General features: G+C 43.0%; 9 protein-coding genes and 1 long non-coding RNA gene across 22 annotated transcripts; 6 read left to right on the top strand and 4 right to left on the bottom strand.

Annotated features, from left to right (window-relative positions):
- The first annotated feature begins 24,014 nt into the window (after positions 1-24,014).
- Positions 24,015-30,762, top strand: LOC117064602. Of its 2 annotated transcripts, XM_033178636.1 has the most exons (4): positions 24,016-24,562; positions 27,704-28,120; positions 29,315-29,585; positions 30,051-30,762. In XM_033178636.1, the coding sequence occupies exons 1-3, from the start codon at positions 24,452-24,454 to the stop codon at positions 29,465-29,467; spliced, it is 681 nt and encodes a 226-aa protein (XP_033034527.1). In that variant the 5' UTR covers positions 24,016-24,451; the 3' UTR covers positions 29,468-29,585; positions 30,051-30,762. The 2 variants fall into 2 exon arrangements, with proteins under 2 accessions (XP_033034528.1, XP_033034527.1); XM_033178637.1 differs by lacking the exon at positions 29,315-29,585 and having other exon boundaries at positions 24,015-24,562.
- A 7,233-nt stretch (positions 30,763-37,995) lies between these two features.
- Positions 37,996-91,554, top strand: SLC25A48 (solute carrier family 25 member 48). Of its 2 annotated transcripts, none has more exons than XM_033181154.1 (8): positions 37,996-38,372; positions 45,855-45,898; positions 51,923-51,994; positions 54,047-54,305; positions 74,377-74,634; positions 77,021-77,154; positions 83,064-83,193; positions 90,953-91,554. In XM_033181154.1, the coding sequence occupies exons 1-7, from the start codon at positions 38,327-38,329 to the stop codon at positions 83,184-83,186; spliced, it is 936 nt and encodes a 311-aa protein (XP_033037045.1). In that variant the 5' UTR covers positions 37,996-38,326; the 3' UTR covers positions 83,187-83,193; positions 90,953-91,554. The 2 variants fall into 2 exon arrangements, with proteins under 2 accessions (XP_033037045.1, XP_033037044.1); XM_033181153.1 differs by lacking the exon at positions 90,953-91,554 and adding an exon at positions 86,148-86,534.
- A 3,599-nt stretch (positions 91,555-95,153) lies between these two features.
- Positions 95,154-98,884, bottom strand: IL9 (interleukin 9). The gene is made up of 5 exons (XM_033178635.1): positions 98,604-98,884; positions 98,457-98,492; positions 98,342-98,374; positions 96,940-97,071; positions 95,154-95,418 (listed from the first exon to the last, which is right to left on the bottom strand). Exons 1-5 carry the CDS (start codon positions 98,751-98,753, stop codon positions 95,299-95,301), a joined length of 471 nt encoding a protein of 156 aa, XP_033034526.1. The 5' UTR covers positions 98,754-98,884; the 3' UTR covers positions 95,154-95,298.
- Positions 98,885-140,163: 41,279 nt separating this feature from the next.
- LOC117065836 (putative F-box/LRR-repeat protein 21) lies at positions 140,164-145,616 on the top strand. The gene is given in 5 exon segments (XM_033181152.1): positions 140,164-140,529; positions 140,993-141,031; positions 141,034-141,117; positions 144,042-144,213; positions 144,580-145,616. Coding segments are annotated over 5 exon segments (1,305 nt in total). The 3' UTR covers positions 145,224-145,616.
- Positions 145,617-154,137: 8,521 nt separating this feature from the next.
- On the bottom strand, positions 154,138-163,967 carry LECT2 (leukocyte cell derived chemotaxin 2). The gene is made up of 4 exons (XM_033181151.1): positions 163,715-163,967; positions 161,809-161,905; positions 160,157-160,302; positions 154,138-156,457 (listed from the first exon to the last, which is right to left on the bottom strand). The coding sequence occupies exons 1-4, from the start codon at positions 163,758-163,760 to the stop codon at positions 156,291-156,293; spliced, it is 456 nt and encodes a 151-aa protein (XP_033037042.1). The 5' UTR covers positions 163,761-163,967; the 3' UTR covers positions 154,138-156,290.
- A 76,951-nt stretch (positions 163,968-240,918) lies between these two features.
- On the top strand, positions 240,919-275,339 carry TGFBI (transforming growth factor beta induced). The gene is made up of 17 exons (XM_033181150.1): positions 240,919-241,213; positions 245,770-245,868; positions 255,340-255,404; positions 257,953-258,113; positions 258,467-258,631; positions 258,889-259,035; positions 261,042-261,183; positions 264,525-264,737; positions 265,563-265,700; positions 266,308-266,453; positions 267,248-267,384; positions 268,207-268,337; positions 270,625-270,749; positions 272,348-272,450; positions 273,014-273,093; positions 274,177-274,201; positions 274,699-275,339. The coding sequence occupies exons 1-17, from the start codon at positions 241,080-241,082 to the stop codon at positions 274,737-274,739; spliced, it is 2,052 nt and encodes a 683-aa protein (XP_033037041.1). The 5' UTR covers positions 240,919-241,079; the 3' UTR covers positions 274,740-275,339.
- Positions 275,340-345,419: 70,080 nt separating this feature from the next.
- On the top strand, positions 345,420-395,550 carry SMAD5 (SMAD family member 5). 6 transcript variants are annotated; one of them, XM_033181149.1, is made up of 9 exons: positions 345,436-345,565; positions 359,869-359,943; positions 365,068-365,151; positions 365,993-366,564; positions 373,260-373,511; positions 375,697-375,816; positions 384,761-384,982; positions 386,666-386,922; positions 390,163-395,029. In XM_033181149.1, exons 4-9 carry the CDS (start codon positions 366,162-366,164, stop codon positions 390,304-390,306), a joined length of 1,398 nt encoding a protein of 465 aa, XP_033037040.1. In that variant the 5' UTR covers positions 345,436-345,565; positions 359,869-359,943; positions 365,068-365,151; positions 365,993-366,161; the 3' UTR covers positions 390,307-395,029. The 6 variants fall into 6 exon arrangements, with proteins under 6 accessions (XP_033037035.1, XP_033037036.1, XP_033037040.1 ...); XM_033181147.1 differs by lacking the exons at positions 359,869-359,943; positions 365,068-365,151 and adding an exon at positions 351,008-351,219 and having other exon boundaries at positions 345,436-345,561; XM_033181146.1 differs by lacking the exons at positions 359,869-359,943; positions 365,068-365,151 and adding an exon at positions 351,008-351,219.
- A 9,293-nt stretch (positions 395,551-404,843) lies between these two features.
- On the bottom strand, positions 404,844-406,094 carry SMIM32 (small integral membrane protein 32). The gene has a single exon (XM_033181143.1). It carries the CDS (start codon positions 405,267-405,269, stop codon positions 404,958-404,960), a length of 312 nt encoding a protein of 103 aa, XP_033037034.1. The 5' UTR covers positions 405,270-406,094; the 3' UTR covers positions 404,844-404,957.
- Positions 406,095-409,834: 3,740 nt separating this feature from the next.
- Positions 409,835-417,593, top strand: LOC117065829. Its single transcript, XR_004430056.1, has 3 exons — positions 409,835-410,053; positions 417,075-417,161; positions 417,552-417,593. It is a non-coding gene; the product is annotated as an uncharacterized LOC117065829 (long non-coding RNA).
- An 8,627-nt stretch (positions 417,594-426,220) lies between these two features.
- TRPC7 (transient receptor potential cation channel subfamily C member 7) lies at positions 426,221-563,727 on the bottom strand. 6 transcript variants are annotated; one of them, XM_033181136.1, is made up of 12 exons: positions 563,436-563,727; positions 553,346-554,123; positions 512,924-513,106; positions 489,280-489,444; positions 480,533-480,749; positions 465,614-465,847; positions 461,450-461,714; positions 445,047-445,242; positions 439,384-439,605; positions 438,625-438,705; positions 429,655-429,730; positions 426,221-427,088 (listed from the first exon to the last, which is right to left on the bottom strand). In XM_033181136.1, coding segments are annotated over exons 1-12 (2,589 nt in total). In that variant the 5' UTR covers positions 563,438-563,727; the 3' UTR covers positions 426,221-426,918. The 6 variants fall into 6 exon arrangements, with proteins under 6 accessions (XP_033037027.1, XP_033037031.1, XP_033037032.1 ...); XM_033181139.1 differs by lacking the exon at positions 563,436-563,727 and adding an exon at positions 560,891-560,911 and having other exon boundaries at positions 426,400-427,088; positions 553,346-554,092; XM_033181140.1 differs by lacking the exon at positions 489,280-489,444.
- Positions 563,728-576,716: the final 12,989 nt, after the last annotated feature.

Here is a 576,716-nt window from a genome sequence, read left to right as displayed (position 1 = left end):
GTTATCATCTCAGGCCACTTTCTACCTCTGACTTGCCTTTCACCTCGGTTTCATCCTCTTGGAATTTCCCCTGAAAACACACACACACACACACACACACACACACACACACACACACACCCCAAGGCTTGGATAGAGGAGTTACAACAGATGAGAGCTCCACATTCTCCACAACTCTCTGTTCTTAACATCTTCTCTGAGGCTCTTCCTGTAGTTCAGAGCTCTGTGTCCTACTGCTAACCCCAGATGCAAAACAGATGCGAAATGGGTCCTGTGCTTTACTCTTTTTAGATTTCCCCACACCCTTTCCATGTGCCTAGTAAATCTCTGGGGGCCACTCTTCCTTTCTGAAAGGAGGTACATGGGGACTTATGGAGCCCTACTGCAAAGCTTCAACTCCCGTTATCACTTAGGCCCTCTCCCCACCCGAGTAGCATGTGACTATTTTAAGAAAATTCTTTAAGGGCTTCAAAGAGTAATAGGATAGTTTTCTGGGATGCTTGTTAAAATTCTTGAATATGTTTAGGGGATTTACATTTTCAAAGAGGGAATGTTTGGTTTGATGTTGAGGAAAGATTTCTTTCTTTCTTTATTTTTTTTTTGTCCCTGGGAATTTAAATAATTTGCTTGACTTTCTACTGGAAAGACCGCAGTGTTCTTACATTCTGAATGTGGTATTTGTTAGAATCCTCCATGACTGATTGCAGGGAAAATGTGTGTAAATGATTTTACAATACATTTTTAAACCAACGGTCATCTGTAAGTTGTCAGCCTAAAAAAGTGGCATCTTGCTTGCATAGGGAAATTTTATATCTTGGAAGGAGACGGTTGCTTAAAATGAGAAATCAGTTTTAAATGATCATTGATGATGACTCCATGGATACCTTCCAGAAGAAATGGAATCAGTCTACCCCCTTGTGGATAGCTCGGAAAGTACCTGATTTTCCTCACTAAAAGTTTCAAGTGAGAGTTCTGAGGGAACCACAGGCTATATGAGTTTCCTTCTCATCTAAAAGTAATAGGAAGTACATTTTATATAAAATTTGTGTTAAAGTAACTAGACACATCTTTGTAATAGCTAATTGGTCTTATGACTGGTATTTTAAAATAACACAATACAAATAAATAAAAGGGGTGATACTATACATTCATTATATATAATATGTATTATTTAGTGTTTCCTGTCTCATGTGCTCAAAGCAATGGGCAACTTCATCAGGTAAATTACTCTTCATGTCCCTGCCCAGAGCTCATAAACTGACAGGTCTAAGGTTTATAAGGAGGTTGCAGGCAAGAAGATTTGGGGCTCAGACAGAAGAGGTGATAAATAAAAATCACCATAATTTTGGGGGAGATTACTAGAGTCCAAGTACTATTCTTATTCTTTACGACTATTCTCTAAATTAATTCCCATAACAAACCTATGCTGTTACTGTTCCCATTTGATGTGGTTTGGCTGTGTCTCCATCCAAATCTCATCTTAGATTCCCACATGTTATGGAGGCAACTTGATGGAAGGTCATTGAATCATGGGAGCCAAGTCTTTCCCATGCTATTCTCATGATAGTGAATAAGTCTCAAGATCTGATGGTTTTAGAAAGAGGCATTCTCCTGCACAGGCTCTCTCATTTTTTGCCTGCCGCCATCCACTTAAGATGTGACTTGCTCCTCCTTGCCTTCTGCCACGATTGTGAGGCTTCCCCAGTCACACAGAACTGTAAGTCCAATTAAACCTCTTTCTTTTGTGAATTGCTCAGTCTTGGGTATGTCTTAATCAGCACCATGAAAACAAACGAATACAGATTTTGGTACTAGTACAGTGGAGTGCTGCTGAAAAGACACCTGAAAATGTGGAAGCAACTTTGGAACTGGGTAACAGGCAGAGGTTGGAATAGTTTGGAGAGCTCAAAAGAAGATAGGAAAATGTGGGAAAGTTTGAAACTTCCTACAGACTTGTTAAATGGCCTTAACCAAGATATTGATAATGATATGGACAATGAAACCCAGGCTGAGGTGGTCGTAGATGGAGATGAGGAACTTGTTGGGTGCTGGAGCAAAGAAGACATGTGCCTAGAAGGTGAGTATCATTATCTCTGGTTTACAGAGGAGGAAACTGAGGTTCGGGGGAACCAGTTCAGTAAGTGGGGAACAGAGCAGAGACATAAACTGAGATCTTCCGGCCCCAACCAGGACTCTTTCCAGTACGCCACAGGGCCTACTGTGGAGTTTCACTCACATCATGTGAAGAGACCACAAAACAGGCTTTGTGTGAGCAACAAGGCTGTTTATTTCACCTGGGTGCAGGTGGGCTGAGTCCGAAAAGAGAGTCAGCGAAGGGAGATAGGGGTGGGACCATTTTATAGGATTTGGGTAGGTAATAGAAAATTACAGTCAAAGGGGGTTGCTCTCTGGCTGGCAGGGGTGGGGGTCACAAGGTGCTCAGTGGGGGAGCTTTTGAGCCAGGAGAAAGACTTTCACAAGATAATGTCATCCATTAAGGCAGGAACAGGCCATTTTAACTTCTTTTGTGATTCTTTGGTTACTTCAGGCCATCTGGATATATACGTGCAGGTCACAGGGTATATGATGGCTTAGCTTGGGCTCAGAGGCCTGACATTCCTGTCTTCTTATATTAATAAGAAAAATAAAACAAAATAGTGGTAAAGTGTTGGGGTGGTGAAAATTTTTGGGAGTGGTATGGAGAGATAATGGGCGATATTTCTCAGGGCTGCTTCAAGTGGGATTAGGGGTGGCGTGGGAACCTAGAGTGGGAGAGATTAAGCTGAAGGAAGATTTTGTGGTAAGGGGTGATATTGTGGGGTTGTTAAAGGGAGCATTTGTCATATAGAATGATTGGTGATGGCCTGGATGCAGTTTTGTATGAATTGAGAGACTAAACAGAAGACACAAGGTCCAATAAGAGAAGGAGCAAAACAGATATTAAAGGACTAAGAATTGGGAGGGCTCAGGCCATCCAATTAGAGAGTGCCCAAGGAGGTTCAACATAGCCCTGCCACCAAAGATTATTTATTTACTCTAAGAGGGAGTTAAGAGTGGCAGTTTGGGGATAGCACCAGGAGATATCAGCTGTGATGGCTTGGAGAAACAGTGTAAACCGGCAGTGTAAACAAGAGTGGGTCATTTATGAGTAGTTGAGTACGGTGAATAGGAGTTTGACTAGACAGCAGATAGTAGGGATGACAAGTTTTGGGGCATGGTCCAAGTTGGGCTGGTGTCTGGAATGAGACTGGGGCCTAATAAAAATGAGCGTCTATATAGGAGCTCAAATGGGCTGTACCCTGTAGCATTCTGAGGACAGGCCCAAATTCTGAGAAGGGCAAGTGGTAAAAGTATTGTTCAGTCCTTTTTAAGTTGGTGGCTGAGCTTGGTGAGGTGTGTTTTTAAAAGACCATTAGTCCGTTCTACCTTTCCTGAAGATTGAGGACTGTAAGGGGTATGAAGGTTTCACTGAATACCAAGAGCCTGAGAAACTGCTTGGGTGATTTGACTAATAAAGGCCAGTCTGTTATGGGACTGTATAGAGGTGGGAAGGCCAAACCAAGGAATTATGTCTGACAAAAGGGAAGAAATGACCATGATGGCCTTCTCAGACCCTGTGGGAAAGGCCTCTACCTATCCAGTGAAAGTGTCTACCCAGACCAAGAGGTATTTTAGTTTCTGGACTCAAGGCATGTGAGTAAAGTGAATTTGCCAGTCCTGGGCGGGGGCAAATCCCCAAGCTTGATGTGTAGGGAAGGAGGGGGGTGGCCTGAAAAATCCCTGAGTAGTAGTAGAATAGCAGGTGGAACACTGAGATGTGATTCCCTTAAGGATAGATTTCCACGATGGAAAGGAAATGAGAGGTTCTAAGAGGCAGGCTAGCGGCTTGTAACCTACATGGAAGAGGTTATGAAATGATGACAGAATAGAATGGGCCTGTGAGCCTGGAAGGAGATATTTTCCTTGGTCCAAGAACCATTTGCCTTGTGTGGGAAGAGATAGGTGGAAGTTTCAGCTGGGGAGTAGGTAGGAGTGGCCAGATGAGAAGGAGAAAAACTGCCGTGAAGGATAGAAGTTGGAACGCTAGCTGCTTTTTTAGCTACCTTATCAGCATAAGCATTGTCTGAGTGATGGGATCTGAAAACTTTTGATGGCCCTTGCAGTGAATGATTCTAGGTTCCTTTGGAAGTAAAGTGGCTTTGAGAAAAGTTTTTATTAAAGAGGCATTAATGATGGAGGACCTTTGCATAGTGAGGAAATTTCTTTCTGCCCATATAACAGCATGCTGGTGCAGGATATGGAAGGCATATTTAGAGTCAACATAAATATTGACACATAGTCCTTTTGCAAGAGCGAGGGCTCAAGTTAAGGCAATGAGTTTGGCTTGTTGAGAGGTAGTGAAGTGGGGCAGAGCAGTAGCCTCAATGATAGGTGTGGAAGATACTATAGCACAGCCTGCCTTTGCTGGTGAGTGGCGATTAGGCCTGGTGGAGCTGCCATCAATAAACCAAATGTGATCAGGGTGAGAAACAGGAAAAAAGGAAATATGGGGAAATGGGGTGAATATCAGGTGGATCAGAGAGATACAGTCATGGGGGTCAGGTGTGGTATCCAGAATAATGTGGGAGGCCAGATTGAAGTCCAGGTCAGGAACAATGGTAATTGTGGGACACTCAACAAAGAGTGAGTATAGCTGAAGGAGCTGGGGAGCAGAAAGTATATGCATCAGGTGGGAGGAAGAAAATAGATTTTGGAAGTTATGAGAACTGTAGAGAGTGAGTTGAGCATAGTTTGTGATTTTCAGGGCCTCTAAAAGTGTTAAGGCAGTGGCAGCCACCACACGCAGACATGAGGGCTAGGCTAAAACAGTAAGATCAAGTTGTTTGGATAAAAAGGCTAGGGGGCACAGTCCCGGCTCTTGTGTAAGAACTCCAACTACATAGCCCTGCACTTTGGCTGTGTGTAATGAAAAGGTTGGGATGAGTTAGGGAGAGCTAGTGTGGAAGCAGCTTTTAGGACTGTTTTTTAAGGAATGGAAAGGGGAGTGGGGAAAGGATTTAGGATTTATGGGGTCAGCTAGGTTTATCTAGGACAGAATGGGTTGTGGAGGGAGGTATTGAGGATAGGAGAGCATATGGGTTTGGCACCATGGGGTGGATAGGCAAAACAATTTGGTTGATAAGATGCAGATCCTGAACTAACCTGTAAGGCTTGTCTGGTTTTAAGACAGGTAAAATGGGGGAATGGTAAGGAGAGTTTTTAGGGTTTAAAAGGCCATGCTGTAACAGGCAAATGATAACAAACTTCAATCCCTTTAAAGCCTGTTGTGGGATGGGATACTGGCGTTGAGCGGGGTAAGGGTGATTAGGTTTTAATGGGATAGTAATGGGCATGTGATCGATTGCCAGAGAAGGAGTGGAGGTGTCCCATACTTGTGGGTTAAGGTGGGAGGATACGAGAGGAAGATGCAAAGGAGGCTTTGGGTTGGGAAGAAGGGTGGCAATGAGGTGTGGCTATAGCCTAGGAATAGTCAGGGAAGCAGATAATTTAGTTAAAATGTCTCAGCCTAATAAGGGAACTGGGCAGGTGGGGATAACTAAAAAAGAGTGCATAGAAGAATGTTGTCCAAATTGGCACCAGAGTTGGGGAGTTTTAAGGGGTATTGAAGCTTGGCCATCAATACTCACAACAGTTATGGAAGCAAAGGAAACAGGCCTTTGAAAAGAAGGTAATGTGGAGTTGGTAGCCTCTGTATTGATTAAGAAGGAGACAGACTTACCCTCCACTGTAAGAGTTACCCAAAGCGTCTGTGATGGTCCAGGAGGCTTCTGAGGGGATTGGGCAGCGTCAGTCTTCAGCCACTAAGCCGAGAAAATCTGGGAAGGAGGCAGTCAGAGAGCCTTGGGCCAGAGTTCCAGGGGCTCTGGGAGTGGCTGCCGGGTGAGTTGGGCAGTCTGATTTCCAGTGGGGTCCTGCACAGATGGGACACGGCTTAGGAGGAATCCCGGGCTGTGGGCATTCCTTGGCCCAGTGGCCAGATTTCCAGTACTTGAAGCAAGTTCCTTGGGGAGGTGGTCCTGGAGGAATGCCTGGCTGCTGCAGTTTAGGCATTTGGAAGTTCTTGTGTGCTGGAGATGTGGCTGGGGTTTTGTCTCACAGTGGAGGCAACTAATTGTAACTTTTCTCTATTATTGTACACCTTGAAGGCGAGGTTGATTAATTCCTGTTGTGAGGTTTGAGGGCTGGATTCTAATTTTTGAAGTTTTTTTCTAATGTCAGGAGCTGACTGGGTGATAAAATGCTTATTTAGAATGAGACAGCCTTCTGACCCTTCAGGGTCTAGGGCTGTAAAGCGTCTCAGGGTTACTGCCAAATGAGCCATGAACTGGGCTGGGTTTTTATCTTTACCTTGGGTAGTTTCTTTAAGCTTGTCATAATTAACAGCTTTGTAAGCTGTTAATTTTTTTTTTTTTTAAGTCCTTCAACTAGGCAGGAAATCATGTAATCTCACCTAGCTATACCTGGGGAATCTGCCTGATAGTTCCATTGGGCATCCTCTCGTGGAACTGCTCTAATGCCTTCCTGGAGGTCTAGCTCATGGAGCTGGCAGTTATCAGCATGAGATTGGGCTAGAGAAAAAACTCTTTCCACTTCATCTGGGGAGAGGGTAGAAGTTAGGATGACATTTAAGTCACTCCAGGTTAAATTGTAGGACAGAGTTAGATATTGGAATTCCTGTATATATTTAGTGGGGTCTGAGGAGAAAGAGCCTAAACGCTGACTGATCTGAGAGAAGTTTGATAGAGAAAAAGGCACATGTACCCTGACTATGCCTTCAACTCCAGCCACCTCTCTAAGAGGAAATTGTTGGGCAGCTAGGGAAGAGCTAGTCATGGAACCAAACTGTAAGCCGGACCGGGTGTGAGGAGGGGAGGTGATAGAAGGATTATAGGGTGGAGGAGTGGAGGCTGAGGAAGAACTGGGACCTGACTCAGCCTGGCGATGAGAAGCCTGGGATGGAGGGGAGAGGTCAGATAGGTCTGTAGAAAAGGAAGATTGAAAAGACTCAGCAACACTTGGGGTTGGGGCTGAGAGGACAGGCAGGAGGGAATGAAAGAGGATTTGGAAGGAATTACATTGGGAACAGAGACTATGGAGGGAATGAAGTATGAAAAATGCCTGGATGTAAGGCACCTCAGAGCATTTGCCCATTTCTCGACAAAAATTAGGTCTTGGGCCGGGCGCGGTGGCTCAAGCCTGTAATCCCAGCACTTTGGGAGGCCGAGACGGGCGGATCACGAGGTCAGGAGATCGAGACCATCCTGGCTAACACGGTGAAACCCCGTCTCTACTAAAAAATACAAAACCTAGCCGGGCGTGGTGGCCGGCGCCTGTAGTCCCAGCTACTCGGGAGGCTGAGGCAGGAGAATGGCGTGAACCCGGGAGGCGGAGCTTGCAGTGAGCTGAGATCCGGCCACTGTACTCCAGCCTGTGTGACAGCGAGACTCCGTCTCAAAAAAAAAAAAAAAAAAAAAAAAAATTAGGTCTTGTAGGATGGAGAAATCGAAAGTGCTATTTTCTGGCCATTTAGAGCCATTGTCAAGTTTGTATTGGGGTCAAGCCGTGTTGCAGAAGAAAATAAGGCATTTAGGCTTTAGGTCAGGTGTGAGTTGAAGAGGTATTAAGTTTTTGAGAACACAGGCTAAGGGAGAAGAGGGAGGAATGGAGGGTGGAAGGTTGCCCATAGTGAAGGAGGCAAGCCCAGAGTAAAGAGAGTAGAGACATGGAGAGAAGGGGTGGGGAGTACTTACCCCCCAGAAAAGCAGTGCTTGCCGCTAAGGGTGAAGGACCAAGACAGGCGTTTACCGCGTGATCAGACACCTGTGAAACGTGGGTGAATAATGAAGCAGGCGTCCCCACATGATTAAACACCAAGGGAAGACTGTCTTCCCGAGTCCGTGAGCGGCGCCAGAGTTTTGGGTTCACGGATAAAACACCTCTCCTCTGTCTCCACCAGAAAAGGAAAGGAACTGAAATTAAGAGAAGGGAGAGATTGAAAGATGGTGCCAAGATTGAAAGGAGAAAGAGGTTGAGAGATAGTGAGAGAGTTTGGAGAAGAGAGTAAAAAGAGGCCGCTTACCCAATTTAAAACTGATGAGATGTTCCTTGGGCTCGGTCTGAGGACCCGAGGTCTTAGGTGGATCTTTCTCACGGAGTAAAGAGCAGGAGGACAGGGGATTGATCTCCCAAGGGAGGTCCCCCGATCCGAGTCACAGCACCAAATTTCACTCGTGTCCGTGTGAAGAGACCACCAAACAGGCTTTGTGTGAGCGACAAGGCTCTTTATTTCACCTGGGTGCAGGCGGGCTGAGTCTGAAAAGAGAGTCAGTGAAGGGAGATAGGGGTGGGGGCGTTTTATAGGATTTGGGTGGGTCAAGGGGGTTGTTCTCTGGCTGGCAGGGGCAGGGGTCACAAGGTGCTCAGTGGGGGAGCCTTTGAGCCAGGATGAGCCAGGAGAAGGAATTTCACGAGGCAATGTCGTCAGTTAAGACAGAAACAGGTCATTTTCACTTCTTTTGTGATTCTGCAGTTACTTCAGGCCTCTGGATGTATACGTGCAGGTCGCAGGGGATATGATGGCTTAGCTCGGGCTCAGAGGCTTGACATGGAGGACAAGAGTGGAACCGTTAGCTGAACCCTGACCAAGCCCTGTTTTCTTTTGATCCTGAAGGTGAATGATGGTTTAGGCTAAACTTTCAAACAGAAACTTAAAGTAAGATGGAAACCTGAAAAGCTCTTTGTGACTCAGGTGCAGCTTCAGGTGACCCCTTTCACCCCCAGCCTTCCCCTCTGGTACAGGAGGTTTGAGACAGCCATCGGGAACCTTTTGAGAACAGGGCTAGTATTCATCTTGAAAGCTGCAATGACTCGGATCCAAAGTGCAGACCTCCAGGTCCCTTTTTAACTTGCCCCGAATTAGTTTCTTGCCTTCCTCTTCAATCCTCTCAACAAACCCAGCCTCCTACTTCCTCAGTACCCAGCGGTGTCTCAAACCTGTGCATGGGAAAATGCCATCCACAGACCAGTGCTGGCCTCAGGCACCCTATACGGGGCCATCCAAGGAGCACAGCAGAGCGACATCATCGGAAAACCTGACTTGTTCTCTCAGGACCTTGATACTTGGGATTGATGTGTCAAAGATCCACAGGGAAATGACACCATCACTATGACTGTGATCGAGATTTTCCTCGATACTCTCAGGTTTCTCGCTACTCTGTCTCCATGCCCTTCCTTCAGGGAACAATTTAATCAGTTCCCTTTAGAGGAATTTCACTTCCTTGGGGAGTGAATCTTGAGCAAAATGATGTAAGGATGCAAAAAGCAGATCAAGCACACTCATCCCCGTGGCAGGCCCGAGAGGCTGGTGACGTGCTCCTGCTACCTAGATGGCTAGGGTGGCCCTGTGTCCTGTGTGTTCAGACTTCCTGTTGATCCTATTACTACCTCAAAATCTGTCCAATTAATTATGCTTAGGTTAGGCCAGAGAAGCAAAGCTGAGAGGAATGGCCTGCATTCCTCCACACCAGGACCCCTGGGCCCGTGTTTGCAGCTGATGGGAAGAGGTGACATTTGCTGCAGAAGGTGGAGGGATGGGGGTGCTGTAGGGCTGTCAGGACCCAAAGCGTCTCCTTTACTCCTTTTACTCCCAAACTGCAGCATGAGGAGGATAAACTCCTGATGAGGAGGATAGGTGAAGAGGGGTTTAGTCCCAACTTTTAGTCCTTGCAAAAGTTGCTTCTGCTCTCTAAGCCTCAGCTGTCTGGACTTCTGATCTGTAAGATGAGTGCTCCGGGGTCATCAAAGCCCCTTCCAGCTCTGCAGTCCCAATCCCCACAGGAGGGCCTTGCACACTCCGTCCTGAAACACCCAGTGCTGACCTTGTAATGACAGTTTGCCTTTCAGATCACAAAATCATAAATGTTTAATTTATGGTGGCTGGGCGCAGTGGCTCATGTTTGTAATCCCAGCATTTTGGGAGGCTGAGGCGGGCAGATCATCTGAGGTAAGGAGTTCAACACCAGCCTTGCCAACATGGCAAAACCCTGTCTCCACTAAAAATACAAAAATTAGCCAGGCTTAGTGGCACGCGCCTGTGATCCCAGTTACTTGGGAGGTTGAGGAAGGAGAATCACTTAAACCCTGGAGGCAGAGGCTGCAGTGAGCTGAGATCACACCAGTGCACTCCAGCCTGGGCAACAGAGTGACACTCCATCTCAGAAAACAGACAAACAAACAAACAAACAAAACAAGTTTAATTTATGGACTTGTTATTCATTGCTTTTGAGGTAGGGTCTCACTCTGTTGCCCAGGCTGGAGTGCAGTGACGTGATCATGGCTCACTGCAGCCTTGACTTCCCTGGCTCAAGTGATCCTCCTACCTCAGTCTCCTGTGTAGCTGGGACTACAAGCGCTCACCACCACACCTAGCTAACTTTATTTTTTTGTAGAGACAGGGGTCTCACTTTGTACCCCAGGCTGGGAGTCAGTGACTTTTGCAGTGGAAGATGGTGTGTGACTCTTTGCTGTCTCATGGCTCAGGTTTATGCTACAGAGGCTCCTGCTGCCTTCACCACAACTTACACACTCCCTGGCCAGCCTGTGATTTGTCAGGGGTGTTTTCTAATTCTGATCTCTCTTGATCCAAGGCCCTTTGGCAATGAGATGACAGACACCTGCCTGCCTCAAGCGCTAACATGGAATGGCCTTGCATAGAGTTAGAGCCAAGCTTTCACCAGATGGCAGGCAGAAAAGGGTCAGGGTGTGTCCTATCATCCTGCTGGATTTAGGGCAGGAGAAATCTGTGCTGCTTGACTTTAATCAAGACATATTCAGCATTTTCCATGTGTTAACACTTTGCAGATAGTGATGTCACTGTCATGAGTAGTTCTGCCTGGGGAAAACACACATTCCTAAATGCTGACTTCTTTTTTTTTTTTTTTTTAACTACCACTGCATAAAGAAAAACAGCTGATCTAGCCATATTTCCACATTGAATGGTGTGCTTTCCTTCTGTATATTGCAAAGTCTAGACAGGCATGCAGCAAAGACTTCAGAACGTAATTACATGAAAGTGAATGATGTAAACAGTTGTCTACTCACAAGTGGTTACTTGCAAGTGACCAGATGAAAGCCCATCTCCAGTGAGCTGTTTAAGAATATTCCTGATAGCTTCAAAAAGCAAAGATGAAACAATATAGACAATCTGAGAAAGCAGATTTCTTAGCCCACTAGGTCAATATAAATTTGACCCTCAAATGGAAAGAGATTGCTAACAGAATAATGAATCAACAAGTACGTGTGTGTGTGTTTGTGTGTGTGTGTGTGTGTGCTTTCTTTTTAGATGGTGTCTCACTCTGTCACCCAGGCTGGAGTGCAGTGGGGTGATTTCGGCTCACTGCAACCTCCACCTCCTGGGTTCAAGTGATTCTCGTGCCTCAGCCTCCCAAGTAGCTAAGACTACAGGTGCACACCACCAGGCCCAGTTAATTTTTGTATTTTTTAGTGGAGACAGGGTTTCACCATGTTGGCCAGGCTGGTCTTGAACTCCTAACCTCAAGTGATCCACCTGCCTTGGGTGGGGGGTGCGTGGCAACATATTCGAGCTTATGTACAAGGCATTTGAGGTCAGGGCATGGAAAAGTACTGAGGCACTGTGTGTATGTTATTTGTGCATGAGAATGAAACTCCTTGACCCTGAAAACGGGACAGGGAGTGGAGTGTGTGGTATAATAAGGAACACTGAAAACAGCCTCTTCTGATAATAAAATATCCTTCTGATATAATGTCTGTTACCCTCTTGCCTCCAGCCTCTACGCTTACGCATGCGCTTTACCACCAGTCATTCTCTAGCCTCTTACTGCCACTTGTAGTCTTCGTTCCTTTCTTTCAGCAGTAAGGGCAGCAGCAAGTGGCAGGCTATTAAAAACAGAAGCTGCCTAAGGAGCCCAGAACGAACAAAAAGAAACTGATCACAGCCCTACTTTCCCAAGCTCACTTCTAAGACATTCCAGCTAAAGGCTGATGCAGGAAAATGGCCAACACCAAAGGACATTTTAAAAAGCTTTTTGGTTTTTTTAAAATTTTTTTTTACACTTAGCTAACTCAATACAGGTTTATTATCCTGGCAACTTGCAGTCACATTCTAATGACTTTCAAGGGTCAAAATACAGTAAAAATCACTTAAAATATCCGTCCCGTCCATGCCTCAGTTTAACAGGTAGGCTTTATCTTTTGCCATCTCTGTATTTTATATATTATGTATCTGTCTCATAATCCCTCTAAACATATACAAAAGACTACAGATTGAATAGCTTCTCTTCTCATAAAGGGATGCCAACGTTGTGTCCAGCTGTCAGAATATAACCCTGGTACTCTTTTCCTACCTTTAAGCAAGAAACAGTTTCATACTCTCCTAGCTTGTGATCTGGATTGGTAAGTGGCAATGGCTGGCTTCGCTGGTAATATCAGCTTCCATTTACCAGTCTCCAAGCTCCTGAAGTTTTTATGAACGGTGCCTGTTAAATTTGTATCTACTGTTGTCTCTGAGCCTTTACTTCATGCCAACACTGTCTTTACAGATAGTTCAGGAAAAACTGGGAGAGCAGCCATAGTATGGCAAGATGCCATGCAGAACTGGCAGCACAAAATCCAGGAGCATTTTAAAACTACACAACAGGCGGAGTTGGGTGCCCTGATATTGGCCTTACAAATTTTTCCTCACCAAGACATACATATAGTTAGTGATTCCACTATGCGATGTGTAGTATTACTCATTTAGATCTTGCACATGTGAAAGGCATTACTAATGAACCCCTATTAGCTTTGCTTCTTGCAGTGTGAGAGCTCCTCAGTGCCTGTCGTCACCCTCTTTACATCATGCATATTCGCTCTCATTCTCTGCTACCCAGTACCTTATCAGAAGGGAATGCTCAAGCTAATGCTCTGGTACAGCCACAAATGTGGTTTGCAGATTCTCCTACTTTGTTGTAAGCTCAAGCTGATCGTGCTTTTTTTTTTCATCAAACGCCCGAAGTCTTAAACAACAGTTTCATTTAACACTTGCGGAGGCTCACATGTTTATTAAAATGTGTCCTGATTGCCAACAGCATTTTCTTGCCCCTTTTTCCTTAGGGCTTAGTGCCAGCTTACAAGGTGTCGTACCTAATGCTATCTAGCAAACTAATATTACTCAGTATCCACCCTTTGGGCATTTTAAATTTCTCTGCCTTACAGTAGACACTTATACAGCCCTGATACATGCTACCCCCCAGACCAGAGAAAAAACTGAAGATGCAATTGCTCATTTGTTTAAATCTATTATAACTCTAAGCCTTCCACACACTATAAAAACTGACAATGAACCTTGCTATCTTAGTGCTCGATTTACAAATGCATTGCAACTTTGGCACATATGTAACACAAAACTGGTATTCCTTGTAACTCAACCAGTTAGACCATTGTTAAACAAGTTCATCAAACTCTTAAAATATATCTTAATAAACAAAAAAGGGGGACTATGGGGCTCTGTTCTAGAGAACAGGGCCTGTTGTTGGAGAATCGACCAACAATAATGGTGATAACTCAGAAGGCACCTAACATTACCTGGAGATAGCTAAAGAGATTGGATCAACAGGCATCTATCCATGGAAGCCCCTGCAACTGCAGAGAATCCGTTTCTTGTGTATCTGGCAGTAATTGGGGAAACTTCTGAGAAAGTAAGACAGACATGGATGTTGTGATGGCTGGTAATTCTTGTCCTTTGCCAAGTAGGATCAGCTGAAGAACATGTTTATTGGAGTCATGTTCTATATTCCCCTGTTTTTAGTGTTATTACACGGTGGGATGCTGACCCGCCTTTGTCTTCTAATGATACTTCTTGGACAGGAGTTTGATGAATGCCCCTGTCTTCCCCCTTAACTGAAAATTTGGGATGGATTAAACTGAATTACTCCTTGAGTTTGTTGTCTAGTAACACCCCTCTTTGTTTTTCCACAATAGCACATAATAAGTGTGTTACTCTCCTTCTTCAGGAGTATCTTTACTATCGACCCAAAAGGGATACTAAGCTTGCAAACTTGACCTTTATTTCTGCTGTTACCACTAATCTTACTGGGGTCTCTAGTGAAGCTACACAAGTGCCTGATCTTCCTATATGCCGTCTGACTAGGGACTGGCAATCTAAGTTTGAGGCTGTCCAGTGGTCTCTGTGCAGATAGCCTGCGCCACATCAAGGGCCTCTGTTTGATAATGGTAACTTACTTGACTGGGGTCCCCATCGTGATCTTTTTTTTTTTATTTAATTTAAGTCCTAGGGTACATGTGCATAACGTGCAGGTTTGTTACATATGTATACTTGTGCCATGTTGGTGTGCTGCACCCATCAACTCGTCAGCACCCATCAATTCGTCATTTATATCAGGTATAACTCCCAATGCAATCCCCCCCTCCCCCCTCCCCATGATAGGCCCCAGTGTGTGATGTTCCCCTTCCCGAGTCCAAGTGATCTCATTGATCAGTTCCCACCTATCAGTGAGAACATGCAGTGTTTGGTTTTCTCTTCTTGTGATAGTTTGCTAAGAATGATGGTTTCCAGCTGCATCCATGTCCCTACAAAGGATGCAAACTCATCCTTTTTTATGGCTGCATAGTATTCTATGGTGTATATGTGCCACATTTTCTTAATCCAGTCTGTCACAGATGGACATTTGGGTTGATTCCAAGTCTTTACTATTGTGAATAGTGCCGCAATAAACATACGTGTGCATGTGTCTTTGTAGTAGAATAATTTATAATCCTTTGGGTATATACCCAGTAGTGGGATGGCTGGGTCATATGGTACATCTAGTTCTAGATCCTTGAGGAATTGCCATACTGTTTTCCATAATGGTTGAACTAGTTTACAATCCCACCGAAGACATTCTTTAGAATGTAACAGTGTATTTGTCAATTTCACTGTACACAATTGATCTCAATAAAGCTTACTAAAAAAGAGAGACATAAAAATACCAAAATATTTAGAGATAAATTTAACATAAATTTATATGAACGTGCAAAAGACCTAGAATATATTTTTGTTTATATTGTAAAAATATAAAAACGTATTTTAGAAAGAGCAAAGTTGGCAGACTATCCTAGCTATCAAGGAATGTAGTAAATTTATAGCAGTAGTGCTCAACAGGGCCAATTTCCCTCCCCTCAGGGAACATTTGGCAAAGTTGGGAGACATTCTTTATTGTCACTACTCTGGAGGGAGGAGAGCAGTATGATATTGGCATCTAGGGGGCAGAGGCCGGAGATGCTGCTAAACAACCAACAGTGCATGGCACAATGCCCCAAAACAAAGAATTATCTGGCTCAAAGTATCAATAGTGCCAAGGCTGAGAAACTGTGATCTACAATAAGGCAGTGAGTAGAGATCAATGGAACAGAACAGATAATCCGGGTATGAATCCACATATATATACTGATTTTTGACAAATATGCCAATGTGTATCAATGAGAGAAAGAAAAGTCTTTTCAGCCAGTGATGCACAATGGCTATCCAAATGGAAAATATAGATAACTCTCGCTCCCCAACTCAAATAGCATCAGTGAACTCAAATGGAATCACAAGCCTAAATATAAAAGCTGAGGCTATAGAACTTGAAAAATAAGGTGAGAAGAAATGTTCACAATCTTATGGTAGGCAAAGATTTCTTAGGATACAAAAAGCACAAATGAAAAAAATTAATAAATCAGATTCCATCACAATTAAAAATTTCTGTTTCCTAGAAAGACCATGTTAATAAAATAAAAAGTCAAGGCACAACCTGGGAGAAAACATTCACAATACCTATTTCTGACAAAGAACTTGTATCCAGCATACACAAAAAGCTCTTACAACTCAACAGTAAGACAAACAATCTTATAAGAAGTGGGCAAAATGAAGATCATAGCGTGATAGGATAAGTTCACTATGGCCCATTCTTCCCACTTACTATACCAAAAACTCTACACAAAACGCAAAAACTAGCTACCCGAGAACTCTAAAAAGTAAACAAGAACATTGTGGAGGAGAGGCAAAATTACTTGGACTTGAGACAGTGATTCATGCAGGGGAGAGTTTCCCAGGTTTGTTCTCTCTCTCTCTCTCTCTGTCTCTCTCTCTCTCTCTGTTTCTCTCTCTCTCTGTTTCTGTTTCTTTCTCTCTCAGCTTTGCCCAGAAGGCACACTCTAATTACACTACAGCAATGCAGTGGTGGCAAAAGGATGGCTACTCTAGACGAAATGCAGTATTTCTGGTCAAATGAACCAGGATAGAGACCACAGAAGGAAACAAAGCATGAGGACATCCAGGAAGGAAAGTAGCCAGAAAAGCAGTCCTCTAATTCTGTGAATAAATGCCTACAAGTCTCAGCCTAACTCCTGAATTATGCATGAGTGGGATAGACCTAAACCAGAATAGAAAAGCTTTCAGAAAGAACCAAACTAAGATTTAAACCATGTGCACACATCTTTTTATCCTAATCGCTAAATAATGCATGCAAAAAACAGACCCAAATGAATACAGCAAAGGCTTAGAGAACTGAGATTTGCACCACTGTATACTAAAGGCAAGACAGAACTTGCAGCTCAAACCTAACTAAATTGATTTCCGGATAAAGCTAAAACATCAGCTCTCTATGGAGGATTATGTACCTGACCCAAAGTCTACACAAAATGATATTCAAAATGTCTAGGACAATCTAAAATTATCCAGCATACAAATAACCAGAAAAATGTGAACAATTCTCAAGGAAAAGACAATTAATGTCAATCCCAAGGTGGGCCATGTGTTGGAATTATCATCAAAGACTTCAAAATGCTATTATGAGTATGTTCTGTGAGGTTAAGAATAACACATTTGGCACGAATAAAAAGAAGTTCTCAATCAAGAAATAGCAACTGTAAAAAAATAACCAAATGAAAATGTTAGAACTGAAAAACACAAAATCTGAAAAAAAAATTTCACTGGATGATTTCACTAGCAGAATGGTGATGTCAATTGGAAAGAGTCTGTGAGCTTAAAGACAGATCCATGTGATTTACACAAATCTGAAGGACACCGAGAAAAGGTTAAGAAATAAATGAGCAGAGTTTCAGGGATCCAGGGAAAAACGTAAAAAAATTTAACATACATGACATTAGAGTCCCAGAAGGGGAGGAGAAATAGACTGAAAAAAACATACTTGACAGAATAAAGACCTAAATCTTCCTAAATGTGGTGAAAAATGTAAATCAATGTACTTAAGAGGCTCTGTAAACCCCAGAAAGGATAAGGTCAATGAAAACCATGCCTAGACACATTATAAAGTGCTAAAAACCTTATCTATTACCACTTACAAAGGATAAACAAAAACATCTTCAAAACAGCTAGAGAAGAATGGCACACTACATACAGTAGAATAACAACAGGGATATATCCATGCAGTGGAATAGTGCTCAACAAAACAGGAACAAACTATTGATTCATGCAACAGCATAGATTAATCTCAATAGCATTATGCTAAGAGAAATCATACAAAAGCACGCACTTTAGATTCCATTTGTATAAAATTCTAGAAAATGTAAAATAATCTAGAGTGACAGAGAGCAGATCAATGGTTGTCTGTGGATGAGAATGGAGGGAAGATGGATTATAAAAGTGAATGAGAAAAATTTGGGGATTGATATAAATATTTGTTATCCTGACCATGGTGATAGTTTCTGAGGTGTCTACATATGTGAAAATTGATCAAATTGTATACTTTAAATCTATGTAGCTTATTGTACTTTAATTATAACAATAAAGTTATTAAAATGAGAAAAGATGTAAACCCTTAAATGAAAATATACAAATGGCAGTATGCACATAAAAGAAATGCTCAAAGGCCAGGCGCGGTGGCTCAAGCCTGTAATCCCAGCACTTTGGGAGGCCGAGACGGGAGGATCACGAGGTCAGGAGATCGAAACCATCCTGGCTAACACGGTGAAACCCCGTCTCTACTAAAAAAATACAAAAACCTAGCCGGGCGAGGTGGCGGGCGCCTGTAGTCCCAGCTACTCGGGAGGCTGAGGCAGGGGAATGGCGTAAACCCGGGAGGTGGAGCTTGCAGTGAGCTGAGATCCGGCCACTGCACTCCCGCCTGGGTGACAGAGCGATACTCCGTCTCAAAAAAAAAAAAAAAAAAAAAAAAAAAAGAAATGCTCAACATCATTAGTCTTCAAGAAAATGCAAATTTAAACCAGAATGGTATCTTTACACCCACGAGAATGATAAAAGTTAAAAAGTGGTGGTAAAACCAGGCCTGCCTTACAAGAGACCCTGAAGGAAGCCCTAAACATGGAAAGGAACAAGCGGTACCAGCCATTGCAAAAACATGCCAAAATGTAAAGACCATCGAGGCTAGGAAGAAACTGCATCAACTAACGAGCAAAATAACCAGTTAATATCATAATGACAGGATCAAGTTCACACATAACAATATTAACCTTAAATGTCAATGGACTAAATGCTCCAATTAAAAGACACAGACTGGCAAACTGGATCAAGAGTCAAGACCATCAGTCTGCTGTATTCAGGAGACCCATCTCACATGCAGAGACATACATAGGCTCAAAATAAAGGGATGGAGGAAGATCTACCAAGCAAATGGAGAACAAAAAAAAGCAGGGGTTGCAATCCTAGTCTCTGATAAAACAGACTTTAAACCATCAAAGATCAAAAGAGACAAAGAAGGCCATTACATCATGGTAAAGGGATCAATTCAACAGGAAGAGCTAACTCTCCTAAATATATATGCACCCAATACAGGAGCCCCCAGATTCATAAAGCAAGTCCTTAGAGACCTACAAAGAGACTTAGACTCCCATACAATAATAATGGGAGACTTCAACACTCCACTGTCAACATTAGACAGATCAACGAGACAGAAAGTTAACAAGGATATCCAGGAATTGAACTCATCTCTGCACCAAGCGGACCTAATAGACATCTATAGAACTCTCCACCCCAAATCAACAGAATATACATTCTTCTCAGCACCACATCGCACTTATTCCAAAATTGACCACATAATTGGAAGTAAAGCACTCCTCAGCAAATGTACAAGAACAGAAATTATAACAAACTGTCTCTCAGACCACAGTGCAATCAAACTAGAACTCAGGACTAAGAAACTCAATCCAAACCGCTCAACTACATGGAAACTGAACAACCTGCTCCTGAATGACTACTGGGTACATAACGAAATGAAAGCAGAAATAAAGATGTTCTTTGAAACCAATGAGAACAAAGATACAACATACCAGAATCTCTGGGACACATTTAAAGCAGTGTGTAGAGGGAAATTTATAGCACTAAATGCCCACAAGAGAAAGCAGGAGAGATCTAAAATTGACACTCTAACATCACAATTAAAAGAACTAGAGAGGCAAGAGCAAACACATTCAAAAGCTAGCAGAAGGCAAGAAATAACTAAGATCAGAGCAGAACTGAAGGAGATAGAGACACAAAAAACCCTCCAAAAAATCAATGAATCCAGGAGTTGGTTTTTTGAAAAGATCAACAAAATTGACAGACCGCTAGCTAGACTAATAAAGAAGAAAAGAGAGAGGAATCAAATAGACGCAATAAAAAATGATAAAGGGGATATCACCACCGACCCACAGAAATACAAACTGCCATCAGAGAATACTATAAACACCTCTACGCAAATCAACTAGAAAATCTAGAAGAAATGGATAATTCCTGGACACTTACACTCTCCCAAGACTAAACCAGGAAGAAGTTGAATCCCTGAATAGACCAATAGCAGGCTCTGAAATTGAGGCAACAATTAATAGCCTACCCACCAAAAAAAGTCCAGGACCAGATGGATTCACAGCTGAATTCTACCAGAGGTACAAGGTGGAGCTGGTACCATTCCTTCTGAAACTATTTCAATCAATAGAAAAAGAGGGAATCCTCCCTAACTCTTTTTATGAGGCCAACATCATCCTGATACCAAAGCCTGGCAGAGACACAACAAAAAGAGAGAATTTTAGACCAATATCCCTGATGAACATCGATGCAAAAATCCTCAATAAAATACTGGCAAACCGATTCAGCAGCACATCAAAAAGCTTATCCACCATGATCAAGTGGGCTTCATCCCTGGGATGCAAGGCTGGTTCAACATTCGCAAATCAATAAACGTAATCCAGCATATAAACAGAACCAAAGACAAGAACCACATGATTATCTCAATAGATGCAGAAAAGGCTTTTGACAAAATTCAACAGCCCTTTATGCTAAAAACGCTCAATAAATTTGGTATTGATGGAACGTACCTCAAAATAATAAGAGCTATTTATGACAAACCCACAGCTAATATCATACTGAATGGGCAAAAACTGGAAAAATTCCCTTTGAAAACTGGCACAAGACAGGGATGCCCTCTCTCACCACTCCTATTCAACATAGTGTTGGAAGTTCTGGCTAGGGCAATCAGGCAAGAGAAAGAAATCAAGGGTATCCAGTTAGGAAAAGAAGAAGTCAAATTGTCCCTGTTTGCAGATGACATGATTGTATATTTAGAAAACCCCATTGTCTCAGCCCAAAATCTCCTTAAGCTGATAAGCAACTTCAGCAAAGTCTCAGGATACAAAATTAATGTGCAAAAATCACAAGCATTCTTATACACCAGTAACAGACAAGCAGAGAGCCAAATCAGGAATCAACTTCCATTCACAATTGCTTCAAAGAGAATCAAATACCTAGGAATCCAGCTTACAAGGGATGTAAAGGACCTCTTCAAGGAGAACTACAAACCACTGCTCAGTGAAATAAAAGAGGACACAAACAAATGGAAGAACATACCATGCTCATGGATAGGAAGAATCAATATCGTGAAAATGGCCATACTGCCCAAGGTGATTTATAGATTCAATGCCATCCCCATCAAGCTACCAATGACTTTCTTCACAGAATTGGAAAAAACGGCTTTAAAGTTCATATGGAACCAAAAAAGAGCCCGCATTGCCAAGACAATCCTAAGTCAAAAGACAAAGCTGGAGGCGTCACGCTACCTGACTTCAAACTATACTACAAGGCTACAGTAACCAAAACAGCATGGTACTGGTACCACAACAGAGATATAGACCAATGGAACAGAACAGAGTCCTCAGAAATAATACCACACATCTACAGCCATCTGATCTTTGACAAACCTGAGAGAAACAAGAAATGGGGAAAGGATTCCCTATTTAATAAATGGTGCTGGGAAAATTGGCTAGCCATAAGTAGAAAGCTGAAACTGGATCCTTTCCTTACCCCTTATACGAAAATTAATTCAAGATGGATTAGAGACTTAAATGTTAGACCTAATACCATAAAAACCCTAGAAGAAAATCTAGGTAGTACCATTCAGGACATAGGCATGGGCAAGGACTTCATGTCTAAAACACCAAAAGCAACGGCAGCAAAAGCAAAAATTGACACATGGGATCTAATTAAACTAAAGAGCTTTTGCACAGCCAAAGAAACTACCATCAGAGTGAACAGGCAACCTACAGAATGGGAAAAAATTTTTGCAACCTACTCATCTGACAAAGGGCTAATATCCAGAATCTACCAAGAACTCAAACAAATATACAAGAAAAAAGCAAACAACCCCATCAAAAAGTGGGGAAAGGATATGAACAGACATTTCTCAAAAGAAGACATCCATACAGCCAACAGACACATGAAAAAATGCTCATCATCACTGGCCATCAGAGAAATGCAAATCAAAACCACAATGAGATACCATCTCACACCAGTTAGAATGGCAATCATTAAGAAGTCAGGAAACAACAGGTGTTGAGAGGATGTGGAGAAATAGGAACACTTTTACACTGTTGGTGGGATTGTAAACTAGTTCAACCATTATGGAAAACAGTATGGCGATTCCTCAAGGATCTAGAACTAGATGTACCATATGACCCAGCCATCCCACTACTGGGTATATACCCAAAGGATTATAAATTACTCTACTACAAAGACACATGCACACGTTGTTTATTGCGGCACTATTCACAATAGCAAAGACTTGGAATCAACCCAAATGTCCATCTGTGACAGACTGGATTAAGAAAATGTGGCACATATACACCATGGAATACTATGCAGCCATCAAAAAGGATGAGTTTGCGTCCTTTGTAGGGACATGGATGCAGCTGGAAACCATCATTCTTAGCAAACTATCACAAGAAGAGAAAACCAAACACCGCATGTTCTCACTCATAGGTGGGAACTGAACAATGAGATCACTTGGACTCGGGAAGGGGAACATCACACACTGGGGCCTATCATGGGGAGGGGGGAGGAGGGAGGGATTGCATTGGGGAGTTATACATGATATAAACGTCATGCACATGTACCCTAGAACTTAAAGTATAATAAAAAAAAAAAAAAAAAAAAAAAAAAAAAAAAAGAAAACTAGAAACAGATGAGTGTTTTGGGGTCAGTAAATGAATGGGACCAGTGTTAATATGGAAATACAAGAGGAGGAGCAAGGTAAAGAGCTTAGATAAGGAGCTCAGTTTTGAACTACAGACTTTGTAGAAGATTCAGACAACTCTAACTTGGATATAGCTTACAATATGTTTTCATTACTGTTAATTAAAACAGAGCTATTGTTGTACCAGAAAGCTTGCTTATTTGTTCTTGTTGGTCTTGTCTTTTATTCTGACCACTAATACTCTTTCATTATCTGTTTTTATATTTTGTGTGTACGTGTGTGTGTGTGTTTGTGTGTGTGTATATTAACATTAAATGAATTTATAGAAAAAAAAAAAAAAAAAAAAAAAAAAAAAAAAAAAAAAAAAAAAAAAGTGGTGGTAAGAATGTGAAGAAACTGGGATATTTCCCAACATTACTGTTGGGAATGTAAAATGAATGTATCATTTTATATTCCATAAAATGGAAACAGTTTGGCAGTTTCTTATTTAGTTAAACATACGCTTAAGATGTGATCAAACTACTCAAATCTTAGCTATTTACCTAAGAGGAATGAAAACTATACCCACTCAAAGAATTGTATGTAACTATTTCTAGCAGCACTATTCACAATGGAAACAACTAGACTGTATACACAGAAGGCTAGATAAGCAAATTGTGTTACACTACATAACAGTATTACTACTCCTCAATAAAAGGGAGCAAACTATACCACAAAAAAGATGAATCTTAAAAACATAGTGCTGAATATTAGAAGCTCACTAGGTACAAAAGAACATGTACTATGTGATTCCATATATTCTAGAATAGGCAAAATGAATCTATAGTATCAAAAAGCACATCAGTGGTTGCTTGGAGTTGGGAAGCAAGAGAGTGGATTACCTGAAAAGAGGCATTTCTATATATTAATTCCGAGGTTGTTATTTGGTGTGTAAATTCATGAACAGTATACTTTATGGTGTATGTAAATTAGACCTCAATGAAGTTGAGTTTTTAAAAGGTGATAACATAACATGCATTAAATTTATATAAAACTAAAGAGATCAAAATAATATGATGTTGGTACAAAGAAAGACAAAGCGATGGATATAAAAATAAATTATGAAAATGAACTTAAGTTTGCAATAGTTAAGAATTTAGAATGTGTCTATTTTTGTATTTCAAATCAGGTTAGGGAAAAATAATTTATTCTTAAATGATGTTGAGTCAAGTGACTATTCAAAATATAAAACAAAATTAGAGGCTTATCTATTACCACTTACAAAAACTAAATTTGATATGGATTAAAGAGTTAAGTCTATACAAAAGAAAATGACCTAGCAGTAGATGGGCACCAGGGTCTGAGGGCACAGAGTAGAGAGATGCGGGAGCCTTGCCTGAGCCTGGAGTGACCCGGCTGGGTCACTCCTGGCTTGGACTCCAGCCCTGGGGAAGCGTGAAGTCCTGGAGATGTCTCAGCCTTGTGATCATCAGTGGCATTCCAAGGCTCTCTTGCCTCAAGCCCTAAGGCTAGAAACTAACTGGAGCCCCTTTTTCAGGCTGGTTCACCTTCCTGTTCCGGCACTGAGGCTCAACTCTCCAGTCTGTAAAATGGCATGACAGTGGCGGACTTCCTGACTTGAAGATTTGTGGAGAGGACCACATAACACACCACATGGGAACTGCCCTGGGCAGTAGTTGATACTTAGGAGCACCAGGCCCGGGAGAGGAGCTGGGGACATTGGCTCTGTGGGAAAAAGCAGATGTCCTACATCATCAGCCCTCCCATGACTGCTCCACTTGTCTTGTGTCCTGCCAGCAAGTGACTGGGGAAGAGCCACAGAGGAGAGGCAGCTGAAAGTGAGTGACAAGGGCAGAGACTGGTGTCTTGGCCCCACCCTGAGCGAACTGAGGCACCCCAGAGAGAAGCAGCCCATGCAGCTCATTCCAGTTCCCTGGACTTGGTGGAACAGATCCTTGGGTCCCTTCCTGACCATCTACTGGAGGCGCAGAGTCACTCTCACAGTTTCTGGGCAGAAGTCCCAGGTGAGCTCACTGGCCCCCAGTGATGAAGAACTGATCAGAGTCCAGAAGATGTTTGCATTCTCTTTGTTTTCCCTGAGTCTCCTGGGAAGATGTGGATTAAGCTGAATTAAGAGACAGGTGATGATCACAGGTGTTGGGTGCTTGGGTAGAGTCTCCATGGTAACAGAGCCATCTGGCTTTCTTGCCTGGCACCAGGCCTTATGACTTCATGATGGAATCTTTTCTCAGCAGGCAGAGGGGGATTTGCCAGGGTAAAGAGGAGGCTGGGAGGGAGAGGTCTGCCGAGGGAGGCTTTGTCTTTTCAGCCAGAGTTTTACAATTAGGCTTCATCATGTAACAATGAGGTGCTACTGCTGACCCCAAAACAGGACGCCGGAAGTGGTGCTCACTAGAGACTGTGAGTGTCATTGTACACCTGCCATCTTGCTGAGGCCTCCCAGGGGAGCTCAGAGGACACCTGGCCTCCTTCAACAGGACTTACTGTTGGAGTGGAGCTGGGGCCCTGGCAGGAAAGAATGAGCTGTGGGAGGGCCACTGGCCCACCACAGGGAGAGTGTGTGCTGTCCAGCGCCCACTGGATGGCAGGAAGGGTAGGGCCTTAGGTGAGCCCCCCACAGAGTGAACCTTGGCCATGGCAATGGGTCTCTCTCCCTAAGCTGCTCACAGGATGGTGCTGGGAGAGCCCTCAAGTCTGTGTCATATCCCTTTATCCCCACAAATGAGTCATCCAGCAAACCTACATGTGTTAGTGTCCTAGGGCTGCCAGAAGAAATTAACACAAACTTGGTAGCTTAAAACAACACACATTTTTTCTCTCACAGTTCTGAAGGCCAAAATTTCAAAATCAAGGTGTTGGCAGGGCTGTTTTCTTCTTGGGGTCTCAGCAGGGAATCTGTTCCTTCATGCCTCCCTCCTAGCTTCCTGTGATGATGCAATTCTTGATGTGCCTTGGTTTGTGGCAGCATCATTCCAATTGCTTCCTCCATCATCACATGACATTCCCCCTGTGTGTCTGTGTCCAAACTTCCCTCATCTTATAGGGACAAGTCATTGGATTTAGGGCCCACCCTGACCCAGTGTGACCTCATGTTAACTTGATTGCATCTGCCAAGATCCCATTTTCATATAAGGTCACCTCCACAAGTGCCAGGGCTTAAGACTTGAACATGTCTTATGGGGGCACACAACAACATATAATTCACAGTGAACTGAGCACAGGCTTCAGAGTGGGTCAAACCTGGGTGCTGCCATTTAGCCTGTCCCATCTCCTTGGCACAGTGAGGTTGGAAAGGCAAGTCTATCCCAGTGGGCTTCCTAAGGATTACCTGAGAAAGAGGACCACAGAGCTCTACGGAGTGTTTGGGAGTTGTAGAAACTCAGCAAAGATGGCCCTGAGCTGGGTCTCTGGGACTTGGAGGAGGGGGCCTGGTTCCTGCTCACCAGAATCTGGCAGTCTATGGGCCAGTAGGCACTTACCAAGGGGTCTGGCTTAGGACAGGGACCTCAGTGGTCAGGCTGCCTGCAGGGAGTTGGGGGAGAGCATGGACCACAGGAGCATGTGTCAGGGGCAGGGACTCAAGGCCTGAGGGCTAGGGTGGGAGTCAGGAAGGCTGGGGGCTAAGCCTCCTAGGTTCTTCCATGGGACTGGAGTCCACAGGTGGAATAGCCTGGGGGCTTTCTTTTTTTTTTTTTTTTTTGAGACGGAGTCTTGCTCTGTCGCCCGGTCTGGAGTGCAGTGGCCGGATCTCAGCTCACTGCAAGCTCCGCCTCCCGGGTTCACGCCATTCTCCTGCCTCAGCCTCCCGAGTAGCTGGGACCACAGGCGCCCGCCACCTCGCCCGGCTAGTTTTTTGTATTTTTAGTAGAGACGGGATTTCACCGTGTTAGCCAGGATGGTCTCGATCTCCTGACCTCGTGATCCGCCCGTCTCGGCCTCCCAAAGTGCTGGGATTACAGGCTTGAGCCACCGCGCCCGGCCAGCCTGGGGGCTTTCTTAGGATCAAAGGGGCCCCCTGCCATGTTCCTGATGGGCTCCGGGTCTAGCACAGTCAACGTGGGAATGAGCTGGCTTTTCACTACCTGGTACTCCTGGCCAGGTGTCCCCTCTGGGCCTGGGAAGTAATTCCTCATTCTGCTTCTCCACCCTCTCCCCAAGACGTGACTTCTCCCTCCTATCACCATGGAGTCTGATAAAGACTTCGTTCCTGGCCAAGGTGTTCTCTTTTTGTCTGCCTCTTTCCTTCCCTCCCACCCTTCTTTCCTTTCTTCCAATACTTGGTGTCTACCATATGCCAGGGTTTTTCTAGGCCTTTGGGACACAGAAATGATCTAGACAGATGGGCCTTGCCTCAGTGGAATTTGTAACTAACAGGATGAGAGACATTAATAAAGAAACCACATAGTCAAATATTTCACAGCAGAGGAATGGGTGCTCTGAATGAGGGGTATGAGGGTGGCGGCAGTCATGAAGAAGGTGATGCCACTAAGCCAGAGACATAAGGGAAGTGACCTTAGTCAAGTGCTGAGGAAGTCACCACCTAGGAGAAAGGAGAGGGAAGAGACTCTGGGCAGGAACATTAGCCCATGCAGAGCCTCTGTGGCGGGAGGATGCTTGGCAAGTGAGATGGACCAAGAGAAGGCCTGTGTAGCTGGAGTGGACAGAGTGAAGGGAATATGAGTTGGACTGAGAGCCAGCAGACTAATTGAAAAAGTGTCCATTGAATGCCTATTATGAATGAGAGGCACCAGACAGATAAGACAGATAAGACCACCCCACACATGAAGCAGGCAGACCACACACCCCAGCAAGAGCATTCCAGTGATGAAATGATCTGGAGTCACCCTGCAGGGAGGTTGGGACTGGGAAGGCTCTTCTGAGCTGAGAGTCCAGGAGCAGATCTTGGCACAGATTCTAAGGGAAGGCCAAGTTTAGTGTGACTTAGGAATGGCAAGAAGGCCTGTTGCTTGAACAATCTAACCATGGTTGAGGCCCACTGCTGGCTTTTCACAGAGGAGAGCCACGGTCAGGTTTGGGCTTTGTAAGACCCCTCTAGCCTCCAATGTAGGCAGGGACTGGGGACAGAGCTGGTGTGGTTAGGAATTCAGGGTGCAGTAACAGATGGAATGTCCTTCTCTTCTCAGATGTCTCAGAAGAACTGTGAGGATGAATCTGGAGCCCTAACCTCTCCTAGCCTCCTGCAGGAAGATGACTCAGGGCCCCTGTCCTCCCAACAGCAGGCCACCAGTTCAAGGGACAAGAAGCCCCTAAGCTCCCTCCACCTTTCACATAGGGCCCAGGTGGCCTTGGAGTACCTGCCTTTCTTCTGCACCTATGGGTACCTCCTGGCAGAGGAGGGGTTCGTCCTGCAGCCCGAGACACCGCTCCAGGAGGACTCAGAACTGCTCAGTGGGTTCTTCCCTTACTACCGCTCTGAGGAGGAGAGTTTGCCCAGCATGGCCCTTCCTGGCTGGTCACACAGGGGCTCCCAAGATGTGCCCACTGAGAAGGAGGCACAGGCTGGCTGCTTCTGCAGGACAACAGTCAGGAACGAATGCTCTGTGAGTTGAGGAGGCCATAGAGGGTGGGGAGAGCAGCACTAGGTCCCCACATCCTTCAAACCTGGGGCCCAGACTCTAACAGGCCCATGGACAGGCCCCTCGCAGGGCTGCTGGGGCTCTTGGAGCAAGGTGTCACTGGTTGGGAGTATAGACACTGCAGGAAGACTGTCCTGTTGTCCTGTTCAAGCCCAGCTTGACCACCTGCTAGGAGAGTGGCCTTATAAAAGAGTGGTTTTCTTATAAAAGAGAGAACAACTGGCCAGGTGCGGTGACTCACGCCTGTAGTCCCAGCACTTTGGGAGGCTGAGGCGGGTGGATTACGAGGTCAGGAGATCAAGGCCATCCTGGCTAACACAGTGAAACCCCGTCTCTACTAAAGAATACAAAAAATTAGCTGGGCGTAGTGGCAAGCACCTATAGTCCCAGCTACTCGGGAGGCTGAGGCAGGAGAATGGCGTGAACCCAGGAGGCAGAGGTTGCAGTGAGCCGAGATTGCGCCACTGCACTCCAGCCTGGGCGACAGAGTGAGACTCAGTCTCAAAAAAAAAAAAATAGAGCCATTGTGAGAACTGTATACAACCATGTGCCTAAAGTGCTAAGCATGATGGTGAGCTCACAGAAATATTAATTTGGTTCTTAGGACTTGCTAGGCTCTCAGACAAATGTTTCACTAGCATCATCTCATTTAATCCTAACAGTAATCCTATAAGATAAGCGGTACTATTATTCCCATTTTATGAATGAGAAAATGAGTCTCAGAGAAGTTAAGTGACTTGACCAAGGGCACACAGCTAGCAAGTAGCAAACCTGGGATTTGACCCGAAGCCTGTGATCTATAACATTCCTAATCACCACCATGCAGCTGGGCACTGTGGCCCTTGACTGCAAAGACAGAGGAGGCAAAGTGGGTAGGTTTTAATCCCAGACACACCCTTCCCAGCAGAGTGCCCTTGGATGGGTGAGTGACATCGCTGAGTGCTTCCTGGGTTGCAGAGCAGATATGGACCTGCCCTCTTCTGGGACTGCCACTGTGGCGTTGCAGGCACAGGCTGGTCCTGGGTATCTGGGCCTGAACCTGGGAGATGGGCTTGCATCAGGCTGACCCTCTTATTCCTTCGTACCCAGGCTGCCTCGGCACACTCGGACCTCATCTCTGGGTCCTCACACTCACTGGCCTGCTGCCCCATCCTGCAGGTCTTGGCAGGGTTCGCCCATGACAGTGATCAGGATGCCCCTCTCTCCAGGAACCATGGTCTTTATGCCTCAGGATTCGTGCATTACTACAGAACCCCTGAAGAGGGGCTACACACTAGCCCGGGGCCTCCTGCCTCTCCATCTGGGAGCTAGGGACCCTCAGGGGCTGCCCAGGGCTGGTGCAGTCATACCGCGGGGATGCTGGAGCTGGCTGCAGCGGAAGCCACTGGAGAGCAGGCCCCCAGCACCCACTGAACATCAAGGGACGAAGGTGATCGGGGGTAGGCTCCCAGAAGTCAGTTTGCCCTGGGACCAGAGCTGGCCTGGGACTCTGGCCCTCAGGCCTGTATTCTCTCTGTCTCAGTGCCCATGACCATGGATGAGGGGCATCCTACCCGCTTGCCCAGCAGAGCCGGCAGGAAGAACCCAACCCTTGGCAGATTCTCCCAGCCCCTCTCAGCCCACTAGGCTGCTCCCTGCCAGCATGAGGTGTCCCATTCTGCAGGCCTGGGGTTTGCCTTTCTCCTCAAGGGGCAGAGGGGAGGAACTCAGCCTGTGCCCCACGTTCAGCCACTCCACCCCTAGGAAGAGACCCATCCCGCCCCAGGCTGCCACCTTCCTGTTCTCCTAGCTGGAAAAACTGCCATGTGAGAATTGAACAGCCACACCAAAAGTGGCTTTGCAGAGAAGTGTCCATCTGGTCCGGGACTCTGACCTCAGACCATTCCTTTTGTAGCCTGTCCCAAGCTCAGACAGAGGGAGCAGGAGCCACCTGAACAACTGAAGGGTACAGAGAGCCAGAAGCTGGTTTTGTAAATAAATCGTGCACCTTGAAGCTGGTGAACTAACTGGATGCTTTGGAGTGATACTTTCAGCTTCAATTTATTAAGCATTTACTTTGTAGTAGGCACTTTACAGAGATCATCTTCATAATCGTTGGGTGTAGACACTGGTGTCATCTCCATTCTACAGCTGAGTAAACAGGCTAAGAGATGTTAAGTAGGGTGCCCGAGCTCACACAGCTAGCAAACAGCCAGGAAGAGTGGAGCTGGGATTTACACCAGCTCCATCTGACCTCGGGTCAAGTACTTAAGCACCTCCTCGCTACATTCTTCCTCAGTGGGTCTATGCATAGCAAGAAATGAGCCAGGTGCTCCCCTCTACCCAGGCCTCTGCTAGACCCATCTCGCTGTCTCTTTTTCCTCATTGCCTCTGTACCTTTCCTTCCCCTGCCCTTGCCGTTGGGTAGAGCAGGTGAGGAAGGTGACTCTGCATGTGTCTGCCTGGACCTACCTCCTTGGACTGTGTGGACATGTTTTCTGGTGCTCCAGCCCAACCTCCAGCCCCAGGCTCACCTGGCACATGGCTGAAGCACACTGGGATTTTGAGAGTATGTGCTCATCCCACCTGCTCCGGGGCCAGACACTTAGATGCTGGTTCCTGCTTGAAACTCCTTTAGCACCAGCCACACTGGTGTGTCCCATGTTCACAGCCTCTCTGTCCCGTGGTGCTGGTTTTGCGTCTCCTCCCTGGGTGTGGGTTCTTTGTTTGCTTTGACACTTACACACCTCTGACCACTGGATCCCCGCTCCTCCATCCAATGGCTGCTTGTCTGGAATGCCCTCAGCTGCTCACCGTGCTTCCTGAGGATGAGGACCTTGAGAAGGAGAGAGAAATCAATTGGTCACACTGGAGTTACATCAAAGAAATTCTTTTTAGAAAATCTGTTTTTACAATTTCCAAGGCACTCCTATGACTTCCCGTTGGGTTTAGGGATTTGGGGTTTGGAGTATGATGGGAGTATGAAGAAATAGAGTTGCCCTTGCCAGGAAGACTTGTTGGCTTTGTTCTTGGGGTGAGGCAATTGGACTGTTCCCTTTATTTTCCAAGGGCTGGAAAACTTCCCGACTCCCCTTGCATTCTCCCACCTGGTGCTGCTCAGGAGGTTCCCTCTGCCTCTGCGCCCTTCTCCACTGCTCGCAACTTAGCTTGTCTTTTTAGTTTAGGGCCTTATCGAGGAGCTGGCATCTGTGGGCCCTCACTGCCCCCAAAGGAATAGACAGGTTGGGAGGTATCTATGTGTATGGTATAAACTGGGGCCACTCTCTCCTTGTGCAGTCCAAGCGGGGTCCGAGCCATGTTCCCTCCTCTCCTCCCATGTGGCGTGCCATCCAGACCCAAGTAGGGCTGACAGCCCTGCAACAGCCTGTCAGCAACCCCTTGGCGAGCTGGAGGTACCTTCCCTGCACTTCGGGCTTAAGAGACCCTCCAGAGGTTTTCCATGCTGCAGAGCTCTCTTAAGGGAGTAGTTTGCAGGAAAGATTTGGTGCAAAAGAGATCCCAGATAAGGGGCTGGCTCAGCTGGAAGGGCAGTTTGCTTCTGGCCCACCTGCTGGCCTTGGCTTGGAGCTGTCCATGTGCTAACACAGACGTGAACACCTAGGACACACAGGCCATAACGATGGTGAGGTTTGACTTGCTGAGTGTGTCACCGCGTGCCAGTCATGGTGCTGAGCACTTGACATGCATTGACTCACTGAGTGTGAGTTAAGTGCAGCCTGAGTGAGGTACAGTTATCATTCCCATCTTATAGAGGAGGATGTCTGGGCACAGTGGATTAAATGGCCCAGTGAGCTCCTGCTGGGGGAGGCTGAACTGCCTGCTCTCAGGTGCTGAGCAGGATCACAGCCCTTCTGAGGAGCTGGACAGGCACAGGCTTCGACTTCCCAAGGGCAAGCCCATCAGGTCCCTGCAGAGAAAAATGCTGGTTGCAAGGAGCCTGAGCCAGCCTCGGCATAGAGGCTATGGAGGTTTGTCCAGGTGAGATACAGCTGGTCCCCAGACATGGGCCTTTCATCCACTCGCAGAGTAGCAGCAGGACTAAGGACTGCCTCTAGCCTGTAGATGCCACTGCCCACAGAATCATGGCCCAGCCCCTTTCCTTGACATTCAGGGTCCTCAGGAGCCAGACTCCAAGCCTTCCAACTTCCCTTCCCACAGCCATGGGGGCTTTGGGTGAGCAAAACTCTTCCTGACTTCCCTTGCATTCTCCCACCTAGCGCTGCTCAGGCAGTTCCCTCTGCCTCTGCGCCCTTTTCCATTGCTCACAACTTAGCTTGTCTTTTTAGTTCCAGCTCAAATGCTGCTCCTTCCCAAGACTTCTAGGTCTGCCCTCCACATTTCCTGTGGTCCTGCCTGGCCTGTATTTGAGGTCAGACCTGATGTGAGGTTTATGGGTCTCTCCCAGCCCAGCAGCTGACGTTTGATGAGTGTACGACAGAGGAGACCACCACATGGCAGAAGATGGAGTAGGCTGTCCCCAAACACTGACTCTTCTGTCACTGTCAGCAGCCAAACTCCTCCGAGTTCCAGGAAGTTTAGCATATAGCAGGTGCTTAGCCAGGCTTTCAGATGGGACCTTGACAGCAGCAGGCAGCAGTGGCTCCTCCTACATTCCCACAGAAACCCCTTGATTCCAAACCTCTCCAACCTGGGCTATCTGGTCCCCTGACCTGCCTGGCCTTCAGTCAGGCAGACAAGCGGCATTTCCTATTCTCAGACGTCCACAGAGTCAGCGTCAACCCGCAGGTTGACTGATGGAAAGGAGCACATATGATTTTCAAGCTGGTATCAGATATCACCATGGCCCAGAATTTCAGACTTCTGTGGACCCACAGGACCCTGTCAGGGAAGAAAGGGTGGAGAGCAGCCCAGGGCACTGGGATGGTATTGGGGGAAGGGATGTTTTCCCCCTGATTCAACTGTTGCAGGAGTCCTGTGAATATGACACAGTTGGACAGTGTTAGTACCATCACACTGATAGTGGAGAACCTGAGGCAGAGAAGTTAGGGCATTTATGCAGAGGGGTGGGGGTGGGGGCAAGGGTCATTTGGGAAAGTCACTTCTACTTCCCGAGTCTTGGCCAGGAGGCAGCCCTTTTTTTAATAGCATGGACCCTGGAGTCAAACAGCAGGTGTGACTTCATCGTCCTCCACTGACTGCTGTGTGGCTTTAGAGAAACTGCTTGACCTCCCTGGGCCTCATTCTTCTCACCTACCCAAGGAGGACTTGCCTCAGAGAATTTAATAAGATGGTGTAAACAAAGCATGCAGCACTGGGTCAGCTCCGAGCCCTGAAGTGGAAGAAAGCCTGGGACATTCAAGGCTTCGATAGATCTACACAGGTAGAGAGACTGGGGTGTCGCCTCCCATCCAAGCACACAGCACCAAACACCTCAGATGGGTTCTCATCAAGCCTCTCAGAGGTTTGCTCTGGCACCTCAGACTCCCCTCTGAGCCTCCTGGGCCAGCATCTCCTCCACGGCCCACATAAATACTGAGTGTGGCTCTCTGCCAGCCAGTGCCAGGGAAACTGGGCCAGGAAGCTATCCAGAACCAGCAGCCACCCTTGTCTTCTCCGCCAGAGAGCCTCAAGTGCTGTGCATCAGCGCCCTCTCCTGGCGTACCATGATGAGACCTCCGCAGCTAATATCCCTGTGGCCAAGAATCTCAGACTTCTGTGGACACCACCTAGGAGGGGATCGTCCTTACCTTCCAAAAGATAGAGGAAGAATGAAGGTTTGGACTTTCCCAAGATGCCCAGAGAGGCAGCAGCTGCACTGGGACAAGAGCCCAGGCAGCCCAGTCTTCCCGCCAGCTGCTTCACCCCCTCACTTCACAGTCACCTGCCTATGTTTCTTGACTGCCAGCCTCAAGCTGAATAGGTGATGGGCCACATTGAGTCTGCACATGCTCTGCACATACCTTCTCAAAGTGCCATCAACAAAGGAAGAAATCCTGCTCCCAATGAGAAGCTCGAAAATCGTGTGCTCCTTTTCCTTCCCATCAGAGTCAGGGAGGGGGCTCAGAGCTCCCGTTGTCTGAGGCCAGTGCAGGAATGATGCAGCAGGGGCAAACGCTCAAAGAAGAAAGACAGCAAAGCCTGCAGTCCCGTTTCATTAATCCTTTGAACTCAGTCCTGAGTAATTGTTGTCTGCCTGCTCTGTGGCAGAGCCTGAGAATGTCATGGTGGCAGATAGGTCAGACAGGTCTTATCTATCTTCCTGCAGCAACCAAGCATTGCACAAGGACTGAGCGGCATGGTGAGAGTTGGAAAAAGAAGCAGAAGTGCCTTGAGAGAGGGCAACGAGGTCTTGACCTCCCGTGAGGGGACTGGGGAGGCCTCCTCATGCAGAAGACGCTTCGGCATAGATCTGATGGAGGTAGGAGTTGGCTATGAGAAGGGCAGGGAGAGGGAGATGCAGGCAGAGGGAGTGGTCAGTGCAAAAGCTCTGTGGGGAAATGTGGCTGGTACCTTTGAGGGCCTGAAAGAAGCCGGGCTTCTGTGATGCTCCAGGAAAGGCCGGGGGAATCCTCATACCCGGGAGTGATGTGGCCATCTCTTCAGCTCTGTCTTGTACCCGGACACCCTTCTTGTCTGCCAGCCACCGGCAGGACCTTCAGACTTTTCCCCATATCTCCCCATTTAAGGCCCAGCTGACTGAGCAGTGACTACCCACCAGGACCGTGCCAGGCTCTGCAAGTCCAGTGCAGAATGAGGCAGTACCCTATTCTCAGTGGACTCACAGTCTGGATGGGAAGACAGATTATCAACCGTTGAGTCTGACAGCAGTGGTACAGATATGCTCAGAATATTCAGAAACACAGATGAGAGCTAGCAGATCCCGTGTGGCATAGGGTGATGAGGCAGGCCTTCAAGGAAGGCCTGTCAGGAGAAGGCGACAGCTGAGCTGAGTCTTAAGAAGGGGGCAGGGGTCAGCCAGGGGAGAAGGAGGGAGAAAGTGTTCCCCGCAAGGGAATAGCACATGCACAGTCACACACATGCACAGAATGTGGGACATTGAGGTGAGAAGTGGAAAGGTAGCCAGACCCAGTCCCACAGAGCTACACACAGCACACTGGGGAACTGGAATTTATGCTCAAGATCACAGAAAGTCATCAAAGGTCACTAAACTGAGCAGATTCAAGATTTCAGAAGCTCACTGGGGCAGCAGCTGGAGGGTGGATATAGGACTGGGGCAGAGGAACCCAGAAACCCATGTCCACTGTGATCCAGGCAGGGCAGTGGCACAGGCCTGGGCTGAGCCACATTCAGAGACACCGATGAGGTCTGGATGTCATTGAGGGGATAGACACTCAGGACTTTGTGGCTGGTGGGATAAGACCTTGGGAGAGAGGAATGGAGGATGGCATCCAAGGTTCTGTTTTGGGTGGCCACTGGGTGGAGGCGTGTTTCTCTAAGTTGAAGAGGCACTGGAGGAGGAAGAGTGAGTTCACTGAGGGATGTGCTAAGGTGATCTGAGCCACCCAGGTGGGGGTGTTGAGTGGAGGGATGTCTGGAGTCAGAGGCGAGGTGTGGGGGTTCTACGCTAAGAGATGGGAGGTGCGGGTAGGTGAGGGTCCAAATGGGGCCCTGAGGAATCCATACCTGAGCATAAGAAGGGGCCAAGGCAGCAGGGAAGAAGATGAAAACAGCTGGAGAAGCAGGAGGAAAGCTGGGTGAGGCAGGAATCCGGAAGCAGAGGGGAGCAGGCGGCATGGGCAGGGCCTTCACTGCAGCAGGTCAGGCATGCACAGTGGCCCAGGCCTTTGCTGCCCAAGTGTGGCAGGTGGACACGGGGAGGGGATTGTTGGCTTGCCTGAGAGAGTGGCTGGGGAGGTGGGAGCTGTGGAGCTGTGTAGACCAAAGGTGCAGCCAGGAGACTCCAGGTTTGGAGAGCCTTGCCTGATTGCTTCCTGGAGAACAATGGACTCTCTCTCCAGTGCTCTTACAGCCACCTCTGTGTAGCATCTCAGACGGACTGTCTCCTCTCAAACAGAGACTTTCCCAAAAGCAAGGCACCAGCACAGACTGGTGCTCAGGAAATTTCTGTGGCCTGAAAGGGTCAATAAGAAATGAGGAGTGGGCCACTAGTTTACAAATGCTATCAGCATAGCCCATTTGCATGTCCCACTACAGAGGAAAGTGCTCTGAGAGGTCATCATCGGGGAAGGAACTGAGGGAGAAAGGAAATGGGGTTGCTTTCTGGCCCTAGTCACACAGGGAGTGGCTTTCTCTGTGAAGTTTCTTTCTCTGTGTCATGGCCAGTAGCTGCCCTGCCCTCTCCCGAGTGTAGAATGCAAATGTGAATGGCAGCACACTGCAAGTAGTGCTCTGAAGTGCAAAGGCCAGGAAGAAGGGAAGGCCTGGATCCCGGCCACAGAGCCAGCATTCGGCCTGGGCTCATAGCCCTGCAGTCTGGGATTCTCCAGGCCAGGGTCCTTCCTGCACTTCCTGGGTGATGCGCCCCATGGGCAGGTTTGTGGCACGTATTTGGGAAGGGAGTGCAGTAATTCATTTTGGAAAGTGACCCACTCCTTCTGCTCTGCTCCAACTCATTAGCAGTTCAAGCAGCAGCTTTCTGGGCCTGGGAGGCCATCCTGGGGCTGCCAGGGACACTGCCTGCCAACTTAAGACCTCCTCAATTGGTGCTGACACAGGACTGAGGGGATGACAATCTGCCTGGCACCCCTTAGGTGGTCTTCCAAAGGAGTAGGTTTTGAGAATTGGCAGGCTTTCCACTTGCGGATGCATTCCAACGGTGAACTCACTAAACGGCCACTCTTCAGAGACCTACATTTCTCATAGTGGCCCTAAGCATATATCCCGGGCAAGGCAGGGCACAGCTTGGGGTTGATGCTGATGGTAACCCTGAAGCCTCAAGACTGACTGGGTCACCATGTGCAGCAGGAAGCTGAGGTGCGGGGATGGGGTATGATGGTTCCACTCCTCCCTGGAACTTTGCAAAACTTCCCCAGCCAGGCCGGCAACTCCATCCCGGGCTGTCCTCTCCAGACACAGGTCCACTCTCTGTGTGCCGGGGCAGGGGAGGGAGCAATGCTGCAGGAAGCTCCCTTCACCTCCAAGTCCCCACTTCTCAGCGGACAGGCCTTTGTAGGATCAAGCTTCGGTGGTCAGGCTGTCTTGCTTTGGAAGAAGGAGATCTGGCTGACTGTCACTGCATATTAACCTGGATGACGTGACATGGATATGTCCAGGGGGACAACAGCAGGCCCAGCAGAGGCCCCTTCCTCCTGACCATGCCCTCCACCATTCTTGTCAACGCTGGGGTGTCTTGGCTGAGACCCACAGCTGAGTCCCTGCTGGAAACTAGCGGAATGCTGGGTGGCTTTGCGTCTTCTTAGGAGGGGAGGAAAGAAACTCTCGTTGAAACAAAAGCCTCTCCACACAGCAGGCCACTTCTCCAGTGAGCATGGGCCTCTGGCCTGGGGCCTGGCTGAATGTAGGGTCTGACTACAGAGAGGGAGTTTGAGGTAGAGAGCACCACCTCTCTGCCTTCTGTTGGCCCAGGGCGGACAGTGTAGGCTGAGCCAGGGCCAGGCAGGGAGCTGGGCCCCTAGAGAGCTGTAGCTGAAAGTTAGACATGACCCTGAACCACCAGGTGCTTGCTCTAGGTACGGGGCACTGAGTGGGACATGTCTGGGGAACAAAAAGGCATCACTGCCCAGAGCTGGGATGGGAGAGAGTCCACCGCTGATTGGAATCAGCATTGTCAGCACAGCACAGGGAGCTAGGAGCAACGCCACCAAATGCCATCTCTGGATGGGCGGCTGGCACTTTTACTTCAAAGGCGCCGAGGCTCTTAAGTTGGCAAGGAAGGGACCCAGAGAAGGGAGAACTAAGAATTTCACTTGATGATCCTGGCCTTTTTGGGTCTGGGATGAGCCGCGCGGAGCGCACCCTTAACCACCCAGAGTGCTGTACCTTTAAGGTCCACAGGGGGCGTGATGTCAGCCGCCCTCCGGCACTTGGTGAGGTGAGCGAGGCAGCCCGCGCAGCGGGTGACTCGGGGGCTGGGTTTGGAGAAGGACCTGCGGCGTGCTGGAGACTCCGACTCTTGTCTTGCGGCGCGCTAGCGCCCACGGGCCATGCCCCACTGACCCTAAGTGAGCACTGCCCCGGCTCCAGGAGGGCGAGACCGGAGCACTGGCCATGGGAAGCCTCCAGCTGGAAGACTTTGCGGCGGGCTGGATCGGAGGTGAGTGTGCTTACCCGCGACCCCCAGTCAGAGAGAGCGAGCCTGGTGGAATTTGCCGCAGTACTCTGAGGAAACTTTGCGACTCGGTGCGCTCCCATCCGGCTCCCCGTTGCGCGCGCAGCCTGCTTTGGGGAGTGCCCGGCCCTGAGATCCCCCTGGTGGTCTTTCAGTTGCCAGGGCTAAATTCTGAGAGCTTCACAGCGATTTGGGCTGAGCTTCTGCTTTGCTCATTAAGTTAGGAACCGTGGGACTTGATGCAGTAATGATTAAACAGCTGGTCAAAGCCCACAGCCAATGGAGGTTCCTAGCGGCGCACACACCCTTCAGTGACCTGGTGCACACCTGAATTCCGGACGTGACTCGCGGGAACTTATGTATGAGCGTGGCGCTTGGCTGCTGACCGCGGGGCGCAGGGTCGTGGGGAGCCAGGCTGCGAGATCAGGCGGGCCCTAGAGGACGTCCCGACTGGAAGGAGCAGAGCTCTCACAGCAGGGAGCGGAGCGCCGGCTGCAGGTGCTCCTTGTCAGGCTGCAAGGAGCACTTAACTGCCTTCAGCCGCCGCCAGCCGTCAGCCATAGCCTACCTCCAGGGCACCTTCTCCGGGCACTCTTAGGTCTGCTGGTCCCTTCACCACAGCTCCCGGAGCCACTTTTTTACTGGGCCTGGGATAGGTTGCCTGGGCGAGAGTTGCATTCATTTCCTTGCTTCTCCATTTTTCTTTCCAATAGGTCTATCCCTCTTTTCTCAGCTATTAGGAAAGGGGGAAGTTTGAGGGACTTTGCTAATTGTAAAAAAATAAAGTAAAATAAAATAAAAAGTCTTTCTTTTGACCCATCTAAAAGGGTTATTCTAAAAGGGATGTTGGCAAATGTAGCCCCTCACCAAAGGGGGAAAAAAGATAATAAGATGAAAAGAAAAACAAACCAGATTGGATCCTAACTCCTCCCCTCCCACCTAGCAGGAGACCACACCTCCCTACTCCCACCGGCGGCTGCAGGGCCCTGCTTCACACCTTCCGGAGCAGAGGTGGCTCCTTTCACATTGAGTAAGTCTATTGGCACAGATGTCCTTGGGTGGGGCTGAGACCCGCCTCTCCTAACTGTCCCAGCCAGAGGGCTGTGGTCCCCTGGGCATATCCAGGCCCTTTTTGACTGGACATTATTCCACCATTCAGCGGGGCAGGCAGAGAAAGGAGACACTTCTGTGGGCTGCCCCTTAAATAAGCAGACCACCTTCAGTAGGGATGCAAATGGCTTGGTTTGAGAAATGTCCTGGAAGGTAGGGCTGAGTCAGAGTAGTTCCAAGACTCTGATACCCCTTCCCACCCCCAAACGTGATAACACGCAAACCCTCCTCAACTCACAGCAAGTAGGGGATTTTTGTGCTTTATTCTGGTATTGTCCTTACTTTGGTGATGTTATTGAAAGTAATGGCAAAAATCGCAATTCCTTTTGCACCAAACTAATAACATGCCTTTTTTAAGGCTTCCATAAAATGATAATAAGTGTTTGCTATACTTGAATACTTACTAGCTAGGTGCCAGGTATTGTTTAAGTGCTATGTGTTTTCTTTTAAAACAATTTTATCAAGGTTTATTGTACATATTATAAAATTCACCCATTTCAAATATACAATTCAATGCCTTTTAGTAATTTTACAGTGGTGCAACCATCACCATAAATTTGTTTTAGAACATTTTCATCCCCCAGTAAGATCCCTCATTTGAAATTGAATGCTGTTCCTTCTCCTTAATCTCCTTGCTGTAAATTTGCCTTTCCTGGATATGTTATGTCAATTGAATCTTGCAATATGTGATCTCTTGTGTCAGTTTATGTATAATTCTTTAATTATTATAACAACCTCAAAGAGGCAGGTACCGTTGCATCCTTATTTTACAGATGAGGAAATTGAGATACAGAGAAATTCGTTGACTTACCTAAGACCATGCATCTAGCATTGGCACTAAGATTCCAACCCAGGCTGCCTGGCACCAGAATCTGCCATCTTAATTTCATCTTAACTCTTTCCCAACAAACTTACATAACAAAATGTTGCCCTTTTTTTGATATTACCCCCCCCCACATACACATTTTGTTTGAGATTTTACTGGTTTGTGAAGTGCCAAGGTCTGGAAACCACTGACCTCATAATCCCAATTTTAAATCTCAAATCCCCTGCTTTCAAATGGGTGGCAGGGAGATGTTGACTCCAGGCTGGATCTAAGCCTGCTCTGAGCTGAAGGATGTGTGCACTCATCGTGGAGGAAGCCATGGAGCCTGAGGACCAGCGCTCCTCCCCCCACTACTGGGAAGGGTCAATTACTGCTGTCACCTCTCTGCCTCTGCCCAGTTTAGTAGGTAGGAGGGCATGAGAGGGGACAGGTGGTTTTGGATCCAGGGATTCGTTGTTCTGGGATTAGCTGGTTTCTTTGTCCCTAAAAATATCTAATAGTCCAGGAGCCCTTAGCTACCTTACCTGGTTAAATCACCTCTACTAATGCAGATATTTCCTTCTTCATCAGTGTGCTTGGGAATTTGTCTTTGAAGAACAGTTTCCCTTTCAATTTCAGTCACCAACTGCTACAACAAGGCTGATATGGTTTGGCTGTTTCCCCACCCAAATCTCATCTTGAATTGTAGCTCCCATAATTCCATCTGTCACGGGACGGACCCCTGTGGGAGGTAATTGAATCATTGGTACAGGCTTTCCCATGCTGTTCTCATGGTAGTGGACAAGTCTCATGCAACTTTGGAACTGGGTAACAGGCAGATGTTGGAACAGTTTGAAGGGCTCAGAAGAAGACAGAAAAATGTGGAAAAGTTTGGAACTTCCTAGAGACTTGTTGAATGGTTTTGACCAAAATGCTGATAGTGACATGGACAATGAAGTCCTAGTTGAGATGGTCTCAGATGGAGATGAGGAACTTGTTGGGAACTAGAATAAAGGTGACTCTTGCTATGTTTTTGCAAAGAGACTGGTGGCATTTTGCCCCTGCCTTAGAGATCTGTGGAACTTTGAACTTGAGAGAGATGATTTAGGGTATCTGGTGGAAGAAATTACTAAGCAGCAAAGCATTCAAGAGGTGATTTCTAAAAGCATTCAGTTTTATGTATTCACAAAGATATGGTTTGGAATTGGAACTTATGTTTAAAAGGGAAGCAGATCATAAAAGCTTGGAAAATTTGTAGCCTAATTATGCAATAGAAAATAAGAACCCATTTTCTGGGGAGAAATTCAAGCCTGCTGCAGAAATTTGCGTAAATAACAAGGAAATAAATGTTAATCACCAAGACAGTGGGGTGAATATCTCCAGGGCATGTCAGAGACCTTGGCGACAGGCCCTCCCATCACAGACCCAGAGGCCTAGGAGGAAAAAATTGTTTCCTGGGCTGGGCCCAGGGCCCCCCTGCTCTGTGCAACCTAGGGACTTGGTGCTCTGTGTCCCAGCCACTCCAGCCATGGCTAAAAGGAGCCAAGGTACAGCTTGGGCTGTGGCTTTAGAGGATGCAAGCCCCAAGCCTTGGCAGCTTACACATGGTGTTGAACCTGCATGTGGATAGAAGTCAAGAATTGAGCTTTTGGAACCTTCATCTAGATTTCAGAGGATGTGTGAAAATGCCTTGATGTCTAGGCAGAAGTTTGCTGCAGTTTGCTGCAGGGGTGGGGCCCTTACGGAGAACCTCTGCTAGAGCAGTGTGTATGGGAAATGTGGGGTGGGAGCCCCACACAGAGTCCCCACTGGGGCAATGCCTAGTAGAGCTGTGAGAAGACAGCCACAATCCTCCAGACCCCAGAATGGTAGATCCACTGACAGCTTGCACCATGCACCTGGAAAAGCCGCAGACACTCATTGCCAGCCTCATGGGCATTATAATTTTTATAAAATTATTTTTTAAAAAAGAAACCCCATTTCCTTTCTCCCTCAGTTCCTTCCCCGGTGGTACCTCTTGGGGCACTTTCTTCTGCAGCAGGGCGTGCAGATCAGCTATGTTGATAGCATTTGCTAACTCATGGGTGACACTCATGCCAGCAGCTAGGAGGAAGGCTGTACCCTGCAAAACCACAGGATGGAGCTGCCCAAGACCATGGGAACTCACCTCTTGCATTAGCATGACCTGGATATGAAACATGGAGACAAAGAAGATCATTTCAGAGCTTTAAGATTTCGGTGCCCCACTGGATTCTGGACTTGCATGGAGCCTGTAGCCCCTTTGTTTTGGCCAATTTTTCCCATTTGGAATAGGTGTATTTACCCAATGCCTGTACTCCCATTGTTTCTAGGAAGTAACTAACTTGCTTTTGATTTTACAGGCTTTGGACTGTAGACTTTTGAGTTAATGCTGAAATGAGTTAAGACTTTGGGGGGCCATTGAGAAAGCATGATTGGTTTTGAAATGTGAGGACATGAGATTTGGGAGGGGCCAGGAGTGGAATAATGTAGTTTGGCTGTGTCCTCACCCAAATCTCATCTTGAATTGTAGCTCCCATAATGTGTCATGGAAGAGACCCATGTGTCATGGGAAAGACCCAGTGGGAGGTAATTGAATCATGGGGACGAGTTTTCCTTTGCTGTTCTTAGGGTAGTGAATGAGTCTCATGAGAGCTGATGGCTTTATAAAGGGGTGTTCCCCAAGCTCTCTTTTTGCCTGCTGCCATGTAAGACATGACCTGCTCCTCCTTCACCTTCCACCATGATTGTGTGGCCTCCCCAGCCATGTAGAGCTGTAAGTTGATTAAACCTCTTTCCTTTATAAATTACCCAGGCTTGTGTATGTCTTTGATAGCAGCATGAGAACAAACTAATACAAAGGGCTTCTTAATCTAAGTGGCCTTGGGGCAGCCTTGGTTCTCTTCAAATTGTACAAGTCTTGTGAGTGTGTGTGTGTGTAGGTATTTTTTCTGTGAAAAGATACAGTGTATCATCACTTTTCTAAATGGGTCTTCTTTTTAAAAAATTCTATGGTGACATTACTCACATTTGAGCATCCTGTAGGTGTCAGGCTCTCTGCTAGGTATTTTATATGCATTACTGAATTTCATTCTTACCATGGGAGCAGGAGATAGGTGCTGTTATTATTCTCACTCTATGCATGCTAAAAGTGAGACATAGAGAAATTAAGTAACCTGCAGGTAACTGAAAGTTTTCAGGTCTTTTCTTTACACATATCCTGCCCCACTTTTTGAGCTGAAATTCATATAACAGAAAATTAACCATTTGAAAGTGTATAATTCAGTGGCATTTATTACATTCACAACACTGTGCAGCCATCACGTCTATCTAGTTCCAAAACATTTTTCTCTTGACCAAAGAAGATGCTGTACCCTTCAAGAATCACTCCCATTTCCACCTCTTCCCAGTCCTGGCAACCACTAATTTACTTTCTGTCTTTATGGATTTACCTATTCTGGATAATTCATATAGGTAGAGTCATACAATACCTTGCCTTTTATGTCTGGCCTTTAACATTTAGCATAATGTTTTGGAGGTGCATCTATGCCATAACATGCATCAGTAGTTTGTTTCTTTTTATTGCCAAACAGTATTCCTCTGTATAAATATCCCACATTTTCTTTATTCATACACCAGTTGATGGGCAATTGGATTATTTCCACCTTTTGGCTATTGTGAACAATGTTGCCATGATGTGTGTGTACTTGTACTTGTCTGAATATCTGTTTTCTGTTATTGGGTGTATATGTAGGAATTGAATTGTTGGGTTAGGTTGTAGCTCTATGTTTAGCTTTTTTGAGGAATTACCAAACTGTTTCCACCATGGCTGCACCATTTTGCATCTCTACAAGCGATGTACAAGAGTTCCTGTTTCTCTACATCTTTGCCAACAGTTCTTTTCCACTTTTTTTCAATTATAGCTATCCTAGTGTGTGTGAAGAGGACTCTCATTTTGGTTTTCATTTGCATTTCCAAATGACTACAGATGTTGAGCCTCTGTTCATGTGTCTGTTGGTCATCTGTGTATCATCTTTGGAGAAATGTGTGTGCAAGTCTTTTGCCCATTAAAATTATTCAGTTGTAAGAGTTATTTCTATATATGGACACTAAATTCTTATCAAATATGTTATTTCCACACATTTTCTCCCATTCTGTAGGATGTCTTCACTTTTGTGTGCAAAAGTTTTCAATTTTTTTTTTTTTTTTTAAGGTGGAGTCTCGCTCTATCGCCCAGGCTGGAGTGCAGTGGCCGGATCTCGGCTCACTGCAAGGTCTGCCTCCAGGGTTTTACGCCATTCTCCTGCCTCAGCCTCCCGAGTAGCTGGGACTACAGGCGCCCGCCACCTCACCCGGCTAGTTTTTTGTATTTTTTAGTAGAGACGGGGTTTCACCGTGTTAGCCAGGATGGTCCCGATCTCCTGACCTCGTGATCCGCCCGTCTCGACCTCCCAAAGTGCTGGGATTACAGGCTTGAGCCACCGTGCCTGGCCAAGTTTTCAATTTTTATGAATGTTATTATTTCTTGTGTTGTGTAGGGGAGTTAGAGATAACCTCTGACCCCCTGTTTAGCTCCTACTGGTCTCTTCACCTGAATATAAAAACAAAATTGACACCAGGCTGGTTAACAAGAGAAAAATAATACAGATTTTATTAGTTTTTCACGACATAGGGATCTTCCCAAGAGAGTGAAGTCGGGAGAAGTGGCCAACACAAGATCTTTTCATACTTTTTAAACAAAGAATGATCAATGTGAGAAGAAATGACAGGACAAAGAAAATCTGGCTAGGGTGGTGGAATTTTGCTAGAGGAGTCACTAGAAGTATGGGTGGGGGGCTACAAAACAGGTGGAATATAAGGATTGCTTCATTAAGTATGAATTCAGGGCCACTGCAGCCTTCAATTCCAAATCCCGGCTAATAAGAGCTATTTTCTTACCCTGGTATGGGGAGGGTACCCCTCCCAGAGGAATCTATTGCTTGCTGCATGCAGGAAGAGGCAGGTCAGTTCACTCTTTCAGAAATTATGACTTCTCAATGTTTTCAACTTGAAATAATCAATGTACCCATCTGCTATATTGTGGTGTGGCATGTCCTTCACTCCTTTGGTTGGTCGTACACTTGCTATCATATCTAAGAGTCCATTGCAAATCACAGGTCAAGATTTTTTTCTGTGTTTTAGTTTAAGAATCTTATAGCTTTGCTCTCCCATTTAGATCTTTGATCTATTTTGAGTTAATTTTGTGTGTGGTATGAGGCAGGGTGTCTATCTCCACTCTTTCACTCTTTTGCCTGTGAATATCCACTTGCTCCAGTCCCTTTGCCTCCCTTTTATGGAGTGATTACTTGTTGTACTCTATTTTCTCTGCCTTCTTTGGTGCATGGGCCAGTGCCTAAAACATTGGAACCCACCCACTCCCCCTACCCCAGCAACTGACCATTGACTAACTGAGTGCCTGTTTTGTCCCAAGAGCTGACTGGTGCAAGCCAGGAGTCCAAGGGCTGAGTTACCAGGCATTCTTTTTTGATCCACAGGTGCAGCCAGTGTCATCGTCGGCCACCCTCTGGACACGGTCAAGGTACAGTAGCCATGTTTCCCATTACCTCTTAAAAAGAGGCATGGAGCTGACCTGCCTATGGGACTATGCCTGCTGTTTCTGATCTCCCAGAGAATCTTCTGCCCAGGGCAGACACTCTGTTGCCAGCCCAGGGGGAGTGGGGTGCCAGGAGATCTGGTTTAGACTTGAAACACTCAGAGGTCCAGGTAGAACTTGAGAACTAGATTGGAGATGGGAACCCATCATTACCTGATGAAGCACATAGGTGTGAGGATTCTGGAGCTGGTGGGGCCTTCCTAGCATTGGGATTATCCAAGCCCCTTGTTCTGGGATGTTCCCTAGAAAGGGGAAGGGGCTCATCTCAGATCATACAACAAGTTAAAAACTGAGGTGTGAGATGCTGCAAAGGAGCAATCTTTCACCCCATCCCCACCCCTGCACCAGTCCCCAGTGGTAAGCAGAACTTAGACCTATGCTCTGGGAATGGAGCCGTAATTGTGCCTCCTCACTGCTGACTGGCTTCCAGATCCGTTTCTAAAGCTCTGCCTGGATTGTGCACAGAGAGGAGCCTCACAGGCCCTTTTCAAATGGCTGCTGCAATGTCCTTTCTTCCCATCTTGCTCCCTGTATGAAAATGGACCCTCTCCTAGGTCAGGGTCCATGTTCACCCTCTTCTTGATGGGAAGATCAGTCTACCTGTTTTAAATATTTGAAGAAACACTTTAAGTAAGTAGTAAAAGGGGGGCGTTTAGGCTCCCCAGGGGATGTCCCAATGCAGGGGGATGGCAGGCAGGACCCAGTGCTGGGAGATGGGCACACAAAGTGGTGAGTGAAGAAGGCTTAGTCAACACTCCTGGAATAGTATAATCTTCCCATTTTATACAGGAGGAGAGTAAAGTGCAGAGTTCAGGATCCTGCCCCAGATCTCAGAGCAGGGCATTGTAGTGCTGGATTCAAAGCTCCAAAGTAAACTTTACTTCCAGGCTGACCTAGGCTTTGAGGACTTAGGAGTGAGGGAGGCAGGTAAGGAGACAGATATTTTTAGGACACTGATGGATAATAATTAGGGAACACAACAGATACACAAAGCATTTATGGACAGTGGTAGGTGCTGGGGGACACACAAGGTGATGGCAAAGACAGTGACAAGAGCCTTCTCTATTTTGAAGAGTCAGGGATGGCCTCTCTGCCAGGGAGGCAGCTAAGATGAGACTCAAATGTTACAAAGAGCCAGACATGCAGAACTGGGGTCAGAGTGCTATTCACAGAGGGACAAGCTAGTGCAAAGGCCCAAGGGTGGGAACAGGCTGCGATGTACATTCTCCAGGAAAATAAAGAAGGCCAATGTGTGTATGGTGCACATAGTGAGCTGAGCAAGTGGTGTGGTGCAGGTGCTGGGGGAGGCCCAGCAGAGTGTGCTAGGGGCCTTGCTGCCTGCCTCCTGCCAGCCCTGCACACCCAGGCCCTGGATCCCAGAGCTAGGTTTTCTAGTCAGGGCTTGGCTGCCTCTAGACCAGGAGTCCCCAACTCCCATGCCGTACCAGTACCAGTCTGTGGCCTGTTAGGAACTGGGCCGCACAGCAGGAGGTGAGCAGTAGGCAAGGGAGCATTACTGCCTGAGCTCTGCCTCCTGTCAGATCAGTGGCAGCGTTAGATTCTCAGAGGAGCACAAACCCTGTTATGAACTGCGCATGTGAGGGATCTAGGTTGCCTGCTCTTTATGAGAATCTAGTGCCTGATGATCTGATGATTTCACCTCGAAACCATCACCCCACCCTGGTCTGTGGAAAAATTGTCTTCCACAAAACTGGTCCCTGGTGCCAAAAAGGTTTGGGACCACTCCGGTGGGACTGGACTGCAATGGACAGGCTTTGGGGTGGGGGGTGTCTGCCTCCTTCTCATGAACATCCCACTGGGGTTCTTGTTTTGCTTCAGCATGCTCTGCACCATTCCAGGCTGCCCCCTCACTACCCAGTCCAGTCTGGGGCATGCATGTTGGCCCAGGACAGTCAGGGCATGGCCTGTTCTGCCATATCAGGGGCAGGCCAGGCAGTGACTCAACTCTAAGCACTGAGGCTGCAGCCACCTCACCTCCTGACACTGAGGACTCATCCTCTTCTCCTTGGGTTTTCAGCTGTGGGGTGTTGAGAGCTTCCAATGGGAGGGACACCATGAACTGGAGTAGCATGAGATTCATGGCACCCCTAACATGAAGCTCATAGTTTTCAGCTAAATATTGCATGAAGGGCCATGATCTTCAAGATGTATCCACTGCATTCACAGAATCCAGGGCCCCCATTCTCTATAAGGACCAAAGAAAGCGTCAGAGACCTGAGAAAACAGTATATAAGAAGAAAAGTACACAATAAAAATTAATGCTGCACTAAATATTTACAAAATATAACCTCATGTTAAATAGTCAAATGCAACTCAGCTTTCTTGGAGGTCTATGTGGATGATATTAATATGGGATGTACATTAAATATATACAATTATACTTAATTTTATCTTTTGATACAATAGGAGCAGGTTTGCCAAAGTGAAAGAGTCCACATCTAAGCAAGTCTTAAAATTGATTCTGCATAACCAGGAGAGATGAGAAAGATAATGGCAAGACCATCCATTCTGTAGGCCCAAAATGAGGGCTCTGGACACCTCAGATTTGGAGATATTTTCCCTAATAACTAAAAGCACTGAAGCTGGGCTAGGGAACCAAACTCTCTTCTCTCTTGTCTTTCATAGGTGTTCATTGAGTACGTATTATATACCTAACACTATGTATAGGTCAGAGAACCCAACCCTCAGGGCAGTCACACCTGGTTAAGAGCTTGGACTGGACTTGTTTTGGCCTCAGTAGGCTACAGGTTGGTGGAAATAGCAGCCTCTGGGGTCCTGTGGAGTGAAAGGCCTTGGGGATGAACCAAACGAGGGGGCCAGGTTCCTGGGGAAACCATGTGAGTCAGCGTGATTGACTTAATGATGGTCCCCAGACATGCCTGTGTCCTCATCCGTGGAACCTGGGAATGTCATCTTACATGGCAAAAGAAAACTTTGCAGGTATGATTATGTTAAGGATCTTGAGATGGGAGGATGATCCTGGATTATCGGGGAGGTTCTTAAATGTAATTACAAGTGTCCTTATAAGAGGGAGGTGGAGGGAGATTTAGATTTCTTCCTACAGAAGAGGAAGAAAACAATGTGATAACAGAAGCAGGGTGAGAAGAGGAGCCATGATGCTGGGGCTCTGGGAAAGGGGGTGAACCCCAAAAGCTGGGGGAGACAAGAAAACAGATTCTCCTCAAGAGCCTCTCGAGGGAGTGCTGCCCTGCCAGCACCCTGATCTTAGCCCACTGAGACCCATTTCAGATTTCTGGTCTTAGAACTGTAATAGAATGCATTCATGCTGTTTTAAGCCGTGAAGTTTGGGGTAATTTGTTACAGCAGCAACAGGAAACTAATGTAAGGAGTCAATTGTGTTCATCTGTAAGATGGGGCCAGTATCAGTGCCTTAGAGCATCTGTGGGATTTAATGAGGTCAGTTTTATATTCAGTTGTGTTCATCTGTAAGATGGGACCAGTATCCATGCCTTAGAGCATCTGTGGGATTTAATGAGGTCAGTTTCATATGATTGTCAGTATGCAGTTGGTACAATTAAATGCCTTCTCCTGCTATCACTGGGGGCCCTAGAGACTTGGGCTTTGCTGCTGGCCTCAGTGCCAGCCTACCCGAGTGCTCAGCATGCCTGACAGACCTTTGTTCCATGGCTTTGAAATTATTCCATGATCTAGGTTTGGCTCTCAGGTTGAGTTCCTTCATGTATTATTGGCTTGAGTGACTCAACCTCTCAATTTTCTTAGCAGGAACTTGATTACTTGTTGCAGCGGGTGGGTGGTAGTCAAACATTCTGTGGATTCACTTTCCAGGGACAGCCCTGGGAGAGTGTTGGACCTCATGACAGCCTTAGGTGGGACACAGAGAGAGACCTGCACCCCTCCAACACCTCCTAAGTTACCACCTGGCCCAAGTCATTGTCCTGGTTGTGGACATCCCACTCCGAGATAGGCCTCTGTGGTTCTGCTCAACAAGAAGACCTTGAAGGCCCAGTTCTCATCTTGCTGCATCTTCCAGGGAGTCTCCCCCACCCAATTTAAAGTTACCTTTTCCTTCTTATCACCCAGCTCTTCTTATCCTTGGTTTATTTTCCTCTATAGTACTTGTCTTCATCTAAAATATATATTTACTTGGGAATTACTTTTTATTGACCATCTTTTCTGACTCCACCAGATTGTAAGTTCCATGAGGGCAGACTCTGGTTTCTTTACTGCTGAATTCCCTGAGATTGGAATAGTGCCTCCAATAGAATAGGCCCCGAACAAATATTGGTTGAGTGAGTCAGTAAACACACTTTTCTGATTATGAAAGTAACACTTATGAACAGGGTGTGTACTATTTCCTATATTTTCCTATGGCTACATATGTTTGTAAAACTATTTAAAGGGGTGCTTCTCAAACTCTTGGCCATGTTATTAGCCATGGTCATAAACTCAGGGGAGGAGCAGGGTGAGAGCAAAGGTGGGTCCAGTGAAGCTTTAGCCTTACATGTGACATTAATTTGTTGTTGTTGTTGTTTTTGAGAAAATTTATTTCCATGTCAGTTGTATACTTTACATTAGTTTTAAACTACATAAACTAAAAATAATGAAAGTAACATCTGCTGATTGTAGGAAAGTTGGAAAATGCAGAAAAGGCCCATGCAGGAAAACATCGCCTGTGATCTTCAACTCTGAGATCACCGTTTTAACTACATGTACCCTTCCAGGGCCTCCTCCACTTGTCTACAGAGCTGAGCTCAGGTGGTTTGTGTGAAAAGCTAGCCTGCTTTTCTGAGTCTCAGCCTCTCACTGCAAACTGGGCCGCATAGAATCTTCTCTTTGGTGGTCTCATGGCACCTTCATGCACAGGCATGACATGCTGTGCATGCTGACAAAGTGTTTTGATGGAGAATTATAGGCTGCACATCTTAAAATAAGTGGAGCCCTCTAAGGATAGGGCAGGGGTACTCTTGAGTGGACTTACTCAGACCCTCTGGGCCTGTCAGCTGCTGCCCCTGGTCACCAAAGCCAGCCTCCATTAGAGGCCACCACACCTTAGCCATATAGTCCTTGTTCAGTCAGTGCAAAAGGACTGCTGTGCCAGGGCTATGTCCAGCTCTGGAGATGAAAGGAAAGTAACACAGGTGGTCCTACCCTAGTTGGGCGACCCAACATAAACCCTATGTAATCAAACACATAGGGCCACTTGACATTTCGACTCAGACCTAAAAGATGAGGAGGAGCTGGAGGAAGAGCCTTCCAGAAGTGGGGAACAGTAGGGGCAGCTGGATGGAGACAGGAAAGAATTGCTGCTGCAGGGTCTGGGAACATGCAGCTCATGCAGGGCCCGGGGAGAGGAGATGGCACATGGGGTGAGAGACAGGTGCCTCCCAGTCTCAGGGAGAGTGCGGAATTTATCCTACATTTGATGGGAGGCCACTGGAGGCTTCATTGACCTTTGAAAATGATCAGTCTGCCTGTTGTATAAAGAGAAATGGAGGAAGTGAGGGAGAAGCAGGAGACCAGGGAGGGCTTCAGGCCATGTTTCTGGTGAGGATGAGGGGTGAGGCCTAGGGTGGTGGTTCTAGGGATAAGAAGAGCAGGTCTCCCTCAGGGATATTTTGGAGGGGGCAGCGACAGACAGCAGATAGGGCAGAGTCCCAGTTTAGTTTTTATACTCAAGAGGCGGGGATCATACAATCATTCAGCACAACTAGCTGGCCTTTGCCTTTCTTTCAGCAAAGCAGGCTTCTTTGCAATGAGTGAGTCTGAATGGGGCATTGGAGGGAGGCAGTGCAAGCCAGAAACAGAGCACCAGCCTGGCCTGGACTGCAACCCAGATCCTTTGCTGGCGGGGGTCACTATGAGCAGGGCCTTTCCCTCCGGGCATCTTTGGAGTACTGGGCTATGAGTGATCTCTGAGCCGATCCATGCCCTTGCCTCTCTCCGCAGACTCGCCTGCAGGCCGGCGTCGGCTACGGAAACACCCTCAGCTGCATTCGCATGGTGTACAGGAGGGAGAGCGTAAGTTCCCCTTGGACGGGTGGAGTGATGCCTGCCTGGGACCCCACGGGCTAGGAACCAGGGCCACAGCCCCACACCGGCTTACAGGTGGGGACCTCTCATTCTGCTCTTCACACTCAGCTCGATTTTCCCTGCTTCATCTCACACCATACCTCAAATATTACGTGTTACCTAAACTCACCCCTGCCACCTACCACAGCATAACTGAAGAAAAACTCCAGTTTTGTGTAATCACTATGGAGAAATCCTGAAGAATCTGGAGCCGCAGTGTGGAAAATTCCTGCAAAAACAAGGCGATCACTCAGTTTTTCACAAAGGAATGAGTGACTGGCAAACCGTGTGCTGATAGACCTCCCTTTCTCTGGCCTGGCAGCAGTCAGGCACGTCTGAGCCTAGACACCAGAGTTTACCTGTGCCCAGGTTGCTTGAGACCGTGTGACCTGAGGTGTTCCTTTTCCAGAGGGAAAACTGAACGATACTTTGTAGAAGATGCATCAGACTCCCTTCTTGAGAATTGGCATGTGCTCCAGAAAGACTTTCTGAGGCCCCTCTTTCTGGAATTTAGAATCAACTTTAAAATTTTTAATGAAATGACCTGATTTAAAGAAACCATCAGGTGGAACCCTGTCGCAGCCCTCTGACTTTTCTCTGAGTCACTGGAAATGTGGCCCCATTGTAGCCACTGTCTCCACCGGACTCCATCCTAACAAGTGCCCTGGGGCTCGGAAGCCTCCTGCAAACACCTAGAGTTTTCCCACAGATGAAGTGTGTCTTGCATCAGGGTGTTGTTGTAACTCCCTTGATCGGCTGCTTTACAATTGGGGCGAGCACTGCAAGCCTAGCACTTGGTGTTCCTGGGTGATGTGGTGGGAGTCCACAGTCCCCTGAAAGTGGCTGTTGATTCTCCTTTTGGCACACATTCCTGACTGTCTGCCAGCCTGCGAACCAGCTCCGGGGTTTTGGTGGGGACTGCGGGTGGTTTCTCTGAGGCATAGCAGCTCATGGCTAAGCCACATCCAAGTTATGTGAATGGTCTTGTGATAGAAGAACAGTATGAAGCAGGGTGTGTTCACGTGTGTGTGTGCATACATGTGTGTATATATGCACATGTGTGTGCATGTGCTGGTGTGTGTGAGGCACCCTGCCTCTGGCAGCCAGGGTACAGTGTGTGCAGCAAGGACTAGTGGGTTTGTGCACAGCCTGGAGTCTGCACAATAGCTTCCCAGTACTTTCTCACATTTGATTTGGCATGCATGTGCTGCCCTGACTCCTCCAAGGGCCTGTGGAATTTTCCGGTTTTCCTCAGCACATGTGTGGTATTCATCAAGAATGCCGTGTGGAAGGGACCGAACCCCAGCCTGCAGCACCCCCTCCTCAGCCTCCTGCAGCCCGTGTGTGCGCATCCTGCATCCTTGTGTAACCCCTTCAGCCACTTCTGTCAGGAGACACCCATGCTCGTGGGCACTCATCTACAGGCTGGCCCAGGCACCCCTCGGGGATCTGGGGAACCCCTGTCTTACATCACAGGCTTAGCAGGCTGCCTATGTTGTAACTGCCTGTCAATTTGTTCCGCACCTCACTTTCCCCAGACTATGAGCTCAGTGAGGGCAGAGGCCGTTTCTTTGTTATGGTTGCTCCCCAGGGCCTGGCCCCTGGCCAGTGCCTGGATAATGTTTTTGTTGTGGTGTATGAGGTGGGGGCGAGTGATGCTTGGCCAGCCCACTGCTCCTAAGGTCTCCTCAGGTTCCCCTGTGGCCACAGCCTGACTTTTTTCCAGCCCAAGATCACTGCCCCTCCCGGCACATGTGGGTTCCAGGCCAGGACACCACCCATAGGAAACAAAGCGGCTTGCAGAAGCCGGACTGTCCTCAGAGCAAGGATGCCGGCCCCTGAGCGGCCCCTGACCCTCTGCCTCCTGTCGCATCAACACCCTCTTCCCCTCTTTTCACTGACACTTGGGCAGAGGTGTCCGGTGGTGTTCCCTGCCATCCTGCAGGCCCTGCGACGGCAGCCCCCGGTCCTCACGCCTCTTCCTTCTGGGTTTCACTGCAGGTGTTTGGCTTCTTCAAGGGCATGTCCTTCCCTCTTGCCAGCATTGCCGTCTACAACTCCATGGTGTTTGGGGTCTTCAGTAACACGCAGCGGTTCCTCAGCCAGCACCGCTGCGGGGATCCCGAGGCCAGTCCTCCACGCACGCTCTCGGACCTGCTCCTGGCCAGCATCGTGGCTGGTGTGGTCTCTGTCGGGCTGGGAGGGCCCGTGGACCTCATCAAGATCCGGTTGCAGATGCAGACACAACCGTTTCGGGACGGTAAGAGGCCAGGGGAGCACAGGCTGGTGTCTGGGACCTGTGGCCCTTTCTTGGTTTGTGGGATCTGGGACGTGGTTGTTAAAATCCTTTTATTGAGCAAGGCATTTACCTTGTCACCTGCTCGTCCGTAATTACAGGCATACCTCAGAGACATGGGTTCGGTTCCAGACCACTGCAGTAAAGCAAGTATCACAGTAAAAGTCACATGAACTTTTTGATTTCCCAGTTCATTTAAAGTTATGTTTAGACTACAGTTTACATGTTAGACTACATATTATGTGTTACAGTGTACTTCATGTAACATGTAATATCTGAGGTGTGGTGTGAGATGAAGTAGGGATGTACATAACTTTACTGTAGTCTAAGTGTGCAATGGCATTACGTTTTAAATATATATATATATATACACTTTAATTTAAAAATACTTTAGTACTAAAAATTATTGACAATTATCTGAGTCTTCAGTGAGTTGTAATCTTTCTGTTGGTGGAGGGTCTTGCCTCGAAGTTGATGGCTGCTGACTGATCAGGGTTGTTGTTGCTGAAAGTTGAGGTGGGCTGTGGCAATTTCTTAAAATAAGACAACAATGAAGTTTGCCACATCCATTGACTTCCTTTCACAAAAGTTTCATCTATAGCATGAGATGCTGTTTGATGACATTTTACCCACAGTAGAACTTCTTTCAAAATTGGAGTCAATCCTCTCAAACCCTGCCGCTGCTTTATCAGCTAAGTTTATGGAATATTCTAAATCCTTTGTTGTCATTTCAACAACATTCACATTCACAGAATCTTCACCACTAGTAGACTTCATCTCAAGAAAAACTTTCTTTCTCATCCATAAGAAGTAACTATTCAACTGTTAAATACTATCATGAGGTTGCACCATTCAGCCCCATCTTCAGCCTCTACTTCTCATTCTAGTTCTCTTGCTTTTTCCACCACATCTGCAGTTCCTTCCTCCACGGAAGCCTTTAAGCTCTCAAAATTATCTGTGAGGGTTGGGGTCAACTTCTTGCAAACTCCTGTTAACATTGCTATCTTGACCTCCTCCCATGAACCCCAAATGCTCTTAAGAGCATCTAGAATGGTGAATTTTTTCCAAAAGGTTTTTCAATTTACTTGGTTCAAATACATCAGAAAAATCACTATCTATGGCAACTATAGTCTTAAGAAATATATTTCTTAAGTAATAAGACTTGGAAGTCAAAATCGCTCTTTGATTCATGGGCTGCAGAATAGATGCTGTGTTAGCAGGCCTGGAAACAACATTCATCTCCTTGTATATCTCCGCCAGAACTCTTAGTTATCAGATGCATTGTCAATGAGCAGTAATATTTTGAAAGGAATATTCTTTTCTGAGCAGTAGGTCTCAACAGCAGGCCTAAAATACTCAGGAAACCATACTGTAAACAGATGTGCTGTCATCCAGGCCTTGTTCCTTTTCTAGAACACGCAGAGCAGATTGATTATCATTCTTAAAGGCCCTAGGATTTTCAGAATGGTAAGTGAGCACTGGGTTCAACTTAAAGTCACTAGTTGCATTAGTCCCTAACAAGAGAGTCAGCCTGTCCTTTGAAACTTTGAGGCCAAGCATTGATGTCTCGTTTCTAGCTCTGAAAGTCCTGAAGTCATCTTTTTCCAGTAGAAGGCTATTTTGTCTACATTGAAAACGTGTTGCTGAATATAGTCATGTTCATCAATTCTGTTAGCTAGATCTTCTGGATAACTTGCTGTAGCCTCTACATCAGCACTCGTTGCTTCACCTTGCACTTCTATGTTATGGAGATGGCTTCTCTCCTTAAACCTCATGAACCAACCACTGCCAGCTTCAAACTTTTCTTCTGCAGCTTCCTCACCTCTCTCCACCTTCAGAGAATTGAGGAGAGTTAGGTCCTTGCTCTGGATTAGGCTTTGGCTTAAGGGAAAGTTGTGACTGATTTGATGTTCTATCCAGACTACTCAAACTTTTTTTTTTTTTTTTTGAGACAGAGTCTCACTCTATTGCCTGGGCTGGAGTGCAGTGGCCGGATCTCAGCTCACTGCAAGCTCCGCCTCCCGGGTTCACGCCATTCTCCTGCCTCAGCCTCCCGAGTAGCTGGGACTACAGGCGTCCGCCACCTCGCCCGGCTAGTTTTTTGTATTTTGTTTTAGTAGAGACAGGGTTTCACCGTGTTAGCCAGGATGGTCTCGATCTCCTGACCTCGTGATCCGCCCATCTCGGCCTCCCAAAGTGCTGGGATTACAGGCTTGAGCCACCGCGCCCGGCCTCAAACTTTCTTTATACCAGCAATAAGGATATTTCACTGTCTTATTATTTGTGTATTCATTGGAGTAGTGCTTTTAATTTTCTTCTAGCATTTTTCCTTTGCATTCACAACCTGGTTAACTCTTGGGCAAAAGAGGCTTAGCTCTTTTGACCTGTCTTAGCTTTCAACATGCCTTCCTCACTAAGTTTAATCATCTCTAGCTTTTGATTTAACGTGAGACACTATGAGTCTTCCTTTCACTTGAACACTTAGAGGCCATTGTAGGATTACAAATTGGCCTAATTTCAATATTGTTGTGTCTCAGGGAACGGGGCGGCCTGAAGAGAGGGAAAGAGATAGGGAATGGCTGGCTTGTTGGTGGAGCAGTTGGAATAGCCATGATTAAGCTGACTATGTTATATGGACGCAGCTTGTTGTGCCCCAAAACAAGGATGTTAGTGACATCAAAGATCACAGATCATCATAACAGATATAATGATTACAACAAGATTGAAAATATTGTGAGAATTATGAAAATGTGACACGGAGATATCAAGTGAGTACATGCTGTTAGAGAAATGGTGCCGACAGCCATGCTGGACTCAAGCTGGCCACAAACCTTCAATTTGTAAAAAATGAAATATCTGTGAAGTGAAATGAAGTGAAGTACAATAAAACAAGGTGTGGTTTTAATACAATTTAATCTGAAGCAGTAACTGTCGTTAAGTATTTTGTATGTGCCAGGTACTCGCTAGAAACTTTACATATGTTCTCTTAATTCATCTTGTAACAATTCTGTGAGGCAGTGCTGCTATCTCCATTTTACGGATGAGAAAACAGGCTCCCAGAGGTTAAAACAGTTACTCAAGAACACACGATTAGCCACTGGTGAGTGAGAGCCACCAGTGAGAGTAAGGCATGGGAGGTTTCTGCAGGGAAATATTGCAGTACCCATTGCAAAATGCTAAGGCCCCTTGTTCAAAAATTATGCCATATTTTACAATGGCAACAGCAAAGCATTAAGTCAAGCATGGTGCTTGGATGAACACACTGGTCTCATCCCCACGAAGCTAGCCCCAGCTGAGTTGGGACTCCTATGCATGTATGTCTCATCCAAAAGCCCAGAGTCCCGACCTCACCTGGCCCACATGCCAGGAAGTGCAGCAGGCAAGGCCTTGCTCCTGACCATCCATCTCCTGCCCTTACCTGCCCTTGCCTGTCCTTCAGCCCTTGCCTTTCCTGTTAGAGTTTCACTTCTTGCTGTGCGATGTAGCCATTTCTGCACCACAAACCTTATCTCTCATTCCTCCTCACTGGGAAAGAGTTTTCTGCATCTTTCCTGGCAGAGGCTTTCCCAAAGGAGGGTAGAAAGAACAGGAAGGCACTTGCTGTGCAGAGCAGAGAGAGTGCCGGCTCTGGAGGAAGGATAGGCTTGCAGTGGTAGGAGACGTATTTCAGTACCTTGAGGTACTTTGATTCTCAGCTCTACCACTCAGTTCCCTGTCTCCTCAGGTTAGACCTGAGCCTCACGCTCCTTTTCCGTGTAATGGAAATGCTGGGCCCATAGTCCTTTCCTGTGTAATGGAAGAACTGGACCCAGAGTCCTTTCCTGTCACCTCAGACATCTGATGGGGCTGACAGTCTCCAGCTTGATCTTGGCCCTTGTGGAGAAGACTCCTTTCCCTGGCAACCTTCTAAGTAGTCCCTGTGTGACCTCTCTGCCCAGGGAGGCTGGGTTTCAGCATGTATCACAGCCAGAGCCCCAGCAGCTTGCTCAGGAGCATCCCAGCCTAGCATCCCCAGCCCCAGCCCCGGAGCTGCCCAGGACAGGGTCTGCACATTCTCTAAGCATGGTGCTGCTGCTCCTTGCTGGGGCGCATGGAGGGCCTGAGGCCTGGCTGCCCCAATGCTGTGTGTCACATGCCCCAAGGCCAGTGGCCACTGCAGCACGTGGGGAGATGCAGGAAAACAAATGGGGCCATCAGGGAGACACAGGACCGGCAGATCTTCACCTTCATCTTCAGCATATTGAGTCATGTCTTGGTACAATTCAATTTGACACAAGGGTAGCACCTCTGAGGAATGTTTGACCTTTACTGATCTGTCCCATCCCAGAGGCATAAGCAAAGAGGTAGAGGAATGAAGGCTGTCATGAGCAGGCTGAGAACCCAGGCATCCAGGCCCCATGCTGGCTGTTTGCTCTATCCTGACTGCCTCAGAAAAGCTTACCTTAGGGGAAAGGAAATTGCCATACATCTTAAAACTGTTTGGGGTTCAGGGGTTGGAAAATGCTCAGCAATGAGGCTCTTTGACTGCTGGGAGCAGCCCTGCCTCCTTTACCACCTGGCACCTTGTCCCTGGAAGGGGAGGAAATGGGGGTAGGTTTGTGAGTGTCTGTTTGCAAGTATCTGTTGTGGGCCCTCAGCCAGCTTAGACACCAAGAGAGGTGTTTCCCAAGAAATACTTCCCTTAAGAAAGTCTGGGACATTTGAAGGTTTCTTGACAACATCTTGTTCTATCCTCTGTCCTGCCCACCTCCACCCCAGCTTTCCCTGTACAGTGTGCTAGAATGGTGTCATACCAGGCCCTGAGTGATAGGGGATCCTGAGGCCAGGCTAGAAGCATTGGGAGACTAGAGGAAGAATGGGAGGCAGTCAAGGGAGTGGCTGAACCCAAGCATGGCCTCCAAACAGGGTGCACAGCTCCTGGCCAGTGTTCGGGAGCTGAGCAGCCACCATTAGCAGCTGCCAATGTGACATGCTCACTGTGTGCCAGACACCACGTAAGGTACTGTCCACCCATCACCTTCTTTAATACCCACCATAACAGCATGAGGCAGATATGACTGCCATCTCTGTTCACTTATCTGCAAGACAATAGTTATACACCTACTGGGTGCCAGGTGCAGGGCTATGTGCTGAGAATGCAGTGGTAAACAAAAGACTGCATCCTGTCTCTGTTACAGTGCCGTATCCAGCTGAGAACCAGAGAGGAACTGGGTCCCTACAAACCATGATGGTAGGGAAATAGAATGGGATCTCAGGCTGGGGTCAAGGAGGGCTTGGGAGCAGGGTGGGAGAAGGGCTGGGAGGAGAGCCTGGAGGTACGGCTGTGTACCTGCCCAGGTAGTGCTAAGGGCCACTCGGGCCTGCCTTGTCTAGGCGTGGAAGCCTGGGACATGGCCTCCCTGGGGCCCTCCAGATCTCCCATCCGGGAAGTCAAGATCCTTAAAGGGCCCTGTCTTTTGGGTAAGGCTCTGAGTAGTGAGAACACAGGGACCCTGTGGAGCCATGGGAGGTGCTGACATGTCTCAGGATAGGTAAGATTCCCTGAGCCTCCTGTATGGCAATCTGCCCATGGCCTGTGGCCTCAGGTTGTTTATTCATCTGTGGTGCCAGAAGGAAACCGGTTCTCTTAAATAAACCCCCGAGGCAGCAACAGAAAATGAACATGGGTTTGTTCTGTTCTTCCCTGTGTGCCAGGAGACCTGCCTTTTGGGAACATGGAGAAGGCTTTTAGTAAGAGGCATGGGAGGTTTCTGTGGGCAAATATTTCTCAACCCTGCAAAGCTTTGAGTCCTTAGAGCCAGGGCTCATGGGCTTAGCACAAAGAGCAAAGCCAAAGACAAAGATGGTTCACCGAGTGAGTGGAGGGAGAGTAAAAGCCGAGATTGGAGGACCCACCTCTGCCGTGTCCCTGCAAGTTTCTGTGATCTGGGCTGAATAAGAATGGTCTTGGCAGTAGTAGCTAAGTAGCCCATGTTTACTGAACTCTAATTGTGTGCCAAGCACTATGCTAGGAGCTTGGCATGTGTTTAATATTTACGACAACCCAATTCCTGAAGATTTACTATGGGGAGACTGAGGCACAGAGAGGTTTCATACCCTGAGGTCCCTCCCTTAGTGGGAGGTGGAGGAGGTCTGATTCAGAGCCACTGTTGCCATCTCTGCTTTTGCCCCAGAATTTGTAGAAGCTGAGGTTATGACAATGTTGATAACATTGGGCCACCTGGGCCTTTGCAAAAAATTGTCATGCACACAAATAGCTTCAAACTTTAGGGAGAAGTAGGCTGGGAGCATGTCTCCAAAATGACATTGTCCAAGTAATGGGCACAGCTTGTGGGTTCCAAGGGATGGGTGTGAATTCTGTGGCACTGGGCTGCCCCCTCTGATCTCCCTTGCCCTCAGTTGCTTGGGGGAAGAACTTTGGTGACAGCAGGTGTTGGACAGGATTAACTACTGGGGAAGGGAGGGGAGGCTGACAAAGAGTCACCAGGCAGTGTTTTCTGCCAGGAATCCCTCCAGAAAATGAGAAGAAATGTAGTTTTCTTTCAGTTGCTCCTCAGGAACCCTCTAGGCTAGAGATAGAAAACTCAGAGACTCATCAGGACAGGGAGCTAACATACATATAACCTCCTATATTCTCTTGCTGCTAATAAAGACATGCCTGAGACTGGGCAATTCATAAATAAAAGAGGTTTAATTGGCTCACAGTTCCACATGGCTGGGGAGGCCTCACAAACATGGCGGAAGGTGAAGGGGGAGCAAAGTCACGTCTTACGTGGCAGCACGCAAGAGAGCATGTGCCAGGGAACTCCTCTTTATAAAACCATCAGATCTCTTGAGATTTATTCACTGTCATGAGAACAGCATGGGAAAGACCCCACCACCATGATTCAATTATTTCCTACCAGGTCCCTCCCATGACACATGGGAATTATGGGAACTACAATTCAAGGTGAGATTTGGGTAGAGACACAACCAAATCTTATCACCTCCCTCAGCCTTGCAGTAAATACAGAGTTTGTTTGACACAAGGCCAGCCACACCACGTAGGAGACAGAGTTATTCCTCAAATCAATCTCATAGGAGGCTTATAGGTTAGGGCTTTTTTCAAAGGCAGTTTTGTGGGAAGGGATGGAGATGGCTAGGCAATGGGTGCTTGCTGCTGATTGACTGGCATGCAATCATAGAGGTGTGGGAAATGGTCCTCCTATGCATGTTGTTGCTTCTAGGTGGGGCCACGGGAGCAGGGTTGGTGGGTCCAGGAGCAGGGCTGGTGAGTTGGTGCCACTGGTGTCAGACATGCAAAAAGCCTGAAAAGATATCTCAAAGGGCTAATCGTGGGTTTCACAATGCTGATTGTTCCTGCAGTGATGTTATTGGCAGGAGTAATTGGGGAAGTTGCATATCTGTGACCTCCAAAGTGATGACTGGCAATCCTTTATGTCTATACCTTAGCAGAATTCAGGCTCCTTTCCTCCCTCTAGCCTGTTGACCTCTCATTACTTTTAGGGAAGGGCGATTATCATTTAAAGTATAAACTGAATGTCTGGCAAAGTTAGCTCAGCCTAAGCCAAGAAATAATCAAGGCAGCTTGAAGGATAAAGTCAAAAGGGGGGTTGGCTAGATTAGGTTGCCCCCACTGCCATAATTTTCTCACTGATCTAAGTTTTGCAGAAGTAGTTTCATAAGTGAGAAGAGGTATCTGGGGAAGTGAATCCTCTCCCATTTTTCTTGAGAACACAGCTCTCCTAACCTATGTTTCATTTTTCCTCTTTTGATTGAAACCTGGACACAGAACATATTTTATCTTCTGCCTCAGTCTGCTATTAGAAAAGCATAGTTCAAGCCTAATGTGACAGCTTCAGTGTCTGAGAGACAGCTGGGAGTAGTGGGGACTGTGGCAAGCTGGGCCCACATCCTGTCCAAGGGAATGGCCACAACCCCACTTTGAATGTTGCCCTGTGGCCTGATGTGCTTCAATCCTCTGATTTTTAAGAGAAGGCAAATAGGTAGATTTTTACGTGAGATATTTTGGTTGGAATGATCATGTAATTCAATGAAAAACAGAGAGCTATATAACCCAAAGTTGTGTGAATTGCATAGAATGAGGCTGGGGATGGCTGCAGTCCTGTGGTCTGTGCCCTGGGTCAGGCCCAATCCATGTGTTGACTCTGCTCATGTGGGCATTGCTAGGCAGCCTTGGGCAGGGCTTGTGAGACTGATCAGGTTTTGTGGTTCTGCCTCAGGATTGCCAGTCCACTTCCAGGGTGATCCTATGTGATATGAGAGACAGCACACACATATGGAAGCCAGGTGCCAAGAGGTCTCTGGCTTCTTCGCTTTGGGACATGTGACAGGTGGACTGGAGGCCACAGTGAGGTGAGAGCCCAGCTCAGGTGGTTGGGGGACTGGCAAATATACAGCCAGTGTATATTCAGCCAGCCCCTCCTGATTGTCTGTTAGTGGTGATCCATGGTTGAAAATCTACAAGCTACAGAACATTGAAAGTAGAGGTAGAAAGTACCCATTCATGCAATTACAACCACTGGTAACACATTAATGTGTTTATTTTTCCATTCTGTATACATAGATTAAAGATTTTAAGAAGCTGTGATCATGCTATATGGACAATTTCCTGTCCTGTTTTAAACTCAGCATTATAACAGAAACATTAACCATGTTATTAAAATAGCATATAAATTTTTTTAAGTAGATGGGCAATATTTAAAATGGATATGCACTAGTCCATCAAATACACATGCATGCACACACACACAGACACACACACACTGAAAGGGTCTATGTAGTATGGTAAGAATTAAGCTTCCAGAATTAGACTACCTGCTTCTAATTCTACTTCCACTGAACCCAAAAAAGGTTGGACAACTCACCTAATGTCACCGAGCCTCAGTTAACTCATCTGCAAAGCAGGCACGACAATAATAGCTACTTTATAGCTGGGATGCAATGAAATGTATTATACATGAAAACCTTAGCACAATGTCTGGCACATAGAAAATGTGAAATAAATGTTAGCTATTGTAAATGTATTATTTAACAATCTTCCTACTGGTGAATATTTAGGTTGTTTGCAGTTTTTCCTCTTTTAAAAATAGTGATGTGATCAGCGAATATATTCATAAAGAGTTCTCTTTATTTAGGGTTATTTCCCTAAATGTGTGGGCTCTTTGATTCATGAGTGGGTTAAGGGGTGTGGCCATTGTTAACATTCTTGGTACTTATTATGAAATTGTTATCCAGAAGAGCTTTACCAAATCATATAAGTGGCTGCTTACATTTAAAGGGAATTTCCAATTGGCGCTGACTGCCATTGCACAGTAACCCGTAATTCTGCCCTGTGTAAATGCTTCCAAATTAACAGAGGTATTCTCCTGGGGCCTCTGCCACTTGGCAAGCAGGGAGACACTGGCCTGTGTTCAGTTGGATGTGCCTGTGACAGTAAGGCACCTGTGAAAAAACCCTTCCTTTTAAAATCACTGCCCTTTGCATGGGCATGAGCCTAACTAGGTGGCCTGTTGAGCCAGAGCTAGAAGTCAGGGCTGTGGCCCTGCAGACCAGTAGTCCCTCTGCTGCCTGAGCTATGTCCTTCCTAGAAGTTCATGGTTAATGACACTCACTCCTCCCCCATCTGGGAGTGTTTAGATCTGTGTTTCCATTAAAAGCCTAATTAATGTGCAGATCACAAAGCCCCTCTACATAACAGGAGGTCGGAGTTGGGAGGATCAGGGAAGGACGGAACATTAACTCTATGCTGACTATCCTAGTCATTGCACCAGGCACAACTGGAGGCAAGGGGCTGAGTTTTACACCTGTTTGAATTCACTGTGAATTGTTCATTCACAAGCATTTCCTGAGCCCCTGTTCTGAGGCAGGCACAGTGGATAAAGAAGCGTTGGAAGCCCCGGCCTTCAGGGTGCCCGCAGTCTGGTGGGGAGCCAGATGTGTGCTTCAATGAGAAAGGCCTCATGAAAGGCTTTGGAACCCCTGACTCTGGCTTGGTGTATCAGGAAGCCTGCAGAAAGGAAGTGGCCATTCACCATGTCTTTTAGTTCTACGTAGCATTTAGAGATGGGGACATGGGATGGAGAAGTGTTTTAACACTGTGGGAACAACATAGGGGAAGATTCTGTGGCAGGAAAATGTAGGCACATGGTGGGACAAGGGAGCCTTTGGTTAGCACAGACAAGCAATGCACAGACAGTGGGGGTTTTGGAAGATGCTGAGTGAGTTGGGAAGAACTTGGATTTCTTCACCGAGGGTAGGCTTAGATTATATTCAGCAGGTAGTAAAGCACTTTGGACACCAGAATGATGCAATCAGAGTTGTGGTGGAGAAGAGGAAACGCCTCTGGAAGGGGTGGAAGAGTAGTGGGTAGATTGATTTGAAGGCTGCAGCCACTGACCTGGGGCCCTGGGCTTGGAAACAGAGATGGGTGGCAGATCCAGAGGCCCTGATGATATAGAAGCAGCAGGCCGAGCTTTAGGCATAAGCAGGAGAGAGGTAAGTGTCAACAATGACTGAAGATCCCAAAGTTGGATGACAATGAGACAAGCGGAACCCCCACACAGGGAATTAAGTAGCAAATGAAACACGTAAGACGGTTCTTGGCATGGAGCAGGTAATCAATCAATGCTTACTGTGGCTGCTGCTGGAGGGGCAGGCTAGAGTGAGACGAGGATGAGTTTGGCCTGGTCTGTGTAGTGTGAGGTGCCTGTGAGACTACACCTGGAAGCATCAGGGCTGCAGGTAGAGGCACAAGTGCAATAGGCATAGAAGTGACCATTGAGGTTGTGACATTAGATGCAAACACCAAGTAAGCTGCAAATAAGGCAGAAGATGGCAGCAAAAAGAAGATTTACTGAAGGAATTTGAGAAGGAGCAGAGAGTTACAGTAACACTAATAACTGCAGTTAAAATTATCAAGCTCATACCATGTATTGAGCTATACCATGTTAATGCCCATTCCATTATCATCACAGCAACCCTATGAAATAGGCCCACTTATCATCTTTATTTTACAGATGAGAAAACCGAGGCTGAATTACATAATTTGTCCTTGCTCACATAGCTGTCCCTTGCGGAGGTGGGGAATTACCCCAGGACATGCAACTCTATGACCCCTAGAAACTGAGTCCTGAGAAATTGGAGTTACTGAAGTAGGAGGAAGGAGCATATGGAGGGGAAAATTGCTAAAGTTGGGGTGATGATGGGGACAAAGACAGAGGGCAATGGAGAAGGAAAAGGCATTCATTTCCAAGTTGGGAAAGAAGAAAGAAAGAAAGTAAAAATGCAGAGAGATTCTTGAGGGCAAGTGGGAGGAAGTTGAGGGAATTGATGTCAGAAGACCTGGCTCCATCATACTGAAGACAATCTGGATAGAAAGGAATCAGAGCGTGGCCAGGATTTGAGGTGAAGAAGGTCCTAATTTCTGGACATGCTAAGAGCAGACAAGCTGGGCTGGATGGTAACAGCAGAGAGGGCCAGCTGAGAGGTGGGTCTCAGCAGGTGAGACCAAAAAGCCATCTGAGCACAAGAATCTGCATGGTGACAAAATAAAGCAAAAACATTTCTGCAGTTTCCCTGAATCCTCAGAGATGCCTGCCTAGGAGGTCATCAGCTGTGCCTCTGAGGCCCTGAGTGCATCCATTTGTCTCTTTAGCAACGTGGTTTTATTGCTCCTTTGAAGATGTGTGGCAACCAAGGAAAATATTCTTCTCTAGGCAGGTTGACCTTGGGAAGGAACAGCAGATTTTCCAAGACTTTCCCAGTACAGGGTAGGGGTTGTTGATGTTAAAATCCCTGAAGGGACACACAACCCTTGAAGATGAAAGCTTATTCAGAAAGGCAGGAACCCTTGGAGCATGAAAAGGAACCCAAAAACCTGAAGACAACCCAGGCCTGTATAGCCTGGGCCTTCTTAAGTAGGCTGTGGGTTGCCAACAGCAAGTGAGAGCTGGAGCAATGGCAGCCCAGGAGTGAAGTGAGGAGGTCTGTAGAGAGGCCAAGCATATAGCCATGCAGTTCCAAAGAAGTCCTTGTTCTGAATGGTTTGACTAGTTAGAACCCTTTGAACAGTTTGTCCTTTTCAAACAGTTGTCCCACATGGTTACCAGACATTAAAGGTAGTGCATAATATACCATTGTACAAATTATGTACATTGGTGACACACGTTTATTTAAAGCAATTGACAACAGCAAGTATTGTCCTGATTTCTGGACTTAACACCAGTATTGGTCATTCTTGGCCCCGTGTGGGCAACAGTGATCTCCCTCAGTAGACTTGGCTGCAGGCCACAGCTGCCTGAAGTTGGCAGGTCCAGCACTTCCAGAATCCCGAGTCATATAAGGACAGGGTGATAAAAATAGGAATAAGAACTATTTGCCTTGAGTAAGGGACATTTGCATGGCATGCATTTCAGTAAAGTACATTTGTCAACATTCCCTTTTCACGTTCATAAAAGCCAAATGAGTTGGACAGGCCACTTATTCTTCCCCTTTCACAGATAATGAGGAAACTGAGACCCAGTGAGATTGAATTTCCTGCATGGGGTTGTACATTAAATAGCAACTGAACAGGAATGCAAATCCAGGGCTTTTTCTATGAAATCATCTGCCTATCTTGGGCCTCTCAGGTCATGAGTAAACTGCTGGACTCTTAGCAACAGGAACTAGGTAGGAGCTTCCCAGCTGGTAACATCCTGGGAAGTGATCTGAGGGGTCTACCAGCCTGTTCAAGCTCAAACCCAAACTGAGGATGTTAAAGCCAGCCTGTCCGCTGGAGGATGTACAGCCACATTACTGGATGCTTCCATCACATCTAAGCGGTGCTGTAGGTGGGACCCTGATTTTGGAATTTCCTTTAATATCCAAAGCCTCTGACCCAAGAATCAGTCAGGGCCAGCCTTTTGACAAATGCCAAGGGTGTGAGTCTTGGGAGTGCTGAGACCTGCCTAAGTCAGGTGCTCCATTGTCCATGGAGTGGATGCTGAGATATTTATGGGACTCGGGCCACAGTGTATGATTCCTGTCAATAGGAAACTCACCGCCACACTAAGTGCAAAACAACATGCTCAGAAAACAGTAGCAACAGAGGCAAGCCATACTAGGGGCACAGCCTCTGGCATGGGCTGCAGGCCCCTTTTTCTAAGAGTGCCTTGTTAATATGGGAAATGTGGTCCAACCCATCAAACAGCAGCTGTACTTTTAAGTGTTAGTGGACTAAGAAAACAAATATGTCAAGAAGCTGCTATGGATTACTAGTATGTTTAAGTAAAATGTTATTGTGTTACCTGTGATAGCACCTACACGTATGAGAAAAATGGGCACATATGTATGAGACATTGTAGGAATTCTGTCAATGCATAATGCTCATGGATTCTGGGGTGCCTTGAAATGACTCCCACTGGCTGAGCCTTACGGGACATAGAACCCTTGTGAAAACCTGCACATCCCTGACTAGTGACCCACAGATCCTTATTTGTGGATGGCTGATTTGTCAAGGAGTTTCTGTAGAAAGTGGCCTCTTGAGAAATTACATTGTGTTCCTGTTCCACCACCCACATACCCACACAGCAGAGGAGGCTGGGAGCACTTTCTCTTCCAGAGAGTGGCCAGGCCTTTGTGCTCCTGAGGGCCAGCTCTGCTTCCCTCAGTGGCCAGCCATTGTGTTTCTGCTGGCCTTACTGTTTCCAAGGTCATGGCCCATTGAAGACATTGAATAGCATTGACTGAGAAAGGAAAATAAATGGAACATCTTTGTGTCTGTGAAGGAAGGCACAGTGACTTTCTGTGGCTGGGTCCCTGGGTTCTGGAAGAGGGGCAATAGTGGTAGATCTGGTGTCCCCAGTCTGTGTCCAGCCCAGCTCAGCCCTTCTGAAGTTGGATGTGCCCTAAGAGATGGCTGCGTTGGTACCTGTTAGGATTGGTGAAACCTGGACCTACAACCCCCACCCCCCAAAATAAAACTCCCTGCAGAAGCATCTACTTTCTAAGCATCTACCATTTACCTCCCAGGCTAAACAGGAGGCCAGCAGTGAGGCACTAGCACTTCACAGAGAGCTGCAAAGCCAGATAGCTATGGCCTGTGGGTTTAGGTATGCTGGCCAGGTCTGAGCTGGATAAGGCAGGAGGCCTGGGCCCTCCTCCACGTCCTAGGGCAGCGGGTTGCTATTTTCATTGACTTTGGACATCTTGCTAGTCTTGGTTACATAGGTGCAGGGGGCCTGAGATGGCCCTAATTGAAGCTGGGAAAACGAAGGAAGTCACAGGCATCCTGAGTTTTTGAGGTACATAATCCATATCTATCCTAATAAAAGGTAGCATGCCCTTGATCTAGAGAGGCAACAGTTTTTGAGGTACATAATCCATATCTATCCTAATAAAACGTATGCCCTTGATCTGGAGAGGCAGCAAAGGTTGGTCTCAAATGCAAAGCACTCATGATTTACAAAAGATCAAAATTTGATTAATGTTTTTATCCTCATTACAGAATAAAAAATTCTAATTGGAGAAATTAGGTACACTTCACTTAAGAAGGAAATATACCTAATGCCAATCCTTTCACATATACATGTATGCCCTGAAGGTTCAGGAACAATGGACTGGGAGTTGGCAGTTCCCTGTGAGCTGTGTCCTGATCCGGCACCTCGTAGTCTTCCTCAGGTTCCTTGGACAAAGGACATGCAAGTTCACAGATCTCAGTTGTGCGTATTTCCAAGACTGACTTTCCAGTAACTTTCCAAATCAGCTTTTAAGAGTCATCAAAATTGGGTTTTCACAAACTAAAATTGGTCCCATGGTATCAGAGTACCAAGAACTCTGATTCAGTGTTTTCCTGAGGCTATCAGCCGAGTTTCCTGGCATCCCCCCGACTCTGCCACCCCCACAAGCCAGAGAGCACTTAGCATCACATGGGCCACTGGTGGAGATTTCTACTGTTTTCCAGAAGGCTTTTCTGTTTATTCCCGTTTATCAGCAGGGCTATCTTACACTGGTCATAGTTTTCTATGGCTCCTACTCTTGCTGTTGAATTGAAAATCAGTATAAGTGATAAGTGCATCATCATGTTAGGTTTGTCTGACTTTGGGCCTCACAAATGGTGGTGGTGTGATGCATTTTTATCTCAGGTATATTTATGCGTAGAATTATAATAGCTACCTTTGATGCCATTCTGCTCTGTGGGCCCACTATGAATCATCCATACCACCATTGGTAGTGCCAGTGCTGGTGGACTTGTAAGTTATAACCAGTGCCCCAGAGAAAGGTTGCTTCTCAATGAATGACACCTCATGATACCACAGAGTTCTTTTACCTTGAAAATCAGGGGAGGATAGGTAGCCTGTGGAATCACTGCTCTTCCTAACTGGACTGTAAACAAAACAGTTTATTTCAAATATAAGAAGTCACTTCCAGGCCGCGCGCAGTGGCTCAAGCCTATAATCCCAGCACTTTGGGAGGCCGAGACGGGCGGATCACGAGGTCAGGAGATCGAGACCATCCTGGCTAACACGGTGAAACCCCGTCTCTACTAAAAAAATACAAAAATCTAGCCGGGCGAGGTGGCGGGCGCCTGTAGTCCCAGCTACTCGGGAGGCTGAGGCAGGAGAATGGCGTGAACCCAGGAGGCGGAGCTTGCAGTGAGCTGAGATCCGGCCACTGCACTCCAGCCCGGGCGACACAGTGAGACTCCATCTCAAAAAAAAAAAAAAAAAGAAGTCACTTCCACTGTAGAGTGTGATGACATAGGTGAATGCAATTGTAAAAACTTGTCAATCGTGCACTTGAGAGCTTTACCTTTTATTGAATAAAAAGGATACCTAAATTAAAAAACAAACTGATAAAAACAAGAATAAGAGGCCAGAGGAGGAGAACAGGGGCTTTTGAGAATGAGACTTAAGACTGGGGAGGAGGTCCAGCCAAGATTGCATGGCCACAATGTGGTAAGGAAATGTCAGACAAACCCCAAATCAGTAAAGCTCTATTAACAAGCAGAGGAGTCACGTACTCTTAAAAATGTCAGTGTCACAAGAAACAAAGAAAGGCTATGGAAGTGTTCCAGATTGAAGCACTGCATCCTATCCTGGAGGGGAAAATGCTATAAAGAGCACCATGAAGATCAAATGACAATTTGATTATAGATGGTAGATTAAGTACTGTCACTGTAGCTATACGGAACTGATAATTGTACTATACTTATGTAAGACAATATCTCCATTCTTAGGAAATATGTTTCAACATATTTAGGGGTAAAGACCCATCAAGTATGTAACTCACCCAGAAATAGTTTAGAAAATAGTTATGTATGAATGTGTAAAAATACATCTATATGTACACACACACACACACACACACACACTCCCTATTGCTTACCTTGGGAAGAAAAGAAGAAAAAGGATAGGTTTGAGTCTTGTTGCCAAGGTCAGTTCAAGGTTTGATAGGTGTTTTTCCAACATCTGCACCTCCAAGCAAACACGTTGTCATCAGAATCCCCTCTTTCAATCAATGACTCCTGAAAGCCACATCATACCCATAGCTGATTCATGAAAACCTTGACTCCTAGTTAAGTCGCTGTTACCTGGAAATGAATGGGGCTTGGGCAAAGTTTAGACACTGGGACAGTTACATTGATTCAGTTGAATTGAATGCACACGAGTGAGAAGGGAGGGAAGTGAAGAGAGTGGGAGAGAGAACCCACAAAAAATAAGCAAATGAGGTAAAAGGTTAGCAATGGATGAATCTGGGTAAATGGTATGTATGGGCATTCTTTATACTGTTTTGCTTTTTATGCTTCCTTTGCAAATTTGGAATTATTTCCAAATAAAAAGTTTTTTCAAAAAAAATTGGGAATGAAGGCGCTAGAAAGATTCCAAGAGCTTCACACTATAAACTTGGGTCAGTTTGGAGTTGTGTCAGTATCCTGGTGATGGGATCACCGTGATAATTATACTGCACTAACAGCCATAAATGGGTAATTCCAAAGCAATAAAAGCTAGATTGGTTATGTGGCAAACCTGGGAGAATGAGAGAGAATTTCCTGATTGCTTACTCTGCAGAGAAAAGGAAAACAGTACAGGAATTTTGTTGACAAGGCCAGTTGGAGGTTTGGTGAGTGTTTTCCCAACATCTGTGCTTTCAAACAAGCAGATTGTTATCAAGATCCTCTCCTTCAATCAGTAACTCCTGAAAGCCACTATTTACCCACAGTTGCTTCATGAAAACCTTGACTTCTGGGTCAAGTCAGTGTTACCTGGAGATGAAAGAGGCTCAGGCAAAGATTATACATTGGGACAATGACATCTATTCTGTCTAACGGCAAAATTTCCTCAGATGAACCAGGCAGTAGCACCGTGGATTTGGAAGAGGAAGGCATGCCTAGTGATCTCTCAGTGGGCTTTCAAAGGCCATCATGTCTGATCTTGCTCAGAGGGGCCTTGTGCCCCCAACGGTGGCTACCATCCCGGCTCACCTCCTATGGGATCCACTGTAGAAGAAATTGGCTCCATCTCCTGCCCCCACTGTAGCTGGCCTAATGGTTATGGCAGGGATTCACTCCCTTCCCCACTCGCAGATGGAAAATACAGCATGGGTTTGTTCAAGCACACTTCCCAGGCACACAGAAGCCTCCCCTTCAACCTCACCTGCTTCTGGGATGAGTTAAAGTACAGATTGCGCTTTATTCTCCAATCTCTAGGCTGTGGAGTCATGAAGCTGAATGCTCCTAACATTTCCGCTGGTAAAGATGGACTGTTTGGGGGACTTGGACATTGACCTATATGATGAAAGCTGTCTGCCTGTTTACCAGCATGTGTAAAACCAAACTGAAACACTATGCAGAGAATTAAACTCAGGTGGCAAAATAGGCTTGTGGTCACAGACAAACTTTATTCTATTTCTTTCCTGGTCGTGTCACATTATGTTATTTCCTGGAGAAGGGAAAGTTAAGAACAAGAGCCTACTTTATCTGCACTGGGTCTGGAAGGTCTGTCTGGTCATGAATCAAAGCCTCATAGCAGAGAAGGATCCATAGCAGAGGAAGGTCCATAGCAGAGAAGACAAGCATCAGAGCAGGAGATGGGTAGCAAATGAGAGAGAGGCAGTCTCTGCTGGCTATGTGTATGCCTAGAAGAACCTGGAGACAATCCCTGAGCTGCCAGCATAGACTACTGAGATTAGACAAGAAGATAGCAGCCCTGGGTCCCAGGACTCTGGGGGCCAAGAGCCCCAGTTCTGCCCTACAACTGTTCAGGGCACAGCCTGGCCAGGGCTGGAGTAAGTCACTGAGAATATACCCAGCTCTCCAACCTGTGGGTCCTGCCACCAATTCATGTCAGCAACTTTGGTCTCAGTTGATAACTTATTAAGCCCCTACAATGTTCAAATCACCATGCTGGACACTGTACATGTATTACTTTATTTGCACTCATGACAACCTCTCCCTCTTTTAACGTAAGGAAATGAGCTGAAAATGCTGACTTGCCAAGGTAAATTTCGAATTATTTCCAAATAATTTTAATAAAATTATTTATTTTATTTTTATAAAATTATAAATATTATAGATTTTAAATTTTATATATAATTTATAAATTATTTTCTTTTTTATTGTGCTTAACTTTTATTTTCTTTTTTTATGATACTTTAAGTTCTAGGGTACATGTGCACAACGTGCAGGTTTGTTACATATGTATACATGTGCCATGTTGGTGTGCTGCACTCATTAACTCATTATTTACATTAGGTATATCTCCTAATGCTATCCCTCCCCTCTCTCCCCACACCATGACAGGCCCTGGTGTGTGATGTTCCCCTTCCTGTATCCAAGTGATCTCATTGTTCAATTCTCACCTATGAGTGAGAACATGCGGTGTTTCGTTTTTGGCCCTTACGATAGTTTGCTGAGAATGATGGTTTCCAGCTTCATCTATGTCCCTACAAAGGACATGAACTCATCCTTTTTTATGGCTGCATAGTATTCCATGGTGTATATGTGCCACATTTTCTTAATCCAGTCAGTCTATCACTGATGGACATTTGGATTTGTTCCAAGTCTTTGCTATTGTGAATAGTGCCGCAATAAACATATGTGTGCCTGTGTCTTTATAGCAGCATGACTTATAATCCTTTGGGTATATACCCAGTAATGGGATGGCTGGGTCAAATGGTATTTCTAGTTCTAGATCCTTGAGGAATCGCCACACTGTCTTCCACAATGGTTGAACTAGTTTACAGTCCTACCAACAGTGTAAAGGTTCCACATCCTCTCCAGCACCTGTTGTTTCCTGACTTTTTAATGACCACCATTCTAACTGGTGTGAGATGGTATCTCACTGTGGTTTTGATTTGTGTTTCTCTGATGGTGAGTGATGATGAGCATTTTTTCATGTGTCTGTTGTCTGCATAAATGTCTTCTTTTGAGAAGTGGCTGTTCATATCCTTCGCCTACTTTTTGATGAGATTGTTTGTTTTTTCTTGTAAATTTGTTTGAGTTCTTAGTAGATATTTTTATAAAATTATAGATTTAAAATTTTATATATAATTTATAAATTATTTTCAATAAGCGGTAGAGCTAGGATTTGCAGCCAGGACAGTCTGGCTCCAAATCTCATATACATTTTGCCCTGCCACACTGTGCATAAGTGTGTACACAGACACATACACACACACACACACACACACACAACATGTTGGATTTTCTAGCTTCAAAAAAGAGCTTAATGTGGCTTGTCATAATTGATTCTGGACATTCTGAAGTCACATCTGCTTCAAAAGTAGTGGTATTGACCTAAAGTAACTGGTGTTCTATCATGTGGCTGAGATTGTCCCCAGTCTGGCTGTGTATATTGGCAGGGGCTCTTGTTGGGACCTCAGTATCCTGGTTTGAACTGCCAAGATCAGATTTGGTAAAAGCTGATGGGCTACATGAGAGGGAACTGTCAAAGGGCTGGGCTGGCTCCAGTGTCAGGGAATGTCCAGTCTCTTATGCCCTGGGTCACTTGCCACCTTCTCTCCCTTGTCTTTGCAGCCAGCCTCGGTTTGAAGTCCAAGGCAGTGGCTCCTGGGGAGCAGCCAGCTTACCAGGGACCCGTGCACTGCATTACATCCATTGTGAGGAGTGAGGGCCTGGCAGGGCTGTACCGGGGGGCCAGTGCCATGCTGCTGAGGGATGTCCCAGGCTATTGCCTCTACTTCATCCCCTACGTGTTCCTGAGTGAATGGATCACACCTGAGGCCTGCACAGGCCCCAGCCCCTGTGCCGTATGGCTGGCGGGCGGCATGGCAGGTAAGGGCAGCAGCAGCTGGAGCCACACCCCTGTGCAGGCCACGGCAGTGGGACAGCTGGGGAACTGCCATGCCCTTCTCAGCCCAGGGGGAGGGCAGGGCACATTTAGGTACTCACCCAACAATTATTTGTTAGGTACCTACTGTGACCCTGGCCCTCTCCCACCTCAGCCTCATCCCTTTTCCTATGCAGCTATGAGAATGGCAGTTCCCATTTGAGCCCATTTGACTTTCAAGCAATGGATATATTTTGAACACATACTCTGTGTCAGGCATTACTAAGCTTTGGAAAGGAAATCCATTATCATGGTTCAGTTTATTAAATGCAACCTTTGTGATGTAAGGATGCCATTAGTTCTACAAGGCAGGAATCAGTCTCCCCATTTCACAGGTGAGAAAACTCAGGTCCAGAAATGTTAAGTAGCCAATCCCAGGTCACACAGCTGGTGCTGACAGTATAGCAAGGACTCTGCAGCCAGAAAGATTTAAGTTCAAATCCACACTTCATCATTTTGTGGCCATGGCCTGGCTTCTTAACCTCCCTGCTCAGAATCCTGCACCACATCCCTCTTTCATTTAAGGTAAAAGTTGACATCCTTGCAATGCTTTTCCAGGCTCTCAGTGATCTAGCTCCCTGTTCCCCACCCACCTCACTTCTACTCCTCTCCCCTTCCTCACTTTCTCCAGTCACACTCGTCTCTGCTGCAACTTGACCATGGCGGGCCCTTTCCCAACCACAGGGCCTTTGTACCTGCTACTCTCGCACCTCCTGAATTTAACAATGTGGAGGCCACTGGGGATTTTGGTAAGGGCCATTTGATGGAGAGAAGGGCGTAAAAACCTGATGGAGTGGGATCAAGAAAGAATGAGATGAAGGATATTGGTGCACCCAAGTATATACAACTCTTCTGAGGGTTCTGCTATGCTGTAATGAGGAACAGAGAAACAGAGCCATAGCCAGAAGGGTTATGGAAGTCAAGAGAGGATACCTTTTTAAGAAGGCTGGCATCATGGCATGTTTGATGTGATGGGAAAGATCTAACAGAAAGAAGAAAATCATGAATCCTCCTCCTCCTCCCTCTCCTCCTCCTCCCTCTCCTCCTCCTCCTTCTCCACCCCTCCTCCTCTTTCTCTTTCCCCCTCTCCTCCTCCTCCTCCTCCCTCTCTTTCTCCTCCTCATCATCACAATTTGCCATGCTGTCAGCTCATAGCAAACACATAATGAAGCTGATGTCTTAGCCACCTTACTACAGTTTCACCTTCTGGCCTCCAGGTGCCTGTGCTCATGCCCAGCTACTAGTAAGAGCTCAGTCAGCACCGACTGGCAGAGAAGACTGCAAGGCCCCATCTGCTCTCACTTCTGCAGAAAGCAGGTGTGAATGGCCTGGCAGGCAAATCCCATTTTGTGATGCCCTTTCCCATGGGCTGAGGGACAAGGGAGTGCACCAGGGCAGTACCCGGGGAAGTGGTCCCATTGTCCTGGCAGAAGGCACAGGTTTAGAGAGGCTCCTGGAGGACCAAGGGCAGGAGGCTGAGGGGACCAGAGTCCAGGATAGGCCGAGGGCCAAGGACAGTCTAAGGTCTCCTTTGGGAGCTACTGGGCAGCAATTACAAACCATGCAAACCAGTTGCCCTGGACTTTAACATCAATTTGTTTTTCTCTCCTCATCTAGGAATATATGAATTTCTGTGTTTATATAGTAGCCTGGCATTGTTTTCGTAGAATTCCTTACCTGAGCGTATCCCATGAGGATGACCTAGTGGCACGTGATCCCAAGGCTTCTATTCCACATACTTGAAAAAGAAAAGAGATTTTTCAAAAAGCTGTCCCTGCTCTGTTTTTGCAACGCCCAGGCTGGCCCTTCCTTGGTGAGCAGCCTGTCTGCATGTGCATGTTTAGCTTCTCTGGGTTCAGAGTAAATCCTGCCCTCAGCAAGCTGCGAACCTTCAGCCTCATGCCTCACCCTGGGCTCTCTTCCAGTGCCCTGGGAAGGTGCTGCCAAGTACCTGTGGGGCCTGTTACTCTTTCTCCAATAAAAACTGGTAATAAAGACTGCCACGTCTTGAACACTGGCTGTGGACTGGCACTGTGCTCAGTGCTTCACGTTCATCAATTCATTTGGTCCTCAAAACAGCCCCACAAAGATAGGTACTGCCGCCCCATTTTACAGACGAGAAGCCCGAGGCTTAGAGAAGGGAGGAAAGTTTTGCCAAGTCTCACAGCGAGTGGCAAGCGGGAATCAGAAACAAATGTTGCGGGTTCTAATCCTGAGCTCTGTCCCTTCTCCCGGTTTAATGAATCTCTAAATGGTAGAAATCCGCAAGGAGCCAGGCCCCTCCCGATCCTAAGGAGCCAGCCCCTGACACCTGTTTCTTTCTCTTTGCAGGAGCAATTTCTTGGGGGACAGCGACTCCTATGGATGTTGTGAAAAGTCGACTCCAAGCTGATGGGGTTTATTTAAACAAATATAAAGGTGTCCTGGATTGTATCTCCCAGAGTTACCAGAAGGAAGGTCTTAAAGTAAGCCCACAGCAGGCCTGCGGGGCCAGTGTCAGTTCCTGGAAGGTGATTCACACATTTAGTGGGATGTGGGACTACAGAGAAGGGAATCAGGAGACCAGGAGGCTGCTGGTGATTACGTGTCAGGTGCCACAAGTGGGTGCTTTGTCAAGCACTTCACCTAGGTGGTCTTTTCACATGGCCAGTGGAGGAGGTAGGTATGTGACCTACCTGACAGAGGTTCAGAGAGGGCTGGTAATCTGCTTGCAGCCACACAGCTGGTCCATGGTGGCGCCTGGGCCTGGTCTACGTTTGTCTGTCACCACAGTTTGCCTTCTTATCAAGGTAGGTTGGGCAGTCCTTCCTCACTCATGGCTCAGTGCCTTCCCCACCGCTCCTCCTGGTGGGCATTGCCAGAGCTGCCTTGCCTCCTTCCTGTCCTCAGTCAGCTCATCTCACCAGCTCCAGGCCCTGTGAACTGTCTTCTGCTCTCCCACCTAAGCCCTGACCCCAGACCTCTGGCCTCGGCTGAGGAGGCAGCCTCCGACCCATTTCCCTTGGCTGTGTCTCCTCTGTTCTTCCTACAGCTCAAGGGCTTAACCTAACACACACCCCTTCCCACCACCTGAAAAGGATAGACCAGACTTCCATATCCAGTGTCCAAGATTATAAACAGTTTCATCACCCTCCGGAGAAACCATCCTGCTGGCTCTTTCTTGCTTGGGCTCCTTGCTTTCTTGGTGTGGCTCTTAGAGTTAGCAGATGTGGGTTCAAAGTCAGATGTAGCTACTGTGAGCTGGCAGGATCCAAGCAAGCAGCTTCATGTCTTAGGGCCTCAGTTTCTCCTAGAATGATCATCCCTTCCATGAAGGGTGGGGCATTTGTGGGTTAATACAAAAAGCACTCCATTATGTAACCCATAGGGAAGAGTTAACCCTTTCTCATTTGCATTAGTATTATCAGTATTGATTTTATTAGCACCAGCGTTACCCCAGAGCTCTGAGTCTTTTCTCACATGGCTGCCCCACCCCAGGCCCTGCCAGATGAGTCTGCCCCATCCTTCCAGGCCCAGTGCAGTCCACCACCCTCCCCAGGATCCATGTCCTTGGCTTGCTTCTCGTGTACCTCTCTCAAGGCGCTTCTCACACACCACCACGGGCGACAGCTATTTCTATACCTGCCCCTCCTCTGCCTCTTAAAGCAAGTTTTCCGAGGTCCTGTTTTACTCTCTCCCCCAACTTGGGAAAGATGCAGAGTTGGGATGACCCAGTGTTGCAGTAAATAACTAACATGCCACATGAGAGGGACAAGATCCAAAAGCTAGATCAAAGGGCCACATCTAAAGGACAGAACTACCAGAAGTCACTGTAAAGTCCAGCCCTTAGTATTCAATCATGGACCAATCAACTGTGTAGAGGATGGGGCGATCTGATTTGGTGAAGGCTCCTAAGGAAAAATGCCTAAGTGCTTTAGTTTTCAAATGCTTATTTTTAGAGCACCTAGTATGTGGTAGGCACAGTTCTAGGAGCTGGGGACACAGCAGTAAACTAAAGAGAAAAAGCCCATGCTCTGATCAGCTAATGTGCAGTGAGCCAACAGTGAGACCTGTCCCAAGGTTGCAGTAATAGAAGTATAGTGGGTAGAATAAAGGAGGTGGAGGCCTCTGCCCTGACCAGATTACAGCTGAAATGTTGCATCCACCTTTGGTCACTGCCCATTAAGCAAGACCCTAGTGGTGCCCTGGGAATGAAGAGCAGGATATCGTAGTGTGTGAGGAAAGGCTGGACCCTGGTTAGTATAAGAAGATGTGATAAGGAGGAAACTTGAGTTCTATCTTTATGTTTTAAGGATGGATAAACTCAGAGCTTTACTGTTCTCATTATTTTAAATTCCTTTTTAAAATTTTTAACAAGAGCTGCTCTGACAGAAGGGTGAAGCCCAGCCCTGGTGCGGCCTCAGTTGTCTTTTGTATCTCTTCTTCTTCTTCTTCTTCTCCTTCTCCTTCTCCTTCTCCTTCTCCTTCTTCTTCTTCTTCTTCTTTCTCCTTCTCCTTCTTCTTCTTCCTTTTTTTTTTAGCAGAAGTACAGTTTGTGATTCAGCCAATGACTACAGAAGGATATAAAAGTGTTTCAAATGGATGATTCATTTTTATTTGAGATGTTTTTGTCTACTTTCCCAAATATTAATGTGTCATAATTTATAAAGAATCTGTAGAGGCAAAATATATTGCTGATATTATTTCCTGCAAAAATTACTGTGCTCTTTAAAAAATGAAGTCCTGGAAGTCAGCTAAGTTCAGATGATTGGTTTCTTAATCTTGATAGCATTTGGTCCTCACTGTTGGTTCAGAGACAGGTTTTAAGTCAAGATAACAATACTCAGCTTGAGTAACCACTGTATGATCAGATGGTTCAAGGTTAATTGTTTAAAATGTGTATTAATTGGTCAAAAATTGGTAATGTATGAACATAGGAAGCTTCCAAAACTACCTGAGGATATACTGTGTCGATGCCCTGCCTGTGGTCCCTGTCCTCACTCAAAGGCAATTACCATAAAGTTTCTTGTGATACATTTCAAAAACATTTACAGTGTATATAAGAATATATGTGTATGTACCTATCTACGTATGCTTGTATATGTTACTGTTTACTTATGAACATAAATAGTAACATAAACAAAAATAACGACACCATCTGGAACAATCAGGTTGTCTCAAAGGCAGTTTTCTGGCAGCAGCAGGAGGAGGAGGTAAAGAGGATTCCCTGGTGCCCCAGGGATGGCTCCAGTTCCCGGCTGGCTTGGGCTCTGGCCATATGGAGCATCCCTCCCCAAGCATTCTTGACTGTGACTCACAGAGGCAGAGTGCAAGGCCCCAAGTCCATCATCATCCAATCTGTTCTCACCTTCCTATGGAAGAAGAAGTTTGTGACAGGAAAGAATTAGAAAGGCATTAATAATGATGATGGTGACCAATTTGAGTAGCTCTTTGTAACCCACTTAGGGATGATCAGTGGCGTAGCCTTTGTGGTGGGGAAAATCAAAAGTCCATGGACTTGTCGAGGCATCTCCAAGTAGAAACAGAAGAAAAATCTGGTAGTTTTGGAGCGATTCTCTGCCCACTGTTAGGGTTGTCTTGGGCTATATGGACCATAGCTCTGACTTGGAGAGTTGCCATGTGAAATAACGAGGCTGGTGAAGCACCTTGGTATTCTTGGCTCCATAGAAGCAGCTGCTGTGGAGGGGCTGTGGCAGTGAGATGAGGCTGAATGGCAGACAGAGGGGGCATTTGTAGGTAGACAGCTTCTGGAGGCACCAGGGCCAGCTGCCCTGGGTTACTGTCCCTGGGGAATCTGGAGCCTCCCTCTTGCTCCAGGAACCCTGAACTACAGCCACCAGGACTCTTCCTTTTTCACATCCAAAAGTTCATTTATTCATTCATTCATTTACTCATCCATCCATCCATCCATTCACTGATTCATTTAATGTGTTTATGGAAGGTTTACTCTGGGCTAAGCACTCGCAGGTGCTGGGGTTTCAGAGGCAAACCACCCACACAGCCCTGCATTCACTGTCCTGACTGTGGGTGCTAATCCCACCCCCACCCCTGTTGTCTGTCCTTCCTGACAGATAAGTCAGGGACACTTGGAGAACAGTGTGAGGAGTGCTGCGATGGGGAGATACTGAGTGCACAGAAGGTGAGGGGCCATCATCTGCCTGGGGGTGGCCATGGCCACACTGCCAGGCTGCAAGCCAGGCACGGGAAGCACTCCAGGCAGAAGGTACCAGAAGAGGCCCAGTGGAGGAAAAAGTCTGGCCTCTTAAAGGAATGACAGGCCGTTAACCTGCCCAGGGTGTCAGCTGTGAGAGGCTGCGCAGAGAAAGTGCAAGGGAGAGCATGTGGGTCCTTGCAAGTCAGGAAAGGGTATGGACCTGACCCTAGCCCATAGGGAGCCACTGAGGCTTTGTAGGGTGGGAGTGAGGGGGGACTCGGTCTGGAGGTCATATGCTCTGAAAGCTCTGGGTAAAAGCTGGCAGGTCTGCACTTTGTTTGCCTTCTGTGGGTTCTGCAGCAGAGCAGGCCACAGCTGCTGGAGGGAGGGCTGTCTGCTTGTCTGAAGTGACCCACAGCTCCTGCAGAGCCTGGTGCTGTGGGACAGAAGGCTCACACTCCAAGCTGGGCCCTGGCTGCCTCCGCCTTGCAGAGCAGAGCCAAGCCCAGACCCACAGGGGAACCTCTGTGGGCACCGGCATGGAATTTTCCTCTCAGAGTTTGACCCAGTTCCTGGCTGTTATTCAGTCACTCTGGATGAGCCTGTGGAATTCCAGAAAGGTCAGACATCAGAGAAGAGTGTTAATATTACCAGGATCTCACTGCCTGAACAGCTTGAGGGCTTGGCTGAGCCACTTGCTCATCTCTAGGGATCCTTGTCCATTAACCCCGTCCCTAGGGCCATGTTGCACCCTGGAGGCTGTTGCGAGGTGCAGGCACCTCTCCTGAAGGAAGGTCACCTGATATCCTAGCCAGTGACAGAGGCCTGAAGGAAGGTCACCTGATATCCTAGCCAGTGACAGAGGCCTGCACCAGCTCTGATACCACAGTGCCCAGAGACTGAGGAAACTGGGGAAATGCAAAGGGTTGGTTTCTACTTTTACAAAATGACCAGTTCTGTTTCTTAAACTTAGAAAATTATACAGGAATCAGAGTAGGTTTCTATCTGTGCCTGACAGTTCTCAAGTCATTTATATTTGTGTGAGAACTTGCTTTTAGATGGTCGTTTCTTACCAGAGGATGTGTTAAAGGCCAGCTCCTCCCCACAGTCCCTCTCGCCAAAGCTCTTATCTGTTCTCATTTTCTGGGTCATGTTGTTATTGTTCCTAAACAGGCCTTATCTCTGCTAATAGGTTATCACTGCTTGAGAGTTGAAATCACATCACATTTATGAGCTGACACCCAACACCAAGCAAGAAGATTGAGGGAGGAAAGGAAGATCATAGGCCGTGTTTGGGAAGCATCACATAATACTCCCTGGGGCTGGAAGACAAACGCAGGTGTCTGGGGATGGAAGACAAATGCAGGCGTCACGGAGCAGCAAAGGCAGAGTTCAGCAGCTCAGCAGCACAGGCCATTCTTCCCGAGCACGCGTCCTAGTGCTGGAGGTTGAGTCCTATTCCCTATTAGGTGATAGACTATTAATAAGAACAAGGAGGGTGATGATGATAATCAGCAGTTAATACGTGCTTCTACTGTATGCCAGGCACCGTGCAAGTGCTTGAAAAGCCTCATCTCATTTAGTCCCTCCAACATTCTTATCAGGTTGATTCTATCATTACTCCCTCTTACAGTCGGGAAAAATGAGTTCCAGAGAGTTTGCCATTGGCCCAAGTGACAAACTGTGCCTCAACCTCAATGGCAAAGCTGTGCCTCAACTCCATGTCTGCAGAGTCTTAAGCGCAGTTCGAGTTCCGTTCTCTGCCACTTTGCGTTTGTCCTGTGAAGCCCCTGCTGCAGTGATTGGGCACGGCTGGGTGCTCTGTCTACTTAGGGCTTCTAGATTCCGGAGGGGAGAGGCAGAGAGAGAGAGAGAGAGAGAGAGACAGTGTGTGTATGTATATGAGAGAGGAAGAGAGAGAGGGAGAGAGAGGGCAATTTAAAAAGCATATGTAGGTGTTTGCCTGGCCCAACAGCTTACCTATAGTATTTAGCGCATGTGTATCAGGGTCTGGCAGAAAAAGCACCATCAGGCATGACACGGGTCAGGGCAGGGCATGACTGGGACTTCTCTTTGTGGTCTCTGCCTGCACAGGTCCTTTGGGCTCTGGCTGCGGACGGGGCCTGGGCGGGCAGCACCACGAGCCATTCTCTGCCCCTCCTTAGTGGCCCTGCAGAGGTGTGGCTCAGTCCCCTGCAATAACCGGGCCCCTGTGCAAAGGTGTTTTTCAGAGGCATCACTGTGAATGCGGTGCGGGGCTTCCCCATGAGCGCGGCCATGTTCCTTGGGTACGAGCTGTCGCTGCAGGCTATCCGCGGGGACCACGCAGTGACGACTCCATGAGTGCCAGGTCAGTGTGCTTCCATCCCAGCCAATTGTACCTCCCAGGAACTTGAAACTCTTTTTTTTTTTTGTTTTGGTCATGAGAATGTTGTGGCCTTCTGAAATGTCCTGTGGTTTATCACATATCTAATCTGTGGTAAGCTGGGGCTAGAGCTGCCACCCTTCTTGTCATCAAACAGCAGTTGAGAAATGCCCACCAGTGACTGGTGGTGTGCTGGGTCCCCAGGGACCGAGTCTGGCACAGAGTATACCTGTTTCCAGACAGCTCGCCTCTCCATTTTCCCATCCAGTAGCTTCAACAGCCCTTGCAGAGAAGCACTTTTACCTTCACTGTGCAGACGCAATGACCCAGGCTCACAAGTTAGGACTGCAACCAGGATACCTGCAGGGGGCACCATCTCCCCACCTCCCTACTGAACTGCAGGGCCTGACTCTGAGAGCCACCCACAGGCTCCCAGAGCCCCAGAGGACAGTTCTCTGCCACCATTCTTTGCCTCCCATACCCTCTTTTTCTTTCTCATTGCAGAAAGATCACTGTAGCCTAAGGACTCTTCGAAAGACAGAAATCTGACTCCCATGCTCACATGCCCTCCTTGGCTCCCCATTGCCCTCTAGATAAAGCCCTCACCCTGCTTCCGCTGGCCTCACCCCTCACCACTGTTCTCAATGTCCAGCCCTCTCTCTCGCCCCTAGGTCTTTGCTCAGGCTGTCCCTTCTGCCTGACATCCTCTTTTCGCTCCTTTCCCACTTGTCCTTGGCTTCACCAGCTCTTTGTCATCCAGGCTGTAGAAGTCTCCTCCTCCCGGATTGCCGGCTTGCTTTCTCAGCTGGGGCGAGTCGTGCCTTCTGCAGACCATCCCCCACCCCCACCCCCACTGCATCCTAAATGCCAGAGGACGCCCTCACTCCCCAGGCGGGGCTGCCGTACTGTCCCTACGTTTGCACTAATGGTGCCTGGCACAGAGCCCGGCACACAAAGGACCACTCAGCAGTGTCGTCGGATGGGTGGATGACCAACCCCCCATATTCCCTCAGGCCTCCTCTTCCTCCCTGTGCTTTTTCTTCCTCATTGTCTGGCCCCACACTGGCTACCTGCAAAGCTCAGAAGACAAAGTGGGTGTGGACTGAACTTTCTAGTCGACTAAGAAGCCATTTGACATGAGTCTTGGTTAGCACAAATTCTCCTAGGAAGGATGTTCTTTGTCTATAAAACCTCACTGCTGCCTCCCCATGTGAGCTGGCAGGGGCGTTCTCAGGATGGCAGAGCCCTGCTGGGGTGCACGGGTGGTGCCAGAACCTGGACAAAGGGAGGGGGCCTGACCAACCAGGCTGACCGTAGTTAGCCCAGGACAAGCCCCAGAAGCTGGCTTCAAATAAAATGCTCTCCACTTTTTGCTAAAGCAGCAACATTCACAGCTTTTCTGGCTATTTGCCCTTTCTTATAAAAGGAAAAGGGTAGCAACACAGTTTGTATAATTCAACATCTTGAGTGAAGAGTTACTGCATTTGGGTGGCATCCAGGACAGGGAAGGAATTTGTCTTATTCTTAAAGCTGTGCTCTCTTTAAGAGAAAAGTAATTTCTTAAACATCCTATAATAAAAGTCATGCATTTTTATTGTAGAAAAAATAGAAAATTTAAATAAACAGAAAGAACAAAATAATAAGACCTGTCATCACAAGACCTTGTTATTATTCTTCCAAATTTATCTTATGTGTATTTTCAAATTGGGATCCTACTCTCCACAGTGTTTTACAGTCCTCTTTTCCCATTCAGTAGTTTGGGACCATTTTCCCATGTCATGAAATCTTCAGCTACAAGATGGTTTTAATGCCAAGACCTCCCAGATCCCAGAGTGGCTGGATGCCTGCCCAACCTGTCGTACCTGCCACTGCGACCACCCTGGTGATTAACTGCTTCAGTACAAAGAAGGAACTTTCTAGCAACCCAATCACGATTGTCCTGCATTTAGCCTTTCACAAGCAGTGACCAACCCAATTGGAAGCTTTCCTTTCTGAAAGCGCTCTTTCTTGCAAGGGGCATGGACGTCTGTCTCCCTCAGCAGGGAGGACTTCTAAGGCAGGGAGGAGTTTGTTGCCTCCTGGTGGGAGAGTGAGGTTCCCAGCCACTGGTCTGCAGATTCATCTTAAACAAGTCTTGCCCATGGCATTCAACTTCCTGTTTTAACCCCAAAACACCAAGGCCTGTTAATAAGACTGGATTTTAATTTACCAAGTAGCTCTGAGATTTGGGGCAGGCCATGCTCAGATAGCAGTCACACCCACTCTTTGAATGCCTCCCTCATTGTCTAGACCCAGGACAGAGTGAGATGATGTATATTAGAGATCTAGGGAGTCAAGCCGTCCCTAAGAAGTGGCGGGATGGGGACCATCTCAAGAGTTCCTGGGTACAGATAACAGGGATGACTTGAGAATTGTTTCTAAGAGCCTGCAGGGGATAGATCACCCAGCTCCCAGCAGCTGCCAGGTGCCTTCCAGCAACCAGGCACAGAGATCTCCCCCAGCGTCCCCAAGTCCCATGCGGGAAGATCAGTGGCCTTTGGTGGTAGAAGTAGCATCCAGCCCACTCATCAGTGGCTGGTTCTCAAACTTGTCTATGGCTCATGAATCCAACTCTACCATCCACCTGTCCAAGACCAACCTCCAGAGCTTCCTAGAATAATGCTGGTCTGCCCTCTGTCCTGACATGCGTGCTCCAGATCTCATAAGGCTACTTGCAGTTTCAGGAAAACTGATTTTCAAGGAAAGAAGACATAGTCCTCTTATGATACCTTTTTTGAACATTTACAAATAGCCCCGGTAACCCTGAGAGCCTCTGCCACTCTGTACTTTGCCTCTTGGTGCTTCACAAACCCAGTCTCCAAATGGGTTGTTTGACCCCAAGATCCAAGATTTTAAGACTCCTGTTAGATGATGTTCTTGTCTTTCCTCCTTTTTCCCAGGGCCTCATCCCATTAACAGGTCAATGCTAACAGTGTCTGCAGAACCCATGGTGTGAATTTACTGAAGAGAAAGACTCTCCGCCAGGTGGGCTTTCAGCCAAGCAGGCTGTCCTCAGAACCCCTTCCTTCCTTCACAACTGCAAGCATTCTGATCCCCACCCCAGCTGGGGCAGCGGAGCTCCTGCCTTGGAGGCATTCAACTGACCATTGGTCAACTGATCACCAACTATTTCAGCTTTGGACTCGCACCTGGTAACAAAAAAACGAACAGAACAAAACAAAACTGGAGTAAAATAGATCCTCCCCCCATGGCCATTGTAAACTCACTCTGAATTCATGGAAGAGGTGGAGTTGGCTCTAAGTTTCAAAATAAAAGCATTAAAAACCTCTTCACATTGTTTCTCTGTCAGATGCCCCTGCCTGGCTTCCAAGAGGCTCTTGGCCACTGTCATTTCTCTCGCTCTGTTCAGGCCTCTGTGGATGTTGCAGGCCCAGAGGGAAACCCCCCTCCACACAGGTGAGGTGAGAAACTGAGCGGGGGCAGCCTGGCTTCTTTTTTCGCAGATCCCTAAGGTCGGCGGGGAGGGCATAGCCATTGAAAAGGGTGATAAGGGACAGAAACCTTCTAGGGGTTCCCCACCCTGAGCAGTGGCGCACGTTACTGACTTGCTTCAGGCAGGCTGGCCCTGGGCTTGGTTGGGGTGGGCACCCTCTGGGCCTTATTTTTACATAGAGAACAAAACAAAACAAAACAAAATACTTGATCCACAGTCTGGTTTCCAGAGTGACTTCATTGTTCTAAATTTTATTCCTTACTAGAGCTGCATGGGGAGGCCATTGCTATTTTGCTGTTATGTGGCTTGTGTCCCTGCAGCCTCTCCCAATTCTGTGCCCACAACAAGCATTCCTAGTCAATCATAGAGCCCTTTCTTGATGAGCCGAGTGGCGCCTCAGAGTCTTTCTCAGCACAGTGCCCCGGCAGCCACCACCAGCTGCGCAGAACTGCCATACGAAATGAATCTATTTGCCATCCCTGGCTTACATCCCAGTGAAGGAAATGTCCTCAAATTTGTTCTTTTTTCTTTCCCTTGAAAAGATCTTCCTTGGTTTCTCCACTACCCTGTTCCCCCACCACCCCCTGCCTTTGAGTGATTTGGGCCATGTCTCAGAAAAATCTCTGCCTTACTAGACCCAAGACCAAAGCAATGCTATGGTGCAAAAGAGTTGAAAGTATTCTGTCTCTTCGGTGTGAAACCTGTTACTGGAGCGGAGGGTTCCCTGCTTGAAATAAAACCCTCAGCATGTCCTCCTCAATCTTTCTCCTTCACAGCCCCTGGGACTGCAGGGTCCCCTGAGGATCTCTGCAGGTTACAGTTCAAGCTTCCCACCCTCCTGCAGTGGGACATTTATTCATTTGTTCAGTCATCAAACATTTGCTGAGCAGATGCTGACCTTGGTGCTGGGGACAGCCACGAGGGACTTCAGTGGCACATCATTCTGGTGCAGTGGAGAGGCTTTATTGATGGGAGAGACCAGCCTGCCTGTCTGCTCCAGCATCACTGGGCCTGGGCGGGCATGGAGGATGTGAGTGAAGAGATGCTTCTGGTACCTGGTTCATCCCTGGGTAGACTTAAAGTCTCTGCTCTAACACATCCTAGAATGTATTTCTTAAGTCTGCCTCAACTGGACCATTTCCTGGTGCTAGGTATGCTTGCACAGTTTGATTAGAAGTGGTGCTGTGTCCACAAGGCCAACTAGGGTCTTCTACTGGGTGCTCCTGATGAGGCTGAGATGCAGCAACCACCTTCTTCAGGTGTCTGAGCCTTTCCTAGTTTCTATTAATCATCATGGCACCTTTTGATTGTAGGAGGAGGGAAGCAGAGAGAAGCATTGCTGATCCAGTTTACAGATGAAAAAACCGAGGCTCCAACATACCTAAGCTGCAGTTCAGGACTTTACCGCCAATCCCATTTGATAATCTTCCTGAGGCTACACTCCCCTGCTGTCCAACCCAGGGAACATCACCAGCAGCCACAATGATGGCTATTTTGTGGTGTAAAAAAGGACAAAGTTGTTGGGACACATACGTATGGAGTCTGAAACTGCTAATGAAGGCCTCCCATCAACCACATCAGAACTGCCTTTCTGGACTCACCTCCCATTGCTCTGGTCCTGGTTCCCTGTGCTCCCATCATTTCCCCCATCCCATCCAGTGCCAGGCATATAATGGGAGTTTAAATGTTGCTTAATGAGTTCCCAAGTGATCCAACAAGCCTGCTGGGCCAGTTGCTTGTCTACCCAACACCCTCCAGGCTTCCCTGCCTCTGTGCTTTTCTTTAACCTATAGGACACTCTTATCCCTGGCGTTACCAGGAACAGGAATGCTCCCTGTTTTCAACCCAGCTCAGATGCTTTAAGCCTTTAGATATTAGGGCTTCCTTGATTCTCTCTCTCTCTCCCCTAGCAGCATCCATGGTCCTTCCACCGACATGACCCCTCTGGCACTGTGTCCCTCCCTGTGCTACAGGCATGCCTGTGCACCCTCTATTTCTCACTGGCCTGTGCCCATCTTCAGAGCTGAGTCTTCCCAATCCTTAGATTCAGCATAGCAGCAAGAATGAGCAGGGTTTAGAATAAAGGAAGCATAAATTAATGGGCAAAAATGCAAGCATGACCATGTTAATTGAGAATTGTTTGTAATAATGAAAACTGAGAAACTTTCCAAATGCCTGTCAATAGAAGAGGGGGTTAAACAAACAGCCACTAAAAAGAATGAGGTAGATCTTACATATATTGTCATGGAAATATGTCAGTGACATTTTAAGTGCAGAAATGGAGGGGCAGAATAACATATATGATGTTATTCATTTTCATTTTAAAATGCATATCATATATGGGTAATTACATGGGCATTGAAAAACCCTTGAAGGATACACACCAAATTTAATAGTGGCTATTTCTGGGATGTGGGATTGGGAGAAGGCTTTCAGTTCCTACTTTGATGATGGTGATTTCTTTGTATATCACTATAATGATGGTGATTTGATGATGGTGATTACTGTAATGTTTTAATTTTTTTACAGCAAGCATATAGTTTTTATAATTTCTTAAAATAAAAGCACATCTTATTGCAGAGCTAGGGCTCCCTGCTGGGCACTTGTTTTTCAGGCTGCAGGCTGGCTCTGCCTCGCTACCCAGCCTCAGCCCGGCTCTGAGTAACAGCCCCTCCCCTCCCTGACCTCCTGCATGCTGGGCAGACACTGCCTCAGCACATTTTCTACACTCTCACTCTCACCCAGGAGCACCTGGGCTGCAATGAATTAAACTTGGCTTTAATGAAGAAACTCGGCTCCAACCCAAACAAATCTCTTGTAGTAGCCAGATCTGGGAGGGGTCAGCCAGCAACGGATCTACTTCCTCTTAGATTTTTCTAGAGAGGGCAATCTCGTGGAATAGTTGGGGCCAATAGCTTGTGAGTTTTCCTCCATCAACACATTATGCTTCTATTTAACCAAATGTGTGTGTGTGTGTGGTGTGTGTGTGTGTGTGTGTGTGAGAGAGAGAGAGAGGAGAGAGAGAGAGAGAGAGAGAGAGAACGTGTGTAGTCTGTTCCCAGTGCTACAGGCACTGGGTGAAAATGGCAGGGACTCTGCCCTCAGAGAGCTTAGTACCCAGCATTAATTTCTGTGTCATGGTCAGGAAAGTCTTTAAACAAATGGAATCCTATTTTTAAGAAGGATGAAAACAAAACAGAATTCCAAGCCAAGCACCAGCTTTGGTGTCTGTGTCCTGGAGTTGGAGGGTTTCAAGGTTGGCCAATTTGCCTTACTAGGAACGATGAAAAGAAGAACAAAAACCATTACCATTCAGCAGCCCCTTTCACTCCTGAAAATTATTAAGGGCCTCAAAGAACATCTGCTTATATATTTACCAACATTTACTGGAAATTCAAACAGAATTTCAAAAATATTTATCCATTTAGGTATAATAATAAACCCATGACATTTTAACATAAATAACATTCTATGAAAATAACGATTCTTTCTAAACCAACGTAATTAATGAGAAGACTTGTGTTGTTTTCCCTTTTTGCAGCTAAGTCTGGCTTAAACAGAGGGCAATTGTGTTCCCCTGTCTCCTTTTGCTTTTAGTCAATGGGTTATCACTTGCAATATAGCCTTTGGGAAACTCCATTGTACACTTGTGAGAAATAAGATTGAAAAGAGCAGATAACATCTTAGTATTCTATGCAGATAACATCTTAGTGTTCTATGAAAGTAGTTTTGAACTGTTTACACATATATTATGTATATATCCCTCACCCAAAGGCTGATACCCTCAGAACGGCCGCTTGGTGGCAGCAGAGGTCAACTAAACCCTCTGCAGGAGTCCGCGTCTGGGAGTGCACGACCTTGGCCCTGTGATGAGAGCACCTGGACCCCGTGACACTTCTCTTCCTGTTTCCTGGGCATCACCATCTCCCTTGGTGTTGCCCTTTTCCTTCTCTGTGGTGGAAAGAACTTCACACTAGGGAGACCTTCCCCTTGGGTTCCAGTTTCATGTGGGCCATCGGCTACCTGTGTGCTCTTGCAGGCATCGATGCCCCCTGAGCCGTCTGTAAAATGGCCACACTGGTCTCCCTTACCTCCTTTGCACAGCTTCCATAACAATCAAGTGCAAAAGTGTTTTCGTAAACTGTAAAGTGCAAAACATAGGGTTTGGAGGAAGGGGGGGGTGTGTGATTTTTCTGGTTTCTGTTCTTTGCCTGCCTTCTTCTCTGAATCTGGGTTGTTTGCTTTTTCCAGGAGGTGAACACAGGGTGACTAGTGTTCCCTGGGCCTCATCTCTGCATGTGAAGCCCTGAGAGCTGCAGAGGTTTGGCCTTTGGACCTCCAAGTGGACATCAATTAGCAAGCGTGGGCCAGGATGGTGCAGACAATGACGTGGTTCTTCTGATGCTTGGGATGCCTCATGAGTCACTGGTTCAAGCCCTCCAAGGTCTGATCCCCAATGCCCACTCTACTAGGCTGGCATCAAAGAAGTTTCCAAGATAATGTTTGGTCCAGAGAAGTCCAGACCATGAGCACCAGGGAGCCAGACACCATCCAGTGAAACGTTGCCTTGCTCCTCTGGCTTAGGATGGGGAGGGGCCCGTGAGCTCTGGGCTCAGCCACTCCCTCCAGTCTCAAGTACCATGCCCCCGTGCCTCCGGTCTCCTCTCACCACCGACCAGGTTTCTCCCGGCTCCTGCACCCGTGGATCCCGAGGACAGCAGTAGCTCCTTCCTCAACCGCACACTGAGTCCAACACGTGCTCCTCACTGCGCACTTATTAGTGTCTGTTGAGTGATTCAATCACATCCTCAGGTCTGTAGCAAATAAATGAAGATTTCTTTATTTTTTGTTAACTAAATTGATTTTTTTTTTCAAGTTGATGACAGAAAAAATAATTTTGTCATTTCAGGGTAAAACTTCGAAATTCCAAGTTAAATGCCCAGTTCAAGATTTTTTCCTTCTCCACCTTCCCCTGGGGTTGACTTTAGATCTGGGAGGCTTGGGATTCAGGGAGAGGCTTCAGGGTTCTGGGAGGTGCTCTGTCCTACCCTGGTGTTCCTCCCGGCTAGTCCTGGGCGTGGCTTTCCCTCCACGGTGGCTTCTGTAGACACATCTTCAGTCCCATTTGGTCCCTGTCCTTGGTCTGAGCATGCCATATATGCCCGTCCCAAGGTCTCTCCAGCCTTACCATCCTCCAGGACACATCAGTGCCCCTCTCTGCCCTGGGTGAAAATCTTTGGTTTCTCCATTGAAACTATTCAGGGGGCTGCATTAAGCCCAGCTTCCTAGGGCCTATGGATGGTCCTCCCTATACCAAACCTTAGATGTGGTGGCGAGAGGCATTCTCTTTTCATGTCATCTCACAGGGCAGTCAGAGAATGTGGCTCATGTGCCCTTCACTCTCGGTTTTCTACACGCCCCCCTCGCCCTCCCCAGGAGTGCTGCCCTCTACCCCGAGGCTCTGCTGGTGGCCAGGCAGAGAGCTCTTCTCCAGGGAACTCAACAGTGTCTGCCATCATCCTCTCCTCTCTGACTCTTCTTCCATAGTCCAAGGAGTTACCGTTGGAAATTCTAAAGCCGAGAATTAACCTCTGTATCAATAACCTCTATACCAATAAGTGCAGAAAATACATCTGACACAGTCCAATCTCATTCAAGATAAAAGTGTTCAATGGACGAGAATAAATGAATTTTCTCAGTCTGATAATAAGCATTTATGAAAAGTCCACGGCTCACATCATATTAATATTTAATTGTGAGTGACTGGATCCTTTCTCACTAAAATCAGGAACAAAGCAAGAATATCTACTCTCACCACTTCTATTCAACATTGTATTGGAGGTTCTAGCCAGAAATTAGCCAAGAAAATGAAAGAAAAGGCATCCAAATTGGAAAAAGGGAAGTAAATTACCTCTATTTACAGATAATATGATACAGTATAAAGAGGGATGGTTGCACAACCCTGCCAATGTACTAAAATCTATTGAATTATACTCTTCAAATGGATGAATTGTACTGCATATGGTATATGAAGCATATCTAATGAAGCCATCTGTTTGTTGTTGTTGTTGTTGTTGTTTGTTTTTTTTTAAGATAGGATCTTGCTCTGTCACCCAGGCTGGAGTGTAGCAGTGCAGTCATGGCTCACTGCACACTCAACCTCCTAGGCTCAAGCAATCCTCCCATCTCAGACTCAGAGTAGCTGGGACTACAGTTGCACATCACCATACCCAGCTAAGTTTTGTATTTTTCGTAGAGATTGGCTTTCACGATATTGACCAGGTTGATCTCAAATTCCTGGACTCAAGTGATCTGCCTGCGTCAGCCTCCCAAAGTGCTGGGATTTTAGGCATGAGCCACTGTGCCTGGCTAAAGCCATCTTTTTAAAGTAATAAAAATAAAGAATGAAGTATTTTGGGTCCTCTTTGAGTTTCTGCTGAGGCCTCCCCTTGCAGAGAAAGGGAGGTCTTGGTCTGGGGTCGATGAAGCAGGGTGATAATGTGATAATGGGAGGAGAGGAACTGTGAGGTTGAAACATCACAGCGTCTTCCTGCTTCCAACTGGATGATGTATAGAGGAAGGGATGGATGGATAGATGGGCAAGCCAGCTTTATGGCTGGCCACATCTTCGCTTGGCTTTGACCTGCAGTGTGTCCTTTGATCTGGAATCTACCGGAAACAACTCTGCCTGGGGCCTGGCAACCTGGAGAGGGTAGCAACTTCACCGCTTGCGAGCAACGTGCTTCTGGCCAAGTTATGCAACCTTGTTGGGCCTACTTATCTCATTTGTGCAGTGGGAAAAATTACATACAACAATTATATAAATATCTCATGGGGTTGTTGTGAGGATCCAACCAGATATTCTACAAAATAGGCTTAGCAGAGTGCCTGGTACAGAGTAAACAATAAATGTTAGTTCTCCTTTCTCCAGGGTGACTTCTTGATGAATCTCAATTCTCCTGGCACAGAGAAGATGATAATTATTGCGCACTTCACTGTAAGTGAACCCTCCTTGGAGCTTGCCTGCAGGCGGGAACACTGCAGGTTATGTGACTTTTGCAGAAAAGCTGAGGGAAAGCACCAAGCTATGCTGGTGATTAATCTGCATCGGTGAGTGTAAGCTCGTCTCTGCCCATCTCCTCCAGCAACACGTTGCATTTCCGAGTTGTATTCTGAAACCATCACCAACCATCAGCATCTGTTCCTGCTGTGATTCTGCTCGGGCTGGTGTCTCCCCATGCTGCAGGTGGTAAACCACAGTGACACATGATTCAACTATGTCTGGGGCCAGTCATTCAGAAAACCCACACGGAGGAGAGGAGAAGAGAAGGTCCTGCAGCTGCGATCTGGAACTCCATGTGGCAGGCTGTCCAGGAAGCTGCAGAAACCTCTATCCCTCCTGAAGACACCCAGCCCAGCCCCAGATAAAATGTCTTGGAGAGAGTGCCCCCCACCGCCTCCCTGGGTAAGTAGGGCATGAGCTAGAGAAAGGCTGTTTTGTTAATGTAGCTTACCAATTTCTTCTCATTATTCTGAAATACAAACAACTGTGAAAACTCAAGATTTGTTAGGACTTATTTGGCTACAAAACTTGACCATTTCAGTGACTGCTGCGGGATTGATATGTTTAATTATGGAAACTTGCCCCAGGCCCTGCTGTGGGTGTTATGTAATATATGGCACATGGATTGTTTTAACTTTCTAAAAGGCTAAAAAGCTTGAATTCTGAAACCTATCTGACTCCCTAGGTTTCTGGATATGAGAGTGTGGACTGCAATTATGATGGGTCTGTTTTACCCTCAGGCTGTGGTTGGAAGAAGCACAATGTACACCCTTATACCCTTGGTATAAAGAGAATAATAAAGGGGCAGAATGCAAACAGCAAAGGGTTTGGAAGCAGAGACTAGGGGTGAAACCTTCTTCTAAATCTCACCACCTGTGGGATCTTGGAAATGCCATCGAGACTTTCTAAGCTTTGGTTTCAGTATATATAGAACAAAAACACGTAATAATAGTATCCACTTCCTACCATAACTAGGGGGTTAAGCACTTAATTATTAAGCATTTATTCTGCACGCCCACATTCTTGAGCAGTCTCCCACCTCCAAACTGCTGCCTTCTCCTATTTCAGGCACATGGCCAGTTTCTCAGGACCGTAGCCCTCTTACCAGTGCTCCAGGGCTCCCTCCCTCAGACACGCCTTCAGCCTCCCCTAGCAGCAACCCTCAGACAGTCTCCACAGACATTCTTTGTAACTGCTCCCTGCAGCCTCCCCTGCAGCCCCAGCTACAGCCTCTGAGTCTGAGGGTCTGTATTCAGCATCAGGAGTCTTATCACCATAGGAGTCTCTGATCTGTTCTTCCCCTTAACAACACTTGTAGCTTTCTTTGTTCTGAGCAGCAAGAGATGAATAATCGCCTAGAGACCAGCTCCTGTCATTTCCCCCATATGTATTTATTTCAAAATAAAGACATACACTTTTAAACACATAATCACAACTGATACTGATTTAGAGTAGCTTACTTGATTTTTTAATTGTAGCAACTTAAAGAGAAAGCGTTTTACATTTAATAAATAGGATAAATAATATTTCATCTTCATATTTTGCCTCCCATCCCTCTCATCTTTTCTTTCTGGAAAACTTCCAGGAGACTCTTCAGAAATGTCAGCGCGTTGCCTGCCATGGTTTGGTTGCATGGCTGTTCACAGGAAAAATTCTGTGGGGATGAAAGTTGATAAGGACAGAGAGACTCAAATGATGTAGAGCCAGGCAGCCCCAGGAGCCAACCTGCCAAGAGCCAGAGTCGGTGGTGAGGAGTGTGGGGATGGGAAGGGAAGGGGCTTGATACCCAGAGCAAATAGATGGGCAGGTTCAGGCTAGCTCACGTGGTGTAAAGACAACATAGGTGGTTGACCTCAAGTTGGATTTCAGGGCTCTTTACACACACACACACACACACCACACACACACACCCCTATTAAGTGACCCTAAATCTCCCCATTAGAGAAAGCCTTTCTGGGGACTCTTTGAGGCCTAACATTGTATCATTATCCTTTTAGGTTGTGTTTCCAAGGTCATTTGACAGTACAGTGGCTAGAGTGGGGCTCTGAGGTCACACAGACCTGAGTTCAAATCTCCGCTCTACCACTTATTAAATATGCAGCCTTAGGCAAATTAGTTAACCTCACTGAGACTGATAAATTGAATAACTGTCCCTAAGGTATGTATTTATTCAGTGAGACAGCATATATTAAGCACTTAGAACTAGGTGCCATTGATGGTAGAAACACATGCAGTTAAACAGTTGAGCTCAGGGCTTTCAGACTTCTAGGATCTTGTGTGGAGATGCTAATACCCAAAAAAGGGAGGGAGGTCGCCTCTACCCAACTTGCCATCCCACTCTGCTGTCAGGGACTAGGGTATATGCTGAAGAAAAGAATGTGTGGATGGGCATTCAGGATGAGTGGCAAGCTTCCACCTTGACCTGGGTGCATTGCCCTTTAAATACCTCCTTAATCCAGGCCAGTCATGGTGGCTCACACCTCTAATCCCAGCACTTTGGGAGGTCAAGGCGGGCAAATCACTTGAGTTCAGGAGTTGGAGAACAGCCTGGCCAACATGGTGAAACCGCATCTCTACTAAAAATACAAAAATTAGCCGGGTATGGTGGCATGCACCTGTAATCCCAGTTATTTAGGAGACTGAGACAGGAGAATCACTTGAACCCAGGAGGCAGAGGCTGCAGTGAACTCAGATGACACCACTGCACTCCAGCCTGGGCAACAGAGCCAGACTCTGTCTCCAAAACAAAACAAAACAAAACCTCCTTAACCAACAGGAAAAATAAAAATCCCTTTTAACAACATCCATTCAGTTAGTATATCGAATCTCTAGGATAATTTTGTAATATGTGAGCTACATCCCTGATTCTCTAGATTGTGGCTTCTAATTACACTCAGAAAGGATTCTTTCATTATTCCATAGTAGAGGAAGTAAATAGCTCTGTCGGCGTGTTTTTTAAAACTAGGGGGAACAATGATCTATCTCACTTTAATTCTATTGTTTCAGTGGATCTCACTTTAATTATATTACTTCTGATTAAATTTCTTAGATGTCTTTTATCCACCTTGAAGTATCAATTCCAACTTTATCATCCTTTTGTGTTCAAACAGGGTTGGCATCACCATTCACATAGAAATTACCGACGGGAACACATCACATATGAAAACAAACTTACGGGACACTTTTTGTTCCTTAGTACTTCAACAGATTTTTTCACCCGATTGAAAATCAGTGGGTATCTTGTTTGCACTGTGGTATTGGTCATCTGAGACAGTCCCTCCCTGAAGCATGGTCCGGTGCAGTTGTCCTGGTAAATAGTAAGGATTTATTAAAAGAAATATTCTGAGGACAGCTTTGAAAATACATCACAAAGAGCAATATAAGAGATGATTTTTATTTAATCACCATTACTCAAACTTGCATTATTTTTAGATAGGTCCCTTGCCAATGTAGGAAGTGATCTTCCATATTTAAAGGGGACGCCATTTTTCCATAGTGACACCCCCTGGAGGAGACTTCCTGTATGTTATACCCAGGAAACGTGAGGGCTGCGGGCCCTGAAATAGTCAGCTCTGACTGTTCTTTTCAACGGGTGCTTCCCGGCTTCAAGACTTGTAGGTTTGAAAGTGCAGAGTAAGGAAAAGCCTTTCCACACCAGCTAATGGGATGTGACAATTGAATGAGGCTGGTATTTCAGCAGCAGCTAAAAACACGGACTGTACCCCGAGGGGCGGGGGCTGTGCTGTCTGCCTGGTTCCTGCCCAGAAGGCACTCTAGCCTCTTCTCCTCTAATGGATGGACAGCGATGGGTGTGATGTCTTACCCTAGCCAGGGCAAGAAGCTCAGATTCCCCCAGGCCTTGCATGAAAAGAATAAAGCACTGCACCTTGGAGAAGTGCCTCCTCCTCACCCTAACCAGGAGTTTGAAATAGGAATGAGAACTTTCCTGCCACCCGTCCTTCCTGCCAGAGTGGGCAGTGGCCCTCTGGAAGCCCTCCTTCCACTCAAAACCTCAGATCCTCTATCTGCCCAGAGGGCAGCACTCAAACCAACAGTCACTGTAATCAGCTAGACAGACGACGGGGAGGTAGGGGAGGAAGGGAGGAGGCAGGCAGAGGGAGGTATAGCGCATAGATCATGCCAGATGAATGATAAGGAGTAGTCTTTTTATTTCCATTGTTTCACAACTCTACAGTTATCAGTAAACGAGGTAGAAAGCAATATGATATGAGCTATAGCAATTATTATATCCTTAGTTCCAGTTTTATTTAATTGTGCACATGGCCACCTATCTAAAGATATTCAGGATTCTTTTCTTAATGTTGAAAAGTGTTCAAACTTCTCAAGAGGCATAAAGTTAACTAAATACAAAGAAATGTTCATAATATAGGATTTCAAGATCCTAGTTTTAAAAGGGAATAATTTGTAACAATGTGGTTTTAACAGGGAATGCTAATCATAACAATTGAATTAAGCAACAATGTATAACATTAAATATTAAATAAAGCAATTTATTTTTACTTAAAATCAAACCAAAAAAATCCAAGGTCTGAATTATATTCTTTCACTCTACTTACAGAAGGAATGGGCAGACAGAGACAACTGGTCACCTGCAAGGGAAATTTCAGAGTGAAGATTCTAGATGTGAAAATTAAAATTCATTTGGAAAGTTCTTAAAGAGCATTCACTCACATTAGCACTGCAGTGGCACTTGGAAGCTGCATCTTCCTGAAGTAGGTAGAGAGATAAGAACCTTTAGTCAGCCCCAGTTTTTTCATCCTCATACATATTTCACTTTGTCAGTAGCCGTCTTTCCCACGGGCGCCCCCTGCAGCCTACCTGCATCTTGTCGATGAGGAAGTTGATGTCCCTGACGATCCCCGTCGAGGTTGGACACCCCTGGCCTGCCACGGAGCACAGGAGCAGGGCAGAGGTAAGGACTATGGCCAGAAGCATCTTGACAGAGGACTGGAGCTCGCCTGAAGACATCTCCAAATCGAGTGGTATTTAAAGCTCCCTCTCAAACATGGAAAAACCCTGACATCAAACTGATACCGAGAGCCCACTTTTTCTCTGTAAGTTGGGGCCACTTTATATTAACAAACAAAAAAATCAAACTGAGTCACTTGACAAAGATGACATTGTGCCAGGAAATATCATTCCTCAGAAAAGATGACTTTCAAAAAGTTGAGTACTGAAGTGCTGAAGGAAAAGTTAAAGATCTAAAAACCAAGAAAAAAAAAAAATTTAAAGGCAGGGATTCTGGTTGTGAGAGTGAGAATACTTTCCATGAAAGCGCAGGTCTGTATTTTCCCTTTAGACTTTGTGGGAAATGCTGATAAAATATAGCCAGTCGCGGGTGTCTGGGGAGAGCGAGTGGGTCGGGGGAGGGTGCGTGATATTGCAGGACTTCACTTCTCTCTGTTGGGGTTTTTTTTAGTAATTGCAACCTCAGTCTTAACTATCCTTTATTCTCAAATCTCAATGTTTTTCATACCCAGGATCAAATTCGCCACCTAATGCAAATGCATTTTAGAAGTATCCTTTTGTGCAAGTGTCTGAAAGAAGAAATCTTCAACTATAAGCACAAGAATGTGGCAACCGTGCTGGTTAAAATTGGCCTTGAGGACTCCTCAGTATCTTTAGAGACCTTGTATAATACTGCATGACATCGAGTAAAAACCCAGTACTTGAAATAGTATAATAGCTAACATTTACTGAGCACTTACTACATCCTAGTAACTTTTTTTTTTTTGAGACAGAGTTTCACTCTGTCACCAGGCTGGAGTGCAGTGGCACAATCTCGGTTCGCTGCAACCTCTGCCTCCCAGGTTCAAGAGATTCTCCTGCCTCAGCCTCCCGAGTAGCTAGGATTACAGGCACCCGCCACCACGTCCAGCTAATCTTTTGTATTTTTAGTAGAGACAGGGTTTCACTATGTTGGCCAGGCTGGTCTTGAACTCCTGACCTCATGATCCACCTGCCTTGGCCTCCCAAAGCGCTGGGATTATAGGCATGAGCCACCGCGCCTGGCCATACTAGCAACATTTCTAAGCACTTTACATGCGTTAAGCCATGTAATACACTCAGCCACCAAATGAGGTGGGTAGTAATTTGTCATCACCATTTTTTACCCTTTAAAACACTGTCTACATCTTAATGTTCTGGCCCTTCAGTATGGCTGTGTTTAATCATTATGAGTCAAAAAAGTAGTCTCACTGTAACTCTGTGAAGTTATAATTATTCTTATTATCTTACAGATGGAGAAACTGAGGCATAGAGAGGCAAGTAATTTGCCCAAAACACAAAGCCAGGAAGCTGCAGAATTTGTATTCAAGCCCAGAAGTCTGTCTCCTGATTTCAGCTGTTAATCCTCCTGAGCTCCTGTTTTTCTGCAGATCTTTTATCTTCCTCTCCCACCAGGATATATACTCCAGGGCCTTATGGGTCCAGTTCACCCCTATATTCTCAGCACTTAAGAAGGTGCCTGGGGAAGTGTGGGCACTCACTAAATGCTTGTTGAATTAAAACACTAATTTGAAAAGTAGTTCTTGAAATAGGAACTTCCTATTTCTGGGATTTATAAGACTTCAAATCTGATTTCTAGGGTACATATTTGGAGGTATGTGCAGGTAAGTAAATATAGCCTCTTCACAGTAGATTGAAAAGGTGAGGGGTTCTTTAGCTTAGCACTCTGAGCTATAATAGCTAATGGGGACAAACCCATAAGATTTCCTTGCCACCACTGTAAGACTATGACAATATTGGTTTTTTTTGTGTATCGTTCCTTAGGAGTGATGATGACTCGTCAGTTTTCTACTACACTATGAGGAAGAGATTGTCTTGGTGGTAAACAAGGTAAAGAGAAACAGGCTTTTTGCTAAATTCCCTTAAATCATTCCACATCTCTGACTTCCATCCCTGCTCTTTGCAGACACTAAAGAGAAAATTCAAAGGATTCCCAGCCTGTGGCAAACACTTTTGTTACAGAGCACTGGATGTATGCCTTTTTCTTGGTGATAGAATTCTGATTAGTTTGGGGTACCAATATATCCAGCCAAACATCCACTTTTTCAGCCTCTTTTACTGCTATGTGTAGCCATGCAGCAAGTTTTGATCAATGCAAAATATGTAAAAGTCTTTTGCTTTCCTGGTAATAGGAGACAAAAGTGGCTGAACCCTGTCTTTCTCCTTAATTCCAATTTGGGTGTGACGGCAGGAGCTTCAGCAGCAATCTTATAACTATGAAGAAATGGACAAGAGAATTACAGCAATGGCAACACTAACATTTTTCATAAATAGCAATAATCAAAAAGGCAATAAAAAATAAAACCATGAAACAAATAAGAAAAGTAACAATAATAGTACAACAGTGATACTAAAATTCTAGCTAGCTATCACTGCCTACTGAGGACCCTGAGTTATAAAGCCTGTTCTTGTTTAAAAAGAAAAGAAAAGAAAAGAAAAGAAAATTAGCATGCTTTGGAGAGATTTTAAAGATACATTAACATCAGACTAAACCTTCTTCCCTGACATTATTGGAAGACTTGAGAGAGATGTGAAAAGACAATCATCTTTTCATTCTGTGAATCAATATTGTTTGATGCTCTGTGAGTGAACCATGGGAATCGTTTCACCTGCCATCAGGTATTCCTCTCACATTGAGGAAAACACCACCCCACCTGTTGTACAGATGGGGGCTTTGCCCAGAAAGAGAAAGTCACAGCTCTAGTTTCTAGCAGGGGATAGTATAGCACAGTGGTTAAGACCAGTGACTCTGGAATCAGAATAGCTGAGTTCAAGTCCCACTTGTTAGCTGCATGGCCTTGGGGGATTGCTTGGCCTCTCCCAGCTTCCATTTCCTGATGGTGAGTGAGGATGGTGATGTGGAAAGTGGGAATGGGGATCTAGGGATGTTGAGATGCAGTTGTCAGTGAAGGCCCACCTCGGGGTACTCTCATAGAAATTAAAAGAAACAGCTCCTCCAGCCCTAACTTGGATTAAGTACCCTCCGGTTTGAAGTTTGTCAGGGCAAAGCAGCCTAGGTTAGGGGTCAACAAACTGTAATCCACTTTTCAGGTTGAGGGTAAGGTCTGCAAGCTAAGAACAGTGTTTACCTTTTTAAGGGTTTAGAGGGTTAAAATTTATAAAGAAATAATTAACAAATAAAAACAAAGAAGCGTGTGTGGCAGAGACTGTATGTAACCCATAAAGCCTAAACATTTATTATCCGACCCCTTTACAGGAAAAGTTGGCCACCCCCTGGCTGAGTTCCCACACCCCAGCCCTCATTTTCTGAAGACATCATCTGTTATCTTCCAGTCCTGGGAAGGGTAGAGCTAGGGGTTGGTGGCTCAGGTGTCTTTCCTCCCATTCCCCATCTGGTTATTTAGGTCAGGCATCTGTACAGAGGGAAGGGAGCAGAGGACCTGGGCCACAGACTGCCAGATTATCTGAAGTGGTGGGGGTCTGTCATTTCCTGAGGCTTTTTGTTGAGTGAGCTCGCTGGTCCAATGAACCAAAGATCTTCTCTCAATGAAACCGGTAGCTGCAGCAAAGATATCTCAGGCAGGCTCTGGTTTACTAGGAAAAGTCCCACATAATGAAGTTAGGAGAAAAGTGAGTGAATTAACAAGCTAAGTCTTGGCTTGACCAGCAGGCCTTGGGTCACCCACCTTCCCTGCCACCCTCAGGAGCTGGCTCAGGGTGAAGTGATCCACGGCCACTGGTGCTCCTTGGGCAGGTTACTTACCCTTTCCATGCACCAATGCACCCCCAGCAGTCACTCACTTAGAGAAAGGAACGTGGGCCTTCACCCAGCCCTTCCTCATCAAAGAGAGGAGTGCTCCATTTGGGATATATTTTCAGGAATGAGGCATGTTTCCATTTGGAAATGTGGTCTGGTCTGGTCCAGATGCCTCGCTCTTTGATACTCCCTCACTGCTACCCTCCCATCACATCAGTTTCTTTTCATTTCCATCCTCTAGGCCTTTACCTTTGCTAAGCTCTGCCTGCTGGGTTCTTCCTCAGCTCCTCCCTATGTGACCTGTTCTCATCCTTTAATACTTAGCTCAACTGCCACCTCCTCAGCAAGACCTTCTCTGACCACAGCAATCACTGCCATCTGCCCTGTGCCTCTTCCAGTGTGTTTCTCCCAGGAGAATGTCAGTTCCACGACAGTGGACACTACAATGGACTCTCTTGCTCATCACTGTGTTCTCAGGGCATGGTCTATAGAGAGTGCTCAGGAATTCCTGCTTAAATGAATAAATGACTAATACATTTAATTTTGTGAACATTTATTAAATGTGTGTTATTGATGAAATGACCAATACATGGTTCCCAGTAGACAAATAACAAAAAGCAGATGTAACATTTACCTAAACAAGGAACACATTTAAAAACTGATTAACCAACAAGGGAGTAAATCCTCCTGCAGTTCTGTAGTCCCTTACGTTGGTGTAGGGTTGGAGAATTTCTGAAGTGCTTTTCAATCTCTTCTTTCTTTGGACTCTTACACTAACTGCATGAGGAAGGCATGGGTGGTGCAGGAGCTCCTCTGCAAAGGATGAAGCAGAGAGAAGGAGAAAGGTGAAGTGACTGGTTCTTTAGAATTCTTTCCCATTTCCCCACCCACTCAGTTATAAAAAAAAAAAGAATACAGGGTTGTTAAATGGTAGCTCTGCAGTTCAAAATACCATTAAAACAGCAGATGTTTATCTAGGCAAAGTTTACAACTTTTGAGGTTTAGCTCCTAGGATTTCTTTCAGTATCAAAATGTAAGTATGCAAATAAGCTACAGAGCAAATACACCACACTCAGAAATCAATTACTCACCTATTTTAAATATCAAGAAGATTGGAGTGGGATGCATACCAAGAGTTATCATAGATAACATATTTTACAATAAATGACAAAAGACAGTGATCAACCATTTTTTTTTGTGCCAAAGATAAAGTTTGATGTTTTTGTGATAAAAGCTCATATGTCATGGATTATTTCTCTAGGAATAAAACAAAATGGTTATGTGTTCTAGGAAGGCACTGCATAAAATGACCAAAAAAAAAAAAAAAAAGGCACTACATTTCCAAGTAAAACCTGTTCTGCCTTTTACTCCAATTAGCCAAGAGATAACTAGTTATGAGAATCCTCAAGTGCTAATTTCCTAATCAAGTAGTTATTTCTAGATCACTACTTTCTAACAAAGTGTGATGGGGTAAGCCCCACTGGTTATGCTCTTCTTTGGTTGGGTCTTCTCTCCACAAAGGGGAATCCAGGACCCCTTCCCTCACATCCTGCCTGAGCAAACCTTATGTCTGCTGCCCTTGGAAGCTACTGCTCCCTGTGTCGCCCCACACAGTTTTCTCTGAGCTCCAAGACCTAGGATCTATTTCTTTCCTCCTTCCTTTCACTTCTCTTACCTCACTGTTGTTGATTAATAACAATCTGGGCTATCTTTGTAAATGGAATTTCACATTCTCCCATTGGCATAGTCCATCATTACTTGAGACCTGCCCCTGTATTTCTCAGAGACTATGGGACTCCCCCCACTCCCTGCCCTTTGCTGTGGCCAATTCATTGATGTCCATCTAATTAAGAGAGGATGAGAACTCTTGTTCTGGATTACACTGGGGCCTTAAGGCGTTAGAATTTGTTAAATCTTCCTGTGCACAAGGTAACATATTAAGCACTTTATATATATTATCTCAGCCCCCTCAGCAATCTTTATTAACCCTATTTGTAGATATGGAAATGGAAGCTCAGAAAAGCTAGAAGAGTTGCCATAGACACACAGCTGGCAACCTGAATGAGATTTACCAGACCCCAGAGCCTGTGTTCTTATCTTCAAGGCCATAAATCAATCTCCATTTCTGTTGACCCATACTCTATAGGCTGTATTCCAAGTCTACCTAATACAAGCAGAAAATCAAAGTATGCCTTTGGGGCAGAGGGAGGTGGATTCTAGACCTCAGTTGTATCTGTGTCCTAGGGCTGCCATCACAAAGTATACAAACTGGGTGACTTAAAGCCACGGACATTTATTCTCTCACAATCTTGGGACCAGAAGTGCAAATCAAGGTGTTGGCAGGGTTGGAAGCAGCCTGACCACTGCAGAGGTGGCTGTTGGGAAGAAGTGGAAGACGAGGCTGGAGATCTGAAGGGAAGGACAGAGCCCTGTGTCAAAAGTATATTGACCACAAATCACAAAACCCCAGTTAACACTGACTAGAGTGATAAGGAAATTTGCCATCTCACAAAACACTGCATCTGTGGATACAGTGGGCCCTGGGGTGGTCAGATCTGCAGGTCTGAGATCTTGTGGAGGACAGGCTCCTTTGCCACTCTGTGGGTTGACTTCCCTCCCCTTGGGGCTATAAGACGACTGCCCAGTTCCAGGGCTCACATCCACTCATGACAATATAAATCCTAGATTTGGAATGAATGGTCAAGTACTTGTAACCCTTTCACTTTCAATACATTTTGCCAAACTGCCCTCCAGAAAGATGTTCTAACATATAATAATAGAATTTGTAATTTATAATAATCCCATTAGTCACATTTAAGAATGTCCACTTCTAACATCCTTATCAACACTGGACAGTGATTTTTTATTAACCTTGGTCAGAGTGTCTGGCAAATTTATGATGCTAATACATATGTATTGAATTCATAAATTAATGAATTCTTGCTTTTTTTATATTTCTTCACTTGTGAGTTACCTGTTAGTGCCCAACTTTCTGTTGGTATATTAATCTTTTGCTTACTGATTTCTAAGAGTTCTTTGTATATCTTTGTTTTTCAAATACATTACATTTATTCTCTTCTATTTGTTGTTATGCTTGTAGTGTTTTCTGACTGTGTTTTTATGTGGTCAAACATGTAACATATTTATCTCTATTTTTCCAGTCTGTGAATGATTTTATTTTCAGCAATTAAATCTTTAATCTTTTTGGAGTTTATTTGAGGGTATAGAAGAAATCTAATTTATTTTTCTTCTATGTTTGGTCAATACTATTACTGACTAAATATCTCTTTTACCTACTGATTTGAAATACCACCTTATTGAGCACTAAATTTTAATTTTTCTTAAGTGTCTTTCTGGACTCTAATTTATTCCAATGAGCTGTCTTACAGCTCTAGATTGACTTCAGAATGCAATTGTGGTAATAAAGTGATTGTTGACATTTCCTTCGCATTACTGGGAATGCTTTCAATGCTTTTCATTTCAATATATTTCATTAAATATCGTGTTTACTTGCTTATAAGTGGGAGCTAAACAATGGGTACGCATGAACATAAAGATGGAAACAACAGACACCGAAGGCTCCAAATGGGCAGAGGGGAGGAAGACACCGAAGGCTCCAAATGGGCAGAGGTGAGGAAGGGGTAAGGGTTGAAAAATTACCTATTGGGTACAATGGTCACTATTTGGATGATGAGTACTTCAGAAGCCCAAACCTCACCATTACACAATAAATCCATATAACAAAGCTGCACTTGTACTCCCTGAATCTAAAATAATCATCTATCAATCAATATTATGTTTGCTATTGATTTCCTAATAGGGAAGAGTTTTGAATATTTAGTTCTCCAAATTTTTTTTAGAAATGATAGCTGAATTTTACAAATGCCTTTCAAGTTTTTATCAGGATCATGAGTTTTCTTTCCACTAACTTGTGTGATACATTGTTTTAATTGATTACTAAATGTTGAGCCATCCTTACATTCCTGGAATAAGTTCTATTTGGTCATACTATATTACAGTTTTAGTACACTGATGGAATCAATTTGTTCTTCCTTTATTTTGAATAGAGGATGAAACACAAGTTCCCAGGGTGGTAGCATTAGGTGCTCCTCTTCAGTGGGAATGGCCCACGAAGTTGTCCAGGCACCATTCTCTTTAGTGCTCCAGGTGATGACTCGGGTGTGGAGAAGCACGACTTCCATTGGGAGGCCAAGGACATGTCCTGGCCTAAGGCTTTGTGCCCCACAGGAGCCAATATCTGGTGAAAGAGCTCCACAGACAGCTTCCAAGGCCCCTGCACTCAGGAGAGCCCAAGACCGTGACACTCCACTAAAAATGGATAGTTCATTTATAGTCATCCAAGCCCAGACACTTTGCCACCCAGGCCAACTTGATATTTCATCTTCATCTAGTGTGTAGCGGAACAGAGCTAAATAATGAATGGAAAAGCCAGATTCTCTCTCAGAAGGGAAGAGGCTGCATTAGCAACTTTACTTAGATCATGTCCATCCCTAAGGGAGTTCATTCTTCATTTTCCTTTTATGTGCCTTCTTTTTGGGGTACATAAAAAGTGAGTTAGGAAGAGTTTAAATAGTATGAGAATTTTCAATATTTCCTCACTCCTCCATAGAAAGGATTTTTCTTTTTTTATTTCCACAAAGCCAGTGACAAGACCGTTCCCAAGACGTAGTAATTAGAATTTTTTGTTTGACAGTGTCTCACTCTGTCACATAGGCCGAAGTGCAGGGGCATGATCTTAGCTCACTGCAGCCTTGGCTTCCTGGGCTCAGGTTATTCTCCCACCTCAGCCTCCTGAGTAGCTGGGACCATAGGCATGCACCACCACACCAAGCTAATTTTTAAAAAAAATTGTATAGAGATGGGGTCTCCCTCACATAGCTATTGTTACGTTGCTCAAGTTGGTCTCCAACCTCTGGCCTCAAGCAATCCTACAGCCTCAGCCTCCCAAAGTGCTGGAATTACAAGTGTGAGTTACCACACCTGGCCATAATTAGAATATTTGCTGAATCAATTATGTTCTGACAGAATTCATTTGTAAAATCTGGGAACGATTACTTATGGAGGAAAATTTGTTGGTGTTTTCTATTTCTTCTGTTTTCATTGCTCTATTACATTTTTTACTTAATTTTTTTTGTGTGCATTTTTGTAGGAAATAATCCCAGACATGACAAAGTAGTAATATTGTGCATTTTACCATCTTTTCTCTTTAATAAAAATTGTAAGAAACTTGCATATTTGATTTTTTCCAGAGGTTCAAGTTTTGCTTTTATGTATCAATTCTGTGTGTGATTTTTATCTTCCTAACTTAGCATTTTATGCTTTTTCATTGTTAATTTCTACTTGATTTAAATTTATCTTATCATTCCTTTTCTAACTCCTTGAGTTGAATATTTGCTTCACCTTTTAAACAGATAGTAGCTGCAATTATCGAATACATTATGTGGTAGGCACCATGCTATACATCTTAATGCGTTATCTCACTGAATCCTCATAATACCACACAAGGCCATATAAGAGGTATTTATAGCAAAGTAGTTATGAGTGCAGACTTGAGATTGTCTCTGCCACTTACCATTCCATAACCTTGTGCAAATAACTTCTCTGTGTTTTGGTTTTCTCATCTGTAAAAATGGGGTAATTTTATAAGCTACACCATGGGGCTGTGATGGAAGATAAATTAATTAGTACCTAGAAAGCCCCTAGAGCAGTGTCTGACCCACACACAGCACGGTGGAAGTAGCTGATATTATTAGACTGGTGCAAAAGTAATTGCTGCTCTTGCCATTAAAGGTAATGGTGAAAACCACAATTACTTTTGAACCCAACTAATACTATTTTAAAATGAGGAAATGGAAGCTTTAAGAAGTCTAGTAATTTGCCCAGCATCACATAGCTATTGCTAGATAAGGAGCCATCTTTTGAATACAGCATGAACAGCATTGCAGAGATTTTGTTAAGTAGTTTGCTCATTTTCATTGATTCTTTAATAGTCTGTAATTTCAGGATTAAGACTGTAATTACATGATAGTCATCCTTGAAATTCAGGAATTTCACCAGGATATGTCTCGTTGTGGCTGTTCTTTGATTCCTCCTGACCAGCATGCAGTAGGCTCATTAGATCTTAAGATGACTTTCTCCAACTCAATAAATTTTTTTCTGTTAGTTCTTTGACTTCCAATCTTCTTTTTTCTCCTGCTATAGTTCCTACTGTTTGTGTGTCAAAATTTCATAAACCTATTTTTCATGTACTGGGTTTTTTTCTCTTAAATGTCTTATCATTATTCTTTTTAGTACTGATTTCTGGGGAACATTTGGATTGGGTGTTTTCATTCCCAGTTTCATTATCCAAAGATTCTCATTTGCTGTTTAGGAGCCTCTATTCAGTTTTTTTTTTTTTTTTAAACCAGTGATCATTTTAATTTTAAATACTTTTAAAATGTAAATATGCATTCCAAAAACCACATAACAAGCACATGAAGCCCCAGGAAAGAAAGATGATATACAAATGACAAAGTCTCATAAAGTGGTCTTTGAATTTCCCACTAAAATTAAGTTAGTAAAAATTCAATTTAAACTCTAGTTTCCATGAAAACTCTTCTACCCCAGATACAGCCATTCAACTTCTCTTTTTCCAAGATCTGGCAACCACTGCCAGATCCTAAAACCAGTCATCTGGTTTCAGTTGTTCTTCTCCACACTCTTCCCCGTTCCTCAGCATCTCTCCATCTTCTTTTTTGCTACTTAATTAAATTTTTATTTTAGAACAGCTTTTTTTAACCAAAAGATTATAAAGGCAGTACAGAGAGTTCTCACATACCCCAAATCCAGTTTCTACTAGAAGGGTACATTTGTTACACTTAATGAACCAACATTGACATAAGATTATTAATTAAGTCCATGTCTTATTCAGATTTACCTAATTTTACCGAATGCCAAGTAACTTGCCCAAGACCACATACCTATTACTAGATGATAGCTGGTAATTTTTCTGTTCCAGGATCCTTCCCAGAACACCGTATTATGTTTAGTCATCATGTCTCTTTAAGCTCCTCTTGGCCATAATTTCTTAGACTTTAGGGCCAGGCACAATGCCTCACACCCGTAATCCCAGCACTTTGGGAGGCAGAGGTGGGTGGATCAGCTGAGGTCAGGAGTTCAAGACCAGCCTGGCCAAAATGGCAAAATCCCATCTCTACAAAAATACAAAATTCAGCAGGGCATGGTGGTGCTTGTCTGTAATCCCAGCTACTCTGGAGGCTGAGGCAGGAGAACCATTTGAACCTTGGAGGCAGAGGTGGCAGTGAGCCAAAATCATGCCACTGCACCCCAGCCTGGGTGACAGAGTGAGGCCCTGTCTCAGAAAAAATTCTTAGATTTTCTTTGATGACCTTGACAGTTACAAGGCACACTGGTCAGGTATTTGGTAGAATGTCCCCCTGTTGGGATTTGCCTGACGTTTTTGTCAGGATTAAACTGGGGATATGTGTTTTGGGAGAAAGACCACAGAAGTAAAGTGCTATTTTTGTTATATCATATCAAAGGTACATATTATCCACATAATTTATCATTGCTGATATGACGTTGATCATCTGGCCAAGGTCGTGTTTGTCAGGTTTCTCCACCACAAAGTTCATCTTTCCCCCTCCTTTCCATACTGCACTCTTTGGAAGGAAGTCTCTATGCGTAGCCCACACTTCAGTGGAGGCGAAGTGTGCTCCACTTCTTCGAGGGCTGAGTATCCACATAATTATATGGAATTCTTCTGCATAGGATATTTGTTTCTCCTATTTATTTATTTATTTATTCATTCATTCATTCTATCATTTGTATCACTAAGAGTTCATGGATATTTATTTTATACTTCGGGTTGTAATCCAATACTGCTTTATTTATTTTGTTGCTCAAATTGTTCCAGTGCTGGTCACTGGAGCCCCTGTGTTCCTGTGTTCCCTTTGGCCCCTTCAATGTGGCTTTTGAGATTTTTTTTTTTTTTGAGCACTTATTACTTTGTGGCACTCCAAGACACTTCAGGCACATCTTGTCTATTTCCTGCCCCAGTCCTAGATGCAGTCATTTCTCCAAAGAGCCCAGGTTCCTTTTACTGGAACCATTTTATTATAAATCAAAATGGCAGCTAGGGCGTGCTTATTATTACTCCTGAGATATTTTTAGTTGTGCTATGGTACCTTTTATCTTTAGGAATTGTTTGACTATTTCTTCCTCTCCATAACAACCTGCTCTTGCTTTAGTGATGTAATAAAACAGTTACCCCAGGTAACCTGCCTGTTATGATGTGATGGCTAACCAGCCCTCCCCTGATTCTCTTCCTGATTGTGCCATCCCAGTCTAAAACTTCATAGCATAACAGGGTTGATGGATTAGTTACTTATTGCTGCATTCAAACTATTGCAAAACCTAGCAGCTTAAAACAGCACATATCTATTATTGCACAGAAGTTGCGTCTGTCAGGAATTGAGCACGGCTTACGTGTTCCTGTGCTTCAGGGTCTCCCGCAAGGCTGTAGTTAAGGTGTTGACAAAGGTGGTTTGGTCTCCTCTAAAGGCTCCATTGGGAGAAAGATCTGCTTCCAAGCCCACACGGCTTTGGCAGGATTCAGTTCCTCCTACCAAACTTGCTGGGCTGAGGATCTTGATTCCTCCCTGGCTGTGCACTGAAGGCTTCTTTATCACATGGACTTCTCTAATGTGGCAGCTGGCTTCATCAAAATGTGCACACTGAGAAGGCAATAGGGACATCTGCTAGCAAGAGGGAACTTGGAATCTTTTATAACCGTGTCGCTGAAGTGGCATCCTGTCACTAGGTTCACTTCACACTTCAGAGGAAGGATTGTACAAGAATATGAACGCCAGGTGATGTGGGTCCTTGGGGGCCACCTTAGAAGTCTGCTCATACAGGTAGGGATAAGACCTGCCTACTCCAGTCCCCAGAGAGGATACATAGTTTTTCATCTAGATTGTTTCTGTGGGATATCAGGAAATAATGAGCATAGAACAAGGCATGGAACACTACCTTAGTCCTGGTACTGTGATGTTGATTTTTAATATGCTGAGTTTGAAGTTATGGAAGGAGCTCAGATGAAAACATTCAGTCAGTTGTGGCTGAATGAGACTTGTTTTAACCTTTCTTACGAGCCAGCTCTAGACTTAGATATTTTGTAGGATTATCTCATCTTAAACCTCGTAACAATTCTATGAGGAAGGCATTGTTACCTGAAGTTTGTGGACAGGGAAACAGAGGTAGAGAGGACTTAGGTAACTTTTCAGTGCCTGAGCATCCTAGTACCCTAAGCAGCACCCCCGCATTCCCACTACTGCTTGACTCATGCAATTGCAGTCTCCATCTCAAAGGAGACCGGGCTCTGTGCTTCAGCACTTCAGAGACAAGCAATAGCTTCCACTTCCCGTGCACCCCTCACATCTGCTAACTCTCTCAGGGGTTGGCCCCAAATGCATACTATTGACCTCTGCCTCTTTCCACCTCTCCGTCCTGCTCCTTTGGATGGAGTGCTTCATGGCAACTCTCTCCCTGGTTCCTGACTCCCTCCTCCCCACAGTCATGACAAACTCCTTTCTTCTTTCATGACTTGTAATGGGTTCTAGAAGCTCAGTCCAAGTTAGAGAGAAGGCTCTAACCCACTGGATTACTCTAAGCTCACTGAGCTGGTGAGAGACAGAGCCAGGATTCAACCTACCTTCTTTGTCCTACTTCATTCTGCCTCCCTGGTTGACCATCAAAGTAAACATTTAATTCAAACTCTGAACTCAAACACTATTTTCTGATTATTCTTTCCATGGTCTAAATAGCCTCAGTTTGATGAAATACGTAAAATGCAGTGGAAGAAATGAATAACATTCCTACTACGGCTGTAGGGATGTCACTGTTGGGAGTGGAGGTCAGGGTAGGGGTAGTGGGGCACAAGGAACTCAGAGCAATGGCAGGGAGAGGCAGCAGGGCGTGGGCATCGCACACACCCCAGGGGTTTAGTTCCACTGCTCCTCTTGGGGGAAAAGGTGGCTCTACCTCTGGTTATGCTCCTGCCATTGCCAGAATGCCTGAGACACCAAGCACAGGACCCAGCAGGAGCCTCACCCACAATACCATGTGTCTGCCTGAAAGGATGAAAGACAAACATGTTTTCCAAGTTGATTTCAGAAAAAGATAAGCAAAGCAAAGAAAGAAAGAGTCATTCTGTTCTTCATGCTACTTCATAAGAAGCAAACTGGGGATCCTGTGCAACAACTCTAAAAGTTCTCAGCACCAGTGTGGGAACTCCAGCGCCCATGTTCATGACTTCAGTCATCCTGGTGGGGCTCCAGCTGGGCTCAAAGAGCCCTGCATTTGCTAAATAGAGTATCATCGTAATTAAAAATGGTGACATGATTTTACAGAGTTTTGTGATCAATGGACCTCTTAAATAAATTATTAGTTGTGGTTTTTTTTTTTTTCCATTTCAACTAATTTTCAGTGTATCCTTCTAAGGAAAAAATGAAGGTCTGGGTCAGGGTCAGGGTTAGGATCAGAGTGTAGGTTAGAATTCTTCTACAGGCTTGGCATCCTAGATACAATTAATTCAACGAGCATTTTCTGCCTCTGGAAACCTGCTAGTCTCCTGGTCCCAGGGGCACCTCTTGCTAGTAACTCTTTTCCTATCTTATGCACTGCTCCCTCTCAGTCTTCTGTGGGGTTCCTTCACTTTTTTCAGTCTCTACCTACCGGATTGCCCCAGGACTCAGTCCTGAGCTTACTGTTCTTCTCTTCCATGATATAGATGATCCCATTCAGTCCATGGCTTTACTCATCCACGTGCTGATGACTCAAATGGTATCTGCAGCATCAATAGTTTCCCTGAGCTACGAAATCACATTATAATTGTGACATGTTTAAATAGGAACAGATTTTCTTTCCCTTATCAATAATCAGATCACCTTTTCTCCAACCTCCTCAGCAATCAAGATGCAGCTGTGAGACTGAAAATAATGTTTATAATCCTTAATATATTTAGGATTTAATATACAAAGAGATTTAATGAAATTTCATGAACAATGGTCCTCAGATAAATTATGAGGTGTTTTGGGTTTTTTTTTTTTCATTTCAACTCATCCACAGTATCTTTTTAAGGAAGAAATGAGGGTCTGACTCTGATGATTGGGCTGTGGTCTTGCTGCCCCCGGGCAGGAGAAGAATGAACCAGGAGGAGTAAAAGTTGGAAGCCCAGCTTATCTGGTACCAAAGGATCAGAGGCAGCCATGTGGGTGCTGATCTCCCCTCTCTGAACTTCTGGCCAGTCAGGGAAATATGGGTTACAGCTCTTCAGGGGAATGCTGAGAGGAGAGTTTTTGCCTGATTTATTTTAGGAGCTCTGGGAGAGATCATCACCCAACTGGCCTTTATGCCACCAACCTGGGCAGTGGGAAGGAGGTGACAGGCAAACATATCAGAGTACAATTAGTGGCACAACTGGGTCAGGCAGAGACAGGGCTGGATTGTAGCTAAGCTACCTTAAGGTCCCCTGTGGTAGGGATGGGATGCAGAAATTCTCACATGTTGCCAAAGAGTCAGTGGACCATGTCTAGGTGGAAAGCTAGTGGACATTCACAGGGCCTGTGGCTGCAAGGGGCACAGTGGGCCACTGAACTAGGAGCTGGGTGGAGAGTATGGCAGACAGCTAGAGGGGTGCACAGGGCAATCCAACACAGGGCTGAGTCAGGGAGTCCCAGAGCATCCACCAAGCCCTCACCATGCCACACTAGCTGCCAACTTCAACAGTGAAAGCCAGCAGGGCCAGTGATGTCCAGGGCTTTGCAAATAAGGTGTATGACTGTGGAGGTCAGAGGAGGCAGAAGACACTAAAATTCACAAAGACTCTTTCCCCGCCCTGCTGGAGGGCATGATAGGCTCCTGGCATCTTGGAGAAGAGGAGTGATGCGCTGAACATCTGAGAGATTGCACCTGTTTAAATGCTGCCCTCAGAAGAAGAATCCCAGGCTGGACTAACTCTAGTTCCCTCCCCCAGTCAACCCCTATCCCACAGTAGGTCAGCAGTCATGAAGAAGATCCGAGAGGAGGATATAATTGTATTGCACTTCTGAGTTACACTTAATGCAGTCACAAATTTCCTCAACTCATAAATCTGATTGTTGACATCTAACATGAATCTTAGATCAAACCTAGCTTAAACTGAATTCTTCTTCCCTCCCTTCCTACTAAACAACAACAACAACAACAAAATAAAGCACTCCACTCTTAATTTTCCCTGCCTTAGTCAGCGGCAGCATATCCTCCCATGAGTTTAAGTCTCTCGGTTGATTCCTCCTTTCCCATCACCCTGCACATCTCATCCACCAGAATGTCTTGCCAGCTCTACTTCCAGGCATATCCTAAATCCACCCCCCTCTCTTTCTCCACCACCACTATTATCCTTACAAAGATTATTGCAATCTCCTCTTCCCTGTTCCCACCTCTGAGGCAGCTTCCACATGGTGCTTTGTATGCAATAAAAAAAGACAGCCCTTTCTACATGTGAGCACAGTCCCAGGCTAGACATGGAGCTTGGTAAACGGGCAAGGGCTGGATCTCAACTCCTACGCATCCACTCTGCCTGACGCCATTGTGTGGACTCCACCCTACTAAAACACAGCCAACCGCCCTCCTTGCTTCTTTGCTTGCACCCTATGATTCAGTATCCACCAGCAGCCAGAGGGATCTTTTAAAGACATAAATGAGATCTCGCTGCCCTGCTGAATATCCTTAATGTCTTCCCAACACTCTTAGAACTGTATTTCAACATCCCCCCATGACCTGTGATGCCCTGCACACTGGGACCCTGCTTCCTTCTCTAGCCTTGCCATTCTCCCTCACTATTACCCTCTTTTCCTCCCACATGATGCCAGACCATTGCTTTTGCTTTTTCTGTTTTGCCAAACTGGAATACACAGACTGGCTCCTTCTTGTCATCTAGGTTTGGGCTCCAATGTCACCTCCTCAGTAAGGATTTTCCTAACTGACCCCATTCATATTCTCCTCCTCCCACACGTTCTGTCATATTACATGTTTTTTTTTCCTGATGTTTATCAACCTCTAAAATCGTTTGTTCATTTGCATATTTCTTGTTTCTTCCTCTTTTAATTCAGCAAGAATAAAAATTTCAAAAGCAGGGACCATTTCTGTCTGGTCCACCTCTATTTTCAGGATCGTAAACAGTGAATGGCACATCTTTGTGGAATGAACCCTTGACTTAAAGAATCAGTGGTGAAAATTTCATGTGGTGTTATTGTAGGTGTCTCATAAAAAGACAGTTAAGTTGTTGTTAACCAGCAAATCCAAGGCTTTAGTATTTCTCAGAAAGACAGTGATGTGGACCTAGAAACACACAGATGGAAGAACAGACATAAGAAATCATTAACAATTTGCTGGACAGTGAACCAGCCACTCAGGTTATCCAGTTTTCAGCAATAAATTGCATGGCAAGTTGATATCAGTGTTGTGAGTTTATCTTAACAGATTACATACTTCAGTTTTCTAAATATTTCAAAAGTTCAAAAATAGTTACTATAACATATTATGCTTGGAATAAAAAACTGTTGATGAAAACATCAATAAAACCCATTTATAACTAAAATTGGATCTTCTAGTTTACCATATGTTAAACTAAAGATTTCTTACTCGAAGAAAATACATTTTTTCACTCTGTTCCCAGGGTCTCACTCTGTTGCCCAGGCTGGAAGACAGTGTCATGATCTCAACTCACTGCAGCCTCAACCTCCAGGGCTCAAACGATCCTCCTGCCTCAGCCTCCTGAGTAGCTGGGACCACAGGTGCATACCCCTATGCCCAACTAATTTTTAATGTTTTTGTAGAGACAGGGTCTCCTCTCCCTATGTGGTCCAGACTGGTTTCAAACTCCTGGGCTCAAGTGATCCTCCCACCTCCACCTCCCAAAGTGCTGGGATTTCAGGTGCTAGCTACCACACCCAGTCTGAAAATCCTATTTTAATACCTGAATTCACATGGCATATTCTATTTGGTTAATTCAATTAAGGTAATAATGAAACATCCCTCCCTTCCCTTTTTCACAATGTCTAAAGTTTAACTAAATACAGCATGAGAAAAGACATTTTTCAGTTGCATGATTATGATACTAAGGAATCATTTAGGGTGTTGCCTTTCATTACTGAATTTGAAACTAGAAAATAGCAAGTTTTCAAGTGGTTGAATGCTTTTACAAAGTCATGGAAAACAAATTCTTTTGATAACCATCTTTTCTTCTGACTCTGAAACTTTTCTTCACCATTTGTCTGCATCCTGTTTGTGGTTTAAATAAAATCTGATCACAAAGAATGATATGACACATACTAAACAATAGTTAGAATCATCTTAAAATGTATTCATCATTAGATGTTCAAGTTTACTAAAACGTTATTCATGGTGTTACCAAATCCAGGAACTGCTTACTTCTACACAATTTACTCTAATATACAGCCCTTGCAAATGAATATTACTAGTGATGACTGAGCCTCGTCATGACCAGTTCACAGAACTACTACAGTGAAGGTATTTATCGAGTGTTACCATCTTCTGTTACCTCATTTGCTCCTAATCTTCAGCCCTACTGTGATGACCTTGTGGTCTGAGGCTCGGCCTTGAGGTTTCTCTTCTCACAGTTTCTTCGGTTCAATTTAGGAAAAGCAGTAGTTGCACAGTGGACTAAGTCTTATAGACATATTTTCAGATCACTGTAAGATACTGGTTATTAAATGTAAGCTCCGTTGAATAGTAGGAAAAACAATTTTTACTTGAAACCCACTCTATTTTTCTTTCTTCTTTTCTTCATCCTTCCTCCTTTTTTTCTTTCCTTCCTTTCATCTTTCCTTCACATATCTATTGTGTTTCCATTATGCAGGAAGTCTAGCATGAGACAACTATTTATGTACCATGAAAAACCCTGTTGCTATGCCTGAAACAGAGTAGATCTTCCATTGGAGGGGGAAAAAAAGAATGAAACACATGGTTTCTACCTTTGATGTTGACATGATTGAATCTTTTGTTTGAACTTACCTGGACACAGATCAACTAATCTAAGCTCTCGTCTCATATTTTAGTATCCTTCAGAAATGGTCCTCTATCTTTTGCTTAAATGAATGGATTTTTCCGTCATGTAGTATGGTAGGGGAAGAGAACTGTACTATTATCCAGAAAATGTGGAATAATTCCCAAGAGAGAGTGCATAAAGCTCAATGTAGTAGCAAATGCGTTGGAATTGAAATCAGTAGACCCGACTTCAAATCAAGATTTTGTTTCCAACAAGCTGTATAACCTTGAATCAGTTCACTCCCTCCATATGAGCCTCACTTTCCACATTTGAAGAATGAGAAGATATATTATTACTTGGAATTCTTTTAAACAAAAGTGACAGGAACCCAGCTGAAACTAGTTCAGGCAATAAAGATAATTTTTCAACTAAACGTCTTCAGACACGGCTGGATCCAGGAATGTAAACCACGGCGCTAGAACACCGTCTTGTTCTCAGCTGTGCATATTTCTGTGTTGGCCATTTCTCCCCTCCTATAAATGGGTTTCCACTGTAGGCCTAAGAGAATTAGCCACCGGTAACTTTAAGTTTGCATCATCCCAGCTTCTTAATTCCTAGAGGAAAAGACTTTTAATTCCCAAGATCTGTGGCTCAGTCTGAGGGAAGAACTCAGGTTGGCTGTGCCCTGTTCACACGCCTATCCTCTGGAACTATCTCTCTTGCTAGGGGAGTAGGGTTCTACTTTTGGCCAAATGTGGAATTTATGTCCACCTCTGTAATTGGGTGTGGTAGGAATTTTCTTGGTCCCTGCTCTATTGTCCATTTTCTGGCCACAGAAAAAGCATTAAGACAGCACAAGTTTTGCCCTCAGTCTTTCCAGGCAATGTTTCTCCATGCCTGTGATAGATTAGGAGACATGGAACCAGTGAGGCATTTCATCTATAAAGCAAAATTATTACCCATGTCCTTTGCTCATATACCTGTCATATTCTAGGGAATAATAGTTTTGTTACTCACTAAGAAGGTTTCTATTTTACAAAGAGATAAAGTACTTGCCCAAAGTGAAATGTCTGAATTGTGATAAAGTCTAGGGCTAAAACTCACACCTACCTTCCCCCAACCAGGGTCCTCTCCACACCACCATGCTTTCTCTTTGGTTAAGCAGAGTATACTGTTTTGCCATTTTGGTGCCAGTGGTCATGGGGATACTCCAGTTTAGAGGCAGTGTCAAGTTAGTTCCTCCAGGCCCAACTTAAATCTTCTTAAGTATTCTATATTATTTATATTCCTTAAGCATGAGCATTTTTAGAGCATCCTGACCGACAAGCTCAGTCAAATATTACTACTCCAGACTAAGAGGAAGTGCAGAATGAATTACAGGATCTTTTGCAATAAAGGTAGTCTGGGCATTTCCAAGTACGTACAAAAATTAAAACATGGAATCTGTACTGAGAAGCTCACAGATCAGCAGATGATTTTTTGAAACCTCAATTTCCTCATGTGTAAAATGAGGGAGTTAGACTAAATGACTTCCAAGGTCATCTAGCAGTCTGTGAACATGATTAAGGCCTGTTGGAGCTTCTTTCAGTCTGTAGACCCATGGAGCAAAGTTCATTTTAATAAGCAGAGAAGTTATATGCTGAAGATGCTTGGGGTGCATGGGTTGTGTCTGTCATACTCAACTTTATCTCCAGAGCATTGGCAGTCAAAGTCCTGACCCCAAACCACAGAGGCTGAACCTGGCTTGTTGATTCCTGAAATTTCAACATGGGGACTTCATTCGTTTTGCCCTCCCCAAAAAGACAAACAACAACCGTGGAAGAGGCGGCTTGTGTAAACTGTGATCAGAGACTTTCCTGGAGCTGGTTTTGAAAGGAAGAAGCACAATGGCTCTGGACATCAGCAAAGGGGATTTAAGGTGCTGAGGGGCATGGCAGTAAGAGACCAGGGCATCCAAGCCACATGCTAAACATCTGGCAAGTGTGTGAAGGCTCAGTCTCATAAAAAACACTTGCCTTTACATTCTCAGTGTGGTCAACACAGAGCACATGTGTCACTTGCATTGTGACCTCAGGAAAACACTTCTGGTTAACCGCCAAGATTGAGGCTCACTTTTTTATCAGTGCCTTCCCTGAATAGTCTGTTCAACCATGATATGCCCACGGAGACAGGAAGAACTAAGTGAAGTAAAGTGAGATGACTGACTGGTCCAAGGTCACCGTGAGATTGTGCTCATAGTCTACATGTCATCCCACTTTTTTTCTTATGCTAATAAGCCAGGCAATGATAGACTTTCCAAGGCTTCAATGACATATTGTAAATGTCAAACTGCTGCTTGAGCTTAACTTGCATTTTTATGTTTCAATACAAATGTGTCAAGAGCCAGTGAGATCTTGAATCTATTAAGCCTTTCATTGCTACCTGATGTATAACAGTGATGTATAAATCCATGTAATTACAGTACTCTTTTTTTGGTAACACATTTTTAAGATGTCCAAATGAAAGGTGTTATTTAATACTTAATTTCTGAGAAATTGAAAATGTATAATGATTACATGCTGTCTTTAGCCTAAAATGGGAGAGTTCTGTCTGTAAGTTTATATTGGTACTTGTGCTGTTTTTCCTAGATGGAGGCGAAGTGGGGTAGTGGTGGTGACAGGTTATACCAACCTGTCCATAGGTGCTATTATCTATCAATCAATCAATCTGTTTATCTATCTATCATCGATAGGTTGATGTATCTATCTCCCTACCTATCCTCTGCCTACTGGAACAATTTTGGTAGATGATAGAACATTCATTCATTCATTCATCCCCTCTATAATTATGCATTGAGTACCCACCACGCCACGCACTACTCTAAGTAGTCAGGATACAGCAGTGAACAAAACAGACAAAATCCCTACCTGCCTGGAGCTTACCTTCTAAGGAGAGAGACAGATAAGCAACACAGCAGTTAGTTCTAAGGAGAAAATAAAGCAAGTATCCTTTGAGTAGAGCCCGGAAGGAGGAAAGGGAGTGACCCTCACAGATATCTGTGGAAAGAGCATTCCAGGTAGTGGGAGCAGTGAGTATGAAGGCCCCAAGGTAGGACTGGGCCTGGAAGGTTTGAGGAGGAGGAGACCCCTATGACTAGGGCAGAGGGAGGGAGGAAGGAGGTAGCAGAAGACAAAGTCAAAGAGGAGGGGAGGAGGGGAGGAGGTCATATTGGGAGAGACTGCATAGGTCCTTCTAAGGACTTACTTGGCTTTTACTCGGAGTGAGAGGAAACCTTTGGAGAGTTTTGAGCAGATGTGTGGCATAAGCTGACATTTTAACAGGACTCCTCTAGCTGTGTACTAAGGAGACACTGTAGGGAGCAAGGTAGAGGTGGTGAGGCCACTAGGAGCCTGCTGCACACTCCAGGTGAGAGACAGTGATGCCTTGGACCCAGATAGTGGTGGTCAGAGCTTTGAGAAGTCTTCAGAATTCTACAACCCATCTTCTGCTGACAGATAAGAAGTAGAATGTGAAAGAGAATAGAGGAGTCAGAGACGATTCCAAAGTTTTGGGCCTGAGCAACTGAAAACATGGAATTGCTATTCACTGAGGTAGGAAGACAAGTTTTAAAGGAGATCTGGAACTCACTGTGGACACGTATGAGGTGGCTATTAAAATCAAAGAGGAGTTGAGTAGAGAGCTGGATATAAACATCTGCAGTTCAAATGAACTGTATCTCCAGGGCTAAATCAATCACACAGGAGACTGCACTTAAAGCCATGAGATGGGATGGCATCCCAAGGGAATGAGCGCAGGTAGAAAGAAATGCTCCTGGGACTGAGCTGCGGAGCACTCCAGTACTTAGAGGTTGGGGGCTTGAGGGGGATCAGCCAAGGAGAAGACTGGCTAGAGCAGTGGTGGGAATGTCAGAGGCTAAGTTCACAGTCTTTTACCATGAAATAGCACAAAATTAAGTAGTGTACTCCAAAATTATTTTACATTAATTGATCTCTATTTAGAAGAATGTATGTGATTTGGCCTGAGAGTCAGACAAAACATTGCTAAGGGAGATTCTATTGCATCAAGCAACCACAGAACTCTATTTGGATACGCCTTCCATCATTTTTTCTACTTTAAAAGAGGATGCACACCAAAGTTTTAGAACCAAAGCATTTGATTTAAAAGCTATTTGGATACATTTTTTTTTCTGCTTAATTCCAGAATACAATAATTACAATTGTCAACATATTTCTACCGAATAATAGCAAAAATTATTCTGAATTAAATGTATGTTGTGTGAAAAGGTTTTTTATGCCTTCCAGACTTTAGAAGAATCTGAATTTGTGAAAAGGATCTTTTGCTCATATTTATTACCTTTTATAATTAAATAATGCTTTAACTCCAACCTGAAAGCAATTAAGAAAAATACCAGGGATGCTATGAATGTGGTATAAGCAATGTTGTGACGTATGAATTCAGTTTCTAGCACAATTTTCTAGTTAATAATTCAAACAAGTGCAACTGGAGTATTATGCTCAGGGGTCAATGAAGTATTTGCACATCATTACCACTACTCGTTAACGACAGCATATATATATACACACACACATACATATATATACACACACATACATATATAATATATATAGGAGGTAGCAGAAGACAAAGTCAAAGAGGAGGGGAGGAGGTCAGATTGGAGAGAGATATATATGTATATATACAAGTTTAATATTAGTAAATTTTCCTGGATTGAAAATGAAAGCTCTGTTTGAAAGGGAAATGTGTCAGTACAATAAGAGTTTGACAGGGTTGTCTTCTGAAGCACCTGTATAGTTATCCCACTAAAAGTAACAACACACTCTTAGGATATGACTCAATAGCAATTCACTCTTGGTGAAATATACTTCAATCAACAGGGGATAGTATGATGATTTCCTTTCAAAAATTTGAAAAGTTCCCTAAAAGTAAGATTGGGTGATAAATGTTGATAAAGAAAAATAAATATCAAAGTTTTTTTCTAAAGACTTTCTTTATTAAATATAAGGGCAACAATGCTTGACAAGGATTTGGGAATTTAAAGTATACTCTGACTATGATTCAATCCAAACTGAATATATATGCTGAGGATCATCATTGTGGGAAGAAAATACTTCTTCATACACAAGATCTGCTCCCCACTTCTGGAAAGAAATCCTTCCCGGGACACAAAATGTTCCGCATTCTTTTTTTCAAAGCCCATCTTAGTGCCCACATCATTCCAAGTGCCAGATACTTATATAGTCAGGCAAGTGGGTTTCACTTAAATTTTTATTTGTACATGCTCTGCACACCTCATCCCATTTTTGTAAGGTTCAAATTCAAATGCACGTGAAAAATCTGAAAATGCCTTTCTCCCTACAAGTGCTGTTCTTTATTATTTTACTCAAAACAGGGAGTCCATACTGGGAACTGTAAAAGTCAGACATCCTGTCCTCTATTTTAATTTCTATTTTTGTAATAACTTTAACACCACCATCTAGAAGACATGGTAGTAGGTGCTGGTGTGTTCAGAGATGATATGACCAGTAGTAAATATTTATTGTTGCAAGCACTTAGCTGCATTGTACATATAAGTGTGGGACCCACAGTTTGTTCTCTTGCACTGTTCCCCGTCCTGGATTGGCTGCATAGTCCTTCACTGGTAAACCTTGTTGATGTCAGTGAGTCTGATTTCTTAAAGCCTTCTCAATACCTTGTTTACAAAGAGTTGCTCTATTTCTGTTGGCACTGATTGGTGGGATTGCTGGCAGTATACCACTATCCTATGGCATTTTAAATATTATATCCATTAGCTATTGGAGCTCTTTTCTATTTACTCTGGGAAGTACTCTACTTTATGATTTTAGGGTAATTGGTAATACAGTATATTCCTTCAATTAATGATAATCTTTTTTAAAAAAATCACTTCAGAGCGTTTTCTTTCTAGAACCAGTAAAGCAAAATAAATGAAACCATTTAATTTTAAGTTCTTAATTTTTAATCTTAAAATATGTCAGTTTTCATAGATTGTAAATTAATATAGAAGGACATGCCATAAACAAACAAATCAAAATTTAGTAGCTTGAAACAATTCCCTGTTCTTTATAGTTCTTTATAGTTCTATATCTTTGTGTTAACATTTTCCTTTTGCTCAAAAAACTAAGAAATTTTTATTTTTGTTAATGACTTCTTTTTGAAATGCACTTTAAAATGATTGATCACCAGGACATCTATAAAACATGACCTACTAACCTACTTTTACTAGGTGATTTTGAATGACTAACTCTGTTTCTCTTGATGATCCCAGATTCATGCTGATAATTAAAGTAATAATACAGAGTTTCATCTTTCATAAATAAAATGACTACAGAAAATTATCTCAAGATTAACAAAGTATTCCTATGAAATTTTCAGTTAAACATGGCAATAAAATCACTTGCTTCTTTTTAAACAAAATATATTTGTAGAATTATTTTCCTTGAATTTCAGGTTTTAAAACCAAGTAATCTGCAAAGTTGGAAAACATGATTCAATGTTACATTTTATTTTAAATGCATTGCAATGTGAAAGCTTTACTAGAAGAGCAATAGAAAAAGCAATAGATTAAAAATCATTTTTCTTCCTTATTTTAAAAAGTGATAACTTCAGATCCATGAAGCTGTGCAAAAAAATGTCTACCATAAACCAGAAGAACATGTTATCAATGAAATCTTGAGCTCCATACAATGCCCTTGACTTTATTCACTTTTCAACACAGAGTAATGGCTTTGAATCAATGTTGTCAGGGACGACTAAACCTGACCCATTTAGAAATGCTTATTTCATAATTCCCTATTTACGATGGCCTCATAGTGTGGATACAGTGCAAAGGGCAGCAAGTTCTTCTGCATTTAGAGACACACTAGCTGGATTTGTGATTTTAAAATGAATAGCCTTAATCTTGAAGCAAAGTTAAATAGCTCCTTTACTAATTTCCTTTAGGGAAAAATGAATCTAAAGAAATATGAAATAAAAACTGCATCTCAAAAATCTTGAGAGATTTTTGCACAGACAAAAATTCTTGACCTATTTAGATAATAGGCTTTTTATATTTTAAATAGTAAAAAGCAAATGCTTAAAAGAAAAATATGATCAATCTTCAGGACATAATTAAGTCCACTGCAGGTTTAAATGAGATGAATTAGAACAGAGGGAAATCTTACAGTGTCTTTTTATGCTGCCAAGGTGTTTTGCAGTGTCCAAGGTGAAACATGTGCAAAATGTACCTGAACTTTTCTCTGGGAAGTGTTTACATTTTAAGCCTAATACAGACATGATTCAGAGATATTGTGGGTTCAGTTCCCGACCAGTGCAATAAAGCAAATATCTCATTGAAGCAAGTTATATGAATTTTTGGTTGCTCAGTGCATATACAAGTTATATTTATGCTATACTGTAGTCTAAGTGTGCAGTAGCATTATGTTTAAAATCTTTATGTACCTTGATTTAAAAATGCTTTACTGAAAAAAAAATGCTAACCATCATCTGAACCTTCAGTTAGTCATCATCTTCTTGCTGGTGGAGGATCTTGCCTTGATGTTGATGGCTGCTGGCTGATCAGGGTAGTAGTTGTTGAAGATTGGGGTGTCTGTGGTAATTTCTTAAAATAAGACAACAGTGAAGTTTGCACATGGATTGACTCTTCCTTTCACAAGAGATTTCTCTGTAGCATTCAGTATTGTTTGGTAGCATTTTACCCACAGTAGAACTTCTTTCAAAATTGGAATAAATACTCTCAAACCCTGCCACTGCTTTATCAACTAAGTTTATGGAGTATGCTAAATCCTTTGTCATTTCAACAACATTCACAGCATCTTCACCACAAATAGACTCCATCTCAAGAAACCACTTTCTTTGCCCACCCATGAGAGGCAACTCTTCATCTGTTCAATTCCTGTGAGACTGCAATAATTCAGTCACATCTTCAGGCTCCACTTCTTACTCTAGTTCCTTTGCAGTTTCCACCTCAACTGCACTTCCTTCCTCCATGATGTCTTAAACCCCTCAAAGTCATCCATTTAGGCTGGAATCAACTTATTCCAAACTCCTGTTAATATTGATACTTTGGCCTCCTCCCATGAAGCCCTAATGTTCCTAATAGCATCTAGAATGGTGAATCCTTTCCAGTAGGTTTTCAATTTGCTTTGCCCAGATATATCAGAAGAATCACTATCTATGGCAGCAATAGCCTTACAAAATATATTTCTTAAATAATAAGACTTGGAAGTCAATCCTTGATCCATGGGCTGCAGAATGGATATCGTGTTAGCTCGCTTGAAAATGTTAGTTTCCTTGTACATCTCTATCAGAGCTCCTGTGTGAGCACTGTCCATGAACAGTAAAATTTTGAAAGGAATCTCTTTTTCTGAAAAGTAGAGCTCAATAGTGGGCTTAAAATACAAAGTAAAATATGCTGTAAACAGATGGCTTTGTCATATTTCTACAGCACAGGCAGAGCAGATTGAGCATAATTCTTAAGGGAATTAGGATTTCTAGAATACTAAATGAACATTGACTCTAATTTAAAGTCACCACTCACATTATTCCTAACAAAAAAGGCCAGCTGTCCTTTGAAGCTTTGATACAAGGCACTGATTTCTCCTCTTTAGCTATGAAAGTCCTAGACGGCATTTCCTTCCAACAGAAGACTGTTTAATCTACATTAAAAATCTGTTTTGAATGTAGCTGCCTTTATCAATGATCTTGGCTAGATCTTCTGGATAACTTGCTGCAGCTTCTCCATCAGCATCTGCTGATTCACCTTGCACTTTTATGTTATGGAGATGGCCTCTTTCCCTAAATCTGATGAGCCAAACTCTGCTAATCTCAACCTTTTCTTCTGCAGCTTCCTCACCTCTCTCAACCTTCATAGAATTAAAGAGGTTGGGCCTTGCTCTGGATTAAGCTTTGGCTTATGGGCAGGTTATAGCTGACTTCATTTTCTGTCCAGACCATGAAAATTTTCCCCATACTAGCAATAAGGATGTTTCACTTTCTTGTCATTTGTGTGTTCACTGGAGTAGCACTTTTTAATTTCCTTCAAGAACTTTTCCTTTGCATTCACAACTTGGCTAATTGTTTAACACAAGAAGCCTAACTTTCAGCGTATATCAGATTTTGACATGCCTTCATTACTAAGCTTAATGATTTTTAGATTTGAATTTAAAGTGAGAGACATGGAACTTATCCTTTCACTTGAACACTTACAGGCCATTGTCGGGTTATTAATTGGCTTAGTTTCAATATTGTTGTGTCTCAGGGAATAGAGACGCCCAAGGAGGGCGAGAGAGATGAGGAAACAGCCAGTGAGTGGAACTCAGAACACACACATTTATCAAGTTTGCCTTCTTATATGGGTGCAGTTTGTGTCATCCCAAACCAATTATAATGGTAACACCAAAGATCCCAAATCACAGATCACCATAACAGATATTATAATAATAATAAAGTTCAAAATATTGCAAGAATTACCAAAATGTGACACAGAAACAAAAAGTGAGTACATGCTGTTGGAAAAATGGTGCCGATAGACTTGCTTGATCCTGGGTTACCACAAAACTTCAATTTGTAAGAAACACAACATCTGAGAAGTGCGATAAAGTGAAGTATGCCTGTATAGCATTACTTTATCTCACCACACTGCCAAAAATAAAGATTCTTTATTAAACAGAAAATATTATTGGTAGAGTTTACCTGTATTTTTTTTACAGTAAGATACATAAACAATTTCATTGTAGAGTTCTGAAATAATGTTGAGTCAAATACAATTTGATCCCAGTGTAGTAAAGAGTTAACCTTATCCAAAGAGAAGTCTGACTTTTGCATTTGGCTCCTAGGAGGTGATCTCTTAGTCCTTGGAGAGTCTTCACTGATAGGAGTGTCTTTGTTTACCTGGGAACCTCGGGCCACATGGGACAGTCTAATAATGTGGTTTATGGTGGAGGTTTTGGGCTATGTGATATCACCTTGACCTCAGGGGTGTAGAAGGCTGGAAACTAAAGATCAACCACACACAGGCAGTCAACCATGTCTATGTGACCAAACTCCAATGACAACATGAAAGAGCTTCCCTGATTGACAGTACTCCATTGTGTATTGCCATACATTGTTGCCTGGAGAAATTTAACACTGCTCATGATTTCGCTGGAAGAGGACACTTGGAAGCTTTACATATGGATTTTTTTTTTTGGTATTCTTCTCCATGCTTCTCTTTCCTTGGATTATTTTAATCTGTATCCTTTCACTGTAATCAACTACAACCATGAATATAACAGCTTTCCATGAGGTCTGTGAGTCCTTCTGACAAATTGTCACATTTGAGGTTGATCTTGAGAATCCATAAGCTCTGAAGTTGGTGTCAAAAGTTCAAGCTGTCTTGAGGGTTTCTCAGAAATGTCCAACATGCACCACGCCCCCACCCATCCCACCAAAATGGAGACATCTTTTTATGTGTGAAAATATTTTTAGTGTAAATTTTCTTGCACAATTTTACTTGTAACAGTCAGTACAGATGTTCCCAAACATTCCAGGTTTCTTCTTCCAGGCATAAGGTAGGACAGCATTTCCTCACCTAATTTAAGTTAGGTGTTGTCATTTTAGCTAGCTTTGGCCAATGAAGTAAGAACAGAACTGACAGACAGTTAGAAGTTAAGGTGCGGTGTATGGGCCTCAGTGTCTCTTTCCCATGGTCACAGACTATTTTTCCAGACAGTGGCTGCTCTAAAATCCTTGGTCTCAGAATGAATACAACAGGGATGAGAGCTTCTAGCTGAATTGTGACAGAAATGTAGCATGACTGAGAAATAAATCTTTTTTGCATTAAATCACAGCCATTTGTTATTTCAGCATAATCTAGCCTATTCTGACTTAACCAAAATCTTTGTTTGCTCAAAGCTTAATAATAATACTTTCTTTAAAAGATCTGTACAACGATGTTCTTTTTTGTATCACAAATGGCATATTGTGTATTCCTATATTGTAAAGTATATCATAATTATCTGACCAACATCATTTTAGGTATGGTTCTTTCTATCAAAATCTAATATATTTATATCAATAATTAAAATTCTAGAAAAATTTTCCATAATATTCACAGAAATGCACCAAGATACATGATCTTCACAGCCTACTTTATAATAGTAAAAACTAAATGTCCAGCAATAGAAGAAGGTTAAAATAATTGCAATGTTTCCATATAAGGAAATTTCTCATTTGGCCATTATGAAGTATGAGGAAGAGATTTCTCATTACAACCAAGATAGAGAAATAGATTGTCCCTCTGCATAAAAGAACAAAAACACAAAACCAGAACCAACCAACCAAACAACAAAATCAACAAAAAACAATACACAAAGTATTTGAAACAATGCCTTTTGTAGGAACACAAAGGGAATGATCTTTTTCCTCCTTGTCATTATATAGGTCACAGCCAACATCCATCCCTATGACAACAGGTTAACAAGAGAAAAGCATAACAAAGTTATTTGATCATAGCTTTATGTGATCTGGGAATCTTCAGAACAAAGACACAAAGGTACAGGGAAGCTATCTGATTTTTGTTTAGGTTTGATGAAGCAGGGACAGTGTATAGAAATGTAATTAGATGAACAAAAGTGTATGAGCTAATGGTAATAGGCTGATTGGGAAAAACCTAGCAAGGTCTGTTTGATTAGATTCTTCCTGAAGAAGAAATACTGTAGCATTTCTTCTTCCTGGGTATAGGGTAGGACCCTTCTGGAATGAGGATCTTAATTTCTTTACAGCCAGCTGTTACCCAAAAGGCAGAGGAAGGTTAGAGCAACATTTTTAGGTTTTATGGTTGGCTTTGGGGGAAAACGGTTCTGGTTTCTATGGCCCACCTTGGGGAAGAGGAATTCTAGTTTTTATGGTTTGCCTCAGGGGAGTATGAGGGGTGAGAGACAGAAGAGCAAAAGATCAGAGAGAAACTTTGCTTTTGAGGCTGCTTCTAAGGTCATCACTTTGGAGTCATTTTCAGAGCCCCAATACTTTTAAGAAACAAGACATCAGGCAACAAAAGACAAAGATCTCCAAGAGATAAGAAACAAATGAGATAAGTCCTATGATTACCCCTATTTTATTGCCTTAAAAGAATGTCTAGTCTGCTACACAGAGAAGGGGAATCCAGACTAAGTTTAGTGGACACCCTGAGTTTAGAAATTGACAATATGCTGCTAAGGCAGTACTTGTGGGTATATTTATAGCACTGCATGCCTATGTTAGAATAGAAGAAAGGTCTCAAATCAGTGAACTCAGAGTCTACCCTGAGAAACTAGAAAATACATAGCAATTTAAATTCAAAAGAAAGGAAATAAAGATGAGAAGAGAAACCAATGCAATATAAAGCAGAAAAAATAATAGAGAAAATTAATTAAACCAAAGGCTGGTTCTTGGAGAAGATCGATAAAATTGATAATCCTTAAACCAGACTGATCAGATAAAAAAGAGTGTAAACACAAATGACCAACATCAGGAATGAAAGAGTGACATCATTATAGATACCACAGACATTAAAATAAGAGAACATTATAAACAATATTATATCTATCAATTTAACAATCCAGATGAAATGGATAGATTTATTTAAAGATATAAACTACCAAAGCTCCTTTAAGAAGAAATAGATAACCTAACCCAATAGAAGAAAAGCCCTATATTTATTAAAGTAATTGAATTTCTGGTTAAAAGCCTTCCCACAAAATAAACTCCAGACCCAGATGGCTTTATTAGTGAATTCAACCAAACATTTCAGAATAAATAATACCATTTCTATATAGACTCTTCCAGAATTGAATAGGAGGAAATACTTCTCAGCTTGCTTTATGAGGCTTGGATTACTCGATATCAACATTTTACAAAGATATTACTAAAAAAGAAAAGTACAACCTATATCCCCCATGAACCTAGATGCAGAAATTCTAAACAAAATTTTAGGAAATTGACTCAAACAACAGGTAAAAAGGATAATAAATTATGATAAAATAAGTCTTTTGCCGGAAATGCAAGGTTGGTTTAACATTTGAAAATCAATGTAGTTCATCATTTTAATAAACTTAAAGGGAAAACAATAAGATTATTTCAATTGACACACACAAGTACTTCACAAAATCTAACATCCATTCCTCATCTAAAAATTCTCAGCAAAGTAGGAATAAAAGGGAAGTTTCTTAATCTGATGAAGAGCATCTATGCAATACGCATATCCATGCAATATGTCAATGATTAAAGATGAAGCATTTTCCCTCTTAGATGAGGAACAGGACAAAAGAGTCTGTTCTCACCTTGATGTAGAAATCAGTTTGGGGAGAATTCACTTCTTAAAAATAAGGAGTCTTCAAACCAATGAATGTCATTGATATATCTCATTATTAATGTTAATTATTTAACATTGTACTGGTGATATAGTGCAATCGGGAAAGAAAAAAATAAAAATGCATTTTATATTGAAAGAAAAACTGTCTTTATTCACAAACAACATGACCGTCTATGTAGAAAATCCAATGGAATATATTAGATTCTAATAAAAATGTCTATTAATAAAACTAATAAGTGATTTTAGCAAGGTTGTAGGATACAAGACCAATATAAAAAAATCAATTGCATGTCTTCATACTGGCAACAAACAAATAGAAATTAAAATTTAAAAAACAATACTATTTACCATAACATTTAAAAACTATGAAATATCTAAGAATAGTTCTGACAAAACGTGTGTAAGACTTATACCCTGAAAACTGCAAATGTTGTTGAGAGAAATTAAAGAAGACCTAAGTAAATAAGAGTGCTCTATCAGTCATGTTTGTTGAAGACACAACGTTTTAAAGATGCCAATACTCCCTAAGAATCCCAGCAATATTTTTGTAGATATTGACAAACTTGTTCTAAAAAAATCACACAGGAATGTAAAGAATCTAGAATAGACAAAACAATTTTGAAGAAGAAGTTGGAGGGCTAAAACTATGTGATTTCAATACAAGTACTTGTTATAAAGCTACAGAAATCAAGACAATGTGATTTTAGTGTAAAGATGGGAAAATATATTAGCGAAATAGAACAGAGGGTCTGCAAATATACCTATACAAACATGGACAACTGATTTCCCCCAAAAGTGCAAAGGCAATTTAATGGAAAAATATAGTAGCCTTTTCAACAACTAGTGCTAGGTAAATTGGATGCAACCTGCACATGAAAAAAATACACCTTGACTTCTATCTTGCACCATACACAAACATTAACTCAAATAGATCATAGACCTAAATGCAAAATCTAAATCTATAAACCATGTAGAAGAAAATACAAAAGAAAATCTTTGTGACCTTGACTTAGAAAAAAATTTCTTAAGTTTAACATCAAACAAATGATCCATAAAAAAACAAATTGATAAACTGGATTTCATCAAAATTAAAACTTCTGCTTTTCAAAAGGCACCATTAAGAAAATGATGCTGGCACAGGGCGCCATGGCTCATGCCTGTAATTCCATCACTTTGGGAAGCTGAGGCGGGTGGATCCCTTTGAGGTCAGGAGTTCAAGACCAGCCTGGCCAACATGGTGAAACCCTGTCTCTACTGAAAACACAAAAACTTAGCCAGGCATGGTGGCACACGCCTATAATCCCAACTATTCGGGAGGCTGAGACAGGAGAATCTCTTGAACTCGGGAGGCAGAGCCTGCAGTGAGCCGAAATCAAGCCACTGCACTCCAGCCTGACGACAGAGTGAGACTCCGTTTCAAAAAAAAAAGAGAAAAGAAAAGAAAAGAAAAGAAAATGAGGCCAGACACAGTGGCTCACGCCTGTAATGCCAGCACTTTGGGAGGCTGAGGTGGGCGGATCCCCTGAGGTCAGGAGTTCGAGACCAGCCTGACCAACATAGAGAAACCCAGTCTCTACTAGAAATACAAAATTAGCCCAGACACAGTGGTGCATGCCTGTAATCCCAGCTACTCGGGAGGCTGAGGCAGGAGAATCACTTGAACCCAGGAGGCAGATGTTGCAGTGAGCCAAGATTGCACCATTGCACTCTAGCCTGGGCAATAAGAGCGAAACCCCATCTCAAGGAAAAAAAAAAAGACATGCCACAGACTTGGAAAAAAAATAGTCACAATCATACATATCTGGCAGAAGTCCTGTATCCAGAATATATTTAAAAATTCTCAAAATACAATAATGAGAAAACAAACAACTCAATTTAAAATGGGCAAAAACATTGAACAGACACTTCATCAACGAAGATGTTCAGTTGGTAAATTAGCTTATGAAATTCAATAGGAAATTCATTATTCACTGGAGAAATGCAAATTAAAACTGCAGTGTGATGCCCCTAGATGCCTATCGATTAAGAAGACTGGTCATACCAAGTGTGAGTGAGGAGGTGGAGAAACTAGAACTCTAATACACTGCTGATGGGAATGTAAAATAGTCCAACCTCTTTGGAAAACATGTTGACAGTCCTTTTTTAAAGTTAATCATAGACCTATCACACAATGCAGCTATTCTACTCCTAGGTATTAATACTTACTCCAGAGTAGTGAAAGCATATATCCATTTAAAATTGAAAAGTAAAGGCAGCTTTATGTATAACACTCTCAAACAAGAAATAATCCAAATTTCTGTCATGAGATGAATGCATAAACAGTCTGTGGTATAACCATACAATGGAATGCTACTTGACAATAAAAAGAAAGGAACATTATATAGGCAACAACATAGACATGTCAAAACAATTATGCTTAGTGCAAAAAGCTAGACCACAAGGAAGAGTACACACTGTGTGATTCAATTTATGTTACAATAAGAAACAGAATCTAATCTATAGGGTCACCAAGCAGAAAGGAGAGGAGCCCGAAGGAGGAATTACCGCGCAAAATAGGAAAACTTCTGGGAGATTTGTGTATGTTCATTATCTTGATTACAGTGGTAGTTTCAACGGTGTCACAACTTGTCAAATTACACTGCAAGTATGTGGAGTTTGTCAATTATACTTCAATAAAGTTATTCGGAAAAAAAGTATGAAAGAATCTGTGTATCAATATGAACTGTATCCTTGACAGTAGGCAAAAGAGTAAGTTTCCGAAAGTTACGTATAGCTTGATCTCAGATTTTAAAACGTGAACAAGAAAAAATAAAATCCTTATCTATCACTATATACTTGTTTGCGTATTGGTCTGGTAGTTTACACAGTGAACTATTGAGTGATCATACCTGGGGGCTGAGTTGTACAGCACGAACAAGGAGAGGTGATATACACACATTTCACACTGATATGTAGACGGTTCCTTTCAATGACAGTTGACCCTTGAACAACACGGGTTTGAACCGCGTGACTCGGAGCTCTGCCAGGTGGGCGCCAGCTCCAGCACAGCGGCCTGCGGTGGGAGGCGGCCTCTGAGGAGAGGGCGCGAGGCGGGGCCAGGCGGGGCGGAGCCTTGGGCCGCTGCAGTCTGCGCGCACCCCGGCGCCTAGGCGCTCCTGTGCCCCCAGTGCGCGGAGCCGGCGTCTTTCGCGCACGTCACGGCGCCGACCGGATCGCCGGACTCCAGCGCCTTGGCCCGGCCCGCGAACGCCGAGCACGCGCGGAAACCCTTGAAAGGTAGCACATCTTTCGGGTGTCGCGGGGGCACCGCCGGCGGTGGCGACGTGGGGCGGGATGGGCGCGCTCTTCTTGCCCGGGAGGCTTGTGCTCGCGCCCTGCGCCACGTCTGGGCGGTCACCTGCGGCCCCGTGCCCCCTGGAGCGACTGCTTCAGCCGCCCGGGCCCAGCCGCCCCCGAAGCCGGGGTGAGCGGGACCTGACTCGGGCCGCCAGTGCTGAAGTGCAAGTGCAGCCCCAGGGCGTCCGCTTTCTCGCGGGGCTGGGTTTCCGCAACGCTGGGCGCCCACCCGGCCACCCCATGAACAGCGCGTCTGGCTCTTCGGTGGAGTGAGCCTAGAAAGGGCGGCGTTCGTCCAGTGATCACTGATACCCGAGGTTGCTTTTTGCACGACTGCTTGCAGCTGACTTCGCAGGAGTTGATAGTTACCACAAAGAAATGTCAAAAAGTAGCCTTCTCTCGAGTTGAAAGCGCTCATCTGTGCGCTTTAAGGTGTTCCGTCTTTGTCTTTGGCGAGTGTGCCTTTTAAGACGCTTCCAAAATAAGAAATTGAAGAAGAAATTATGATTGTTTTCTCCCGGAAAAATCTTGCAAAAATGATTTCTGGAAACACCTGTGTTCGTTGTTAGCTCCCTTAGCATGCCCAGCCCGAGGCGGGCTCCCCCTGGCTTGGAAAGCCTCCCCGCGGATGGGCTTTGCTTGCTGTCCGCTCCCTTTTCCCTTCCAGAGTCGGAGACGCGACTTTGGGGTCGATGTGGAGAGAGAAACAGATGCCCTTGGCGCCCCCCATTCAGGGATTTTCACAAACTGCCCAGTTCAGCTTTGCCCCTTGCGTCTCCAAAGGTGTTTTCAATCTACATATGTTTGGAAAACTTCAGTTTTCATATGATTTATTTAAAAATAAGCATACATATTATGTTTATTAGGAAGTAAAAATTTTCTTCTTAAATTGATATGTACTGATACCACAGAGAGACTTGAGTGTAGAAAATTGCTAAACCAGTGACAAAATGCCAGAACACTGCAAAGATGGCAACTTCTGCTTTAGGAAATATTTGACATAAATATTTTTCATCTTTTGTCTCCTTAATACCTGGGTGATATTTTTATTTGATTTGAAATTTTAAAAAGAATTGTAACTTTTAGACTTAAAAGGGAACTTAGAGTCTTATGGGCTGCAAAGTACATAAATCTTTTTGACAGTGTCTCCAACAAATTATGTTTTGTTCGTTGCTTGGATTATATTTAGTAGAAAGAGGTGTTGCCCCATTCTTTTGTTGGAAAACTGTGTGTTTTTATGTGTATTTTGGAGCGCGAGGCTTCGGCCCTCCTGTCCAGGCCATGCTTTCCCTGCCATTGCACTGGTAACTAGGATTCCAGACTCCTTAACATAGACCATCTGCCTGGGGCAACAATCTGATGGCTCATCGTGAAACTTTAGGAAGGAGATTAAATAAAGGACATTTAACCATTATTTCCGTTTACTTTTGCTGCTCCCAACAAATTTATCCACCCTTTTCAGATAATTTTGCATCTATATTCTGTTATATGTAGTATTCTCCTATTATTTCTATTGTTGTGACCATTGAAAACTTGAAACTATTAAAAGTAACTTTTGGGTATTCATTTCACCAATCTGAAAGAACCTAGTGATGGTGCAGAGGAGAGCTGCTTCCATGGTCTTTAGTGAGTTGACTGTGGATGTTCAGTCAGTCTTCATCTCATCTGTCTTTGATAATCTTGCCCTCAAGAATACTGTGGGCAATCTCTAAGATACTTTTAGAGATCCCATTCATGTGGTCACCTGATCTACCAAATTAGAAAACACATCAAAAAAGACATTTAAGTTAAGGTGGTTAGTGGAGCTCTTCAGTGCTAATAACCTTGTTTCATACTCTGAAGTTGTGCTGAAAATCCATGTCCAACTTTCTCTTTTCTCCCTTTTTGGAAGAATGGCTTATCACTTGATGGGGTCCTGTATTCTGGTTTTGTTCCCTACCTGTCCTCAACATTCTCGTGACTATGAGACAGCCATCACGTTCCTTCAGCAACCAGAGAAGTAATTCATCTGATTCAGAAGACTTCAGTGAACTGATCTAAGTAGTGGTGCGCTATCTTCTTATTGGTCTTAGGTAGCAACTCCCTATTGATATGTCAGTATTATGTCAGTATTCTCACATGAAGAATGGCCTATTGGCACAGAAATTAGCCATAAGTGTAACTCAGGAGAAAAGTTTCTGCATTAAATAAAATTGTGTGTTACCTGATTTGAGGAATAACTAGTAACTCGACTTGTCTTTCTTTTATTTTTGGTGTTTCACTGAAAGTGTTCCCTGGAGTTCCTTTCCCTCTACTTCTGGAATAAAGGAAGGACAGCCAACCGTGGCATTATCTGGAAAACTGTGGAACAGTAGGTGACAGTGAGGAAATCAAATGGTAGATCCTGAGCTCAAATACATTCCGCTAGCCTGTCCTCCCCAGTTCTGCTTTAGGAGTTGGATTCAGAGAGAAATGGAAAATTAACAGGTGGTAGACAGTAGAGTTTTAAGGGAACTGTTTGGTAAAAGGGAACTGTTTAGTAAATTAATAGGTTGCCTTGTTTACCTCCTCTGTGTAGTTGAGTTTGGTTTACAAAAGTAGTAGAATGTATTTATTTATTTTTACCTTACGACATTTATTCATGATGCCAAGGCTCTGAGTTTTATCCTGCTGTAGACCTATATTACTATTTTCTTCAATTTCCATAGACTTTCCTGCTAACTCTGACAAGTCATTTTCCTGAAATTTGGCAAACCTCAAAGAGAGTATGACTGAATCAATGCCATCTCTATCACTATATATGAATGATTTTTAAATATGAAGCATATATTCTATTAACAGAGACTAGTCCAACTATATTCATATGGGAATGATAAAATAATAAAAATCACATGTCTGCCTCTTTACTATAACTGTAATGGTATTATGCGCAGCTAAAATCTGGAACTGGAAGATTTACAAAGCCTATAAACAAATAATTGTGGTCATGAATTCTCTCACATTTGTTGTAGTATCTCTCTATAGACATTAATTAAAATGTGGATTCTTAGAGTCCATTCGCTCTTTGATCCATAGACTTGGTAGAGCCTCAAGAATAATTCCTGGGAATCGTAACAAGATTTCCACTAACCATGCTAGTTTTTTGGAGTTTGTTTTTGTTTTTGTTTTGTTTTATTTTGTTTTGTTTTAGTTTTTGAGACAGGGTCTCACTCTGTTGCCCAGACTGGAGTGCAGTGCGTGATCTCAGCTCACCGCAACTGCTGCCTTCCTGCCTCAGCCTCCCAAGTAGCTGGGATTACAGGCGTGCACCACTACCACCCAGCTAATTTTTGTATTCGTAGTAGAGGCGGGGTTTCACCATGTTGGCTGGGCTGATCTTGAACTCCTGACCTCAAATGATGCACCCGCCTCGGCCTCTCAAAGTGCTGGGATTACAGGCGTGAGCCACCGCACCCGGCGGGGCTAGTTTTTTAATGAACAACAACAAAAAACAGTTTTAGAATCAATAATTTCCTAACAAAATCCTTCAATATACAGAGTGATATATAAAGAGCCTAAGCATAGAAATTACTGGATGTTTATTTATGTATTCTGATGAATGTGTTTTTGTGGTATTTTACCAAGATAAGAAGTGAAATCAAATAGATGTTAGTGAGTACCCCACGGCAACCATTGCTTCATTTCATTGGTTTAGAGTGAACTCTAATCTGGAAGCCTTCCTTAGGTAAGAAAGGCTTGAAAAAGAAATGATCGACTTTTTAAATGGTCACATATCTTTAGGCTAGACTGTTTAGATTAACGTCTTCAAGCTAATAAAGATCAATTTGTCTAAAATATATTTTACAATATACATAGCTATAAAATTACATGAAATTTTTGATTTGTGGATGAGTATAATCTTTATGCTTTGAAGATTATACAACTTAAAAGAAAATTAAAATATTATTTTTAAGAAGTTACTGGTATTAATATAATACCCTTAATTACTTATTGCGATTCTACTATCAGTGAATTGGCAATTTAATGATATAATTAAATAATTTTAACAATCCGTGCCACATACAATGAGATTTAATATATAGCACAGTCCCTCTGTTTAGAACTGCCAGGTAGTTTTCTAACCTGGCATTTGAGTGATGTCTTTATGTGAGCATCACTGGTTTTCAAGTAAACGATTCTATTAAGGGTAACTTCTTTATAAAAACTTAGTGAAAATTTATCCATTTTGTAGATTTCCAAATGATACGGTTATAAGCAAAATGTCATTGACTATGCTCCACATCAGAGTTTAGAATCCAGCATCTCTTCTTGTACCTTTCAGTATTAAGGAGTTAGCATTGAAGAGTAGTAGATCAGGCCTTTTAAAATAGCATATGCTTTGAATTCTTGGTAGTCAGCAGTTTCACATGGTCTACATAGTATTGCTGGACAGGGCCTGAGTCATGCCTGTAACTGGTTTAGTCAGACTAAAATGTGTGTAGTAGCTCTTTTGCCTGATGCTTGAGATGCAGCTTTGTAACTATTTTTGCTTCTCATTTCAGTTTTCCAAACCCTAAAGATGACTTTTCATTGTGTGCAGTGACTTTACAGGTCATTCCTGCTTCTGGGATCAAACTCTATGTTGTGCTTAAGAAATGTGTCACATCAGACACAGTGAATCACAAGACAGAGATAGTTTCTTATTACATAAATATTTTATTAGATTTCAAGGTGTGTTTCAGTTATGACACTGAATCTTCCCTGTGTACATTCCTAATATTGCAGGGGTTAAAGGAGGGTTATATAGTTAACCAAAGTTCAGTAAAGTTCAGAACCACTCTTACCATTATTTTATTTTGCCTTTCAAATAATTGTATACTTAAAATACTTTGTATTCTTATATAAAATATATGTACAAGATGACCATATATACTTGGACATATCTGGACTTCAAATTTGCTGGAACTTAGTTGTGTCCCAAGCTGGCTAGTATCTAGAGATTCATCATTTCTGTTTGGAGGGTAAGAATGCTCATTCCCTGGCTGCTTTACTGGAGAGGATCAGGTGTGTTGCTTGAACTAAGACTTTGTCCCTGCCATATCTAACTTCTCTGAGCTCCTGTGTCCTGGCTGTCATCTGAAAATTGTTGCAGATCATTTGAGTTTTTGTTAGAGTTTTGATTTGACTTAAGTAATGAAAACAGTTCAGAAAACTGCACTGAACAATTTAATATAGCAACACAGACTACAACTAAACTATCTGCTGGTACTTTAATCCTCACATTGATCTTATAGGTACTTTTCTTGTTGGAGATGAGGAAACTGAGGCTTAGAGTAATTTGTTCTGACAAGATCATATGGTTAGTAAGTAGCAGAGTAGGGACTTATCTAGACCTATGCTTTTAATTGTGTTTTACTATCTCCCAGACCTCCCAGGTTTTTGTGTATGCGGTTTTTTTGTTTGTTTGTTTGTTTGTTTAGCACAACTGCAATGATACATCCTCCTTTGAAATTAAAATACAATAATTGACTAGGAAAAAAAGAAAAAAAAACCTGGGACATACACTGCTTCCTTGGACATTTCCTCCTGGAAGCCTCCCAAGCCACCTCCTCCACACACAAACTCAATCACATGCATCCTTTTTTCTTTCCATTGAAACTTATCCCAACTTTGGTCCTAGCATTTATCACTGTATTTCACCATTTGACCATAGGTCTTTGAGAACAGGTTTGTCCTTCTTTATCTCTGTATGCCCAGCATGAGGTAGCACCTATCCATGCGTGAAAGTGGAAGATACCTACTAAAATTGTATTAATTAAACAATTTTTCATTTTCTAATGTTATTCTGTACAGTTAGAGTGCCAATATTTGGTGGAAATGTGAAAAAACTATCAGACGCTGAACATTTTCTAATGTTTACAGAATGAAGAGGAACAGTTTATCTGTTGAGAATAAAATTGTCCAGTTATCAGGAGCAGTGAAACAGCCAAAACTTGGGTTCTACTCTTCTCTCAACCAGACTCATACGCACACAGTTCATTTAGACTGGGGGAGTTTGCCTCACCATGTAGTATTACGAATTTTTCAGTATCTTCCTTTACTAGATCGGGCCCATGCATCTTCTGTATGTAGGAGATGGAATGAAATTTTTCATATTCCTGACCTTTGGAGAAAGTTTGAATTTGAACTGAACCAGTCAGCTACTTCATATTTTAAGTCCACTCATCCTGATCTCATTCAGCAGATCATTAAAAAGCATTCTGCCCATCTTCAATATGTCAGCTTTAAGGTAAGAAAAATAAGCATTAAATGGAAACCATGACTTACATTTTGTTAACAATGCTTTTGTATATCTAGAGCCTTATTTTGAGGCAGTCAGTGAGTTTTGCAAAGCATTTTATCCGAAGCGGTTTCCTGTTTTTCTACAGTTACTTGCATCTATTGAAGTGTAGAACTTGAACTGTAATGGAAAAACTTAAAATGCAGTTTCCATCCTTTGTATGCTGTTATTAAAATTCAGGTAATTGTAAAAGATTTGAAAATATGAAGTGCTTGGAAAGCTAATTTGTCATCATCTCTGTTTTTCATTTTATAGTCTGAGACATTTTGTACAAAGAAAAAGTACTCATTTAGACGATAACTCAAGGAATGAATACAATTTTGCAACTGAATTCTACTAAATAATTACATTGCCATTATTTCTGATAAATTATCCTCAGGAAATTATTTGAGATTAAAAATTGTCTGTCTAGGTTGACAGTAGTGTCGAGTCAGCAGAAGCTGCCTGTGGTATATACTCTCTCAGCTGGTAAATTGTTCCATCCAGACCTTGGGCTTGATTTCAACAGCCAAGCCAAGTTTCATGAATGTATCAGAGGTAAGGATATTATGCGTTTTTGATGAGCTATACTAAAATCCCTAAAGACTGCGAAACTAGGCAAAAGCCATTTTTTCCTAAAGACAGACCATCTCCTATTTGTATTCAAAGTACTATTTCAAGCTGTTTTCTGTTGACTAGCACTTATTTTTGCAAAAATAGTTTATGCATGTTTTCATTCTTTAGATATATTTTGTAACTGTAGTCATTGTTCCCACAGTGTCATTAATATAAAATTTGGATATTGTGCTTATTTTACTTTGAACATAGAGCATGTAGAGGCAATAGTGGATGTTTTTCCTGTGATTCTGTGGCCTCTCTTTTGGAGGTGGAACAATATAATATTTAACTAAATGAACTACACTTGCTAGCATGATGTTTACATTCATGCAGTAGGAACTCCAAAAGAAAAGTGGCTTAAAAACATGATCAAAGTATATTTCTCTCACATTAAAGAAATTGATAGGTGAGAGTCCATAGCTGGTATGAAGGTGGTAGGAACCTAGGTTTCTTCCAGCTGCTCCACTCTCTCCAAGGTATGTCTTCAGGATGACCATCTGAGCTCCAACCATCATGTCCTTGCTCTGGGGGCTAGGGTGTTAGACATGGGGGAAGAAGGGTGTGCCTTCTCCTTATCAAGGAGACCACCCAAAAGTACTACACAGTGTTTTCTGTTTACCTCTAAGTCTGACCACACCGGATTCCAGGGAGTCTGGGGAATCTTTGAGCTGGGTGGCAGTGTGCCCAGCTAAAAATTGGAACTGATTTAACACACAAAGGAAGAATGGTTGCCGGGAAGCAACCAGCCACGCTCGGCCATAGAAACTAATACCGTATTCTCCTCGTTCAGGCTTCAACCTGAATGCCATCTCCTTGGAGATCCCCTCCTTAACTGGGAAAATGGCACCCCCTGCTCCAGTAATAATGTACCCTACTGTTACATTATTTTTATCTTCTTCATATCATTCATCAGTACTTGAAACCACCTTTTTTTTTAAAAATGTGTTTATTCTCTTCTCCTTACACCAAACATAAACTCATTGAAGGCAGAGATTCTATTTTGTTTACCATTATAAACCTAGAGTCAGAATAGTGCCTGATATATGATAGGCGTTAAATTATGGTAGTTGGTAAAGCTGGCTAATGGAAATTTTCCTATGGAAGAAGATAGAGGAATAGCAGCATCTCTCTTATAAACTGGGTCATGGCACTCTTCTAGCCAGTATTTCTGCTGGCCTGTTTATCTTCTAAAGGGATGTGCTGAAAAAAATGGGTCATTTAGGGATTAGAGTAATGTAAGTAATCCGATGAAATTTACCACTTCTAGATAGTTATTTCCTTGTTTATGAACTACAGAATCAGATTACCCTGAAATTCTTCTTATATTCTAAAAGCTGTCTCTAATGTTGCACATCAGCTTCCAGGGCCAGCTTCTAGGTTAGCTGGTGCAGTCACCAGAGCTAGATACCAGGAATTAATTAGCAAGCTTCATTTCAAGCTCTGCCTCTACTGTTTAAAGTGAGCTCTGGCAAGGTCATGGATCTCTCTGAGACTCAGTTTTTTAAATCTGTAAACTAAGGAAAAATAAAAGTATAGCATTTTGCTAAGTATAAATAGTACTAAACTAATACATTGTTATTATAATGAAATATGTACTCTAATGGTTTTTAAAGTCGTCCTTCAGGACTAAAGCAGTCAGTTGACAGTTGATTAAAGGGAAATTAAACCTTGTGTTTATATCTCCCTAATAATTTTGGCACCATAAAATTTACTGAAGAAGTCTAGCCTTCTGCCATTTCAAAATTTGTGTAAACCAGTTTACGATTAGTATAAATCAATAAGTTTTCTTATAAATTAATGAACATTTATAACCAATTTGGTCATTCTGTTAGGCATAATAGAACCTTTGGTAGAATCCAACTTGATTGATTTTGAAAAGGGAAAAATGATCATGTACAGATTTGGTTTCCAGACTTTCTATCTTTGCCAAAAGATACTGAATCTGAAAATTTCTGAAGTTCTACTCATTTTCAGGTCAAACTAGAAGTAAGCTTTAGTCTGTCAGTCTTCAAAGCATTTACAGACTTGGATTTACTTTGGATAATTTGCTAGGAAAAGGCTGTCACTGAAGATTGTGAAATCTTATAAAATGAATTAAAATCTCATTTATTCATTCAACAAATTTTTATCGTCCATTTGCCATGCTATGTGCCAGATACTCTTTTAGGTGCTAGACATATGGGAGTGGATAAATCAGATAAAAATTCTGTTTCTTCTAGGGCAGGGGTCAAAAAGATTCAGATAGCAAGTATTTCAGGCTTTGGGGGCCAACTAGTTACACTGCGACTACTCAACTCTAACACTGGAGTCTGAAAGCAGACACAGATACACAGACAATATTTAAATAACGGTCATGACTGTGTTCCCATCAGACAGTATTTAGGGATACTGAAATTCAAGTTTCATGTAATTTTCATGTCATAAAATACTATTCTTTAAAAAATTTTTCCAACCATTTAAAAATACAAAAACCATTCTTTGTGAGCCATACAGAAATAGACCATAGGCTGGATTTGGCAAGTCGTCTGTAATCTACCAACCCCTGTTCTAGGAAATAAATATACAATAATTATGTCCTTTTAATATTGAAAACCAAATCCTTAATTGAAGTAATCGGAAGACATGTTTTATGAAATCTTTGAAGCTTTTTTTCCTCACTATTTCGTTTATCAATTATAAAAAGTATAAAACTATACTTCATTATAAAAATATCTTCTACTGGAAAATGATTCTGTGGAAACAGGCATATGTTCATGGTTCTTACTATGTTATCGTTAGCATGTATTGATATGGTTTTAGTGAATTTCTTAAAGCTGTACATTTTAAAATAATGTTTTCATAATTTTTTCTTATGGCCATGCAAGTCTCATTTTGTGTCAGCACTTACAGTTGTTTTTATCAACTCAAAATCGTTATCATCAATCAAAATTGAAGATACACCAGTGGATGATCCTTCATTGAAGATTCTTGTGGCCAATAATAGTGACACTCTAAGACTTCTAAAAATGAGTAACTGTCCTCATGTTTCATCTGATGGTGGGTTACATTTTTTAAAGCTAGAATGATATGATATTTTTATTACAATAACTATAAAGATGCAGTTTCTTTTTGAAAATTATATTCCTATGAATCATAAATTATTTAAGTAAGTTTTTTCAAAAGATTTCTTAATCTGCAAGGTAGGTATAGTTATAGTAACCTTCTCCTGAGATATTTTAATTTTACATATATACATATGATTTTCATTATATACTTAATACCTCCTGGCAGACATGCTCTCAGAAGTTGTTAGATAGCTTTTTCGCAAAAATGAATAATTAATATCAAATTTAAATTTACAAAATACTGTATTGGGATCAGTATGATTCTTTGTTCTTAAGAATTTTCCCCAACTTCCCACAGGAATTCTTTGTGTAGCTGATCATTGTCAAGGCCTTAGAGAACTGGCGTTGAATTATTATATCCTAACTGATGAACTTCTCCTTGCACTCTCAAGTGAGACTCATGTTAACCTTGAACATCTTCGAATTGATGTTGTGAGTGAAAATCCTGGACAGATTAAATTTCATGCTATTAAAAAACACAGTTGGGATGCACTTATTAAACATTCCCCTAGCGTTAATGTTGTTATGTACTTCTTTCTATGTGAAGAGGAATTTGAGATGTTCTTCAAAGAAGAAACCCCTGTTACTCACCTTTATTTTGGTTGTTCAGTCAGCAAAGTGGTTTTAGGACGGATAGGTCTCAACTGTCCTCGACTGACTGAGTTAGTGGTGTGTGCTAGTGGTCTTCAGCCTCTTGATAATGAACTTATTTGTGTTGCTGAACACTGTACAAACCTAACAGCCTTGGGCCTCAGCGAATGTGAAGTCAGCTGCAGTGCCTTCGTCGAGTTCGTAAGACTGTGTGGGAGAAGGCTAACACAGCTCTCTATAATGGAGGAAGTTTTGATCCCTGATGAGGATTATAGCCTAGATGAAATTCACACTGAAGTCTCCAAATACCTGGGAAGAGTATGGTTCCCTGATGTCATGCCTCTCTGGTAATTGGCTACCAAAGATTCCGAAATTGTTGTTATTTTTTTTTAGATCAGTATGATGAGCTGCTTTCTATCTAAGCAAATGTAAATTTTAAAATGTGTTGCTGCCATATTTTAGGTCAAATATTTGATTGTTTGCAAACTGTCTTAATGGATTGTTGCAGAAACGTTTGAAAAAAAAATAAGAAATTTGAAAAGCAAGGAATTGCTGTAAATAGGGCACAAGCCCTGTATGTGGATTAGATGGTTGATATGCCAAAAACTGAGGATGGTTTCTAAGTAGATTTCTCAGCTTTCCTTGAAGGCATATTGTAGCTTGCTAAGTAAATGTGTAATATTGAACTTGGATTCTGCAAGTTATGTCATTTACTTTATTACATTGTTTTATTTGATTCTATTTTATCTTGGTATTAATATATTTTATAAAATATAAAATATTTTAAAGCTTATTTAATTATGACATTTTAGCACTATATGAGATTATCTTATGATTCAATAAATAACTTCTAATTTCCAAGGTACTTCAGATTCTACTTTATTATATTGAGAGATAATGGACATTCGATTAAAATTTTAAAATACTAACTCATTTCATAATGATACTGATGTGAAAAGAGAAGAGATACGCATTCTGATTGTTAGTTGGTAGACTATTTGAATAAAGCAGTAAATGCTGCAGGGTGTGTTTGGGAGGGAGTCAGCATTCGCTGCCTCCTGCTATGGATCTGGAACTGTGCCAGATCCTCTGCATAAGTGATCTTAGAATTTAATTAGCAACACAGTTAGAACTCCTTAGTGGCTGCTTATTGTCTTAAGGGTGAAGATCTAGCCTTAAAATAACACACAAGGCCCTGCAAGGTCTGGTCCCTCCCTGCTGCTTTTGCCTCATTTCCCATCAAGCTGCCCCTTGCCCTTTGGTTCCCATTTCCTCTCAGTTCCTCAGAACTGCCCTGTACCCTCTAGTCACAAGGAATTGACTCGTACCTCTCTCTGCCTGGCTTACTGTCTGTGCTCCTCAGATCTTTCCTCTAGCTGTATGTCCTTGATCATAGAAGCCTTCCTGGACACCCGGCCCATTCCCCGCTCATAGGTCAGATCCACGTTGTGCACTCTGTGCTGTGCACTCAGCACCCTGGCTTTACTGTGCGGCACTTATCCCTGTTATAATTCATCACTTACTGATCTGATTATTACAAGTTTGTTCCATTACACTGTAAACTCCATCAGTGCAATGTCATTGCTGGTTTTTGCTCCCTAGAATCGGCCATGCTAGTGGTTTTATCCCCAGAATCGGCCGTGCTAGTGGTTAGCACATAGTAAGCACTCAGTAAATTTTACTTAAGTACTTTGGTTTTCAAGCTTGTTCCACTCAGTTCGCCCCACAGTATCTTAAATTTCTAAGAAATCAATTAAAGTAAAAAGAGACAAATACGTTCATCACTTTCCAGTTTGGGATATTGGGAAAAAATTATGTTTTTTGTTTTGTTTTGTTTTTTACCTATTAAGCAATTAGAATACATTGTGATGTGTAAATGAAGGTTTTAAAAAATAGCACTTTTATATCCCTGTATTTAGAGACTATGTTTGTGTGTACATTCTCACCACTGTTCCATGTTATTTCTCACTGTAACGTCTGTAAGGCTTCTCATATCTACCTATATGTTCCTCCCTCTCACAACAGTATTGCTACATTAGTAAGTACTCCATAAATGCTAGTGGAGCTGATTTTACTGGTTAAAAAGTAAAACCAATTTCTTCAGGACTGGGGTGGTATTACAATTACAGATAGTATAGTTTATACCTTAAGATTTCAGGAGGATACAGAAGCATCATATAATAGGGGACTTAAAACTGGATTGGGGCCGGGTGCGGTGGCTGACGCCTATAATCCCAGCACTTTGGGAGGCTGAGGCGGGTGGATCACAAGGTCAGAAGTTTGACACCAGCCTGGCCAATATGGTGAAACCCTGTCTCTACTAAAAATACAGAAATTAGCCTGGCGTGGTGGCAGTCACCTGTAGTTCCAGCTACTCAGGAGGCTGAGGGCGTGGTGGCAGTCACCTGTAGTTCCAGCTACTCGGGAGGCTGAGGCAGGAGAATCACTTGAACCCGGGAGGCAGAGGTTGCAGTGAGCCGAGATCACACCACTTTACTCCAGCCTGGGCGACAGAGCGAGACTCCATCTCAAAACAAAACAAAACAAAACAAAAAACCTGATTAGGATAACAGGACAAACAAATAGCTTGATAGAGATGGAGTTGGGGATCAGAGCAGTGGTGGACATTCTGAAGGGATAAGCCTCTGGTCTCACCTGGGATCACTCTACCATGATATGTTCTAGGAGGGGTTGGGAGTATACATGCCTGAATGGTCAGGTGATAGAATGCCAGTGGAGTTTGCACTGAGGATAATGGAGCAAAACAGGAACTAGAGAAGGGAGGTTGGGGGTGAGTTTTTCCCCATTGTCAACTAGTATGAAGAGATGATGAGTACCATTGGCCTCTTCTACATAGAGTGAGAAGTTGCTGCTCTAAATCGTGCTTTTTAGTGGCCCAGTAGTTGAACCTAGTGAACTAAGCATATAATGAATCTTAGAGCAAAACGCAGAGTAAATCTAATTTCATGAACTCATGTAAATTACCTTGATTGGCCTGACTTACTGGGTAAGTAAATGGAAGAGTAAAACATTTCTACAACAGCCAAAAACAAGACAAGAACTTACAGAGTATTTTTAATGTTTTGTCTAATGAAAATGTCTTTACTTTGGAAGTCTGTGAAAAGTACTGTTTATTTAAAACTAGTGGATTCTAGATAAAGGAATTTGACATTAGATGGATTTCTTTTTTTTTTTTTTTTTTTTTTATTATACTTTAAGTTCTAGGGTACATGTGCATGACGTTTATATCATGTATAACTCCCCCATGCAATCCCTCCCTCCTCCCCCCTCCCCATGATAGGCCCCAGTGTGTGATGTTCCCCTTCCCGAGTTCAAGTGATCTCATTGTTCAGTTCCCACCTATGAGTGAGAACATGCGGTGTTTGGTTTCTCTTCTTGTGATAGTTTGCTAAGAATGATGGTTTCCAGCTGCATCCATGTCCCTACAAAGGACGCAAACTCATCCTTTTTAATGGCTGCATAGTATTCCATGGTGTATATGTGCCACATTTTCTTAATCCAGTCTGTCACAGATGGACATTTGGGTTGATTCCAAGTCTTTGCTATTGTGAATAGTGCCGCAATAAACATACGTGTGCATGTGTCTTTGTAGTAGAGTAATTTATAATCCTTTGGGTATATACCCAGTAGTGGGATGGCTGGGTCATATGGTACATCTAGTTCTAGATCCTTGAGGAAACGCCATACTGTTTTCCATAATGGTTGAACTAGTTTACAATCCCACCAACAGTGTAAAAGTGTTCCTATTTCTCCACATCCTCTCCAACACCTGTTGTTTCCTGACTTCTTAATGATTGCCATTCTAACTGGTGTGAGATGGTATCTCATTGTAGTTTTGATTTGCATTTCTCTGATGGCGAGTGATGACGAGCATTTTTTCATGTGTCTGTTGGCTGTATGGATGTCTTCTTTTGAGAAATGTCTGTTCATATCCTTTCCCCACTTTTTGATGGGGTTGTTTGTTTTTTTCTTGTATATTTGTTTGAGTTCTTTGTAGATTCTGGATATTAGCCCTTTGTCAGATGAGTAGGTTGCAAAAATTTTTTCCCATTCTGTAGGTTGCCTGTTCACTCTGATGGTAGTTTCTTTAGCTGTGCAAAAGCTCTTTAGTTTAATTAGATCCCATGTGTCAATTTTTGCTTTTGCTGCCGTTGCTTTTGGTGTTTTAGACATGAAGTCCTTGCCCATGCCTATGTCCTGAATGGTACTACCTAGATTTTCTTCTAGGGTTTTTATGGTATTAGGTCTAACATTTAAGTCTCTAATCCATCTTGAATTAATTTTCGTATAAGGGGTAAGGAAAGGATCCAGTTTCAGCTTTCTACTTATGGCTAGCCAATTTTCCCAGCACCATTTATTAAATAGGGAATCCTTTCCCCATTTCTTGTTTCTCTCAGGTTTGTCAAAGATCAGATGGCTGTAGATGTGTGGTATTATTTCTGAGGACTCTGTTCTGTTCCATTGGTCTATATCTCTGTTGTGGTACCAGTACCATGCTGTTTTGGTTACTGTAGCCTTGTAGTATAGTTTGAAGTCAGGTAGCGTGACGCCTCCAGCTTTGTCCTTTTGACTTAGGATTGTCTTGGCAATGCGGGTTCTTTTTTGGTTCCATATGAACTTTAAAGCAGTTTTTTCCAATTCTGTGAAGAAAGTCATTGGTAGCTTGATGGGGATGGCATTAAATCTATAAATAACCTGGGCAGTATGGCCATTTTCACGATATTGATTCTTCCTATCCATGAGCATGGTATGTTCTTCCATTTGTTTGTGTCCTCTTTGATTTCACTGAGCAGTGGTTTGTAGTTCTCCTTGAAGAGGTCCTTTACATCCCTTGTAAGCTGGATTCCTAGGTATTTTATTCTCTTTGAAGCAATTGTGAATGGAAGTTCATTCCTGATTTGGCTCTCTGCTTGTCTGTTACTGGTGTATAAGAATGCTTGTGATTTTTGCACATTAATTTTGTATCCTGAGACTTTGCTGAAGTTGCTTATCAGCTTAAGGAGATTTTGGGCTGAGACGATGGGGTTTTCTAAATATACAATCATGTCATCTGCAAACAGGGACAATTTGACTTCTTCTTTTCCTAACTGGATACCCTTGATTTCTTTCTCTTGCCTGATTGCCCTAGCCAGAACTTCCAACACTATGTTGAATAGGAGTGGTGAGAGAGGGCATCCCTGTCTTGTGCCAGTTTTCAAAGGGAATTTTTCCAGTTTTTGCCCATTCAGTATGATATTAGCTGTGGGTTTGTCATAAATAGCTCTTATTATTTTGAGGTACGTTCCATCAATACCAAATTTATTGAGCGTTTTTAGCATAAAGGGCTGTTGAATTTTGTCAAAAGCCTTTTCTGCATCTATTGAGATAATTATGTGGTTCTTGTCTTTGGTTCTGTTTATATGCTGGATTACGTTTATTGATTTGCGAATGTTGAACCAGCCTTGCATCCCAGGGATGAAGCCCACTTGATCATGGTGGATAAGCTTTTTGATGTGCTGCTGAATCCGGTTTGCCAGTATTTTATTGAGGATTTTTGCATCGATGTTCATCAGGGATATTGGTCTAAAATTCTCTTTTTTTGTTGTGTCTCTGCCAGGCTTTGGTATCAGGATGATGTTGGCCTCATAAAAAGAGTTAGGGAGGATTCCCTCTTTTTCTATTGATTGAAATAGTTTCAGAAGGAATGGTACCAGCTCCTCCTTGTACCTCTGGTAGAATTCAGCTGTGAATCCATCTGGTCCTGGACTTTTTTTGGTGGGTAGGCTATTAATTGTTGCCTCAATTTCAGAGCCTGCTATTGGTCTATTCAGGGATTCAACTTCTTCCTGGTTTAGTCTTGGAAGAGTGTAAGTGTCCAGGAAATTATCCATTTCTTCTAGATTTTCTAGTTGATTTGCGTAGAGGCATTTATAGTATTCTCTGATGGTTGTTTGTATTTCTGTGGGGTCGGTGGTGATATCCCCTTTATCATTTTTTATTGCGTCTATTTGATTCTTCTCTCTTTTCTTCTTTATTAGTCTAGCTAGCGGTCTGTCAATTTTGTTGATCTTTTCAAAAAACCAACTCCTGGATTCATTGATTTTTTGGAGGGTTTTTTGTGTCTCTATCTCCTTCAGTTCTGCTCTGATCTTAGTTATTTCTTGCCTTCTGCTAGCTTTTGAATGTGTTTGCTCTTGCCTCTCTAGTTCTTTTAATTGTGATGTTAGAGTGTCAATTTTAGATCTCTCCTGCTTTCTCTTGTGGGCATTTAGTGCTATAAATTTCCCTCTACACACTGCTTTAAATGTGTCCCAGAGATTCTGGTATGTTGTATCTTTGTTCTCATTGGTTTCAAAGAACATCTTTATTTCTGCTTTCATTTCGTTATGTACCCAGTAGTCATTCAGGAGCAGGTTGTTCAGTTTCCATGTAGTTGAGCGGTTTTGATTGAGTTTCTTAGTCCTGAGTTCTAGTTTGATTGCACTGTGGTCTGAGAGACAGTTTGTTATAATTTCAGTTCTTGTACATTTGCTGAGGAGTGCTTTACTTCCAATTATGTGGTCAATTTTGGAATAAGTGCGATGTGGTGCTGAGAAGAATGTATATTCTGTTGATTTGGGGTGGAGAGTTCTATAGATGTCTATTAGGTCCGCTTGGTGCAGAGATGAGTTCAATTCCTGGATATCCTTGTTAACTTTCTGTCTGGTTGATCTGTCTAATGTTGACAGTGGAGTGTTGAAGTCTCCCATTATTATTGTATGGGAGTCTAAGTCTCTTTGTAGGTCTCTAAGGACTTGCTTTATGAATCTGGGTGCTCCTGTATTGGGTGCATATATATTTAGGAGAGTTAGCTCTTCCTGTTGAATTGATCCCTTTACCATTATGTAATGGCCTTCTTTGTCTCTTTTGATCTTTGATGGTTTAAAGTCTGTTTTATCAGAGACTAGGATTGCAACCCCTGCTTTTTTTTGTTCTCCATTTGCTTGGTAGATCTTCCTCCATCCCTTTATTTTGAGCCTATGTATGTTCTGCATGTGAGATGGGTCTCCTGAATACAGCAGACTGATGGGTCTTGACTCTTTATCCAGTTTGCCAGTCTGTGTCTTTTAATTGGAGCATTTAGTCCATTGACATTTAAGGTTAATATTGTTATGTGTGAACTTGATCCTGTCATTATGATATTAACTGGTTATTTTGCTCGTTAGTTGATGCAGTTTCTTCCTAGCCTCGATGGTCTTTACATTTTGGCATGTTTTTGCAATGGCTGGTACCGGTTGTTCCTTTCCATGTTTAGGGCTTCCTTCAGGGTCTCTTGTAAGGCAGGCCTGGTGGTGACAAAATCTCTAAGCATTTGCTTATCTGTAAAGGATTTTATTTCTCCTTCACTGATGAAGCTTAGTTTGGCTGGATATGAAATTCTGGGTTGAAAATTCTTTTCTTTAAGAACGTTGAATATTGGCCCCCACTCTCTTCTGGCTTGTAGAGTTTCTGCCGAGAGGTCTGCTGTTATTCTGATGGGCTTCCCTTTGTGGGTAACCCGACCTTTCTCTCTGGCTGCCCTTAAGATTTTTTCCTTCATTTCAACTTTGGTGAATCTGGCAATTATGTGTCTTGGAGTTGCTCTTTTGGAGGAGTATCTTTGTGGCGTTCTCTGTATTTCCTGAATTTGAATGTTGGCCTGCCCTACTAGGTTGGGGAAGTTCTCCTGGATGATATCCTGAAGAGTGTTTTCCAACTTGGTTCCATTTTCCCCCTCACTTTCAGGCACCCCAATCAGACGTAGATTTGGTCTTTTTACATAATCCCATACTTCTTGCAGGCTTTGTTCATTTCTTTTTCTTCTTTTTTCTTTTGTTTCTCTTCTCGCTTCATTTCATTCATTTGATCCTCAATCGCTGATACTCTTTCCTCCAGTTGATCGAGTCGGTTACCGAAGCTTGTGCATTGTCACGTATTTCTCGTGTCATGGTTTTCATCTCTGTCATTTCGTTTATGATCTTCTCTGCATTAATTAGTCTAGCTGTCAATTCTTCCACTTTTTTTCAAGATTTTTAGTTTCTTTGCGCTGGGTACGTAATTCCTCCTTTAGCTCTGAGAGGTTTGATGGACTGAAGCCTTCTTCTCTCATCTCGTCAAAGTCATTCTCTGACCAGCTTTGATCCGTTGCTGGCGATGGGCTGCGCTCCTTTGCAGGGGGAGATGCGCTCTTATTTTTTGAATTTCCCGCTTTTCTGCCCTGCTTCTTCCCCATCTTTGCGGTTTTATCTGTCTCTGGACTTTGATGATGGTGACGTACTGATGGGGTTTTGGTATAGGTGTCTTCCTGTTTGATAGTTTTCCGTCTGACAGTCAGAAGGACTGTCTGTTGGTCTGTTAGAGATTGCTTGAGGTCCACTCCAGACCCTGTTTGCCTGGGTATCAGCAGCAGAGGTTGCCGAAGATAGAATATTGCTGAACAGCGAGTGTACCTGTCTGATTCTTTCTTTGGAAGTTTCCTCTCAGGGGTGACGCCACCCTGTGAGGTGTGGGGTATCATAGATGGATTTCAAACTTTAGTCTTTGGAGAATATTTTAGTTCTGTAAGCAAACTTTTTCATGTTAAAAACATTTACATTTGTTAGGTGATTCTGGAGAAGTTTGGATAATTTTGTGGGCAAAAATTTGGTAAACAGAGAGAGTGGGGGAAAGGTCTTACTGTTTGTGCTGAAGAAACACAAAAATAGGATGCTCATATTTTTTGTTTTTCCTTCCTTGTGATCCTTGCTGGCCTCATTTGTATTGTACCGAATATGGGAGAGGTGAAGCAGGAGACAAGCCAGTTTTTCATGGGTATTTATTATTATGAATAACATGTCACAGAGGCAATAGGCATGTGATTACTGTAATATGCCACTGAGTGTGATAAATGTCAAATGCATGCAAGGATTCTTCCCTTTGTAGCCTGGCCTCTTAAATTGGCCACTTATCTCTTTCTTTTTCTTCTATTAAATTTATCTCTTGAAGATAAAACATTTTCAAAGTAAATATTGATTTTTTTCACATTATTAATGTGTAGCTATCAAACCTGACAGAATATTTAATATCACAATTTTTGAAGTGTATATTATCATCATGGTTACTAATGAAAAGTAAGTTTCTCCGTGCTATTACCCCTCTGTCATTCAAACTTTTGTAATATTTTTATACTTAAGTCAAATGTTTTGACATCCAAACCTAAAAGACAAGCGGGAAAAAAACACGGATTTGTTGTTGCACTAGAGGGCGCCATATTCCAGTTCTTCCTGAGAAAGAAGTCCTTTGGTCCAAAGTTTGCATTTCCATTGAGCAGATGCTGAGGGGAAGGCAATGTCCCTGCTCTACCTTGAGAAATTTCACCATTCCAGGTCATGAGTCTGGTTTTTAAAACAATATCCATATCCACCTGTGTTTTGCCTCCTAAATAATCAGAAGGATGATTATTTAGAAAACTAAGCATAGATTTTGTTGTTCAAGTATTTCAGAGCTTCTTTTAAAATTGCCTTTAAGAGCTGATGTGGTATTTCCTTTTTGTGTGTCCTCAATGGAGTACAGCATTTATTTTTTGAAAGCCAAATTTCTGGAAACAACCTAAAGTTATTTGGTACCAAGGAGATGCATATTCAAATCAGATAGTGCTAGATATGGTTTGCCATTGAAAGTAATGGCAAAACCCGTGATTACTTTTGCACCAACCTAATCTAAGAAGGTGCTAATTGTATGACATAGATTCTCAACTACCTGAGAGTCATCATGATAACTCTTTCTTCCTGGCCACCCACTGCAAGTCTTGTTGCTTCTGTGACATGTTATTCATAATAATAAATGCCCATGAAATCACCTCCCAACTGCAAAACTACAGCACTGGTAGTAACTTAAATCTTTCTGTGTGATCCTCCCTATCTAGTTATGAGTTAACTAGAGTTCATTATTTTCTTGCTTCCCTTTTTATATGATTTTGTTATATAAAAAGGAAATTGTATTTTAATTTTAACTTTTAATTTTATAAAAAGAATATCGTGTGTTATGTGATCTTCTGGACTTTTGTAAACTTAAAATTATATTGTCATGATTCATTCAGGTCATTATGTTTAGCTGAAGTTCATTTATTGTGACTGCTGTCAACTATTACATTCTATAACTTTGAGATTATTTATTGATTTCACTGTTGATGGTCATTTGGGTCATTGAAGGTTTTGCTGTGAAAAATAGTGATACCATGAACATTCTCGTACATATGTCCAGATACACAAATGCAGCCATTTCTCTAACAATAAACTTCAGTTAATTATGTTTTCCTCTAAAAATCTACACATAAGAATGTAATCATTCGCTGGCATTTTCTGCATTCCAAACAAATTTAAGCAGAAATTCATGAAGAAAGTTTCCAGAATGATTAGTTCAACGTATTCATTTTCTTACCGACTGGCTAAACTCTTAAGGAGCCAGAATTATTTCTGGTGCTTTGGACATTTGTATGGTCTTGTTTCCTCTTAGTACCTGTTGTCAATGTAACTAACACAGAATAACATAGCTATAATACAATGATGTGTAGAAATAAGTAGCTGTAATATGCATATGGCTAGATGAAATTGACAGGCCCAGTTCCATGAGACACTTCAGATAAAGGTAGGCCTCATTCTCATTCTGGTCCTTCCTGTAGTGCAGCCTCACTGAAATCTGGAGTATGTTTTCCTGGACTGCCATCATTCATAATCATGTGGGCGAGTGTGGATAGAAATACCAGCAAATCCTTTATTATCCAGGAAAGCAGCTCTCTCTACAACCAATATGATAAACCTAAGGATACTGCTGAGAGTCTACTACCTAAACTCAACGTATTCATTGAATATGTATTGAATGTATACTAAATCTAGCATTGTAAACCACTCACTGTTCTTGTACCATAGAAATACTTTCAGGCTTTTTCAAGCAGAAAGGTTACTAGTTTTAGAGGTGTCAAAAATGCAGCCTGGCACAGCTTAAGTTCTCTTGTTTATTTATCTTAGATCTTCAGGACTGAGAAATCTAAAAAACAAAACCACTCAGATTCCTTGGGTGACGGAAAGATCAAAGAGCCTGAAGAAACCAGTCCACTTGAACATCAGAGTGACAATGAGTTAAAATCAAAATGTTTTCTTTCTCGCACTTATCATGTTTCTATTTAAACTCAAATTTCCTTTTTTAATTAAAAAAATTTTGTGGGTACACAGGTGTATACATTTATGAGGTACATGAGATGTTTTGATACAAGCACGCAATGTATAATAAGTCCTGGAAAATGGAGTATCTATCCCTTCATGCATTTTTCCTTTGCGAACCCAAATTTCTCGAAGAGCGGGGTATGCATCCAGGTTTTTAAGATGACTTTTTATTTTGAAGATCTGACCATTGGCCTTCCATTTATAGGTATGCAGTAGGGTCACTCAAGTCACAGTTTTCAATGTGCACGTGCGACTGTATGCCAGGATAAACTTTCTGCAAGGGCAATAGAGTTCCAAGTTTTTCTCCCTTCTTAATAGGACCTTTATACTTAATTGGCTTAATGTAGAACATTTTGACACAAAAACCTAAAAGAAAATAAGTACAATTATTTATCTGGGCTTCAGTAACCTTGAATCTGAAATTTAAAAAACAACAAATGGACAAAAAATAAAAAATCAAAAATAAAGTTGAATGAACTCCGGAGAGGAATAGATGAAAATGACAGAATGATATTAAAAAGGAAGACTAAATTACAAGATGCCAAAGGAAGAATAGATTCAAATGAAATGCTAATAAAGGCATTGAAGAATAATAGCAGGAAAATACTAGCTAGTTAGAAAAGGTGAACCCTGAACAAAGTCAGCTCCAAGACGTATTCTGATAAAATTAATTGGACTTTAAAGGAAAATGGAAATAACTGGAACAAAAATAAAACCTTGCTAAATATCAAAAGAACTAAAAAGGCAAAGACCCAAGTAGAGAAATAGAGTGCAATACAATAATTATAAAATAAAATGATGGTGTTGGGTACAAATATAGGAGTCATATCTGTAAATGTGAATGGCTTTATCTTGTCTATTAAAAAATATCCCATTGGGTTGAAAAGCAAACCCCAATTTAATGCTGTATGGAATAAAACACAGCGATTGAAAAGGCTGAAAGTGAAGAGCTGGACAAAGATTTGCCAAGCAAATGGACAAAGATTTGCCAAGCAATAAGAAAGCAAGGGCTATCGTCCTGTTACCAGAGTGGAAATCAGGCCAAAAGGCATTGAAACAAGACAAAGGAAGATAATGTAAGAGAGTAAATGCCACAAGTCACAGTGAAGATACAACAGTTACATCTATCCATGCGCTAAATAACAGGTCATCTATATAAAGCAGAGACTACAAGAGACGCCAGGAGACATAGATAGAAACCCACCAATAATAGACTTTAATACACTACTGGCACTGCAAACTGGTCAAGTGAGCATAAAAATAAGGCTGTAAAATTATGCTGTCCAATAGGGTAGCCACTAGCCACATGTGGTTATTCATTACTTGAAAGGTAGTTAGTCTGAATTGAGATGTGCTTTAATGGTAAAGTACACAGTGGATTTTGAAGACTTAGCATGTAAAAATGTTAAATATCTCAATACTTTTTGTATTACATATTGATATACTTTGAAAATATTGAGTTAAATAAAATATTAAAATACCATGTTTTTTTACTTCAATATGGCTACTAGAAACTACTCGCTCTGTCGCCCAGGCTGGAGTGCAGTGGTGCGATCTCGGCTCACTGCAGGCTCCGCCACCCAGATTCATGCCATTCTCCTGCCTCAGCCTCTCGAGTGTCTGAGGGACTGCAGGCGCCTGCCACCACACCCAGCTTATTTTTTGTAGTTTTTAGTAGAGACGGGGTTTCACCATGTTAGCCAGGATGGTCTTGATCTCCTGACCTCGTGATCCACCCACCTCAGCCTCCCAAAGTGCTGGGATTACAGGCATGAGCCACAGCGCCCGGCCGAAAATTTAAAATTATATACATGACTTCTGTTATATTTCTGTTGGGTAGTTCTGCTGTTGAAGAGCTAAAACTCCCATCGGGTAGGTTTTATGAATAAATATTAAACAAAAGATGTGCAAGATCTCTACACTGAAAACTACAACAACCGTTAATATAACAGTGAAGGAAAACCAAAGTAAGTGGAAGACATAACATGTTCATTGATTGGAGGACTCACTACTTTAAAAATATCAGTTCTCAATTTGATCTGTATATTTACTGTAGATTCAGTCAGAGCCCTGGCAGGATTTTTGGTGGAAATTAGCAAACAGATTCTGTTTGGAAATGCAGATAACCAAGAATTGCCAAGGCAGTCTGAAAGAAGAAGAAAGTCAATTCCAATTATGCATTCTGGAACTGGGGAAATAGCCTCTTGGTAGTTTGGAGGATGCACTGGGCTCACTGTAAGATGGATTGAAAAGCTCTGTAGCACTGTAAGATAGCTAGTGAAAAGCTACATTGACCACCTGACTATAAGCCCCTACTTTATAGTCTGACTGGTGAATCACAGTGGCCTTTTAGATCTCCAGGAATTAGTGTCAGTTTTGAGCAAGTGTCCAATAATCTCTGAAGAGCCTAATTATTTCTTCCCCAATGTGCTGTCATCCTGCTAAACCATTGCAGGTCCCTTTGGGGATGGCTAGAAGTAAGGTTTACAGTATAAATTTTTGGCTGCATGGCAGGACCCTTATGCAAAAGGACTGAGCCTCCCTTTCTTTCAAGAGGCTCTGGGACTGAACCAATTCAAGCCTGGGAATTTATTGGGAATTGGAACCCATTATTGTGATGACTGAAGTCAGCGTTTTGTTCATCAGACCTGGAGCATTTCCATTCACACAAGTCCAATAAGGCTTTAGTTGGCTGCTCATCTATTCAATTCTAGGGTCACCGTGATTACTAGCCAATGTCACAAATCTCTGCGGTTTAGACGAATCTGATTACTACTGCTCTCACTGACCTTGGCATTAACTGTTAAGCACCACTTCAGATAACCCAGTTCAACGGCAGAAGTTTCCCTTGCGACATTGGGCCTAAAGAGGACAACCACTATGTAGCTCCTCAAGGATGTGGGTTCCCTCACAAGATGCCTCTCACAGCCTTGGTGAGGAGAGTCTCCTCTGGACTCACTCCCAATAGGAATGCATATATATGTTCATTAAAAGGTATAAGAAAGTTCGTAGCCGCAATTTTATAATCGCCTAAAACTGGAAACTACCCAAAAGTCCGTCTGAGGAAGAATGGATAAATGGATGAAAATATATACATATAATGGAATATCATGCATCAGAAAAAAATGTGGATACAAAAACATTAATCACATAATCATGAAGTGGAATGAAAGAAGACCCACAAAAAAGAGTGAATGCTGTTTAATTCTATACCATTTTTAGAAACAGGAAGAACTAATACATGGTGTTAGAACTTGGGATAGTGATTATCTTGCTGGGAATAATGACTAAATGGTAGCACAAGGGATGTCTAGGATGTGGGTGATGTTCTTTTTCTTGATCTGGGTGCTGATTACACAGGTATATTCGCTTTTTGAAATTCACGGAGCTACACATGGATGTGTTGTGCACTTTTATGTGTATATTTTATACGTTGGTGGAGTAACCAAACAACAAAGCCAATACCTGGAGTACCAGGAGACCTAGCTTTACCTAAAACTTAGAAGCTTTCAAAAATATTTCACATTCAACTCTTGGAGAAATGCCAGCATTTATGATTTGTGGGATTTGAGTAAATGCAAGTATCTATCCATTATGGTTAGCATTGCTGAAAGTGGCTTCGTTTATAGATTGTTAAGCAAAACCACGTGGGTCACAGGAAGGAATGCCTCCAATCAGCTGTGGGGTTTCATGGAGTGTGTGCGTGAAGCAGAAGTTTTCAGAGAAAATGGTGAAACATCCTTGAAAGTGCCTCAGCTGGGAGAGGATCAGAAAAAAATATCTATCAGGTACTATGCTTATTACCTGCGTGGCAAAATAATCTGTACACCAAATGTCTGTGACGTGTGGTTTACCTATATAACAAATGTGAACATGTACCCCGAACCTTAAATAAAAGTTTTTTAAAAAACGCATCAGCTAATTTGGGTACACTGTATATTCTTTCTGTTCTAGGTTTTATCATTTTGAAAGAAGTACAAAATCTCTATGTATGGAACCTGCATTAAATAAATAAGCATCAACATCTCCAGTAGACACCCCAGGTATAGACTCCACCTCTCTTACCTCTTCCAGATATTCGAACACCATTATTGATAGCATTTTTGTTTTGATAAGGTTTCTCCTGGCCCTCAATCATTCCAGTGAATGGTGCATACACAGTAGATCCAGCAGAGCACAAGATGTCCACACCCTGGTGAGGCCTCTGACTTCTAGGATGTAAATAAGAATGAACAAACTGAGGATCTGCCCTGGGGAGCTTTACTGCCCGGGAACATGGCGTTAGCCCACTGTTTCCAGACGAGGTACCAAAGCTTGAAGCTGCCAGAACATGTTGGGATGTCCCAGGATGCCTCACTCTATTTAGACCAATTTTAACCTCCCTCCCTGCAGGTGCTAATAACCATGTTATAAAGATGAAAGCATTTAAAATGGTACTTGGTACATAGTAAGCTTTAAACAAGTATTAACTACTATTATTTTATGTCATTTGGGAGGAATGAGGCAATCCATGTAAGTGCATTTTCTAGATACCTAGATCTTGACATCTTCAAGCCCACTTTGAAAACAGCTGGCTTTTTATGGGAACCTATCATAAAAGTATCACATGTTACCCTCTTCTTATTTTTCTTGCAGTGATCTAGAAAAGTGATTGTAAATGCCACTTACTATATATGGTATTTTAATACAGCGTGTGATACCTCCTGAGTTTATTAAAGTGCATGGGGCCCAAACCAAACTATTCCAGATCGTGAGGTGCCTTGAGTTCGTCTTAGCAACCCCTCAGCTCTTGCTTCCCGCTGCTGTCACTATGCCTGCTCTCACCAGCCTTCTAATAGGCTTCTAATAGGCTGTCGTCTGAACAATCAGATTTACCAGGATTGCTACAATTATGTACAAAGCAACACTGAGCAGGCTCAAGACAAAAGCCAAGAAGTTACTGTATCAATCAAGTGCATAAACTACAGTATGAGCTGAGTTTAAATTTAGGCAATTCAGGGGACGTTTCCCATATTTCCCTTCTTAGTCCTGTTTCAGTATTTGAGGTTGCTTTGTAAGTTGTATCTGTATATGTGAGAGTTTCCCTCTAGTTAGGATGGAGATCAGTGAAATGACTGGACACATGGCTATTTCACTAGAAAGTGGCTGGGTATAACCCAAGTTGATGCTGGGTATAACTGAAAATTCACGAGTGTGACCCTCATTGTCTGGAAGAGATAGTGGTGCTCTCTCGCCTGCTTAGAGTCAGCCTCTAATATTCAACCTCCAGAACCTGGGCCAGTAACAGCGTAGTTTGGTGGGAAGAGGAACCAAAAGCCTGAATTCAGGTCTAGCCTTCACCATCTCCAACTGTGCTTGACAGGTCCCTTAACCCTTTGGCACCTCAGTTCAAGTTTCTCTTCTATAAAATGGGATAGTGGAGTTTGATATCCCTTTGGAAAAACTAAGTGAGGTAAGTCAATATGTGAAGACATTCAGAAAGAAAACTGTTTGCTCCCTGCTCTTTTCCTTCTTCCACATTCTGATCCCAATTCACAGCTCATAATTGAAGCAGAGTTATTGGAAGCTGCTCCAAAGACAGTGATGTAACTGGTTACATCTCTAGTTTTTCATGCTGTCAGAAATGTGAGCCCTTGAGGCAACCAATGTTGGGCAAGGACACTGAGAAAAGAGCTTAGGGACCAAAGGGTTGGATGGTTGTTTGTGCAACTTCCTACCTTTGAGCAGAGTACTGTCCACAGCCATGGCGGTCACACGTCCGGATCTCGTTGGAAGACTTGCCAGCACATATATTAGCCCATGGCCCTGCCAGTGCTAAAAAGGAGAAACATGAGAGCAGAGCTCCTGGCCTCAGACATTCCCTATCTCCATTTGCCTTATCAGTCACACAGTGGATCCTGACAATTCTGTTTTCACTGTAGGTTTCCCCAAACTTTATGTATTTGTGGGAAGGTCGTCTTTCCAGAATTTTATATCCTGATTCAGATGTAAAATTGGCTTTTTCCCGGGCCACAGAATTCTGCCTTGTTATGTTAGAGCATTAGTGAATACAACTTTTTTTTTTTTGAATTGGAGTCTCACTCTGTTGCCAGGCTGGAGTGCAGTGGCATGATCTCAGCTGACTTCAACCTCCGCCTCCTGGGTTCAAGTGATTCTCCTGCCCCAGCTTCCTGAGTAGCTGGGACTACGGGTGCACACCACCACACCCAGCTAATTTTTGTATTTTTAGTAGAGACGAAGTTTCACTATGTTGGCCAGGATAGTCTCGATCTCTTGACCTCGTGATCTGCCCACCTCAGCCTCCCAAAGTGCTGGGATTACAGTCATGAGCCACCGTACCCAGCTGAATGTGTTTCTTTATAAGCATTGACCTCCATCATTATACTTTGCTTCAGATCCATTAGTAAATGGTATAAGTTGTGCTTTTCTATTTTTCTTTGCTCATTATCTGCCATGGGGATCATTATTTTTAGATTAAGCAAAAATAATAAAACAGCATGGCTCAGAAAATAATTTTAGAAATTGTAATTTTGAAATGGTTAGTTCTACGAATCAAATCCAAGCAAATGTTTGAATTAAAGGAAAAAGGAACTCTGAACTAGCCAAGTTTGTTTAACACTAGATATCTCATACTTGCAAACATGGAAGGGAAGAGGGAGATTGTTAGAAATAATCTGAAACGTTAAACCAATTTAGCCTAGATTGAGATTAGGAGAGAAGGTGGGAAAAGGAGTAGAACCAATTATATGAAAAATTATGAAACATGGAGGAAGGGCTGCTTTCTCAGCAGACTTGGTGCAAACTTTGTTTTAGGCACAATTCATCTCTTTAGTATAGTACTTGATAAATGTTCAATTGAATTAAACGTCCTGGATTTCCGGTGTTAACATTCACAGAGAGATACAGTAAGCACACTCAACCTTGCACTTTGAAACAAACAAGCAAAAGCAAGAGTCTGGTAATTTGACTATTGATTTTATTTAAAGACATTTTACTCTTCATTAATACCTATGCTGTGAAGAGAAGCTCCAGAATATGGCCATTAAGTCTCTTCTTTAAAATACTTTTAAAAGGTGGGTTTCAAAAGTTTTATGCCTTGGAGCCAAGCTCCAAATCAACACCTTGATCAAGATATAATCCCATCAGTTTGGCAACTAATATTTATCCTTGGGAATTGAGGCAAATGTCAGACAGTGTAGTAATTTATGCACCTTTTCTCCTTCTGTGAGTATTAAGGGAGCATTCCCTTTGTCTTAATCCACACCAGTCTCTGTATTAGTATCTGTATCAGAATTCGATTTGATCAAAATCAGAATCAAATTCTTATATCAACTTTTTATTATCTAGTTTTGTTCTAGTTAAGTCCCAGACCAAGACTGAAAGGCTTTGTAATGTCTTCTCAACCCACTATTATGTTTCCCTCATTAAAGAACCGGAATATTCCATTTAAATTATTTAGAACATCATCAGGACCATGTATCATTCCTGTTTCATTTTTTAATAGCCAAATACACAAGTCTTTGTTGTGATCATGCTATTAATGACTTTTTAATCTTTTTAATCTTCCCCTGAAGTAAGTTTTTAAAAATTAACCAACATTCTAAAATTGCACTTTCAACTTACCGGTAGAAATCAGACCAGCCAAAAGGAGGACTTTGGTGGAAAACATCTGGGTTTACTTCCTTTATGTTTCTTCCTCCGATTAGAGTTGCCCCCACAGTCTCTTTGAAGAATATTCAAGTTTGAATGAATACTTCCTAGCTATTTAGCCTTAGAATCATGCATCTTTCATTTCTTTAGTGTGAGACACAAAAAGTATAAGAGAATGGAGCAAGTCAAGTTCTAATATTCCATGGATAGCTATTTGATTTGCAGGTAGGGCCTATGTAAAAGCCTTTGATCTGAAGAAGCAGCCAATTATATTGGAAACATTGACTAAATATTAACAGAAAATGATAAGGCTAGGTGCATATCGACAGTCTTCTCGGCCGTGGCTTGTAGGAGAATGTTTGTGTGAATGATGGAATATTTAGTGCTGTCTGCTGGTAGATCTTTCTTTTATTTCCTTTAGAGCACGTATTTCAGAAGAAAATTGATCCTTAGTAATGTATAGCCCTTCATATTCCTTAATATATCCCTTAAGTGTTTTTGAATTATCAGTTTAATTATATTTTATCTGTGTAATATTTGCAAATAACTTTAATATTTTAATAAAATTGCCTGCACTTACCTTAAATAGGTGATTTTTAAATGTTTTCTTGTTTGGGATATGATAAGTTAACACCATTAAAAGCATCCATTAATAAAGGAAAAAAGATTAAGTATAATATAGTCATTGATATGGTTTGGATCTGTGTCCCCACCCAAATCTGATGTTCGATTGTAATTCCCAGTGTTGGAGGTGGGGCCCAGAGAGAGGTGATTGAATTATGGGGCTAGAGTTCTCATGAATGGATTAGCATCATCCCCTTGGTGCTGTTGTCATGATAGTGAGTGAGTGAGTTATGGTGAGATCTGGTAGTTTAAAAGTGTGTAGCACCTCCCCTGCTCTCACTTCCTCCTGCTTTAGCCATGTAAGACGTGCCTGCTTCCCCTTTGCCTTCTGCCATGATTTTCAGTTCCCTGAGACCTCCCAAGAAGCTACCATGCTTTCTGTACAGCCTGCAGAACTGTGAACCAATTAAACCTCTTTTCTTTATATATCACCCAATCTCAGGTATTTCTTTATAGCAATGCAAGAACAGACTAATACAGTCATGCAATGGAGTAAAATACAACAATTTAAATGAAAACAATCTGTATGTATTAACACAGCTAGATCTCTAGATATATGGTTGAATTAAAAAGCTATTTTTAGAATTATATATAGAGAGTATACTATTTACGATATTTAAAATCTGAAAACAAGGAAGAATATTAATCTTTGTGAATGCTGTATATATAATAAAAATATGCACAGACTACCTTTAAGATAGTAATTGCTTCTGGATAGTGAGAGAAATAAAACTAAAAAAAAAAAAAAAAGAAATAAAACTGTGGAAGGATATACAGAGTACATAAACTCTAAAATATTTTATTTCTAAAAAAAATCAGAAGCAAATATGTAAAAATATTAATTTGTTAATTATTGGAGACAGACACATGGATGTTACGTTACCCTGAACTTTTCTGGGGACTTAAATTTTCAGTGTGTTTCAAATATATGTTCACAACTCCTTTTTAGCTTACTATTAGATGAGCACCTGGAATTTTCTATGGAAGCTTCCCCATTTAAATTTAGTGTCAGTAGCTGTGGGAGATTGGGATTGTGGCCCCCGTTCTTCACCCTCTCTGCATCCACACCTTTGCCGTGTCTCATGGGGGTAAAGGGAACTTCCCTCATCCTTGATTTTGGGTTTAACTGTGTGTCTTTGACCACTAAGATGAGGCAGAAGTGGCAGTGGGTCAGGAAAGCCTGGGTCCTCTGGGGCCTTAGTCTTTGCAAACTCCTTCTGTGTTTTTGCATCGCCGTGAGGCAGGTGATCCTGCTGCCCTGGGAAGGGAATGGACTCCACGCAGAGCATGGTTGCCCCCGCAAAACCCAGCCTAGTACACCCTATAAATGTGTGGGCTTAACTGGCTGTCATTGGAAGCCACTGAGTTTTCGTGTGGTATGTTACACAACAATAACTAAACGATGCCAATGAGATTATGCACCTAATTGTTTTTGCTTTACACACAGCCTTTCAAGGAGACATCTAATGTATACAACATAGAATGCCAACACATTGAATACATCAAGGATCTGAGTCAATGTACTAAAAGAATAGATAAGTGAAACAAAACAGATGATTCAGAAATAGACACAAATATATACAGCATTTAGTACACAATAGAAGTCATACTTTAAATGATTAGAGAAAACATAAGTCGTTCTATGAGCAGTATTGAGACAACATCTGGCAAGAAATAAAAGTGCAGTCTAGGTGTGGTGGCTCATGCCTGTAATCTTAGCACTTTGTGAGGCCAATGCAGGAGGATCACTTGAGGCCAGGAGTTTGAGACAAGCCTGGGCAACATAGCAAAACCCCATCTCTGCAAACAATTTTTAAAAATTAGCCAGGCATGGTGCGTATGTCCATAGTCCTGGCTACTCGGGAGACTGAGGCAGAAGGAATATTTGAACCCAGGAGTTTGAAGTTACAGTGATCATGCCACTGCACTCCACCCTGGGTGAGATAGTGAGACCCTGTCTCAAAATAAATAAATAAATAAATAAATAAAGTTCAATCCATATCAAAGTGAACCAAACATTTGTATGGAAAAGGGGAGAAAGAGGGAAGAGAAGGAAAGAAAGAAAAGAAATGAACTGAAACCGTAGAAATACTAGGAGAAATTATGAATGCTTTTTAATGGTATGGATTAGACTTTTCAAAGAACGTTTAAAAACCCAGAAGCTATGAAGGAAATATTTGATAAATGTGTTATAACAGTTAAAAAAAAAAAAAAAACCTTCTACAAAGCAAGCAGTATCCTGATCAGAGTCAAAAGACAATAATCTGAAAAAATATCTATAACCCATATGATATGACAGATAAGGAACTCATCTCCCTAATATACAAAGAATTCTTAAAAAAATAAAAGGCGTAAACAAATGGATAGAAAAATGGGCAAAGGCCGGGAATGGTGGCTCACGCCTGTAATCCCAACACTTTGGGAGGCCGAGGCAGGTGGATCGTGAGGTCAGGAACTTGAGACCAGCCTTGCCTACATGGCGAAACCCCATCTCTACTAAAAATGCAAAAATTAGCTGGACTTGGTGACAGACACCTGTAATCCCAGCTTCTCAGGAGGCTGAGGCAGGAGAATCGCCTGAACCCAGGAGGCGGAGTTTGCAGTGAGCTGAGATTGTGCCGTTGCACTGCAGCCTGGGTGACAAGAGCAAGACTCCGTCTCAAGAGAAAAATGGGCAAAAGATAGCAAAGACTTTCATAAAAGAAAAAATACAGATTACCAATATATATTTGAAAATATGATCCACTTCACTTAAAATTAACAATTGTAAACCAGAATGAGGTGTAGTTTTTTTACCCATCAAATTGACAGAGTATGTAGAAACATTTATTGAAAAGTGTAAGTTGGTTTAACCTCTTTAGAGGACAATTTTGCAATACCCCTCACATTTTTAAATGCACAAAACCTTTGCTCCAGCAATGCTATTGTTTTCCTACCTGTGGCTTGCTTTCCTCCCGCTTTCCCTGCCTTCTGTATTAACTGTTTCCAATGCATATTCCCCTCTGAAGCCAGTGCCATCCTCAAAACTGCGGAAGAGATGGTAGGAGACTGTTTTGAAACCCATAATGGGATAGGACCTGAGCAATGTCATCAGTGCTGAAAAGCTGATGAGAAACTTTGTAATGGATGGATCAGGCTGACGATACCTAGTCAATCTTATTGTTATGAAGAGAAAGAGTATATCAGACCTTTCATACCTCCTGTTGGAAATGCACAACACAACCTATAAAGTATTCTTGTCAAAAAATCAGGCTCAAGTCTTATAAGGCCATTAGCTCTAACTTTCAGTTTACAGGAACTATGCAGCACAGGGATGCATGTTAAATGTACCACAGGAATGCAGGCAGCCAAATGCAGGCTGTAAGAAGTTCTACCAGATAAAGAACCTGGTTTCTTCAACAAACAAATTCTGAGGGAAGGGAAAAAGACAGAGGGGCAGTCTGTGGATTACAAGAGATTTACAAGATTTATCAACAAAATGCCGTGTATGGACTTTACTTGGAGTCTGAATCAAATGAGGAAATGATAGAGAGAAACATAGAATAGGGACAATTTTAACACTACTTGATGATATTAGAAATTATTCTGTGTAATTTTAAGCATAATACATTAGGTGTTTGTAAACAGTTCCTATCTTTTAGAAATACATACTGAAACATTTGTGGGTATGAACTCATAGGATGTTTCAGATTTGCTTCAAAGTAATCCAGGAGTTTGGAGAGTAGGTAGCATATAGATTAAACACAATTGGCTATGAACGGCTAATTACTGAAGTACATGAGTAATAAGTACTAAAGTAATGAGTACATAGATGTTTACTATACTATCCTCTCCAGTTTTTTTATATTTGAAGATTTTCCCATAGTAACAAGTTAAAGACATTTGTTGGACGACTAATTTGTTGGCAATATCTTTTGAACATAAAAAAGTTCCCACACAGCAAGGAAAAAATTGATTTTTCTGTAACCATGGTAATATTTAGCCACCCATATTTTAAACCCTTTAATCAATCAATGGCAACCCACGTCTGGTAAACATGCTCTTCAAAACAACCAATCGATAACAGCCCCTCACTTCTGACTTTCAGCCAATTAGGAACGGACTCACTCTGGTAAGTGATTCCCAACCAATCAACAACAGTCTTACCTGAGCACCGTGTTTCTTAATCCGTCAAACCCCTAACACTCCGAAAGTCCACAAACCCCTGAACTCCCAGCTTCCCAAATCCATACATAAATAAGATGAACAGTCTGCTGTGCTTAGAAAGATTGTGCCTGGCCAACACAGCTCTTCCTAACTATTGTCACTCATTCAGCTTTGTCTTTTTATTTCAGGTGGTCGATCGAGTGGTGGTCTCGTCCTCCTACGAAACAGAAATACCCTACGACAGAACAGGTTCACTCTTAGTTATACTCTCATATCTGTGTGCGTTCAAAATGTTCATAGTAGTATCATTTGTAGTAGTGTAAAACAGGAAACAACCCATATGTACATCAACAGTAGAATGAGAACAAATTCTGGCATTTTTATTTAATGAAATACCCTACAAGAATGAGAATGAATAAAATACAACCAAATACATCAACTTAGATGACTCTCAAAAACATAATGGTGATTAGAAGAAAGGAAATAGGCTGGGCGTGGTGGCTCACGCCTGTAATCCCAGCACTTTGAGAGGCCGAGGTGGGCAGATCACAAGGTCAAGAGATGGAGACCAACCTGGCTAACATGGTGGAACCCTGTCTCTACTAAAAATAGAAAAATTAACTGGGCATGGTGGCGAATGCCCGTAGTCCCAGCTACTCGGGAGGCTGAGGCAGGAGAATCGCTTGAATCGGGGAGGCGGAAGTTGCAGTGAGCCTAGATGGCGCCACTGCACTCCAGCCTGGTGACAGAGCAACACCCCACCTCAAAAAAAAAAAAAAAAAAGGAAATCACAGAACAATATGCAGTACATGTTCATTAAAAGTTCAAATGCATGCATAGACACAATTAAAAATAATAAAGGGACATCACCACTGACCCCACAGAAATACAAACAACCATCAGAGAATACTATAAATAGCTCTATACCAATAAACTGGAAAATCTGTGAGAAATGGAGAAATTCCTAGACACACACACCCTCTCAAGACTGAACCAGGAAGAAGGTGAGTTCCTGAATAGACCAGAACAAGTTCTGAAATTGAGGCAATAATAAATAGCCTACCAACCAAAAAAGCCCAGGATCAGATGGACTCAACAGTTGAATTCTACAAGAGGCACAAAGAGGAGCTGGTACCATTTCTTCTGAAACTATTCCAAACAATTGATAAGGAGGGACTCTTGCCTAACTCATTCTATGAGGCCAGCATCATCCTGATACCAAAAATTGTCAGAGATACAGCAACAAAAAAAGTCAGGCCAATATCTCTGATGAACATTGATTCATCAGAATGAGCAAAAATTTTATTGAGAACAAAAATTCTCAATAAAATACTGGCAAGCTGAATCCAGCAGCACATCAAAAAGCTTATCTACCACAATCAAGTTGGCTTCTTTCCTGGAATACAAAACTGGCTCAACATACGCAAATCATTTTTTAAATAATAAAAAAAATTATGCAATGAAAATTGTTTAAAGATTTGTTTCAGAAGTCAGTGGAGGCAAGCTTACTGTACAACGTGTATTGTAACAAGTGCATTCCCTGTATAATTTAATCCTCGCAAAAAACTCAGCAATAAGGTTGAGGAAGCTTGAGGCTCAGAGAACTGAAGTGACATGTTCAGTGTCCCACAGCTGGATGTGCCAAAGCCAAGGCCTGAACTCAAATCTACTAGACTCTAGAATTCATACTCTTACATATTTTGCTATATGGTTCAATGAATGACTTATCATTCATACACAGCTTCTCTCATATTTCAGAATTTGAAGCTCGACAATCAATAAATCAGCTTCGTTTTACTACCTATAAAATGAAAGTGATATCAACCTACATAGGATTCTTGTAATAATCAAATGAAGTAGTATTTCTAAAATAATTACATTAGGCTAAGCACATACAAAGCACTAAGGCTGGGTGCAGTGGCTCACGCCTGTAATCCCAGCACTTTGGGAGGCCAAGGTGGATGGATCACAAGGTCAAGAGATTGAGACCATCCTGGTCAACATGGTGAAACCCTGTCTCTACTAAAAATACAAAAATTAGCTGGGCATGGTGGCACACACTGTAGTCCCAGCTACTTGGGAGGCTGAGGTAGGAGAATCGTTTGAACCCCAGAGGTGGAGTTTGCAGTGAGCTGAGCACGCCACTGCACTCCAGCCTGGTGACAGACACTCTCACCTGCTTTGTTATCTACTCTAAAATGGAATTAGATGTAAACATCAGTTATTTTCCTATGGAAGCCAATTATAATCCCCAAGATATAACCCCAAATGTTATAATTCTAAATGTTGAAATTCCAAAAGATCGAAATCCTGAAACTATAATTCTGGGAAAAAAATTAAAAAAATTTTTTGAAGATATGCATTTACATTTTCAGAAGGGAATTTACTTGAGACACATAAAAACGTGACAGAACACTATAGACTAATTTACACAATAAAATAGGCAAAAATGCATATTTTTGTAAGCATAAGCACTTGGGTATACTAACAACGGTCATATAAATATAGTAGTGATGAGCAAATGAATCATATTCATAAAGAAATGGGTCAAAAAGGGAAATGTATCAGTGCATATTACTATTGTTGGAAATAGTGTGCACCCAGATTTAAAATTGCAGTTATCTGAAATACTGTGATGCACAACCCAAGTCTTTTGATGGGATCAATAAAAAACCACAGTGAATCACCATTGTAACATACAGATGTTCAAAGATCTGAGATCTTAAGAAATTTTATCTTTCACAGATGCAGATGCACAAAAGGAACATTTCTTTATTTACTGAAGATGTTTCAACGTTTTTACGTACAGGCACAATGTTTACACACAAAGTCATTGTTGTGATAATACACTTTTGGGAAGTCAAATTTGCAAAAATGTATGCAATGAATTAGAACTTTCTAAAAGTCTCTACACAATTTATACCTCCAGTATTGGAAATGATGCCAAGATGAAATGCTCATAGTGAATCGTAAAAAAATGCTGAAAATTTAAAATAATAAAAGAAAACTTAAAAAAAGAAAAAACTAAAAGTTTCACATATGAAAAAATATGTTACAGGAATAGATTATAGGCATTGTGCAAAGATAGTCCATAAAAAATGACTGACTTTCCCAAGCATTAACTATATTTTGAAATCTTGCATTCCAATGAATAGCTGCTTTTTTTCTTTTAGGACATGGCTTTCCTCAGAGAATATGTTCACCTGCATTTTCTATGTGGCACTGCTCTTTTAAAAATTCTTCTATGATTCTGTATACAACAACATAAGCCTTCCCTATTAAATTTTCCCATCTTCGGCGCCATGCTTCCATGTTGTTTGGGGTACATAGAAGTCCATCCTCATAAACAATACTGGTGCACAACTGTTGCGGGTCTTCTTATCCTACCATGCACATAATTATTTTCTAACCAGGCAGTAACTTCACTGGCTTCTTCGAGCAAATGTGACTTTAATTCATTAAAAGCCCCTGGAATGCAATGAGATGGAAGGAATGCTAATGCGGGCAACCGATGGCATTTTTAAACTGAAGTTTTCATTGTTGCCATATCGCATGACCAATCATCCTAATTTTCCACCAATTTCTTCTCTTTAAACCACACTTAATTTCCAAATAGAGACACTAACAAGATAATAGTTCTCCTAATATGACGAAACTATCCTGTTATTGTGATCTTCAGGATTTTAAGATGTCAGGGATTTTAGACTTTAAGGATTTGGACTTTAGAGGTTTTGATCTTTTGGAATTTCAACATTTAGGATTATGGCATTTGGATTGTGTCTTTCAGGATTATGATCTAAAACTGTTTCCAATGTCCTGTGGCTGGAATAGGTTAAGGAAACCAGGAGGTTACATAATAAGGTGACCTTGTTTATAGGGCAAATTCTGGATACTACATATATTACATATACTACATGGGATGTATACCTCAAAAAGACTCTGAGGTCCATGTTCTGATTCCGAGGCCCTTTCTGTGTCACTAATAAAGGTTAAATAAAGATGTTTACACCCGTGCTGTGGGTAGGCAGGCATTTTCTCCTGTCATTAGTTTTTCCTATTCTGTTATTTCTTTCTGGCAAGCCATTGGCCAAAAAATCATTTCCTTTTCTTCTGTTAAAGCTAATTGTGTCTTTTGTTGATAACTTGTCTATTGATATGTAAGATGTAGCTATATTGATTGTTCTAATAATATAAGCAATACATTCTTATTGCAAAAATTACCCCAACATGCAAAAAAGTATAAAACAAATCCCCACTAGTGTTTTTCGTGTATGTATTTTTCTTTTTCTTTTTAATTTGTCTCTATTGTCAGGAAAATATCAATGTTTTATTAGATGCGCACTATCTTCAACCGAGCACAGCACTAAAAGTAAAATTTAAGAAAAGAGTAAAGATTTGTATAGAATGTTAAATAACAGAAGAGTTAAAGTATTGGACATGTCTGGATGTTTTTATTTGGATAAAATTTACCTAGCACCATTTGGTTTTACTTAGCTGTGGGAATAATGGGTGAGAGGGTATGGAAATCAGAAATCTCTTCGGTATCTTTGATTGTTTATTTGATCTGCAGTTTGGAAGCCTTTGAGAGAAGGATGGAGAACATGTGCTTTGCAAAGGGTTGTCCTGACTAAACACGTGGGGATTCCTCCCTCTCTCCTCCTCCTGTGTTTCAGTGGAAAGAACCTACCCAGAAACAGCAGGCTGTGCTAGGCCACTGACTTATTAACCAAATGCATTCAGAAAACTGAAGAAAGTCCAGAACCACTCTATTAATAAAGTCTGCATACTCATGATCAGAGTGGAGAAGGCATTACATCCACATGTTTTGGCCAGTGGGAGCCTTAGCTTGATAATGAGTCCCCACTTGGTATCTTCCATCTCTGACTTGCAAATGCAAAGTAAACATTTAAAATATTCCATTTTACCTGTCCCCATTCTTCTGCCTTCACACATGCACATACACACACAAATCCTCTGTGCTGAGTGAGAAAGAATGGAAATAATTACAAGTATGAGAGATTAGTCATCACCAATTTGGAAAGTGAAATATGCAAGGGGAGATTTGATGGCAACAATAATTTTAAGATGGGAAATCGTTTCTAAGTTTTCTAATGAATGGGATGTGTCTACAGCCATACCACCCTGAACATGCATTATCTAATGTATGGGGTCTAAAGTAAAGGGTGGTTGACTTATCCTAGAAGACAGGAACCTAAAGAAGCATTCTCCAGTAAGTCATTTACTTTGTCATTGATGGAACAATGGATGGGACAGGTTGTAATCGTTACAACAGAGTGGGCATTTGGTTTGATTTGCTTTAAATTAAGCAGCGGGCTGCTGAAGGTGAAATGTACACATACAATACAACTTCGTATTGGGCCGAATGCAGTGTTTCAAGGTTTGAGTGATATAACCAGGAGGTTTTCTGGCTAGAGGCCCCTGAGGGAGCATTCACTAAGTCAGGGTGGCATATCTGCAGTACACAAAGCCTGATTTTCCTACGTGAGTTCAAGCGAACATTACTAATCAAGCACGCCATTCTGTCAAACTAGATGCAGACATGTCCCTAGGATCTTGCTCAGCACAGAAACTTTCTCAACTGTTAATGTATTGAAGTTAGCATGTAGATTAAAATCTACTTGGCATCCCTGATGGAGGTTAATTTACCTTAATCCAGAGTCTTGGCCCTTGGTTTTTTTCAGTGTCCCAGACTCAGACTCAGGGAGAGTGATTCAAGTTCATCAAGTTACTGGGGACCAAATAGATGAATACAGTGACAGATGACTAGATGATTGATGATAGATAGATAGATAGATAGATAGATGATAGACAAGATAGATAGGAGATAGATATGATTTTCAATGGCAATAGTCCTTCTGTAATGGGGGGAAATGCTCCCTTCCTGTTATTATAATCCTTGGGATTATGAATATGAAATGAGAACAAAAAAAAGGTGGAGAATTTTAAGGGCTTTTCCAACTAACTGTGTGGGCTAATCTGAAATATATTTTCTTTCCCATGAAAAAAATGGAGTAGAAAGTGATTCCCCCTGGGCATCACCTAAGGGACCTGAGAACCTCTGAATCTTTGATTCCCTTTTTGACTTCCTAGGCCCATGTTTTTCAACTGCGAGTGCCTGGGAGTGGGCCAGGCAATACAAGAAGCCACAGGATAAACATGGCAATGCAGGACGTCAGTGTTTCCTTAAGATCTGGGAACAGGGCAAGAGGAAAAGGAAGAACTATTATGTATCTCAAATGCCTTTTATATCTGCTAATTAGTATTTAATCTGTTTTAAGTTGAGATTTAATTCACAAGTGATAACATCCACCCCGTAAAGTATACAATTCACTGGTTTTTAAGTATGTTCATGAAGTCATGCAACCATTGTCGCTATCTAATTGCAGAACACTTTTGTCACCCCAAATGAAAAACCATGCACATTAGTAGCCATTCCCCATTCTTCACTTTCCTGGTCCCTGGCAACTATTAATCTACTTTTTTCTCCATGGATTTGCCTATTCTAGACATTGCATAAAAATGGAATCATACAGTATGTGGCTTTTTGTGCCCAGCTTCTTTCACTTAGTGTGTTTTCAAGGTTCATCTGTGTATCTGTACTCATTCTTTTTTTATGAGTGGATAATACCATTGAATGGATATACTAACATGTTTATTCATTCTTCAGTTGATGGACATTTGGGTTGTCTTTACATTGGGGCCATTGTTAATAATACTGCTACAAACGTTTGTGTACAAGTTTTTGTGTGGATATATGTTTTTATTTCTCTTGGGTATGTACCTCGGAGTGAAATTGCTGAGTCATATGGTAACTCTATGTTGAAGTTTCCGAGGAACTGTCAAGTTATTTTCCAAATCAATTTACGTTTGCACTAGCAATGTATGAGAGTTCCAATTTCTCCACAGTCTCACCAATATTTGTTATCTATATTTTCAATTACAGTGATCCTAGTGGGTGTAAAGTGGGATCTCATTGTTTTTATTTGAATTTCTCTAAAGACTAAGGATATTAAGCATCTTTTCTCATGCTTGTTAATCATTTATTTACCTTCTTAGGAGAAATGTCTATTTAAATCCTTGGCCCAGTTTTTAATTGGGCTACTTATCTTTTTATTGTTGAGTTGTAAGAATTATTTATATATACTGGATGCTAGACTTTTGTGAGATATACAATTAGCAATATCTTGTTCCATTATGTGGGTTTTATTTTCACTTTCTCGATAATGTTCTTTGAAGCACACAAGTTTTATAATTTTAATCAAGTTTTATTATGTATTTTTTTCCTTTGGCTGCTTGTGCTTTAGCTGTCATATCTAAGAAACCATTGTCTAATCCAAGGTCATAGGATTTTTTTTTTAGCTTTATTAAGGTTTAATTTATACACAAAAAACTGCACATGCTTAATTTATGTATTTTGATAAGTTTGAACATACATACACACGTGATATAATTTAGTACAATCAAGGTACTAAACATATTCATAATTTTCAAAAATTTTCTTGTATTCTTGTATGTGTGTGGTCTCTGTTTATTATTATTTTTGTGTATGGTAAGAACACAACATGAGATCTATCTTCCTAACATATTTTTAAGTGCACAATGCTGTATTTTAACTATAGGTACTATGTTGTATGGCAGATCTCTAGAACTTTTTCATCTTGCATGACTGAAGCTTCATACCCATTGAGCAACAATTGTCCATTTTCAACTCATCCCAGCCGCTGGTAACCACAATTCTATTTTCTTCTTGACATTTGCTAAGAGAGTAGATCTTAAGTATTCTTACCACAAAAAAGGTAATTGTGTGAAGAGATGAGCACATTAATTAGCTTGCCTGTAGTATTCAGTTTACTGTGTATATGTTTATCAAAACATCACACCACACACCTTAAATACATGCAATTTTAATAAAAAATTAAAAAATTAAATAAAAATGTAAAATGAAGATTTCTGATGGTAAATGTAGTGCCTGCTGATTATAAAGTATTCAAATAGACACTTTTCCAAAGAAGACATACATTCTTCTGGGTGTTTGACTATTTTAAATATCTCATATAAGTGGAATCACATAGTGTTTATCCTGTGAGTGGCTTATTTCACTTAGCATAATGTCCTCTAGTTTCGTTACTGCTACTGAAAATGGAAGGATTTCCTTCCTTTTTTTTAGGATGGAATAATATTCCATTGTGTATATATGTCCCCACTTTCTTTATCCATTCATCTGTTGACAGACATTTAGGTTGTTTCCATATCTCGGCTATTGTGAATAATGTTACAGTAAACGTGGGAGTGCAGATATCCCTTCAAGATCCTGATTTCAATTCTCTTGGATGTATACTCAGAAGTGGGATTGCTAGATCACATGGTAGTTTCTATGTTTAATTTTTTGAGGAGCCTCTGTACTATTTTCCATAGTGGCTGCACCATTCTCTACATTCCCATCAACACAGTAAAAAGAGTTTCAATTTCTCAGTGTCCTCACCAACACTTGTGATATGGTTTGGCTCTGTATCTCCACCTGAATCTCATCTTGTAGCTCCCATAATTCCCATGTGTTGTGGGAGGGACCCAGCGAGAGATAACTGAATCATGGGAGTAGGTCTTTCCCATGCTGTTCTCATGATAGTGAATAAGTCTCATGAGATCTGATGGTTTTAAAAACATGAGTTTCTCTGAACAGGCTCTCTCTTCTCTTGTCTGCCACCATGTAAGATGTGCCTTTCACCTTCTGCCATGATTGTGAGGCCTCCCCAGCAATGTGGAACTGTTAAGTCCATTAAACCTCTTTCTTTTGTAAATTGCCTAGTCTCAGGTATCTTTATCAGCAGCATGAAAACTGACTAATACAACTTTTTATCATTTGGCTTTTTTCTTGATAATAACCTTCCTAACAGGTGATAGCTCATTGTGATTTTGATCTGCATTTTCCTGATAATTAGTGATATTGAGCACCCTTTCATATACCCCATTGGCCATTTGTATGTCTTCTTTGGAAAAATGTCTGTTTGAATACTTTATAATCAGCAGGCACTGTGTTTACCATCAGAAATCGTCATTTTATATTTTTATTTAAATGTTTTTATTTTTATTAAAATTGCATATATTTAAGGTGTGTGATGTGATGTTTTGATAAACATATACACAGTAAACTGAATACTACAGACAAGCTAATTAATGTATTCATCTCTTCACACAATTACCTTTTTTGTGGTAAGAATACTTAAGATCTACTCTCTTAGCAAATGTCAAGAAAGGTTATTAAGATTTATGCCTATGTTTTATTCTAAGAGTTTTATAGTTTTATCTCTTGTGTTTAGGTCTTTGATCCATTTTGAGTTAATTTTTGTATATAGTATAAAGTAAGAGTCCAAATTAACTTTTTAAATTTAGATATCCAGTTTTCCCAGCACCATTTGTTAAACAAGATAACTCTTTCTCTCATTAAATTATCTTAGCACCCTTGTCAAAAATCAGTTGACCATTCCGGATTCTCAATTCTGTTCCATTGATCTACATTTCTATTCCATGCCAGTGCGACAGAGTCTTGATTAGTGTAGCTTTGTAGTAAAATTGGAAATCTAGAAGTGGGAGTCCTTCCACTTTGTTCTTCTTTTACAAAATGGCTTTGGTTATTCTGGATCTTTTGCATTCCCATATGAATTTTAGTGTCAGTTTGTGGGTTTCTGGGAACAAAAGCAACTTGAATTTTGATAGGGATTAAATTGAATCTGTAGATCAATTTAGGGAATACTGCTGTCTTGACAATACTACGTTTTTTAGTCAATATTAAGTATTGCCATTTTAACAATATTAAGTTCTTCCCATCTCAAAGAACATGAGGTGTACTTCCATCCATTTAGGTTCTCCTAAATTTCTTCAATAATCTTATTGTTTTCAGAATTCACTTTGTGCTTCATTTGTTGGAGTTATTACTAATATTTTATTCTTTATGACGCTGTTATAAATGAAATTGTTTTCTTAATTTCTTTTCCAGAATGTTCATTTCTAGGGAATAAGAATACAATTGCTTTTTGTATATACAGTTGTGCATTGGTATCTGTGGGGGATTGGTTCTCAGACCCCCAGAGATTTCAAAATTTTCACATACTCAAGTCTTGCAGTTGGCTCTTTGGAACCCATTTATACAAAACATCCGGCCTTTATCCACAGATTTCACATCTCATGAATTCTGTATATTTTATCTGCATTTGGTTGCAGAGGTAGAACCTATGGATATCAAAAATCTGCCTTTAGGTGGGCCCACACAGTTTAAACCCATATTTTTCAAAGGTCAACTGTATGTCTTATATCCTACAACCTTTTCAAGCTAGGTAACCATTAGCACTAACACTTTTTATTTCTTGGTGGATTCTTTCAAATTTTCTGTATTCAAGGTCATGACTTTTTGCTCCTCCATTCCTCCATAACTGACTTTTTTTAATGTTCTATAGACACTTTTTGTATCTTTTCCCTTCCTTGTCATTTTTTACTATATATTTTTTGAGTTATTTTCTTAGTGGTTGCACTGGTGATTGTTACTTAGTTTATGATAATATAATTCAGATTAATACCAACTTAACTGTAATCATATATAAAAACTTTATCCCTATATAGCTTCATTCCTTCTCCCTTCCTTTGTGCTTTGTCATAAAAATCACATCTTTCTATGTTGTATACCCATCAACACATGAATTTATAATTATTGCTTTGTTTACCTATGTACTTACTTGTACTGGTGTTCTTTATTCATGTAGATTCAAGTTACTATCTAGTCTGTTTCATTTATGCCTAAAGGAGTTCCTTAGCATTTCTTGCAGACAAGATCTGCTGGCACAAAATTCGCTGTTTTTGTTTATCTTTATTTTCTGAAAGATAGTTTTGCTAGGTATAGAATTCTTGGCTGAGATTTTTCCTCCTTTCAGTACTTTCAGTACTATGTCATCTCACTGCCTTCTGGCTTCTGTGGATTCTGATGATAAATCAACTGTTAACTTCATTGAAAATTTCTCATCTGAGGTGAGTTCCTCTCTCATTGCTTTCAAGATTTGTCTTTCAATTATTTGATTATAATGTGTCATCTTTGAGTTTTTGAATTTACCCTACTTGGATTTTCTCAAGCTTCGTGGATATGAAGATTAATGGTTTTTATCAAATTAGGAAAACTTTGACCCATTATTTCTTTAAATACTCTTTCTACTGCTTTCTCTCTCTCCTATCTTTCTAGACATCACCCCCCTCCCCCATTATGCCTATCTTCTTGTGCTACAGAGTTTCCCACAGGTCTCAGGCTCTCTTTATTTTTCTTCATTGTTTTTTCTTTCTGTTCCTCATCCTGGATAATCTCAATTAACACATCTTCAAGTTTGTTGACTCTTTCTTTTATTTGCTCAAATCTGCTATTGAGCTTCTCTAGTGAATGTTTTTCAGTTATTGTGCTTTCACACTCCAGAATTTTTATTTCATTTTTTTATATGTAATTTCTTTGTATTTATTCTTATTATCTATTTGGTGAGACATTTTTCTCACACTCTCCTTTAGTTCTCTATACATGGCTCCCTTTAGTTCTTTGAATGTATTTAAAATAACTGACAGTATTTTGTCTAGTATGTGCAACATCTGGTTTCCAAAGGGACAATGTCTATTGCCTGCTTTTGTCCTTGTATGTGTCATAATTTCTTGCCTCTTTGCATGTCTCATACATCTTCGTTGAAAACTCAATGTTTAAAATAACATCATGTGGCAATTCTGGAAATCATATTTCCTCCCCCACCCTTCCCAAGTCTCCAAGGTTTGTTGTTGTTTCTGTTTTATTGTAGTTTTTGATTTAGCTTGTTTACTGACCTTTCTGAACCAATTCTATAATGTCCATAGTCTTTGTCATGTGTGGCCACTAAAGTGTCTGCTTATGTTTGGCCAGTTAATGTTTAGACAGAAATTTTCCTAAACACCTGGAATCAATAAGTAGCTCTGTCTTTGCTTAGGGGTTGTTTACAACTCTGCCTAAGCCTTCACTCCCTGCTTGTGCAAAGCATCAAGGTCAGCCCAAGGTAATACCTTAGGGCCTTCTCATGTCTTTCCTGAGCACCTGCACAGCTCTAGCCATGCACACAACCCTACACATGACTTTGTTCTTTTAGATTCCCAGGAATATGCAGGAGTTGTTCAAAGTTCCTATGGACAGCTTATCTTTTATTTTTATGCTTTTTAGTTACTCTATTGTTTACCCCAACTTTTATTCACAATCTCAAGCAGCTGTGGATTTAAGCAGTTGTTTGTAATTGTTTTTCAACAACTACTCTGAGGGAAAGATTATTTTTACAGGGCAAGCTCTAAGTCAGTTCAAAAACAGACAGCCTCCAAGTGGGGTCCTTGACAGACATACTGACAGTCAAATAATGACAATTCTTGGAAATGAGCTTTGAAAGAGCTCAAGCTCTATTCTGCTTCTGCTGGTTGCTGCCAGGCTACTGGTTTCAAATGTAGGCTGGTAAGCAGTGGATAGGTTTTTACTGAGTCAAAATAGCACAAAGCTTACAGTTCTTACCAAGATTCAGCCATTTTTGTTCAGTAAGTACTCCCAGGATTAGTTCATTTCCAGAGTTCTGAAAAAGTTGATGTGACAAGTTTTGCCTGTTTCTTGTTATTTTTATGAAGGATGGAATTTTTAGAGGTTCTTACTCTACCATTATGGCTGATATCCATGACCATTATTTTTATATTAAAACAAATGTGGACATCTTACGGAATAGGATGCAAAAATCTACATAACTTAGTAAGGATGTAATATAAAACTTCAGAGACATTGAACTCTACTAGCAGTAGACATCTCCACTCTGTATTCAGTACTTACATGAAGTTGTGTGACTGTATCTGGCAACCTGATCCACAACTCTACGGAAAGTATGCATGTAAAATATACATATATACATATGTAGAATGTAAATGTCCTCCCTCTTTCTACCTACTGTGTGCTAAAGGAAGAGGACCAAAAGGAGAAGATTATCTCTTACAACTTGGTAAATTACAGCATCTACCTTTACAGCTTACAACTATTCATATTTACCTAAAGTTGTTCTCAAGAACTCTTGTGAACTGACTAACTCTCTGTCTCTGTCATATCTTCTGGCCAAAAAAAACCTGATGATCATTTACACAAAATAAAATAATATTACTCTAGCCTACGAGGTTTAAATTAGACACAAACTTTTACCAAAAATGACTTTTTACATCCCATTGGGTACAAATAGTCAATCAAGAAAGACTTTACAGTTACTTGTTATTTAAAACTCTTGTATTCAAATGAGAGTTTCTTAGTTTTAAAATTCTGTCTGAGAATTTTGTGTAGAAACTGATCACGTGGTTCTAAGATTCCAGAATATACTAAGCCCCAGTCAGTAGAAAATTGTCATTCTATCAAATACTTACAGAACTATAGTGGGCATAGTTCCTCACCTAGCTTCACCATGTGCTAGTACTTTGACCAGCAGAAAGCAAACAGCCTGGGGCCACCTAGGGAAACAGACTTACATTACTCCAGACCATGGTAAACAGATGTGTTTGGTCCACTGAGCTTTGAACCCTGAAATTACACCACACACAGACATGGTCAGAGAGTTGCCAGAGGTTACAACACACACATTCTTGGCACCATTGTTCTGATTGACTCAGGCCAGTGGAACATCTTAAGCTAGTGGTAACTCAACATTGATAATGGAAGAAATGAAGGTAGCCAATTCAGGCATGAAAATCCCTCTCGTGCTACTGATACCTCCTGAAAGAAGAAACTCGCAAGAAGGACTGTCACAGTTGGTTACAATACTACTTCATCTTTCAACAACTCAATCATTCCCACACCCAGTGTGCAGTGCACACGCCACTGAACTCAGCACAGCAAGAACATGAAGATAGGCAGGGAGGAAAGCAAGTCGGTAAAGACTGATAACCTGGGAGGGGTCAAGCCCTGAGGTGAGAATGAGGGTGAGCATGGACCCAGGAAAAGGGAGAAAGTGGAGGAAGTGCTGGGTATCCTGTGCTCGGGCCTGTGAGGCATTGTAGAGGGCATTGGGAATCAAGCCTAAGCCCGCTACTTGCCTGTTTCCAACAATAAAGATGGAGTTTCTGAATTTCATTTGACTCTAGGGAGATCTGGAATTGTTCCAGGAATATTTATGTTGGATGCCGTGAGAGAGAATAGGGAAGTAATTATTGAATGTTTCAAAGCATTTGGGCAAGAACTAGATACATTCATGTTTTTATCTGTTTTCAAAGTTTACTTTAAAAATTTTTATGAGAACATATATCAGATATAAAACAATCCCTTCTGTTATTGCTAAATAAGAACTGTCAAGGAGAGAAACTTGGTTGGATCTGTTGGACATAAAAGAAAGAAAATGTGACCTTCAGAGTGCATCACCCTACCTAAATTGAACTTTAGCCAGGCAACAGGGTAAACAGAAAATTTCAGGGAAAATGTAACAGTCCTAGCCTGGAAGCATCTTCTGTGATTCCAAGTTCAGACAATTTCTTTCTGTTGGAGATGCTGTTTTCTCTTGCAATTAACAAAAGAGCACCCATCTGTATTAGGGTTCCCTAGAGAAACAAAACTAATAGAGGCTATACATATGTGTAGATAGGTAGGTAGATAAATACAGTTATGTTAAGGAATTGGCTCATGCAATGGTGGGAGCTGGCAAGCCCAAACTCTGCAGGGCAGGTGGCAGGCTAGGAGACTCATGAAAGAGTTGATGTTGCATCTTGGAATCTAAAGGCAGTCTAGAGGAAGAATTCCCTCTTTCTTGGGGGCCTCCCATCTTTTTTCTCTCATTGCCTACAACTGATGGGATGAGGCCTACTCACATCATGAAGGGTAATCTGCTTCATTCAAAGTCTACTGATTTAAATGTTAATCTCGTCTTATAAATACCTTCACAGTGACATTTACACTGTCGTTTGACCAAATATCTAGGTACCATGGCAGAGTCAAGTTGACACAGAGAGCTGACCATCAAACAAACCATCCTAGTGTTTTTGGTTCAGGAGCAAGAATTTGACTGTGTCCTTTGACTTCAGGAGTTGAACTAGAACAGGAGCAGAGCTTGGCATGCCATGGGAGCCTGTCGCTGTGAGTGCCTTCATGGGATTTCAAAAAAATGTCTTCTTGTTGGTTTAATTTATGAAAGCTTTATATACCTAATTACAATCTCATTGAAAACTTTTTCCATATGGCCTGTTTAAAGCTTTCAATGAGGAGTTACAGGAAAAATAAGACATAATGAAAGGATGGAGCCAGGGAAACAGCTCTAATTCCCACATTTATTAGCATGTTTTACATTTTGTGAGCACTCTGCATGTGCCTTTATTTTTTCAGGGACAAACCATACAGAAACAGAAGGGCTACCAGAGAAAAGCGAAGAGTGGGTGGTATGCGGGAGCAAGTAGAGAGACTCCCACAAGGGAGAGAAACTCAGGCTAACTTAGGTCTCCACATTTTCAATAACTAATAGCAAAGCCTGTTTCAATGGATCATTTAAAAGCCATGTTAGCTGGAAGACAGATTTTTTTTTTTTTAACCCATGGTTTTTGAAACACAAATCACCTATTAAAAGGCTGAGTGTTTTTGTTGCTCAGTACCAAATATTTTGGAACATTTTTTCATTGTCAAAAGTTCCAGCTCTTCCTTTCTTCCCAAATGTTTGTTGTTTAAAAAAATCAAAATATTTGCCTTGCCAAAGGTAGAAGGATTGCATGTAAATCTTCCAGTTAGCAGTTCACGGGACTTCATTCCTCAGTGTGCTTCCTTTAAAGAGAACAAAGCACCTTTTTACTTCTGAACTTACTGCCTCATTTGTTCTTGCTCTTTGCTTGTGCCAAAACTGAAGCTCAGACAAGTTAAGTGATGACTGACCTTGACTCCTGGGAGGCTGTCATCTATAGCCATTCTCCTTTCTCCAGGGGCGGCCTCTTTGGGATCACTTCTAATACCCACTCTCTGGGAATCACAGGAGCTCCGGGGCTGAATGTGTATAACAGAGATTTTTCCCTTATATGTTTCACATTCACCTAAAGCACAGCATGCCTGAAAGCAAAGACAGCGCTCTCCTTTGTGAGACACTTCAAACGGGAGAGTCAGAGGACCCAATGATTGAGCCTCATCTGAGGAGGTGATGTGTAAAGGTGAGGGAGTGGTTTGGGACACGGGTGAAGAATGAATGAAGATCAAGAAACAATTTAAAGTGGAGATGAGATATGTTGGGGAGCTCATGTGGAATAGCCCCAGTCTCCTGAGATGAGGTAAGCAGAAGGTGTGAAGATGGCGAGCAAAGGATTGTGAGCTTGAGGTTAAACATGTTTGGGCTGGTCACTGCAGCTGATGAATGGCAACTGGTCAAAAGAATTGCCAAGCAGCCTGGCTTCCCAGTGCCCTCTCCTCCAGCATTTGGCTGCCCAGGAGCCAGAGCACAAGGAGATATCAAGGTTGCTAAAGCACAGGTTTAGCAAGCTTGACCATGAGTTCTAGGCTAGAAAAGAGGCAGATAAATAAATAAGAGGCAAGAAAGGGGGAGGCGCGGAGCAAGATGGCTGAATAGGAACAGCTCCAGTCTCCAGCTCCCAGCACGAGTGACACAGAAGACCGGTGATTTCTGCATTTTCAACTGAGGTACTGGGGTCATCTCACTAGGGAGTGCCGGACAATTGGTGCTGGTCAGCTGCTGCAGCCCGACCAGCGAGAGCTAAAGCGGGGCGAGGCATTGCCTCACCTGGGAAGCTCAAGGGGGAAGGGAATCCCTTTTCCTAGCCAGGGGAACTGAGACACACAACACCTGGAAAATTGGATAACTCCCACCCCAATACTGCGCTTTAAGCAAACGGGCACACCAGGAGATTACACCCACACCTGGCCGGGAGGGTCCCACAGCCACGGAGCCTCCCTCATTGCTAGCACAGCAGTCTGCGATCTAACCACAAGGCAGCAGCGAGGCTGGGGGAGGGGCACCCGGCATTGCTGAGGCTTAAGTAGGTAAACAAAGCTGCTGGGAAGCTTGAACTGGGTGGAACTCACAGCAGCTCAAGGAAACCTACCTGTCTCTGTAGACTCCACCTCTGGGGACAGGGCACAGCTAAACAACAACAACAAAAAAAGCAGCAGAAACCTGTGCAGACGCAAACGACTCTGTCTGACAGCTTTGAAGAGAGCAGTGGATCTCCCAACACGGAGGTTGAGATCTGAGAACAGACAGACTGCCTGCTCAAGTGGGTCCCTGACCCCTGAGTAGCCTAACTGGGAGACATCCCCCACTAGGGGCAGTCTAACACCCCACACCTCACAGGGTGGAGTACACCCCTGAGAGGAAGCTTCCAAAGTAAGAATCAGACAGGTACACTCGCTGTGCAGCAATATTCTATCTTCTGCAACCTCTGCTGCTGATACCCAGGCAAACAGAGTCTGGAGTGGACCTCAAGCAATCTCCAACAGACGTACAGCTGAAGGTCCTGACTATTAGAAGGAAAACTATCAAACAGGAAGAACACCTATACCAAAACCCCATCAGTACGTCACCATCATCAAAGACCAGAGGCAGATAAAACCACAAAGATGGGGAAGAGGCAGGGCAGAAAAGCTGGAAATTCAAAAAATAAGAGCGCATCTCCCCCTGCAAAGGAGCGCAGCTCATCGCCAGCAATGGATCAAAGCTGGTCAGAGAATGACTTTGACGAGATGAGAGAAGAAGGCGTCAGTCCATCAAACTTCACAGAGCTAAAGGAGGAATTATGTACCCAGCGCAAAGAAACTAAAAATCTTGAAAAAAGAGTGGAAGAATTGATAGCTAGAATAATTAATGCAGAGAAGGTCATAAACGAACTGATAGAGATGAAAACCATGACACGAGAAATACGTGCCAAATCCACAAGCTTCAGTAACCGACTCAATGACTGGAAGAAAGAGTATCAGTGATTGAGGATCAAATGAATGAAATGAAGCAAGAAGAGAAATCTAAAGAAAAAAGAAGAGAAAGAAATGAACAAAGCCTGCAAGAAGTATGGGATTATGTAAAAAGACCAAATCTACGTCTGATTGGGGTGCCTGAAAGTGAGGGGGAAAATGGAACCAAGTTGGAAAACACTCTTCAGGATATCACCCAGGAGAACTTCCCCAACCTAGTAGGGCAGGCCAACATTCAAATTCAGGAAATCCAGAGAACACCACAAAGACACTCCTCCAGAAGAGCAACTCCAAGACACATAATTGCCAGATTCACCAAAGTTGAAATGAAGGAAAAAATCTTAAGGGCAGCCAGAGAGAAAGGTCGGGTTACCCACAAAGAGAAGCCCATCAGACTAACAGCAGACCTCTTGGCAGAAACTCTACAAGCCAGAAGAGAGTGGGGGCCAATATTCAACATTCTTAAAGAAAAGAATTTTAAACCCAGAATTTCATATCCAGCCAAACTAAGTTTCATAAGTGAAGGATAAATAAAATCATTTACAGATAAGCAAATGCTTAGAGATTTTGTCACCACCAGGCCTGCCTTACAAGAGACCCTGAAGGAAGCCCTAAACATGGAAAGGAACAACCCGTACCAGCCATTGCAAAAACATGCCAAAATGTAAAGACCATCAAGGCTAGGAAGAAACTGCATCAACTAACGAGCAAAATAACCAGTTGATATCATAATGGCAGGATCAAGTTCACACATAACAATATTAACCTTAAATGTAAATGGACTAAATGCTCCAATTAAAAGACACAGACTGGCAAACTGGATAAAAAGTCAAGACCCATCAGTCTGCTGTATTCAGGAGACCCATCTCACATGCAGAGACATACATAGGCTCAAAATAAAGGGATGGAGGAAGATCTACCAAGCAAATGGAGAACAAAAAACAGCAGGGGTTGAAATCCTAGTTTCTGATAAAATAGACTTTAAACCATCAAAGATCAAAAGAGACAAAGAAGGCCATTACATAATGGTAAAGGGATCAATTCAACAGGAAGAGCTAACTATCCTAAATATATATGCACCCAATGCAGGAGCACCCAAATTCATAAAGCAAGTCCTTAGAGACTTACAAAGAGACTTAGACTCCCATACAATAATAATGGGAGACTTCAACACTCCACTGTCAACATTAGACAGATCAACGAGACAGAAAGTTAACAAGGATATCCAGGAATTGAACTCATCTCTGCACCAAGCGGACCTAATAGACATCTATAGAACTCTCCACCCCAAATCAACAGAATATACATTCTTCTCAGCACCACATCACACTTATTCCAAAATTGACCACATAATTGGAAGTAAAGCACTCCTCAGCAAATGTACAAGAACAGAAATTGTAACAAACTGTCTCTCAGACCACAGTGCAATCAAACTAGAACTCAGGACTAAGAAACTCAATCAAAACCGCTCAACTACATGGAAACTGAACAACCTGCTCCTGAATGACTACTGGGTACATAACGAAATGAAGGCAGAAATAAAGATGTTCTTTGAAACCAATGAGAACAAAGATACAACATACCAGAATCTCTGGGACACATTTAAAGCAGTGTGTAGAGGGAAATTTATAGCACTAAATGCCCACAAGAGAAAGCTGGAAAGATCTAAAATTGACACTCTAACATCACAATTAAAAGAACTGGAGAAGCAAAAGCAAACACATTCAAAAGCTAGCAGAAGGCAAGAAATAACCAAGATCAGAGCAGAACTGAAGGAGATAGAGACACAAAAAACCCTCCAAAAAATCAATGAATCCAGGAGTTGTTTTTTTGAAAAGATCAACAAAATTGACAGACCGCTAGCAAGACTAATAAAGAAGAAAAGAGAGAAGAATCAAATAGACGCAATAAAAAATGATAAAGGGGATATCACCACTGACCCCACAGAAATACAAACTACCATCAGAGAATACTATAAACACCTCTACGCAAGTCAACTAGAAAATCTAGAAGAAATGGATAATTTCCTGGACACTTATGCTCTTCCAAGACTAAACCAGGAAGAAGTTGAATCCCTGAATAGACCAATAGCAGGCTCTGAAATTGAGGCAATAATTAACAGCCTATCAACCAAAAAAAGTCCAGGACCAGATGGATTCACAGCTGAATTCTACCAGAGGTAAAAGGAGGAGCTGGTACCATTCCTTCTGAAACGATTCCAATCAATAGAAAAAGAGGGAATCCTCCCTAACTCATTTTATGAGGCCAACATCATCCTGATACCAAAGCCTGGCAGAGACACAACAAAAAAAGAAAATTTTAGACTAATATCCCTGATGAACATCGATGCAAAAATCCTCAATAAAATACTGGCAAACCAGATTCAGCAGCACATCAAAAAGCTTATCCACCATGATCAAGTGGGCTTCATCCCTGGGATGCAAGGCTGGTTCAACATTCGCAAATCAATAAACATAATCCAGCATATAAACAGAACCAAAGACAAGAACCACAAGAACCACATGATTATCTCAATAGATGCAGAAAAGGCTTTTGACAAAATCCAACAGCCCTTCATGCTAAAAACACTCAATAAATTCGGTATTGATGGAACGTACCTCAAAATAATAAGAGCTATTTATGACAAACCCACAGCCAATATCATACTGAATGGGCAAAAACTGGAAAAATTCCCTTTGAAAACTGGCACAAGACAGGGATGCCCTCTCTCACCACTCCTATTCAACATAGTGTTGGAAGTTCTGGCTAGGGCAATCAGGCAAGAGAAAGAAATCAAGGGTATCCAGTTAGGAAAAGAAGAAGTCAAATTGTCCCTGTTTGCAGATGACATGATTGTATATTTAGAAAACCCCATTGCCTCAGCCCAAAATCTCCTTAAGCTGATAAACAACTTCAGCAAAGTCTCAGGATACAAAATTAATGTGCAAAAATCACAAGCATTCTTATACACCAGTAACAGACAAACAGAGAGCCAAATCAGGAATGAACTTCCATTCACAATTGCTTCAAAGAGAATAAAATACCTAGGAATCCAACTTACAAGGGATGTAAAGGACCTCTTCAAGGAGAACTACAAACCACTGCTCAGTGAAATAAAAGAGGACACAAACAAATGGAAGAACATACCATGCTCATGGATAGGAAGAATCAATATCGTGAAAATGGCCATACTGCCCAAGGTTATTTATAGATTCAATGCCATCCCCATCAAGCTACCAATGAGTTTCTTCACAGAATTGGAAAAAACTGCTTTAAAGTTCATATGGAACCAAAAAAGAGCCCACATTGCCAAGACAATCCTAAGTCAAAAGAACAAAGGTGGAGGCATCACGCTACCTGACTTCAAAGTATACTACAAGGCTACAGTAACCAAAACAGCATGGTACTGGTACCAAAACAAAGATATAGACCAATGGAACAGAACAAAGTCCTCAGAAATAATACCACACATCTACAGCCATCTGATCTTTGACAAACCTGAGAGAAACAAGAAATGGGGAAAGGATTCCCTATTTAATAAATGGTGCTGGGAAAATTGGCTAGCCATAAGTAGAAAGCTGAAACTGGATCCTTTCCTTACTCCTTATACGAAGATTAATTCAAGATGGATTAGAGACTTAAATGTTAGACCTAATACCATAAAAACCCTAGAAGAAAACCTAGGTAGTACCATTCAGGACATAGGCATGGGCAAGGACTTCATGTCTAAAACACCAAAAGCAACGGCAGCAAAAGCCAAAATTGACAAATGGGATCTAATTAAACTAAAGAGCTTCTGCACAGCAAAAGAAACTACCATCAGAGTGAACAGGCAACCTACAGAATGGGAAAAAATTTTTGCAATCTACTCATCTGACAAAGGGCTAATATCCAGAACCTACAAAGAACTCAAACAAATTTACAAGAAAAAAACAAACAACCCCATCAAAAAGTGGGGAAAGGATATGAACAGACATTTCTCAAAAGAAGACATTCATACAGCCAACAGACACATGAAAAAATGCTCATCATCACTCGCCATCAGAGAAATGCAAATCAAAACCACAATGAGATACCATCTCACATCAGTTAGAATGGCAATCATTAAGAAGTCAGGAAACAACAGGTGCTGGAGAGGATGTGGAGAAATAGGAACACTTTTACACTGTTGGTGGGATTGTAAACTAGTTCAACCATTATGGAAAACAGTATGGCGATTCCTCAAGGATCTAGAACTAGATGTACCATATGACCCAGCCATCCCACTACTGGGTATATACCCAAAGGATTATAAATCATGCTGCTATAAAGACACATGCACACGTATGTTTATTGCGGCACTATTCACAATAGCAAAGACTTGGAATCAACCCAAATGTCCATCTGTGACAGACTGGATTAAGAAAATGTGGCACATATACACCATGGAATATTATGCAGCCATAAAAAAGGATGAGTTGGTGTCCTTTGTAGGGACATGGATGCAGCTGGAAACCATCATTCTTAGCAAACTATCACAAGAACAGAAAACGAAACACCGCATGTTCTCACTCATAGGTGGGAACTGAACAATGACATCACTTGGACTCGGGAAGGGGAACATCACACATCGGGGCCTATCATGTGGAGGGGGGAGGGGGGAGGGATTGCATTGGGAGTTATACCTGATATAAATGACGAATTGATGGATGCTGATGAGTTGATGGGTGCAGCACACCAACATGGCACAAGTATACATATGTAACAAACCTGCACGTTATGCACATGTACCCTAGAACTTAAAGTATAATTAAAAAAAAAAAAAAGAAAATCCACACAGGTACTAAGCCCTGTCTGTACATTAAATAAATGGTAGGTTTTACATATCCATATCCATATCCATATTTATTATTTTAAAATTTGCATAAGTTTTGTTGTGATTAATAAAAATTGAAAATCAAAAAAAAAAAAAAAAAAAGAAAGAATCCAACTGACAAGGGAGAAGTTTTAGAGGCTAAAGCCATAAATGAGATGAGCCATGGCAGGAGGGCTCTGAATACTCACTTTCTTTCCTGAAACACCTTCCTATACCATCATCACCATACGTTCTTGTGAGTTTTGACTACCCTGAACACTCTCTTCTCTTCCTCGCCTTCTACTTAAATGTCTTTCCCATCCTTTAAGTTTCAACTCAAGTCCTTCTTGCTCCATGAAGTTCTCTTACTTGTTTTTAGATTTTCTGTACCCCTTCTCTGAACTCCTTCGGAACATTTTTTCTGGGGCACTTAAATTATTTCAGAAGTATAGTCTTTTGTTGTATCCTTTGTATAGATCTCATTTCCCTGTGAGAATGCAGCCTCTCTAAGGATAAGAACTGGGTCATATGTTGTCTTTTGCTTCCCTAACATGGTAAAACACTACTTTAACACAAATATGCTTAACTTTTTAAAGTGTTGGTTAGTTATCCAGTAAATAAATGACATTACTACCATAAACTTATTTTGAGACTATTTGGTGAACTTTGTCAGATTTTTGATGTTTGAGAATTTGCAATATGCATCCCAGTCACCCATGAAAAGTTTAAAATATCTGTCAAATAATTCTTATTTCTAGTATTACTTATTTCTATAAACCATTTGCCCCTAATAAAATATTCATGGGAGCAGGGATCCCAAGCATTCATTTGCACAGTTGTTAAACTGTGACACAATCAAAAGAACCAAGATTTTCTCCAGACGTTTTTTATTTTCTTGGATTAAAAAATAGAATAAATTTGCATTATCTTTTAATATGGTGACCAGCATCTTGCAACAAATAAATACTATGTGTTAAGTCGTTGATGAAGAAAAATGAGTGTACTGTACAGAGAGAATTTCTTCATGGACCATAATGGCCGCCAAGAGGTCAACTGTGCCTCTAAGGAGCTGGTGGCCTTGGGCAAGGCACGTTCTTTTTTTCCCTCCGTTTCCCTATGCGATGATGCAAGGGCGGACTTGTGGCTTCACAGTGCAGAGCTGTTGGAGCTCTGCGCCCCCGGGTCTGCACCGCCGCTCTGAGGCCTTCCGCTAGTGGGCGCCGCTGAGCGGACTTCGGCGCTTCGGCCTCAGCACTCCAGAGGAGCAGCCTGCGTCAATTTCCAATCCCGACTGACGCACGTGGGGCTGAAATGGCCAGGATTGTGAAAGTCAGTGGAATAATTCGATTCCATCAGCTATTCTAAAGGTCTGCCCTGGCCCTCTGGTTTTGAGTCATGCCCACACTAGAAGTTTGCAGTTTTGCCACCACGGCCTGTTGCCATTGAAACAGAGTTCATCCTTGGTGGAAAATGCTGATCCTCATAGAGCATTGCTGTCTGTTTTATTTGGATGGTTAATCCCTTCCTGCATGTTCAGGGCGGGTACGGGACTCCCTGGGCTTCTGGACTAATTTTCACAGGCAAAAGCTTAGAGATGACTTGGGCGGTAGAAGTTCGGAGCAGGCGGAAAGCTTAGAAATCATCCTAGTCAAATCCTCTTCTTTTACAGAAGAAAGTCCAGTCCAGAAAGAAGGGATTGGTCCCGTAGCCATCCAGCCCTTCATTGACTCAGGCAGGGTTGGAGCCTGTAGATAACTGAGAGGCAGAGGGAGGACCAAAAAGGGACCCTCAACCAGAGGTTCCCAGCACCTTTGGTTACCTTGACTGTGCTCTCGGAGCCTTCAGTGCTGCGGATGGGGTGTGGATTGCAGGCTGTCTTAGTTTGCTTTTGTGTAAGTGTCCTTCATTTTGCCTTTATTGGCTGCTCAGTATGAGCCAAGCAGTGGCCTTAGCTCTCATAGCATGTATGTCTCACTTAATCCCAGGCCGTGCCAGCTGGTGCTACAGAGACAGGCTCTGGAGTCAGCAGACCTGGACTCAAGTCCCAGCTCCACTTCTCAAGAGCCACAAGGATTTGGGCAAGTGACATCCCCTCCCCACACCTCCCTTTCCTCTGCTGAAATTGGAGACCATAATAGAATCTCCATTTGGGTGAGATAAAGCATATAAACCACTTAGCACAGAACCTGCCTGACAGGAAGTACCTCAGGAATGTTAGCTTTTGTTTTTTTTTTTTTTAAATCAGTCTTAGGCGTTAGTTGCCTTCATGTTGATATTCGTAGGAGCCATCTCAATGTTCTATTTCACATCTATTATGTAAAGGTACTATTAAAAGTGTATGCAGCTGTAGATGTGTTAGTAACTGCATCATAATCACCTCTATACAAATAATGTTTTTGTGAGATGAATGCATAAACCAAAATATTTTACAAATATGATTATTTGTAAAAAGAATCGATGATATTCTTCAAAAACAGATTATTTTCTAGTGATGACTCTCTTTGCCTTCAAATTTTAAAGTGTGGGCTGGGCACAGTGGCTCACGCCTGTACTCTCAGCACTTTAGGAGACTGAGGTGGATGGATCACCACGAGGTTGAGACCAGCCTGGCCAACATGGTGAAACCTCATCTCTATTGAAAATACAAAAACTATCTGGGTGTGGTGGCAGGTACTCGTAATCCCAGATACTCTGGAGGCCAAGGCAGGAGAATTGTTTGAACCCTGGTAGTGGAGTTTGCAGTGAGCAGAGATCACACCACTGCACTCCAGCCTGGACGACAGAGCAAGACTCCATCTCAACAATAAATAAATAAATAAACAAACAAATAAATAAAGTGTTATGATGCTTTTTTATCTGGTATATTTTCTTTTTTTAATACGCCAGATAAAACACATCATCACACTTTTTCCTGAGAGTCTTTTCTTTTTAAGTGTTGGCATTGTTTATGGCTCTAAATATTCCTTTGGTCTTTGGGATTATACACTTTTTAGTCTGTAGGAGATAATTAATTGCAGTTAAATTTCTTCTTCACAGAGGGGACAGTAAAGTCTTTGATTCCCTGCATTGGTGAATATGAGTGAAGGTGCTTCTCAGAGCCATGCATTATAACTCTATCACAATATACCTACATGTTCATAAGTTACATAAATTCTTCCCTTTCTGACAGCCATCCAAGTTAACACATCACAACTCAAGGATTCTGCTTAAATTCCCCATGACAGGCTCAGCACTCAAAGCAATAGCTATTTGCAGTTTGGTGCATTTTAAACCTGAAAGCTGGGGTTCTACATATAAATAGCATACACAGTTGGACAATGGCATTACCATCAGGGTGAGATCACTTCCAGGAAAACACTGAAATATAGCAATGGGAATAACATCTGGCCTTTCAACAGTTGTGTTTGATTTAGACTTGGACATCATACATGGAATGGATGCTGTATTTATTAATGACTTCAGTTTCTATGCAACTCACTCAACTCAAAAAAGCAAGAGCTTTGCAGCCTATTCATTAAAAGTAGTATGTTTAGGGTATGTGTGCAATTACAAAGCCAAGTCAAGTAAATAAACTTGCCTGTTTCTCCCTTGGGATTGAATTGGCCCATTCAATCCCCCCGATACCACACCAAAGGAATATAGGCAAAGAGGAGTCCTTGGGAGTAAAGTCTGTCTTTCTCTGTGTTCACGATCGTCTGGCTCTGAGGGAAAAATCCATTAAACAAGATCAAAATCCCTCTTTATTTTAATATCTAGATAACATTTCTTTCTCCCTAGTGTAGCAATAGAATCTTCCCCCTCCCTTTATTTTATTTTATTTTATTTTTTTCTGGGCACATGACAACAGAAATAAAGACTCCATTCTCAGATTTTTGTTGAGCTAGGTGTGAAAGTAACTATGTTCTGGCCAATGAGACATAAGCAGAAACAATACCTGCAGATTCTAGAAAGGGTTTTTAAAGGGAGATTGTGAATCCCTCCTTCCTTTTTTCTCCTTCCTGTGGTTGGGATGTGTTTCAATGGCTAGAAATTTCAGCAGGCATTTGGACAGGAGGAAGTCTTATAAATGGAAGATACATATAGTGGAACAATAAGGTAGAAAGAGCCTGTGTCTTTGACACCATGGAGGGTCTTGATAGTTCTAGACAGGGAACCTCCAGAATATTATGAGAAACGGTACACAAACAGTAATGTGCATAAAGTGAAAATGTACAGTTCAATGATTTATCAAAAATGAAAGCTCCATGTAACTACCACTTGGTCAGTGTTTTGTAAATATTCCATTTGAATCTTTTACATTTTTGATATGCAATATAGAAAATGTATCCATTCTGTCAGTTTGCTAATCATGTTGTTTATATTTTCTATATCTCTACTGGAGTTTTGTTTGTTTGTTCTGTCAGTTGTTGAAATAGTTGTGTAACAATTTCCGACGATGATTGCACATTTCTGTTTCTCTTAGTGTTGGAACCTTGATTCATGCATTTATATTTTGAAGCTCTTTTATTAGATGCATGCAATTTTAGAATAGTGACATCATCCTCTAAGTTGAATAATTTAGCTTTTTGTAATGTCACTATTTATCTCTGATAATGCAGTCTACCTTAAAGTCCTTTATCTTTGAATATTAATCTAGTGGTTTCCCTGTTATCTTTTTCAATCCTTTATTTACAATCTTTCTGTACCTCTGTATTTTAGATACAGCTCTTATAAATGATATATATTTGAGTTTTGTATTATTTATTTATTTATTTATTTGTTTATTTATTTATCTATTTTTGAGACAGGGTGTCAGTCTGTCACCTAGGCTGGAGAGCAGTGGCGCAATCTCAGCTGACCATCTGGGCTCAAGTGACCCTCCCACCTCAGCCTCCTGAGTTCTGGAACTAAAGGCATGCACCACTATGCCTGGCTAATTTTTGTATATTTTGTTGAGATGGGGTTTCACTGTGTTGCCCAGGCTGGTCTCGAACTCCTGAGTTTAAGCAATCTGCCTGCCTTGGCCGCCCAAAGTGTTGGGATTACAGGTGTGAGCTACTGTGCCTGGCCTACAGTTTTGTATTTTTTTAAATCAAGTCATATAATCTTGGTCTCCTAAATGGAACATTGCTATGGTTTGAATGTATCCCTCAAAATTCATGTGTTGGAAACTTAATCCCTAATACAACAGTGTTGGGATATAGGGCCTAATAGGAGGCAGAGTCCTCATGAATGGATTAATTCTGCTACAAAAAGGGCTTGCAGAAGTGGGTTTGCACTCTTCTGCTATGTGAGGGCATGCACTTGTTCAAGTTGCCATCTTGGGAGCAAAGACTGGGCCCTCACCAAACAACTGAACCTGCTGGCACCTTAATCTTGGACTTCCCAGCCTCCAGAACTGTGAGAAATAAATTTCTGTTCTTTATAAATTACTTCACCTTTGCTATTACTATTATAGCAGCACAAAACTGGCTAAGACACATGCAGTCTGCTTTAGCCAGCCGGAAGAAGCAGAATGCATTCCTATCCAAAATTTGGTTTGAATGTTGAAACTGACGACACCATACATACACACCAAGAAGGTGTTAGAAGGTTTACTACTTACACAATTAAGGCTGTCTGGAAGAAGAGGTCAATCTTGGAAAATCGGTTAGAATCTCAACCGATCACTTAAGCTATGATCTGTAGACCAGCTGCATTGACATAATCTCAAAACATTTTTTAAAATAAAATTTTAATTTTAGAATAGCCTAGCTTTAGAGTTACAGAAAAGTTGCAAAGATAGCTCAGATACATTTTTATTAACTGAAGTCCATACTTTACTTGTATTCTCTTAGTTTTTACCTAGTATCTTCTTTCTGTAGGGCAGCTTTTTAGAAATGCAGAATCTTAGGCCCGGCCACAGACTTAGTGAATCTGAATTGCAGTTTAATAAGATCTTCGGATGATTTTAAAGGCATTAAAGTTTGAGAAAGTTGGTTAGCAAAAGAAAAATTTTGAGAAGGAAGCATAGAGGGAAAAAAAGAATGAAAAATATGGAAGAAAACGTAAAAAAGTAAAGTGAAAACCATGAGACTCAGGTCTTGCATGAGTGTAGTTGGAGTCCCCAGAGTGGATTAGAGAGAGAATAGATTGGTAGCAATACTTTAAGAGACACCAGAAGAGAACTTTTCAAAACTGTAAGAGATACCAACGCACAGATTCTAAAGCTCTACGAACCCTAAAGAGAAATAAGAGGAAACCCACACTTAGGCACATAAGAAAATCTATTAAAAACCAGAGACTACAGCAAGCAAACAAAAATTGTAAGTGTAGCCAAAATTAAGTAAAAATAGACTAAACGGAGCACTATTAGACTGACAGCTGTCTTCAAAATAGAAATAATGGGAGCCAAAATGTATTGGAATTATATCTCCAGAATGCTGAAAAAATGTAACTGCTAATCTAGAATTCTATACCTACAAATAAATGTTTTTAAGAAGTAGTGACATGATAAATTTTAGATAAACAAAAAATGAGAGAAATTTTCTCCAGAAGACTTGCACTAAAGGAAATATTGAAAAGCATCTTTCTAGGAGAAGGGAAGATTCCTTCTTAAGAGGAATGGTTTGGAGATGGGTGTCCAGAGATGCAGAAAGAACAAAGAATGATAAAAATTGAATATATGTGAGCGAATCTAAATGATTTGCAACTGCATAAAATAAAAATAATGTATTGTGGTGTTTAAAAGATATAACAATTAAAATACAAATAATAGCAGAGAATTACATACGTGTTATATAAAATCATTGCATTATCCAACATGAAACAAAAACACCAATTAATATTGGAATTGTGATAGGTTGTAATGTATGCCGTAATCTCTAGGATGAATATTAAAGGAATGACTTAAAAATCATATAAAACTCCCAATTAATGGACGGGTAAATGTAATATAGAAATGATCAAAAAGAGGGCAAAAAAGGAGGGACAAGGGAATATAAAATAAGCAAGAAAAATAGAAAGCACCAAATAAGATAGTAAATTTAGATGAAAATATATCATTCTTTACATTAAGTAAATTGTTCTGTGTAATAGAGTCTGACTCCACTTTCTGATGTTTGCTGACTGTTTTTGAGCCTCACTCTTCTCTCTTCCCTTTCTTCCCCACACCTGGGAAAGCTGATAAGAAAATCAGGGTCTTTCCTGCTTTGGCACCAATGGGAGATTCAAATGACACAAGTCCCTTCCTGCCTGGGACTCCTCACCCCAGATCAATCCCTCAGCCACAGTCTCCTTTTCTACTCTCTCAAGCCATTTTGAACCTTCTTGAGAAGACTGACTAGTTCTCTCGTCACCGAGTTCTTAATTTCAGTTATTGTATTTTTAGTTTCCAAAATTTCCATTTGATTCTTTTTTGGAGGGAGCAGGGGACAGGGTCTTGCTCTGTTGCCCAGGCTGGAGTGCAGTGGCATGATCATAGCTCACTGTAGCCTCCAATTCCTGGGCTCAAGCAATCTTCCCATCTCAGCCCTCAAGTGGCCCTGGGACTACAGGCACAAGCCACCATGTCTGGCTAATTTTGGTACTTTTTGAAGAGACAGGGTTTCTCTATGTTGTCCTGGCTGATCTCCAACTGCTGGGCTCAAGCAATCTTCCCACCACAGTCTCCCAAGTAACTGTGATGAGTACATGCCACCATACCTGTCTAATTTAAAAAAGAAAAAAATTGTAGAGACAGGGTTTCACTGTCTTGCCGAGCCAGGCTGTTCTCAAACTTCTGGCCTCAAGCAGTCCTCCAGCCTTAGCCTTTCAAAGTGCTGGAATTACAGGCATGAACCACCATGCCTTTCTGATTCATTTGTATAATTTTTAGATCTCTGATAAAACTCTTAAGCTTGCTTTTTAATAACATAGTTATTTTAAAGTCAGTATGGTGACTCCAGCTTCTGAAATTCTTGTGGGTCTGTTTCTTTTCTCTAGTTTGTCTTATTTTTTTCTCAGGTTGCCTTGTCTTCCAGTGGCCTTGGTTATTTTTAATCTTGTGGGGATATTGTATTTACAAAATGTTTGTAGAAATAGAAGACTCATAGGAGGTTATAATTCCAGAGAGGATTGTGTTTCCCTTTGCCAGACTCTTAAGCCTTGCAGCAAGCCAGAATGAGCTCAAAAGAACCTCAGAGATGGAGATGACTGAAAGCCAGGCTACGGTCCCTGCAAAGGCCTACCTAGTTCTGTTTCCCCTATTGCGGGGGTGCAGCTCTTCAGTGCCTCATCCCAAAGCAAGGGGATTCACCTCTACCCTCCTCCAACTGGCAGGCCCTGGATTCTACTAGCTGAGCCCTAAGCTATCAGAACTATGTTAAGACTTTAAGTCTAAGTTGTGGGTTGGATCAGTTCCACTAGAAACTACTGAGAAGAATGCTCCTCTCTTATCCAAAATAATTCCTCTAATTTTAGCAATATACTCCTTCTCTCCCCAAGTTCTCATAATGTGGAAGTCCCTTTACTCAGCCCAAGGACCAGTGACTTCAACCAAGGGATTCAAGAAGATCATGGACTTGACTCTACACACATGAGTTTTTAAGACAGAAAACTTAAGTCCAGCTATGTGATTCTTGCATGGTAGTAGACATCAGAATCCTTGTAAGGTTGTTGAACATGCATATGTCTGGGTTCCATCGCCAGAAATTTTGGAGTCAGCGTGTTTCCACAAACTCCCTGGAGTGGTTTTGATGCAAGTGGTCCCTAGTCTGCATCTTATCAAGTCCTTTTGTAATTGTGGACTAAACACAAAAATCCTAAACTAGCTGTAACTGGAGCAAGTTTTCATCTTGGTTCTTCCATCAAGTTACTCTGAGAAGCTGGGCAATTCACTCTGTCTCTGAGTCTCTTTCCGCTGACTCGCCACCACTTTCCCAAATGTTCTGTGAATGAATGTAAGAAGTCAACAACCCTCACTATAGCCAGCCCTCAAACAGAAAGATTTGCTCTTTCAATGTACTTGTCTGCTGGCAAGTTCTAAGCTGAGACACTCTGATTTTTTCTTATGCATGAATATCAATTAGGTTTATTCACAATAGCATTCTTTGTGGCCAAGTGTGTGTTTTCTTAATTTTTAATTTTTGTGGGCTCACAGTAGCTGTATATGTTTATGGGATACATTAGCTATTTTGATACAGGTGTAGAATGCATAATAATCACCTCAGGGCAAATGAGGCATCCATCCCCTCAAGTATGTGTCCCTTGTGTTACAAACAATCCAATTATACTCTTTTAGTTACTGTTTAAATGTACAATTAAATTATTATTGACTGTAGTCACCCTGTTGTGCTAACAAATACTAGGTTTTATTCATTCTTTCCATTATAATTTGTACCCATTAACCCTCCCATCACCACACCCCCCACTACTCTTCGCAGCCTCTAGTAACCATCCTTCTACTCTCTAACTCCATGATTTCAATTGATTTAAATTTTACCTCCCACACATAAGTGAGAACATGCAAAGTTTGTCTTTCTGTGCCTGGCTTTTTTGCTTAACATGGAACCTCCCATTCCATCCACGCAAATGACAGGAGCTCATTCCTTTTATGGCTGAGAGTATTCCATTGTGTATATGAACCACACTTTCTTTACCCATTCATCTGTTGAGGGACACTTAGGTTGCTTCCAAATCTTCACTATTGTGAATAGTGCTGTGATAAACACAGGACAGCAGACATCTCTTGAATATACTGACTTCCTTTATTTTAGGTACATGCCTACCAGTGAGATTGATTGCTGGATCATATGGCAGTTCTATTTTTAGTTTTTGGAGAACCTCCAGGCTGTTCTACATAGTGGTTGTACTAATTTACATTCCCACCAACAGTGTACTAGGGTTCTCTTTTCCCCACATCCTCATTAGCATTTGCTATTGCCTGTCTTTTTGATATAAACAATTTTAACTGGAGTGAGATGGTATCTCATTGTAGTTTAGATTTGTGTTTTTCTGATAATCAATCACGTTGAGCACCTTTTGATATATCTGTTTGCCATTTGTATGTCTTATTTTGAGAAATGTCTATTCAGATCTTTTGCCAATTTTTTAATTGGTTAATAGTTTTTACCCTATAAAGTTGTTGAGCTCCTTATGTATTCTGGTGATTAATCTCTTGTCAGATGGGTAGTTTGCAAATATTTCCTCCCATTCGGTGAGTTGTCTCTTCACTTTGTTGACTGTATCCTTTGATATGCAGAAGCTTTTTAACTTGATGTGATTCCATTTGTCCACTTTTGCTTTGGTTGCCTGTGCTTGTGGGGTATTTCTGAAGAAATCTGTGCCCAGACCAATGTCCTGGAGAGTTTCTCCAACGTTTTCTTTTAGTAGTTTAATCATTTAAAGTCTTGGATTTAAGTCTTTAATTCATTTGGATTTGAATTTTGAATATGGCAAGAGGTAGGTGTCTACTTTCATTCTTCTGCATATGGATGTCCAGTTTTCCCAGCACCATTTATTGAACTCAAAGTTCTTTTCCCAATATATGTTCTTGGCACCTTTGTCAATAATGAGTTTACTGTAGATATATGGATTTGTTTCTGAGTTCTCTGTTCTGTTTCATTGGTCTATGTGTCTGTTTTTATGCCAGTACCACGCTGTTTTAGTTACTATAGCTCTGTATTATAATTTGAAGTCAGGTAATGCCAAGTGTGGTTTTAAGCCTTAAGGTCTCTCACCATTCAGTACCTGCACTGTCCCAGTGTCACAGCTCCTGAGAATGTGGCGTGCTGAGGAGTAGCACTTGTGACCCATTTGCTTATATTTGTTTTGGAATTGTGTGTACACATCTGGCTGTCCAGGCACAGAGGACAGTCAGCTCTGGGAAGCTCTAATTATGACAAGGAGCTTAGCTGATGAGGTTCTGGTTTCTGACCTTGACCCCTTTTGAATTCTCTATGATCTGGCATCACCAAGTGGTTGAGAGTTGCCCAGAAATTGTTGTCAATTCACGATGGCAAATAGAGATAAAGAAATAAAAACACATTACATTTTCCTATTCCTTGCTGTATGCATGATTTATCATTAAGGAGAGTCATTTATAAAAGAAAGCATTTATTTAGGTTTTGATGAAGTCAGCTATTTGGAGGTAAAATATAAAAGAAGAAAGAAAAGGATAATGCAGGTAAAAGTGAACTGCTCATCACAACTGGTTGTGGAGGTTGAGATGTTGGTATCTAACTAGGTGAGAGGACATAGTTGAGAAAATGTGAATATTTATTAAGCCCCTGCTATGTGCCAGGCCCTGTGCTAGGAGCTGAGGATTAAATGGTGACTCAACAGCAGCACCTGCCCTTCCCTTATGGAGCTTAGGTTCCAGGCGAAGAGCCCTGGACTCAGCAGTGTGGTTATTTGCTTAACGTCTCCGTTAGGAACTTGGGGAAGTACCATAAGGAAAAAGAAGGTGGTTCTACCTAAGTGCATAATGAGGGGACCTGGCCTAGACCAAGGGCCAGGGAAGGCTTCTCTGAGGAAGTGATGCCTGAGCCAAGATCTGAAAGATGGGCGGGGGGCACTGGAGGTGCTGGGGATGCTGGAGGTGCTGGGATACTGGAGTAGCGCCAGGGGAAAGGAGAGCCAGACAGTACAGGCACAGGGCACAGCAGGCACCATGGCCCTGAATGAAGACAGCCAGTACGCCCCGAGGGACTGAGAGAGCAGAAAATATGGCGTCAGAGGAGATAGAGGTGAGGCCAGGGGTGGTGAAGAGCAGATAAGCCCACCCTGTAGGACTGCACACACCGAAGGAGAAATGCTGAATTCTGTCTTAGAATAAAAGGGGAACCCATTGAAGACGTGTGGGCAGAGTGAAGCCACTGCAGCTGCAGTGAGAAGGAAAGGGAGACTGGTGAACCAGGGCTGAGGAAGGGCCATGAGGGGCGTTTGGGAATCCGCAGCTGGGCTCAGCCTGGCAGCGGAGGTGGAGAGCAGTGGGCAGGTGGCAGGGGCATTCGGGAGGCCATGTAGGCAGCAAAACCCCAGGAGCACTTGTCTCCCCTGTGCTGCACTCCCTTGCAGTCTCTCCGTCACAGTCGGGCAGGGAGCATCAGACGGATATCTGGAGTCCTGACAGCCTCGCTCAGCAGCCAAACGCACAATTCAGAATTATCAGTTCCCAAATAGGCCTCCACAGTGAGCGCAGAGAAGATATTGTCATTCAGCACATCACCGGTGTGTGAAGACACCAAAGGCTGCTCAGCAGCCCCCTGAAAGTGAGTGCCTTGGGGTGACAAGGCTGCTGGCTCTTAGTGCCAGTCCAGGTGTGCAAGGAGAGCTGCCTCCACCTTCTTTGTGTGCCACAGTCTCCTCCCGGCTGCTCTGTCCTCCGCTGTGTCACTTCACCTGTTCTAGCCTGAGTATGGAGGCTCCCGGAGCTAGGAAAGAGTCCAGTCTCCCGCTGCTGTTTTCTGAGGCCGATTGTGTCTCCACTCCTCCCAGTCTTCTCCACTTTATGTTTCCTCTCTCTGCATCATGTTTTTAGGCAGAATTTCCTCTGGATTTCCCATCCATGCTGAGAATAAATGGCATGCTGGTGTGTTCAATCAGTGTCATATGTGGTAGCTTTGAGAGCAAGTGCCAGAATGTGTCAGGGAAGCTATGGGATGGTGGAAGGTATCCATGGCAATGTTGCCCTGTTTAGCAAACATGTGAAGAAAACTTATGCTGAGATAATCAAAACATAACTAGAGGTACACTTTGGTAGCTCCAAGTTCAAAACCAGTATTTTCCACTGGTTGATTGCAAGGCAAAAATAATATTCATGCACTTTGTGCCTTGAACTTTATGGCAATAGTGAAGCAGGCTTTCTCAGACCAGGGATAATTATCACACTCTCACATGACTTTGAGGTGTATCCACAACTTATGACGAAGTCAAATTTTATTTAGAACAAGTCCACACACCGTTTCCCTGCGGTAAGGTGCCCTTTAGTAATCTCCAATTCATCAGATATTTCATTTTTATTGTTGTTTTTCTTGCAAGTTCTGCAAGTATTTTAAAATAAAAACATGTGAAATCCAAAAGTGCTTACTTAATGCAATCAGTATTTATAAAGAGTTAAGTCCTTGGCCCTCCTGCTATTCAGTGAAGTTCCCAGTGTTCCCAGCAGCAGGTGTCTCTGTATATCTTGCTGCATTCGGAATTACCTAGAGTTGATGCCTCTTGTCTAAACTTGGCCCAAGAAAAAAGATTAAAAGCAATAGTGTGGCAGAAAATAGAAGGACTGGTATCTTAGTCTGTTTGTGCTGCTATAACAAAATGCCATAAGCCATAAACTAGTGACTTTCAAATAAGAGAAATTTTATTTCTCACAGTTGTGGAGGCTAGGACGTTCAAGATCCAGGTGCAGGCAGATTCAGTGTCTGGTGACGGCTCATCTCCTTGTTCACAGAATGGAGTCTTCATGCTGTGTCCTCATGTGGTGGAAGGGACAAGCAAGTTTCCTTGGGCCTCTTTTCTCATTCTTCATGATCTAATCGCCTCCCAAAGGCCCCACCTTCTAATACCATCACATTGGAGATTAGATTTCAACGTGAATTTTGAGGGGGCACAAACTCAGATCACAACCACTGATTTTCACTCTGGTTTTGACATGTATTGTAAATTCCATTTTCATGTACATAAAATGTACCTAAACAAATTCAGCTTTGACATAAGGGTTATCAGTTGCTCCAAACTTGTCTGTCTAGGAATCATGTACTGCAAAGCTATGAAGACATCTCAGAGGATCTAAGTGTGGGAGCTTCCTAAGATGTAGAAGCGTGTAGACCAACCAGCTTCCAATGGTAAATGCAGTAAGTGATCCATCTAAATGACAAAGGCAGCATGGTCTAGCTTCGGCACTGACTTTTACGAGTCATGCACAAGTCTCTCTGTATAAAATTCATTGATAATATCTAACCTATTTTTCATGATTCATGTAATTACCTCAACCAGAAAAGTGATTGCCCAATTCAAGGCATTCTTGTCATTCTTCTTTGTCTTATCATTCATTCTGCCACACTGAACCCCTGCTACTCTGAGGCAGTGTAATCCAGGAGTTGGGGCTGTGGCTGCCTTTCTCCTGATGAACACCAATGGCGGGGCCTTCTGCACCCTTGGGCTCAGAGCAGGAAGAGAAGTGTGTCTTCTGTGTCTCCCCATTCCTCAAGCCCCCCACACACTCAGGGGGCACTTGGTGCAGTCCCTCTTCTTCGGAGCACCTCCCCTGAAATCATAGATGGCCACCCAACTAATGAGGTGTTTTCAGTTATTCAGAACACCTAACTTCACTGAGATCAGCAGGGTTAAACAACCTGATTCAATGTCACAAGACCTTCTCAGTTATTCAGAACACTGAACCTCACTGAGATCAGCAGGGTTCAACAACCTAATTTTCTGTCAGAAAACCTTCTCAGTTATTCAGAACACCTAACCTCATTGGATCAGCAGGGTTAAACAAACTGATACTATGTCAGAAAATCTAATTGAGTCATTGTTTGGCTTAAGTCATTTCTCATCCACTTATCCACTAGACCTCCCACAATGAACACTGTAGTTCTACGTCTTCATTTTCCAAGTTACAAAAGAAGAAGCAGAAGAAAATCTGGACTACGGCTCTTGAAGCTCCACTTGGTAACATGAAAGGGAGGATAAAAGCCGGGGAGTCAGAGGCCATCTGAAGCAGAACATCACCTACTTTATCTCAGAAGCACAGGCCTTTGTCTTCTGAATGACACTCTTCCTCCCTAGAAAATCATGTCTGGAAAATTCTTCCAAACAAGGCTCAAAACAATGACTTCAGATGAAACAGGCTCAAACGCATAAACACCAGTGAAACAGCATTTCGAAAATCTTTGCATGTGCACTGCCAACAAGTTGTTTTCTATAATTGGTGGGATTTCAGGTTTAGCTCACATTTACCCCTTTCCTCTCAAAGAAAAGTTTCTGAGGCTACAAGCCCATGGGAGGCCACTGTCAAAGGCCGCAGGGAAGATCTCTACTACCAGCAAGAGGAGAAAGAGCTCAAGGCTACACTGACAGACAGACAGACAGACAAGGTACTGTAAAGCTTTCTCCCTTGTGGCCCACTCCCCTCCTGTCCGGAAATGCCTGCGCACTCTGCTGAATGACTCATCCGAGACCAGACAATAATAAAGCAATCACGTTTGTTGATTAAAAATCAACCTATCTAGAATATAAATGTTCCTTTCAAGTAGGTCTATTACTCTATCTGTGAAGCATGTAGGAAGTCTGCTCTGTGTCATTTTTCCATTAAAACACAGTCCTAACAGGAGAACTCCAGCTGCCCTGCAACATCTGCTCCAAATTTTCCTATGATTTATGTGACCATGTGGCCAACTCCATGTATACATATAAATAGATTCTGCGAGGGATCTTGTCCTATATACAAGTAAAAGTAGAAAGATCAGTATTTAATTACATCATCAAATTTGTTTTAGATCTTGGAACATCACATTGTCAACCAGATGTCCATATATCCACATTTATTATTTCATGTCAGTGAGACATAAGAGTGCTTTAGTTGTATATGTTCATTGTAATTAATTCTGAACATTTTACCTAAGTTATTTCCATAACAACTGTGGGGAAGAGAGAAGAAGCAGATTCTAGCAACTAACTCTGCTCTGCAGCTGGGGAAACTCAGTGGCCACACAGCAACTCAAACAACCAGCCCCCAATTCTTTTGACTCTTAGCTTACTTTTTAGTGGATAGTTTCATCTTGAAGTTATAACATTTTTTAATAAAATAATAAGTAAGAGGAAACACTGGTCATATTTGATGAGTGAGATGGCTAAATGATAGTGACACTTGGATGTCAGGACGTTCCATGTCAGAGTGGCCCCCTTCTTTGACTGGGAATTTTCTGTCAGCACAGTCTGAGTACTGTGTTGTGGGTGGACTGCCAGGGTTCCGTGGTGCAAGTAAGGAGGCTGTGCCTCTATTCCATGTAAGAGACTGTAAGAGCTTGGATTTGGATGCTTGGGTGGTGAAAGTGCAAATGAAGGACAAGGCTTCTTCAAGGGAGATATAGAAGGCAAAATTGAATGGACTTAAGGAGTATGAGGGTGAAGATGGTGAGACAGGTTGGTCACAGGCTCCCGAATGGATGGTCCAAGCATTCATTAAGATAGAAAAATCTCGGAGACGCTGGGAGTTAGATCAAGAATTCAACCTTAAACAAACTGACATGGTGCTGAGACTTCAGGTGGAGATGTCAACTATGAAAGCAGAGACAGGGTGCTGTGCCTTACCCCCACTCACACTGGGTCAGCTCTGCTGTTTTCTGTGTGATAGGGCAGCATTTCATGTAAAGATTTGCTGTGGTTTGAATGTTTTTATTCCCTCCAAAATCTATGTTGAAGCATAATCCCCAATGCAACAGTATTGGGAGGTACGCCTTTGGGAGGTGATTAAGTCGTGAGGGCTCTGCCTTCATGAATGAGATTAGGTGCCCTTATAAAAGGGCCTGGCAGAGGGCGTTTGCCCCTTTTGCCCTGCTGCCTTCTGCCATGAAAAGATAGCATACCTCGCCTCTGGAAGGTGCCGTTCTCAAGACAACATCTTGGGAGCGGAGAACAGCCCTCACCAGATACCAAACCTACCAGCACTTTGATCTTGGACGTGCCAGCCTCCAGAGCTGTGAGAAATACATTTCTATTATTTATAAATTACCCAGCTTTTGATGTTTTGTTATATTAGCACAAATAAACTAAAACAAGGGTTTTATTTTGGAGAAAGTAGTTCTATAAGGACAAAAAATATTGAAAGAAACATGTCTGTAAGCAGTGGGAAGACACTGAAGGATTTTCACCAGGGAAATGGATTGAATGGATTTGTATTTAAGATCCACCTGGGAGCAGTGGATGAAAGAAAGTTGAGCTCCTGGTTCAGCTGACCCCTTCCTAGTTTGAATTCGGGGAAATCAGCTAAACCTTTGTAAGCCTTGGGTTCTTTGTAAGATGGAGATGGTGCTGCCTTCTTCATCTGGCTGTTATGATAATTATAATTAAAATGCCTAGGGTAATAAATGCCTAGGGTTATATGCATTGGTTTCCTTCTCCGTGACTGAGTACCTACTGATATAGTTTAACAAGTGAGGAGGGAGAGAAGCTAATTAAGAGGTTCTGGTCATATCCCCAGAGAGGAGTGGGCAAGCCCTGACTTAGGGCCAGAAGACTGCAGAGTCTAGACGGCTCGGTTATGGAGTGCTGGAGTCAGGGCAATGTGGACAAGTATTGGGCTGGGTGACTCCAATGGAAAGTAGTGTTGATAATCATGCTTGGAATTCAGGGGGACAGAGGGCACTTGGGGTTTGGTCAAGAGGAGGGTCCACCCTGCAGCCATTGTACACACAACCCCCGCACCCCCGTTAAGAGAGCAGAGCTCTCCTCCCCTTGCCTTTCCTTGTGAGTACCCTCTCTGCCCCTTTCAGCCTCTGTTGCTGTTCACGCCTCACCACTGAGCCCCACAGCAGCCAGCTGAGCTTTCCTGTTCTCTTCCGTCCTTTCCTGTTTCATTTCCTAGACTCTCCCAAGCCCCCAGGCTTTTCACACAAACACTTTCTTTTCCTGCCTCAGAACTTGGTTTTTGCCTCTGCACAGTCAGGGCTGCTACCTGCTCGGGTATCACTTCTTTTCTACCAAAGAAGGGAATGCTTTCTTTTTATGGGGCTCTCTCCAGGTCTGGAGCACTGCTGGCTTCTCCACAGCTTTAGGTAACCCACAGAATCCTCAGCATTCTGGCTGCTGCCCTGGCTGTGCCTGTCTCTCCGGGCAGTGTCCTGAGTGACAGTGGGAGGAATGGGTCATGCCTGACTAATCAAAGGCCACAGCAGACAGTATTGCCTGGCCCATGGTCCTCTGACACTTAATCCAGATGAAGATGCCTTTGTATTTGTTGGAAACCCCATGGCTGCTTTCCAGGACCCGGCTCCCCTAGAAGTTAATCAGGCTGGTGGCCAGTGGAGTGGCTGTGGATTCAGAGCGAAGCAGTGTGGCTGGCCCCAGAAGCTCTTTCTCTGGGCCATGATGAGACCGCTGAAAGAGCTCCACCCTACCACACAGCATGGGGAGAGCTCACGGCCAGACTATCCTTGAACCCCCAAATCTAGGCCTTTCTCCCTGAATACGTGGCTCCTTTTTGTCATCCTCTCTATTCTTTTTCTGGGCTTTTCTTGCCAAGCAATCCCTCTTTAAGTCGGTTAACTTACCTTTTAAGCCTTATCTTTGCTCTCGGCCTGGGAGCTCATCTGTCTCTGGGAGATGGCTCTACCTAAACAGAAGTCTGTAGATGTTTTCTGAGGCTCACCCTTCTCAAATCATGTTGAGAAATCATGAGACATGAGACATCATGTCTCAAAGCATTTTCAACAAAGCTTTAGCTGACTCAGAACATACAAAGACTTTTTCCAAGTCAACTTTATTGAGGCATAATTTACGTATAATAAAATGTATCTATTTTAAGTATACAATTCGATGAGTTGTGACAAATGTGTACATCCACGTAGCCACCACGACAGTCAAGACACAGAACATCTCCATCACCCCAAAATGTGACCTTTGCCATTATCCCCCTAACCCCAGCCATGAGCAAACACCCACCTGCTTCCTGTCAATATAGATGAGTTTTGCTTTGTCTAGATTTTTATGTAAATTATCATATAGTAGATATCATTTATATCTTACACTTAGTCCTAGGTTTTGAGATTCACCCATGTTGTAGCATACTATGGATAATTTGTTCTTTTTTTAGCTGAGCAGTATCTCATTGTATGGAAATAAGACAAATTGTTTCTCTCTTCACCCAGTGATAGATATTTGGGCTATTTCCATTTTGGGCGTATTACAAGTACAAATGCCTTTTCTGATTCCTGATGTAGCACCTGGAGTAAACACGGCTGTTGCCCTTAGAGAACTTAAAGTCTTGGCAAAAAGAGACAATTAAAATGATTTAATCCTCGTGGAATTTTATTATTGGCTATGATTGGGATATAATCAACTGCAGGGGGGCTTGTAGTTGTGCTGGGTGCTATGGAACACCAGCACATGATGGAAGTGTACAGGGGGCCGGGGTCACTTCAGGGCATTTTATTTTATTGGGGAATGGCATGTGAAAGCTCCATCAAATGATATTGGATGGAGCCCTGCCCTGGGAAGCAGGCAGAGGAAGGCCACAGGGGGAGCAATCCTGGCAGGTTAAAGGCTGCAAAGATGCTGCCAGACCTGTAATAGAGAGTTTGTGTTCAGCAAGTGGGACAGAAATCACGGAAAGGCCTTGAATACTGCTCAAATTTCAGGACCTGCCACTGCCATGATGAGTACACACTCGTTTTCCATTGCTGGGTAACAAATTACCTTCAACTTAGTGGCTTAAAACAATACAGTGGCTTTTTTGGTTTAATCTCACAATTTCCATGGGTCAGGAGTCCAGACACAGAGGAGACAGATTTCAGTCTCATCAGACTGAAATCAAGGTGTTAATCAGGGCTGTGTTTTCATGTGGAGCTCAGGGTTCCCCGTTGCCAGAATTCAGTTCCTGCAGTTGTAGGGCTGAGGTCCCATTTTCTCGCCAACCTAGAGGCTGTGCTCAGGTCCTGACAGGCCATGCAGGTCCTCTCTATGGGAAGTTCACAGCATGGCTGTTTACTTTCCTCCAGGCCAGCAGGAGAGTGCCTGCAGCTTCATCAATTACATCTGCAAAGCCCCTTTTGCCATACAAAGTAACATGTCACTGGAGTGGCAGCCAGTCCTGTTACAGGTCCCACTTACTTCCAAAGGGAGGAGCTGATGCCTGCACAGCAGGGGCCAGGAATCTTAGGGCCCAGCTAAGAATTCTGCCCATTGCACATGGTTTTTCCTTTGACCTCCTCTTTCTCCATCTAGAAAGGCAGGGACTGTGAGCTAGGTCCTCCCAGAGATTCTGCTCTGCACCAATACTCTGAGTCTGTGTTCTCCTTCATTTTATGATTACAGAGTCAATTTGGAAGCACTATGACCAATCATCTCACCCAAAGTGTGCCTTGAAGATAGTGGTGGGGACAGGGGCAGAGATGGCTGAGAACCACTGAAGGGGTCGCAGGCCAAGGGAGGCGCAGCTGAGTGACGGGCAGGGAGGCCTGCTCCTGGAATGGATGTTTGGTGAGTCATTAGGGCTGTTCACATACATTCTGTTTCTTCTTCTGAGCAGCAGAAGTGGGATTTACTTCCCCATCCCCTTTGCAATTCAGCATAGGCATGTGCCTGACTGTGGCTAGTGAAATCTGAGCAGGGATGATGTATATCATTCTGAGCTGAAGTTTTAAAAGCCCGTGTGTGTGTGTGTGCGTGTGTGTGAGTGTGTGTGTGTGTTATCTCCACTCCCTTGTCCTCTGCTATAGTGATTAGCAGTTTGAGGCGGTGGCTGCTCCATTATCCTGGGTCCCAGAAGGGGACTGATGCAGAACAGAACTCCAGCCAACCTAAAATGGACATGTGGCACAGAGGAGAGAAATAAATCTTTGTTGTTTAAAGCCCCTAAGATTTAGGGTTGTTTGTTACTGCAGCATCCCCGAGCCTATCCTGGCTAGTACAAAAAGGACAGTATCACAGTTAATCCACTGCCACCTTCTCTTTTTCTCTGGAAACTCTTATCTGAGCCAGGCCTTTGATACAGTGGCTTCTGTAAGATATAGCCATAAGGTCCAATCTTGATGAAAAGTGACTGTGTTGCTCTATAGTCATGTATCTTCTGTCACTCAAACTGAGCTAGTCACCTGCTTGCTGAGAGAAGATGCTCTCCCACACCCTGGGCCCTCAGCCCTCGTGATAAATAAGCTATTTTTGTTTGAGAACAAATAAGAGTAATTAGCACATTCAGAGAAAGCTGCCAGTCAAACCTGACTTGGACATGCTTTGATGTAGTTTACTTGTCATCTCGTTCTGAAAAATCTCAATTCCCTGCAACCTGCCATCCCCACTCTTTTCTTTTCCTACACCTCTAATGTGTTTGTCAGTCACACTGGCATCTTTATGATCCCTATTTTTTCCAGGCTTTTATGTTGATGGTGTCTTTCTCTTGGGGTCTTTTCTACCACCACATCCAGAAGATTGCACTTTGCTTTTTCCTGAGCATTTTGAAACTCTGTCCCTTCTTGGATGGCTTCTCACCTTGCAGCCACCTGTGTAGCTGTTGCTCCCTGTTTGCCTCCCTTGCTCTGGGGACCATTCTCCACTTTCTTTCTTCTCTGGGCTTGCTTCTCCTACTATCCCTTACCATCTTTTGGGGCTTCAGAGTGGCACTTCTCACTGGGGCCATCTGCAAGCTGTTCTTTGGCTCAGGAGACCATTGCCCCTGCTATACAGTGTCCTGATCAGGGAGGATGCTGACTGAGGTTGGCTACCACTCAAGGACCCAGACTCATTCCAAAGACCATGCAAAGTTTTGTCCAGAGAGATGGTGACTGCCAGGGGGACCCATAGAGGGTATACAGGCATAGGTCACCCTCAAGCAGAGACTACAACTGGTTAGGACTATGAGAAGAAATTATGCACAAGAGCGTGCCATAGTGTAAATTACGCCACGGTGTAAAGAGGAAATAAGACACAGAGAGAATCTGGCAATTACAACAATAATAATAACTAACAGTTAATGAGCACTTTCCATGTCCCAAGCACAGTGTAGACACTTCCTATGGATTATCTCCTGCAGTCTTCATATTTCCGGTCAGGAAACACTAGTCTCAGGCCCACAATTCAGATGAGGAAGCAGGGGCTCAGAAAGTTAAAGCGGTTCACCTAAGGTACACAGCAAAAAAGCAGAGAACTGGGATAGGGTCCCAGACAGCTGACTTCAGAGTCCATGCTTCTACCCAGGCAAAGGGAAGAAAGAACTGCACTGGCCAAAGGGGCTACCTTCTGGTTGCCAGTGTCCATAATGATTCCCTTCTGAGGAGGCCCCCCAGTCCAGGTCCTTCCCATCCCACCTAGCTGGGACTTGCTTCCAGCTGTGATTGGCTGCAAGGCTCTGCCACACAACGCAAACTGGAAAAGGCCCTGTTTGAACTCTTCCCCTGCAAGAGTTCAGGCCCACAGGTTCCGGTGTGGGCTTGCTCAGCTGGAGGTAGTCTGAGGTGAGCTGGAGTTTACAGCCCTGGCTGCAGGCATCCTGCTGGGTTGGACTGCCTTGCTTTTCAGAGTAGGGGGAACTGAATTATTATTGCACCAACTCCTCCGACACTCTGAGAACTATGGCCTCCCTCATTCCTTCCTTTGTGGCTTTTCTCTGCCCATAAATGAAAAGCAGATTGCCTCACTGGTGCTGGATGCTCAAAGCAGACCCGCATCCTAGGTGTGGAAGAGCAGAAGTGTTTCTCACCATCTGTTTCTCATTGACTTCAGTGGGGCCATGCTTAGACAATGGGGCAGTGTGCAGCCTGAGTGGGGCGCGGCCCCACAGGGTGACCCCATGGCCTGCTGGCTGGCAGGCTGGGGAGTGGCCCTCCTCTGCCTTAAAGGCCCAGAGGCTAGGGAGCTTGTGTTTCCTAGAGTGTGGGGGTGGTTTCCCCCTCATTTGGCCGTTTCTTCTTCCTTTTCTTTCTAGAAAGATGGATTTCAGCTGTTTTCCCAAGACTCATGGTAACCTCCCAGTAAAGTCGATATTTATTCTGTGTGTGTGCCTGTGTCTGTGTGTGTGTATGAACAGTGTAAATTTATTCTGTTTAATGCAGAAAACCTAGAAGAATGAAAAGAAGCAAAAAGTAGCAGCTCCACTATCAAGTTTTTTTTTTTTTTTTTTTTGGTGTGTTCTGTCAGTCTATTTTTCTTGATTATTTTTTAACATCATTAAAAAAATATATCCGGACCTAATGCACACTGCTGAGTTAGACAGTATTCTAGGTACTTCGCAGGGGATGATTTCAGGCTGCATATAGTACAACCCTATGATAAAATACTTTCATTGACAGCATTTTTACAAATGAAGACACTGCAATTAAGAGGGGCAGGAGCTCCACTCAAGATCACCCAGGAAGGTGTGGTGAGACCAGGACTCGGGACTCAGTTGCAGGTTGGGTAACTCCAGATTTCACAGCTCATAACTACCTCCACCATACACACTATACATGAAATGCAAGGCAGTTTGTGTCCTGTTTTTCACTAAGCAATAGATGGGGACTATTCAACCAATAGTCCTGTCGGCATGATTTTAACAGCTGCGTGTATATCATTACATAGATTTAGCTGAACCTATTTAGCCAATCCCCTGACTTTGGGTTGTTCCAAATGTTGTCATTATAATCCTGAGATGATCGTTCAATACAGATTCCCTTAAGCCTGTATCCATTGATTTGCCAGTAGTGGAATATGAGCTAATAGACATGCATAATACTTTAAGAAGTTTTGAAAGATGAGGGAAATCGCCTTTAAGAAAAGTTGTACTCTTTGCAACACCAAGCGTTATAATCTTTCATCTATGAAAATAGCAAAGATTTTTTTAAATGCATGATTCACTTTTTATACCTTTAATTCATTTTTTTAATGATCAAAATAGGGAACTTTTTCATTCGTTGTCAATTTTAACTTATCCTCCTGTAAACTCAATGTTCATGCTCTTCACACAGTGTAATTTATTAGGTAATTTATTTTTACATTGATTTGCAAAAGCCTTTTACATTAAGGATGTTGATCCTTTGCCACCTGTATTGCAAACATGTCTCTTAGTTTGTTATCTGCCTTTTTATCTTGCTTACGATGTTTTGTATTTTGTGAAATAGAGGCTTAAAAATGTTATGCAGCTAATCTATCAATCTTTTTCTTGGTACTTTCTTTCTACAGTATTTTATTTTTTTCTGTCTTACCAAAAATATTAAGTAAACGTTAGTACTAGATACAGATATTGTCCTATTGTTTAAAATTGAAGTTGCAGTTATTTTATTTTCTAGCACAACAATTAGAGAAAGTACTTACATTCATTTTTGGTCATTTTTTGTTTATTAATTTTTAAACCACAAACTTCTGAATATATAGATCAAGAATAGCAGGTGAGAAATGAATGTACTGCTGTGTTCCCTTTTTCCCCAGGTTGATCCCTGAATTCTCTCCCATGGAGCTCAGAAGGGGCTCAGAATCTTGCTCAATACAATAATCCTCAGTGCCACAATACTCAACACAGGTACTCTTACAAACCAAGACCCATAGGTCTCATCATCCTTTATGTTTAACAGTCATTAAGAAAGACCTACACTGTGTAATAGCTTTGGTGGCCATCAGTCATTGCAGATGATACTTCCTAAATTATGGAGCGAAAGATACGGAACAAGAAATTAATTTCTTGGTCTTGATAAGATTTCAGAAGCCAAAGACAGCTTAGGGAAATAGCAAAGGGCTAAGCATAAAATCTCAGAATTCTCTGATAACACAGTCCAAATGGACTTTTGAATTTGGAATCTATGCTCCATACTCCATAAATGAAGAGCTGCATATCCAGAATTCCCTATCTTTTTGTTGTTTTTGTTGTTTGTTTGTTTTTTGTTTTTGTTTTTGTTTTTTGAGACAGAGTCTCGCTTTGTCACCCAGGCTGGAGTGCAGTGGCGTGAGCTCAGCTCGCTGCAAGTTCTGCCTCCTGGGTTCACGCCATTCTTCTGCGTCAGCGTCCCAAGTAGCTGGGACTACAGGTGCCCGCCACCACGCCCGGCTAATTTTTTTTGTATTTTTAGTAGACACGGGGTTTCACCGTGTTAGCCAGGATGGTCTCGATCTCGTGACCTGCTGATCCGCCCGCCTCAGCCTCTCAAAGTGCTGGGATTACAGGCATGAGCCACCGTGCCCTGCCTGTATTCTTCAAGTTTATTACCTCAGTCACTAGTGTAAGTCTATTTTGAGTCCTTGAATGTCTAAGAATGTCTGTCTGTTGCCTTCATAAGGCTACAAAATTATTGGATCCCAACTTTCTTCCTTCAAAACTTTATAAAACCTGCTCTATATAGGGTGGCAAAGGACAAGTCTGAAGCCAACCAATTTTTGTAAACTTTGAAAGAGGTATTTTTTTTCCCTCAATGCTTATGACATGAAAACAAGTTAGTCTTATAATTCAAATATGTTGCTAGAATGTGTTTTCGCCCCATGACACAGTGAGGCCTCTGTGTCAGGGATCCCCTAGGCCACAGGTCCATCACTGTTTGGAAATCCATGAAAATGACTCACAAATCTCAGCTTAAAGTCTATTCATGGCCAAGATTTATTACAGCAATGTTGTAAGGATATATGAGTGGCTCATGAAGGGAAAAGGCACAGGCAGTCTGGAGGAATTCATGTGCAGGTTTCCTCATGCTCTCTCCCTCCCATTAGGAGTCACGTACAGCTCACTCTTCCCCAGTGAGAAAAATGAAACAACATATGCATGATGTATCTGCCTAAGGAAGCCCATCAGAGACTCATTACACAAGTTTTTTTTTTTTTACTGGGGTCTGATCATGTAGGTCCTTCTGTCTAGCATGAACTAAAATTCCAAGAGAGTAGGTGCTTAGCATAAACCACATTGTTTGTAAAAACCAGTTTAGGTACAGTGAGCCAACCTTAAATAGGGAAAGTTTTATATCCATGTGGGGAACTGCTTAGCAGCAGAGTTCTCAGATGCCAGTAAGCAGGCCTCTCTAAGTATTGCAGTCTTCAGGCCTGCTTGAACTCTTTTTCTAGACAGCCCCCTTTTAAATTTATTTTTCTTAGAATGCTATGGGCCATTTTGATTTGCATACTGAGAGCTGTTTTCTGTAATGATATCTTTGATTATTGCTTTCATCCGACTTGTGTGTGTTTCCTTCTTCAGAAGTTCTGTAATTCTTGGATACAGCAGGACAGAGAAGGAGGACCCAATCATCCTGTCCTTCCTCATAATTTTCACCATTTTGCTCTTCTCCTTCTATGTCATTCTTGCCCTCCACATTACTGATTCACTTTTCTATGGTGTCAGCTCTGCTCCTTGTTGACTTAATGTTTTTTTTTTTCAGATATTGCATTAAAAACATTTTTAATTGCAAACCTGAGTACTTTTTCAGAAGTTTCATGATTATCTCCTCCCAGTCCCCACCTCTCCACACATCCTCAAATAGTGAAAGGTTTATCTAGACCCACTGATTTATAAGAGAGGTTGTAGGGGTTTGTACTTGTCATTGCCCTTGACATCTTGGGTGTCTATCAAAAGCCTTGTTAAATAAACAGCTGAGTAGCAGATTGTGGTGTGCAGCTTCTAGTGCTGCTCTTAGTGACTACACGTTTTTGTCTATTGAATGTCTGTTAAACTGAAATCCATCTTCTTCTACCCCACCATGTAACTCGCTGGCATGATACAGAAATGGAATGCGTAGAAAGGGCAGTGCCCTGGCATACCTCTCTCCAACGTTGCCATCGTGGGCTGTGGCTGTAGTGCCGTGCCCATGGGACTCTCCTCCTGGCTACTGTGGAACCCATAGTTCCTCCCTGTGCATCTCCAAGGCCATGAGGAGGGGGGTCCCATGCAGCCAGGGGCCCCCTGGGAAAGCACCCCAGAGTTTTGCATAGTACAGCCCTGTGTTCTTGGTTATAGGGGCAGGTTCCCTGGCACACAGTGTGAGTGGTCCCGAAATGAGATTTTCAATCCAGCTTCTTGCCTGGCCTTAGGTTGAATCTTGATCTTAATTCACAGAATAACGTTTTTACTTTTTTCAACATCATCTTAGATATTTTTAGAAGTTTGGAGCAGCTTGGTAGGAGGTTATTAACCAATAATCATTTTAAAACTAAAGTCTTGAGGAAAATTCTAACTAAAGGGACATGGGGGATCACAAAGAATAAAATGCTATAAGCAACCAAGGGAGTAGAGTCGCATTAGGGAGCTAAGACAGACAGACACCGAAAATAACTAACAATACCAGACGGTGTATCACGAGGGTGCCCTGGGAGCGTGGTGGGCCGGGAATCAGGAACTCTGGCTTCCCATTCCTGACTCCAGCATGGACTTGCTGTGTGACCTCAGATGAGGCAGAGCTCCCTTCTGGAACTCTCTTGCCTTGTTTACAAATGAGGGGATTGGTCTAGTTTCCAATGTGCCTCCAGCTCCAACATTCATCATCTTTCTCAGCTGCTGTGATTCAGTGGGAACACTGCAGAAAGGAGGGACCAGCTGACCTTGGGCTGACTGGTCAGTTCTAGGGGCCAAAGGAACAGCAGATACTTCCCAGTGTCCCATCTTTGTGCCAGGGAGAGTCTTGTGTCCCACCAGAGGGCTGCTGTCTCTTGTGCCCCATTCCAACTTCTCCAGCTTGTCTCTGTTCGATTTCCTTAGAGGAGCTGGCCCATACATTGTGTAACTTTTCACTTTACAAACATTTGATCTACTCAAGTCATCTTGCCTCTGTGTATGCGTGCACCTAATGCAGCAGAAAATGGATTTCAGGCTTCCTATTAAAAGAAGTCAATTCTCCCTCTTATGACTGATTCATTATTTAGCCATAAGGAGCTGGACATTACTTCATTCTGACAATGAGCCATGATCCCTTTGTTAGGCCAAGTTTAGACAAGGAATCTAAGGCACAAGTGAGTAACTCCTGATGCATCAGGGTGTGCAGAGACTCCTTGAGTTCCAGAGAACTTGGGGCCTAGCCTGGAGCCTCCTGTGCTCTCCAATAGGATTTTTTTTCTGCTGTTCAGAATTTTACATTCTCTACTGTCTGACAGGTAGAGGTGAGTCAGCCTCATGGTAAACAGCAGAGTGGCACCCTGCTGTTTGGCAGGGCTGGTCTTAGGTGTGAACCCCCTTGGGGCAATAAGAGGAAGACCTGGGACCTCAGGGATTCCTGTACTCTGTCCCCCCACACATAGGTACGGCTGGCTGCCTGTCCTCCCGAGTTCTCTAAAGGCAGGAGGCCCCTGATACCCTCTACTCTGTCTCAAGACGTCTCCTTGCCCCAACCCAGGATAGGAGGGGCAGTTAGCTAACTTAGCAGATTATAAAATAGTGCCAAAACCAGATATTCTACTTGATGCAAAAGGCACTTGAGAGGAGTAAATAATTTAACTGGCTGTTGTCACGCAAACAGGATAATCACAAGTTCTCCCAAGTACTGGTTGTTCCAGCTCCCTCTCCTTTCAGGACAAATTGCTCACACTTATCCCACTCACATATACCAATACTTTAGGGAGAGAGAAGGAGAGGGAGAACTGCTTCCGTCATTCCCACCTGTGAGGTGTTGCAAGCGGGAAACATGCGCAGGTCCCAAAGGATCTTTCTCTGTGGCTTTCCTTGACTTCACTGCCTGAACTCATGTACCCAACAAAAAGATCACACTCTTCTTTGTTTCCCCAGCACCGGTGCTAGTGCACAGCCTGACCACAGCATTTTCCACATTGTCTGGCATTTGCCTAGTGTCTGTCTTTCCCTGGGTCGGAACTTCCAAAGGTTAGGAACCAGGTCTCGTTATCATCTTGAACAGAACCTAAGCAGAGTGGATGCTCAGCAATGATTTGTTAACCAAATAAATAAGTCAGCCAAGGCTTTGCTAAAGAGCTGAGGGGATGATATTCCTGAGAAGACAAGTTAATGAACACAGGGTATGTGCATTCAGTTTACATAATTGATAAATATTTATTGAGCATCTACTGTGTCAGGCATTCGTCTAGATACTGGGGATATAGCAGTGAACAAGACCAATAAGATTCCTACCCACAAGGAGTTTAAATGTAGAGGGAGACAGATGATAAATACCCAACAAAACAAATCAAATAGTAGCAGTCATGAAGAGACTTAAGATAACAAAGAGTGATCGGGGTCAAGGAAGTCTTTTCTATCTACTTTAAAGTGAGATCTGAATAATGAAAAGGGGAGAGAGTACTGCAGATGGAGGAGATAGCTAGTGCAAAGGCCCTGAGGTAGAACTAAACTTTCTTGTTAAAGAAACAGGAATCCAGAGTGACTGAAGAGCACAGAGTGGGAGTGGGAGTGGGGATGGGGGGTGGAGGGCTGAAGTGTAGGCTAGGGCCAGATCACACAGGTTACTCTGATTGCATCGGGGAGCTACTAAGGTACTTTGAGCTGGGCAGAGGAAGGTGGGACAAATCTGTTCATGGAGGCATTTTGAAAAGACCTTTTGGTAAAACCAGGGTCCCATCCTTCATGTACAGGGATGACCTTATACATCCATTCTTGTCGTTTTCCAGGAGGCAGAGGAACCTTGCCTGCTTCACCATCTAGTGCAGGTTTGGACATATGGGGAGAGGAACGTCTTTGGCTGTGGGGCAAAGAGGAACAGAGTGGCTCCCATGAGGAGAGAAGACACAAATTTGGTCTTGAAAGCATTGAATGGTTCTTCATTGACCAGGGCTCTTTTAATTGCAAGTGACAGAGGCATAATACAAACTAGCTAAAGTCAGAAAAAGAATTTGTTGGCTATCAAAACTGATCGTTCCCAGGGCACAGCTGGCACGGAGGGCTCAGTGTTTGCAGGACTCTCTGTCACTTGGTCTTTCCCACTCTGCTTCTCTGTTTCTGTAGATGTTATTCTCTCTTAGGAGGGCTTCCTCCCAAATGTCCTTAGACCCATGAAGTGGCATCTCTGTCCTGGGCTTCATGCCTCTGGGGACCCTGTGCTTTGAGGTAACTTCCTTGAAATTTTCTAAGCCTCTTGGATGCCTGGAACCAGCTGGAGCCATCACTGACAGTCAGGCAGGGTGCCCCAAACCCACACCAGGACTCATATGGCCCCCGGTCCTCATGTCTCCCCAGGGGGACATCTGACTCCCTTTCACCTTTGCAGGGTCAACCAGATATTCTGAGGAATTTTAGGAATCACATCCATGGAATTATCCAGGGACCCTGGGGTCAGGCCCCAGTTCCAGAAAGATGGTTTGGTGAATAGATCACTCTCACGAGGCAGTGTATTTCTTTCAGAGGATCCCGTGAGACTGGGCCTCAAGAATGGTGCTGACAAGCTGATTTGGAATCCTCTTACTTCCATCTGATCTGAGTTCAGAGCTCTAGGCTATACTGGCCCTTGGGCTTCCACTGTGTGTGAAGGCCCAAGTGCCAGTCAATCCTGTTCATTCATGTTCTGATTATGGGGCACCAGAGGGTGGTGGAGGTGGTGACTGGAGTCCTTTATCCTGTGTGCTTCCTGCTGCTGCAGCCAGGTAGCCGCCCACACTGCTCCACAGGTCAGGATCTGTACCATGGGCTGTGCCTGTCTCCTCCAAGAGTTTCCAGATCATTGTTTCAAAGCACCAATGGGCCCTTCAAATTGATGTCCTCTCTTGCATATGATTGATGTGCTGTCTTCTTGGGCTAGTTGTCATTCATGCCAAATCAAGGACAGAGGTTCCTTGTGTAGATCCAGATAATAATAGAGTTCAGGCCTCTGCCCACCAACTCCCACATGGGGAATGGCCCGTGACCATCAGCATCTTTCTACCTTACATTTTTATTTACCTCTCCTTCACCCATGATTAGATATATAACTCTTATACAGCCAGCACCAAGTGGTCCAGTTTCAAGGAGGTGCTATTCAAAGAAACACAGTCCATCCACCCTAATTAATTTCAAAATAACTCAAGTATTTTGCTCCTTGAAAATTACATGGCTTGGTGTGGTGGCTCACTCCTGTAATCCCAGCACTTTGGGAGTCTGAGGCAGGTGGATTACTTGAGGCCAGAAGTTTGAGACCAGCCTGGCCAACATGGCGAAACCCTGTCTCTATTAAAAATACAAACATGAGCCTGGCATGGTGACACACACCTGTAGTCCCAGCTACTCGGGAGGCTGAGGCAGGAGAGTAACTCGAACCCAGGAGGTGGAGGTTGCAGTGAGCTGAGATCGTACCACTGCACTTTAGCTTGGGAGACAGAACAAGACTCCGTCTCAAAAAAAAAAAAAAAAAAAAATTAGCTGGGCACAGTGGCGCATGCGCTTGTAACCCCAGCTACTCAGAAGGCTGAGACACAAGAATTGCTTGAACCCAGGAGGTGGAGGTTGCAGTGAGCCAAGATAGCTCCATTGCACTCCAGACTGGGAGACAGAGTGAGACTCTGTCTCAAAAAGAAAAGAAAAGAAAAGAAAGTTATATAAGGGATCTAAGTACATGCTCCACAGGAATCCCATACATTCACCAGACAGTCCACAGCTGCTCCAGCCAACTCTCTTCAAAGTTCTTACCTTTGCCAAAACTCTTTCTAAATCCACAGCTCTTAAGGCTTTTCTTCTTTATTTCTATGCCTCCCTCCAAGGAATGAATTATCTACATTTGTGCTGTCTAATATGGTAGCCACTAGCCGTATGTAGCTATCAAGCACTTGAAATATGGCTAGTTTGATTTGAGATGTGCTGTAAGTTTAAAATGCACACTGGAGTTTGAAGACTTGGGATGAGAAAAAAAGAAATATAGAATGTCTCACTAATATTTTTCATATTGATTACATGTTAAAATGATAATGTTTTAAATATATTGGCTTCCATAGAAATATTTTTAAGATTAATTTGTACCAGTTTCTTTTTACTTTTGTAATATGGCTACTTATACAATATGATTTTATATTTATAAAATATAAAATTACATATGTAGCTCAGGTTGTATTTCTACTGGGCAGCCGTGGATCAGATCAATTAAGACTACCTAGAAGTCTTCTTTTTTTTCTCCTTGCTCTGTGGTTCTTTCTTCTTTGCCCCGATATCTTGATTTAAAAACACAAAAGCTCCTATTACTGATCTGGCAGAAATGAAACCCTTCTTAGGTAGGATGTCAAGGAGCAAAGGCTCTAGAAACAAATGCATTCATCAGCTTTGTCCCATCACACAGATGTTAACTTGCATTTGGATTCAAACTGACATTTTAGGAAATAACTAAATTCACAGTCTGTGGAAATTGCTGTCATAATACTTCACCACATAGAAACAACATCAAGTGGAGGAAGAAGAGTACATTTTTTTTTCTGAAACTCTAACAAATCCACATTTTGGTCTAGAGTTTAAATTATTTCATTCATGAGGGAGCTTCTCTCTAACTTCTGTTCTTTCCAGGCCCTGCCACAATCCCATACTACTTAGTTGGCACAACTCATGTAAGACAATTAGCTCCTTTGATTTAAAACTGGCAGGAAACATTTTCCTGTTTCATTTTCTGCACTTGGATAAATGTCCAGTTCCCAATCTATCATCACCAACAACTTAAGACTCCACCATTTAGTCCCCGCTTCAAGGAGACTGTCTTGAACCATGAAAGCAAAGCTGCCATGACTCACACTTCAATAAAACATGTCTGGATGTTTGGGAAAACAGCCAAAAGCACTTAATATAACCTTACAATAAGAGATATAAGGTAGTTGGGAATACAACAGGAGGATTCGTTTTAAGCTTTGAAATACTTTTTATCTGATAATCTTTTAAGTCTTTTGGATTAAAAAGCAATGCACATTGACAGCTAACAGGAAAAGAATTTCAATATCTAAGTGTTCACATATGTGAAAAAAATTGAATGTGAACTGAAAGCATGCATTTGAAATAAATCATGGCTAATGGGCAAAATTATTCTCCCTAGATTAATAAGGGAACAATTTAATCTGGGTGGTTGTAGTGAAAGATTTAAAAGCTAACTACTTATTGTTATCAGCCTGTGGTTTTGAAAATCAGAAATGAACTTGAAAAATGGTTTCTTAGAACCTCTAAGGAATAGGGGAGAGGGGGAAGACTTTCTCAGGTACATATTTTCTTCCTATAGTACCATTTATTTTTTTTTTTTTGCATATAAAGGACACGCATATACAATTTTAGAATTTGTTAGTATTTTTCTGTAGTTTTATATGTTTAATATTTCAGACAATTGCTTGTTCATGTTATTTGAGGAAGAGGAAGTAGAGTGTTGTGCAATTAAATGGAATCTCAAGAATTAACGCTGATATTTAGTAAGCCATTTCCTCTTACTGTAAGTGTCTAATTCATGCATTTCTCTATAAATGGCAAAGCTGCAGATCTCATCAAAAATTTCATACTCAAAATATGAATCTCTGAGTTCTTAGTTAACTTTAAGATGTCATTTCTTAAACATTTTTTGAGACAAGAGGCAGATCAGAATTTAGATATTCCATAACTGTTTTATTTTATGAAGAGATGCATGTACAGACATGAGCAAAAAAAAGTTTCTTGGTGTTTGGCCTAGAAGGTTCTATTTTTTTCTCCTCTGAGCTGAAGTTCCTGTGTAAGAGTGAGACCTCATAGTAGAGTGGAAGTTGGAAACATTTGTGGAGATACAGGCACTTAAGCAAAAATCAGAGATGAGCTGCAACTTTTCCTGGCTCTGGCCTGAGGCTGGCTACACACATCACAAAACCCCAGGGTAATGTCCTCTAGCTCCAACCATGTTGTTGCAAATGACAGGCTCTCATTCTTTTTATGGCTGAATAATATTCCTCTGCATATGTACCATATTTTCTTTATTCATTTACCCACTGAGGGACATTTGGGTTGATTCTATATCCTGGCTATTGTGAGTAGTGCTTCAATAAACATGAGATTGCAGATATCTCTTCAACATACTAATTTCCTTTCTTTTGGGATTATTTCCAGCAGTGGGATTGCTGGATTGAATAGTAGCTCTAGTATTAGTTTTCTGAGGATTGTTCTCTATAGTGGTTGTACTCATTTACATTTCCACCAACAGCATATGAGGCTTCTCCTTTCTCCACATCCTGACCAGCATTTATTATTGCCTGTCTTTTGGATGAAAGCCATGTTAACTGGGGTGAGATGATATCTCATTGTAGTTTTGATTTGCATCTCTCTAATGATTAGTGAAGTTGAGCATTTTTTTCACAAACCTGTTGGCCATTCATATGTTTTCTTTGGAGAAATATCTATTCAGATCTTTTCCTCATGTTTTAATTGGATTATTTGATTTTTTCCTATTGAGTTGTTTGAGCTTCTTATATATTCCAGTTATTAATCCCTTGTCAGGTGGGTAGTTTGCAAATATTTTCTCCCATTCTGTGGATTGTCCTTTCACTTGTTGATTGTTTCTTTTGCTCTGCAGAGGCTTTTTAGCTTGATGTGATCCCATTTGTCCATTTTTGATTAGGTTTCCTGCGCTTTTGAGGTCTTACTTAAGAAATCTTTGCCCATACCAATGTCCTGAAAAGTTTCCCCAATGTTTTCTTTTAGTAGTTTCATAGTTTCAGGTTTAGACTTAAGTCTTGAGATAAGGGTCTACTTTTGTTAAGTGGAATAAACCAGGCACAGAAGGACACATTTTTCACATGTTCTCACTCACATGTAGAAACTAAAAATTTTAAAAAATTGATCTCGTGGAGATACAGATGATTACCAGAGGTAAGGAAGAGTAACAGGAATGGTGGTGTAAAGTGGGGATGGTTATTGGGTACAAAAATGCAGTTAGATAGCATGAATAATATCTAGTGTTCAGTAGCACGATAGGGTGACTATAGTTAATGATTTATTGTGTATGTTTAAATAACTAAATGAGTGGAATTGAACTGTTCCTAGCACAAAGAAATGATGAACACTTGAGGTAATGGATACCACAATTATCCTAATTTGATCATTATACATTGTACGCCCTGTATCCAAACATCAGATGTACCCCATAAATACATACAACTATTCTGTATCCATAACAAATAAAAATAAAACAAAAATGACCCCAAGAAACCCCAAGGTAGCAGCAGCCTTCAGAAATCTTTTTCCCTATCCTTCTTCTTTGCAAGGCTTGTCCTCAGACAAGTGCAATAGATGGCTGTATGTTCTTAAAGATCTCCTTGGGAAGCTGCCCAGCAGCCTCTGCAGCCTGTTCCAAGCCTAACACTCAGGAGGCCCTTTTAAATGTGTAATATAAATTTGCCCCGCTCTAACCTGGGGCCCTGCGGGGTACTGGCCTTAACACCACATGCCTAGGTGAGACACAGGGAGAGAGGCTGACTCATTTCTGTCTCTGCTAAATATCCATTCTCTTATGTGTACTAGGGAAGCAACACTTTCTAACATTTCTCTTGAGACCTATGATTTGGGCCTAAGAAGATAATAATGAAAGAAATTATCTGGCTCTTTAATAAATCCTGCCATATGGCTGCAACCTCATCGGTACAAATTCTTATCTCAGAGAAGAAATGAGTCTTGAATGCAACCTACACTGATACTTATCAGAATCCTGTCTACAAAATGGGAAGGCAGATCCTTATTAGAAAAAGGTGTCTGGCAAGGGCAAGAAATGAAAGTGAAGGTCACCAGCAACTAGAAAGAACAGCAGCTTGGATTGTAGAACCCTGAAGAGGAAGGCATTTTGTCAGCCCTGCTAAGGCACATGAATGGCAATGATGGTGAGGTGATGTCTCCACCCTGTGTGCTGTCTGTAGACATTAAATATCTGGTTCTCTGCCTGATTTTTATGACGGCAAATTACTAAATGATTTCCATAGCATGAAGGGAAAACAGAGGAGGAGTCCAAGCCCAAATGCAAGTCTCTGCATTAAAGGAACATTTATCATGGACTTGAGCTGAGGCCAGGCTCAGGCTGCCAGATGGATCTGGAAGGAGCGATTGGAGAATATTTCCTTTGAAGTTTGGTGGTCAGCTGCTGCCGGCTGTGCTGATGAACCCATCTTGTTCTAGGAAGAGTAAGGCTATTATTTAGAAGGGAGAGAGTCCACATTTGAAGTTCTGTATTAACATTGCTACAAATGATAGAAAACTTTTTATTTCTAGGCAATGTTTAAAGCAACTTGCCTGGTGTGGGTTTTGCACACTCCCCTTAGGGTAGTAATTTTTAAAGAGCTTTAATTTAATGGAACAATTAGTATGTGAAGTAATCGCCAGCGGTGGTGGTGGGGATGGTTTGCAAGGCTCCCTGAGCCCGTCTCTGCCTGGGGAGGGAGCAGGGCGGGGGTGCAGCTCTGTGTGCCCAGGCAAGTGGCAGGTCTTTCAGGGTAAATAAAGAGAAGTGGGTTCCTACTCTACCCCTGTAGCCCACAGGCTAATAGGATTGGGTGAAGTAGGGAAAGAAGGCATACAATGTGAATCCGAAGTAGAAAGTATAAGCGGAGAAAACACTACAGGGAGGTCACAACCAGGCAGAGGGGATCCAATAGAGGAGGTATCTTAACATTCTCCCCAAAAGGAGCAGAAATTTGGGCAAGAAATGGAGCAGAAGACAGCAGACTGTGGTGGGTATGTGAGAAACTTTGAGGCACGTTAGGGAAGAGAGAATCATCAGGTTGGATTGGAATGGAGGGGAGTGTCTGGAGAAAAGTCTGGAAAGAAAGTCAAGGCCATGTTGTGAAAGGTCTTCCTTTGGGTGGGAAGAGCTGGAGGCTGCCACAGTAGCCCAGGTGAGAGAACGAGCATGCAGCGGCGAACGGGTGGGCAGAATGCACAGAAGAGCTACCGCAGATGAGGCTACTATTTAGAAGGGAGGGAGCTCACATTTAAAGTTCTGTATTAACATTGCTACAAATGAAAGCTATTCTCCATTGTGGCTGCACATCAGAGTCACCTGGGAAGCTTAAAAACTAGTGATGCCTGGACCACATGACCAGAGATTCTGGTTTAAGTGGTCTGGGGTGTGGCCCTGGGCATCAGGATTTTTTAAAAGCTCCCCATGATTACTTATTCTAAGTTGCAGCCAGGGTTGAGAACCACTGGTTGTAGCAGATTCTGATTCAATGGGCTGAGGCCTGTTCTAGAAAACTTGAGGCAAGGTTAGTGATGCTGGCCCATAGACCATTTTTTGAGTAGCACTTGACCATGCCACATCAGCACAGCACCTGCCTGCATTTTCACTTCTCTGGGGATGAGAAATTACAAAAACTTTCACCTTTTTTCATCAGCTATTCCCTGGGATGTTGGGCTCTGCTAAGAGAGGGCTGCCTCATTCACTGGTGGTTGCTGCCCTTCAAGGACAAATGGGGACTTCAAACGGGAACACACACATCCTTGGGGCTATAGGAAGACCTTTCAGGGAGCATGCATAATTTTTACCAGAATCAACTTCCAAGTCCTCAGTTTCCACATGTGCCCTCTCCTAAAACAGATCAGCCTGAGCATGTGCCTCCGCTCTGCCGATGTTCCTACTTCCCCTTCCTCAACCTCCCTTCTCCATGAAGGCAAGATTTCCCTCTCACCCGGCTTACCATGGGGCATAGTGCCAGGACTTCTAACAAAGGGGAATTAGAAAAGGCAGCCTCTCATTGTGCAATTAGAGTTTATAATAATAGCAAACACTTACACAGAAGTGTGGAGCAGTCCTTTTTCTAAGTACTTTACATAAAATTATCTCATCTCATCCTCCTAATAGTCCTGTAAGTAGGTATTATTCTTATTCTCAATTTGTAGAAAACATTGAGGTAGAAGCAGTTAAGTAACTTGCCCAAGGCTGGTAAGAGGGACAGAGCTGAGATACGGCAGAAATTTTCTATCAACTGCATAAACTAAATCTAAAGTTCCATTATTTTGACAAAAACGTAATATAGTGCTCATATTCAAAATACAATGCTCTGACATCTTTTACTGTTATTTAAACACATGATAAAAAAATCTTTATAAGTCAACTTTAAAATGTGCAAAAAAGGTCAATTCTTAGAGTTGGGTTGTGAGCAAAATATCTGAAGATCATTGATTTTGAGCCAAATAGCCCTGGCTATGACTCTTGGCTTAGTCACCATGCCATCTTGGCCAAATCCCACTCTTTCTGAGGCTTAGTCTCTCATCTGTAAAAATGGGAACAACCATCTCAGCAGGGTTGTTGAAAAGATCAAATGAGACAGCCCAAGAAGTGGCCTGGCCTGCAGCCAACTCAGGGTGAATGGCAAGTATTATTAACGTGGTTTGCGTCTGGCAAATCTTGGCGTGTGGTAAGAGCTCCATGAATGTGAGTGCCCTTCCCCTTAGTAATGGTTCCCAGATTTTATTCCCATGGAAGCCCAGACATCTTGTGGAGAGGGAGGGGGTAGCATGAGGCCCCCAAGTTTCGTGCCTCCCATTGTTTTCCCTTTTCAACTTCCTCAAAGAAAATCTCAAAATGCACCTCCCCCAAGTTGCCTTCCCTGACTAATACAGCTTCACAATGACGTTTCTCTTTCATCATTTGACTGGCTCATGCCAGGCACTCCACAGTTAATTAACCAATGAATGAATGAATACCGGGAATGGGGTAGTGAAGAAGGCAGGCATTTTTCCCTGCCCTCATCAAACTTGCCGTCTGGTAGAGAAAACAGACATGTCACTGATAGATGCTATGGTGGAAGAAGAAAAGGAGCCAGTAAAAGCCCACGGAAAGGGCACCTACCCAGGCTAAGGGCGTCATGGAGGGCCTCCCAGAGAAAGTGTAGTCTAAACTAAAATCTCATGGACACATGGAAGCCAGACAGCAAGAACATAGGTCTGTGTTCACAGGTTTGGAGGTGGAAAAAAAGCATGCTAGGTTCAGAGAACTGAAAATATTTTAGTAAACTTGGCTATAAAAATGTATGTTTTCCAGTCTTGAACTTGATTTATTGCCTTTCCTTGGCCCTCCCAGACAATGGTATGCTTCTGGAAGACATGAAGGACCTTCTACATCTTTCGTGTTTACCCTGTATTTGCTTGACTATGCAATATCCACAGCTGACACTTTAATAAATGCTTAGTGGGTGTGGAACTTACTAGAAAAGGATACCTCTCTGAAGCTTCCTTGGAGCTCATTTCTACATTCCCTGGGCCTGGGCAGCACTGTATAGAATCCCTTCTAGCCAGAAAGGGGCTAACAGAATCCACCTATTGGCCCTTAAGACATGTATCTCCAGGAAACCATGCTCTGAAATATCTTTTCATGCATTATCCCAAACTCAGTGTTATGTATTAATAGGAGCATTTCCCCTGCAAGGGGTATTCATAGCCAGTGGCCCTGGGGCTGGGGCTCTGATTCTGTAGGATGGATGAATGGCAATGAATGGCTTGTCTCATTCTGCATTTCCTGTCCAAGACCAAGGAAGGGCACAGGGTTGGCAGGAGGGAGGAGAGAGCAGGATTGTCCAGTCAGCCTCTGGCTGTATCATGGACAGGTCAGATCCAGTCACCAGCAGATGGACTCGGCCTTTCTTGCTGTCCCAAAGTGGCCCTTGCTAGCCATCTGTTCTCCTCTTCTCACATCCTTCAAGGCTTTCTGATCAAGTCCACAAAACTGACTCTTGCAAATGACATTGGGAAATAAGCTGTGGTCACCAAGTCAAAACCAACTGAGATGGGATATTTCTTTTGAGGCATGAAAACAAAGATTTTTGGTAATCTTTTAGAGCATTCCTAGCTGAACACTTTTCCCAGAAATGCATAAGTAAGTGCTCCTTGTGTCCTAGAGAGCAATGAAATTTATTCTTACACCATCCACACCAACTGAATGCTAGTTATGATAGGCTCTAAGGTGGTCCATGATACCACCACATACATAGGTAAGCTTACTTCCTGTGTGTCTGCTGGAGAAAGCCATGTTTATGGCAAATGCATTTATGTTTCCAGTTTTCAAAGTTCAGATCTGATTTTCCCTGGTTTGTGGGAAGCGGGTTGGCCAGCAAATGAAAATCAGCAGGAGGAGACTTTCCCAAAAATCAAAGGAACATGGACACAGAATGTGAGAAGCCTGGACTCAGCTAGCCTGGTCTCCAAGCCTTGGGCCACATGCAGTCTGGCTGGTATATGACCAAGGTCTGAGGTCAAAGGTGAGATTCCACACAGATGGAGACAGGCCAGTTGAACCATGCCAGAAACTACCCCTTCCTAAGTGTACCTCTTTTCTCTACTGAAAGCAGACCCAACTGTCTTTAGTGAGTCCTTTACTATGTCTGTTTTGTGTCACGCGTATTGACCCCTCATATGCACTCTGAAGTCAGGAACAATCTTCTCTCACCTCTCCCCTCCAGAACTCTAGAGGAAGCAACCATTTCATCCATGATAAGAACAGGATCCTGAGCTGACGACTTCCTGCATACCATTTCCTTGGTTATGAGATGTTTTTACCCCAAATCCAGCCCATGTCTTTCCCTGTTGTTTATGATTATTAGATGTATGCACTTTTCTACCACCTTCTTTTTCAAGAGACATCTTATCCTGAGGTTCTTGTGTCATTTGCTATCCACAGCATATGCCAGGTAAACATTCAGCAAGAAGCAAATGCTTCCAGCCACGTGAGTCATCTGAAATGAAAACACAAGCAGGCCTTCTGCCGGGACCAGTAGCCGCCTGCTGTTAGCTGGGGAGAAAAGACTTTCATTCGTTTTTGTCACCGAGCTGATACTGTGCCAACGCCCACATCTGGAAACAGTTATCAAGAAAGAAGAGGCATGCAAGCCTGGGTCTCATGACCCTGCAGCCTTCCTTTCTGCTGCTCTATTTATTAACGTACTGGTTTAGAGTGATCAACCTACGTCCCCAGAGTAAGTTATAGAAACTAAATTTTTAAAAGACCACTGCTGTCACACCAATCTACAAAAACAGGCCAAGGTCTAACTTATGGGGTCTTGGATGGAGTTTGTATCTAAACACATTTTAAAGTTGCTTATTGTATTGTACTTTAATCAGTGAGCCAAGCCTTTTAAAGTTTTGCCTTAAGGTCTGTGCCCCTCCCCAGCTTGGCAGAACTCTGTCCTGTCTGTCTCAAGGGCTTGATAGAATTTGTACTTATTGGATCTGGACACACAGATAGAGGAGTCTGTTATTTTCACATCACACAGACCAATACACAGAAATACATACTTGTTGTCCTTCCTTGCCTCTTTCACTATAAGTAACTAGAAAGTTAAGAAGGAACCTGAACTGTGTTTGTGTAGCACCAGCGCTATGTGATAGTACTTGCTGATCAGGCCCCGAAGATGTAAATAGAATCCACAAGGGCTTATTGGTTTTGGAGTTTGAAAAGTGCCCACAGAGAAGACTTGAACCTATTTTTGAGAAGGACCAAATCAAGTCATAAGATATTTAGTAGATCTCTCTACAACAGAGGGAGGAATAAAAGTGGCCATTAAGAATGAACACAGAGGAAAGCATTTCCTTCAGGCTTATATATGTCTCAGGAATTGTAAAGCGCTAACAAGAACCAGAAATTCAGACCGGCAATCCTGTCTCTAGTACTAACCCCGTCTCTGGTTTCTGTTTTGATAAGTTGCAGTCTACCTTGCTGACTTGGCTTCACTGTCCACCAGATGATGAATCACCTCTTCTGGGAAGAATCTGGTTCCCCTCTGGCTACCCCAAATTCCCCCCGTCAATCCTTGCTACCCTCCCACCCCCGTTGTGTGGTGTGTGGTTGGGTACTTCCCTTTGGAGTCCTTTTGCGTATAGCCATGCCTTTGGCACTTATTTCATTGTATATGTGCCTGGCTCCCCACCAGAGAATGACTCACTTGCGTCTAGAACCGTAATAAGCAGCCGACTGCTGGGCTCCTAACATGAGCTCAGTAAATACTGGTAGAATCTATCAAGAACTGCTTTCTGGAGCAAGCTGGTTGTTCACACGTTGTCAGTAGTATTTTTAAAAAGTAATGTAGAATAACAGGACTAACTGAACTTCTAGTTAGACTGTTACTTCAGGAATGTGCTAACTAACATGGCAAATCTTTTCTAGGCACCCTGGAGGTCATTTTAATTTTTTTGTTGTCCTGCAATTTTGGTGTATAAAATGTTCATTGAAATGACCATGCCACGAGTTTGAAGATTTCTCAAATCTTGATATTTAATTGCTATTTCATCAGTGATTAATGAGGGATTAAAGGTTGTTGAGGACTACTAAGCAATTCTGGTTGATACACTGAAAGGAATACTGATTCATGGTCATCTAGAGAGTGGCTCCAGCAGCTCATGTCCCCTACCTGTCTGGAGAAGGAGATGAGTGGCTGTATGCTGGCTGCTTTCTTCCCCAAGCCTGGCTCACTCACCAGAGCAGCTGCTAGAGTGTTGCTCAGTGAACATGTGTGCGAGGGAGAAGATTTAGGGATTGTATTAGTCTGTTTTCATGCTGCTGTTAAAGACAGACCTGAGACTGGGTAATTTATACAGAAAAAGAGATTTAATGGACTCACAGTTCCGTGTGGCTGGAGAGGCCTCACAATCATGGTGGAAAGCGAAATGCATGTCTTACATGGTGGCAGACAAGAGAGAAGGTGAGCCAAACAAAAGAGGTTTTTCCTCATAAAATCATCAGATCTCGTGAGAGTTATTCACTACCATGAGAACAGTATAGGGGAAACTACCGCCATGATTCAATTATCTCCCATCCAGTCCCTCCCACAACACATGGGAATTATGGGAGCTACAGTTCAAGATGGGATTTGAGTGGGGACACAGCCAAACCATATCAAGGATTTTCCAAAAATATGCAACTACATTACCTGGGGAGGGGACACATAGTGGTTTAGGTAGGACAACTACTGGGGGCTGGGCTGCCTCTCTTCAAATGCTGGCTCTCCTACCCACTAGCTTTGTCACCACTCCAACAAACTTCTTCACCTCTCCAGCCTTACCTTCTTCATCTGGAAAACAGAAAAGAGGACAGTACCCAACCCATAAGATTATATTAAGGATGGAATCACCTAATACATAAAGGTATTGAGAATAGGACCTGACACTGGTAAGCTCTTATTTTTCTTTAATAAGCCAGTATTCTATGTGGGCACATGCACGCACATATCTGTTTTTTTCCTTCTGCTTGCTTCCCTGCCTCATTCTCAAATATATAGCCTTTCCTAAACACAGCCTCATCTGGAGGAAGCTTGGAGGCTAATTCTTGCTTTTGTTATCGTTAGAAGCAGAAATCATTCTAAATGTTTGTATCTTAACTGCAGAGCACTATGTGGTTTGTGTAGAGCACAGTATTCACCCCATTCCTGTCCCAGTGAAATATGAGGAGTCTCAGGGATGGAAGACTGAGGAAGCAAATGCCGGGAAAGACTGGGGAAGGGGGCGTTATGGCTGGCCTGCCACCGGGCTCAGTACCCAATCACTCGATGAGGGACAGTGGAAGTTCCAGAGAAGTCTGGGGTGGGTATCATGGGGCACTCTACATGGGGTTTAATTTTTGTCCTTTCCTGCCAGGGCAAAGGTGCTGATCTGGACAATGAGCAAGTTCTAAAATGTTAAAACCAGCAGGCAAAATATGGTGGCTCTCATCTCACCAGCTCTCCAGCCTGCACAAATTCATTTCTATACCATGGATTTGAATGTCCAGGGCGTTTTGGAGTAGGGTGGATGGGGTCAGGATAGCAGCAAATTCTTAGCAATTTTGAAAATGGCTCTCAGAATGGCTGCTGTGGAGTCATCAGTCATGGCTGCATCAACCCTGCTTCCCCTTTCTACCTTCTGATGCTGACACAACATTGCAGCTGGGGAAGCAGAGACTTTCTTTCACCTAGCATGAGGGAGCATCCAAAGGATCAGGATGTGATGTTGGGAGCACCGGTCCCAGAGAAGCTCACTCCTTCTTCTTCATGCTGGGACTTAAGGCCTGTGCTAGGGAAGATGGGGAGGGAGCCAGGTCCAATGTTCTTTAAAGCCCTTCAGAATCCCTGCCTGACCCAGAGGGCCAAGCAAATGAGTCTAGTCCACAGCATATAGTGGAGCAGTCACCTACAGCAGAGCCAACAAATGTCTTTGTCTATTCTGACCACTCTATTATAGAATAGGTGTGAATTACGTTAGAAAGAATTTGGGAAGCCAGTCAACTGATGGATCCGCAAATGCTAACTGGGCTCCATGCTGACTTATTAGGAGGCTGTAAAAGAATCAGGGAGCAAACACATGGGCTCACTGTGATGATGGATGTTAGACTTCAAAAAGGAGAGGCTCCATCCAGTGGGAGAGCCACGGAAGGGAGACCAGCTGAAAAAACAGCAGCCCAGAGAGGTGGAGGAATTTGCCTGAGCAAAACTTCTCAGCAAAGCTGGTTTTGGAAGAAGAGAATCACATACATGTGTAGAGGCAAAAAAGGAGCATAGTGTTCACTACACGGGGAGCAGAGCAAGGCTGGGGTTGGGGGCCTGAGTGGGTGGAAGAGGCACAGGCCGGCCCTGCAAGAGCCCAGGCTGATACTGGGGCACAGGGAAAGCAGGTTACATGAAGCAAAGGGGGAATTTTGCAGAGGACTTTAGAAGCCAGGTACAGTAGAAAAAGGGCAATACATGGGGATTATGGATGTATGTGTTCTTTCAGTATAGGGATTATGGATGTATGTGTTCCTCTTATCTAGTCTTTTTGTATTTTTTAAGGTTTTTTTGTTTTGTTTTGTTTTTGTTTTTTGTTTTTTTGTTTTGTGATGTGCCTGTGTTTCTTTTTAACATGGTAGGGTGCTGGAGAGGATGAGATGTTCATCAAAAAAATAAATAAATAAACAGAGAAGTCTGGATTTTCTTTTATAAACAATAGAAGCCATCGGGAGTGTCCTAGAAGTGCAGTGTTTTGGTAGAAGTGGTGTTTTAAGAAGATAAGACAGGCTATGTTGGGAGATGGATGACTGGGGTGGGAGCTGATGTCAGACTGGCTGGAGGCTGTGGGTGGGGAGAGGCAAGGCAGTGGGGACCTGGAGTATTTGAGTAGTAGAAGGGGGAACAGAAACATCTAGGAGAGACTTGGAAAGAACACCTGCAGGATCTTGGTGACTGATTGCATGTGGGTGACCAGAGAGCAGGGACCGGCAAAACTGAATGCAAGATTTCCAACCCTGAGCTGCACCACGGGCAAGAATGAAGAAATGAAGAAGGGGAGCTGGACCAAGGAGCCAAGGGATTACTGCACTTTGGAATGAATCGCTGCCAGGTGGTGTCCATTTCCCTGAAGGCCTTTGTTCTACGTGCAAGAAAACTCAAGGGAAGCAGAGGAAAGACATGTGTAAGCCAACAATCATCTGTGGGCATCCCTCCACTAAAGTATTTGAGGTCAGGCAATTAAAGCAACCTCAAAAGTGCCTCTGGATTCTTCTTAGATATTTTAGCAGAGCCAAATCAATGAAACTCTCATGAAAAATCAATTTCCCTGGAAAATGAAATTGGGTTCTAACCAACAAGTAGCATTTGGCAGGCCCTGATTAAGAAAGCTAGTGTTTGGAGAAGTTCTAAAAACAGCCAAGTCATTTAAGAAACTAAACACTGGGGCCTAATGCCATTCTAGGGCTGCGACGGCTGTTCTGTTCCCATCAATTGCAGAGCCCGAAGCCTCAAGTTTGTTTTAAGTTCCTGCCGTTACAAACCTGTTGACCATCCCAGCCTCCCTTGCAGGCTTTGAAAAGAGAGAAGAATGGAAGTTGACTGAGCCCAATTTCCCCTCCCCATCCAGTGTGTGGAAGACACTGAATATGCAACAACTGACCTTGCATCTGGGCATCTTGAAGGTCATCCACAAAGTGAGCTGGGTCTCAGCAGAAGATGAGAGTTCCTCTGTGGTCATTTCACTGATATGCATTTTCAGGTGCATTCCGTTTTCTTCCATGCCTACATAAATCGAATCCTGTTTTAACCGCCTCTGAGCTCATAGCTATTTAACATGACCCTGTAGTCCTGTGCATACAAATCACCTAGGGATCTGGTAAAAATGTGGATTCAGTGGGTCTTGGGAGGTTATAAGATTCCGCATTTCTTCACAAGAGCTAGAAAATAAAATAAATAAATAAATAAAAATGTTTTAGAAGTTTCCACATTTCTAATAAACTCTGGGGTTGTGCCGATGATGTTGTTTTGCAGATCACATTTTGAGTGGCAAGATTGTGGAAAATCCTTGAGAAATCAGTCCAAAATCCCCTAAATGGTACTACAATCACGCCTTAATGTTAGTAAACTGGGATGTTTCTTACCTTTATTTGTAACATGGAAAAAATAATTACTGTATATGAAGTACCATTCTAAGTTCTGTGTGTTATACAAGGGTTGGCAATTTTCCCCCAAATTTGATTCACATCTTTTCATTTGGATATCTCTTGCCAAAACTTACCTTTTTTTTTTCCTCCCTAGCAAGTCTTGGGGAGCTGAATTTTAAAAGCTCTTTATTTAGCTACATGTGCCCTCTGAAAATGATTTTGACTGTGTCTTCTGTCTCCATGGATGCCCAAGCATCACCAGGAACTTTAGGGAGTATGGAAAAGGCAGGCCTGGGGTCAGCTGGGCTGCAGATGCCAGCTCTCCCACCAACAGGCCCAGACCAGTTTCTTTCCTAAGTTTCTTTGTGAAGAACTTGTTGGAACGACTAATTTATCGTCATGCGTAAAGCTTGTTGTCATGCCCTACAGGGTTATTTTCAAAAACTGAACTGTTTTTGGTGACCTTTCATGTGCCACAGAATGTAAAAGCAGTCATTTTTTAAAGTGCTTGAAAAAGTCCAGTAAAGATTCTTCTAAGCAAGCCTCACTTTCTCCTGTTTAGATTGTTTAATCTGGAAGGAAAAAATTCTTTCTCAAATGACAGGGCTTCTGGTGCTCTGTGTTTGCCTGGTTGGCTCTGGGTCATCTGGGGATGGAGGGAGGGTCCCTGCTCCTACCTCCAGCAGCATCACTCTTGTCTCCAAAGAAGCACCAACCTCAGGTGGGAGAATGTTTATACTCACAGGATTCTGCTTTTCGTGTTTGAAAGAGGGAATGGGTGGTGGGTCATGGAGGTGGGATTTTTAAAAAAATATCTAAACCATAAATAAAGTATTACTGCAATCTCTTCACTGAGCTCATGGAAAAACTCAAGTCATCGAATGTTAGTTTTGCAGACTAGAGAAGTGAGGTCCAGTGAACTTGCTTGACTTGCCCTAAATCTTGCTAGAGAGAGCTGGAACCAGATGGCAGGGCTCCTGGCCTCTTACATACAAGGAGCATTTTTCCTAGAAACTGCAATGCAGCCAAATTCTACTGATCTCAGGGGAAACTTATTCTGGGAGTCAGCCTGAGCTTGAATCCCTTTGGGTTCTTCCCATTATCCTATGCCAAGCTGTCATGCCGAAACCGAGAAGTGTTTTGCTTTCAACAAGTGAAATGAGCATTTTCAGATAATTATATCTGTAGTTTCTCAAAACTATCATATCATTTAACTGAACCCTACTATATAGAACAATTACTGGGAAAGATAATAATAATAATAGCAGTGCATATTTATTGGCCATTTTAGTCGAATTGTATCATGTCATCTAGTTTAGAGTCCTGTGAGGTGGGTTTTATCATCCTCTCTCTGAGGTTGAATAAGTTGCTAAAGGCCACACAGCTAGGAAGTAGTAGGACTGCTATTTGAACCCATCTTCTCCTTTTCTTCCCCTTCCTCCTCCTCCTAATCCTCTCTTCCAACACCTGCTCCCGAGGAAGCTCATCCAGTGCATGACTTTAGCTACCACCTGCTCGTGATGGTGACTCAAATCTGCATCTCCAATCCTGACACCTGTCCTGAGCTCTAGACCTTTGAATATAGCTCCCTCCTGTCCATCCTTCCTGGAAATGAAGGTGGCTGGCTTGTCACGCATAATGTGAACACAAATGGAGCACTCTCATCACACACCCAAATGAGCACCTTCACCAGGGTGCCCAACACAGGTATCCCTTCCTGCCAGCTATGAGCCTGAGCCTCAAAGTTAGCTCCACTCCCCCTCCCTAACCCTGCATGCCCAAGGGGTTTCCAAGTCTAACCAATGCTGCCACTGAAATCGCCCATACACCTGTTCCCTCCTCTCCACTAGCTTGGTCACTCCCCATGCAGGCCCTCAGTTGCTTTATGCTCTTAGCAGGCAATTCCTCCTTCAGTACCCACACCACTCTGCTTCCTGCTTCCCCTTGCTCCTGTCCCCTCACTCGCATTATCCCTCTCCTTCCGCCTTCCCACCTTCTTTCTATTAGAGTTCTAACCTCTCCAAGCCCCTCTTGTCTTTCCCTGGCTTCCATCCTAAATCACCCCTTCCCTTCTCAGGCAAGCTTCTACATGCTACTCATCTCTCCATCAAACCACCATATTCAAGCTTCGGATATCTGCTCTCCACAGCCAAGTCCCCAGTGATCTCTCTGCTTCTGACACAGTGGACGCCATTCAGATCTGTCTTGCTGGCAGCAATCCTCACTTTGAGCAGCGCTTTCCTACTAGGACACCCCTCCTTGCCTACAACCCCATATTCCCCACTTCCTGGACTCTTCTGTCACTGGAGGATGAATTCCAGGTGTGAATCTTCATCCCGCGTCCCTTGCTTAAGCCCCGGATCCTCATATCCAGCTTTATCCTCATGGGATGCTTCACGAGGATGAATCTCAAGCACCTCAGACTCAGGGTGTCCCAAACCACTCACCTACCTGGCAAGCCTGCACCCTGCGTGTGCCTCATCCTGAACGTGGCACCATCACCTGCCACAATATCCAGACCACAAACACCCTTCGATATCCTTGACTCTCCTTTCTCCCCCTGTGTATAGTCTGTATACAGACTCCAAGTTCTACTGAGAATATTACTTCCTACCCACCTCACATTTGCCCAGCCTTTCCCATTTCTGCCTCTACCACCATAGTTCAAGCTCTCGCATGGTCCCTTCCTGGTTACCTGTTCTTCTTGCCTCCTTAAGCCTGCTCATGACACTGGCCATGTCACTTGCCTCCACCCATCACCTGCTAGGCTTTTAGCTGGAGTCTGGGACCTGCTACCTTCCTTCTCTTCTTCCCTACCCTTGACTCCACCTCCCTGTGCTTCAGTCAACCAGATAACTTGAGTTTCCTGAATGCATGCCTCAGTTTACCTGGTTAACTCCTTTTCAACTTTGAGGCCTCAGAACCGGCATCACCCTGTCAGGGCCAGGTGCCTCTCTCAGCTCCCAAAGCCTCAGCTACTCTTCATGGAACATCATTGGCTTGGGTTGTGGATTTCCCCAACTTGGAGCTTTTTCACAAAGGGCTTAGGTCTCACTCATTCTATTCATCCATCTGTGTCTCCCCAGGGCTAGCAGTGTCAAGTAATTGATGGGTCATTAATAGGTGCTTGGGTGAGTATTACCTCTTTACCATGTGACAATTTGTTTACCTGCCCTGAGCTCCTCCAGAGCAGGACTCTTGACTTTGCAGCATGTATCTGGCAGGTACTGTTGCAGAGATGTTTACTGAAGGAGGGAATGAGTTAGTACCAAGGTGAGGACCCCACCCTTCCCCACGGGCTCCAAAAGCAGCTTAGAGCCCAACAAAACCTGCCCCACATTTTTGGCGTTTTTGTGGATCACACGATTTACTCATCAGTCTTGCAATGAGCTTGACAGGTGGGGTGGGGGTGGAGGGATTAGAGATTGAGGAGCTGGGGAGGGGGGTCGGCTCCTGGGGTGCAGAAACGAGTCTGATGGGCCACAGTGTTTTGGGAATCAGCACTGCCTCCCCTCACCCCTCCCTGCAGTGTTCTGTAGCCTCAAGATCAGTGAGGGCCCCCAGCATGCAGGACCCAAGACCCAGAGACAGCTGTCCCTCAGTCCCAAGGTCCCCATTTGGAAGCAACCACAGGAGGCCTAGGGGGCCCATACCCTTGGTTCGAGGGAGCCTGTGGCAAGAGAGGGAGGGAGGGAGGGCTGGCAGTGAGGGCGAGGGCCGGGAAAACTGTGAGCACGGGCACAGTGCGGAACAGGGTGGGTGCCCAGAGCAGCCGGGGGCGCGCGGGTTGGGAGGCGCCAGGCGGCCCGCCCTTCATGCACGGGCCGGCCCAGCTTCCCCGCCCCTGGCGTCCGCTCCCTCCCGCTCGCCGCTTACTTAACCTGGCCCGGGCGGCGGAGGCGCTCTCACTTCCCTGGAGCTGCCCGCTCGCCAGTCTGTCGTTAGCTCGCTCGGTGCGCGTCGTCCTGCTCCATGGCGCTCTTCGTGCGGCTGCTGGCCCTCGCGCTGGCTCTGGCCCTGGACCCCGCCGCGACCCTGGCGGGTCCCGCCAAGTCGCCCTACCAGCTGGTGCTGCAGCACAGCCGGCTCCGGGGCCGCCAGCACGGGTAAGCCGAGTCGCCCGGCCAGGGGCTGCGGAGGGTCAGGTCGTCGGGGCTCGGAGCGCACGCCGCTGGGGGCATTGAAGTGGGCTGGGGGCGCAGGGAACAAAGCCCGAACTAAAAGCCGGCAGCGTGGAGCGCTTGGACACCAGCCCTGCACACGGTGGAAGGAGAGAGGGAGGGAGGTGGGAGACCATGGAGGGAAAGCGGTCGGCCGCCGCTTTGTAGAGGAAGTGAGTAGGAAAGCGAACCAGAGATCCTCAACTCAGGCCAAGAACCTGAGACGGATAGCGCTTTCAGCTTCTGCTCCCAGCCACTGGAGAAAGGGGGAAATGGCAACTCTTTGGCCATAATCACCATGGGAAGGTGCCGAGGGCAAAGCCCACCCAGCAATGCACCTATTCCAACCCAGCCAGGGCCCCGGCCAGCGACTCCAGACAAGAACCTAGGTCACACACGGTGGCAGCATCCAAGGTGCCCCAGGCTCCTGTGCACCTGGCCAGGCCCTGCACTCAGATACTGCTGGCACCCGACACTACTCTCTGGGCACAGCAAGGGCAGTGTGGCACTTCTTGCCCTGCCTGATGAAGAGCAGGAGAATGCACTGGGCCCTCACACACACTGTTCAAATGGGGAAGCTGAGTCCCGAGTGGTTCCACTTTCCCACAGTCCTGAAGTGTGCACTGGAATCAGGATTGGAGTCTGTCTTGAAGTAGTAGCTGGGTTTGTAGATGTAGGACACTATCGTTGCAGGAATTCCTTTGAGACACTGAAGATGTGTTGACTTTAGGAGACAACCTCAAGCAGGTCTGATCTGATAGTGGCCCTAACACAGACCCAGGCAGAGGCAGGCAACATTTCTACATCAAAAACCAGGCCATACCTGTGTCACACATACCTAGGTTTTGCTGCAGCTTCCAGCCTACCTGGTTGCACCAACTTCTTTTTCACAACTAGGTACAACTATATATGAGTAGAATCTTGTAGTGACTCCTCAGAGGAGTCCCCAAATACCATCAGGGTCTGGCATTCATACCCACAAGCAATGCCCAGACCTCCAAGAGACTGGGCAGATCTGTACTCAAATCAAAATTGATTGGTGGGAGTGAGAGAGTTGACTTCATAGGCCCTGACAGTCTTGGCTCCTTGCACTACGAGTGCTCTTGGTACGGGTACAGGCTGCCCCTTGTAGGGCACAGCTGCCCTTGTTTCCTCTGCTTGTGGCTTTATGGTCTAGGCCTTTCAGGAGTTTGGGACTTTGGGGGAGAGGGCCTCCTGGGAACACATCTGGCCACCCTGCAGAGTGAAATCAAACCAGGCCCGGCTGCAGTGTCAACACCGTCCTGGAAATAGGAGAACACTGGGGATATCCTGGGGTCTTTCTGGAAGTGGGGGAATCACCTTTGACTTGGGCAGTGTGCAGAATAGAGTGAGGGGGGATGTCAGAAAGATGAGAGGAATATGAGGCTCAACATCAAAATGCGAGCAACTGGCATTTTTATTGTCTCTGCCCACCTCTCCGTTGGTCTCTCTGTCTTTCCTGCCAATGAATTGTGTTATGTTAGGGTGCCTCAGTCTGCTTGGGAGGTTTCCATTTCTTCTGTATCTTCACCCTAAGTCAGGAGAAGATCCTTATAGCATGCCCTGCAACAGTGTCACTTGTAAGGGCATCTCTCTGCACAGCCACAGTGAAGGATCCTCAAAGGTGTGGAGGGCTTTCCGTCAAGAGCCATCTTTATAGCAAACATCTTTCTCTTCAGAGCCCAGAAGAGTGGTGACCAGCTGGAAAATAAGGTTTTTTTCTTAAATGCAGATGCTCCTGATTATGAGTTCCAGATATTAGATCAACTTCCCCACGATACCCCTGCAGGCAAATCCTCTTGATTAGCTTCCTGCAGCACAGCTGGAAAGGCCTATTGTAATCTGTGATGGGCAGAGTAATCTAAGAAGTCACAGGAGCACCCCTCTCCCAGTAGAATCTGGATGCGCATGCACATGAACCACAGCAAAATGGTTGCAGGCACAGTTGTATTTACTGTGATCTAACTGTCCCTGTTAATGCCACAGGGCTGCCTGGCCTGGCACACATGGGTGTGGCACCTCGTGCAAACGGATAACGTTGCTCAAGCTCCAGCCTTTCATTCAAAGTGGAAACTGGTATAAAGGGAAGGAAAACTTTGCTATTTTAAGGAATTGTAGCGTGCTGCCTGATACGAAGGAAGAAGTAATAGCTGTGCCTTGCTTGTGCGCAGCACTTGATCGCCACTTTTGCTTTCATCCTTACCACAACACAGTGAGATCTACTGTTCATGTTCCCGTTTTACAGGTGGTGAAACTGCAGCTTAGTGAGATAGGGTGTGACTTAGTTCAGAAACCTAATGCTGTTGGGAGAGTAATAACTATGATGTGGTCTCTTGACTCCCAGCTATATCTGTGTTGCTATAGGGGAGGGGAAATATAATACTGAAAGAGAAGTAAAAATACGATCACACTTCCAAACATCAACAACCAAAAACTGAACTGAATTTCCTGAAGCACTTGGTTTTCAAATCTAAGCTGAACATCAGTGCTGTTATTCTTGAGGCAGAAGGCCCAGAAGTGACTTGCTCATTTCAATTAAGCTTCAGCATAAATTTCCTATGTACACAGCCCACCCACACTCCTTGATGTGAGAAGGAGAGGGTCACAGCCGCCCCCAGCCTCTGCTGCTGCCACAAGGACAGCAGCAGTGGAAACACTCAGCAAAGGAATGTTGGAGCCACATCCACAAGAGACTTACTGAAGATTCGCCAAACGCCTACAGAAAGTTGCAGGGAATTCATCGACAGTAATTGTTTCCTGCTTGGTCAGATTGAAGAGCTTCTGGTATTCTATAACAATAAATAGGACTGGTGGCTGGATTATGGCCAGCAAGGACTCTTCAGGGGTTGTTCCAGGACTGTCTAACCTGTGAATCCTAGGCAGCAAACAGAAACCAGGTATTCAGAAATCGGGAGGATTTGGTCAGTCCCAGCTAGGACTAGGGAGGCACAGGCCTCTTCTGGCTGTGGTCCCTTCTCCAGCCTTCACTTCTCTTGCCCCCAGATCCTTACATGCATTCACTAATGCTCATTGTCCCTCCCGGGCCCACTCACTTTCACCTGTTGAACAAAAAACTGGCCAAGAGGTGACAGTTGTATCACCATAGAAGAGACAGGGCAGAGAAATGAAGGGGCAGAATGGACTCTCACCCAGAAGCCTGACTCTGAACATTTGAGAATTGTTTAAGTTCCTGCAGAGGAATCATGATGGGGACAGTAGGTGTAGTTCTTACTGCAATATCGGTGTCTTCTTAAAAAATACGCCGCACATCAAGTGATGTATGTGGATGGCATTTTTAAAGTAATAGGGAAAATGATGTTAAAGAAATACTTGACCCTTTGGGTGATACCTGAAGTTCTCTGAGCTCGGAGGTCTTATGAAAGCCCTCAGTATTGTTTGTTTTCTTTGCTTTCGCTGACTTGTGATTCAGTCGGATGCATGCCTGCCTCAGGCTCAGGAACATCAACCCTCTCCTAACTGTGACTACCTACGTAGTCCTAGGGGCTCCTAATGAAGCTTTTACAGTCATCTGGCCTGAGCACGGTTTGGGTCAGGACTTGGTATATGTGAATAAAATACACAAAATCAAAATCCTATGGTTCTGGAAAGGCTTCTTAACAGAACCCCCAGGCATTTACACTCTGCTTTTTCACAGGGTCCCTGAGGATTCTTTGGATCTGGGTAGTTTGGGGAGCAGTATTATCAACAAGTTCATTTCACGCTCCTTCTACACCCTGCCTGGATGCTAGGCCCCATCTAGAATGTGAACAACAGAACAAGGCAGAACACTTGCCCTCAAGGTTCTGTTGAGTGTTAGATGCAGAGAAGAGATACCCCCCACCTCCCTGCATCACTTATAGGAATTCTGTTTGGAACCCAACATCAAATAAGGACTGCATCCACTGTCAGAGGATGGAAAGCAGCATGTCAACTGGGACATTGGAGAAAGGCTGTCTGGGTGAAGTGAGACTTGAGCTGGTATCTAAGTAATGAACAACTGAGAGTTAAATGGGAGAGCATCCCCTATCCTATCAGGGTCCTGACAGCAACCAGCCATGCTTTAAACCAGCTATAAAGCCTCTGGTTTATTGGATGGACAGTAACAATGGCTCGTCTTTGGGAGCCAAGCAGCTGGTCGAGGGATGCAGAGCATGTCTGTGTGGAGAGCTGCCTGAGAGATGCTTTCGTTTACATTTATCAATTGCCCGTGTTGAAGAAGGATACTTACATGAAGTTACATCAATGTGTAAAACAGATTTTAACAATTTTTACAGGAGAAGCTTTCATGGGGGGCTGATGGGAATCTAGGTAAACAGAACCAAAGTGTACACCCAAGATACCCCCAGTACCAAGATCGAAATGACTGTCTCTCCTCTGTCTCTAGAAAGTTCCAGTGACCCAAGGAGACCAACACTGTGGGAGTCATTGAAGTGGGGTGGACGTGCTGATCATCTTCCTAACTCTGCTGCTTCTGTTTTCAGCCCTAATGTGTGCGCCGTGCAGAAGGTTATTGGCACCAATAAGAAGTACTTCACCAACTGCAAGCAGTGGTACCAAAGGAAAATCTGTGGCAAATCAACGTGAGTATCGGTAACCATCCAGGAGACCAAGTTGTATACATGCTGGCTGCGGTTCCCCAGGGCCTGGGCCAGCCTTCTAAAAGGTCAGGCTGCCTAAAAAGCCATGAAGATGCATGTGCAAACGTGTCTGGGACCTGCGTGCTGGGGAGTGGCATTTTTAGGAAGCTGGCCAATTTTGTTTTGCATTTTTAAGGCTGCTGATAAGACTTGGAGACATTTTTCAGGGCTGGTTTGGGTTTGCAAGAAACATGAAACACTGTGTGTGTGTGTGTGTGTGTGGTGTGTGTGTGTGTGTGTGTCTGTGCATCTGTGTGTTTTTCAGTCCTCACAAAATAATACAGATATGCAGTGGAGAAGCCACCATCATGTGACTCTGGAAAAGAAAGCCCGTTGGTGAATTTGTACTAAAGAACACTACCTCTATCTTACTAAGGTAAACACCCCAAAAAAACTTAGAGCGCTACATGCACACATTATGAGACAGCATAGCATATAGTATTTGCACAGACTTCCTGATTCAAACCCTGGCTCTACCTGGGCCAGTTGATTCATCTTTAGAACCCTCCATTGCTTTACCTGAAAAGTTGGTATAACAAAAGGACCCACCTTATGGAGTTGTTACAAGGATTGAATGAAATCATGTACATAAGAGACTGAATATGGTGCCCAGCACATGTCAGTGCTCAATAAATGCTAGCTACTATTATTATTTTTACCCTAGAATTTGCAGATCTAGACCACACAAACAGAAGTAAGAGTGCCAACGGGGTGTGGACCAGCATGGTTACAACAGGGCTTGTTGACGTCTGTATCAGCAAGGAGGGAGGCAGCTTTTACCCCACTGCCCAGCTCCCTGGTTGAATCAGGTGCATGTTCTAACAATTCTGGGGAAACCTAATCTGTTTTGGCGCTAACTGTCAACAGATCTCAAAGCTGGCTCTCTCCTACAGTTAGGAAGATAGATGTGTGTGACAAATCTCCTGAGCCACTTGTGAGGGCCTGACCTTCCTCCTATCTCCATACATAGTGGGACAATTAAGAAACTCTAAGCCACTATCTTGAGCGCTTTCCAATGTTAGGGAGTTCTAAGTTTATTGTTGTGACATTGCTTTTGAGCAGACATCTCCTCCAATTTAATAGCCAACTGAAAGAAGAGATAATGCTCTTTCCTTAAACTGTACATGGAAATAAATATCCCAATGTGTGACCCTGATCATATCAGGCAGCTAGCAATCCTAATATGAATTGAGGGAAGTTGGGATTCATGGCAGAGCTGGGGAGATACCAGTAGACCCTGGGAGCCTGTCCAGGGCAGGTCCGTGGCAGCTTGCTCCATGCCTGATCAAGAGCCCAGCCTGCAAGCTAACAGTTGAGTGAGCTAGGAGGACACACTGCCAAGATTCAGCGAACAGACACCCAGCAATATTCAAGCTGCTACAAATGAAAGGAGACTATGCAAATTATATACCACCCATTCTTCCATGATGCCCGACTTAAACAATTAGAAAGAAGAAAACCTTTAGTACTGATTGATTTTCTCCCATGTGTGTATATTATCTACTCAGATTAACAATTAATTACTTAATTAAATGCAAAGCCAGGCCTCACCTAATTGCTTCTTGGAAGGTGACTAGAGCACTAGTGCCAAGCAAACAACTCTTCTATATCTCAAGAGCCCTGGGCTTCAGAGGACCATCTTTTTTGTTAGTTCAAGTTTCTCTGAAAATGGAGACCCGTTTATGATGACAAGCTGGCTACAGGGTAGCATCTGCCACGCTGTTTCAGGGGTGCCCCTGGGCTGGCATTTGCCCAGCTAGTTAACAATAGCTTGATAACATTCTCCGGCAGTGTCCAGCCTGATAATACTGTCAGTGATGAGTCACGTTGGCTCTTATACCTGTATCTTTGTGTGCCAGAACAACGCACAAGCAGCAGAGCTGTGTGTTGCCACAAAGTTCCTGATGAGTGGGTCATCCCCTTGGGGGCAGCTTTGGATATGATAATGTGATGATGTGGTGGTGCAGCTCCTTTACCCAGTGAGCACAAGGGGAGTCCTCTGGGAAAAGGAAGTAGTGGTCAGGTGGGAAGGGGAGAGGGCTGTGCTGGCTAGAGTTGATGGCATCCTGGGGAAAGCAGGTCCCTAGATGCCTTTAGTTGGGTGAGGACCAGATTGGGAAATGGGAGCACAGTAATGGTTGGAGCAAAAAGGACTGTCTCAGCATGGGGTCCATAGGCAGTTGGAATTTTCTCAGCAAGACTCCAGAGAAGGAGACTGGAGCAGAGGTGTATGTTGGGATGAAAAGGAGCGAAGTATTATGGGGGAGGAGGCAGCTCAGGTCATCAAGCGTCCCAAAACCAGAAGGAGAATTTCACCTTGGAAGCAGACAAGGGGTACCAGGCATACAGGGAAAGACTTTGTGGTAAGAAGTCACGCAGAGATACAGGAGCTGACCTGGTGAGACAGGAGCCTGGAGCCACCTGCCTGCTTTTGTGAGGCCCGGAACTCCACTGCTATCATCAGGTGAAGCTCTGTTGCCTGCATACAAAAGCTTGTCTGCATTTACAGAGAGAGAAGGGCCTGAGTCTCTGGTGCAATGAGTCAAGCTGACATATGGACTTTATTACAGGAAGTGGTTACCAATGGGTCCCTATTTAGTGGCTTTTATTGTAAATTTTGTTTGGAAATTCACTTTAGCATTTATTTCAGATCCTAAAAAGCACCGGAGTGATACAATGGCTAATCAAACAAAGAGGACTGTGGAGGGCAGACAGTCAGCATCCCCCTCTGTGATTTCAGGCCCTGGTTTGATTAGTAGCCATAAAATTTTTACATGTGGCACTTTGAGCAAAGGTGCAGGAAATTGTGGTCAGGAAGCCTGGCTGCCTCTCGACAGGCCTCCTTTGTGCTAGCCCCGGAGAGAGGAGGCCTATTTAACAGCCAAGTCCAGGTTGACATCATGGGGCTGGAATAGTCATAGCAGGAGCTCAGACATCATGAACGCGGCATAGGGAGGGCTGGGCGGGGAGCTAGTGGGTATGGGTGGCAGCTATGCGTTCCAAAAGTCTTGAAATTGTTTCACGAGCAACACATTTCACAAGTGCAAAGCCTTTCTCTGGAGCCAAGACGAGCTGGCAGAGCACTCCTGTTTCTCTAGTAGCAAGTGTTGCTTTGCCCACGGGCAAAAATATTAATACTTCTTCAGCACTGCATGAACGCTCAGAGATTTAACTTTTAAAGAGATCAGCTGGTGCATGGTCGGGCTTTTCCATCAGCTGGCAGGGCTTTTTCAGTAGGTGTCCTTCTGGGCAGGGCACCAGGGACAGCTGATGTGAAGCTAAAGAAGAGCTGTCCTTTTCCTCCCTTATATCCCACAACCTTGGTCCCAAGAGGAAAAAAGAAAAAGATGGTGGGAAGCCATCCAAGCAGACCTCAGACCCATACTAGCGCCTCCTTTCATATTTCTGGGCAGCCAGCTGCTGCTCTGGAGGTACTGAGATTGGACATACACCACACAGCAGAGATCGACCAAACGCCTCTGTTGGGCAGTGTTTCCTAAAGGTTCTGTCCCATTCTGTAAACTAGGAGGCTGACTAGCTGACAAGGAATTTTATTATGTTGGGTTTTTACATGAACCTATGTGCCACCTGGGGTAAGGCCCTGTGGTAGGTAGAAACATGACCTCCCAAAAGTGTCTACATCCTAATCTTCAATCCTGTAAATATATTCTCTTACTGGAAAAAGAGACTTTGCAGGTGTGATTAAGTTAAGGATCATAAGAGGAGGGAGATAATCCAGGATTATTTGGTGAGTCTAACATAATCATCAGGGTACTTAAAAGAGGGAGGCAGGCTGGGCGTGGTGGCTCACGTCTATAATCCCAGCACTTTGGGAGACTCAGGGGAGTGGGTCACGAGGTCAGGGGTTTGAGACCAGCCTGACCAATATGGTGAAACTCCCCCTCTGATAAAAAAAAAAAAAATACAAAAATTAGCCAGGTGTGGTGGTGCACACCTGTAATCCCAGCTACTCAGGAGGCTGAGGCAGGAGAATTGCTTGAACCCAGGAGGTGGAGGTTGCAGTAAGCTGAGATTGCACTACTGCACTCCAGCCTGGGCAACAGAGCAAGACTCCGCCTCAAAAAAAAAAAAGAGGGAGACTGTGGGATCAGAGAAGACAATGTGATGATGAAAGCTGACGTTTGAGTGATGCAACCACTAGCCAAGGAATGCAGGCAGCTTCTAGAAGCTGGAAAAGACAAGCAATGGATTCTTCCCTACAGCCTCTGTAAGGAATGCAGCCTTTGATTTTAACCCCATGAGGCCTATTTCTGACTCTGGCCTCTGGAATTTTAAGATAATTTGCATGATCTTAAGCCGCTAAGTTTGTGGTAATTTGTCACAGAAAGCAATGGGAAGCCAACACAGGCCTTATTTGTTGAGTTATAGCTGCATTTTTCTTTATTTCAATGTATTTTTATCCATGGTCTCATGTAGGACATTGCCTTCAATGAAGTTATTAACATAGCTTCAACTTTAAAGTTTATACCTGGAGTTTCTTTAGAAGCTTCACAACTGACCACTTAGTAAACCGTAAGCATCTGTTAAGTGCTTCTCATATGTTAGTTTATTCAATTCTCACAATCACACTATAAGATAAATATGATTATTAGCCTATTTACAGATGAGGAGATAGCTCAAAAGGCTTATGCAACCTGGTCAAAGTCATTCACTGGTAAATTGAGGAGGTCTGTCTACTTCCCCTTTGCTGCCCCCAGGGAGTATCAAGCCTGGCAGTTAGTGTCAGTGACTTGGGAGGTGAACAAGAGAGCAGGCCTGTAGGACCTGGCTAAACTGCCCCAGGTCTCTCTCTACAGCCTCAAACCTGTGACTGTGGGTCCCAGAGACAAGGCCTCCTCAGGGTCAGAGAAGGATGCCTTTGGCTCAGAGTCATCAACCTTCTCCAGGTTGCTCACCCCCTGCTGTAAAGGGGATCCCCAAAACTGCTCATCAGACAAGGAACTTGGGAACTGAGGAGACACAGCCTCCAGGAGCCCTGAAAATGCCCTTACATGCTGCACATAGATTACCACAAATAAAGTACATCCACGTTCTGAAGACTCTGTCCTCATCACTAACCAGGCTGGCCCCTGGCAAAAGCTGTAGTGGTTGAGGCCTTTGGTGGTAGACAGTGGGTTAAAGCAAGCCCTGATTTTCTATTGGAAGGCTTCAGAATCAGCTCAGCCATGCTTCCAAGACCAGAAGGGCAGAAAGCAAACCATCCCAGGCAAGTAGTCTATGGGCCATGTCAGATGTCTAGACATTGTGGGTCTGTGTTTGCTCTGCCATTCCTCTTGGAAACTATGATGCCCTGCATGGTTTACCTTCAGTCGCAGGTGATTGACCTACAGGGCCATTCCTTGCTCCAACGACTTCTCAAGTCTAGTTAATCCCCAGGCATTTACAGCCAGAGCAGCCGGCCAAATCTGTGAAGTGCAGTAGTTATTTTAAATTATATTAACTTCTTGGAAACCTATTTTAGGGAGAGAAATCTCAGTACTTCTCTCTATCCAATCATGAATAAAAATGTTAGAAGGGACTGATGGAGAGCCTCCCAGACATCCCTACACATAGACTTTGGGTTGACATTATCTCTTTGCACACTCCTTTAAACTTTCTACTAAATTAGGTGCCTTCCCTAATTTAGGCACCTTCCCAGTACTGGTCTGTGACCTGTTAGGAACCAGGTCACACAGCAGGAGGTGAGTGGTGGAAGCGAGCATTACTGCCTGAGCTCTGCCTCCTGTCAGATCAGCAGTGGCATTAGACTCTCATAGGAGTCTGAACACTATTGTGAACTGTGCATGTGAGGGATCTAGCTTGTGCGTTCCTTATGAGAATCTAATGCCTGATGGTCTGAGATGGAAGAGTCTCATACCAAAACCACTCCTTCCACCTGCCACCATCTGGGGAAATATTGTCTTCCACGAAACTGATCCCTGGTGCCAGAAAGGTTGGGGACCACTGTCCTAGGGGATCTGCTTTTTCTGAGCTGAGTTTTTTCTTTATTAAACTATGTCTGGCAGAGGAGAAGCCTGAAGCCTTTAATCAGAACAGCTTTGGCTGATGAGATTAGATTCAGAAACCAATAGATTGGTCTTTTCTATGCAGGGAAGCCTAGTAACTGGGGGGCTCCAGCTGGGAAGCCCCCTATTGTTTCCATCCTTTCCTATGTTCATCCTGGAGGGATGGCATCAGACCCATGCCTCTGTGATTGCCCCCAGCCCATCCAACCACAGCATCTGTGTTCTCCCTGGGACCAGGGCCAGGTAGTGTGGCACACTGACCTCAGTATAGGGAGAGTGGAAGAGGCCACTGCCAGCCCAGAAGATTTTGGTCACAGTTTTCTGAAATCTTCTCAGCCTTCGATTCATAACTGCTTTCTGCTGCTCTGGGGCCATGCAGACCAGTTCAGAAAAGAGCTAGTTTGTTGGGGCAGTTGGAGGCAGGTGGACTGCAAGCTTTGACACCTTCTCGACCCACAGGCTGCTGCACTGGGGCTGAAGGCATTGCTAACCCCTGTACACCTAGAGAGTGACAGAGATACCAGACTGGGCAGCAGGAAGGCAAGAGGATTAAGAGAGAGCTTCGTGGCAGAAAGCCACACTCAGTTAACCAGGAAAAAGCCCTTGGCGCAGGAAGACTCAGTGGCCTGAGGGACTGAGCCTTGGTTGTCGGGCGTGTGCTGCATAAGTCATCCGTGTGTGACAGTAGAATGTAGTCCAGCCATTGTGGGACACGGGTGCTGAAAGCCCACATGGAGAGGAACAGTGAGTGATGAAAAGGGCTCTAGCCTTGATCACTTTGGAGACATCCCCGTGTCTTCTAGATGTCAGACTTTCCAAATCTGTCTGCTATCCTCCAAACATGTGCATTTTCAAGAGCAATGGAAAAAGGATTGGACTTGATGGAATGCAACAAGAGTCCTAGGTCTATTACTAACTACCTATGACCTGAAGAAACTCCTTCACGCCTCAGAGTCCTTACAGCTTTCTTTCTGATTCTATTGTGAGTTACTCTACTCCAAGCTGAGACTTTTCTGCTTAGATCTATCCCTTCCTCCTAAACCCCCAACCTCCATTTCTCCTGGTGTCATTCTTTACACACCCCTGAACATACACACACACCTAGCCACAGGAACCAATGAGTTAATATTTGAGGAGTTGGTTTTCTATTGTCCTCAATGAAATCCTGGTGAGGTCACTTGAGCTGTTCAGCTCCCTTGTGATTTTTTTGGGGATGGAACTCAGAAGCCAACAATATGGAAAAAGAGTCTTTGGCCAGCTTGCCCAGGGGTTCCATACCATATAGAGCACTGCACCCGTGTGCTCAGGGGGCCCTGACATGAGGACTTTGAGGATAACACTATTCCTCAAGTCTACTTCAGCAACTCCATGGATTTTCACACAGACACTTTTGGAAAGAAACTAAGTTTTGGGGGATTTGACCTAATCCCACATCCCAGCCCCAGTAATACAGCCCTGGAATTTATCACAGAAAGCCTAGAATCCCATGCATATGCATCCCTAGTCCTATGGGTTCAAGGCTTGGAGCTTTCCCTGGATTTAGCTGGGAAAAGTTGGCAGATAGTGTCCTTTGAAAGAGTTCTTCTCTGTCTTCCAGAAATATTGACTAGAATTGTGAGTGTGAGATTGCACGTAACTTTTGAAATCATCTAGTTTAACTTCACCCCATTTCATAGACCAAGAAACTGAGACCAGAGAGAGAAATGGACTTTCAAGTTCACCCTGCTAGTTACTGATGGATCACAAGCCAAATCTCATGATTCTGGCACTGTTTCTGTTACACCACACCGCCTTTGAAAGTGTATCAATCAAATCTTACTTTAGTTGCAGAGGATGACTTTAGTTTCTGAAGAGAAAATTGTGAGTCAGTCAAGATCAGTCCCAAGACAATAGCCTGTTTAGCCCTTATAAGTTCAGGGATGAAAGCTTAGAAGGAAACAGGATGGAAGGAGGACTGGAGAAAAAAGCAAAAGAGGAAGGAAGGAGGAGGAAGCAAACAGGAAAAAAAAAAAAAAGAATGTGCGTAGCTTGTCACTCCTCAGTCATTTCCTGGGGGCCCATTTCTAGCAAAGTGACAGCTGCAACTCCCTGGCCACCTGAGCATCTTAGCTGATCTGTCTCTGAAACACTCCCTGGATAACAGATGAATCAGCCTTCATCTTCGCTTAACTAAGTCTTCCCTGAGACGACTCCATTTAAAAATGAACAAGAGCAGGATGTCCTGGGCACACTGAGAGCACCTTCCAGAGGCCCCTCCAGAGCCCTAAAGCCTGTATTTCTTCCCAGTCAGCCTGTTTCTTTTCTGGTGATGTCATTAAATGTCGTGTGAGAGTCCCACAGTGAGCATTTCTGTGGTAAAACCCGCTGCAATTAAAGTCTGAGTCCTTTCCTGTCTCAAAGGGCATATCCATGTAGAAGAAAGGAAAGGGAAGGACTGGCTGTTTGCATTTGGTTCCAAGCCTGTTGAGTAGAGGTCGTGCTCACTCTGCCGGTACAGGGTAGCCTTCAGCAGAACCTGGGGATTTGGTTTTAAGCAAGTCTTTCTTCGGTGTGGGCTTTCAGAATGCTTCCTTCCTTGTAATATTATTTGAAATTCTCAGTGTTTTAGGCATCCCCAGAATATTGGTCCATTAAAGCTGTGTATTTCAGATCTCCAGACAGTGGTTAATGTTTGTATATTTTCAATTTCAACCCAGAAAAAAAGTTCTTATTGATTAATTTTTTTATTTAAAAATAAAAAGTAAGTATCTTCATAAGAGGAGCTTTGCTTTAATTTTAAAGTTTAAAATTTGATTGGGAAGACAGAGAAAAACTTGATGATTATATATATGCTCCCCTCTTTGGTTATTCGATCAGAGAACTAGAAAATCATGAGAGATTTAATGACCACTGCCTGATACACATACGTGTTTTACAGATGAGGAAACTGAGAACCAGAAAGATGATGAAATTGGCTGGGGATGTCCCCGCTGGTCAGTGACAGTCTCAGAGCCAGAGCTGGTGCAGGCCCCTTTCTGTTCCTTCCTATTCCCTTTCAGGAACACTCACCATCGGATTTTTCCTGTGAATAATGTTGAGATAAAATCCTTGGTGCGTTATGTTTTCTAGTCACAACATTGACTAGGCTGCCAGAGTCCTGTGTTCTCCCAGTTGGTTGGCTGTAGGTATTGGCAGCCGCCAGGAACATTCTACAGAGCAGAGGAGGCGTGAGACTCTCCTTGCTCAGGAAAGGCAGACCTATGACTAAGCAAATGACTCCTAAGAGGAATGTGTTTCACCCACCATTCCTCTTCCTTGGCTGTGGAGGTGACTTTGTGGAGAGGGGCCCGATGACCTGTGAGGAGCAGTGAAGCCCTGCCTAACACAATGTATGATTGTCTTGTTACAGAGTCATCAGCTATGAGTGCTGTCCTGGATATGAAAAAGTCCCTGGGGAGAAGGGCTGTCCAGCAGGTGAATGAATCCGCCGGGCCTCGCCTGTTGGTGTGGGTGGAAGGGAATGGTGGGAGAGAGGAGTCCCCGCATAAAAGGCAGCAGAGTGTGAATGGGGGCGGTGGCACAAGGACGTGGCATTCTCCCCACGTGCCCATTGGCCCCAGGCTCTATGCAAGGGGCTAAGGATGGAAGCTGGAAACAGTGCATTTCCTGAGCTGCTCCTTCTGGCCTCCTTACCACACCGGTGGAGCAGACTCCAACTGTGGCCTGTCCATGCCCTTCCCGGTAGGCACAGACTCAGGCTCAGGCTCAGGCTCTTGGCCTCTGCCTCTGGCTAGGAGTGATTCTAAACACATCCAGCAGGGTCGGCCTGATAGGCCATCAGTTTCTGATCAGCCCGGCTAGAGAGCAGATGGGATGCGGGAGGAGGGGATCTCTGGTGGGCTGGCAACTCCAAGCCATCCCCATCTCCCTGTGTCTAAACTTGGCCCTTTGAAGTTCAGCAGGGAGAACAGCCACAGGACAGGTGGGCTCACCCAGAGTCAGCAGAGAGTCCCACAGATGGTTGCATTGGGCGAAAGACAGCATGGCACCTGTGAATTTTATTAGAGCCTTTGTTTTAGTACCACACACAAGTGACTGTACAGGGGAGTTAGTATTTTGTTTTAATTTTGAAATAGAGTCATCTCTTGGTATCTGTGGGGGATTGATTCTAGGACCCATTCTAGGATGCCATATCCTCAGATGTTCAAGTCCCCGATATAAAGTGGTATAGTATTTGCATGTAATCTATGCATATTCTACCATATACTTTAAATCATCTCTAGATTACTTATAATACCAAATATATAAATCCTACGTAAGTCGTTGTTATATCCTCTTTTAAATTTTTGTGTTATTTTTATTTTTATTTATTTATTTGTTTATTTATTTATTTATTTTGAGACGGAGTCTCGCTCTGTCGCCCGGGCTGGAGTGCAGTGGCCGGATCTCAGCTCACTGCAAGCTCCGCCTCCCGGGTTTACCGCCATTCTCCTGCCTCAGCCTCCAAGTAGCTGGGACTACAGGCGCCCGCCACCTCGCCCGGCTAGTTTTTTGTATTTTTTTTAAATAGAGACGGGGTTTCACAGTGTTAGCCAGGATGGTCTCGATCTCCTGACCTCGTGATCCGCCCACCTCGGCCTCCCAAAGTGCTGGGATTACAGGCTTGAGCCACCGCGCCCAGCCAATGTTATTTTTATTGTATTTTATAAAATATTTTTGGTCCATGTTTAGTTGAATCTGTGGGTGAAGAACCCACAGATATGAAGGGCCAACTATATTGGCTATTTTTTTAAGTTAAGAATGTGAGACTGAGGCCTGGCACAGTGGCTCCTGCCTTTGATTCCAGCAGTTTAGGAGACCGAGGGAAGAGGATCACCTGAGCCAAGGATTTGAGACCAGCAGCCCGGGCAACATAGTGAGACTTTGTCTCTTAAAGATCATGAGACTGGGCTGGGCGCAGTGGCTCACGCCTATAATCCCAGCACTTTGGGAGGCCAAGGCAGGCAGATAAACTGAGGTCAGGAGTTTGAGACCAGCTTGGCTAACATAGTGAAACCCCGTCTCTACTAAAAATACAAAAAAATTAGCTGGGTATGATGGTGGGTGCCTATAATCCCAGCTACTTGAGAGGCTGAGGCAGGAGAATCGCTTGTACCCAGGAGGCAGAGGTTGCAGTGAGCCGAGATAGGATCATTGCACTCCAGCCTGGGCAAGAAGAGTGAAACTCCATCTCAAAAATAAATAAATAAATAAATAATAAATAAATAAATCGTGGGACTGAGACATAACAGGAAGGAGGGCAATTTGGTTGGTGCCAAGGTCCCTAGAGTATGTGATGGGAGAGGTTGGTGTGGGTGGGGCCGTGGAGGTACTGAGTCAAGTTGAGGGACAGGTGGGGAAATGGGATAGGAAAAGAAGATTGACCTTAGAAGGGGAGCTCAACTCTGAACCCTAATTTTAGACCCTTCAAAATGAATATTAAGATTTTGGTCTAAGAAACAAAAAAACAAATGAACATGAAACTCATTTTGGTCTTATAAGGTCTGAGAAATCCCTTCTAAACTTCAAGCTACTTTAAGAAATAACATTTCATTACCTGCAAATACACACAGTACTTTGGAGATTTATAATAGTCTCTCATTCTAACAGAAGCCATTAGGGAACCAGTTTCAATAAACAGGTAAATCTGTAAGACTAGTTTGTAATTAGGATATCTGTTTTCAATGTACATTCCTGCCTCTGTTATCTAAATGTCTGGGAACAAGAGCTTTGCTCTGCTGTGTTTATATTAAAAATCACCAATTAGTTGAGTTCATGTAGCGAGGCATTTGACTTATTGAGTTGTTTTAAGAAGACTGTAACAAGCCTAAAGCCCCCCAGAAACAGCCTGTCTTTGGGCTTTCCCACATGCCTCCTCGTCCTCTCCACCTGCAGATGTATCGTGCTCTCTGGCAGAGAAGGGAGGGTCTGGTTGGGTTGGACCCCCGGAGGCCATCCCTCATTCTGTCTTCTGCTCCTGCAGCCCTACCACTCTCAAACCTTTACGAGACCCTGGGAGTCGTTGGATCCACCACCACTCAGCTGTACACGGACCGCACGGAGAAGCTGAGGCCTGAGATGGAGGGGCCCGGCAGCTTCACCATCTTCGCCCCTAGCAACGAGGCCTGGGCCTCCTTGCCAGCTGTGAGATGACCTCTGTCTGCCCGGGGGACTCTTATGGGGAACTGCCTTACTTCCCCGAGGGATGGGCATGATGAATGGGAGTCTGCAGTCATTTCCTACTGTTTCGGGAAACTTTTTCCTTAACCCCTTAGAAAACGCTATGGAACTTGAGCTAAAATATGTCTTATCAGGTTGCGTCTAATGCCCCCATGCCCACTGGGCAGAAAGACTTGGGTGCTTCCTGAGGAGGGATCCTTGGCAGAAGAGAGGCCTGGGCTCAGGGGGGCTGAGAACATGTTTCCCAGAGTTGCAGGGACCCATCTCTTGAACATAGAGTCTGCAGCCCCTAACTGATACCCTGTCCTTCCTCCTAGGAAGTGCTGGACTCCCTGGTCAGCAATGTCAACATTGAGCTGCTCAATGCCCTCCGCTACCATATGGTGGGCAGGCGAGTTCTGACTGATGAGCTGAAACACGGCATGACCCTCACCTCCATGTACCAGAATTCTGACATCCAGATCCATCACTATCCTAACGGGGTAGGGGATCCCCAGCCATACTGCATGGCCCTTGGTCCACAAGGAACCCACTTCGTTTCCATGGGTGGGCTGGTTTCTGGGGTTTAAGCTGTAGACAGCCCTCCCCTTTGTGCCTGCTTCTCCTTGGGGCCTCTATTCCACAGCTTGTAAAACCCACATTCTGCTACTGTGTTTGAAAACACTGTTTTCTCCTTCTGGGGCTTTGGGACTATGCCTGTATTGTGTTGACTGCTCATCCTTGCTGCTTCTCTGGGCAGATTGTAACTGTGAACTGCGCCCGGCTGCTGAAAGCCGACCACCATGCAACCAACGGGGTGGTGCACCTCATCGATAAGGTCATCTCCACCGTCACCAACAGCATCCAGCAGATCATCGAGATCGAGGACACCTTTGAGACACTTCGGGTAAGGGACTGCTCTGCGTGGGGGCCTAGGCTTGGGACACATTGCCTCCCAAGAGGGACCTAGCAGGAACTCTTCTGCAGGAGGGGTAGAGGATGGCTGCTGTAGGGGAATGTAGAGCAGATTCCACTGAATGCCCTTGAACATGGAGAATCCATTGACCAGATGTTCAGCTTGACCTAACCTGTGAAATTCCCCATCTGTCTTCCTTTATAAAGTGTTCCTTTCCTTGCCTCCCCTGGAAATGTCAGTGGTGTGTGGCTGCAGCAGCACAGGGTCCTCTGAGCCCTGGACCTGCACTGTGGCTTCCAGAGGTGGCAGTTCCCACATGGGGGACTAGAATAAATAGCCTATCAGGCTGTGTGTGCTTTGGGATCACATGTCCCCACCCTAGGACTCTGGTTCCAACCATACCCATGTTCTCTTGGAGCCCAGAACAGCAGAGAGGCCACCAGTGTGGACACAGAAGTCAAGGGTCTGATTTCCAGCCTGGCTTCTGACTGCTCTGGGGCCACAAGAATACAGTTCCTTCCCCCATGCCCAGCAGGCATTTGTCTTACAACTGGAGGGGAAGGCATGTTCCTCTTGGCCTCAGGAGGAAGTGGAGGCAGGCTGCCCTGTCAGGGTTTTTGCCTTGATTCAAGGAGAACTTCCTAACCACAAAGGATACAAGTGGGAGTGGAGTGGTCCCTCCCTAGAGATCTCCAACACAGAGAGACAAACACACTGGGGCCGGCTGGCACTAATGGGCCTTGCAAGTGCAGATGGCTGTTAGCTGGGAGTCTAGCTCTCTAAGCTCCTTTCCCATGCTTTTCTTCTGGGTTGCTTGAAGGGCAGGGATTTGCAAGAAAATGATGTTCCCACAGAGTTGGCAGCACATGAACAGCAATTGATCCCTTTGCGTCACCTCCTCTTACTATTTAGATTTGGTAAATATTTCTTCCTTCCCTCTTCTGACCCTCCATTGTGCCCATCTTCCCTTCTTATAACACATACTTATTAGGTACCTGCTACTTCCCAGGTGGGTCTATGTTCCAGGAGTATAGAGGTGAACAAGGCAGGCAAAGTTCTATTCTCAGTGGAGCTAATATTCTATCTGGAGAGAGACAACAAACAAATCAACAAGGTAGCCATGGGCTGTGATAATTTTTGTCAAGTGGGCAGGTAAATAGGGAGTGACAGTAGTGCAGGGAGGATTGGAAAGTCAGGGAGGTCTCTCTGGAAGAGGTGACTTTTGATCTGCAGTCTAAAGGATGAGAATGGGTCCATTATACAAAATGCTGGGGCAAGAGCACACCCAGTAGAGGGGAGAGCAATAGCGAAGGCTCAGGGCAGGAAGGGCAAGGAGGAGGCCAGTGGGTCAGGTCACATGTGAAGGGCATACACGGGCAAAGGCAAGGCCAGCGTGGCCAGGCCTGAGCCTCCAGGACTTGCAGACCTGGGAAAGAGTCTGTCTCCATCCTGGGAGCAGCAGGAAACCACTCAGGCCTTTAGAAGATCCTTCTGGCAGCTGTGTAGAGAATGGGTAGTGTGATCCTTCCATGCATGTGCTCATGTATGTGATTACCAATAACCGTTGAGTGACAGTGTGAGGAGGGCTGCAAGCCATGAGTGTAGGCACAGCAGACAGATACACCTTTGTCTGGCTGTGGGATGAGGTAGGAAGTGTGCCGAGTTGACCTCCCAAAGAAATGATATTTTAGTGGAAGAAGGAATACAATCAGAGAAGCAAAGAAAGAGGGACGAGCAGAGGGGACAGCAGGGACAAGGACTTGGGGCCAGGAAGAGGAAAGACAGGTTAAGGACATGAAAGATGACCAGGCTGGCTGGAGCTCAGGCCAGCAAGGCCCCCGGGGGTCATTGGTGAGCTTGGGTTTGGCTTCTGTTTTCGTCTTGGGCTTCTGCAAAAGCCTTGAGCTCTTGCAAGGAACCAGCGAAGCTGTGTGTGCATCTTCTGTGGGGAATGCCAGCGTCTTCACGGAGTGCTCCATCTTCTGTCCTCCCCGTAGGCTGCTGTGGCTGCATCAGGACTCAACACGATGCTTGAAGGTAATGGCCAGTACACGCTCTTGGCCCCGACCAATGAGGCCTTCGAGAAGATCCCTAGTGAGACTTTGAACCGTATCCTGGGTGACCCAGAAGCCCTGAGAGGTGAGCATCCTTTGGCTCCTGCTGCTGCCTCATTTGTGCATCTAGACTGAGCCCAAGACCTGCTCTAGTCCAAGATGGACATGCCACCTGCCATGAGGTGACCCTCAGGATGTCCACTGTAGCCATGGGCTGGGGTTATCCTATCCCGTTGCTTCAGCTAACCATGTCTCTGCAGCAGCCACGCTGCTCTGAGGGCTGAGTACAGAATCCAGCAACATTTTTCTAGGGACAGCTGGACTGAAGAGAGACATAGCTAGAGACCCATAGCTGGCCCTGGCCAGAAATAGGGAGAGTGAAAGGCTCGAATGGCCAAGGCCAGAGCAAAGCTAACAGGTAGAGCAACAGCTTACAGGTGTGGAGGTGACAGATACTGGCACCCTTGAAATGAATTCCTCACGCCGACTCTTCACCATTCCTCTCTGTGGCTAAGGGCCTTATGGATAAACCAAAGTTACAGTTAAAAACCCGTTATAGGCCAGGCATAGTGACTCACGCCTTTAATCCCAGCACTTTGGGAGGACGAGGTGGGCGGATCACCTGAGGTCTTGAATTTGAGACCAGCCTGGCCAACATGGCAAAACCCCGTCTATACTAAAAATACAAAACTTAGCTGGGCATGGTGGTGGGTGCCTATAATCCCAGCTACTCAGGAGGCTGAGGCAGGAGAATCACCTGAACCCAGGAGGTGGAGCTTGCAGTGGGCTGAGTTCACACCATTGCTCTCCAGCCTGGGTGACAGAGCAACACTCCATCTCAAAACAACAACAGCAACAAGAAAAACAAAACAAAACAAAAAACAGTCGTAGTCAACTTTTGACTCTCCATTTCAGATTTCATCATGCCCTCCTCAATGAGCTGCTAAGTGAGGCAATGCCTTGATCATTGCTGCAGGAGAGGGAAGGAGCTAACGTGTTTTCACATGTTTTCCTTTTGGACATGAGAAAGGAGGACTCTGCCTTCCCCCACCCTGCCCCTTTCTACTCCAGGACCTCTGAAAGGCCTTGAGCACAAAGCTGCTGCCTGAGTCCCCTGAAACGCAGGGTATGCCCCACATCTCTGGTGCACCCCATCACACTTTTCCTCTCAACATATTCTAGGATCACTTCATTTCTTTTGAATCTATTTAAACCCACCTTGTCAATGTGCTGTATAAAATGTCTAATGCATTTCAGACACGCTATACATTTAAAGTGCTCTCCTTCTATCTGTGCAGGAATGGGAAAGGGCATATTCCTGAAAGCACAGATGGGAAGACAGGATTTGTTCTGTGTCCAGATGATTATGGTGCTTCTATGTGCCTGGCCAGCACTGGGGACAGAGGCCATGAAAATGAATACAGCACAGCCTTTGCCTCCAAGGAACTTAAGAGCTAGTAGAAACGGCAGGCTTTAAAACAGGTTGCTGGCATCTGATTTGGTGACTGCAATGACAGAGATACTCACAGCACAAAATGGGGAATGGGGGCAGGTGTTGGGACACACACAGCCTCAAGGGGCCCAAAGGCTTTTAGAACTGTATTCCCTATTAAAACATGGTTTGTACAGAGCAGATTTTTTGCTTTGGAGACCTCAGAACTCCTTACTATACGCCGGGCATGCTTATAAGCCCAGCACTTTGGGAAGCCAAGACAGGCAGATCACTTGAGGCCGAGAGTTCAAGACCAGCCTGGCCAACATGGTGAAACCCCATCTCTACTAAAAATACAAAAATTAGCTGGGTGTGGTGGCAGGCACCTGTAATCCCAGCTACTCAGGAGGCTGAGGTAGGAGAATCACTTGAACCTGAGAGGCAGAAGCTGCAATAAGCCCAGATCATGCCACTGTACTCCAGCCTGGGCAACAAAGCTAGACTCTCTCAAAAGAAAAAAAACAAAGAACTCCTTATTATAAATTATAAGGAAAAAAAAGCCCCTACTTCCTCCCTTTTGTAAATCTGCCTTTTCCTAATCAATAACTGGCTGGTTCAGAGTGAGGACACTCTGTTTGGTGCCGTGGCTGCAGACTGGAAGGAAGAGGTCCTTGCCCCACACCCAACAGTCTCCTGCTGTTACCAGCAGGTTGGCAGGCAGGCAGGCGAGAAGCAGCCAGGGCTAGTGGTATGTCCCATTTGAAGACTGGTTTCCAGCCCTGGCCCTGCTCACCCTCCAAGTGGCCCTGGCAGGTTCTTCTACCACACCCCAGATTTCACCTTCCTTCTCTGAGCTCAGTCCCCAAGGCCTCATTCCCATAGGCCTTCTCACCCTTTTTCTTTCCCTCTGGCTGAATGTGGCCAGCACCAGCTTTCAAGGCCATCAGCTCGTCTGCAGCAGCCCGATGTCTTGCAGGGCCTCAGAGCTTCCTCCTGCCCATGACAGTGTGGTTTTGGTCCCCACACTCGGGATCAGATTGAAACTCGCCTCCGCGGTGAGAATGTGGGACAAAGAGCCTCGGTGACCTTGGTGAGCAGCAGTCCAGGCCACCTGCTCAGCCTGGGGTGGGGAGGGGCTCTTCCTCCTTGACTGGTCCTTACATTCGCCTCTGTCCAGCCTGTCTGGGCTCTCCGAGGCAATGGAGGCCAGCAGGAGTCATGATGGTTCGGGAGTCCCCCTCGGGCCTCAGCCCTGCCCTGCCCTGCCCCCTGACGTAGCACTTGGACAAGCAAATAAATGATTATACTTATTATTTATGGGTATGGTGAATGGGATGGCAAAGGCCATGTCTTACTGATCACCAAACCTTAAGATATATCCTGGCAGCTAGTGGACCCTTGGGCTAAATGAACAGAAATCTGGACAAATAAAGTGTACAAATAATTCAAAACTGTCATGTGTACACTTGTCATTTTTTCCTACTACAGTTTACATTTTTATAAAGGTCAGTGGATTTCTAAAATCCCATGGTAGGCTCACTTGAGTTTTTCTTGTATCTCTGAAGTTCAGCTACAAATAAGCTAATCACTAATATTTGTTGAGCATTTACTCTGTTGTCAGGCACTGTGCTGAGTGCTTTACGTTCAGAATTTCATGTCAACCCTACAGCAGCCCTAGGAGATGAACACAATTCTTATGTCCACTTGACTGATGAGGAAGTTGAGGTTCAAAGAGGCTAAATGACTTACCCAGGGTCCCACAGCTGGAAAGTGGCCATGGGATTCAAAGCAGGCAGTCTGGCCACAGAGCCCCAGCTGGTTTTCTAGGACAGCAGGCAGGAGGCGAGGAGGATCTGGGCCCTGTGGTGCCCCAGCCTCATCTGAGGGTCCTCATCTGAGAGAACAGGATCCTCACAGCGTGGGCAGGCTGCAAGCAGCCCCTGAGGTCATGCTGGAGTGGATTCTGACTTGACCTGAGTCTGTTTGGCCCCCAGACCTGCTGAATAACCACATCCTGAAGTCAGCTATGTGTGCCGAAGCCATCGTTGCGGGGCTGTCCTTGGAGACCCTAGAGGGCACGACACTGGAGGTGGGCTGCAGTGGGGACATGCTCACCATCAATGGGAAGGCGATCATCTCCAATAAAGACATCCTGGCCACCAATGGGGTGATCCACTACATTGATGAGCTACTCATTCCAGACTCAGGTAGGCCAGGCCTCCAGGGTCTTGGCCCTGCCTGGCCCACCATCCCTTCTGCCATCCCTTGTGGCGGGGGTGGGGAAATTCAGGGATCTTTGGGCGACTTCCCTGCCTGGACTCAGCTCACAGCCTCTCGGCCACTGCAAATGTGTGGGTTGTGACCAGACTGATGCATCTTGAGTTTCAGGCATGCAAGTGCAGTGGAGAGGCAGTGGGGAGCCGTTGAAGGGGTCTGGAGACAGACACAATCGCAGAGGCCTTTCAGAAGATCTGCCTGCTGTGGATGGGCAAAGAGGGCCATTTGCTGACCTCAGACCATGTGCTTTCTCAATAGTACCCAAGCTGTCCCATGGTCACTGACCCAGTTAGAATGACTGAATGGACTTTGGCTTGTGTTTCATTCAGAATCCTAGCCCCACTCTAGTCTTCCAGTGAGATCTGTCCATGAGTGAAGAAATCTCATAGGAAAAAATAAAATGCTTCTATGGGTGTGGTTGCTGGCCTTATCTACACCGCAGAAGCCATCACACAGACTGTCTTCTTTCTCCCCAGTGTTAGCATGTGCCCTGACCAAGCAGCCCACAGGGCCTGGGACAGCGGCTGATCTCTGCCTCACTGAGCTCACCTCTCCTCCCTCTCCTCCTGACTGGTTAGATTTTCTAGGCAACTGTTCCCCTGATGACATGAGCCCGCTGGGCCCCAGCAGTGTTTAGAGGGGTTGTTGACTCACGAGATGACATTCCTGCTGATGTATGTCATGCCCTGGGGTGGATGAATGATAAATGAAAACAGCATTTTTAACTTTTGAACCCACTTTCTCCTTCCTTGTAGCCAAGACGCTATTTGAATTGGCTGCAGAGTCTGATGTGTCCACAGCCATTGACCTTTTCAGACAAGCCGGCCTCGGCACTCATCTCTCTGGAAGTGAGCGGTTGACCCTCCTGGCTCCCCTGAATTCTGTATTCAAAGGTAACATGGGGAAGACATCCCTGTTAGTTTGTCCCTGGAGGCAGCTTCCCCACTCCTGTCATCTCTACAACACTCTCCGACTTACAGCACCCCATGGGACATTAGAACTTCCACTCAGCTCAACCAAAAGCAGATGTGACTTCAGCAGAAACTTCAGAGGCTCTGTTGTTTCATTAGGCAGTGCAGAGAATGCCTTTGGGGAGCCATTCCTCAGAACTCAAGACTTGACATCTGGGAGAGCAGAGCATTCCCTTGCCTTTCTATTTCTATTTCTATTTGCAGAGTCACTTGCCAATGTATAGTCAAGAGGTCAGAGTGAGGGTACAGCTGAGCTGCAGCCACAGGAAGGCAGAGAAGGGGGCCAAGTTGTATGTGTGCCTGCCCTTCCCTTTTAGGGCAAAACCCCAAACACCCTTGATTATCTGGATCTTCTTTATTTCTCCATAGAAGATACCAGATGTTAAGGAATATTGGCAGCTCCACTTGGTTTCTCAATCCCTGTTTCCAAACTCAAGGACGGACAGGCTTTTTCACTGTATTTATCTCTCATCTCTCTCTTCACTGCAGGAGCACATCTCTCTGGACTTAACCACACCCTTTCTTGCAGATGGAACCCCTCCAATTGATGCCCATACAAGGAATTTGCTTCGGAACCACATAATTAAAGACCAGCTGGCCTCTAAGTATCTGTACCATGGACAGACCCTAGAAACTCTGGGCGGCAAAAAACTGAGAGTTTTTGTTTATCGTAATGTAAGTTCTGGGTCCTAAATCATGCTCCTCAGAAGCTGCATATTGTGGGACTTGTATTAGTGTAAAAAAAATGTCCTCTATAAGCAGGAGTTTGCATGAGGACTGGCTGCTGAAAAGGAAGGAAATAATTTCTGGAAAAGTATTGATACCAAAATGAGATCCTGCAGAAGGACTGGAATCTCTTTTTCTGGAGGTCTTTGAGAATAAACCACACAATTATCCAACCTTTATTGTGAAGGAACAAGTCCTTCTTGAATTTAGGAATGAACACCTAGGAGGAGGGATGGAGTTCGGACTCCTTCTGAGCTTAAGAGAAGCCCCCTAAACTAAAATACAGCCCTCCTTGGTCCAAAAGGTGCCTTCTCTCTTCTGCTGTATCTTCTTTGTTTTCAAATCCAACAGTTACCCTGGAAGTCAAATAGGAAGTACAACTCAACACAGCTCTTGCCTGGGATCCACCAGCACCATTTGACTAAAGATGGCTATCATCTGTTAAACAAATAAATAAATGGGTTCAATCTATTTATTTGAACATTGTCAATGGGCCTCATGTGTAACTGATATTCTCATTATGGGGCCTCTGTAACTTTATTGGGGCCTCTCTAGCCATTCTTTCCTTAAGGAAGACCATTTATTGAGAAAATACATCATTTTATCCCAGCCTTAATAACCCACCCCAATGTATACTCCTTCATCTTCATGGATGATGACCCTGCTACATGCTCTGAACAAATCAGGAGGCCCCTTGTGGGAGGATAACCAATCCTTTCTTTCTCTGTCCCTCTTCTGTGCAGAGCCTGTGCATTGAGAACAGCTGCATCGCGGCCCACGACAAGAGAGGGAGGTACGGGACCCTGTTCACAATGGACCGGGTGCTGACCCCGCCAATGGGGACTGTCATGGATGTCCTGAAGGGAGACAATCGCTTTAGGTAATTAGTTCCATCCCTGGGTGGGGCTTCTGCCCAGTGGTCATGCTGGAGTGGGATGTGGGGCCCCAGCTACTTATCAAGCTTTCTTCTACCTTAGAGATTCAATTAACACTAGTGGTGCACTGCTGTGACCTTCCAGACTTGGGATGGGGAAAAGGGAAGGGTCGCCTTGAAAGCTTACATTGGGAAGAAGAGTTACTTCTGAGAGTGTAATCCTCACATGCGTGGGAAGCAGGGAGGGCGGACTACATTTTTATGACTGAAGTGCAAGGAAAACATCACTTGCTCATTGTAAAGCTCCAAGTGAGCCAAGAGCACGTAGTTTACAGGGCATGATGAGTCTCTCACTCTCTGTGCAGTATCTGTTTATTGCAACTGAAGCACCCTTGTGAGTTTGTTTTCTTGCCCTGCTATCTCCATTTCTGACTTGCTCATTCACCTCGCAGTGCTGTCACATTGAATGTTTCCCTGTCACTGACTTCAGCTACCTGCACAAGGGCCTGGAGACCACACCCCTCTGCCCTCCCAGAATCATATCCCTGGAGGCTCAGTTAGTCTCTGGGTCAGCCATACCTCTGCCCTTTCTTTTCCACCTTTCTCCCGTGGCCTCTGACCTCTGGCCATTTAACAGAGCTTAGCATTTTTGCTGGGTGGAGAGGAGATGGAGCCTAGAATCGCTCCCTCTTTGTACACAGGGAGAGTGTGAAAACCAAGGTGTGAGCATTCCAGTGGTCTGGGCTCTACTATCCCCAGTGGTGAAGTATTTGAGGAAAAGACCTCTTGGCCTCCAGGACAGATGACATTTTCTGTGTGTATCTACAGCATGCTGGTAGCTGCCATCCAGTCTGCAGGACTGACGGAGACCCTCAACCGGGAAGGAGTCTACACAGTCTTCGCTCCCACAAATGAAGCCTTCCGAGCCCTGCCACCAAGAGAACGGAGCAGACTCTTGGGTAAAGACCAACTTAAGTACACATCTCCACTTTTCTAAAGTAATGATCCCTCAGGGCCCCAGCAGCAAACAGTTGGCACATTAGGGATTGGCTTGAAGGGGTTTAATGACAAGACTATTTGTGGAAGAGTGGGCGAGATTCAAGGAACCAGCAAAGAATGAGGCCAACCAGGGACTAGCAACCCTGGGAAGCCTTTACTACCCCTAGGCCTGGGAGAATGGGAGGATTAGAGCAGGAACCAGGGAGGTCATGGGCCTTGGACAAGGGCACAGAACAGCAGCCAGTGCCATGTGCAGCCACTGTCAGAACCATGCAAGGAGGGTCACTCAGCGCCCCAGCCTCCCTCTCTCCAGTTGCCATCTGGGTCTGTCGTTGGCTGATGCGAGAGCAGGAGGGAGTCCACTGATGCCGTTTATAGAGCTCAGTCTCCTGGGCAGGAAGCCAGGCAGAGAGGAGTAGAAAAGAAGTGAGGGTGGCTGCGACCAGCCCAGTCACTGGGCATGTTTCCCACTGGAGACCTAGGAGCACAGTGATAATGAAGCCAGTTACCTGCACTGACGATCCCTCCAGACAAAAGCTTTCCCAAGAAGTTAGTCACGGCTCTGAGAGATCTAGCTGAGGATGTTTGGGAGGGGATCTAGTGGTTACAAGTGGCTAAGAAAAATGAGGAAGGTAAGAGTATCTTGCAGCCTGTGTTGTGAGGATTAAATAGGATGCCACACACAGCGCCAGGCACACAGCCCTGGTCCATACTAGCCATGACGATGGGGGTGAGTGGAGCGGGATTGGGAGTTGCAGTGGTTAGCTCAGCTTTGTGCCCGTGAGAGATGCTTCCGCTCTCACAGAAAGGTGAGACTGAGGAAAAGGAGGAGGAAGAGGAAGGACCTTGACAAACCTTGGGGCCCACATTGTCTACACCTCCCTTCCTGCTCTTGAGCAGAATAGAAAGTTCAGGTTGCAGGCAGCTCCAAGGTGAATTTGTGTCATGTTTAATTTTCTTTATTGCTAAATGAATGCCTATGTCTGTGATGCTGACGTATATTCCTAAAGAGAGGGGAGAAGTTCATTATGAAATAAACTTCTCAATCTCTCTCTGTCCAGCAAGAATGGAATATTCCCCAGGTGGCCCGAGCTGGCTTGGCTTTCTTTCCATTTTCAATTATGTGGGAGTTGAGGAGGGGGATGGAGAAAGCTTCCCTAACACAGCCTCCCCCAGGCCTGAGGCACCCCTGGGGAACAGAGGGTGTTAAAGGTTGGTCCAGGTGTTAGAGATATTGAAAGGACATCCCACGCACCCCAGGGGTTAGTGTGGCTCTGCACTTCCAGGCAGTATTTTGTGGAAGGGGAACCTTGTCCGCTCCAGGTTGTGGATGTTTGAAAATTGGTTGGTACCCAGTGGCTCCGTCCTCTGACACTCATGTGGATTTGTCAATAACCAAGTGAACTCTCCAAAATACATTAAAACTTCCTCCCTTCTCAGTTTCAAGATGCTGGAAATAGCTATTCATAAGCCCTGGGGAAATTTAGCCATTTGGCTGGTAATGGGAGTATCCAAGATGAGAGGGCAGCTGGAAACTTTCGGAATGACCTCCCACACTTAATTTGGGAAATGCCTGTGCACCTTTATGGGCAATCAGATGCCTGCCCCAGTTGCTGGAGACACTGATGTGGGCTGAAAGGAATGCTGAGACGTGACAAGGAGAGATGCTGCGGAGGGAATATCCCCCTCAGCCCTGACCTCATCGGCTCCATGGCTCCTCCACAGTACAGCTGTCTACTCTTTTAAGTTCACCCTTCAGGAAACAGCCGTCTCAAACAGAATGAGCATTTGAGGGCAGAATGGGTAAATATTGCACTACTGTGTTATAACCGTCGGGAGCCACGCTGATGATGAAACGTCCCAGATGCCGGTGCTGGAAAGGTCCCTAGCTTTCCAAGCAAATATTTATCTCATGGAAACATGAGTCATACTCACAGAGGAGTATGGATTAACTCCTTCTCAGCAGCCAGGGAGCCCAGCATCCCAGAGAGCATATTTAACCCAGAAGCCCACTGACTGCAGGGGCAGATTTGTGGTCATGAACATGTGTTTTGTGTCCTCTGACCATTAGACAGACTGTGGGTCACAATGCTGAGTAACACTGGGAGCTTAATAAGTGCTTATTCCCTGGGCAGGGAGTTCTTCTTCTCAGGGCTGACCACTTACATCTTCTCCTCTGGGCCCTCCTTGACCAGGCTAATTATCATTCTTGGGATTAACTCTATCTCCTTTTCCCGCAACCTGCAGGAGATGCCAAGGAACTTGCCAACATCCTGAAATACCACGTTGGTGATGAAATCCTGGTTAGCGGAGGCATCGGGGCCCTGGTGCGGCTAAAGTCTCTCCAAGGTGACAAGCTGGAAGTCAGCTTGGTAAGTGTCCTGCAAATCAAAGGCTGGCTGTACCCTGCCACCAGGGCTCCAGGGCATATCTCACCCCCGGGATGGCATTACACACCTTCAAGATGCAGCCCGAATTTCTGAGTGTAATTCATCCAAAGAAAAAGAGAAATGTGAAGAGGGTCTTCAGGGAAATCAAGTAAGATCGTAGTTAACGGCCGGGCGCGGTGGCTCAAGCCTGTAATCCCAGCACTTTGGGAGGCCGAGACGGGTGGATCACGAGGTCAGGAGATCGAGACCATCCTGGCTAACACGGTGAAACCCCGTCTCTACTAAAAAATACAAAAAACTAGCCGGGCGAGATGGCGGGCGCCTGTAGTCCCAGCTACTTGGGAGGCTGAGGCAGGAGAATGGCGTGAACCCGGGAGGCGGAGCTTGCAGTGAGCTGAGATCCGGCCACTGCACTCCAGCCTGGGCGGCAGAGCGAGACTCCGCCTCAAAAAAAAAAAAAAAAAAAAAAAAAAAAAAAAAAAGATCGTAGTTAACATGAGTAAGAACTTCCAGATTTACGTGGGAATAGAGCATCTGATTTGGCATCTGAGAGAGGCTATTAGATCTTCCTTCTGTTAAGGAGATGGTAGGCAACTAACGTGACTGAAGAGATCAGTCTCTATACTCACCCCATCCCACCCCCCTAAACCCAGGAGTTCACTGAGTTGTACCATGAACCAGACCATCCCAAGAGGCTTTTTGAGTTCTGACACTTGCTCTGTGAGCCCCTTGCTCTGCACATTGATGATATACATTCCACTTTGGAACTGCGCTAAGATTGTCCCCAAAGCAGATAGCCAGCCGAGCTCCAGAAATCTCCCCGGCTGCACCTGAAGAGGCCACTGACCCCTCTGTGGAGGGACCACTCTTCAGTGTGTGGCTGCTTCTGCTTTCTGCTCCTTTCTCCCGGTCTTCAGCCATCCTTTGCTCACCAGTTTCTCACCAGGAGCATAGGAAGATATGCATGTAGGGAGGTAGACATGGGCATGACTTGTTTGACTTTAGCAGGTCACTCAAGAATCTCCTCATACCTGGTTTCAGATGCTGGGGTCCTGTCTGTCACAGGCTTCTGTGCCTCCTACACCCTTGAGTCTGTCTCATGGACCCTTCAGGAAGGCCTGAGATAGATTTGCCCTGGGTGGGCATCCTGTGAGAAAATCTTAAGTCAGGCACCCAGGCAAAATGGAAGGAGACTTTTGTCCAGAGCAGGAAGCCTGGCTTCCATTTCCGGCTGTTCCACCTACTTAGCTTAAAAGAGGCACTTCTCCTGTCTTCAGTCTCAGTCTCTTCTTCTGTTGAATGGCACAATAATATCTACTGTCCTTATCATACGCTGCTGTGAGGACTAAGTGGATCACACAAAAGAGCATTATGTAGATTGCAATGTGCTAAATCCACACAGGAGATTTGAATTAATCCACCACACTGAAGGTCTGTCAAGGGCAGAGACGGTTTCATTCACCAGAGTATCCCCAGTCTTATGCAGGACCTGGCATATGAAAAGTGTTCAGTAAACACTTGCTGAGTGAGTAAAAGAAATGTGCTCTACTTTCAACCACTACTCTCTGTTTTTCCTTTAGAAAAACAATGTGGTGAGTGTCAACAAAGAGCCTGTTGCTGAGCCTGACATCATGGCCACAAATGGCGTGGTCCATGTCATCACCAACGTTCTGCAGCCTCCAGGTAAGTGTCGCATCCCCACTGGCTCTACAGTCAGTCCTTCTCTCCACGTGGCAGTTGGTGGAGAGAAGAAAAACTGTTCCAAACAATGATCAGAATAACACGTAATTGTGATAGTTAAACTGTGCCTGTGTGACTGATTGCAGAGTGAACTGGGAGCTGTTGGTTTTGAATGCACCACACTAAGGAATGTGAGGATGCATTGCTCTCTGTGGAGTTGCCCAGCTGTATTAGCTCCCCTCGGACACAGCCCAGTTTTCTGTATTCATGTGAATGCTGTCCTCGCGGTTCCCAGCACTCCTCTTACAGCATCTCACATCAGTGTGTGTTCCTTGCCTCCAGTGCAGTTGAACTTCCATCCTGCCTCTCCTCATGTGTGCATTCACCTTTCTTGGTGCTCTCTCCCCATGGGCCAAGTTCTACCATGAGTTATGAAACATTATAGAGAAAATGTGTCTTTGGAAATGTGAGCCAGAAATCCCACCAGTGTCCCTCAGTCATGGTTGTTATGAATGACATGCTATTGGTTTCTCTCTGGTCAAACCTGCCTTTTCTTTCCTCTTCAGCCAACAGACCTCAGGAAAGAGGGGATGAACTTGCAGACTCTGCGCTTGAGATCTTCAAACAAGCATCAGCATTTTCCAGGGTAAGATGCCTGCTAGATTTGCACCTTGCCTGAGCAGCCTTAGGTCCTCTGTTTGGGCCATAGAGGAGCCTCTCCAGCCCCTGTCTTCCTTGGCTGCTCCCCAGGGCTCTCTTAAAACTTCTCCCTACTCCCACTGGGGCATCCTCAGCCCCAGCCTGTGTCAAATTCAGAGTAAAGAACCCAGGCAACTCCTGGACTTTCATGGGCCAAAGCACAGGCTTTCACACAGAGGCCTCTGAGCCTCAGATCATGGGGAGGTCACTGCTGGTGAGAACAGACACAGCTCTGGAAGCCTTCTGCCCAAGAGGGCAGCCCATCCCAAGCTCATCTTCCAGTGGCCAGGCCTGCCCTGAGCCCGGGCCTCTGGGTCACTTTTCTGCTGTCCATGGCATTGCCCATCGTGGGTGAGGCTGGTGCTCTCCTGGGCACTGTGTGGATTCTGGATACAGGGATACTGGGCTTCCTATGTGTGTGGAGCCATCCCTTCCTTGCCCCAGCCTCACCTCCCTCTCAAACCCTCTCTGGCTCTTTCTGAGCTTCCTTTCCTGCTCCCCATCTTGCCCAGTGCTCAGTGCCCTGCTTGGCTCTTTTGCTGCTTCGGGTCAGGTGGAGCTTCGTGGGAATGTGAGGTGCCTTACAGAAGGATTGCACTTCAAGAGGAGAGGCTGCAGGGAGCGGTCCTGAACCCAGAGGCCTGGAGCTTACTGTGTCACTTCACTTTTGTACACAGGGGTCTCCTTAATGCCCTCGAGAAGGATTCTTAGCCCTGAACTCCTACTCCTGAGGCCACCCCTGTGCAGCCCCAGCTCCCTCAACTCTAGGCTGTAGTCTCAGTGGGAGAGCCTGGCTTGGGGGTCTCCTAGGAATGTCCACCTGAAGCCACACTTGATAGGGGCTTGCATAACTTATGTCTGCCAAGGCCACTTGAGGAACTCCCTAGGGCCTATAAGTTCCACCTTCCCCTTTCTATTCCTCACCCCAGCATTTTTTCTGAGTAGGGGTGGCAATGGGCAAAGCCATCATCATAAGCAGGTGCAGGTATAACTTTCACTAGAAAACCTGACACCTTGTGTTTTCTTTCAGGCTTCCCAGAGGTCTGTGCGACTAGGTAAGTCTGGTCTGGGTTTGAAGTCATTGCAGACCTGTTTAGGCCTTACCCCCAAGCAAGTCCAAGCCTGCCATCTGGTGTATATAGATAAGAACATCATGGTGCGGTAAAACAAGCCTGGCCTTTGGAGTCAGAACAGCAGGGTGACTTGGGGTCAGACCCAGAACACCCCATTTCCTTCTCCGTAAGATGGGGATAATAAGAGTAACAACCTTTTAGGGTTAATGTGAGTTTTCAGTTTAGGGAGTCTGGGAATATTGCAAAGGGCTTGGCAGGAGCCCATCATGAGGATCCAGTTCCAAGTTGATAGGTACAGAAAACCAGAACATCAGGCCTTGAGTAAGAGTGAAGGTTCACAAACCACAAAGCACCTGCTATGTGCAGGAGAGCACAGCAGAAGGAGGCCGCTTGGCCCCAGTCCTTGAGATTCTGACAATGTCCTAGACAGACATGGGGAGATCTGCACCTATTTGATGTTACAAACTTCTCTTTTTCAGCCCCTGTCTATCAGAGGTTATTAGAGAGGATGAAGCATTAGCATGAAGGACTACAGGAGGAATGCACCACGGCAGCTCCCCGCCAATTTCTCTCAGATTTCCACAGAGACTGTTTGAATGTTTTCAAAACCAAGTATCATACTTCAATGTACATGGCCCGCACCATAATGAGATGTGAACCTTGTGCAGGTGGGGGAGGAGGGAGAGAGATGTACTTTCTAAATTGTGTTCCTCTAAACATGGCTGTTAACCCACTGCATGCAGAAACTTGGATGTCACTGCCTGACATTCGCTTCCAGAAAGGACCTATCCCAAATGTGGAATTTATTGCCTATGCCAAGTCCCTGGAAAAGGAGCTTCAGTATTATGGGGCTCATAAAACATGAATCAAGCAATCCAGCCTTATGGGAAGTCCTGGCACAGTTTTTGTAAAGCCCTTGCACAGCTGGAGAAATGGCATCATTATAAGCTATGAGTTGAACTGTTCTGTCAAATGTGTCTCGCATCTACACATGGCTTGGATGCTTTTATGGGGCCCTGTCCAGGTAGAAAAGAAATGGTATGTAGAGCATGTAGAGCTCAGATTTCCCTATTGTGACAGAGCCATGGTGTGTTTGTAATAATAAAACCAAAGAAACGTACGTCCCATGTGCATGGTACAGTGTGCCGGCCTGAGGTCATGCTGCTTCACACCTCAATTCCGCTCTGGAGAAGCTCAGCAAAGAGCCCCGAGGGATGCTTCTGGGGAGACTCCAGCAGCCAGCCCTCAGACACCCAGACAACTCGTGGGGGTTTGAGCCTGTCTTTGCCAAACAGGTTTTTATTTCACCATCCTCTGGCCCTGGGGTTTCAAGTTTTCCGTGTTCCCTTCACCCCGCACTTTATTCCTCTTATTATCTGGAAGTACCTTCCCTCCAGCATGGTGATCCCCTGCCTGTGTGCTGGACTTTTGAATCCTCAGCACCAACCTGTGAAGTGGTTGCCAGTACAATCCCATTATGCGGATGAGGAGACCAAGCCCCAGGGAAGGGAGAACCACCAGCAACACGTAAACTAGCTGAGCTGGGACTGCAGCCCACGCGTCCTGACTCTCAGGGACCACCACTGACAACAGAACAAGTCCAGGTTTTCCAGGCCCATCCCCTCTGTGCCAACCCACGTTCGGATTCCTTCCCTGGCTCCCGTAATCGCTGGCATCTAGAATATCCTCAGCACTCTGAGAGGTGGTGTCATGTGGCTGTGGTGCGGTTGCCCCCTACCTGTGTGGCCTAGGGCCAGTCATGTGACCTTCCAGAGTCTCCTGTTCTGTAATAGGGAGATGACCGTCACATCTACTCCATGGGTCTGTCGTGAGGATGAAATGAGATGATCCATATAAAATGCTTGGTACGGCATTAGGTGGCCTTATTTTTATCCTGCTCTCTGGGACTGCTCTGGATCAATGCACCTGAGAGCTTTTATTTGTGTCTTTCCCCACAGGTGGGCTGGCCCACTTTCTTGGAGAAGGAGACAGACCTCCTTCCCACCCACATCCCCTGCTGCCAAGGCTGATTCACTACAGCAGGCGGAGCTCGTTTCACTTCATGGAACCAGTGACCCAAAGATATATCCCCAGCACTACTGCTGGACAGTCCACTGCTGCTGGGAATACAGCAATGGTAGTGGCAGACACAGGCCCTCTCTTAAGTAGCTTCCAGTCTGAGGAAAGACAGATATGACATCAATCCATTAAAATCATTCATCCATTGGTTCCACAAATATTTGTTGAAGGCCACCTATGTGCACCCCCATGTTAGACCCTAGGGAATAGACATGTCATTCTCATGACGCTTCTCTACTGATGCGGGGGAAGATAATTGTCAACCAGATAATGGCACTACAGCCTGAGTGTTCTTAGTGACTCTGAGGACAGCACTGTGGTTCTGTGACAGATAATGAAGGATTTGGAAGCAGGAATGCCCAGGAGCTCCCAGAAGTGAGAGGAGATGAGAGGAATGGAAGGAACTTACCTGGAGAGGAAGGCATCAGGCTAGCGGGCTCAGGGAGAAGGTGTCCTGAGAGGTAAAGCTTAACTTTGGGTGTGCACTCGGTCCCTGTCACTCTCCCATAGCTCTGTCCTGCTATTCCCACCTCCCCGGCAGCCATGCGGGCTTGGACGGCTAATGAGGGCCTTGCTCATGCTGGGCATCCTATGCTATGCTTCACTTTGGGCACCCAAAATACACACACTGCACTTTACCAGGACGACCTCAGAAACCAAAGAGGTGATCAGCATAAGTTTTAAAGACCCTTAAATTTAAAGTAAAAATCACTACAGAATCCATTATAAATGCCAAACACTAAGATGTGTGTTTCCACTTCTCCCCTTCATTTGTCCCTTCCACTCCCTGCCCTGACTTTGCCCCACCCCCTAGTAATGTGGGCTCTACTCTATTCTCCAAACTCTCCCTGGAGAGCAATACTCCTTGTGGTTGAGGACCAGGCACAGCCTTCCTCTCCCACCAAAGAAGGTCAAATTCCCTTTTCTGGTTCCTAACCATCCACATCCCTTCTTTTCTCATGAAGACTCAGGCTAAGCATTAATTACGGCTGCCATCTGGAGGATGGACCCTTAGAGCTGAGGGGTCAGCACTGTGTGTTTCCAGGGGTGGGTGATTTTTGGGAGGGAGGTGTGCCTCACCCCATCAGAAGGCCAGAGGGTAGCCCAAGCTAGAAGGAGGTCACCCAGGCCTTGCCTGAGCCCTGACCACTGAGCCCCAGCCAAGGAAAAGGAAGGAGAGGAAGAAGGGGAATTGGCTCTTCTTGGTACTCTTCTGTCTTTGCTGTCACTCTGGGAATACAAAGCCTTCTGGGATGTAGAGAGGACTGCAAAGACCCTCAGCACTGGGCCCTGAGGCCTCCCAGGATGGGGTATGCCTTTCCCACACAGGGGACAGGAGTGGCCTAAACGTGGCCACATTGGCCAACTAAGAGGCCAGCTCAGTCATGGGGCCAGAGAGGCCTGCTGTACTGGGCTCTGCACCTAAGTGCATTATTTTTTCTATTACTTACATTGATACTCTGACACAGGTAATTCCCATTAAAATTCTCATTTTACTGCTGCAGAAATAGAAGCTTAGAGAGCTAAAGTAGTTTGCTAGGTCACGAAATAGGAAGAGGCTGAAACACAAATCCAGCCCATTTGGCTCCCAAGCCCACGTTGTTAACCATGCTTCTCCCTTCTGCCCTACTATACCAGAGGCCAGGAGGGGTAGCCAAGGCAGCCATGGACAAGCAGACATGAATGCCAGGGTGGTCAGAGGGGCTCAAAATCTCCTACCCTCCTGAGAAGCCCCTGCAGGCCACGTCTCTGCTTGCACAGCCTAGCTTGTTTCTATGGTGCCAGGGCATTAAGAAGAATTAGTAATAGCCATGAGTGCCCCAGAACTCATGTCAGGAAAAAAAGAGGAAAATACCTCTGTGCTTGAAAGCATAATTCAATGTTATGCTCTTAGAAGAGCTGCCTGGAATATTATGCTCAGAACTCTTTTCAAAGCCAGGAGAGAAAGCCATGGAATGAGGGATGGGCCCGAAGGCCCGTCCAGAGAAGTCAAATGAGGCCACCTTGGGCCATCCCTATCTGGCAGGGAAAGAAACTCATCCATTCCAGAAAGCCAGAGAGCCTGTCCAGAGAATAAGTGGTGGGTGGAGAGGAGAGGAGTCTGGGACAACCTCTACACACACGCACATGCATTCACACACACACACACACACACACACACGCACACACACCCCTGCATGGAAAACCCAAGACACAGCCTTAGGCAGAGAAAACATGCACAGCATACCCAGTTGTGGCTGGGGAGAGGACTCCGGGGGCTGGTGGCGGAAGGCAGCAGCCGGGGCTTTGGCCTCAGGCCTGTTAGGGGAGCGTCCCCAGAGCTACTGCACCCTGTCACCCCTGCAGGCCCTAACAGTCCCTGCAGTGCTGGAGCTCGCCATCATTTGTGGAGGCAATGGAGGTCACGGAGACCTGAAGAATAAAGAGGCTGGGGAAGAGAATTCAGTCTGAAGAACAGTGTCATAAAGCCTCTGAGACAATGTGAGAGAGTTTTGTGTGGCTAGAGAGAAAAGAGACAATTCCTCTGGTGAGAGGTTTGGGAGCCAGACTGTACTGGGCCTCGTAGGCTAAGTACTATCATAATTACTGTTAAGAATTTTAGACATTGGCCGGGCGCGGTGGCTCAAGCCTGTAATCCCAGCACTTTGGGAGGCCGAGACGGGCGGATCACGAGGTCAGGAGATCGAGACCATCCTGGCTAACACGGTGAAACCCCGTCTCTACTAAAAAATACAAAAAAAACTAGCCGGGCGAGGTGGCGGGCGCCTGTAGTCCCAGCTACTCGGGAGGCTGAGGCAGGAGAATGGCGTGAACCCGGGAGGCGGAGCTTGTAGTGAGCTGAGATCCGGCCACTGCACTCCAGCCTGGGCGACAGAGCGAGACTCCGTCTCAAAAAAAAAAAAAAAAAAAAAAAAAAAAAAGAATTTTAGACATTATCCTTAAGACCATGAGAAGCCACTGGAGGGTTTTAGATGGGGGAGGGAGATAGAGAGGGATGTGCAATGATCAGATTTTTTTTTATTGTAGTAAAATAAATATGGCATAGAATTTACCATTTCAACTATTTTAAGTATACAATTCAGTGGTATTCAGTACATTTCCCATTGTTGTGCAACCAATCTCTTTTCATCTTGCAAAACTGATCTGTTCCATTAAACACTAACTCCCCATTCTCTCTTCCCTTTTGCCCTTGATAACCTCTGTTCAATTTTCTGTCCCTATGAATTGGAGTTCTCTAGGTATTTCATGTAAGTGAAATCAGTATTTGTTCTTTGTGACCGGCTTATTTCACTTAGCATAATATCTTCAAGGCTTTTCCATACTGTAGTGTGTGTCAGAATTTCCTCCCTTTTTGAGGCTGAATAATATTCCATTGCACATATATACCACTCACTTTGTTTATCCACTCATCTTTTAATGTACATTAGGCTTGCTTCTACCTTCTGGGTCTTGTGAATAATGGTGAATGAATGTGGGTGTACAGATATCTGTCAGAGTTCCTGCTTTAAATTAGTTTGGTTATACCCAGAAGTGGACTTGACAAATCATATGGTAATTCTATTTTTAATCTGGAGGGGAATTACTATAGCGTTTTCCATAGTGGCTGCACTATTTTACATTCCCCCCGACAGTGCACAAGGATTCCAGTTTCTGCACATCCTCTCCAATACTTGTTATTTTCTGGGTTTTGGTAATAACTGTTCTATTGAGTGTGAAGTGATATTTCATTGTGGTTTTGATTTTTGCTTTGCTGTTTAATGATTAGTGATATTGAGCCTCTTTTCATGTGCTTATTGTTCATTTATATTTCTTCTTTGCAGAAATGTCTATTTGATTCATTTGCCCATTTTTAAAATGGGTTTTTTCTTTTTTAGTTATTGCACTTTAGGAGTTCTTTATATATTCTGATATTGATTCCTCATCAGATATATGATTTTCAAATATTTTCTCCCATTCATTCTGTGGGCTGCCTCTTTACTCTATTGACAGTGTCCTTTGATGCATAAACATCTTTAATTTAGATGAGGTTCACTCTATTTATTTATTCTTTTATTGCCTGTGCTTTTGGTGTCATGTCCAAGAAATCACTGCCAAATTTAATGTCATGAAGATTTTCTCCTGTTTTCTTCTAAGAATTTTAGTTCTTACATGTAGGCCTTTTATTCATTTTTAGTTCATTTTTGTATATGAAGTAAGGAAAGGGCCCACCTTCATTATTTTCCATGTGGCTACCCAGTTTTCCCAGCACCATTTGTTGAAAAGATTGTCCTTTCTCCATTGAATGATCTCAGCACCCTTGCTGAAAATTATTTGACCATACAGGCAAGGGTTTATTTCTGGGGTCTCTACTCTATGCCATTGGTCTGTATGTCAGTCTTTATGCCAGTACCATACCGTTTTGATTACTGTAGGCTTGGAGTAAGTTTTAAAATTAGTAAGTATGAGTTCTTCAACTTTGTTATTCTTTTTCAAAATTGTTTTGGCTATTGGGAATTCCTTGAGATTTTGTATAAATTTTAGGGTAGATTTTTTCTATCTATAAAATATATCATTAGGATTTTGATATGGATTATATTGAATCTGCAGATCACTTTGAGTACTATTGACATTTTAATGATAGTAAGTCTTCCAATTCATGAACATGGGATGTCTTTCCATTTATTTGGGTCTTCTCTAATTTGTTTCAACAATTTTTTTTTTGCAGTGTTCAGTGTACAAGTCTTTCATATCCTTTGCTAGATTGATTCTTAAGTATTTTATACGTTTTGATGCTATCATACATAGAACTGTCTTCTTAATTTTTAAATATGTTTTTAAATGATTGTTTTGGTTTTTGAGTGGAAAGTGGGTTGAAGTGGAGGGTAAGAGTAGCAGCTGGGAAGCCAATTAGGAGGCTGTTACAGTCATCCAGGCAAGACATGATGGAGTACCAGGGCAGTGGCACTAGAGATGGAAGGACACAGAGGAACTTGGGACACATTTTGGAGGTAGAACAACAGATAGGACTTAAATATGGGTGGGAAGAGGAACATGAGAGAAAGGGAGAATTCAAGAATGGTACCAAGGTTTTTGCCTTAAACAGCCAGCTAAAGGGTTATGGCATTTTTTTTTTCTAAAATGCAGAGCAGGGAAGAAGCTACTGGTAAAAGAAAACTAAGAGTCTACTTTGGATAGTTTGAGTTTATAAAGCCAATTAAAAATCCAAGTGGGATGTTAAAAAAAGCTGTTACATATTCAAGCCTAGAGTCAAGGAAGAGGTCTAGGCTGAGATGGAGTGTTGGGGAGTTAGTAGATATAGGTGCTATTTAAAAAGAGTGACTGGAGGTGATCTCCCAGGGAGAGAGTGTAGAGAGAGAAGAGAGCCTGAGACAGAGTCTTGGGTAGTTCCAGCATTTGGAGATCTGGAAGAGGAAGAAAAACCTGCAAAAAGGGTCTGAGAATATGTATATGGAATCCTAGAAGCTGAGGAAGGACAGCCTTTTAAGGACAAGCATCAACTCAGACGAATTATTGATGTGTCCGATGGGTTTAGCCATATGCATGTCATCAGGAACCATGGCAAGACCATTCTCAGGGGAGATGAGAGGACTGCCTCTGGGCTGGGAGGAAAGGGGGCAGGAAAGAAGGATATATTTGCTGCTGTGAGTGCTTGAATGGATGCCATTTTTCAGGGATTGAGAACCCCACAGGCATATGAAAACTTGGAAATCTACTCGTTCAGTCTTACCCTTCATGTCAGAATCAGCAGCTCCCTCTAAACCCCCATGCATGTGCTGCCATAGCCCTAAAGACTTATTTGGGTTAATTCCCCACTTCTTGTTTGGTCTTCCCTGCTAGGAAGTGAGCTGCTCAGAGGTACGTAGGGACTCCACCCAGTGCCTAGCACAGGGCCTGGCACACAGTACGTATTCAAAAAGTGCTATCTCAGAGCCTGGTTTCCAGAGAACAAATGGCTCCTTCAGTCAACAAGGTGGGTTCAGGCCCCTGTTGCTCTCTAAAAAAAGGAAGAAGAGGCTTCTCCAGACCCTTGAGGTATTCTTCTGGGGTCTCTCAGGCATGTGGGCCGGAGGAAGCCTGCAACCAGAACTCTCCTCAGGTCTCCTCAGGAAAGCAGGGTGACTTGTGGACATCACCATCCCCAGGGAAGCCTCCTGCCCAGCTATGTGTGCCTCAGTCCTCTCTGGCTGAGACTCCCTAACTGAGAAAGGGCACCCCTGGGCCAGCAGGCCCTGGCTCAGAGAGAACATCTGGGCCCAGAGAACAGGTAAACGACTGCTGAGTCACACTGCAGAAGGGCTGCTCCATCTTTAGCAAGTGACTCGACCCTCTAACCCTTGTGGGGAGGAAGTTTCATGCTTGGAGGGTCTCTCCCCATTCCGAGTATCCTAATTGTGTTAGAAGAAATTCTGACATTTGGTAGTAGCAGAGACAGAGGGGAAAGACTTATGATTAAATATCCTCATTTGAGCGGAAATGAGTTTTTGAATGAACAGATGGAAAACTACTCTCTTCTCCTGTCAGTGGGGCGGGTGAGTCCCTGCGGCTTCTTGGCAACAGCTTATGAATAATTCAAGTTCAAGAAAGCCATCTGCATGCAGGGACCTTATTCTGCTGACAGCTCTCAGTTGGGCTTCCAGAATCGGAGAGTGAGGGGAAAAGCCCTGCTAGAAGGGCTGTTTTCAGCCAGCTTTGGAGTGAAGAAGGCTTGGTCCCTCCTATAGTGGAGGGAGGAGAAAAGAAGGGGTATAGGAATAAGCACTCCTGGGTCCTCAGTTGTTCAGTGATGCCTGAGAACTAAGGAAGAACATGATCTTTGAACAGCCAAGATGTAGCGTCAAATCCCAGCCCTGCTTTGAGAGGAATCACCTACAGTCAGATCCTATTCAATTCTAGACTAGAACAGGATTCTTAGTCTTCCTTAGGCCAGGGACTCCTGATAAAAGCCATGGATCCTCTTCTCAGGAAAATGCACAGGTACAATAAACACGATTTTGATGACCACTCCCCCTTGAACCCTGTATTACTGCATTTGCATATTGCTGTGAAGAAATATCCAAGACTGGGTCATTTATGAAGAAAAAGAGGTTTAACGGACTCACAGTTCCACATGGCTGAGGAGGCCTCGTAATCATGGCAGAAGGTAAAGGAGGAACAAAGGTAAGTCTTACATGGCGGCAGACAAAGAGCGTGTGCAGTGGAACTGCCCTTTATAAAACCAACAGATCAAGTGACACCTGTTAACTATCACGAGAACAGAACAGGAAAAACCCACCCGCATGGTTCAATGACCTCCCACTGGCTCCCTCCCGTGACATGTGGGGATTACGAGAGCAACAATTAAAGATGAGATTTGGGTGGGGACACAGCCAAACCATATCAAGCCCCTACTTGAAATACATTTCATACAGACCTGAATTCCACAGCACCATGTGCTTCTTGCTTGCAGTCAACAAGTCCTCTACCCGCAAAGCATCAACGTTAGACATTGCACACAGTAGGTCATGCATAAGCATAGAAGAATTAGGCTATCCAACTGCAGCCCAGTTTCTTTGCCTGCAGCAGGGCGTAGAGGCTATCCCCCAGTGGCGCAGTGGCAGCCTAAAAGCAAGATAGAAAAGAGAAGAGCCGTAGCCAGGTGGGCTGTGGAAAGGCCTTCAGAGCTCACGGCACTGCTCTGCTTAGTAAATTATGCTGCAGAGGAGAAACCCTGTGATGTCAGGAATGTAGACGACCTTTACTCCATAGGCAAAACGGTTTCAATATTGGAGAATTCACGGGCTGGGAAACCCTGAGAACTTAAGTAACGTGGAAGCACCTTCGTTGTGGTTTATTATTTACATACTCGAGAGAACTCAACCAGGAAGGAAATCTTCAAACACATTTTTCAGTAGCCTATTTCTTTGTCTGAAGATCATAGAATTTACACAGGTGAATGATTAAAAATAAAAGCCCTTTTGTCATCTTTCTAACCAGATTTTTAGAAAAATTGTATTTGTGAATTTACTTTTATTTCCTAATGTGTCTATTGTGTTATTTTTAACTTTTAAATTCAATTTGAATTTCATTTCCTCTAAGATGGAAATTCAGGGTCTTAATGAATTAATTTCACCTCAAAATTTTTATTCCACCATCAAAAATGTATCAATTATTTCCTTATTCATTGTATTGTTCTGCCTTCTTGGACATATGTTTCCTTATTCGTATCAGCTTGTGTCTCTGGGCTACAATATCTGTTCCTTTGATCTACATAACTGTGCTTGCACCTGGATCACACCATGTAAATTGGTGTTAATTTAGTATCTTTTAATAACTCATACAGTCAGATTTCTTTGCTTTTGAAGATAACTTTTTGCTTTTTACAAAATTGACACTTTTTTCTTGTGGAAGTTTTAGAAAGTACAGGCAAGCAGAAAGAAAAAAAGTAAACCATTATCAAATCACTAGAGCAGATTCTTTCAGATACTGTGTTTGAGGAAAACATGAGCGTATATAATATATTGCAGTCTTCCCCTATTGTGCTATAAGTTTCAAAATAAAAAGAATATAGGTATTGTGGTAAGCAGAATTTTAAGATGGCTGCCATGACTTTTGCCCCACAATGTTACTTCCTTGATAGCAAAAAAGGAGATTATCCAGGTGGGCCCAATCAAATAACAGCCTTTTAAGCAAAGCCTTTTCTCTCCCGCTGGTGGCTGAGGTAGAAATCAGAGAGATTTGAAGCCTGAGAAGGACTTGGTGCAAGGTTGCTTGTCGGAAGAAAGAGGAGCATGAGAAAAAAGAATGCAGGCAGCTTTAGGCCGACAGCCAGTGAGGGAATAGAGACCTTGGACCTTCAGCTGCAAGGAACTGCATTCTCCACTAACCTAAATTAGTTTGGAGAGGGAGTCTCCTCTCGCACCTCCAGAGAGGAGCGCTGCTGTCACTATGCCTGTGAGACCCTGAGTAGAGAATCTGGTTGAGTCCACCCAGAATTCTGACTTTTAAAAATTAGGAAATCATTGATGGGTATTGTTTTAAGCCACTAAATTTGTGGTAACTTGTTAGGCAACAACAGAAAACTAATATAGGCCTTTAAACCAGTGGATGATAGAAAGAAATGCCCTTTGTCATGTTTCTTACTATATTCCTAAGAAAAATCATATTTGGGAATAAACCTGTGAATTTTGTTTCATTTTCTTCACTCTGCCTCTGCAGAGACCTCTGAGTATATGGAAAGCCTGAGTCCTGGGCCTAGGCATCAGGGCCAGCCCCTGTAAGGCATTACTGTGAAGAAAAAGACCCTTAGGAATCAGGGTAATTCCCCAGCCCTCAGATCCACAGGGACCTGCCGAGAGCTAGGGTACAGAACTCCCCTGGGGCTCTGGCTGCACCTTCTACCACATGTGTTCCTGGGCTTCTGCCCTGGTAAGCTAGCTGACAGCCTGAGGACATCCACACACATCAGGATGACATTGACTGACAAACTGTCATTCCCATCAGCTGGGCCTGTGAGATTCCACAGGGTCTTCTGGGAATAAGTGTCCACTTTTGCATTTTAACACACTGAAGGCTTCAAATTTCTGCTCCAAAGCAGTGAAGGGTAGCTTTAGGGCTGGCTGGAGAGAGAGAGAGACCGTGTAACAAAGGGCCCTGGAGCTCCTCACACCCTCCAATCAAAGCCATCTCTTATTGAAGGCCTGGTTTGCACAAAGCCTCATTCTCAGTAGTTTACATTCACGTTCTCATTTGTTATAATTTTTGTTTCCAGTTTACAGAGGAGAAAACTGAGGCTCAGAGAGATTGAGTAATTGCTATGGACTGAATGTCTGTGTCTTTCTAAAATTCTTATGTTGAAAATGTAATCCTCACTGCGATGGTGTTTGGAGATGGGGCGTCTGGGAGGTACTTAGGTGATGAGGGTGGAGCCTTCATGATAGGATTAGTGTCCTTATAAGAATAGTGGAGAGAGCTTGCTTCCTCTCTCCACCAAGTGAGACTACAGCAAGAAGGCAGTAATCCCCACATCAGGAAGAGGGCCCTTACCAGTAACCGAATTGGCCAGCACCTTGATCTCGGACTTCCTAGCCTGCAGAACTGTAAGAAATACATTTCTGTTATTTAAGCCACCCAGCCTATAATATTTTTGTTATAGAGGCCTGAACTAAGGCAGGAATTTACCCAAGGAAGCATTGTTACATAAGTGATGAAGTCAGGATTCTAACTCAACTCTGACTCTAGGTTCTTTTAACCACTACCTTGGGTGGCCGATGACAGGGTGTGCATTCAGCAACAACACACAGAGAAGTGGTTCTCAATCCTGACTGCATGTTAGAATACTCCAAGGAGCTTATTAAAATGCTGATGCCTAGACCAGAGATTCTGATTTTAATTGACCTTAAGGAAACCCAGTCCTCAGCAGTTTTAAAACCTCCCCCAGGTGATTTCAATATGTAGAGCAAAGGCTCTCCAATATTACCATGCATCAGAACCCCCTCAGAACCTTGTTACATATACAGATTTCTAGGCTGTACCTTGTCATCCTGTTTCAGTTATGTAGGGAGGACCCCAGGAATTAGCTTCTTTACCATACCTCCTAGCTCAGTGTTTCTCAGACTTATTCAGATGAAGATTCTGACTCGAGAGATCTGGGATGGAGCTTCAGACTCTGCATTTCAAACCAGTTTTCAGGTCACACTGCTACTGGTCTAGGGGCCACACTCTGAGTGGCAAATACTTCAACAGGTGTGGAAGAGCTGCCCTAGGCTAAAGTTTCTAAAAGAGTAGTCCTGGGACTGGCAGTATCGCCTGGGAACTTGTTAGAAATGGAAATTGGGAGACCCCCCTCAGCCCTACTGGGTCAACAATTCAAGGAGTGGTGCCCAGCTGTTTGAGAAAGTCCCCACCCCAGGTGATACAGGGTACAGTGTGGGAACCACCACCAGAGGAAGGGACCACATCTGCTGACACAGCCACTCAGGGCAAGCAGAGTGCAAGGGTCTTAGAGGTCTCTTCTTTGCTCAAAGGCAAAACTCTGTTTCCCCAGGGGGCCCAGTCAGGTTGAGTAGTAAGAAAACTAGCGTCCTATCAGCCACATCTGGAATCCAGCATGAATTCTCCAGTTTCCTGGCAAGGTCAGGGGCAGCCATGTTGGTATCATTATGTAAATATGCAAAAAGCAACATTCTTGAAGAAAAGCCCTTGACTTTGATTTTAATGAGATCTGGCTCAGTCCTCTCTCCAGATGTCTATTTACTGGCTTACCAATATTTGCCAGGGAGATGCAATGCAGGGTTGATTTGTTTGTTTTCTCTCAATTTAATGCATCAGTTTCTGGAGCCTAAATACCCATATCTGGAAAGCTGTGGGATTTCCATGGCCTGGGGACATACAGAAAGTTAATACCTTCTTGAAAGGAGGAGTAAGATTATCATTCTGAACATGTATTGATTTATTCATTCTTTCAGTAATCGTGTATTGAATGCCTGTTTAATGCCAAGCACTATGCTAGGGAGAAATGATAATACCCTTTATTGTGTTAGTCATATCTTTATCATTTTCTCATCTCATTTCTATGAGGTAGACAATATTATTAACCTCCCCTCGATTTTGTAGATCAATGAGTTGGGGCTCAGAGAAATCATCACATGCCCCTGGTCACAGGTTGATTGTGGGGCCATGAGGCAGGGAGGAAAGTGGGAAGTAGAGTGGCTTTATCCATTACCTGTGGGCCTGCAAAACTGTGGATTGAGGTACTTGTTAAAGATCCTAAAGCGAATGGCTACTTGTGCAGAATTAGCCAGCTTGTGTCTGCTAGGTTGGTGCACAGTGACTCCCTGTGCTACTGCCCCACACAGGTCTATACTATCCCCAGGAAAGCTAGAGAAAAGAAGAGCTATTGACTCTGAATGTCCTCCTGGGACAACCGCCATTTGGTAAGTTGTCTCTAATTTGTCCATTTATTCACTGTCTCTTCATTGGCCCCTACTTTATGCCAGCAGTTTCTCATCACAGGGGAGTGAGAAAAACAAGAGAGGGATGGAGAAAACAGATTGGACTCACTGGTCCAGTTCTCAGGATAGGTGGGATCCCACAGCACCCTATTCCTTCTCTACTCTGAAGAGATCCATCCCACCAAGCCCACACCCCCTCCAGGGTTCAGGTGCCAGGATCCCCTCCCCCAAAAGTCATCAGGTACCCTTTTCAGGGGTCTTTGGCCTGGGCAAGAAATCTAAATAAGCTCCCTTAAAAAGCAGAACCCAGAATGGCTGTGCCTCTCTGAGTTGGAGCCCTGGCCCTTTGAAGACAGGTGCTCAGTTACAGTTGAATGTGGAAGGAACAAGAGAGCTGGACCTCAGGATGGGGGTCAGAAGTGGTTCCTTCTGCTTTCTCGGAAAATGGCTCCTGTCCTCCAGTTTCCCACTCATGGGCTCTGGGGAGATCACATGAGTCTCCCATTTAAAGCTCAGCTGCTCTGCCTGGCCCTGAAATGGAAGCTTTCAAAATCCAGGACACCTACAAGAGGAGCCAAACGGGCAGCAGGGCATAACCCCACCGAGAAGTTTCTTAGAGCTGAGGGATGAGTTCCGCACTAAGAAGTTGTGTTGCTGTACTGCTGTTTCAAGTCTGAAACAAAGGGAGCATTAAGAACCATACATCAACAGCTTCAGAAGGCAGCTAGTTAGAGTTCCCTTTGAGCAGGAAGAGGAGAGTGCTGTCTCCATTTCATCTTCTGCCAAATACATGCACTTTTCATCATCCACTGGTTTCCTGCCTGAGGCTCTTGAATTAAGATGGGGTGTGTCTCCAGCCAATCTCACAAGGTTCAGATGTAGGGATTTAAATAGACTCAGAGCATCCCCCCACATCCCTGTAGGCCAGCTAGCTTCTATATCCCAATATGACCCCAGGAGCTTTGAGCATTTCCTTGCCTTTTTCATAAAAGAAAATTAGAAGGAAAGGAGATCAGAATGGATCATCAGTCCACTCTACTATGTGAGGAATGGGCCAAAGGGTGCTCACAGAAAGCAGGGAGCCCAGATAAATAAATGGCTGTTAAGTAGTCCAGGTGAAAAGGGATGGAGTCAGAATTTATTTGGATCAGGTTGCAGTGGCAATGATAAGTGATTGAATTCAGGATGTATTTTACAAGTAGAACCAACAGGACCCATCCTCCCCTCCCAAAGACCTCTTGTCTAGAAGCCAGTAGTCACCAGGGTAGAGGAATATATGTCCCTGAAAAGGGAATGTGGTGATCTTATGGGGGAAGGGATCCTGGCACCTGACCCCGGAGTAGGTGTGATGGATCTCTTCACAGTAGAGAAGGAAGACGATGCTCTGGGATCCCATCTATCCTGAGAACTGGACCAGTGTGTCCAAGCTGTCTTCTCCATCCCTCTCTTGTTTTTCTCACTCCCCTGTGATGAGAACTTGCTGGCACAGAGCAGAGGCCAATGAAGAGATAGTGAATACATGAATCAGGTAGGGACAGAGAGGCTTTGCCATAAAGGGGACAAAGAAATAGATGTTGTCAGGAAGGGACATGGGTTAGGGGAGGTTTTGTTTGTGTTTTACTTCGTTTTGTTTTTGCTGTGGGGGGACCATATTAAGGCGAGTTTGAAGGTTGATGGGAATATTTTGGTAGAGCTGGGGAGCTGGTGATGTGAGAGGTTAGGCAGGGGTGTCCAATCTTTTGGCTTCCCTGGGCCACATTGGAAGAAGGAGAATTATCTTGGGCCACACGTAAAATACACTAGCACTAATGATACCCGATGAGCTTAAAAAAAAATCACAAAAAAAAAATCATAATGTTTTAAGAAAGCGTATGAATCCATGTTGGGCTGCATTCAAAGCTGTCCTGGGCCACGTATGGCCTGTGAGCCACAGGTGGGACAAACTTGGGTTAGCAGCTGGGATCTGGAGTTGCAGGAGGCGTCTCCTGTAGTGAATGCCCATACCCCTCCACTAGAAATGGTGAGAAGGCAGGCAGAGAGCCTAGAACCATTGTGGCAAAGATGTTGGCTTTGATGGTGGGAAGGTGAGGAGACTCTCAGGTTTACGTAAATTCATTGCATGAAATAAAAGGCAGATAAATCAGTTTGGGAGAATGTTTGAGGAGAGGAAATATGAAATAGCCATACTAGTGTTCTTTAAAAATGCAGGTTCCTGTGCACCACCCAGTGATTCTGATTCAGCTGTCTGGGATGGGTCAGGGGAGGAAGCTGAAGTTTTTAAAAGACCCTCAATTGGTGCTGGTGTGGGGCTTGTCCCTTTCCTACCCACAGCAGGAAGGATTTGGTGTTGGTTTTATTTTACATTAAGTAATCTGTGTTCTTTATGGTAAACTGGAAAATGAAGATTGACCAAATGTCGAGTTGAATCCCCCTACTCCCTCACTCCGCCACCACCATCACCACTGCTGATGTCTCGGCTTCCATCATAGGTCTAGCTCCGTAGTTTCCCCTTAGCTCAGTTTCTCTCCCTTAAAAGGTTCAAGTTTGGGCTCCTCTTTCTGTGCCTGGGTTGTTTCTCTCCCAGAGGGAGGTGCTCGCTCCTGATGGTTCGCTCTTCTGAAACCCCTATAAGGATCCTTCAGCTAAACCTCTTGGGTGGGGAACAGAGGGCGTCCATGAGTCTCCAAAGGCCTTCTTCTGCTTGCCAAACTAAGGGAGGAACTCCCACTAGCCCTAGGTGTAGCAGGGGGCCTGCCAACAGTCCCTGGGGCTCTCTGCTTGAGGGTGAGCGTAGGAGGGGAGGCGCACACCGGAGGGGAGGCGCGCGGGACCGGAGGCACACACCGGAGGCGCACACCGGAGGGGAGGTGCCCCCACCAAAATTTAAGTGCGGCGCAACGTGCACCACAGGTAGGGGCATTACCGGGCAAAAAGACTTGGTGAATGCGAGGGCCGGGCCTGATCAAAGGTGCCTGTGGTGGTACCAGAGCAAGGCGGAACAGCTGCTCAGTGGTCCCCAACCGGGTCAAGGGACAAGAAGACAATTCTGGATTGTAGGCCGCCCGAGAGCGTCCCCAGGAGCCCATCACTGCAAACACCCACTGCCTCTGGGCTTGCATTCTCTGCCTCCCTAGAGACGCAGGCATTTTCTCCCCGGGAAAGATCCCTCCCCATATCAGCCCAACCTTTCCCAAGGGAACTGAGGCAACTTCAATCTAAAGCCTTGAGTATAGGCAAGTTGTGTTCCACAGTTCTACTTACAGGAATTTAATATGAAAAACACGTGTGCTTGTCCGTGTGCATTAAGCTACTTAAGTCAGCTAATACTCAAATCCGGTCAACAATGTACTAGACGCTGTGAGGACAGCAAGGGCAGAGGCCCCTGCCCTTGTGCGGTTTCTAGCGGGGAGCCCCCACACTAAAGGTAAAGAAAAATTGCATAAAATGTCTGGACACGATGCAAACAGGTGAGAACAGCGCAGGCACAGGCCACCAGGGAGGAAGAAACTTGGAGCTTTCAAAGATGTAAAGAAAAATTCCGAGCGGGTCTCACTCGCTATGGTCCAACAGGCAAGTCTGGGTGGGCGGCAATATATGTGAAGGAAACAGTCATACAGATAAAATAATAGACGGCAGCTACTGCTGTTCAAGTTCCACTCTACTTGGGATGAAATCCGTAACGCACTCCGCGGTCCGAAGTTGTGGGGTCTTGGAGCTTCAAGGTGTGTGTCTCGTGAACTGCACGAGCATTTTTTTCTCCCCCTGCATCCCACCTGGCAGTACAGGCCGGTCACGCACGCCCTGTAAGACCAGTGGCCCACCTTCATACTTTCTGTCGCACCATCAAAGCGACACCAACTTATATTATCAACCTATTAATTTAGCAAAGTTAAAAGAGACAAAAAATAACAAAGTCTTCAAAGGGACAGAGTATACCGAATTTAGTGCATAAAAGGGTCAGTAAGCACCCGCGGGTCTCGAACCCCAGCACAGAGATGGACAGATAGAAAGTCCGGCATGAGGAGGTAACCGCTTGAGCTAACTCCGACCCGGGCAGAAGTGTGCGATTGAAACTTCTAAACCATAGAAGAGTGACGACGTGGAGAGGGACGGGCTGCATGTGTTCCCCGCCCCCAAGAGGCCTGCGTCATGCGGTCCCGCCCGCTCTGCGCCAGGCGTCCTGCTAGCGTGTCCTGGAGGGCCTCTCAGTTCCTCCCGCTCCCATCCTGCGCGGGAACCGTGGAAGGGGGCACAATTCACCGCAGGAGGGGAGGCAGGAGGGCGCGGGGGAGCATGTGGACCGCCTACCTAGGTCCAGCAGCCAGGCTGCTGAGGAGTACCGCCGCCAAGGGCTTTTTGGGGTTCTCTCCAGCAGACCGGGGCAGCCTAAGGCCTCCATAAAACTGCCCCCAAGCAGCCTATGAACTTGCCGAAGGCAGGGGTTCTGTGATTTCATTTCTCGCCAGGTCCTGGGCTGGACCCTGGAGACGGAGTTCATAATCAGCAAATCCTCTTTGGATGGGGAGTTGAATGAATTAATGAGTGATTATCAGGGCGCCAGGGCCCAGGAGTAAGCCCAGAATTGAGACCACAGGCTGAAGACGTAAAAGCTTCATAGCTCAAGAGAAACGCTCTGTTAAGGCTGAAGGAGAATGAATCATTCCTCTTTTTCCCCAACCCACCCCCTTGTCTACACTACTTTTCTTTTGAAAGATTCAGGAGCTGGATGGAGACAATTGCTAACAAAGAAAATGAGACCTTCAGGATATTAATAATGTCCCTGTTTGCTGAGCACACACACACCATGTGCCATACTCTTGGTTAAACACTTACCTCATTTCATGGTCTGAACAACTCTGTTAGATCCATAATGTTGCCCCCATTTTGCAAATAAGTAAACTGAGAATCAGTGGTCATAAGTAACTGAAATGTTAGGAATTACAAAAAGTGACATATTCAGGAACAGAACCAAAGTTTGAACTCTCAAGAAAGAGAAAGAGTTGCCTGTAGTGTCTGTTTGTCTGCCTGTCTTGCTTAAAAGTATCTCAAACAACTGGTAAACTGCACTAGACAGGGATCTTCCATTCTGTCCTTTGCTGTCTCTGTATATCCTCCTCAGTTCCTAGCCTGGTCCACCGTAGACACTCAATAAACATTTAAGTGAGTAAGTGACTGGGAATAGTAGGACCCCATTATACTAGAAACTGTGCTGTCCCTACCTGGGTTTGAATCCAGCTTCCCTTCTTCCTAGCTGTGTTGCTTTAAGCTTTTTAATAATTGCTTATCATATTCATTTTGTATTAAACAAAAACCACAAGTACAGTAAAAATTAAAACAGTAAAGGTAGTGAAAGCCAGCCACCCTTGACCTAACTACAGCTTCCAATCCAGATCCCTCCCCAGAGGTAACCACTGTTTTTTAAAATTTTGCTGTATCTCCTTCTAGTCCTCTATTATATAAAGATAAATAAAAATATATAGCTTTATTTGGGTTATGGCTGTGTTTTGATATGAAGGACTGCACTGTACACATCGTTCTGCACTTGCTTTGTGGGAAATTTCACAGCATGCCTGGAAGTTCTCTCATTATTTATAATGGCTCCCAAGAGTGCATAAAGCATGATTTGTTTTGCCATCCCCTGTTAAGGCTAGACATTGAAGTGGTTTTTGTTTGTTTGTTTGTTTGTTTGTTTCCATGAGTTTACCAATAGCACTCCAATGAACACCTTTGCACAAGCCTTTTTGTGAACATGGACAATTTCATGAATGTGAGGATAAACTCCCAGAAGTGGAATTGCTGGGCTGAATAGCATATACATTAATTGTAATTGCCACGTTGTCATTCAAAAATGGGGCTATTGATAACACACCCCTGATGGAGGGAAGTATGGGAAGTTATGCTGAAATAACACATTTTATTCAGGCTGGGTACCTAGTAGTCTCAGTAAACAATTACAAAAATAACTGCCAATGACCATTTTCCTGCTAGCCATTTCCAGCCCCTGCTCTGATCCAGCCCTGGCTTAGTTGCCTGGAGCCTGGGTTTAGGAATGAAAACTGGCCAGCAGAAAGGAAAGGACCCAGCGGGTGCGTTCCAGGTGCTCCCCCTGGTGGGGAAATGTCCCTGGACAGTAAGGAAAACCTCCGTCTTTGTACACTCTAAATCAAATCACATCCCTCCCAGCTCAGAAACTTGAAAGACCTCCTTTCATACTTATAATCCAATCCAGACAGAATTTGCTGGATGATTGGGTGCCCACCTAACTTTCTGACAGTACCTGGTGCCCCTCTCCTCTTTCCTTGCTCTGCTGCAACCACCTTGCCTTCTCTGGTTCCTCAGGCATGCCCTTTCCATCCTGTTCACTCTTTCTCAGAGATTCCCCACCCGCCAGTCTCATTCTTTAACACTCAATTCTTATGTCACCACCTCAGAGAACTCTGTTGAACACTGTCTAAAGGACCAGGCCACCTCTCTCCTCTCCGCACACCCTCCTTACTGTTTGTCACATCCGCCTACGTCTTTCTACCATTAACAAGACATTAACCCAGACATTGCCAAATGCGGTAGAGACAAGTGTCATGAAGACAGAGACCATATCTGTCTTATGTATGCTCCTTGTCTCCCAGTGCCTGCCACAGCACCTGGTAGTAGAAAGTGCTCAACATTTGTTACATGAATGGATGAATTAATTAATAAATGATACCAACAAGCAGGAGTAGTATTGAAATTGAAGGCTAGCAGTGGATGAGGCAGGACATACCTCCCGCGGGTTTGTTTCCACCCCTTCATATGCCCTTTCGTGATCAATATAATAATTTTTTCCTGGGTTAGCCTTTAGCCAGAGGCATTATCCTGAGTGCCCTGGAATAGTGAAAAGAAGATAGAGGAGCTTTCCACACCTTTACTTCCATAATCTTCACCAAAATCTGCAAGGTAGACCCTTTTATTTGCTGGATGAGTAAACTGAGGCTCAAAAGCAAAGTAGCATATACAGCTAGTGTTGCACTCAAAGAGTGGGAGTACCTGGTGAGGGGAAGGTTAGAAAACAGTCTCTTCCTCTAGTCCAAAAGGACATATAGTACAAAAGGAAGTACAACCTCATGCTTGTGGAATGGTGGTACTTCTTAGCGAAGAAATGTATACTGGCTAAAATTCAGTGGCAGGCTATTCAGCACATCTTTAAAGATCATCTACTTTGTGCCAAACCCTTCAGAGTTGATTAAGGGGGTAATTTCAGCCTTCAAAAGCCTTACAGCCACGACATGTAACAGGTCATTGTTCTGTAGGATGTCAAGTGATACGTTTGGAGTATGTATAGGCAAGGCTATCACATATGGCCAAGTTGTACATAACTCAAATTTGGGTGTTGCCCTTCAGAATGACTGTGATGTGAGTGGTACTCTCTGGAGCTATGCAGTGTACAACCTGAGCAGACATACATGGCTGCCAGTGGGAATGGGATACGTCATCTGGATTTAGGGGCACAATCTGACAAGTGAGAAGAGAAGAGAAAACGAGATCTCAGAGGAGCGTCAATACGTAGCGTTCTATGGAAGAAGCAAAAGCTTAGAACCAGGGCGTTAGAGAAGTCAACAGAACAGAGACCAAGATGGAGGTGAGGCCAGCAGTGCCAGAGACTGCAGACAGTCAAGCTCCCAAATGACTGGCAACAAGGAGTTTGTTGTTCACCTTGGCAGGAGAGGTGAGACTGAGAGTCAGCTTTTTGATGGCTGAGTAATGAATGGGACATGGGACAGAGTGCGTGTTCAGCTCTTTCTGGAAGTTGGGCTGTGAAAGGAAAGAGGGAGCAAGGGTTGTAAGGATCTTCAGGACTAGGGAGAGCTTTGTTTTGTTGTAGGTTTTTCAGATGGGAGCCTTGTGCATGTCTAAACATTGTTGAGAAGGAGCAGTAGCAAAAAAAAAAAAAGTTGAAAATACATTAGAGAATATTTTCACTAGCATAATTCATATAGGAAGGTTGCAGAAGAAGTGGAATTCATAGTAGGCAAGGATTCCAAATGATAGCTAGTCAGGATTCCAGAAGGCTTCATGGAGGTGGCATGCCTTAGTCCTGGGCAAAAGGGGTCCCTGCCCTAAGCCTAATGCTTTAAAGACCCGTCCCTGTAACACAGTGCAATAAGGAACTGTGAAGGAACCAAGGGAAAGGTTTGAACTATATCTCCTATCATATACAAAATGCAACCATTTAAAAACTAAAATTTAGGTAATGATAGAGCATAGATTTAAATGTATAACCTAACCCAGAAGTCTTTTAGATCATGCTCTACATAACCAGAACACTCAAATCACCTGCCAGAATGGCCCTGTGCCTGCCTGCTTTCAGCATCTATGTGGGCCTTTTTCTCAGGGCATCCTTCCAAAGACAGCGCATGCCAACAGGGAAGCCAGCTCATTTTATGAGCCAGACAAGCTCATTATAAGAAAACAGCAGAAAATGTCCCTCATGAACATAGATGCAAAAATTCTAAATAATAATTTAGCAAATAAATCTAACAATCTACACAAAGGATAATACAACATGACTAAGTGGGGTTTATCCCAGAAATGGAAGATTGGTTAAACATTTGAAAATCAATCAACATAGTTTACTATATTAAGAAACAAAAAAAGAAAACTCATATTATCATAACAATAGATACAGAAAAGGTATTTGAACATTTTAACATCAGGAATGCCTGATTTTTTTAAAAAAAACCTCCCAGCAAACTAGGAATGATAGGAAACTTCCTTAACCTGATAATGGCATCTACCACGGGGATACCACTAATCCCATACCTAAATAGAAAAGATTAACTGTGTTCCCCCTATGATCACAAACCAAACAGGAAAGCCTGCTCTTACTGCTTTTAAATATCATATTGAAGGTTTTAGCCAGTGCACTAAATCAAGTAAAAGAAATAAAGGTTATCCAATTGAGAAAGGAAGAAGTAGAATTGTTGGCAGAATATAGAAAATCTGATGGAATCTAGAAAAAGCTGCGAGAACAAGTGAGTGAGTTAGCAAAGTTGCAAGATACAAGATCAGCATACAAAAGTCAATTGTATTTTCATTTATTAGCAACAAGCAATTAGACATTGAAATTTTTAAAATACCATTTATAAAAGCACAAAAATCTTATGAAATACTCAGGAATGGATAGGACAAAATATGTGCAAGACCTGTACACTGAAAACTACAAAACACTTCTGAGAGAAATTAAAACCTAAATAAACGGAGAAACATATCTTGTTCATGGGCCAAAACACTCAATATTGTTAAGTTGTCAGTTCTCTCCCAATTGTTCTGTACATTCGGTACACTCCTGATCAAATCCCAGCAGGCTTTTTTGTAAAAAGTTGACGAGCTGATTCTAAAATTTATATACAAAGTAAAGGACCTATATTAGCCAAACAACTTTGAAAAAGAAGAATAAATATGGAAGCTTATCACCACCCAATTTTAAGACTACAGAAATCAAGACAGTGTAGTATTGGTATAAAGACAGACAAACAGTTCAATGGAACAGAATAGACTCCAAAAACAGGCTCACACATATATAGCCTCACACATATATAGATAACTGATTCTTGACAAAGTTGCAAAGGCAATTAGATGGAGAAGGTGTAGTCTTTTTAACAAATGGGGCTGAATCATCTGGTTATCCAAATGCAGAAAAATAAAGTTTGAACCACACTTCCTGCCATACACAAAATGAAACCATTAAATAAAAATTAAAAGTAATGCTGAATCACAGATTTAAACATATAACTTAAAAAGCATAAAGCTTTGGCTGGCCATGGTGGCTCACATCTGTAATCCCAACACTTTGAGAGTCCAAGGTGGGAGGATTGCTTGAGGCTAGGAGTTCCACACTAGCCTGAGAAACATAGTGAGACCTTACTTCTAAGAAAATATTAATTAATTAAAAAATATTTTAAAAGTAAAAACCATGCAACTTCTAGGAGAAAATCTTTTTGACCTTCAGTTAGATAAAGATTTATTAGATAAAATATCAAAAATCAAAAGAATCACAAAAGAACAAAACTGACCAACTGAATTATATCAAAATTTAAAACTCTGTTCTCTAAAAGATGCTGTTAAGAGAATAAAAAGACAAGCCACAGACTGAGAGAAAATCTTTGTAAATGGCATACATGATAAAGGGCTTGTATACAGAATAAAAAATAACTCAATAGTGAGAAAACAAACAGCTCATTTTTTTCCATGGACCAAAGATGTGAATAGACATTTCACCAAAGAAGATCTATGATAGCAAATAAGCACATGAAAAAAACATCTCAGCATTGTTAGTCTTTAGGGAAATGCAAGTTAAAACCATAGTAAGATACTACTACACATTTATTCGAATGATTAGAACAAAAGGCCATTTTAAGTGTTGGCAAGGATGTGAACACATATGCTACTGTTGGGGATGTAGAATGATATCATTACTTTGGAAGAGCAAGAGTTTGACAGTTTCTTAAAAAGCTAAACATACACCTATGACATGATCCAACCATTCTACTACAAGATATTTACTCAAGGGAAAAGAAAGCATATATAGAAACAGAATCTTGTACATGAATATTCCTAGTGCCTTCATTTAATATAGCCCCAAAGTGGAAATGACTCAAATGTTCCTAAACAGATCAATGGATAAACAATCTGTGTTATATTCATATAATGGGATACTACTCAGCAACGAAAGGGAATGAAATAGTGATCTATGCATCAACGTGGATGAATCTCATAACAATTTTGCTGAAAGAAACCAAATGAAAAGAGTAATACTATTTTGTTCCATTTATATAAAACTCTAAAAAATGCAAACTAATCTATTTTGATGAAAGTAGATGCAGAGCAAAGGTTGCCTGGGGCTGGAGGGTGGGTACAGTGGGAATGTGGGAGGGTGGACTCACAAAGGGGCAGAGGGGGGATCTTTGGAGTGTATTTGATATGTTCCCTATCTCGATTGTGAAGATGTTTTCATGGAGGTATATATGGGTATATACAATGTCAAAATCAATTGCGGACAGTTTATTGTGTATCAATTTCACTTCACTGAAGCTATTAAAAGACTACATAGTATATGAGTCTCCTTATATACTCTAGTCTGGGGCTGCGCAAATGTTAGGAACCAGCTTGGTGATAGGACATCAGTGGAAAAGAGTTAAACATTCAGAAAGGTGAAGAGCAAAGAGCCTTTTCTGAGTGTGTCTGTGTGAGTGTGCTGTGTTTGTGAGAGACAGAGAAAGGATGTTTTTCTCAATTGCCCAAATACCCGGAGGTTTCAAAAAGTCACCAGGTAATATAATTAACAGCAAGTATTTATTTGGAAACCACCACGTCTCCAGCCTGTGTCAGATTCTTGACAAACTTGTACACTAATCATTTTGATACTCCCAACAAATTTACACTATTTTGGCAGTTTAGAAAACCGAGGCTCAGAAACCTCGAGTCAGCTGTCCAAAGTTGAACCACAAGGAAATGACAGGGCCAGGACCTGGACTGACAGGGCTGGACTTGTTTCCTCTCCCTTTCTCCAGCCCCTCCCTGCAGATAGCTCCCAGTTGGGCAGCTCCAAGTCAGTGCACGTGGGCGGGTGCTGAGACAATGGGCCAAGCCTGTCCAAGTGCTCAGCCCTCCAAGGTTAGATATTGTGTGAGGAGCTATATATAGCTGATTGTTGGGAGGAAATAGAAAATAAGATTTACTTTTTTGGAGGCTCAGAGGATTTGGGCAACTTGAAGGCCTTTGCAGGACAGAACCGAAAGATCATTGTCTAAGCACAGTTGGAGTGTGGTTTCTTGGCAGGGGGGAGATGTCCTGGCCCAGGAGGTGTGACACGTTCCTCTGCTCAAAATAGAGACAGGCCATTTCCTGAGTGGGAGTCAGCTGAGTGTGGGGCGGCAGCCCCAGCCCTACAGCCCTGGTGCGGAGTGGGAAATGAGGCTAATACTCAGGGCCCTGAGGTTCTGGGACTGGGGTTGGGGGATGCAGACAAGGCCAATGGGATAGATAGTTACTATATTGCAGAAGGTGCCGGACGTGGCTCCCACCTCTGGTTTGGCGGGGGTGAAGAGGAAGGGAGCATGGGAGTGAGCCTTGAGACTCACTCAAGCTGGCTCGCAGGGAAGAATTTCCAGGCAGAGACTAGTCCCTGCAAAAGTGTGAGAGTGGAGGTGGTGTTGAGGCTGCCAGTTGCTGGCTGTGGAGGAATTGATGGTTCCTGTGCAGGAAGTGACTAAAGAAGGGTCTGGATAAGGAAGCAGAGGCCAGATAATGACTCTGACGGTGTAAGCGAGCATTCAGAGGTGATTTTCTAACTGGGTGAGCACCAGCAGCACCCTTGGGTTTAGATCCTCCGTAAGATCCAACTTAGTCGTTGGTGGTGAGTTGGTTTGCACTGGTATAGCCATTCTGGTAGTTAAATGTAGAAATAACTGGGTGGTAACTAGCCACTTCCCAGATCCCCCAAAATGACCCCGCATCATGATGGCCAACCTTGTCCTCCCCCTTCATCCCATGGGCTCCTCCTCTTCACTTCCCACAAAATCCAACCACCAGAAGGTTAATGCCTAGCCTCCCTCTGATTGGCCAGTGCCAGGGTTGCTAAATATTTCAATATCACTTTTGCTGGACCCCAAAGAGCAACAGCAGTCATTTATATTCGCTATGTGCCAGGTACCATTCCAGGGGGTTTACCTACATTAACAAAAACAGCAATAACATTAAGACAACAACAATAGCTAACAAGTATTGGGTGCTCATTAGATGTCAGGTACTGTGCTCTGTTTGGCATTGATTATGATCCTTAATGCCCACTCATTCACTATAACCCTAAATGGTAGGTTCTGATATCATCCCCCATTTTCAGAAGGATAAAACGCTCGAAGCCTGAAAAGGTTAAGTAACTTGCACGTAGATAGTAAGTGGCAGGGCCTGATCCAAATCCAGGCATTGCTGACTCCAAAGCCCTTGTTCTGCAGTTACTCTATGCTGCAAGAAATAATCCACAAATGCTCATAAAATTGTCTTGAAAACCATGGTTCTAATATTCAAAGCACTCCCTTCTCTTCTTATCTGAGAGTTTAGCACCTTCATTAGGCAGTTCCTCCAACTTCACTGCTTAACATTCCTAATACATTCTCTGAATTTGGTGGACACCATTTACATGCTGTGAAAATAAATTTGATTGTACCAAGAGTTTCCCACTTAATCTGATTTAACAATGGCCTGTAACACTCTATATAGGAGACGTACGTGAGTCCTGGCCACTGTCTGCAAGGGACTGATAGGAACACAGAGCCTTCCCTAGTTCCATGCCATTCATTTGCTCTTTAGACGCTAGAGCTTTCCTGGAAACTATGTTTCCGGATTCTTTTTTTTATTGTTGTGCTGAAGTCAACGCAAAGGCCATTAATCTCTGCAGTGTCTCTTTGGCAAGCCTCATAAAAGATGCCCTGTTCCTGAAAGCAGCCCTCTTGCTGACTGTGTTCCAGGAACTGTCCAGAGTATTAATGGCTAGCCATGAGCATGCACTCATCCATTCCTCAACCATCTAGAGAAGGTCAACCATGTGTTGGCACTGGGGACCAGGCTATGGGCCACATAGACCCTGTTCCTGACCTCATGGGGCTTATAGTCTAGGGAAAGAAGTAGATATTAGGCACATGAATACAGAAATACAGGTAATTATGTAATTGTGTTTTGTGATAAGTGCTATGAAAGAACAGTGAAGAGTGAAATGAGAGCTGATGTCAGATCTTAGAATGGAGTGTAAGAAAGTAGGAAGAAGGAAAATTACAAATAATATTCGGACTGACATACGAAACGTCAGCCAAGGGAAAGGAGAGGATCTCAGAATAAAGTAAGTTCCAGGCAGTGTGAACAGCATGGTGAAGGCCCCGAGGTGAAGTAAAAGTTTGGCATTGTTGAAGTCAAGAAAAGAAACCATGGTGTCTGGAGTTTAATGAGCAGGGGCAAAAGTGAAAGAGAATGAGGCCGGAATGGGGTGGGGCAGATCTCCTATGGATGGGGATCTCTTAGGAGGTGCAGATGAGGATTTAAGACCTGTGGAGGGGGGGAACCATCCCAAAGCAACACCTGTGGGAATAGATAACCCACTTGATAATGGCAAGAGGAGGAGCCCAAAAAGACTCTCTATGCCCACAAGGAGAGTGAGAATGGGCAGTTGATTTCATAGAAAAACTTATCTCAGGCTAAAATCATAACATACTGGCAAGGGAAAGCATTCTTGATTAAAGTAAACCCAAAGAAGCCATGATAGAAATGTGTTCCTGACTTTTAGGGGCTGGGACATTGCCTGAGTCAGGATTCTTTTAGTTAAATGATGGAAACCAACTCAATTAGTTCAAGTGAAAAGATAAATGTATAGGCTATGACAACAGAGGAGTCCAAGGAATAAACTAGCAGAGTAGAAAGTTCACCTTGTTCTCAGTTGTCTTTCTCTGTGTCTTTCCCCTCCCTTACCTTCTCTCTCCTTGCCGATTTACCCTGACATGCCTTCATTCCTGCACAGGTAAAGATGACGTTGTGCTACTTCAGATAAAAGAGCTGGATTGTCATCTGAATTCTGAGTGTCTGGCTTGGATCATGTGCCTGTCCTTGAGCCAACTGCCAGGAGAACAGAGCAGTCTAGTGGCTTTGGATCAGTCCCACCCAAACCAAGTGGATCAGACTGGAATGCCAGGAGTATGAAATGTGAGAGGGGTCATTCCCCAAAGACATGCTGGCAGACAAAAATAGACCACCTGGTATCACAGAAAACAAAATTTGTCCTTGCTTCCATATGTAGAATTTTAGTGTTCTATTATATATATACTTCTATATATAGTGTTCTATTTTATATAGAGAGAGTCTCACTCTATATATATTATATTATTTTATATATTATATAGTTCTATATATTATATTGTTCTCTATATAGTCTATATATAGAACATATATAGTTCTATGTGTATTGTTCATATGTATACACACATACGCACACATATATATTTTTTTTTCGAGACTGAGTTTTGCACTGTTGCCCAGGCTGGAGTGCAGGGGTGCAATCTCAACTCACTGCAACCTCCACCTCCTGGGTTCTATATATATTATATTGTTCTATATATATTATATTGTTCTATATATTCTATATATATAAACATATAGAATATATAGAGAGAATATATATAGAATATGTAGTTCTATATATATTGTTCATCTGTATGTGTGTGTGTGTGTGTGTGTACATATATATATGGAGAGAGAGAGAGAGAGAGAGAGAGACTGAGTCTCGCTCTGTCGCCCAGGCTGGAGTGCAGTGGCATGATCTCAGCTCACTGCAACCTCCACCTCCTGGGATCAAGCAATTCTCTTGCCTCAGCCTCCTGAGTAGCTGGGATTACAGGCACCTGCCATCGTGCCTGGCTAATTTTTGTATTTTTAGTAGAGATGGGGTTTCACCATGTTGGCCAGGCTACTCTCAAACTCGTGACCTCAAGTGATCCACCCACCTCAGCTTCCCAAAGTGCTGGGATTACAGGCTTGAGCCATGATACCCAGCCTGTTCTATTATTTTTATAAGTAAAAAAGAAGAAATAAATTACCCATACTTCTACCATTTCTTGTTAACATTTTTCTGTACATCCTATCAGTTATACACACACATACACACACACACACACACACAGATACACATATTTTATTTTATTGGTTTGTTCCTTTTTTTTTTTTTTTGATGGAGTCTTGCTCTGTTGCCCAGGCTGGAGTGCAGTGGTGCAATCTCAGCTCACTATAACCTCCACCTCCCAGGTTCAAGCAATTCTCCTGCCTTAGCCTCTCAAGTAGCTGGGATTACAGGTGTGCACCACCATGCCTGGCTAGTTTAGTATTTTTATTAGAGACAGGGTTCCACTGTGTTGGCCAGGCTGGTCTCAAACTCGTGACCTCAAGGGATCCATCCGCCTCAGCCTCCCAAAGTGCTGGGATTACAGGCTTCAGCCACCGTGCCCAGCCTATTCTATTATTTTTGAAAGTAAAAAAGAAGAAATAAATTACCCATAATTCTACCATTTCTTGTTAATATTTTTCTGTACATCCTATCAGTTATACACATGCACATACACACACACACACACACACACACACAGATACACATATTTTATTTTATTGGTTTGTTCCTTTTTTTTTTTTTTTTGATGGAGTCTTGCTCTGTTGCCCAGGCTGGAGTGCAGTGGTGCAATCTCAGCTCACTATAACCTCCACCTCCCAGGTTCAAGCAATTCTCCTGCCTTAGCCTCTCAAGTAGCTGGGATTACAGGTGTGCACCACCATGCCTGGCTAGTTTAGTATTTTTATTAGAGACAGGGTTCCACTGTGTTGGCCAGGCTGGTCTCAAACTCGTGACCTCAAGGGATCCATCCGCCTCAGCCTCCCAAAGTGCTGGGATTACAGGCTTCAGCCACCGTGCCCAGCCTATTCTATTATTTTTGAAAGTAAAAAAGAAGAAATAAATTACCCATAATTCTACCATTTCTTGTTATATTTTTCTGTACATCCTATCAGTTATACACATGCACATACACACACACACACACACACACACACACACACACACAGATACACATATTTTATTTTATTGGTTTGTTCCTTTTTTTTTTTTTTTTGATGGAGTCTTGCTCTGTTGCCCAGGCTGGAGTGCAGTGGTGCAATCTCAGCTCACTATAACCTCCACCTCCCAGGTTCAAGCAATTCTCCTGCCTTAGCCTCTCAAGTAGCTGGGATTACAGGTGTGCACCACCATGCCTGGCTAGTTTAGTATTTTTATTAGAGACAGGGTTCCACTGTGTTGGCCAGGCTGGTCTCAAACTCGTGACCTCAAGGGATCCATCCGCCTCAGCCTCCCAAAGTGCTGGGATTACAGGCTTCAGCCACCGTGCCCAGCCTATTCTATTATTTTTGAAAGTAAAAAAGAAGAAATAAATTACCCATAATTCTACCATTTCTTGTTAATATTTTTCTGTACATCCTATCAGTTATACACATGCACATACACACACACACACACACACACACACACACAGACATACACATATTTTATTGGTTTGTTCCTTTTTTTTTTTTTTTGAGATGGAGTCTTGCTCTGTTGCCCAGGCTGGAGTGCAGTGGCACAATCTAGGCTCACTACAACCTCAACCTCCCAAGTTCAAGCAATTCTCCTGCCTCACCCTCCTGAATAGTTGGGATTACAGGTGTGCAACACCATGCCCGGCTAATTTTTGTATTTTTAGTAGAGACAGGGTTTCACCATGTTGGCCAGGCTGGTCTCAAACTGTTCTTTTTTTTTAAAGTAGCCATTTGGTAGGAGAATTTAATTCCAATAGTATTAATATTTAATTTTTCCGAAGAAACTTAAACCTATATTCCTGTAATCAGTGATGTCCTAAATGAAACTTCCATTGGCACTCATCTATGTAAACATCATTCAAAATGGAATGTAGTTCTCTTTTCTCAATGTCTGGTATCATTGTTTCACTGTCTTCTAATTTTTACTGTTGTCAATGAGAAGTTTCTTACCAATCTGATTCATTTTCCTTCATAAGTAAACTTCTCTTCACCTGGAAAAGTGTTGAATTTTCTCTTTAATCTCAGATTTAAGAAATTTCACCAGGAGGTTTTGGGCTTTTTGTGCAGCTTGGAATTTGATTTGCAGCCATTTAGTTCTTAAAATGCAAATTTTTCTACATTTAGAGTTATCTTGCATTATTTCTTTAATATTTTTCTCCTTCTGTGCTTTTTGCCTTAAGGATCTCCTGTTATTTGTTTATCAGATCTCCCAGACCTACTTGTTATGAATCTTATCTTGTACTCATTATTTGCATTTATTTGTGTATTTGCTTTTGGTTTTTGTGGATATTTTTTGCCTTTTGTAAGTGTGTGGGTGAGAGATGTTTCCTTTATTTGATTTTCCAGAACACAAATTCCATTTTAATCAGTAATTGTTCTTTTCCTTTGTTCCTTGGTTAATTTTAAAAATTGCAGTTTTTACATCATAACTTCCTTAAAATATTCAATTTTAGAGACCTCTTCTGGTTCTTCCATTAGAACTGCCTCCATAGGTGTAATCCGTGCCTACTGGGGACATGGCTTCCCTCCTTAAAATAGCCTGTGAACTTTCTTTCTCCAAAACATTGAGAGTTTTGTCTCCTATGAAATCGTCTCCTGATATTTAGTATTGTTGAGGAAAAGTCTAATACAGGCCTGATTTTTATTCTTTTTTGGGGCTCCAGTATTTTCCCCCAGTGCTTAGAAAGGACTCAGAAAGCAGTGCCTATAATGGGGCGGCTCATGGGGCAGCTTCTCTCTTTATTAGAAAAAGAGATACCTTACAAGTGGTGCCTCCACTGAGATTGGTTGGAAACTCCATTATCTCATTTATCTCCCCATTGTCTCCTTGCAGCCCAAACAATCAGCCTTTGGACTTTATCCAGGCTGTCATAGATGGAGAGTCCCCCTGACGTCCAGAATCATTGCCCAGTAGTCTGGTGTCTAATGTTCTAATGAAATGTCATATTTCCTGATATGTTTGCATGGATATGTCCATGAGAAAATGGTTTGGGGGGAGGAGAAATGATTCAGTATAATAGTTAAACTGCTTAATTGCAAACAATATAAACTCTGTTGTTTTATTTGATAGTTACTGGGAAGCTCCAAGAAGGGATGGACGGATTAGAGAAGCAGGCTTGGAAAATGGGTAGGAACCAATGGAGGTGCGATGATGGGGAACTGCACTACGAAAGCGGTCTGATTATGACATGCTGCCAGTTCTGCTGTTCCCAGACACTCACCGTGCGTCTGCTGGACTTTGAGCTTGGCTACTGCCACAATAAATAGTCACTGAGTGTGCCTGAATCTTTGTGCCACTGCCTGGCCTCATATGCAGCAGGCAGAGTATAATTATTCCCCATTTGGGCTTTCTCAGTGGCAAGGGGGCTCAGTCTCTCTCAAAGACATGCAGAATAAAGAAGTTTCCCCCAAAGAAGGGAGTGTTATATTCTGGGCTGCTAAAAATTGGCGTGTGTCATCTAGGCAAACATCAGTAGACTTCTGATTTCTGTCACTAAGTAGCAGTCTTCAGTTCTTTTGGAGACTGTGATACTTCCCAAAAGATGACGAGGCAGAGGTTGTCGCTGCCCTGCTCATCCTCTCTGCACTCACCCCTGCCAGGCAGAGGTGATTCTTTCCAACACCTGCAGCTCTCTGCCAGCTGCAGAAGCACAGTTGACCTCTCCCTGGCACAAGTGGAAAGAGTCAGATACCTGAGGCCCCTTGATTCAGTTCTCATCCAACAATTCGATATGGTCATGATGAATGAATACCACAGCTTCTGTGTCCTACAGCTGGGGTAACTCTGGGGTGTTTACTACACTGTTTCCCTGCAAGATTAGTCCCAGCTGCCCACAGTGAGAAGTGGCGTGATAAGACACCCTTTCTTACCTGTCTCACTTCTGCACACCCCTACTTGTAGGCCTGGAGATCTCCTGCCAACTAAGCTACTGGCACTTGAATACTTGCCTTAGGGTCTGCTCTTAGATATGCTCTCACACTAACACAGTTGGTGAAGCCCTGTTGAGTAGTCAAGAGTACTTGGAATAAAAGGATAAGGCAGAAGAGAGTTCCTGATCTTATTCTCACTTCCTACTTAAAGTTTTTGAAGAAGTGGATTATCCTGAAATTCTACCTTGTGTAAGCCCTTTGACCCAGTCTTTTCCCTCCTAGTCGTTTATCCTACAGAAGGACTTACACTCATGTGCAAAAGTAACACAAAATGAGGTTGTTTGTGGCTTTGGCTGCGACAGAAAATAAATTGGACGTACCTAAGTGTTCATCAATGAAGTTAAATAAATTACAATGCATCCCTACAAGGTAATACAAAGCGGCGATTAACAATGATGCTACCAGTTTCTAGGAGCTAGTAGGGAATGAGGCCCAAAATATGTTGTTAAGAGAGAAAACTATATTGCAAAGGAGAATTATAGTTTTATTTTGCCAACAGATATTTCAATACATATTTCCTGAGTGTCTACTGTGTGCCAGGCTTTCACTGTCCTGTTTGTAAAAATTTCATCTGTTCTTTTGCCTGAATTGTGTTTTGTTTGAAAAATTGTGTCTCTTCCAATAGTATTAAAAGAAAAGGGGAGAGTAGGCTTGAGGGTAGCTTTTGAAAACTGCTTAGAGTTAACAGTGTGAATACCTTATAGAAGCATTTTTCTCCAATTTTTCATAAATGACCTAATTTGAAGATAAACATTGTATATGTGTGTGTGTGGAGAGAGGGAGGAGTGGGGGGGCGGTGGTGGAGAAACAGATTTTCTGACTGTAATAAAACTTAAATCACCTTATGCCTTCTGCACTATTTGAATTTTACCCTGAGGATGAATTACTTTCATAATACAAAAAAACATGCTAATTCAGGCCAGGTGCAGTGGCTCACACCTGTAATCCCAGCACTTTGGGAAGCCAAGGCAGGTAGATCACTTGAGGTCAGAAGTTCGAGACCAGCCTGGCCAACACTGCAAAACCCCATCTACCCTAGCTAAGTGCAAAAAGTAGCTGGGCATGCTGGTGCATGTCTGTAATCTCAGCTGCTCAGGAAGCTGCAGGAGGAGAATGGCTTGAACCCGGGAGGCGGAGTCTAGAGTGAGCCGAAATCATGCCACTGCACTCCAGCCTGGGTCGCAGAGTGAGACTGTCTCAAAAACAAGCTAGTTCATTTAAAAAGCTTGACACATACACACAGTTTTTCTTTGTAACAGAACTCTGTCTTCAATGACTTGCTATTCTCTGGAAGCTTTGCCCTTTCTTATGCACTGCCAGATGCCTCAAGGTCTCCTTTGAACTGTCTGCCCCACCAGGGAGCCATATTCAACCACCCTGATCTGTTGGTTTTCTTTTTTCAGGACCCTAACAATTCTATCTCTTCCAAAGATGTTCCAAGAAGATGAGGAAGAATATAGGGGAGTGTTTTAGAATCGTCTGAGTTCCTATCTAGAATACCTTAATAACAGCTTTAAGAAATGTTTTTCTTCATAAAAGCCTTGAGCTGAAGAAAAACATGCGCTGAAATAATTTCCTAAGCCCCACCCTGTGCATGACTGGTGTAAGGAATTGCTCATTGTAAAGCTATTGATTATTCTAACTCCTTCCGCAAATTAATTTACCTCAGGAAGCCATGTTCCTCCATAAATGGGGGGGAAACAATGGGGTCTTTTACATTCCCAATAGTATGGTGCTCATTAGTTAAACACTGACTTTGTTGGGCTCTGGAACAGAACAAAATATCCTAAAGCAAGGTCATGACTGTAGCAACCTGGGAAGCAAGGGAACCATGACACCTGTGTCTGAGCCCTGGTAGGGAAGGAGCCAGGCTGACTGGTCTAGGACAGGAGGGATGATACCCAGGTATTCTCCTCCTCCCCTCTCTGGTGAGGCCCCAAAAAGCCTGGGCCCAGAGGGAGCACTGATGGAGGGAGGGAGAGTGGCACCTGTACCTCCTGAGCCAGAAGTGCCAGAGGGTCTTACAGACTGGTGGTCTTCATACTGGTTCCCCCGCCCCCGGCCAGGCTGTTTTGATCACAACTACTTCTATTGATAAAAATGTCTGAGCATATAATTCTAATGTATATTGTCATGATATATTGAATATCTTATAAACCAACACCGGTCAAAAATTTAAAGGATACAATTTAAATATAAAGACCACTTCTATAGATGAGGCAGGAGCAGTGCCCATGGTCCCCATGATGTCTACTCAGTCATGAAATAATCCTTGGAACTTGAACTTTTAAATATGAGCAAGCAGCTTTGTACTAACTCCTATCCCAAATTTCCCACCAAAATACCCCTGAAGGTACAGAAAAGGCCCCAAGGCTCACAATGCCTGGCAAATAGCCTATAAATTGAATTTGGGGAGAATTTCTACCAAATATAGGGCAAATGGAGTAAGACTAAGGGGAAAAACGAAGCCAACTGTGCTCACCCATGAAGCAGGGCATTCCTGCTTCCCCAAAAGAAGGCAGAAAGAATCTTCGGCAATCTCCATTTTTACCCTCTAGAGGTTTCTGCAACAGCCATACAATCAGGCAGGCGTTTCAGAACAGCAGGAGGCTGCCTTTTGAGGTGCTCTGAAAACTATCATTTCCCACTCCCTGCTGACACCACATGTTTCTACCTCCATTCAGAGTGCAAATCCCAGAAAGGAGGGAGCAGGGAGATTGGGGGTAGGCAAGAGAGAAAGAGGGAGGATGGAGCATTTTAGTGTGGCAGAGTCCCAAGGTCAAAGCCTTAAAAAAGAGAGAGAAAATCTTCATAACAGCACATGATGAAGGTTCACAACTCTCAGGTATTCCATCCTTTCAACCCTTCAGAGAGCCAAGAACTGGGAAGCAGGAGAAAATGTGCCTTAGGGCAAGAAAGGCACAGGACAGGAATGCTATTCTGAGCTCTTATCTGTCACTTCACTCAAGGGTTTATGATTGTATAGATTTTTATCTTGAGGTTCTAAGTAAGGTATTTTTCTGGAAAAAAAAAAATTCTTTTACTGAAAGCCATGACAGTTATTCTTCCTGGACTTTGGAAATTGGGTCATGAGCTATTCCAGCCACCTGCTCTGCTGCTGAATTAATGGGAAGTGGGGCTGGGCACGCATCCACTCATCTGTCCCCACAGTTCCTTCTTTGTGCAGAGCCAAGTGGAGCAGGGGAATCCTGACAAGGAACAACAAAAACCCTAGTGAAGACGACAGGAACACCACAGGAAACAACAGCCTGAAAATTCTGAAGAAGAGCATCACAATGAAAATAACTTATGGCAAATCCCAGAAGATTTTAGAAAACTGTTCGGCACTTTCAATAAACATAACTTTTATAAAAATGGAAGTAGAAAGCCATGAGAAGAAAACTAGATGAGATGAAAAGGGCTATAAGAAGGGCAAGGAAACTCATATATTAATGATAAGATTAAAAACATCAAATTAGAGGCAATAAAAACTATAATTAATGCCAGAAAATTAAATCATTCACATGGAGGATAAATTTCAACAGCCTTTACAAAATGCAAAGGAAATGGGAAAAGCAATAAAGATTATGAGAAAGGAAATGATTTACTTGGAGGGCAAATAATGGAGGCAAATTCCAAGAAGTGTAGGTTATCCTAAGTAAGAATCAAAATACGTGGGTGTAGAACCAATAAAGCATCATTGAATAAAACCTTGCAAAGATGTTTTTAAAATTTATGAGTGTGTGAATCAAAACCAAAACCATAAAAATAAGAAGAAAATACAGGTGAGGATTTATCTGATGTCGGAAGGGCACTAACTCTCTAAACAGATAAAAAACATCAACAACAGTATATTATATATACTAATTAATTGTTTTTATGTGGAGGAGGCTTGGATATACACATTTTTTAAAGTTTAAAGAGCATCCCAAAATTGAGCTAAATAACAAATTTGGAAAAATGTCTATGATAAATGTGACAGAGAATTAATATACTGACTATATAAAGAACTTTTCAAAAATAAACAGGAAAGATACTACCAATAAAAAACTTAAGCACTTTGGGAGACCGAGGCAGGTGGATCACTCGAGGTCAGGAGTTCGAAACCAGCCTAGCCAAGATGGTGAAACTCTGTCTCTACTGAAAATACAAAAATAAAAAATTCACCAGGCATTGTGACGGGGCCTGTAATTCCAGCTACTCGGGAGGCTGAGGCAGGAGAATCACTTGAACCCGGGAGGCGGAGGTTGCAGTGAGCCAAGGTGGTGCCACTGCACTCCAGCCTGGGCAACAGAACGAGGCTGTGTCTCAAAAAATAATAATAGTAATTAAAGACTCAAATGACTGTCACAAATATTTATATCTCTGAAAACAGATTTTACCTCATTAATAATCAAAGACATGCAAATACAAAACAGTACTGACATATATGTTTTTGCTTTTTACGTTTGTGGATTTTCTAAAGTTATAATACATGAGCATTCAAGGTGATTCTGATACAGTTGGTTTTTGAAAAGCATTATTTGAATAGTACTGCCCCCCTTCCATTTGACAGACTCCTCTCACCATTTAGATTTCAGTATTACCTTCACTTCCTCCTGGGAGTTTTCTCTGACCACCCAGGCTAGATTCTGTCCTCTTATTGAGATTTTTCATTGTACTTTACACTATGTGGCATTTATCTCAGTCATATTGTGATAATGTATATGATTTATTTATTCAATATTTGGCACCCCAATGAGACTGTAATAATGCTTATATTGAGAATTTGCTTTGTGCTAGGCAATTTTAAATGCTTTAATTTCATTTAATCCTCTCAATAACCTTATGCTAAAAGGACTTACCTGAAGCTTAGAGAGTACCTTCAGTACCTTGTTCTAGGTAATAGGTCTGATACCTACTCTGTGTAAATTGATCACACAGAAGCAAAGCTCCCTGCCTCTAGGAAGACACTGGATCTTTCCTTTCCTGAGCTTCAGGCAGCTCCATAATACCTTCTTCTGAGGCTACATTAGCAGACCAAGGTTACTTCTCAAAGATGTAAAGCAAATAGGTGAATTAGAAAATACTCAAAATTGATTGACCTTCATGTGTTTGTTTATTTCAGGAAGCAAAACTTTTGCCCCTGGCAATCATATCCATATTCCAAGATGTCACATTCTGCCATAAAGATACAAAGCAAAACTGGGGCCACTGCATGATTCAAGTGTCCAGATCCTTCCTCAGGTCTCCAAAGGAAAATACCTTGCCACTTTCATAGGCTGCTTTGTAAATGCCAGAAACATTTTTTTCTTTTAGGATACAAGGCACACAAGAATGATTCAAGGTAAAGTCAAGTGAAGACAGGGTTATGTCCCTTTGTTCACAAGGACATAGACATGAGCCTCCACCATGGTATGGGCTAGTGCGAGGGGCTTTGATTTTGGAGGAGACGGGTGAGTGGGCAGTTGGAAGAGAGAGAGGGGTTGTCCAATGAACATCTGTAACTGACGGGAGTAGAGGAAGGCACACTATTTTATAGGATGGAAACACTTCTACGCACCTCTAATGTGCCACAACTTCTTTAATGCAAGATTCATACAAAAAAACAAAGCAGCTAGGGCAATTGTTTAAGAAGCAGACCTTCATTGCTAGAAAGTTCTGAGTTTGAGTCAGCTCTGTAGCTTTCCTGTGTGCCTATGAGCAAATTTCTTCACCTTATTGAGCCCAACTCTCCCATAAAATTAGGATAATAAAAAAGACCACTTTATATGATTGTAATGAGAAGTACATGAGATAGGTAAGAAAAGTGCTTTGCCTAGAGCCTGGTATAAGTTTTCAATAGGTATTAAGCATGTTTCATAGAGGAAACTTGACCTGCCAATGAAAAGGACCCTTTCCTTTATATCTTAATTATTTTTAATGGAAACATTCTAAACTGAAGTGGATATTTTCCAAGCTCATTAAATAGAACATACTGAATGATTTTGTTTTTGTCCAGCTTTTGTTATGGTTAATATACCTTGCTGTACAAACATAAACAATGCAAGAGTCTATGCAGTCAGGGCTGAAAGTCTGCCTGGGCTGCTCCTATCCTCCAGGAAACCACCCTTAACAGTTATGGCAAAGTCCTTCCTGACTTTGAATTTTCCCACAAGCTCCATCAAGTGCTGTGATGCAGAGAGGCTCTATCTAGAGCTATGACAATACATGGGGCCATTCACCCTCACACAGCATGGCCTGGCCAGCCAATCCCTGCAGGCCCCAGGCCTGCTTCTCTATCTTCTTGCCTGACCCTTGACGTCAGCTTTGCAGCAGATGGGTCAGTTTTCCCCAGTGCTGCTTCCCATATTCATTATAGTTTCTAATCTCCTTTATTTGGGAAATTAAAACTTGTGTTGACTATAAGGTGGGCTATTTGGATAACCATTTCAGGTATTTCTTATATATGATATTTCTGAGCTTATGATTATGCCACAGAAAGAGAGGTAGTATCCCAGAAAGAGTTCTAGAGGAGAAATCTAGGGATCTGATTTCTAGCCTAGCCCTACCATTTAATACCTGTAAGAACTTGGAAAAGTTGCTGAACCCTGTGAAGCCTCAGTTGTCCCATCTGTAAAATGGGATCCATTAATTCCTTAAACTCATAGTTACTGATTGCTTACTATAGGCCTGGCATATTTCTAGGTGCTGTGCATACAACAGTGACCAAAAGAGACAGATTTCCTCAAGTTTACATTCTAGAAGTAGGAAAAGAGGTGATCAACAAAATATATCCATGAGTTAATATCCAATGGTGCAATCAGATAAGTACTATAAAGACAAACAGGCTGGTATAATTGACATGGCAGGTTGCCTATCTCCCAGGGTTGTCAGGCCTTTAAGTTTCATCAAAGAGTTTTTAAGACTATACAACATGATATATTAAATAGAATATACTTAAATTCTTAGGCAACAATAATGTGCCCATACATTTGTAATACCAGTGACCCAAGATTCTGTGATTCTAGAAGGAGTGGTGTACCCGAGGGGAAATGACACCCAGATGGCACAGGGTGGAGAAACGCTGCTTTACAGTTGGTAAAACACTTTGGCTCATATTTATCTCAATGTGCCTCTAAGCTTTCAAAAAGTCTTCCAAACACAGAGGCAAGGAATGATATGAGAAATGAAAAAACTTTTTTTTTTGAGACAGGGTCTTTCTCTGTCACCCAGGCTGGAGTACAGTGGCGCAATCATGGCTCACAGCAGCCTCAACCTTCCAGGCTCAAGCAATCCTTCCACCTCAAGCAATCCTACCCACCTTCCGAGTAGCTGGGCCTACGGGTGTGTACCGTCACACCTAATGTTTTAAAAAATTTTTATAGAGACAGAGTCTTGCTTTGTTGCCCAGGCTGGTCTCAAACTCCTGGCCTCAAGCAATCCTCCTGCCTTCGCCTCCCAAAGTGTTAGGATTACAGGCATGAGCCACTGCACTCTGCCAATGATGTTTTCTTCTACACACAAACAGCAGCCTTATATATTACTAATGCTAGACCCCTACCATTTGTACTGGAATGCTTTTGAGTCATAAATTAGAGGGTGACACAGTGACTAGGACCAAAGTTCTACGGCATCCCTGCATGGTGCAACCCCTCACAATTTGTGTATGGATCATTTAACAGTTTAGGGGCAGGAATAACCCAAAGCAAAGTGCTCCAGCCACCACTGATGAAGATCAGGAAGACATTACAATGAAGCAAAGCTGGTGTGATGACAAAGGCACATTTGTATATCTTGATTTCGGATTTGCATTTTACTGGGCTGGAGCCTAATCATTCTCTCAAACATCTGGTATGGTTAGTATCACTCTCCTAACTTTACAGATGAGAAAACAGAGGTTCATGGTGCAAACAGACTCCCCAATGTGTTCCTGAATGCATTTGTTGGTTTAGCCACCCCCTGTGGAGCCTCTTAGGAGCTCAGGCCACACTGGTGTTCCCCAGCTCCAGCTCCTGAGAACAGCCTGTCTTAGCCTTTACTGGTATCTTCCTATTGTTTATTCCTCTCTCGTGGCCTCTTTGCCTCCCTCTTCATCTTGAATACAGGCTCTTCAGTTAATTTTTTTCTACCATAGCACACTTCATTTCTTCTAGGCACTTATGAAGACTTGCTGTATTTTCAGATGTGTTTATTTGTGTATTGTCAGTCTTCCCCATCATGAAGTCAAAGTTCTTGCCTGTTTGGTTCACTGCTGTGTCCCTAGCACCAGACTCAGTGCTTCATAAATATCTGTGGAATGATGAATGAAAGGAGAGAAGAAAGGAAGGCCAATGCATCACTTTTATTTGAAGGTTTAAATATAAAATAGAAACTCTTTTCCCAGATATTGTATTAATATGATAATGCTTAAACATTAGAATGTTGAAAGAATGGTGTAGCGTTGATGTAACAATTGTCAATATAAAATAAGAGCTAGTAATTAGAGTTCATTTCAAGGAAAACTGAATTTAAAGTTAGGTTGGTTGGTTGTGACACAAATATTCATTGGATCAGAAATTACTCCAAAATGCTACAGGAGTCATCAAGATCAAAGAATTAGCTCTATACCATGTGGCTCAAAAGCAACACTTTGGACAGAATGCTACAGGGGCCACACACAGAGCTCAGGCTTCTTTTTTTTTTTTTTTTTTTTTTGAGACGGAGTCTCGCTCTGTCGCCCAGGCTGGAGTGCAGTGGCCGGATCTCAGCTCACTGCAAGCTCCGCCTCCCGGTTTACGCCATTCTCCTGCCTCAGCCTCCCGAGTAGTAGCTGGGACTACAGGCGCCCGCCACCTCGCCCGGCTAGTTTTTTGTACTTTTTAGTAGAGACGGGGTTCACCATGTTAGCCACCAGGCTTCTTTTTTTTTTTTTTTTTTTTTGAGGCGGAGTCTCGCTCTGTCGCCCAGACTGGAGTGCAGTGGCCGGATCTCAGCTCACTGCAAGCTCCGCCTCCCGGTTTACGCCATTCTCCTGCCTCAGCCTCCGAGTAGCTGGGACTACAGGCGCCCGCCACCTCGCCCGGCTAGTTTTTGTATTTTAGTAGAGACGGGGTTTCACCGTGTTAGCCAGGATGGTCTCGATCTCCTGACCTCGTGATCCGCCCGTCTCGGCCTCCCAAGCCACCAGGCTTCTTTACAGCTCCTGGTGACCTGAGACATTAGGGGACAAGTTTGGGCCTGGAGACCTAATCAAGGCCTGATAAGGCTCTGCATGTGGGTCGACTTGCTTCTTTTTTCTGAGCCAGTTTCTTCTGCTGTAAGATGGGGTTTAATAGTCCCAGCCTGCCTAGTTTAACTCCAGATTAACTCGTCCTTCATCAACATGGGATGGTTGGAATCGGATGTAGGGCCTTGTCCTTTGCAAAAGCATAAAACACAAAGTGCTGTTAAAATGTGAAGGATATGGCAGTAAGGCACGCACACACAAAACATCTGGGTATCTGTTTTTTCCCTTCTCGCTAATCTGCAGTGGTAATAAGGAATTCCAGGTTAACTCCTAGCTTCTGTTATCAGGCAGAACTTTGAATTGCAGCCTTGTAGCTCCTCCTGAAAATGCAGACTTGAGCCAAGAGCAAACCTGTAAGGGCCTCTCAGATACTGCTCACTCCCCGGAAGCTGGATTGCTTTGAATATTTTGCCAAATCTCCTTCCCACTCTTGGAAGAAGATTTGAGTCAAAAGCACATAGAACAGTTGTCTTTGCCTGTCACTTCCCCCTTCCCCGGCTGCAGGATTCCTGTCTCACAACTACCCTCCTACTCCCTTTCTTCTCCTCTGTCCCAGACCCAAACTTGTAGGGGAACTTTTGCCCTGAATTTCAGCCGGAAACACAACCAGCAACCAGATGTCTGACTTTTTCACCCCATTGGCAAGGATCAGCCATCTTCCCTGTAAACTTCCGGCCTTTCCTCTCTGTTAGATCTTTCAGCTTCTTCACGCTCCGTCTCCTTTAGCTCAGATGCATGAAAACCCTCCGGAAGAGAAACAAAAGGTAGCCTGCAAAGTGCCACAAACGTGCACAGTATTTATATGCTCTACCCAGCAAGTGGATTGTTGGTGGATGTCAGGGAGGGGTGGGGGTGAGAGGGTAGCAATTCAGCTTTTAGATTCATTTGGTCTATCAGTAAATTCAGATCCAATGAAGAATAGGTGGCTTTGATCAAAGATAAAGATAATTAAAAGAAGTTAACAACTTGAAATAACACACTGAGGGAAACAAACATAGATTCTGTTACCATCAAAGTGTTAAGTGTGATAAAGTAATAGGTAAGGTAGCTTTCTCAACTTCAGGAATAATGAGAGACCCAGATCCTCTTTGACATAGCAGAGGACTTGGAACTGGGGGAGACCTTAGACCTCATTCAGTTTCTTCACTTTCCAGGTGTAGAAACTGAGGTCCTATCTGAGTGGAAGGACTTGCCCCAGGTCCCTTGCTTGATGGCACAGTGGGGTGTCCCCGCTCAAGGGCCCGCCCCGGCACTGCTCATACCTCCCCTGAGACATTTCTGGAGAAGGATGGTGGTCACGGGCCTCAGCTTGATCTGCCAACTCTCTCTGCCTCCTGTCTTCCTGCTTTTGGGGTGGTTGGCTGGTCCACCTTCTCAGGAATCCAGTCTAATCTGCGGCTCTTGGCCATGAAGCAGCAGCAGTGATGGGGCTTTTTTTCCTGTGTCCACCAACCATCTAATACACACCCCAAAGGGGAGAAGCACAAGCCTTTTTTTTTTTTTTAACATAAGAAACATACCAATAAACATCTCTGGTTGTCAAGTCGACCCTTGTTGACTATGTATAGGCAGTATGGAGCAAGTGTTTCTCAAAGAAATGCATGAAAAGCGGGTGAGGAATCAGAGGAAGCCTTCAAAATAAGATTTTAAGGAATTATCGCTCAATTGCACAAAGTCCTGTATTACCTTACCCCCTTCCTCCCCTGGCCTGACTTTCCCTGCTTACCTCTGTCTTCACTGGTGTAAATCATCATTCCATCAATCCCAGATGTGTGGCTTGGGGCAAGTTTCTGTCCCTCTCTGTGCCCCAGTTTCCTCACCTATCAAGTGAGAATAATAGGGCCAGGCGCAGTAGCTCACTCCTGTAAGCCCAACACTTTGAGAGGCTGAGGTGCGAGGATCACTTGAGCTCAGGAGTTTGAGACCAGCCTGGGCAACATAGTGAGACCCCATTTCTAAAAAAAAAAAAACTTTTTTAAAATTAACCAGGTGTGGTGGAATGTGTCTATATTTGCAGATACTCAGGAGGCTAAGGTGGGAGGATCACTTGAGCCCAGGAGTTTGAGATTATAGTGAGTTATGATCATACCACTGCATTCCAGGCTGGATGAAGGAGTGAGGCCCTGTCTCTACAAAAAAGAAAAAAGGCATGGGGGAATAATGGTTCTTAGGGATATAATTGCCCTGTGGTGATATGAAATGAGGGCTATCACACTTAGCATATAGTAAGAGTTCAATAAGCTTTAGTTCTCTTCCTTCTGTAATGGGAGACTATACACATGTCCCTTAAGCAGTGGGTCCCAACAGAACAGGAGGGTGCCTTCTTCAGCAAGTCTTATGACACACTGCCTTCCCACACACCTGAATCTGTCCGGCAGTCTTGGCTGCCAACAAGAAAGATCAATCTGATGCTTGAAGGATGTGTTCAATTATCCTGGGTAGCATGGGCACCTCATCCTGGCAGGGTCACAGTGGACAATGTTTGCCTTTTCTGTCCCAGGCCCACCATCAGGGGCTTTAGCCCTGATGTTTCTAATTGTTTACTTGACAACACTTGAATTTTTATTCTAAAAAAAAAAAGGAAGGAAATAAAAAAGAAACCAGGGCCCCAAGCTTAATGCAAATGAATCCCAAGGGGAGCCTGTTACCTTTGGGCTCAGAACAATGAGTTAATTGAAAGCGGTAATGAGAAAAAGCAGCTGGCATTCATAAACCCATGGGCCAATGAGCAGTTCAATTCCTGGGCAGCAGGTGAGCGCCAGGCTTTCTAGACAACCAAAATGTCAATTTGTTTCTGAAAATAATTGCCCGAGGAATACCAAGCCACCAGCAAGGACTGAGCCTGTCTACAGGTCCTGTCACCTGGCTGGGGGCCACCTGTGATGGCCCCAGCACCCAGACCTTCAAGTCTGGAGAAAACTGTGCTTTGCGGACTTACCTGAGACTAAGGACACACACCCACGATGGACACCCAACTGGAGAGTTGTGTGAGAAGCCCCAAAGTCAAAGGACTTGCTTCACATTCCAGCTCTACCACTCCTGTGGGGTGGGGCCTGAGGCAAGGCATGCTACCATACCTCAGTTTCCCCACCTGTCAAACGAGTACACTAATACCTGTCCTCCCAGTCTCCCAGCATTGCTTTCTCTGAACATCAAATGAGATGACATATTTGGAATGCTCTGTAAAATAAGAGATGTGTTGTGAAAATAGAAAATTCCAACAGAGTGAACTGAGGGGTCAGACTACCTGGTTAACTCAGATGAGACTCAGAAAATGATTCATACCTCATGAGATTGATGAGAGAATTTGATAAATGTGTGTGTGTGTGTGTGTGTGTGTAGGTGTGTATAAACATACAAAGTATTTGGAAAGGTAAACACTGATGTTTAGCACGTACAGTAAGCCCTGAATAGATGTTAACTAATATTGATTATGGGTTATTATTTTCAGGACAGCCTCAACTTGTAATGACTAAGCTAAGCTTATGTCAGATGCCTAGTTTGGGTTTCTATGCACTTTGCTTCATTTTCTAATCATTTCTGGCCACATAGTCAAATACCCACTCTGCCTACAGTAGTCCTGCATCACACAAAGAAGGTTAGGCTGAGCAGACAGAGCAGTAGATGGTTTTAAAGACAAAATGATTCACAGCACAGCTGAGATCTGACCAATTGAGATGGCATGTCTTTCCAAGACCAGAAAATTACACTACACTGTGAACTCATTGCAGTCTTGTCTACCTGCTGGGCCATGGAGCGGTGTCATGGAATCTCCAGGGAGTCTTTTATTTGAACCACTGATGGAATCCAGAGCACAAGAACCTGGGAAGTGTGATTGTGCATAGGTGTGTTTGTTGGATGAGAGATGTGGAACAGCCACCAAGAAAAAAATCATATGCTGTTTGGATAAGACAGAGGATACTTCACACAAGGGTCTTCCTGGGTGTCTATCTGCCCACTTCTCCTGCCTCTGCCTGTCTCTCAGAGTATCTCAGAATGTCCTTCTGAGAAAGTCCCCTTAGATCATGTCATTGTTCATGAGCAACCTCAAGTGGGGCTTTTTGGCAGGTGCTAAGGGATGCCAACCATACTGTGCTGAGCATCAATCCCACAGCAAGTGCAGGAATGAGTCTGTGGGGCTGTGTCTTGGCATGTCCTTCAGTAAAAGCCAAGGGCAATATTGAAGCACAACTGCGTAATTCACATGCTGCCAGTAGGAGTGAAAATTGGCACAACCTTTTTAGAGCACAATTTGGCAGTATTTTTCAAAACTAAAGATTTACCTACTCTTTAACTCAGGTTTTACTTCAAAACCTCCGTTCATCAGAAGAAACATGCCCATACATGCACAGAGGCATAGGCACAAGCCTGTTGATCACAGCATGCCAGTAATAGGAGACAACTGGAAACAACCCAGGTACTCATCCAAGTGCACAAAGATGCGAGGATGCTCGCTCTGTCAGGTTTATAGTAGCAACAAAAAAGCAAGACGGTGCAAACTCATTTGTAGGAGCTTTTTAAAAAATTGAAGTGATTTAGTATGTAGCCTACAGTGGCATGGAAAGGCTCCAAATATATATTAAGTGGAAAAAGTAGATTGCAAAGTGTTAAATGCAGTAAAATCTTTTTTGATAGTATACATATGGAAACAAGATCTGAATGAATGTACGCAGAAGTATTAACAGTTGTTATCTTGATGGGGGAGGGTAGGGAGGTTACAGGAAACTTGTACTTTCTACATTATTTATTTCTATAGGGCTTGACTTCTTCATGATGAGAATGCATTAATTTTGAATTTTAAAACAGTAAGAATGATTAAGGAACTATACATAAGCAAAACTGAGGATAAATCAATCCCAGAGCAGAGGTTATATCAGTATATACGTGACAGCTGGGTTAGAGCGCTGTTTCAAAGACCCAGACAGGCGGTTTGATTTGGGCTCTTTTGTAAGATCTTTAGTAGGCAGTGGTCAAGTTTTGCTAGAACCCAGGAGATAGGCATTTCAAGGGCCTGTTCCCCATTGAAGGCAGCAAATACCAACCAACCAGCACCTTCCAAATCACTCACTGATAGGGGAGCTCTGAGCATCAGAGCAGAGGGGTGGTTGTCTGGTCACTTAAATGCAGGGGCAGCCCCATTTTTTTTCTTCCCATGGAGCTAGGGTGCAGAGGAAGTGGTCAAAGCCTGGTTGCCCCTTGAGAGCAGACCTGGGTCTGAGCCAACAGGGAAGGAAGGGTTTCCTTATGGCTCCATCCATCACCCAGGCTGGGAACTCTGAGCAGATGATTTTCCATTCTTTCCTTCCTCCCAGAGACCCCAGAAAAACTTTCATGTTTCCCTTTACGGCTCCCTAGTTCTTCAAGTTTTGATTCAGGGTGAGCTGGATGAGAAAGATTGGATTACACACTGGGGGCGGGTCAGTTCTGGGATCCAGATGGCTGAGCAGACTCTGCTCACAGCTTCTCATGCTTTGTTGCTGTCTTAGTCTGTTCAGCTGCTGTAACAAAATACTCTGGACTGGGTAAGTTTTAAACAACAGAAATTTATTGCTGACAGTTCTAGAGGTTGGACAAGTCCAAGATCAATGTGTCAGCAGATTCAGTGTCGGGTGAGGTTCCTCACAGATGGTATCTTCTGTGTCCTTGTATGATGGAAGGAACAAACAAGTTGTCCCAGGCCTCTTTGATAAGGGCACTAATACCCTTCATGAGGGCTCTGCCCTCATGACTTATTCACTCCCAAAGGCCCTACCTCCCCATTACCCTGGGAGCTAGGTTTCAACATATGAATTTACAAAGAACACAAACATTCAGACCATAGAATCATTTCTTGCAGATAATGGACAGAGGCCTCCTCCCTAGCAAGACATTATCAACTTTTCTAGAACCTGAGTCTGAGGAACAGCACGTGTGCCTCTTTTGATTCGGTAAAGTCAGCTGGACCTGTTGGAAATGTGGCGTGGGGTGGGAAGTCTTTGCTTCCCTTAATTCTGCCTCATCTGAGATCTGCTTCCAAATTTAATGTTGTTTCTGGGGAGAGGCCCAGAACTGTCTCTGAGGCTTTTTAACAGTGAGAAGATTTATACAAGTCATGTGAACTTCCCTCAAATATTTAAAAGCTATCTCATGATAGAAGATCTTAGATCTATTCTGTGGGTTTCCAGAGGATATGGAATACGTATGCTTGTCAATAATAGTGGGAATGACCACTCTGGGCAACAAAGCAAGGTCCCATCTCTATAAAAAAAAACAAACTGTAAAAATTAGCCAAGTGCAGTGGTATGTGACTGCAATCCCAGTCATTTGGGAGACTGAAGCAGGAGGATCTTTTGAGCCCAGGAGTTTGAGGCTGCAAGTGAGTTATGATTGTGCCACAGCACTCTAACCTGGGTGGCAGAGCAAGACCCTATCTCAAAAAGAATAATAATGATAATAATAATGGGTATGGGTTATAGGGGAAGTGGGGCATTTTTGACTCACTGTAAGGAATTACCTAAGAAACTGAGTATAGAAAGGAATGAACCATTTCCTGCAGAAACAGTGAGTTCCCTGTCACAGGAAGAGTGTAATGGCTCTTCCTGTGAAGAGCTCTTCACAGGAAGAGCTGATGGCCATTGTCAGGCCTGTTAGAAGATGACTAAGATGCTCTAACAAGGAGGGAATGTTGTTCCCTTCCAGAATTTCATTCGAGTGTGAGATTTATGAGAATGTGGACTGCATCTGCTTGTCCATGGTTATATACCAATTACATGAGCAATGCTTGTGTAGAGGATGTTTGGTGTGTATTTTTGAACAGGGAAGTAAAAGAATGAATGAAGGGAGGAAATTGAAGCTCCATGTCATCTTTGCCTACCACACAGCTTGTTGCATAGCAACAGAAACTTGCCTCTCAGGGTGCCTACTTGGATCCTTAGAATTCTCTTCTTTTTCCACAAATCCAAGTTAATAGTCCTATCATCTGGAAACCTGGATGCTCTATGATCTTCAGCATCATTCAAATCTGTCTGAGTTTCAGAAATGACTACTCAACCTTATGGATGAATTAGGCTTTAAAATATTCAGATTTGGGCTGTTCTGAATATATAGCAGCATAGTAAGGCATCAAAGTTTTGGGCTTTGGATTCATACAGACTTGACTCTATCACTTAAAAGTGTGACTTTGGCTGGGTATGGTGGTTCACACCTGTAATTCCAGCACTTTGGGAGCCTAAGACTGGAGAATTACTTGAGCCCAGGAATTTGAGACTAGCCTGGGCAACATAGGGAGACCCCATTCCTACAAAAAATAAAAACAAATAACCTAGGCATGGTAGCATCTGCCTGTGGTCCCGGCTACTGGAGAGGCTAAGGTTGGAGGATCACTTGTGTCTGAGTGGTCGAGGCTACAGTGAGCTATATGATTGAGCCACTGCACTCCAGCCTGGGCATCAGAGTGAGACTCTGTCTCAAATAATAATAATATGACTTAGAGCAGATGACCTTCTCATATTGCTCTCAACCTCAGTTTTCTCACCTGTGAAATAGGGGCAATAACAATACACTTAACAGTGCACTCAAATTACTGTTAAAATTACTATTTCATATGCCCGTCTCACAGCCGTACGAGGGAAGGAGCTCTATTCTAAGCTGCTAATCACCCTAAGCTGCTAGTCCCAGGATCAGAGCTTGGTGGCAGCTCAAATTGCAGACCTAGAAAAACAGTTTGGGAAGAGACTCAGGACTCATCAGGCAGTTGTCAGGCAGTGAAGATCGGTGAGTAGAGGACAGGACTGTTACCCACCTTGACATAGTTTGGATGTGTGTCCTTGCCCAAATCTCATGTCCAGATGTAATCCCCAGTGTTGGGAGCCGGGGCGCCTTGTGGAAAGTGATTGGATAATGGGAGTGAATTTCTTTCTTTCTTTTTTTTGAGACAGAGTCTCACTTTGTCACCCAGGCTGGGATGCAGTGGCATGATGTCAGCTCACTGAAACCTCCACCTCCTGGGTTCAAGCAATTCTCCTGTCTTAGCCTTCTAAATAGCTGGGATTATAGGCATGCACCACCATGCCCAGCTAATTTTTTGTGTTTTGGGTAGAGATGGAATTTTACCATGTTGCCCAGGCTGGTCTTGATCTCCTGAGCTCAGGTGATCTGCCTCCTCTAAAGTGCTAGGATTACAGGTGTGAACCACCACATCCAACCAAGGGGGCCAATCTCTTATTAATGGGTTAGCACCATCCTCTTGGTGCTGTCCTCATGATTGTGAGTTCTCATAAGATCTGGTTATTTAAAAGTGTGTGACACCCTCCGTCTCTTGCTCCTCCTCTGGTTATGTGACATGCCTGCTCCCACTTCGCCTTTTGCCATGACTGTAAGTTTCCTGAGGTCTCTCCGAAAGCTGACCAGAAGCCCGCATCATGTCTCCTGGACTGCTTGTGGAACCATGAGGTCATTTCGTGACCTCTTTTCTTTATAAATTACCCAGTCTCAGGTATTTCTTTATAGCAATGTAAGAATGGCCTAATACACACCTGTAAACACTTTAGGAAGCTCACTAGGGACAAAAACAAGGTGCCTTCTTGTCTTCAGATTCCTTTATACATCAGAGAGTTGGGAGGGAAAGCTGTCGTGCTCAGAATTTCACATGGGCCCTTGCAAAGGGAACATGTTTTTCTATGAGAGGTGGGGCCGAAGAGATTGTCAGTATGGGGAAGTGTCCCAGGACTCTTGATTCACAGCTAAGGGAAAGAGGCAGTGGAGGGGGCAGCAGCCTTTGTGAACCTGCAGGCAAGGGAAGCCCCTAGAGGAGCAGTATGGTTAAGTGGGAGTTGAGGGGCCAGCTTGGGGTATGGAGAGTACCAGGAAAGAAGCAGCTCTGGGGGAAATAGTCCTTGGAATCTGCTGCCTTCTGCCAGCTAGGGTTCAGTCCATAATCCCAGCCCTGGAATTAGGAAGGCTCAAATGTCTTCAGTGTCACTATCACCATGAACTAGAGCCAAGACCAGCACCCAGGTTAGCTGATTTCTGGGCACTGTCTGTTCCCTTTAATTCCTACCCTCCCAGGGGACACCCGGAAAGCTCTGGGGTCCTGTGGCAATGGGGGCTTATTCATTTGATTTTGGAAATATTTACTGTCATTCACTCTGTTCCAGGCCTGGTGGTAAATTTGGGGGATACAAAGGAGAGCAAATACACTCATTTATTCACTTGGTCAGTGAATTGTGAGTGGAATTGATGGGCTCTGTGCTATGTGCTGTGCTGGGTTTGAGGACACAAAGACAAGTGACTTCGTTCCTTCTGTAAGCACACGTTGAATGCATGTTGCATGATGCTGGGAACAAAGATAAACCTGAGCCTATATTCTGCCATCAGGGAGCTCACAGTGTCAGGGCAGACAGACACACAAATGCAGCGGTGGATAAACAATGCCAGTATGGAGGCAAGGAGGGAGAGACGCTCTCCAAAGAGGGAGACCCAAGGCAAAGTTGCAAGTGGGGCTGGTGAGCCAGTTTGAGGGGCCTGGGAAGGCAGTGGTAGGAGATGGGGCTAAAAGATGGTTTCATGCCTGATTGTAGGGACCTTGCTAGGGTGTTAAAGCTGATCCTTAGGCAGGAAAGAGCCGTTGAATGATTTTTAACTCAGGAAGCAACAGGCTGAGACTGGATGTTTATAAGGGGCCTCCTGCTGTTGTGTGGGTTGCAGACTATAAAGGAGAAGCAGAGAGGCAAATATGTCAGAGGGTAGCAGCTGCTATCCAGGTGAGGGAATCAAGGCCTGTGCTGGATTTGGGGGAGTAATAGAGATTAGATTCTGAGATCCCTTTTTCCCAACAGGACATGATCCCTCCATCCCTGCCCTCACCCTTAGCACCTGGCATAGTGTCTGGGCCCCAGCAGGAGCTCCATGGATGTGTGGGAAGTAACTCATTGATGCCAAAAACCATCCCCAAAGTCCTGCCCCCAAGGTCACTGTAGGAGAAGAGGAAGGAGCAGGAGGAAAAGAGAGCATAACAGGGTGCTGCCAATTTCTGTCTCCCTAGCTATTTTAGGAATCTGAGGGACAGGAAGATGGGACTTAGGGGAGCTAGAAGCAGCTTGAGTCACTTATTCAGTAAACACAGCCTGTTGTCTCTGATTTGCCTTCCTCCTCAGAAATCCTATCCCATCAGCCATGCCCAGGGTTTACTGTCCTCATCCAACTTGACCCAACTTTACCTCCTGCCATTCTGTTGACTATTCCCTCCTTGAAATACTGTCTTCCTTCAGTGTGCATAAGCCATCGCTCCTGGATTTCCCTCAATCCTACTCACTGCTCCTCACCTACTCGGCCACCTCTCTTCCTCTAGTTGTTGGTTAATGATAGAACCTCCTCAGAGCTCTGCCCTTACATGTTTACGCTTTTCCCTAAGTGAGCTTGTCATACTACTATCGTGTAGTGGCTTACAAGGCAGCTGCAATCCCTCCCTCTCTTCCCTGCACACATGCCTCTTTGCAATGTAACTGCCATTCCTCTTATCATAAGGTAAAATCCATTTCTCCAGTCTTTAGAACTGGGCTTGCTTTGATCAATGGGTAATTTTTAAAAGTGATGAAAACAAAGACTTGAAAAGCATTTGTACACTGGTGATTGCCCTCTCTTGCTCTGCTTTTGGACACTAAAACCATCTTGTAAATGAACCTGAGCTAGCCCATAGGAGTGGCCATGTGGAGGATAGCCAAGATGCTCTAGCCAACAGCCTAACAAACTTGTAAGTGAGGCTATTTTCACCCAAGAGAGATCAGTAGATGAACGACCCAGCTAATTCCAGATGAAACTGCCAACTTACAGAATTGTGAGCTAGTAAATAACTGTTGTTTTGTGTCACTAAATTTTTGGGTAGTTTGTTATACACCGAAGGCTGCTTGATACTCATGGCTTTAAACAGTATCTTTATACTGATAATTTCTAAAATATACATCTCTACTCCAGACAACTGCCTGAGCTCAAGATATATACTATCTACTTACAACCATGTGAATATCTCATAGGCATTTCTAATTTAACATATCCAAAAGAGAGCTCTTGATCTTTTCTCAGAAGGAATCTGCCCTTCCTCTGGTTATTCTCATCTGTACATGACAGTTTAACCACATAGTTACTCAAACTAGGAACCTGGGAGTCATTCTTGACACCTCATTATTCTTCACCACCACTCCACATCTAGTTTGTCACTTAGTACTTTCAACTAACCCTACTTTGAAAATTCTTCTTTAATTTGCCTTCCTGTCTATCTCCACTGTCACCATCCTGGTTCAAAGCAAGTGACTATTCTCTTGCCTGGACAACTCCAATAACTTCCTAACTAATCACCCACTTCCATGCTTGCCCTTTGCAATCCATTCTCAGCCCAACAGCCAGCATGAACAGCTCACGTCACCCCACCCCCAGCTCACTTGCACCTTCCAGTTTTTTCCCATTGCATGTAGGAGCAAGTACAAACTCCCCTCCACATTCTCTGACACCTGTAAGAGTGTGATTCTAACTCTCTGGACTCATCTCCTACTGTGTTCCCCTTTGCTCACCCTTTCTTTTCAGCCATGTCAGCCTTCTTTCATTTCTTCGAACTCTTCAAACTTTTCAAGACCTTCAGCCTGCCTATATGCTGTCCCTTTTCCTGAAATTCTTTCCCCTCCTTTCTCAGCCTGGCTAATTTTACTCTTGCTTTGGTTGTCATCTGAAATACTACTTCTTTAAAGAAGGCAAACATATTTTTCTGACTAGACTCTATGTTCCTTGAAGACGGGGATCTTGTCTGTTACATTCACTATGGAATACACAGCACCTAGCCCAGAGTCTGGCACCGAGTAGGCCCTCAATAAAATTTTTGTTGGATAAATAAATGAATAAATAACTAGTTGCTGAATGCCCTCATTCATTTATTTGCTTGATATATATTTCTTGAGTACCTGCTGGGGACCAAGCCCCGTGCTAGCTTCCAGAAGTACAATGATGAGCATCAGCAGGAATATCCAACTTCATAAAGCTTACAGTTTACTAAGGGAGGCGACCTGTGATCACATAATCCCAATGTTGAATGTACAATAGTGAAGGGAGAGATGTGGTCTGAAAAAAAAGTTATTTGGGAACCTAGAAGGAAGGAGCCACTCGAGACTGAGAAATCCTGAAAGGCTTTTTCTTAAGGAAGCTATGCGGAGATCTGAAAGGTGAGTAGGAGTGGATGGTGGGGGAAGTATATAGTCCAAGATGGGGGAGGGAGAATGTGCCCTGCAAGGAGCCAAGAGAAGGCCAGTGTGGCGGGATGCAGAGCATGGAAGAGGGAGGAAGAATTGAGGCTTGAAAGCTGGGGAGAAGCGAAGGATGCCCTTTATCCTAAAAGCCAAGGGAAGACTTTTGAAGGGTTTGAATCTGGGAGGGGATGGGGATTTGACAGGATTATATTAGCAGTTTGAAAACATCACTCTGGGCCAAGTGTGGTGGCTCATGTATGCAGTCCCAACACTTTGGGAGGCCAAGGCAGGTGGATCACCTGAGGTCAGGAGTTTGAGACCAGCCTGACCAATATGGTGAAACCCCATCTCTACTAAAAATACCAAAATTAGCTGGGAGTGTTGGCATGCAACTGTAATCCCAGCTACTCAGGAGGCTGAGACAGGTGCATTGCTTGAACCTGGGAGGCAGAGGTTGCAGTGAGTCGCGATCATCACGCCACAGCACTTCAACCTGGGCGACAAAGTGAGACTCCATCTCAAAAGAAAAAAATAAAGAAGAAAATGTCATTCTGCCTACTGTGTGGAAGATGAATGGAAAGGGTCAGGAAGAGATGGAGGAGGCTCTCGTAGACCCTCCAGCCAGAGAGGATGGTGCTGTGAGTTAGGGGTAACAGGAAGAATTGAGAGAAGAGGACAGAGGTGGGAAGGGGGCAATGAGAAAAAGAATTAAATTATTCTATGAAAATAGGTATGACTACCAGGGCAGGGTGCGGTGGCTCATGCCTGTAATCCTAGCACTTTGGAAGGCCGAGGCAGAAAGATCACTTGAGGTCAGGAGTTCGAGATCAGCCTGGCAAACATGGTGAAACCCCATCTCTACTAAAAATACAAAAATTAGCTGGGTAGGGTGGCAAGTACCTGTAATCCTGGGAACCTGTAAGCTACTCGGGACGCTGAGGCAGGAGAATCGCTTGAACCTGGGAGGCAGAGGTTGCAGTGAGCTGAGATCACACCACTGCACTCCAGCCTGGGCGACAGAGTGAGATTCCATCTCAAAAAAAGAAAATAGGTATGACTACCATGACCACTGCCCCCTACACACACACACACACACACACACACACACACACACAGCCTCTGCATATCTTACTTGGAAACAGATGGAGGGTGAACTTATCAAGACCAAAGGATTCCTTGGAGGGCTGGAAACTTTCCTTTACTAAACTATTCAGTTCTTTACTAAGCGAGAAACTAACAGTTGGAGTGACTCAAATGCCTGCTCATTAAAAAATGATGAGAAATTAAGGATCTGAAATGAACATGACAGAAATGCACACTGGGTCATCTGGTTTAATCTTTGTCATTTTTACTGGATGGGAATCTAAAATGCCAGCTGTCTGGTTCGGTACTGCACACTCTTCATCCGGACTCCTGGGCCCTCTTCCTTCCTCAGGAAACCTAGGTCATTGCCCATGGGCTCAGACACCCAGACCCTTTCCCTCTTCAACCCAAAGAGCTCTCAGCTCAAAGCCTGGAGACTTCTCTCTCTCTGCCAGGTAGCCAGCCTTCCTGCTGCTCTCGCAGACCCCAACTCCTTCCTGCTTGTTGACTCTGAACACCCCTTTCTGATCCCACCTCCTCCCAACATGCAGCCTCCTGTTTGCCAGGCAAGGCCCTCCTCACACTCATCCCATGAATCCCTAACTTCCCCTTTCCTCACACGGTCCCCGTCCTTGGCTCAGTGCTTCACGTCACCATTTTATTTTCTTTGTCTGGTGTCAAATTCAAAGGCCCCTCTGACCAGACTCCCCAGGTTGGAGGCTGTGAGTACATGGGAGGGAAATGGGAAGGACTTGCTCAATTTCCCCCACCCTGGAAGAGGAGCAGCAGACCCTCAACTCCCCACCTCACATCCTGCCCCTTTCTCTCCACTTCTTCCTCAATTGCCAATCTCCCAGCAGAACCAGGATCCATTGTGCCGCCTGGGACAAGGAATGATGCTGTGGATATCTGAAGATGCTCTCCTGGTACTAGAATCCTGGAGCTTTTTGGCCAAACAGTGCAGAGCTTTGGCTTGGATGTGGAAAGCTCCTAGCAGAACTAGTTGCGAATTCTGCTTCAAAGAGGGACAGGTACCCAGACAGAGCCACCTTTTATCCCCACAGGGAGTTTCCTACTTTGTCACCTCCATTCATGGATTTGGTGGGCGACTGTGTGCCAGCTCTCTTTGTGGGGGTTCTGAGATGATCAAATAGAAATAAGGCCATGCTCAGCTGGAGTTCTGGAAGATGAGATAAAATGTAAAGAATACCCTTGATAAAGATAAGAAGTTCTTAGCTTCTTGGGGATCATAATCCCTTATGACAGACAAAGGGTTCTCTCACCAGAAAAATGTACATGTGCAAAAGTGCCCAAGGCTCTGCACACAGCAATAGGGCCCCACCCTCTCGAGGGCCAGGAAAGAGCAATTGGCGGGTAGGCAGAGCACCAAGGCCCCCTTCCCCATGCAGAGAGGGTGAGGGAAACCTGGCCCCATCCTAGATTCAGTCTCCAGGTCCTGGTTGCAGGAAAAGAGCAAGCAAATGAACACATTTTTTTCTTTTCTTTTTGGGGGACAGCCCCATTAAACAGGGGCCCTTCATCCCTACTGTTATTTAAATTGGGGCTCCAGAGCCGGGATTTTCCTCCAGGTCCAGAGGTGAGTAAAACGCTCTTCACAGTGTTTCATAAGGGAACATCTACATAATTCTCCCTATGGCCTTGGACCAAATCTGTTTCTCCTGACTGGTGAGCCAGACCTGGGGCCTTCCTAGGTTACTAGAGAGGAGAAGACCCTCTAGACAGACACACTGATGCACAGACACATACATGCACAGACACACACACATATACACACACATACATACAAATACATAAACATAAAGGGCCAAGAGATTCATCTGCACAGTGAAAACTTCTCTGGACTCTAACCTTTACCAAAGCACTGGCCTGGGCAAAATAAACGAAGTCTCCATAGTTAAAACAACAACAAAAAACTCAAACCAAAACAAAAATCAATGTCTTATAGGTAAATGACAGCAAAGTCTGCAGGAGCCCCATTTTAGTCCAGAACTTCTCTACCCATTCAAAGCATTTATAATGGACTCATCTACCTAACTCTGGGCACAAGAAGTAGGATGGTTTTCACTGTTAATTTGGAGTGTTCTTCCCAGGTTTTTCTCTCAAGGTAGTAAGAGGAAATAAAAGGGTCTTTCATATGTTTTGCATTTATAATTCAATTAACAAATATTTACTGTGGGTAGACTATGTGCTAGTATGTGCCAGGCACCACAGCAAAGAATTGGACAGACACGTCCCAACCCCTACCCCACATTACAGAAATAATTCCAGGTGCAGTGAGTCTTCCCACAGGTGCTTCAGGCTGTCTTTTTATCCAGGAGTCATGGAAGGGCCCCCCGAAGGGAAGTGACATCTAACACCTGCTGGAAGGTAAAAGTAGCATGTGGGTCTCAGTCCTCCTGTGGGGTCTGTGTGCCCTAGATGTGCCTTCTCAGTGCCTCTGACCTTCCTTCTCATTCTTGCCCTTCCTGGCAGCAGGTATGCATGGAACTGCCGCGCTGGGAACTTGGTCCCTATAGTTATTAGCCTGTGGCACAACAGGGAGCTGTGCAAGGTTTTGAGAGTATCAGCTGTGATAAATTTGGGGTGGCAGAATGGTCCCCAGCTAGCCTGGGGTTGGAGTCACAAGTGAGATAGAGCTGATGCTGCTGAAATGCTGAGGGAGAGCTTGTCCTTTGAGCAACTCCGACTTCCTATCTCCTTCCCCTCTGCACCTCCGACTCTTCCCTGATACCTCTAGCCTTCTGCCTCACTATGAAGGCAACTGCCTGAGGCCCAGAAGAATCCAGTAAACAGCCCTGACATGTGAGGCACCATTAGGATAATTCCAGAATGCCACCCATGGCCTACATGGGTTGTCCTGCCCCCGTCTCCAGGCCCATCTCCCCCTGGCTTTCTCTGTCCAACACATTAGTTTTTCCTCAGTTCTCATTGTCACCGCCATGTTCCCCCATGTTGTTGGCATCTCCGTGTACACTATTCCCTCTGCCTACAAGGCTTCCTCCACTGTCATCCCCACCCAGATTTTTCCATCACTTCACGAGGTCCTGTTCAACCACTAGGTCTCACCTCAAGTACCTACGTGTCAGAGCAGCCCACGTTGTCCTTTGGTTCTGTGCGTTGGCGGCCCATGCTCCTTTTGATACAGTGTGGTTATCCAGTTATTACCCATTCCTCCTGCTAGGTTATATGATCTGTGTGAGCAGGGACAGGTCTGCTGCTCACCACTGTGTCTGGCACCTGTCACAAAGCCTGCCACATAGTAGACTGTCTGTAAAAGTATGAGTGTTTGGGTGGATGCATGAATCATGGAATGTCTTGTATAGGGAAAGGTAGTCATGCCGAGCAGATCCCCAGCCCTCACTTTGTGTGCTGGGCTGGCAGTGTTGGAGTCCAGGAAGTCCATGGCGTCTACCATGCCCATAGTCATCAGGAAAGTGACCTGAGATACTTTGTTCCTGGATCAGTGATTTTGGCTTATGCCGTGTGGTTCGAGTGGTAGCAACCCTGTAGCTCTGTCCATAATGGCCTAGATGAGGACTGATATCCCTACCAAATTGCAAAAGGGCTGGGTGTGAGATAAACCAATGCTTTCTAAGGAGGCTTAGCATGAACTTCTTAGCAATAGGGGTGCTTCACTTTGGGTAATGGCAAACTTAGGAGTTTCTTTTGAGACAACTAACTACAAAGAGCTCTGTAAAAGTTCCAAAAAGAGAAGAAGGGCCACTCTAGGGCTGGCTGGATCCCCAACTGCTGGACAACCCAGCCTCAGTAGATGGATACCATAAAGTGTGTCTTTATGGTCAGGGAAACCGTGTTCTTTGTCATCTCACACTCTCATGTGTCCTTACAAATTGCCTCTTCTACCACTGCTAACTTGTATTCACCCCTTCCTTTCCATTATAAGGAGTAAGAAGAAAACAAGTATAAGGATGAGGAATGAGTTTCTCTTCATATGTTTGTTTTCATGTGTGCTGTGGAGAAAAGGACTTCATTAAGGCACTTTTTAAGGCTTCCTACTTAAGAGTGCTAAGAGCCTTTGAAGGTAGCAGCCAGGCCAGGCACAATGGCTCATGCCTGTAATCCCAGCAATTTGGGAGGTCGAGGTGGGAGGATCCCTCAAGCCTGGAAGGTTGAGGTTTCAGTGAACTGTGATTGCACCACTGCACTCCAGCCTGGGTGACGCAGCAGGACCCTGTCTCTCAAAAAAAATTAACATAAAATAAAGGTAGTAGTCACAAACCACTCAGCATACAACCTATGTCTACTGTCTGTTTTCCTGTGCAATTTAGCTATAGGGGATTAGCCTGCTGATTAAATTGTTTATCACATCCTAGTAGTTCTAGAACTGTTGGAGTCTTCAAAGTGCAATGTCACAGCTCAATGATGACATGACTTGCTTATGAATCATGGTAATCATCAGCACCCTAGGTGCTAAATCCTTCAAGAGTCAATGTAGATGTAGGTGTTTGGGTGTTTGCCTGCCTCGTTACTCCAATTTGTCTGTGGCTGTGTCAATGTTACAAAGACAACAAGCAAGCCATGAGAATATCTGTTTCTCTGAGGCTGGTTATAGGCCTCAAAAAATGAACTCCAGGTATTGATGATGAGATGAGTAGAAAGAGCGAAAAAAATACAGTTTAAAAAGTTAGCTCAGCCAACGCTGATCAGAAAAATAAAAAGGGTGTTTGGGATCATCTTATTTAGGCAAACTAGAGATTAAGTGATTTATGTCTGTCTCCCTGACTTGATTTTATTCCCTGAGAGCAGAGGCTTTGACTGTTTTTACTCTATAGGGCATTCCCCAGGGCCTGGCACATAACAGGTACTCAGCAAATGTTTGTTGAATGAATAAATGAATCAAAGAGGGAGTTGTAATCATGATACTACAGATTAGGACAGAAAACTGACCGAAGGAAGAGATGGGGAAAGAGGTTCACTGGGAGAGGTGCGTATTCTTTTCCACTGATATCTTTGTCTTTGAATATCCTTGTTTTTCATGAATAAATAGAGAAATGTATACAATAATATCTTACCTTATAATTCCTAGCATATAATGGAAACTCATCTAGCAATCATAAGCAGGTAAAGTAAATATTTACTCTTATAAGAGAACAGACTTCTTTCCAATGGTCCTAGAAGCCAGAAGCAGTCCCCAGATGGTTTTTGCTCTGACCTCAGAAACATTACAGCCAAGACCACTTTGGAGCTCAGAAGTCATACAAATTCTCATTTCTGACAGAATGACCTGGCAGGGGGCTCTTTCTGCTCCATCTGTGACACATTTTAAGCAGAAGACTTTGTTGACTTTCTACTCTCTTTTTAAAACGTTTGAAATTTAGTTTTCAGTACACAATGCAACAGTGCTCTATCAAAGCAGGTCTGTGGAGGCAACACAGATGAGATCAACATCCCTGGACTGCTTAGCATGGTCCCTCTCTGCAATGGAAATCTTACACCACGTGAGGTGGGTAGCTAGAGTTGACTTAGAAGAGCTTAACTGATTTGATTCAACACTTTAAATCACTTCTGATGTGGCGCACTAGTAATGCCACCATATTGTAAATGATACATCCACAGAAGCATTAGTCATTATACAAATAGAATGAATAGGTTTCATTACACTTCTAGATAAACATGTCGAAACACTAACTCCATTCACTCAGGGCCTTTTGAGCTTGCTCAGGGCCCTTACCTGGCTGTTAGAATAAATACAGTTTTATGGCTTACTTTCTCTGTATGACTTCACCATCACCCAATACAAATTCAGGTTAGAAATTGTAGTTGTGCACATTGACACATTTATTTATTCATTCTCTTACTTAGTAACCTATTGTTTTCTCAGCTTGGTTTACAGAGTATTGTGGTTCCCTGACATTGATCACAGGATTCATAAGTACCATTTTTGTTAGAGTGCAAAAGTTTAGAATGATTCTGCATCTCAAAAAGAGTGAGTCGGCTGGGCGCAGTGGCTCAAGCCTGTAATCCCAGCACTTTGGAAAGCCGAGACGGGTGGATCACGAGGTCAGGAGATCAAGACCATCCTGGCTAAGACCATCCTGGCTAACACAGTGAAACCCCGTCTCTACTAAAAAAATACAAAAAACTAGCCCGGCGCGGTGGCGGGCGCCTGTAGTCCCAGCTACTCGGGAGGCTGAGGCAGGAGAATGGCATAAACCCGGGAGGCGGAGCTTGCAGTGAGCTGAGATCTGGCCACTGCACTCCAGCCTGGGCGACAGAGCAAGACTCCGTCTCAAAAAAAAAAAAAAAAAAAGAGTGAGTCAAGAGAGCAGGAAGTATTGTGTCATGATTAGAGCAAGAGCTTGAGAGTTAGGTTCACTTGGATTTGAATTCTAGTTTCATCACTATGTATATAAACTCAGGAAGGGACTTCACTTTTCTGAACCTCCATTTTCTTATCTGTAAAATTACTGTGAAACCCCTTACCTCTTTCCATTTCAACATTGTGCATCTCTTTTCCTTTCTATGCACCTCCCAGAATATCAAGCATCAAGAAAAGATCTTTGAGAATCAGTTAGATCATGAAGGAGGAGGAGAAATGTAAGGTGGCCTGGAAGGAAAGGTAGCACTGGCTACAGGAAGGGACATCTCCTTTAGTGATTACTATAAAAGTAAAGCTGGGCCAATGGCAATGTGATGGCCAGGTGGGAGATGTGAGCAGTGGGGACAGCAAAAACACTAGTTTAATGGCAAGGAAAAGGAAGGAGGTATAGGAGATGCTAGGAGAGGTTGGAAAGGACTGAGCTGTAGAAAGCAAAGAATGCAAGATTTTACAGAATGTAACAAAGAAACGGGCTTTGTGTACAAAATATTTCAAACAAATTCTCTTATATCCTTTAATGATCACAAAGCATTTTGCAAACACCAGTTTCTAAAAAATGGCAACTTCCAAGGCAGGTTAAAAACACTTCTGAGAGTTGGAAACCCACATAGGCTGTAGGAATATGTGCATTCACAGCAGCTAATTCTTTAATGGCTTTTGTCTTAGTGTCTTCCTTTATAAAAAGGAGAATGATAATGTTGGTAATTATGACTACATTGTAAGGTTATTGTAGCATTTTGTCAAATATAAAAGGCGTGTCACTCTGTACTTTGCATAAAGTAAGTTCTTAATCAATATCAGCTATTTATGTGTGTGTGCGTGTGTGTGTGCATAAAGAGATGTCTTGTAAGATGTTCCATCAATGTATTGACCATGGTCATTTCTGATTCATGGGATTTTAAGTAATTTTTACCTTTTTTGAACTTTTTGCTACAATTTGAATTTTCTCAATAAATATGCATTATTTGTGTAAAAACTATAAAGCAATTTTTAAAAAATCCATACTTAGCAATGAAACATTTCAGATAATGTAGTTGAGTGGGATGCAACTTTACTTGTAACATCCTTTCCAATGATCAGACTGAATAGTTAACCCTTCAGTGCTAAAAACTCTATTTCGGAAAAAGCTCCTTGTTTTACATTTTTCATAATTAAATGGTCTATTATAGGTGGGAGCTTTTTACAAAACAAGGAGTTCCTTAAAGGTAAGAAGAGTCTCCTCCACTGAGAATACATAGGCTTACAGCTTTGAAAGGATACATTTTTGATTTTTAGTCTGGGAGTCTTCCAACCAGTGTTCGTGGATTTTGAAGACAGAAGACAACAAAACATCCCCCAGGAGACTGTTAGCTTTACTAGGGTAGGGAAAGTATAATTCACCTTTGTATTCTCAGGGCTTGACACAGTGCCAGGCATAGAGTAGGTACTATATAAATATTTTTATATTAAATGAATAATTGAATGAATGAATGATAACTTTAAGGGCTGAGTTTCTGCTTGGGAGATGGAGAGAGTCACACCCTCTTACATACTAATATTTGAATAGGAAATTTAGAAAAATTAAACGGGAGCAAAGTAATTTTACCTAGGAGCACATATAAGACCAAAATTAAAGTAGAAAATTCAATGCCCTTTTATTGAAGGCCTACAGCACATGAAGCCCTGATCTACGTGTTGAGGACAGTTGTGAAGAGGAGCTTAATTACAGTGGGGAATACAGACTTTGATCAAGTCATGACATGTGGGAGGTGAGTCCCAGCAGGGCAAGAGCTGGATGCTTTGGTAGCATATGATGGGGGCACCCAGTCTAGGTAGGGTGCAGTGGGGAAAGCAGACATGGCCAGGGAAGGCCTTTGTAAGAAACTGACATTGAAGTTGAGACCCACGTTTGATGAGAAGGAGCAAGAAGAGTCAAGAGTGGCAGGCAAAACATTTCAGAAGCTTCCAAGGTGGAGAGATAGAACAAGCAAGGTGACCACACATACAATGATCCTAATCTGGGGAAGAGTTTGCGATACGTGAGGAACAGAAAGAAGGTCAGTGTGAGCAAGGCACCTGCGAGAAGTGGGCCATGGCAGGGATCATGTCACTCAGGTTAGGGTCCATGTGGAGAAAGTCGGGGAGGAAGTTGGGATTTGATAGGAAGTGCAATGGGAAGATCTTAAAGAGCTTTACTGTGACAATAACCATAATCTTATTTATAGTTTCAACATGGAATAGCTGTTGGGTGATAGAGGGTGTAGAGTGAGGCTGAGTGGAGGCAGAAGATAGTCCAGGTGAGAAATAAGGGTGACCTGGACTATGACCTGGGACTTTCTGTAGATAATAGACATAGAGAGAAGTGGATGGATTTGAGTTATGGTTTGAAGGTGAAACTGATAAGACTTGGCACTGGATTGAAAGTGAAAGGGCAGCCCTATTTAACTCTGGCTGTTCCATCTAACAGCAGCCATCCTTTCTCATCCCAGCACTCTCTCCCTCAATCTCCATTCATGGTTTTATTTTTCTACCAGGTACTTGTTACCATGGGACATATTAAGTTTTATTTGTTTTCTCACTATTAATAATCTGTTTATTACAGCTTTAACTTTTTTCTGTTTTGTTTAATGTTTTATTCCTGATGTCCCAAACATTCTTGATATATATTAGGTATTCAATAAATATTTATTGCCTTATTGAATAAGGGCATTAATTTAATAAATGAATAAGTAAATGAGGGTGAGACAACACAAGTGAAGAATGTTTTTAGTTGGCTATTGCTTCATAACAAACAAACCTAGAATCTCCGTGGTGTACAACAACAGACATTACTTTTTCTTACTCTTGGGTCTGTGAATCAGCTTGGGTAGCCATGCTTCAGGCTTGCAGGTCTGTTAAGCTAGGCTCTGGACTGTGGGTTGGGATCCACTCTGCTCCATGTGTATTTTCATGTTCCTTTGACCAATGGCTACCTGGAGTCTGTTCTTCTAAATGGTAGGTGGCAAAAGCACAAAAGACCAAATTCAATTTCAAATGAGCAAGGAAGCATATTTCACCTTCTCTAGTGGAAGATACTGCATGGCAAAGGGTATGAATGTGTAATTCTACAACAGGGAGAGATTGAGGGTTAAAGACCTATAATCCAATCTTCCATTATGACAGCTAGGTATGGATTGAACAACTACATGGATGGAACTGCCATTTATTGGTATGGGGAAGACTGGAGCAGGAACAGGTTGGGGAGAGAGGATAAAAATTAGGAGTTCAAATTTTCACCTGATAAATCCAGTGAGACTGCTGATGACAGGAATCACAAGTGGTAGAAATGTAACTGGCTTAAGCAAAAGCAGAATATACTGGTGAATGTAATTGGGAAGTCTAAGGAGGATCTTCAGAGCTTCAGGTACAGCTGGATCCAGGGACTCAAAAATTTTTGTCAAGGATTTGACTTAGCTTCTGTTTCTTTGATCTGTTTCTCTCTTTTGGCTTCATTTTCAAGCAAACTGCCTCCATGTGGTGGTGAGATAGCTCCAGGCAGCCTCAGAGTCACCCTTAGCTTAGCAATGATAGTAAAAAGAAGGACTTTTCTCTCTCAACATCCATATATCAGTTTAAAAGATGATGCTGTTATTTTGCTTATGTCATATGTCCATTTATCAACCAATCACACTGACCTGGGTAGCTGGGGCACTATGATAACCCTCCTGGGTCATGTGCCCATCTCTGGGGTAAGGTATCTTGTACTGTAGTTAATATAGTAAGGAAATGATATCACAAAGGAAGCAGGAAAAAGAGGATTGGGAGGTATCAGGGCAGACAAAATCCAAAGTACTGCAGTCTGGTAGAGATTTTAAGAGGGTAGTTGAACTTACGGGTCTGGCATTCATTAGCCACGTTCAAGGTGGAACCAGAAATTTGGGAATTATCTGTAACAGATGGTACTAGAGGCCTGGGAGTGAATAAGATTACCTATTGGAGTATGAAGAGAAGAGAGTTTATTGTACTGTAAAATGAATACACATTTTACGTGACAAATAGATTTGCCAGTTCATTCTTAGAAATTGCTGGCATATCAGGAGAATACATGTGTTTTTTTAAAATAAACACCTGTATAGCACTTACTATGTGTCAGAAACTGTTCTAAGAACTTTGCAGGTCTGTATGCATGTAATCCTCATAATTCTGTTAAGTTGATACTACAGTTATACCCATTTTACAGATGAGGAACCTGAGGCAGACATTGGATTAAGAAACTTGTGCATAGTCAAACAGGTAGTGAGATAGTGTTCAAACGAAGAAGTCTGGCATCAGAGTTCTCATGATTAAGACTTCATGTAGTTAAAGAGCTTCCTAGAGAACATGAAATTTTCATCTCTTTCCCCTCTCCTCGATTCCATAACACTTTCAGATTGTCACCTGCTGCTCTGGATTTGTGGTGGGGTACACATGTGGTTTGGCTCATCTGAGACTATGTCTCTGAGATGAAAACTGAGAAGGTAGAACCCCGGAGGTTATTCGAGTTAACTTGGGGGGTGTTCGCCATCAGGAGAAACAGATGCTGTTTAAGTCAGGAAGAAATGAGTGTTCGCTCCAAGGCCTGCTTCAGAAAGCCTCTTTGTTTTATGACTCTGGGTGCAAGCAACCCTTTTAATTTTGTGTCTTGGATTCCAGCCATAGGAGGCCTTCTTTAATGTGGCAGATGGCTGGAGACAGACAAACCAGGTTTCTACACTCTACATTAAGCTGCCTTCCCTAGAGAGGAGTCTCCTAATTACGTTGCTCTGAAAAAGAGAAGAAAAGATACCTTAAAATGGACACATTAAACTTATACCACGTGTAAAGTAACCACCGTCTTAATAAGCATCTGCAAACATGTGGAGGTCAAGAAACCTTCGAGAATCTGATGAAAGCTATAGGTTTTTTCTGCAGAAAATTTGTATGTAGGTATATACACAAAAATGTGCACATTAATTCCCAGGGGTGGGGTCACGGATTCTCTGATATCCATCCCTGAAGCTTCAAGGAGTCTGTGGCTGCCAGATTCCTGTGCTTTGAGTGGAGGCAGCTGTAATTCTTTTACTTTTTCTTTTTTCAATACATTATGATCTCAACTTCTGAGTTATGAAAATAAAGGGTCTGTGGATTATAAGGGAAGTGTTTCACACCAGAACACCAAAATTTTACTGGAAAAAAACTCCTTTCAAATATTGGATAAAATTACTTTTGCATATTTTCTGGTCAGCCTGGAAGCTTGGCTCATTCTGTTAAAGACTGACATGAAAGCTCTTCTGACAAACATGATGAACTTTTTCTTTCTGGACTGTGGGGTGTGCCTCTGCACATCATTTCCTTGGAAACTCACTCATCTCAGAACTCCTCAGTTGAGTTCTGGTTTCTGCACTGTTTCCAATATTAAGAATTGGGTGCAGTGGGCAGTCTGTCAATTAAAGAATAACACAGAATTCTCAGAATTTGGAAAGGAAGCTTTATTGTTTCCGAGGACTGTGCTGGAGGAGTCACACAAACTTTGCCATTTCTTCCTCTGATGTCCATTTGCCATGATTGTCTGAGGAAGGGAGAAAAAGTCTTTGAAGTGGCTACTAGGATCCTTTGCACATCTCTGGGATGTCATTTACTCATGCTTCTATGGTGGGTGACTCCTAACTTCATCACATTCTTCCAATTCTCCCAGTAGGGTATGCAGTAGTCACATAGGCAAAGCTTTCTGAGTTAGAGCAAATTATGAAATTAACATATTTATTAAAGATTTTCAAACCAAAACCAATTTGCCTCAATTACCACACATTTTAAAATAAAAAATACGGAAATATTTGTAAATTATTCCAGTTCCTCATCTTCCATATATTGTCTCACCTTTCCCAAAAGTTGCCTCCTTCTTAGACCTGAAAAACTCAAGGTGGGAGTAGGTCATGGGCTAAACATTTAGGCTAGTTCTCTACATCAAATTGATAATATAAAGATTATTGAAAAAATTCAAAAGAAAGGATCATTTCTTCCATAAACATCAATCCAACCCAAGAAAAACTATTTGGGATTTAAATCAGGGTTTCTTAACCATAGTAAAACTGACGTTTTGGGTTGACTAATTTTTGGTAGAAGGAGGCTGTCCTGTGCATTGTAGGGTGTTCAGGAGTGTCTCTGGCCTCCACTCCCTAGATGCTAGTAGCACCGCCCTCCTAGTTGTGACAACCAAGGACATCTTCAAACATTGCCAAATGTCTCCTGGGGGTGCAGTCACCCCTGGTTGAGAATTACAGGCCTAAATTGTACAGAAATGGGCTTCTCTACAAGTAAAGTAAAATTGAGTCTTGGAGTTGCTTTTATCTGGTCTTCTTGATCAGGTGAATGGCTGAACGAAAAAAGCAATTTGTCTATTTTGATGTCCCACTGACTATGTCGATCTGTTCAGATCATCCTGTTCTGCATTTGTTCTTAGATCCCATTTGATTGCCAAAAACAGGGACTTCCTTACTTCATTCTTATGGTTCTGGGATGCCTATTCATTTGCTATTTTATAATGTTTTTGACTATATAGATATTTAGTGATCCCTCTGATTTTCTATAGCCTTTGAGGTCTAGGTAATTTCTTAGACCTTCAGAAGGCTGCTGGTTTGGTACTAAAATCTCCAGTCCTCCCTTCTATGTTATCTCTTCCAATTTTAGACCTAAGCTGAGCTCAAACAGCAATTTGGAGAGGTTGGAGTCTCTGGTTGATTTGATCAGTATGTGGACACATAACTTAGGAAGCAAAACTGTTGGCTATGAGATTACATATGTGATTATGAAAAGGAATCTTGTAATCACAAATTCTTCTGACATATGTACAGTGACTGCAAAACAGCAAATAATTTGTTTTGGGAAGGATTTTACTGGCTGTTTGAAGTGAGGAGTATCTCTACCATACAAAATATTTAAACCAAATTGTTACGTCCTATAATGTTCAACAAAGCACTCTGCAAACACCAGTTCTGGAAAAAAAAAAAAAAAACCGTATCCTCCAAGGCAGGATTATATGCACTTCTGGGAGTTGTAAACCCATGCAGGCTCCAGAAATATTTGCCTTCCAAGGGCTGGAAACTTCTGAATTAACAACAAATAATCAGTGAGTGTGACAAAGAGTTAAAGTACACAGACTTTACTTTCTCAAAGTTTATGATGTAGTAAAGAAGTTTAAGATGGAGACCTGAAATTGCAAACTGGTGGCCAGTAGGCTAAATCGGGACCATGGATTTGTTTTGTTTGGCTTGCATGTAGCTGGCCTCTAGAATGTCTAACAGAGTGAGAGGAAGGGGGCAGGGGGTGGGGGGTGGCGGGAAGGAGACAGGCAAAGAGAGAGAAAAATAGAAAGAAGTTGCTAAACAGATATAATTGAGATTTTCGCATAAAAATCTAAATTTCCAGCTTTGCTTGAAAAATCAGAATATCTGCCAACACTGGGCCCTTATTCCCACATTTCCCTATGGTAACAGTTGGCTGGAATGAAATAGCAGTGACCCCTTTGGTCTCTGGAACTAGACACTCGTTCTCTGGTCTCTTCCCCCTCTTCCCCTTTACTCTTTTACTAGGCCTCTGTCACCATTTGAGATGGCCACCCCTAATGCAGAGACTTCTGGAACATTTATTTAGTTTCTTCTCCATGGAAATAAACTTCTAGAGCCTGGAGCAAAATAGCAGCTGAGGCATTTGTGTGTCAGATGAGATGACCCTGGCTCAGGCCATGGAGGTGGCAATTGAGGTGTGAGAAATGGTCAGATTTAGGATATATTTTGAAGAAAGAGTTAGTAGAATTTCCTGATGGATTGGATCAGGGTGTGAAAGAGGATTCCAAAATGACTCCGATTTTGATTTTTACTTATTTTAAAAAGAAAACCTATAATAGAACATTGGAGAGCCAGTATTGACCTTTTAAAATAAAAACAAAAATATTCAAAAGCTTTTTCTTACTAGCACTCTTCAAAGCGGGTTTGCTATGTGGTACCAATATTATGTTCTGGGAAATGCTGACAGTTTTGGAAATTTGGAGGAAAAAGCATTGAGAAGAGCTCCAATTACTAAGAAAAGAGAATCCAGGAGATGGGGTGGTGTATATAAGCCTATGGATGGCATCTCTGCACCTCAGTGGCCTCACTTGTCCAGGGGCTGGGTCCCCACGGGATCTCCCTCCTCACAAGGAGGTGGAGAGGGAATGTGTCTTGAATAACTGGGGTTGCAATCCAGTGTATGGACAGTCCCACTCCTGGAACTCCAGGGTGGGCACTCGCTCCATTTCCATAGGCCCTCAAGGGTTCCAGGATTGCCCCGTGGGAGGGGTTTCAGTGCTGCATCTAGTAGAAGCTGTAAGATGCTCAGAAACATGTTTTGAAGCTACTTTGCACAGAAAGACGATTCTTCATTCAGATTTGTATTACAAATCAATAAAAGTAGCTAAGTAGTATCTGAAGATGTTTTTGTTTACACTTTGTATATGACAGAAAATCTCCAGTTGTCTGTATCAAGGACAATTACTTAATTTATTACAATGTATGCTGATTTGGTTAGCGGCTACTGTGGTGGTGGTGGGAGCTATCTGACTCCCATTCCCAGGCCTGGCCATCGACGCGAAGGCCTCCAGCTGATCGGAAGTCGGCGTTGGCCGGCGCGGAGCCAGGCGCGCAGGCTTCTTTCAGCCGCCCGGGCAAGACATCCCTCCCTCGGTCCCGCAGCGGTCAGTCGTCCTCTGGCGCGCATGCGCCGATCCCAGCGGGCGTCCTCCCGGGCTCCCTTTCCCTCCCTCCCTCATCCGGGTCCTGGGCGAGCGGGCGCCGTGCGCGTGTCCCGCGCCCGAGCTGCTAATAAAGTTGCAGTGAGGAGAAGCGCAGCGACGGCGTTGGGAGAGCGCGCCCAGCCGGCCCGTGAGTGAGTGAGGGTCCCCGGCACGCGAGGGCGAGCGGAACCAGGGGCTGCGGGCTCTTCCCCGGCGGACTCGGGCGGAGGCGGGGGCGTTCGGCTGCGGACGGAACGGAAACGATCCGGGGCCTGTCGGGCGGGAGGTAGGCCGAGTCCTGGCCTGCCGGGGTCCCGCCTGGCGGACACGGTGCGGCCCAGCGGCTGCGGAGGCCTCGCCGCCTGGCTGGGGCGTCCTGAGGCGCGGCCGGGGCTGGCGCTTGTCCCAGCCCCGCCGTTACCGCCCAGACTTTGGAGGGAGGCGTCTGGGACGCCCTGGAGGGGACCCCCTGACCCCGCTCTGTCCTGGGGAGCGGTTTGCTTTCCTAACTCGTCTGATGTACCACCCTCGATACACGCCCCTGATAGGACTGCGGTTCTCGGCCGGGCAGCCTGGGCTGCTGCACTGCAGAGTTGTCCAATGGCTCGATAAATCCGTGCTGCCGTCGCTTTGTGTTTCAAAGATAAGGATCCGCGCTTATCGGTGGGAATTACACTCTGGGCAGTTGTGACCGGCTACTGCAATCAGCTGGTGGTTAGACCTGGTTTCCGCCACTTGCCATGTCAGTTTGCACCACTGCAAGGATTTCTTCTACTTCATGTAAACTCTGTGCTGCAAAGAGAATGCCAAAGCAGCGTCTTTTTGCCGTCATCATATTCAGCCGCTGGCCGGTTCCTATACTTTAATATCAGGGCTTAAATTAATATTCCAGTCTCTTCCCCTCACCTTTTCCCCTCTCCCCCTTTCAGCTGCTGTTACTACGTGGAGTTTGGAGCCTAAGCTTTGAAAACTCCCATGTGGCGCGCCCTTCTTAAGTCTGAGCATGCTCAGTAGCCAAAACAGATTTTTTGGTTGCAGAACTCGGGCGAGGATAGTCGGGGTATTTGGACGTTTGACGGCTTCCTAACAGAATGTTCCGATTCTGGTGGTGATGGCATTGGAGAATGGAGCTTAGGCTAGCCTGTAGGTGAGGAATGGCTGAACACCCTGAGCCAGATCTTTATCTTGATTGTAAAGACAATGTTTCCTGACCAACTGGAGCTTTTGGGGGGTGGTGTTGTGGGGGGACGAAGCAATTTTGGCTGCTTGTGCATTTAAATGGGTGTGGTGCTAAGTATATCTTGTTTACCTTATCTTTCTGTGGAAAAGTTTTGATGTCTAGGTTTGTCACATCATGCCTGTTGCCTAGCACTACCAAAAGAGTTCTTCTTATCTAGCAGCAAAGATTGGATAGGTGGAGGTTGTGACTTGGCCTTACAGAAGTTGAGAGGAAAGGATACTTGGGTTGCGTTTTTTAAAATTCGTATTTAAAACTAGAGTACTTGAATTTCCGCAGAATACCTGAATTGCCCAGAGTGAATTAGTTTTTAATTTTAATTTGAAAGACAAAAGTTTGAAAACCTTAATCCAGTAGGTTTAGTAACATTACAAATAACTTACAATTTCTGCTAGATGCCAATGCAGTAGTGTCCGTTGTGGGGAAAGCAGTACCTACACTCAGTGTGACAGTTTCACATTTATTGATCCAAATATCGTTATGAAATTAGTGTTCCAAATTCCATAAGGAGCTATCTGCAGATGTGTAACAAATTATTTTAATCTTTTATTCCTTTGGTAACTATTAATATTTTTTTCTCTACGGTGAAAATTGTAAAAATACAAAAGTTAGAAGAGACAATTTAACAAAACTTAATCTTCATAAAGGTTGTAGATATTGTGTTTAGATTTATAAAGTTTAATTTTGATGATTATTTGTATGATTGTTCTTATACATCTTCCTTTCCTTCCCTCTCCACATTGCTGCTCCCTCAGTCTTTTTTACATTGCTGCTGTTAATTTACCCATGTACCTTTGTTAAAAATACCTCATTCATCATTTTGTGCATTCCTTTCAGATCATAGCTGAAATAAGCAAGAAAAGTTAGATTAACCTTCTCAACTGACTTTTCTCTCAGGTTTTAAAGGCATCCACATGATATGGTCTAGTTAAAAGGAGGAAGAGAGCAGCAAACTGGAAAAAAAGAATAAAATATTTTCGTAGGTTCTGTACAGATCTGGTAGTATTATCTGCGTGTCTGGTTCACTGTGGTAGGCGCCACAGAAATGGGTAGATTGATAATGTGTTGCATTTCTTTCCCCTCTGGCAAAGTCAGCTATTAATTTCAGTGGGAGACAGTGGCAGAATGTTGTTACTAATGAGGTTTGAATCAGATTGTTGTTTACTGTTGGTTATGTAACATGTTGCTGGGAGTATTATTAAAAGTTGCATTCTGTAGCAAAGTAGAGGCAAGTAAATTCTGCTTACCCTCTTCACTGGGTTTTAATTCTTGGCTGAACCTGAAGGCACATTAGACTACAACCATAATTATACCTGGGCAGCCTGTCTGTTTCCTGTTTTCATCATGAACCCAAACATTATGATTTGCAATGATGATCTTTTGTGTCCTTTGCATTGAACGGAGGCAGTGTGTTTTCTCCCTCTACTGAAAACAGATTTGTATCTTGGTCAAATTAAAGATTTTAGTGTTTTGAAAACTAGGCAGTAAAATACCAGTTTTTCATTTCTTAATACAGTAACTTAAATCGAAATACCATCTAAAAAAATCTATTTCATATATATTCTTTGTATTTGTCAATTTTAATATTACTAGTACTTTGTAGAGTTAAGGAAACTTTTTGTTTGTGACATATCAGTGTTTATTATTACCAGATGTATATGTTGGTCTAGGCAATGAGCCACACATCTGGGTGAATTTCAGAGCTGACTTGAGTACACTTGATGATATAGGTGTCTATTCTCTTGGTTTATCAGTCTTCTCTATTTTTATTTCTAGAGGGTCTGTGTTCCTTGTATCTGTCTGTCTCTCTCTGTGTACACTAAACACAAAGAAGAAGGCAAATAGTTTATTTCTTCAGGTGTTACAAGCAGCTTATATGCTATGGTTTGCCAGTCTACTCATAAGGTCAAAGTCATTGAGTAAGATTCCCTTTTATAAGGGATACCAGTAGTCTGAGGAATGATTCTTATCTCTACCAGTCTGGATATTCTAGAGAAAAGAATACCTGGGAAGGTAGGGCCCAAGGAAGCTGGGGTGCAATATAGGGTGCTTTCCCGTCAAAACAGATGATGAAGGACCCCTGGAAGCTGACCCGTGTCTTCCCCCTGCCCGACGGAGTCTTGCTCTGTCACCCAGGCTGGAGTCCAGAGGCGCGATCTTGGCTCACTACAACCTCTGCCTTCTGGGTTGGAGCAATTTTCCTGCCTCAGCCTCCCAAGTAGCTGGGATTACAGGTGCCCGCCACCACTCACGGCTAATTTTTGTATTTTTAGTAGAGACTGGGTTTCACCATGTTGGCCAGGCTGGTCTTGAACTCCTAACATACTTTGTTTTTTCCACTTCTGAAGTTGATAGAATAATAGTCATCGGAATTTGCAGTTCATTGGTGTTGTCATACACTATTTACCTCTAACCAGAACTCTAAATCTGAGAAGTACGTTTACTAAATGGGAAGTCAAGATTTAGAACTCTTTTGGAAGAATTGTTAAAAACTAGATTGTTGTTAAGACTAATCTCATAGCCCACCTTCATATTCTAACAGCCTTTGTTGTTTTCCAACTTGGAAAGATGGGGTAATTACAGAGTTCTTAGGTTTTTCATAAATTATCAGCTAGTTCTGGGCTATTTATTTGAGAGTGTCTCTCTCTGTAGCCCAGGCTGGGATTCAGTAATGTGATCTTGACTCACTGCAATCCTGCCTCCCGGGTTCAAGCGATTCTCCTGCCTCAGCCTCCGGAGTAGCTGGGATTATGGGCACCCACCACCACATCCAGCTAATTTTTTATATTTTTAGTGGAGATGGGGTTTCACCATGTTGGCCTGGCTGGTCTCGAACTTCTGACCTCAAGTGATCTGCCCGCCATGGCCTCCCAAAGTGCTGGGATTACAGATGTGAGCCACTGTGCCTGACTGGGCTCTTTATTTACTTTTGATTTTTTTTTTTTTTTTTTTTTTGCCTTGGGCAGCTAGGTGGGGAAGTTTTTGGCCCAATTCTAGTAAAGTGGTGTTTTCAGTGACTTTTCTTTCTCTTTTTACTGTATCCTAACTTGGTTGAGATGATATTTTGCAGAAAGAGTTCTTTATTAAGTCAGTTCTGTATGTGCAATACTATAATTGTAATTCACTTTTGGAAGCTAGTTATTAACATACATTTTGTAAATAGGTTTTGCTCTTGAATTTTTTGGGATCCCCCCTCATCTCTTCCTATAGCGTATATGTAATTTATAGGCTGGTACTCTATAATAAAGTTTGAAAATGACTTGACCTGTTAAGATTTTAGCAGGGTTTTTTTCTTTCGATATCCATATATGTTGTTTTGTTATACTGAAAATAATATTTAAAAACTAGTGTCCCATTCCCCCTTTTCTCTGAGCATAGCAACTGGAGTCTTGGGAGGAGTCTTACATTTTTCAAATTTAACTATGATCTCAGAATATGGCTGGTGTTTTCAAGGCAAGTTTTGTTTTGTTCAGTTTTGTTTTCATGATGTGTTAGGATCTGCCTAGGATCCTATCTGGTAGGCTGTATAACTTGAGATCTAGTTATTCTGGTTTGTGTGTTCCCAGGAAGAGGGAGTTCTGCAAAAATATTTAAAAGCCAGTCTTCTTCTATTCTTCTTAGTCACATCTTCTGCCCACTTGTCTTCATTGACCATTTCTTATTCTTTGGAGTTGAAAGTGTAAGTTAAGTGAATGGTGACACTAGAGCTGAAAAGGTAGCCAGAGCCATGTTTATTCCCTTTTCTTCAAGCAGGGAACTTGAACTCTGGGTGCACATGAACTATCTGGAGAACATCTTCATAATGCACTGTAATATATGTCGTGTACACAGGTTAGCTCTTTGTGCTCCAGAGACACGTTTTACAGTCATGATTTGGTATCTGCACTTGATAGTTTTATAATTTAAAGGAAATCACTACAAAGATTGACCAGCTCTGTGTCTGTTCCTGTGCCTACACGCCTGTACAAGCATACCCAAACACATCTGGTAGCAATGTAGGAAATCTTGCAGGCTCTGTGAGGGTGAGTGATACATTTAGATCAGGGTCTGTTTAATTAGGGGACTTAGGGGAGCAGGTGAAGCTTAAAGAATGGTTAAAAACTGGGAAACAAAAGTCTGGCTGTGGGAGATAATAAAGTAGAGAATTCTGTGGGCACAGAGAGAATAGGCAAGAAGATTATGCAGTGACAAGTATTGGGAATCATGAGTTCAGCTCCTGAAGGGCTTTGAAATCAGCTATGAGAACTTCTGATGTCTTTGGAAATCGGGAGCCACAGTTGAGGAAAGTGGTGATTTAAATGTTTCTCTGTGAAAATAATTTTGGCGCCCATGTAATTGTATCCTGTCTTTCTTGTAGATGTTCCTGTAAAGAATAGGATTTCTGAATCTAGAAGAGCTGTGAGCAGACATGCTTTTGGTTTCCTTTTCCTCTCTGCGTGCAGTTGTGAATGTGGCTTACAAGTTTTATAACAGTTGTATACCTGGATCTAGGGATGGTTTGACAGCGATGGTGGTGGTTGTCTACTTGCTGACACTTGGTGAATACTATTGATAATTAGAACCACAAGGGTAAGAGATTTTTAAAGCTTTACCCCCACATCTTCCCTGCCCCCAAAAGTTACCCTTAGGTTGTATGTATGCAAGTGTCTTTCTTCCATTGCAGGGGATCTTGAGCACCTTGGTTCTCAAGCCTGCTGCGTGGTCTGAGATTCTTGTTAAAAATGTGGGCGATAAGGCCCTCTGCCAAGCCTAGTGAATCTGAATTTTGAGGGCTGGTTCTAAGGAATTTGTTTATTTAAAAACCCATGTCCGATTCTTTTATACAGGTTTGAATTAGAATGCGACGGGTTGCGACCCATATGGGCATTTATTTTCATGGGATGATGTGCTCAGGAGATTTTGTTTTGGCCAATAGTGTTGAGGAAAATTTGGGGAATTGGTTTGCTTGCCTTTTTATTTCAGATTGAAGCAGTCATAGAGATCTTGGAGCAGAAAGTGAAGGAGTTGTTTCTGTGAATTTACTTTAGAAATCTGGATATGAGCTCTGTGTGTGTGTGTGTGTCTTTATGTCTGTATGTGTGTCTGGATGTATGTGTGTCTCGGGGAAGGTATTGAAGTCAGTTTGTGTGGGTGTTTATTATGAAAGTTGGTCAGGATGTAGTACTTCCATGACCTGAGATAAGAACGGGACCTTTGGGTTATTGATTTAACATGAATTCATTTGAAATAGAAGCCTTGTAAAGCTTACCAGCATTTTATTGTATGGTTAATGTGTATAAAACTTAACCCTGAATCTTCCTTTAGCTTTCTTATCTGCATTTTCCAAATCAGTTGATGTCAAACCCCATTCTTCCAATTGTCCAGACTGATACCTTGGAATCATTGTTAACTCCTTTGTTCTCACACACCCCATGATCTCCTTCATCAGGAAGCTTACTGTCTTTCATATGTCTGCTGCTCACCACCCCACTGCTGTCACCTTGGTCTAAGCCATCGTCATCTTTCCCTCCTCCCCTAGATTACTGCATCTCTGAACTGGTCTCTCTGCTTTTATCATTGCTGTCCATCCCTCCTCCTGCTTATTCTCAGCATACCAGCCAGGATTTATTTGTTTGTTTATTTTGAGACAGAGTCTTGCACTGTCACCCAGGCTGCAGTGCAGTGGCGCGATCTTGGCTTACTGCTACCTTGACCTCCTGGGCTCAAGTGATCCTCCCACCTCAGCCTCCCAAGTAGCTGGGATCACAGGCATGTGCCACGGCACCTGACTAATTTTTAAATGTATTTTAATTTTTTTTTTTTTTTTTTTTTGTAGAGACGGAGTTTTACTATGTTGCCCAGGCTAGGCTCAAACCCCTGAGCTCAAGTAATCTTCCTGCCTCGGCCTTCCAAAGTACTGGGATTACAGGCTAGTGAGCCACCACACCTGGCCCAGGATAACTGTTATTTATTTATTTATTTTTGAGACAAAGTCTCACTCTGTCGGCCAGACTAGAGTGCAGTGGCTCACTGCAACCTCTGCCTCCTCTGGGCTCAAGCAATTCTCCTTCCTCAGCCTCCCAAGTAGCTGCGATTACAGGCATATACCACCACACCTGGCTAATTTTTGTATTTTTCGTAGAGATGGAGTTTCACCATGTTGGCCAGGCTGGTCTTGAACTCCTGACCTCAGGTAATCTGCCCACCTCGGCCCAGGATAATTCTTTAATAATGTAAGTTGAGAACTATCATGTCTGTTCTCAGAGCTCTCCACTGAGTCCTCAGTTTCGTTAGACTATTGTAAAAGCTAAAGCCTTTATATCCAGCATGGCCATTCTGGCTCTCTGGTACCTCTTTGACCCCACTCGTTACCTTTTCCCCCTTGTACACTGTATTCTCAGGCTATACTGGTCTTCTAACTCCTTAAGTATACCAGACATGCTCTTACCTTAGGATCTTTGCATTGCCTGTTGCCTTTACCTGTAGTGGTTTTCCCCCAGATACATGCCTATTGGCTCACTCTTTTATATCCTTAAAATTTCAACTCAGCTGGCACTTTCTTGGTGTGACCCAGCCCAGCCACCCTGTTTAAAATTATACCTTTCCTCCAGGACTTCTTGCCCATCTTCCCCTGTTTTAAATTTTCTCTATAGCACTTTTCACCTAACAAACATACCGTTTAGTATATCTTGTTGGCCTCCTCCTGCTGGAATATAAGCTAAAAGAGGACAAGTGTTTTGGTCCCTTTTATTAACTTCTATATTCCCAGCTCCTAAAATGCTACCTTAATAAATACTCTTTTGGATGAATGACTTGAATGAATTTAACAAGTTATTGTAATGTATGCGGTACTGTTTTTTAAAGATTATATTCTAGTGTGAGAGACAGAAATAAAGTAAATGAACAAATTATTGTGAATCAGTTAATACTGTGATAAAATGAACATAGTATTGGATTAGAGATTAGGGAAAATCTACTTTATATAGGATTACAGGGTGATCAGGGAAGGTATCTGGGATGAGACCTAAAGCTGAGACTTAAATAATGATAGAGCTAAATATTAGTGGCCAGGGATTAAGAAAAGTGGTATAAGCAGAAAATGGCATTTGTAATATCTGAGGTTCAAAAGACATTCCAGTATAGGAAGATAAATGCTTTTGAAGAATGAATTCTTACTAATATTTATTGGGAGCGGGAATAATGCTTCTGGAGTTTTATTTCATTGTTTTGAGGAGCAACAACTCATTTGTAGTAAGAGGACACACTGTGAAAAGTGCTAGATACCTGGATTACATGCCCTTCCTTTGTCTCTCTGTGTTTCTGTAATAACTTGAGTGTATCTCATTGTGCTTACATATAGGGATATAGTTTGATATCTGTCGTGCTACGTTATTCTGTGAAGGGAGATTCTGTCCTGTTTGCATTTTTGCTATTCCCACTGTTCACTCACATAGTATCTTTGTATGGGACTTAGAAAAAGGCCTTCTCATTTATTTATTCCTTCACCCCTGCCCGGTCCTGATAAACCCCCGCATGTCCTACAGTGTCTGCTAGATAGTAGGTGCTCAATAAGTGTTTAATGATTCATGGCTATTATAGCTGCTGAGTCAGTTAATGCACATGTACTTAAAGAAGTAGGTGTACTTTATGATAATTGTTTCTGTATTTCTGTTGATTTACCTAGAGTCCTATAGTTACGGAAGTATTTGTACCTAGTTTCTGATTTGATTTTTCTTAGTTTCAACCTCCAAATTTGTATAACCCCAAGTATATTAGAGTGAATTGTTTTGAAGCATGAATGACTCGTGATAATGTGAATCCTCTCTTTAGTAAGAGTTCATAATATGGCTGAGGTATAGCTGCACTTTAGTTTTGAAACCTGTTTTTCCTCTGACTCTACAAGAAATAAGGTTTACTTTAAAAAATGTAGAATTGGATGAAGCAGAAAGTGAAAAGTACACCTAACCCCACCACCAGAGCTAATATCACATCCCCTTTCTTTCATTAGACAAATATTTATTGAGCATATGTATCACTAGGCTTACAATGATGAGTGAAAACAGATACAGCTGTTCTTGTGAAATTTACATTCTTGTGGGGACAGACTGGAAAGGTAAATGTAAAAACATAGGTGTGGTAAGTGCTACAAAGTAGGAGTATGTGATGCAGTAAGCATATAAGAGGGGGACTTCTTGCCAGGATGGTTTGGGAAGACTTCCCTGAAGAAGGGATGCTTGAGCTGAAAGAGGGGTGAGGTGTGTGTGTGTTTTGTAATGTGATAGGTTCATTTATAATTCATGAGATACCATAATTTTATAAGGTTTTCATTTATGGCTGAGGTACCACTGCATCTCTTTTGATTTACTAGTGACATTCTGTGTTGTTCAATCAGCGATTGCAGTTTTTCAGAAGAATCAGGGAACCTCACATACACAGGAATTTCTAAATATTATTACCTTGGTTTTCTTTCTAGCTTTGAGGTCATTTCTCTAAGAAATGACAAAATGCATCAATAAAAGGGTATTATCAAGTCAAGTCTTCATAAACCAAAGGTATACTATGAAAGGCCAAGATAATAGCAGATAATGGGTTCATAGCTGTTAAGTCCCTCCAGTTCCTAGTGTAAGAAGTAGCATACATTCCTGTCTGTTCAATTATTGGTTCTCTGTGCTTGGTGTACATTTTTTTAAACTCAATTTTAATGCCCTATTTCTGTTGGCTATCATATGGAAATAAATCTAGGATAAAACTAAGTGATAGGTTAAATGGCATATGAAATTCTTGATAGCACCTGTTCTTTTTTCTATTACTCTCTAAGATCTTACAGAGATTACGGGTAGTGTCTTTTAAGCCTGAGTTCCTAGCATGGAGTATTCCTGACATACACTAGTGGGCACCCAATAAATTTTGAGTAAATCAAATATCTCCTCTGTCTAATATCAGAGTTCATCTCTCCAATTCATATGATCCTCAAAATCTACGTATTTATTCCTTTTTTCCTTGAGCTTTTCTCTTCTTCCGCTTTCCAGTTATACTGTTCTTTCTGTTCCATGTATGTACTCTAAATACCTCATAAACCAGAGGTATACTATGAAAGGCCAAGATAATAGCAGATAATGGATTCATTATCTGAGTCTGAAAGTGTTTGATCACTCAGATTTAATTCCATTCATTCATACGGCAGTTTTGATGAAAATTGACTGTCTCACCTAACACAAATTGTCCTGTGGGTTTCCTAATGGGATTTTAGATTTAGATTTTGGGGGATTCTCTGGTTTTCCAGCTAGAAGTAGAACTTTCCCTGAAAGGTTTCATGGACACTGTTGAGTTTAGTTTGTGTTTTTCTTTTATGATGCTCATGGTTAGCCCATTCTGAATTATTGTAACAAGGCTTGGCTTTTAAAGAAAAGGCTGTTTGACACTTAACATTCTGAAAGTTTGGTTTAATACGGCCCTAGTAAGAGCAAAAAAGAGAAAGCAGAATTTGTCTTCTCTCCCTGATTATGTTATTGAAATAAGACTAACATTTATAAACAACTGGTTTACTAATAGGTTTCTATGGAGGTTTATTGCAAAAGAAAATAGCTTGATGATTTAAGTTCTTTGAGGCCTATTGACTTTTTGGTTTTCTTAGTAACTAAATATATTATCTCTATATCTTTAGATATATATTAATATATCTTACTATATTGGTATATATTAATATATATTATTCCCACTGGTGTACTTTAGGATAGGTATGTTAGGTGACTGAAGATGAGGATTACAGAGGTGCAAATAGAATCTGCTCAAAAGCCAGATTGTCTAGGGCATTATTTCACCTATGTGGACTGTCAAATGCATCTTCCCTTGACTTACTAGAGAACTCAGAAGTAAGCAAGCCCCGGAGCACCTGAGAGTGCCAAGGATACAAGTCATGTATTCTATGCTAATTAGGTTCTTTTTGAGACAGAAGGAAAGTTCATTTTCTTTAGGTAATTTGTCAAGTTTCTCCAAAAGCAACACTGAGGAATATAGGAAAAGCTATGAGAAATACAGAAAGAGAAAAGAAAAAAAAGAGTTAAAAGAATGAGAACAAAGGAAGGGGGTTGAATGACAGATACTGGTGGCAAGTGATGGGGAACATCAGAAAGGACTTTGAGAGAGGAAAAAAGAAAAAGCTACCGTATTTCTTCTAAGATGTACTTTTGTTTTTCACCTCATAACATAACAGTAACTGTCATACAGTTAATGGCGTCTGAGTATTGCTTTTGGCCAGGTGGCAGTTTTGATCTAGTTGTCATTGTACAGGCATAGCTCTGACTTGCTGTTTCTGTTGCTGTCATTTCAGTCTCAGTGTGGACATTGTTTTAACTTCTCATGTTGAGTAATTGCCACTTAAAATATTTTCTTAGTTGTTGTTTTCACATCTTCATTTACGTGCTCTAGGAGCACCAAACAGGCACCAGTATCAAAATTTGCAGGATGGTTGTCAGTGGCTTGAAAGACGGTCCTGGAGCAATGTCAGAACATTCTTCATACTTACATTGTTGATGGCAGAAGGATGATACTGTGAAGAAAAATTTTAAGTGATAAGAAAGCATTGGCCGGGCACGTGGCTCACGCTTGTAATCCCGGCACTTTGGGAGGCCGAGGTGGGCGGATCACGAGGTCAGGAGATTGAGACCATCCTGGCTAACATGGTGAAACCCCATCTCTACTAAAAATACAAAAAATTAGCCGGTCCTGGTGGCAGGGGCCGGTAGTCCCAGCTATACTCTGGAGGCTGAGGCAGGAGAATGGCATGAACCCTGGAGGCGGAGCTTGCAGTGAGCCGAGATCGCGCCACAGCACTTCAGCCTGGGTGACAGAGCGAGACTCCACCTCAAAAAAAAAAAAAAAAAAAGAAAGCATTAAGCTGTTTAATTTGCAGCTTTTTCTTCCTTCAGGGTTCATAAAATAATGCAGACTCTTAAAGTACATGACTGTATGTTTGTTGAAATAAAGGAGTCCAATTATTTATTTAAAGTCCTCAGCCTGATAGTGACAATGTTCATGATTATTACAACAATAATAACTACAGTTGCCCTTTATTGAGTGTGCACTGTGTACTGAGTTAAGTGTTTCTCACTTAATTCTCGGAACCTTTTAGGGCTGTGGTATTCATGATACAAAATAGGAAGAAATGGAGATTTTGGGTGTAAGTGCTAGATCCAGAATTTGAACCTAAGTTTATTAGGCTTCAAATCAGGTGCTATAGCTCCTTATCCTGGTAAATAAAATATTACTTTGTGAAAGACATAGAAGTTTTTATGCTTAAGATAAAATTGTCTCCCTTCATCCTTCTCCCCAGAAGGTCATATGCTGACTTCCTTTTAGCAGCCTTTACATCTTTAGGTCAACTCCATTCTGCACTGTGTATCGTAGATAGATATGGGCACATTTCAGTTGTTCTATTAATTTGTAACTATTTAGAGTTAGTCTGGATCTGATTTATATTTCAACTGTTTATTATCTAGCTTAGTGCCTTGCCTTTTATAGGCACTCAGTAAATATGTGTTGTATAAATAAGGCTATAATAAGAGGGAGCTTAAGTTTAGCACTGGTTATTATGTATATTTGTGCCTCAGTAGATTCTGAAAGCATTTAGAAAAGGAGTATAGAGGACCAAAATTTAGCTGTCCAGTAATCTGTAATGTGTAAAGACTGTAGTTGCTAAATACAGTCTTTTGGGATTTTTCTCTATTATTGGAATAAGTGTAGAGATGATGTAGAAATGGGGTGTTAGACACATAGCTGATTTAAATTGAAGATGGGTGTTCTCAGTGTTTCTAAATTTGTTTTATTTAGTGAAAGGCAAAGGGGGCATGAAAAATTAAATCAGCTTTTCAGGAAAGAGACTCATAAAATTTTCAGAGGTATTGCAGCTTCACTTGTGGCTCGTGTAGCATGTGCTAATATATGCAAATCAGAACGTATTTTATTTTTTGTATACATAATGAGAAATTTTTTCATAACTGAGTACTTATGTGAGGATACTAAAGTAAATCTATTGCTGTAACCCAAGCTGTCTGATTGTTTTATTTCAAATTGTGGACCAAGGTGTTATTTTGAATATGGTATAGTCTGCAGAAAAGACTATAGGACAAAATGCATCCATTATATGGGTACTATAAAGAAGTTTTAATCTCAGTTTAGCAATTTTACTTTTACTATAGGTGGTTTAGTTCCTTCAGAAACCTAGGTGTTAAATAGTAAGAAAATAGATGAGTGAAATATGATTGCACCATTAAAGGCATTTTAAAAAAATCTATATATTGGGGTGAGGGAAGGGCAAATGCTTGTGGTGTTAAATGGAAAATGCAGAATACCAAGTAGTATCATGGTATATCCTGTTATGGGCAGTTGTGGGCAAGACTATATATATGCAGAGGAAACAAATATAAGCATACCATATGTTAATGGTATGATTATTGGTGAGTATACTTAGGAAAAATATTTTTTAAGGAAAAACATTTTTTAAAAAGTGATACGTTGTCTCATCATTTCTGAGATCATTGTGTTCTAGTGATAAGTGTGCTAAAAATGTCCTAATGATAATTAGAAAGGCTTTGGAGTAAGACCACCATAAAAAAAAAAAAAATTTTATGCAGTGGTAGTAAGCAGATAGATAAACCTTTCATTCCTGCTGATTGACTTAGCACAAACCTGAAAAGGTTGGGTTAAAGTTGATAGGTTGATGACATACATTAAGTGGTATAAAAATAAGTTTGAAAATGCGCAAATTAAGCTGGATTATTCTTCATCCCTTAAACTGTACAATCTTATGATAATATTTAACAATTTGAATGTTTTGGAGACGTCAAGGGAATATGGAGAACAATTAGAGACCTTTAAGGGAAGAAAATTCCTTGGCAGGCAGCTTTCTTTTTAGGAGGCAGTGTGTACAGTGGTTAGGAATATAGATTTTGCAGCTGGACTGCCAGGGTTCAATTCTCAGCTCTGTTTCTTGCTATCTGTATAATTAAGCAAGTTGCATTTAATTTCCGTTTGCCTGTTTTCTCATCTGTAAAATGAGAATAATGGAATTTACTTTATATGGCTGTTTTGAAATTTAATGATTTTTGGTTTCTAAATGTAAAGTCCTTAACAGTACTTGGCATAGTGAGTGCTCAATAAATGTTAGTGGTTTATTATTATTATTACCATTATCAAAGGAATATTATGATTCCTTTGCTTAAGCAATTGATTTTGTTTTAGAAAGGAAGCTGTTGAAATTATTGAAGTACCTGTTGCTATATTCTAAGAAAGTAAAATGTCCAGACATCTGCCTCTGTAAGTAGCCTTTTAAGATCATTCATGCCCCTCTGTTTCTTTAGTCAGTAACAATGCAGCCCATGTTTTATGCCCTCTATAGAGAATTTCATTTAAAATGAAACCACTGAAAATTGTAGACCACCATTTTATACTAAATGGTGAGTAAAAGGTCTGATTTTATCTTGAAGAATGAAACTAAAATTCTAGGAAAACATTAGCTTATAGTAACTGTAAACATGCATAAATTGTTACAATGAACAAATAATGGATCAAGTGTGAATGGATAAACAATTTTTCTCACAAAATAATTCGGTATCATGATATGACAGTCTTTAATTTGACATTTGTGGCATTAGCTTTAAGTTGTTTTCTTTAAGTTGTTTTTTTTTGCAAAAATATAAAAATGTATATACATTTTTTCAAGGACCTCTGTTAATTATTTGATAGTCAAACTTTTCTTACCCACCCCCCAACAAAGAATGTCTTGCTTACTGATTACTATGAAAGTGGTAGATTCTCCAAGCTCAGTGTTCCTCATTCATGCATCAAGACTACAAAAAAGCACAAACTAATACATAGAAAACATGGAGAATCTTATAATCTTCTGTACAACATTTACAAACAGGCAAAACTATACAAGACATCACTTCCCCATGGGTCTTGGGGACAAACAAAACCTCAAATATGTTGATGCTTATGCTGCTTACTGTCCCCTGAGTAACTGAGTCTCTAACCCAGGAGCCTCATGTCCTTTGGCAACATCCAGAAGACAGTAACAGACTAACTTGTAAGTGGAGTAAAATTAAATCCTAGATCCTATATTGTTTGCCATCATTTTTATAAACTTTGGAAATCTTGGAATTTTTGCAAAATCTGTAGTCTCACGGTTCATGAGCCATTATGGTGAGGGAGACACTTGTGAATAGGGACTGATTTTATAAGTGATCAGTCACAAGTATGTTTTTAAAATATTTTTATTTTTATTTATTTATTTATTTTTTTGAGGCAGAGTCTCGCTGTGTCGCCCAGGCTGGAGTGCAGTGGCCTGATATCAGCTCACTGCAAACTCCGCCTCCCGGGTTCACGCCATTCTCCTGCCTCAGCCTCCCGAGTAGCTGGGACTACAGGCGCCTGCCACTGTGCCGGGCTAGTTTTTTGTATTTTTTTTAGTAGAGACGGGGTTTCATCGTGTTATCCAGAGTGGTCTCGATCTCCTGACCTCGTGATCCGCCCGACTCGGCCTCCCAAAGTGCTGGGATTACAGGCTTGAGCCACCGCGCCCGGCCTAAAATATTTTTTAAAATTGAAATAATCATATAGTAAAGCACACACATTTTAAGTGTATAGCTTAATGAAGTCATATGCAGAAGTCATCTGTAGAAGTCATCTTCTACATATGCATGTCATCATCACCCAGATCAAAATAAGGAAAATTTCTAGCTCCCTAGAAGGCTGTCTCATGACCCTTTTAGTACTCTTCTGGCCTTGATGGCATAGGGTAGTTTTGCCTGTTTTTAAATGTTGTGTAATCTTTCCCTCAGAATATATGAGAATTCTCCATGTTTTACATATACTAGTTCTTTCTGTAGCTGTGAAGTATTCCATTTTATGAATTTATTACCAGTATTTACCTGCTCTACTGCTGATGAATATTTGGGTTCCAGTTTGGGGCTATTATAAATAAAGTTGTTAGGAACATGTACTTGTCTTTTGGTAGACACAACACTCATTTCTGTTGGATATATACCTAGGAATGGAATTGCTGGGTCATAGGGATCTATGTTTAGCATTAGTGGATACTGTCAAACAGTTTTCTAAAGTGACTGGACTAACGTGTATTCCTACTATCAACATATGAGAGTTCCAGTTGTTCTGTATTATCATGAACAGTTAATCTTTTTCTTTTTTTTCTTCTTTTTTTTAAGTGTAGCCATTCTGGTAGGTACCGAGTGAGATTTTACTGTGGTAGTTTTTGTTTTCTTTTTGCATTCATGTGATAACTAATGATATTGAGCCTATTTTCCCATCCAGTGGCTATTTTAATGTCCTCTTTTGTGAAGGATCTGTTCAGATCTTTTGACTCTTCACTAGTTAATTTTTATGATGAATTTTTTTTCCTTTTGTGACTTTGTAAGTTGAGACGTAGATAATGAGTACTTGGGTAGCTTGCACATACCACTTTACCAGTTTGGGAAGTATAGAAAACATTTTTAGAAATAATTTCATCAAAAGTGCTAAATTTTTTAGTCATTTCATATTTAAAGAGTTGAGTGTGAGATTTGCTCCTCTCCCTGTGCTAGTTTTACTAGTAAGAGTTCTAGCTTTTTAAAACTGACACCTGTTGTTCTTTTTGAAACTAATCTCTTGAAATTTAGTGGCATACCCATTCACCAAACTCACTGGCCTTTTCTTTGTTTACATTCTCTTTAAACTCTACCATATGTTTAATCTTTTGCAGTACCATTGTATCTAGTTCTATCTTTTTAATAATGCATTATCAGTAACTCATTAGGAAACTCTTTCCTAACAGTGAATGCTTCCTAATATTTAGGTGTTTACTTACTGTTCTTTTCACTGTTGAAAACATATATATATATATTTGTTTCAGCTCTTTGTGCAAAATCTTAAATCTGTTTCTCATCTTTACCTGACTAAACTTGTATCTCCAGTCATGACCTTTTCCCAGTGGAGTTTACCACCATCTCTACTGACAAAGCTGCCTTATGGTGTTTTTAATTCTGTGGGTAGAATTCTCATTTTATCATTATCTTAGTCAACGTGGGTTTAAAATTTGAAGTTATCTCTAATTTCAAGGTACAGTTAGTAGAAAAATCAGTGACCATTCATTAAGTATCATAGTGTGTGTTATGGCACATGGAATGGTCCAGGTGCTGAAGAATACTTCTTAGGAGGATTTTGTACTGTATTTGGGAAGTTAGGATATTATTTGTGTCTTATTAATTAGTTTTTATTATAAATATTCAATGACTATAGCCTCTTCAGCAAGGGGTGGTAAAGGAAGTCTTCACAAAAGGGGGATAGATTGGAGCCCATCATTAAGAATGACTAAGATTTCTCTTGGAAGACACAGATGGGCAGAAGGGCAGGGATTTGGATTGGATCAGAAGGTGTATATAGTGGAAGAGTAGTGGGCAAGGTTAGATTAGGATTAGATCTAGCCAGTCTCTTAAGTCTCGGTTCTTCTTCTTTCTGAATACTAATGATTATAATTCAATTTTGAATAGTACGGTTGAGTTTGTAAAGCTTGTGTTAGATAGACATTATTTATTACTTCAACATTTCTGTGACTTAGGAACCATCATCTCTATTTTACAGAAAAGTTAATAGGCTTTGAAAAAGTGATACTAGTAAAGAACAGAATCTGGTGGGCACAGTGGCTCAAGCCTTTAATGCCATCAACTTGGGAGGCCCATCATCTTGGGAGGCATATTTTTATTCTTTCATATCCTAGATATCCATAAAAATTTTTTTGTTTTAAGTTTGATATAGACATCCTTAGAAAGGTATATATATATTTTTACAAGTCGCTTTTTTTACTCATTTATTTGATAAACGGACACTATTCTAGGTCCAGGGAGGGCATCCAGTGGTTTTGAGGGCAGATGAGACTACCTGCATACTAACATTTCATTGGGGAAAACAAAAAGTAAATAAACAAAATTGATAATGTAATATCAGATTAGGGTAAATGCTATAAAAAACGAACAGGGTCACGGGGTAGTGAATGTTGTGAGAATGGGCTGTCATGCTATTTTCAATCAAGTGGTCAGGGAATTCCTCTTTCAGGAGGTGACCTTTGAACAACTGAATTAATTTGAGTGAGTATACTGCGTTAAGTTACAGGAGAAGAGAATTTCAGGGGAGGGAACATCAGATGCGAAGGCCTCAGGTAAAAATAACCTTAGAATACTTGAGAAATGGAAAGAAGTCAAGTGTGGTTAAATGCAATTAGGTAGGATAATGGTTAAGAAATGAGTAAGGAGAAGCCAAGGGCCTGATCATGTATGATACTGTATTCTGAATTCTGGTCTTGAAGCTCTTTTCTTTTTTTCCTCCCTCTTCCTTAACTGTTTCTCTGTTGCTCATACACATACTCTGTCACACATATGTACACCACCCTATCTAGCCCCCCATTGTATTCTAGTGTTCATGAATAAGGTATCAGTCAGCCAGGCCTGTCTCTTATCTAGCCTAGGAAATGCTCTGTTCATGTCTGCCTATATATACATATATATATATATTTGTTTGTTTGTTTGTTTGTGTGCCTTTGCCTTTGACATTTCCCATCTCATCTCAGACAGCCAAACCATGGTTTTACTTCCTGACCCACATGGATTTTATCATACATCCTTGATGTAGAGGCAACTGAGGTCAGCTCTTCTTACAGGTCGTTTAGTACATAACACTGTATACTCTGTGACCTGTTAGTGACAATTATGCTTTCATTCTCTTTGTTATTATTTCTCTAGTTTAATGTGGCCAGTTTTGTTTGCCTAGCAAAAATCATCCTATATAGGGCTGGGCAAGACAAGGCACAAGGCATATCCATACATAAGGAGGATATCTTTACTTCCCTGTACCCTTCCCCACCATGGTTCCAGCATAGCAGACTGGATAGCTGCCAGTAGTTGATCAGCATCCAGAACTGTATCTGGTACTTTAGCAGGCTCTCAGTAAGTATATTTTGAATGAATCAATTTATTGACTGTTGAGATTAAACCCTATTTGGCATAACTTTTTTTAAAAAGCCCTATCATGGCTATTCACAATACATGGGACGTAACAAAGAATCAATAATTATTTGTTGAGTGTATGTCAGTTTTAATTTACTCTGTGTGTTTACATTATCTTTATTTACTTTATGTTATTGTCTGGGCTTTAACTGAGCACATATATAGTTTGCTGGGAAGACACAACCCAGTCCAGAATAATATTGTTGCTAGAATTTTTCAAAGACAGATCTATAGCATTTGGCAATTTTAGGCACAAGAAAGGAAGCATCTTTTGTTACACTGTTTTTCCAAACATTATTCTTGTTACTTCAATAGGTATTTATTGTCTGTGGTTGGCTGTGTAGTGATCCGCAGGAGATCTTACACATTCTTTTTATTCTTTATTTAGAGATAGGGTCTCACTATATTGCTCAGACTGGACGTGATAGAATTCCTGGGCTCAAGTGATTCTCCCGAGTAACTGGGATTATAGGTGTGTGCCACTGAGCCTGGTTTTTACCAGCTTTTATCAGTGGAGTGCCTGTCACGTCCTCCTATCATCATCAGGAACTTCTTAATGGTGCAGAACAGTGGTTTACCTGGAGCAGGCTCATTAACCAATATGCTGAAAATATCACTTAAAACAAGCCAATAGGAATTATAAAATTAGAAACTGACCCTTTTAAAATGAATTTATTCTCTTTAAATTTATTCAACATACTTAGTTTTAAAAATAGATACTTGCCATTTTACTAGCAGTTATAATGATTTATTTCAGGGTTTGGTACATCTTATACAACCATGAATACAATCTGCATCTAATTATGTGACTTCAGTAGTATCATGGTTTTTGTCCAAACCTTCTCAGTCTGGGAAACATTTTTTAAAGAGAATAATGACGTTAGAGAAGAGCTGGATTTCTTTTAAGACTTCTTTTCAGATCAGGACATAATCACGTTCAAAACTGATGTAGCATGTAACATGGATTTCAGTGAATAAAAGTACTTCCGAATCAAATTTTAGAAGAGTGTTTTAGGGTTTAGTGGCCTAATCAAAGGGAGTCCAGAAGCTATTTTTGGATAATACATAGGAGGCAGAGCAACCTGGTTTTGCTTTTGGTTATCATTTGACATTGCCAGTGTCTTTCTTGTTCATATTATGGAGAAGGAATTGAGTGGTCGCAGAACTTTTGAAGAAAATTTATCAATTTTTTGTTTACTTTGTAATGCTTTTCTGTTCTTATTTAATAATAATATACTTTTCAATTATATTAATTTAAATGTATATAAATTGAATTGCTTTGAACTAGGATCTTTTCCCCCTTTCTCTTTCAGGACTCGACCCAATGAAAGAAGCATATGGCATTTGTGAAGATAAATGTCACTCCTCCCTTTTTAATTGGAACTTCTGCTTAGGACCTGTGTATGACGTTTCACCTGTGATCTGTTCTTTCAGTAGCCAGTGACTTTGAGTTACAGGAAGGTCTCTGAAGATTTGTATCAAATGACGTCAATGGCCAGCTTGTTTTCTTTTACTAGTCCAGCAGTAAAGCGATTGTTGGGCTGGAAACAAGGTGATGAGGAGGAGAAATGGGCAGAAAAGGCAGTTGATGCTTTGGTGAAGAAGCTAAAAAAGAAAAAGGGTGCCATGGAGGAACTGGAGAAAGCCTTGAGCAGTCCAGGACAGCCGAGTAAATGTGTCACTATTCCCAGATCTTTAGATGGACGCCTGCAGGTTTCTCACAGAAAAGGCTTACCCCATGTTATATATTGTCGTGTTTGGCGCTGGCCGGATTTGCAGAGTCATCATGAGCTAAAGCCGTTGGATATTTGTGAATTTCCTTTTGGATCTAAACAAAAAGAAGTTTGTATCAACCCATACCACTATAAGAGAGTGGAGAGTCCAGGTAGGTCTTACTCCTAAGAAGAATTTAGAAAAACAAAAACAAAAAACCTCTCTGCCTGATATGCATGTAACTAGATTTAGTAATAAAAATGTCATATTAGCTTTGTGTTTCCATCTTAAATATTCTAATCTTGGAAGGACTATTGGATTTTGAGTTTAGCTGTTTATATGCAGGTGATGCAATTCATTATTCACTGTAAGCACCCATATATATACTCTGCCTTTTCCTGTGGATGACCTGTCTCAGTTTTATTTAAAGCCTCAGCTCCAAGTGTGTACTATATCCCATTCCTTTTTGTCGAATAAAGAACTTTGTTTCTACAGTTATCATCCTTCTCTCCAGCATTATTTTCCCTTTCTGCCACAGTATTTCTGATAGCATACAGGCATGCCATGATACTACCCATCCTAAAATAAAACTTAAAAAAAATTCTGCTTTTCACCTCATTCACATAACCCAACCCCAATCACTGCACTGTTTCCACTGGTCCTTTTAGAGGATTCTCCGTTTATATTATCTTTATGTTTCATTTTTTTCTTGTGACCTCTCTAGTTAGACTTTCTTTCCTACCATTTAACTTGTCAAGCTCACTAGTGACTGCCTTTTTATAGGTCAAGGGGTAATTTTTCAGTCTTACCTTACTGTCCGTTCAACTGCATTTGATACAGTTGATCTCCTTCCATCCTACTCAAAACTTTTTCTCTGTTTGGCCCCTAAGACAGTATGCTACCCTGGTCTTCCTACCTCACTGACTGTTCTTGTCCCTCTTTGCTGGCGTATTCTGCTGTTTTCACAGGAGTCAGTCCATGGACCCTTTCTCCATTTATATTCTTTCTTTATGTGCTTTCATGCTGTCACATGTCTTAAGATTGTCTATAAGCTGATGCTCACATTTTGAAGTCAAGTCAACTTCTCCCTTGAGTTTTAGACTGGTGTATCCAGTAGCCTACTTGACACTTCCACTTGAATATTTGTTAAACATACCAAATGTAATATGTCTAAGCGAAACTTCAGTTTTTTCCTCTGGTTTTCCCTGTTGAAGTGAATGACAACAGCATTCATGTAATTGCTTATGCCGTAAACCACAAGTTCATCTTTTATTTTTCTTACTTAAGTCATATATTTAAAATATGAGCAAATGCTGTTTGCTGCACCTTCAAAATATATCTTGATAGTGTCACCTCTCATCATTTCTGACGCCACTACTTTAGTACAGTACATCATCATCATCACTTACCTTAAGTAGTGTCCTAATTGGTCTTTCTGTGTCTATTCTTCCCCTTAACCCATTGTGTTTTCTACACGAGAGCCAGAATGATTTTTTAAAAACATACTAAATCATGTCAGTTCCTACTGAAAACACTTTCAAGGCTGTCACACTTGAGATTTCTATAAGACTCTGTATGACCTATCCTCAGAGTTCTGTGTTTGTTGGACTTGCCATACTCCTGTTTCCAGGCTTTAACTCTTGCTGTTTACTTATTCTCCCCCAGAATCTTTCCATGGCACATTTTCTCATTCCATTCAGTCCTTGCTCAAATATCCCCATCACTAATTGACTCTGTATTAAATATTTATTTTGTTTATTGACTGACATGAGCAGAGTCTTCCTTTATTTCATTCATTACTCTATCCTTAGTGCTTAGAATAGTATATTGTTATCTGGCACTTGGTAGGTGATGCTCAGTAAATTTTTTTTGTAATGAATGGTATAAGCTGAGCTACTAGCTGAGTGCGTTAGTCATCTATTGCTGCATGACAAATTGCCACAAACTTAGTGGCTTAGCACAATGCGTGTTTATTACCTCACAGTTTCTTTGGGTGAGGAGTCCAATCACACTTAGTTGGGTCCTTTGCAAGGCACTGTAATTAAGGTGTTGGTTAGGGCCGAGGTCTTATCAGAAGCTCAGTTAGGGAAGGATCTGCTTTCAAGCCCATGTGATTATTGACAGATTCAGTTGCTTTCACATAGCCTTCTTTATAGCTAGTTCACATTCATGACGGCTTCTTCAAAGCCAGTAGGAAAGAGAGGGTCTTCCGGCAAAAAGGGCATTATATTCTTATGGAATGTAATCATACACACCCTGTCACCTTTGCTGTATTCTGTTGGTTAGAAGGAAGTGATAGGTCATACTCATACTCAAGCAGGGAGAATTACCCAATGGTTTGAATACCTGGAGGTGGGAATCATGGTGGTCACCTTAGAGTCTATCTGGGTTTCACATGGAGGTAATATAAACCCAGTGTGGTAAAAAGACTGAAAATAACATTGGATGTGGAGACTAGTAGAAAGGATCGCAGATAGCAGTGATTATGCTATCTGGGAAAGTTCAACTTAAGAGCTTTAGAGTGACTTTAGACAGTTGGTATGATGTGATTCTCAATTTCTTACTGAGTCCAAGGAGAGCTGATACCTGAAGGAATTGATGAAGAAAGGAAGATATGAGGATTTAATAGAGAAGTATAGGCTGAGAAACTCCCAAGCTTGCTGTTTGCTGGGAGTAAGTCTAGGAATTTTATGTATTTCCCTATAGCCAAAGTGTGACTAATAATCAACCAGCCAATGGAAGTGTCTTATTTTTTGTATACATTTTTCTCAGCTATGATGCATTCTATAGAAAAGACTGGGGCATAGCTCTGATGCTTTTAAATGACTGAAAATTTCATGTCTTAGTAGTTCAACTATTGGAAAGAGACTATAGAGACCTCATGTTTTGCTCTGAGTCCAAACATCTTGGGGGAAGGGACAGATTACCCAGCTGGATTAGCTTGCTGACCCCCCATGATTAAGCAGCTATGACGCAGAATGGATCACTTCATATTACCATTATTAATAAAGTAGTAGAAGGTGGTGATAGTGGTAGCAGTAACAGTGATAGCAATTAATATTTATTGAGCACTGATGGAATAGTGATTCCTTCATGGGGTTAGAAAAGGGTACTGACATTTTACACCCCTTTCAGTTTACTTACAGGTTTATAGATAAGGAAATGAAGACTTAAAAGGGAAGTAACTTAGGCACACTCACACAGTTAATATAGTGGAGTAAGTTTTGCAAAAAGATAAAAATGTGGAGGATAGTTGGAAAGAGATAATGAACATAAGAAAAATAGAGGGCCAACCTAGGTGGCCCTAGGTGTTTAGTTGAATACAGTGCTCCCTAAGCTTTTTGGCGCTTAGGGTCCAGTTTCTTGGAAGACAGTCTTTTCATTGAACAGGTTGGGGATGGTTTTGGGATGATTCAAGCACATTATATTTATTGTGCACTTTATTTCTATTATTATTACATTGTAATATGTAATGAAATAATTATACAGTTCACCATAATGTCAAATTAGCGGGAGTCCTGAGCTTGTTTACCTGCAGCTAGGTTGTCTCATCCAGAGGTGATGGGAGACAGTGACAGATCATCAGGCTTGAGATTCTCATAAGGAACGCACAACCTAGATCCCTCACATATGCAGTTGGCGATAGGATTTGCTTTCCTATGAGAATATCATGCTGCCACTGATCTGACAGGAGGTGGAGTTCAGGTGGTAATGAGAGCAATGGGGAATGGCTGGAAATACAGATGAAGCTTCGCTCACTCTCACTCACCATCACCACCTGCTGTATGGCCTGGTTCGTAAGAGGTCATGAACTAGGGGGGTGTTTAGGGACCCCTGATCTAATAGACAGTATTGTCTAGTGATTAGGACTGTGGGTTCTGGAGCCAGGCTTTCTGGATTTGAATCCTGGTTTTACCAAATACTACCTCAGGCCTTAACCTTTCTGAGATTTAGTTTAGTCATTGTAAAATGGGAATAATACTACCTACATAATTGGTTGTTATGAGGATTAGATGAGTTGGTACATTAGAAAGTACTTGTTAAAACATTAAGTGACCCAGAATCAGTTTCAAATTAAATATCAATTCTAGTAGAATAATATATTCTGGAAATAGAGCATTGAGGAAGATGGCAGAGAGAAAATTTTCCGAGAAATAATATCAAACAATTCCCCAAACTGAAAATTGAAAGGGCTCAGTGACCAAATAATCAGAACAAAAGATAAAAGAAGCCCCACATGAAATTTTAGTGTATCATAGATTAAAAAAAAAAAAAAATTCTGTAAACTTCCAGAAAGAAAAGACAGGAAACATATAAAGGACTAGAAATCAGAATATTGGATTTCTCAATGCAGTTCTGGATTTAGAAGAAAGTAAAATAGTGCCCTCAAAATTCAGAAGGAAATATTATCTGCCTGCAGACAAGCAAAAAAAATAAGATTTTTATACATGCAGGAAGTCAAGAAAATTTAACTTTTTACTTTCTCTTGGGACACTAATAGAGGATGAAGTCCAGGAAATGTGATCCAGCAGCAGAGAAGGGAAGTCCAAGGATTTCAGACTTGTAGGAGACTTGAGCAGTAACCAACGTAGGTTGGAACAAAAAGATGGAAGATCCCGGTCTGGTGCAGTGGCTCACGCCTGTAATCCCAGCACTTTGGGAGGCCGAGATGGGCGGATCACTAGGTCAGGAGATCGAGACCATCCTGGCTAATATGGTGAAACCCCATCTCTACTAAAAATACAAAAAATTAGCCGGGCGTGTTGGCAGGCGCCTGTAGTCCCAGCTAGTCGGGAGGCTGAGGCAGGAGAATGACGTGAACCCGGGAGGCGGAGCTTGCAGTGAGCAGAGATCGTGCCAATGCACTTCAGCCTGGGCAACAGAGCGAGACTCTGTCTCAAAAAAAAAAAAAAAAAAGATGGAAGATCCAAGGGAAAACATGGAGTGAATACATTATTTGATGATTTGTTATATCCAAGAAATAGCAATGATAGGCATTTAACAGATTTGTTGGAATTCTGGAAATATTAGTGGAATGTACTTAAATGAAGAAACAAGGCAATGGTTAACGGTAGTGAAAACACTATTTAAGAAAAAGTAGACTCATAGTACACTTGGTTCAGCAATGGATTACATGCATATGAATACTGGCTATTGATTTAAGCAAAATGTTATATTTAACTCTATTTTGGAGATGGGAGTGGGATAGAATAACATAAGAAATCTGCCTCATTTGCCCTAAGAGCAAGTCTGCAAATAATATCTTGACTAATAGTAGCAATATAAGCATGTTATTTAGCAGTACACAAAGTAAATGTTATAAGAGATGGCTAAGAGTTTAAATTTGTTTTCTATGGAAACAGTATATGGGAGGGGGCTAGGAATTGCAGTTTTTGTTGTAATCTCTAATAGCATTCTTTTTTAAAACTGTCTACATATTAACATTATTTTGGATGAATATAAAATAATTTTTTAAAATCATGTGCATAGATAATGTACAAATAAAAGAGAAACCAGTAATTTTAGCATGCTTCTAAAAAAAAAAAAAAAAAGAAGCAAAGAAATTCATACTGAACTGAATTCCTGAGTAGTTATCTCACTAAGTCTCTCAGATTGCTAGCCTGCTATATGTAGAAATTCTTACTGCCTAATGCCCTCCTCTCCAATGGCAGCTGCCTCATTGTTCTGTAAGGGGAATAGCAGTTGTTAACACAAAGTAGAACAAAACAATTGTAGTCAGATGTTAACCACATATTTAGTATACTAATGTGGTAGAATGAAATGAAACAATAGACAAAAATAGCACAAATACTGACTTAACAGAAACACTGAATCGTTGGGTACATCCCTACTTCAGGGAGGTGAAGTATGACTTAGGTAGCTTAAAAACAAACTCATTTTGTTGATGCTGAATGATAACGGAATCAAGTTGAGATTTTTCTAAGTGAAATTACATTGACAGATACAGGACAGTTGTTAATGAGATGAATTGTAAATGTTTGAAGAATCAGTTAGTTTCAGTTTCCTGTAGGGAAAGGTAATCAGATATTTGAATGTGATTGGTCACTTGCGTCTTTAGAGAAAGTGAATATTTGAATAAAGTTTATCTCTTAAAAATGTATCTGTTAAAAATGTTTAGGCTTTGTTGCGTATATTTTCATTGTGGTCATATTTAGAAGACTGCTTTTGATTGGAAGGCTTTTTTACCTAGAGCATATTACCATTTTCAGTATGGAAAACCATGCTGAGCAACGTAAAACATGAGATCTTTCAAACTAAGAAAGATCAAAGTGTTCATAATTGGAGATGTGGACGTTTTTAGGGCATTCACATAACAGGTTCCAACTTCACTCTGTAGTCTTAACTCCTTGTTCAGTACATAGGCCAGCTGATTTTCTCATCTCCTCTGCCACCTTCCTCTTCTACCTCTTCCCAGCCCCAGCACTCCCCTGTGAAATCCTCCTGTATCATTAAGGTTCAGTCAGGTATGTTTTTTTCTTACAGTATTTTGTTTGATTCTCTGCTAGCTGGGAACATCACCTCTGTTTAACTCCCGTTGTGCTAAATTCTCTGTTTTATGGTTGTTTTTTAATATCCCTTATCTCATAGGACAGGAGTATGGTATCTTTTTCTGGATTTTCTGTCTTCCAGGGTACCTTATGCAGGCTAAATGCTTACAGAGTTTTGGATTCGGTTATTATCTAAATAGAGATTCAGGGCTCTATGAAACAACCCTTTCTAAAATTAAATTGTTTTAATAGGTTTACAGGTTTAGCTTTACATGAATCCTTTCTACCAACCCCTTAGTGTGGATGGGGCATATGTTTAGTCATTCCTGACAAATGACTTTTGATTTTTGTTTTTCAGTCTTACCTCCAGTATTAGTGCCTCGTCATAACGAATTCAATCCACAACACAGCCTTCTGGTTCAGTTTAGGAACCTGAGCCACAATGAACCACACATGCCACAAAATGCCACGTTTCCAGATTCTTTCCACCAGCCCAACAACACTCCTTTTCCCTTATCTCCAAACAGCCCTTATCCCCCTTCTCCTGCTAGCAGCACATACCCCAACTCCCCAGCAAGTTCTGGACCAGGAAGTCCATTTCAGCTCCCAGGTAAGACTTTATTTTATTGATACCAAAAAAAAAAAAAAAAAAAAAATCCTGACAATCACAATTATTCCTACTGTGGGCCCTCTGGGTGAACTGTTACATGCCAAGGTATAGCTGTTTCTGACTCTTTATTTTTTAGGTAATTGTTTGATTTCCAGAAGAGTTTAGATTTTATTTTGCCAAGTACCATATGTTTAAAAAATGGAAGTAGCCCTATTTGACTTAAATATTTTCTTATATTTTATGACACTCAGTACCATTTATTGTCTTTTATATAACTGATACTATAATGAAAACTATGGCATTAAATTTAATCTTCAGAATGACTATGTGAGATAGATATCCCTGTTTTACAGATGGAAAAAGAAATTCTAAAGTAAATTTTAAACTTTTAAGTACCTTACCTAGGGTAGAGCTAAGAATTAGAGGTTCAGACCCAGGTTTGTCTAACTCTAAAGTCTATGTTCTTTCAACTTTACTGTGTGGCTTTTCAAATTATTTAAGACTTTAGAAGTTTAAAATGAATCCTGGTTATCTTTAGTTAGATAACTGATGAACTGATTTCACTGGAGAAAGATAAGCAGATTTTGTGAAGTTCCTACATTTTGTTAATGGCATGTCATATATGGACATATCATTATGTCACTGTCAAATATTTGAACACCTACTGCTGATTTGTAATAGCTGCATATGTAAGTACAGTAAGTCCTCACTTAATGTCATTAATAACTTCTTGGAAACTATGACTTTAACTGAAACAGCGTATTACAAAGCCAGTTTTATCATAGGCTAGTTGATATAAACAAGCGTTAAGTTCTTGTGGTATATTTCTGGTCACAAAAATATCACTAAATTTATAAATAAAGACCCAAAATTCTTCTAATATTAAACATTGAAATAAATGTGAGCTGTGCATATATTTAAGAAAGATCAATAAAAACAACTAAGACAGTTATTTACTTAATTATTCTAATTCACGGTCATAGGTAACCAGAGCGCATTCCAGCAACTCAGAGCACAAGGTGGAAACCAGTCCTGAAAGGGACATGATTAAATCACAGAGTGCACTCACACACCCCTGCACTCACACTGGGACCGTTTAGACATGCATGCCAGTTCATCTAATGTGCATGTCTTTGGGATGTGAGAGGAAACTAGGGTAACCAGAGAAAACTCAAAACAAACATAGGGAGAATGTTCAGACTCACACAGACAGTGTCCCTGGCTGGGAATGGATTTTTTTTCTCATCAATGTCATAACAAAATGCAGCTGAACAAAACAATATTGAACAAAACATTATTCGAGGACCTACAGTATATCCTTTGTGATTTCTCTACTGCATCAAAATATCAGTTGGTAATACAGTTTTTTCTTTTGAAGAGAAGTTAAGTGCCAGCTCTTTAACTTGCTATTAGGAATTTACTCAAAAACAAATTTTCATAGTTTATCTTAGATTCAGTGCTGATTGTAGTTCTGTGTCAAAATACATCCTGTACAAAACATTGGGATAAAAGACAAATTCGGTTCTTATTTATCGTTACTGAGACAAAAAAGTATATCTGTAGCTTTTGCAAACATTTTCAACTATGAGTGTTGAAACTCAAAAGATTTTCTGGTTAACATTTAGTTTCCTAAGTGAATTACCTAACCATTTAATAGGATGCAACAGCCATGTTTGGATGTTGCACAAGCATTAGACAATTGCTGTTAGTATTGATGGCAAATTTTGAAAGGACATAGTTTTACTTTCCAGTTTTAAATGACAGTATACAGTATGTGCTGATCTTAATAATTTAAAGGTGTCTCTATAGTATATATATATATACCCAAATGAGGATTATCTGTCCTTCAGATTGATTTGTAATAGCTGCAGTTTCTCTGAACACATAAAAATAAAGGCAAAATTCTCGACCTTGAATTCTGTTTTAGTGAATTTTTGGACTGATCCTTGTATCCTGGATTACCAGGGATCTGGGCTAAATAAATGTGGACTTGTAGTAGGTTTTCAATTGCTATTAGGTGTGCTGTCTGTTCTCCTTTTCCCTTGCTCTAGGATAGTATCCAACATTTTTGTGTGTGTGATGTTCAGTAATGAAGCTTGCTGGTAATCTTAAGAATTTGCTAAAGCTTTTAGAGTAATAATTTTGAGCAGAATGAAGATTTTAACTATTATTTTTTTCCTCTTAGCTGATACACCTCCTCCTGCCTATATGCCACCTGATGATCAGATGGGTCAAGATAATTCCCAGCCTATGGATACAAGCAATAATATGATTCCTCAGATTATGCCCAGTATATCCAGCAGAGGTAAGAGAAGTACTCACTTCATTTATTTTGTGGTAGTAGTTGTTTTTAACTTATTGGCTACTTTTTTAAAAACAGCTTTATTGAGGTATAATTTATGTGCTATAAAATTTTTCTGTTTTAAGTGTATGATTCAAAGATTTTGGTAAATACACAAAGCTTTGCACCACAGTCTAGGTTTAGAACATTTCCATAACTCTTTAAAAAGGTTTCTCTGTGTATTTGCAGTCTATCCTCCTATCCTCAGCTCCACATACCCTCTAATCTGTTTTCTGTACCTGTAGATTTTATCTTTTCTGAACATTTTATATAATTGGAATCATATAATAATGTAGTCTTCTTTCACTTAGCATGTTTTCAAGGTTCATCCATGTTGTAGCATGTATCAATAGTTTGTTCCTTTTTATTGATGAACCGTACTCCTTTATATGAATATATCCCATTTATTCACCAGTCAGTGGGCATTTGAATTGTTTCCATATTTTGATTATTATAAACATTTGCGGCCGGGCACAGTGGCTCACACCTGTAATCCTAGCACTTTGGGAGGCCGAGGCGGGTGGATCACTTGAGGTCCGGAGTTCAAAACCAGCCTGGCCGATATGGTGAAACCCTATCTCTACTAAAAATACAATAAAGATAAAAAATTAGCTGGGCTTGGTGGCAGATGCCTGTAATCCCAGCTATTCGGGAGGCTGAGACAGGAGGATCACTTGAACCCAGGAGACTGAGGTTGCAGTGAGCTGAGATAATGCCACTGCACTCCAGTCTGAGCAACAGAGCGAGGCTCTATCTCAAAAAAAAAAAAAAACAAAATCGCATGTAAGTCTTTTTGTGGACGTTGTTTTATTTCTTTGGATAGATATCTAGGAGTGCAATTGCTGAATAACATTGTAAGTTTAACTACTTAAGAAAACTATAAAACTTCTCTGAAGTGGCAGTACCATTTTATATTCTCACCAGCAAAGTATGAGGGTTCTATTTTCTCTACATCCTCCTAACACCTGTTATTGTCTGACTTTTTAATTATAGCCATTCTAGTGGGTGTCAAGTGCTTATTGTGGTTTTAATTTGCATTTCTTTAAGGAATAATGATGAGCATTTTTTAAATGTACTTGTTGGCCATTTATGTATCTTCTTTGATGTGTCTATTGAGTTGTAAGAATTTTTTATATATTCTGGATATGAATCCTTTATCAGATATATGATTTGCAAATATTTTCTCTCAGTCTGTGGATTTCTTTTCATTTTCTTAATGATGTCTTTTTGAGGTGTAATAGCTTTAAATTTTGATGAAATCCATTTTGTCAATTTTTTCATTTCTAGATTATGCTTTTGGTGTTGGATTCAAGAAATTTTTGTTTATCCCAAGGTCATGAAAATATTATTTTATGTTTTATTTTAGAAGTTCTATAGTTTTAGCTCTTACATTAGGTCAGTGGTTCCTTTTGAGTTAAGTTTGTGTGTGGTATATGGTAAATGTCTACATTAAGTTTTTGCATATAGAAATCTAGTTGGCTTTACCATTTGTTGAAAAGAGTATCATTTCTTTGTTGAATTAACATCTTTGTCAGAAATCAGTTGACTGTAAATGCCAGGGTTTATTTCAGGACTCTGTTTACTTACGTATCTAGACCTCATAGTCTTGATTACTAAAGCTTTCCTATAAAGGTTTTTCCCCCTAGTTTTTGTTGTTTTGTTTTGTTTTTAATTTTTAAATTATTTATTTATTTTAGAGGCAGAGTCTTGCTCTGTCATGTCCAGACTGGAGTGCAGTGGCGTGATCATAGCTCACTGCAGCCTCAAACTCCAGGGCTCAAGTGCTTCTCTGCGTTAGTATCCTGAGTAGCTGGGACTACAGGCATGCATCACCATGCTTGGCCAATTTTTTTGTTGTTGAGATGGAGTCTTACTGTGTGTGTGTGTGTTTTTTTTTTTTAATTATGGTAAACTATACATAACATAGAGTTTGCCATCTTAACTGTTTTTAAGTGTACAGTTCAGTGTCATTAAATCCATTTATAATGTTGTGTGACCATCACCACTATCCATTTCTATAGCTCTTTTCACCTTGTAAAATTGAAACTATACCCATTAAATAAAAATTTCCTATTCTCCCTTTCCACCAGCCCTTCGCAACCACCACTCTACTTTCTAATCCCTATGATTTTAACCACCCTTAAGCAAGTACTTCATATGAATGGAATCATACAATGTTTGTTTATTTTTTGTGACTGACTTATTTTTCCTCAGGGCTCATCCATGTTGTAGCAATGTCAGAATTTCATCTCTTTTTAAGGCTGAGTAATATTCCATTGTATGTACATACCAAATTTTGTTTATTCATCCATTGATAGACACTTGGATTGCTTTCACTTTTTGGCTATTGTGAATAATACTACTGTGGATATGTGCATACACATATCTGTTCAATATCCTGCTTTCATTTCTTTTGAGTACATACCAGAAGTACAATTACTGGATTACATGGTAATTATATTTATAATTTTTTGAGGAACAGCCATACTGTTTTCCACAGTGGATGTACCATATTATATTCTCAGCAACAGTGCACACAGGTTCCATATTCACATCCTCACCAGCACTAGTTTTCTATTTTGTAGACATTGACCATTTTAATTTATATGACGAGATATCTCATTGTGGGTTGTTCTGTTTTTTTTTTTTTTGATAATTGACAAATGAAAATTTTGTATCTTTATGATGTCATTGTGGCTTTAATGCCACTTTGAGACCTAAACCTCCTTAGTTTGTCACAAGTTTAGAAACATGTACTGCTATTTTATACGTTTCTTAAAACAATGTGTTTTTATGCATTTTCTATGTTTGTGATAATACTGAATGTGTGTTGTACTGAGTGCTCTGTATTCCTAGGAGCAGTTAAATTTCTAGACCTCTTATGGTTTTGTTAATGTTTACATAATGTCTAGAATTTATCAAGAAATCTCATTATGTTAATTTGCCTATAATTCATAAAAATCTACCTTCATTTATGATAAAATAGAACATGAATTTCTGGATTTGAATTCCTGTTTCTCTACTTATTTGCTTTGCAATGTAGGTAGTTTTTAAGTCTCTAAGTCTGAGGTTCCTCATTTATAAAATAAATAGGGATGATACACTGGGATTATTAATATGTTGATTAAATGAGACAATACATGTAATGATCTTGGCACACAACATTAGGCCATACACAATAAATAGTATGATTATTCTCCTTTTGAAAATATGGACTGTATTTACTCCACTTTATTCTCCTTTTGAAAATATGGACTGTATTTACTCCACTTAACCTTTTCCTTTTCTTTTCTCCTGATTTTCCAGAGATCATAGTGCCATTTGATAGTGTTATATGTTAGATGTCCATTGGAATGTAATTTGTGTCAGCCAAACAGCTGAGCCCCTTTAGAGGAACTTGATACTCACATTTTCTCACTCTTGTAGATATCTTTTTTCACTAGAATTTCTTCTCATTTCAGTCAGATTATGTGTATTTCCTCCTTTCATTTTGACAAGTGACAAAAAGAAAATCAAAGTTAAATGGCAATGCCTGGAACCACCTGTTAGCAACAATATGTCTTCTGCCTGAGCAGAGGCAGTGCTTTTCTGGTTCTTCTTTTCCTTTTAACCAAAATTGCCTTTTTAGTTTTGTCTAGCATTTTTTTTTTTCTGTAACCTTCTGCTCATTCTTAGCTCTAGTCTTCCTGATGCTAGTCTTATAACTTCCTGCGACTCATTTGTACCTGTCTTTGGTTATGGGCCTCTACATGTATAAATTTTAAAATCTGAGCTCTTAAGACTTCTCTGTATGGGTTTACATTGGTTTATTTTCCTCTCTTCCTTCTCATCTGCATCCTTTGCCATTGAATACTCAGAAATGATTTATTTTCTTCTCTTCTCATCTGAATTCTTTGTCATATAAAACTCAGAATTGAGTTTTAAAAGTTAAACTATTCTATTAAAAAAAAAGTTGGCTGGGCACAGTGGCTCACTCACTCCTGTAATCCCAGCACTTTGGGAGGCCAAGGCAAGCAGATCACCTGAGGCTCAGGAGTTCAAGACCATCCTGGCCAACATAGTGAAATCCCATCTCTACTAAAATACAAAAATTAGCCGAGCGTGCTGGTGGGTGCTTGTAATCCCACCTGCTCGGGAGGCTGAGGCTGGAGAATCACTTGAACCTGGGAGGTGGAGGTTGCAGTCAGCTGAGATTGTGCCACTGCACTCAATCATGGGTGACAGAGCGAAATTCCATCTCAAAAAAAAAAAAAAAGTTAACCAATTATTTTAAATTTTGTACATAGACCATGTGATTACTCTTACGTTTTCCTTGGTGTTATTTTATTCCTGCCCCTTTTTTTTGAGACAGAATCTTGCTCTGCCACCCAGCATTGAATGCGGCGGCACAATCTCGGCTCACAATTCTCATGCCTCAGCCTCTGAATAGCTGGGATTATCATATGCACGTGCCACCACACCTGGCTAATTTTTGTATTTTTAATAGAGACAGGGTTTCACCATGTTGGCCAAGTTGGTCTTGAACTCCTGACCTCAGATGATCTGCCCATCTTGGCCTCCCAAAGTGCTGGGATTACAGATGTGAGCCACCACACCCAGCCATATTCCTCCTTTTTTGAAAGAGAATTGAGGGTCTGTGATTTCTTTGCTTGATTTCAGCTCCAGGAAAGGTGCTGGGATGTAGAGCTTCCAAGTGTCTCTTCTATGCTTTGTGTCAATTGAGATACTGACTTTTATATTAATGAGTTTGGCCAGTATTTTATATTGTTTTTAAACCTTTTTCTGTAGGCAATTCTGGCATGTAAAATTTAAACATATACCTCTATTTACCTAAAGATAATGTTCATTTAGTTGTTTTTTTTTTTCTTTCTTTCTTTCTTTCTTTCTTTCTTTATAAATAGACTTTATTTTTTAGTTCAGTTTTTGGTTCACAGCAACATTAAGTGGAAGGTACAGAAAATTCTCACATACTCTCTTCTCCCACACAGGCACAGCCTCCTCCATTATCAGCATCCCTCACCAGAGTGGTACATTTGTTATAGTCAGTAAGCTTCCATTGACACGTGATTATTATCCAGTGGGGTTCGTTCTTGGTTTTTATACATTCTGTGGGTTTTTAACACATGTATCCACCCTTATGCTATCATACAGAATCATTTTTTATCTCTTAAAAATTATCTATGCTCTGCCTGTTCACCTCTCCTTCCCCACAACCCCTTGCAACCACTGATCTTTTTACTGTCTCTATAGTTTTGCCTTTTGCAGAGTGTTGTAGTTAGAATCATACAGTATGTAGCCTTTTCATACTGGCTTCTTTCACTTAGTAATATGCATTTAAGTTTCTCCATGTCTTTTTATGGTTTGATAGCTCATTTCTTTTTAGCACCTCCATTAGGGTTCTCTAGAGGGACAGAACTAATAGGATATATGTAATATATATGAAAGGGAGTTTATTAAGGAGAATTGACTCATATGATCACAAGGTAAAGTCCCATGATAGGCCATCTGCAAGTTGAGGAACAAGGAGTCCAGGGGTGGATCAGTCTGAGCCCAAAACCTCAAAAGTAGGGAAGCCGACAATGCAGCCTTCAGTCTGTGGCCAAAGGCCCAAGAGCCCCTGGCAAGCCATTGGTATAAGTCCAAGAGTCCAGAAGCTGAAGAATTTGGAGTCTGATGTTTGAGAACAAGAAGCATCCAGCACAGGAGAAAGATGAAGGCCGGAAGACTCAACAAGTCTGCTCTTCCATCTTCTACCTGCCTGCTTTATTCTGGCCACTCTGGCAGCTGCTTAGTTGGTGCCTGCCCAAATTGAGGGTGGGGCCTGCCTCTCCCAGTCCACTGACTCAAATGTTAATCTCCTTTGGCAATAGCCCCACAGACACACCCAAGAAACAATACTTTGCATCCTTCAATCCAATCAGTTTGACACTCAATACTAACCATCACAGCACCAAATACTATTTCATTGTCTTGGTTGTACCACAGTTTGTTTATCCGTTCACCTACTGAAGAACCTTTTGGTTGCTTCTGAGTTTGAGCAATTGTGAGTAAAGCTGGTATAAACATTCATGTGCAGATTTTTTGTGTGGATGTAGTTTTCATCTCATTTGAATAACAAGAAGCACGATTGCTAGATTTTATGGTAAGAGTATGTTTAGGTTTGTAAGAAACTGCCAAAGTGCCTTCTAAAGTGGCTGTATCATTTTGCATTCCCAACTATGAATGAGAATTCCTGATGCTCCTCATCCTTACCAACATTTGATGTTGTCATTGTTTTGGATTTTGGCCATTCTAATAGGTGTGTAGTAGCATCTCATTGTTGTTTTAATTTGCAGTTCCTTAATGACACAACATGTTGAACATGCTTACTTGACCAATCTGTAAGTCTGTGGTGGGTTCCCTGTTCACATCTTTTGCCATACTTTAATCAGATTGTTTTTGAGTTCTTTGTGTATTTTGAATTATAGTCCTTTATTGGATAGATCTTTTGCAGATGTTTTTTTTCTTAGTCTGTGGCTGGTCTCCTCATTCTCTAGACAGTATCTTTCTCGAGCAAAAGTTTTAAATTTTAATGAAGACCAGCTTATCAATTCTTTCTTTCATGGATTGTACCTAAAAAAAGGCATCATCATATCGAAAGTCATCTATATTTTCTCCTATATTATTTTCTAGAAGTTTTATAGTTTTGCATTTTACATTTAGGTCTGTAATGCATCTTGGGTCAGTTTTGTGAAGAGTGTAAGGTATAGTCTAGGTTTACTTTTTTGATGTAGCTGTCCAGTTGTTTCCTGTATCATTTTTTGAAAAGATTATTTTTTTCTTCCATTGCCTTTGCTCCTTTGTCAAAGACCAGTTGACTGTATTTATTTGGGTCTGTTTCTAAATTCTGTTCTGCTCCTTTGATCTGTTTGTCTGTCCTTTTATTTCATCATGATCTTGATTACTGTATCTTTATAGTAAGTCTTAAAAGTCAAGTAGTGTCAGTCTTCCGAATTTGTTCTTCTCCTTTCATATCGTGTTGGCTATTTTGAGGCTTTTACCTCTGCGTATAAACTAAGAATCATTTTGTCTATACCCAAAAAATAGCTTGCAGGGATTTTGATTGGTATTATTACTCTATAGATTAAGCTGGGAAACACTGCCATCTTGACAATATTGAGTCTTATTCTTGAATGTGCAGTATTTCCGCATTTATTTAGTTCTTCTTTGATCTCTTTTATCAGAGTTTTGTAGTCTTCCTCATAGAGCACGTTCCTACTTTTTTATATTTATGCCTAAGTATTTAATTTTGGGAGATGCTAATGTAAATTATAATTATTTTTGTTATTTTAAATTTCATTTGTTTATTGTTGGTGTATAGGAGAGCAATCAACTTTTGCATATTAACCTTGTGTCCTGCAGCCTTGCTATAATGCTTACTAGTTCCAGGAATTTTTTTGGTCAGTTCTTTCTTATTTTTACATAGACAATCATGTTTTTTGCAAACAAAGACAATTTCCTCCTTTCCTATCTGTGTACCTTTTATTTCTTTATGGCATTAGCAAGGACTTCCAGTATGATGTTGAAAAGGGGGAGAGGAGGCATCTTTGCTTTGTTTTTGATCTTAGCAGAAAACCTTCTAGTTTCCTACCATTAAGTATGACGTTAGCTGTAGATGTTCTGTATCAAGCTGAGGAAGTTCCCCTCTGTTCCTAATTTGCTGAGTCTCACTTAGTTTTGTAGTTTAACTTTTTGTTTAAAATAATTTTACAGATACTGATTAGAGTTAAATCAGGTCTCTGAAAAAGAACTTTTTGTCTCAAATTTAAACCCGAATTAGTTTATGTTAGAAAAACAATTAAAAATGTGTTGTTGCTGCTATGTTCTGAATTGTGTCCTCCCAAAATTCATGTATTGAACCAAGGCCTGGGCACCCCCTCACTCTACCCAGAGGGTTGGGAGGGTAGAACATCAAACCAAAGAGGTTTATTCTCCAGCCTTAAGGCCTAATGGAATTTGCTTTGCTAGATTTTCACCTTTCTTGACCCATCATCACTCCCTTCTTTTCTGTTTTTCATTTTGGAGTGGGAACGTCTATCCTGTACCTGCCCCACCATTATAGTATTGAAGCACGTAACTTAACCTGGTTTCATAGGTTTACAGCTGGAAAGGAATTTTGCCTCAAGTCTCAGCCATATCTTATGTAGATGATATTTAGATGATACTGGGCTTACATTAGAGTTGATGCAGAAACGAGTTAAGATTTCAGGGGCTGTTGGGATAGAATATATGTGTGTATTTTGCATGTGAGAAGGATGTGAATTTTGGGTTGCTGGGGTGGAATGCTAATGGACCATGTTGAATCTCCCTAAAATTCATATGTTGAAGTCCTAACTCCCAGTGTGGTGGTATTTGAAGATGGAAATAATTAGGCTTGAGAGTGGGATTGTCATAATGAGATTAGTTCCCTTATAAGAAGAGGAGAAGAAACATCTTTCTCTAAGAGCATGCACTGAGGAGGGGCCATATGAGCACACAGTGAGAAGGCAGCTGTCTGCAAGCCAGGAAGCAGGTCCTCTCTAGTTACCAAATCTTCTGGCACCTTGATCTTGGACTTCCCAGCCCCCAGACCTGTGAGAAATAAATTTGTTTTTTAAGCCACTCAGCCTTACGGTGTTTTATAGCCCGAGCAAGCTAAGACTATTGCCAATCCTGGTATTTCTATAATTTTTTAAATTGTCATATTCAAGCCGATTTCTAGTGCCTGTTTTTGGGTATAGATTCACAGCTAGGAAGGACAGTGAGACTTGTGAAATATCTGAAAATTTTCTTTTTCATATAATACTTGGGTTGGGTTAAAAGATAAACACATGGACAATCTAAGTTTCTGATATTTATTAAACTTTTTCTCTGTCTGGTTTGTTCACAGATGTTCAGCCTGTTGCCTATGAAGAGCCTAAACATTGGTGTTCAATAGTCTACTATGAATTAAACAATCGTGTTGGAGAAGCTTTTCATGCATCTTCTACTAGTGTGTTAGTAGATGGATTCACAGATCCTTCAAATAACAAAAGTAGATTCTGCCTGGGTTTGTTGTCAAACGTTAATCGTAATTCGACAATTGAAAACACTAGGCGACATATTGGAAAAGGTAATCTTGTCATTTTCCTACATTTAATCAAATTCAATCATTTGTTGTACTTGCCGTGAACCATGCGTTGTGAAAGGTGCTAGAAACATACAAAGAAGTTTAACACATGGCCTCTGCGTTAAGTTGCCAATATTGAAGAATGTGTTAATCAAATAAAGACATGATCTTCCCTCATTTTTTTGTCCTGCTTAGTTTTTCTTCCCAGTGCTAAGTTTCTGAAATCATACTACCACTTTGTTTTTTGAGTGACTTGCCTTGTTCACAACAGTATCTCCAGTAGCTAGAAGAGTGCCTCAGTATAAATACATGACACATATTTGTGGAATATTGTGTATGAATGCTGGTGAAGGATTGGAATTTTATAATTAAGGTATTTGTGGAGTATTTTGGGTTGAGATGACTTGTAAGGGTTACCATGATGTGAGAGGAGTGGAATTAGAAATGGGAAATCTAATGTGAATGATGTTCCAGTAGCTTCACCACCACTGCTCCCATCTTTTAAATTTAGGCAATAAAGTTTTATTAATAATTTGTCCTGCAAGATAGTTGCCACAACAAACTGGGCCCTTTTCATACTGCAATAAAATGTCAAAGTCTCATGCATCAAGTGATCAGGAAGGAAACCCATCCCAGGTAGAGTGTATTGCCTGTTTCTTGAGACATTTTGTTTTTACCCCTTGCTGCGTTTTGCTTCTTTAACTTGAGGGAATCTTGGTCCAAAATAGGAACAAAAGGTAAATAAATATCATTGTGTAGAATTTCTTATAGAAGTGATTTTAAAAAATCCTATGGCCAAAAATAAGTTGAGAAACAAAGTTCTCATTGTCTTTTGAGCTTACTGCCAACTTGCCTTAGTTTTTTTCAGCGAAGCGCCTCACTTCTAGGCATTTATTTTATTTTTTTCTTCCATCACAGTAGAAGTAATTTAAGGGAAATCTATTTTGTGAATTTTGAAATTCTAGAATCAGTTTTTTCTTTTTCCCCAGCATATAGTTCTAGGACCTTTTCTTTCATGGGTTAGTTTTGAGGTGGTGGAGGGATATGTTGGGAAAATACTAGGTGACTAGCTTTAGTTATATAATTTGAATATTTAATGTTAAAACTATTTCCACATATTTATGTATTTTTAAAATTCTTTTTTTTTTGCCCTCACATCTTGCAAAGGAATATATATATTTTTAAATATAAATTTTAAGTAAGATAAATCTGCCATTTCAAAGCTCTTCTTGTGACCTGAAATTATATATGTAACTTTGGGTTTTTTTTAGTATTGCTGTCCTCTTTGTTAGCACAAAGAGTGCAAAAGTCTGTCAAATGACTGTTTATGATAGTTGATAGCACTGAGCATTTGTTTGAAAGGACTCATCAAAAGAAGGTTTGGGTTTTTTAGTCCTCTCTTTCTCTTATAGAGATGATAAATAATTGTTGGAAAAGGAAAAAGAGAACAACCTAAAAATGGATAACTTAATATGCTGCCCATTTGAGGCTTCACTCTTGTAGATGCAGGCAGACGTTAACCTCTTGATTATCTCTGGCAGCAGAAGGCCATCTAGTGGTAACTTCTGTCTAAAGACTGTTGGAAGTTTGCTGTGGATTAATGGGTACTTCGTTGCTCCATACAGTCTATTTGGTTTCATTATACTGATTCTTTCACCTGACTCTTGTGATGCTTGTCTTTTTAAGGTGTTCATCTGTACTATGTTGGTGGGGAGGTGTATGCGGAATGCCTCAGTGACAGCAGCATATTTGTACAGAGTAGGAACTGCAACTTTCATCATGGCTTTCATCCCACCACTGTCTGTAAGATTCCTAGCAGCTGCAGCCTCAAAATTTTTAACAATCAGGAGTTTGCTCAGCTTCTGGCTCAGTCTGTCAACCATGGGTTTGAGGCAGTATATGAGCTCACCAAAATGTGTACCATTCGGATGAGTTTTGTCAAGGTGAGTGAGTTGTGACCTCTAACGTAATTTGAGTCACTATAAATATGTATATTATGACTTTAGGTTATAATTTTAAAAAATTATTTGTTAAATGAAAGTTGATAATTTTTTGACCTGATTTAACAGGATTTTAAATAAAATTATTGAATTTGTCGTTTTAACTACATAATCTAAGATTTCATTTTGTAATCTAGACGTTATAAAATGCATGATTGATATTGATTTTGATATTGAATAGGGGCTGAGATTAAAAGGAATTTTGGTTAAAAGACTAAATTTCTGGAAAGCATTTGTATTAGTCCATTTTCACGCTGCTAATAGACATACCCAAGACTGGGTAATTTATAAAGAAAAAGAGGTTTAATGAACTCACAGTTCCACGTGGCTGGGGAAGCCTCACAATCATGGCAGAAGGCAAAGGAGCAAAGTCATGTCTTACATAGCGGCAGGCAAGAGAGAATGAGAGCCAAGTGAAAGGGGAAACCTGTTATAAAACTATCAGATCTTATGAGACTTTATTCACCACTATGAGAGCAGTATGGGAGAAACTGCCCCCATGATTCAGTTATCTCTCACTAGTTCCTTCTCACAACATGTGGGAATTATGGGAGCTACAATTTAAGATGAGATTTGGGTAAGGACACAGCCAAACCGTATCAGCATTTAATATTAAAATTGCTATTTGAGGCTCTTAGCTTCAACACTTTTGTTTTTTTTTATTTTTTTTATTTTTATTTTTATTTTTTTTTTGAGACGGAGTCCCGCTCTGTCACCCAAGCTGGAGTGCACTGGCCAGATCTCAGCTCACTGCAAGCTCCGCCTCCCGGGTTCACGCCATTCTCCTGCCTCAGCCTCCCGAGTAGCTGGGACTACAGGCGCCCGCCACCTTGCCCGGCTAGTTTTTTGTATTTTTTAGTAGAGACGGGGTTTCACTGTGTTAGCCAGGATGGTCTCCATCTCCTGACCTTGTGATCCGCCCGTCAACACTTTTGATTATTATTATTAGATTTCATTAGGGTGACTTGGTGGAATTCTTTAGAATGCTAAAATTATTTCATTTCTAGCTAAGTACTGTTAGTAAAAGTAATGGTAGAAGCCACAATTACTTTTCCACCAGCCTTAATATTAAGGATTTGCAAATTTCAAAGGAACTTTTCAAGTTTATCATCTATTCTCTTGACCTAATCGTATTGACATTCCAAAGATTTGTGCTTAAAATTTGAAAAGAATTTTAGTCATGTATTTAACCAATCTGTACTATATCTACATGGTTCTTAAGAATTTAGCACAAGAAGTGTACCTGTCACATGCTGTGCATGGATTTTTTTCTTTTTGGTATTCAGCCCCAGTCCAGTGTTTTCATGATACTTTGCTGTGTAGGTCTATTGTATACATCAGTTTACTGGTTACCCTGAAGGCATTTCTCCCTTCTTGTACCGTAATGTGACTTTTGCATATTTATTTTAATCTCTGCTCCCCAATCTTCTTCACTCCCCTGACCGCCCTCCCTCCCCCACCCAGTTTTCCTGGGCCAGGACTATCATAAGCAGTAAACCAGAGAGCTTGATAAATCTAGGAAAATAAAAGTGAAAAATTTGTATTTTAATTTTTATCTGGAGTTTTAGGCTAAAGGTCTCAGCTCAGTTCATCCCAGTAATTTCCCACCTTAAAGGATAATCACTATGTGATTGCCACATTAAATTATACATGCATGTACTTATCAGTACCTACGATGCCTTATCTGATTTTCAGACAACTTGAAAATAAAAAATTTTGGTTAAAAAAGAAACCTGGGCCAGGTGCGATGGCTCACACCTGTAATCCCAGCACTTTGGGAGGCCAAGGCAGGTGGATCACCTGAGATCAGGAGTTTGAGACCAGCCTGGCCAACATGGTGAAACCCTGTCTCTACTGAAAAATACAAAAATTAACCAGGCATGGTGGTGGGTGCCTGTAATCCCAGCTACTTGGGAGGCTGAGACAGGAGAACAGTTTGAACCTGGGAGGCAGAGGTTGCAGTTAGCTGAGATTGCGCCATTGTACTCCATCCTGGGCAATAAGAGCGAAACTCCTTCTCAAAAAAAAAAAAAAAAGGCCGGGCGCGGTGGCTCAAGCCTGTAATCCTAGCACTTTGGGAGGCCGAGACGGGCGGATCACAAGGTCAGGAGATCGAGACCATCCTGACTAACACGGTGAAACCCCGTCTCTACTAAAAACTACAAAAAAAAACTAGCCGGGCGAGGTGGCGGCGCCTGTAGTCCCAGCTACTCGGGAGGCTGAGGCAGGAGAATGGCGTGAACCCAGGAGGCGGAGCTTGCAGTGAGCTGAGATCCGGCCACAGCACTCCAGCCTGGGTGACAGCGCGAGACTCCGTCTCAAAAAAAAGTCTGACATGATCTTACATAAGGCTATTTATGAGTTTTATTTTTATTTTTTATATATGATTCTTTATTAACATTTAAGTGACATCTCTTTACATTTTTTAGTGGTTTCTCTGGGAATTACCACACATGTATCTTTAACATACCCCAATCTACCTAGAGTTAATGTTGTACTATTCTTAAAATGTAAAATATGAAAACCTTGCTGTTGAAGAGTTTTAATTACCTTGTTTTATTCTTTGTGCTATTCATAAATTTTACTCTGCACATTATATATCTTATAATACTGTTATAATTTTTCCTTTAAATAGCCATTAAGTCTTATAAAGAAATTAAGAGAAAATGGTATTTATAAATATTTGGAGGCAGATTCTTTGGGGCTATGTAAATACACTTTTTCTCCTTTATATTTTACCCACAGTTTTTGCATTCTTCAATATATCTTGTCTACAGTAATTATTACTGTGGTGCCCTAGTGGTGATTTTCTATTTTGCATTTATCCCATTTAGGGAGAATGTATCTCACTGTAGAAATATTTGTTTTAATTCTGAGATACTGTACTGTGTTACTTTTTTAAGATTAAAAAAAAAATTATGAAATATAACTGACTCCAAGGGTTTCTGTTAAGGGAATTATATATTATTTTAGAATTCATGTGTCTTTAAATAAATAATGTAGCTGTTGTCTTGCTTTTAATTTCATGATGAATACTAAGACTGGTTTTGTGATCATTATTCTCTTTACATAAATTCTACATATCTCTACTGTTAAAAGCTATCTTTTTGTTATGGTAAAATTGGTTTAGAGTGGTTGACAGTTTAAAGAGGGATTTTTGATGGTATCTGTTCATTTTCATAGGGTTGGGGAGCAGAATATCACCGGCAGGATGTAACCAGCACCCCATGTTGGATTGAGATTCATCTTCATGGGCCTCTTCAGTGGCTGGATAAAGTCCTTACTCAGATGGGCTCCCCTCTGAACCCCATATCTTCTGTTTCATAATGCAGAAGTATTCTTTTCAATTATATTGTTAGTGGACTTGTTTTAATTTTAGAGAAACTTTGAGTACAGATACTGTGAGCTTACATGGAAAACAGATATTACAGCTTATTTTTTTCTACATAATTGTGACCAATACATTTGTATTTTGTGATGAATCTACATTTGTTTGTATTCATGTTCATGTGATTAATTCTCAGAAGTGTTGTAAAAGATGCAGAGTAAGTATTATGCCCCAGTTCAGAAATTTGGCATTGATCTTAAACTGGAACATGCTTTTTACTTTATTGCCCTAAAATTTTTTTATTTGTTAAATTTATTTGAAAATGCATCACATGATGAAAAGTTATAGTAGCTTCTAAGAGGGTATATACAGTGAAGAGTAAGTTTTCCCTCCTACTCTGGATCTTCCAGAAGATGTACTTTTACCAGTTTCTTTGTCCCACCAACTTAAAGTATAATTCATTGTTTTGCAAAAGTGTATGGTAGGGGCTTAAACAAAACTATAAACAAAGTTTTATTTGAAGGAACACTATGCACTGCTCTAACCAGTAGTGTTCAGTAAAAGCAAAATGATAGTTTTCTAGATGACATAAAATTTACATTTAATACAGATAAGTGTTCTTCAGTGTAATGTGACTTCATGCTAAATATCTTTTGTAAAACATTTCCTTTTTTAAAAAAAATTATTGCAAATAACTGATCTCAAGTATATGTCATTTACTCAAAATCTGTCATAAGCATTACTTTATAGCTAGTGACAGTGCATGCACAGCCTTGTTCAACTATGTTTGCTGCTTTTGGACAATGTTGCAAGAACTCTATTTTTGACATGCATTAATCTTTTATTTTGCACTTTTATGGGTGACAGTTTTTAGCGTAACCTTTGATAAAATATACTCAAGTGACTTGGACTTAGATGCTTATCCTTACATCCTTGGTACCTTTTTTGTATTAACAAACACTGCAATTTATAGATTACATTTGTAGGAAGTTATGCTTTTTTGTTTTACTTTCAACCTAGGTTATGAGACTGTATTCTATAGCTCCAACTTAAGGTGCCTTTTTAATTCACTACAGTTTTATGGGTGTTACCAGTGCTGACGAATCATGTAGTTAATCCCATTGCTCTTACTTGCGTCAGCCTCCCTATGCAAGGACCTATGCACTGGAGCCGTAGGAGGCTCTTCAGTTGGTCCCCAAGGATGAGGCTACTGATGTGATACTAAATGAATCAGCAGTGGATGTAGGGATAGCTGATTTTAAAACACTCGACTGGGCGCAGTGGCTCATGCCTGTAATTCCAGCACTTTGGGAGGCCGAGGCAGGCAGATCACAATGTCAGGAGTTCGAGACCAGCCTGGCCAATAGGGTGAAACCCTGTCTCTACTAAAAATACAAAAATTAGCCAGGCTTGGTGGCACGTGCCTGTAGTCCCAGCTACTCAGGAGGCTGAGGCAGAAGAATCACTTGAACCTGGAAGCGGAGGTTGTGGTGAGCCGAGATCACACCACTGCACTCCAGCCTGGGCGACAGAGCGAAACTCCATCTCAGAAAACAAAACAAAACAAAACAAAACACTCATTCATCAACGAATATAGACTCTTCTCTCATTTATCAATGATGCTCTTTTTCCATTTTTTAAGTACTTACGTGGAAGCTAGTCTCCCAAAACACAATCTTTAGAGAGAAAAGACATGAATGAAAACTCTAAAATACTCATTTAATCAATCATGTTTTTGGCTTTGGATAAAGGACTTTGAACCAGTTTTTTTCTCGGGAGCTGTCAAATCGACACTTAGTTATGACATGAAAATGAAGAAATTATTTTGGAAAAAAAAAAAACCGAATTTACCTATTAGTGAAAGCTTTATTTTCTGGTGCCTTTTGAAAGTATATGGAGTCATGTCATTCTTCTGTTTAAAATGTTAGTTTGGTTTGACTTTCCACTTTGTCCTTTCTGCTCTTGTGAAGAAAAAAAAAAAAAAAGCATTTTCGAGGAAAGAATTATGCAATTTCTTTTGTTTTCTGTGTCATTATTTATTGCTTTTTCAATGTGCAGCCAGTGGATGGTTGTAGTTCTTTCAGATGAACTGCCATTTGTGTTTCAGCTCACAGTTCTTTGCTGGGTAAAAGAAATACTTTCTGACAGTCACCTGAGCCTTAAATGTAAGTATTACATGACATGCATTCTGTTTCTTCCAGAGTTCTGTCAGCCACATGAGAGAGAATATTTGCTTACTTGATAGAACTTTGGCATTTTCATCATTCTTTTACTTACCAGGCTTGCGGCACGATCTCTGGAACAAATTTGTGGAAAAAAATTACTCCGATTGAATAACGGATGTATGTAATCAACTTCATTGGGCTGCAGTAAAGTAGTGGAAATTAAAGAGTTGTTTTATTGGTGTTTTCTACTGTGAGTTAATTAAACATTGTTTTTATTTGGGGTCATTATGTCACAGTATTGAGTTAACAAGATCTTACATGATTGGCTTTTTCTTTGTTTTCTCTTAGGAGTTGTGTCTCATGAATGACAGTACTAAAGTTATTAACAATTAAGAGTTTGACAGAACTATAAGCCTGTTGTATCTCCTAAAATTTATCAACTCCACACCCTTGGACTTTAAATGAACACTTTATTCAGTCCAGCTATTCTTACAGTCCCTAAGGATTTTCATTTATCTATGTATAGGAAATAAAATTTGCTAGTAAGATTTTTAAAAACTGGCTAGTGAAAGGAAAGCACCTCTGAAAGAAACCATTTTAGCAAATTATTTTAATCTACAGAATGTTTTATAGTAAAATTCTAGCACCACTAGAATAATCACATAGCATGTACAGTATATTTATGCTGGCTGAAAAGACAGAATCTGGGAATAATAAAATTGCAACCAGTTTGCAAAAATGCAAAAATAAAAATGCAAAAAGCAAAATAGAATGAAATCTCAGTAATGAATTAAAGCAACAAAAAGATGTTGTTTGGCAAAAAAGCAAGATATAAGAGATGCAATTGCTTAACATCTCTACATAATATTTATGATCTGGTCAGTATTGGTCTGGTCAGTATTGCCTGGCTGACATGAAATGTAAACTAGTAGGCACGTTATTGATCTACTAAAATTAACCTTTTTTTTAAGAGGAAATTTAAGGAAGACGTCAATCAAAAGATCAAATATGTGTGTCAGAATATAAATAATTTTTCACATTGTATTGTTGCTATATTAAAAAAAATAGAATTGGTTGGGTTTCTGAGGTGAAATCCAGAGTAAGAGTACTAGACAGTTCAACAAGCCACATCTAATAGCACAGATAGAGGATGTAACTATTTTATACCTTTCATAACAGTTGAGAGTAAGATATCCTTCAGGATATAATCATTAAGTACTCATACCTGAAATCTGTTGTCAAGATTAGAACTGGGGTTCATGTTAAAAACCTTCCATATTACCTGAGGGTACCTGTGGGGAACAGTTCCTTCCCGTGTGGTAGTATTTTGTTGGAAGAGAAAGTTTATACGAAAAATGAAATTCTACCAACAGCAGAGAGACTCTAAAAAGTTTGATAGTACCTACCAAAGTGCTGTACTTCTGTGATAGAGAACATCTGATGTACCAATTTAGATCTATTTCTTTATACTTTTTCTAGTCATTTGCTTAATAGTACTTTGGATCATTATCACCTTTGCCACTTAAAATATATAAATACCCTTTTTACTTCATGAGGAAGGAAGAATTTTTTGATAATTACTGAGTTCAGCCTTTTGTGATGACTTATATTTTGGACCTGTATTTTAACTTTAAAGAATGTCAGATCCCTTCTTTGTCTTACTAGTTAAATCCTCACCTATTCTCTTGGGTATAAATATAAATGTGTGTCATCGTTATATTGTTCAGCTAGATGAGCAAGTGTCTTAGGGTAGTAGGTAGCCTGGTGGTTTTAGAAGTGTTTGGTGATTTTTATGGAGAGAGTTTTCCTAAGTGGTGGTTTATAGGTGGTATCAGATATTATTAGGGCAGCTTTTGGGGGACTGATCTCAGGTCCCCCAGAGCAGCAGCATTTTTCTCATTGATATAAGTAAGATTCTTAACTTTTCTTATCACACAAGATGCATGAATTGAATATGAGAATTGAAGGCATTTCTTCTGCATAAACAAAGAATTCAACCTGCTGGAAAGAAACCTGGACAGTTCTTTGGAATTTGCTGAATTACAGTTTAGTATGTCCTGATTACAGAGTGACAATATTTATCAAGCCTTTGTTATATTGGATTATCTTATCTCCTAAAATACAACTGTATTATAGTTGAAATGACAGCCCCAAAATTGGATGGTTTACCAAAACCAATGAAAGGGACTTCGCACATCAATTTTTATTTCTGTTTTGAAGAGCACATGCTATATAATAATTGCTAGTAGCAATTGCAGTAAAACAGGTGATACGTTATTTTCTATGAAAAGATCCAGTCCTAGAGCAGGATTCTTCGATCATTCATGGCAGAGTGAAAAAGGTTAGTATGGTTCTTGTCCAAATAACTCAGTTCTTAAAATTCTTAAAATGATCATAAACCATTGTCCTTTAAAGGTTTATTTGAAGATGCTGTTAAAGTACATAATGTTGTGTACAGGTAGATTCCCTCCTCATTAATAGTGCCTTCTTAATTAATACAGACTGGTGTTAGCTATAACAAAACTCCAGTAAGGCCAAAGAATCCCAAGTTCTTTGTAAAAAAAAAAAAAAAAAAAAAAAAAAAAAAAAAAAACTTTTAGGGTCAGATTTTCCCTTCTAATATCATTGGAGATAATGTTGCGTTGATTTATTCATAAAGTATTTTAACTATAGGAACTCTAGAAGATAATGGTTAGGGAAGTGGTTTTTTTTTTTTTTTAACATGGTTGGCATAAGTTGTATTTTGAAATTCACTTATTTTAAAATCGAAGAGGATTGTAATCATGGAAACAGATGTTTGTATCTACCTGCCCACATTTTCTTAAGATATTTCATATGCAGATAATGAAGACCAAGCTGATGGCTGCACTGTAGGTCTGCTGCTTATTTGTATTTGTTTTGCTTCTGTTTATGTTGTAGAAGCTGAAATTCTAGCAACATGCTTCAATTCTGTTATTTTGATACTTATAAAAATGTATTAGGTTTTACTATATTGTGCTTTTCAAAGCCATAACTCTTAAGAACTTTGTTTTTGCATATTGTTTGCTAATTCTTTATTTTAATAAACCTCAAAACTTGCTTAATGTGTCTTTTTTTGTTTTGTTTTGTTTCGTTTTGTTTTGGAGTTGGCCTGCCTGCATTTGAGTCATGGGCCTCATAGCTTAGACAAGTTGCTTAACCACTCTATGCCTCACTTGCCTGACCTGTAAAGGAAAAGTCTACTTCATAGGAAGGATTTGAGGGACGATTAATTGAAGTGTAATACAGTACAGTATTTAGAACAGTACTTAGAACATAAGAACTCAAATCTTAAAATTATTACTATCTTTTACATTTCTACTAGTTCTTTAATTCAGCATAATTACTTCTGATGTTGCTTAACCTCAGTGTACCAACCTTTGATTATCCACTTTGTGAATTTACAATTTTTAATTTTCTTTTGTCTTCTTTTTTGAAAAAATTTTAAATCACAGACTGACTTTGCATCATTGTCACTGTGGTGCACACTTTCACCAACCTCTGAATTACATATAGAAGACGTGCAAACTCATTCTAATTAGAAAGGAATGGTGAGCAAGGCATCGTGGCTTACGCCTGTCATCCCAGCACTTTGGGATTACAGGTGGATCACCTAAGGTCAGGAGTTCAAGACAAGCCTGACCGACATGGTGAAACTCCGTCTCTACTAAAAATACAAAATTAGCCAGGTGTGGTGGCGCGTACCTGTAATCCCAGCTGAGACAGGAGAATCGCTGGAACCCAGGAGGCGGAGGCTGCATCGAGCCAAGATGGTGCCATTGCACGCCAGCCTGGGCAACAAGAGCAAAACTCTTATCTCAAAAAAAAAAAAAAAAAAAAATGGAATGGTGAAAAATCATGTGCCCTTGCCAGAAATGTAGAAAAACCAAACTACATATTTTAACCCTAAAAGGATAAATGTGAAAGCACTCCTTCCTTTTTTTTTTTTTTTTAAAGAAAAGAAGACTTCCTGTATTCGAGCTTGTCCAGCCCGCACCCATGGGCTGCATGTGGTCCAGGACAGCTTTGAATATGGCCCAACAGAAATTGGTAAATTTTCTTAAAACATCATGAGATTGTTTTGCGAGTTTTTTTGTTTGTTTAGTTTTTTTTTTTTTTTGCTCATCAGCTATCGTTAGTGTTAATGTATTTTATGTGTGGCCCAAGATAATTATACTTCATTGTGGCCTAGGGAAGCCAAAAGATTGGACATTCCTACCAATTTCTGAAAATCAGTTCATTCCTATGTCTTTTTACTTAAAAGACATTTTGTAAGGTATTTTGTAGCAACATCACTGGTTGTTTTAGAAGTGTATTTTTTTAAAAAAAAACACACTTGTCCTGGCAGAAGAAGGTTCAGTGAGCACTAAGAGGATGTTGACTTCTCTTGGGTTTAAGATAATTAGTTTTCAGGTTGCTGTAGCCAAAACAGTTCAGGTGATGAGGGGGTGGGACAGTGGCTAATACTATTTGTATTACAGCAGTTTTGATGCAGGTATCATTTTATAAACATTTTTAAGGTTGTCAGTAGGCTGCAGCAATGTTTATAAGGGAGTGCTTATTTAGAGCTCTATAGTATTTATGATTAAAAGAAGGAAGCATTTTTAAAACACCCCTCCCATTTAACGTTTTAAATATTACTGATTTTTGTCATCGAATTTGTAAGTCTATAATAAACTTTGCAAAAATAAAAATAACTTATTCTTTCTATCTACATTAGTTTTTTTTTTTTAAAGGGTAATGGCCAATACAAAGAAGAGCTATGGGCCACTTGCTTAACCATCTCCATGTTAAAGTATGTTGGAAGGGAGGTGGGAAGAGGGATTTAGACTGGTAGTTAAGACTTACCCGTATTGTATCAAGTGGGTGTGTGTATAATTCCTAGTGAGAGATTTTCTGAGGCAGTTTATTGATGTTTAGAGATGGATTTTGAAAAGATCCTTGTACTTTGTCTTAATCACCCCTTCCCCATCTAATAAGCCTCCTCCATTATTTCATTTTAAATAATACTTTCATCTGAGATCAATGCTGAGAATTTTAACGGTGAGAAAAGTAAAAACTGAAACCCCCAAACCAGTAGCAAAGGTTTATGAGTGTGCCTTTCTAACCTGTTCTGGTAGTCACTGTACATTGATCCTTGGCTTTCTTTCAGATACTTTACTGATTATGGATGGAGCTCTAGCTCCTTTTTTGAAAGGGTTCTTAGAGAAATTGGTTTGGTTCCAAAGTGTTTCTTGAGTTCTTTGTACCTAAGAAAGCTTTTCATTCTGCGTAGCATTTATCACCATCCAATATATTATATATTTATTTACTCTGTTTATTACTATCTTACCTCATGGGAATGTAAGATCTGTGAGGACAGACCTGTGTTGCCACTGCTAGAACAGTTCTTGATATAAGCAAGCATGCCAGTATTTGTTGAATTAATGAGAGTACTGAAGCAAGATGTGAATTTTTTAAGTATTTAGAATTTACCTTTTAAATAATGTAATAATATACTTCTTAGTTGCATTGCTTCTAGTTCAATGTTTTATTAGATCTCTTTATGCCTGAGAAGTGGTTTGATGTGGGGTGGGGTATTGAGAGGGTTGGCTAAAGTATAATTGAGAAGAAAGGGGGAAATTCAGCTAAGAAAGCACTCATATCCTTTCTCTTTGAACTTTTGGACTTTGCTCCAAAGTTACCAAATGCTTGGAATTGCTGCTTGTAGAACCTGCAAAATTAATAGTCAAGTTAGAGCTTTAACCTGTTAACATTTAATATTTTCCCAAAGAAAGTAGACAGGGCATAGTTTCTTTGATACACTTGACAAGAGAAAATAACCGCAAAAAGTGTACTTTTAATTTCAGAGCTTACAGAAGCTGGGGTGTTAAAAATTTTGTTGTGTGATTTTAGTGCCATGGTTTAGACTCCATAATATCCTTCCCTAACTGTTGTACATAAGGGGCAAGCCTTTCATTGCACTTAGGTGGGAGTGGGAACATAAGACAAAACCAATATATGAACCATATTTGTGCTTCAGAATAAAAGATTAATTTTGCTGAAGAGTGTGTGTGGGTGATATAGGGGGAGAAGTTCAGGAAGAAGAAACAACAAAGGGTCTGGAGGGCTTTTTAGATTTTATCCACTTTATAGTTTTGCCAACATTAGTTCAGAAGTGTAATTAACAGTAGACTTTCCCTAATTGCCTTTTGTTTATATAAAATTTTGTGAAATGTGGTTTTCATTAACTTAGAATTGTTTAGACCAAGTTAGTGAATTCAGTGAAGGGGAAGAATGCAGGCACAAACTAGTAATGTGTAAATAGTAAGGCTGAAGAGATGACGTTCATATGAAAAGAAGGTCCTTTCCTTTTATTGTCTGTTTAATAAACTGCTGTAAGCTTACCAATGCCCATTTGCCCTTTCATTGCAGAACACCTATGTCCAGCTGGATACCACATTTCCTAGCTTTCTTTTCAGCTAGGTATGGTCATGTGACTAAGCTTGACCAGTAGAATATTAGCAGAAGTGATAGGCACCACTTCTGCATTGTATCTGGAAGAGGAATGCACCCCTTGCTCTTTTCTCCTTCTCTGGCTGGAATGCAGATATGAAGGCAGGATCTAGAGTATGCACCTTGAAGTGGACATGGAAGCTGAGGGATGAGGATGACAGTTGTGCTACCCCTGAAAGAGTACTGCGAGAAAGAAACTTGAGTGGCGGATGGCTTTGTTATAGCAGCTCGGACTGTAACCCAATTAATACTAACTTGCCAATTCAGTGATTACTACAGGTCAAGCTTTATGCTAGGCAGTAGAGCTGGAATCATAGTTCTTGTCCTCATGGAAAGTGAAGCTATAACAGAGTAGTTCCAAGTTCATTAGGTTAATCAGTTTCGGAGGGTGGAGAAGCAGGACCCACAAATGAAGGAGATTTTAAACTATAGACTCGATTCCTGTGTTTCTGAATATTTTTATTTTTTCTGGCCCTGAGCCATATGAGCTTGGTCATTCATTTGACTAGTATTTGAGGGCTTGTTAGATGTCAGGCTGAGGAATAAGAGTGGTTAAAACAAAAATTCTTTCTCTTGAGGATCTTCATTCTGGTTAATGAAGACACCAAACAAGGTAAATAAAATATATGTGTGTGTTTACTAGTAAGTTCCAAGAGAAAAAAAAAAAAAAAAAAGCAGGAAAGGAAGATACCAGGGTTGGGGAACAAGGTGGAATTATAATTTTAGATATGGTAGCCAGGGAAAGTTTCATTGAGTAAATAATCTTTGATCAAAGTCCAGGAAGATGAGGAAGTTGTTATGTGAAACAGTGATTTAACCAGTTCTTATTCAAGGCAAATCAGAAGGCATGTGAATGTTACTGCAATGATCTGTGCTTTTCTGCAGGAAAAGGAGTAATTCAAGCAGAAATAGCTAAAGGTACAAACTTTTAAATTGCTTGTTCTTTAGTCTCTGCAGGAGATACAGTAATAACTGAAGTGTTACCTAGGTGGAGACAGGAAATGTTAGTTGCCAACAACTTTGGATTACCACCCCTAGGAAACTAGCCACTTGGAAGACCAATCAATAAAGGAATGTTCAACTCAGTATTTCACCTGATGCAAGGTTAGTTTAAGGTGGAAAATCAAAAGATACGTGCTTAGATGTAAGTACACCTTTCAAATTTACTTTAACCTCTAGCTCTGTTTTCCCACTATATTTCATTCAATAAATATTTATTGCCTATTTTCTGTTTAAAACTATGCTAGGCATTGAGAAAACAGCAGTGAACAGGACAGATGATGTCCCTGTTCTCTGTTCATACAACTTACAGTTACTAGTGGGAAGAAGCATTGGGCTACTAATTACGCAGTTATTTAGTAGCTGTGATTGGGGAGGCAATATGGGGTTTTGAGAGGATATAATCTTACCTGAGGATTTAGGCACGCCCTTTTTGAGGAAGAAACATTTAACTGGAGACATGAAGGATGAGAAGGCATCAAGCCAGAGGAAGGAGGAGAGACAAACAGCTTAGGCAAAGGAGCCTTAGGGATTGAAAGGCCACTGGAGTGTAAGAGGAGTGAGAGAAGACAAGGCTGGTGGGACCAGATGATTCTAGTCGTTATTAGGCTTTTTGTGTTTAATCCTGAGAGCAAAGAGAAGCCATTGGTGTATATGCTGGGGCTGGAGGCAGATGTGTTTATTGAGTGAGGAGAGACAAAAATGGAAGTACAACTTTGAGTTAGGGTTGTGATGGTGGACATGGACAGGAGTAGATGGAGTAGAGTGGTGCCTAGGGGGTGATGAGTTACATATTGGAGGATGAGGCAGAGTTTAGGGTCAATAATGACCACCATGCCTTTTTTACTTTGGGCAGCCATACGCTGGTGCAGTCTATTCAGATGAAGACTGAAGGAGGATCTAATTTAGACAGATGATGAGTTTTAGGCTTGTTGAGTTTGAAGTTTCCCATGAGATTTGAAGTTTCCCAAATGGAGGTGTTGAGTGGGCTCAGGGATAGTGTGGAGAGAGTCATCTGAAAAGCAACTGAAGCCATGAGAGCAAATGAGATAGTTTAGGGGGAAAGTGCAAAGTGAGAAAAGACCCAGAATAGCTGCCCTCCAATTCTGGGCATACCTATTGGGAAGTACAGACCTCTTTACTGTTTCCTGATAGCACATGGCTGATAAAGAACAGGTCACTGACAGGAAGCAGTTGTTTGTACCGCTGTACGCACTTCTGAAATGGCTATCCTGGTTAATAATGATAGCTCACATTCAGGGCATTTACTACATATCAAACATGAGCTGAACACTGTACTGATAATGTTTCACTCCATATTGAAAATCCTTTGAAGCAAGTATTGTCATCTCTATTCTACAGATGATGAAACGGGCTATCAGAAATACGATGAAGGCATGGAGTGGACGACCAAGCTCAGGTCATTGGCTCCAGGACTCAGACTCTTGGTCACCACTATGCTACCTCTCCTTGGCTCCTAGCATCTGCAACTACCTCCCCACCATGATCTCCAGCCTCTCCCCTAAACCCCACCAACAAAAATGTCTTTTCCTCTACCCTCTTGGTTGCTCACGGTGGCTGGTTATAGCAGAGGAACCCAAACACCTGTGACATGGGCCCTATTCCTATTTTTAGCCTGCCATGCCCTGTCTCCAAAGGTGATTTCAAGACATCTTGGAACTGGTGGGAGAGCAAAGGGCAGGAGGATGTGTATGCACAGGTCTACTCCCAGACAGTCATCTCTCTTAGCTTGGGCTGCTTCAACAAAATACAACAGACTGGGTGGCTTAAACAGAAATTTATTTTCTCACAGTTCTGTAAGCTAGAAGTCCTCCAAGATTAGAGTTCTGGCTGAGTCGGTCTCTAGTGAGGGTCCTCTTCCTAGTTTGCAGATAACCATCTCAGTGTGTCCTCACATGGCCTTTTCTCAGTGCCTGCGCCTGACCAGAGTTGAGAACTCTCTGTGGTCCTGCAAGGACACTAATCCTATCAGAACAGAGCTCCACCCTTATGATTTCATATAACTTCACTTTCTTACTCTAAATACAGCCACTCGGGGGGTTAGGGCTTCAACGTATGAATCTTGGGAAGACATATGCGTTCAATTTTAACACCATCTAAATATCCAATCACCACATTGTAGTCCACTTATTCTCAATATCTGTAGAGGGCAGATGTGAATTCAGCCACATCCCTGCTGCTCAGAAGAGAATGTGGGGCTGGGTTCAACATGTGAAAGAACCCATTACCCCTCAGTCCAATACTATCCTAGAAAAGAGAACCATGTTACTTGGGTTCACAGTGCTGGCAGATAGTACCCTTACTGACCCTGTGTGCTTTCTAGATTCCAGGTCTGTGCAGGCTCAATTACCCAGAAACTTATTCCCAAAGTATCTATTCATTTGAAGTGGCCAAGCATTTGACTTAGGTAGCTGAGGCCACTGCAACCCTGTAGAGACATCAGAGAGATCCCAAAAGCCTCCTGGATTACTCTGGTTTGAGCTGATTCTGGCCCAGGAACTACAAGTGAATCCTAAGCCAGTCATGAGTAGATGAACACATCTACTCATGTTCTTCCATGAAGGAACCAGTCTTTGCATTTGTTTGTGGTCACAAAAGACAGTGGGTCCTAGTGAGAGCACATCCTGTTGGTGGGGTCTCCTTCTCCCAGCAGCAGTGCTGCTTCAAGCCTATAGCTCAGTTCTACAAATAGCTATCATTTGGACGCTCATTTTGTACAAGCATTATGCTAGCATGTTACTGGTTATAATAACTTTGGTTATACTCTATTATTCAAACTTGTAGAGCTAGGTGATATAATACCCACTTTGCAGATGAGGAAATAAGCTCAAATAGGTTATTTGCACAAGGCCATACAGCTAGTGAGAGGTGGAGCTGGGATTTAAAGCCAGGCATTTGAACTCTAGAGCTTGTACGTTTGACCACTCTGCATACTGCCTTCAGATCTGGCCATCAGGACATGTGGTGGAGGGATACTCTGCCTCTACATTAGTCTCCTACCCCTCACAAGCCCTCAGGCCAAGGCTGAAGGGTCCCCCATTTCAGCAGCCTGTGATTTTGCATGCCAGCCAGGTGCCCTCATATTTCTCACATTTATTTCCATCTAGTCCTCTCTGCAACCAAGGTTCATGGAGATTAGCTTGGGTTACCTTTATTATAGGCTGCAGAGGTTTGGCTACCTTTCTGAAGACTAAACTGAAATGCTGTATGAGGTGATCATAGAATTGGCATTGTTAGGACCTGGTGGGTATTAGTTCTGGAAGGCGTGGAGAATCAAGCCCAGGGAGGCGTTTCTGGTTTCTATGCCTCCTCTCCAGTGCTTCCTGGGATATGAGCCAGGAGGGAATCTTGGGCACTGACTGAGGAGAAGTGGTGGGCTGGGCTGTGCCTCAGGAGCCCTGGCCAGTCTCTCTTCCCCAACCTCAATCTGGCCTCAGGAACCAGTTTCAGCGTCACAGCTCTTAGAATTGTTGCAGAATTTCGTGCCTGTATGCGTTTGGCCAGAGCCAAGAGTCCTTAGTTGTCTAAAGATTGCCAAAGCCCAAGTGACCCTGGCGTGGGTCAGAATGACTGGATTAGCCAGTCTGTCAAATTCATTTTCAGTCAAACCTTCTCTAAGCTCTAGTGCTCCAGAGCCAGGTGACTCCTGAAACGGTTTTAAAGCCCCATAAAAAGACTCCCTATAATTGGGTTAACTTTGGTTAAGGTTTTTTTTAAGGTTATCACAAGCTCTTCTAGTCCCTCTCAAGTTCTTTGAAGTTGTTTTCCCCTTAACTGGGTTTATGCATCCATTTCCCTCCTGCCAGGTTCTCCAGGGCAGGCCCCCATCTCCTTTGGGAGGAACTGCCACCACCTGACCTTCAGGCTCTTCCTTCACCAGATGGTTCTGGGCCAGATATGGCTCTTCAGGGGTTTCAGGCCCAGGGAAGCTCAGAGCAAAAGGGAAGATGCCAGGTGGAAGGAACTGCCCTGCAGAAAGGGTCCCCAGGAGCCCTGTTAATGGGAATTTATTCAGCAGGTCAGGCAGCAATTTTCCCTGGAGACCATCCTGAAAAAAACTTCCCGAGGAAGTAATTGACCGACCCTGGGGAAAAGCTGAAGAGGAGGTAGTATCATCAAAATGTCCTGGGAGGGGAGGTGGGTCTCCCTTGGGTCTCCTACTCGGGTTCGATCTACCCTTATCCCCTTTTCCAAAGCGGCGCAAACAATTACCAGCACGTTCTCAGCACTAGGTCTAATTGGGTGAGTTTTTATTGTAGAAATGCGGCCCCTGAAGATGTGAGACGCATAGGTGGGCCCCTGCGCCTTTCCACTGGCCTCCCACTGCCCGTGCCCACAGAAGGAACACAGGGTCCTTAGACCCGGGCGGGACCCACTGAAACCCCACGTTCAGTCATTTCCCCAGGGGGATGCGGCCCCCGAGTGCCAACCTTCCAAAGTTCAGGTGAGTTCACGACGCTCGGATTCTAGTGGGGTCCTCCTCGGTGTCAAGGAGCAAGAGAGGCGGTGGCAGCTGTGGGGAAACAGCCATAGGGCCTGCGAGTCCAGACAGGTAGCTCCAGGCTAGTTTCACGCTCGCGGTCCTGTCCCTTCCGTGTGCAAAGTAAGGAAGTCAGCAGGCGGCGAGCAAGCCTTCTGTGCCCGGGCTGGCGCGCCACCTTTCAGGAAGGTTTCTCGACTGGACCCTTTGTCCAGAGGAAGAAAGATTCGGCCAGGGGATCAGAATCACAGTACCTACAGGTACTGGAATCGAGACCCTACACAGCCTCCCGACGCCTCGGTCTCCCTTTCCGCTCGGGTTGTCACTCTAGTTCAGGAAGGGTCTTTGGGTCAGGACGCAGTGTTCCCAGGGGCCAGCGATCCCCGGCGTCATGCCCTCTCTATCAGGCTTAAGCTGGCTGCTCTTGGCTAGGTCGGGACGGGGCGCCCGGCGGCCGTGTCTCAGTCCCACACTACACCGGCCGCGTCTTCCAGGGCGCGCGGGCGTCGCGCAGCGAGCGGTCGTGGGGCAGCGCGGCGAAGGCCGAATGGCGCAGCTGGCAACCGATGAAGAGGACGACGAGCGCCACCGAGAGCAGCAGCAGGAAGAAGAGCAGCAGGTAGGTGGGCAGGTCGGGCTTTGTGGCCGCACCGTCCCGCATACCGCGCGCAGTGGCCAGCTCCAGCGGCAAAGCGCCTTCTGCCTTGACCGTGGCTCCTGGGGCCAGCGCGCTGTCTACCGCCGCCTCGGGGCCGCCCGTGGCGTTGAATATGTCGCCGTACATGGCCCGCGGGTCCCGCCGACCCCAGCCGGACCGCTTCACTTGGCCTGGAGCATACTGGCGAGACCCGGCGCCTCCATGGCGCGCCTCTCCCGCCCTGCCGCACAACTGACCGAGAGTCGGTGCCTTGGAGCTGGCGGGGACTGCAAAGACCCCAGGACGCGTCCGCTCACTCGCCTCTGCGCTCAGCTGCCTTCCCTGCCGGCCGGCGGACCCCAGTGCTCGGAGCTGGACAGTTCTGTGCCGCGCCCCTCGGGCTCACCTTTCTCACCGTCGCCACCAGGACAGAGGTCCCAGTCACTGACTCTTCTTTTGGCTTTATAACAGCCCGTTCAGCTCGGACCCTCGGCTCCAGTGAGCTCCAGGTGCCGGGCACCTCTGGGCTGCGGCTGCTGGGAGAGGCACTCAGCGAGTGCAGCCGCAGCCCGGGGTCTCTGCTGAGCGCTGGTGGCAGAGCGCACAGAGGGCGGGTGGCCAGAGTCCTCCGCGTCCTCCGGCGCCGCAGTCACCGCAGCGTCTCGGAGCAGTCCTGCAGCCTCGGGTCCCTATCGAGACGCCCGGTGTTCGGCGAGCTTGTCCCCACTCGCTCCGGCTGCTGCACTCCTGTTTTGAGCAGGAGACTGAGCTTTCTGGCGGCTCTGAGCGTGCTCTGGTCCCGGGCGGGGGTGCAGGGGAGGGGCGGGACTGGTGGCGGCTGCCCGGGGGGAACGGCTGCGAACCAATGAAGGCAAGAGAGGACGCCGCTGCGACTGCCCTCGGCCTGGCCTCACATCACTCACGGACAGAGGGACAGAGACAGGGACAGAGAGAAAGAGAGAAAAGCACAGGGTCACAGGAAGACTGACGGGCAAAGACACAGTTACAGACCTATGAACAGAGCCACACGCCAAACAGGGACAAACCGTTGAGGTAAGCAAACCAACTCAGAGACAAAGCTCAGCCAAGCGTGCACACCTGCATTCATCCTCCTACTTGACAGGCTCCCTCCAGGCATGGCCTGGTTTGTTTCGAGTGCCCACTGGCTGTTGGGTAGCTCAGGCCAGGCACACCACCTCCAAGGGTGTGCAGACGCGCTCCCAGACAAGCAAGTTCAAGCTGAGACTGGTTCCATGGACCCCGTGTCCCCTCCGGTTGCGTCCTGCCAGTCTGTGTGCATTCCGCACCGTGTGCACAAATGTTCAGCTCCCTTTTGCCTATTCTGCCTGGGCACAGAGGGGCAGGGGGCAAGAAAAGGACATGGCGCTAGTAGTTGCCCCCCTGCTCTTGGCAGCCCTGGAAAGGCGAGGTGGCCAGGACAGAGGTGTGCAATCAGTTGGATTGAGTGGGGAGGTGTCTCCTTTCCCAGGAGTCTGAACTGCTTACTTCCTCTGAGAATTCTTCCAGGCCCCCCAGACCAGAGTGGGAACAACTACCCTAGACCACCACAGCCCCTGCACTTCTTAACAAGCACCACCCCTCACTTCTGGCCTGTCATTTTCTTTCAGGGCCAGAATTAGGGGGAGGTGGGTGAGAAGCCTAGGGCACAATACTGAATGAGACACTCACTCTCAAGAGTCCACAAGTGCAGGGCTGGGGGTAGGCGTCTCCTTCAGTTTTGCCCCTAGATGCGTCCCCCTCACCCTAGTCCCAGCCCTGTTGTCTGCCCATTTGTCAGAGACCCTCAAAGGGTCAGCCAAGTTCACATCTGTGTCTTCTCCTTTTTTCCTCTTCAGGGGTGCAATACATGGGGAGAGCTTGGTGACACTGGCTGAGAGAGCCAGTAGAAAGATGAGTTCATTATTCTCTCTTCCCACCTCATGCCTGGCCACCAGCATAACAAGAACAACCAAGGTGTGCAGACCTTGGCCAGAGCTCATACCCACAAATCCCTGCTCAGCCCGGCAGAATCACCTCTGTGAGCTCTTTGTCGAAGTTGAAACTGTGGTTCCAAGTCCTGACTCTACAGTGTTTACCAAATGAGGTACAAAAATGCCCTCTTTGATGTTTTTCACTTAGTCCCAGAGATGGGCCTGTGGGGGTTTCAGCAGCGCTTGACAGGATTCAGCACTGCCCCATCTGCCCAATCAGCATCCCAGACAGGGCCCTCCTTGGTCCTGGGGGGTTGCCCGGTCTGCTTCCAGTGCACAGGGTGCTGGGCCCCTCCACTTGGCTGCTGCCAGTGCCTCATTTTCCAGATGGCAAAGTTGGCTCTGAGAGGGTCCAGGGCTTATCCATGTTAGCACAGGACAGCCACCATGTATCAGTGACATAGCAGCAGTGGCAGTGGGCCACTCAGGAGATGGGGGGAGTCCCTTTCTCTGAAGACCTGACCTGTTTCAGACAGCATTTTTCTCAGCCAGCAGCATGCTAGAGAACATTATGTGAAGCCAGAACAGGCCTATCTATCATCAGGACTTTCAGCCAGGGGGAGACTCAGCTCATCAGTTGGATGGAGGGGGTTGGGATGGAGGTGATGCTCCTGCTGTCAGTAACTTCCTGGGTCCTGGGAAGGCATGAATGCCTTCACCAATGAGTGGTGAGACCTGATTCAAAAATAAATGGCATAACATTCACCAGCCTGGTGAATCTCGAAACTGGCTCCATCCCATCATCTGATCTGACCAGAGACTGGCAGGCTGACAGGACCACAGGACAGAACTGGAGACACCCTTTCTGGGATAGGAGACAAAGCCCTTTCGGAGCTTTCTCCTTGCAGAATCCTTTCTCCCTCACACCCATCCTTTCTCCCGTTACCCCACTCCACTAACCAAACTGCAGCCACTTTGAAAGCCCTGGCAAGACCATTCTCCAAGCCTCCTATGGACTATTCTCATTAGGAAAGCTGCTTCATTCCAGAGTCTGGGCTTGTGCTACTTGCTATTTAGTTCTTAAAATGGTTATTGTAGGCCGGGCGTGGTGGCTCACTCCTGCAATCCTAGCACTTATGGAGGTGGAGGCAGGCGGATCACCTGAGGTCAGGAGTTCAAGACCAGCCTGACCAATATGGTGAAACCCCATCTCCACTAAAAATACAAAGAAATTAGCCGGGTGTGGTGGCTGGTGCCTGTAATCCCAGCTACTTGGAAATGCAGGACTTGGGTTGCTCAGTTTGGGGTTTGGCCTAGAATTTCCACCTGGGGTCTATATGGGAAGTAGCATGGCCTACCTTCCCCACTTTCTCTCAGGTCCACCATAATCCTAGATATGAACCCAGGAGGGGGACTTACTGACGCCAGGTGGCTCATTTGGGAGGCTCTAAGTGGAATCTGGGGCAGGCCTCAGCCCTTTGGGCTGTAAAATGAGGGGTGATGATAAATAAGTGTTTTCTGATCCTCCTCTGGAAACACGCTGTGATTGTCCAGGAAATGGTGTGGAGTGGGGTATCTGCAAAGGGTTTGGTGTGGATGAAAGGCCCCTGCAGCTCCGCTGGTCAAGGTGGCAGGACGGGGATGGTGGTGAAACAGGGATGGTGGTGGTGGTGGTGGTGGGCAGGGAAATCTTTGAACCTGATGTCCCCAACACTGCTCATTCCTTCCCCACAGCTGCTGCTGTTCCCATGCTGCATTTTATAGAAATGACACATGCAAGGTCTCCCACCTGTGAATGAAGAAGCTGGGACTCGGACGTGGAAAGTGGGGCTCCAGAGTCCATGCATGTAGCCACTATAATGAACCATCTGCCATGGCAGAATGATTCTAGTAACTAACATTCCTGGCCCTCTTACCACAGGCTGAGCACTAGGTGGGGGCTTAGCAATCATCTTTCTCCCCACAGCAACCTGTGACAGGCACTTCTATCACCCTCATTTTCTTAAGGAGAAAGCCAGAACCCCAGGAAGTGGTGTCACTTGCCAAGATCACATAGCTGGTCATGGTGCAGGGGACCCTCCAACTGTGGTCTGTGCTTGTCCACTCAGTCTGAAGCTGCATTTTCTAAAGAGAAGCTCAACAGAGAACATGTGGTCAAACTGCCTTCCCTTTCAGTACAGTTGGAGGAGGTATCTTGCCTTTTAGGGGGGCCCTGAAGTGGGGAGGGTACTGTTTCTTTTCTGAAAGATGTTCAGGGCCCTGAGAGGGCAGTCACGTTCCCTGCACATCCCCAGGCAGGAAATTAAACAAGGCTGGTACTGAGTAAATGCAGAGATGAAGTTTACACAGCTCTTTATAAAAGCCAGAGCGACCTTCCATTAAGGGAGCTTTGTGTCCCCATACATTTAAGTCTTTGGAAAAGATTATAAAAAGGGGCTTAGAGGTGGGCTTTGATAGGCAGAGGTCACAGGGGTGGGACCTCAGGGCAACCTCTTTCCCATTACGGAGTTGCTGAGTGACACGCTTTTCTTCCCTGCTGACCTGTCTGTGGAGAAACCGAGGGAAGCAAGGCAAGGGTGCCTTTCCTGCCAGTGAGAGCCATTTGGCAGCTGTTTAATGGAACTTTGGGAGACTGGGAGCATTAGAGGCCCAGGATTTCATAAACTGTGCCACGCAGGCCTGTGATGCCTGGTGGAGCTATTTCTGTTTCTTCCACACACCAAGGGAATTATTATTAAACTACTCAGCGTGACGCAGAAGCTGGGGGTGAAGATCAAAGGTGAAAAATCGCTGTCTGAAGGTTGGAGTTGGTTGCTGCTGGCGTGATTTTCCCTGTATGGTGTGAGTCTGCCGGGTCGGGGTTGGTTGCTGCTGGCGTGGCTTCCCTGTGTGGTGTGAGTCTGCCGGGTCGGAGTTGGTTGCTGCTGGCGTGGTTTCCCTGTGTGGTGTGAGTCTGCCGGGTCGGGGTTGGTTGCTGCTGGCGTGGCTTCCCTGTGTGGTGTGAGTCTGCTGGAGCATGGAATGGCCGCTCCCCCTGTGAGTGCTGAGGATGCCCTTGCTTGCAGAACTGTTCTGTTTGTTTTTTAAATCATCACCCTGTTAGTGACTTTTTGTTTGTTTGTTTGTTTTAGATGACTTTGGCAACCATAGTGGTTGGTGACTTTAAGGTTCCATTTTAGAATGATCTTTTTTTTTTTTTGGAGACGGAGTCCCACTCTGTCGCCCAGGCTGGAGTGCAGTGGCGTGATCTTGGCTCAGTGCAACCTTCGCCTCCCAGGTTCAAAGTGATTCTCCTGCCTCAGCCTCTCAAGTAGCTGGGATTACAGGCACCAGCCACCACACCCGGCTAATTTCTTTGTATTTTTAGTGGAGATGGGGTTTCACCATATTGGTCAGGCTGGTCTTGAACTCCTGACCTCAGGTGATCCGCCTGCCTCCGCCTCCATAAGTGCTAGGATTGCAGGAGTGAGCCACCACGCCCGGCCTACAATAACCATTTTAAGAACTAAATAGCAAGTAGCGCAAGCCCAGACTCTGGAATGAAGCAGCTTTCCTAATGAGAATAGTCCATAGGAGGCTTGGAGAATGGTCTTGCCAGGGCTTTCAAAGTGGCTGCAGTTTGGTTAGTGGAGTGGAGTAACTGGAGAGAGGATGGGTGTGAGGGAGAAAGGATTCTGCAAGGAGAAAGCTCCGAAAGGGCTTTGTCTCCTATCCCAGAAAGGGTGTCTCCAGTTCTGTCCTGTGGTCCTGTCAGCCTGCCAGTCTCTGGTCAGATCAGATGATGGGATGGAGCCAGTTTCGAGATTCACCAGGCTGGTGAATGCTGTGCCATTTATTTTTGAATCAGGTCTCACCACTCGTTGGTTAGCACCTCAACATTTTTTCTATGGTCTCAATGACATGTGACCTCATCTGCCTCTCTGAGTCCCTTTAGCAGTGTAACCTCAAGCCAAGTAAGTTACGGCCTATAGCATCCTGGGACTGATAGACTGATTGTCACCCCCCGGACCCAATCATCTTGCCTTCTCTGGGAAGGGCAGAGGTTTGCATGGTGGTAAAACTGCATTCCTCCTGCTGCCTGGGCTCAATTAGGGGTATTGGCTGGGGTCATGGGTGGAGTTGCTGCATGCTAAGGAATAAGCCATCACTCTGGCCAAGGACTGGCAAGGAGACTAAAGCTGGGATAGGACCGGTATATGGTCAAAGACTGGGAACAGGACTGTTGTTTAGGATCAGTTGCCAGGCTCAGGGGCCCCTGGTAGTCTGGCTAGCATCCTCAGGTCCCTGTCCCTGGGCTTCCAGGATAGGGTGCCTGGCCTTTGTGGTTACACTTATGGAGAGACTGGAAGCCAGAAGGAGTGCCTTAGACCCATAAATGGAGACAGGTAGCAAGGCAGGGAGCAGGTGTGTTTAGACACTTCAGAGGCGCCAACTCATCTATGGCACTGAAGCAGGACTGCTTCATGGAAAGGTCTGGGACTTGGTAGTGAAGCCAGGGCAAAAGAGCTCCTTCAGAAAATGTTTGGTTTTGTCTAGGATTGCATTTTCCAAAATTTGACATGAATACTTCAAGTGGGATGCCATATTACTTTAAGTAGTGCATGGGTGCAGTATTAAACATCATGAATCACACAACGACAAAGTTTCTGTATTTTAATCTTGTTTAATTATTCTGATTATGGCAAGAAGAAAAATTTAGTCTGGCTCAGTGTCATCTCAGGTCCTCCAAGAAGCACATGCAGAAGATGTATTAGAGGAAACAGCTGTGATGGGTAAAAAAAGAGGCATGAACAAGAGGCACCAGGGAGAGCATTGAGGTCACAGTACTGCTCTGACCCGTGAGAGGAGAGAGGGAAGAAAGGACTCGGTAAGAAAAGCCTCAAGCTGAAAGTGTCTCAGTCAGGCGGTAAGGAATTCCTAAGCAAAACCAACCTGTTAGGAGCCCCCTGCCAGGTGGGACGTATGAAGCTGGTGGCACTGTTGCCCTTACTAGCCAAGCATGGAGTCGTCTTTCCTCTGCTGAGGTTGGGGCTGGTGAGCTTTGCAAAAGGCTGTCAGGTCCTAGAGGAAGGGGCAGGTGCCAAGGTTGAAGTGCCAGCAAGACTCAACCCTCCCAGGAAGCCCCCTCTCCCAGCCTTTGGCCCCAGCTAACCCTTCCTTTCTGCTCTCTCTTTAGTGGATGAGACCCAGGCAGTCCCCACTTGATTACTGCTGGTCTTAACTCTGTGCCTCATATTTAGTCTTCCCAGGGTGAGAGTGAAAGAGTGAACCTCATTCTTGGGGTTGGGCCTCTGAGTCTGGGCTTAAGTCGGAGCCCAGGGTGTCAAGCAGACCTCCCTTATGGCTAGAGCTTCATGTCTGTGGTCAGCAGCGTCAGGCCCACGTGTGTCCTGGGCTGTTGTCTCTGCTGGGCCTTCTCCCTCTCCTTGCCATCAGTATTTCTACAGGGCTGGCTCTTGCCCAGGCCCAGAGCCCCATTGCTGGACACTGAGACTATAGCAGCCTCTTGCCTTTCATTTACCCTGTCGTCCATCCTTAGGGACGGTTCTAGGTCTTTTGAAATCTGGAGCTTGTACATCTTAGGGGCCCTCTCTGAGAACAAGAGCAAATCATTAGGTTTTTAAAGTGAATATTTATTTAGAATGAAAAATGGAATCAAAATGAATTGAAATTTTTAAAAATCTGGAAAGGATTCAAAATATGAAACAAAACACAACAAAACTATCCAGATTGGCTTTTGGCCACAAAGGAAGGACTGGGAAGGGCCATCGGGCTCTACCTTCCTAGGGTTCAGGAGCAGGCTGGTTGGGAGGCCAGGGAATGGCCCCATTGTCTTGTAACCCCCACCCATGGCTGAGGGCAGGACCAACTAGAAAGACTGGTCTTAGTTAGCAATAAGCTCTAGGACTGGGAACCTGCCTTCTGTCTGCATCCTCAGGAGTCAGCGGTCTGGGTCAGCCTGTGGCGGGCTGGGGCTGGGAGAGCGGGCAGCAGGAGGTGCAGGCTTGAGCTCTCTGCATCCTCAGGAGTCAGCAGTTTGGGCCAGCCCGTGAGGGACTGGGGCTGGGAGAGCCGGCAGCAGGTCGTGCAGGCTTGAGCTCTTTGCCTGTAGATTCTCCTCCTGAGCTAGGGACCTACGTGGGCAGCTAGAAGCCTGACTTCCCTCTCAAGGGATTACTCCTGGCCCTGCAAGGACAGGCACTCCCTCCTACTCACCCCATCCTTCCCCAAACACCAGGTCAAACCTACAAATCCAGTCCTCTAGAGAAAGCTCTTTCCTATGAGGAGCCCTGTCTTCCTGGGCATAAATCCTGAGGTTGCTTCCCAGATTAATGGGAGCCTGGGATAGGAGAGACATCCTTTGGACAACATTCTCTCTTTATGCCCATCCCTGCCCGCCACATGCACTGAAAGGGTAGGGAGATTTTCTACCCTTAATTAGAAAGAGGAAGAAAATCCAAGTTTATGAAATTCAGGTATATATTTCTTCAGGGTGTGAAATTATGTTTTCTTCTCCTCCCAAAGTTCTGAAAGAAAACCCAACTACCTGGTTTCTTTTTGATAAAACTATCAGGGATCTCCATTCTCTTGTCTGGATAAGTCCCTCCCTACAATCAAGCACCCCCTGCTTCAAACCTTGCCTTTGGCTGCTGCCCGGGCAGCTCTCATATCTTTCCCAGTCCTCCCTCCCGCTCTGTCACTGGGCAGCAAGTCTTCTTTCACGGAGTGTGGCAGAAGTGTCACTGGTTGCTCAGTGGCCTCAGGCAGAAGGGACTGTGGATCTGAGGTCGGGGCAGAGAAAGCCCCCTGTCCAAAGAAGCGGCGCACAATGATCACGAAAGGTCTGTGGAAGAGGATGCCTTATGCTCTGCGAGTCCTTGATGGGGAGGAAGGGATGAATATGCCCATGTCCTGATTCATGAGGAAATGTGATTATTTTTTAAAAGTTTTAAGTGAGAGAACTGAAGCTGTCCTTTAAAGTGGCATTTTAAAACCTAAATTGGAAACTACATTAGCATTGCCATTTTATGCTGAGGCAATAGAAATTCAACATGCTCCTGTCAGGCTCCCAGGTCAAACATGAGGTTGTCTCCATCCTGAAGGCTTCCTTTGAGGAGGCATATGGGGTTCTCTGTACCCCAGTTCTGCTGGGGAAGGGGCTTCTCCCACCCCTCCCACTAGGAGGCTGCTTTTGGGCTGCCTGTGGTTGGGAGAAGTGGACTGGATGGCTTGGAGTCATCTTGCCCCTTCTTGGAGAAAGCCTTTAAGATGACACTCCCCCAGAAGTGGTGCTGGGCTTCACTAGTGAGTGGATGGTCTCAACATCTCAGCTGGAACCAAACAGGGAAAACAAGAAGATACTTGAGGTTGTTTAGGGCATTTTAAGATATGAAAAGCTGCCATCCAGCCTGGCCCCCCAACCCCTGAATTCACCCATCCAGGTGAGAAAAGCAACCTCACCCACGGCTCCCCACTGGGAGCTGAAGGGCTGGGGACAGCAGTTCTCCAGGGACTGGTCTTGATTGCTTTTCATGGGAATTCTCCCCTAATCCCTTCGGAATTACCTGGCATGCTTTTAAAAATTCAAGTTTTGTCCCCCAACCCCAAAGATTTGAACCTAGCATTTGGAGCTGCGAATGGGCGTATACATTTGGGCATGCTATTGTCAAGTATTAACCAAGGCATCCCCCTGCATTTCCTGACACCTGTGGTCCTTCCTTGCAGCCAGACAGCAGCCAGACTGCTCAATATTAATTGCTTCAGGGAAGGGAGGGCATTGCAGAACTCGGCTAACAAAAGAGTCAAATTATTAGCTTTTGAGTTTCAAAATCTAGGCCCGGGTATAAGTTTGGAACAAGACATGATGAGTAAGGGCAGCACTGTGGCTCACACACATGGTACCTTTGGGCAAATTACAAAAAGGTGCCCTTTCCCTGGGCATGGCATGTGAAATTTCCCTGTTGTGCGGTGCACACACTGCTCAACTTTATATGGCAATCCTGCATAAAAGCAAATTTTCCCATCCCTGAAGTTAAAACAGAATCTCCCTCATCTTGGGGCAAGCTAGAGCAGGAGGTGAGGAGAAGAGAGTTCATGGGGACACAAGGAGACCTTAGATGTGAGGAGGTCTCTGAGAGCGGGTAGAGGAGTGTTCTGCCTGGAGAGAGATGACAGAAGACCAGATAGTTTGGGGGATCAGCGTGCAGAGGGAGATGGTAAATACCTTTCTTAGAGAGCCCTAAGGAGGCAGAAGCCCTCAGATCATTCCTGCAAGCTCACCTCCTACATGCTGCAAGCTCACCTCAGTGTACATTAAGTGCTGAGGGGCCACAGCAAGCTGCCTCCAGCTCTAAAATGATTTGGAGACAGAAGGGCTTCTGAGTCAGTGCTCTGAGAAGGGCATGAAAGAGGCAAGCAGGCATTCTGCAGCTGTCTTTTTGATGAGAATGAGGATCCGTGCAGCAGCGACCCACAGGACTGACCTTTAGGAAGCAGATAGACAACAGAGGTTTGGTGGACATCAGTGCAGGCAGAGAGGGCTGTGGGTGGGATGATCGCCTGACTTAAGCCTGCGGAATTCATCACAGGGTCAGGAAAGTGGGTGTGGGACTCAGAACCGAGCTGAGATTTCTACCACCTCTGAGGAATGAGGGACAGGGTCTCCTAACAGAGACTGACTAGTAATCTTTCATTTCTTACCCACTTGAGTTTGTGGATTAAGATTTATATAAATATGTAAAGAGAACCACAAGCAAATACCTCCTAGTAATTATCTCTAGGTGGCTGGATTAAGAGTGATTTTCATTTTCCTCTTTTCTGAACGCTGAGGTTTTTGGAAATTTCTCTAGTGACCATGGTTTACTTTTGTAATGAGAATAATATTTTTAAAGAAACAGTATAAAACAAAACAGCAAAGTAATTTGCATTTTAATTTTTCTCTCCTGTCTCCTGGGCCCTCATTCCTTAAGGGCCTCATCCATCTGGCTTCCTTCAGTCCCCTCTGCAGAGACCTGGGCACTGGCTGAGAGGTGGGCTGGGGGCTGGAGGCGATGGAGGCAGTGTGCTCAGTTGGGAGTCCTGGAGCGCTGGGCCTCGATTCACAATGACAGTGGCAGTAACATCTCAAAGGACAATATTCTATCCTCCCTGCGCCCACTGGAGAGACAGGAGGAAGAGAACCCTCTCGTCATTTTGGCTTCCTGGAGATGGTCTCCTCCCTGCGGTGGGAGGGTCCGGCTGGGCTGTGCTGAGCCAGAGGGCGAGTGGGCTCGGCTTGCTCACTGTCCAAGCTCCTGAACTAATGCCCTTTCCTGGAATCGGCTTCTCTGGTTCCTTAGAGCCCTGATTCAGAACCTTACTCTGAATCACAACGAAGGGAAAGGCCCGCCAGTGAGGGCCCCAGGAGGACCATTTGGAAAGAAAGGAAAAGGATGACGAACCAGCCGGGCCTCTTTAAGGGATCCCCACCTGGGAGGGGGCAGGGATGGAAACAGAAGCAGGCAGGAGGGGAGGTTTAGTGGGCTGGTGGGAGAAGCCTGCTGATTATTACAGAGTGAATTACCTGGGTCTAATTATGAACGCATAAGCAGCACATTTCCTCCTGATACAGATCGGAAGTGGCTCAGTTTCAGTCACAGAGAAATAAAAGATAAATCTCAAATGTGAGGGATCGCCCCCCGACTGCCGTGTGTCAAATGTGAGGGATCGCCCCCCCACTGCCCTGTGTCTTTTCCTCCTTCTCTGCCCTTACCCCACGTTGGCTTGGTTGGGAAGAGGAGTGGACCCCCCACCCCATCTCCTCTTTCATTATCTCTGACTCTGTTTATTGTCTATGTTAACAAATATGAATATATAATATCTATATTAATATTAATACTATTCTTATTATCTGTATTAATAAATTAATAAACAGTCTGTCTCACACACATACACACACACACACACACACACACACACACACCACACACTCCCTACTTGTTCAGCCTGGCGGAACTTTTCTCCCTGCCACCTTTGTCCATAGAACCTGCTGGCATGATGTGGGATGAGGCCCTGTCCGCCCCACTCTGGTACTCTAATGGCAGTGCACCCTGGAAGCCTGCTGTCCTGGGTAGGTTGTCCCCCTCAGTGCTCTGCCGTCTGACATTGGGTGAGTTCTCAGTTCTGGGGACGGAGTGGGAGTGGACCTTGCCCATGCCCCAGTTCAAGAATGACATTTCCTTACCTCTAAGAAACAGGAGACAAAATCGAGACTGGGCAATCCCTGGAGTTGGGGTTTGGGGATAATAACCCCCAAACCCTTGTTAGCATTGGCTGTCCCTTTACTATTAGTTTTTAACGTAAAAACAAGGCTGTTGAGTCATGGAGATGCAACACAGGAAAGGGTGGAATTGAGCTATTCACCCCTAGTTTTTCCTTGGTGCCTTCAATGCTTTATCCTTTATCTTTCTGCATGCCCAACTTTATTTATTTATTTATTTATTTATTTATTTATTTTCAGAGATGTGATCTCGCCCTGTCACCCAAGCTGGAGAGCAAAGTTGAGATCATAGCTTACTGCAGCCTCAAACTCAAGTGATCCTTGTGGACTCAAATGATCCTCCCCCCTCAGCCTTCCAAAGTACGACGAGGACTACAGACATGAGCCACTGTGCCTGGCCCCAAATCTTACATGTCCTTCCAAAACTGGATCAGTCCCACCTTAGGGAAGATCAGAGAACTAGCTAGAGCACTGACCCAGGCCTGGGGGCCAGTCCCATCTCTAGTGCCCACCAGTCAGGTGACCTGATAACCATGCCATCTGGCCAGGGGAACTCTGTGGCAGGTGTTCAAATAGAGTTGATCATCAGAGTTGCCTGGGGACCTCTTAAAATAGAGACTCCTAGGCCCAACCCTCAGCTGTTGAATCTACATTATCAGTCTGTGTCAAGGGATTCTGAGGGAGGAGGTCCCAGGACTGTGTGGAGAAATACCCCACAAGGAATGTCCCTCCTGCCCAGGCTGCCTGCTAGGGACAGTGCCTCTACACTTGCTGCCTAGCCTAAGTGCATTCCTCCCACTCAGTTCTGTTCGTTGCCACTCATTCTATGCTCAGTCCAGTTTATGGGCCCAGGACCCCAGGAATTGAACTTCCAGTTCATGCTCTACTTAAGCTCTTTCTAGGAAAAGGGGATCTTGAATCCTGCCCTACCCACATCACTGGGCTGTTGTTTTAAATCAATGAAATAAGGGATGTGAAAGTGCTCATCATACAGCTGTAAGATTAGAAATCAAAAGGGATGTTATTGTCCATCAGGCAACGATTTACCAACTGCCTTGTGATATCTCCTCTGTACTGCCCACCACTCTTGTTAAAATCTCACAAATCTGCTTACCTGTTCCCAGGCTTATCTCTTTTCTCTTCAGTGAAACTGCAAACCCCTCAGAGTTGGAGTCCATTGGATCCTTCCAGCCCTTCACACATTACAATACATTAACTGAGGTGATGACTGAGTTGACTGGCTGTATTTAACTTGTTCAACAAAATGTGCATCCTTCTGCTGGATGGCCAGAACTACTTTTGGGGGGTGTTGGGGGGTTTCCATCAGTGTCCAGACACAGGGTTTCTTTTTAAGTGGAGCAAAGCCAACGTGGGGAGGTTGGAAACCCTGACTGTGGCTTCTTAAATAACTGCTGATTTGCATTCATAGGCTGCTGTTGTTTGAGGCACCAGGCCTTATGATTCAGAAGTAAATCATTCTTTTGGGATGAATGGGTGGGATTGATTACTCTCCTGCAGATAGGCTAAAAATGGTGTGAAAAGTTCCTGGATCCTTCCTCAGCCCCTTTGTTTTAGCTATTAATGGGTAACAAAGCACCTCAAAACTTCGTGGTCTAAAGCAACAACACTTTATTATTTCTCACAATTTTGTGGCTAACAAAGCTCAGCTGGGAGGTTCTTCTGCTCCACATAGCTGAATCACTTATGCAGCTGCACTTAGCTGGGAGCTTGACTAGGCTGGAAATACAAGAGGCCTCTCAGCCTCCAGAGTTTCTCTCTACACAGCCTCTCAACATTCAGCATCCTAGCTGAGATCCTTTACAAGGGCTGGCTTGTAAGACAAACCACCCTGGGCATGGGCTTATCAAACCACTGCTTGTGCTATACTTGCTAATGCTCCATTGGTTAAAACAAGTCCCATGACCAAGCCTAGCATCAATGGGGGAGGGGAACACACAAGGGCCTGAGTACTGGGAAGCATGTTTCACTGGGGCCATGATGGTATAGTTCACCATAACCATATTTTCCTTTCTTTCTTGGGAAGTCACCCAAACACTTTGCAGAACAGAGCAGCAGCCATACCAGGCATTTGTGTCTATTTGGGAAATGGACCATCTGCCCAGTACTATGTATCTCTACTGGGACCCAGTGCTACTGGCCCTGCTGTTTCCTGTGCGTGGTGGCCTGTGCTGTGACCTGGGGAGGTTACACAGACCCAGACTCCTCTGCTCTGTGCCAGTGGTGGTCTATGCCCCTGGGCGATCTCAGATCGGGAAGAGGAGGCTCCAAGGCCTGGCAGGAGGGCAGTTTGTCTGATTTTTCCTTGGGAGTAGAGTGGCTTCATGCAGTTGCTGCCTCTTGCACATGGGTTTCTGATGGTGGCCTCTGTGAGGCCTGTGGGAGGCCCTGCACGTCCCTGATGATGAAGACACCAACATCCCCTTCACATCTCTTTGGGTTGCCTCTAAGTCTTTGCCACAAAGTGGACCCATGTGGGAGCAAGCATGGGGCCCCTCTACCCCACTCCTCTTCTTTTCTTGTGTCTGTGTGCCTAGGCACTTCTGCCCAGGTCCCATTCTCACCTCCATCCCCCTCCTTGTCTTTGCCTATGTGGTGGAGCACCAAGTATGACCAGAAACACCCCGTGGGTGGGCTGAGGGCACACTTTTAGTCTCTTTAGAGTTACCCGGGTGTCTGAGCTGTGACCACGTGGGTGGGTGCACACAGGCTGTGTGGGAAGTGACAGTTCCCTTGGTTTCCTCATGTATCTGTGTTCTTGTCTCATACCCTTAGATCCCTGTTTCAGAAAGGATCCCTTATGCTTCACCTCGGGTTGAGTCTTCCATGTCATATGTATGCAGGGGGGGTACAGACTGGAAGGTCTTTAAGAATCAGGAAATGCTGTTTTTACCCTTTGGGAGAAAGATTGAAAATCTGTCCAGAGTAACTAGAATACTGATCCATACCATCCTCTTCCTGCAGCCTCAGCACAATGGAAACAGCTCACCTCTGAGCTGGTGCTTGGGGACATTAGGCTCGGAAGTCCCAGGACACAGCAAAAACATCTGTGTTCTTTGAAGGAAAAATATCATGAGAAGACACCCCGATGGCCTTTGCTGAAGCACAGAATACACATTCTGTTCATGCTGGTGGTGACAGACAGTGATAATGCCGCAAGCATCTTTATGTAATGATGAGTCTACAAGGCAGCCTCGGCTCTCAGATCGAATCTTCACTGTCACCAGGACTCAACTGGCCTGGGGACAGCTAATAGATTTCTGCAGGTTAGTAAGGCGCCAATAGCTCTACTTTGCTGGAGTGCCCATTCTGTGATTGATTGGAGTTGAGCGTGATACCCTGGGGCTGTGTTCTGTTCTATCACTGAGATGATCCAAAGTCACTTCCTCTCTCTCAGTGACTGACCCTGCTCGGGTCTGGGGCAGTCACTGCTCCCCGCTGGCATCAATGGTCTGGAAACCCTATGAATCAGTTGTACAGCTACTGGAGCTCATGCTGCTCTCAATGGTCTATGCTCACGGAAAGCAGCACAAGTGCCCAAGACCAATATCAAGTCATATTTATGTAACTTGAATAATCCACCTCACCATCCTCTACCTACAGAATAAGGTTCTATATTTCCTATTTATAGCAGCATCCTCACCAGCCAGAAGCTGGACCTGCTCACAGTGTGTACTGGTTATTTCTGGAGTCTCCGAGGGGTGACCCCACAAACAAGGGTGGTAATGGTGGCCCCCATGCTGGCTGCCTTGTCGCCCTCTCTGCTTTGCTCCCCCTTCACCTCTCTGCTACCTGCTGCCTCCACAGATGTTGAGATATGTCTCACTGGGATCACTGTCCCTGCAGAAATGCCCAACATGCCATTTCAAGGTCTTTTCAAAGCTGGTGGCTGGGCAGAGCAGAAAGACTCTTCTCCCTGGTCCTGAGGTGTACACATGTCCTGGGCCGCGAAGCAGGCCTTTCCGCCCCATGGCCTCGAAGCTTCTCTCCCAAACAGTTTAACCAGCTTCTGGCCCTCACTCATTAAACAGAACCACACCACATCTCAAGAAAAATAGTCCTGGCAGTTTCTGGCCCTCGCTCCTTCAACCGTAGAAGCTCAAAACCAGCCCCAGGGTTGGGAAGGGTGGAGAAGTCGTCACACCATTTCTGTGTTCATCAAGATCCCAAGGATGTAAATGACAGAAACCCAAAGCAAATTTGCTTAAACAAAAATGGGATCCATTTGGTGGGGAAGCTAAGAACAGGTCACTTCTGGAACAGGTCACTAGCCCTAAGGAACAGCTGCAGGAAGCAGGGCCTCGGGGTGGGCCCCACCGAAGGTCAACGGCACCCCTTCTGCTTCCCTCTTTCCCTCCTTTTCTCTTCTATCCCCCTCCCCCATTTCCTCTTCTCCCCTGTCTCTGTTTCTTATCTCTGACTTCATTTGCAGACAGTCCCTCTCCATGTGGTAGAGGGTTGTCCACTGGTGTCCCAAATTCACATTCTCCTATTCATCAACCCTGCTGAAGAAAGACTTTTCTTTGCCATGGCTACTTATATATAAAACCAAGGAAAGACTAAGATCACCTCTGTTTGGGTCTGCTGTTGATTTTGGAGGAGGTGGGTGCTCTGGTTGGCTGTCCTGGGGTTAGGTGCTAGATAGTGTCTAGGGTACAGTGAGATCTGTTACCAGCCAAAGAGGGGGTCACAGCCAGCACCAAGCCTACATGCTCCATAGCCCAGCCCCACCTCTCTGGCTTCTGTGCTGGCCATCTCTCTGCCTTATCTCTGGATATTCACCATCACTGGGGTGGTGGGGGTGGAAGTGGCAAAGTTAAAAATGTTGTCTATCCTACCAGTGTCTGGACCTGCCCTCAGACACCTAAAAGTGTCTTGTTAAATTTTTCTTTGGCATATTTAATTGTCTTCTTTTGTCTTCTCTTTCCCCAGCATACTGCCTGTCTGCTGGGTGGGGTGTGGGGTCAGTGCCTGGCAGTAGCCTCCGAATGTCAGCCTCCACGGGACACTCGGGCCTCTTTGGTCAGTGGCACAGCTATGCCACATCCATGTCAAGGCACAGTGGGCTGTGTTTTGCCCAGTTATTTCTGACTCAGATACTCTGAGGACATGAAATCAGGACTTTTAAAACTTATTGTAAGGAGAGGACACTTTGCCCCTGCCTCAGCCCTGGAGAGCCTCTTCCTTCCTCTTTCTCCCTCCTGGTGCAGGGAGAGGCTGACAGGAGGCAAGGGGCTGGTCCTTGCTCATTCTAGAGGAGGCCAGGCAGTGCAGAAGGCAGACCCAGCCAGGCTCCGGTTTCTATAGGCATGGGAGCATTCCCCTTCGTCTGGGGTCTGACCCTCTCTGTCCAGCACCTTGACCTCTCTGCTCTCACCACCTTGCCTCGTTCCTCTCCTGCTCCAGTCTGCGTAGGGGAGAATCCATGCTCCTCAGCTATCCTTTCTTTCAAATTTTGATTCTCCCCTCATCTGACCTCTCCCTTTTTAAAAGCCTCAGGTCTGGGAAATGAGCACACCTTTATTTTTTCCTGCTTTCTGTGTCATTCCTTCCCTGAAGCAAAAGGCATGGGTTGTCCTAGCTGCTTGACGGCACTGGGGAAACAATGGTGAAATACTGGGCCAAAGTGAGCGTCTGGACCTGCCATTCCGCAATGCCATCCAGCCCACGTGGGCCCCGCTCCCAGGACCAGGATGAGGTAGCATTAGCCAAGCTCCTGCTGGCTGTGCCTGGGAGACCACGGCGGGAAGTGGCTTCACTCCTGTGTAAATCATCATTAAGTTGATTGACATCTCTGTGTCTTTCCTGGAGCTCCTTCCCTCTAGTACTCCCACGCTTCATGGGATGCAGGGAAGAGCTGGGATAAGCATAGCATGGAGGCATGCCTGCTTGCCTCCGCAAATGAAGCTCCTCCGGCCTGTCAGCCTCTGGGGCTCTCAGACTCTGCACTTTACAGATGCAGTCATGGGCACTTTGAGAAGTGATGGGCTCAAGGCTGCTTATTTGTAACCAGATGCTGCATGCTCCTGAGCAGGGTAGGGTGTCTCAGCCTCCCCATGAAGGTGTCTAGTCAGAGCTTTCCTGCCTTGGGAAATCTCTCCCTGCCTGGCTTGTGTGGGCCAATGTTCTGTCTTTGGGCCTTGCTGGGAGGGAAGGAGATAGGCTTTGATGGGCAGAGGTGGCCACTGTGCTTTCTCAAGTGTGTGAGCATGGTCTTTTAGGAATAGCTCAGAGGACTAATTGGGGACTTCTGCATAGGATGTGTCACTATGATTTGTGGAGTCCTATTAGGAGCCATAGGAAGGTGATAAGTCACTGGAGAACTTACTGCTTAACCACTGGTTACCCGGGAAGCCTGGACAGGGGCTACCACTCCCGCATCAGAGTGTGCCATGTTAGGACAAGGAGCTGGGCATCCTTCCAAGCTGTAACTAGACAGGAAATGGTTTGAGCTACAGCCGAGGATGGCTTACGTTTCTGCAAACTCACCGAGTTTCTCAGGGCCCAGTGATGCTGTCTGAAGGGACTTCATAAAACTGGAGACCAGAAGGGCGCTGCAGTAATTTACAAGTAATTCAGCAAGAGTGGTTACTCTTTGTCCTTGTACTGGTACTCAGTGGGGAATGGAACAGACCTGACCTCCTCATGGAGCTTCCCTGGAGCAATGGAGACAGACACTGAACGTATACATTAAAGTCGTAGACAGAATGATGGCAAGTATGCAGAGCTGCAGGGGACAGATGGGTGCCTCTGGCAGCGTGCATATCTTGGGGAGTGATAGTGAACTTTCCAGGGAGGACCTGGGCCCTTTTTTCTCCCCATCTGCCCCTGGGCCTCTCTCAGGTTCCATTCCTCACCCTCCTGTTTGGCTTCTTCAAGCACTGCTTCCCCTACCTGGCTAATTCAGCATGGGCCCAAGAGATGGGGCAAGTGAGGGAGACTGGTAGTGCCTGGAAGATGACTGAGCTCTTTTCCCTGCTCCAGGCTGCTGATCTCTGCCAGCCATCAGTTCCAGGCCTCTCCAACAGCTCTGCATCAAAAAAGGGCCCTCTTCTGCCCTTCCCCATAGCCATCTGGCAGCCACAAATTCATTCCTGGACTACCTTTACCTCCTAGACATGGCATTAAAACCCCAATGGATGGTACCAGTTTTCTTTCCCAGTTTTCAATTAATCAGTGAGACTGGTTTTCCTTTATCTCTATAAGGAGTAGATCTGAGACTTAGGTTTGATAGGAAAAGGGTGCCCCATGGTTTGAAAATGGGGTTGCCAACTGTCTTTGACTGAAGGCAGATAGAGAAATTGAAGAATGCATCTCAGAAGTGTTTATTAGCATTCTGATAAAGATAAATGAGGGATCTGAAAGGCAGTCTTCCAGAAGCATTAGCAATTTGTCCCCTAGATGAATCAATTGCTCTTCCTACAAAGCACTTAAGCCTCCCTTTTCAGAGTCTGGGTTTAAAAAGGGAGCCACACTGGACACATATGGCTCTGTCCTCAGCACTTGGCAAGGGGCTTAGTACGTAGCTGCTGAGTAAAGTCATTCCTCATCTGTGGCTTGCCGGGGGCGCATAGATGAGTGCTTGCGAAAAGCTACAGGTGTTCTCTCCAGAACAATGCACCATCGCAAAGACAGGCACACAGCCTGAAGGGCACCTTAGGACTTGCAGCCTCTTTGAAATCCATCCATGGTCCTCTACGGGTCTTCCTTCTGGGTCAGAGTTTATGTCTGTCAAGCGCCCCGGCATGTGCACTCTGCCCAACACCCATCAAACGCCTGTTTCTGTCTTGCTTGAATACTAGGTGGTGGTGCAGATTGGGTTGGGAAGGCCCAGGTATGGAGCCATGTCTCATCTTCTGCTGCCTAACTTGGCTGCCAGGAGCCCAAAAAATGCTGACTTTTTCTTTTTTTTCAGTAGTTGGGAAGATGTGACAAAACAGGACTTATATTCTTTATGGCAAAGATGGGCTGAGCTGAGTGTCTGCAGCCTGCTTTAGGCAGGGCATGGCTATGCAGTCTGTCATTGTCCCTCGTCACTCCCATCAATGCTGGCACCAACCTCACTTCTGTTTATCGCCTCATCTGATCGTCTGTTTTCTTACAGCAGAGTTAAGTAAAAAAAAAGTTTGCCCCTGAAGACAAAGACGTATTGTATATCTTGGAACACAAGCTCCTTCTTTCTGCATATGCGTACATATACATATTTACACATACACACATGAATAGATATATAACTATTATATATTTATTTCCCCCCCTCTAGGACATCTGCAAGGCATGTGAATTTGTAACCATCACCCTCCTCACAGGGGTTGCTGTGAGGATCTGGTGGACTGATGTGTGCAAAACCCTGAGCACAGTGCCTGGTACACAGCAAGCACTGAATACTTCTGGTCAGCCCTAGGAGTGTTTCCTTGGGACCAGAGGGCTCTTCTGGAAGCTTCTGGAAGATGAATGGCATCTTCGCACACCTGCTCCAAACAGACATTGTTTGGGACTCAGCGCCCTCTGGTGGCTGCTCTTGCTACTCACACTTAGCCTCTTCCTTGGTCGGGGGACACTTGGAGGCCTCATTCCTGCCCCCTCCCCTTCCTTTCACATGGAGGAAAGTTCTAGAATGGGGTGGGAGGAAACTTTCCACTTATTCTGCATTTCCTTTACCTCCTTCCTGACTTTAGGTCTGGGCACAGGAGGAGGCGCTTGGAGGTGGAGGCTGGAGCTCCTGGGGGTCCTGGCTGCATGACTCTCGGGAGGGTGGTGCCGTCCTCCCCACTCAACCCTCATCGCACTAGCCCATTATCTTCCCAGAGTGTCCCTGGGCCACAGGTTCCCAAGGCCACTTCCAGACTGGGCCTGCGAGTGGGGCGACCCCGGCAGCGTATACACAGAAGTTATTATGAGGTAATTTTATTTCTTTCCATTTTAGGTAAAAATAGTAAATACAAGATAATCTTAATAAAGGTAAAAATACATCATTTGGATTTTGTTGTTGTTTTCTAAACAGTGCTACCTACAGTACAGTTTTTGATTTAGGATTTTTAAATTCTTTTTTTTTTTTTTTTTAATAAACAAATAGAACTATTTTGCTATTAGGCTGTGTTCTCATCTGGCACTTAAGAATAGATCACAGGTCACCTCCCGGTTCTGTTTGGATGTGTTGGGGAGTGGCGGGGAGTGAGTGAGAAGGAGTTTGTGGGTTGAGGTGTTTGTCTTCCCAGGACAGCCAGAGCTGCAGTCCCACCTGCAGTAGGAGGGCACAGGTGTGCACCCAAGATGGCCTTTTCCTGCTCTGGCCACAGGGATGGGTTTCACTGTGGCTGGACCAAAGGTCTCACACTCGTCAGGGAACTGTTCCTCCCCTCCTCCCGTGATAGCTTTTCTTACCCAACCGCCTAGATTCACAGCAGTTCTGGGTCTAGGCAAGCCAGCGGGCTGGAGATGTCAGTCATGCTGCAAGAGACTGAGCCAGGAGATCCCCTTCATGTCCTAGAGGAGTGGGCCGGGGACCCCTCCCCACCAGGGATGGGGGCCAGAGCATCCACCCTGGCCTTGGAATGCTGGTAGAAGTCACAGATGCCGATGTGGGCTGCTAAATGTCTTTGCCCTTGTTCACCCTCAGGTGGTCTTTGTTTAAGTTCTTTCCAAACTTCTCGCTGAGTTGTTGAATCAGGTCTGCCAGCTCACCGGTAGCTTGAGACTTTTCCTCAAGAAGCTCGTAGCGCAGGCTGGAGATGTCTTGCTTGATTTCCTTCAGCTCGCCTGCAAGGACAGAGGAGATTTTGCTGAGTCTGAGCAGGTGGAAGCTGGGGGCTTGTCCCGTGTGGATGTGGGCATGTGCATCCTTCCAGCGGAATGTCGGGCCCCAGGCCAGCCCACCAGGGTTGAAGGTGAGGCAAGGGGGGCTCTATTTGAACCCAGAACCACCCAACTCCTCCACCACTGAAGGACTCATCGGTCCATAGAAAGCCCTTCTCCTCCCGTTCCAGGAAAACCTTTCCCTTAGGGATTTGAAGGAGGAGTCAGGATCAGGGCTGTGAATTGTGTCTAGCACCTGTTTCATAAAATACTTGTTAGAAAGTTTGTTTTGGAGTCATTAAAGGCAGATTTCAAGACTCTGGACAACAATCCCATTAACTGGAGCATTGATTTTGATGATGCTATGTTTTGTTCTGTCATAGTTATTTGTAGAGAAGAGAAACTCCCAGGACCCTGGAGAGAATGGCTTGGCACAGCAGATGCAGCCATGGTGGCCATGGAGCTGACCAGCCTCCTGGGAGTGAGCTGGCCACTTGAGCAGGGTCCACTCAGCCCACACAAGCAGCAGCACCATCTCGCTGATAGGAGCTGCAACAATGCCCGCCGCCTCCTCCTTCCATAATGAGGGACCACCTAGCAGGGACTTTCACTTTTATTTCCACAGCAAACCTTGTGGTTAGAAGTCCAATGGGTCTAGGCTGTGGGAATCTTCTATTAACCACAAACAGGTGTCAAAAGGATCTTTCCTAATACTGTAGATACTGCACTTGGCTCGTGTGGGAGTCCACTGTCTGTGGAAACATTACTCATCTATTTTTCAGGTATGGTCTACATACATAAAAGGTAGAGATCTTAAAGGTACAGTTTGAACCATTTTGACAAATGGATACACCCTCTATTTTTATCAGGTGCTTCACTGAGCCCCCGTTTCATGGTGTAAGTTAGATGGCATGACACCTGAGTACCTCCACCTTTTATGATCAGTGATGTTCACATGAATCAGTTACATACTGCTTGAGGCTGGCTGGCATGACACTTGGCCATTGTTTGTTTGAGACCTACGAGTAGGTAGGTGGACTGTTGTCAACCCCTAAACCATGTCAGCTCCGGGGCAGTTCAGTCATGGCTGACTTCGAGCTGCATGCTGGGTGCCCCAGGATGAAGCAGAGGGTCACCCAATGACCAGGCTCTTTCTGTAGTTCCCTGTGGCCCAAGTGAGGAGAACAGAAACTTCAGTCATGGATGAGGCTGTTTCTAGGTAGCAAATATTTATCATAGGTATCTCATTAATTACCTGGTATAAAGTAATTTGCTTTTCATCTAAGAGTAACTGCTTAAAATGGACTGGAAAACAACCCAAACAGTGAAAATAAGATGGTTGGTAAGCCTCATTGTGCATCAGAGACCCCTAGTGCAGTTTTCCAAAAGCAGATCCCAGGCTCCACTCCAGAGATGCTGATTCATTAGGTCTGGGTGGGGTCTGGGGTCTGTAGTTTTAACAGCTAGTTCTGAGGTGGGGAACACTGTGAGAAACACGGCTGGCAGTTAGATGCTGAGAACCTCTAACTGAGACTAGACAGGGCCAGTTAGAAGCAAGTGGCAGCAGACCCTAAAGGCAGTGTGCATCTTCTCAGTGGATGTGCACCACGGAATGAAGTACAACATTGGAATTCTGAACCATCCTGTACTCAAGAGGCATAAGGTTGCTCAAGGCCCCCACTCCCAAGATGTCCCTGTCCTGATCCTTGGTGTTCTGCCTGTGGGTAGTCATGTTCCCCCTCAAAGGGGAACTGAGGTGGCAAATAGAATTCAGGTTGCTGATCAGCTGCCCTTAACAGAAGGAGATTATTCTGGATTATCTTGGTGGAACCAATTCAATCACATGAGTCCTTAAAAGTGGAGGAGGGGCCGGGGCTCAGTAGCTCATGCCTGTAATCCCAATACTTTGGGAGGCCGAGGCAGGCGGATCACAAGGTCAAGAGTTTGAGACCAGCCTGACCAACGTGGTAAAATCCCATCTCTACTAAAAAAAAAACAAAAATTAGCTGGGCATGGTGGCATGCACCTGTGATCCCAGCTAATCAGGAGGCTGAGTCAGGAGAATTGCTTGAACCCGGGAGGGGGAGGTTGCAGTGAGCAGAGATTGTGCCATTGCACTTCAGCCTGGGCGAGAGAGCAAGACTCCATCTCAAAGAAAAAAAAAAGGTGGAGGAGGAAGGTAGAGGAGTGGGGTCAGAGATGGGACAACGGAAGATGAGGCAGGGCAAATGAAGTGTGAGAGTGCCTGATGCCTGCTGCCAGCTCTGAGGTGGTGGGGCTGTATGCACAAACCAAGTGCTGGAGCTCAGGGCAGCCCAGTTGGAGCTCAGGCCAGCAAGGAAATGGGGACAGGCCTGCAGCCCCGTGGAAATGCACTCTGCTGACAACTGAATGAGCAAGGAGACCGAGCCTCCCTGGAGCCTCTGGAAAGGAGCACAGTGCCCTGACAACACCGTGGCCATAGGCCGGTGAAACCTGCAGAACCTGTGTTGTTTTAAATCACCACGCGGGTGGAAATCCAGTCACTTACCTTCATTGACTTCGTCATTTTCTCTGTCCACCTGGGCTTTCAGGACATATCTTTTTATGAGCCGTTTCATGATTTTCTGAAATGCCAAGCAAGGAAGGGATCAGACAGGGCGGGCCTACTGCAGAGGCAGCCTGCATGGTGTAGCAGGACCCCTCCGTCCCTTGAAGAGCCTCAGCAACCACGGCGACCCTCCCATGCCTGGCGCCTCACTCTGGAGGGGTACCCTGCACAGTGCGGGTACCTGGTCAGTCTCTGTTTAGCCTCCCCTACGGGACACAATATCCACCTGAACCTGGGATACTTCTCAGTGGCAGGAAACTGAGCCAAGCAGAAAGGGAGAGACAGAGAGAAAGGGTGGAGTGGGGACTGGCGGAAATCCTGGATCCATGTCTCTGCTCCAGGGGCCTTGGCCTGGCTCTGCCCTACTCAGTCATATCATCTTTCCTGGACCTCAGTTCTGTTTCAAGGATGGAGGGCTGGGGAAGACTTAGCAGGCCTGCCTGGGTGGAGCTGCCTCCCTCGGAGGTCACAGTGAGCAGTGTGTGCTTCATGAGAGGAGATCCGCTGGGTACAGAAGTTAGGACCAGGCTTGGAGGATAAGTCCACTGTACCTTGGAAAATTCCTACCAGAAGCAGAAGCAGACACAGCTGGGCCTCTGGGGTTTTACAGAGATACCACTTCCCACAGGCCTGACACTGTGCTGCCGGAGTCACACTGGAGAAGGATTTGGCCCTCAAGTTCCGTTCATTATGCAAATACTGAATTCGTTAAGCAGGCGAGGCATGAATAAACACTTAAGATACACCAAGAATAGAGCCAAGTGTAGGAAAGACTGCAGGAGGTGAACTTTGGATTTTGTCAGCTAGTTGGTCCAGGGTTCCTGCGAAATCACAGTATTTAAAAATACTCGGGCAGCCGAGACTTCTGAATCTTCCAAGAGATGAGCAGTGTGGTAGAGAGGAAGGGATTTCCCTGCTCCTTGGTGCTCCCTTCCTGTGGCCTTCTCACCTGCTCACACCTGCAGATCAAGAGGACAGAGGCAGCATTTTCCAGTTTGAAGAGACCTGTAGGGACCTGATTCTGTTCCTAGCTTTGCTACATAGGCTGTGGAAAAGCATCTTGCAAATAAAAAGTAAGTGAACTGGATGCAAAGAGCTGGAGGATTGACTCGTTATCATCAATTATGGTTCTTTCCATCCCTTTAACCGTGAAGAGCTTGCCACAGAGATGCTTCCTGGCCTGTGATTCCAAGACTTCACTTGAACCCAAAAGACTCTCTAGGATAACACTGGGTTTAGCTCATTCAGGCCAGCGTTGCCCCTCCTCAGCCCTTGGGCTCATGGGCCAACTGGCTCTGTGGTTTGAGTCGTGATCTAATTTCAGGCTAAAGAGTTGACTGTTGCTGCTTCCTGCTGATCCTTCTCAGAGAAGCCTGGGTCTTATCCTACTAGTGGTTAAACTGCAGCACTGAATTTCTCATGGATATAGTCTAGACAATAAAGTAAGTTATCTAGATTATAAAAACATATCCCTTTCAAGCTAGGTGCGGTGGCTCACGCCTGTAATCCCAGCACTTTGGGAGGCCGAGGTGGGTGGATCACCTGAGGTCAGGAGTTCAAGACCAGCCTGGCCAACATGGTGAAACCCTGTCTCTACTAAAAATACAAAAGTTAGCTGGGCATGGTGGTGGGTGCCTGTAATCCCAGCAACTCATGAGGCTGAGGCAGGCAGAATTGCTTGAACCTGGGAGGCAGAGGTTGCAGTGAGCTGAGATCATGCCACTGCAATCCAGCCTGGACAACAGAGCAAGACTCCATCTCAAAAAAAAAAAAAAAAAAATATATATATATATATATATTTCATATATATATATAATATATATCTCAAAAAATATTTTTGAGATTATATAAAATATATATACTATGTATATACACACATACACACACATATCCCTTTCCATGAGACTCAATAATGCTGCTTTCACTTTGAGTTGGAAAAACAAAACAAGACAAAAACTTTGTCCCAAACTAGTTCTCATGAAAAAAAAAAAACATAACAAAACAGACACCTAGGTATCTGTCATTCTTACTGAATAAGAAATTCAGAAGTGTTCTTCCACTGCAAGCTTTCAGGCTGACACAAAATTAAAGGGACCTAGTTAAAGTTGGTTGCCTTTTCAAGGCAAACCTCAGGAATTAAGGGTTCTTCAGTTTCTGGATCCATCAATTAAAGAGCTTTACTGTTTCTCATGTAAAATGATAAGCCAGAGATTGGTAGTCAAATGGTGTTGAGGAAAATCCTTTCATAGGTGCAGCCAGAATTGCAGCCCTTCCACATTTTGTATTTAAGAACATTCCATGGCATATATTTACTAGTAATAGAAAATGTGCCCCTCAAACCCTATTTGGCTGGAATAGGTGAGATCCTGCTCACAGTCTCCCTCAATGCAGAGGAGCCCCTCAGGAGGAAGGGTGAAAGGATGAAGATACAAAGAAGCAAATGCATTGAGTGCTTCCATAGACCAGGATTGTGTCAGCCTCTCACAAAAGTCATCTTACTGACTCCTCCAAGAAACTCAGTGAGATGGGAGTTGTCATCTCCATTTACGGATGAGGACACTGGGGCTCAGACACTGATGTAACTTCTCCAAGGTCACACAGCTGGAAAGTGGCAGATCTGAGATTTAACCAGCATGGAAACCATGGCTGGGGCTTCATCTGGGCATCAAAATAAAGGCTCAAGATGGTTTAGGAAAAGAGATGTGGGAAACTGGCTCTTATTAGTCAAAGAGGGTTTGGGCCATGTCTGGGTACTGAGTCTTTTTATGCAGGGGGAAGCTTCACTAGATTTCAGAGGCTGGGTGACATCATACAATGGTCATCCCTTGAAGAAGGGGGTCTCTGCTCTGGCACTGGCAGGAATGCTCATGGCCCACTCTTGAGTACTGGCATGCTCAGCCTGAGCAGGGTTTCTGTAGACCTAGGCCTCAGAGGGTAGAAAAGCAAAGGTTTACTCTGAAGCTCTCAGTGTGCATTAGGATTATAAAGGCTTCCTGTGGAAGCAGAACCAGATGAGCACTGCAGATGTGCAGGGACACTTTAGCCTTCGTCCTCACCTCCAGGGCACTTCCTAGAGTGACAGGGACCTTCAGGGAGAGCAGTGTGACTGCCTGCCTGTTCTTAAAGACTTCATGTCCTGCCTGGCATAGTGGCTTATGCCTATAATCCTAGCACTTTGGAATGCTGAGGCGGGTGGATCACTTGAGGCCAGGAGTTGGAGACCGGCTGGGTAACATGGGGAAACCCCATCTCTGCTAAAAATACAAAATTTAGCCAGGCATGTTGATGCACACCTGTAGTCCTAGCTACTTGGGAGGCTGAGGCAGGAGAATTGCTTTAACCTGGGAGGCAGAAGTTGCAGTGAGCTGAGATGGTGCCACTGTACTGCAGCCTGGGTGACAGAGCAAGACTCTGTCTCATAAACCAAAAAAACCTCATGTCCTCATACAGACCTAACTTCCCTTCTGTTATGTGCATGCTGCACAACTTGATATCTTCAAAAGCCAGTTTTGCCACCAGAAAGCCTGAAATGGTTGGAGAAATGGCCAAAAGTTCTATTTAACATGGATGGCACAGAGGATATTGTTGCAGGAAGTGAGGGGCCCTGAAAGGAGGGACCAGCTGGAGCCGCGGCAGAGGAACATAAATTGTGAAGATTTCATGGATGTTTATCACTTCCCTAATAATACTTTCATAATTTCTTACACCTGTCTTTATTTTAATCTCTTAATCCTGTTATCTTTGTAAGCTGAGGATGTACATCACTTCAGGACCACTGTGATGATTGCGTTAACTGTACAAATTGATTGTAAAACGTGTGTTTGAACAATATGAAATCAGTGCACCTTGAAAAAGAACAGAATAACAGCGATTTTCAGGGAACAAGGGAAGACAACCATAAGGTCTGACTGCCTGCGGGGTTGGGTAGAATAGAGCCATATTTTTCTTCTTGCTGAGAGCCTATAAACGGACCTGCAAGTAGGGAAGATATCGCTGAATTCTTTTCTTAGCAAGGAATATTAATAATTAAGACCCTGGGAAAGTAATGCATTCCTGGGGGGAGGTCTACAAACAGCCACTCTGGAAGTGTCTGTCTTATGCGGTTGAGATAAGGACTGAAATATGCCCTGGTTTCCTGCAGTATTCTCAGGCTTATTAGGGTGGGGAAGAAACCCCACCCTGGTAAATTTGAGGTCAGACCAGTTCTCTGCTCTCAAACCCTGTTTTCTGTTGTTTAAGATGTTTATCAAGACAATACATGCAAAGCTGAACATAGACCCTTATCAGGAGTTTTTGATTTTGCCCTTTGCCTTGTGGTCTTTGCTTTGCCCTTTGCCTTGTGATCTTTACTGGCCTCAGAAGCATGTGATCTTTATTCTCCTTTTTGCCCTTTGAAGCATGTGATCTTGTGACCTACTCCCTGTTCTTGCACCCCCTCCCCTTTTGAAATCCTCAATAAAAACCTGCTGGTTTTGCGGCGCAGATGGGCATCACAGTCCTACCGATATGTGATGTCACCCCCGGAGGCCCAGCTGTAAAATTCCTCTCTTTGTACTCTTTCCCTTTGTTTCTCAGCCGGCCGACGCTTATGGAAAATAGAAAGAACCTACGTTGAAATACTGGGGGCTGGTTCCCTTGATAGGATATCTATTTATATTTGATTTCATTAAAATGGAAAAACTACAATTACATTTGCCCCAACCTAATAGAAAAGATGGACATAGAAAGCCTCCCTTCTTTCAGTATGTGGAGGAAATGTGTGTGTGTGTGTGTATGTTTTGTGATGAGTATGAGATACCTCCTTGCTACCTTCCATAGAGTTCTTTCGCTTCATGGAGATAATAAGCTTTCTCCAAGTTACTATGTCCCTGGTAGTGTCTACTCTCCCTGCTCTGCCCCATGCATTAGAAAGTACTGGAGATAAGTATATTTAGTGCTATCACTCAGGAAAAGAATACTCAGGAGGATGAAGATGAGATGCACAATGGATAAGAGCAGTTGTCAGGCAGAACCCTATATCTGGAGAGGAAGGCACACAGTTCCCACAGCCCATACCCAGCCCAGACTACAAGGGGCCAGATGGCCTCCGGCCACTGGTGGTGAAGGGGAACACAGGACATCTTTCTATAAGAGAGACAACTCTCCCTGCACAGCCAGGGAGATGAGGACACACATAAGGAAGCAAGGGAGAGAACACATACTGTATGCTGATGATGGCCAACGAGGTGGGATCCAGAGGGAAGCAATGTGATCACCTACGAAAACAGAAATTGAGGAACATTTGGAAGAGAGTGGACAAAATGGATCAAGGACAAATCATTCATTAAACTGAGGTTTATCAGACACAAGAATAGAAGAAATAGGCATTGGCAAGTTGTCCATCCTCTTTGCTTTGATTTCTTCAGTAAAGGCCATTTAGAAGATGGAAAAGAGAACTCCCCACTGGGTTCTGGGGAGCAGATTGCAGCATAAAGATTGGAGTGTATGTGAAAGGTGGATGTGCCTGGATTCTATCTATTATTTGGGATATCACTTGTTTAGTTTCGCCATAAAGAAATATGCCTCTCAGAGTGAGTATGTGGGTCTGTATACTTCCTGCCTCAACAAACTGACAAGCTGGATCTTGGAACAGATCACAGGGAGCTTGGGGAGGAGGCATACTTTGGCCACCTCACCAGTATCATGGTTTTGCTGCATTGTTGGTCTCAGGTCTGCAGAGCCCAGACTGGAAAACACATTACAAAAAATGGTTTTGTGAAAAATAACAATCCAGACACTCTAGAGTCTAAGGAAACAACACAGAAAGCCTCTGAAGTCTGAAGGAGCTGTCTTCCCTTACAACAAAGACCTCACAAAAGCAGAAGCATTGACAAAGAGCTGAATAAACACCTGAAACGCTAACAGTTGAGAAATCGAATGAAGAGACAAAAAAGCAGCAAGCTTAGTAACTAAATATGTGTGAATGATGGTGCTTTTATCTTCTTGGGAACACTAAGTGATTTCTCAGAGCCACAACATGTGAGAAGCTGATGGAATATGTGCTCAGTGACAGCAGCTCTGCCTAGGGCCTGGATTGTAAGAAAGAGGGGGTGAATTAGGCTGCTAATGTTCTCTGCACATTTGGAAGCTGCTGTGGGAGGAAAGCAGTGCTACTTGGAAGGCCACTGGTGCGCCCAAGGAAAGAGAGGAGCCATACTCAGATCCCCACTCAAATTGTCCTTGCTGCCGGTGATAGCAAAAGTGCCCCAGTGCTTTCTCCTGCTCTTTGCCTCTTCACTGTGTGCTTGGAAGGCCCAGATAGGTCTCTTCCTGGTGACTGTCAAACACAGGCAAGACAGGTTCTGAGGAGGGTGCTGGTGCAACACTATGAAGATAAAGAATAGGCCGGTGTCCAGGCAGCATGATGTGGTGAGAGAGGGGGGCCCTCTGAGTCAGAGAGATCTCAGTTCAGTCACTTCTGTGGCCTTGGCCACTGAGCCTCAATTCCCTCATCTGTTACATGAGGTTGAAGACAGTGCCCATCTCCAAGGAATATGGGCGACTACACCTGAGCCAGTGTCCAGCCTGCATGCAGGTGTCTTTTAGTGACATCTCAGGGTTTACTCCTATTGTGAGCAGATGGTGACTCAGGACGATGCCATGCAGCCTAGCAGGGTGGAGCCAAGAGCCAATGTGCAAAGACTACGCTCCCTCAGTCCCTTTCCTCTGATGCCTACTGGCTGGCTTTTTGTTTCTTCTTTTCTGTGACAACTATTTGAATAAGTCGCCTCAGGCTTTTTCTGTGGAGTCACAAATTACAAAATGAGCAAAGCTTTCCAAGGTCATCAGTCACCAGAAGCTGTAGACGACCAATCTCTGTAATCACAGCAGGAAGTTCCTGGGGAGATTCAAGGTAGTATGGACTCAACAGGCAAGGATGGAAGACAGAGAGGGGACTGCTCTGAGACTGCTTTTGAAAATGGTCTCCTACCAGGCGCGGTAGCTCATGCCTGTAATCCCAGCATTTTGGGAGGCCGAGGCGGGTGGATCACCTGAGGTCGGGAGCTCGAGACCAGCCTGACCAACATGGTGAATCCCCATCTCTACTAAAAATACAAAATTATCCGGGCATGATGGTGCATGCCTGTAATCCCAGCTACTCGGGAGGCTGAGGCAAGAGAATCACTTGAACCTGGGAGGTGGAGGTTGTGGCGAGCCGAGATTGTGCCATTGCACTCCAGCCTGGGCAACAAGAGTGAAACTCTGTCTAAAATAAATAAATAAAGTAAATAAGTAAATAAATAAATAAATAAAAGAAAATGGTCACTTTCAGAAAGGATTCGTTCTGGGATGGGACATTCACACAGAATTGATCTTCCTTTATCTCAGGAGCTGATTCTGCTCAAAACCTAGGAGAGATTTGGCCCTAACCCATTGGGTATCTATCTTTTCTGTGACATAGATAATCTACACCTCTCTCTGAAAAGCTGAGAAATAAAAATGCTCCCACTGACCAAAGGCTTTGTTTTGTAAAATAGCTCAAAGCAGATCAAACCAGTCAGTCCCAATTTTGTGCGCGATTAAACACAAGATTTGCCCATTGCTAATTTTTCGCCTGTCATCTGACAGAACTATAAGCTCTTTGAGGGATGAGCCATTTCTTAATTGTGCAATTAAATCCTCCTAACTGCACAGCTGGCTTCTGAAATATGGTTGGAGAGATTCAATTAGAGACCTATATCTAAAAGATCTAAGTCTGTAATTGCTCCCTGTGGGAAGGTGGCACCAGGGGCACATCACCTCCACCCAAAGGCATGCTCAGGACAGCTTAAAATTTACACCTGATAAGAAGTGATCAGCATAGGTGAAACTGCTGATCATCGAGAAGGAGAAGACAGGAAAGGAGTGGCCTGCACTTTTATAATTGATCATCCGTAGCTATCGTTTATCACTGGTGCATGGGCTGATCTAAACGGATACAAAGATCTGGCATTCATTTCCAAAAGCAGTGCAAGGATTGGAAGCATAAAAGTTCTTTTTCTAATTTTTCTGACAACAGACTTGGCAGGCTGGCAGTCCAAGTCTGAAGACACGTATATCTACTTGACTGCTTAAGAAAGAAACCTTGGAGCCATGCTGGGTGCGCCTCACCCTCCCCATACATGCCCAGCATCTATACATCCAGAAAGTGTATTGCATCTGTCTGCTTTTCTCCATCACTCTGATCATACCCCAATCCAGGCAACCATGCCTTGTACTTGAATGACAGTCACATCCTCCTCACTGGTATCCCTGCTTTTACTCTTGTCCCCACCTGTCTCCTCTCATTATAGCAGTTAGGTGGTTTCTTAAAGCACGAATACAATTTCATTATCTCCCCTCCTGGGCAAAGTTACCCTCTCCCCCATCCTGACAGTGGTCTGGTCCTCTGACCTCACCTCCTTCCACTCTCTGCTTCCATAGGGCCAAGCTGCTCTGGACCTGCCACCCTTCTCTTCCTCTGCCTGGAAGGTCACATATGGCTGCCTCCTGCATCCGAGTGGTCTTGGCTGACTGTTCTCTCCTTGAAGATGTCCCCTCTGAAAACCATATCTAAGGAGAAGCTCCCTATTTTTCTCTGTTTTTGAGTCCTCCTGTTTTCTTTTTGTCACTGTCATCAGTTTGAGGGCATACACTTATCTCTGTGTTGACTTGTTCATTATCCATTGTCACTGGACTGGAGGTGCCACTGAGGAAGGAACCACGTCTCTATCTGTATCCCCAGGAAGTAGCACAGTGCCTGACATGTAGTAAGCACCCAATAAATATTTGTGCAATAAAGGAAGGAATGAAGCTGTGTTCTCGGGGGATGACACAGCCATGGGACTGAATCTGTGTCTTAGTGGAGTCTACTTCCGCCCATGCTTGGATGCTTGGGAAAGGAGTGGTTACCTGGTATCTGGTGGGCTTGCTGAAAGTGTTATTTGCTGTCAGGTTTTCAGAATTCCTCATGCCAGCCTGGTAGCGAGTCTTCTGGATAAAACAAGCAAACCCACACATATCACACACAAAAACATACATGCATCCCTACATATCTCGTAGGACTTGAACAGTATCCACATACGGGGTTGTCTCAGTGAGACAGCTTCCAAAAGCTCATTTACCCAGTGCTGCTTGGCTTCCTAGAACATTGTTCCTAGGATCTTTAGCTCTGTAGGATGTTAATAAGGGTTACAGAATATTGTTTAGCCAACTTGGTTGGAAAGCACTGAGTTAAGGTTAGATGGATGTCTTTTCTCCAGGGGTTTTAACATACTAATAAACACTGAGAATCCCCAGGAGAGCCAGACAGTGGGAAGGAAACCTTTTTCTCAGAGATCATTTTCCAGATACTTTCTGAGAAAAGCTGTTCCATTTCCAAGTCCACTAAGGGGTCTTCACTGGGGTCACGGCTTAGCCAGGCAGCTTGCTAAGTCCCCAGCAGGGCACCTCTCCAAGGGGTTGCAAGGAGAAAGGGGGGTATCACAGTAGCCTCTGCGGGCATTGGAGCTTTCAGATGTGTCCAGGCAGACTCTACAGAGTACCAGCCCTCCCAGCCCCTGGTCCCCCTTGCATGGGGTGGGGGTGGGGCAGCCATATGACTCAAACACACTCCACTTGCCAGCCCCCTCCTGCTGCCTTCTCCAGCCCCATAAACCACAGGCTACCTACCTTGAATTTGGAATTCAGCATGCCCATTTCAAGGTCATTTTCACAGCTTTTGGCCTTAGATTTGCAGAGTTTTATGAGGCACATCTTGATTCTCATTATGAGATAATAAAATGATTTAGGACTTGGCACTAGATTAAAAGGAGCAGGTAGAGTTCTTCCTTCATCAAAGTAAGACAGCCAGAGTTTTGCTCGGGCGAATTTCCATTCCACATCTGCATCCTCCTGTGGAACAAGGGAAACAAGAACACACCCTCAAAGGCCACGATTTAACAAAGGAGCCCGTCCTGAGGAGTGGAGACACAGCCTACACATTCGGAGAGCAGACTTCTAAGCAGGACTTTGGTGCGTCTACAGATGGCACAGAGAAGGGGAGTTTACTCTCACTAAAGCCATGCACAATGGTCACTCTTTCTGCCTGTGTCCTTCGGACTCATGACTGAAAAGCCTCGACCAGTTCATACTAACCACCCCTATTCTACACTGGGTATTTTTACCAACATTCTCCACATGCAGCTAGCCAAAGAACTTTTCTCACTGCCACTTAATCTGGTTATTCATTAATTTTTATAGTTCTGCTAGCTGATTCACCAGCCACCACAGCGTTACTGTATTTATTAATCTCTAAAGAAGTGCTGCTCACTAGAAATATATTGTGAGCCAAAAAGATGAGCCACATAGGTAAGCTTCAATTTTCTACTAGCCCCATTCTAAACAGTAAAATCGAACAGGTGAAATTAATTTTAGTAATATATTTAATGCAGTAGATCAAAAATATCACTTCAACATGTAAGCATTATAAAACAATATTAAGATAGCTTACCTTACTGTTTTCATACTAAGTCTTCAAACTCCAGTGTGAATTTTATCCTTACAGCACATCTATTTGGACCAGCCACATTTTTTTGTTTTTTTGTTTTTTGTTTTTTTTGAGATGGAGTCTTATTCTGTCACTCAGGCTAGAGTGCAGTGGCGCGATTGCGGCTCACTGCCAGCTCTGCCTCCTGGATTCACACCATTTCCTGCCTCAGTCTCCTAAATAACTGGGACTAAAGGCACCCGCCACCATGCCCCGCTAATTTTTTGTGTTTTTATTACGGATGGGGTTTCACCGTGTTAGCCAGGATGGTCTCGATCTCCTGACCTCGTGATCCGGCTGCCTCGGCCTCCCAAAGTGCTGGGATTACAGGTGTGAGCCACCGCGCTCGGCTGGACCAGCCACATTTTAAGTGCTTGATAGGCATATGTGGTTAGTGGCTACCACATTGGATAGCACAGTATATTTCTTATTGGTCAGAGTGCTGCCAGGGAGGATGTTTATAGATCTTACATACGTAATTCAAGGGGAGCAAAGCCTGAGTGTAGTTTGTAGGAGGGGATCCAGCTGTGTTCTCTTCTGGGGTAGCGGGGTTAGACTTAAACCCAGGTTCTGTTCCTTCAGACCCTGTGTCAATGCCAGAATGCTGAGTGGGCCCCTGAGAGGAGCAGGTGTCTTTTGTCTAGACAGGTTCCTCAAACCTCTGACCTAGGAGGGCAGTCTGAGACCAGGAAAGAGGTGTGGGGTTTGTAAACAGATGGACCTGGGTTCAAAATCCCTTATTAGCTGTGTAACTTTAGCTGGGTGTCTTGAGCTTATGGAGATAAAACTGCTTCCCTCACATAGCCCTGAGGTCAGTAGTGCGTGTGTGCTCCCTGGGTGGTGGGTTCCTCTTTCCACAGACAGTGACTACACTCTGAGGGGCTGTGAACCCAGCAAGGGCCCAGGAGAGGCTGCTGGGATATACCACAAGAGTACAGGGTTATAATCAGCAGGTTTGACCACTTTGCTTTTGTTGAGGATCAACACTGGGCCTGGTCTACTTGGGGACATCCTATAAGGATCTTTTAGTTTGGAAGCTTTGTGAGGGCAGGGATCACTCCTGGTCTCGCTGTACAGGACAGTTGTAACAGGGACACCCACCCTGAGAGGAAGTGTGGTATAGTGCAAAGTGCATGGGTTCTGTAGCCTGTGTGGGTTTAAATCCTGGCTCTGCTCCTTACTATCTGTGCAACCATGGCAGGTGACTGACCACTCTGGGCCTTAGTTTCCTCATCTGTAACATAAGCATAGCAATACCTATCGAATAGGCTGAGAGGATTAAAGGAGTTAATGCGTAGATGACATTGAACAGTGCCAGACACTTAGTAAGCCCTCAACAAATGTGATTTTCATCTCCATAGCCTAGCATAGGCCTAGCAGTCCACCTTCAGTCCCTTAGCATTGATGAAGCACCTGCTATGCACCTGGCATGTGCTAGGGAGGCCCTGGGCATGACAATCCATGCCGCAGTGGAACACACAGTCTGGCCAATGACGTGAGCCCAGCAAGGGCCCAGGAGAGGCCCACAAGAGTACAGGTTTATAATCAGCTATTCAACAGCTAGTTAGTTAGTCTTTTGCCTATTGTTGTACCCAGAGCTGGAGGAGGGTCTAGGTACTGAGGTCACTGACCCAGTCTGGGGGTCAGGGAAAACTGGCTGGTGTTTGGGCTCAGATCCGAGGAGTGAGCAGTTCTCAATAAGGTCAAGAGTGGGCGGGGTGGGGGGTAAAGAATTTGAAAGAATTAACTCGTGGAAGAGGCAATGAGAAGTGTAAATAGCTTGAGGATGCTGGCAGTAAGGAACAAGGGAGAAAGAGGTTGGGAGCTGGAAAGTAAGATAGAGGGAGGATTTTTTATAGTTCCTTCTTTTTTTTTTTTTTTTTTTTTAAGATCAAGAGACTTATTTAAATGCTGACAGGAAGGATTAGGTAGCAAGAGAGGGATGAAGACACAGGCAGGCAGGGTGCCATGCAGTGGCGGCTGCTGGGGAGGCGGGTTGAGCAGAGTGGAGCAGGGCAGAGCTCTCTGCTGGAGAAGGCTGTGCTGCCTGCAGAGGCAGGGGGCTGGGGTGGGGGGAGTTGAATGGAGGGGCTGGCGCAGGTGAGTTGTGGATTTGGACAGCAGGGGCTTAAGATCTACTGAGCCAATAAATTAGTGTTCTTATGGAAAGGTTTACAAATATTTGCATCATGAAAACTACATGTGATCATGAACGCCTGGCATTTTCCAGTGGTACCTTCCATGGTCCAGTAAGAAAGGTGAGAACATGTGCCCTCACCTGCCCCAGAAGTCCAGAGCCCAGAGGGGAGGTGTGGGGCTGTAATACACTCTCTGCATGTCGGGGCCCCTTTCCGTGGTGGGATAACTTGACACCACATGCCGTGGGCTTGCCTGCTCCTGCCCTCACCTAGTGGGCATCCCTCACGGCCAACCGCAAGGTTTCCCATGCTACTGTCATTTCAACCAAGCATTACATGCCTGTTAGGATATGGCAGACTGCCGGGGAGAATGGTGCAGAGACCTGCAGTTTTTCCAGGCACCATCTGGTTTTCTCTTACACATGGGGAAACTGAGGCCCAGAAGGGCAGGAAGGACTAGTGGACAAGAGCTCATTATCCACACTGGTGATTAAGTATGTAAAATGGTTTAAAAATATGTGTGTTGTTTGTCCATCCACGATGTGCTGTATTTTTCTGAAGGGCAACAGCTGAGGCTTCATGGCCAGGCTCACCTCTTCTTCTCACCTCTTGCCTTTTTTCCTCGCTCAATCTACGCTCTTGCAGCGCTGAGCATACCACACTGCTTCACCCCTCCCTGCCTTGGTTCATGTGCTCCCTACTGTATAGAGTACTCTTTTTCGGGGAGGGTAACATAGACTGAATTGTGCCCCCTAAAATTCCTATGTAGAAGCCCTAAGCTCCATTAAGTTAGAAGGTGACTGTATTTGGAGATGGAGCCTTTAAAGGGTGACTGAGGTTAAATGAGGTGACGAGGGTGGGGCCCCGATCTTCTTGGACTGGTGGCAAGGCTGTGTGAGGACACAGCAAGAAGGTGGACATCTGTAAGCTGAGCAGAGAGGCTCAGAAGGAGCCAACCATGCTGATGTTGATCTTGGACTTGTGGCCTCTAGAACTGTGAGGGAAGAAACTTCTAATGTTTAAGCCACACAGTCTGTGGTATGTTTTAGGAAAGCCCTAGCAAGTTAATACACAGGGATCTTTACTTTTTTCTGTATAAGAAGTACATACACATTGTTTCTTATACTTTAAGGACAGAGGTGCCCCAGAAAATGTGAAAGTCCCATTTCAGATCTTCTCTCTCCTTTCATTCCCTCCCCCAGAGGATGCCCGGTCAAGAGCACTGTAGCCTCCTTGGAGTTCCTTTCTATATGTTTGCATTTGTAGTGTTATGCAGATTAGATTCCCTTATATGTATTTGTCTACAACTTGCATTTTTTCACTTAATAATGTGTTAGGGATTTTCCCATGTCAGTACAAAATGGTCTTTCTCATGGTCGATGTACAGTATCCTACACCTTATTCTAAAGTGTGACTATATCACAGTTTATTTAAACATTCTCCTATCAATGGACTATTTCCAGGTTTTTCCTTTAATGAACATCTATGTTAAGTCATATTGGATCTATTCCCAGAATTGGAATTGTTGTGTCAATAGGCCAGTGCTTTTTATTTTGTTTTAACTTTAGCTTATGTATTTAATCTTATACTAGGTAAAACAACAACATGATTTATAAAGGATAAAAAGTATAAAGAGAAAGGAATTCCACCCACCATGCCCCCTACTCCCACCTCTCAACAGGCACACCTTGGTGTCTTTCTTGTGGACCTTTCAGAGGTTTGTTCTTTTCATATGCTTATACAATCACAAATGAATCACATTCCCTTTTCTTTCTCTCTTATACAAGAGAAAGCCCACTATATACATTGTTCTGGAACTTGATTTTTATCTTCTACCACTGTAACTTGAAAGTCTTTCACCATCAGCATCTAGAGAACGTATTTATCCTTCTTAAAATAGAATTGCACAGCATCCCATTTTTCAGATGCATCATAGTCTATTTAATTAGATTCCTATTAATGCTCATTTAGTTTGTTTTTAATTTCTTGCTATTCTAAACAAAGCTGCAATCAATAGCTTATGGTTCATGCCTTTTAGATTTTCATAAATTGCCTAACCCTGTTATCTGTCAGGCAAAATTGTTCTCATTTTAAATGGCCTTCCAGCATCAGCTCTGGAAGCTTCCCCCATAGTCAATCTCTGTCTCTGTCCCCACACCACCCCCTATAACTTGACTGCACTGGCCCTAGGGCATTGGAATTTGTTGATCACCCTGTATGATCTCCTCACTGGACTATGAGTTTCTCTAGGCAGGAACTGTGTCTTAGTCAACTTGGTATCACCAGTGCCTAGTGCGGATTTGGCTTACAGTAGGTACTTAATAAATAACATGTGAGAGGCAAAAGGGGCCTGGGGGCTGAAAGACAGTCATTCTGATTGATTGCCATGGGTCATCTGCACGATGTCCTGAGAAGACAAGTTTAAAAGAGAGAAGACTCATGACCCCAGTTCTTTCTGCTCTCACTGGGCCTCATGGTGGTAGCAGCAAGGCCATGGGCAGACTGACCAGAAGTATTTCTAGAAGCAATCCAGGAAGAATGCCTGTTATTTGTTGTTCTGGCTACACATTTAACAACACATGGCCTTCTAACATCATTCCCCTCATTGCTGAAAACAGCGATGTAAATTAGATGAGGGAGAGCGAGCATTTTCGGTGACCTGGCCTTACCTCAATTTCCTGATAGGAGTTGTTGATCATGGCTATTAGCATGTTGAGCAACACTACCACCATGGTGACGTTATAAACGCCGTAGAGAACGTAGCCGATGTTCTCGATGAATTTGTGGTCGTATTTCAGCACCACTGAGATTACTTCAGATAAGCCGAATATGGACCAAAATAAAGTTTTAAAACTTTCTTCAACCCTGCAAAGAAACAGATAGTCCCTTCATGTAGTTTGCATCAGCTTGAATTTTAATTTATTTATTCATTTATTTTGAGACAGGGTCTCACTCTGTCGCCCAGGCTGGAGTGCAGTGACTCAATCACGGCTCAATCCAGCCCTGACCTCCTGGACTCAAGCATCCTCCTGCCTCAGCCTCCTGAGTAGGTGGGACTACAGCTGTGCACCACCACACCTGGCTGATTGTTTTATTTTTTGTAGAGATGGGATCCCACTATGTTGCCCAGGCTGGTCTTAAACTCCTGGGCTCAAGGTATCATCCCACCTTAGCCTCCCAAAGTGCTGGGATGACAGATGTAAGCCACTGCATCTGGCCAGCTTGAACTTTTAAAATGAAAGTTGCCATTGGTCAGGCTTTACCTTGGAGTGCCCAGTTATCCTGGAGTGGGGCTGGGCTGGTTGGTGGTGCCTGCATTCTGAGATAATGCGACATTCAAATTTCTAAGAAGACTTTGAAAGAATATTAAAAATGGCAGGCTCTTTATTTTTTATTCAATCCATGTATCAGGACTCCTGGCTGTGGTATCACTTTTCTCTTATTGTAATTAACTTAAACATTTAAAATTAAACACCTGGGTAAATGTTTGTTCTTGTGCATTATGAGCTCCAGAAAGTGCACTCTTCCTTCCATTAAGCCCTAACCATTTCTTCTCAGACTCCACAGCCCACGTGAAGCGGAGTGATGGCAGATACCTGGAAAGTGAGCAGTGTCCATACAGCAGGATAGCGTCCTTGGAGTCTGACACTTCTAGGCACTCAACACAGAGCAGCTCACTTAAGCCTCATGAGCAGCTCTGGGTGGGCTCTCACATGACCTCCATGACACAGAGCTGAGGCTAGCCACATGTATTAAGTTTTCTAAACTGGGGCTGAATTATCAAGAATGAGAGTGGAGATTCCGGTGTGCCCACATGGTTCAAAATCACCAGGTGACTGCCCAAGCCTCACCTTACGGCTCACTTAGGTTAGATGCTGCACGTGCCTTGAGGGCAGTTCAGGTTAGACTCGGCTTTAAGGACACTGCTCTTTGGCCCTTTTTGAGACTATGAAGTAACTGAAATACAGCAGTATTATGAATAAGACCCAAGTGCATTTCATAGTCCATACTCTATGGCCATGACCCTGTATCAGGTTGATGACCTGGAATCGAATAAGAAAGCTGGATTTTGGTTGGGAGGTTTAGACTATGCAAGTGTATCTGGTAACTTCTGAATGGTTAAGCGTAGTTCTTTTAGTTTTCATCCAGATTTTTGGTACCACTATGAGAAAGCACTTTTTTTCTCCTCTTTAACATTTCAGGTTTTTAACACTCACCCACAAATGGCCAGGATTAGCTAGATCTTTAAAAATATCAGCATTTCTCAAGGATTGGTATTTATTTGACAAGATGTACAAAAATACTGTTACTCGTCACTTGGGCTAAAAATCCAACTCTTGACTCGCATGAATTTACAGCTCTCCTGAGTGTGATTGTGTGTGTGGGGGGTGTGTATGTGTGTGTGCGTGTGCATGTGTGTGTCTACCCAGCTGTTTGGCTCATTCCCTATGCACACCCTTCAGAGTCTGAAAAACTGATATTTGAAGTGGAATTGTATTGTCAGTGTTTGTTTTTGGTTTCTTTTAAAACTGTGAGTTTGAAACATTTAATTCATTTTAGCATTAGTGAGAAATAATTTAGTTGGGGGTTTAGAAGCAATAACAGGGTATTAAGCCCTTATTGCAGAGCTCCAGCTCCTGGTGCTATTCTGGAAAGGGGGAGAACTGTTTTCCTCATGTGAGATGCAGCATTTTGTGTGAAAAAGATGTCATCCACCCTGTGTTGTGATTCACTGCAGTACTGTGTCCCATTATGAAGCCATCTTTCAGTTATCACACGCGTGGAAGGGAACAGTGGCAGAGTGATTCCAAAACCACCAGATGAACCCTAAATTCCAAACTGGAAGGTGACATTAGGTCGTGATCTCTCTTAGAGTTGCTCCCTTCCTGGCAGGATCAGGTGAAAACTGGAGAACACAGTGTCTGAGGGGGAGGCTGGGCAGATAAGGGCTGATCTTGGATTATACACTTGCCATGGACCAACCAAGGAATGGATCATACTTGCCATAGAGAGAGGTTTTACCCAAATTCATCTTCCCTTTCTTACCTTGGAACAACCCAGAAACCCTTGGCTGACACAAATGAAGTGAGCAATTACAGAACACATCCAGGGAAAACCCTCTGAATTTCTACTACGGAAAGTGGGCCTACATTCAGCTTCCATTTTTTTTCTCATTTGCATCTTGCCATAAATTTTGCCACTGAGCCCTGATTTATCCTTGGTGCCTTGTCTTAGGTATTCTGTGTCAATAATCTGAATAAACAGGCCTGGTTTATTAAGGAGTATGTGTTCCAGCAAGGTAATATTTACAAATCTCGAGGCTTTGCCTTAGTCCCTCCTTTACCTGACCCCCACAGCTCAGGACAATTAACCTGGCCTGGAATGCTGATCTGTTCAATTTGTTGTCTGTCTTCCAGACAATCTTCAGTACTGCACATCTGTTTTATTTCTATTCTGTAGTTGAAGGAGTAACTCCTGGACTTGGATTTGGCCATTTCTCCAGGAGGCTCTACGAGAGGCCCAAACTCACTGGGACTGCCAGAGTGGGAGCCACGCCTCCAGAGCAACAACCAGCTGCATCTGTCTGGGCAGGACGGGGTCTTAGACAAACTATGCATTTCTTTTCTTTTCTTTTTTCTGAGACAGAGTTTCACTCTTGTCACCCAGACTGGAGTGCAATGGCACATTCTCAGCTCACTGCGAGCTCCACCTCCTGGGTTTCAGCGATTCTCCTGCCTCAACCTTCAGAGTAGCTGGGATTACAGGTGCACGCCACCATGCCCAGCTAATTTTTGTATTTTTAGTAGATATGGGGTTTCACCATGTTGACCAGGCTGTTCTTGAACTCCTGACCTCGTGATCTGCCCGCCTCAGCCTCCCAAGGTGCTGGGATTACAGGCGTGAGCCACTGTGCCTGACCCTAAACTATGCATTTCTAATGATCTCTTCTAAGCCGTTAAGGGAGAACATCTATGGCCCTTGCTTTCTCTTTTCATGAAGCAAAATTAATGAGGTAATAAATCTTCCTTTAAAGAAAGGTGGGCCTATTGGTTTGACTCACCCAGTGTGGCTAGATTCACCATTTGAGGCTCTTGGGTCTTTCATTTGTACATACATGTTCTTGTCATGAAGACAAGTGAACTAACTGAATTGATTAATTATGTTGCTTTTTTTTTTTAATTGTTGTTGTTGTTAGAGGGCACCTTATGGGCTGAGTTATGTCCAATTATCTGGGCTAAACTGTAAGCAATACAATATTTTATCCATAGTTCAAACCATATAACTAAATAACTTCTGAATGGAATGGAAGAGTTAAATGTAAAAAAAAAATTACATGGTAAAAACACTAGAATAAAGTATTGGTGAGAATTTATTACATAATTCTGGGCTGGGGGAAGTTTCGGAAACTACAAAATTTGAGAGATTTGACCACACAAAACTTTACTTGTACACATGAAAAACATAGTAAGTAAAAACATAAGGCAAAAGACTGAGAAAAGAATTGGTATTTGCAAACATAAGACAAACAATGGATGATATCCTTACACAAAGAGCTGATAAATCAATATGAAAATGACAGACATCCTGGTAGGAAAAAAAGGAAAAAAACTTCAGTGAAAACTTGATGCTTTTTATGGTGATTAGAGCTCTACAATGAACTTAACACGCCATGCTAGTGTCATCTTCCAACTTAACATGTGGCAGGAAATAAATGAAACTTGACCTCACTACCCTGAGTGGGAAAAGACTTGTGTTGCTTTGACCTTGGGCACACATAATAATATATTCTCAGAGAGAAGGCTGGCATTGGAATGAGTCAATAGTAAATCACTTATCCTAAGGGCTCAGGTATTGGAGCTGGCTGTAATGCCCTATGAGGTTATGAGGCTCTCTGAGTTATATATTAATCATCATCCACAATTTTCATGAGCTCTGGAACCCAGGGGATGGGGTAGAAAGCCAGTCATTTGGGAGAAATAGGGCTGGCTTTCAGGAAGAAAATATCTTGGAATTAGGCTAGTTTCTATTTGCCATAAAGCTACTTGTCTCACAGAAAGCCCCACTGTGAACTAGCTGGCCTTAAGACTAGGTTTGAGGTTCTTTACTGATAGCAATGGCAACTACTGGCTCGACATCCTCTTTCCATCCACCCTAGCTAGCTATAGAGTTTGCCACAGATTCCTTCAACTGTGTCAATCACAGGAGATGACACAGAGCTAGAGCAGTGAGAAGATCCAGGGTGCATGCCTGGGTTCAAATCTCAGCAATGCCTTATAGTAGTTATATGAGCTTGGGCATGGGACAAAGCCTGTTTGAGTCTCAGTTTACCCAACTAGGAAATTGGCATAATGATGCTTCTATTGTTCAGTGGACATGAAGATTAAATGGGCAACCTATGCAAAATATGAAGTCCAATAAATAGCAGCTATTATTTTGATTCATGTATTTATTTACTGAATTGACTATGTGCCAGGCACCATACCAGGTGATGAGGATTCACAGGTGCCTAGATCAAATGTGTTTCTGTCCTTTTGGAGGTCCCAGTCTAAAAGCAAGCCTAGTAAGATAAAAGAATGCTATGAGACTGTAAGCAGGCGGTTTGCCTCTGCCCTTCCCAGCATACATACAGCCCCTCAGCCTCTCAGGTGCTTCCACACAGGGCTGAATGGAGTCAATAATTCAGCTGCTTGTTTTCTGAACAAGCCTCATTTTTCTTCTAATCTTCAAAGATAATCACAGACCCTTGATTTCATGCAAATACTCTTTCTGATTATTCCAGCCGTGCTGTCTTTTTATATTTGACTCTGGGCCTGCAGTGGAAGGGACTGAAGTTAGTCAATAGGCCACCCCAGCATAAGAAGCACTCCTAATGAAGTAAAGGAGGAAAAGTGCCCCTGAGTGATGTTGAATAGGCCACGATTCACCCTTCTATGGAGGGGGAATGTGGGTGTGTGGGAAGGTTGGGGCTGATTTGTCATGCAGAAAGCAGGGACGAGGTAAGCAGTTCTCCACCAGGTCTGTCTCGCCTGGATAGCAGGACTTTAATAACAGGTTGCCTGAAGAGGCAGTTGTATACAGGCCTCAGAGAACAAACTGATCAATAAGGAGAGGGTTTGGCATGACAGGAAAATTGCTGCTTCTTCAGACTGCCATATCTCTCTCCCCAGTGCCAAGATTCCTAGCCCCTACCACTGAATACTTCAGTTACCTACTCAAATCAGCACATAGCAGGCTAAAATTAAGCAGGAGACTCAGCCTTTAATTGAAAAAGGCTGTTTCCCAAACTCAGCAGACAATAGCTGGCACTCTGCTAGAGTTCTGCTGAAGGAGAATAATGCTCACCTGTCATCCAAGCTGGGCTGGTGGAGGAAGGTGTTTGGAATGGATAAAGGTCTTCTCAGAGGCTGTGTTTCTCTAATACCCAGACCCAGAGACTAAAGCAGTTGCACCAGGTTTAAGGATGGTTAAATGCCTGAGAACATCTGAACTCATCCCTTCCTTGGCCCTGCAAAGTTCTGTCCTCCAAATAACCTCTGAGTTCTACCTTAGGTCCTAAACAAGGAGTTTGATTTAGACAGTCTAGAAGTAGAAGAGTCTGGGGCCACAGAACTGATGCCAAATAACTGGGATATGTAAAGCCTGTGCGGCCTAGATTTATTTATACTGAGGGGTTTCACTGTACCCCGTGCAGCCTGGGAACTCTTTGAGGGAAGAAGCTGTGTTTTTTTCATCTTCGAAACTGCAAACCTCATCAGAGCCTGGCACACAGGAGGCATTCAACAAATTCAAAGTGCTGAATGAACGAACGAATGAATCCCTAATGCACATTTTGACTTCCCGTTCCCTGATCCTAGTGTTGCGTCCAGGTGATGATGAAACAATCGAGGTGCAAGTTCTGACTCCAGGCAAACCTGGTTTGAGTATATGCTTTTGGCCAAATAGCCTAGTCTCTCTGCGCTGCTTCGTTCCTGGCTAAAAAATGGGAAAACAGTAATCTCCACTTCATAGAATTGTCGTGAGGAATTGAATGAGTTAATGGAATGCTTGTGAAATGCATAAATTACTGCCTGGCACATACTAATTGCTCAATTAATGTTACTAATTTTATTCCTAGTATTCGTTTTTTACAAAATCTGCATCAACTGCAATCGGCTCCAATATCTGGCTGAAAGACTACGGAGTCCGGCGATTAATTCTCAGAAAAGTCCTTGAAAAACAGAAATCAGATCTTGCCCCTCTCCGTTCGTGGGTTTCCCTGTGGCTGACAAAGCCCATCATCACCCAGCGCAGGCCCTTGAGGCCCTGTGTAGTCAGGTTCCTCCCACCTCCTGGAGCCCGAGGCTGGCTCTCCCTTCAGTCACTGCACTCTGCCTGGGTGCACTGGCTGAGCTCTTTCTTGGAATGTCTTCCCCTCTCTCTGTGCCTGGCTGCTCCTCCTCGTTTTCTCATTGAGGCCCCAGGCTCAGTCAGCATGCGCTCCACGAGAACTTCTTTGACGACCTGTCTGAAGGAAGCCCTCCCTCATGACTCTTCTGTACAGTGTCTTACTTCTCTAGCTCCCGGCACTTAATCTATTACTATCTTACTTGCCTATTTGTTTATCTTTTTGCCTCTTTTTCCTCTGAAATGTGAGCTCCATGCTGAGAGGCCCTGCTGACCTCCTTCGCCACTCTGTCCTCAGTACTCAGAATAGTGTCCAGCTTGTAGTTGGGGGGAATGGGGGCAGGTCAGTGAACATTTTTGTCAATGGACAATGGAATGCTGGGAAACCGAGGCAGAAGGTGATCTGGCACTTGGCCTTACCCACCTTGCCTCAGACCTGCCCCTGCTGGTAACATCTCAAGCTAATCCTGGACACTGCAGTTTCCTGCTGCTGTCACTTTGAGGAATGGCAGTTTAAACCATATTATCATCCTAGAACTGAATTTTAGTGCATAAAAAGGTAGGACCCTCTCCCCTGTCAGACAGTAACCATCAGCCTGAGAAGCAGATGGAGGGCCCTGGGCAGTGCCTGAGAGGGTGCCATGAAGCCAGCATCCTCAGGAGCACATTTTCTGTGTGTCATCAGGTCTTTTTCCTCAAAACTTGGTGGCTCTCAGACTGTTCCAGGGGCTCACAGGTCCCAGGCTTTTAGAATCCATGTCACAAATAAACATGAGAAGAAATGTATCCATAAACATTTTATGATAGAATGTCTGTTGTAACAATTCTTCTAAAGTAGTCCAGGAAAAGATCTACATTTTAATCACTTGTTGGAGAGTTATACAAAGAAAAAGACCTTATATTAGACCCAAACGATCTTTTTTGACACGTAAAGGTCATTTCCAGGTCCCCAGCCTCTCTGAGCCTGAACTGGGCCCCACACTGACCTCGGCTGCCTTCTCCATCAAGCCTTAGAACTTTTCTGTGCTGGTTTCTCCACCTGAAAGTGGGTTCAGTAAGCTCTCTCATCCCCCCAAACACCCTATGCCTAACTTGCATTAATTAATTAATTAAATTTTGAGATGTGATCTCAATCTGTTGCCCAGGCTGGTCTCGAATTCCTGGGCTCAAGCCATCCACCCACCTCAGCCTCCCAAAGTGTTGGGGTTACAGGCGTGGGCCACCGTGCCCAGCCGGTCCTGACTTGAATTTATAACATGAAAGGTGGAGATTGTAACTTTCACAATGTATTAAAGTCTGATGGTGAAATAGCCTGTGGAGCTTCTGGATCAGAGATGCCCATATTTCAACACTGACCCAGGATCCTGGGAAAAACGGGTCCTTCACAAAGCCCAGTAGGCTGATGCCATTCCTTGTTCCCCATCTGCAAACACATTCAGCCCACTCTGCACAGGGACACTGGCTGTAGACCAAGCTCCTAGGGTGCCTCAGGGTGACCCCTCCCTGGGTTTCTCTCAATATGTCATTGAGAGAGTTCTGATGAGTTTTACAACATACTTCAGCCTGGGAAGCCTCAGCAGGATCCCCTTTGAAGCCAGAGCCTGCCACTCTACTCCTTGCCCCGCTTCCCCATCCCACTATTCCCTGCATGCAGCAGTGCACCCTCTCTCACGGGGCTCCTGCCAGAGCCTCCCAGGGGATCTAGCTCAAATCCTTTTGTGGCTGCCTTTCTTTCACGTTCCTGTCTTTCAGAACATTTTCTCGATGTGTAAACATGCCCTCATTCCTGTGATTATTTGATTAACATCTATCTTCTCAACCAGTCTGTAAGTTTCATGAGGGGAGGGGCCACATCTGCTTTTGCTCACAGTAGAATCCCAGCACCCAGCTTAGGCCTCCACTCTCACCCCTTCCAACCTACCCTTCATGCAGTTGCCACAGCACTTTTCCTGAAAGCAGACCCAATTACATCTTCCTCCTTTTACAAAGGACTTAGCGGAGACTCTAACACTCTATCAGGACTTACGAAGTGCTTCACAATCTAGCTCCTACCTGATGCTCTGATTTAATCTTCTGCCATCTATCCAAATGCCTTCCTACATGAAGCTCTCCAAAAATGCCTTGCACAGGCCAGAGTGCCCTTCCAGTCATCCTCCCAAACTCTCTGTTTAGAGCCACCCCTTCCAGGAAGCCTTCTCTGATTGCCAGGCAGGACTCAGTACTTCCTCCTCCCTGTGCTACTCAAGTACCCTTTGATGATGATCATATGGGATCACAGCTGTTGCTTTCTGCCCCCTGCAGAATCCTCGCTCATCCATGAGTTTCCTAGGGACAGAATTGTCTTATTAATCTCTGTGGCCTCAGGGACAAATACCACTTGGCATAGAGTAGTTGCTCCATACACGTTTGTCAAATGAGGGAGCTCACTTTGGAATAGAAACCTGTTTTATCCAGGGGAGAATCACAGTCTGCATATTAGAGCTGAGATATGTAGAATCAGCAGGTTCTCAATGGTAATCAAAATCTGAGTTAGAACGCTCTTCTTCAGAATTTACTACCATAGGAGAGCGACTCAACTTGTAGAGTCTTAGCATCCATCTCAAAGTGTAGGCCCTAGTGTGAGTGATAGAAATTTTAGGCCAAAGGTGGAGGATGGGCTTGGAGTCATGCGAATTTGGATTCAGATTCTCTTATTGGCTCTATGATCTTTGGCAAGTCTGGTATCTCTCTGATCCTCAGTTTCCTGTAGTAGTATTTGTGTTATTCCACTGTAGATTAAATGAGAAAGCAGGTGCATATTTGTCATGAGTTGGTCAACAATTTGATATTTTGTATTATTATTATTCCTGTTCTTTACCAGCTCAAAAGGATCATCTGAAGCCTCAATTTCAGTTCTAAGCCGAGTATGTGAAGCTCAGCCTCGAGGCTGGGACAGTCCGTGGCAGGTGGGGGTGTGTGGGCAGAGTCTTAAGGATCCTCTCCCTCAACTGCAGTTCCCATGGCTGGAAGGGGAATCTGGCTTCTGCATGGCAAGGACAAGCTGGGTGGGGCTGAATCAGTGCCTCCTGAATCTCTCCCTTATAAAGTATGGAAATTTCCCATAAGTGTCACGGAAAATAGAAGTTTCTAATTTTGCCTAGCATTGCTGAAGCTACTTCCATTAAAATGACTCCTGGGGAGACAGAACAACCTTAATAGAGGTATTATTTTGATTAGAAAACTCTCAACCCAGCTATGCTATGAAGCTAACTTCACAACAGCCTATAGAAAAGATGGGTTGAGATGATCTTTTGAGAAACAGAACCCACATTTAGTCTCCAATCAGGATTAAGTCTGGAAGGCCAAGTTCACCCAAAGGGGAGACAGGGGCCCACCATGGGTTGTGTTAGAGCACCCTTCACTTCCTACTCTGGACCACCTCGTTGCCTCCGGTCCCTCCTATTCTCTGTGTAGCTGTCCCATCACAGTCACCAGCTACAGTACAAGAAAGGCTCTCTTTCTCTCTCTCTCTTTCTTTCTCTTTCTTCCCTCCTTCCTTCCTCCCTCCCTCCCTTCCTTCCTTCCTTTCCTTTCTTTTTTTTTTTTGATACATAGTCTCTCTCTGTCACCCAGGCTGCAGTGCAGTGGCACAATCTCAGCTCGCTGCAACCTAAGCCTCCCAGGTTCAAGAGATTCTGATTCTCCTGCCTCAACCTTCCACTTGGAAAGGTTGAGGAAAGCTGGGAAAACAGGCGTGAACCACTACGCCCGGCTAAGTTTTGTACTTTTAGTAGAGATGCGGTTTTGCCACGTTAGCCAGGCTGGTCTCAAACTCCTGACCTCAAGTGATCCACCTGCCTTGGCCTCCCAAAGTGCTGGGATTATAGGTGTGAGCCACCGCGCCCAGCCTAGGTACCCTTTTTCTATGCATTGTCATTCAGCTGTATTTCATATATGAACCATGGACCTTTTACTTCTTTTTTTCTAACCCTGTAACCAGAGTGCTGGGACCCCAAGAGTTCCATACAACATAAGCATAAAGTCTTCACTTTATGGAATACGTGCATTTCAGCAAAGTTGGCTATAAAACAAACCTCCAAAAGGCAAATCCTATTTGTCTACTGACTTCTATGGTAAGGTTAAAAATATGTCCCCAATCACAAAATTCCTAACAGTCTGAACTGAGAACTTTTCTCAAAGACTTTATTAAAGGAAGTGTGTTCTCAGGCGATTTTTCTCTCCACTTCCTTACCCATGTCTTGGGATACTTCGATTTTGTACTCTGAGAGCATAAACCTTGTCTGAACACTTTTTCTTCCTCGCCTGTGGTCATTTGCAGTTTCTAATAGAAGTGGCTTGGAGATAATGAGTTGCCAGCAGGTGTACTATCTGTCATGCCCAGACAGGCCCCAGCTCACCAACCAGTGACCCATGCTCCTCCCCTCAGGCTAGCTCTGGACACAGAAGTGGCTATGAAAAACAACCCAGACCTTTGAGAAAATTCTTGGTTCTGAAGTGGAAGGAGGCTGAAAAATTGGGAACTACTCACAGGATCTGACTCTGGGGCTTGCTCCCACTGGATCTGGCTATCTCTTCAGTAGCTTGTGCTTAAAAAAAAAATTGCCTGCATAGAGCCTGAAATCCTACTAATAAGATACTCACTTAACAAGCTCCTTGTTTTTGAAGTACACAGAGCTGAGTGACTTCCATCTCCCTATTGGTGCAATGATGAGGTTGGATCAGATTAGCATTTCTCATACTGTGGTCCTAGACCAGCTGTACCAGAATCCTCCAGGGGCTCGTTAATGCTGATTTCTGGGTCCTACCCAGAACTACTGTAATTAGACTCTCTAAGAGGAAGAGCCTGGGAAGTCCCACGTTCAGCCAACCCCCCCTCCCCAGGTGATTCTGATGTGGTTTGAGAACCACTGATCTGTTAAAGCTGCTCATACTGTGTTTTTATTCACACCTTGGGCTAAACCAATTTAATCCATCCATTTTCTTCTAGCCTCTTCATTGAGGTCTGCCAGATGGAGAAAATGAGAATTTGGGAGTGGCCGGAGGGGCGTGGTATGTGATTTTAGAACTGGAATACACCGGGAGATAGGGCAGGGCTTGGTTGAGGGTTGAGGGCTGCAGTTGGTAGAGAAGTCTTTCTTCTTTTCTTTCCCCTTGTCTTAGAACGCCTGCCCTACCTCTTCCCCTTGGGACAGTGCTACAACATGGTGAGACTGGTTTTTGTGAGCTGGCCTGGGACTGCACCCCTAGGGTGAGCAGAGCTCATATGAAAAAGCTCCCTGTAGGTTCCTAACAGCTGACTTTTGAAGTGGACTCCTGAATAGTCTTTAGAGACTCCAACTGCCCTTGGACATGGCAGGAATGGGGTTGCGGGGAGGTCAAGAGTGGGGCTGGGGGGATACCTGCAGTGTGCTCCAACCCAAATTTCCCTTCTGTAAGACTGGGTCTGCCGAGTCTATAGAAACAGATGAGAGGACTCCTGCCTTACCCTACAAGCTCAAAATTCCACAGAGAACAGGCCACTCACCTGTGGGTGGGTCAAAGGGAAGATCATGAGCTGGGCAGGGTGGCCTGGGGATGGGCTGCTCTGGAGCAAACATTCGCCTGAGTGAGGTTGTTTGACTTCATCATCAGCATGGCTGGCACTCAGAACAGCTTTGAGTATCTCATTTATCCTCACATGACTTTTTTTTTTTTTTAAATTAACAAAGAAGATCTCTTGGGGGTGACATGCTCCAGAGAGCAGTCAAAAGGTAAAAGATGACATTTACAAAAATCCATTCTTTTCTCTCTCCACTTCACTGCTCTATTGACTGTTTTCCTGTTCAATCAAATCCTATTCACAGCTACACATCCCATTTCAGGAACTGCCAAGGTGATAAATCTCCTGTCCTTTCTTTACTGTGCTTGCTGCCTCCCCACCTTTTCTCCTCTTCCCTATCCTGGAAGGCCTGGGGTCCTCTTGGTTGGGTCCCTCGTGTCTAGGAAATCTTCATTCAGTTCGCCTTTCCCCATGACTCTTCCTAATCCCAAAGACCCCCAACCCAGGCCACCTGCCTTCCTCCCTCTATGGATCAGCTGTGCCGCATCTAGTTGAGAATTGTGGCCAGGTCGGCCCTACTCTAAAGTCATAATCTCTCTCTCTCTCTCTCTTTTGCCCTCCCCTCCAGTCCATCCCTCCCTCCATCCCTCCCTCCCTTCCTTCTTTCCTTCCTTCCTTTCCCTCCTCCTCCTCCTCCTCCTCCTCCTTCTCCTTTTTTCTTTAATGAGGTTTCACTGTATTGCCCAGGCTGGTCTCAAACTCTTGGGGATCCTCCCACCTCGGCCTCCCAGTGTTGGGATGATAGACATGAGCCACCACACCTGGCCCCTTTGTCATTTTCCTGTGTGTCATGGCACTGATCTTCTGAGGGAGTGAGGGACTGTGGACTGGTGATACAGGCTTTCTGTAGAGGGGGAAGAGGGATTGCACAGAACACTCGGGGCAGTAGGAACAGGACAGAAGCCCACACTGTCAAATGCCCAGTCTACTGTTTATTTCACTACCTTGACTCTGGCTTCCTTTCTCCTGTTTATTCCCTCATTCTTGTTCATAAAGCATTTAATGAGCAAACAACCTTTGCAAGGCACCAATACTAGGCTAGAAACACAGGAGGGACACCAGGGTCTGACCACAGAGAGTAACAGCCTTCGTTTATCAGCTGACATCCCCTCCATGATCAGTAGCAATGCGTCCCATGTGGAATGGAGTAACAGCCTTCGTTTATCAGCTGACATCCCCTCCATGATCAGTAGCAATGCATCCCATGTGGAATGGAGTAACAGCCTTCGTTTATCAGCTGACATCCTCTCCATGATCAGTAGCAATGCATCCCATGTGGAATGGAGTAACAGCCTTCGTTTATCAGCTGACATCCTCTCCATGATCAGTAGCAATGCGTCCCATGTGGAATGGATACATTTAGTTTTACCTTTAGTAGATCTAGAGCAAATTTGCTTTTGGGTGATTGAAACTTTTTCTATTCCTTCATCAGTTAATCACTAAGTATTGGAGTGATATAAAGTAGTTCAGCTAATTCAACAATGTGCTTGGCCTGTGCTGGTGGACAGTGTGTAAGCTAGGCCACTGCCCAGAAAGGGCGCTATAGATCAATTCAGTACTCAGGTGTCTTTTCTTGCAATTTATTCTCCCCAAGGATAAATTATTCACCATCTCCATTATCATCGTTACTATTTATTGAAGACTCATTTTATGCCAAGTATTGCATTTGATCATATTTCTTCTTATTGAATCCATACAACAATCCTGTGAAATTGGCTCTCGTAGTATTCTCATTTTGGAGCTGGGGAAATTGAGGCCTCGGGGATTTAAGCACTTGCCCAAGGCCACAAAGTCAGTAAGAGGCTGAGCTCAGACTGAAACCTAGTCTGTTTGTCCACGGGGTACTGAGGTTCCAACATAGCCTGTGGGATGAGGAGCAGAGCCAAGCACCTCTCAGGTGCATTTATCAGCACTGGGCCTGGCACCTATTCTCTGTGACACACAAACTACTTCTTTGCTTCAGGGAGTAACAGCTTCTATGGTTCAGCAGCACCAGAGTTCCACTCTTTTAGGGAGTTTCAGCTGGGTGGGGCAGCGCAGTTCATGATTCTGAGCGGAGTGGCACAGAGTTCATTGTACTTGGTTCTTAGAGACATGCATCTTACCTTAATGAGTGATTTCTCCAGAAGAGTAAGATGAGGCCCTGCTGCAACCTGGAAATTGCTTACGGAGTCTGAGTGGCAGGGCTCAGAGCTATTTCTACTAGCTGGAAAACACATTCTAGGCCACTCAGGGCTTCCTGGGGACAAGTGTCAGGAAGTGCTTAGTCCTTTTGATCCTGGCTGCTGTGCTGGGATTCCACAAGGCTGAAAACCTGACTATCCTTTCAAGATTTTGGGCAAGAGCTTGGTGAAGGCAAGGAGAAGTTCTGGAGCTGAGTGGGTCTGGGGCAGGACATGGACTGGAAACACTTCTGTGTTTCAGGCACTTTATGTAAACATCCTCATTTATCCAGAAAGGTATTTGTGAATAAGGTGGGAAATCTTATTTTCATTTTATAGACGAGGACACAGAGACTCAGACAAATCAAATGACTTAAGTTCACCAGCCGAATATACCTGCATCAGGAAGTATATTCAAGTCTTCCACACTCTCCCACTCGACCCTTCTCGGTGCTGCTGATGGCTGGCCCTCCAGGAGACTACCTGGCATCCCGCCCCGCCCCCACCTCCAGGGGAGGAACTTTGGATCTTTGTGGACACAGGCTTAGAGAGCTCCATCACCACTTCCACCATGGCGGGATGTGCATGCCACTGTGTTACTCTGCCTGCTTTCTGGAGCACCCCCAGCAGCTACTTCTGGATCCCAATTTCAGCATCTTGCCTCATGCTCAGGCTGCTTGCCTCCTGCCTCTCTCACATGGGCCTGCCTTCCTGCTGCAGAGGCACATGATACTGCAGGACTTGCTGGGTGCCCACGCACAAGACCTGGCTTGCCCAGCCAGGCATGGAGAACTGTGACTTGCAACCGCTCCCATGCTGTGTGGATATGGCTTCCCCAGGGCTGCCCTGGAAGTGTAGGTGTAGGTGAGTTAATGTCCTATGGAGTGACTAATGAGAGACAGCAGACGGGACTGATCTGGATGATAAATTCTCTATTTCTCAGCCTGATGGGCTATTCTGAGATGTGGTATTTCCAGATAGTCTTCCTGGAGAGGTCCATCATGCCCAGGCTGTGTATTCTGGTGGATGGTGGCCAGGGCAGCTGCCTGGATTTGCTTTCCCCGTCCTCACTTCACACATCTCTCATGCAGCAACTTGTCCTTGATTTTCCTCCTCCCATTCTTCACTTTCCTTTTTCCTTCAGTCTTATTTCCCTGAGATCGCAACTCCCTTGCTCTAATAAAGTGTTAGCATGCAACTTTTACCCAGAGTTCTGTTTTCTAGGTAACACAGGCTAAGACAAAAATAATAGTAATAATATTTTTTTACCATGTATTGAGAGTTTACCATGTGAGTTACATCATTTCACTGAATCCTTGCACGATCCCTATGAAGAAGGTACTGTTATTATCACCATTTTAAAAATGAGAAAATGAAGTCTCAGAGATGTTAACCCATTTCCCCTTTGCCCCAAGAATACTCGCCAGCATGCTTGCTGCTGCATCGTTTAGTCTGAGATAACTCATGGATTGCAGTCCTAATTGCCTCCAAAGTTTACCACAAAATATCTTGCTTTTATTATTTTCACATCACTCTAGTATATAAACTTTGGAAACAAAAGACAACATTCTATTAATGGCATTCTGTTTTTAGTAGTGGTCTTTCCATTTATACAATACAGTAATTCCTGATAGTTGAAAATGTCAAATCCTAGAAAATGTAGCATTCCTACACGTAATTTTTTTTTTTTTTCTAAATGGGAACATACTCTTGGTCACACGGAATGTAAGTGGCAAAGTGAGGATTTAACTCAACTCTTCTGTTCAACTCCAGAACCTGAACTGTAAGCCACCCTTGAATAAAGTCGCCTTTAACCTTGAGAAATAGCAAGGAAACAGCAGTCTCTGCAAGAAGTCACCTTCAGGAGACTCCCAAAGATCACGGGAAGCCCAGGGTGAACCTCAAGGGAAAGCCCTCGGATACTCACGTTGTAAACGCTGGGTTGTATTTGGCACCTCGGTAGTAAGAGTAGAGGTTGAACATCCCAATCATGAAGGCCACAAATACCATGATGAAAATGACCATGAACTTGAAGATATCTTTCACAGTTCTCCCTAGGGAGATCTGCAGGGGGCCAAAACTCTCATTGGCCGGCAGGATGTATGCAATGCGAGAGAAGCTCAGCACGACGGCTATCGCATAGAGCCCTTCTGATATGATCTGAGGGTCTGAAGGCCACCACTTGTCCCTGGCTAAAAGAAAACAATCTGGGTTACTCACTAAGCCACAGAATCTATTCTAGAAGAGAAAGCAGTTAGGCATCTTTAGAGGTCTCCAACTGCATCATTTGCCATTCTTGTCCTTGTCCTTAAATTAATCCCAATACCCAGAAGTTGGACCCTCCCTCTTGGAATGTGCTGGACCATCTGCCTGGAACACTCTTCTCTCACTTCGAGGTATGATTCATTCCGAATCCTCCTCTAAGACTCTGCTCAGGCATCACCTCTTTCAGGAAGCCTTCTGTGATCCCTCTTACCCCCACCACAGGCTGGGCAGGTTCCCAGTTTCCGTCTGTGCTCTCATGGTATGCTGTGCACCCTCCATGTCTTCGCACTCACCAGGCCACTTGCTATTCTGTCTCCTTCACCAGTGTTTAGCTCCATGCTCAGGAGCTGTCCCACTCACTGGGGAAGCAGCGCGAGGAGAGAGATGGGCAAGAGCATGGACTTGGAGTCAGACAGCCCTGAGACTGAATGTGGCCCATCCACCTACTGGCCACATGCCTCTGAGAGACAATTAACTAACATTTTGAGCTTTATTTTCCTCATCTCTAAATTATGGATAATATCCATCTCACAGGACTGTGGAGAGGACGGAATGAAATCATACATGTAAAGTGCTCAGCACAGGGTCTGGCACACAGCAGGTACGGATAAATGTTTGTCAAATGACTGAATAAACTTTTAACCACATGTTTAGACCAGGCACAGGTCAGAACAAATAAGCTCACATGGGGTCCAGGAATCTAAAGGATCTTGCCTGAGAAAATACTCTTGGGTTTTGTTTCCCAGGTACACTGTGTGCTGGGATATTTGCTCCTTGATTAAGCTAAGGCCCCAAAAGTGGTGACCAGTCAGGCAGGTTTGCCACGACAGCCCTGTTCCAGGTAGGCAAGGGTCCTAGGACTGATCCTGAGCTGGGAAAGCTCTGCTTGTGGTCACTGTGACCACAAGGGCCTGAGCTGCCCTATGGGTATTTCTGCAGCAGAGCAAACCTGCAAAGTGTTCCTATTGCAGTTCTAATGGTACAAGGAGCAGCATCTGTCATGAATCAGCTGTCTATTACATGTCAGTGATTCTCAAGTGAGGGCAGCACTTTTCTCATGGAGGATGTGTTGGGGTGTCTCTGGTTGTCACAGTGACTGAATAGGAGTACTACTGGGATGCTAATGTCCTGCAGTGCCCCGGACAGATCTGTACCATGAAAACTGCCCTGCTGGAAAAGCTAATAGTGTCCCCATTGAGAAATGGTGAGTGAAACATTAATTGAGAAACATTGAGAAACCTAAATTAGCACTTACACTTACATTAGCTGTAATTTTCACAACAGCCCTGTAGAGTAGATATCATTATTGCCATTTTTAAGATTGGATTTAGGGTATGGGGTCCTTTTCAGAGCCCGGTAAATGCAGCTAGCAAGGATATTATAGCAATTCGTGGCATTCCAAGGGAGACTGAAGAGGGAGGCTTTTATTCTTTATTTGTAAAACTAGACTCTGTTAAATAATTATAATAATAGACAGCAGTAAGAAACCTCTAGTAAAGGAAGTCAGGCCACAAAGTTTCATGGAGTGATTCTAAATTGCATTTGGAAATACAATAACATTACAGATTCTATGTTCTCCTCAAGGTCATATCTCAAAAATCCATGAAAGACTAGTAAGCAGAATAAATTACATGTTTTCCAATATATCTGTCATCTTCTATGGATTAATATTTGGATAAGATAAAATAAAACATAACTTCTCTCGTTAAACAGAAGGCAAAAAGGAATTCTTTTTTCTGCAGCCTCTAGCTTACCATCTTATACCTCAGTCACAATAACAAGACACTCTTATAATCTACTCAGATAGATTTAGCTGTTGTCAGATCCTGATGACCAGGTCAGGACTTTTATTGAAAAATATTACATTTGAACTGACTTGTCAAGAGTTGTGATGAGCGTAGAATGAACAGCATTGTGATGATTTGGACAAAGGGGTTTTCTCCTTAGAGCTATTTCCATGAGAAAAATTGCCCTGCCCTATCACAACCTGAAAAATTGGTATCTGCCCATTTGGTGCTGTAGAGGTTGGAAGGATCCACTGTCCAGCTGGCCACAAGAGGGCTCTCTTGCCTTGTAACTGGAGCACAAGTGAAGCCAGAAATCCAAAGGATTTCCAAGGGCACAGGGTGAACTACAAAAACAAGAGCAATAACGTACTATGCTTTGGCTTGGGTAAGACCCTTACTACAACCCATAAAGCAACGGAAGTCAGAAGTGGACAGTACTGCAGCCTGAATCATGGCATTAAGAAAAGAATGTAATGCAGTATCAATATTCTCTCATCTTTCCTTGATGAACCCTGAACAAGACAGAGGGGATAATATCCAAGCTATTTTGCTTTAAGAAAGTCTGAATTTGCCAGATCCCAAAATGGCAGAGATTGGGTGGGTGGATGATTTGTAATATTACAAGACTCTCCATTTCTCAGTGGAGAGTTCCCTACCACATTTACATGTAACATAATCTACATTGAAAACGGGCAGTTACTTAGCTTTTGCGTTAAGCGAACAACCCTCTGCAGATCATTGTTGTATCTGACCACAGAATCATTGTTGTATCTTACCGCAAAGATTCTGTGGTCCTGGAGCCATCTGGGTTCATGTAACAGGGACATTCAACACTCAATCCCTTCAAGATGATGCAGCTGCCATTAATAAATGCCTACTAAGTGTCCAGCTGCTTTTTACTGTTAACAAGTATCTACTGTTCCTTTAACCTTCAACATCTTTCCGTTTCAGTACAGAAATTACAGTGTTTGAACAAGAAAATGACCCAAAAGGTGGTAGTAAGACATAATTTCTGTTAAAATAAGCAGATAATAACTGCTACCATTAAGTGAGCATTTACTATTTTCACAGCAGAGTCCAAAGCACTTCACACACACTATTTTATTCAACCCTCAAAACAAACCTTTTGACGTAGATATTATTATCTCTGTTTTACATATGAGAACACAGAGCTCAGAATAGTTAAGTAAACAATATCTCACAGTAAACTACTGAATTAGGATTTGAATCCAGGTCTCTTCTACTCCAAAGGTTGGGGACATAACTACTATGCCATTCAGCATGATTTTCAAATCATGTCAGGCCAGGATTCCCTGCTATACAAGGAAATCCTATATTTTCTGGAAACTAAGCCCTGTTATAAAAACCTGATTCTTCATGTTTAAAATAGGGACAAAAGAAGGACCCTTTTTTTGCCGGGCTATTTGCAATAACTAGAATTGTGTGTATAAAATGTCTACACAGTTTCTGGCACGTAGTAAGTTATCAATAAACATATGTTATAACTATTATTAGTATTCCTAAAGTCTCAATCTACTATATCAAACAGTAAGGCCTTGTATTTTGCAAGAATTAAGGTATCTTCTAAGAACCTATCTTGCCACGAAGCAATAACTGGGAAAGCAGGATTTATTTTTGCATAAAACACAGGGATCCAATATAGAAGGAAAATCCCTCTGCATATATATATTCCTTTAATGCTTCTGGATGCATATCAGAAACAAGACGTTTCTTAAAAACAAACTACAGCAATGTTCCCAAGGGCCTTTCAGAAACAAACTCATCCTTCACACAAAAAGATTGATTTCTCAAAGTCACTAATTCCATGTTCTATTCTGCTGGCTACACTTCCAGGACCAAGGGTCTTTTTGAGGTGGAAAGGATGCTCTGCACTGACAGTGAAACTGCCAAAGTCGACTGCATTACAAATCACGGACCACATGATTATAAATGACGTTACAAATTCCAGCCACACTGAAGCACCAAGGCCACATCTCAGAAGCGCCAGAATGGAGTAGGGAAAGCACCCTCCGACTCACCGTAGGTGAAGTACGCCACTTCCGGCGGAAGCGAAACATTGTGCAGCGTGTCGTCCTGCACGTGCCGGTCCACGTACAGCTGTGCCTCGCTGGCCTTCAGGAAGGCCATGAAGCGTGCTGTGAAGGACGCCACGAAGATGGACAGCATCCCGAAATCTAGCAGATTCCACAGGTGCAGCACGTACTCTCGCGGCCCCTCCTCCCAGATTTCCTTGCATTCGGACCAAATCATTCCTGTGGGAGAAGGAGAAGGCCAGGCTGGTCTTTCGGTTCTCTTAGCATTCACTTCCTCCGCATGAGGTCATGGAGGGAACCAGAGTACAAATGTAACTATCAGCTCTTTGGAACTGGGACCATTGATAGCCAGAGGCAGACAGAAATGTGTGTTCAAAGACAGATTTGACCCAGGAGCTCCTGAGACTTCGCCTTGCGCTTACACACTGTCTCTGGAAGTGAGGAGAGAGTTCTCATTCGTTGATAGATTCTTGGAGGGAATATAGGAGAAATACAGTTGCTGACACTTATACACTTTAAGAACTGGGAGGTCTTAAAGAATCAATCAGTCCTAAATTAACTATAGGGAAACTGAGGTCCAGGAATTGTAAAGGGCTATCTGAAGGTCCCCCCCATGCCCCAGATTCTACAGAAATGCCCCCAAGAACCTAGAACTATTGTTTTTTTTGGACATAGAACCTAGTTGTTTTGTTTTGTTTTTAAATCCTAGATTAGAATGCTTCTGTATTTCTGTGTCATGAGCATTAATTTGGCATTATTAGATTTTTTCTTACTCTTTCATAACTTGCTGGATTTAAAGATATATGTCCTCATTGTTACATATTAAACAATATAGAAATATACAGACAAAATGTTGCTAGTTCCCCCAGCCTTCCTCTAAGCCAGCAGCCCATTTGGCACCAGGGACTGGTTTCATGGAAGACAATTTAACACAAGGTGGGGTGGGGTGGGAGTGGGGATGGGGGGTGGGATAGTTTCCAAATGAAACCGTTCCACCTCAGATCATCAGCCATGAGATTCTAGATCCCTCACATGCATAATTCACAATAGGGTTCAGGCTCCTATGAGAATCTAATGCTGCTGCTGATCTGACAGAAGGCAGAGCTCAGGCAGTAATGCTGCCAGCATTACCTCCTGCTGTTCAGCTCTATTCCTAACAGGCCACAGACTGGTAACAGTTGGCGGCCCAGGGGTTGAGGACTCCTGCTTTAAGCTATCCCTGTGAGGTAGCCTGAGCTAATAGTTGATGAGTATCCTTCTAGACCTGTACTGTCCAATACCATAGCCACCAGTAATATATGGATACTGAGCACTTGAAATGTTTCTAGTCCAGTTTGAGATGTGCTATAAATGTAAGGTACACACCAGATTTCAAACACTTACTATGAAAAAAGAATGTAAAGTATCTCATTAATAATTTTTTGCATCAGTTACATGTTGCAGTGATTAATATTTTGGATATGATAGGTTAAGTATATTGTTAATTAATTTCACCTGTCTTTATAATATGGCTTTTAGAAAATTTGAAATTATCTGTATAGTTCATGGTTGTTGCTTGCTCTATATTTCTGTTGAATAATGCTAGTCTGTACCTTTACATTTACTGATTAGTAAATTATTACTATTTAAATTATTTTAAATTACAGGCATACCTTGTTTTTATTGCACTTTGCTTTATTGTACTTCACAGATACTGTTTTTTTTTTTTCAAATTAAAGGTTTGTGGCAACCTTGTGTTGGGAAAGTCTATTGATGCCATTTTCCCAATAACATGTGCTCACTTTGTGTCTCTATGTCGTATTTTGGTAATTCTCACAACATTTCAAACCTTTTCATTACTATATTCATTATGGTTGGTCTGTGACCAGTGATCTTTGTGATCTTTGATGTTACTATTGTAACTGATTGGAGGTATCATGAACCACTCCCATATAAGACGGCAAACTTAATAACTGTTTTGTGTGTTCTGACTGCTCCACTGACCTGCTATTTTCCTGTCTGTCCCTCCCCTCGGGCCTCCCTATTCCCAGTATTTCAACAATATTAATATTAGGCCAATTAATAATCCTACAGTGGTGTCTAAGCTTTTAAATGAAAGGAAGAGTTGTACATTTCTCACTTTAAATCAAAAGCTAGAAATGATTATGGTTAATGAGGAATGTGTGTCAAAAGCTGAGATATGCCAAAAGCTAGGCCTTTTGTGTCAAACAGCTAAGTTCTGAATGCAAAGAACAAGTTACTGAAGGAAATTAAAAGTACTACCCCGGTGAACTCATGAGTGATTGATTAAACCAGCTACAGCATTCCATTAAGCCAATGCCCAAACCAGAGGAAGACCCTCACTCTCTTTAATTCTGTGAAGCCTGAGAGAGGTGAGGAAGCTGCCCAAGAAAAGTTTGAAGCTAGCAGAGTCTGGTTCGTAAGGTTTAAGGAAAGAAGCCATCTCCATAACATAAAAGTACAAGATGAAGCACCAAGTGCTAATGTAGAAGTTATCAGAAGATCTAGCTAAGATAATTGATAACAGTGGCTACAGTAAACTACAGATTTTTGACGTAGATTAAACAGCTTTATCTTGAAAGAAGATGCCATTTAGAACTTTCAGAGCTATAGAGTAGACATCAGTGCCTGGTTTCAAAGCTTCGTAGGACAGGCTGACTCTCTTGTTAGGGACTACTGCAGCTAGTGACTTTAAGTTGAAGCCAGTGTTCACTTGCCATTCCAAAAATCCTAGGACCCTGAAGAATTATGCTAAATCTCCTCTTCCTGTGCTCTATAAATGAAACAAGAAAGCCTGGATGACAGCATATCTGTTTACATCATGGTTTACTGAATATTTTAAGCCCACTGTTGAGACTTACTGCTCAGAAAAAAATGTATTTCTTTCACAATATTACTGCTCACGGACAATGCACATGGTCACTTAAGAGCTCTGATCGAGATGTATAGGAGGTTAGCATTGTATTCATGCCTGTTGACATAGTATCCATTCTGCAGTCCGTGGATCAAGGAGTAATTTTGACTTTTAAGTCTTATTATTTAAAAAAATACATTTCATAAGGCCACAGCTGTCATAGATAATGATTCTTCTAATGGATCTGGACAAAGTTAATTGAAAACCTACTGGAAAGGATTTATCGTTTTAGATGCCATTAAGAACATTAGGGAATCATGGTAGGAGGTCAGAATATCAACATTAAATGGAAGAAGTTTATTCAAACCTTCATGGATAACTTTGAGGGTTTCATTACTTTAGTAGAGGAAGTTACTGCAGTTGTGATGGAAATAAGAGAGCTCAAATTAGAAGAAGGGCCTAAGATGTGACTAAATTACTGCAATTTCATGATAAAATTTCAATGGATGAGGAATTGTTTCTTATGGATGAGCAAAGAAAATGGTTTCTTGAGAGTCTACTGGTGAAGATGCTGTGAACATTGTTAAAATGATGACAAAGGATTTAGAATATTCTGTAAACTTAGTTGACAAAGCAGCAACAAGGCTTGAGGGTATTGAGTTTAATTTTGAAAGAAGTTCTACTTTGGGTCAAATGCTATTAAACTGCATTGCATGCTACAGAGAGATCTTTAGTGAAAGGAAAAGTTAGTTGATGCAGCAAACTTTATTGTCTTAAGAAATTGCCATGGCCACTTTAACCTTCAACAATGACCATTCTGATCAGTCGGTGGCCATCAACATTGAGGCAAGATCCTCCACCAGCAAAAAGATTATGCCTTGTTGAAGGCTCAGATGATTGTTAGCATTTTTTAGCAATAGAGTAATTTTAAAATTATGGTATGCACTTTTTTTTAGACATGATGCTATTGCACATTTAATAGACCACAATATAATGTAAATATAACTTTTCTGTGCACTGGGAAACCAAAAAATTTCTGGGACTTTCTTTATTGGGGTACTTGATTTGTTGTAGTGGTCTGAAACTGCACCTGCACTATCCTTGAGGTATGCCTGTATAAAAACATAACTATTCAGTTTCAATTTAAGCACCTACTGTGTTCTGGGCACTGCCATGTGTGTGTGTGTGTGTGTGTGTGTGTGTATATATATATATATATATATTATCTTAAATCTTTGCAACAACCCTATAAAGTGCATTCTGCTATTATCCTATTTTTACAGCTAATGAAACAGTGCCTCAGATGGTTGTAATATGCCTTGCTAGGAGGCAGGAGATCTGGAATTTGAACCCAGAAGGTCTGCTTCTAGAGTTCATGTTCTTGACTGCTATGCTCTTTTGGCTCTCCAGGAAATAAAATTGGGCTCAAATCAGTTAATGTGTAGAAAAGACTCTTGAACATTTTATGTCATCAAAGAGTCTTATGACTACTCAGATCTGGGAGAGCTTTGATGTGGAACCGTGCTACACTTAACCTGTATGTTTAGAGGGATTCACGTGGTAAAAGAATCACCAGCTGGTTGGTGAGTGAAACAATTCCAGCTCAGTGAACACACTCCCTAGAGGCTAACACCGATAGCCTCTTTTGGCAGTCTCTCAGCCGTGTTCATCAGACATGATGGCCAGCTTTCCCTGGCACCTCCTGCCCCTCCCATTGCTCCTCTTCAGCTTTCTTTGCTGCTTTTCTAACTCTGCCCACTCCTTAAAGGCTGTAGCTTTTCAGGTTTGTGGCTGTTCCCATTCTTCCCTCTGACCTCAAGTAAGTGCATCTAGCCCTGAAACTTTGTCCCTCATTTCCTTGTATATGTCTCACAGATGAATATCTTCCTACTTTTCCTTAAGAACTTCAAAGCTGAATTCCCCCTATAGAGAGAGACTACTGTTAGTGGGTTAGTGGATGTCTTTTCAGTGCCAGTATTACATTCCTCAAGCTGTCCTCCCCATCCCTCCCACCCTCACTGTGTACTCTTACCCAGTATTCCCACTCTTGCACCCCTGACTCTTCTGATTGGCACCAGGGATCACTGCAGTTCTGCAGATCCTCCTCTAGTGGACATCAGATCCATCTTGCTCTTTTAGTCTTCCACTCTATTTTCTGACCTCATGAAGTTTGGGTCATATATGGTCACTTCTCTCTTCAGATACTTGTGGTGTATTCCTCATAATACCAAGATAAAGTCCAGACTCCAAAGCTAGGCTGTCATTCCTTCCTATGATATTCCACAGTTTTCATATACCCTGTACTGTAGCAAAGCAGGCCCACCCAACAGTCCTCCAGCAGTTCCACCCAACCATTTGCTTGTGTTTCTTCCTTTCTTTTTCCCAGACCTTAATCCAAGCACACTCACAGATGCCTACATAATACAGTGGTCTTTAAGGGTCCAGCTGCTGAAAAAGCCTGGCGTCATAGATAATGCTGGGAGTAGACAGTAATGAGGGCTCTGCCCTGGTCAGAGCCTCGCTGACTTGCTCACAGGCCCACATGTGGGCACATTTGAGTGATGAGCTGATCACCTTTACTTGTCTGGGACTATGCCCAGGGACTATTTTAATCAGAAAATTTCCCTTTCTGTTGAAAATGGCCCATGAAATAGAAGGATTTAAAATATTTTTCTTTTCTTTTTTTTTTTTTTGAGACGGACTCTCGCTCTGTCACCCAGGCTGGAGTGCAGTGGTGCGATCTCGGCTCACTGCAACCTCTGCCTCCTGGGTTCAAGCGATTCTTCTCTCTCCGCCTCCTGAGTAGCTGGGACTACAGGCACGTGCCACCATGCTTGGCTAATTTTTGTATTTTTAGTAGAGATGGGGTTTCACCATATTGGCCAGGCTGGTCTCAAACTCCTGACCTCGTGATCCTCCCACCTTGGCCTCTCAAAGTGCTGGGATTACAGGCGTGAGCCACCACGCCCGGCCTGAAATGTTTTTCTAAGGAGAAAAGTAATTTGAGAGCAGCTGTTTGGAGAAGAATCATGGCTTTATTTAATGAAAATCTGCATATTTGTATCAAATTGGAATTCCCACAATAGGAAATATTTAAAAAAATTGCAAGTATGTTTACCCTACAATGGTAGGGCAGAACCAGCCCTCTCCTTTTTTGTTAACAAAGCTATGTCTCAAGTATACCCTACCAAAATTTTTGTGATAATTCAGTGAAGTAATTTCTTAACACTGAAATGTGCTTTCATCTGTGACTGTGCAACAGATATTAAAATCGATTTTAAAAATCAATTTTTAATGGATAGAAAAATAGTGTTTGTTGTTTTCCTCTACCCCCAAATTAAAATTCTCAATGTCTGAATGAAACTGCTTTTAGCCTGGCACTAGGAGAGCCACAGGCTGTAACTTGAGTGATTGGCTTTAATTCAGGAAGCCCTGGGTTCAAGTTCTAGCTTGGCTACTTATTAGGAGTATGACTTTGGCTAAGTCCCTTGATTTGCTGTGGGTCTTAGATTCTATATTTTAAAATGAATGAATTTGGAGTTTGGAGGTAACTTCAAGTACTAAAAGCTCTATGAATCTGAAATGCAAATTATTTTCAGAAAACTAACTTTTCTGACCCATATAGTAGCTTCTCATTGGGCATTGCGAATCACTTCCTCTGTGGTCAAATGTCTGCATGAGTCTTCTTAGATTTAAATATTAATCACCCAGATGAATTTAAATTATTCTAGGGCCATAAGTAAAAGTAACATGGGCCCAAGGGTTTGGACAGCAGGAATGCTTAATGAAAAAGGAAATGTGTGAAATTAAGTATTTCAGTGAGTGAAATTAAGCCCCCTGCCTCCAAAGTGCCAAGGATAGTTCAGCATTTTATATCCAAGCTGAGTCCCATGGTCTTTTGCTTCCAGTATGTCAATCAGAGGAGTGTTTAGAGACCAAGGCTCAAGGGGTAAGCATGCGCCCCCACCCTCCTCCCCACTCTTGAGTCTCCTTCAGGCAAAATTCCCCTCACTCAGGGTTGCCTGGAGCCTAGAGAACAAGGTCACATAATAAAGAAGGGGTTCCTGGCAGCGGAACAGGCTGGGAAGTGCCAGGAAGCCTCAAGGGAAATGAGTAGCTTCTTATAGGCAGGTTCTGAGTAATGTCCTGCGGGCTATGGAGATGGAGCTTGACAGCTAAAAGACAGTTTACTCCTATCCCTGCCTCAGATGGTATTCAGAAGGGCTCCCCCTTCAAAGTCCTGTGAGACTTAAGTATGCACATTCTTTAAATGGTCCTGGCCCCCAGGGGCTACTGTCCCAGGGCATTGCATCTGTCTGTCTGTCCTCTCAGGCCAACTTCTCACCATTGGTCCCCAGTTTGAACTCGTAGGAGAGAGAATATGCGTAGTGACTCTGAACCCACAAGTCCTAACATCAAAACACTATCTCAATAGGAGGTCCTTTGCAACAAATGTGGGCCTCAGACATATTCAGGGTTCATTTGTTGTTCAGGCAAGAGGATGATATTAATAGATTCAAAAATTTTCTAACAAAGCTCCTCCTCTTCTTCCTCCTCTTCTTTTCTAATTATAGTAGCCCCCAATCATTGAGCACCTTGTAGGTACCAGGCCCTTTGTAAGTACTTAATAAATGCTAAGTCTTCATAATAGTCTGATAGATAGCTACTGTAATTATCCCCACTTTACAGATGAAGAAACTCACCTATGGAGGTGGCAAGCAAGTTGTCCGAAGCCACACAGGCAGCCCAGGAGCCTTGTTGTCCACTGCACTGTCTCCTGCCTTGCCCTCCACTGGGAACAAGCTTACTCTCACTGGTTAGGAACTCATTCACCCACTTAACAGACATTGTTGAGCTCCACCTTTTTGCCAGCCACCATTCAGAGAGGCAAAACCACCAAAGAGAAAGGGACACGCTCCCAAGCTCTTCTCCTATCTAGCATTTTAAATGTATTTTACTACCATACTGGGCATTTACTCCTAGATGGAGAAATCACATGCGTTATGGAGAGGCTTGCTAGCCTCCAAGCCACTGACAGCTTTCTGGGAACTACTAGCATTATTATACAGTCCTCAGATGAACATCTCTGGTGCTATAATCTCCAGTAGAAAAGCTTATTATAAGCTTGTTATTCTTGCAGTTACCCTGGAATCACTGCTTATAATGCAAGCAACAAAGACAGGTTCCTATGGTATGTGTGGATGTTAGAGATTCTCCAGGCTGGAAGAAGCAATGGTCACTGGTTCATTTAGTCCTCTCCTCATCTGATGGCTCTCCAGGATATACATGTCTACCAGCAAATTTGTCCCTCCTTCCTCAATCTTGTTCCTCACTTGGCTTCCTTGATATTATGTTCTCCTGGGTTATCTTTGCCTTTCTGGCTCTGTCTTCTTAGTTTCCTTGTGGCTTTCACTTTCTCTGCTCATACCTTAAATATCCTGGAATGGTAATCTAGAATTTTCTCAAAATTCTGCTGTTAACTGGACAGAGTATGTGGAGGAAAGGAGGAATGTATTTCCAACTGGGTTTGGCCTTCCTATAGTACTGTAAATCAGAAGAGGAACAACCAAATGCCCATAGGATGAGGGGATTGGGAAGTAAGTTATTGTCAACACAAGTGGCCACTGAAAGAGGTGATGGGGAAAACCAGATGGCCATGTGGAGAGAGGGTTACAGTTAAACAGAAGATGAAAGGAGTCAGCTACAAATCTATGTGGTTACAGAAATATCAGTATCAATTGAGATAGGCAGGAAACAAAATAGAGCATATGGTATTGTCAGAGGCATTAATGGTTATGCAGAGAAACAAAAAAGAGGGACTACGAGGACACTAGGGGTGAGAGGACTTGCAAATTTAAATAGCTTGGGTTGAAAGACCTCACTCTGTGGAGGATACTGTTGAGTAGAGACCTGAGGAGGTGAGGGAGTGAGCCATGTAGATCCATGCAGGAAGAACTCTCCAGGCAGAGGGAACAGCCAGGGCAAAGGTTCTTAGGCAGAAGCAGTGCAAGGCAGGGAGACCAGGGGGCCGAAACAGAGCGAGTGAGATGGAAAGCGGTGGAAGAGGAGGTCGTAGAGATGGAGTGGAGAGCTGAGAGCATCATAGGCCATTATAATGACACTGGCCGTCATTCTGAGGGAAGTGGGAAGCCACTGGAGTCTTGATGCAAACAATGAGAAGACTCAATTACATTTTAAATGGATCACTCTAACTCCTACCTTGAGAACAGACTAGGTCATGGGGGTGGGAAGGGAAGCAGCAAGGAGACCTGGACAAGGGTCATTCAGCCCTTTGTGGCCAAACTCTCCATTCCTGAAAGTACTTTGGACTTGTTAGGGTCCTGAGGTTCTTTCCAACTCTAGAGTTGCTTCTGATAAAGAGGGAGTAATGGTTTGGGTGTCTGTATAATCAGTCTGTTCAAAGTACTTCATTTATGAATGTGGTATGTTGTGGGAGAAAAGAACTGTGCTGTTGATTTTCTAGCTCATACAAGGCCTTCCTGGGGATGCCTAGGAGCAGAATTCAAGTCTTCATCAGCAGAGGCCTGACTGCTACCTCATACCTTTCCACATCTGAACAGAGAGTGGATCACATGCTGGATCTCAGGATGCACTAGCACAAAGACCCTTCTCATAAACACAGTGCTCAAATCTGTCTCTCAAAGGTTATTATTATTTTTATAATAATTAAAGAGCTCCAGATGCTATTTAGAACAAGCTGATGTAATTCTATTTATAGCTGCTTCCCTAGTACCTGACACGGTGCCTGATATATAATATAGTGCCTAATAACTAGAAAATATTTATTGAGTAAAAAAATTGAGAAAATAGAAAATACCGGAAAATAATTTGTGCATGTCCCCACTACTGCATCTCCCAGTCCACCTGCACTGTGCTGTCAACTCCACCTTTTATCCCGTTACAGTGAGTGAAGTGTTCACACTCCTGCTAAGGCCAAGTCCTCTACTTCCACACTAAATCCCATTCCCTGTTGCCTACTCAGGGACTTTGCTTCCGAAGCTGATGGTCAGGTCTCCAGTCTCATTAGCAGCATTCGACATTGTCATCACTCCTTGGTTCTTGCTACAGATACTTTGGCATCTGGGCCAGCACTCTCTTGGTTCTTCTCTTACTTCAGCCTTCTTTGCTGGATACTTCTCATCTTCCCATGGTTTAAACGTTGTTGTGCTCTGGGGCTTGGTCCTCAGTTCTCTGCCCACATTCATAGTTATAATGATATTATATCATTTAAATGCATTGATATGTCCAAATTTATGTTTTCATTCCCATTCTCCCCTGTGAACTTCAGGCATGTATATTCAGTTGCTACTTGGCATTTCCACATGAATGTCTAAATATGTGTCTCAAACTCAAGTCTTGGTTTCCATCTCTACTCCCCCTGCAAACTGCTCCCCCTCGGGTCTTTCCTGTCTTAGTAAATGGCTTTCTAATGTGCCATTGCTTGAACTAAACACCTGGAATTGTTCTTGACTGCTCTCTTTCTCTCACATCTCATATACAATCCAAGTGTAAGTGTTATTGATTTTACCTTCAAAATGTAATCACAATATGCCTCAAATCGGCCATTTCCTTCCTATCTGAATTGCTGCAGTGGCCTCCTAATTGGTCTCCTTACTTCTGTTCGTATCCCACTGTCACCTGTTCTCTATATAGCAGTCAGTGATCCTTTAAAAACTGAAGTCATATGATGTCTCTTTTGTGCTGAAAACTCTCCAAAGGCTACCTCCTCTGACTTCATCTCTACTTCTCTTCTCCTCATTCATCTACATCAGCCACACTAGTCTCTTTGCTGTTCCTTGAACACGTCCAGCTTGCTCCTGAATCCAGGTTTAAACACATACTATTCCTTCTGCCTGGAATGCTTTTCACCTTATCAGAGTAGAGGGATAAGAGGGCATGCTCTTACCTGCTCAACTACTCTGATAAGGTGAAATTTGAACAGTGATTTGAAGCAGGAGGGGAAGCAAGTCATGTGGATATTTATTCAACTCACCTCTCTCAATGAAATAAATTTGATTATTGGCTGGATATTTGAAGATACTAAGATATTATTAATTTTCTTTTAGGCTTGATAATGTTTTTCTGGTTCTCTTTTAGAAAAAGTGTTCTGATTTCTGTTACTAGCCTGGATGGAGTAGCAAACAGGTTAAAAACAAAACAAAACAAAAGCAAACATAAATAACTATTTTTAGGTATTGGAAATAGTCAGCATGGGACTGTGATCCCTAAGTAAAGGGAAACAAGTGAGGCAAGCCATATGACCACCATAGCTTGCTTTCTGGAGGCACATTCCAGTCTGTAGTGCATGGAGAGGGATCCCAGAAGCGTAGCAGGCAGTCTCACTGAGTTGAAGAGACAGAATTGGGTTTTGGAAGGCTAAGATGATTACATGTTGTGTGGCAGAGCTCCAGAGAGAAGGGTAGTATGCAGAAACAAGCAAGCAAAGAAACAAACCAAACAAAACTAAACAAACAAAAGACACCACAAATTTAAATAGGGGTTCTTTGGAATGTTTGCTGAAAACTAAGTCATGAATTCATAGAGTGAAACTCCACAAACAACTGTCAAGGAACTGTAAGCCAAACAGTTTTCAGAGCTAACCCAGAGTGGGGAGATACTTGAGCTCTGATCATCCAGAGTTGACACTCCTTGTTGATTACCCAGAGCATTCAATAGAGACCCCAGAAGTGTGTCTCTGTAGTACAAAGATAAATCATCTTTACAGTAAGTCTTCTCCAGATCCACTATGAGAAAGCTTTACATGGCTCAAACTCATCACAAGTGATATAACAGCCTGTCAGAATAATGCTGAAAACTTTGAAGGAAGACAAAATCCAGAGGCTCACAATCATAACATGCAGAGTGCCCATCATTCAACAAAAAATTACCAGACATTTCAAGATGCAGGAAAAGGTCATCCATAATTAGGTAGCAATATTAGTCAATAGAAATCAACCCAGGAATGACAGAGATGGTGGAGTTAGGAGTCAAGACTTCAAAACAGTTACTGTAAATATGTTCAAGGATTTAAAGGAAAATGCAAAAATGATGAGGAAGGAAATGGGAGATATAAAAGAGAACCAAGTACGATTTTAATAATTGAAAAATATAATATCAGAAATGAAAAACCCACTGATTGGAATTAAAATCACAAAAACCACAGGAAAAAAACATCAGCGACTGTGAAACACAGAAAGAAAAAAAATTAATAAAAGGAAAAAGAAATGTTACATTTCAGTGATGTACACAAAAATGTTTACAGAATAAATTTATGATAACTGGGGTTTGTTTCTAAATAATTCAAGGTTAGAGAGAAGGGAGATGGGGGAAGTATAGAAGGAGCAAAGATTGGCCATGAATTGGTAACTGTTGAACATGGGAGATAGATCCATGGAATTCATTATGCTCTTCTCTTGATGTTTTGCATTTCCTTAAAATTATTTGTAATAAAAATTTGAAAATATTCTCTAGGAAAGAAAAAGTAAGTAGAATCTTCCTTCTGGAAAGAGGCCAATGAGAAATAAGTTCTTCCCTCTACAGCACTTCTGATTTAACAGTCTTGAACTCTGCTCTGAGCATCAGAAGCAGGGACTAAGCTATACAAGTTGGGGATCCTATAGCTAGAGACACATCCCTCTTATTGGAATAATGCTCTGACACCCAGGAAGAGAAACGTGAGGACTCAGGAGGAAGTCCTCATTCAAGAGGTTCCATTAACAGTAGCTACACCTGTTCAAAGGAAAGTACGGTTGCATTTACCAGAGTCTTCTACCTGGGGTCCCAGTGGGAAAATGGGGTGGGTGGGTGATTGGTGCTGTAAATACTTTAAATTTTATTCATAAATCCAACATGTGAGATTTTTTCTAAGTGTCTAGTGTTAAAATGCTCAATTTAGTTAAACAATGGCATATGTACTAGGGAGAACTGGGACAGATTCTGAATTGTGAAGGTAAGGCCACAGAACTCACTCTGTAACATACTTTAATGTCCCTTCACAACTTTAGTGTCAGTGACTCTACTAAATGAGCCTTTGGTCACAGGGTTGCTGGTTTTTTATTTTTATTTATTTTTTTAATTTTAGACAGAGTCTTGCTCCGTCGCCCAGGCTGGAGTACAGTGGCGCAATCTTGGCTCATTGAAACCTCCGCCTTCCAGGTTCAAGAGATTCTCCTGCCTTAGCCTCCTGAATAGCTGGGATTACAGGTGCACACCACCATGCCTGGCTAAATTTTTTATTTTTAGTAGAAGCGGGGTTTCACGGTGTTGATCAGGTTGATTTCGAACTCCTGACTTTGTGATCTGCCTCCCTCGGCCTTCCAAAGTGCTGGGATTACAGGTGTGAGCCACTGTGTCCGGCTGGGTTGCTGGTTTTATAAAGTCCGTGGAAAGACTGGTGGGTTGTCCTTCCTATGCCCTTTGGATAAAAATGTTAATCTCGGCCGGGCGCGGTGGCTCAAGCCTGTAATCCCAGCACTTTGGGAGGCCGAGACGGGCGGATCACGAGGTCAGGAGATCGAGACCATCCTGGCTAACACGGTGAAACCCCGTCTCTACTAAAAAAAAAAAACTAGCCGGGCGAGGTGGCGGGCGCCTGTAGTCCCAGCTACTCGGGAGGCTGAGGCAGGAGAATGGCGTAAACCCGGAAGGCGGAGCTTGCAGTGAGCTGAGATCGCGCCACTGCACTCCAGCCTGGGCGACAGAGCGAGACTCCGTCTCAACAAAAAAAAAAAAAAAAAAAAAAAAAAAAAAAAAAAAAAACTGTTAATCTCATCTTCCTTTGCCTATTTAGAAATCCAACTTAGAGACCATTTTTCCAACTGGTCTCAGCTTAGGCATCCATAGGATATTCTCTAGTGGTTCTACTCTTGTAGCACTCTTGGGCTATATTATTTAATTAGCACAGGCCATGTGCTAGGTTACCTTTTCAGGTGTTTGTTCTATTGTGATTTTGTTGATTGATGGCACAGACACATTGACCCTGAATACATTTTGACTCATTGTGAATATAAACATAATGAAAATTATACCAATATTAAATTTTTGTCCAGAAAGCAAAATCTGAGGTGAACACCATTAAGCCAATTGAATTATTTGGTCAAATCTTGATATTGATTTTTTGTCTTTTTTTTATCTTCTGTTTTGCTTGTTTTACTTAAAATATTCCCATCAAATTCACATATTTTTGATGTAAATCTTAAAATTTATTGATAAGGTTTATATACAGAGTCACTGATTTTAGTTTTTGCAATTTTTAATTTTTTCCTACTAAGACTGATTTTTTTTAATCAACCGATTTTACAGCTCTCATTGTTACAAAAATCTATAACACATTTTGCCACATTCAATTTTAGTCACTGCCAGTTTTATTTTATTTTGATTATTCCTTCTAGTAATGGTTCTCATAAACTGGGCAAAAGACAGGCTTCCTTAGTTAATCAATGAGGAAATTGGGAACAATTTCCTTGGCAGCTCCAGTGGCACACCATGGCAGCATAAAATACCACTACAAGAGGAATCTCATAGCTTTTAGTACACCCGCTTACACAAATAATAAGAAAATGTTACTCCTGTAAATTTTTAGATGTATATTTATTATCACAGTTCTACTATATACCAATATTTAGTGATAACAGAAATATCTTTTAAGCTATGCAATTTTATGCCCTTTAAAAATCTGAACTTGTTTTCTTAAGACTACCGATGGACTATGTTTAAATGATCAAAATAATATGTTTTCCAATGAAACTACTTTCAATATATGTATAATGAATGTTCAATGTATGTACTTAAAAAATTTCTGCCCCCCGCCCCCCGCCACCCCAAACATTTCCTTTCAAAACTGGAGTTTGTATACAGGTCTGTGTATCTTAAAGACAGAAGGTGACTATGACTTTCTTGTTGGTAATCTACTCACCATTTTGTCTATCAAGAGTACACTGAAGAGGGGAGGAAGAAGTTCAGAAGTCAGAGTTTAATAATGTCCTACTATAATTAGCAAGGAGAGAATAAAAGTAGAGTGACTTGCTTACCTAAGACCCACTTCATAATGAGCATTTCTGTCCAGGAGAACTGTGTGGTTTTCACTCTGAAGATTTGTTTTGGGTAGTCTGTGAAGGTTTCATTTGGCAGGGTTTTAACACCTTCGAATCGGTCAGATGCATTCACAACTAATAATCCCAAGAAGATTGTAAAAGAAACTGCATGAGCTACAAACTTCATAAAAGGGCTCCTCAGGGTTCGTCCTAGCTGGAAAGAAAACATGTGCAAGACATGTTAAACTGGCTCTAGGTGGATGCAGGTCTTTCTTCAAAACATCGCTTTCACCAAGGTTTAACCAGAGAATCCTTCGTCTTGGACAGAAACTGCTAACTGAACCCATATAACATTTTTTCTTGAACTTTTATGTGAGATGCTGCTTGACCAAACTTACTTTGTCAATATTTTCCTATTTAGAAGACTTAGTGGGAGGGGCTAAGAGAATTGATAGAACACACCTGACAATCACCATGTTACATCTGATTGCACTGATACCTCCAACTGCATAAATATGAAAAAATAATGTCTGCATAAAGTTCACAATTTTAAAAAATGCACTTTGAGTATGCTCAGTTTTTGTTTAATCTACTCACTTGGGCTTCATTCTTAGAGTATTTGTTCTCAACCTTTCTTGTATGTTGATACATTTATTTAAAGCTATACATTTCTCACTAGGTACTGCTTTAGCTGCCTTCTCCTAAATTTTCACTTGTAGCATTTTCATTGACATTCAGTTACAGTATTTTATACATTATATTTTTATTTCATTTTTAACTCAAGGATTATTTCATTTCCAGACATAGAGGACTTTTTTTCTCCCTGCTTTAAAAAATTTGAATTTCATTGTAGCATCTTTATAGAGCATAGCCTCTATGATAGTATTCTAAAATTCATTGAAGTTTTCCTTTTGGCCTAGTGCCTGAAATGTCACAAGCTGGAAATGGTCCAAAAGATGCCCTATTAAGGAGCAAATACTAGTCACATCTTCTGTATCTCATGGCACCCCATCCAAAGGCCACTTGGATCTTTGGGATCGACTTGAGGGCTGCACATTGAGTACTTGCCAACCTCCTGTTAATGAACTCAGTTGGGACTTTTCCAGCTCATTGCCCTCATCTAAGCACCAAATCCTACCCCTCATCCAGGTACGATCATAAGAGCAAAGAGGAACATCTTTTCTGAAGCTCAGTTTCTTTTCCAAGGTAGATACTCAATTATAACCAGTGACTGATTACTTGACTTTCATATTCTGCCTCATTCAGCAGTCCTAGAGTGAAATGTTACCCAGGAGATAGACTATTGGTTCAACAGAAGATCAGTTACAGGGGTTTCTCTAAGTAGAATTTTCCCAGTTGTGACTATGTTCAACACAACATTTATAAATCAGATGACTTGATAATGTTCTTTTATTGTGCTTCAGTATGTTAATCATCCACTTTAATTATTGCAGTTATTAGCATAACATTATTATGATTCTGATGCTGTAGAACCCATTTATTAAAGTATTAGTTTTTATCTTTTTAAAAATCTGGATTTTAAAAAATATTCAAACATTAGGAATCCCTGCTTGTGTTAGAATTCATCTGCATATTGTCATATGACACTAGGAATAACTTCAGAAATGTAAAGAGATGTTGGCCGGGCGCGGTCGCTCACGCCTGTAATCCCAGCACTTTGGGGGGCCGAGGTGGGCGGATCACGAGGTCAGGAGATTGAGACCACGGGGAAACCCCGTCTCTACTGAAAATACAAAAAATTAGCTGGGCGTGGTGGTGGGTGCCTGTAGTCCTAGCTACTTGGGAGGCTGAGGCAGGAGAATGGCGTGAACCCAGAAGGCGGAGCTTGTAGTGAGCCAAGATCACGCCACTGCACTCCAGCCTGGGCGACAAAGCGAGACTCCGTTGCAAAAAAAAAAAAAAAAAAAAAGAGAGATGTTTATCTGACAATATTCCCACAAATATTTTACAATAACATTTCTGCATACTGTTTATTATTTACAAAAATAGGGACTTTAGATTATTTTTGGCAATAGACAGATGTGCTAGTTATAGAATGCAGAGATTAAATGTAAGGACAAATACATTTTATATAAATTCAGTACAAAACTGAATTAAACCATGTCTCTTTTTGATTTATATGATATTAAATAGCTAGTTTGAAGTTTCTGGCATTTTAGCAAATGGTGTTAGCGTCTTGGAGCCCCATTTCCCAACCAGGACTTTGGGATGTTTTGGCGTATCCAGGAGACAGCCTTAGGTAGTCATCACATTGTTTCTTGTCACTGTGTCCTGACTGAGCTGCTGATGAGAGGTGAGGGGAGATGGAGAATGACTGCAGGGAGGAGAATAGAGCGTGAGGAGAGGGGAGACTGAAGAGAGGGCAAGGGATACCAGGTCTTGTGTATCCCAGCAAGGTTTCAAGAGTATTAGAAAAAGCTGGGGAACTCTGGAAAAAGCTGGGGAACTCTGGAAAAAGCTGGGGAACTCTGGGAAAAGCTGGGGATCTCTGGAAAAAGCTGGGGAACTCTGAGACAGACACAACTCTTAAGGGGTCAGTTTTCCTCATCCTTTATCTGTGGGCTTTACCTAGTATATTTAGTGATCATGTGGATGAGGTTATGGGGTATACCTCTCCAACTTCTCACCCAGTTGAGGCACTTGATTGCTGGAATTTATATGTAACTGCACCCAAGCTGGCCTTGGGTTTCCCCAGAAGACTGGTTTAAGGAATTTAATATTCTCTTTGTTACCTCCTTCAAGCTGTTATCTTCTAGAAGAAGATGAATCTGTAAAAATTATATTTACTATAAACCATAATAAAAAGTCCTGATAATGTCTTTTGGTGATTTGATGGAAAGTTACCCTGGGCTCAGTTCCCACTTGATCTAGGTCATAGGGAGGAAAAGTGAGGTTGGGAATTGATGTTCTTTTCCTATACTTCTGGGTTTGAATGCATCTTTTTATCTGGTAAAACTTTGATAAAGGTCAAATGAGATCCAGTCATTTCAATGGTTTCCTTTTTCTTTATTTGTAAAATTCCCCATTTGACTCACACAGATAATTTTTGAAGTAAATTACCTTTGGGGAAAAGTTCCTCCATTTGCAAGGCCACCAGATGAGCCAAAAGAAAGGAGAAAAGTCAACCAATACATGCCAGCAGCTCTTAGCTGCAGAATTGTTAAAGCTGGGTCAGGTACTAGCATTAGGTGTAAAAAGAGATGAAAATGTGGGCCTTAGCCCACTGTGCCTGGAGTGCAGAACTGAGAAGCCCAAAAATGTGGTCTAAAGCAGTTCAGTCATTACTAGGACCTTATGAGCTGAGAACACGTCAGGAAATAAAAGCTTGTAGAACTGAAGTCTCTGGCTCACCCCAAGCTTCCTGGCCACTATTCTTTGGCTCTGAGAAATATATGAATGTCAAAGCAACTGAATAGTGCCCCTGTATCGCCTCTAAACAAATTGCCTTCATGGACCCCCGGGGTGGGCACCTGTGTTTACTGGTCAGCACCAAGTCTGTGTTCCATGCTACTGGGCTCTCAGCCCCCACAAGTGTAAGCACATAAGTGGGACCTGGATGTGCGAATCCTCACATCCCAACAACACAGGCCTGTGGCTGTGATTGTGGTACATCACTCAGAGAAGGTTTCCAGCATCTTCCTAGTCTTTTATGACAGACTCCTTCACCAAATGCCACCCTCACTTTCTACTGGGTGCCATGGTCTTAAGCAAGGGCCTGGTTTACAAGTTAGAACCTGAGTGAAAGTAAACTTGGATTAATTGTTCCCAAAAGAATCATACACAGCTTTAATGTTGGGTGATTCTCAAATGTTAGCGAGATCCTGGTTAAATTAGAGGCAGATTCCTCAAGATGCTCCCCCTGAAACTCTTATTCAAAATGTCTAACATAGGGCTCAGGATTTTTCCCTTTTATGATGGGGTGGGATAGTGATGGTGTTTACTGGATGCCTGTAATCAGTGTTCTCACATTACAATGTCAATCTACACATTGTAAAGACTTGGTATTTCTCCACACATTACAATGAGAATCCACACTTTGTCCTGGAGGCTGAAGAGGGATTTACAAAGTAGGACTCCAATGAAAGTAAAGGAAGGGACAGAGTTTGTCATCTGGTTGTTTTCACTTCTTTCTAAAATGTCCTACCAACTTTTAAGATCTAAATCAAGTCCATTTCAAGGTCAGTTAGTCAGCAGCTAAGATGTCTACATTAGGCGTTGGAGTTTGTAATGGTGCTAGTGTAACGGGCATGTGCATTTGCATGCAGCGGTTAAGGGCAGATCTCTGGAGCCAGAGACTCTAGGTTTAAACCACAGCTTCATATATATTTTTAAAAACAAGTTATTTAATCCCTTAGTGTTTCAGTTTCTTCTATAAAATGGGGATAAAAGTAGTGCCAACTGCATAGGGTCAATGTAAGCAATGAATGATTTAATACACACAAAGCAGTTAGAGCAGTGCCTGGTGTATGGGAAGTACTCAATATATGGCACTGGAGGGTCTCAGGACATTCTCCTAAGAGGAATCTTAAAAGAAACTTGACACAAAGGTGGACCCACACGGAGTCCTTATGTGTTTATGCCACGAGCCTGTTTGGGATATCTCTTATAGATAGCCTGTTGCGCTATCTATGTGCAACACGATGCTGGGCACTGGAGGTGATAAAGATAAAACAAGCTGTAAGAGTTGGATCTTCCCTTCAAAGTTGCTGATTTTCCAGTGTGGAGAGACACAGGCTAAAAACTGTGGTAGGAAATAGATGGAGAGATGGGGAGAAATGTTGCAGGGCTCAATCTGGGCTAAGTCTGAAAGTGATCGGCTTCCAGCACTCTTTAATCCTATCTCAGCAGGGTGACAGGTACCGGACTAGCCTTTTGGACTTGGGAATAGAAGCATTAGTGACGTAAGAGCACCAATGCTGCATTTCCTGACACAAATTTCCCCTCCATGGCTATGCTTCAAAAATTGTGTTGTGATTTTCTTTAATCGAGTGTAGCTCTCTGGTAGAGATAAATGTAGAGAAACAGAGATCGCTGGAGTTGCTATACTCTTCTGGTTGGCCCCTGAACCACATGGTTTGAGGACCCCTTTCAAGCCATTTCAGCTTTGGTAAGGCAAAACAGAGATCTTTCAAAGCCGCCCGCTCACTCATGCTTTCCTTACTAGATGTTTGTGTTTGGGATGGTGGAGAGAGGGTAACAACTTTATATTTCTCCAAGCAAGGATTATGGCTATAAGGACTGTTAGATTGCACACTGCAAAGACATAAGGCTGGATTCTAAAGTTGTTTACAGTTCTTCCTGCCTGAGTGCTGGGGCAAATTTTGAGGATACTTGAACAGCTATGGTTAACACGTAATAGATGAGGTCAGCTTCTCTTTCCCTGTTATAATTAAAACTGGTGCAGTTCCTCAGCATTCTCATGATGCTGGTGTCTGCCACATCACATAGAGACACTGTTTGAACCTTTGAAGATGACTGTTATTTATTCTTTTGGCTCGGAGATCTTAAGAGCCAGACAATCTAAATTACAAATCAGAATAGGATAGCAAAGGATGGAAACAGCTTAGGCAGCTATAAAGACCCTTTGATACTGGATCCCTTGTTGAGAGAATAAAGAACTCTCTAGGCAAACAGAGACCTAACTGCCGTGCATCCATGAGGATTAGAATTCACTGCTCTCCCAGTGGGCTGCCTGAGCTCAACTAAGTTGGTGATGACAATGAGAAACGATAAACAGAATCACTGTTCTTTCTCTTGACCCAGATAAACCTGTCCCATGCTCCAGGCCTGCATTTATCATTATATGTAGCCATCTGTGACTTGGTTATCCTCTTCAACCAACATATTAGTAAGCTGAACTTCTGTTGACACCTTTCGCCTTGTGATTTCCTTATTTAACTGTCTTTCTTAGGGACCCTCAGAAACTTAATATAAAAATAGAATTGACAGCCTTGATAATTCAATAGGAAAGAAATGATGCAGTCATTATGGCTGACTAATCAAGTAATTTTGATGTTCCTAATAGTCTCTAAATGAGGGCAGCAACTATTAGGAAGTAAATGCACCATTGGGCGGGAAACAGAAATCTCAACATTTACTAGAATTTGATGGGCATTAGTTAGTTGATGAAGTTTACAAGTGACATTTTATGAATACATTTATAAAATAATATCAAGGTCTAAGTTTTTAGAAAGAGGTATAATAATGTCATTAGAACATGAGATCTCTGAAATGACATTGTCCTTTTCCTGGAATTACAGATATAGACAGATGTAAAGACAGTGACCCCTCAGGAGGAGGGCTGCCAGCCCATTAACAGACTTCGCCATTGCCCTCCTTTTGGGAGACATGGTTTTTCTCGGCATCAGGAACCCTTAGAGGGGCTGGTTTTGTCACATGGCAGATGTGACCTCTTTGTAATTCCCAGTAATATCTCTGCCAAAGTTGAAAAAATTTCTTTCTAAATGGTGAAAGGAAAGACTAAAAATATCTTGACTGTTTTATCTGTCCTTTGGCTGCCTCAGAGCAAGTTCAACAGCTCTTTAATGAGGGAATCTTTGCTTGTAATGAGCAGTGCCACCAAGAGTCATCTCACGCCACAGACTCAGTTATCGACATGCCCTCTACTGCATTGAGCTCAGACTTGGAATCTAGAAAGTACATATAAGTGACAAGTGGCTTAATGATCAGCTCATGTTTATCTTGAGTTTCTTTTTTTTTTAGTCTTATTGGAACTTCTGGGGGCACCAAATGTCAATCAAATGAGTATCTAAACAGAGGTGAGGAAACCCACGTTATGGGTCAAACTTCCTTGCAACTGTTTCCTCCAGAGTGTTCCAGAAGACTGCTATAGGTCTGACCCCTACGTCCCAGGTACTATTAGCTTCCTGGATTTACTAGGCCCAAGAAATTCTAGAAATTCCTCTCTGCAACCACACACGTTAATGGGATCACATCTGAGTGTGTACCAAGATTCTTCTCAGAGCTACCAGAATTCCAAATAATTTAGTCAGCAAGTGGCACATTGTCTCTTTCTGAGTCTTTTCCCAGGCCACTAGGCAGTCAGAGGCAAACCAGTTTGCTCCTGTTGGCTAGTCCCAGGTTCCTGGAAGCTGTCACATTTAGTAGCTTTGCAGCAAAAGTGAGGATTGGCAGCACTTTCTCCACAAAGTTGCTGTTATTTTAATGATCGAACAGCCTAGAATTTGTTTTGGGGTTCAGAGAGAGTGAAGTTAAATGTCTCTACTCACTGGGGCTCTGGGTGAAGGCAGCTTACAATACAGACTGTGCTTAAAACCCATGACCAGCTTCAAGCCAGCTTTAAATCTGGTTAGTTTTTTTCACCCGCTGTGTTTTTTCAGCTCATAATGAAGGAGAGAAAAAATTGCCTTTACCTACATGTATATTATTTGGGAAATTCTGATCTGAAAGTTCCTGGCATGATAGAATGCCATAGAAGCAAAATCCTCAATAGATGTAAGGTTGAATACTGTAGAAGTTCAGTAAGAGGGCTTCCATTTTTAATACTACTCTCCAGAAGAAGGATTTGGGGCTTGACCTCTCTCTGAGACCCTGCACCTACTCTGAGGCAGTCAGTTCATTGATTGTCTGGTTAGGCGGCCTCACCAGCAGCCCCGAAGTCTCACAGCTGTCATTCTGGTATGAGTTACTCCTGAGTGGAGGTGACAAGAAGGTCGGTTCACTGGTGACAGTTTTATTAACCACATTACCTGACCAAATTGCCTGTGGAACTAATCTCCCTGCCGTCATATTTCTCCTACTGAATGTTGATTGCCTAAGCTTAATTCCTTTTTAAATGTATCACTAGGTAAATGCAGCTTTGGAACCTTTAGTGACAATCTTAAACCCATGAAACATACTTCAAAATTTCTGCATGGTTTGGTCTTAAAAGCACTGACTCTCCCCCGAAGCTGAAGTGCTGGTACTTTCTGTGGCTTTGACCCATGTGACTGGGATGTGGGGATAGTGGAGTGGGCAGTAGGGCAGCTTGGCCCCTGCAGGTTCCGCTCCTTCTATCACTGGTGGGCACTGGACCCTCCCCCTCAGGGAAATAACACTCCTTTTGAGCTCTTCTCTTTCCTTTGCCTTTTTCCTTCTTGCAATCTAATTAGCTGTCCATGTGAGCCAGAACCTCATCAAAGGGGCCAGGGAAACTAGGAAGATGTTTGCAGTGGATCTGTAGTGCCCCAGCATGAGCTGTGTTTGATTCCCAGCCTACTAGTCATTTCTCTTTTCTGGACCTACTTCATAAAGCATACATGTCACAATGTAATTGAGACTGTGAAATGAGATATTCCATGAAAAGGGCTTAGAGAAGAGAAACTACTCAAATGTTGGCTATTACTATTACCATGATTACAATTATTATACTGTGGGTTTGGAGGACATGCTTAGGACATTGCATAATTAGAAGAAGAAAAGTATCTTTATTCTCAATTCTGTTATTGATCCTTTCAAATTATGCCTCTCATGTTTAAAATTTTATCGCTCCTCTCTCTCTTTGAAAAAAAAAAAAGATTTAAAAAAGCACGTCTTAACATTTTTCCTTTTATGTGGTTTCCTACTTTCACTGGGCATCTCAGGAATATTTTCTTTAAATATGGGAAAAAATCAACTGCTAATTTGAATAAAATGGACTTCAGATCATGCTAAGAAGAGAGAAGAAATAACCGCAAACGACATGCACCTTAAGCAGTCTGTACCTTGCTGCACGGAGCAATCCAATAGGCTATGGCGAGAAAAGGGAGGCCTATGGAGACTCCAAAGACAGCCAGGAATTTCACAGCGATAGACTGTTGACGTAAGCCTGAGAGATTTTCATACCACATGGTAAGCAATTGCTGCTGACAGTTAGGATGAGCAACGAACTGTAAAAACAAAACAAAAACAAAAACAAAACGCAAACAGGAAAATGGCATCGATAGCACTTGAACAGTATACAACCTAGGAGTGGCTGGGGGCTGAAATGCTCCACCTAGAGGTGGTTGAGGAACCTGCAGTGGGTGGGGGTGAGGCGTAGGAAGGGGGCCTTCTGACTTGGGGATGCTGAAGAACTTTGTGCTGTGGCCAGAGTCCTTGCAAGACTGGCTGAATTCACACTTTGCAAACTGGACCTAGGAAAGTCTCAGGCACAGAAAATGAAAGTCGGCTTTTGGGTACATGCTTGTCTTCAATTCAGGCTGTTCAGCTGACCAAGGGAGACTTATCTCTGGGCAGAGTTCACTTGGGAAGGAACACAGAGGAATGGATGGAGCATGAATGGGGTTTTGGAGTCAGACATGGATGTGAATTTTGTTCTACCCCCTACTAGCTGGGTGACCTTGGGACAGTTATTTAACCTCTCTGAGCTTTAATATTCTTATCTGCAAAACAGAGTTTATCACATTATCTTGGAGGACTAAATGATATTGTAAAAAAAAAAAAAAAAAATCCCCTCTCTTTTCCTATGTAGTCTAACGAAAAATGCTTACAGTGTTTCCAGAGGATGTGTTAAAACTCCTCAGTATTTTCTCACTGGATCCCAGTGGTGTTGGGCTTAAATCCAGTTTTTTTGTGGCATGATGGAGCATCGCTACATCGGATCCTCCACGGAGTAGCTTCCTTCTGGGACATCAGGCACCCTTCTTAACACCACTTCTCTCCCTTGGAACTGTTCTGCCCTAATGCCTAGGTTACAAGACAGACCTCTTGTGACCCTTTTTTATTGTGTGGCCATGTCCTGCCCTCACCCCTGGATTCAGCTTATTGGACTAGGAGTGGAACCCTGGCCTAAACTGGGCCCATCAAGTTTTCTCTCCTGGGTGTTTGGGACTATATTGAGAGAGGCAGTCTATTTATTTAATACAGAGTTATCATGTCACCTTGGACAGTCTGGGCAGCTATATTCCACTTTGTGGACTAAGTAGCAAAACAAGTCTGTTGAAAACAGAAAAAGAATGGTGTACAGAAAGAGGCTGAACTAGTGTTTGACCTCTTTAGGGCCCAGCTCCCCTCTACCCATGTGGTCCATGAGACACTTTTATATTCACAGACAAAATGTTTTGTTTTCTGCTTGATCCAGCATATTGGCTTTAGTTGTCGCCACCAGAACATCCCTTTTCTGCAAATAGTAGTTGCTGATTGGCCATTTGTTTAGTTTAGTCAGGGTCAACTGGAAACTGGTAATAGGCAATATTTAAGCAAAATTTATGGGAATAAAATTTACTTTTGAAAAAAATATACTTGTTAGCTTATTTTTGCCCCATGACAGGAGGAAGCCTTTGTTTGCTTTTGACAGGTCTGCCCTTTGGCCCCACTCAGGATACCCATGTGCTGCCAGAGCATGGCTGGGCACTATGGACTAGAGAAGATAGACCGGGCATTTTTCAAAGGGATGACTTATCAACTGAGTACCCTGGAACGTCATGTGCTGATTTTCATCTCATTTGCCTCCCTGAGTATTAAGGGGACATATACAACGATTCCTGGGAAATGTGAAGCATTCCCTTTTCATTACAAGAACAATATAAATAGAGCTATTTTAAAATTCACAATGTAAGTGACAACATGTTTCCCACTTCTGTGAACTCACAGTAACTCACAGTAACAGCCACACAATCTTTGAGGACACTATCAAAGGTTTCTTTGACCCTACAGCCCCTGACAATACCATTACTTGAAATATTAGATGCAAGTGAGGCTTTTCTTTGTAGCATTACTGGCTTTTCTTTGTGGCATTACTGCTATGCTTTCTCTCCAAGAATAGCCATGGATTATCCTCAGCCCAGAGAGGAACCCTGAAGATGCAGATAATAAGACATCCTGGGCCCTTTCTGGCTCACAATGAAGAGGAGCAGGCAATGGAAAGTCACGCAGACATTTCTGTAATTCTCGGGGTCTAGTCATAGCACAGTCTGAGAGGGAGTGGTGGGTGAGCATGGGGTGCAGTCACTTTTGTTTTTCAACTGCCAGCCTTCTGTGGATACTGAAATGGCCCTGCTTTGCAGAAACTCATAGTCTGATTAGAAGGCATGACACATGCTGTGAAATAGAGGATGAGTATTGGACTCACCCTATGGCTCCCTGCACTACAGCTGCCTGGGGAGGACACCTGTCGCAATCCCCACCATTTGCTTCTTGTCTGTATCTGGGAGAGCCTGTCCCATGCTTCTGCTGCTGCTTCTTGGCAGACAGGTCAGCACCACAGATTGGGCAGAAGGCCGGAAGAGCAGAAGCTCTGAGAGAGAACACAGTGGCGACCATTCCCGTCTCCCTTGATTGCCTCAGAGGAAGACAGTGGTCCCAGTTAAAACAGAGGGGTCTCTTGGGGCTCTGTCTTCCTCTGATTGGACCTTTGCTAATTTCCACAGCTGCATTTATCACTCTATAATAAAGCAACCTAGCTTCAGACATGCTATTTGTTTGTAGGTAGACTTTATGATATAGTAAGATAACAGCTGTGGATGGTTGAAGCCCAAATTGCTGTTTACCTCTATCTGGGTACCGTTCTATACTTGTGGCAGCCCTTCAAAGACAGTTCAATGTGTATCAAAAGATTTTTTTCCCCTGTGATTTTGAAGCATGAAAAAATATCATCCCTGACCCAAGGGGGATGAGAGTAGCAAATGAAGCACACCAACAGGACACAAAGAAAACTCTACCCAAAAGGGCACACAGCTAAGGAACAAAGGCAGGAAGAACTCGGGGTGTGACTGGGATTTTCAAAAGCAGAGTCAGAGAGGAACTGATGGAAGAAAAGCTTATAGCTACAATAGAATAGGAACTCAGAAAACTGGTGTTGTCTTGGGCTTTTTTTCTTTGGCATCTTGCTCACAAAAGGATGGAATGATCAAAGGATGGATGCCACCAAGAGCTATGCCTAGGCCATTCCTGCCTAGAGCATGGCACACTTGTAGGAGAATTCTTCAAGGGAAGAACTGATGTGGCTGCCTAGATTTTCCCAGCGACATGATTCACATTCATGGTAGTAGGCAGTTTGTAATGGCTGGAGCCGAGAATATGCGAAGGAGTTCACATGGGGCTGAGAAGGCTCTTAAGAGAAAATAAATCAAACTACATTTGTAACTGAGATGGACTGTCCAAGGAGCTGGGTGAGGGAGGGTCTGGAGAGGAGTGGACCTGCAGGGAGAGATAGGAGGGGACACTGAGACAGAATTTTCTGTAATCGAAAGGCTGACTCAGCCCCACTCAGGTGACAGTCTTTCTTTCTTTTCTTTCAAGTAATTCTTAGTCACTCCCTTTCATTGTACTTATAGTTCTACATGATCCCCTGCTGGAGAGAAAACTCCTCCTGGAGGGCTCCTGTGGTCGTTAGCATGTTGTTCATGAATGGGCACTGTTTGAGTAAATGGCATGGCCAGAGTTCTCTGCTTTCAGATTGCAAATCTGGTGCCATCCACAGGACCAAAATTGCCTTCCTTTCTCATTGCCCCTGTGAGGTGGCTGACTCCCTGCACTTCTGCATGCCACCACATCTGGAAGAGGCATATGGGTACCAGAGGCTGAAAGTGGCTTGCTAGGAGACACGGTGAACAGATAAATGATTGAATTCATGACTGCTGAATTTATTTTCACTGTAGAAGTGCCAGGAGATTAAGAAACAACAACAACTTCCTTCTGCCCTCTTGGTGCTATCTGTGCCTACTCTGCCATCCACGGCTTCAGTTTTGACAACTTCAATTGCTGTCTTCACTTATCCGAGAAGTGTGGAAATTCATTGTACCTCAAAACTGGGAAACATTATTTCTGGTAAAGGGCATGTTCTGGTCATGCAGGAGACCTCTGATTTTCTATTCTCAGACGTCAGATGAGCATATGAATACTCAGCATTCAAGGGTAAGGTGCCCTGGGCACTTGTGTTTGTTTTTTGCTCCCTTTGTCATTGAGGGACCAACCTCCACACCATGATATGTGTGTATGTGTGCATATGTGCATGAATATTCACACACCTATATAAATTTCTTAATGAGTTGAGTCAATTTTGGTCAACTTTGAGTGTTGGTTTTTATCAACCTATGGCAAATAAAATCTCTTTCTCCCAGAATGTTAATATGTTTTAGAAGTAAAAACTGATTCCCATTGGATATTGTGATATATTTAAAGCCACATCTACCTACACTCAAATCTATCTATGCATCCATTCATTCAACAAATATCTACTGAGCCAGGCACTAGTGACACAGAAGTTGATAATAATGTCCTGGCTCTCATTGCCCTCAATGCCTGTCAGAGAGACAGTTAAATAGGCAAGTTCAGTGTAGCTCCAACAGTGCCCTAGCAGGAGTTAACGAGGGGTGTCATGGAACAGCAGAGAACAGGCACCCAGCCTAAGCGGGAATGTGGAGGGACAGTGAGGAATGCCTTGTTGAGGGAAGGATTTTTGTGCAGAGTTGTGAAGGCTATACCCAGGCTACAGAGAGAAGAAGGGCATGCTGAGGAGAAGGAGCTGCAAAACATTTGGGCTCCAGAGTCAGTACTTGCTTAAATCTTGCCTCCGCCTGTGACTGGCTGTGTGAGATTGAGCAAGTTACTTCACCTCTGATCTGTGTCTATTTCATATGTAAAGCAGAGATGACGATATTGATGACACACTGAATGAGTACATTCAAAGCTCTTAGCATGGTAAAGGGCGCAGTTAAGAACTTAAAACATTGTTGTTATTGTTGCTGTTATTACTGAAGCCCCAGAGCCTGTCATATTAGGAGAGATGTAGGTAGCTCAGGGTGGCTGGACCATTGAGGAGTAATGGGTCTTGTGAGTCGTGCTAAGATGAAGACTAAACATGACTTGGAAAAGTACGGTGCCTTGGGAGCCAGGCAGAGTTGTAACAGACTGTTAGTTTGGACATACAGGCCAGATATGCATAGCATGGATTTTTTTTGCACATGCACTTGCTCTCACTCTTGCCCCCATTGTACTCCCATGTACAAAGAAGCAGAACAACATCCTCCATTTAAATTGCAGCATCAGATAGTCTCAAAAGGTTCCAGGGACACTTGATTCATGGAACCTGCCCAGTGGACAATGATAATTTATTGCAATATCCAGTATTCTGTTTGCAGCCTCTTTAAATGTTAATGATCACTAATGTAATTATGATTGAGAAAGTTCCTGGGCCAGTGTGGGTCTAATTTAATTTACAAAGCCATCTGGAGCTATGCAGGATTTTAAAAATATTTTTTCCAGACCAAATTTGGATGGCTTCTAGCCACTATAATGTCAAACCTATAGTAAAGACACTACCCTCAGACTCTAAGGATCTAGAAGGGAAGCCCAGTGGCCTGAGGATGAGTCAAAGGATGCAAGGCCGATGGTAGATTTTGTAATCTCCCAGCTGAACAAGAGACCAGATGAGTGGCTGCTAACTATGCTTAGAAAAAACAATTCACGTTTCTTCCCATGCTTATAAGGCTTTTGATAGTCTAGTTCTTGCCTCAGTGCCCCTCCATGTATTCCTGAAATGCACCAAGGCCTTCCTTGACAACTCTGCCCAAAATAGAAGCCTTCCTTGTGCCCCCTACTCAGTTCCTCCTGTCCTCTAACCCTACTTAGTTATATCACTTGGCAACCACTAGAGTTTATTAAGTATTTATTGTCTGTCTCTGTACTAGAACATAAGCTTTATAAGAGCAAGGACTTTTTCTTTTGCCTCATTGCACCTGTACTACCTGGAACAGTGTCCAGTACATAGTATAATTTCAAGAAATACTTGTCGAATGCACGAATTTATAAATGAATCCACAACTCATCTTTTTGATTCCACAGTGTACTCCCACAAGTAGGAACTCTCACTCCTCTCTCCTCCTGAGGTAAATGGCATTTCCAAAGATGGTGACAACAATGTCTCCCATCCCACATACTCTGGAATCAGACCTTGACAATCCTCCATCAAGAGGTGGGTCTAAATCCCTGTGGTGGAAGCTGGGATAACTCTTAATGACTTACTTTGAAGAGGATGCTGCAACACTTTCCAAGACTGAGCCTTAGACATCTTCAGTATCTCCTGAGAAAGCTACCTCTTAGAAGGCAGCTGCCATGCTATAGTCCAGCTCCCCCGAGACTCCCATGCTGTGAGGAAGCTCAGAATATCCATGTACAGGGAGAGAGACAAAATAAAGAAGCATTGAGGTGCCAGCAATGTGGGTGTAGCCTTCTGACATCTTCCATCTCAGTCAAACCACCAACTGAATACAGCTGAACAAATGATTTTAGCATAAGAACATCCCAGCTGAATCCTGCCTGATTTCCTGACCTACAGAATTGTAAGTAAATAAAATGATTGATTCTTTTCCAAACCACCAAGTTTTATGCACCAAAAGATAAGTCGAACACTGCCCATCAGTTTCTAGTTCTCAGCACTCCACACTGTCTCCTTCTCCACGGGCCTGTGGGGCAAGAACTCCTTCCTTGGTCTTCATCTCCTTCCTGCCTTGACGTTCATCCTCTGCTCCTCTCCCTTCTCAGAGGTAGAAGCATCTCACAAACAACAGCTGCACTTACCTGTGTTGTTAGCTGCACTTACCTATGACCTCCTGACCATCTGAAATCTGGCTCTTAAAAACTCTGCTGAAATTACTGTCTCAAAATCTTGTTAATTTCCTTCTGGTTGCCAGACACACAAATCTGTTCCGTGTCTTCCTTCCCTTTGACAGCACTGTGGTCCAGATGCCGCCTACCGCTCCCTAAGCCATGAACACTTGCCTCCCTGGACCCAATCTGTGTGTCTGGGTGTCTGAATAACCTTCCTGGGAGATGAGCCTGTCTTGTTTTCTTGCCTGAAAATTCATCATAGAAGAATGAGTGACATTTTGCCTTCTACCTCCTTAAGAGGTGGCCAGGAGGGCTCTGTGTTCTGGTGGTTGTAGCTGAGGAAGAAGTTAATAGTTTCTTGAGATTTCAGGAATGGTTTTGAATATCACATGCAGGCTTTTTGGGGGGATTGGGGCTCGGTGAAGAGGAGGGTCTGGAGGAGAGTCCTTGGTGTTGGAGAGATGTTTCCTGAGACCAGGAAAGGGGAGTGGGGTTTGAATGTCTTGCGTGGGGTGGCAGGCATCAAGTTCCAGTTGAATTCCCTGCCTTGGAGGTAGATGGACCCCCAAATGCAGATCATTCCAGAGCGCTGAGAGGATTGACCAAATGACAAGGGTCTTCTTTGTGGAAATCCTGAAGAGGGCCCTAGCACCAGCCTGACTCGGGGGTCTTGCTTCATTTGAAGCTCCAGGAGGAAAGGGTTACTTCTTTTCTGTTTTGTTTTTCTGTTTCATTCCCAGCACCTGCTATAGTGTCAGGAACACAACAGGTAGAAGAAAGAAAGAAAAAAAAAAAGAAAAGAAAAAACCCTTTGTGAAACGAGTCAGATGGAGCCACAGCTTAGAACAGATTGTGGTGATCAGCACTTGTTAGTGGCATCAGGTGTCCGTAGGAGAAGGGCATAGACCAAGAGCTCTCCTTTAGATACACAAGTGAGTCTTCAGGGCCGTGGTACAACACAGAAAAAGGTGCTCCCAGAATGACTGAAACCAAAGTTCCTTCCAATCTGGGCAGGAGACACTGAGCCAGATTTCATATAGTTCAGAAAAATTTTAAAATGCTAAGAGCCAACATTTATTGGATATGATGTGCCATACATTGTTCTAAATGATTTTCATGTATTGATCAATTTAATCTTTGCAACAATTCCATCATTAGCATAATCACTAGATCTTTTTTTTTTTACAAAGGAGGAAACTGAGGCAGAGGGCTAAGTAACCCATCCGAGGTCACACAGCCAGGATGTGAACCCAGACATGCCTACTTCAGAGCTTGAACTACACCAAGCAGCAGTTAATATGTGAGATATCTTACCAGCAAGAGGCACAAAGAAAATTCATGCTGGTTATGGCTGTTTCTCCAGTCATTACACATTTAATGCTATATATACACATGTATATGGATTATACATAACATTTTAATAATATAATAAAATGTTAATTTTGACAGAACAGGTTAAGGTTAGAAATAGAGTTTTTTTTCTAGTAATAGAGTGTAACAACATGGAATGGGCTGTGCCTTGTCTGCCACCCAGTTGATACACAGCTGGTCCCTGACTAGTGTCGGCTATGGAGCAGAATAATTCCTGGAAGAATTTGTCCGGTACTTACTATGTACTGGAACTTCATAAGGCAAGTAGGGTCATCCCCACATTAGAGATGAGGGAAAAGCAAAGTTAAACAATTTGCCCAAGCTGATGATTCTTAACCACCACTCCACACAGGGCCGTTCGCTCACATCATGCTGAAAAGTCTGTTTTTTAACACACAGCCTTTGATTGTCTGGGAAGGAGTCAATTAATTCAGGAAGAAATCTTTAACAACCATGTAAGGGACCTTCAGGATATTTGTGCACCATCTGTAAATATAATAACCAGTTACAATTGTGATAGAATATGACATATGTGTATGTGTACCCTGCCCTCATAAGAAGTCAGATTTCTCTGGACAGTGGTTTATTATCAGCTAAGGATCCGTAACTGATGCTAATAGATTTGCTTGTTGGAACTTTGTCTTTGTAAACCCTCCCTAATGGGTTTTAATTTCACTGATTTTCAGCCTGATGGTTACTGCAAGCAGCTCTTCCAAAGTAGCCAACACTTTAACATGTCCTTTTCACCTTTTCTAATAAGGACCTTGAATAAAGGTCCCAAAATGGGCCCCAAAATGCAGGTCATTCCAGAGTGCTGGGAGGATTGACTGAAGGTCCTTATTAGAAAAACAAGTATTATGTTGCGTTTATTAAAAATAATCTGGGGAAAAATGTATAAGGAGGGCTGGCTGTGGATCTGGTGAGAGGTTTAGCATCTCTGATATTATCTGTGGACTAGACAAGAACACTGTGCTCTGCCAGTTCATTGGTCCTTCCCTATCTTGGGAATTCTTCTGGCTGCCTACTAGGCAGGGTGAGCTTGGCTTAGCTCCAGTAGTCCCCAGTGCCCCAGTCCCCTCCCCATCCACTGTGGCCCAGGCCTCCTCCAGGCTGCTAGAGCTCGTCTGCCTCAGCTTACCACCATGTCCTCTAGGCTTCTCAATGGCCTCCAGTTCCCTCCCTCATCTAAATCAAATCTCTGTTAGGGTAATCTAGGGAATGCCCCTAATCTCTGCAATCTCTGTAGAAGAATCTGAGTAGTTTATCCTGTGGTTGTTAGGCCATACTCAGCCACAGAAGCATGTAGGCTGAATTTGTCTCCTAAATTGCAAAGCCTTATTTTCTGCCTCCAAAGGGACGGATATACGTGTTCCTTCTTTGAACTCAGCCATTGCCCTTAGGCTCTCATCACTTCCTAGTGGACACCTCTAACAGTATTTTAGTTAGTTCCCTTTCCTGTATACGCCATCAAACCTTACCACTAGAACTGTATTACTGAAGTGAAGCTACTTACAGTTCTAACATATCATTAACTTGGCCACAAATGTGTAGAAAGTTCTAGATCACACAAGAATCATACAAGTTGACATGGAAAGTGGTAAGGCTCCAGTATGGCAATGCTAAGGATATTTGTGGTGTGGTGTGGTGGATACCTGGGGGTGGGGCAGGATTCACATAGAAAAATACTCGTCTGCTTAGTAACCAGAGGAATGCATTTTAAAATATGCAAAGATAGTATTTTACATCTATTAAATTAGGGGGGAATAATACTAACAATCTTAATAATACTCAGTGATTGTAAAGTGCTGATGAAACCAGGTCAGTTGTATACCACTGGTGGCACCGAAAAATAATATAGTCCTTTGGGAAAATAATTTTGCAATATATTTCAAGAACCATAGCAAATATTTATGCCCTTTGACCCAGTAGCCCCACTGTCAGAAATTCAACTTAAGGAAATAACAGAAAAGAAGGAAAGAAAACTTTATGTATGCAGATAAAAGTAAATAGAAATATATTTTAAAATGAATGCTCAACAGTAGAGAAAATGTTAACAACGGTACTTCAATCTCATGCTAGCATCAAAAAAAAATTATAGGAAGCATAGATAAATGTTTACATTCTACTGCTTGGTGAATCAAATCACAAAATTATTTACCCTATAGCTGTATGCATGCAAATACATGTCTGCACATGGGAAAAAATTGGAAACCTGTAAACAAATAAAAATAATTGATATATGGGGCACATGATTGTATACCGTCGTTTTTCTTTTAAATAGCTTCCTTATTTTTATAATGTTTTTTGTTCAATAAATAAAATCAGTGAAATCAGAAATACAAACTGCAGTGAAATCAGAAATGCAGACAACCTGGAGGCCCTGTTCCATATGGAATGGAGCTGAGCCCTTTGGCCCTCTTCACAGCCCACATGCTGGCCTCACCTCCCCAGCCAGGCGTTCTGCCCCTGCCCGGGGTTCCTGTTCTCCTATCTCAAATTGCCTCCTCTTCCCAAGCTCCTTTCCTCCCATAAATCTACCCGCAGGACACCTGCAAGTCCCTAAACGTGATCGCACCTTTGTAGGTCCCCCACTGCTTCCTCTTTCCGGAATATCTTTGTTCCCCCTTTGCTTTTGAGCTCTGATCCCCCTTTCATGGCCTGGCTCAGAAGCCATAAACCTCCTCCTGTTCCATGTTTTCCCACACCATTTTCATCTGGATTAGTCTTTCCTTACTTGTTTGATAAAGGGCCGGATTCAGATCTCTGTAACCCATTAGGATGAAAGTTCCTGACAAACCGGGGCTGGGTTTTACTTATTTTATATTGTCCACAGATGTAGCTGATAATGGGTGTCACAGGATGATCCCCTCCTTCTTCAAGCTTGCATCTGCCTAGCAACACCTATCAGAAGAGGAGTAAGCATAGCAGTCAGGCAATGATGCATCTGATGGGTTTAGTAGGGAATAATAAGCATAAAAAGATGAATTCATTCGTGATAAGTATACTTACTGCACAAATATACATATATACTAAGTATGTAACAGCTATAAAAATATTAATTTGTAATACTTATACTTCTGTAATAAGTATACTCATTACCCAAATATATTATTATAATTATACGAATCTTTTTCTAAACATTAATTTGTAATTTATTCAGATGCAATTTGGAGACCAAATTATTAATAATTTTATTAAACTACATTTTGTATGTAAATGCCTTTCCTTTTTGTTGTTGTTTTTAAGTAAATTAAGGTCATTACTCATGTTCTGAGTTTCCACGGACTCAGTGACAATAGTCATAGGGCCTCAAGCATGAGACAAATGACATCTAATCCACTGTCACATCATAGGCTGCTTTCCTATTCATCTCATTTTGATCCTCAAGAGAGCTCTGTGAGTTTCCTCAACAGCATTTAGGAATGAATCTCATCTTGAATTTGGGATTTTGTTGTATTTCAGGAAAACAAAACTGGAAGAAAACTCAGGTGCTACACATTCATTTATTTATTCCATTTTTCACTTATTCAGAAAATATTTTTGAGAATCTTCTACTTGCCTGGGTATGCTCTAGGCTGGGGATACAGTGGTGAGGTGCTGCCACAGAATTAAGGGAAACAGACAACAAACAAGTAAACAAAAGAAACAAATGATATTCACTGGGATAGACAGTGGCTGATGAGGGAGGGGACAACATGGTGACCACATTCAGATCGGGTGGTCAAGAGGTCCCATAGCCTGAGAAGCAGGCTATGGATCTGAGATCAAACACTGAGGATCCAGCCAGCAGAGACCTGAGGGAAAGGGACCAGTAACTTCCCTGGGCAGGAACTACTAGCATGGAGTGCTGAAGGAACAGAGGCAGGCAGTGCAGCTGGAGATCAGTGAGCAGGAGGGAGCTTGGTGTGAGGTGAGTTTGATAGGCAGGCAAGGGCCAGGTCATGCAGCACCTTGTAGGCCATTGTTAATAGTTGGATTTTAAGTGCTTTAGGGGGCAAAAAGATGCTAGTGTCCTGCCAAGATCCTCATTAGAAAGAAGGTGCACCCCCCTCCAGCTACTAGGGACTCAGAAACACCCATCTCCACAAATTCCCCAAAGCCAGGGGAAACCACTTTGCCCAGAATTGCCCAAGAGGTAATGCCCTCCCTTTGGGGCAACCTGCCACTAATGAGTGGCCAGTGTAAGTGTACAAAAGGCCAACCCCCTTGCCTTAACATGGGACAAGTCTGTGGTGCTACTCAGATTCCCAGGCTCCTCACCAAGTCAAGCTGAAGTTAGACTTTTCTGAAACCCTCTCTTAGCTTAGTTTCTTCTCCTGCCCCATTCTGCTGCTTGCTGCCCCTTCAATGCAGGTTTCCCCCAAGATCATGCTTTTGATGAATCACTTGCAAAAACAAATAAAAACAAGAAACAAAAAAATCCTTGTTTCAGGCTCTACTTCTAGCAGTGATAATTATTAGACTATGAACTTCCTGAGGGAAGAGACTATGCCTGGCTTGTTCATGCTTAGGTGGAAGATTTAACTGTGGGCATGACATGATCTGATTACTAAAAAAAAAAATCAGGCCGGGCATAGTGGCTCACGCCTGTAATCCCAGCAGTTTGGGAGGCCGAGTGGGGGTGGTCACCTGAGGTTGGGAGTTCAAGATCAGCCTGACTAACATAGAGAAACCCCGTCTCTACTAAAAATACAAAAATTAGCTGGGTGTGGTAGTGCATGCCTGTAATCCCAGCTACTCAGGAGGCTGAGGCAGGAGAATAACTTGAACTTGGGAGGTGGAGTTGCAGTGAGCCGAGATCATACCATTGCACTCCAGCCTGGGCAACAAGAGCAAAACTCTGTCTCAAAAAAAAAAAAAAATTCAGTAGTGTGTGTGTGTGTGTGTGTGTGTGTGTGTGTAGGAGGAGGAGGAGGGAGAAAGGAGAGGAAAGAGGTAGGTAGAACAGTTAAATGTTATTCTAATCATCCAGGCAAGATATGACTGTGGCTTGGATTACATAAATTAAAACATAAATTAAGCAAAAAGTTTCATCTGCAATTACACTTACAAAACTCCCCTTCCATCAAGAAAATTTGCAAGTGACCTTAGGCAGATGAATGTTAATAAAAGAGTAATGCATGTGGTACATATTGGGAGGAATATTTGAAAGATCAAATGCTCATTAAAACTCTAAATTCACATATGAGCATCCGGTAAAGAAATAATGAGATAGAAATGTGTAGATGGTCTTTAGCTGAACTATCAGAGTTAGTCACAGATCCTTGGGGAAGACTGTAATTTCTAAGATCTGTTTGACTTTGGGATAAAAGCGACAATTTGAAGATGGCTCTTGTGGTGCTTTCCACTTTGGGCTAGTAAATGCATCTGATTTGCATCTATTTTGTGTGGGGCATTGGGGGATTTATATTTTGCACTTGAATGCTCCTCAGATTCCTCTCTTCCTATTAGCCCCCAAATCAAGATGTAATAATACTCAGGCTCTGACTATCTTAGCAAATGCAGCACAGTAAGAACATAATGATAGTTATACAAGCTAAGTCTGTGTGGCTTAGGAGACATGGTAACCAAGAAGAAGAAAAATGCTTTAAAGGATTATCCTTTCATGCAACTACTTAGGTATTGAAACAGCTGAACAAAAGGTAGCAAAACAGGCAAAAAACAATAGTTTTCTGTCCTGTTGTGACAACTCTTACTTTGAGGATCTGAAATATATTTTGCAAATTAACAGTAGCATCTGCACATTAGAGAAAGTTACGTCAGGTGATTTACAGAATGCCAGAAGAAAGGCAAAGAGGAGCATCAGGCAGTTTGTCCCTTTCCACCCTCTAAAGCTGAGCTGGCCGGGTGTGGATATGGGGCAGCAACTCAGGCTCATGAGTGGAGGCAGCACTCCTGAGGCCCACTGTGGAGCCCCTAGCAATCTGAGCTCCCCTCTGGAGGCAAAGGCCCCACTGTTTCTCCCTGACTGTGCAGGTCACCCTGGAAGCTACTCACCTCTCTGCTTCATCTCTAAGACAACCAGGCTTATGGTGGTCATTTGAGAGATGGACTACCACCACAAATGGATGACTGATGCTTTCAACACCCATGGATTCTAACAGTGTTTGGCAACTACCGGGCAACTACCAGACCAGAACTGGTGTTGGGGCTTTCCTGGATAGCTCTTTTCCAGAGTGACAAACCCCAAAGGGACACGTGTCAGCAATGAAGGACATGGAGACGATAGCCCCATACTCTAGGGCCGGCCTGGAACATCATCTGGATTGTTTACATAGGCTTTTAATTCCAAGGGGGAGTTACAGGTACTTAGAGAAGCATCAAAGCCTCCAGCGTCCCACTGAACACATCATCTATCTATTTACTCCATATGGAGGCTGCGCATTGCATGCAGCGCATGTGCTGTTCCCAGCCTTCAGAGATCTAAAGGAACCAAGAGTCCACCATCTAAGAGCTTCATCTCTGCAAAATGTAGAATCATTAAAGAGCCTTTAAAAAACACTAATTGCTGTGCTCCCACCCAAAAGAATTGGATTACAAATTCTGTGGATGCGGTCCAGGCATTTTTTTTTTCTGAAACGGAGTTTTGCCCTTGTTGCCCAGGCTGGAGTGCAGTGGCACGATCTCGGCTCACTACAACCTCTGCCTTCAAGGTTCAAGCAATTCTCCTGCCTCAGCCTCCCAAGTAGCTGGGACTACAGGCACCCACCACCACGCCCAGCATATTTTTGTATTTTTAGTAGAGATGGGGTTTCACCATATTTGCCAGGCTGGTCTCGAACTCCTGAACTCAGGTTCTCCACCCATCTTGGCCTCCCAAAGTTCTGGGATTACAGGCATGAGCCACTGCACCCGGCCCAGGCATTTTTTTTTTTTTGACAAATTATAGTTGTATACATTTATGGAGTACAATGGATGTTTTGATATATGTGTACAATATGTTATGATTAAATTAAACTAATTAACATATTTATCACCTTGCTTACCTATCATTTCTATGGTGAGGCATGAAAATTTACTTTCTTACTTATTTTGAAATATATAATATGTTTTTATTTATTACAGTTACTCTGTGCAATAAATCTCAAAATCTTTCTGTCTCTCTGAAACTTTGTACTCTTTGATTGACAACTCCCCATTCCCTCCCTCCCCATCTCCCCAGTCCCTGGCAACTATGATTCTACTCTCTACTTCTATGAGTTCAACTTTACTAGATTCCATGTATCAGTGAGATCATGTGGTATTTGTCTTTCTGAGGCTGAGGCTCTGGTGCTTTTTTTGGTTTGTTTTTTACAAAGCACCCAAGTGGTTTCATGAATCAGCTAAGTTTTGGAACCCGTGGTCTAGAGTGATACAACACATCCTTGGATAACTATCATCCTTGCTTTAAGGGCCTACAGTTCAGAGGTTATAGACTGGATCCTGACAACAGCCAAGAGGTTCTCAACAGGGAATTATTTGTCCCCCTCCCCCTTCCTCCAAGGACATTGGAGACAGTGTCTGGAGACATTTTTGGTAACACAAACTGGGGGTAGGGTGCTACTGGATAGAGTCCAGGGGTGCTGCTAAACAGCCTATAATGCACAGGGCAGTCCTCACAGCAAGGAATTCTCTGGCCCAAAGTGTTAAGGTGCTGGACTTGAGAAATGTTGACTTAGTCTTAAGTGTAGTTCTGCTTAGAAAACCAGTATGGCAAACAGTTTCCATTGGCTAATTTGCTATGCACTTAACATGTTCTAGGTACATTGCATGTGTTAACTATTATTTATTAGACACTGTAATTTGTTTGCATTATATGGATGAGAAAATCAAGGCCCAGAGACCAAATAACTTGTCTAAACCACATGACTAGAAAGTAAAGGACTTGGGACTTGAACATGCACAGTCGGGCTCCTGGCCACGACAGTACACTGCTGCCCTGCAGGTTCTATTTTTCTTCTCCTGGGAGTTTTTCCAGGCAGAAAAGGGATCACAATTCATATTTACATATTAAATGCTGGAATTATTCTTTCTCTTCTGAAGATTTGCTCCTTGAGAAAACAAAACTTCCTCATGTAAAAGATAGCCCTTCTGAACCAGGAGATTAATGGATATTGATGATTTTTGTGGCATGTGGCCAGGCGAGATCCACGGAAGTGCTTAGAGGAATCCCCAAAGAGGAAGATGATTGATGCTTTTGACACCAATGGATTCCAACAGTGTGTGCCAACTACCGGGCATCCTGCAGTGCAGTTTGGGGTAGTGCCTGACCAGCCAGACTGTGTTTGTGACAACGCTGATCTTCTTAAGTCTGAGCATCTGTTAAAACGATGCCTCAGCAGGAAAACACAGTAGGAGAATGTCTGCTCAGGGCATGTGAGCGTCTGACTGGCCTCTCAGGCGTCCTCTAGAAAGCCCTGATGTCCCCAGGTCCCCTTTGCTCACTGGCCCTGCCTGCGCTTTTTGCAGACAGAGGAAATGAAACAGAGCCCAGCAGAGGGCATCTGCCCTCTCTTGAGTGTTCCTACCCGCGGTCACTGCACTAGGGAGAGGTTGTCAGCCAGTTGTGCAGCTACAGCTGGCATTGTTTTCTCTCTGAGCACATATTTAGGCCAGAAGGCCCTTTAGGACTAGAGCAGTGTCCACTGTGTCTGTGAGCTCCCTGAAGGCCAGCAGACTAAGAAACTTAATTTATGTCCCATATCTAGTAGGCAGAGGACTTGAGCAGTCAGGCTCCCAGCTATAACACTGTACTGCTGCTACCTGACAAGTTCTGTTAATACTTTCATCTGCTAGGAGTTTTTCCAGATGGAAAGATGGGCCCATTCATGGCATGACTGTAAAATGTGCACAAGACAGTCATTTTTGGAATAGAAGGAGGCAAGGGACTTCTGATAGAGTAAGAGGCGCTGACCCAACTTTAGAGCTAGTGGCAATGTGGGTTGAAACGGTCCCCCATTCCCTCCCCTCTAAACTTGCCCTTTTCTCCTTGGCATTCTGCTCTGAGGGGAACTTTCCAAGTGCTGTGCCCTGTGAGCATATTTTGTGTGCTCCTGGCCCATGTCTGTGAAAGAATCTTGAAGTTGACAGCAGGGAATTGAGGTTTATGGAGGACACTGACTTTCTATGTTACCATCGTTTGTGGAGATCTTCCACTTGTGTTAAAAATGTAGTCTGTTGCCAAAGATTTCAATCCCCAGTCTTGGCAGGCCTATCAGACCTACTGTTCAGCTCCCTCTCCCATCTCACACAGATTGCTTTTTCCCCATGTTTTACTTTCTTCAGCCTGCTTCTACCTCAGAGGGTGATTCTGTGTCCTATTGACAGAGAAGTTGAAGCTATCAATACGAATTTCCTCAACTTTTCTCCCGTGGTAATCATTGGTGCCAGCTGCCAAATAGCACCAGGATTATGCTTCCTGGTCCTTCTTGTGAAGGGGTGGGAGGCATGACTAACTCTTCACAATGAGTAGCAAGCAGAAACAATGTGTGTCTCATCCAGGTGAAAGCATGCAATTGCTGGGGTACAATTTCCCAGAGCCGAATGACCCTCTGGCACACAGGAAACATTTAAGAGGGTGGTTCTTCCATCAGCTGGGAATCCTGAGGGAACTGAGTTCCAAGATGGAAATAAGATAAGCAATAAATAAACTTAACTTTTGTTAAAAGCCTCTATGACTTTAGTTTTGTTTGTCAACACAATGTAACAGCCTATCTTGGCTAATCTCCTGTCCAGTTCACACAAACAACTTGCTCCATCTTCACCCACCTGTTTCCTTTCCAGCTTTTTCAGAGGAAGAGCTGTCTCTCCATCTGTCCTAATCTTTATAACCACTCCTGATTAAGGTCCTCCGATGGCTCCCCATTGTTCTTTAGAAAAATAATAAAAAGATTAAAATCCTTAAGGAGATCTGCAAAGCTCACACGGTCTGTCCCCTGCCTGCATCCTTACAGACTCAGTCACACCCAGTCCTCCCAAGGCCCAGCTTGGTCCGTTCGCCTTCTTTCAGTTCCTCTTGAACACCATGTCTCTTCTCGCCTCAGGGCCTTTAAACATGCTTTGAGCATGTTCTTTCTACCAGAAATGCCCTCCCCACCCCAGAGGGCACCTCTGAAGTTCCAGGGTCTTGTTCACTTTCCTCAGTTTTTAGCTTTAAGAGCAAGCATGAGCTTTTCAGTGAGTGAGTGAATAAAAATCGTAGGGGATTTTTTTTTTTTTTAATGCAGCAGTGTGAAGGAAAATGGAACTGTGTAAGTGAGGGAAATCGAGTGGGTCCTCTCCACCCTCTGTACTTTGTTCCCTTCCCATGATCCTGTCCCAGGTCTTTATTGTACTTAAGACTAGCTTTCTGAGCCAGGAATAACCCAGGGAGCCTGGCAGAGCCAGAAAAAGGCACCTCAACATTTCATGGTCTGGAAGGCTCAGGAGGAGTGGGAGCTGGCTTTTGAGGAGGGTGGAGATCTCCTCAGTGGGAAGGAAAGATGGCTGGCACCAAGAGCAGAGGTCCCCAAACCAAGCTGCATCCCAAGATGCTAGAACCGGGGCCACCTGCAAGTCTGAAAGAGGTCACAGGTGTGAACGCTGCTTTGCTCAGCTGGTGAAGTACGTACGAGACTTCCCCCACCCCACTGCAAAGGCTGCTGCTATTACAGTCATGAGATACCTGTACCATTTCACTCACTAGACTGGTAACTCTTTGAAGGTAAGACTGTGTCTTATCCTGCTTGGGTCCTTGGAAGGCCGAGCTCAGTGTCTGTAGACCTCATAGGTGGTGGTTCAGAAAATTTGAGAGATGGAACTAATCACCCTTGTTGGTGATATGGCCATGCCTGCCTGATAATATATGTACTTTCTGCCATGAACTAATATATTTTGGAAAATAATATTCACATAATTTTTTTTCCCCCGGTAGCAGACCTTTGCTTAGTAGTGTCCAAAAGATGCTCCATCTCCTTTATAGGTAGAGTTAAGGCCTCTTTCATGCAAAACAGGACTTCTGGGTCTCTTTGCCCCACTCTCCTAGAGGACTGATACGCACAAAGTTCTCTTGCAGTGAATAGAAGATCCCACATGATCCTCATTAAGGCAGAGTGGGGTCAGGAAGGAGGAGTGAATGGTGTAGGGGAAAGAAGGGAAAAGATCAAGATCATCCCTGTAAGCCCAGAGATGAAGAAGCAATCTAGAGAAGAGAGAGGGAGGGATGAGAGTGTGTCTTCTGTTAGACAACTTGAATAGAGTGCCAACAACTCTGTCTGGGTCTCTGTTCCCCATCACTAAGCACTGACCACATGGCAGACACTGGGGTCCCTTCATAACTACAGCCTGAGCCCAGCGGGGCCTAAACTGGGATTCAGAGGCTGGTTGGGTTGGTTCCCAGTTGTTGGGGCTGCGAGTCTCCTATGCATGTGTTTAGAGTTGATATGCAGTGGAAAGAAAAGGCCTTTGAGAAGGATAGTTAGGCATAATTGCTGGAGGACAGAGACAGAGCTAGAGAAGACTGCAAGGTGTTTGGCTCTGCAGGGGAAGGCCAAGGCCAGTTTATGCAGAGAGGCTGCAAGCCGATGCTGGAGGGCTGGGTTTCTTTAGCTGTGAAGCTTAAGCAGAGTCCTTCTGAGCTTAGGTGTGACTCAGTATGGGGGAGGGTCGTATCCCTGGTTTTTCATGAGGCAAGCTTGGCTTCTTCAGGGACTGTGGCCTAGAGGGACTGGGATGGACTGAGGTGGGTAAGAGAAATGTCCTAAAGTAATGTAGGCGTTGACTGTGAGCAATGTGTTAATACTGCCTCATTTATACCCATGGGCTACTGAAGCCTGGGGATATTTGAGGCACAAATGCTCTCTCCCATTTAATTCTCATCATAACCTATGATGTAGGCATTATTATCCCAACTTTCCTGATGAGGAAAGTGAGACAGAGGCAAGGCTGAGTAATTTGCTCCAGTGACCCCATTAATAAGTAGTTGGACCAGGGACTGACTTCAACAGGCACCTTTCAGCTACATCTCCAATACTGCTTCCCAGAAACCACGCTTGACATTTCAGATGACACACCCACTTGGGTTACTGGGGAGGCTGAGCGCCCTCTTAAGGCAGAAGTCGTGGGGGAACAACATGTCCTCACAACACCTTTGGTATTTTGGAAGGAATTTTAGGCTTTATGAATGATGCCCTTTCCCAGGGAGACATCTCTAGCACTCTCTGGGGAGATAATAAAGGCCCAGCTAGGGAATCAGAGGAACCCTAGAGTCCCAAGAAAGGGAGTCATCACTGAACGACAGCAATGATGCTTCCTCTTGGAGCTGCAGAGAACTTATAGTTTCCAGAGCATTTCCTCTCATATCAGTTCATTTGGAAGTTCACACACACACACACAAAACCTCTGTAAAGCAAAAGCTGGTATGTCCATTTTGCAGATGGGGAATGAAAGTCAGAGAGCTTCAATGACTTGCCCAAGACCACAGGGTTAGGAGAATCAGGCTAGAAACCTGGTCAACAGAAACCCAGTTCAGGACTCCTTCCCTTTAACAGGTGCTCCCTTGAACCATGGTGGGTGACTTGTCTTCATCTAATGCAGGCTGGTACTGTGACTCAGCCAGCCAGAGGTCCAGACATTAGGGTGGTGCCTGAAGATAATCAAACATTCAAATGAGAGACACAATCCAGAGTGCAGTACCAGCCACAGAGCAGCACCACCTTCATTCAAATCCTGGCATTTCATAGACATACAGGCTGATTATAGATTAGTTTCCCAGAGACTGATACATGAAAAACTAGTTTCACCATGAGAAGCAGTCTGTGGTCATGTAATACACATTGTATCCTTCATCTATTAGAGCAGTGATTCTTGTTTTTTTTTTTTTTTTTTTTAATAGAGACAGGGTCTTGCTATGTCCCCCAGGCCAGTCTCAAACTCTTGGCATCAAGCAATCCTCCTGTCTCAGTTTCCCATAGTGTTGGCATTACAGGCATGAGCCACTGTGATGCATATTAAAGGCTCTGTAATATCTTTAAGAAAAACAGAAAACAAAAACCAAAAAACCTGTTTGACTATGTTTAACTAAAGGTTTCCAAATTTATTTGAACATAAAATCTTTTTTTTTTTTTTAAGGTAACACCTATTAGCAGCTCATGGAACTGCTAAGAACAACTTGTTTTCTTAAGTTGCTGAACTAATGGGTTGATTTTATGCCATGTGGGCAGAATCTTGGAAATGTTTTATGGTTTTATATTTAAGCCTGAAGCCTCAGGAGATTATCTATCTATCTATCTATCTATCTATCTATCTATCTTTCTATCGAAGTTGTAAAAGGCAGTGTATTTATAAATAGGTCTTGGTGCTAGTTATTTCATAACTTGAATACTCAGGGATAGATTGTACTCATGCAAGCATGCTAAAATTCATAAATTAAAAATGGAAGCCCATTGTAATATTAATAAGACTTTTAAATATTGGTTAGTTTCCTGGTAATTCACCAAGAATAAATGTCAAGGAGAGCTATGAGTCTGTCTGCTGTTGCATGATGGCATACAAGATTTGAGAAAATGTATCATTTGAAGGTCTTAGAAATGAGCAGGGTTGACATTTTATGCAGGTCATTTATCATCTTCCTACCTATGGATTACAGCAGACACTTGACATTCATGATGATTTCCTGAGACCTTATGACTTCCTTAATTGGCAAATACCACTGGAGGCAATCACATCCCTCATGAAACCTTTTAATTCTGACCCAAACTATCATGTTCATGGAGGGCTTCATTTCTTCCTTCTCATTCATCCCCAGGGCCATTTTGAACTTGGTAATTGGCAAAAGAGGACATGTAGTTACGAGGTGGGGGCCAGACTTCTGGATTAACTGAGTAACTCCACCCTCCATGTCAGTTTTGCTAGGGGATTTGAATTTATGTTTCAAAAAAAATGGTGAATGCCCTCATGCCGTGGACTGTTGAAGTTGTGCATAATTAACTCAAACTGTGAATATAAATCTGCAAATGCCAAGCATCTTCTTTTGTCTAGTTTTTAGACATCTTCTGTCCTCACCATGAGCTGGGAGGCAGGAGGATAATCTGGCTTCAGGAAGGAAGAAAATGTTTGTAGTTCTGGAAACTCCAGCTCATTTTTGCCACTGCCAGACAGCCTCCACAGCAGGGTTTGTTTGAACCCCAAGGGCAAGGATATCTCAGCAGCTTCAGGGGGTGACTGCATACTTTGGTGAAAAGTCCCAGTGAACTCTTGGTTTAAGCTAAAAGGTGAGTTTTCCTGAGCTGAGTAAATAGGATTGTACTGTACTTGAAACTGCAGCCCAATTCTCCCAACTTCCAACAACACTGTGCTTTCTAATATTAATCTCTAAGGCCACCTTTCCCGTGGGTCATCAATTTTATCTTTGAGCTCAGAGTCTTAGGCAAAAGTTGTTTTTCTTAAAATTTGTGATTATTATAATATCAAAGTAAAGGGGCAGGAAGATTTTATCAGACTTGGAAGCTCTCCCTGGGTGAATTTCACAGATATATAATGGTTGTTGAAGGCACAAATTAAGACACACACAAATTAAGATAATCAGGAAACAGAAGGACTGCCTAGAGGCCAGTCTGGGGGCTTTAAAAATACCATTCAGTTTTGATCAGGTGAAAGAGCTGAAAACATTAAAACCCCTCAAAGATGAATCAGCTCCTTTACTTATGTGGAAAGCACATTGATATTTGAACATGTGGATATTTGGAATGTTCTAGTTTTCATCAGGATGAGTAATGTCATCTAACAAAAGAGCAGATTCTAAAGAACTCAGAGTAGATCCAAAGTAGGAATATAATTTACTTTTGCTCCTTATACTCTTAATCTGAGTAGGCACTACAGGTCTGAGAGCTACTGGTGACCACAGCCACTAAAGACACTTTGATGTCTATTGAGGAGTTGGCATGAGTTTACTTTTGGGAAAGTCTACTTGAGCTTCCTTAGGGCTTTCATATGCCTTTGGAGTGCAATTCTTCTAAGCCTCCCAGGGCGATTGAATCCCATAAGCTTTTTACATTAGTACATTTTCTACACAATTAGTCCTCAGGCACACAGAGGAAGCTCAATAAATGCTTTTGAAAGACCTGAGTTGTATGTTTCTCTTGAAGACTTGGAAACTGGGTTGCTAACTGATAGGAGCCCTTGCGGTGACATTGTTCCTGCCAGTGGGTTGAGGCTGAAGATCTCTTCTGCTGTCCAGGCTCAAGGTCTGCTCAGGGACTGACTCATGCTTCTGCTGTCTCTCCTGGTGGGCTGGGGACTGCAGTGGAAAGGGATGGTGGAGAGAATCCTAGCAGCCCTGTGAAGCTGACAGCTATCTCCCTGTCTAGAGAGAATCTGGGTGTCATCATGGTCACCTCATGGGAACCTAAAATACACGTGAGCACAAGGCAAGGCCAGCAGCCCTGAGAGGAGAGGTGAGATGGGAAGACCAGGAGAGATGGGGGAGCTTACCTTCTTGACTTCATATTTAATGGCGAGTTTGATCCGGCTCAGACTTGGACGGTGGTGGTCAGACCAGACTTGGAAGTTCACATCACCATTTAAAATCGCTTCCACCTCTTCTGTGTCTCGGCACAGGTCCAGCACGCCCACTACAAAATCCTTGCATTGCATAGATAACTTCCTGTAATCGTTCTAATAGAATAAAGAGAAATCAGGGGTGTGTCACACAGAGCCCCGCAGATTGGCTTGCCCAGCACAGCAGTGTCCATCAGCAACTACTCATCACATGTGAGCTTGTGGAGCACATTGCTTGCACTTATGGAATGCAGCAGGATGTGCTGGGTGCAGAAGGCAGGGCAATTTCTCTTGACACGCAACCTGAAGGACATCTTCTCTAAGTCAGCATGTGTGAAGGTGTGGTCCACGGGCCACCTGCATCAGAGTCACCTTAGGTGCATGCTAAAGTTGTAGATTCCCAGGTCCCACCCCAGACTTACTGAGTTAGAATGCCTGGTGGTGGGGCCAAGGAATCTGTCTTTTAACTTTGCTCTCTAATGGTGTGGATGCCTGCCACAGCCCATCCTGGGCTCTTTCAAAACGGCAGTTTTCTATGCCCAGTTCTGAGTCAGTTCTGTGGCAGGAATAATAAGGACATGAATTTTTAAGGCTGATGTAAATAACACTTCGCTTATTTACCACCAATCTATATTGGTGACTGCTGCATATAGGAATTTTACTGGAAAGGTGGATAATATGCTAAAATTGGAAAAAAAAATTGCACAGGTGTTCTTTTTTGTATGCCAGAAAATCGGCTTGTAAAGTATACATTTAAAAATCAAATGTAATTTAACTTTGACAGGATCTTTTCTTACTAGAAACCCTTTTGTATGGCAAATCATGGCTCCTTGAATCACCTGCCTTTTGAATAAACATTTTTAGCCCTTGACCTTGTTGTTGTTGTTTCATATTTTTAATGAGCTGCTCCCAGATTTCTCTCTTCCTTTCCCTAGTTACTCCTGTCTGAATGTCTTTGAGAGGCTAACTTCCTTTCCTAGTGACATGCCGACTTCTCTTTCCCCTAAACAAACTACTTACATTCTAGATAGGGATCCAAAATGTTGGACAAAGAATGTTTGATGTTATCTCATACCCCTCCTCCCCAAAAATATTTTCCCCAGAGGCCTTCTTGCTGGTTTCTTAGTTGAAAGGAGTCTATTCGGAAAGTACACAAGACCCAAATGTCACTTTCAATGTTAATCAATATCAACAACCCTCAGACTGCTAGATAGTAGTTGGCAAACAGGACTGTGGTTGTGCTTTTCCAGAACATGGAGTTCTCAGCCAATAGTTGGGAGCCTGGCAAACTGCAGAAGCTCAGCCATTTTTCTGAGTTAATGATTCTTGTCTCCTTCCAGGGTTGCTGTATCAAAATGTCACTTTGCATTAGAGAAAGAGGTAAGTAAGTGCTTGTTTGCTGGGAAAAGGGAAAAGATCAAGAAAAGATTTTCAGGTGAGAGTAGCTACCCTTCGTTTTTATATATAATTTAGGTAGAAGAAGGGAGTTTCAGAAATTCTGGCTGGAAAAATGACCTCTCGGCTCAGGCATGTAAGAAACTTGCGGGGTTCTAGGTTTTGGTACCTAGCATAGAGCTGGTCTGAAGTGTTAGGATTGGAAGAGCCATGCTCTATGCTCCTCCAACCCTGACACTCACTTATCTGCCATTCACTCATTCATTCATTCATGAATGCATTCATTCATCACTGAGAACCTACTATGTAGTGGACAATGAAAAATTAGTGGTGAACAAGGCAAGTCTCTGAGTAGTGTGAAGGAAGAGGAGGCTTGAGTTCCACCCTCAGGTTTGCACAAGTACAAGGCTAAGTGAAACTTGCTCAGATCTTTTCCTGGCTAATATATTCTGCAGAGCACTGATAAGCCAGAGGTAAGAGGCTCAAGGTACATGGGGCTTAGCAACATGGACAAGGTGAATCATCTCACCACATGGGCCCATTCAACTCTGTACTCTCCTCTGTGGCAACTCAGGTTCCTTAAGTTTCCAACTCCCACCCCGTAACTTTATTAACCCTTTTCTGAGAACAAGGAATCTCTGAATGTTAATGCCTGTTACCAGTAAAACAGACACTGCCCTGTTGGCTAGAACATACCTCATTTCTTGATGGAAACTCCTGCCTAAAGCTGAAGTCATGGGTGGGTATAGGAGATAAAGTGAAAAGGACTTGATCTAGCTCTTGTCCCAGACTCCCCGTGCTAGGAGCTAGTCAGGCTGTATTGCCCAGAGCTTCCTCACATGTCTGGGTTCAGTGCAGTTCAGAACAGAAGGTGACACTTCATTAGAGACTGTCACTTCTCTGGGCTCTTTCAGCCAGCCTGCCATCAATAGGAGAGGCAACAGAGCAGCCAAAGCAGGTAATTTGCATTTTTCCTTCTGCATTAGACACTTGGGCTGGAAGGCAATAAGCCTTCTGCTGTCTGCAGTTGGCTAGAGGGGATAGCGAGAACCTAGGCCTGCCAGGAAGAAGGAGATGACACGGACATGAATGGAAGCAGAGAGGGCCATTGATGAACATCTCTGGGGAATTGTCATGATTATAATTTATTGAGCCAAACCTGAGCTCAATTAACCTTCCAAGACACACTCCTCACTGTAATTGGAAGATGAGATACACCCTCAAGACTTCATAGGTGCCCTTTACATTTTAAAAAAATATTCCTGAACACTGAGGTCTGCCAGTTCTAATGGGTGACAGGTGCTCTACCTGCATTATCTCGTTCAATCCTCATAAAAACCCCATAATGGAAGGCTGATCACCATTTCCAACTTCCAGACGAGGAAAGTGAGACCAGAGAGATAAAGTAACAGGCAGATCTATGCTTTTCCTTATATCAGCCACTGATCTCTAGGTCCCTCTCTCACCTTCCTTGGATATTTAGCCCCTGTCTCACATCAGTCTCCTAACATGACTGCATTGTTATTCTTGATGGTTTCACTATCCTGGAAGATGACCCTCACATTCCCTGCCCTTTCATTTCCTTGACAGCCCGTTTTCTTTCTTTTTTTTTTTTTGAGACAGAGTTTCACTCTTGTTGCCCAGGCTGGAGTGCAATGGCACGATCTCGGCTCACCACAACCTCTACCCCCTGGGTTTAAGCAATTCTCCTGCCTCAGCCTCCCAAGTAACTGGGATTATAGGCATGCACCACCACGCCTGGCTATTTTTGTATTTTTAGTAGAGATGGGGTTTCTCCATGTTGGTCAGGCTGGTCTCGAACTCCCAACCTCAGGTGATCCACCCGCCTCGGCCTCCCAAAGTGCTGGGATTACAGGCATGAGCCACCGCCTCTGGCCAGACAGCCCATTTTTTAATTACCTTATTCTCAACCCAAATTCAGCCATTGACTCTCTTAGTTATTCCAATAACTGCAGATCCTTCCCTACCCCAACTTAAAGTGTCCCTTCTCCAACCACCACCTCCTATATGTCCAGCTCACTCCCTCTGGGACCCCCAACTCCAGCAATCCTTTGATTCCACCTGCCCTACAGCCACGCCACTGACTGTACTTCCTTTTCACTGTTTTGTTTTGTTTTGTTTTTTAATCCACCTTATGTCACTGTCTGTCTCCTTGCAGAGCTGATATTTCATGGTCAATGAAATGGTCTCTTGTCCTTCTTTTATTCCATTGTCCCCACTGGATAAAAGCCTGACCTTGGTTGAGTCTAACTCTCTACCAGTGTTTTCTTGCCTCTGCACAGTGAATGTGGCTGAAAACACACAGCTGGAGGCTGATCACCTCCAGCCTCAAGCCATCCTTAGTGCTCTCAGGCAGTTTACTCTCCTACTCTCCTAAATAGGCATTTCATATATTCTTCTTTCCTCAGTCCTCTAATATCTCCTTCTCCTCTCAGATGAGGACCTTGTTTCCTACTTTATCAAGAAAATAGAAGTCATCAGAAGAAAAGTCCCACATGTTCACACCTACATGCGTCTCTTCTTCTGCACTCTGTGTTCCCTCCTCTGGCTGTGAATCAACTGCTCCTGCTGGTCTCCAAGACCACCTCCTCCACTTATGTGCTGGATATCAACCTCTTTTGGCTACTCAAGGATGTGGCAATCTTCCTTTCTCTCTCTTGAATTCTTAATTTCTCCCTTTCCCTACTTGCTCATCATACAAACATGCTGCTATTTCTCTTGTTTTAAAAAGAAATTTCTCTTGACCCCACTTCTCCCTTCAATGACTACTCCAATTTTCTATCTAATTTTATAGCAAATCTCTTTAATAGGGCTGTCTACATTTGTTGTCTCCATTTTGCCCTCCTTTTACCCTTTCTTGTCCCCTTCAGTAAGGCTTTCCCCTCCACTGACTACTGTGACTGTTCTTGTCAAGGTCACAAATCACATTCATGTTGCTAAATTCAATGGTTGGTTCCCCGTCCTCATTTTACATGACCTAGCAAGTGCTTTAACATAGCTGATCACTTCCTTCTTCTTGATACATATTCTTCACTTGTCTTCCAGAATAACATACTCTTCTGTCTTCATCTTTTTTCTGAATAACTACTTTTTGTATTCTTTGTTAATTCATTTTCATCCCCCTTACAATTTAATTTTTGGAATTCCCCAAACTGTGACCAGCCATTGGAATTCTTATTTTTATCCATTTACACTGATTGCCTTATTGATTTTATCTAGTGCTATGAATTTCAATGCCACCCATACACTGGCAAGTCCGAAATTTGTATCTTTCACCCACCTTTCTTCTCTGTATCCAATTACCAACTTTATATCTCCCCTTGGATGTCTAATAGGCATTTTGAACTTCATAAAACTAACTCCTAACTCTGGATCAAGTCTCCTACCTTATTTAGTATTCCTCATTCTTTCAGTTGTCCTGGACAAAAAAACATATATAGAATTTATCCTTGATTGCTACCTTCCTTTCATAACCCAGATATAATTTGGTAGCAAATCCTGCAAGTTCTACTTGCCAAATATATCCCTACCCTGACCTCTTTTCACCAATTTTACTATTTCTACCTTGGTCCAAACCATCATCTATTGCTTGGACTAACCCTAGAGACTCCCAAGTCTCTCTGACTCTGTCCTTGTCCTGTGTAGTCCTGCGTAGTTGATTCTTAATACACCAGGCAGAGGAATACTTAGAAAAAGTAGTCAGATCTGGCTGTGCACGGTGGCTCACGCCTGTAATCCCAGCACTTTGGGAGGCCGAGGCAGGTGGATCACGAGGTCAGGAGATCAAGACCATCCTGGCTAACACAGTGAAACCCCGTCTCTACTAAAAATACAAAAAATTAGCTGGGCATGGTAGTGGGCACCTGTAGTCCCAGCTACTCAGGAGGCTGAGGCAGGAGAATGGTGTGAACCTGAGAGGTGGAGCTTGCAGTGAGCTGAGATCGCGCCACTGCACTCCAGCCTGGGCAACAGAGCAAGATTCTGTCTCAAAAAAGAAAGTAAAAGAAAAAAAAAAGAAAGAAAAGAAAAGAAAAAGTTGTCAGATCCTGGGACTGCTCTGTACACCCCCTCCAAAGGCTCCCTATCCAAAGTAAAAGTGGGGTTATGAGTCACTGATCTCTGGGTCACTCTCTCACATTTCTTGGAGATTTTAGTTCCTGTCTCACATCATTCTCCCAACATTACTGCAGTTGTTATTCTTGGTGGTTTCAAAATCCTGGAAGATGACCCACTGCTTACACTATCCTCTAGCCTCCCCATTTTCTCCCTGATTTTATCTCCTGGGAGTCTCCCCCCGACTCAGTCTACTCCAGCCACTCTGGTGCCCCTGCTGTTCTTCAAACACACTGGGTGTAGACCAGACCTTTACACTGGCTATTCCCCTTGCTTGGACTCCTCTTTCTCCAGATATCTACATGAACAATTCTTAAGCCTTCCCCGACTATCTTTTTAAAAAAGTGTGGCTCCTCCACTCCTCATTACCCTTCCCTGCTTTTCCTTTCTGTTTTCTTCATAGTACTTATGACTGCCTGATATACTATATATTTTACTTATTTTTATGTTTATTGTCCATGTCTCCCACTAGAATATAATTTTCTTGAGGGCATGAATTTTTTCTGTGTTGTTCACGAATGTATCCTGAGAGCCTAGAACATTTTCTGGAGCATGGTGGGCACTCAGTAAGTACTTGTTTAATTAACTGGAACAGTGAACTTGTCTAAGATGGCATAGCTACTAGGTGATACAGCCAAGATTCAAAACAGGTTAGTCCAACTCAAATCCTGATCTTTCTGTCTCATCTTGTTGCTTCTTAGGGGAGCAGTGTGTTTCCTTCTATTTGGCACACTTGAGGCTCCATTGTGGTGACTCCCAACTAACTTGGGGGAAACAAAGGGTGTGTAGGGATAAGGATATGTGAATCCGTGACAGATGGTATAGTAGAGTCAGTAAGTGCACAGGTTTTGCAGTCAGAAGGACCTGGAATTGGAATTCTTATTTTACTACTTGCCAGTAATTTGATCAGTGAAATTGATAAGTTTCCTGTTCATAAAATTGATAAGTAGAGCAAGCCATTTAACTCTTACGCATAGCAGTCTTCCATCTGTACTAAGGTACACACTGTTCCATCATTTGGAGAATTCAACACCAAGGTCGTGTCAAATGCCCAGGAGAGTTAATAATAAATAACACAAATAACAAAATAAAAATGTAAACAAAAACAAGCATGTAAATGGCAATCTACATGATTTCAAACTCCCGATCTCTTGCCCTTTGTGGTTTATAATTACTGGAGTGGGAGTAAGACTGGCCCATGGGTAGGAGGAAAACAAAAAAATACTAGATAAACTCTTGATTCATCTTTCTTCCACTCCAGATAAAACCTGTAAATCGGAATGCCTTACAAGTGGACTAATGTAGTATATCAGCTTTTGAGACTGGGTTTTTTCCCTCAGCATGATCACTTTGAGATTCATCCATGATGTTGCATGCATCAATAGTCAGTTTTTCTATTTCACATCCACTATATGGATGTCTCAGTTTGTTGATCTATTTACTCACTGAAGAACATTTGATTGTATCCAGTTTTTGACATTTTGCAATGAAGAAGAAGGCTGCTATAAGTATTCCTGTACAAGATTGTTTTTTTAAGACAGAGTTTCACTCTGTTGTCCAGGCTGGAGTGCAGTGGCACAATCTCAACTCACAGCAACCTCTGCCTCCAGAGTTCAAGTGATTCTCCTGCCTCAGCCTCCCAAGAAGTTGGACTTACAGGCACCTGCCACCACACCCTGCTAATTTTTGTATTTTTAGTAGAGACAGGTTTTCACCATGTTGGTCAGGCTGGTCTTGAACTCCTGACCTCAAGTGATCCACCCACCTCAGACTCCCAAATTGCTGGGATTATAGGCATGAGCCACCACACCTGGCCAATATTCCTGTACAAGTTTTTGTGTGAACATAGTTTTTTATTTCTTTAGGGTAAATGCCTAGGAGCTGTATTGCTGAATATATAGTAAATGCATGTTTAACCTTGTAAGAAGCTTCCAATTTGTTTCTGGAAAGGTTCTACCATTTTACATTCTACTAGCAAATTACGAACATTCTCATGCTCCATATTTTCACCAGCACTTGGTATTGTTAATTTGTTTCCTGTTTTTGCTTTTATTTTTAGAGTTGGGTCTCACTATATTGCCAGGCTGGTCATTAACTAATGGGCTCAAGAGATCCTCCTGCCTCAGTCTCCTGAGTAGCTAGGACTGCAAGTGCAGGTGACTATGGCCTGCATGTCAATTTCTTTTCTGTGTCATGATATCTCATTGTGATTTTAATTTGCATTCCCTAATGGCTAATAATGCTGCACATCTTTTCCTGTGCTTATTTGCCATCTTTGTGTCTTCTTTGATGAAGTTTATATTAAAATCCTTTGTCCACTTAAAAAAAATTTTTAATTATTGAATTTTGAGAGTTCTTTATATATTCAGGATACAATTCCTTTTTAAGAGAGGATTTGTAAATATTTCTCTTAGTCTGTGGCTTATGTTCACATTCTCTTAGCAGTATCGTTCAGAGAGCAAACATTTTTAATTTTGATGAAGTCTGATACGGTTTGGCTGTGTCCCCACCCAAATCTCATCTTGACTTGTAGCTCCCATAATTCCCTTGTGTTGTGGGAAGAACCCAGTGGGAGATAATTGAATCATGGGCAGTTTCCCCCATACTGTTCTTGTGGTAGTGAATAAGTCTTACAAGATCTGATGGTTTCATAAGGAGAAACCCCTTTCACTTGGCTCTCATTCTTCTCTTTTCTGCTGCCATGTGAGACGTGCCTTTCACCTTTGGCCATGACTGTGAGGCCTCCCCAGCCATGTAGACCTGTGAGTTTATTAAACCTCTTTGTTTTTTTGTTTTTGTTTTTGTTTGTTTGTTTTTTTGTAAATTGCCCACTCTTGGGTATGTCTTTACCAGCAGTGTGAAAACAGACTAATATAAAGTCCAATCTATTATTTTGTCTTTTTGTTATGCTTTTGATGTCACAATTAAGAAATCTTTTCTTAATACAAGGTCATAAATGTGTCCTCCTATGTTTTCCTCTAGAAGTTTTATAGTTTATGTTTTAAATTTAGATCTGTCACCATTTTGTGTTAATTTTTGTATATGATGTGAGGTATAGGTTGAGGTATCTTTTATTGCACATGGATGTTCATTTGTTCCAGCCCCATTTGTTGAGAAGATTATTCTTTCTCCATGTAGTCATTTTTGCACAACTGTCAAAAATCATTAATGACATTTGTATGAGTCTATTTCTGCACTCTCTCTTCTGTTTCCTTGATCTATATGCTTATCCTTTCACTATTACCCACTGTCTTTATTTTTGTAACTTTATGTTATCTTAAAACTAGGTACTTTGAGTCCTCCAACTTTGCTTTTCTTTTTCAAATTATCTTGGCTTTTCTCATTCCTTCCCTTTACATATAAATTTTAAAATAAGCTTGTTCATATCTACAAGAAGTTCTGCTGAGATTGTTATTGGAATTGTGTTGAATCTATTAATCAGTTTGGGGAAAAACTGACATTTAAACTCTTTTAAATTCTCCAAACCACAAACATAATATGTACCTTCTCTTATTTAGGTGTTCTTTGATTTATTTCATTCATTTTTTATAGTTTCCAACATACAGGTTTCACATATGTTTTATAAAATTTATATCTAAGTATTTCATTTTTTCAGCTATTGGAAATATTTAAACATTTTTCTTCGTTTCAATTTTCATCATTATATATAGAAATATTGATTTTTGTGTGTTGTCCTTATATTCTGTAACCTTGCTAAACTCACTTACTGGTGCCTTTAGATTCTTTGGGATTTTCTACATAGAAAAACATGTTGTCTGAAAATATGGATTGTTGACCTTGAATAAACACCTAGTTCAATGCATTTCTTAAGACCATGAGAAAATGCTCAGAAACATGCATTTACATTGCTTTGAAGACTGATAAGGTTTTCTTTCTAGGAACAAAATTCTGCCAACAATTTTTTGCTGGCTTTTAACCCAAATTAATGGATCAGAGCTTTTTATGTAGTCAATACGGTAAGCAGTGTTGTAGTGTATTCACTATTTATTTCTTGTTCTCTGTTCAACACAGGTATCAACTGAGATTCTTTAGTTCTCAATGATCTGAGAATTTCTTTTCTTTCCTTTTGATCTATGAATCTCCCAAGTTTATTTGTTATTGAGATGAATTTCTAGCCCTAATATGGAGGATGACTCCAAACCATCTATCAAGACATTTTGATACCTTTAACTTTTGATTCTAAGGTCATGGTTTTGATAACATCAATTTCAGGAAATTATTAGTTTGCTTGACTTTCACTAAAAACTTCAACTCTCCAACTTTTTCAAAGCTACTGACAAACTTAAATTAGAAGAGAAAGAGAAGCTCATTTCCCTGATCGGTCAAAAGTTAAATGAATTTCTCAGACTGATGCTGTGGAGACATCCATACAATACAGGATAATTAACACTCATTCCCCAATGGAGACCTTAGAAATTAGATTTTAAAAGAGTGTGGACTTCAGATTCACGCCCCCTCCCTCCCTTAAGAGATCCAGTTATGGGGAAGAAATGTTTACGGAAAGCTCCAGTTGAAATAGTAGTGGAGCTGAGTCAGAAGATGTGTACAGCTGTAAATCTAGGAGGTATTTCTGCTTTTGATATTTAGGATGAGTTTGTTTAAGAAAGGGTTGCACTAACAGTTTACAATAAAAATGTTTAAAACATTTTAATATTTCATTTAATGGTCACAACTATCCTGTAGAACTGATAGTATTATTATCTCTAAATAAGAGGACTGGAAGTTGACCATTGGATTGAGCAAATTGGAAGTCGTTGGTCACCTTGACTGGAGCAGTTATGGAAGAGTGGAGGACGTGCCTGGAGAGAGCTAAGAGAGCAGGAGAAGAGGTATTGTGCCACGGATATTGACAGCTCTTTTGAGAAATTTTATTGCCAAAGAGAGCAGAGAAATGGAAAAGTAGCTGATGTGAGAAGTAGGGTCAAGAGAGGCTTGTTTTCTCCTTTCTTCCCTCTCTTCCCTCCCTCCTTCCTTCCTTCCTCCCTTCCTTCCTTTCTTCCTTCCTCCTCCTTATAGGAGAAACCATGATATTTTGTATGCTGATGGGAATTTTCTAGTAGATAAATATCCTGATCATTGTCGATGATATCAGTAGATCATTCTATTAATCCAGTAGTTCAGAAGCATACATGAAGGAGGATTGAACTTAATGCATTGAGGCAGAAGAACAGGGTCTGGAGGCAGGGAACTTAAGGCCAATTTGTGCTGAATCAAGGAAAACACCAAGGTCTGGGGGCAGAGAATCTGAGGCCAATTTGTGCTGACTTCCTAAAAGAAAAAACACGAGGGTCTGGGGACAGGGAATCTAAGGCCTATTCGTGCTGACTTCCCAAAGCTGGATCAAAAGGAAAACACCTGGGTCTGGGGTCAGAACACCTAAAACTTCCTAAAGCTAAACCAAAAGGAAAAACCCCGTCTCCCTGCCTGAGTAACAGAGGATCAAAGGCTAGTCTTCCTACAACCCTCTCCCTTCCACCAGTGTCAGATGGAAAGGGAGAGTACCTGGGATTGCCTGCGGGCCAAGCAGGGACCGTCTCTTCATCTGCACAGGGCACCAATTCACATCAGCCTTTAATTAGCCACAGACCAAATCCTTCATGCAGATAACAGGTAGCTGGTAAGAACCGAAAACCAAGTACTTAAAACCCAAAAAAACTTTGTAACTGGGCCCTTGAGTCGCTTGCTCAGGCCCATGCCCACTTTGTGTGGTGCTTTCTTGCTTTAATAAATTGTTGCTTTCGCTGCTTTGTTCCCATGTTTCTTTCCTCTGTTACTTTGTGCATTTTGTTCAATTCTTTGTTCAAAATGCCAAGGACCTGGACAACTCATAGTCAAGACCCTCCACCAGTAACAGTATGAGTAGAAGAATACATGTATATAGAATCACATATGGCTTAGCTACAGTAATAGGAGGAAATGTCAGTATGTAGGTGAGGATGCTATTCGGTGGGTGCATGGATTATGGGGTCCTGTAGACATTTTCCTCCTGTTGCTTCAATTTTGTTCAGTGCAATAGAAATAAAAATTATCAGCTGAAAGTAAGAATAGGGGAAGTGGTGGTGGAAGTTTGGGGAGAGAAGAGAGTAGGTCTGAAATAGCTTTTAGGAGACAATGAGAAGAGATGGATTAGAAAAACCAGATGTGATTGCTGGAGAACAATAAGAGCCCATTTGAAGTTCGTGGTCATAAATTTAGAATGAGGTCTGTTAATGTGTTGTTTGTTTTTTTTTCCTAACCACATTCACCTTCCTGGGTGCCAGCATGGAGCAGATAGAGAATTATATTTTACCAGGGTTGTGTTTTTGCCAAAGAGTGCAACAAATCAAGAGAGGGGCAGAGGAGCTGAAGTGTACCTGAGGGAGTGATCACAGTGACAGGTCATGGAATTGAAGCTGATATGAAAGGAAGACAGGGCTTTGATGGGGAGAGGGAAAGTGAAAAGATGGCTTGATCAGTTCTGAGCTTGGAAGACCTGGGGGGAGGAGAAAGATTAACAGAGTTGAGGCATTCAAGTGAGATGGAAAAACTGAAGTCAGAGAGTGTGATGTGCAATGCTTAGATAATGGAGGGTTTGCATTTATTGATTTTGGCAAGTGTTGGCTCACATAGGCTCTTGGTGACTAAGGTACAGAGGAGGTTAAGACCACTAGAGGAGGTAAGTCCATAAAACTGAGCCAGTGTGTTAGAAGGATGACCTGTGTATATATTGAAGTGCCAAGAATTTAAACAGCAAGAACCAAAATTGCGATAGAGTGACCCATTGTTGCAGACTACAACAATGAGAGATAATGGGTGACATAATATGTTGAAATATAATTCAAAGGTAGATGTTCTTAGAGAGGAAAGGAGAAGAAGAGAAACTTCTTTCTTGGAATTGGCAAGAAACAGCAAGTGGGATACCCACCCCATCTCCAAGCCGAGTGCTCTGAAGATTGGGAGCAAAACCACCTCCACTTGAAAGGGCTGCAGGAACGCTGTGTCCTCAGGGCAGCCAGTCTTTAGAGAGAGCAAGAAGGTGGCACATCGCTCAGAGGAGGGGTTCAGTGATGGGGTGCTTCACTGAGGAGGGACTGTGACTTCCATGGCATGAAATGGGAGAGCATCTGGAGATGAAAAGGAAGGTATGAGGATGGAGGAAGGGATCTGACAGTCTTCTAGAGAATCACGTGCAGGTTCTGAGGGGTGACTTGGGAGACAGTGGCTTCCCATGGTGAGGACCTTTAGAGGGATTAAAACACATAATTACAGGATGTTGAGAGGATTCAATGTGGTGAAGTGGGGAAGCACACAGTCCAATGCTGGGTGCACAGGTCACCTTCAGTACCCTTTGGCTAACACAGGACTTCGAAGTTGCATCTTGCCCTAGTGTTTTCTTTCTGCACATCCCCAACTCAGCTGTTGGGCAAGAAAACTCTGGATGTTGAGATTTAACACACATGGTTGTATTTTTATTAATTAAAACTGGAATCATTAAAACAATTAATGGATGTGAAGTACTGGGTAAGAACCTGAGCCTAGTGCTCATTATGGCAGATGAAAATTGAAAAGCTTCAATCCACGTTTTAGCTTCCATGGATACAATTAATTGTTTCGTTAACCTTCACCTTATCAATAAACTCACGCTCCAAAGGATCAAGGCAAATACCTTTTTGAATTTCAACTCCATTTAGGAATGCAGATCCAAGGAAGGTGGTTCGTGCTTAGTGCAGAGACCGACAGCATTTCTCACCTCAGCTTTCTCAGGGGGATTTAGGCAACTCCTGGGTCCTCAGAGTCCAGGGTTCTGCCCCAAGGGTGGAGCAGGGTAGGGCTGGCTCTTTGACTCTGTGATCTCCTGAGAGGTCTAACTCTCCAACTCTGCCACTGGTTACTCATTGCCTCCCTGACTTTATAAGCTCTCTGCAGGAGGCTTTCCTTTATTAATCCCAAACATACTCCCTGCTTTTCCAAAGGGATCTCTGTGTCCTAAGTGTTTCAGCATTCAGGAAAGATGGCTGTGCATTGGTGATCTTATAAGTTTTAATCACAGGCCTGATCAGTCTTTGCATGAGAAGGATGACTGGGTGGTCAGTGTTTGGGTTCGAATCACAGCTCTGCTGCATTGTGGCTGTATGATTTTGAGTGTATAACTTAATCTCTCTGTGTGTTCTAATTTAATCTGCATATTGGGGCTGATAATGCCATCTACTTTATAGGGTTGTTGCAAGGAGCAAACTGAAAAAGATAACCCAAATAAGGTGCTTCGCACAATCTGTGGTAAGTATTGACCAATATTATGATGACCTAGAGTGTGTAGGTTAGCAGAGAGCATAAGCACAGATAACTTGTCTATTTGGGGGTTGATCTTCAAGTGCCTCATCTAACAAAGCTGGCAAACCTTCTCATTGGATGTATTTCCAGAGCTTCACCCTGTGTGAGTCCCAAGGTAGAAGGTGCAGGCAGCAGTGAGGAAGTTTGGGTCATAGAAATTGGGGCAGGGTCCTGCTCACTTACTCCTCAAGTGCAGGCGCCTGGACGCTGAGCACTGAGTCTGCAGATCACTGTGCACCACCTTCCTCAGCCAGGCAGTGCTGACAGTGCTTCTGCTGGCACATTGGTCTCCAATCTGGTTTTTGGTTTACTTAATTGTCAGCTACTGACATTGTACTGGGCCCATAGCACATTGACATGGCATTTATGAATCCCAGAAGTAATGGATTGCTCTGCTTGTTGTTTTTTTAAGAAGTCCCCTCTTAGATTCAGAGGCTTGCCTGAGGACAAAGACTGTCTTTCAAGGAAAGGAGTCAGGTATTTTATTAGCAACTCAGGTATTATATCCACTAATTCAGCAGATGTATTTGGGCACCCCACTGTATGCCAGGCGCTGAGAACGTAAACCTACTAAAAGAAAGCCCTTGCCCTGAAGGAGCTCGGGGTCCTTCTAGAGACAATACAAGTAGCCAGATGAGGACCACAGGGTGATATAAGTGCCTTGGGACAGGGTTGGGGCATGCTGCCTGAGTTTTGGGTATCACGGGGCTTTCAAAAGGAGGCAGATTGTATGAACTGAGACCTGAGGATGAGCAGAAGCTAGCAGGGGTAAGACAGGTATGAGGAGAGGAGGTGGCAGGGAATAGACATTCCAGGAAGTGGGACCAGCAAGTGCAACAGGAAGAGATCATGTAACCATGTGTGGACTGTGATGAATACTAGCTGACTTTAACCACAGCATGGTCATATGCGTAAGTTATGCACATAATTCAATATTTTACGTATTTCTCATAATTAAATGGGCATGGATATGCTTATTTACCAAGAAAGGAATTCATGTGCACTTTCTGCACATCCTTAGCCTGGTTAAAGATGCGGCCTGGTTTGCTCTTGTGGAACTCCTGGAAGAGCCTGTCCTCAGCTTTCTGCTTTTCCTGCTGGAACTGTGGTAAAACTGGGAGGCAGGTTTGCCTATATGAACTTAGTCTTGTCCCCACAACCCACCCCTCACAGCCACCCAGCCTCTATAGGAGGCTCCCAGGCTCTCTCCCCTCTCTGCATTCTCTGTTTTCTCTCTCTCTCTCTCTCTCTCTCTCACACACACACACACACACACACACACACACACATCACCTTATCACCCACAGGTTAGTGCTCCATGATAGAGTGCTTCCTCCAGGCTGTGATTCAGAGAATCCATCAGGACATGTGAGTTGAAAGAGGAAGAAGAACTTTGGGAAGCCCTGTGGCTCACTTACATGGAAGTAGCCCCACCTGTCCCCTGCCCACACCTGCCCCGCCCCCACATGGGGGTGGCCAAAGCACGATTGATTGGTCTGTGCACCCATCAGGATGAAAGACAATATTAAAAGTTATAACTATTGCTGTTATTACTGCCATTAGTTATCATTTATCAAGTGCTTACTATGTCCAGGCTCTGGGCTAAGTGCTTTCTATATTTATCTCATTGAATTCTCATGACAAACCTAGGAAGTACATAGTATCATCATTTCTGTCTTATGGACAGAAGAACTGAGGCCCAGAGACTTTGGTGGCAGCTGGGATCTGAATTCAGGTATAGCTCACTCCAAAGTCCATGATCATAATACTGGGAAGTACTCATTTGCTAGAAACACTGACTGCCCTTGTAATGCTCTAAAACCCTGAACATGCTCTGAAGGGCAGGTGTGGGAGGAGCATTCAAGGACCTCTCTGTGAAAGGGAAGAGAAAGATGAGGGCCTGTTGTTAAAAGGCAAAAGGGCTGAAACTTTAGGTAAAGCAATACCCTGTGTTTCCACACCCAAAGGAAGGCCAGGAGGCGAGACTGGCTGAGCTCTGGGAGCTGAGTCCACCCCATGCTAAGTCACCAGCCGGTGTGTGTCACAATTAGAAAGTCAGGGTAGGAGTTGTCCCTAACGGAACAAGCCACTCCTATTGCTCTCAAGGCCCTAAGCCTCTTAGCAAAGTGCCAGCCTGTCCACTTACACCCCTTTTGGACTCGCACCCAGAGGTCATCACCCCCCTTCTGTGATGGGTCCTCCAGCCCCAACTGCTATCACTGTTTTCATGGTGAGAGGCTATGGGAATGGGTGGGTAAGCAGGGGGTTTATGGAGTGCACCCCTAGCAGTGGCTGGGGGAACCTTGCAGCTCATTCCTTAGGTATAGAGAGAAGAGAGTGGCAGGATGGCAGGATGAGGCTGCATTGCTCGTGCCAGCTAAATTCCAGAGGGGACAGCATGGTGACTGCTGTTCTGAGTGCACTGGCTTTTAACAAGACCATTTTTTGGGGTGTCTTTGCCCTGTTGGAGCTGAAGCACACATAACAGCTACACAGTGTTGCAGAATTAAATACTCTCTCTACCTGGATCCTTCCAAAGCTTCATCCAAAAGCACACCTAAGCCACTTTTGCCCATGGGTTGGCTCAGGGAAGACCTCATGTATACATTCATTTACTCATTTAATCAACAAAAATGAATAGAGCATCTAGTGTGTGCTGAGCTCTGTGCCACGCCCTAGAGGTACAACAGAGAGTGAGGCAGGCATGGGCTTGACTTCATAGAACTGACAGACCAGAGGAACATGTAGTCGATAAAGGATCTGCAGTTAAGTGGGATGAAGAACTCTCCTTTTTGTGCAAGTTAGACCTGAGTTCCTTTACATTCAGCTTCATAGTTATTCCTGGGAAAATATTTCTTTCCAAATAAACTCAATTGGTAAGCTGCAGCAACTGGGTATGAGTCTGTTAGCTCAAAAGCTTGAGAGGTTTCCAGAAATCCACTTTTACAAAGTTGTTCCGCTCAGTTCAGCATGTGCTTACTAAACCTTGTGTGTGCCAGAACTGTGGCCACACTGGAGGGGGGTGGCCGGCACTGGAGATTCTAGGAGGAGTGAGCTGGGTTCTTGCTCACCCAAGGGGGAGAAAACACACAAGCCAGTCATTTCAGTATTACCTAGTGAGAGCAAGTTACTCACTCACCAAGTATTCCCCAGGTACCCACTCTGTGCTACGTGCTGTCCTAAATCTGAGATACAACCATTAGCAGAACGGACAGTCCCTACTCTCATGGAGCTTATATTTTACTGGGGTTGTAGGAACTGCAGAGAGGAGAGTGCTATTTTATATAGATGTGAGCCAGGAACTCCCTGATGAGGTGATTTTGAGTAGAGAGTTGAAGGAGGTGAAGGAGAGAGTTACCCAGATATATGAGGAAAGAATATTCCAGACAGAGGGTCCCTGGTGCTAAGAGGAGAGGAAGAGTGCAAAGCTAAGAGAGAGAGAGAGTATCTGGGGTTTCTGAGGAGTAGCTAAGAGGCCAGCCCTAGGTGCAAAGTGGGTAGGAGTGGAGCAGGAAGAGATGAGGCTAAGGGAGCAGCAGCAGCAAGATGATCCGAGCCCTGAGAGGCACCTGCACAGACTGTGACAACTGCAGCTTTTCCAGTGGCGAGATGAGGAGGCACTGACTGGAGGGCTTCAAAGAGGAGAGTTGACATGATCTGATTTACGCTCTAAGAGGATCCCTCTGGCTGCTGGGATGGAATAAATTGTAAGGGGCAACAGCAAAAGCAGGAAAAGCAATTAGGAGGCTGTTGCAATTACCCCGAGGAGAGACAAACGTGGCTTGGATCAGAAGGGAATTGAGTAAGGAGAGGAGGAGTATAAAATTCTGAATGTCTTTGAAAGATAGAGCCAAGAGGATGTATTGATGAATACTAAGTATGGAAAAAAATAACAAACAAGAATGAATCTGAGGTTTTGGCTTGAGCAACTAGAAAGATAGAGTTACTATTTGTAAAACGTGCCGTAGGAGAGGTTTCATAGTTGCTTAGCAAATACTCCCTCTCTTCCTTTTCGTCCCTATGAGAGAAATACACTTTCTTCCCCATTGATGTTGGGTCTGGTCATAGGACTTGCTTCAGCCAGTGAAATGTGGGTGGAAATGATAGCATATATGTTCTAAACCTAGGTCTTAAGAGGCCTGCATCCTGCAGTTTTCTTTGTTCTTTGAGGAGCTGCTGACCACTGCCAAGAGAAGAATGTGCCCAGGTAGCCACTATTTATCCATCTTGGGCCCCAGAATGAGATACGTAGAGTAGCCTTCTCTACTAACCCTCAGAATTGTGAACATGAAAATAAATGTTAATTGCATAGACTATTGTGTTTTGGGGTGGTTTGTTACACAGCCTGACTGTAGCAGTAACTGATTGATAAAGGGAGGAAGGTAGGCTCAATGCTTTGGTACATCAACATCAAAGACAGGCTCTTAGCCCTATCTGGGTGCTCAGGGATGTTGCCCCAGAGGTAATAAGTTGTTGCTGAGTCTTGAAGGCTAAGTCGGTGTTACCCAGTTCAAGAGGTAGAACAAGGGCATTCCAAGCTGAGGACAGCATAAGTAAAGGCACAGAGCACAAAAATATGATATATGAATATACAGGGAACTATGCAAGTAGACGTATAGGGTGGCAGAAGATGAGTTAGGAGAAGTTAACAGGAGCTGGATCATGGAGGATTTTGTATTCTCACGTACGGAGATTGGACTTTATAACATAGGTAGTGAGGGCCGTGAAAACCTTTGCAGCAGGAGAATATCATGGTCTGATTTATATCGACATGCTATCCTTCTGACCCTATGTGGAGGACAGCTTCAGTGTTTTAGAGTTTCATAGCCTGGAGGCAGAAGGATAGGTAGAATCTGTTGGAATCACCTGGTCAAGTGCAGTGGTGGTTAGGATACAGGGATGGAAATGGAAACATTCAAATTTTAATACCAGCAGGATTTAAAGTACAGGGAGAAAGTGAGAGCTCAATATGTGGCTTGCTTGAGACAGCAAACATTGGAGTGGACTTTCCTGACATGTTAATGTCTGATGGAGTTACAGATGATTTTTCTTTTCTTCTTTTATACAAATTTATTTTCGACAGTAATCATGCATTGCCCTTATAACTGGAAAAATGTTTTGGATATGTTACAATGTTTAAATCTGCCTGTTTTCCTTTGGATCAAATTTACCAAACCCTAGAATTTCAGTGTTGGAGAGGGATACCCACCCTTGATGCTCTCTTGGCCAGGGTTGCTGTCTTCTCTGAAAATTTGATTTTTTTTTTTTTTAAATAACAAATTGAAAAAATATCCAAAACGTGGTTCAGAGTGAATGTGACCTATGCATCTTATTTATACTAATTTTATACCATGAAAACATTTCAGAGAAGCACTGATTCAGGATTGGCATCATCAGATAACATGCCCTTCCAGAGGATTGTGTCATGACTCATCTGATTATGGATTCAGAGTAAGAAATGTACGTGAGACTCATTTAAAAGAGTAATTAAAGAGCACCATATGTATAGAAGTAACTTAAAAAATTGCTGTGATTGCTGAAAATGCCATTGATTAAGAGGGGCTAACAGCTAGATGGCAAAGTAGCAATTAAAAAATGTAGATCCCTGCTGACAAAAAATACAAGTCAAGTTAGGCAAATCAGTACTTGCGATCTCTCTGCTCAAGGAGCACACCACACATTTCACTTTGGTGCCTCTATCCATTATGTTCCCAAGCCTGGGCTGACACTCCTCTTTGTCACCTCTGAGAACTCTACTGCTTCTCAAGACAAGCTCAAAAGCATCTCCAGGATGGCTTTTCCATGTCCCTGAGGAAATCCACTCTTTCATGCTCTGGGCTCCCATAGCATTTTGTTCTTAGGGTCCAATAGCGCTGTCAAAGTGCTCTCTGTATTTTTGACACGTATACTTAATTAATCAACTTTATCCATTTGTAATTTCAGTGCAGGGAATACCACACTACAGGACTTAATAAATGTTGTGTCAATTGAAACTACTTAATACATACTCTGAGTCAAGTATCTTATTTATAAGGAAGCTGAGGAACAAGTAAGTGCTAGCCTGTGGCTACCAGGGAATTGATCTAGAAGTGGTGAGAGGGTATACTTGGCTCTAAGAGATGGCCTTGAAGCCAAGGCTGACTATTCAAGGCCCATTATCTTATACATAGATCACTGTAGCAATTTTCTAAAAGCCCCGGGAGACATAGGTAAAAGACAAATAAGAGATTGCATTTAAATAAGTTTAAATCTAATCAGGAAAATCAGATTCCAGTTTTTTGCTTTAAACTGATTTATCCAATGAATTACTGGATAGCCCTTGGAAATAAAATTGATATCCACTTTGTAAATGAAGAGACTGAGGCTTGACATGATTTCATTGATCTCCACAGTTTCAACAGACACCTATCTGCTGACGATTCCCAGGCTTTTACCTGCAACCTAAACTTGTATTCTAACGAGCTGATTTGAACTCCCAAGTGGTCATCTACACTGGTAAGTCCTGCAAACACTTCAAAATCTGCATGCCTCAAGCTGAACATATGGGGCTTACATCTAACACCCAGACCTGATCTGCTTTCTGTTTTAAGAAATGGAGTTCTCTCCACTTAGCCCTTGGAGCTAGAAACCCTGTGTTCACCTTTGTCTCTGCCAGTTAGTTACCAAAAACTTTGGATTCTAATCCACAGTGTCTCTTATGTCCGACCCCTTCTCCCCATACCCAGCGGCATGGTCTTAATTTAAGTCCTTATCATTTAGCATCTAGACTTTTGCACTGGTTGGTACGTTTACTAATAACAGTCCCATCTTCCATCCAGATGTCAAACCATCATTCCCTTGGTTAAAAAAATACAAGATAAAACTCAAGCATCTTTATTATTAAACCTCCACATACCTCACTAACATCAACCCCCTTCCCACAAACCCAATTTCTCTCCAGCCACATCTGTCCACTGAGGACACTGAGCCTGGTCACACCTCTCCACATGCTCATTCTTCTGCCTTTATGTCTTTTTTCTCTTCTCCACTTGCCAAACTCCTACTCATTCTTCAAGGACCATTTTAAAATGTCTCTTCTGGGAAACTTACTCTCCCATTGCAGGCAGTTCATTGCTCTCTCCTATGTGTTCTCACAGCATTTTGCTTATACTCTATTCCACTGTGATAATCTCTTTTATAAGTCCCCTTATAAGTCCCCTACTTGCTTTGAGGACAGGGTCTGGAGCCCATTTCCACCTGCAGCTCTAATACCTGGTACAGTATCTGGCACACAGAAGGAAGACTACCCTTTGTGGGTAAATATTTAACCACTCTCAGTCTATTTCTTCACCCGTAAAATGGTAATAAAAATCTCTCCTTAAGATTTCAATTCAGATGTTGTTTATGAAAATGTTTTGTAGAAATGAGAAACAGAAAGCGCTAGGGAAAGGAGGGGTTATTAAGGGATTATTTAGTCTAAGCATCTGCCTTTGTGCCTCAGAAAGATGAACCATGGAATGGTGACAGGACTTAGCCAAGGTCACACAGCAGTTGGGTCTCCTGACTCAATGCCATTTCCTTCCACCTTTCTGATTCTGGAGGCTCACCTATTAAGGTCCCAACCTAGTAATGCCTTGAAGGATCTTCTTTTATGATGCCATATCACCTATGACAAAGGCCATGACCTGGGGAGAGTCTGACCACCAGGCTTCAAGCTATTTGGTTCCCTTAAGTAACCTCTAAAATCTTATTACCATGAGAAAACTCCTCAAATATTTGCTTTGGGTGAAGCATAGACTCAACAGTATGCTTCAAGTCTGGTTTCTAAATTTGCAGTCTTAGAGGAGATACTATTTAGAGGAATAAACTCTTGCTCCTGATTTTTTTAGCCTAATTAAAATATTTTCTCTTCCTGAACATTTTGTGGAGCTCACTTTCATGTTTATGTTAAAATATCTGTTTTAGGGCTGGGCGTGGTGGCTCACGCCTGTAATCCTAGCACTTTGGGAAGCCGAGGTGGGTGGATCTCAAGGTCAGGAGATAGAGACCATGCTGGCTAACACGGTGAAACCTCGTCTCTATTAAAAATACAAAAGTTAGCTGGGTGTGGTGGTGGGTGCCTGTAGTCTCAGCTACTCAAGAGGCTAAGGCAGGAGAGTTGCCTGAACCCGGGAGACAGAGGTTGCAGTGAACCAAGATTGTGCCACTGCACTCCAGCCTGGGCAAGAGAGGGAGACTCTGTCAAAAAAACAAAACAAAACAAAACAAAACAAAATCTGTTCTAAGGACAGAAGACGTCAAATTTCCAGTGTGCTGTGAGAAAACATTGAGTGAATTATTTGGAGTATAAACTTCAAACAAAATTAACAATCACCAGAGAAGAGAAATTGTCATCAGAAAGACTCTTGGTCTAGCATTCCGAAGTGAGATGGAAAAATGCCCAAACCACTGTTTTCAAAGAATGTGTAGAAGCAGCTGGGAGACCTATTAACTCAACAGGCAGACCTAATCCCCATCATGCAAAAGGCTGGCAGCTGCATGTTCCTGTCCCAGGAATGCAAACATGAGCTCTCACCTCCCAGGTCCAAGCAACTGCACTGTGAGTAAGTGCATTGTATTCTAACCATGGGAGGGAATGTTGGAGGGGATGGAGAGACAGAGAGAGAAAGAGAGAGAGAATGAGAGAGAGAGAGAGAGAGAGAGAGAGAGAGAGAGAGAGAGAGAGATTGAGAGCAGCTATACTTAGCATTTCAGTGTGGCCCTTCTGAATTTTCAAAGCATTTACCAATCAGTAATTAGCAGTCTCACTCTGGAGCTAAAAAAAACAGGATTTTATTATAAATTTCACACTTTAGGTATGGGAGATGGAGAGATCATAGTAATGTAAAAGATGATCATGCTACCAAGCATTTGGGCAGTCCTTTTCTGTTTGAAAATGGACAGTACTTAGAATATGTTCACACCATCCTTACATCACTGTAATTTTAGAAATAGGCATATAATTTTATCATTTTTTTCTTAGTTTTCTTAGATCTTACAGCATACTGCCTCTATGATAACTAGAGCTTGTATCTCACCTCTCCAGAGTTGTTGACCATGTAGGGAGTATGAAAGAGTATGGATGGTACCACATCATATGATCCACTTTATTGAGAGTTGATGAAAAAGTACATAGTGTCCTATTGCTCAGGCAGGATATGTTTTGAAAGAAAGACCAAGCCAGATATTCAGAGTGTTTATCCCTATACTGTGTTTGAGTGTGTGACCTTTACATCAGGTACTAATCATCTAGTTTATAAATGGAAAAGAAAGAGAGGCACACTTAGTTCATCAATGCCAAGTAAGATTTATGGCTTGTTACATCTGAATGATGGAGATTTTTTCACTTTTCAATCAAATGCAGTACTTTCGGTTTTCTTGATTGGCATTAAATGGGACCCTATCTTGGATCCCAGGGCTGCAATGGCATTTTCCAGCTTCTAACTCATGGGCTGATGGGAGAAAACAACAGCCATGAATTGTTACCACACTATAGCCTAAAAACCAAACACGAAAATAATCCAAAACCTGAAAAAAGACCACAAAGATAAATGAAAAATAAACCGAATGTGGCTTTGGACTTCCTGTTGTGGCTGAAAAATACCTACCTGGGGTTTGAGGGGGAAATGAGTAATCACTTCCACTGGCATTCATTTTCATTCTGCTTAATAACATTGAGTTCTTTTCATTGATATTTTCAGAATGGGAGTCTTAGACTATGCAAATGGAATCAAATCTTGATAACTACTATGCTCCATCTTGTTACTAACCTCACAAGCTAACTGTTCTTGCTCATTCCTGGGTATAAACCAAGCCAACTATGGGAGGAATTGGCTTACAGTTTAACTTTAAAACAAGATGATAAGAGTCCCTTCCTGAAACTAACCCCTTCCTTGCTCAGGGTCCTTGCTCAGGGACCAAAACTGCCTTTGTAAACCTAATAAATTGCCCACAAGGTTAGAATTATGGTAGGGGCCTAAATTCTGTTAGAATGTAGGCATAAATTCTAACCAGTCACTGTTTTATAATTTGTCTTTTTATAACTGCTTACTGCTCAGGTGTCACGTAGCTGGAGGTCATTTGTAACTTCCCCAACTGGTCCTATAGATAACAGCACTGTTGTCAAACATAAGACTAATGTTTGAGATCTTTTTCAGACTTTTGCATTCTGGTGACCAACTAACTCCACTTGGACCTGTGACTCATACCAAGAAACAGACTCAAAAGGTCCTGTGTCCCCCACCCAGAAATGGACTCACTACATGAAGACAGTTTTGAAATTCCTATGATTTCATCCCCAACCAGTCAGCAGTACCCATTCTCTAGTCCCTGCCCAGTAAATTCTTCTTAAAAGCCCTAGCTTCTGAGTTCTTGGGAAGGCAGAATTGAGAAGTATCTCCTGTCCTTCTGCGAAGCAGCCTGGTGATAATTAAACTCTCTCTACTGCAACAACAACAACAAAAAAAGTGAGAGGATGATGTCCTGTTTATAACAGAATAAATTGTCAGAGGAAATTAAAAATAAAGTCATAGAAATACTAGAAGAGAACTCAGGTGCATTAAAGAAATAACCTTTGAGGAATTGAAATCAGTACATCATAGAGAAATCTGCATTCCCATGTTAATTGCAGTATTATTTGCAATAGTGAAGACATGGGGAAAACCAAAAAGCCATCAATGAATGAATGGATTAAAATATGTGGTATATATACACATTGGAATACTATCTAGTCTTACAAAAGCAGGAAGTCCTGTTATTTGCCACAACATGGATGAACCTAGAAGAATTATGCTAAGTGAAATAAGCTAAGCACAGACAAATACCATGTGATTTTATTTATATGGAATCTAAACAAGTTGAACTTGTAGAAGTAGAGAGTAGATTGGTGGTAGGTGGGGTGGATAAAGAAATGGGAGATGTTGGTCCCAAAGTACAGTGTTTTAGTTAGATAGAATAGGTTCTGACAATCTATTGCACAACATAGTGACTATAGATTGTAATCATGTATATTTTAAAAAGCTGAAAAAAGGACTTTAAATATTTTCCCTGTAAAGAAATGATAAGAAATGATAAGTATTTGAAGTGATTAATATGTTAATTAACCTGATTTGATCATTCTATAATGTATACACATATGAAAACATCACATTATATACCATAAATATATATATTTATTATTTATCAATACAAATAATTGTTGAGTAGCCTTTTAAAGCATGACATGAAATCTACAAGCCAAACTGAAAAAACTCACAAATAAGAGAGCATAAAATTTGAATAAAATTTCTGTTCAGAAAAGATTACCATAAAGGAGATAAAAAGACAAACTGAAAAAATATTTGCAACACAAAAAACAGATAAACATCAATATTTTTCATAAAAATAATTTTTATAAACCCAAGGTAAAAACAGTAATGAGCCAAGAAAAAATGGACAAAAGACACAAGAAGACAATTCACAGAAAAAGAAATACAAATGAACATTAAATAAAGAGTTGTTTAATCTTACTCATAAAGGAAATTCAAATTAAAATAGCACTGAGATACTGTTTCTCACCTACAAAATCAGCAACCATTTAAAAATTTGCTGACACTCACTGTCTGTAAGGAAGTAAGGAAAAGAGACTCTCATTCTCTCTGTCTGTGAAATTTATGATTTGAGGCTGCCTTCTGGGAGGGCAATTATCAATCTCTTATGTAACTTTCAGTGCCAGTGCTCTTTGACCCAGCAACTCCATTTTGGGGAGTTTAACCTACAGATGTGGTCACAGAAGTACAGAAAGTTGTATATATAATGCTGTTTAATATAGAACTGTTTATTAAAACAGAAAACTGGAACTAGCCTAAAGTTCATCAATAGGAAAATGATACATAAATTACAGTGCATCTATCTTGTGGAACACTACAGCTATTGAGGAGAAAGAGGCACACTTGGAGATGCTGATATGGACAGACATTTCTGCCAGATTTTATTATTAATTAAAGAAAAAACCAGTTGGGAACCGAATGCGGGGTATATTTTAATAATTTTAAGGCAAAAAGTAAATAAATTAACATATACATATATTTACATATACATACACACACACACACACACACACACCCCTATGTAAAAATAAAAGATTTATGCCCAGATATAAAATAAATTGTTAATAAGGCTGAGCCTGGGAATTGACACTGGAGCAAAGAGAGGGTTAAGGAAGAGGAGCTTACTTCTTGCTGTCTATTTTGGGTCCTATTTGGATGATTTTTCATCTTATATTCCTTTGATTAAAAAATTGAAAAGAAGATGAATGATTTATTCATTTATCCCTTATTCCTGTACAACACTCACTATTCAGGTAATTCAAAGAGAAACCAAACTCTTGGCTGCTCCAGGCTTAGCTCCTGCCTCTGACAATGAATTTGCAACCAGTTACAGATCCAGCAGCAACATGGGACCTCAGATTATTAGCACAGTTTAGTTTCTCTCCTTATTGTGGCTTAATTCACCTGAAATAGATTATGCATATCTGGGCCATGTTGCTGAAGTCATTTTAGGAACAAGTCTCTGATCTTAGCCCTCTTCTCATTAATTTTTAATTCCAGCTCCCTCTTGTTGATCCTTAGGAAATACAAAAAACAGCCCTCACCATTTTTTTAGTAGCCTTTCAGGTAATTTAGTCATGCCTTCTTGGCTTTCTCCATCCCCTACTCTATCACTTCCTTTCTAACCCCTAATGTGTAATTTTCACAGGCCTTCTAAGTGTTTTTGAAATATAACCTCAACAAAGAATGGTAAAAATTCCATCAAGGTAACAGGTCATGAAGCTGCCTGGGTCCTGCATGGTCCTCCCAGGGGCTGGGCTGGTGCATAGATGTGAGCTTACATGCCTCCCTCTGTTCACCAAGCCCATCCTGGAGAGCTGAACAAGAATATCAATAATCTCAGGGATCTGTATTCAGTTCTGCTGAGGGGTGCAGACTGCTGGGTGTGTAAGAGAAGGATCCTCTTGAAAAATGAGAGTGTTCTTCTTCCTTCTAAATGGATCATCACTGACCCCTGGGAGTAGGGATTATGTTTTGGAAAGAATGGCTGAAGCTGACCTATGGAAGCCAAGTCTGGGCCCAGCCATCATCTGTCTCTCCCTAGTCAGGGATCAGAACACCTTGTCTCATCTCCTGCAGACTTGACTCTGCCTCAGTCCCTGGGGCCTACCCTCACCTTATATTGGGCCACAGAAGCTGCTCTATGGTGGAAACTCACTGGATTGTGAGACTTGGTTTTATTGATGGTGACACTACATTTTCTAGGAACTGATATTTATAAAGTGTTAACGTAACATGGGAGAAATGCCAAAATTACAATGTTCAGTGAGAAAAGCAGGACTCCAAATTACTATACAGCCTTGTAACAATTGTTTGAGACAAACAAATCTATGCACAGAAAATACAACTGGATCTCCCCACTTGGTAATAGGTCACAAAACAAAGTCCTAGGATGAAACTGTGGAAGAATGAATGGAGAAATAGTCAGAACACTGGAATGGAATAGAAAACAAAGAAACAGAAACATGTATTTGGGAATTGGTGTGTGATAGAGGTGGATAGAGATTAGTGAAGAAAAATTAGGTTATTTAATGGATGAAACTGGGAAACTAAACATACAGAGAAAAGCAAAAACGGAAACAAACTCACTCTACATACAAAAGCAAGCTCCAGCTGTGGTAAGGACTTAAAAGTGAATGGTAAAGCTAATGAAAGTAATAGAAGAAAAAAAAAGATGTAATATAGAATAATTCTTCATAATGTTAATTGGGAAATAATTTCTTAACAAGATGAAATGCATAAACCATTCAAAAGTGAGGTTTTCTGTTCAACAAAGAATGATAGATAAATGTAACTGATGTTGGGGCTCAAAAATGCTACCCCATGGCACTTTGAACTGAAGGAGATTGGTAGGGCCTTAGAAGTAAGAAGGTCATTCTGACCTTCCCCAGCCTTTGTGAGAGCTGGCCTTGAAATTCTCTGACCTACTTTGCTAGAAAATAGGAAATAAGATCCTTATTCTGGAAGCATCCTCCCCTATTCCTGGGAAGGAATGCTACACAGAGAAGCTGAGAAGAATCTGGACAGGCCTTGGTCTCTTACCGTTAGATCACACCCTTTTGTCCAATCACCATTTTTACATGGCTGTCTGTTCTTCATCTAAACTAAGCATAAACGTAGACATTTCTTCCTGAGTCTTAAGGTCTTCACTTCTGAACGTGTCCGTGTCATGTAAAACTTTGTTAAATAAATTTATGTTTTTCTCTTCTTAATCTGTCATTTGCTACAGGGGTATTGCCTGTGAACCTTGTGATAGGTGATGGAAAAGGCATTACTCCCTTTTTGCCCCTACACGGATGAGTGACACAGTGGGAAAAGATGTTTGCAGTGTCTGAAATAGAGAAGGAACTAGTTTTCAGAATACATAAAGAACACTTGCCAAAAAGGTATTTTTAATACCTCAAGACAGAAATCGTGTTAAAAAGTGGGTAAAGCATTATTGTGTATATACCCAAAGGAATATAAATCGTTCTACCATAAAGACACATGCATGTGTATGTTAATCACAGCACTATTTACAATAGCAAAGACAGAGAATCAACCTCAATGCTCATCAATGGTAGATTGGATAAAGAAAATGTACATAAATATCATGGAATACTACGCAGCCTTAAAAAATGAGATCATGTCCTTTGCAGCAACATGATGGAGCTGGAGGCCATTATCCTAAGCAAACTAACACAGGAACAGTAAACCAAATACTGCATGTTTTCACTTATAAGCGGGAGCTAAACACTGAGCACACATGGACACAAAGAAGGGAACAACAGACTCTAGGGCCTACTCGAGGATGAAGGGTGGAAGGAGGGTGAGGAACAAAAAACTATCTATTGGGTAGTTTTTATCCCAGTACTTATTACCTGGATGATGAAATAAACTGCAAACCAAACCCCTGTGACATGCAATATACCTACATAATAAATATGCACATGTATCCCTGAATCTAAAATAAAAGTTAATGTCTAAACAGTAGAGGAGGTGGTCAGCCTTAGCAATTAGAGAAACATGAATTAAAATGACTTTAATTTCTCATACTGGCAAACATTAGACAGCAGCATGTGGCACACCAAAGCCCATGAAAGAATGTAGACTAAGGCGGGTCTTCTGGGGGTTAGTCTGCTGTGTTCACTGAACCTAGCTATGGGCATTCCTTCCTGAGTCTAGAACACAAGAATGCTTGAATAGGATTGTAAGGGGGTATAGGGATGTTCTTTGCAGCCTCCTTTGTGGTAACAACAAGTGAGAGGCAGCCTGGGTGTCTGTCACTAAGAGAGTGAGCAAGTCAAAAACTATAGGTGCAGGAAATATAGTAGTAGGCAGCAGACAAAAGCAAGAAACTAAACACATGTGCAAGCACACATGCAAAACAACCATGTTTTTCATAATTTCCATTAGAATGTAAGCTCCATGAGGGCAGAGACTACAGGGTTTTGATGGTCTTTAAGACCCTCTAGAACCTTTAGAACACAGTGGATGCAAAAGTCGTATTTCTTGAATTTTTGATAGATACATATATATATATATAAATACATCAAATACATCAAAAAGGATGCTTTGTGGAGGGGAAGAAGAATGGAAGTAGGGATAAAGTATGAAGGGAAATAAAAATATGTTGATAATATTCCATCAACTGAGTTATAGTATTAATTCAAACTTTTTTACCTGGAGGTTGGGGAGGATTAGGAGGAAATATACCAAAATATGAACTATTCTGACCAGGCACGGTGGCTTGCACCTGTAATCCCAGCACTTTGGGAGGCCGAGGCGGGCAGATCACCTGAGGTCAGGAGTTTGAGACCAGCCTGGCCAACATGGCGAAACCCCATCTCTACTAAAAATACAGGTGGCAGGCGCCTGTAATCCCAGCTACTTGGGAGGCTGAGGTGGGAGAATTGCTTGAACCTGGAAGGTGGTGGTTGCAGTGAGCCAAGATCAAGTCACTGCACTCCAACCTGGGTGACAGAGCGAGACTCTGCTTCAAAAAAAAGATTCTTAGATGGTGTAATTAATGATTAATGCTAATATTTTTGTTCATCTGCTCTTCTATATTTTTAAAAATCCTACAGTCAATAGTGTTTTACTTTTATTATCCCCAAACCCAACACTTTAAAAGGTTTTTGTCATACTTGAGAGGGCACTGTCCCCAATACCAAATTTCCTCTCTGCTGCCGTCCCTCCTTTTATCTGTTCTGCTTTCCCCAACACCACAACTGTGCACACATACATAAGTATACATACACGCAACACACACACCATGTACACATACAACACACACACACATACACATACACACAACACACACATGGACACACACATTTGTGAAGTTCCCATATCCCTGGCTTGGTTTGTGCTTGGTCAATAACCAAGAAATCAATAACCTCCGGTTTCCTCCAGACTGACCTCTTAGTTAGGATTATCATTGGCTTCCTAGAATACATGACCCACTGTATGGGTCACTGACCTCTGGCCTAGTTTACCCTCCTGGGGTCTTCCTGGATTTCTGGTCTCAACCTTCACCAGTTTATCTCAACCTGGTGCTTACCCTACTGTACTGAGTTGAATAGCACCGCGCACCCCAATGCATGTCCTTCCTGGAACCTCAGAATGTGACGTTATTTGGAAATAGGATATTTGCTGGTGTAACTTGTTAAGATGGAGTCCTATTGGAATAGGGTGGATCCTCACTCCCAAATGACTGGTGTCCTTATCAGAAGAGAATTAACATAGAAAACCCCAGCGAGAACCCTACTGCATTATAACAGAGGCAGAGACTGGAGCGGTGCATTGACAAATAAAGGCTTGGCAGAAACCACCAGAAAGTAGAAAGAGGCAAGGACAGATCCTCTTCTAGAGCCTCCAAGGAGGGCATGACCCAGCTAACACCTTGATTTTGGACCTCTAGCCCTCAGTACTGTGAGAGAATAAGGTTCTGTGCTTTTAAGTCACCACGTTTGTGCTACTTTGTTATTGCAGCACTCAGAAACTAAAACAACCACCCACACTCAATTGAGTATTTGCCAAAGGAGATTTTGGGTGCCCAGAAAAGCGTTGATTGCACCCAGTCTCTTCTCGGCATGGCATTTTCAATGTCCAAAGTCCCCTGAAGGAAAGGAGAAGGAAGGAGAAGGGGAGGTCTACTCCATAACTTTATTTATGCTAAAATAAGCTTTAGTTTAACATAAATCAGAGAGAAGCTTCAGCCATTTTCTTCTACTTTAATGAAAAATTTACTTGGTTCATGCAACCAACAGAGAGAGAAAGATGTTTTTAGAATCTTGAAAATGCAATGGGAAGATTAAAGTCCACTGGAATCCTTTCCATTCTGGGGTTATCACTTCTGAACCCACTTTCCAATACCTTTGCTTTGCAAAGAACAGTTTGGCTGAGCCTGGGACACACTCTCTTCTAAGGTCAAGGTCAATTTTCCATCAAAGATCAAGGTGGAAAATTGGAATTGACATAACTCTCCTGTTCTTCTTCTATTTTACTAGGCTCCTGTCTTAGAGGATAAGTTAAAGAGCTGGCTCTGTTCTGCTTCCTGTCCCTATGGCTCTCCACTGCCTGGAGCACCACTGTGAAGCACTGAGCAGTCCCAGAGATAGGAGAAGCAGCTCTCCTGGGGAGCTTGAAGACAAGACGATGGTCCTGGAAGCAGTGAGGAGACAGTCACCTGCTCCAACTGCACTATGGCTTCATCTGCAATGAAGCACCTGCTGGTGGAGATGCGCTAGTCCTTCTGTGTTCATATGCCACTCACCCTGTCCTGGGAGGGTCTCGTCTTCCTACATAGGCCTTCCAACTCTTTCCATTCTTGAGCTCTCCAATCCATTTTCTATAGCAGGTAGAGTAGATCTTTCCAAACTGCATATATGAGTCACTCACTCACTTGCTGAAAACATCTGATGCCTCGCCATTCACCCTACAATGAAGTCCAACTTCTTACCCAGCCACTAATGGTAAAGCCATGGCTAAGGTTCTCTTTAGCATCCATGTCAACTGCCACTTCTGTTTACTCGCTTCAGTAGATCCAGACCATGTTACTCAGAATTCTCTGAATGGGCTTCTTTTTCTCCTTCCCTTCACTGGGCTATTTCATGTGTCATTTCCACATGCAGAGCCCTCTTTCCTATTCTCTGTCATCCATTTATCTCTTTTATTCCGTTGGGTTTCATTTTAGACATTGCCGTAAGCTGCCCCATTAAGACAACTCTATTAAAATTACGTTTTTATTTTCTATCACAATTGTAATGCTGTGTTTATTGGTATGATTATATGAAGGACAGTTATCTCCTCCCCTTGACAATAAGGTCCTTGAGGGCAGGAACTTTATATTGTTCATTTTATGTCAGCATCCAACTCAGAGCCTTGTCCAGATTAGAAGCTTTATATGTATTCATTGCATGAATAGGGAATTTTCAGATGGCTCTGTTACTAGGGCCTGCCTAGCTCTGATATTCTGTGAGTCTATAGATCTTGTCCCCATCCTGACAAATATTTTCTGTATTTAATCTGAGTGTGAATTTACTGCTAATAAAACATGTGCCTCCCTGCAGATGGTGTGTGCAGCATACTTGATTAATGTTACTCTGCTGTGATTAATGTATATAGCATTGTAATTATTTTTTCAGAGAAAAATCTCTGCATTTCCATTTGATTTAATTTGTGCTACTACTCATTGGCTAACATCCTCAAAGAACTGTTTCCATTTTCTCCATATCTCTGATATTTCAGACTGATAGTTGCACTTGTGTAGGAAATTATTTTTCTCAATTTTTTTATGTGTAGTGATGAATCTTTTCCACGGAGATATTTTTCAAAAAATAATCTCTGTATTTGGCAGGATCTCCGCCTGCCCATTTCCTCCCTCCTCCTCTTTTGCTTCTCTATCTTTCCAGCCCACGTCGCCTCTCTCCACAGTAATATGTTAGCAGCACTCTAAGCTTATTCAGTTTTAGTGTTCTGCATTTTTTTCAATTGGAAAATATTCCCTTGGCCTATTTTTAACCATGGAGCTAACACGTACAGCCTAGTTGTTTTCTTGTGCGGGAAAAATCTGCCATGGGAGTGGGAAGCTTAGCAGAAATCAACAAGACCCTCTGAATAGAGGAGGTGCTGAAATTTAAGCCATGTTACTGGGAGGAAAAGTTGTGGTGCTGAAAATCCAGTGGGTGCTGAGAAACAGAGAGATCCTCATGGAGCTCTCTGGTGAAAACTTAATAGTGCTTATTATGTATATCAGCTTCTCTGCAAGAAGTTACGTAATTTTTATCTCATTTAATCCTCACCAACACCCTGGGAGGTCATTATTCATTAATTTAATCACTGATTTATTTGTCTATTTACTGAGCTAATATTTACTTAATACTATATGTGCCAGGATTTTCTGGAGGCTAAATGGGATGGTGTAGAAATTTCTTAGCAACTTGATGAATGGTAATGTCACTTACAGAGTTGGACAGATTAGGGTAACAGCAAATGTTTGGGTGGAGTAAACAAGCATTCCATTTTGGTCAAGTTACAACTGAAGCACAGTCATGCATGGCACAATAGCATTTCACTGCAGAATGGACTGTACGTATGACAGTGATCCCATAATTATAATGGAGCTGCCCTATCCAGGTATATCATTAAAAATTTTTATACCATATTTTACTGTGCCTTTCCTATTTAGATATGTTATATACACAAATTCTGACCACTATGTTACAACTGTCTACAGTGTTCAGGACAGTAACATGCCGCACAGGTGTATAGCCTAGGATCAATAGGCTAGACCACATAGCCCAGGTGTGTAGTGAACTGTATCATCTAGGTTTGGGTAGGTACACTCTATGATATTCACACAGTGATGAAATTGCTTAACAATGCATTTCTCAGGACATATCTTCATTAAGTAATACATGACTGTATCCTACCCTCCATTTTTCAAATGAGGAAACTAACTTCCAATAGATGCCCAAGATTACATGGTTGGTAGGAGAGAGAAGAACCAGGTCAGTCTGGTTCCAGGGCCAAGCTCCTCACTGTCCACTCCTCAGCCTCAAGGAGATGAAGCATGGTGCAACGGGTGCCCTCCAGGACCTGCCCCTCTGCGCTTGTATCTTTTATCACACTCAAATAACTGTCACCCAGAGCGTACTGTCTCCCTGTATCTTGGAGGCAGATACTCATGACAGACCCTAGAAGAGAAACATCATCTAATTTTAGGCATTATTTGTGACCCAATGAAAAGTTGTTATTAAAGGACACATTAATTGAATCATTTTCCTGTGATGACTCATTAATGAATGCTCTGGCAAAAGTATTCCCCTAGACACGTAGGCAGAAAAATAGAAAAAAAAAAAAAACAAAGCTAATATAAGCAGAAGTCACTTTGTCCCTTCTCTGGAGATAAGCCAGTCCCTGGGTCTTGCTTTCAGGTATAGGGTCCTGTGACCAGGCCCCGTGTGGCCCTGAGGAAAGGCATTCACACTTTGACTACATTTCACCTGTGTATGCTTAGTGAGTGGCAGTTCCATCAACTCATCACCTGACATCCACCAGCTTTCTTTACTCTGCTCACATTTCTGCATCATCAGATGCTCAAACAGAGGACTAGAGGGACACAGATCCCTGAGGGGATTAGGAATAGTATACAGTCCTCCCTCAGTATCTGCAGATGATTGGTTCCATGACCTTCCCCCCTACCAAAATCTGAGGGTGCTCAAGTCCCTGATATAAAATGGCATCATATTTGCATATAACCTATGCATATCCTATACACTTTAAATCATCTCCAGAGAATGTATAATACCCAATACAATGTAAATGCTATGTGAATAGTTGTTCTACTGTGTTTTATTTATTTGTATTGTTTTTATTGTATTGCGATTTTTTGTTTATTTTTTTCCGAATATTTTCCATCTACAGTTGGCTGAATCCATTGATGTGGAACCTGTGGATAGGTACGGCCAAATGTATACGCTCAAGCTTTGAGGACTTTTCTTCTAGATTCTGTCTTACACACACAGGCACACATCACACACATAAAACATCCTTTTAAGGCCTGCAGCCTTCACAACTTAAAAAATACTTTCCCAATAGAAAAGGAAACAATTTTCAAGTCATTTCCTGAATGTTAAGCAGGCATTTATTTATACTCCCAGCCAAGCTTTCAAACTTCAAGGAAATGTATAATATTTTTCCCAGGGTGTTGGACTATAACATTTAAAAATTCTAAAATGATTCAAAGTATTTGAGAAGCTGGTGCAAACACTGAAAGCTGGGGCAATAGGCTTATTCAGACTGCAGCCCAGGTGGGGGCCTTTCCCCAAGCTTCCTGTCTCCCTGGCTGCACACAGCCAGAGGTTAGATGTGCTCTAAGCCCTGGCACAATGAGACAAAGTCACTCCTTCTCCTCACTCTTCCCTTTTCTATTCTGATAAGTTTGTAAGCAGATTGCAAACTATCACCTAAACATCTTTACCTTCCACAATGGGATCTCTCTAGAGATCATAGCAGGTGGCAAATTGGTCTTATTTATCATTATTTGCATTTTCAATTTGTAGTATTTTAGGCCCAGAGGATTTTCATGAGTCTTAAGATGACAGCGCAAACATTAATACATAATTCATCATCTATTTTTCATAATACATGTGGTTAACAACCCATTGATAAACAGAAAAATCATTACCACTTTAACTAGGATAAAGTTAGTTCTTACCCCCTACTCTTCCTCTCTGAGGTCTCAAAGGGTAAATTGCTTGTGACTGAAGCACCATCCACAACCTCCGTGCTATTTTGTCAACAGGAAGAGCCTTCTCACTTGTAGCTTTGTTATTCTTCAGAACCATTAGATGTTAAATAACTGCAATACAGTGTTTGTGAGGCTTCCGCAGTCTCTGATTTGGGCACACTGGATGCTTTTAAATGTAAGCAAAAGATGAGAAAGCAAGAAAGATACCCCTACTCCATACTGCTTTCTCTTTCCTTCCAAAGTCCTAAACCTCACTCTACAATATTCCCTTGTCATCCTTTCTTTCCATATCCCCACCCTGCCCCATCAGGCATTGCTGTTTTCATAACTCACTTGGAAGAAATATTAATTCCTCTAATCGTTTTGAAATAAAAGCTCCACAGAAAAATAAAATGCATAGACAAAATGCCCAGGAATTTGACTGGAAAGCAAATAAAGGAGACTAGCAAAATAAAATCGACCCTAAGCAATTTTATCACAATGATCAGTGAAGAAAACCAAGCAGATTAATTCAGGAGAGCTGCAGACATCACACTGTGTTCTTGGTGGCTGTTACCCAACTGAAGTAGACAATTTTTTTATTTTTCCTTGCTACTCTAGGTGCCTCTACACAGAGAACACATATTCCACAAGGATGAAGCACTTCTGAGAAGTCCAGCTCACACTAATATTCCTTTCTCTGGCTCTTACTGCATAGAAAAACCAATCAACCAAAATGTCATTTGTTGGCAGTGCTCCCAAAACCCATTTTAGGTACTGTGGGGAAGATCAAGAAGACACACTTTGCCCTCTATCACCATACAGTGAAGCAAATGATTGGGAACAGCTATTTAATGTGTATGGACTTTGTCACTCCAACCAGCCTGTAACTTTCTTTACAGCTTCCTCATTTCACTATGTCCATCAAATGCTGCTATTAAATCCACCCATGGAGGAAGAGTTTAAATCATAAAGAAAAGGAGTCAAGTGCTTCATTAGTTGAAATGATTATCCTTTTAGGATTTCCTTTATTCCCTTCATCAAGTATTTCTGGAATGCTCACTAGCTTATTGAGCGCCACACAAGGCACCAGGGAGGCCCCAGTGACCACATTGAGTTTTAATATCTTTCTAGATCCAAGATTAGAGAGACATAAGAAAATCCTTGAACAGCTACATGATTTCTACACCAAAAAATAATGACTTGCTAGCAGGCATCTAACTCCAGCCACAATTTGCTGAAGACCTTGACATTGGCTGCAATTTTTGTTAATGACTACTGTCTATTCTGGTGATAAATTAAAGTGACTCCAAAAACAATAGCCTGGGAAAACTATTTTTCATGGATGATGCTTCGTAGTCAGGAAGAGGTTTTCCCTGAATGAGTATTTTAAGGGATGTGGAGGATGACATATGACATTTCCAATAAGAATCTGATAGTTTTTTACACAATTGATGGCATCAGATCATCTCCATAATATGTGGCTACAAGCAGCAACATGTGGTCCCTTGAAAGCAGAACGGATTCAGAAATAGTGCATTTTAGAAGACACTCTCTTGCTCTTTTATTTTTTTTTATTACAATTTGACTTCTTTCCTGCTAAGCTGCTCTCCTCTGAGAAGATTTATAATGTCAGGAATGCATATATAAGGCTAGCTGAATAAGTAATAAAGTACTAAAGGAACAGTTATGTTAATTTATAATGTGCCATTTGTCGACAATCCAAAAGACATTACTTCAAACACAGGTGACTAGGTGGATGTTAATAGCCAGCAAATGTATTGACGCAAACTCTTGTTCTAAGTAACTGCATTGTAGAAAGGATTTTTCATTACGTTACTGGGCTTCTTAATTGTCCACAATTTTCATATTTACTTTTAAAATAAAAAATTGTCCACAATTTTCATATTTACTTTTAAAATCAAAATATCATAGTAGATGCTTTCAAATAAACTTCCAGTTTCAGATAGTGCAAATACTGAAATATGCCAGATTTGAATTTTACTAAAAAAAATTGGCTCAGATGTAATTCCAAATGTTAGTTTAGTATCATTTTAGTTAGCAAGCTGGCATGCTCCCAGATACAGTAGAGAATTGTGCAATTTTCCAGATAATCTAATCCAAAAAAATCTTTTTTTGGCTTGAATTTTTAAAAAACTTTTTGGCTTGAAATATCTGAATTAATTGGTTTAGCCATTCCTTTCACATGGCCAATGCAGAATAGGTCTGAAGACTGTGCAACAAGCAAAGTTCAACCAATTTTCTGCAGTACATCCTTGACCTTAATGTTGGTGAGTAAGGTTTATTGTACAGAAAAAAAGAAAAAAGAGGCTATATTCCTTAAAAGTTTCTTTCAGTAATCTCTACCTCTACATCCACCAAGTTTTTCAGATGAGACCATACAATGTAGGATTTAGAGAAGTGGCTTCAATTTAGTGGTTGGGTCTCAGATGGAGGACAGATGACATAAAGTAGACTTCTTAAAGAATTCTTATCTAGTCCCAATTTGTGGGGCCCTGCAACTTCCTCTTGGCCTGGTCTTTCTGTCCCTGGCTTACGGCATGAGCGTCTTCCTACAGAGAGGCTTCCACGACCTCACCTACACACAACAAAATTTTCTCCCTCTTCAGTGCCAGTGCCTCACATTCCAAATTCTCCAATTAATCTTATTTACTAGACAAATTAATTTCCCAAAGTCTAGTTCTCATCACTTTAGTTCCCTAATTACGAACTTTCCACCGCTCTCCCTTTCCTACAAGACAACCTTAAAAGTGCTCAGCCTGACCTGCTGGGTCCTTTGAGATCCTTCCCCAACTGATCTCTTCAGCATCCCTCCTGAATGGCCTACAGGAAGCTTGTATTTGAGTCATATGGAACTACTCACCCTCCCTGCTCTGGCCCATTCTGGACCTCATCTTCACTTACCTCCTCCAAATGCCTACTCTCTCTTCCTAATGACCCAACCACTCCTACTCATTAAGGCCCAACCCAATTACAACTCCTTTGAGCCCTCCCTGAAAAATGCAGCCCAGGAGAACCTTCCTTTCTATGAGCTGGTACCCATTCTTGGCCGTATAATTGTATGCCATACAGGGCAGCTCCTCCAATGACATCTAGTTTGGATCATGAAGTTTTCACTTGCGGTAACAGCTGTGTGTACAATACCTCTTTCTATGGCATGTAGCACATGATAGTCTGTGGTTGAATGGCAGGATGAGAAATAATGAGCCCAGTTGTGGTTCCTACTCTTCCAGCTATACCTTCTATAGTGGAGGATCCTTTATCATTCATGTAAAAACAAGTGAAACCTGAAAAGCCTGATATACAAGCAAGGCTCTGGCCGTCAGTTTCCTGAAGTGGCTAAGAGTTGACTCTGGGGTCTGAGTGCATAGATTAGAACAATGGTTTTGCTATTTACTGGCTATATGATCCTCTGTCTACTTCTGTGCCTTCATATAAAATGAGGCTAATAGCAGTACTCAAGTCATCTGGTTGCTGAGAAGATTAAATAAGATCGTATAAATAAGGTGGTTAGTGCTAGGCACACAATAACTGCCCACTAAATATTTGCTCTTGGCTGGGCACAGTGGCTCAATGCCTGTAATCTCAGCACTTTGGGAGGCTGAGGTGGGCAGATCATGAGATCAGGAGATCGAGACCATCCTGGCTAACATGATGAAACCCCATCTCTACTAAAAATACAAAAAATTAGCTGGACATGGTGGCAGGCACCTATAGTCCCGGCTACTTGGGAGGCTGAGGCAGGAGAATGGCTTGAACCCAGGAGGCAGAGCTTGCAGTGGACTGAGTTCATGCCACTGGACTCTAGCCTGGTTGACAGTGTGAGACTCCATCTCAAAAAAGAAAAAAAAAAATTGCTCTTATTTTTATTAAACACTGTGTGAAAAGAATTTCCTACTTTAGGAAGTTTTCTCTTTCAGGTGGGATGTCAGTTGACAAAAAAAGCACAGGCCTGCTATTGAAAAATGCACTTTGGAGATGGGTTTCCATCCTCTAGGCTGGCCTGGCAGGTCAAGGTGTTCTCAGGGTGATTGAATTACAGCGCTTTCACCTGGGCTCATCTACTAGGTTGACAAACTCAACTCTACAGAGACGGTTTCATTTTTATTTTCCTAAACCTCCTCCTCAGCCCATTGACAAGAAAATGGCAAGAGCTTCCCAGGTTTAAGAAAAGCTGCAGCCAGGTCTTCCTGTCAGACTGAGACTGATCAAAACATTCCAGGATGAGACAGAGATGTGAACAAGACAAATCAAAGCCACATAGGTGAAACAATCAAGAAGTCTAAGCCTTGCACTAGGAAATAACCACAGGTCCTTAGGTATCCTAGACACTCCTGAGCTCCCGGAGGCAGAGCTAAGGCATTGACATCAGAACCACAACATAATCCTGCCTGCACTAGTCTTTTACTGCATGGATTTGTGCTCAAGTCACTTCTTACCGCATTTATGTAGTTTAAAACATTTCACCCAGAGGGCTGCTTTTCCTCAGGCCTACCTCTGATAGGTGAGATGTGTTCCCCTCCTCCCCTGGGCCTGCCTAGTAAGATCCCGAGGTTTCCCCCTTTCTTAGATTTGAAGACAACCCATTTCGCACTGGACACACGCGCAAGAGCCCCTTGAGCAACCTGCCTGCAGGGTACTAAGTGGGAGAGTTACCTTGAATTCAGTCTCGATGTTGGCTAGTCTGGCTAACTCGTTGCTGAGCTCCAGGGCGGTGAGGACAGGGTCTTCGCTGGACAGGGACAAGTAGGCGGCACTCGCCAGTCCTTTGTAGGCGTTCATGCGCGAGCGCGAGTGGCTGAAGGAGTCTTTCCGCTGTTTCTCGGTGCACTCAGTGCACTTGCAGAAGTAGTCGTGGGGCCTCTCAATGCGGGCGCCCTTGAGCAGCAGGATGTGCACGATCTCATACTCCTGGCAGTGCGCCGCCAGGATGATGGGCGTGATGTCGTGGGAGAAGCGCGTGCCGTCCTCGTCGTAGGCATAGAAGTCGTCGTCACGCAGCTCCTGTTCCAGCGGGCTGAGCGTCAGGCGCTGGCCCTGCGCGAAGGCCGGGTGGTTGAGGATGGCCTCCACGATGCGCACGTAGCCCTTGCTGATGGCCAGCAGCAGCGCGTCCCCCACCCGTGCCAGGTTCTCCTTCTTTAGCAGCAGCTCCGTGACCTCCAGGTGCTCGTTGCCCACGGCCAGCTGCAGCGCGTTCTGCCCCATGTAGTCCACGCAGTTGAAGTTGAGGGTCTTGGACTCCTCCAGCATTTTCCGGACCACGGGGATGTTGCCATACTCAGCTGAGTCCAGGAAGCGCTCCTCCTCGGGCGTCAGGCTGGTGCCCTTCTCGTTGAACATGTAGGCGGGACCCCGGATGGCCTGGCGACGGCCCTTCTCCCTCAGCGTTGTGTGCCGGCGCTGCATGTTTTTGAAGGTGCTGCTCCCCAACCTATGGGACAAGGCAAAGATGCCTGGTTACTTTCCTGCGGGTTCCCTAGCAGTAGAGCACACAATGGTGGAGGCCTCACACTACCTGACTTCAAACTATACTACAAGGCTACAGTAACCAAAACGGTATGGTACTGGTACCAAAACAGAGATATAGACCAATGGAACAGAACAGAGTCCTCAGAAATAATACCACACATCTACAGCCATCTGATCTTTGACAAACCTGAGAGAAACAAGAAATGGGGAAAGGATTCCCTATTTAATAAATGGTGCTGGGAAAATTGGCTAGCCATAAGTAGAAAGCTGAAACTGGATCCTTTCCTTACTCCTTATATGAAGATTAATTCAAGATGGATTAGAGACTTAAATGTTAGACCTAATACCATAAAAACCCTAGAAGAAAACCTAGGTAGTACCATTCAGGACATAGGCATGGGCAAGGACTTCATGTCTAAAACACCAAAAGCAACGGCAGCAAAAGCCAAAATTGACAAATGGGATCTAATTAAACTAAAGAGCTTCTGCACAGCAAAAGAAACTACCATCAGAGTGAACAGGCAACCTACAGAATGGGAAAAAATTTTTGCAATCTACTCATCTGACAAAGAGCTAATATCCAGAATCTACAAAGAACTCAAACAAATATACAAGAAAAAAACAAACAACCCCATCAAAAAGTGGGCAAAGGATATGAACAGACATTTCTCAAAAGAAGACATTCATACAGCCAACAGACACGTGAAAAAATGCTCATCATCACTCGCCATCAGAGAAATGCAAATCAAAACCATAATGAGATACCATCTCACACCAGTTAGAATGGCAATCATTAAAAAGTCAGAAAACAACAGGTGTTGGAGAGGATGTGGAGAAATAGGAACACTTTTACACTGTTGGTGGGACTGTAAACTAGTTCAGTCATTATGGAAAACAGTATGGCAATTCCTCAAGGATCTAGAACTAGATGTACCATATGACCCAGCCATCCCACTACTGGGTATATACCCAAAGGATTATAAATCATGCTGCTATAAAGACACATGCACACGTATGTTTATTGCGGCACTATTCACAATAGCAAAGACTTGGAATCGACCCAAATGTCCATCTGTGACAGACTGGATTAAGAAAATGTGGCACATATACACCATGGAATACTATGCAGCCATAAAAAAGGATGAGTTTGCGTCCTTTGTAGGGACATGGATGCAGCTGGAAACCATCATTCTTAGCAAACTATCACAAGAACAGAAAACCAAACACCGCATGTTCTCACTCATAGGTGGGAACTGAACAATGAGATCACTTGGACTCGGGAACGGGAACATCACACACCGGGGCCTATCATGGGGAGGGGGGAGGGGGGAGGGATTGCATTGGGAGTTATACCTGATATAAATGATGAATTGATGGGTGCTAACGAGTTGATGGGTGCAGCACACCAACATGGCACAAGTATACATATGTAACAAACCTACATGTTATGCACATGTACCCTAGAATTTAAAGTATAATAAAAAAAATTTAAAAAAAAGAGATACACAAAGGATATCATGCTTGGAATCTGATGAGGAATTGTGCAGTCTTACAAATCATTGTCTGAATCATCAAGATTCAGACACACTGGGTTACCTGAACTATTTCTTTCAAGTGGTAGAATATGAATCCGTTGTCTGTTTCTATATGCCTTGGGTGGAGACGGGGTGGCAGAGCTGAAAAATGGATTTAGAAGGACCCTAATAAGAGATAGAGGATGGGCGTGGGATGGTGGTATGGCTGAAGGCTATTGGTTTTATTTCCATTTGTATAAAGTTGAGACAGCCACTAAACCCCTTGGTGCTTCAGTTTTCCAGTCTGCTCAACGTGGATAACTTACATGTGCTGCAGAGTCTGTAGGAGGATTAAATGAGGTAATTTGTGTGTAGAAAGTATACGTCAACGTAGGTTTTATTCTGTTCCCTCTTGCCTCTTTTTATGCCCAGCTCTCCAAGGGCTGTGCCATAGAGTTGGCCATCACAAATACGGCTGCCTTCGGTTCAGATGTCTCCCCCTGAATGAGCTCCTGCACCATGGCAAAACTGCAGCAACACGCATGCATGCCACACGTGTCTGTTTCTACATTCTGTGCTGTTCTCTATGGGGACAGTGCTTTCTGGTCCACACGCAACCTAAGCACCTATTAAAGGGCAAGATGTGGCAAGAAGCAGGACTAGAATCATTGCCACTTGCTGATGGCCACTGAAGCAACCCTTCTGAGAGAATTCAGCCTTAGTTTCTTAATATTGAGCCTGGATTTTTACATGGATGGAAGAAATAGCTCAACTTACATACTGGGTCACCTTCTTACTTATTGTTGTTTCCCAATGTGGCCTAGTGTAGAGCTTAATACTAATGCTATTAATAATAGCAGTTAACATTTATTAAGCACCTACTATATGCCAGGTATTACATTAAGAGCTTCACATATATTAACTTGTGTAATTATTACATCAAATCTATGAGGAAGGTGTTATTATTATCCTTATCCTTAGATGAAGATACTAAGAGTAGAGAGGCTGAAAGGCAGACTTTGGAGTTAGGAGATTTAGAGTAGGAATCCTGGCTCCACCATTTGCCAGTCTTGGACAATGTAAGTTACCCAAACTTACATTGCCAAGGTGTTGAAACAGCAAACTAGAGACAATAACAGCTACTGTGTAATTTAAGCTCAAGTTGGGGATATGCCATCTCTAGCCAGCCTTGAGACCTTGAGCAGGTCCCAGCTTCTAGATCTCAGATAACTATGGGATAGAGGGGCTGGACCAGGTGTTTCCTAAGCCTCTACCAATTTGGATATCTTAAACGTTGTTGATTCTCCAATTGGTTCTACCTGTATTTTCTATTTTTCTTTTCTACTCTACCTCCACTCACATTATTCAGAGAATATTAGAATGGCATACATTTTAACAAGAGTGTATCTTTTTTAAAGAGTAACTACTTGGATATTTGTTTTTAACTATTTTCCACAGTCCCAGAGAATTGTCTTTTTAAAAAATTAGTTATGTCTTCATGCATAAACAATACTTAATATTTCACTTTAGCCATTTTTAAAAAACAGTCAAACAAAAATGATTACAGAGAAAGGCTTTAAAATGAAATACAATGTTTTGAGATTTTAAAAAGTCATGCAATTAGCCTTGTGAATGTTTAAATTGGGGACTCCATTTAGTTTTCTGCTCATTTTACTGCTCAACCTGCTCAAACCTTTTTGGTTTTAGTTCCTTGGGGGCCCTATGTCTGGTATAAAGCAAAGAATGGTGATCAGATATTGGTACTCTAATCCTGCCTGGAGCTGAGTCACACTTCCCTTTGGAAAAGCTGCTAAATTATACAGTGGAGCAACTTCTTTATTTGCACAAAATAAAAAGAATAATTATGGGCAACTCCCTCAAAAGGCAACCGTGGGTGATAAATCCTAATAGAGAGCTCTGTACACCTTTACGAAGAGCGTCTGAACCACAGTCCACTTTTTAAAAGTGCACTTTGATAAAAGATTGCTGGGGAAAAGACTGGCAGAATTCAAGTTCATGAGATCCTTCTGAGCCCATTCTTTTCAACAATGCCATCATTCCAGAGACAGTCTGTTCATTGGTACCAAAGGGAGACTGTGGATTAGGAATCCCAGAGAAACATTTACAGGAGAGAAAGATTCACAAATAGTGTGCAGACACATTATTATACGGTTTTCAGAAAGAGAAAGTTACTGAGTTGAAAGCTAAGCAGTTACCCCATTTGTATTCCCAAGAGGCTTTGTTTCAGGAGATGTAATGGACTCAGTTTCAAGGCCTGTCATCTGGGCACACACACAAACAGGTACAAGTTGAACCCAAGGAAGACTGATAATAATCTTTTTCATGGAAGTACTCAGCCTGTCCTACAATAGGCTTCTACTTCTCTCAGAAACACTTTTTTTAGACTTAGCCATCACAACTCAACCTGAGAAAAAGCAGTTTACACTCAAGAGCATCTGAGCAGTGTGTCAGATACGAAACAGCAGCTGTCTAAGAAGAAGCTGGCACTACAGCTTGATTCCACGTCACTTTTCCATTAGAGGTCTGCTCAAGAGGGAGAATAGGTCAGACTACAAGGTCAAGGATACCCAACTATTACACAGCAACAAGCCATGGAGAGATTAACTCAAAGGAAATTTAATGACTACTGAACCAAGTCATAGCAGAGAAATATTTCACAAGGAACACGTAAGTACCCAATCTAAATTCAGAGTCCCTATGAATATCACAGACACTGCAGTCTACAAACTTAAAGGATATTCAAGCATTGTTTATTCATTCCACTCATTAAAAAACAAAACAAAACAAAATGTAAAAAGCAAGGTATTAGCATTCTCATCTTTTAGGTGAAGAAACTCTGGTAGGCCAAGTGAAAAGACTAAATCTTAGGTCCTAAGACTTTGGACAAATAATTTCTGCACAAGGGTAGGGCATCATATAAATCTTGATGTTTCTATAATAACTATGTTTTATCAAAGAAAAGAATATATGTGTATAGCTAGTACTTGGCAGATGTTAAAATGTCCTCACCATTTGACATGCATTTTTCTGAATGACCTTGAAAGCAGACACCCAGATGTAGTAAGAAATAAACAAGCCTCTTTTGCAGCCTTTAAAACCTCAGCATTGAAACACATTTGGATGCTCACAAAATTGTCAGTTCTGCTCCTTTCCTAGCAGAATTTAGCGTTAAAAATGAAACCTTATGAGCCTTAGAGTCATGTATGCATATAAGCAGATAATGGCATGTGCTACTCAGTGAAATTGCGTCCAATGCGAGGGGCTTCACAGTAGACTATGAAGCCATGAGAATTGATGTAGATATTGATGGAGGCCTTTTAACCTCACTGTGGGCTTTTTATTAGCTCTGACTACCTCTTACCCTAATATCCCTCTAATGATGCTTTTTAAACATTTATGTACTTGTGAATATATTCAGCCACCATATCCTTGCTATTTAATCTTGATATCACAGATATTCATGTTTTAGCTATTTATATCACATCTTTTGTGGAAAGAATCCACAAAAGATGATGTGTCAGATAAAGTCACATGGCTCACAATAGTTGGTGGCCAAAGCTCACACTCATGAATCAGATGTGCTGCCCTGCTGAACTCTGGTGATCCTGTCACAGTTTTAGGGCCAATGATAAGCAAAATGAATCTCCCTAAAATGCATTTGGAATTTGATTGCCTTATTTTAGTATTTTTCTTAAAAGTGAACTTTGAACGCAAATGCATATTTGTTTGCATGTGTTATTGAGATAATGAGTGATTAAATACCCCAGTTAGATACTATGTTTTACATTTTCCAGAAATGCATACAATTGACATTTGATGTCATTCGGAAGAAGGATTCCAGTGGAAACAAAACCATATATGAGAGGAGGACTGATTATTAAACTCCCTCTTGATCCTTCAGTTGCTACTTTTATCAAGCTGCTCTTACAGATGCATCAGCCAGTCTGAAGGAAGCCAGATGTCATTGATCCATGAAAAGTATGAATCTTGTGCCCTAAGTCCAGCTGCACATGAGCATGGCCATAAAGCCTTTTGGAGACAGAAACTGTGCTTAATTACTGAAGAAGAAAAGGCCACTTAATCAAAATGTCTTTTTAGAGATATTTGTTGTCCTTTTCTAAAACTGCTACATGCATCGAAAGTCTCTATGGAAATTATCCAATCTTAAAATCAGTTCAGCCTGTAATATTCCCCTACTGGAAACAGAACCAAACAGAATCTAGGAGTCAGATCAAACACCCAGGAAAACCCAGCTTTGCTCTGTGCATCTTCTCCCAAGAGTACGTTTTCTGAGTATTAGTCTAGAGCAACAGTGATAAAATAGTCACGTTATTTGGAGTCTTCTTCTAAACCACAGTTCTCTTGCCAAAATAACGGAAGTGATAAAGCCCATTCCTCATGTTCCTCAGGAGCACAGTGAAGATTAAATAATGTCTACCAAATGCCCTGGATACCGTAACACTTTATACAAATGTCCATGACAGTAATGATCAAAATCTTACCTATCAATGCACTTAAGTACACAATTATTAGAATTGTCTCACATTTTACTGCACATTGATATACTCAGCTTAGCTATTTTTCTAAATGACTATACAATAGTCATATTTAACATACATTACACATTTACCATGTAGGCACTGTCCTAATTGCTTTACATAAATTACTGTTTTAAATAAATTATCTTCTGATAAGCTTAGCTATTTTCCTGAATGACTATTTAATCATAGTGATTAACATTTGCTTCACATTAACCACGTGCCAGCTACATGCTGAGTAATTTATGTGCATTGTCATTTATATTTATTTATTCATTTATTTTTCAAATAAGATATAAAGATAAATTTAATGTTATAGGTACTCAACACAATAATGCCAGCCTGTAAAGACAAACGGCAATGTAATGATGAATGAATTGTAAATATAAACATATAAAAAAGGAGGTAAGTACATAAATCATTAAGCAAAGATGATTAGAAATGTATAGCGAACACGACACATTTGAGAACATGCATTATCATTTTAAGTTCTCACAAACTATTACATGGTTTAGGTGCTATTGTCATTCTCATTTAACAGACGATGAAGTGATGGTCAAATTAATGAACCACTTTTCTGAAGCTACACAACATATCAGTGGTAGACTCACTGTTAAGGGTCTAGTCTGTCTGCTTTGAAAGTCTGTGCTTTTGGCTAGTGTGCCACTGCCAGCCATCTTCTTTCTGTCTTTCTGTTTTTGTTTTTGTTTTTGTTTTTCTGAGTTTCTTTAGACTATAACTTTTTCCATTAGAGTTCAAGATCCTTGAGGGTAGGGAATACTCGTGTATATGGCATATGCACCTGGTGCCCTATACTCCTGACGCCTGGCACATGGTGCTTGGTCAACCAACTTAATTCATTCCTAAATATTTGAATCTGTGTTGGTCATTTAAGAAGATCAGTACATTGGAGCTGTTGGTGTTTACCAGCGTCTTCCTTCTCACAAGATATAGGAGCCATATAATTCTGTGACTGTTATTTCCTACTTATGACTGACAACATTTAAAATAAGGTATGAATTTCTAAGTAAAATCAGTTTCTAATTAGCTCCACTATAAATTATGGCCCGTAAGTTGCTAGATGAAGCAGCTAATATCAGAAGGCATATGACATCCTTTGGTGACTGAGGCAGAAAATTGAGACATTCTCACTTCTTCATACTACTTCTGAAAATTTTTACATATTTTCAAAGGCATCCAACTTATTTCTAGGTATCACCTTCCTTTTTCTGTTGAAGTTGAGGTGAGACAGTGAACGTAAACTATTTATCATCACCTTGTAAGTGCTCTAATGACATTGCATATTATTAGCTCTATTTTAGCTTATTACAACTATGTTAATTGTGGGTTTAAGGCATTTAAGTTCCCACCTAAGCTACTGATAATAATGTGCTTGTACAACATATGTACTTTAAATAAAGAAAAAAAGATACCCACCTAACTACCCCCATGATATACATGAGTTCATACATTTTACCAGTTAATCCTACAGGAAACAAGCAAAGTATCCTTCTTCTACTCATTAAAATGTATTACATTAAGATATACTTTCCAAATAATTCTACTAATGTGGGATGGTTTTTCCATTGCATCTTGGAATAAAAATATTGTCTAGTGTTCCTGAGTGTTAATAAATGTTTCTATTAGTAATTTATTTTCTACCAAGTAACATCCTTTAGAGAAGAAGTTATCCTCAGTTTTTTCAAACTGCCCTAGGTACCACCTATCCAAATATAACTAGTGTTTTATATGTGCTTCTATTTTTCTTTTTACTTTTAAAATCCTTATTTTCCTATTTTGGAAGTTGGAAGTTATGAAACTGGATGTCTGTATCTCATTGTGTATAGCTCCAGGTGGAGCTGAAACAAGTTTTGATAGTTTTATGTTTTAAAAAGATTTTTCTGAAATAAAATAGATATGTGTAACCTTTTGATGATTTCACTGACCTCTGTGATAAGAGTCTGAAATAAACATCTACTACTGAGAAAGTAAGAGAGGCCCTTATATTGTGAAATGACAATACTAAAAAAAAAAGTAACATGCTGAATATTTATATGGAGGGAAATGCTGATTGCTTTTACTAAGCAAGAGCTCCTGGTAGCTCTCATCCAAGATACCACATGCATTCTGCAATTAGCCTCAACGAGGTTCCACATAGTTCTGATTTTTTTCTGGGTTAATTACTGCCTAAAGGAGTTATCTAGTCTACATGCCCCTAAGTTTAGGAGCAATTGTTTTTGGAAATAAATATTTATGAAAAGGTAATTGTGACATAGAACTTTGGTAAGTTTTTAAATAATTGAATCAATATCATTGTTAAAAAGATCTTGGAGATTGGATTTGCACCACATCCATAATGAATATTCTGGATTTAATGTGAATTCATTCATAAATCTGATGTGTGCCTGGTGCTTCAGAAATAGGACTCACCAGCAGGTGGCATTCTGAGGCAAAAATTCACTGAGTGCCACCAGGCAGGGTCAATCATTATTGCTTTTTCTGAATCTACCCTGAATCCATTATGTCTTTAAATTACAATTAATAGCAATAGCATTTTGGTTGTGTCTACTCAATCATAGGTAAGTGAATTTACAACTCCAAACTTAAAGGGGAGATTCTGAGATTCAGAGTTTCAAAGTTCTGCCTAGATTACAACTCTTTCATTAGGAGCATATTTGTTATTTTGAAATGGATGTCTGAAGGAGATATATAGCTCAGATCATATTTTCAGCAAGAAAAAAAGAAAAATGACAATTTTCTTTTTTGCCACCTGTAGTTCTTTAATGGTGGCTGCTTATTAGAATATAACCCTCTCCCTTCTCTCAACCCCATATTTATATTATGATATATACAACCACATAAATACATTAGAAAGCTGTCAGTAGTGAAAGGAAAGAAGAGACAACACATACACACTCTTCTAGGAATAAAACTGTATTACTCTAGCACAAAAGGAATAGGCTACTGAGATGAGTTGTCTATTTCTAAATGGGCTTTGAAAACTTAGACATTCAATGAGAGAAAAAAAAAATTTCTTCTACCAACTCAACAAATAAGAAAGACCTCAGATCTATCTAAAAATCTAAGCAGTTCACTAGAGGAAGAAGGCTGATAAATAAAAGTTCAATTCCATATTTTAGCGAGAACACAACCTCTACTGGAAAAAAAGATCAATATGAAAGAACCATCATAGCTGCTTACATTGAGGCTATAATACGCAGGCTTGTTCCTCCTCTAGATGACCGGAATCCGGTGCTGAGTCGCGGGAAGCTGGCTCCCCATGGGTGGCAGCCAAGGATGTACCGCTCTCCGTGGTGCTGAAGTATAGAGCTGGTCAAGTGAGTGGAATTGCAACGATGTGAAAGCGCGCTCCGCTGTTCTTTGTGCTGCAATGGTAAAAACTCTCCTTCCGAGGCAGAACCGTGTTACTGTCCTTTTCCTAATCGGGGGGAAATTTCCCAGAGAACATGACGGAGAAGCATCTGTGTGTGAGAGTGGCATGCGGCGTGGTGATGTGTTGGTATAGTCCCCACCCCCTCTTCCCGACGTAGCTTGAAAGGGAGGTAGCAACCCTTTCTTCCTACCATAGCTCCTCAGGATTTCTACCTGCCCCTTCCTCTGTCCCAGAATAGCACATCACACACACACACACACACACACACACACACACACACACACACACACCTCGTTATATAAGGCAGCATGTTCTGGTTTCTGAGGCAGAATACTCATTGGTTTAAACAAATGAGGAATGAGTTGGTTTCCTACCTGTTGTGTCTGTGTGTTTACAGAGTGAGGGGTTTAGAAAGAAAACTAAAACCAGAGAAGCCTAAAGAGCGATAGAAGTAGTTTTCTTTCATAAGTCTCATCACCACACCACACTTTGTCTCCTGAGAGTGATGTATCTTCCAACTTTACTATTTTGGTTCAGTGGGGTAGAGCAAGTCTCATATTAGTAACAAGACTAAAAGGATTAGGTTTCATTTGCAACTTTCCACTTTTTGAAAGGAAATTCTCAGTCCAAAATACCATTTCCCTAACAGTTCCCACACTCACCAATTGCTATGTCACCAAATGGTCTATGATTCTTAAACACTGAGGTACTTTAATGATATCATTGGAGAGAAATCATCTTAATTGAAATATTGCCTATGTAAGAAAAATCACAATTGCTTCTACAATCTACCTGGGTAACTGACCAATAAATCAGAGTGGTTATTCTCTGAAATCAACGCACGGCTTAATAACTGACACTCTGTAAAACTGCTGCTGTGTGCACGTACAATACTTAGAGATAAAGAGTTGCTTATAATGTACACGTGACCATTCTAGTTTTACATCCAAATGAGATTTCATTGGTTTATTAATATGCTACTACTATTTTCTCTGGATATAACATGGTATGTGGGAAAAGACCTTGGGATTTTGATCCACTTATTAACTGTGTGACTTTAGACATGACACTAAACCCATTGAATCTCAGTCTTCTCATATGTGAATGGTGGGTAATAATAGGGTTTATAATATCTTTTACCAATTGTTGTGGTGATAATTAATTGAAAAATCATATACAAATAACTCCAAAGAACTCACACTTAAGGTGTGCATGATAAGTTTGAATGTTCCTTTTAAGTTTTTAAAAATTTGAGACAGGGTCTCACAGTGGTACAATCATGGCTTACTGTAGCCTTGACCTCCCAGGCTCAAGTGATCCTCTTCCCTCACCCTCCAAAGTAGCTACACAGGCACATACCACCAGAGCTAGCTAATTTTTAATTTTTTAGTAGAGATAGTAACCTACTATGTTGCCTTGGCTGGTCTCGAACTCCTGGGCTCAAGCTATTCTCCTGCCTCAGCCTCACAAAGGGGTGGGATTACAGGCATGAGCCACTATGCTCGACCCAGTTTGAAAGTTTTCTCCTCTGCTTGCTCAAGAGAAGTTAAGGTAGTTCTCTAGTTCTGGGAAAGGTGGCATGAACCTGTAGTCCCAGCTACTTGGGAGGCTGAGGCATGAGGATCACTTGAACCCAGGAGGCTGAGGTTGCAGTGAGCTAAGATCATGCCACTGCACTCCAGCCTGTGTGACAGAGTGAGATCCTGTCTTGAAAAGCAAAGAAACCAACAACAACAACAAAACCCTCCAAAGACTGGCAATAAATGAATTTTATTCTTATAAGCCTCCACACAAGCTTTACAATATTAATAATTATGATTTGTTGGATAAAATATCATTCTAAAAAGAAATTTTCTAAAATTAAGACTTTCTTTAAAAAAATTACAGGCTTGAAGGATACAGAAATTTTATTTTTTATTAGAATCAGAAACAAGTAGATCTAATGCATTTGAATAAAATGCTAATGAATTAAGAGCTGTTTAGTATTGCAATGAAGTATGGAACAAAATACAAATGTGAAGCTGATAAAAGTGTCTTACACAACTAAAAAGTTAGAAGATTGGCTCTGACAAGTGATAATATCCTTTTCATATTATCAAAAGGATTTTGGGATCCTCATCATCATGATTAGTGAAGTAGTGTAGAATAACTCTTAATCATACAATACTTTTAAAAGAATACTGGTTTGTGGCTTTTAGTTGATGATGGAATTGAAGTCTCATTATATTGTTTTTAATAAACAGCCAAGAGTGTATTTTCATAAAACTCTGACATGAATAATGTCCTTGTTTTCAATATTGATAAGCTTATTTAAAAAATTAAACCATATTTTAGAGAGTTGTGCCAATGATGGTATGACAGTCAAATGTGTGTGTGTGTGTGTGTGTGTGTATACTCTCTCTCATATATATATGTGTGTATATTTATGTATATATAACAGAGAGAAAAGAAATGAGCTAATTATTTTCTAGATGTATTAATTAATTGAAGACAAGTCAGAGTCAGGCCAGACAGCTCTTCAAAAGTGATAAGATGACATTTTGCCAAGGATCCAGTCCTCAAGATCCTTATAATTAGAGTACTTTATCATTTCCAGAGCATATCATACACAGATATTTGGTTCAACAGGGCAAATACTTGTAATCTGAAAAAATGTTGCATCCATATCAAATTATCATTTTTAATATATAAAACACAGAAGTAATTAGAACGTCACTATCAACAGTGAAAGTTCAGAAGATGCTCAGCTTTCGGACTAGAGGATGTCTAAATTTCCTGCATAAGGACTTGAATTTTGCATCTCCCAGTCTCAACCAGACATAGGCTCACAGTAGAACTTAGTGGTTAAGACTATGTACAGCTTCTAGTCAAATTTCCTGTGTTTTAATCCCAAATTTCCTATTCCCCAAGTGTGTACCTAAGTTTTATCACCTGTGAGATGAAAGTAACAACAGTTTCTCACTTGTAGAATTATAGTGAAGATAAAATGAGACAACACACACAAAGAGCTTACAGCAGAGCCTGACACATAGAGCTCAGCCTATGTCAGCTTTCGCTATTGCTTAACAACTCACCCTGTGACTGAACAGTGAACATACTATTGATCCATGGTTCTCAGACTTTGTGTGCTCCATTATCGTCTAACTAACCTGTCAAAAATATAAACATACAAATTTCTGGTTCCCTAGAAAAATAAGTACTTTATCTCCTTAAGAACCTAAAGTGATTCTGATGCAGATGATTCATAAATCACACTTTGGGGAAACACTGCTATTTATTGTCCATTGAATGACTAGGTTGTTTTAGAAACCAAAGCCATGAATATGAAGGTTTATTTCAAATAAATGAATTTTTTGGGAGACCATTTCCCCTTTTTTTCGTCTCTCAGAATGTTCCTTAAGTCTGTGCAACTTTGTGTGGTTACTAGTCAGGTCTGGTTCTTTCTCCTAGATAGAAATATACTGAGCAGACTTCTTAGGCATTAGATTTAAGGAATTAATGTAAATCAGTTTCCATAGAAAAATTCTGGCTGAAATTGCTAGAAGCCACTATGCTGAACCCACTTATAAAGTAGATCTCTCTCATTTTGATTAATGACAGCATCACTGTAAAGCTTCTTTTGAGTGAGCACAAAATCTGGGGAAAAATTTTGTGCTCTAGACTGTTCTCAAGTGATGAAAAATTGTGTTTTTATTTACAAACAGGGAGTGACTGGAAATAGCACTATGTCTCAAAGTGATTGTAAGAATGATGCTAATTTAATTCTATTCATATTTATGTGTTTTATGAAAAATTATTCATCTTTCAGTTTGGGCTATAACTTTGCAGGTTTCAATGGTTATGCTTTTGTAGGACTTATGCAAGCTATAATTGGCTTGTAACCTATTAAAGTTTTCCTACAAAAGCAAACTGAAACCCATATGAAATATTTATTGATTGCTATTGTTTGAATGTCTCCTCCAAAACTCATGTTGAAATTTAATTATCATTGTAATGGTATTAAGAGGTGGGACATTTCAGAGGTGATTAGGTTATGAGAGCTTCACCTTCATAAATGGATTAACACCTTTATATTGGGAGTGGGTTATTGTGGGAGTCCAGCCTCCTTCTCTGTCTCTTGAGCTTACCCTTTTGCCTTTCACCAAGGGATGACCCTTTGCCTGTGGTGCCTTCTGCACTGTTATGACACAGTAAAAAAATCCTTCACCAGATGTAGCCCTTGATTTTGGATTTCACAGCCTTCATAATTATTAGACAAATAAATCTCTTTCCTTTATAGATTACTCAGTCTGTGGTATTCTGTTACAGCAGCAGCAAACAGACTAAGACATTTATGTTCTGCCTTAAAAACATAAGAAAGATTTAAGATGGTGTGGTCAGAATGGAAACCCTCCTTCAATTAAAGAAGTGTGTAGGAATGGCAGTCAGCGGATAGCCTCCAGCTGCCATATCCTTCAGGGTCTGCCTCAGGTACAAAGAGCCACCTTACCCGGGCCACACCCTTTGCAGGATAGACTATATTTTATGACTGAGCAAGGTGAGAGAATACAGACCATTTCAGGAACATGCTTATGCACAATACTCTTTCCAGGGCTTGCTGCTATATTGCCTGCATTATCATAGTTTGATTTCTTCCTCTCCCCAATACTGCTTCCTCCCTTTTCCTTTTAAAAATGTTGATCCCTAGTAAATATTTTTCACCTTAAACTCTATATCAGTGTCTACTGCTGAAAAACCTAACCTGTATTCATTGATATCAGGAATGAATTGAGAAACTAGGTGATATGATGGCATGTTTGAGCTGGATTGCCACCATGTAGTTGGCGCTGACCCTATTACTGGTCATAGATGGAGCACAGATGGCCCATGAAACAAGGTGATGGTCCAGTTAAGTTTTCACCTGTGGTGAATTGGGATGTTATGCTTGTGGAAGAGAATGCATTGGTAAGTGGGAAATGTGCATTTGAAACTCACCAGAGAAATAATAATGACAAGCACAATGGCTTTGGATAGCTATCATTAAATGCCACCTATATTCGACAGAAAGATAAGTAGCTGAGGATGCCTAATAGGCAATAGAATTCCAGGTGTAAAAGCTGGAGGACATCTTGGTGCCAAAGAAGCTCTTAAAAACTCTGTTGGGAGAATATAGAAAGTCAAAGTCTCAGCCTGGGAAATCATATTCAGAGTGACTGAATTTCATAGGTAATGAAATGGCCAACTAAGGATGGTCTGTCATGTCAGATTGTCACCTTAAGAAAGTACAGAACTCTAAAGAGATTGAGATATCTACATGATGTCTCAGAAAATTCTGTTTCCCAGTTGATCCTCAATCACTAGAGTGATTGGTCATAAGACCCCAAATATACAAAACCTCATACTCAAATCCTGCAGTCGTCACCATGGAACCTGCATATAGGAAAATCAGCCCTTCATATATGTGGGCTTCACATTCTCTGAATACCATATTTTTGAGCTATGTTTTGTTGAAGAAAATCTATAATACATATAAGTGGACCCAAATAGTTAGAATCTGTGTTGTTCAAGGGTCAACTGTACCTCTGAACCCTCTGAGCCTGAAGACATGGTCCATCCATCCATATCAAGAGCCAGCAGCTGTCACCTCATGCTGGAATACATTATATAGGTCTCACCCCCATTAGGTACACGTGCATGCCTAGGGCCGAAACTACTTTCCTTCTTGCCCACAAGGCCTGTAACTAAGGTTAACTTGTACACAGGGTCTGAGTTGACATTAATATCCATAGACCCATAATATAGCAGAGGATGTTCTAAACCTGATTAAGTCAGGAAAGGGACAATTTCCCCAAAAAGCTGTAGGAACTAGCCAACATACATTAGAAAAAGCCAGGGGAGTATATTTGGAATGGGATTATGAGGATGCTTGACTAAGGGGTCCTGTAATAAAAATTAGATGGTGAAGAGTTTATTGACTTGGTAATGTTCTCTTCCATTGTAGGATTTAACATCTTGGCAAGGTTCTGGGGGATGGTGTGAACTTACTCCTAGGATGGTCTCTGGAAACATAAAAAAGCAATAGTTCATATCACACAAAGGTGAAGTGACATAATTTTCATGGCAAAAGATGAAGGAAAGAAATGAAAAGCTTATAGGTGTGAGGATGCCAGAATCAATATATCCTGTTTGGCTAGGAGGTCCCTGAGGTGATCATATTCATGGGGTCCAGAGGACACATCTTTTTACCAAAGGCATCAGAAATGCACTGACTAAATGTTCACCAGGATCACTAAAATTTTCATTCATGGTTCTTATCTTTAAGCCAAGGTTGATGGTGGGATAGTCTGTTACAGAACTTACTCACTGGTAACAATGGGCATGAGAGAACCCTGAAACAATAGAGGTCAGGTGGAGGTACTTCAACATCCTAAACCAGACTGTTACAATTATTGTAATGATGAGCAAGATTGGAGGGTAAGGAAACATAACTCACAGAGTTATGAAAATGATTAGTAGAACATAGCACCCCTAGGGGAAAAAACAGGCAACTGACTAGGATACTATTCAGTTTGTGCCTGTAGAAAAATCAAGAAAGAATGACTGGCAGGCTGAGGATGTCATTCTGATGAAAAGTTGTAATTCCACACCATAAATATGTATTACTAAATGAAAACGCCAATCTGAAAAAGCTGTATACTGTATGATTCCAACTATATGACATTCTAGAAAGGGAAGAGCTGTGCAGATAGTAAAAATATCAGTAGTTGTTAGCAGTTGGGGGAAGGGAGAAATTAATAAGCACATCACAGAGGAGTTTTAAGGCAGTAAAACTGCTCTATATGATACTGTAATTAAGAGTGGATACAGGCTGGGCGCGGTGACTCACGCCTTTAATCCCAGCACTTTGGGAAGCTGAGGCGGGCGGATCACAAGGTCAGGAGATTGAGACCATCCTGACCAACATGGTGAAACCCCGTCTCTACTAAAGGTACAAAAATTAGCCGCACACGGTGGCACATGCCTGTAATCCCAGCTACTCCGGAGGTTGAGGCAGGAGAATCGCTTGAACCCGGGAGGCGGAGGTTGCAGTGATCCCAGGTCATGCCACTGCACTCTGGCCTGGCAACAGAACAAGACTCCATCTCAAAGAAAAAAAAAAAGGATACATAGCATTACACATTTGTCAAAACCTGTAGAGTGTACAACACCCTAATATAAACTCTAATGTAAACTGTGGACTTTGGGTGGTAATGATTCGTCAGTGTAGATTCAGTGATTGTAACAAATGTACCACTCCAGTGTGTGGTGTTTATAATGAGAGGAGACTGTATATGTGTGGGGATTGGGGGTATGTGGGAGCTCTCTGTATTTTCTGTTAAATTTCACCGTGACCCCAAAATTGTTCGAAAAATATAGTCTATTAGAAAAGTCATAATTCCTTGCCAGTTTGTGGATCTGATCTTGTTTTCAAACCTGGAAAGGATTGAAGAGGTAGACCAATTCCTAGAAGAAAGAAACCTAGATTCTTTACATGGTAATGATTTCCTCAGTCATTTCCCAAAGGATTGTCAGTGGTTGGCAAATATGTCATTTATAGTTTGGGTCAAGGACTAGTGAGAGAATCAAATGTGGGCTTGAGGTTCTGGAGCATGGCCATCCATTTGAAGTGGAGAATTATACACTTTTGCAACAATTTCTGGCATGCTACTGGATCCAAGTAGAGGTGGGTCACCTGACCATAAGAAACCAAGTGACTATATGTCCAGAACTGTCCATTATGAGCTCGGTCTTGTCAGATATACTATGTTATAAAGTCAACTGAGTCCGGGCACAATTAGTTATAAAATGAAAGTGGTATATCTAGGACTGAGGGCTGGGTAGACCAGAAAACCCAAGCAAGCTTGAGCATGAGCAGGGGCCTCCAGTCCACATGGTACCCACCACTGTGGCACCAGCATACCTCCCTCAGCTCATATCTATGACTATGTGGAGAACTTAATACACCAGGTAAAGGAGTACAAAAACCGTGAGTTTGGCATATAGATAGGTTGGCTTAGTATTTGGGTACAAATTAAAATGAATGGCAGCTATTCAAATCTCATTCAATCAATCTCATTCAGAGATGGTTTTGAAAGACAAGGAAATCCTCCCAAGGCAGAGAAATGGGCCTGCTTATTTCCTTTCAAAGAAAGAGAGCTAACTTGAGGTTAAATTCATACAAACTCATGGACAGTGATGAATGGCCTGCACCTTGTTGCAAATCTGGCGGGAGAAAGAATGGAACACTGGTGACAAGAAAGTGAGGTAGAGGCATGTGAATAGACATATGTGAATGGATACAAATTGTGAAGATCTTTGTATCACATATTAGTGCCCACCAGATAGCATATATCGTGGAAGTGATGCTAAACAACTGAGTAGACAAAGTGACCTGCACAGCCAACATCAGCCAGCCTGTCATCAGCTACACCAGTGCTGGCCAAATGGATACAAAAATGACAGCAGCAATGATGAAGGATTTGCATGGCTCAAATAACCTGGACTCCCATTTACCAAGGCTTATCTAGATATGGTCACTGCTGAATATTCAATATGTCAGCAACAGAGACCAAGGTTAATATGACACCATTACTCACTCAGGAAGAACAACTGGCCTCTAGATGGCAGGTTTATGATGCTGGGCTCATTTTGTCTTGCAAAGGGTAATGGTTAATTTCACGTATCTCACAGGAATAGACATGCATTCTGAGTATGAGTTTCCCTTTCCTGCCCAAATGACCTCAGCCAGCACCCGTATCCAAAAGCTTATTGAGTATTTGATTCACTGGCATGGGATCCTGCATAACATTGCACCAGACCAAGGGATGTACTTTATAGCAAAGGAAGTTCATGAGTGAGTCTATAACCAGAGGATTCATTGGTCATATCATATACTCTGCTCAGAAACTACTAGCCTGATAGAGCATTGGAGGCTCAGAGGTAATACTCTACACAGAGTGCCATTGTCTAAAATTCAGCATTTGCATCAAATAAATGATCTTTATATGGTGCTGTGTCTCTGAAGGAAGACCACTTGAACACAGGACTTAAGGCGTGAAAACAGTAGTGGTCCCATTTACTATCACTCTTAATGACTCACTGAGGGTCATTGTGTTTTCCTTCCCTCTAATTCTGGGTTCTGCTAGATTAACAGTCCTGGTCTTCAAAGGGGATAACACTTTCCCAAGAGGACATAGCAAAAGTCCCATTGAATTACAAGCTTTAGTTTTCACTTGGGTACTTTGATCTCCTTGTGTACAGGGACCAAAAGCAAGAAGAAGTCACTCTCTTGGCAGGGTAATTGACTCCAGTCATTAAGGTGGAGGAGGTGGTGTTATTGCACAAGAGAGGCAGAGAGAAATTTGTGTAGAACTTAACCCATCTACTTGCTCCTAACTTAGTACCCCCTTTCCCAATTTTGACTGTAAATTGACTGGCCCAGTGAGTGCAGCCAAGAAGCATGGTGGCCAGTGACTCATGTCCTTTGGACTGAAGGTCTGAGTCAGAATAACAAGAAGGCAGCCAGGCCAGTAGAAGTGGTAACTGAGAGTTAATGGATCTTAAAATACCTAGGGAAGAAAGGAGATAATGAGTATTAGATGGAACCCTGAGACCCACTCCAGCTTTAGGCACTACTGTTTATCTCACCAACATCTCTTCTAAGTCTCCCATCAGGATGAGAGGCACACCAGACATCTGCAGGATCTGATCTTCCATCACATATACAAATGTGGATCTAAGCCCAAAAGGAAGGGGACTGTGGTAGACTCTGATGTACCTCCCAGCTTCCCCCTCAAGGAAAGATTTGCTGTCTAGTGGAGGTAATCGCATCGCAGATCATCTCCATAGTTCAGCTCCTTCAGATCCTACCTCAGCTCAGAGACTCACCTTGTCTGAGGTCACATTCTTGCTGGGGCAGTCTCTGTTGGTGACTGAGTGAAGGGTGTGTATGCTGGGCATTTTGGCTTGACATAGGCTCTCTTAATGGTCAATGGTTACTTTCGAGTGCCCTGTTAGGTTCACAAAGTTTTGATCTGGCCTGCATTCTTCCTCTGCCCAATCCCTCTTCCTCCTTTTTCTCTTCCTCAATGATAATTGCAAACAAACAACTTGTACTACAAACTCCAACTATGCATCTGTTTCCAAATTACTCAACCTGCAGCAGATGGCCTTATAGGAATGTAGAAAATACAAAACAAATTGGAAATGGGTGAAAAAAGAATAGATCAATAATAAGGAGAGGGACATAAAATTGCTTGATTTAAGCCAACATATATTTTTCTTAGTTCTATCTACTGGCTATAGACAGTCTCCATGTTTTCTAGAAGCCAGAGTAAAACAAAACAAGCCAAGTGATAAGTGGAAACCCTCTGACCAGATAAAGAACAATGATTCAGTGATGCCTCATCCAAGGAGCAGATTTTATTTTTCTTTTTCTGGGAAATGACACTGTATAATGAAATGAAAAACCTTAACAATTAAGTTGCGCTGCATGGTTAACTAGATGGTTCATTGCTATTTGTTACATTTATTTCAAATGGAATTACAATCAATCACATGATCCCAAGCAGGTTTATTGTTTGTCACTCACACTCCTGAGGTTCTGGATCGGCGGCTATGTATTAGTCATGGGAACTAATTATCCAAGGGTGTTTGGTTAAGATGGTTTTATTGGATGGAGCATGCAGAATGATGATGACTAATGGTGTCCCACATACTATCATTATTTATTTCATCCTCCTGTGTGCCAGGATGTTTTGGCTTGAGCTGACTTGTTTCCCTTTTTGACTCGCCTTCCTGAAAATCATGATACCATCCAGTTCAGAAGAGGACACTGGTATGTAGAAGAAGAGAGAGAATAAGAGCAGAAGTAAGTGGAACACTGAAGGGCCTAGAGAATCCTCCAACTGCAGAATTCGTTCTTGAATCACTGAATCGCAAACTAGCAAGGTGTTTGATTTTGAACCCTTGATTTTCTAAGAGATTATACAGATATGCTACTGGTACAGATATGCTACTGGTTTCCTTTACAGGTTCTCTTGAACCCTGGAAGTTGCAGTGAGCCAAGACGATGCCACTGCGCTCCAGCCTGGGCAACAGAATGAGACTCAATCGGAACAAAAAAAAAAAGAAAAGAAAAGAAAAGAAAAAAGAAATCATCAAGTTTACAAGAGAAAATTTTGCTTTTTTCTGAGTATCTAAACTCCTGCCCTCCTGCCTTCACTGTATATGATTTTTTTTGTTTCTATTTTCTTTAATTGTTTTTAAATAAATGTGAAATTTTTTCATACAATTGTTTTTAGTTTGATCTGAGACTTAGTCTTTTGGATGCTCTGGTTTCTGCAGAACTAATTCAATTTTTTTTCTAATCTTCCTAGTTTATCTCTACACTCTTGGTTTCCTCAATCCTTCTTAATCAGAGAAATACACATAATAAAAGTCTTACAGATTCAGATTATCTCCAGGAGAGATGGTTGGAACTAATGGGAAGACTGTATTACAGTTTATCTTTAAACCAATACATACCTTTCTTAATGACTTAGAGAAATTTTTCAACTACAGTGTTAATGATTTGCATGATATCTTTTGGGAATTTCCTATAATGAAAGAATAAAGAACACTTTTCTCACTTCTTTTTTTTTTTTTTTTTTTTGAGATAGAGTTTTACTCTGTTTCCCAGGCTGGAGTGCGGTGGCGTGATCTCGGCTCACTGCAAACTCTGCCTTCTGGGTTCAAGCAATTCTCCTGCTTCAGCCTCCTGAGTAGCTGGGATTATGGTTACCTGCCACCAAGCTTGGCTAATTTTCATATTTTTAGTAGAGAAGGGATTTTGCTATGTTGGCCAAGCTGGTCTCAAGCTCCTGACCTCAGGTGATCCACCCGCCTTGGCCTCCCAAAGTGCTGGGATTACAGGCGTGAGCCAAGGTGCCTGGCTCTTCTTACATTTTTTGTTGGGTGCTCTGCTGGTCCTTTGCCCTCAGAGAAACCCCCTCTCTTTTCCCCACATCTCTGTTACATTTTGCAAGGAGGCTAAACCCTGTAGGACACATTTCTCAGGCTCCCTTATCAGTTGGCTTCCATCTGGGTTTTGCCAATGGGAATCATTAGTGGGAGATTGGTGAGCAGGAGGAAACGAGGCATCTGTACACCTTTCTCCATAGACAGCTAAGCCACTGTAGCTCTGCTATGGCTTCTGATCTCATTGGACAGACTACCAAGATTTTAGCATTTGCTTGCTGGTCCCAAACCCAGGACTTCAGGAACATTTTTTTTCTCCCTTGGATACTTTAGCCTAGAGGTAATGGTGGTTTCTTGTCACTGCCAATCTGTAGATTGGCCCATTGCTCCCTGTTTGGCATCTCAGCTCATCCTTCACACATAGAACAAATTCCAGGCCTCAAATTCCATCTGTTTTGGAAAAAATGGCTTAAAAGTAAATGATGTTGGGACAACTGGATACTCATTTGGAAAAAAAAGTAGTTTCATGTCTTGTACCAATCACTAGAACAAATTGCAAATGAATCAGACAGCTAAATGTAAAAAAATGACCCATGTAAGTCATAGAAGAAAACAGGAGAGATTTCTTTCTTGAACTGGGCATGGAGAAACCTTCAAACTATAATCCAAAATCTGGAAATAGCAAAAGAAAAGATTGATAATATTAATTACGTAAAAAAAAATATTTTTACATGACAAATCACCACATGCAAAGTCAAAAGACCAATGATACAGCAGGATACTACTCTTATGATAAAAGACTATTTTTTCCAATAAATAAAACCTTTTTTTAAAATCAAGAGAAAACTGCGAAATAGGATATAACATGGAATAAGCTGCCCAAAGAGTTCACAAAAGATATGGAATGGCTCTTAAATACAGAAAAAATACTCAGCTTTAATCATAGTAAAATACAAATTAGAACATTAGGAAGAGACCATTTCTCATCTACCAGATTGGCAAAAAGTTCAAAATTTAGATAACACACTTGTCAAGGTTGTGGAAATTTAGATACTTTCATACTGTCTTGGGAATTCAAAATAATACAATCCCTCTGCAAGGGATTTGACAGT

Source organism: Trachypithecus francoisi, unplaced genomic scaffold, assembly GCF_009764315.1.
Source record: "Trachypithecus francoisi isolate TF-2019V2 unplaced genomic scaffold, Tfra_2.0 Lachesis_group2, whole genome shotgun sequence".
NCBI lineage: Eukaryota > Metazoa > Chordata > Mammalia > Primates > Cercopithecidae > Trachypithecus > Trachypithecus francoisi.
Note: the sequence above shows the minus strand (reverse complement) of the source record. Positions and strands in the feature narration are given on the sequence as shown.

Coding starts and splice junctions, on each gene's coding strand:
- SLC25A48 (XM_033181154.1), top strand. CDS start 38,327: ATGGGAAGCCTCCAGCTGGAAGACTTTGCGGCGGGCTGGATCGGAG. Junction 51,995..54,046: donor TGGTGTACAGGAGGGAGAGC/GTAAGTTCCCCT, acceptor GTTTCACTGCAG/GTGTTTGGCTTCTTCAAGGG. Junction 74,635..77,020: donor GCTGGCGGGCGGCATGGCAG/GTAAGGGCAGCA, acceptor TTCTCTTTGCAG/GAGCAATTTCTTGGGGGACA.
- LECT2 (XM_033181151.1), bottom strand. CDS start 163,760: ATGTTTTCCACCAAAGTCCTCCTTTTGGCTGGTCTGATTTCTACCG. Junction 161,906..163,714: donor GGCTGGTCTGATTTCTACCG/GTAAGTTGAAAG, acceptor TCTCCTTTTTAG/CACTGGCAGGGCCATGGGCT. Junction 156,458..160,156: donor TGTTCGAATATCTGGAAGAG/GTAAGAGAGGTG, acceptor ATTTTCTTTTAG/GTTTTTGTGTCAAAATGTTC.
- SMIM32 (XM_033181143.1), bottom strand. CDS start 405,269: ATGTACGGCGACATATTCAACGCCACGGGCGGCCCCGAGGCGGCGGTA.
- SMAD5 (XM_033181144.1), top strand. CDS start 366,162: ATGACGTCAATGGCCAGCTTGTTTTCTTTTACTAGTCCAGCAGTAAAG. Junction 366,565..373,259: donor TAAGAGAGTGGAGAGTCCAG/GTAGGTCTTACT, acceptor TTTGTTTTTCAG/TCTTACCTCCAGTATTAGTG. Junction 373,512..375,696: donor AAGTCCATTTCAGCTCCCAG/GTAAGACTTTAT, acceptor TTTTCCTCTTAG/CTGATACACCTCCTCCTGCC.
- TGFBI (XM_033181150.1), top strand. CDS start 241,080: ATGGCGCTCTTCGTGCGGCTGCTGGCCCTCGCGCTGGCTCTGGCCCTG. Junction 241,214..245,769: donor CTCCGGGGCCGCCAGCACGG/GTAAGCCGAGTC, acceptor TTCTGTTTTCAG/CCCTAATGTGTGCGCCGTGC. Junction 258,114..258,466: donor CCTGGGCCTCCTTGCCAGCT/GTGAGATGACCT, acceptor CCTTCCTCCTAG/GAAGTGCTGGACTCCCTGGT.
- TRPC7 (XM_033181137.1), bottom strand. CDS start 554,098: ATGCAGCGCCGGCACACAACGCTGAGGGAGAAGGGCCGTCGCCAGGCC. Junction 489,445..512,923: donor TTAAATATGAAGTCAAGAAG/GTAAGCTCCCCC, acceptor TTGTTTTTACAG/TTCGTTGCTCATCCTAACTG. Junction 439,606..445,046: donor ACTCCTATCAGGAAATTGAG/GTAAGGCCAGGT, acceptor CTTGTTCCACAG/GAGGATGCAGATGTGGAATG.
- LOC117064602 (XM_033178636.1), top strand. CDS start 24,452: ATGCAGCTCATTCCAGTTCCCTGGACTTGGTGGAACAGATCCTTGGGT. Junction 24,563..27,703: donor TTTCTGGGCAGAAGTCCCAG/GTGAGCTCACTG, acceptor TTCTCTTCTCAG/ATGTCTCAGAAGAACTGTGA. Junction 28,121..29,314: donor CAGTCAGGAACGAATGCTCT/GTGAGTTGAGGA, acceptor CCCATCCTGCAG/GTCTTGGCAGGGTTCGCCCA.
- IL9 (XM_033178635.1), bottom strand. CDS start 98,753: ATGTCTTCAGGCGAGCTCCAGTCCTCTGTCAAGATGCTTCTGGCCATA. Junction 97,072..98,341: donor TCTGTCTGCCCATTCCTTCT/GTAAGTAGAGTG, acceptor ACTATTTACCAG/GACAACTGCACCGGACCATG. Junction 95,419..96,939: donor TAAGGAACAAAAAGTGTCCC/GTAAGTTTGTTT, acceptor TCATCCCCACAG/AATTTTTCCTGTGAACAGCC.